This window comes from Lissotriton vulgaris, chromosome 10 (genome assembly GCF_964263255.1).
Source record: "Lissotriton vulgaris chromosome 10, aLisVul1.2, whole genome shotgun sequence".
NCBI lineage: Eukaryota > Metazoa > Chordata > Amphibia > Caudata > Salamandridae > Lissotriton > Lissotriton vulgaris.
Genome location: NC_141698.1, coordinates 269,675,661 through 270,252,376, shown reverse-complemented (window position 1 = coordinate 270,252,376; position 576,716 = coordinate 269,675,661). Strand labels below are relative to the sequence as shown.

Here is a 576,716-nt window from a genome sequence, read left to right as displayed (position 1 = left end):
TTTTAATTGCACCATGTGTACTAGTAATGACTTGGGCACCTGCCCTCTGAAGGGAAATGACATTGGCGACTCGACCCATTTTGCTCACTGCGGTATAGGGAATAAACTTAATGAAGCAACCTACGAGCTGGACCTGGGCTTTATGAATGAAATCTGTGCAACAAGGAAAGCCTTTGAGCCAACTTTTATAGGAAGGGGCGTAAACTCGGTAATCGACTTTTCACTTTTATCGCATCGATACCGATGGTTAGCCATATCATGGGAAACGTTAAAACTCGCCTTTGGGGATCACTATCCAATTTCCATGGAGTTGTTGGTAACAGGAGGGGCTATAAGCAAAAAAACTAAGTACCAGTTACCAATAACTCTGGGGAAAACAAATGGGTATTCCCTTAAGTGGGAAAAGGTGGACCCCGAAAAAGTCCTGACAAATTTACTGTCCAGAGCTCTGGACCATGTGTCAAACTGCCTGATGGACTCTGAACGACCACAAATAATTGTAGACTCCTTTAATGAAATTACTAAGGAGATAAAAAATCTTTTACAGAAACCATTTAAAAAACACCTCAGTAAAAAAAAGGGTTGGTTCAATAAGGAATGTTCATCTGCACACAAACACTTAATAGCAGCTTTGCATGAAACTCCGAGATCCGTGGACCGCGTCAGAGAGGCACGTAAGCTCTATAGAATTGCACTAGACACTAGGAGGAAGGAATTGAAGCGGGATTTATGGGAAAACGTACACTTAGCTTGCCAGAAAAATGACAACATCGCTTTCTGGAAGGCAGTTAATGCACCTTTCTTCCAAAACAGAGACAACGACGTGTTAGAAATCGTAGTGTCAGGGGAGGCATGGGTTGAGCATTTTTCAAACTTGTATAATAACCCTAATCATAGAGGAAACGTAAGATCAACATCAATCAAAGAGCCCACTGTTCAGTTTCCGTTGGGAATCCCTTTTGATTATAAGGAAGTTTTGAAGGCCATTAACGACAGCGCATCGGGCAAAGCACCTGGACCCGATGGGGTCCCCATCGATATATATAAAAGTGAGTTAAAACTTTGGACTCCCCTCCTAACCAACGTTCTGAATAGCATCAACACCGTAGGTTTTATATCTACATGGCCCGAGGCAATTGTGGTGCCAATTTTTTAAAAGGGCAATAGAAATGATCCTGCCTGCTACCGTCCAATTTCACTTCTGGACGCATTGATGAAGGTAGCAGGCAGGATCATCTTAAATAGGCTCCAAGATTGGTCGGAAGAAAATAACACCATAACCCCTCTTCAGTATGGCTTCCGCCAAGGGAAGGGCACAATAGAGCAGAGTCTAAACCTGGCTCTATTGGTCGCTAAATATACAGAGGCCAAGCATGAAAATCTACACATAACATTTGTAGATTTGACCTCTGCCTTCGACTGCGTGGACCACATAAAGCTTTGGGACACACTGAAGAGTTTAGGCATAGATAACAAGATCATTGTATTTATCAAGGAGCTATACCGAAACGCGGGGGCAAGAGTCAGGTATGGCAGAGATGGCCAATGCTCAGAAAGGTTTCACATCAATAGAGGTGTAAAGCAAGGGTGCATTCTTGCACCCATCCTTTTTATATTATATATAAATACAGCGGTGGAGCATATGAGGAAGTTCCAGTTTGACTACCCATCAGTGGGAGGGACTACCATACCAATTCTCTTATATGCGGACGATGCTGTTATATTATCACGGACCCACATCGGCATGTAGAGGGCGGTGGTGGAATTTTCCAATTATGTGAACACTCGGGGGTTAACAATCAATGTAACGAAAAATTACTCAATGAGATGTGGTTCTTCCAGAAAATCCCCCAAAACAATCTTTTTAAACCAGAAAAAGATACATAATACTGCCACTTTTTGTTACTTGGGAGTAACTTTCGACAACAAAGGAAATTGGGCTAAGGCGGTCCATGCTAGAAACCTGACATTCAGTAGAGCCACCGGAGCATTAACAAACTTTTCAAGGAAACTCGGTGGCCGTCCGGCCAAAGAACTTACTCAAATTTACAAGGCTAGATGTGTTTCTACTGGTATCTATGGCGCCGGAATCTGGGGTTTTACAAATACCAAGCGGATACAACTGGCTGAAAATCATTTTATAAGGTATCTGCTTGCGACGCCTAAATCATTATCTATTTTCTTTAGCCATAGAGAATTGGGGCTTTCCTATATAGAGGACACGATTAAAGCTAGTCCCCTTCTTTTGTGGCATAAAATTTGGACCACCCCGGAAACATCATTGAACAGGGAAATTGTTTTGGACTGCTTAAACCTAGAGGGAGCGCGAAGTATTAAATGGCTGAACCACGTGAGACACATGTCCATAAATATTGACCACGAAGAATATTTTAAGATCCGTCGTGCCTGGAAACCATCTCTAAGCACATCCTGAAAAAAACTATTATGGAACATCTGGCCAATAAAAGGTGGTTGAGCGAGAAAGAAAAAAACATGAATAAAATCAACTCCAACTCAGACCCTGACATAGTTCAAGCACTCCCCCCTGGTTACCTAATCAAGCACCAGGACAGACCCTCCGGGACAGGGGGCGGAATTGCGATCATCTACCAAAATTACCTGTCCTGCCATTTTAAGGACAGCCCAATTCAGGACTGTGAAAACGTCCAGTTCTCTATCCACTTATCCCCATCTACAACCCTTTCGGGGATCCTCGTCTATCGCCAGCAAAAAACCTGATGCACACTAAATTATGAGAGTACAGAAGATAGGTGTCTCAATAGACATTTAAAAGTTCGAGTTTCCACCGTTGAAAAAAGGACAACCAGTAGTTCGGCTCCTCTTTTATTGTTTTTGAATGGCCAGCCGACACGTGTTTCGTCGCAAAGGAATACAATAATTCCGCGACTCCTCAGGGCTGGGGAGGATACAAGATAAAAAGATGGAGTGCATGGTAACATTACAATGTACATAACGTTTTTTTGGTGACTACATTATGTGCAAGTGCTAGGTGAGAGTGAATATTGTGACAATGAGCAACAAAGATGTAGTGGATGCACGCAACACTGTACCCTCATTCCAGTGTAGATGTAGAAAGGTGGAGACACAAGCAGGATTGTGGTTCGACAGTGGGTACGAATGTGACATGGTATAGTATTGTTTCTCAATGGTCAGAACGTCGTGTTGAGGTGACGCAAGAGGGAAAATGTGAAAGTTTAAGTGCAAACGTGTGTAGTTGAAGAATCCTTGTTCTGAATTTAATGTGCATCAGGTTTTTTGCTTACCTTGTGTAGTGTGTGTCTCTCATCACACACTCTTGGAGGGGTTATAAGGCTTTTTCCCCTCACCTGCCTGCACCTATTGCTAAAAACACCAACACCAACACCTTCTGCGCATTAACCATGAGCAGTGCGCCCAGTATTTCCCTCACTCTAAAAAACCCTGTTCTCAATTGAATCATACAGTTAGAAGAGGGGGACAGCCGCCGCGCAGTAAGAAACAACAACAGGGATAGGCACTCCCATCCCTTTCTTTTAAGAATGAATAGAGATAAAGCTGCAGAGGAACTTTTTGACAACCTTGCAAAGGGTATGTCAACACATAGAGCAACAACTAGTGGAACCCCTAGTGTCACCAAGAAAGAAGGTCTTAGGGACAAATTCATAAACTAGAGAAACTTCAAAAACAAGAGAACTTAAAGTGGTGGGACGGCACCACTTTGAAACAATATGCAAGATTAAGGCGTATACCCAGAGGCCTAAGGACACAGATCTTCCCTACTTATGATGATCTAGACACCGATCTCCTAGGCAAGTGGGAAGAAGCGCTAACTAACAATTCTAACATCCTCATGGACATTCTCATTGAGAGTTCTGACCGTAAGGTCACCAAATTTCAAGCCGAAATTGCCATTTTAGAAACGGAGATAAAAGACTTAAATCTTCCTGAATCCACTGTCAAAAATTACACGATATTGGATGAAATTCTACTTAAAAATCAGAACGAGATAAAAAATCGTAAAGCCAGACAGTTAAAGAGAGATGAGGCTGACTACACTGAGGGTAGGATATTCACATATGCCAAGAAATACGATTACATGATACACAAACCCTCACAAAAAAGAAAAGGCAAGCCTAATGAAACTGATGGCAGCTCGATCTCTTCAAGCAACACATCACTAAGCACAGTCAGTGTCAGTGAGGACGACACCAATATAACAGATAGCGAGACTACACCTTTTTATGCGAGATACAACAGATCAGGAGGGGCAACCGCATCCAAGATCCAAAACCCGCAGGGGCAGGAAGGGGAAACGTAGAAGAGTACAAGAGGAAACTCAGATCAGGGAACAACCAGAAGTAACAGACACACAAGAGGGTGAGGTACAGGTTATCAACCTATCATCCAAAACTCTGACCCCCAATATAATCTCCCTTCTAAGCAAAGTTCTGAATTTCAACCCTTTCGCTTGCACTGACATCTGTAGACTAAAGATTGACTTGTTTAAGTTTGTACGCAGTTTAAAACTGAAAAAGCATTTTTCTAACCGTAATATGTCTAATAAAACATTTTCTAATATCCCAACTCAGTTTGAACCTGGTGTCTTAACTATCAATGATATTCAAACTACACAACTCTTACTCTCTTTAACTGATCAAGAACAAACTCCATATGATATGGAAAGGTTACTAGAGGAACTCAACATTGAGTCGGACTTCAGTATCGTAAGTGGGCTGAAGTCTAAATCCAAATGGATCCCCACCTTACCGGGGGGTAACTCTATAGACAATTTCCATAAACGAGTACTGGAGGACATAGAAAAATTAGACAATAAAAGAGACCTACGAACCTTTAGGTACAAAGACAATTTGACAACAGGAGAACGGGCCGCACTAAACACCCTCATCAAAGATCATGACATCATCATTAGAGAAGCAGATAAGGGGGGTAATGAAGTGATCATGAACAAAAAGGATTACCAAGATGACATTTTAGGTCAAATACAAGACACTACATGCTATGAGTGCCTTGACCACAACCCCATAGCATCTCTCACTACTACCATTAACAGATTCCTGATAACTTGGAAAGAAGATGGCCTAATTAATGAAGATGAATATCTTTATTTGAAAATATTCAAACCATCTTACCCTTGGCTTTACACCTTGCCCAAGGTACACAAACACCTCCCTTTCCCTCCTGGAAGGCCCATCATATCGGGCATAGGCGGCCTGACAGAGAGACTGGCAGAGTACGTAGACCTATTCTTAGGGCCCCTGGTACGTAATTTACCATCATTTATAGAAGACACTAAACACATATTGAGTATACTTTCTGATCTACAGTGGCAATCAGGCAACATTCTAGTAACCATGGATGTGGTAGCACTGTATACTAGCATTACACCAGATCTAGGATTGGAAGTAGTAACAAAGACTTTACAGAATCGACCACCCACTATGTGGCAACATACAAATATGCTGGTTTCCATGATGGAACTCATTTTGAAGAACAATGTCTTCATGTTCAATACCTCATGGTACAGGCAAACAAAAGGTGTCGCCATGGGTTCTAAATTTTCCCCTTCCTTCGCCAATTTGTTTATGGGTGCACTTGAAAAGGACTTAATTTGGGGCACAAAAGGTGCGATATTTGTAGACTCCATAGTATTTTGGGGAAGATACATAGACGATTGTCTATTAATTTGGTCCGGTACACACAAACACTTGATGGAGTTTCACGAACATTTGAACCATAACACCTGGGATATGAGTTTCACCATTGAAGCCAGCTTAGACAGAGTAGAATTCCTGGACTTGGAAATCTATGTTTCTAACAACAAACTACACAGTAAACTCTTTAGAAAAAGTACTGCCTGCAATGCGATCCTACACGCTAGCAGTGCCCATCCACCCCACCAGATCAGCACCATCCCATTCGGTGAATTTCTAAGAGCACGTAGAAACTGTAGTGATGACAAAGACTTTAATGAAAATCTGAGGGAAATGCAGGTACGTTTCAAAAAAAGAGGCTACCCAGAAGACCTACTAAACAGAGCAACCGATCGGGTCAAGAAAATCAAAAGAGATGACACACTCACGAAGAAACATATAGACACAAAAACCAATTCCACAGTAATTCGAATGATCACTGACTTTAATAGCCAACACCAATCACTCCGTAGGAGCTTCACTAAACACTGGAACATTCTCAGAGCAGACAAAAGCATTCAAGAATATATAGGAGAATATCCAGAGATAACTTTCAGAAGGGGCAGGACCCTAAAAAACAGACTTAGTCCCACAATTCCCCGAGGCACTATAACTAATACCTGGCTAACGGCACGCAACACAGGTTTTTTTAACTGTGGGTTTTGTTCCATGTGCCGGTGGGCCAAACATAAAACATTGGAATTCTATGACACTAAAGGATAAAAATATGTTATCAGGACTAATATCAATTGTACTACACGCTTTGTAGTGTATATTATTGAGTGTGTATGTAAGAAATTTTATGTGGGCAGCACCATCCGCCCTCTCAAGGAAAGAATAGCCGAGCACATAAGAGCCATCCACAAACAGGACCCCAGGTATCCGGTAGCTTTGCATGCGGCTGCATGCTATGATCAAAGTATGGACAAACAAATTTCCTTTTTTGGGATTGATACTGTACCACCAGAGATACGGGGCGGGAATAGAGAATTGAAACTGAGACGTATGGAAGCAATGTGGATTCTCCGCCTCCGCACGGTGGAACATGGTTTAAATTTTGACCAGGAGATGCAATACTTCCTAGGGGACTAACATAACACGTTTCCTGTCATCTCCCTCAGTAGTATAAACCATGCAACTATACATACATATCTTTGTTCAGGTCACACATACAATAACATTTGTCATCCTCTGTATTTGTGAACAAATGTATTCTGAAACTGTAACCGAATTTTCCTCCCTACTTCAAAATGTACCCTCAATGAGACATACGTGAGATAATGTTTTAATAACCACCTAGAGTGGTTTCCAAAGAATGACCCTTACAGGGTAATGTTATTTTAACATCTATAACACTTGTATAATGGTTGAGCATCCACACATTGCACACAATGCGATCGATAACTGTGTTCTTGAGATGCCATCAATAAGAATTGTATTGTTGAATTTCTCCAACTCGCATCAAATGACTGAAGAATTTGTGTTAAAGATTGTCATTGAATGGAAAATGTAATTTGATGCACGATTTACTAATCAAATTGATATGGTAATCGGTATGATTGCATAATTTCAGATCAGATGCATGACCGCTTTTGCTCTCTGCATGGTATGTGCGCCACGCACTACACGTGAACCAACTGTTCGTGCATGAAACTTTTTTCACTTCCTGATGACAGTTCCCTTTCTTCTAACTCTATAGTTCCCCGCTATCTATACCTTTACGACGATACCGCCATAATGGTTAGGGAACTCGCACACAATACCGGTATGATTGACGTTCTAGTCATTTCAATCCGGGACCTTTTTCAGGCTATTTAGCCATTTCCGGGTCGACGAACACGTGTCTGCACCCGGAACCATTCTACAGGAGTACTCGTCCTGCCGGCTTTCCCCGCATTACGGGTAAGAGATGATCCAATTTAAATATTCTATAGCTGTCTCAAACTTAGATTTAAGTAAAAATATATCGTATAGCAGAATCCTTCAGCTATCGATACCAAGTAGAGAGTTTTAAGGGTCATGATTGATCCAACGATCTAATACACACACAAATGTATTATTATGACCAGCGAGAGCATCTAACTTCACGCTCTTGCTCTTTCCTTCCCCTTTTTCTTTATATTCCGTTTCTGGATCAAATAACCTACTCACCCAGGGCATCCAATATTGAGGAGCCTCCACACTCCCCGTGATTTATCAAGTGGACGCCTACACCATTCAAAGTAATTCATTGCAGAAGTCAACCCACTGCACCAATACCTGGTTTTTAAGGTGAGATGCTAACAAACTCTTTTGAATTCTGGGCGTTTTGGCACTATATACAATAAATTCTCAACTGGTTACAGTCCCCTGAATTTCGACTTTTTAATTCCCTTCTTTTAGCATCTCCCTATTCCCATTGGACAGGATTAACACTGGACCAATATCGACGACGATTTGGACTCATCTAACCTGGTCTTGAGCCGGGCCGGGTCGGAATTATCACCGGCACAGAGGTGAGGTCCCTCTTAGTATTTACTAACCATGCGTAATACCGAATTTCAGACACGATTTTCAATCGGGTCTCAAACTTTTACTCTTTTCTCCCAGACCCTGTAGTTTTACCTCCTTTCCCTTCTTTCTTTCTTCTTTTTTGGTAACTCTACAGACCTGCGGTTTACTACCCATTAACTACAGGTAGGATGTACGCCTTCTGGTATACTCAGGGAAACTGTTTTGATTGAACAAATGTCACCCACAAAAAATTTCCCTTCGTATGCCTTGAAATCTTGATTTTTACGCCCCTTCAGAACAAGGATTCTTCAACTACACACGTTTGCACTTAAACTTTCACGAGGGTACAGTGTTGCGTGCATCCACTACATCTTTGTTGCTCATTGTCACAATATTCACTCTCACTTAGCACTTGCACATAATGTAGTCACCAAAAAAACCGTTATGTACATTGTAATGTTACCATGCACTCCATCTTTTTATCTTGTATCCTCCCCAGCCCTGAGGAGTCGCGGAATTATTGTATTCCTTTGCGACGAAACACGTGTCGGCTGGCCATTCAAAACCAATAAAAGAGGAGCCGAACTACTGGTTGTCCTTTTTTCAACGGTGGAAACTCGAACTTTTAAATGTCCATTGAGACACCTATCTTCTGTACTCTCATAATTTAGTGTGCATCAGGTTTTTTGCTTACCTTGTGTAGTGTGTGTCTCTCATCACACACTCTTGGAGGGTTTATAGGGCTTTTTCCCCTCACCTGCCTGCACCTATTGCTAAACACACCAACACCTTCTGCACATTAACCGTAAGCAGTGCGGCCAGTATTTCCCTCACTCTAAAAAACCCTGTTATCAATTGAATCATCCTCGTCTATCGCCCCCCAGGACTGCAAGGTCTTTTCTGCAATTCCCTAGTGGAAACCACCTCCTCCCTTGCTTGTCTGTCTCCCAACTTTACGGTCTTAGGAGATTTAAATCTCCACTTCGACGACCCAACAAACAAAACAGCCGATGACCTTAAGGAAGACCTAGCCTCCCTTAACATTCACTTGAAATGCAATCACCCCACCCATTCTAAGGGCCACTTGTTGGACCCCATATTCACTAACCTCCCGAGCCTAGTAGTGAATAAACCCCTCCCTATCCCCTGGTCAGACCACTACTTAATCCCCTTTAAGCTTCTACTCTCGTACGAAGCGCCGGAGAGATCTCCTCCCCAAGCACCATCCCGCCCGTGGCAAAAATTGGACACGGCTTCATGGACCCAAACACTAGCCTCCACCACACCTGTGCTTGACCCAGACCCCTCCAGAGCAGACGTCCAACTCCGCTCCTGGATTGAACTATCCCTTGACGCCATCCTTTTCGTCAAACCCCTCCCCAGTAAAAAGGGAACTTTTAAATCTCCATGGTTCACTCAAGAACTACGCGAACTTAGGAAAAGGTGTAAAAAGCTTGAGCGCCTCTGGAGAAAGGACTGGGCTAATGAAAGCAAAAACGAATATAGGTCTGCCTTGAAGCACTACAAAACTTGTATAAAAACACCCAGGCAACCTTCTTCGAGGGAAAAATACTAGCTGTTGCTAACTCTGACAAAGAGACCTATCGTATTGTGCGTCTCCTCACGAAAACCCCAGATCCACTGCCCACACCGGACCCATCGGGCACGAGATGTAATCAGCTAGCTGAGTTCTTCTCAACAAAAATCAACAATATTCTTAAAACCCTCCCCACCCCCAATACCTTGCAACTCCCCGCGACCCCTCCCTCTGGCTCGGAGGCCCCATGCCTCGAAGCATTCTACCAGGTGACCACAGAACTATTCCTGACCACCCTACAATCAGTGAAGAGTGGGGCTCCATCAGATCCAGCTCCTATGAGCAAACTAAAATTGGTCGCCTCCACTGCTGCCCCCCCCCCCCTTCACCAACCTCATCAACGCATCTTTTGCACTTGGCACTTTCCCAACCAACTGGAAAAAAGCCACAGTCAGGGCACTTCTCAAAAAAACCCACCTCGATCCCACTGACCTGTCTAATTTTAGACCCATCTCTCTCCTCCCGGCCATCAGCAAAGTGGCCGAGAGAATCGTCAACCTCCAACTATCTCTCTTCTTGGAAACCAACAACCTCCTGCGCCAATCCCAGACAGGGTTTAGACAGGGACAGGGAATGGACACCGCACTCCTAGCCATAGTCAAAGAGGCAAGAACCATCATAGACGCGGGAGGATCAGTGGCAGTGATCCTCCTAGATCTGAGTGCCTCCTTTGACACGGTGGACCATGCCATTCTCATCCACCGGCTCAGCATGGCAGGAATCTCCGGCACCGCCCTGTCCTGGATCAAATCCTTCCTGGAAGGCAGAACCTTCCAGGTGTCCGACGGCACAGTTAACTCCAGTGCTCTCCCTCTCCAGTGTGGGGTCCCCCAGGGCTCCTCCCTGAGCCCCACACTTTTTAACGTTTACATGTCTCCCCTCGAAGACATCATAACTCCATTCGGCATAAAAACAGTCATGTATGCCCACGATACCCCGCTGGTAGTGTCCATAAACCAGTCAACCAAAAGTCTGGACAACCTGTCATCATGCCTCGAGAATATCTTTCAATGGATGTGCGAATCGCGCCTGAAACTAAAAGGAGAGAAATCTGAGATCCTTCTCCTGGGAAACCCACGCAGACTCCCCCCATCCCTCTCCTGGCCACCCTGCATGGGATCACCCCCCCACCCCTAAGTCCGAAGTCAAAAGCCTTGGTATCTGGTTGGACCAAGACCTCAACTTTAATGTCCAGGGCAGAAAAACCGCAGGCACGTGCTTCGGCCTTATTCTGACAGCGCGAAAAATCCTCCACTTAATCCCCTTTCAATCCAGGAAACTGCTCATGCAGGGGCTAGTTAACTCCAGACTGGACTATGGAAATGCCCTTTATCTAGGGGCTCCCGCATCGGTCATTAACAGACTGCAATGTGCCCAAAACGCCACCGCCAGACTCCTGACCGGGACCAAATCTAGAAGCTCTGCCAAACCAGCCCTCAGATCCCTACACTGGCTCCCGATTAAGGAAAGGATCACCTTTAAGACCCTCTGCATCTCACACAAAATACTGCAAGGCAGAGGCCCGCCGATTCTGAGATCTCTCGTCAAACCTCATCATTCGAACAGACAACTCAGATCAGACTTCCTTTCCCTGGCCAGCGTTCCCAGAATAAGAAAGGCCCGCTCCGGGGGGGGGATTGTTTTCTTACAATGCTCCAAAGCTGTGGAACTCCCTTCCACTCTCCATCCGAAAAGAACACAACCTACTTGCCTTTCGTAGGCAACTAAAAACATGGCTCTTCCCATAACCCATCACTACTACTTCCCCCCTCTGAAAGCTACAGGTTGATTTACAGCGCTGGGACGCCCCAGGGTAGCTATGCGCTTTACAAATCTGAATTCAAATTCAAATTCAAAGTAAACGACGTACCCATTCAACAGGAAGGAATGAAACTCTATTTAACTATTGAGAGCAGCCCTTATTCCAGAATGTTATTAACCAGGTTTCGGGCTGACACATTCTTCCGTTTGATAACATTCCCTAAATGCAATGACTGGGCTAAACAGTTGGAAAAGTGTCCCTGTGACGGGTCTTCGAACCAATCGAACATTCACTCTATCCTTTTCTGTCATTTTTATTTGGCCCCTAGGAAACATTTTCTAAAACCTATATTTATTAAATGGGGTATTAGAGGTTGCTGAGATGCTTACTACAAACTGAAGCAACTAGAGACTATCCTCGAGATAAAGGCAGTGGCATCCTATTTGAAGACCATTATAGCCCTCAGAAAGCCCATGTAACGCCCAATGCATTTTAGTATTTATGTTTTTATTTTCAATTGAATTTGCGATAGGACATAACTGCTATTTTTAAATATTGTAATAATGAAATCCTTTGAAAGATTTTATTCACTGTTTTTAATGGGAACGTGATTTTGTGCTTTTATGATTCTGTATCCAAAATCGAATAAAGCTATTTTGAAAAGAATTTAAACACACACACAGGCATTTTACTTTTAGCAACCCTACTTTATATTCCTTTTCATGAAATGCATTCTCACACTACAGCAATAAATGTGAAATACAAATGTAATGAATAGGCAGAGTAGGACCCAGGGGGTACTGGAATCAGAAAAAAACACTAAGCCCCTGTAACCAGTTTACAAAGGCATGTAAATATGTAAATAGCCTTTAAAGACCTGTGAAAAACTCTGATGGGTGTGCTGGAGATAAGACTCCAGACACTGCCCAGCTGAGGCCCCAGCAGCTCGAGTTACACTGCAGCAGCTGGGCTGAGACAGAGGACGGGGGAAGAGGGGGGCTGAAGCCCTTGGGCCTGAGCAGAATTGTCAGTGGGAATACGCGACCCCCTTTGCATCGCTCCACGACCCCCCTGGGGGTCGCGCCCTACAGTTTGAAGACCCCTGATATAAGGTAACATGTAGAGAAAACGTTCAAGATACAGCGAGGCACACCAGTTGGCCATACTGGAATGGATGCATGAATCAAAGAATGCAGATCGATGAAAAGAACACATAACGAAAAAAACAAGAAAATTACTCCAGTAAGAGAACATAAGAGATCTCCAACACATGAAAGTGTTAAGAAGAAGGGTGAGGAAAAGAAATACACCCAACAGGAGTAACAATAATGAATGAATTAAAGGTAAAACTCTAAATGCCAGGAAAACAAAATAAATGAATGGGAAGTTTGCGCAAAGTTGAAAACAGAATCTGCTAAAACTGTTGAAGAAATATAAATTGCAGGTGTTCTGTGAACAGAACCACTGTTGAAAACTCATGAGTTAAAAATAATGAATGAATATTAAATTGTAGGAGCCGACATCCTAGCTCAAGAAATTTCATAGAAATATATGAAATGAAACATATTCAAAATTGAAAATATGAAGAAAATATGAAAAGCTGTTTGAAATAAATTTGGAAAGTCGTCAGAACATAAGAATAAACATACACAATTAACATTATTCAAAAGTTGAATATATCATTGAAAATGATTCATGAAAAAAGAGAAATTAATTGCACTTCAAGCTAAAAACACATTCAAGAACTGTGCACCACAATAATTAAATAATATGTACATACTTGTAACTAGTGGTGAGTAGACAATAAATGATGTGAGGCAATTAACATATGTATTTTTTTTAAATGGAACTAATCCTTTCATCATACACAAATTACTTGAACGAGGATTAATTAATAGCATTAGAAAGCAGCGCAACACAACACATATTCAAGAAATGTGAACCAAAAAGTAGTCACCGTTGTCATCAGGAATGTAGAAAGAAATAAAGTAGTAATGCAATTTTGTGCCATTTTAATAAGGAAGGTCATATTCACTAAGCAAAAAGCACGAAAAGTTGTTAAGGTGCTCCATTGTGTTTTAACCATATTGAATGTTCAAGCGCGATTGTGCTGGAAAACCACTAGGTGGCACCCTTGAATTAAATCTGCCATGTGAAGAAAATACCAACCTGAGAAATGAAAGATGAAACTTCATCTGAAAAGTGCAATGAATAATGTAGAGGTGTAATGGAGGTTGCACACGACTTCATTGAGGTAAAGCACACGACTTCATTGAGGCAATGCGGAAAAAGAAGAAGATGGCTGGCAGAGGAATACTTCAAAGGAACAAGAACACAGATACACAAGTCCTTCGGTGGTGTCAGGCATAAGATGGAGCCGAGGCACGTAGAATCACATTGAAGCAGGGTGGCTAACGGTGCGCTTGTGCACGAAAACGTACCAAATCGAGCAAAAAAACACAGGAATGTCACAAAAGGACTTGAGGAGCTGCGCCACATACAGGTAAGAGTGCGCGCTCTATGGAGGGCTCGTGCCTGCAATTTTAGAAGGAGATCGGCGGTTGAACTGACATGGTGAAGGTAGCTATTAAAAATCGGTAGAAACATGAAGAACAATTCAAAATTTGTGAACATTCGTGACAAGAATTTTCAATTCTATTAAGGACAAGGAGGCGAGAATTATGCTTTTCTCATTTCTTTAATGAAATGCTCAGCAGCCAATAAACAGTAAAAAACTACAGTACCCATGAACACCCGGGTAACAACCATAGAGACCATAGTATAAAAGGCAGTATGGACAGTCTTTCTTCCTCTTTCTTTGCTGCTCCGCAGCCAGTTAAGTGCTTATTTGCTTCTTACCTTAATTCTCTATTGTATTGCTTGAATATTGTGGCTAATTATTGTTATATGCCTAGCGCTTCCTCCGCGCTTTCAGCTGCGTCTGCGTAGCGTTTTTTCCCCAGATTTCTGCTCCGGTTGCCGTTCCGATTTTCATTGCCGTTTTTCATGCATGTTTCTGGGAGCGTGTGCTCACCTCCCGTGTGGCCGGGCGCTTGTGCCCGTGTCCCTGACTTTGTGGAGCGGGAGAAGAGGGGTTTTGCAAGGCTCTTCTGTGTGTTCCTTCGTGAGGCGGCTGTATCTGCGCATTCGCGACAGCCTTTTTTCCGGCTCATTTCCGTCTTTACACGGCGCCGGTTGAGTGAAAGGTCGTCTTGTGCGTCCCTGCCCACAGCCTCTGAGGAATTAACCCCGTGTGACGCCTTTTGCTTACAGAGTGCATTAGGCAGTAGAATTTTGCATAGGCATTGCCTAGAGTGTGGTTTTTTCTTTACCAGCAAGCCCTCCCTCCACTTTTGAACGTATTTTTTGTACAGGTTTGGCCAGTGTTCTTGGCTTGCTGTGGGGTTTTTTACACTCCCCCTGCATTGTGCCCTTGGCCTTCTATATATCCTTATATAGTCATCTTGTGGGCATTGAATTACACGCTGTGTAACATGGAGGACTATTACAAAGATGATGACTATTACTATGGGGAAGAAAATTCTGGCTCATTGGAGCAAGACTTGGTTGAGGCATTGGACCAGGGAGTGCAACACTCCGTGAATAAGGCGCTTGTGCGTACCATAAATCCACTAAAGCGTCATTTAAATCAATATGCTCAGCAACAAGGTTGGTTGCCTGCTTCCCGTAAGTCCTCTAAATCTCCTTTAAATCCCCATAGGTCTGACTTTCAAAAGTTGGCAAGGACCTTAGCGGCTGACAAACCCAAAGCCGCGGTGATTGTGTCGACGTCCGCTCCTCCGCCTACTGATTCCGACTCCACTCATTCCTCCTCTTCTGACCATGATGACCCTCCACCTAAGAAAAAGGTGTGCAAGGAACATTTTGTTGATGCTCCCACGCATCCACTGGTCCTCACTTTTGATCCTTCAGATATTGTCCATCCCCACTCCACTTCCTGGCTGCCTTCTCCTGCAGTTGCAGAGTATGTCCAGACGCACATCCGTCAACCTTTCAAAAAGGTTGGCACAAGGCGCCGTCGTCTCACTAGAAGAAAAAACAAGCATTTGCAATGCAATAGGACTCGTGTTTAAGCGAGACCTATTGCATTGCGGGCAGGGGGTATGAACAAAGGGAGTGCTGGGCGGGCGAGAAGGCATGGCAGAAAATAGTACTGGTAGTAAAGGGACAAGTCGCCATGTATGGATACAATTGACGACATGGCAGTCATAGGGAGGGGCTAACAGACCTATAGATTTATATAGATCGATAGTAATAGGGATCATGGGTGTTCTTACGGGGAGGCGTAATAGTCTTCTAAGAAACATATTTTCTTTCCCCGCAAACGTATTCTTGCAAGAACCCCCCACCCCCACCCATAGTTCAGCGCCATACAGGGTAGCAGATTGTGCCCTGTATTTATAAACTTCAAGTGCGGGAGATAACAGCTTTAGTAATACTATTATGTTTTTTAGTAGCGGTGCAGAATTTTGCTTCAAAATGGACCTGCTTTTTGCAGATGGGGAAACCACGTCAGATTTGTTTCTAGTGGAATACCTAAATAATTAACATTCAGCACATACTCTAGCCTCTGTTCTAAGATGGTAATGTTCTTCTTGAATGATTTGTGCGGTTCAACTGCCATATATTTTGTGGAGTTGGAGTTTATTTCTAAGCCTTTTTGTAACACAATAATCACTAAATTAGTTTGATAAATTTTGAAGGCCTTTTAGAGATTGTGAAACTAAAATAGTATCATCGGCAAATAGAGCCAGAACAGGCACCCCTCTTAACTTTGGGGATTCGTGACTATACACCAAAAGATATTTTGAGGCGTCATTTACAAATAGTGAGAAAAGGGTGGGTGCCAACACTCAGCCCAGTCTCACATCTCTCCTTATGGGGATTGCGTCAGAAAATTCTCCCCTTGGTTCCCACCTAACTTTCGCGTAGTTGTCTTTGTGTAATCTCATGATTTGAATAAGAAGCTACTCGGGTACGCCTTTTGATTTTAAGGAATTCCAAAGCAAGTTTCGAGAGATCAGGTTGAAAGCAGCCTTCAGGTCAATAAAAGCTATGTACAAATGTCCTTTCTTTAAAACTGTATATTTCCAACCCAAACCCCAGCCTGGTATTTTGTTAAAATATTGTTTCCCTCTAGCCAGTCAATCAGTTTTGAAAAAGCTGTCTTGAGTAAATCTTTTGTAGGGTGTTGATGAGTCTTATGGGGCGATGATTTGCTGGTTCTTGATGCTCCCCCTTTTTGAAAATTGGAATAATTTCAGCCCCCTTCCAGGATTCTGGTAATGGTGCTCCTGCCGCCACGGTGTTGCATAGAAGATTAATATACGTGCCCCAAATAGCTTTGTCATGTTTCAACAGATCACCTGGAATTTTAGTGGGACCTGGTGCTTTCCCTGGCTTGACAGCCTCTATAGCTGTCCGTGTTTTCTCTATACTAAAATGTAGAGTGGAGGACCTTGGTCTAAGGCCTGCTCTCTCACCAGCAGCTCCGCTGTGCTGTGCTGTGCTCCGCCTTGGATTCCACCCAGGAAGGGTTCGAGACTGCTCCGCTCCTCCTTCGAATTTCGCCTGTTGTCTGCCTGTGGTCTCACAGCTCACTGTGCCTATTTTATTGCTTATTTACTGTTCCTGTGCCCATTTATTTGCTTGTACAGTGCTTGTGTCCAATTTGTTCTTTTTCTCTGTGCCTGTCTCGTCCGTGTTTTGTTATTCTGGTTACCCCCATTTCTTGCCACCTCTGACCCAGTGACCCCAACCCGCCTCCCAGCTACACGTCTCCCCCCCCTCCCCTACTTAATGGCTGCCCCTCTGCACCCGTCTGCAAACCCGACCGCGCCCAGCGCCAAAACCCTGGATCTTTGAGCCTCTGCCGATACATCTCTGCCACTCTCCACGCACTCAACCCCTAAAGACACAACGACTGCCAAATAGCCACTCCGAACACCACCCATGGCCAGTTTACTGCTGACGATCCTTCACCACCAACAGCGCCCCCACGACGCCGAAGCCTCGCCGGACGCCCACACCACCGAAACCCTGACTTGAGTCCTCCTCAACGTGCGCTCCCTACACAGACACGCCGTAGAGATCTGGGACCTGCTCTACACCCTCTCTCCAGAAGTCGCCTTCCTCATGGAAACATGGACCAACGCCACCCACGACATCACAACCGACATCCCCGACAGATACAAGATCCAGAGAAAGGACTGCCCAGGAGGAGGACTCGCCATTGCGCACAAGGGCTTCCTCCGACTCTCCACCTCCAGCACGAGCAACCCCCATTTCAACTTTAAACACTTTCACTTCCATCCAGACCAGCCCAGGACCACACTGCGTGACACCCTTTCCTACCGACCAGCCCCCGGACCACGCACCCAGTCTGCAACCACCATTAACGGACTACATCTTCCTCGGGCACCTCAACTTCCACCTTGACAACCGCAACTACCCGACTCCACCGCCCTCCTTGACAACCTTGCACTGAAATAGCTCATCGCCCCCCCCAACCCCCACCCACAGAGCAGGACACACCCACAACCCAATTTTCACAGGAGGCACAAACATCCTCTTCAGCCACACCACTCAGTCCCTCTGGACAGACCACCACTGCGTACACTTCAACTTCAACACCACCACTGCACCCAAAACCCGCCCCACGCCCACCTCTAAGGAACTGGAGCAAGACCGCAGAGGAACAACTCAACACCACCCTCCTCCAAGACACCTCCCCCCCATACAAGCTACGACCAATGCCACCAACGCAGCCAAAGAGCTTCACCGCTGGATCTCCAGCTGTGCCGACAAGCTTGCACCCCTCCACCACCCTGTCAAACGTCACCCCCTGAATGCCGCCTGGTTCACCACCGACCTCCAAGAGGACAGGCGCTCCTGTAGACTCCTGGAGAAAATATGGAGAAATAGGAAAACCACGGAAGACAAGAACAACTACAGCGACACTTTGAAGAAATACCACCAGCACATAAGCGACACCAAGCGGACCTTCATCAAGAACAAAATCCACAGTAATTCCAAATAACTCTTCAACATCATACAGCAGTTCACCAAACCCCCCAGCGAAGCCATGGATGTCACACCATCCCAGGAACTTCTCAACAAGCTCAGCTCCTACTTCCACCTGAAAATCAAGGCCCTCTACGAAAACTTCAGCGAACAGATCAGACATCACTCCCCTCCCCAACACCTACAAGCAGCCGACCATCACAACCTGGAATCCGGTCACCACTGAAGACACCGCCTCGACCATGAAGAACACTCACTCAGGAGCCCCAACAGACCCATGATCACCGCACATCTACCACAGAGCCGCCGCCATAGCACCCGAACTAGGACGGACCATCAACTCCTACCTCGCAGCAAAGACCTGGAACGAGCTCCCAGTCAACATTAGACGCTCTCTCAGTCTGCACACCTTCAGGAAGCGCCTCAAGACCTGGCTCTTCGCATGATCCGGAGCTGCAACCCTCCCGCGCCTTGAGACCCCCACTGGTGAGTAGCACACTTTATTAACCTCTTGATTGATTGAGTTTTGTGCCATTTTGGGAAATACAGGGTTGATTTGCATAGCTCTACAATGAGTGTTAGTTATTTCACTAGTGACCTCACCGTGAAGCTTTGTAAAATGATTCACCCAGGTACTTGGTTCCAGGAAAAGATCCCAAGCCGCTTTTCCATGTTTTATTTCCTTTAGGCTCAAAAGCCCACATGGTCCTTAGTTTTGGCTGCTAAAATCAACTTGGACCATATGCTGTCATCCCAAACTCTCTTGGTTTGGGTTGATGGCCTTTTATATCTCGTCCTTTTATCTGTCCATATCTCTAAAATATTAGATTTTGCTGCCAATTGCAGCTGTGTTTGCTTTGCAGCATTCATTATTGTACCACTGGTTGGAACAAGTCGAGATCTGCTTTCCCTGCCTCATTACCTCCGGATACTTTTGTCGTGATCAAATGTAGTTTTTCTCTCATGATTTGATGTATATTCACTATGGGAATTTCCACAGGGGAAATTTCAATATATGGAAGAATGACTTCTGAAAAGATGTTATATATTTTGGTCATAATCTTGACTTTGCCCACTATTGATGGCCAGGATTTGTTTTAATATTGGAAGCAGGAGGGGAACAAGGGGCACCAACATAATGCAGAAGATATTAGCAAGATGTGACAACAAATGGGGAGTTGAATTTTAGGTCTTTCCTACCAGCCAGGCAAAAGCATACTGTGGGCTATACAGAACTTACTTTTATTTAGTGCCTGGGCCTAAAGTTTTGGTTGGAAGCCTGCTGAAGGCCCTATTCAAGGTCGGAATGCTGAATACCAAGGCTGCGTAGACTTGATTCCAACTTTACAATTTTTATGATTGGATGCCTGGAATTCTTTTACTGCTCACATATACGGAATTACTTTTGTTTCTTTTTCTTCCAGCATTCTGTGAGAATTCAGGTATTCTTAAGTTATTTTTCTTGTGGGCTTCTTCCCTCCCAAAACACATGGCTCTCACACATGTGCTTCCCCCGTCACCCTGTGCTCTGTGTTGCAGTCGTCGTCGCATACTGCTGCTCTGTCTTGTGTGCCTCTACCAACCCCATGATGCTGCTTTTCCCTTTACTTCACCCTCTGGTCCATTGCTTGTTCACAATTCAGGGTTCTGGCATCTGTCACTGGTTACTGTGCCCACCGCTGCAAGAAAAGCTATTTTTCATGCACTTAACATTTCAATTTTTTGATACACCAATTTCAGTGACATCCACAAAAAAAAAAAAGAAATTGGCACCTGCGTCATTCCATAGGCGCGCACATGAACAGTGACCCACGTGTGCACCTACAGAATGACATTAACAGTGGACTAACCAAGCAAAGTACCCTTCATTTTATGTTAATCTGCCCCCTTTATAAAGCCCTACGCATTGTTTATCTGAAACCGTTATTTAAAAAATACTCTGTGTCTTCCACTTCAAATGCCATGAAATTGTTATTTTCGCTTGCTAGCCCGGATTTGTGTTTTTTTATCGCAACCTTTATCCTGAAATCTGTTGCTGCAAGAAAAAGTATGGTTTTTTAGCTATTTTTTTCTGTTTTTTTATTACTTGTCTTCTGTTTGCCCTGAAAACAACCCATGATGATATGTACTTTCCCTGTGTAATGTTAAATATATGATTTTATCTGTGTACTTTTATGACGTTTTTTTAAACTGTCGAATAAAGTTTATAAACTGAACTGACATTAACAGTAACTGGTTGTGTCATCACACCTTTTTAAAAAAAATATATGCTTTTTTTCCCGATGCTGCACAGCACTGTCAAAAAATATTCTTATTCTTTCTGATGCTGAACAGCTTCAGAAAACTGTACTGGTAAAGCCAATAGGTCAAAAGACAAGACCTAATGGCTTTGCAAATGTTTGTTAGCCTCTGGTACTATGTTAAAAACAAAAATTCCTATTATGTGTACTGCGATAAACTTTTGCCTCTTGGGATGCATGTCACTCTGCTTTGTGAATTACTCCTTTTCCTGGTCTGTACAACACAAATAGAATATGGTGTGACCTAAACGTCCTCTGCATGCACCCTTCCCACTTGCACCTCTTTCCACCATCCCCAGACATGAATATTAGAATGAGGCAGTCTGATTCTTAGGCCTTTTCTTCTAAGTTCCCTGCTGTAGAAAGGTGGATAGCTGACTATGGTTACTTCAGATTTTTTGCCTTGTGTTTAGCTGGTTTTCAACTTAGTTGGCCGGGGATCCTGCTAATCAGGGCCCAGGCTATCTGCTCTCTCTTTAAAATGGACTCCTTGTACCCTAGGTACATTTCCAATGGGATATTGGGTCACCTTATCAGCCCCTGTACAGTGTACTATAGGTACCCAGGGCATAGGTGCATCCAAGGCCTAACAGGGGCTGCAGCATATCTTTTGCCACCCCTGGTTGGCCATCCAAAATGACACAACTGGCTGATCACTCAGCTGGGGCAAGGTGGTGTAATCACTCCTTGCTTAAATATAGTATACCTATGTCTAAACCTATATCTGGACACATATACACCTATAAGTCACTCCTATGGCAGGCCTTAACAATCCTGGGGGCAGAGTGCTTGGTTTTATGTGAGATGGTGCTCTAGCATGAGCTGAGCCTGTCTGTAGCAGTCGGAACCATGTCCCTTAGCTGTTCTGGGATATTGCCATACCATATACTCTTAAGTGCATTATAATCCTCGCGGTTACTTGCTAACTTTGGTTTGGCTTTATCAAAACATGTCGTGTAAGGTGTCATACGCTTTGGAATACTACCCCCTCGCCAGTCCTGGTGACGGGGGTAACATTCCACCCTTCTAGAGGGAGAAGACATGTTACTTTCCTTAAACGCGGTTAAATCTAACCAGAGCCTAAGCATCACAAAATGGATGCTGCTGCCACAGACACGAGTCTGGCCTCCTGCTGCTGACCGAAACTCCAGCAGGGGAGGCCTGGACAATAGATTTCCTGACACAGGGAGGTGTTACACCACCCCAGACAGGAGATAGTGGATTGGGGCAGGGAGGGCTGAATGAAACTAGGCACTGCCTGGGGCACACAAGGTGTCCCATGAAAAGTCCAGGTCAAACCGGTGCTGGGGCACTCCAGCCCTGGCGCGAAACTGGACAAAGAGAAAGGGGTGTAACCACCCCCTTCCTGGGTCCCACCCATAGGAGGGACCTAGCAGGTCATCCAGCCCCTTGATTTGGAATAAAGGTAGGAGCTGTGCCATAGCACATCAGATCATCCTGACTGAAACTTTGAAATGAAACTCTTGACCCTTCGACATCCTACTCAACGTAGAAGACTGAAGAATCTCCCTTGTGGTCAAGGAGTGGCCACCCTGTGCAAACAGGCACCATCAAGCACATCAAGGCTTTCTTTGTCATTGCTCCCACCAGAGCTCGAGCAACAGAGACCAACAAGACCCAGACTCCCAGACATCCGACAGCCTGATCCACAGTCCCAGCAAAGCTGAGACCCGTGGAGGCAACACGAGACGTGGGACCGGCCATCTTGGAAAGTCAACAAAGTGCTTCCTGTGCAGCTCCCGAGGCACTCGCCATGCTGTACTTTGGAGTTTGAGAAGCCCCAGCCCCGATCAGCGTGTGTACCGCAGATCACCTCTCCACACTCACCGAGTGCTGCGTGGGGCCCTTTTGCACTTTTCCTGCTTGACGCGTTGTCCGGTCACTTGCCCGTTGGCTAGTGGCCTCTAAGATGACGATCCTTCAAATTTAAACTGCTGGTCTGGTTGCTCCAGACTGGCCATAGCTCCTCTGAAAAGGAGCCACCGATCTGATCTTCCCGGTCCGATCCAGAAGACATCTGTGAGTCCTGCGTGGGTTGCATTTGCCAAGGCTTGGTGACTCTGATTCGAGAATTAACACCACCGACAGCAAGAGCCTTTGTGCGACAGCTCATGTTCACCAGCTGGTCATCCTCGATTATTCCTGGTCCACGTAGCAGCGGAGACAAACTACTCAAGAGCACCTGATCGCAACCCGACATTGCCTGGTTCCTTCCTGGTTCCATCCTGGTCACTGGTTTGTGACCTAGACTCTGTCCCCTCTGCTTTCAGGTACTCGACAACTTCGATCCACCCTTGGATCTAACCAGACTCTTCTCTCCTGGTCGCCTGCAGCATCTTTTCCTCCAGGCTCCATAGAACTCCATGAAGAAACCCGACGCACTTTGGCACCTATGCACTCGTTTCCCGTGGGTGAGGTAACGAGGGTACTCTGGTGCCCCTTTAGTGATTTACATCCCTAGTGTCCTAGTTTCAAGTGGCTAAGTTCTAGTCCAGTCGGAAGTCTCCTAAACCTATAACTTTCTGACTTTTACGCACCATTGACTTGAATGGTAAACGGGGTTGCCTATAGACACCGCACCCGCATCCTGTGGGCCTCCTATGTCCTAACCTTCATTCGTCCAGTGTAGACCCAGCGATTCCCAAGGCCCTAGGCCTTACCATTGTTCGTGACGTGGTACTTATACCACTTTTTTAATATATGGTTTGAGTGGCCACCCGGCCTATCCATAATTGTGCAGCTTATTGTATGTTATATTGAGTTCTTTTGTTTAACGCTTGTGCTTCTGTGCTCATAAAGAGTATAGGGGATTATTCTAGAAATAAATACATATATTTTGTAATATATAACTTGTGTGGTGTCCTTTCATTTGGTATTTGAAGGATTGCATATGGTAAAACAGCTGGCTTCACATGCCCTCTTGAGTTTAGCCTAAGACTGCTTTTGTCCATGCTACCACTAGGATAGCTGGTCTATAAGGTTGACTTACAACCAATCACCATAAGGGTCGTTTGGACTGGTGCAAGGTGCTCACTAGAATTAGTGATCATCATATACCAGGCCAACTTCTCACATTGGTGGCAGCGGTTGGGATTTGAGCTTGCTGTTTGTTTTACCAATTGTAATCTTTGACAAAATCATTTGAAAGATTACATCAAGTACCTTAGGTACATATAAACAAAGCTTTACATACTTAATTCTACTGAACTTAGTGGTTGTAGACCAAAGGGCTTAGCACACCCTGACTACAACCTCTAGAGCGGTTCAAGTAGGTAAACACATAGTGTAGGTAAGTGCACCACTTACACCTCACTAATCATGCCTGGCACAGGGGAACCATCCAGTTCTATACCTGTGGGTGACCCTCCCAAGGCACCATCCAGTTATGAAAACCTCAGCTTCAGAGACTTGAGTGCCTTGTGCACTGCAAGGGGGCTGAAAAGGGGTCATAACCCCACCATCCCTATCCTAATAGTTATCCTAGAGAGAGCTGATGTTGGGAAGGCTGAGGAAGTCCTCCCAGTTAAGACAGGAGAAGGGGCCCCCAGAGAAGATGACACCATTGCCCCAGAGGATGAGGGGATAGAGGAGGATGAGTCAGATGATCAGGGGGAAGGCCAAGTTCAGGTCAGAAGACTTAGCAGGGCCAATGTAAGCCTACATGGGGATGGAGAGGTGGCACACCTTTCCAGATCGAATAGTAGACTTCTCCCTGGCAATAGAGGGGATAGATCTCCTTTCAGGGAGTCTAACCAGTCTAATGCCTCCAGGGGATCTCAAAGGGAAATGACTTCCCCCCAGAGAAAAGAGCATGAGGCTAGGATGAGAGCTGTCCAACTTCAGATTGAGAAAGAAGAGATAGCCCTAGCCCAAACTAAACTTGCTTTAGCAAGGGAGCAAAGATTAAGTGGATTAGATTCCACTGGTGGCAGCAGTATCCCTAAGGATAAAGACAGGTCCTATGATCATAGAAACCTGAGTAAGATTGTGCTCCTTACAAAGATGGGGATGACATCCACAAATGGATGACTGCTCTGAAGAGAGGCTGCATGTTACAGCAGTTTCCCCAAGATCAGTGGGCAGCAATCTTGTGGCTCTCCTTTTCAGGAAAAGGGAGAGACAAGCTCCTCACTGTTAGACATGAGGATGCAAAGAACTACTCTGTTCTGAAGAGTGCTCTAATTGATGGTTTTGGCTTAACCACTGAACAGTACAGGTTAATGTTCAGAGATAGCCAGAAGACACAGACTCAGGACTGGACTGATTTTTTAGATTGTGCTACTAAGGCTCTGGAAGGTTGGTTGCTTGGCAGCAAAGTACATGACGATACAGGATTGTATAATTGGATTAAGATGGAGCAGATCCTTAGTAATTGTCAAAACCAGCTTTTACACCAGCACTCTCCACAACAATTGGGTAAGAGGGCAGACAAATGGGTCAGAACCAGGATTAGGCCTAGAAATCAGGGTAATGACCAGAAGAAGGAGTTTACCAAGCCTCAAGAGAAATGTGGGGATAAATCTAAAGACAAGACTTCCCCAGGGCCCCAAAACTCCAAGGATGGGGGTGGGTCCCAAGACACTTCCTCTACCCAAAATAAACCTTATTGCCATGCTTGTAAAAACCCTGGCCATTGGAAGACCGACAACAGTTGCCCTAAGGTCAGCAATAAGGAGAATATTCCTCCAAGGAATGCTCCAACACCTAATCCCCCAGGTGGTGGGAGTGCCCCCAAGAATTTGGCTGGGTTTACTTGGGGAACTCAGGTGGACTCTGGCTTAACCAGGTCCCCTACCACAGCTACTCTTGTCTGTGAAAATGGCATGGGGTTTGCCAACTTCACTGCTTGTCCCAACACTTTGGGCAAGTACAGACAGGAGCCCCTCATCAATGGTCTGAAAGTTGAGGCCTATAGAGACACAGGGGCTAGCATCACTATGGTGATTGAGAGTCTAGTCCCCTCAAGGCAACTTTTACTTGGAGCCACATACCAGGTGACCAACATTGATGGAGTGCAGAAAGATCATCCCATGGCAGTGGTAAATCTCAGCTGGGGAGGTGTCACTTGCCCCAAGAGAGTGGCAGTGTCATCAAACTTGCCTGTAGATTGTCTACTGGGGAATGATCTAGGAATCTCAGCCTGGGCTGAGGTAGAAAAAGAAACCCATTCTAAAATGGTAAATCTCCATGGAAAGGTTAGTGGGGCTGTGATAGCCACAGCCCCAATCCAAGATGTCCCCTCTGAACAGGTCAGGAGGGCTGTGTCAGTCTCAGCCCAATCTCAAGCAGATTCCTTCCCTGAACAGGTTGACAGGGCTGTGATGGTAACAGCCCAAACCCAAACTGAGTCACTTCCTGAAAAGGTTGGTGGGGCTGTGATAGCCACAGCCCAAACTCATTCATGTGTTGTGAAGCCTGAAACTATGGATCACTCCACACAAACAGAGAGCACTGAGGAGGAAGAGACATCTCCCTCCCACCAGACTTTAGGAAAGGATCAGCCTCCTCAGGGAACTGATCTTACCCCTTGTGAAGAAACTGCCCCAGAGGTAGTCAGGCCTAGCATGGCAGAGCCCCTGATGTCAGTGGACCCTTCCAAGGTGGGACCTAGTCTGGAGCAGGTAACCTGCCCCTCTCTACCCTGCCTCAGTCAGTCCAGGGCTGTAGAGGTCAGGGAGGCCAGTGGTGGACCCCAAAGGGCCCCCTGTCCAAAAGAACCACCCCATCATCAGATTAGGGGCACCAAAGCTAGCAGCCCTAGCAAGGTGAAAAAGTCAAAAACTCCTGAGGGACCTCCCTTACACTTAGTTAGGAGCCTCCCCCAGATGGATTCTGTTGGGCACCGCCAAACCTGGGACCCAAAGGCCCCAAACCTGACCTGTCCCTCCAGCAAGCCAACAAAAGGGACCCAGCCTCCAGCTGTAGGCAGCCAGAGGTTGGTCCTGAGAGCACAGTGCAACTCAGTCCTGGAAAGAAAGGCATCTATGGTGGATAGTGATTGGAGGAAGCTGAGCCCTACATTAGTGGAGCCTCACTGCAATACTCCATTCACACACCAGTCTTTTAGTTTGCCAAAACACACCACAGGTAAAGATTCCCTATGGTGGAGACCCTCTGATACCCTTAGGGTGAGGGATTGCTTAGTGGACCATGAGACAGGGGGTAACCATGCTAGTGCAGGTACTTCCTTATATGGCCACTTAGGCAATATAGGCTTACCTGGTCAAGGATAGCCTTATCTAATTTTGTTTGGGGGGGGGGGTTATATAGGAAGGTGGATACCTGACTATGGTTACCCCAGATTTTTTGCCTAGTGTTTAGCTGGTTTCCGACTTAGTTGGCCTGGGATCCTGCTAATCAGGGCCCCAGGCTATCTGCTCTCTCTTTAAAATGGACTCCATGTACCCTAGGTACATCTCCAAATGGATATTGGGTCACCTTATCAGCCCCTGTACAGTGTACTATAGGTACCCAGGGCATAGGTGCATCCAAGGCCTACCAGGGGCTGCAGCATATCTTTTGCCACCACTGGCTGGCCATCCAAAATGACACAACTGGCTGATCACTCAGCTGTGGCAAGGTGGTGTAATCACCCCTTGCTTAGATATAGTATACCTATGTCTAAACCTATATCTGGACACATATACACCTATAAGTCACTCCTATGGCAGGCCTTAACAATCCTGGAGGCAGATTGCTTGGTTTTATGTGAGATGGTGCTCTAGCATGAGCTGAGCCTGTCTGCAGCTGTCGGAACCATGTCCCTTAGCTGTTCTGAGATATTGCCATACTATATACTCTTAAGTGCACTATAATCCTCGCAGTTACTTGCTAACTTTGGTTTGGCTGTATCAAAACATGTCGTGTAAGGTGTCATACGCTTTGGAATACTACCCCCTCACCAGTCCTGGTGACGGGGGTAGCATTCGACCCTTCTAGAGGGAGAAGACATGTTACTTTCCTTAAACGCGGTTAAATCTAACCAGAGCCTCAGCATCACAAAATGGATGCTGCTGCCACAGACACGGGTCTGGCCTCCTGCTGCTGACCGAAACTCTGGCAGGGGAGGCCTGGACAATAGGTTTCCTGTCACAGGGAGGTGTTACACCACCCTAGACAGGAGATAGTGGATTGGGGCAGGGAGGGCTGAATGAAACTAGGCACTGCCTGGGGCACACAAGGTGTCCTATGCAAAGTCCAGTTCAAACCGGTGCTGGGGCACTCCAGCCCCAGCTCTGGCACGAAACTGGACAAAGGGAAAGGGGTGTAACCACCCCCCTCCTAGGTCCCACCCATAGGAGGGACCTAGCAGGTGATCCAGCCCTTTGATTTGGAATAAAGGTAGGAACTGTGCCATGGCACATCAGATCATCCTGACTGAAACTTTGAAACGAAACTTTGGACCCTTCGACATCCTACTCAACGTAGAAGACTGAAGAATCTCCCTTGTGGTCAAGGAGTGGCCACCCTGTGCAAACAGGCACCATCAAGCGCATCAAGGCTTTCTTTGTCGTTGCTCCCGCCGGAGCTCGAGCGACAGAGACCAACAAGAACCAGAACTTCAGACATCTGACAGTCCGATCCACAGTCCCAGCAAAGCTGAGACCCGTGGAGGCAACACGAGACGTGGGACCGACGTGGAAAGTCAACAAAGTGGTTCCTGTACAGCTCCCGAGGCACCCTTGATGCTGTAGTTTGGGGTTTGAGAAGCCCTAGCCCCGAGCAGCCTGTGCACTGAAGATCACCTCTCCACACTCACCGAGTGCTGCGTGGGGCCCTTTTGCACTTTTCCTGCTCGACGCGTTGTCCGGTCACTTGCCTGTTGGCTAGTGGCCTCTGAGATGACGATCCTTCAAATTTAAGCTGCTGGTCTGGTTGCTCCAGACTGGCCCTAGCTCCTCTGAAAAGGAGCAACCGATCTGACCTTTCTGGTCCGATCCAGAAGACATCTTCGAGTCCTGCGTGGGTTGCATTTGCCAAGGCTTGGTGACTCCGATTGGAGAACCGACACTGCTGACAGCAAGAACCTTTGTGGGACAGCTCGTGTTCACCAGCTGGTCATCCTCGATCCTTCCTGGTCCACATTGCAGCAGGGACAAACTACTCAACTGCACCTGATTGCAACCCGACATTGCCTGGTTCCTTCCTGGTTCCATCCTGGTCACTGGCTTGTGACCTAGACTCTGTCCCCTCTGCTTTCAGGTACTCTACATCTTTTATCCACCCTTGGATCTAACCAGACTCTTCCCTCCTGGTCGCCTGCAGCATTCTTTCCTCCAGGTTCCATATAACTCCACGAAGAAACCCGACGCACTTTGGCACCTATGCACTCGCTTCCTGTGGGTGAGGTAACGAGGGTACTCCGGTGCCCCTGTAGTGATTTACATCCCTAGTGTCCTAGTTTCAAGTGGCTAAGTTCTAGTCCAGTCAGAAGTCTCCTAAACCTATAACTTTATGACTTTTACGCACCATTGACTTGTATGGTAAACGCGGTTGCCTATAGACACTGCACCGCATCCTGTGGGCCTCCTATGTCCTAACCTTTGTTAGTCCAGTGTAGGCCCAGCAATTCCCAAGGCCCTAGGCCTTACCATTGTTCGTGACGTGGTACTTATACCACATTTATGGTCTCGGCTAAGCGCGCGGAAGCGCGCTCTCACCGAGAACCTTTTGTCGGCGTGTCTGCTTTCCAGGAGACAATCCTGGCCGCGCGCATCGCCTTGGAGGCGATTTGAAACTGTCACGCGCACAAGTACGAGCACTGAATTGACTCTGTAGCAAGTTTCTTGCAATGCGCGTTTAGAGTAAACGTGTAACTTTCAGTTTCTGTGTCGCAGCGTGTTTCATGGCAGGATCGAAAATGATATAGAAACAGAGAATAGAAGCACAGACAGTATGGGTAAACAATAAGAATTGATATTATTGTAGACATTGTTGGGCGTACACACATGCATTAAGGCTAGCTCATTAAACAGTTATTTTTAGGTCTCGTGGCGTTTAGCACACGCATGCATTCAGAGACACCCCCGCCGTCGCACACATACACACACACACGCGTGCACACATACACACACGAGCGCGCCCCCCGCTCCCGAATACAGTCCCACTTACCGCCAATCCGGTGTTCTGTAGCCTCCGCGGGGCTCTCCCTCGGGCATGGGAGCCCCGCGTCACCACTGCTCCTCGGGCCAGGCACTCCGTGGGCGCTGCCTCGCGCACAAGACGGAACTCCCGCCCCCACGCTAGGTTTCGTTTTCATGACTGCGTGCGCACATTTGTTTATTTTAGTTGATGTGTATGCCGATATTGTTTGGTACGGAACTCTTAGTAGCAAGTTTTCAGTACCGTTTAAGGTGCGACGTGTTTTTCTAGAGGGGTTTGTTCTTTTTATTCCTCTGCTGCTCTGAAGTGGGACAAGAGTTTTGCCGCTCTCTGGTGTTTATGGATTAGGCACAGCTGGGTCCGAGTCTGTCAGATTAGTACATAGCAGCTGGACTTTAACCCACCGGCGTGACCCAGGAAGTGATGGGCGAAGTGTTTATAAGTAGCTAGCTGCGCTTGCACCGCCAGGAGGGGATTTTGGAGCACGAGACCGGTGAAACCAGGGTTACCTGTGGTAACCGGGCAACCCCAGGCGGAGCCAATCAGCTCCACCTCAGCGAAGGAAAAAAGCATCAAAGCACAGGTGAACTGTGGAGACTGGAACAGGCAGGTACCGAGGAGGGGCTGGAGGTCAGTGCGAACGAGTGAGTGCCTGTGAGACTATGGAGTGCGTTGTACAGCTGCGGGATGGCCGCGTAGGGTGGGGCTCTGGAGGGCAGTTGGTGGGTTTGCAGTACTTAATTTGAGCCGGTGGTTGCTAGGGGGGTCACCGGAACGTATTTCTCCTTCAGCTAAGCGCCACGAGAAGGAGAGAGACACACTCACGGTAAAGCAGGGAAAAAGAGAACGAGGGAAACGGGTACTTAGTATGAAAGGAGTGATCGGCACGTAAGGGATAAAAGGGTTGTGGGTTAAAGAGGCACAAATTAAGTTCTACACATGGTATTCGGCGCCGATTTGTATTAGTCCCTCCGAGCAGAGCATTGACCACTAGCACTAATTTCTACAAATGAGTAGGCGTGTAGCGCTGCCTGCAGAGTCTGTATCTGTAGAGGCGGACAGGCTGACATGGGGACACCAGGATTTCTGACGGGCCGGAGGCCGGTTCGGTCCTCAGTGCCGGTCTGACTCTGCTCTAGCCCTAACAGGTTGTGTGGGTTTCCCCCAACCCTACTCTCCTTTGGGGTACCGCCTTCGAATTCTAAAGTTGCTCCAGAAAGCGAATGTGAGCTTCTAGGTAATGGATGTATGGACCTAGGGTGCCAACCTGAACTGAACAAATTGCCTCAAGGCGCTTTCTGGTTGGGTGGAGTGTGTGCAGGTGGGATTCCAAAAAGAGAAGTTTGTTTCCCTCCAACTGTCAATGCTACTTGTGTGACTGGGCTGCAGTGAGTCGAGGACTGTGGGCATGTTTTTGAAGGACGCTTTCAGTTTGCAGGTGAGGTTATATCTTGAAGCATTTTTTTAGGGAGATGTTCCCTTGTGAGGCTCAGTGATTTAAAACGGATTCAGGATTGCGCCAGTAACTGGTGTTGTGGTTCCCCTTTGTGGGAGGGTGGGGCCTCCGAGATTCCAGGCCAATACCAGAGTGGCTGCAGGGCTCTACGACTCTCACGGTCGCAGATGGGTGATTCGGTATTTTGGCACCCTTTGTCAGTGGTGCCGGAGTGTAGTTAAAGTTAAGAAGAGTTGTTGGTAAGTTCCACTTCTAATAAATTGTTGTTGGGTGAAGTGTGGTTGGCAGGAGGCTGTTAGGTAGCCTTGGAAGAAATAGTGATGTGGTGTCACCCTCTGACCTACCGAGTGTCCAGAGTCGCGGTATATATATTCCCGTCTTTTCCAGTATATCTCTACAAGTTTTGCAATTAATCTGTACCACAACTGTTGCTGTTGACTACCTTACAGCCGCTGTTTGGTGTGTTCTACCATTGTTGCTATGTTAATTTTGCTGTTTTATATATTGCGAACATGGCCGAGGGGCATTAGAGTGCTTCACAATAGAACAGGCTTGAAAAATCGCCAAGAGTAAATATATAAAGGAACAATGCAAAACTATAATAATGAGGTGGATCTAGACCAAGGAGATAATTGTTTGGGCAAGCACAGTTTTAGCCAAAATATCCTTCAAGATTTGTAGTTCCTTCTCTTTTTAATTCACACATGAATTCCATCCCCCCATTCCATCCCCCCCACTCCATCCATCCCCCATCCATCCATCCCTCTATCCATCCATCCCCCCATCCATCCATCTCCCCATCCATCCATCCCCCACTCCATCCATCCATCCCCTCCACTCCATCCATCCATCCATCCATCCATCCATCCATCCATCCCCCACTCCATCGCTATCATCTTGCAAACCATCTTTATACACCAATACAGACTTTGCTAAAAATGTAATGCAACACATTGTCATATACAATGCCAATAACTCAAACTTTAATGCTGCGAGACCTATTGCATTGCAAATGCTTGTTTAATATATGGTTTGAGTGGCCACCCGGCCTATCCATAATTGTGCAGCTTATTGTATGTTATATTGAGTTCTTTTGTTTAACGCTTGTGCTTCTGTGCTCATAAAGAGTATAGGGGATTATTCTTGAAATAAATACATATATTTTGTAATATATAACTTGTGTGGTGTCTTTTCATTTGGTATTTGAAGGATTGCATATGGTAAAACAGCTGGCTTCACATGCCCTCTTGAGTTTAGCCTAAGACTGCTTTTGTCCATGCTACCACTAGGATAGCTGGTCTATAAGGTTGACTTACAACCAATCACCATAAGGGTCGTTTGGACTGGTGCAAGGTGCTCAATAGAATTAGTGATCATCATATACCAGGCCAACTTCTCACACCTGCCACTTCCACTTCTGGCACAAACTGGAGTATGTATGTGTCTGAGTCAGGGTTAAGAGTCAGGCACTAAGTTTGCATTGGAAAAACCTCAAGAGATTTGTGTGGGGGGAAAAAACCTGTAAAATTGTGTTTTTTTGCATCTATGAAGGGGTGGGGGGGAAATATGCACTTTATACTGGAAGTTAAGCTGCATATGTGTGTCATCCCCTATTCTGACTTGTGAAGTTCTGAAGTGGGTGGTCATTTCAGTCTGGGGAGTTACCGAACCCTGTTGTGCCTAATTTTCAAGGGCAAAATTACCAACCAGTAGAGCCAGGAAACTGAGCTCTTTAGAAGGCAGAGTGTAGTGAAGGATGATCAGGAATCCAGGTAGTTATTGAAGTATATTTATTTAAAGTACGGCATAGTAGTATATTCATTAAGTAAAAGTAAAGGAAATCATAACCCCACCAGGAGCAGGATGGTACCAACTCAGCCCTATCTCTCAACTGAAATCCTAGAACTCTGTAGTATTCGATTACATCATCTTGATGTCAAAATTCTACAGGGTTAGGCAGGAGACTATGGGTAAGGAAGTATGAAGTGCAGTCACTACACATCTTCCCCTTTTACAATATCAACAAAAACATAAGGCTTAAACAATGCAGTTAGAAGAAGGTAAAGTAGAGAAGAATATGAAAAACACTAAAAAAAGAACAACAAGAAAGGAACATCAAGAATGAGAATAGGAGAAAGCAATAAAAGCATATGGTGGAACAGGTATACAACACATGAGAAAAGAAGTAGAAGACATGAAAGAAACACTGCTAGGATGAACTGTGAAGGACAAGAACTAAGCCAGGAAAAAAGAAGAAAGATAAGCAAGAATGAAAGAAGGAAGACAGGACATCTTCTCCTTCAACAACAGTATAGGAAAAATAAAGAGGAATACACAACAAAGAATGCACCGAAGAATGTAAGGTAACATGTAGAGAAAACGTTCAAGATACAGCGAGGTACACCAGTTGGCCATACTGGAATGGATGCGTGAATCAAAGAATGCAGATCGATTAAAAGAACACCGAACGAAAAAAAAAAGAAAATTACTCCAGTAGGAGAACATAAGAGATCTCCAACACATGAAAGTGTTAAGAAGAAGGGTGAAGAAAAGAAATACACCCAACAGGAGTAACAATAATGAATGAATTAAAGGTAGAACTCTAAATGCCAGGAAAATAAATAAATGAATGGGAAGTTTGCGCAAAGTTGAAAACAGAATCTGCTAAAACTGTTGAAGAAATATAAATTGCAGGGGTTCTGTGCACAGAGCCACTGTTGAAAACTCATGAGTTAAAAATAATGAATAAATATTAAATTGCAGGAGTCGACATCCTAGCTCAAGAAATTTCATAGAAATATATGAAATGAAACGTATTCAAAATTGAAAATATGAAGAAAATATGAACAGCTGTTTGAAATAAATTTGGAAAGTCGTCAGAACATAAGAATAAACATACAAAATTAACATTATTCAAAAGTTGAATATATTATTGAAAATGATTATATGAAAAAAGAGAAATTAATTGCACTTCAAGCTAAAAACACATTCAAGAACTGTGCACCACAATAATTAAATAACATGTACATACTTGTAACTAGTGGCGAGTAGACAATAAATGATGTGAGGCAATTAACATATATATTTTTTTAAAATTGGAACTAATCCTTTCATCATACACAAATTACTTGATTGAGGATTAATTAATAGCATTAGAAAGTAGTGCAACACAACACATATTCAAGAAATGTGAACCACATTATATAAATACATGTTGTAGAAGAAAACTCTGATGAAGAAGTAAAAATAAAGAACTAAAATAAGAAAAGTAGTCACCGTTGTCATCAGGAATGTAGAAAGAAATAAGGTATTAACGCAATTTCGTGCCATTTTAATAAGGAAGGTCATATTCACTAAGCAAAAAGCACGAATAGTTGTTAAGGTGCTCCATTGTGTTTTAACCATATTGAATGTTCAAGCGCGATGGTGCTGGAAAACCACTAGGTGGCACCCTTGAATTATATCTGCCATGTGAAGAAAATCCATTTGTCGGAAGAAAATACCGAACTGAGAACGGAAAGATGAAGGGGCAGATTTACAAGCCCCTTGCGCCTCTTTTGCGCCGCCGTTGCGTTACTTTTGTGACGCAGCGGCGGCGCAAAAGATGCACCATGGTGCGGGCTATTTACAACGTGACGTATCTGGGAGATGCGTCACGTTGGAAAGCCCTACGCCTTAAGGAGGCGTTCTGGTGCAGGGGGGGGGGGGGGGGGCTTTCCGGCGCAGGAACGCCTCCTAAAAGTGGCTGAGTAAAATCTACAAGATTTCACTCAGTCACTTTTAGGCCAATGCTAAGTCAAAACCCTGCGCATGCTTGAAGCAGGCGTAAGGCTTGACGCAGCATTAGTAGAATGGGCCCCCCAGAGCATTGCTGGAGCTGCGTCGCGCATGCAACGCAACTCCAGCAATGCGATACCTTTACGGCACAGATGCGTGACGCATCTGTGCAGTTTTTGCCCCATGCTGCACCGCATTGTAAATGCGGCGCATCATGGGTGGTGGAGGCATGGCACACAATTACTGGCGCATCCCTGCTAATTTGCAGGGGTGCGCCATTAATAGTAAATATGCCCCGAAATTTCATCTGAACAGTGCAATGAATAATGTAGAGGTAAAATGGAGTTTGCACACGACTTCATTGAGGTAAAGCACACGACTTCATTGAGGCAATGCGGAAAAAGAAGAAGATGGCTGGCAGAGGAATACTTTAAAGGAACAAGAACACAGATATACAAGTCCTTCGGTGGTGTCAGGCATAAGATGGAGGCACGTAGAATCACAGTGAAGCAGGGTGGCTAGCGATGCGAAAACGTCCCCAGGCGAGCAACAAAAAACACTCAGGAATGTCACAAAAGGACTTGAGGAGCTGCGCCACATACAGGTAAGAGTGCGCGCTCTATGGAGGGCTCGTGCCTGCAATTTTAAAAGGAGATTGGCGGTTGAACTGACATGGTGAAGGTAGCTATTAAAAATCGGTAGAAACATGTAGAACAATTCAGATTACAGTGCTCCTCCATCTGCCATGTGAGTGGACTAAACCTCATACTGCTCGATCCTCTATATGCAGAAAAGTAATTTCTCCAGACCACCACGGGGTTGATAGCAAAGAACGTAATTAGTGCGCTGAGGAACTTTGATGTATAGAAACACAGCTGAGCACATACATTTCAAACTCGCTACCGAAAGTGGAGAACTTTAAATACACGAGCAGGAAGGCAGGTACATCTTTTGAAAACTAGTGCCAAATCGTAGATCATGGAGTTTTTCTACTTTGAAAAACAAGCAGAAAAGCAGGAAAATCCTCACAAGGTAGGTAGTAAATTTCAGCAAGGGTTGAAATGCTTGCTTCAAGAAGGCATCAGTTACAGCAGGGACTGGCAGTTTAAGGAAGAGGGCGACCGGTGGCTTGGTCACTGGTGGGGCTAGCCAGTATGCTTGAGAAAGAAGTATAAGTTGGCTACCTTGTGGATGCTTGAAATTAAAGGTCCTTGTAGGAAGCAGGTTACCTTGTAGTAGCTTGAAATGAATGGTCCTTGTAGAAAACAGGCTGAAGTACGCCCACCTCATCGCCAAAATAAGTGTAATAAAGGATGACCAGGAATCCAGGTAGTTGTTGAAGTATATTTATTTAAAGTACGATGGTACAGGATAGTAGTATATTCATTAAGTAAAAGTAAAGGAATTAATAACCCCACCAGGAGCAGGATGGTACCAGCTCGGCCCTATCTCTCAGCTGAAATCCTAGAGCTCTGTAGTATTCTATTACATCATCATGATGTCAACATTCTACAGGGTTAGGCAGAAGACTATGGGGAAGGAAGTATGAAGTGCAGTCACTACACAGACATTATAATCTGTTATGGTTGAATTGACAGGGCAAATATCTGTAAGAACTGCTTTTAATATACAGATGAAATTTGGTTTGCCCCCCCCCTTTTATTTGGATCAGCTTCATTTCATTTTATCATAGGTTTGATATTCTGTCAATCTTATCATTAAAGAGTATGTCTTATGGTTACACTATTGACTTTGTGGTGTACTGTTCTGCCTTCCAATGGAAATTTTAATTGCAATGCGAGAGGGACTATTTCCATCTAAAATGTACACTAAATCAATAGTCACACTTTTGTCTCAATCAACGAGGCAGTCAAAGTCCAGGGCAGGTTCTGGACTGGTACATGCTTTGCGCTGACTTATCATGGTGTAAGCGCCTTGGAGATGAATAGAGTTGTGCATGTGAAAACTGCGGGATTTATTAAAAGTCAGACAGACATTGGTGTAACGACTACAAAATTGGTTCTACTGAGGCACCCTGAGCCATCAAGTTATCGAATTAAGGCAAGGAGATACATTATCTACAAACTCAGAGGATCAGCCTTGCCGTCTGAAGTACTTGGGTTACACATTTGAAAGGACACAATTGGGAGTGAAGCCTTGAGAAAGTCCAGGAGGACGAACCATGCGTCTGCTGCCGTTCTATGTCTGTAATGGAATAAATGAAATAGACCATACACATCAACATCTGTGGATCATTTATTGGAAAACCTTCAATGAAACTCCTATCAACTCGTGTTTTTTTCGCGATATTACTAACTAAGGATAAAAGTGACAGTGTTCTGGTGTGCTTTGGCGCATATGTTGTACATTTGTATCTGGACCGTCTTGTACTGGTCTAGCGGATTTATACCCAAGGTGGGTGGTTATTTCAGCACCATGGAAGCACCCTTGTAAATTGATGAATTGCAAATTGAGTGTTTAAATATTGTTTTGTATTGTAATTAAATTTGTATAGCGCTTACTACTCCTGACACGGCATCAAAGCGATTTTTCGGCGAGTAGCACGCTACACCGGGACCCACAGAGGATTAGTGTTGAATTAGTATAGTGAAACATGCAAGTAAATTTTAAGTGGTGGATAGGTTAGTCAGTTATTTGGAATCAGAAGGATAGAAGAGAAAAAAAGGTTTGTAATTATATAGCGCTTGTTACCCCTGATGGGGTCTTGAAGCACGCTACTCTGGAAACCCATAAAGGATTAGTGGTGAATTAGTATGGTGAAATATGAAAGTAATTTGAGTGGTGGATATTAGTCAGTTATTTGGAGTGAGAAGGATAGAGGAGGGATAGAAGTGGAAGAAAGGTTTGCATTCCTGTAGCACCTGTTACCCCTGATGGGTGTTGAAGCTCTTTTTTGGCAAGTAGCACTCTACTCCGGAACCCATAAAGGATTAGTGTTGAAAATTAGTATAGTGAAATGTGAAGTAATTTGATTGGTGAATGTTATTCAGTAATTTGGATAGAGAAGGGGTGGCAGGATAGAAGAGGGAAAGAGGTATGCATTTATAAAGCGCTTGCTAACCCTGATGCGGTTTTGAAGCGCTTTTTTGGCGAGTAGCACACTACTCTGGAACCCATAAGGATTAGTATATGTAGCTCCAGCCATCATTGGGTGAGCGGAGTCAACACAGCGCTGCATGATGCCACCTCCTATGCTAAAAAATCTTCCAGATCAATTCTGGCACCTGGCGATATTTTACAGGTGACGAAACTGGAGTTTGAACTACTCATTAGACATTTTGCTTTTATTCCATGCACATATTTCCACCTTGAAGATTACTGAGGATGGCCATTGTGAAATGTCAGAGCTCTCCAGGTGAGCTCATATTACCTGTTTAAAGTTAACAACTGTACTGAACCAATGTAACGCACACACACTCAAGCACATTGTATGAGACACCTTCACCCAATCACAGCTCTTCAACTAACCTAATGCTGCAGTCTTGTTTTTTTTGTTTTCACTATGATTAATGTATGCTTAAAAGCCAACACAGTGGAGATGGCTAAAGAGCCACAAATGGCTAAGGGTGTCAAATATGACATTATGCAGCTGCACACACCGAAACTTCCACTGATGCTTGTGTTGTACCCTACGCCCAAGTGAGGGAATATGGCCCTCGTTGCTGCACTTGTATTGTGTGACTGAAGCTTGCTCTGCTACTGCTTGTGATCCATCTGTTCCCTTAAAGACAAACCAGCCTTATTTTTCAAATGGTGAAACGATTTCAATAATCCCCTCATCTTCATTAATAAGGCTCCCTGTTTTCCATTTTTACGGATTTTTACATATAAATACAGGCAGAAAACATTTATTTTTAAAAATGGATAAATACAGAAAATTGTGCTTCTTTTAAGTGACTCTCCGAGCGTTCTTTCACGTATTATAGGTAAGCACCTGAGCAGATGGCCAGCATGGGAAATTAAAAAACAGAATGAAATTTCGTTAAATAACGGCATATGTCAACATACATTTATGGTATTATGCTAGTATTTACCAGTGGATGTATTGTTATGTAATATTTGACAGCTTAACCGCTTCAGCGCGGCGCAAATTCCTGCGCTGTGCTGAACGTTCCATTGGGCTTATGGAACCATGACGGAACGGTTCAGTCATGAGCACAGGCCAACCGACGCTCATGACTGAACCGTTCCGTCATGAGCATGGAAGGGGTTAAATAGCTAAAACCCGACAGACAGCAAAGTATGAGTGCTTGTCTATCAGATAAATAAATATGGAAATGTAGTTTTACAACTACATTTACACGCAAAACACAAAATAAATATGGGTAAATACAGATAAAATGGCCCAAGAATAGATATGGATAAATACAGATGGAAATGTTAAAAAAAAATAACATAAAACCGGGAGCCCTATTCATAAACCGAGGAGAAGAAATGGCTGTGCACTGCGGGGATTGGTCCATGAGAGAATGGGTGCAAGGCCATCTCCAGGTCCTATGATAATTCCCTACTGCACATGGCCAAAAGCCCTCCTCAAAGAATTTGGCCACCCACGGCGAGTGAATCATCTGCAGCAGGTTGGGTGGTCCCACAGCTGCCCATGCAATGCCAACAGCCATCTCTACAAAAGGCCAGGAGTTGGGCACAAAGTTTAATTGAAGCTAAATTAAGTACATAGAGAAATTCCCTGTAAAACAAAAAAACGAGGTTACATTTATTGTTAACTTAGGTTACAGTGCTTAAATATATTTTTAAAAAACCGCAGAAATTAACATAAAAAACAAAGTTAATGTACAATTATGGCTATGAATTTAAATTGAAAGACTACTAAAATTCATAAATAAGGGTTCCCTCAACAATCCACATCTTGCAAGCCAAATGCAATGCTTGGGACCTCACTATATTTATACCACTAAGTAACAACACATAAAAAGCACAATGTAATGAAATAACATACTTAAAACATTAAATAATACTACATTCACATGGGTCTCGTTCATAGTGTTAGAGGTAATGTGATAAGTAATTTACACTGTAAGATCATTTACATTAACATGTGTGACTGCAGCTGTCACATGAAGGGAGAGCTCATAAGCATTGCACGTGCTGTGCGAATAATACCCCGCTGATAAAAGTAGCACACAGGAAAAGGAATGGAAACGTGGGATGAGTGGATGCAGGGGATAAGAGAGATGGAGGGTTGAAAAGCGATACAAAGGTAGGAGAGTTAGGATAATGGAAGGGGGTACTGGATGTTAGCAAGCCAAAAGGTAGAGGACAAAACTCTGCAAAGATATGGGGTTGTTGTGGTGTTGGGCTCCCATCAAACTCCAGTAAAATTAATTCCTTTAATAACTATCTTATTGGGTCCGGAGGGAACTAAAAAGGGGCAGTGGTTGGGGGGCGGGGCTTGGCCGGCTGCAAGATGCCCGCACACCGAGTGGGCTCTGCCGGCCAAGCACCAAAATCCACCATAATCCTGTCGATATCCCTACCTTTGCTGCACTTTGCTGCTGAATCCTGACCCTCACTTAGTCCTGATCGTGTCTGGCGGCGGTGCTGCGTCATCTTCCCTGGGACATTGGACCTATGACCTTCTGATCGCGAGGTCGGGCCTTCTCTGCGTGGGACTGCCGGTGGACGCTGGGCGCTGCTGAGGCACTGTCTGCTCCCCCCGGGTGAGTGGGGCTGCCGCTGTAGTTTTGTCATCCTGTCACATTTCTTTTATCATTTAGATCCAAACCCGAAATCTAAATAGATATCGTCCTGTTCTACCATTGAAGCATTTCTAAGACTATAGATAAGGTATGATCAGTTCACTACACAAGTATGTGCGCCATTTTCTAATAACCTTAGCACATCCTGACATCCATCTTCTTTCTCTCTTCTAATAACGGTATGACAGATGATGTCGTGACCCGACTGATAGGGCGACCGGACAAGAGGACACTAGGACCCTGTGGGTCATGAGGGCAGTGACCAGGTCACTGGACACCACATCCTGTTAGGGACAGGAAGCTGGGGGCAGAATGACCAGGGGACGAAGCAGGACAGACATATATGTAAGCAGCTGCGTGATATGCAAATAAAGAAGTGTTACCAACCGACCTTTGTCCCGTGAGTAATGTATCGCCTGGCGATCAGCACAAACACTACAACTGGCCACAAAGGGAAACAAGCCGACGCGTAAATCGACGCGTATCCGTCGAGCGCGCCATCAGGAGTAACCAGGTGCCCACCCTGGATGTGCGGGAAGCAGGAAAAAGAAGAAGAAGAAACGAGCGACATCGGAGCCCACCCGACCGCCTCTGAGGAAATTGCAAACGAACTGCGGTAAGCGCGAAGTGAAGCGCGTTCTCGAAAGTAGAGGCGCGAGCTCTCGCGAGAGTCTCGGCGGCCATCTTAAGATCAGGCGGCTGGGCCAATCAGAGGCGCGATCTGGGGAAGCGGCCATTTTGAAGTCAGGCGAGCGAGCTTTCGATCGCAAAATCTCACGAAAAGAGCGGCGGCCATTTTGAGAAAAGGACATTGAAAGAAATATCATAGGAACCAAAAGGACGGCCATATTAAGGCCAGGCAAGAAAGAAAAATAAGTAAAATACAAAGAAAAGGACCAGAATAAAAGGGAAAAGGACTAAGAAAGCCCAGAAGAGGCTAATTAAAGTCAAACAGAGGAAGATAAAGAAGAAATAAAAGGGACAAAAGATCCAAAAAAAGACAAAAGAAGAAAGAAAACAAGCAGATAAATAAACAAGACAGAAATAACACATACAAACAAGAAAAGGAGTAAGAAAAGGACATAACAAAGAACGAAAAGAGAGTATATAAAGAAAAAGAAACATGGCTGAGACCAAACAAAGTGCACAATATAGTAGACCACTTCCATTCAGCGTATTGGAGCCACAAGTGGGAATAAGATGGGAGAAGTGGATCACAAAATTTGAAAGGTACATGGACGCCACAGACGTGGTAGAGGCTAAAAAACTAGGACTGTTCCTAAACCTGGTAGGAGATGAGGTAGATAACCTGTTAGTAACACTACCAAGCAGCGAGACAAACACGTACACAGGACTGATCAAGTGTCTAACAAGCAAGTTTGACCCTCAGAGAAATATTGATTTCGAAAGGTACAGCTTTAACATAGCATTTCAACAGCCCGACGAGTCACTAGATGATTTCGCAACGAGGCTAAGAAAACTAGTGACCCACTGTGAGTTTGAGAAATATGACAATGAGCAGGCCATTCGCCTAAGAATAATAGAAGGATGTCGAGATACTGATTTTCGCACGAGGGTACTAAAGGAGCCAACCACACTAGAAAAGATCTTGGAACTGGCAAGAGCAGAAGCAAGAGCGATGGCACATTCGAGACAAATGGAACGACGGGTTGAACAGGCCCACAGAATAACGGACAATAGTAGATCGGGGCATTGGAAAAAAGGGCCGGGTGACCAACCAACAAAGAAACAACAAGGCTCACAGTGCTACAGATGTGGGCTGGAGTTTCCACACGAGGGGCGTGCCCAGCATTTGGTCAGACATGCCGAAAGTGTAATAGAAGTAATCATTTTGCCACCATGTGCCAAGGCATGCAATTCAAAACTGAAAGAGGCAGACCAGGGAGACCAAGAATGACGACAAACCGGCATGCGCGACACATGGAAATGACAACAAGAAGCTCCTCGCTAGAGTCAAGAGGAGAAGAAAAAGCGGAAGAAAAAGTAGAACGCTTATACCTCATGTCCACGGATGAAGGACACAGTGAAGAAAGTATCAGGCTGGTAGACAAACAGTCAATACAAGCAACAGAATCGGTGACCATCGATGTAGGGCCTCACCAAGCAGAATTTGTACTCGACAGTGGCGCCACGTGCAACATCATGTGCGCCACGGAATATGAGAAAATGAAGAGGAAACCGCACCTACAACCATCAAGAGTACAAGTATTCACCTGGGGTACAAAGAGACCTGTAACAAACTTGGGAAAATTCACGGACACCCTGACGTATAAAGACAAAACGGTCACAGAGATGTACTAAGAGTAGACATCCCAGCACCTTGTTTACTAAGCAACGTCACGGCACAGGTAATGGGTCTGATACAGATGACATATCACACGTCTGCCAAAGGAAGCATCTTAAGAGAATATCCGAAGCTAACAGAAGGGCTTGGAAAACTGAAAGGGCGACAGATCACGTTGCACATCAACGAAGCAGTCCGGCCTGTCGCTCAACATCACAGACGAGTGCCAATACATCTACAACCGCAAGTAGAGGAAGAAATAAAGTCACTGCTGGATCTGGATATCATTGAGCCAGCCGAAGGACCAACACCATGGGTATCTCCAATAGTAGCCGTACCAAAGAAGGACACTGCACAGATCAGAATATGTGTGGATATGAGAATCCCAAACACCGCCATAGAAAGAGAACGGCATCCAGGGCTGCATCTGGATGACAGGATCAGCTGTCTGACGGGAACAAGACGATTTTCTAAACTGGACCTGTGTAAGGGATACCATCAACTAGAACTGGACCAACAATCACGGTACATAACGACGTTATCAACACATCTAGGTCTGTTCCGCTACAAACGGTTGAGCTTCGGAATCTCCTCAGCGGCTGAAATATTCCAAGAAACAATCCGACAAATAATAAGACCAATCAAGAACAGTCTCAACTATAGTGACAACATTCTAGTTTTCGGCAAGTCGGATGAGGAACACGACAGAGCACTGAGAGAAGTATGTTCACAACTAGAAGAAGTAGGACTAACAGCAGATGAAAAGAAATGTGAGCTGGGAAGAGAAGAACTTGTGTTCTTCGGGCACATCTTCTCGAAAAAGGGAATGAGACCATATCGCAGCAAGGTAGACACCCTAGAAAAGGCAAAACAACCAAGAGACATAGCTGAAGTACGATCATTCCTCAGTCTTGCCAGCTATTGTGCACGCTATATCAAGGACTTTGCGACAGTGAGTACACCACTGCGAGAGCTAACGAAGCAGGGACAACCGTTCGAATGGACAACAGACTGCAGCAAGGCGTTTGAAGAGATAAGAGCATCAGTAACGGCAGTAGATCACCTGGCGTACTTCGACCCAAACTTATGCACAGAACTAACTGTGGATGCCAGCCCAGTGGGCCTGGGCGTGATACTGGCACAACACAAGCATGGAAAAGACTCGCCACGCAGGGTCGTGGCTTATGGGAGCAAAAGTCTGTCAGACGTTGAGAGAGCGTACTCTCAACCGGAAAAAGAGAGTCTGGCCGTGGTGTGGGCATGTGAGCACTATCACATGTTCATCTACGGGAAGCCTTTCACGATTGTACCAGACCATCAGGCACTAGTTACCATCTATGGCAACCCAAGCGCCAAGATACCACCAAGGATAGAGCGCTGGGGAATAAGGTTGATGGACTACAACTTTAAAATAGTTCATAAACCTGGAAAAGAACAAAATCCGGCTGACATGTCACGGCACCCACTACCATACAGAGAAGAAGGCACCACCATGGCAGAAGAATATCTAAACTTCATCCTCAAGCAAAACACTCCGATGTCAATAACGATTGCCGAGCTAGAGCAAGAAACAAGGAGATATCCCACCATGCAGGCAATCGGAAAAGTCATGCGACAACAAAAATGGAGACATGTCAATAACAACAGCCCCACGGAAGAAGGGGTAATAAAAGATGAAATGCTGGCTTTCAAGAAAATAAATGAAGAACTGTCAGAAACGGAGAACGGCATTCTAATGAGAGGATCACGAATAGTAATACCATACAGGCTGAGGAAGAGAAGAATTGAACTGGCCCATGAATCTCATCGAGGCATTGTTGCTACAAAGAAAATGCTGAGAGAGAAGGTGTGGTTCCCAGGACTAGATGGCATGGTGGAAGAAGCAATAACACGCTGCCATGTTTGTCAAGTGACGGGACCGCCATCAAAACCAACACCACTACAAATGTCAGATCTGCCAAAAGCAGTATGGACAGAGCTAGCGGCAGAGTTTTATGGACCGTTGGAGGCCGGAAATTACCTGTTGGTTGTCATTGACGAGTTCTCAAGATTTCCGATTGTAAGACAGATATCGTCGACATCGGCAAGTGCCACTCTACCTGTGCTCGATGACATCTTCGCTGCCTGGGGCTCTCCACAAACATTAAAGACGGACAACGGCCCTCCATTCTCAGGAGAAGAATTCCGCCGGTTCATGGATTACCTAGGGATAAAGCATCGAAAAATAACACCTCTGTGGCCACAGGCCAATGGGATGGCAGAACGATTTATGGGAACCATAAAGAAAGCCATCCAGAGAGCAAAGTTGGCACAAATATCGACTGGGCAGGCACTGTGCCAGGTGCTGAGGGACTACAGAAACACCCCTCACAGCTCCACAGGTCGATGCCCAGCCGAGCTGGTATTGGGACGATCAAGCAAGACGAGGCTGCCACAAATGGAAGCAAAGATGAGCACAGATCGGAGTGACATTGCGGAAAGGGATCAGGAAGCAAAGAGGAAAATGAAAGAGTATGCGGATCAGCGGAGACATGCATCGGAATCAAAATTGAATGAAGGAGACCTGGTGGTGGTGAGACAGAGACAACAACGGAAAGCAGACAGCCCATTCTCCAAAGACCCACTGGTAGTGACGAAAGTGAAAGGATCGATGATAACGGCAGCTTCCGACCAACAGAGAATAACGAGAAACAGCTCTCACTTCAAGGAGCTAAAGACGGAAGAAGGAGAAACAGCAACAGCAGCACCATGGAAGGCGGAAGATAGAGAACTAGGAATCAACGGAGACGAAAGACCAAGAAGAACATGCAGAAGACCACAAAGACTAATTGAAGAGATGTAGAGCGACAAGATCTCTCTCTCTCTCTCTCTCTCTCTCTCTCTCTCTCTCTCTCTCTCTCTCTCTCTCTCTCTCTCTCTCTCTCTCTCTCTCTCTCTCTCTCTCTCTCTCTCTCTCTCACTGTAATGATCAGAAAGTACTGTCAATGGGGGGGCGACAATGACTAGTAGGAATGTATCATGAACATTTGTTTGCAACAAGGGGGGAGATGTCGTGACCCGACAGATAGGGCGACCGGACAAGAGGACACTAGGACCCTGTGGGTCATGAGGGCAGTGACCAGGTCACTGGACACCACATCCTATTAGGGACAGGAAGCTGGGGGCAGAATGACCAGGGGACGAAGCAGGACGGACATACATGTAAGCAGCTGCGTGATATGCGAATAAAGAAGTGTTACCAACCAACCTGTGTCCCGTGAGTAATGTATCGCCTGGCGATCAGCACAAATACTAAAATACTATTAGACTCTTACACTTTTTTAGGTTTGATTCTCACACTTTTTCCATATTTGTTTTTAACACGATTTGGTGGTGGCTTCACACTATTCACGGCATTCCCTGCCTCACTCTGAGGCTTCTTTCTTCTTTTTTCAAAAAAACGCTCGCGACAAATGTTTCTAATCCAATTATAGTATCTAAATGTATGAGTCTATGTCACCTATGTAAAAATGTGTACGACCGTCTAGCTAAAATGAATTTAAGATACATGCATCAGAGTCTGTCACTTTCTTCCCTAGGTCACTTTTTTGTTCATGAAAACATGGCTTCCTGATGAAGGCACCGAGCCGAAACGCACATAGGAACGTATTCCCTAGCCATGCTTAAAATTGTATCCATGTGAAGAAGAAAAAAATCAAATTGTATTGTGACTGCCAATCATTTGGATTGATATCTATAGATGTATTTTATTGAAAGTGAATTGTGAGTTAATTTTTGATTACTCTGTATTTATTGTATAATATATATATTCTTAAAAATTGAAATAAAAATATATAAAAAATTCTATTGATTGACACAGACGTTTTTGATGATATGTATCGAATGTATTCATTGTTTAGTATTCCTGTTTAGGTCCACGTTAATTATCCCGTTCCTATATGTTGATATTCACACGTCAGTAATTTTCCCTGATTTAGGAACTTGTTTCAGGGGTACCCCTATTTCTTCACACCCAAGCATCAAAATCCACCATAATCCTGTCAACATCCCTAACTTTGCTGCAGAATCCTGACCCTCACTTAGGTGAGGCACCGAGTCATCGTGTCCCCGCCTCCTGATCGTGTCTGGCGGCGGTGCTGCGTCATCTTCCCTGGGACATTGGGCCTATGACCTTCTGATTGCGAGGTCGGGCCTTCTCTGCGTGGGACTGCCGGTGGACGCTGGGCGCTGCTGAGGCACTGTCTGCTGCCCCCGGGTGAGTGGGGCTGCCGCAGTGGTTTTGCAGGCGGGGTTGGGGGGGTCAATCAATCAATCAATCAATCAAAGCATTTATATCGCGCACTACTCACCCGGAGGGTCTCAAGGCGCTAGAGGAGGGGGGGTCCGCTACTGCTCGAACAGCCAGGTCTTGAGCTGCTTCCTGAAGGCAAGGTGGTCCTGGGTCAGGCGGAGGTGGGTCGGGAGGGAGTTCCAAATCTTGGCGGCCAGGTAGGAGAAGGACCTTCCTCCTGTGGTGGCTCTTCGGATGCGGGGGACGGCGGCGAGGGCGTGGCCGGTCGATCGAAGTTGGCGTGTGGGAGCGTAGAAGTTGAAGCGGCTGTTGAGGTATCCTGGGCCTTGGTTGTGTAGGGCTTTGTGGGGTCGGCAGATGGCTTCTTTAGTAGAGCGCTGAGCTCGGCGTGCTTCCAGCTCTCCGGGAAGGTAGCGGTGTCGAAGGAGGTGTTGATGATGTCCCGCAGGTGGGGTGCGATGACAGCGTCGGCCTTGTTGAAGATGTGGTGAGGGCAGGGGTCGGTCGGAGATCCGGAGTGGGTGGAGTTCATCGTGCGGATGGTGTCTTCGGTGCTGATCGGGGTCCAGGCGGGGAGGGTGGTGGTGGGGGGCGGTGGTTCAGTCGTGGCGTGTGTCGGGTGAGTGCTGAAGCTGTTGTGTATGTCAGCGATCTTGTTGTGGAAGTAGGAGGCGAGGGAGTTGCAGAGGTCTTGTGAAGGGGTGATGTCATTGTTTCCGGCGTTGGGGTTGGAGAGCTTTTTAACGATGTTGAAGAGTTCCTTGCTGTTGTGGGCGTTGTTGTCCAGTCGTTCCTTGAATGCAGTTTTCTTGGTGGCGTGGATCAGTTGGTGGTGTTTTCGGGTGGCGAGCTTGAGGGCAGTCATGTTGTTCGGTGTTGGGTCTCTGCGCCAGGCTTTCTCGAGGGCTCGGCAGTCCTTCTTGGAGCTCTTGAGTTCGTCGGTGAACCATGTGGCTGCTGTGAGTGCCCGGGCCCGGCGCTGTGGGCGGCGGGCCCCTGCGTCTACCCGCTCGTTATTGCTACAGTCTGCCGTGCAACCCCCCCCGACACCCATCCGCCTCCCAGGGGGCATGGGCGCTGCCTGCGGTAGCCTGTGCTCCGCCTGCCTCCAGCATCGGCCCGCTACCCGCCTGCTTGCTGCACATCTGTGACCAGGCCTTGGTTTTGCTCCGGCCCGTCTCTTGCCTGTGGCCGCCTGGAGCTCTCTCGACGCTGCCCTCCAGCTGCGCTCTACGGTGGGGCCCCTTCATCATTCTGCTGCATCAGACCCGCGACCTCTGGACTATGAGGTTGGGCCTTTCCCTGCCTGTGGCGGTTGTGGCCCTCTGAGAACAGCTGAACATCGTCTGAGGCCCGTGGGTGAGTGGGGCGGTGTCGTGCCTGTAGCCGGAGTCGGGGTTGGCAAAATCAACGACCAGTTGGTTGGCAAGACGAGCGGCGCATGCATGAAAACCTGAGCATGCGTATACACGTCGTTCCCGGCATATAGCCCATCCCCTCCATCCCAAGAACGCTTCGCGTTCCTTTCCGGTTCCGGGGGCATTTGGTTTCACATTCCGGGTCACGGTGGTGGCGTTCTGCAGGTCCCGTCGGGATTGCGGCAGGTGCTGTACCGCCAAGACTGGACCTTAAACCTGCTGCGGTCCCACCGGCTTCCTGTGTGCTCTCTCCTCCCGGCTGACTGTTGCTCCCCACTCTTGTGGCACATTGAGACTGCTTGCACCCTGCCCTGCTGCCTATTACTACGTCCGGTGCCTGGCCGCGCCTCACTGCCCTGGCCTTGCCACACGGGGTGCTTCCTGGCCGGACTTTCTCCTTCAGGGTGTGGCTGCTCGGCTTGGTGGCTGGGTGTGAGGTGGTTCGCTGCCCCGGTCCCTCCCAGGGGCTCACTGTCTTGTGGCTTTGGCGGTGCCCTCACCTGACTTGCTTTCTATGGATTGTCAGGCACAGGTTGGTCGCCTGTATTGCACGGACCTGCAGCCTGCTGGATATTCCCCTTGACAACCTCACTAACCTGGTGCCTCGGGGGAGCTTGCCCTGGCTGTGCCACGGCTCGCTCACGCTACTTTCCATCCCCAGGTTGCCCCAAGCCATATCTTCTCTGCTCCTAGGTGAGCCCCTCGCCACTTCCTGGATGCGTCATTGAGTGGACTCCACATACCTCTTGCTTCACTTTTGCTGTTGGCTGCTGGGGTCTGTAGGTCTCTGGCTCTTCCTGACTGTGTCCTTTCCCCTGCGGGCCACTCCTCGGCTCCCGGGGGCCTCTCATCATCGGGAAAAACGATCCAAAACAGCCCAAGATAGCCTTTGACCTCCGGAGGTCTTCTCGTCAGGAAGTTGCGGGCTCCGAGGATGCCGATTCCGCTGTCAACATGGAGACCCCCTCAACTCACGAAGACGACCTCAAGGCGATTATGCTGGACGCCAAATCCACGGTGACGGGCATAGCCGCCCAGCTGGACCAACTATCTGCCTGTCTGACACAGTGAAGGCCTGTGTCGACTCCCATGACAACTGTATTCTTCACGTCGAAACCAGGGTCTCGGATGCTGAGGACGCAGCCATCCAGGACTGGCAGAAACTACTACAGATGGACAAGATCCTAGCCTTGGAGGCCCGATCCCGATGAAGCAACCTCCACATCATGGGCCTTCCGGAGTCCACAAACATTTCCAGGATGGAGGACTTTGTGGAACAGCTGATTAAGGAACTATTCGGTGACGTCTTGTCCTCAGTCTTCATAGTGGAGTGTGCCCATCGCTCTCTGGGTCCCCGTCCCAGCCCTTGACTGCCCCCCTGCCCCATCTTCACCAAGATCTTGAACTACCGGGACCGGGAGACCATTCTTCGTGCTGCACGTGACAGGGGCACCATCTCCCACCAGGGTAACACACTCTCCTTTTACCCAGACTACACTCTTGCCATCCAAGCTGCATGGAGAACATTCTTTCCTGTCAAACGCATCCTCCTAAAAGCACAAGGTTTCGTACTCACTGGCTTACCCAGCGAAGCTGAGGGTTCGCCAGGGCACAAAAACACTTGTTTTCCCTGACCCCAGGGAGGCCTTGGCGTTTGCTAAGAAATTGGACAAAGACGCCCGCTCCTCTCCCTCAACATCTCAGCCTGACGGGACTGGGCACATCAGCGATAATGATTGAGAAGTGCAGACATTACTGGTTCATCATCTTCTCCCCTTCTTGATGAATGATGTCTGACAAAACTATAGCTTGGCCACCCTGCTTTTCTGCAGGGACGAATGCCTAGCCCTGCCATGCCCTCACAGGATGATTCCCTTTTCTTCCATTGTTCCTTCCTCTCCTAGTTGTGGGTTCCCGGGTGGGGTGGGTGGGTAACTCAGCCTGTTTGGGGGTTGGAGTGGGTGCGGGGTGGTTGGAGTTTTCTGGTATACGGCTGTTATGCAGGGTTGGGGTTGGGGTGGTGGGGGTTTTTGCTCCTCTATTGAGGGGGCGGTTTCAGTTTGCCACCATATTGTTGTTCAGTGTTGTTTTTACATGTTTCATCATTGACATTGTCCTGTGCTCATTGCTTTGGCTACTCGCATTTAGTTTTGCAGGCTACGTCCCATTGTGCTTTTTGACTTGCACTGCTCCTGCTTACTGGTCATGGATTGAAGGTCAACCTGTCACTCCACTGGTTGGTCCTTCCTCTAACATGCTGCATCTCCAGCGGTTTGTCCCGTGCTGTGTCTCTATTGCTGACTGTTGTGATTTGCAATCCAGGCCTAGTCTGCCAGTTAGCCCCTTGCGCGCCTCTCCTTCTATGTCCAGCCTCCGTACTTTCCCCGTGGGCCAATACATGGTGCTGGACCCCCCTTCTTTCCTGGGTCACTGGTTGCTGCCTTCCTTCCTCTCTACTCATCTGGTGCGCTGCGCTTCTCTGCGGGGTTTGCAGCTAGCGCCGCGAGGTACGGCACTTTATACTACCCTCTCATGGCTGACGTAGTATGCTGGTCTTGGAATATCCAGGGCCTAAACGATCATCGCACCGTCTGATCCTTTCACATTTACAACACCACAAAGTGGCTATATGTCTCCTGTAGGAGACGCACCTGCTGCCGGGGACAGTCTCCAAGCTCCACTCCCGGTACTGGGGGGAATCCCACTCTGCCACCTACTCATCGTATTCCAGGGGTGTCTCAATTTTGATTAGGCGGGGCCTCCCTTGGCAGACCACCCGGGGGATCCTCGATCGGAAGGCAGGTATGAGATTCTTCATGGCACATTACTTTCACACTCTGTTACAATTGCTGCGGTCTATGGCCCCAACTGCTATGACTCGGACTTCTTTGATCGCGTTTGGCATCTTATTTCCTCCCTGTGGCCCTGCAGCGATCCTTTGGGGGGGATTTTAATGTCACTCTATCTGTGGCTCTGGACCGGTCGGGTTCTCATGCGTCTCATCCGCGCGCTACTGCGGCTCATTCATTTATTCTGACCGATAATGCTCTTTACGATTCTTGGCACCACTTCCATCCTGATGTGCGAGAGGGCACCTGCTTCACTGGGTGCAGGGCTGTTGGTCATGCATAGACTTCTAGCTGACCTCGCTGGACGCTCTGGCCTGGCTCTCAGACATGGTGCACATGGCTCATACTTTTTCTGACCATGCGCCAGTCCAGGTCCGTCTCCGCCCTCCTCATTCCTCTCAATGTGCTTTTACTTGGCGCCTCTCCCCTAACGCCCTTCGAGACTCTGTTTTCTGTGTGGACATCCAGACCGCAATCACTGATTACTTTGAGCTTAACACGGGCTCTGTGGAGTATGCCTCCACCCTATGGGAGGGATTCAAGGCTGTCATTCGAGGCAAATGCATTTCCAAACAGGCCGGGGTCCTTCGTTCTATTCGCGCCACTTTGGCTAAGCTGGAGGAGGAAATCAAGGATCTGGATGTTGCCCAGACGGCGCACCCCTGTCCTGAGACGCTGGCGCTACTGCGTCAAAAACACACTGAATTTTCTGATGAGGCTGGGCGCGAACTGTCCTTTCTGGATAGGGAGGGCCGGGTGTGCCGCTATGGTGAGGGGGATCGCCCGGGGCACACTCTGGCTAACCTTCTTCGCCCATCACAGGCCGCTCCCTACGTCACGGCCTTGAGTGACGGAGGTCCTGACAGGACCACCTCCCCGGAGGACATTAAATCCCGCTTCCTCGACTTTTACTCTCAGCTGTACCCCTGCCGCGAGAGGATTTCGGCAAATACATCACCTCCATAGCTCTGGTCTGATTGGAAGACCACCACTGTAAATTTCTTGACGAACCATTCTTCAAAGAAGAAATATTGGCTGCCATCAATAGTTTGCCAGGCGATAAGACCCCTGGATTCGCCGGCCTGCCTGACTCATTCTATAAAACATTTGCCGTCCTACTGGAGCCGCATCTAGCTGCAATGTATAATGATTCGTTTGATTCTGACTCCTTCCTGCCTTCCCTGCGTGAGGCACTGATAACCCTGCTTCTTAAACTCGATAAGATGGCTTGACCGTCGTGACTCATACCGCTCCCTTTCATTAACCCCTTCGCTGCTCATGACGAGCTCAGCTCGTCATGAGGCACGGTTGAGCTGTGCTTATGACGAGCTGAGCTCGTCATGAACAATGGGATTATCCATCAATCAGCACAGGAGGAAAATACCTTTAGCATTGAAGGTGTTAATAAATGTAGATAACAAAATCTTTGCCAAATTGATCGCCTCCGTCTTCTTTTACTTATGCCCACCATTGCCCTCCCCTATCAATCGGGATTCATTCCCGGCAGGGCCACCTCGCATAACCTCCGTACGATTTTCTCAGTATTGCATCAAATTAATCCCACCCTACGAGCTGTGGCTGCCTTGCTTGATGCCACGAAGGCGTTCGATACGCTGGAGTGGCCTTTCTTATTTTACATCTTGCCGCGTATGGGCTTCAGTGATGTCTTTTTGCGCAAGGTCAGGCTCCTTTACACCAATCCCTCGACACTTCTCTGTATCAACGGCCAGATCTCTGACCCTTTTACTATCGCCCGAGGCACACGTCAGGGGTGCCCTCTGTCGCCTATGCTTTTTGCTATAGCGATGGAGCCCCTGGCCGCCAGATTGCGACAGCACCATACCCATAGGTGCATTGGCTTCTCGTCCCGCTCTCTGCTAGTCTCAATGTACGCGGACGACGTTACGCTGTATGTCTGTCATCCCCAGGAAAACCTCAGCTCCCTGGTCCGGGAGATCATTCACTTTGGCGGACTGTCAGGCATCCAGGTGAACTGGAGCAAGTCAGTTCTTTTCCCCCTGACTGACGCCACTGTGCCATTCTCACCTGATTTTCCATTTGTGTGGGCTTCCGGCCCCACGCGCTACTTGGGCATCTGGCTGAGTAGGGATCTGGATGAGCTGTGGAGATCGAACTTCATGTGTGCGGTGGACTGGCTGGAATCCAAGATTCCATTGTGGAGCCGGCTCCCGCTGTCTTTGGCGGGCCGCATTACAATCGCCAAAATGGTCGTCCTTCCTAAATTCCTTTACTTGTTTTTAAACATCCCAATCCCCCTCACCTCTCATTTCTTTCACAAGTTATGCTCCCTAATTATCTCACTTGTCTGGGCGGGTAAACAGCCAAGAGTAGCATATGATATCCTCACTCTTACCATGTCTGCCGCCGGGATGGGCGCACCTGATTTCAGGCTTTATGCCATGTGCGCCCAGGCCAGTTTCCTGCGCTTCTGGATCCACCCCTTACCTTATCAGCCTCATGTTGCAGTTGAGACAGATGCAGCATCCCCCTGGCCTCTGTCTACAGCTTTGTTTGTGCCCGCGGTGCACCCCCAGGCCGAGGTTGACACAGTTGAGACGCTGCAATGGGCCTGATCTGGCCTGCGCCGGCTGGCTGGCGCCCCCCTGCTCTCTGCCAACTCCATGCCCATAGTAAACCACCCAGATTTTCCCTCACTTCAGGCCTCCAGCATGTCCAGGTGCGTGTCACGCTTGGGTCTGACGACGGTGGCGGATCTCTATCGGGAGGACACTTTATATTTGCTCCCTGACGCCCCGGGCCGCTGCACAGGCTTCTTTTTTACCAGCTGCGTGCCGCGTGCCGGAAGCTGCATCCCACTTTTCCTCGGCCCCCGCCTACCATGCCGGCTTCGGATTTCATCTACACCTCCTTGTCCCCGCACAAATTAGTCACCAAATATTATGCTCTCTTGCTGGTGTCCGCCCCCATTTCCTCTGATCGTGCTCGGGAGGCATTGGGTGCTGATCTTGGTACCAACATCTCGATGACTGATTGGCTTTATTGTTGTAATCAGACGAAGAAGTTGTCACCAAACTACCGGCTTCGCTTGATCCACTTCAAGTACCTGCATAGGCTTTACCGCACCCCGGTGCAGCTCCACAGAGTCAGGCTCACACCCGGGGGTAATTGTGTGCGTTGCGCTGCTCCTGCAGCGGATTTCGCTCATCTTGCTTGGCTATGTCTTAAGGTCTCGGAGTTCTGGCACGTGGTGTGTTCCTCCATCTCTGGTATCACTGGCGCAACGGTGCGCCCGATCCACCCCTGTGCCTTCTCGGTTTCGTCAAGTTTTGCCCTGACGCTTCTCGCTGTCTGATCGCGATGCTGCTGGTCCTTGCTAGCCCTAGGGTGGCAATGTGCTGGGGTCGCAGACCTGCTCCCAAGGTTGACATTTGGTTGGAGGATGCTTCTCAGTGCCACACTCTCCTATTGGAGTTCTGGGATTTAATGCCCGCTAGGACCTGTTGACATCTGGGGCCCTTTGGTTACCTACCCTCTTTCCCATTCCCACCCCAGTAGTGCTGCCTCTCCCGCGCCCCCTGCCGACCCTGGGTCCGCAGCGGCCGTCGGTGCTGGTCTGTGACTGCCTCTCCCCCCTGCCATGGGAATTCCTGCCCTTTTCTTTCTAGCCTTTCACTGCTGATTTTGTTCTGTTTATGACCCTCCGTGGGGGAAGGATCTCGTAGTGGTGGAGCAGCGACAATATCCTCACGATTATTTATTGTGTTGACAGTCGATACCTTGCTGTAATGGTACGTTTGACCGTTCCTTTGTTTTGTACAAATGTAATGCGAAATGGCATGATGCACTGTGTCTGCCTTGATTCTTCTTAATAAAGGTATTTGAAAAAGAAAAAAAAGAGGGGTAGTGATTAAAATGACTGTTCTAAGCCACGGTGCCAGAAATGTCAGTTGTAGAGCAAACTGGGGCAGGTAGGAAGCAGTTGATGCAAAAGCCTTTGTCGAGGTGAAGGATTAGGAATCCATGGGGCACGGTTGGGTTTGCAGGGTAGATACTCTCTATATGAGGGCTGGGGGAGGACTGATGAAAGTCAAGAGGAGTGGCCTATCAGGAAGCAACAGTAGGCAAGGACACATCTGTCAAGAAGATAATGATTGTTGAAAAGGATGCATTGTTTACATCTAATGAAGGTCTTCGTTGCCTCTGCGGTGTTAATTACAGAAAATTACTCTCAAACTTTTTCTACAGATATTATTTATTCACTCATACTTATATGGCCAGGCCTTTGCTAAGGGCCGCACAGTTACAAAACAAGCATTTGCAATGCAATTGGCCTCACCTTTGGGACATTATATGCATTTCACTATGCAGCACATCCGCCTGGGTGCTGAAACATCAACTGTTCTTTAACATGGAGGGAAAGTAAGCGCCTAACTGCGAAACACACCAGGCATGGGAACACTTGGAGAGAAATACTGCCTATCAACGGGAAAGGGTATTGTCCAAAGCTCTCTTTTTAATCGGAAATCAGGGCCTTAGGTGGTCATATCACTGAAAAAACAAGATTTGTAAAAACTATTATTGTCGACGGGTGCTCGTGGAAGACAAGTTTCTATGGTCTGGAATCTAGGGAATGCTAAAGTGAGTCTGGTATTTTACTGACCTCTGCTGGTCGTTTTCTATCAAGAAAGTTAAATAGAGGCAGTTGACAGAAAAATAAAAAAAGAAAGTCTCTAAGTGTTAGGGTTTGTGCACAGCAAAAAGCATGTCCCCTCTCATTGCACTAGTGGTCTGTGTAATAGCTCTCTTTAAACATACTACTGAAAGCCTTTCTTGTTATCTCAGCCCCTCCCTAAGACTTCTGTGTATGTTGCTCAATGTATTCAAAAGTTTGGACATTGCTGTCTTGCTTGCACATTGGACCTTGCTTTTACCAAGGCTTATTTAGAAAACATTGGACCTTGCTTTTACCAAGGCTTATTTAGAACACTCCTCCCTAGGCCATGTGTTACTTCAACTCATTAGCATAATAACTGAAGCTCTGCACACCTGCTTGTGAGAACCACAACCAGTTCTTCGAACCACACCCAGCTCTTCGAACCACACCCGGCCCTGTCTATAAAAGGCAGCCCCTGTGCCTCACCCAGTGCTTGTGCTAGCCTACCTCCCACTTACCTGAGAACAGATCCTTTGGCGCTGGCGCTCCTGCTCTCTCCAGACCTTCATTGACTTCAATGGGTGCGGCTTCTGGCTCTTCCTTCTTCTGGTTTCCGGCTACTTCTTGCCTCAGCCCCTCTTCTGTCCACTGCAATCGACCTGCAAAAGAGTAAGAGGTCAAGGTTAGACTGATCAGTATCCCTTTTCAGCAACAAGTAAGTGCAAAACCTTTTATTACCTGGAAGAACTTTATCTGCGATTTCTGGATTCATGTAAAGACAATTTGGAACAAGATATCTCCCACAAACTTTGTGGTTCAAACCCTTTGTTACAAGAATACTTTGTGGAACTTTGTAAAATAAACATTGTTTTACATGGAACTTTTTTAAGAATCGAACAGAGGAAACCATTGACAGCAAGGCAAACAGTAAATCAAGGACTTGCACAAATTACCTGCTGTATTTTGATGTAAAAGCACAGTATTTGTTTTATAAAAAGTCTGGAAATGTGTGAAAAGTGAGTTTGCTATTAAGAATTTAGGCTTTAGTTATATTAAGGTGAATGTTAGATGTTGGTAATTCTGATAATGATATTCGTTTGATTTTACAGAAGTTTTACAGTAATAGAAAGCACAACCCAGAACAGTAACACATTCCAAACCTGGAAGCTTGAGACTAGGATCCAAGAGGTACTTTTAGAAGAGAATTTATAATAAGATTAAGGTTTAGTCAGGAACACATTTAGGGATAGGTTGCACTTATCTGTTCTTTGTTTATGTTTCATTAGGCACCAGCTTCTACAGAAGTCAGAGAGGGCCGCAGATTTTAGCAGCTCTTCTACAGTGGAAACGCAAGAACGGTGTTGTCTCTCTTTTTTTTATTTTATCCACTTCCCCCCTTCCCTTGAGCTTCTGGTTCTTAGTGCACTGTTTTAAAACTAGTGTGCTGGAACAAGCAGTTTCAGGGTGGGGTCGGACTGTCTTCAACCTCCATCAGAACTGAGCAGACACTCAGGTGAGCTGGGCTTTGACAGAAGCACAAGCCTTTAAGATATTTAGTTCTGTTGGACGATGAATGCCGGGGAAGAAACAGAGGGCATTGACGCCACAGATATGGCGCAGGTCCTAAACGAGGACTTGGCCCATAATGAATCAGTGTCTGGCATCTTGCAACATATGCAAGAGGAAATATTTATTTATTATTTATTTATACACAGTTTTCTATAGCGCGAACTAGACCCTTGGGTATCAGAGCGCTTAACATCACATGGCATCGGGAAAAAAAAGCAGCAATGTAGTTAGATAATAGAAGGAAAGATACAAGACTGCTACAAAATTCCAAGACATGAATAATACTGTTCTGAGGTAGTAGTTGATTGATTTCTCTCCTCTCCTGGATTGTCTCTTGCCTTCCGCCCAGTGCTCTCTTGTCGTGTGTCATTTTCTATAAATATCCCGATTTGTTATCTAATAGACCCCCCACTGTATAGTTACAAATGGCAACTTGCCTACCTATGGGAGGAATTTGCTCATGAGAAAGATCTTAGTTTCTTTCTCAAATGATGCAGTGTTCAAAATGTTTCTGATGTTCGCAGGGAGAGAATTCCAGATTCTAGGGGCTGCACCAGAGAACGCTCTCTCAAAGGTTTTTTAATTCCTGAAAATAGGTGGTCTCAGCAGCAGAAAATTGGCACTCCGGGCAGGTCTGTTTCCTCCTGATATTTCTATTTTCTGGGCAAGATATCTGGGTGTGTTGTGATGAATCACTTTATGGGTGATACATGCCAATTTTAGCTGTATTCTAGCTTCGTAGGGTAGTCAGTTTAGAGCTTTCAAGTGAGGGGATATGTGGTCAAATTTCCTCGATCCTGTGATAAGTCTTGCCGCTGCATTGAGGCATGCTTTTAGAGGAGCTATGGAAATTTTTGGCAGACCTGCTAGTGTTGTGCACCCATATTCAATTCTTGAGATAACCAGTGATTGCACAGCTAGTTTTAGGTCATTCTCCGATAAAAATGACTTCATTTTTCTTAAGTAGTTCAGGTGGAAGCGTGCGTTTTTTTGCCATTACTTTAGAGAAATTAAAGTTGGAAAATACCTTTTTAAAACAGGATTTAAGCAGGTATAAACCTAGGGAATACGCCTTTGTTTAAAACCTCCTCAGAGACAGGGGCGCGAGCAAAACATGCAACTCCCCCCCCCTCCAGTTGAGGTTACTGTTAATGTTCCTAATGCTGTGCCTTAAGCAGCACCTGAACGTTTTCATGGAGATAGTAACAAATTCCATGTTTTTATCAATCAATGTCAATTACACTTCGTTTGTAAACCACAACAGTTCCCTACTGATGCTACGAAAGTGGCATTCGTTTTGTCTTATTTGGGAGGTACAGCAGCCAATTGGTCAATTCCTTTCGTGGATAGAGATGATCCCATCCTCCATAATTGGAATAAATTTAAACGTACTATGACCAGCCTTTTTGCAAAACACACTTTTATGCAGGCAAGCGATAATGAGCTTTTAAATCTTAAACAAGGTAACAAGGTTTTATTGACCTATCTCACTAGTTTTAATCGTTTACTCACCGAGACACGTTGGCCAGAAGAAAAGCGTGTCTCCCTTTTTTATAAGAGTTTGAGAGACGAGTTAAAAGACGCGCTGGCTCATATAGTTGATTTGCCAGAAGACTATTCTGACTTTGTAGATTTAGTCGTGAAATTGGAACACAGACTAGGAGAAAGAAAGGGAGATAAATCCAAATTGGAATCGCGGTTAACTTTTATTAGACATGAGAAGAAAGACACAGATAATAAACTCCCTGAACCTGAGCCTATGCAAATAGGGACACTCAGAGGTCCACTCACGTCAGAGGAAAAAGAAAGAAGGAGAAAACTTCAATTATGTTTATATTGTGGTAAGGCAGGACATTTTGTCAGAGAATGTCCAGTAAAACCTAAAACTTCACGAAAGGGTACTGTTTCCTCTATCTTCTCAACTGAGTCGGGAAACGATTAAGCTCGACAAGGGGGGAGGTTACTTGTTCGAGAAAACATCTTAATCAAACCTCTAATTCTGCAGCCTTCATGGTACCGCACATACCTAGACATTTCATAATTCAGATCTTTTTAATTGTTACCACCCAAGTTAGACATTCTCTCCCTGTCCTACTGGACTCAGGAGCAACAGGAAATTTTGTGGATAATAAATTAGCTAACACATTAGGTCTTCCTATTTGCCTAAAGCCTTGTCCAGAAGCAGTATGTGCAGTGGATGGGTCAGAATTGACCTCTGGATTAATCACAAAACAAACAAGTCCGCTTGTCATGGTCTGTCAAAACAGGCACACAGAGAAGATTAGCTTTGATCTGATAGATACCCCTAATTTTGGCTTGATTCTCGGGGTACCCTGGTTAACAGCTCATAACCCAAAAATTGATTGGGTGAACAGAACAGTTACTTTGGATTCCTCATTCTGTAGAACCAATTGCTATCAAGAAGCAGGTACAGAACAGAGCTCAGTAATAAACTGTGCTAGTGTTACACAAGACGAACCAAGTCTCCCTCCTGAATATTCTGACTTTAAAGACGTTTTTGATCCAGTGAAGGCTAGTGTGTTACCCCCACAACGGTCATATGACTGCCGTATAGTTCTCATCCCAGGTGCCCCTTTACCTAATAACAGAGTATATGCTTTGACTGACGAAGAGACCAAATATTTAAGAACCTACCTAGACGACCTACTACAGTCTGGGTTCATCCGACATTCCACATCTCCGGTGTCATCTCCACTTTTTTTTATCCCAAAGCCGGATAAATCTCTGCGCGCGTGTATCGACTATAGAGGACTAAATAAGGCTACAATAAAAAATAAATATCCTCTTCCTCTAATACCTGTGTTGTTGGATCAATTAAGACATTCTACTGTATACACTAAACTAGATCTGCGGGGAGCTTACCACCTGGTCCGAATAAAAGAGGGGGATGAGTGAAAGACCGCTTTCAAGACAAAGTTTGGTCTATTTGAGTACACAGTAATGCCCTTTGGGTTGTGTAATGCCCCTGCGGCCTTTCAATTCTTTTTAAATGAGGTCCTACACGAATTCCTGGACGTTTGTGTCATAGTATACATAGACAACATCCTCATTTACTCTAAGAACCCGGAAGAACATACCCAACATGTTCGTGCAGTATTATCAAAGTTAAAAGAAAATCATCTCTTTGCTAAATTAGAAAAATTTACTTTTAATGTCAGCAAAGTGGACTTTTTAGGATACTGCCTGTCACCTCAAGGAATAATTATGGATGAAAAGAAAATTAGTGCGATTACTGATTGGCCAGAACCATCATTTGTGAAGGATGTTCAGAAATTTCTGGGTTTTGCCAATTTTTATAGGAGGTTCATTTCTAATTTTGCAGATATTGTGGCCCCAATAACCACCTTGTTGCGGAAAGGGCAACGATTTCTTTGGTCTGATGAGGCGGCTCATGCCTTGAAACAAAAGTTCACTTCAGCCCCAGTTCTGAAACATCCTGATCCTGACTTGCCATTTTTTGTCGAAGCGGATGCTTCACAAGTAGCTTTAGGAGGAGTTCTCTCTCAACGACATGCAGTAGATGGCCAATTACATCCTATAGTCTTCTATTCCAAAAAGTTATTACCAGCTGAACAAAATTACACTGTGGCTGAAAGAGAACTATTAGCTATCAAAGTAGCCTTTTCTGAATGGAGGCACCATTTAATGGGAGCCAAGTACCCTGTTACCATCTTTTCTGACCATAAGAACCTACAGTTCTTTGGATCACTAAAAGCATTAACTCCACGTCAGATGCGCTGGTTAAATTTTTTTAGTACATTTGACTTCGTTATAACCTATAGACCAGGTGCACAACAAATTCAATCTGATGTGTTATCTAGATACGGATATACCTCAGACATGAAACAAGACAAAATAGGAGAACCCATTATTCCTCCCCAAAAACTTTTGGCACCAGTACAACAGAAGGATTTCATCACAGATCTATATAATGCACACATGCAAATGGCACCTCAAGATTGGTTAAAGGATTCCCATAACTCAATACAACGAGGTTTATTATATCACGACAACATGCTGTTAGTGCCCACCACAGAATTACAAACACAGGTGATAGCTTGGCATCACGCCTCACCGTTGGCAGGTCATCCTGGCTGGGTAAAAACCCTGGAAAATGTGTGAAAACACTTTTGGTGGGACAATATGAGTAAGGACATTAAGCAATTTGTCACTACCTGTCCAGTTTGTGCAAGACATAAATCTTCTCATAAGGCCCCTGATGGTTTGTTAATACCAATGCCATCACCCAAACAACCTTGGCACACTGTGAGTGTAGTATTTATTGTAGGTTTACCACCAGTAAAATCCTTCACAACGGTATTAGTGATAGTGGATTTTTTGTCTAAAATGGCACATTTTGTACCATTACGGAAATTGCCAACTGCGGCAGAATTTGCCGATATTTTTATAAGAGAAATTGTGCGTTTACATGGTTTGCTAAGTAAAGTGGTGTCAGACCGAGGTAGCCAGTTCAACTCTAGATTTTGGAAAAAATTATGCGAAAAACTGAAAATAGATGTGGCATTATCCACTGCTTTCCATCCAGAAACAGATGGACAAACTGAACGATTGAACCAAACCTTACTTCAAACGCTACGTTGTTTATTGGCTGATTATTCTAGCGAATGGTTGGAAGCTCTCCCTGTAGCAGAGTTTGTTTATAATAATACTGAGCATTTGAAAAAAAGGAGAACTGTAGCAAACAGATTATATCTTATATGCCATATCCTATAAGGTGGACTTCTGTATCAATACAGTACACATGGCAGCATGAAGAAACAAACAATTGCTAACTGGATTTCATAAAAATATATTTTGCTTATTTATATTTTCTTATTTTATCTTCATTCAATTATACTGAATCTCAAAAATTCATGTTATATCAAGTAAATCTGGTCAATAATAAAAGACATACAAAAGGAAACATAAATCAACACCAAATGACTAGTTGGTTAAGGGACTACAGAAGTTGGCAATGCGGTGGGTTGGAACACTGCACGCGTTTTGGTCACTGCCTTCATCAGGAGACCGTCATTTGCAACAAAGACAAAAAATATATATGCACTGTGTTCCAAATGCATCCAACCGGTTTGAAGTTTACCAGCACGGAAGAGGTGTAATCTTTCAATGAACAGCATGCTATAGACTTCAATAGAAAACATGATATATGCTTTACTAACAGATTCCTATAATTTATAAGAGCTACCACCCCTGCTGTAAACTATTGAGTGACCAAATGAAGCCAAGTGCAGGCAGTAATATTGTAGGTATTGTAAGTATTATGCTTGGTTCCTCTTTCCTCTGGCCTCTAATTCGGTTAATTTTCTCCGTGCTTGCCTTTTTTGTTCGGATTTGTGGACTTCTTCATGTTGACCTTTTTTTGTGCCACATTTTATTTATAAGGGAGGTGGGAGCTCGTCGTTTGGGCCCACATTCTCTAAGGTCGAGTGCACACACAGTGTCTGCTGCTGCTGTTTGTATTGTAAAGTACATTTATAATCAGGGTTCCTTGCCCTGTGCCACTGCACTTGTTGCACCAACGGAAGCTGCGTTTCTGGGGGAACAGTGCCATTCTTGCAAAAGGGCAGTGTGCCAAGCTCACGATGTGTGCCTTTCCGCGGTATGAGCGTGTCTTTCTTGTCGTGTCCATACGCTGCTGCGACACTCCGGTTCCCAGGGCTCTGCGAACGCATCATTTTCTAACCAAGGTATGGTAGGCCATGTTTAAGGCCGGGCTGGCATCTTTCCGGGCACTTCCAGTGCAAGAACATTAGATGGGGTGTCTGTTTTTTTTTGTTGTTTTTTTTAAGGACTGGTGAGGGGCTTCTTCTGCTGCGGTAACGCCCCTTGCAGGGTCCTTTGTTTTACGGTGTTTGTCCACCCGTCTCATCCCCTTGATGCCCCCGCGGGTATCCACAGCCTAATCGCGCCCTTTGTCTCATCACTAAGAGCCCATTTCCCATATCCTCTTGTTCTTGGGGGTCTGCAGGAGGGACGCCAGTTTATGATGTCACAGCAGCCCAGACAGCCCCGGCTGTGTCCAGTAGCAATAAAAAAAAAACGCTTCAAAGCAGAGAAGCTGGGCAGCACGAACCCCGCAGCCTTCCATGTTAGAACTGTGGGTTTGTAAATGTGTTTTTTTTTTTTTGTAATGGTCGTGAATGTTTGTGTGATATTTTTTGATGCACTAAATAGACAGCACAGGCAGGTACCCACACATACACAAGGGCAATACCCATAGACACACACCTGCAGGCACATTTACAATCAGGTAAAACACCTTCGAGCACAGGCAGATAGATGGAATAACGAATTTATGTGTATGTGATGGTGGGTGGATGAGTAGATGGATGATGGGTGCAGTTGCATAGCCGAGTGGATGCAAAGATGAATGGTTGCGTGTTATGCGATGGATGAATGCTTGGGTCATGGTGGATAGACGCATGCATCGTGCGGAAGATGGCTGTATGGATATGGATAAATGGAAGCTAGTGTGGAAAGATGCTTGTGGAAGCGAGGCAGTCGAGGGTCCCGAATAGGTCCTGAAATAAAACATTTAATTAATTGATATCAGGCATGAAGAGATGTTTTCATATTGTTTACCCCAGCAGTGGCGTGGTGCAGCGAATTTGAATCTACAGATTTACTACAATTCGTTTTCGTTAAAAATCAATTTAAAGGGAGAGGATGTATATAAATATGCAAAAAGAACAAGCACTAGAGCCTAGCTGCTTTCATTCAAACAAAATGTGACTGGAAAAATCAATTTAAAGGGAGATGATGTATATAAATATGCAAAAAGAACAAGCACTAGAGCCTAGCTGCTTTCATTCAAACAAAATGTGACTGGAACTGTATAGTTTTCGGGACAAAACTCATGTAATGAAAAAAAAAAACGGGTTTAACTACATTAGACGAATAGCTTCGCAACATGTCTCCCAGAGCAGCCGGGGAAACTGAAAGTACGGCCGAGCCATGAATAATTAGGGGAGGAGATATTTGAAGCTGCTGTTCGCCAAACGGAGGTTATCTGCTCCCAGCCCAGCGTGGAATGTGCGTAGGGGAGGAGACGCGTGTTAGGGGAGGAGAAGCCGCAGAGCGCACGCTGGGCGAAGCCCTTTGATGTGCTGTGCGGCCGGGAATGCGTGTGCTTGTTTGGTCACGTGATTCACGTGAACTTCAAGAAAACCGCGGCTGAAAGCCTTTGGTTTGACGATGATTTTGCCGACATAAATTCTCGCTCCGCTCAATGCGCTTGCGCGCATTGTTAGGTCGCAAGACCTTAAAAGACAACACTGCAAAAAGTATAAGAAATATATCAGAAATTCAGTTGCAGATGAAGTACTTATGGTTATATGAAAATCAGTCAATAAAGAGGAATGCGTAGTCATTAAATATATAGTGTAAATGATGGTGGCAAATATTGTAGATGAAATCATACAGAGTACATTTCATATAATTGCCTGCTCCCATGGGATATCTGAATTCAGCCCATTTACCACTATGTCCAGAACAAAAATCCAGTAAACTTCTCGTTTTTTTCGGATTTGATCTGGGCAAAGTCCCTCTCTTGTTTGTATATTTTCTAAAATGAACCATTGTAGATCCTCTGGTGAGTGCTCATTTTCTATATAATGAGATACTATAGGTGCACTCATCTTTTTCGTTCGCACTGCTGACTTGTGTTCTGTAATTCTTTTTCCTATGGCCCATGATGTTTCGCCCACATATCCTTTGTTGCAAGGACAAATTAACAGGTAAACTACGTTTTGGGTCTTACAGTTGGTCATGGTTTTAGATGTGATTTTCACATTGTTAAATGTCAGTTCGCTGCCTTCTCTTACTTGTGGACATGTTTTACAATTACCACATTTGTAATTCCCAATTATAGGGTTGTTGCCCATAATGCTTCTCTGGCATTCTTGATCTTACTACCAAGTCCTTTATATTTTTGTTTCTTTTATAGGCAAAAAGAGGTCTGGGGATCCTTTCATGTTCAGATTTATTGACATTAAGCAAGTGCCAATTTGAATATATAATTTGGCGTACCTTGTCATTCAAAAGTGAATGTCTGGTTACAAACACTAGGTGATCATTTTTTTTTGGTTAATGGCTTTGTAGAAGATGTTGGCGATCAAAAAATCTGGCCCGTTTGAATGATTTGCGAACAAGTCTATGAGGATATCCACGTTTCTCAAATTTTTCTTTCATAAGTATTGCTCGCTCGTCATAGTCTTTTAACTTAGTACAATTACGTCGCAGTCTAAGGAATTGACTGAACTGAATACTATTTTTCTGGTTTGATGGATGAAAGCTTTGATAGTGATGTAGAGTATTGCGGGCAGTAGGTTTGACATATAGATCTGTAAAAAGATGGCCTTGCTCATGCTTGATTTTGATGTCAAGGAATTCCATTTCTTTATTACTTACATTGGACGTAAATTTTAATTTATTGTCACATGCATTGAGCCACAGTATGAACTCATTGAGCATGTCTTCGTTATCGTCCCATATAAATATAACATCGTCGATGTAACGTGACCAGTAAAAAATGGATTCAAAAAAAGGAGCTATCTCATTGAAAATATGACTGTGTTTGAAATGTGCAACATAAATATTAGCAATGGTGGGTGCGCAAGAAGCGCCCCTGCTGACGCCTTTTGTTTGTCTGTAAAGGGTCCCTCGAAATTAAAAAATGTTATCTTCTAGGACTATTTTAAGACAGTCTAGAATGAAGTCGGCATTACAATCAAGTTCATAGGTGTCAATAAACCATTGAGTTGCGATGATGGCACCATCATATGGAATATTGCTATATAGGCTTTCGACGTCTAGCGTCACAAGCCATTGTCTATTTTCCTGAAAAGGTGTACCTTCAAGTTGGTTTATGATATGGCCTGTATCTTTTACATATCCTGGTATGGCTGATATGTATGGCCGTAGAATAGCGTCTAAATACTTTGACACAGGTTCAGTTATACTGCCTATAGTAGTTACAATCGGACGGAAGGGAGGATCCACCTCATTTTTGTGCACTTTGGGTATGCCATATAGGCTCGCCATTCTTGGTTTCTCAATGTTCATATATTCAAATTCTTTATTACAAATATCTCCATTGCTTAGTGCCTTGGATGTCAGTTTAGCTATTTTCTGTTTGATTTTAGCAGTCTGATCTTTTGTAATCTTAGTGTAAAAGGTTGTGTCACTTAACATCTCCTCAATCTTTTCTATATATATAGCAGTGTCTAGTATTGCAATTCCTCCTCCTTTATCACATCCTTTGATGGTGGTTACTGTGGACTCTTTTAGTTCTTTTAGGGCTCCATATTCTTGTTTAGTGATGTTAAAAGCGGTGCTGGGTATGTATTTGGTAGCCAACTTGAGTTTATTGGTGACTACTTGTTCAAAGATACGAATTTCAGGTGTTACTTGATCTAAGGAGGGGGTAAAGACTGATTTTGGTGCAAGACTCGATTTGTTTATTTCTAACATGTTGTTATCAATGTTATAAAATAAATTTTTTAGATGTATTTTTCTGAAAAATGTCATCAAGTCATTGAAGAGTTCAAACTTATTGAGTCCAGAGTGCGGTACATAGTTTAAGCCTTTTGATAACACTGAATATACAGCATTATTGGACACTTGTTTGCTGAGATTAAATATTGGTATGGTTTTCATTCCCTCCAATAAAGGGCATTCCGTGTTTCCAGATATCTGTTCGAGTTGGGTGGTTGATGTTCCTGGAATTGGGGTTGATATTGTGGTTGATATTGTGGTTGATTTTGACCCCGTGGTTGATATGACTGACAGGGTTGATATTGGGACTGATATTGTGGTCTGTATTGTGGCCGATATTGTGGCCGCCAATTTCCTCGGCTCTGAGGGCGTCTCCCTAAAAAAGATCTAGATCTTTGATTAAATCTATTGTAATGATTTTGATATGGCGATGAACTGCCATTGCTGTCTGAATCAGACGTGTTGGAGAACGTAGTTATTTTCTTTGGTCTATTATCTGTCTGTTGTATAGAAGGATCTTGTTGGTTGTTATCTGATTGGGAATAAAAACCTTCAGCTAGGTACGGACAGACATTTTCTTTGCTATAGTACCGTAAATCTTTTTGGAATTTGTCCAATTTACATTTTAGAAGGTAGTCAGTATATGAATTAAGTTCTGTCTCTAGTTCTTCTAGTTTCTTTTTAGCATCAGGTATGACATCTGACGATTTTATTTTATTTTCTAATTCAAGTATTTCTTGCAACAGGTCTAATAGTACTGTTTTTGCCGTTTCCACAATCAACATCATCATGTCTCTCGAACATTGATTTGCAATGAGAGACCATCTTTCCAAGAATTGTTTAATATGTAAAAACAGACCCAGGATGTTTTTTATATGTAATCCTTGGGGGATCACCCCTGCTTTAAGGTAATCAAGTATGTATTTTCCATGTAATTCAATTCTTCTTGACTTTTTTTTGAGATCTCAAAGTTTTTTGAGATCTTCATTTTGGTCAAGATTAGTTGTATTTACATTATCAAAGTTAATGGCTGATCCTACCATAGATTCAAAGTCCTCGTCTGTGAAACCAAAGGATTTCAGATTCGTCATAGTGATTATGTGGATTTGATTTTTCAAGTTCTAGACTAAATAGATAGATATTAATAGCCTAATGTCTAATTATCTACGCTGGAATATTTATGTTATTTTATAGAGAATTTTAGAACCCAAAGAGATGAAAAAATAGAAAAAGACAAGAAAAGAGACAAAATGTATATACGATATATAAGTAGTTCAATGTTCATGTGAAAAAAAAGGCATCCGTTACATATTAGCTGCATACATTTCCTATTGTATATTATCACTCCCCTCATGGTCAGGCCATGAGTAACAATTTTTGGAAAAACAGGGGACCCCTACTAATAATACGTTTGCTACACGTAGGGAATAACAGTCATTTGAAAAAAAGGAGAACTGTCCTAAACAGATTATATCTTATATGCCATATCCTATAAGGTGGACTTCTGTATCAATACAGTACACATGACAGCATGAAGAAACAAACAATTGCTAACTGGATTTTATGAAAATATATTTTGTTTATTTATATTTTCTTATTTTATCTTCATTATATTATACTGAATCTCAGAAATTCATGTCATATCAAGTAAATCTGGTCAATAATAAAAGACATACAAAAGGAAACATAAATCAACGCTCTGGCCCAGGAGGGCAAGATGGCCGCTAAGCTGCTGTAGGAGATAGTCGCACCTACTCCTTCTCCTGCATCAAGTATGAGGCTGGAAAGGCATGAGAAGGCATGAGAAGATATGCTGATTTTCCGGGTAATTCGCAGCAGTAAAGAAAGCTCGGAGGCGATAAGAAAAGCATTGACAGCACTACGGGGCTATTTTGGAGAGCAACTGGTGAAAACGATCAACCAAGGCTTTTTCACACTGAAAAGAATGGCACAGCGCACAGGAGCAATTCCTAAATCAACAGCGTCGAGCAGAAGAACCGCTGCAGCAAGTGTCATCACTCAAAAGGCACAGTTCAAGAAAGGAGAGAAAGGAGAAAAGATAGAGAAAGCCGCTAAGGAAAAGGCTGAGTCCAGGGCTTCACTTCAGGCAGGAGCTTCGGCGCCAAAAGAGCAACAACTGCAACAGAAGCGTCATCAATCGGACAGCGGAGCAGCGAAGCATATGAACACTGTACTGGGTAAAGATCGACGCCAGCCCACAGTCACGGAGGCTTTTGCAGCCAGAACGCAGCCGACGATTCTAGTTACGGAAGACACCGCGGCCCCGGGCGCTGAAGCAAACACGGAAGCCGGGCGCATCAACAGCGAGGACGCAAGCACGGCGGTTGCCAGGCAACCGGAGTCTCAGGCGTGCACGCCGCAGGAGAGAGCCGCGCCGAGGGAGAAGGCTGCTGTGTTTGCTGTTGGAGGTTCAGACGCTGACGCTGCTACAGATGCCGACGCAGCTCTAGCACTAGAGCCGAAGGAGGTAGGAGAACTGACGAATTCTAACAATAATAATGAACAAATGCTTGAAGCTCTGTTGTAGATAAATCTTGCACCTACGCCTGGAGACAGCAGCACACTAGTTCAATCTAACTGGGGGAGCATGAAAAGCGTAGAAAGTCGCGCTCTAAAAGGGGGTAAAGGAAGGAGAGTACGCTCCCCAGAGGCAGAAAAATTTTACACTGGGACTGAAGGCTCAGATTCCTCACTGCACTCAGAGGAAGAAGATAGCACTACAGATCTTTCATTAGGATCAGAGTCGGAATCTGAATCTGAAGGGTCTCACATTAGCGAACAGAGAAATAAAGATACACAGCGGAAAAAAAGGCGCACTATGATAAGAAGAGATATAGTCAGAGCCGCATTAAGTACGAATAGGAAATTGCTATGGGACTATGGCAGGACCTCCAAAATGTACCAGGAACACGAGCTGGGCGATACCCTTGACAACCACTCTATAAATATTTCTCAAGACGCAGCCGAGGCACCACCCCAAGCGACTTTGGATGGGATGTTTGCCATGTTAAAACAAATGCATATGGAAGCTCGTCTGGAGAGTAGGAGAGCTAGGCAGGATACTAAAAAAATACAGGCAAGCATCAGGAAAATGAATAAAAAATATGAAGAGGTGGAAGAAAGGGTGGTACAGGTTGAGGAAAGAACCGGCAGGCTGGAGGACGAAGTTACAGACTGGCAGACGGCTAGAGTGGAGCAAGGAAAAGTGATAGAGGATCTACAGTGGAAGCTGGAGGATTTCGAGAATCGTCAGCGAAGGAACAACCTAAGATTCCTGGGTCTAGAAGAAGGACTGGAAGGGAATGACCCAAGAGGGTTTATGATCAAACTGCTGAAAGGTGCATATCCAGAGTCACACTGGCAATGGGAACTAGAAATCCAAAGAGCGCATAGATTCCCACTGACGCAGAAGAAAACAAGAGATAATAGCCAGAATAGTCAGAACGCACTTCCTAGGGCAATGTTAGTTTTCTTTGGGAACTTTTTGGCCAGGCAAGAAGTTATGGAGTCTGCTAGACCAGAGAAAAAAAAATCATTTGATGGAATTACATTTTTTACAAGGCCGGACTTTTGTCACACGACTGTTGAAAGAAGATGGAAACTTAGGCAGCTAATCACTCCATTTCAACGACAGGGTTCTGAAGCATACCTAATGTTTCCTTCAAAGCTGAAAGTTGTCACTGGTGGCCGTGTTAGAATGTTTTTTTCAGAAGTAAAAGCAAGCGAATATCTCGCAGAAATTACGGAGAATCAGAAAGGAAAGAGAAGTAGGGAATCTGAACCAGTATAGGCTCTATATTTCAAGTCATATTGAAATATGGGAATAGACGGGCAGGCTGAGCAGGAGAGGGAGGCGACGCTGCAGCAGCGTGTAGCCACACATAGGTCATGACTGACCTATTTGCCTGTAACAGGGGGGGGGCAGCAAGGGGAGGGGGGACAAGGGGGTGGGAGAGGGTGGGTGGAGGGAAAGGGGTGGTATAGAAGTTAGGTTATGCACAGCACAAGCTAAGAAGTTACGTAGCTATAAACAGGTGACAATAAACAGATTAAGGATGACAATTGCGGGACTAACTTATAAGTTTAGATGGCGTTAAGAGTTGCAACCATTAATATCTGGGGTTTAAATGATGGTGGGAAAAGACAGAAAGTAGCAGCTATGTGTAGACTACTAAAATTGGATGTCATATGCTTCCAGGAGACACACGTGAGAGGAAAGGATAAATACCTTATCGATCAACTAGGGTATGAAGTATTGGCATATACACAACAAGATGTTAAAACAAAAGGGGTGGCAATTGTTGCAAAGAAAGGGATTATGGTGGTTAAGAAAAAGAAGGAGGATGAGGAAGGGAGATGGGTGATGATAGAAGGGGAGACCGCTGGAGGACGATACACAATTGTGTCTGTATATGGCTCTAATGAAGATGAACCTGAGCTATTTGAATCACTTGATGTCGAGCTGGCACTATGGGCAGAGCCAGTAATTTTTTGCGGGGACCTTAATATAAATGGGCTATCAGGGCTGAGTAGGCCGGGAGGGGGGATGAAGGGAGACCGCAAGAAGAAAACGCGAAGAGCTATTACTAATTTAATGGGTAATAATGCTCTGGTTGATGTCTGGTTAGCACACAATCCCATGGGAACTGGTAGTACTTTTTACTCGGCACCCCATAAAGCTATTGCTAGATTAGACTATTTTTTAGCCTCCAGCACTTTAGTATCAAACCTAAAAATAGAAAAGCTGCCCAGGGTTTTCTCAGATCATAATCCACTGGTGCTGACTATTCCTCAGAATTCTAATACTGCATATAAAGAATACAATTGGACCTTTGAAAGAGGGCTGCTTAAAGAAGAAGGCTATGTCAATAGAATGAAGGTGTGGATCAGACAATTCTGGGAGATAAATAGAGGCACGGCCTCCGTAGGAGTGGTCTGGGATACATTCAAAGCAGGGATAAGAGGGGAAACACTGGCTTATACTCTTCATAGGAGCAAAAAAGAAAAGCTTGAATTAACAAATAGGCTACAGGATCTAACAGAGCTAGAACAACAGCTTATCCAGGCGGTTATTAATCAAGGGCCTTTGGAAGAGATTCTATTAGAGATAGAGCTAAAGAGAGCAGAGACTAGCGAAAAATTGGCAAATAAAGCGGCAAGTAATTACCTAGCAAAAAAGGAGAAATGTTATGAATTCAATGAACGGGTAGGACATATGTTAGCAGTCCGTATTAGACAAGATTTGGCAGCAGGAGAAATTAAAGAAATTAAGGATAAAGGGGGAAATGTGGTGACTAAGGTAGAAGATGTGAGGGAGGTTTTTAGGGAGTTCTACTCTGAGTTATATGATCAGGACTTGGGAGATGTGGAGGATGAGATAGAGAATTATTTAATGGATATCCCCCACAAGGAATTGAGTGTGGAGGATAAGGAGACACTGGAATCTACTCTAACACTGGGGGAAATCCATATGGCAGTAACTAAACTCCCTTCAGGGAAGGCTGCGGGACCCGATCAAATTCCGGCTGAATTTTATAGAGTTTTTTGGGATACCCTGGGGGCTGATATGCTGGAAATTTTAAGACACGCACAGAGGGGGGAAAATGTACCAAAATCATGGGCCGGAGCAAATATTATTGCTATCTTGAAAAAAAAAACACCACACTCAGATCCCGGCTCATATAGGCCAATAACGCTTATGAATGCGGATGCGAAAATTTATTCCAAGGCTCTCTCCCAAAGGCTAAGTAGGGTAATTGAGGGGATGGTAGTCGCAACACAGCACGGATTTATACCTGGCAAAGGGACCACTCAACACACAAGACAGATGGTTACTATATTGGACGCTGCGGGTGCCACAGGAGACCCTGCCTCGGCCATCTTCTTGGATGCAGAGAAAGCCTTTGACAGGGTCTCCTGGGGGTATCTATGGAAGGTCTTGGAATGGTTTGGGCTAGGAGCAGGGTATATACAGGCCATAAAGGCGCTATATTTAGAGCCCACAGCCAAAGTAAGAGTAAACAGAGGATATACTGAGGGTATACGTATAAGACGCGGTACAAGGCAGGGCTGTCCGGCCTCGCCATTGTTATTTGCATTATACCTAGACCCTCTTCTGCGAAGACTGGAGGAGAATTCCAACATTCTTCCAATCAAATTGCACACACAGGAGTATAAAACACTTGCCTACGCAGATGATGTAGCGGTGGTTACCCCAGAACCCGGCTCGGCTATCTTAGAAATCGAACAAGAGGCTGCGCGCTTTGGAACTATCGCAGGATACTCATTGAATAAAGGGAAAACGCAGATTATACAAAACAACTGGGTGATCTTTCAGGATAGAAGAGTGGCTAATGAAGTTACGTACCTAGGCGTCAAGATTACAACTGACTTAGACAGGCTAGTCGAAATAAATATGAGCACGTTACTGTTAAAAATAAAAACTGACACAGAGAGAATGAATAACTTACACCTGACTTTAATGGGCCGAATTAATGTAATTAAAATGGTTACATTTCCAAAAGTATTGTATTTTTTTAGGGCTATTCCATTATTCTTTGAAAATACATGGTTTAATAAATTAGAAGCGATTCTGAATAAATTTATCTGGGCCAAAGGAAAAACAAGGAGAGCTTATAGACATTTAACGGTAGGCAGAGATAAAGGTGGCTGGGGGGCACCGGACTTCAGGCTCTACTACTGGGCAGCTGTAATACAGTACTGCTGGGGGCTACTAGGCGGGGGAGGCACAGAGAATACAAGAGAAATCGAGACAGGTTCAAATAATATCTATAATGTCTACACCACATTGTTGGGTGAGGAGGCTGAGAATGGGTTTTTAAATACAACAGATTTCACTTATTTCAAACATACACGGTTCAAGACCCTGAAGGCAGCCTACAGGGTGTGGCAAGGAGTGTCAAAAAAACTGGGTTTGGGTAGATTTAATAACTATACGCAGTTATATACAAATTACTCACTACCGAGGGAGATCTTTAGGGATGGCACTATGAGAGACTGGCATAATAAGGGAATAGGGAAAATAGGGAATTTAATGGACAACCAGGGGAACATGTTACAGTTTGGGACCCTAAAAACGAAATTTGGGCTAGAACACAATAGCTTCTATAAATAGCTCCAAGTTAGAAGCTTTTTAATGCAAAAACAAGGTGGCCAGGCAGGAATGGGACAGTGTAAAATGATGGAATATTTGGAAATAACCAATAAGTGTACAATCAGACAACTTTATGCGGAACTGAAAGAAAATAAAACAGATGAAAGGGCAAAATATTCACAAAAATGGTCCGAAAAATTGGGGTCAGGGCTAGAAACCTTCCAGATGTCTTTGGATCTGGGCAGAACAGTGCTATGCTCCGCGACTCTCCAATCACAGCACTTTAAGACAGTATTTTCACTCTACCATACCCCGGCCAGAATAGCACAATGGGGTGGCACGTCAGGTATAACATGCCCCCGATGTAATTCAAATGAAGCAGATATCATACATATGTTCTCGCAATGCCCACAACTGTTTACCTTGAAAAAAGCCATTGAGGATTTTTTTGTTAAATCACTCAGACTTACGATTAAATTCACTGATAAATTAGTTATACTAGGGGTGGCTTGCACGGCAGAAGCTATGCCAGTAGAGTTTGTTTTTGTTTCACTTGCAGTTTATCGTTTATGCATAGCAAGAAACTGGCTGAATAAAGCTCCCCCACCATTCCAGGAATGGATTGCAAGTCTTCTATCAATATACAATTTAGAAAAAGCAATCTATGAAAGAAAAGGAAGGAGGGCTAAGGTATTAGGTAATAGCATATGGCAACCTATTACTGAGTGGAAAAATAGTAGGATAAATCCAGCTCAATGAAAGAAAGATTTTTTTTTTTTTCTCCTTTATGTTTTCTTTTCTCTTTTCTTTTTTGTTGATTTGTTTCCGACTGCTGTATAAATATGAGTGTCATTTAACATGCATACATTCATATGATGATTTTCTTGCGCCATAAAACGTATTTAATCACCTGTGCAATAAGTATGTGCTGTAACCAAATGCAGGGTGATGTTGAAAATGCTTAATAAAAATTGTAAAAAAAAAAAAAGGAAACATAAATCAACACCAAATGACTAGTTGGTTAAGGGACTACAGAAGTTGGCAATGCGGTGGGTTGGAACACTATGCGCGTTTCGGCCACTGCCTTCATCAGGAGACCGTCATTTGCAACAAAGACAAAAAAGACAACACTGCAAAAAGTATAAAAAATATATCAGAAATTCAGTTGTGTACATTATTGTCAAACAGTATTAATATATACATTTGTGTTCCACCTCTAGGCATGGTCAGTTTTTTTTTTAAATATATATATAACCAACAAAGACAATATTTCTAAGTTTTATATTTACAATCAGCAGCTAAAAAATATATCACAGTTCATTTTAAATTGATACTATTCTTTAGGGCTAAATGTTCTTGATTTTACAGTTATGATGCAAGTTGAATTTACATTTTGATTCTCATTGTTTGTTTTATATTCACTTAGAACCAGTTCTATTTTTAAACATGGACTTATTGAAAGTACTAGAAAGTAGTTTATTAACATGACCCTCATGTATTGGAACTCCATCAACAGAAATAACAGTGATTTATACAAAGCGAGATAAAAGAAACGAAAATAGAAAAAGAACAAAGATAATAGTAGGTTCATCCTACTGGAAATTTCTATAGATTCCTAATATATGAACGAATCGCTATCAACTTTAGAGCATATTTAAACATATTTCTAGGTTTTTTATTTAGTTTTCTGTGATTTAAAGGAGAAAATTATGTGGTGATGCAGGATGGCTTTACTCATGACAGGTATAAGATTGGAATGTACCTGCATATATTATCACAACAATTTTATTTACTATATACAAATTCATATATAATAAATAATCATTCTTGATTACCCATTGCATATTATCTGCATAGCAACAGACAGAGAGAAATGGCATATCATTATGGCATGTCTGGTCTTAAAAAGGTAGGAAAATCAATAACTGATCAAAAACGTACTCAATTATTGCCCCAATTATGTGTGGGCTTTCAATGATTAAAGGTTCGGACTTCCTCTTTTGATATGTTGGACTGACTCTGATAAGTGTCTAGGAGCAAATAGTAACTTAGTTAACATATGATTTCTGAATTTGGCATGGAGTTTCAAAAAGTTAGGATTTAAGTTGTATAAGAGAAAGTTATTCTGATTTACCAGTATATTGAGTTATGGCATATTGCTTGTTGTCCATACATCAGATGTGAAGAAGCACGGCGTCTGAATCGCTAGATCACCAATCAATTTCGAAATTACTTTGAATGTTTTCCTATATATGAATGACATAAATAAGCATGTCTAGCTGTATGGTAGTATTTAGTTAAAGAACGGTACAGACATGTTACGCTAAATAGATGAAATATGTACCTGCAATTAATAGTATATATCTTTAAATCTTCCAGCCTACTATCATTTCAACAGCCATAATGTTTAGGGAACGCGGCATGAAAATAGCTACCTCGTCAGACTATATTTGATTAATGAGTTTAATCGTCTATATAGAAACAATAAGGATACCAATATTAGCGATATTTGCGATTAACTATATGGAATAACTATTGCGTGTCATAAATGACAAAGTTCCCAACAACGTATACCTTAATTATAGTGGTAGTTGGCGCAATGAAAGATGTCTTCTAATGGGTTTTTAGCGACCGCCGTCATATGAGGAGACCATCGTAAATATCGCGGCGTTTTCGGCAACTGTATTTCAAAGGAGAAGTGTATTGGAGGATGAAAGTCTCTAAACCGATGTCTAACAAAACGCTTATGTCGTTTATCTTATCTCGTAATTATACAAATGTTTCAATGTAGCTGGGGTTCTAAGATGCAGGCGCCGCCGTCCGCGTTCGAAGAAAGAGTGACGAGCGAAGCCAAAGACACAGTCTATTTAAATGCTACATTCAGATTGTAATTGAAACCCGGTGTGGAAAGAACTCAAGCTAGATGCAGTCCCTTTAGTTGTGACGTAACCAGCTAGGTTCAAAGTATATGATGGATGTCGACATAGAAATAAGACCGTTATATGGAACCGCGATAGTTCGCTCATAGAGCGTTCTTTCAAAACACTAGATATTCCCTTCATCAATCGCATTAAGATTAGAAATATTAAATAGAAAAAATATATCGGTAGTAATTTAAGAAAAAGACTCATGATGTAATTACAGAATGAGCGGGTGGTGTGTCCTAGATATAAAAAACGGACTATAACTCGCTGCCATGTTGGATGTAAAAGAACAGCAAATGCGAAGTAGGACCGATATATGGAGCCGCGATAATTCGCTCATACAACGTTCTTTCAAAACACTAAATATTTCCTTGCTCAATCACATTGAGATTAGAAATATTAAGTAGAGAAATTATATCGGTAGTAATTTAAGAAAAAGCTCATGATGCAGTTACAGAATGAGCCGGTGATGTGTTCTAGATATAAAAAACTGACTATAACTCGCTGCCATGTTGGATGTAGAAGAACAGCAAATACCACTAAGATGTTTATATGTGGAAAAATTAATGACCATAGTGCAGATGAAGTACTTATGGTTATATGAAAATCAGTCAATAAAGAGGAATGCGTAGTCATTAAATATACAGTGTAAATGATGGTGGCAAATATTGTAGATGAAATCATACAGAGTACATTTCATATAATTGCCTGCTCCCATGGGATATCTGAATTCAGCCCATTTACCACTATGTCCAGAACAAAAATCCAGTAAACTTCTAGTTGTTTTCGGATTTTATCTGGGCAAAATCCCTCTCTTGTTTGTATATTTTCTAAAATGAACCATTGTAGATCCTCTGGTGAGTGCTCATTTTCTATATAATGAGATACTATAGGTGCACTCATCTTTTTCGTTCGCACTGCTGACTTGTGTTCAGTCATTCTTTTTCCTATGGCCTGTGATGTTTTGCCCACATATCCTTTGTTGCAAGGACAAATTAACAGGTAAACTACGTTTTGGGTCTTACAGTTGGTCATGGTTTTAGATGTGATGTTCACATTGTTAAATGTCAGTTCGCTGCCTTCTCTTACTTGTGGACATGTTTTACAATTACCACATTTGTAATTTCCAATTATAGGGTTGTTGCCCATAATGCCTCTCTGTACAAATTTTTTGGGGCCTGGCATTCTTGATCTTAAGAACAACAACATTAATTTGAGTTTAGCTAAGAACAAGATAAGAAAGACGGAAAACTCGCAACCTAAAAACTGAGGGCAAAAATGTTTAAACAAAAGGTTTCCTGTTCTTTTTGAAACGTTTTAAGCGTTGAATTAAATCTAATGGGAAGACTAGTGGGAGTTCCAAAGCTTGGGGCCAGAAACTGACAAAGCCGAATTTACATTTTTTTTTAACAAGAGGGATACTGAGTCGTGTTATAAGTTTGCTGCGAGCATTACACGGCCCTACGGAGACAGGAAGCTTTGCAGCTGGGCCTGCATTAAAGTATCCCTCGATTCAGGTGCAGGTTGCAAAGGTTTAAGTGGGCATTCAGAGTTTTTGTAGCGTTATGAATCTTGGAGAAACCTCAGTGGCTAGCAGAGTGAAGGGGTAAAGGGTTAGGGCTATTTTTTGACAAAAGGGAAAGCCATGGCTAGATTGGAAGTTTGTTCTTACTGAAAGGAAAAAAAGAAATACGGTCTCCCTCAAATGTATTATGGACTTGCTGTCGACATCCAGGTTTCAATTATCTAATACAGCTCTGCAGGAGAAAGAGGTCGGCCTTTGATGACAGCATTGGAGAAAATTGAGTGGCCTCAGTATACCAATAGATAAACACAACAAATTATGAAATCAGATGGTTCATCTCCAGATTAAACAAGTTCCTTGAAAGAACGACACAGACCCAACCATGCCCCTGTGAATGACAAAGTAGACTGAAGTGTCCCATAGTTCACCACATCAAAAGCAGATGACATTCAGCAGCACGAGCAGACGTGTCCTTTCCATCAAAGCTCTCTCTAGGTCACCAATAACTTGCAGAGTGACTGTCTTTGTACAATGGTGTGAGCTGAAAATACACATTTTTATGGATTCAGGGTGCGCGTAACCTGAAATGTGCTGGCTCCCTCCCACAACATAGTAAACCATATTCTTATGCATGTACCAATTCTGAAGCATGGGGACTGTGGCCAACTATTTAAGAGGGGAAGATGGAAGTCTATGATTGGGACGCTCATTTCGCAAGAATACATTTTCCTCTTTGGAGTGTGGTCCATTATTCTTTTCTTCTTGTTTCCATAAAGAGGAGCTATCGGACTGATGCTCATTATTTTTAAGGGATAAGTTCCCAAAAAATCTTCATCCCTTTTCCGTTTGGCCCCCAGAGACTTGTAATCCTTCAGGTTTCCTTAGCAAAGGGAAGACAAAGACCCGGATGGTACCTGTTTGGACTGGTTGCGTGGAGCACAGCACAGAGTCTGTTCCGGGGAATGTACCTTCCTTCAGAGACCTAGCTGAGGGGAGCATCTGCCTGCAGAGACCTAGCTGAGGAGAGCACCTTCCTTCAGAGACCTAGGTGAGGGGAGCACCTGCCTTCAAAGACCTAGCTGAGGGGAGCACCTGTCTTCAGAGACCTAGCTGAGGGGAGCACCTGCCTGCAGAAACCTGGCTGAGGGGAGCACCTGCCTGCAGAGACCTAGCTGAGGGGAGCACCTGCCTGCAGAAACCTAGCTGAGGTGAGCACCTGCCTGCAGAGACCTAACTGAGGGGAGCACCTGCCTGCCTGCAGAGACCTAGTTTAGAGGAGCACCTGCCTTCAGAGACCTAGCTGAGGGGGGCACCTGCCTTCCCTGACAGAACCTGTTGTAAGGAGTACTCACCTGCACAGGCCCTACTGCAAGGAGCTCCTGCCCGCAGAGACTTAGCTGAGGGGAGCACCTGCCTGCAGAAACCTAGCTGAGGGGAGCACCTGCCTGCAGAAACCTAGCTGAGGGGAGCACCTGCCTGCAGAGACCTAGCTGAGGGGAGCACCTGCATGCAGAGACCTAGCTGAGGGGAGCACCTGCCCGCAGAGACTTAGCTGAGGGGAGCACCTGCCTGCAGAAACCTAGCTGAGGGGAGCACCTGCCTGCAGAGACCTAGCTGAGGGGAGCACCTGCATGCAGAGACCTAGCTGAGGGGAGCACCTGCCTGCAGAGGCCTAGCTGGGGGGGAGCACCTGCCTGCAGAGACTTAGCTGAGGGGAGCACCTGCCTGCAGAGACCTAGCTGAGGAGAGCACCTGCCTTCAGAGACCTAGCTGAGGGGAGCACCTGCCTTCAGAGACCTAGCTGAGGGGAGCACCTGCCTGCAGAAACCTGGCTGAGGGGAGCACCTGCCTGCAGAGACCTAGCTGAGGGGAGCACCTGCCTGCAGAGACCTAGCTGAAGTGAGCACCTACCTGCAGAGACCTAGCTGAGGGGAGCACCTGCCTGCCTGCAGAGACCTAGTTTAGAGGAGCACCTGCCTTCAGAGACCTAGCTGAGGGGGGCACCTGCCTGCAGAGACCTAGCTTAGGGGAGCACCTGCCTGCAGAGACCTAGCTGAGGGAAGCACCTGCCTGCAGAGACCTAGCTGAGGGGAGCACCTGCCTGCAGAGACCTAGCTGAGGGAAGCACCTGCCTACAGAAACCTAGCTGAGGGGAGCACCGGCCTTCCCTGACAGACCCTGTTGTAAGGAGTACTCACCTGCACAGGCCCTACTGCAAGGAGCTCCTGTCTGCAGAAACCTAGCTGAGGGGAGCACCTGCCTGCAGAGACTTAGCTGAGGGGAGCACCTGCCTGCAGAGACCTAGCTGAGGGGAGCACCTGCCTGCAGAGACCTAGCTGAAGTGAGTACCTACCTGCAGAGACCTAGCTGAGGGGAGCACCTGCCTGCCTGCAGAGACCTAGTTTAGAGGAGCACCTGCCTTCAGAGACCTAGCTGAGGGGGGCACCTGCCTGCAGAGACCTAGCTTAGGGGAGCGCCTGCCTGCAGAGACCTAGCTGAGGGAAGCACCTGCCTGCAGAGACCTAGCTGAGGGGAGCACCTGCCTGCAGAGACCTAGCTGAGGGAAGCACCTGCCTACAGAAACCTAGCTGAGGGGAGCACCGGCCTTCCCTGACAGACCCTGTTGTAAGGAGTACTCACCTGCACAGGCCCTACTGCAAGGAGCTCCTGTCTGCAGAAACCTATCTGAGGGGAGCACCTGCCTGTAGAGACCTAGCTGAGGGGAGCACCTGCATGCAGAGACCTAGCTGACGGGAGCACCTGCCTGCAGAGGCCTAGCTGGGGGGAGCACCTGCCTGCAGAGACCTAACTGAGGGGAGCACCTGCCTGCCTGCAGAGACCTAGTTTAGAGGAGCACCTGCCTTCAGAGACCTAGCTGAGGGGGGCACCTGCCTGCAGAAACCTAGCTTAGGGGAGCGCCTGCCTTCAGAGACCTAGCTGAGGGGAGCACCTGCCTTCAGAGACCTAGCTGAGGGGAGCACCTGCATGCAGAAACCTGGCTGAGGGGAGCACCTGCCTGCAGAGACCTAGCTGAGGGGAGCACCTGCCTGCAGAGACCTAGCTGAGGGGAGCATCTGCCTGCAGAGACCTAGCTGAGGAGAGCACCTTCCTTCAGAGACCTAGCTGAGGGGGGCACCTGCCTACCTGCAGAGACCTAGTTTAGAGGAGCACCTGCCTTCAGAGACCTAGCTGAGGGGGGCACCTGCCTGCAGAGACCTAGCTTAGGGGAGCGCCTGCCTGCAGAGACCTAGCTGAGGGGAGCACCTGCCTGCAGAGGCCTAGCTGGGGGGAGCACCTGCCTGCAGAGACTTAGCTGAGGGGAGCACCTGCCTGCAGAGACCTAGCTGAGGGGAGCATCTGCCTGCAGAGACCTAGCTGAGGAGAGCACCTTCCTTCAGAGACCTAGGTGAGGGGAGCACCTGCCTTCAGAGACCTAGCTGAGGGAAGCACCTGCCTTCAGAGACCTAGCTGAGGGGAGCACCTGCCTGCAGAGACCTAGCTGAGGGGAGCATCTGCCTGCAGAGACCTAGCTGAGGGGAGCATCTGCCTGCAGAGACCTAGCTGAGGAGAGCACCTTCCTTCAGAGACCTAGGTGAGGGGAGCACCTGCCTTCAGAGACCTAGCTGAGGGAAGCACCTGCCTTCAGAGACCTAGCTGAGGGGAGCACCTGCCTGCAGAGACCTAGCTGAGGGGAGCACCTGCATGCAGAGACCTAGCTGAGGGGAGCACCTGCCTGCAGAGGCCTAGCTGGGGGGAGTACCAGCCTGCAGAGACTTAGCTGAGGGGAGCACCTGCCTGCAGAGACCTAGCTGAGGGGAACATCTGCCTGCAGAGACCTAGCTGAGGAGAGAACCTTCCTTCAGAGACCTAGGTGAGGGGAGCACCTGCCTTCAGAGACCTAGCTGAGGGGAGCACCTGCCTTCAGAGACCTAGCTGAGGGGAGCACCTACCTGCAGAAACCTGGCTGAGGGGAGCACCTGCCTGCAGAGACCTAGCTGAGGGGAGCATCTGCCTGCAGAGACCTAGCTGAGGAGAGCACCTTCCTTCAGAGACCTAGCTGAGGGGGGCACCTGCCTGCCTGCAGAGACCTAGTTTAGAGGAGCACCTGCCTTCAGAGACCGAGCTGAGGGGGGCACCTGCCTGCAGAGACCTAGCTTAGGGGAGCGCCTGCCTGCAGAGACCTAGCTGAGGGGAGCACCTGCCTGCAGAGACCTAGCTGAGGGAAGCACCTGCCTGCAGAAACCTAGCTGAGGGGAGCACCTGCCTTCCCTGACAGAACCTGTTGTAAGGAGTACTCACCTGCACAGGCCCTACTGCAAGGAGCTCCTGTCTGCAGAAACCTAGCTGAGGGGAGCACCTGCCTGCAGAGACTTAGCTGAGGGGAGCACCTGCCTGCAGAGGCCTAGCTGGGGGGAGCACCTGCCTGCAGAGACTTAGCTGATAGCTGAGGGGAGCACATACCTGCAGAGACCTAGCTGAGGGGAGCACCTGCCTGCAGAGACCTAGCTGAGAGGAGCACCTGCCTTCAGAGACCTTTCTGAGGGGAGCACCTGCCTGCAGAGGCCTAGCTCAGGGGAGCACCTGCCTGCAGAGACCTAGCTGAGGGGAGCACCTGCCTGCCCTGACAGAACCTGTTGTAAGGAGTACTCGCCGACACAGGCCCTACTGCAAAGAGCTCCTGCCTGCAGAGACTTAGCTGAAGGGAGCACCTGCCTGCAGAAACCTAGCTGAGGGGAGCACCTGCCTGCAGAGACCTAGCTGAGAGGAGCACCTGTCTTCAGAGACCTTGCTGAGGGGAGCACCTGCCTGCAGAGGTCTAGCTGGGGGGAGCACCTGCCTGCAGAAACCTGGCTGAGGGGAGCACCTGCCTGCAGAGACCTAGCTGAGGGGAGCACCTGCCTGCAGAGTCCTAGCTGAGGGAAGCCCCTGCCTGCAGAGATCTAGCTGAGGGGAGCACCTGCCTGCCCTGACAGAACCTGTTGTAAGGAGCCTCTGTCCGCCCGCAGAGGCCACATTGCAGGGAGCACATTCCTATTGCAACAGTCTATGGCCTGTTGCAGTCTTTGATTGGAGTGGAGACTGGAAGAGTACTGAGCGCGGTATACAGAGATATAAGTGCATGGAAGGTGCAGTGAGTGTTTGTTTCACAAGTATGAAACTCACCCTTCTGGTAATAACGTGAAGAACAACTCGCCTTACCAAACTCGTGGCATGTGTGTGGTTGGGGGGAAGGGGAGATGGTTAAGCAGGGGGGTTGTGGTCAGGCATGCCTAATCAGATCCGCAGTGTTCTCAGACGCTCCGCCATTTTTAAGGTGCCGCCTCTTTAGCCACAATATTTGTGGAAGACCAGGAAGGGCCCATCCTCGTGTACCTGTTCTGCTGAGGGGTTTATTTCTCCAGCACTCTAGCCAACCTAAACATATTTGTGTGTCAATGTATTTCCTTAAAATATGCCAAGGAAACCGGTTACTTTCATTTCTGCCTAGGTAAGGTGCACAATGGGCAGCAACAACAGCATCTTCCGGATACTTCCCACTTCCTCATAATATTTCATACTGGCCCTGAAGGGCACCGTGTCCAGGTAAGGCTTGTCAGCTTAGGGTTTTCACACCTGCTCCATTTCACATGTGGACGACAAAAGCCGTCAGATGTGTTCTGCTGTGGAATTATGGCTATGTATTTCAAACATGTTCTGCTTCCATGGCTGGGAGGAACACCAGAAACCTTCATAAAAGATTTTTAAAAAAATATGAATAACTGACATTCAGATGTGCAGATCTGGGAGCATATCCACCGTTTTTACGTATATAACACTTTTGTCCCAGTTAATGGCGACATGGATCCCATATGGAAAGCAAAGCATTTTTGAAAGCTTTTGTCATGACTTGAGCGCGAGCCAGACCTTAACATGGCGTCTTACTTGCATTTTATTGATATCAGAGAGTCATATTGGGAGGATGCTGTTCCAAAGTCACGACAAAAGCAATTGGTGTGTCTGTGAGATGGACCCATGATAATGGGTGGGTACTTGGTCTGTCCCACCAGTACTACCCCCTAATAGTAACCACACTACCACCACCAATAATATCAGATTAAATGCCATTAGCACTAGGAAAACACCATTTATATCAATATTACATGAAAAGAACACGAGTAGTAGGCCTCAAAAAAGTGCTCAACACCCCATCAGGGGTAACGAGCACTATATAAATGCAAACCTTTTTTCCTCTTCTATCCCTCTGCTACCCTTCTCAATCCAAATAACTGACTAATATCCACCATTCAAATTACTTTCATATTTCACTATACTAATTCACCACTTATCCTTTATGGGTTCCGGAGTAGCGTGCTACTTGCTGAAAAAAGCGCGTCAACGCCCCATCAGGGGTAACAAGCGCTATATAAATGCAAACCTTTTTCCTCTCTTCTATCCAACCGCTATCCTTCTGAATCCGAATAACTGACTAACCTATCCACCACTCAAATTACTTTCATATTTCACTATACTAATTCAACACTAATCCTTTAAGGCAGAGGTCTTCAAACTTTTTTAGGTAAGCCCCCCCAGCTGATTTTTTTTGGACGTTTGGCCCCCCACCACCTGACAGAAATTTCTGGAATCTGGTACACTACATAATCGACCGACATCCGCATATCCCACCCCATATCTGGCAAATAACAGATTGAACCTACTACATCCACAGCCACATAGAAACATTAGCTCAAACCTTTACTGCTTGAAGCTTAACAATGGGCATTGTACATCTCAGTAGAACAAAATAAATTACAATGTCCTTCAGCACATTATCCTTACACATAATGTTATTATCCTTAGATATGTGAAACCATTTCTATATATTCTAATAAAAAGGAGAAACAAAGAGGGATCACTGTGTTAGACCTGTCAGCCCTAGGGTGGTCTTACCCCGTTTATTTTGCCCTTCGCCTTGTTTTTTCCACCATCTTTTTTATTGGACCTAGGTCTCTGGGCGCCTTACCATTGCCAAACAGTGCTGAGGTGCAGGTGCTCTCTCCCAACAACATGGCTGCCACAGCCCCCTGCTACTGCGGAGTGGCCTTTTTAAACACGCACTAGTAGTCAGGAGCAGGCTGGGACATTAGGATACAATAGCACTGCCATCCCAACTTTTCTGCCCATAGCCTAGAATGTGGAAGTTTCTGGAACCTTCCGGAATAGGGGAGGTGTTATACTTTGCCGTTGCCGCCTTCAGAGTGTGGTTATCTTACCTAGGGGTATAAGGGGAAAGAAGGGAAACCTGCCTGTCAGTTGGGGCACCACTTGACCAGGGGGAACCTCTGCAGGAGTTTAGGCGGTTGGGCCTAGGGGAGGAACCTACACCACTGGAATTGACTGGGCCTAGGCACTGCTTTCTAAGTTAGGTGAGGGACTCTGCCAACCCACTGATCTGGCCCAGCATTGGGGAACCCAGGGAACCACCCCCAGTGAGCCAAGGGAAACCATCCTACCCCTGAACCACCAACTCAACACCCAATCTTCCTCCTCCCAAGAAACTGCACCAGAAGGGGGCTGAAACTACCAGGCGCCGTAAGGAAGCACCTATCTACCGTAAGGACTGCTGGGGGATCAACCAGGTAACCGCACTGCACCATCCAAACGCTTCCCTGACAGAACTGTGCTCCCCTGCGCTGTCCTGCCTAAGCTGTCTTGCCCTCGACTGCACAGAACTGTGTCGTGCCCGAACTCCTGTTGAATGCCCCCAAAGTGCTGTGGATTCCTAAGCGCTATCATTCGCAAGCGCTGTGCAGCTGCAAGAGACTGCCTTTGTGCCTTATACCCCGCTGGACTGTTAGAAGCGCTGTTGCCCCTTTCTAATGCTGTGCCCTTTAAGCGCTGTGTCTGGAAAGCGCTGCTGGCCCCTCACCGCCGCCGCCCGGTAACTGAAGGGCACTGTGCCCGAGAGCGCTGTTGGCTGATCACCGCTGCGGCCTCCTGCGGGTTGCTGAACCGGCACTGCTGAGAAGTGCGCCTAGGGCCCCAAAATCACCGCCGCAGCCCAGGCACCTGACTGGCTACTTGCCGCTGCGACCCCGGAAACCTAGGGAGGGCCACCGCAGGATTCCAGTAGGCCGTGCTGGGCCTGGGAAGCCAAAACCAACCCTCTCAAAGTGACGGGGCGCCAGCGCATCATTGGCCATGCCCCCTTTGTTGCCGCACTGCAATTGGCGGCTGGCGGCCCACCTACAGAGGCCGCGCTCGGATAGGCCCTGAGCGCCGCACCCTCCTCCGCTGCGTCACAATTAGGTCCCGGGCCGAGAGAAGCCTTTGGAGGCCCAGGACCAGCTCTACCAATGGCGCAGGACTCGGGGAGGGAGAAAGGGCCCCCTGCAGCCGGCACAAGCCCCGGGCGGCTGCAACACCGCGAGGAGGCCCGGAGTACAGGCGAGAGGGCTCCTGAGTCTGTGCCAGCTCCCGCCCCTCGCCCCACGCCGCAGCACGCCGCATGAGCCTCCTCGGAGGCTGAAGAACGAGGTAACCTCCCCTTAGGGAACTGTAGTTGGGCCCAGTTGGCCTCGATACCTTGATAAAGGTCTGGAGTAAGGAGGTGCAGGGACTACAGGCCTCCTGAATTGGGCTTAAGAACTGCCTTGGATTTTGTTGTACTGGGCCTGAGTTAACAATTTTACTGGGAACTGTTCACGCTAGTATGGCACCAGTTGGGAAATGTGAAGCATGATTTTTTATGTGCCATTTAAGGAGGGGTTTATGTGTTTTAATGATCCTTATGCCTAGGAAATGTGTTACCTTGAAGTGTTCTATAAAATGTTGCCTGATTTTTAAAGGAATGGTGTTGCCTATGCCTATAAAAATGTTGCCTGATTTTTAAAGGAATGGTGTTGTCTATGCCTATACAATGACATTTTGCCTGATTTTTAAAGGAATGGTGTTACCTATGCCTATACAATGAAATGTTGCTGATGAATTGATGCTTAGTTCCTAACAATTAGTTACTTACCTGCCAGGAGACAAGCCTAGATAAAAGAATCTTGCTTTAAACAACTAGCTGGTGTGGTGTCCTTTTATTGCGTGTGTTTCCCTGTCTCAGTGTGAGTGTGTGCTGCACTTCTGCTTTACACCTAGTCTTTGGGTGCCTTCCCGGTCGCGCCAAGCTACCGCAGTGGAATTGGTGACCCCGGTTCTTACATTGGTGTTCAGCGGCAGGATAAGGACCTGTGGTTGTGCAGCACCCTCCAGTGATTCAGTGTGCGATGCAATTGGACACCTGTTTTATGCAAGCTTAACAAATTGATCTCCACTGTCTAATTGTTTGCGCCGACTCCTGGTTTACACCTGGTACCTACGTCCTAGTGTTCTTTCCTTTAAATTGTCTGGAACCCCATTTCTGTCAGGGGATGGGGGTGTCCGTCGGGCGAGGCGCCAAGAGAGAGGAGCTTCGGAAAGCCTTGAGGGCATGGGTAATGGCCCACCCGGAGGGGAGAGTGGATGAGGGACAGGAGGAGGCGGGTGCTCAGGGAGAGTTAGACCTACTGCACATTGACATTAGTGAGAATGTGTTGCCAGGAAGACGTTCCGGGGCAGGCAGTATGGTGTCAAGGAGGAGTGCATCGCCAGAGGAGTATGAGGACAGGAGGGAGGAGAGGCAATTGAGATTAGAGCTTGCTAAGATGGAGAAGGAGAGAGAGGAAAAGAGGTTAGCTATGGAGGAGAGGAAGCTTGCACATGAGCTTAACCTAAAAGAATTGGAGCTGCGAGCAATGCAGATAGGTGCACAAGGCAATATGAATGGTGGCAGAGTACCAGAGGTTCCAAGAGAGCCTAAGTTCTATCTACCGAAGGAGGTGATAGCCAGTTACAGTGTGGGGGATGACATTGACAAGTTGTTGGAGGCATATGAGGTGTCCTTGGTAGCCCATGGGGTGCCCGAGAGTTTCTGGGGGGTGGCCTGTATCGGTACATACCTCCAGTGGTAAGGGACACACTCTTGACTTTAGAGAGAGCGGACCGTACCAACTACTCTGTCATGAAGGAGGCTCTGCTTAGGAAGTTTGGCCTCACCCCAGAGAAGTATCGCCAGAGGTTCCGCAACAGCCATAAACTGCATACCCAAAACTGGGTAGATTTCCTTGCTTGTGCACGGAAGGCTTTAGATGGTTGGGTGCGTGGCAGCAAAGTGAGCGATTATGAAGGGCTGTACAATTTGTTTTTAATGGAGCACCTTCTAGATAAATATTTTCCGGAGCTGCGCCAGCATCTGGTGGACCGCAAACTGACCGATCCTCGGGAACTTGCGGAGGAGGCGGATACCTGGGTTAGCACTCGGGTGTCCCACAAAGGACCTGTGGAAGATGCCCCGAAAGGTGGACAGGGTTTTCCCCAGAAGAGAGAGGGGGGAGATAAAAGGAAGAAGTTCTCTAGAGGTCCACAAAATAGACCGCCTGGGAAAGGGGTAGATTCCCCCACCCCAATCTGGATCCCAGAAACCCACTTACCCTGACAAGAGTCAGCAGCCCAGAACTGTCCGGTGCTACGAGTGTGGGGAGATTGGACACTACAAGGGGGATCCCCAGTGTCTTAAGAGGTCCCCAGCCCCCACAGGAGGTAAGAGCCCCGGGGTGGCTAAGGTAGCGTTGGGAAAGGAGTTGTCCCTAGATAAGGGAGGGGAGTGGACAGGCTTAACTCTGGTCTCACTCGGGGATAGAGAGATGGTCCCAGTGACGCCATTACCCTCGAACACTGCCAAATACCGGCAGAGGGTGCAGGTTAACGGGCAGGAGGTGGAGGCTCTGAGGGACATGGGTGCCAGCATGACGACTGTGCTGAGGCGGCTGGTGTCCCCGGAGCAAGTGATCCCCGATGTATTCCATCCGGCCTTATTGGCTGATGGCAGTATGAGTCACTATCCTGTGGCTCAGGTTCCCTTTGAGTGGGGAGGAGCCTCGGGCCAGTTGAGAGTTGCTGTAAGCCCTGCCTTGCCAGTTGAGTGTCTGCTCGGAAACGATCTGGAGTATACCGCCTGGAAGGAGGTGGAGTTCCAAGCCCACACAGAAATGCTGGGGTTACCAGGATGTACTTGCGTGGTCACGAGGTCCATGGCTGCCGGGCAAGGAACTCAACCCGGGTTGGAGCTGGAACAATGGCCCAGCCCAATGCTGGTTAAGAAGAGGATGTTGTGGAGGACACGCCCCGTGAGATGGATGGGGAGCCCGAGGAGGTAACCCCGGAGTCTGCGGAGGTGGATGTTGTTCCTGTGGTGGACTTGCCGACCCCTGACGAGTAGCAGGTGGACGGAGGGCCTACCCAGGAGGAATTGTGTCGGACACAATAAGAGAGTGGCCCACGCTTGAAGGCATGCAGCGGCAGGCCGAAGCCCAAGCAACCAACCAAGAGACCGGCAATTAGAACATTTACTGGGAGGATGGCCTCCTCTACAGTGAGCCTAAGGCTCCGGTGCATGGATCATCAAGGGCCTTAGTGGTTCCCCAATGCTACAGAGCCTCCCTGCTAGAATTGGCACACGAGATACCACTAGCTGGACACCTGGGTCAGGACAAAACCTTTGCGCGGTTGGTGACACATTTTTACTGGCCCAGAATGAGAGTGGCCTCTGACACCTTTTGCAAGACCTGCCGGACTTGTCAAGCGAGTGGCAAGACTGGGACTAGGTTGAAGGTCCCTTTGGAATCGCTCCCGGTTGTCGGTACCCCTTTTGAGCGGGTCGGCATGGATATTGTCCGGCCAATGGACCTGCCGACTTCTTCGGGACACTGGTTCATCTTGGTGTTGGTGGACCATGCCACCCGGTACCCAGAGCCCATCCCTCTGAGGACCATCACTGCACCTGTGCTGACGCAGGCCTTGGTGGGGATTTTTACCCTTGTGGGATTCCCCAAGGTCGTGGTGTCGGAAAGGGGCACAAACTTCATGTCGGCCTACATGAAGGCCATGTGGAAGGAGTGCGGAGTGACCTACCGGTCCTCCTCTCCTTACCACCCCCGGACTAACGGGCTCGTAGAGCGCTTCAATAAGACCCTGAAGGGGATGATCCGGAGCCTGCCAGAGGACTTGAGGTGGAAGTGGGACATCCTCCTCCCTTTTTTGCTGTTTTCATACCGAGAGGTGCCGCAGAAGGGAGTCGGGTTCAGCCCCTTTGAGCTGCTCTATGGCCACCCCGTTAGAGGGCCCCTCAGCCTTGTGAAGGAGGGGTGAGAGAAGACTTTGAAGAAGCTTCCCCGTGACGTGGTCAGCTACATGCTGGCATTCCGCAGCCAGATGGCCAAGCTGTGGAAGGAAGCCTCAGACAACCTGGAGGCTAGTCAAGCCGTCATGAAGGAGTGGTATGACAGCAACGCTCGGACGGTGGAGTTGGATTTGGGACAGAAGGTGTGGGTCATGGAGCCCTCCAGGACCGGTGGACTGGACCATACGAGATCGTGGAGAAACGAGGCCAGATCACCTATGTTGTTGACCTTAAGACCCCCCCAACAGTCCCATAGGGTGTCCCACATCAACCGCCTGAAGCCGCACCATGAGCGATCTGAGCTTGCTCTCCTTATGGTGACTGATGGGAGCGAAGAGGAAAAGAGCGAGCCTCTTCCAGACCTTCTGGCGGCCGCAGAGAAGGATGGATCGGTGGAGGGAATAGTCCTCTCCCCATCCTTGACCCCTGAACAACAGAGGGACAGCCGCCAGGTATTGTAGCAGTACGCCTCGTTGTTCTCCCTCACTCCTGGAGTCACACATCTGTGTACCCATGACGTGGACACAGGGGACAGCCCACCCATGAAAACCAAGTCTTACCGGCTGTCGGACAAAGTTAAAACCAGCATCCAGAGTGAGGTAGCCAAGATGTTGGAGCTGGGGGTGATTGAGCCTTCCAGCAGCCCTTGGGCTAGTCCGGTGGGATTGGTGCCGAAGGCAGCCCCACCTGGCACCACACCAGAGCTTCGGTTCTGTGTGGATTACCGATGGTCTGAACTCCGTGACCAAGACAGATGCTTACCCGATCCCGCGGGCGGATGAGCTGATTGATCGACTGAGAGCAGTTCGGTATCTAAGTATCATCGACCTGACGTCAGGATACTGGCAGATTGCCATGACGGACTGAGCAAAGGAGAAGACTGTGTTCTCCACCCCCGAGGGCCACTTTCAATTTCGGGTGATGCCCTTCGGGCTCAAGAATGTCCCGGCTACTTTCCAGCGGTTGGTTAACCAGGTGCTTTCTGACCTAGAGCCCTTCTCAGCTGCTGCGTACCTTGATGACATAGCTGTCTTCAGCCGCAGCTGGGAGGACCGTCTGCAGCATCCCCTCCAGGCCAAAATTGAGACCATCCTGGCCTGGGAGCCCCCCAAAACCCAAACAGAGGTCCGAGCTTTCCTCGGCCTCACTGGATATTACCGCTGGTTTTTCAAGGGGTATGGAACCATCCTAGCCCCCCTGACTGAATTGACGTCCAAAAAGCAGCCACGAAAAGTCATTTGGACGGATGCCTGTCAAGAGTCATTTGACACCTTGAAGCACGAGATGTGCACCGCTCCGGTGCATGCAACACCAGATTTCTCCAAGGAATTTATTGTGCAAACAGATGCCTCTGAGCCTGGCATAGGAGCTGCACTCTCTCAATTGAACGAAGAAGGCCAAGACCAGCCTGTGGCCTTTATCTCCCGAAGGGTACTCCCCAGGGAACAACGGTGGAGTACAATAGATTCCGTCCGGAACGGTTGCTCCCCCACGCTCCCTGCTCGATCTATCTGCAGCACCTACAGCCCGCAGCTGAAGCCCCTTGCACCCTCGACCTCCCGACTGCACCTGGTATCGTAGCCTCAGACAGCATAGTCGCGCTTTGAAGCTCTCGCTCTTGCAGCGCCTTGGAAACTTTATTGTATCATCTGCCTCGCGCTCTGTGCTTCTTTCACTGTGATATTAAAGGCGTGCACCGTAGCGTCTCCTACTCTAATTGCGCTTTGAAGATCATTATCGTGTAGCGCTTTGGAAACCTAATTGTGCTCATTTAATTAGCGCTGTGTATTTATCGCTTTGACATCTGTGTTGTGTAACGCTTCCAAGGTTGGTTGCTTTGTGGATAGCGCTTTAGGTGTACATATTGTGTAGGATTTAGGAGCCTTTGATAGCTTGCTGGCGAGCATTGTGCTGTGCCTTCGCTGTTTGTTTTCACTTTCATTCCTCCATTTTGTGTTTTGCTATCCCCTGACCCGCCTCTCCGATCCCGCCTCCCTGCTGACCCTCCCACGCTCCGCCCCCTCCACTGTCCATTTATGTCAGATGGTCCCACGTGCAGCGTCCACGCGCTATGGCCGCGCCGAAGGTGCGCCAAAGGTAAGCCCGTCTACGCCCGTCCGCGCCTGGACCGCGCCCAGCGCCAGACCCCCTGGTCCACGCAATGCCCAGCCCACTCGCATCACTTACGATGCCACCACCCTCGTAGCCCTTAATCCCTGCCGTTCCCCCAACTGCGTCCAAGCCGCTCCTGGACACTCCCATGGACCCTTCTCTTGCTACTCCTGCAAGTTCGACGGCACCAAAACCAACTCCTCATCCACCAACACCAAACAGAGACCTGACACCAACCACCTAAATTGCATCCTGCTTAACACTCGCTCGATCCACAGACACGCCATCGACCTCTGGAATCTACTAGACACCATCTCACCGGAAGTCGCCTTCCTAACAGAAACATGGATGAATGCCTCTTCAGCCCCAGACATCACCATTGCCATCCCGGAAGGATACAAGATCATCCGTAAAGACCGCATCAAGCAAACAGGAGGAGGCATCGCTATCGTCCATAAGAACTCCATCCGCATCTCTACCAGCTCAGACGTCAACCTTAACAGCGCCGAACACCTCCACTTCCAGATCCACACCGACCCCACGACCACACTCAGAGGCACCCTCCTCTACAGGCCACCAGGACCCCGAGCACAATTCAGTGACGACATCATCGACTTTATCACCCCACATGCCCTCCCCTCCGAGGACTACATTCTACTGGGAGACCTCAATTTCCACCTGGAAAAGAGCAATGACAGCAGCGCCACCACCCTTCTGGACAACCTCGCCAACCTCTGACTCAAACAACTTGTCACTACCCCCACCCACATTGCAGGTCACACACTCGACCCTATCTTCACCTCCAGCAAACATGTCTCATTCTGTCACACCACAGCTCTTCATTGGACGGACCACAGCTGCGTTCACTTTATCTACAATAAGACCACAATCCACAACCATCCTCAACCCACCCTGCGAAGAAATTGGAACAAAATCACCATCGACCAGATCTCCTCATCGCTTCTTCAAAACCCCCCTGCCCACTCCTCAAACCCCGAGCAAGCAGCCATTAACCTCACCCAATGGCTATCCAACAGCGCCGACATCCTAGCACCGTTGAAAAAACGCCAAATCAAACTAGGCAGCAAAAACGCCTCCTGGTTCAACGATGATCTTAAGAAATCAAAGAAACTCTGTCGCTCCCTCGAGAAGGCCTGGAAAAAAGACCCAAACACCAGCACCAGGGATGCCTTCAAAAACGCCACCCGCATACACCATCAACTAATCCGGTCTGCCAAGAAAGCCGCATTCAAAGACCGACTAGACAACAACGCCCACAACAGCAAGGAATTATTCAACATTGTCAAAGAATTTACCAACCCATCAGCCAACTCCAACGACATCACCCCCTCTCAAGCCCTCTGCGACTCCCTAGCTTACTTCTTCCACAACAAAATCGCAGACATCCACAACAGCTTCGACAACCAACCCGGACACCAACCAACGCAACCTTCTGCAGGACCTTCACCCCCCTTGAACATCCTTAACGACTGGAACGCAATCTCCACTGAGGATACCATCCGCCTGATGAACTCCATCCACTCAGGATCCCCAACTGACCCATGCCCTCACCACATCTTCAACAAAGCCGACTCCATCATAGCACCACACCTCCGAGATGTCATCAACTGCTCCCTAAACTCCGCCACCTTCCCGGAAAGCTGGAAACACGCAGAACTCAGCGCCCTTCTGAAAAAACCCACAGCTGACCCCACCGAACTCAGAAACTACCGCCCCATCTCGCTTCTTCCATTCCCGGCCAAAGTCATCGAGAAAGCTGTCAACAACCAGCTCGCCACCTTCCTCGAAACCAACAAATCCCTCGACTCCTCACAGTCCGGCTTCCGAGCCAAACACAGCACTGAGACCGCACTTATCGCAGCAACAGACGACATTCGAACTCTACTGGACAACGGAGACACAGTCGCCCTCATCCTCCTCGACCTCTCCGCTGCCTTCGACACAGTCTGTCATAGCACCCTTTTACAGCGCCTCAGAAACGTCGGAATCCAAGGAAAAGCACTGGAATGGATCACCTCGTTCCTTACCGGAAGAACCCAGAGAGTCCGCCTCCCACCATTCAAGTCAGAAGCCTCTGAAGTCATCTGCGGCGTGCCACAAGGATCATCACTCAGCCCCACCCTCTTCAACGTATACATGAGCCCCCTCGCGGCCATCGCTCGCCAACACAACCTCAACATCATCTCCTACGCTGACGACACTCAACTGATCCTCTCACTCACCAAAGACCCTAACACCGCTAAAACCAACTTACACGAAGGAATGAAAGAAGTAGCCGAGTGGATGATGCACAGCCGTCTGAAACTGAACTCAGACAAAACAGAAGTCCTCATCTTAGGCACCTCCCCCTCCGCCTGGGATGACTCTTGGTGGCCAGAGGCCCTTGGAAAAGCACCCATCCCGACGGACCACGCACGGAACCTGGGCGTCATCCTGGACTCCTCACTCTCGATGACCAGACAAGTCAACGCCGTTTCATCATCCTGCTTCAACATTCTTCGCATGCTCAAAAAAACTTTTCGCTGGATCCCCACCGAAACTAGAAAAATGGTCACCCACGCACTAGTCACGAGTCGCCTGGACTACGGAAACACCCTATACGCCGGCACCACCGCAAAACTCCAGAAAAAACTCCAACGCATCCAGAACGCCTCAGCCAGGCTCATACTAGACATCCCGCGTAAAGAACACATCTCTGGTCACCTGAAAAACCTCCACTGGCTCCCCGTAAATAAGAGGATTACTTTCCGCCTCCTAACCCACGCACACAAAGCACTTTACGAACTTGGACCCGAATGCCTCAACACACGACTGTCCTTCTACACCCCCTCACGTCATCTACGATCCTCCAACCAAGCCCTTGCCACTGTACCTCGCATCAACAAAACCACCATGGGAGGCAGATCCTTCTCCTACCTGGCAGCTAAAACCTGGAACTCTCTTCCCACCCACCTTCTCCTTACTCAGAACCACCTAGCATTCAGAAAGCAACTTAAAACTTGGATATTCGACAAGTAATACCCCACCCTTCCTCAAGCGCCTTGAGACCCTATGGGTATGTAGCGCGCTATATAAATCTCTTGACTTGACTTGACTTGAAGCCTTCGCTGTGGTCTGGGCCTTGAAGAAGTTGAGGCCATACCTCTTTGGTTCTCACTTCCTCATTCAGACCGACCACCGACCCCTTCACTGGCTCATGCAAATGAGAGGCGAAGACCCAAAATTGCTAAGTTGGTCCATTTCCCTCCAGGGTATGGACTTTTGGGTGGAACATCGGCCCGGAGTAGACCACGCCAACGCTGACGGTCTCTCCCGGTTTTTCCGCCTTACTGATGAGAACTCCCTAGAGGTTGGGTAGCTCTCCCCAATTTCGGCTGGGGGCGACGCATGTTAGACCTGTCAGCCCTAGGGTGGTCTTACCCCATTTTTTTTGCCCTATGTCTTGTTTTTTCCACCATCTTTTTTGTTGGACCTAGGTCTCTGGGCGCCTTACCACTGCCAAACAGTGCTGAGGTGCAGGTGCTCTCTCCCAACAACATGGCTGCCACAGGCCCCTGCTACTGTGGAGTGGCATTTTGAAACATGCACTAGTAGTCAGGAGCAGGCTGGGACATTAGGATACAGTATCACTGCCATCCCGCCTTTTCTGCCCATAGCCTAGAATGTGGAAGCTCCTGCAACCTTCCGGAATAGGGGAGGGGTTACACTTTGCCGCCTTCAGAGACTAATCACGTGACCTAGGGGTATAAGGGGAAAGAAGGAAAACCTGCCTGTCAGCTGGGGCACCACTAGACCTGGGGGAACCTCTGCAGGAGTTTAGGCGGTTGGGCCTAGGGGAGGAACCTACACCACCGGAATTGACTGGGCCTAGGCACTGCTTTCTAAGTTAGGTGAGGGACTCTGACAACCCACTAATCTGGCCCAGCGTTGGGGAACCAAGGGAACCACCCCCCAGTGAGCCAAGGGAAACCATCCTACCTCTGAACCACCAACTCAACCCCCCTTCTTCCTCCTCCCAAGAAACTGCACCAGAAGGGCGCTGAAACTACCAGGCGCCGCAAAGTAGCACCTATCCACCGTAAGGACTGCTGGGGGATCAACCAGGTAACAGCACTACACCATCCAAGCGCTTCCCTGACCGAACTGTGCCCCCCTACGCTGTCCTGCCTAAGCTTTCTTGCCCTGGACTGCCCAGAACTGTGTCGTGCCCGAACTCCTGTTCAGTGCCCCCAAAGTGCTGTGGATTCCTTAGCACTATCATTCCCAAGCGCTGTGCAACTGCAAGACACTGCCTTTGTGCCTTCTACCCTGCTGGACTGTTAGAAGCGCTGTTGCCCATTTCTAACGATGTGCCCTTTAGGCGCTGTGTCTGGAAAGCGCTGCTGGCCCCTCACCGCCGCCGCCTGGTACCTGAAAGGCACTGTGCCCGAGAGCGCTGTTGGCACATCACCGCTGCGGCCCCCTGCGGGTTGCTGAACCGGCGCTGCTAAGAAGTGTGCCTAGGGACCCAAAATCACCACCACGCCCAGGCGCCTGACTTGCTACTCGCCGCCGCAGCCCCCGAAGCCTAGGGAGGGCCGGCGCGGGATTCCAGTAGGCCGCACCGGGCCTGGGTAGCCAAAACCAACCCTCCCAATGTGACGGGCACGGCGCGTCATCGGCCGCGCCCCCTTCATTGGTGCGCTGCAATTGCCAGCTGGAGTCCCACATACAGAGGCCGCGCTCAGATTTGCCGGGCGCCGCACCCCCCTCCGCTGCGTCACGATTGGGTCCCGGGCCGGGAGAGACTACGGAGGCCCGGGACCAGCTCTACCATTGGCGCAGGACTCGGGGAGAGAGAAAGGGCCCCCTGCAGCCGGCACAAGCCCCGGGCGGCTGCAACACTGCGAGGAGGCCCGGAGTACCAGCGAGAGGGCTCCCGAGTCAGCGCGAGCCCTCGCCCCACGCCGCAGCACGCCGCAAGAGACTCCTCGGAGGCTGAAGAACGAGGTAACCTCCCTTTAGGGAACTGTAGTTGGGCCCAGTTGGCCCCCGTTACCCTGATAAAGGCCTGGAGTAAGGAGGTACAGGGACTACAGGTCTCCAGAATTAGGCTTAAGAACTGCCTTGGATCCTGTTGTACTGGGCCTGAGTTAACCATTTTACTTGGAACTGTTCAGGCCAGTTGGGCGATGTGAAGCATGATTTTTGATGTGCCATTTAATGAGGGGTTTATGTGTTTTAATGATCCTTATGCCTAGGAAATGTGTTATCTTGAATTATTCTATGAAATGTAGCCTGATTTTTAAAGGAATGGTGTTGCCTATGCCTATACAATGAAATGTTGCCTGATTTTTAAAGGAATGGTGTTGCCTGATGAATTGATGCTTAGTTCCTAACAATGAGTGACTTACCTGCCAGGAGACAAGCATAGATAAAAGAATCTTGTTTTAAACAACTAGCTGGTGTGGTGTCCTTTTATTGCGTGTGTTTCCCTGTCTTAGTGTGAGTGTGTGCTGCACTTCTGCTTTGCACCTAGCCTTTAGGGGTCTTCCCGCTCGCGCCAAGCTACCGCAGTGGAATTGGTGAACCCAGTTCTTACACACTGGTTCCTTGCTGTCTAGATCACCATGGTGTACACAGGTTTTATGGTTCTGGAAATTCCAAACTTTCTCGTCCTGGAGTTTTAGGTGCCTTATTATTGCATGTTGTTTGGTATTCGGCAACATTTTTTTTACAAATTGATGCTATAGCCTGCTTTCCCCGATTCCTCAATTTTTCCACACGTGTTCTGCTACTGGGCCTGGCCTACCAAAAACTCTGCTGCTGCTGCTCATCCTAAGCCTGGTCTGTAAATCTTAAATGTGGGTTATGCTAGCTTGCTCGCCATGGCCTTTCTGTCCTACATTGCTGTGAAGAGGAACTGACTGCAGTGGGCAACGTAGTCTTGACTGTCTCACTGAGCCCCAATACCGAATGGGCTTACTTTTCTAAATAACTGAAAACGGCATGCTCCTAACCCTGTCTGGTACCACTGTCCAGGAGCTCTAGCCTGCTATATCCTTTTAGTTTGGTACACCTTGATACTTGTTTAGAAACCTCAGTCTCACAAGCCCCTAACATTATTAAAAAGCTATGGGGCCAAATGCATATTCCTCTGGAAGAACAAATAATACTGCAGCGCTGACAGGTATTTTTGTGCTCTCTTTACCTAAAACAAAAGAGCTGTTGAATACACAGGGATTAGCACCCTTCCCATTACAAGAAGTCTAACTTTGTGAATGAACCTCAAACTAGCTTATTACAAACAAAGGAGATGTCTTGTCTCATGTCCGAAAGCACAAGCCCATTACTTAAATATATTAAATGTAATCCTTGTGGAGCTCCTTACTGACCAGTCTTTCTTACTTACTACCACGGATAATGCACATTGAAGTAAAGGTTACACTCCACTCCTGACTCAATCTACATGTGACCAACTAGTAGTGGACCCACTCTCTGCCAGAAGGCCTGCCTACTCTCCTCTAACTTCTCCTTTTCCAGGGCTTCCTCTGCTACCTTTACATAGTGGCTTCTGCTGCTTAAAATGGGTCCATACAGGGCAGTGACTACCAGGGCTACAATGAATTGTTACTCTGTCAAGCTTCCAGCTGTACTACCTCCATTAGGAGTACGAAAATACAGCAAGCATAGGTGCTTTGGTGGATTGAAAGGTTGTTCACAATTTAAAATACCTAATTGAAAAGATGGTTTGGCAGTCACCATTGTACCTTGCTAAAATAACTTGGGTGTGCTTGTTGCACAGCTGTTGGGCATACCGCTCAGCCTTCAGATCTGCTTGGAGGGCAAAAGCCAGACCACCAGAACTTTGACCCCAGCAACAACACAAGAAGAGACATCACATCGCCTTTGACAAAGTGACATCACATCTTTGCTACCCAACTGAATGGCTATCATTTTATCGACCTCAGAAACATGTACAGCTGAGTGGACCTACAGGGAATTTGCTACAAAGACGTCTGAAACAGGTAGGTGAAGTTACTACTTTAATACGGCCTCCACTCTGGAACCTCTTACATGTCGCTATTAAGCAGAGCTCACGAACTCTGCCAGACTGCCTTGTCAACATTCCAAGGCAGCCTCTGGCTCAACTGTAGGAACATTCCAAAGTGTAGAAAGAGGAAGGGGTGCAGAGAAAGAGAGAGGGAGAGGCCAAAGAAGGTACATGGAAACACAATAGTGCAACTGGTGAAAGCGGGTTAATTAAAGTGGGTGAATTATAACTCATCTTCCTCCCATAAAACAATGAAGGAGAGAAAATAATTCTATTGCATAACAAAGTCTTTATGCCATTTGGGTGAAACAGTAGTTCTTCTGGTACAGCTACTAGGAGGAGTGACAAAGTCTTCAGGTCCCCCAGATATTTGGGAGTTTTCATGAGTGGTGATTTCTGGGTTTGGGCATTTAGCCAACCGGTCCATGCTCCAGTTTTGCCCATTCTTTAGAACCACAGTGTTGGTTTTGATCTCCACTTTTCTGAGATCATAGAACTTCGATTCATGATCCCGGTGAGGGTGGGTTTTTTCACAGCAACCCAATCCAGTCTCGGTTTTTTGTTCCAAGCTTATGATCATATCGGTCTTTGTAGTTGGCTTGATGGGAAGCTATTTTAGGTTTAGCCTTGTCAAAAGAGTGTGCTGTTACTTCTCCACCCCCTATCCAGGTAGGAAAGAATATTGTATTGGGTTTTCTTCTCCTGAGTAATGAGAAAAGGGATATCCCAGTGACCAAGTTGGGGGTGGTGTGGTATGCCCAGAGAATATCTTGAATGGAGCGTTCAACAGGTAGGTTGTTGATGCAAGCAAGCTGAATGTCCTCCTTTATCATTCTATTAACTCTTTCGACTAAGCCGTTTTCACGATGAAAGTAGAGAGCTGTTTTTAAGTGGGTTATGTCTAAGCTGGTTCTGAAATTGGACCTGGCTGACAAGGCGAATTGTACACCGTTGCCCGTGACCAGGGTGGCCGGAATGCCTTCAGTGGTGAAAGTGTTAAGCAAAAAAGTGATCAGGGATTAGGTAGTTGTTTGGTGTACTATTCTAATAACTACCCAGTGAGAGTGAAAATCCGTCAGAACAAAGGCAAATCTCTTGGTGACACCTCTCTTATTGTTCGGGCCGATAATGTCCAGTGCTTGTTTTTCCCATGGTTTGGCCGGAATGGAAACTGGGGAAAGAGGTGCCATCCTGGTGCGTTTGGTTTTGTCACTGTTGGCGCATATGGAGCAGTTCTTGACTTTGTTCTCAAACATAGAGTCCATGTTGGGGAACCAATAGTGCTCTCTGAGTCTATTTTTTGTAAGGCTTCTCCCTAGGTGGCCCTCATGAACCAAGTCTATTATTTTGTCTTTCAAACCTTCTGAGGGGATGATTGTGTTATTTCTCCATATGCAACCATTATTCAAGTTGATTTCATGTCCTACTTCCCAGAATTTGTCTAGGTCATGGCTGACCATTTTATGCGAATCAGGCCAACCTTGAATGGTATACTCTTCGAGACAGGAAAGTGTGGCATCTTGGGTCATACACTCGAACCATTCATCTTGCTTTATTGTGGAGGAATGGACCAGTAGAAAAGAGAAATTCAGGTGTTTTGAAGTATTATGAAAGATCTAATGATGCCCTCGAAAGAGAGTCAGCTGCTGGAACTAGCACGCTCACAAGAAGAAAACTAAAACCTCAGATTGGTGAGTGTCTGTCAGTATTTCAATCTATTCCTACATGGCAAATCATTCGCCGTAATAACTGCTCATCAGGTGTTACTTCCCATATTCGGGAACCCAAAGCTATAATGCCACCACAAATTAAAACAAGTTTACTAATTCAAGATACTCTGATTTTGTTTCTCAAGATTTCCCCTTGGAACATCTGCTGTCACTCATTCCGTCACTGAAGAATATCTAAAACATCGTCAACCAATCATGACAATATGCGTTAAAGAAAGTAGATCTAATCCGAGCCTCTCCATGAGACCCTGCTCTGTGTGTGGCAGACTCAATGGAAATACAAAGGTGCAGTGACTTAAAGCGTGCCCACAAATTGCACCCACAGAGCCAAATAATGGATCTTAAAGAATTTTGATAGGTCTAAGGTGAATTCTTCCATCAGACCAATGGGTTGGTACCAGGGAAACTTGTTTGATCATTGCTTGTTCATTTCACATGATCACCATTTAGGTGTAGTATACACTAAAAGTATGCTTAGACAAAAGATGTGTTTTTCTTTCTTAGACAAATGGAAAAGAATGTAAAAGAGTGGAATGTGTGTCAAATTGTTCAGGGAGACTACTGCCAGGAGCCACTTCAGATGTTGCGATTCCCCACACGTGTGGAGCAAGGTTAAGGTTAATATCTTTGGACCTATCACAACTGGACATGAGTGGTTATTGACGAATGCTCACAATACCCTGAAGACATGGCTGTGACTAGAACTACCTCTTACTAATCATACCACTCATAACAAGGTATTTTCTACATTTGTTATGCCCAACTAGTAAAGTTGGACAATGGTCCAACTTTCTCGGTCAGGAGCATTTAAAGGTTTGCTGCCCGACTAGGTTTTAGACACATGAATTAACACTGTTGTCGTCTCGAGCCAATAGGATCTTCATACTTTTCATAACAACCCTCAAAACCACACTCCAACTTACCAATACTATCAACTGCTCCATATCCGATACACTAAGTTAAACTCTTTGGGACTTATGGAACACTTCACAAAGCGCACTGGGTGAGCCTCTGGCAGAACTCATGTTTGTAAGAAAGATTCAGAGGACCATTCCTAATCTTGCTCAAGAGCCTTGCTCCAACTTAACACAAGAAGTGCAAATCTGAAAAGCCAGTGTCGAGAAGAAGAAGGTGGCATATGCTTACAAGTGACAGAGGGCTCAATCCTCACACTTATCTCAAGGAAGCCTAATAATTGTCAAATAGTGCGGCAATTACAAAGATGATTCAAACTATCAAAGCACAGCTTACATACCCAAGTCTCAATAGATTAATTATCAGTGATATTCTAACCAGAGGGTGCCACCTAGACAGGCCTCAAATTGAAACAAGGTTCAAACATCTCAGATTGCCTCCAAGCACTCCAAAGTAGCCAAAGAAAGGTCAAAGTCTTGGTTCAACATTCCTAATATTTATTCACAGTTTTCTTCAATGCTCTAGTCTCTGTTCATGGTTTCTTCAATGTTCTAGCCAACACATTTCAAAGTTGGATATATTTCCCATCCACTTCTTCTGGGCTATTTCTATTGTTAAAGTATTGTGTATGAAATCCTCAGTGTAGTGGACAATAATAACGAGTCAACTTGTTATCCATAGTAAATTTGCAGTGTGTAGTCAAAGGAAATGTAGCTCATGTTATCAATAAGTAACTCCTATTCGAATCAAAAGGCACATTAGGAGAGTGCTCCACGTGTTTGTGTATCTGAAAACGTTCATATCTAGATTTTGAAATGATCCGAGATATGAATCTCAACCCGTCTTTATGAAATCACTGACCTAACCGGATCCATTATCACGGTCTGCAAGATGGGCACACAATCAATCACTTGAAATTCGTCATAACTTCAAACATTCTATGGGGACCCTTGTGAACTTTATCTGAAAAAGAATCAGCCTTTTCTGATAATGGCTGCAGAGAAGAAGATGGTGCAGATTCAGAATTTCCAGATGACACTCCAACCACTCGTAAATCTTTCCCGCCTCATATTCCTCAATCTGATTTTTCACTCATTTCAGGCTAGTTTCAATATCAGAGCCTCCTGCTCTAATATTTCTTTCTATTTACCTATTGCTTCTTCTACTCAGCTGTCTCAGTGCAAGTGAAAGGTCAAACCCCTGTAATGGATTAATGAGGACTATACATATTTGTTTGAGAGATGTAGCATCCTTGGTTCGGCCTATGTTCTGGTCACTGTGCTCCCATCGCTGTGACGTATTTCTAGCTCTGCCCAAGATGGGAGCGTGTACGGAGAGACAGTCGGGCGTGGAAGAAAGAGTGCCAGTTGTGCAGAGAAAAGACATAGGTGCTGATGCTTTCCCTCAGGTATTTTAAAGACACAAGGCCTGTGCCTCGAAATATAATGCATAGAATGAGGGTCACAAAGTAACAGGCTGATTGATACAGATTGCAGTGTGATAATAAAGCATCAAGAACGACAGCACATTCTAGGCCTTCATTGGTGGGTGTGTTGCAAGAATTACCATTATCACATGGTGTTGTTGGAGGAACATTACGCTTAGGATTATGGGAAAAAAGCGATACCAAACGGGATGATGGACGGAGCATTTGAGCAAATCTAACACTCACCCTCAGTCAACTGATCTGGGTGTAATCCATCATTATTCTTTAGCTCACTCCACCCCGCCCCCCCCGCCCCCAGTACAGACATGGCCATATGCAAATCAGTCTGACCCTGTGCCTCATGGGAACAGTCCAGTCGGAACTGCCAAGCCATGTCTTCCCTGAACTGGAAACAAGTCCATCATCCCCTTTGGTATCGCTTTGTTCGCCCTAAATTGGCAGGGAATGCCCAGACGTGGGTCCCTTGGTATACACCTGTTACAACGCAACTTTTACAACTACCTACCATTACAACGCAACTTTTACAATGCATACCATTACAACGCATTGCGCTGGGGGGCGCTCTAGGATAGGGAATAAGTTTAATTTACTATCCAACACCTTCCCTAGTGTCCACGGGGACTGGAGTTGGAATAGTAAATTATACTTACCACTATCCAGCACCTCTAAGCGCTATGCGTTGTAATGGTATGCGTTGTAATGGTCGCGTTGTAATGGTAGGTAGTTGTAATGGTATGCGTTATAACGTCATACATCCGGGTCCCTTGCTCACTTTGCCACTGGATTCAAGATAGCTTGGCTGATGAGGGTTATCAACCCTAAACCGGTACCAGGATGCTTGTTTCCAGTCCAGAGAAGACATGGCTTCTCAGTTCGGGCTGGACTGTTACCATGAGGCACAGGGTCAGACTGATTTGCATATAACCATGTCTGAACTGGGGTGATGGAGTGAGCTAAAGAATGGTGCTGGATGAAACCCAGATCAGTTGACTGGGGGTGAGTGTTTGATTTGCGCAAATGCTCCGTCCATCATCCTCTTTGGTATCGCTTTGTTCGCCTGAAGTTGGCAGGGTATGCCCAGACGTGGGCCCCTTGCTCACTTTGCTACTGGATTCAAGATAGCCTGGCTGATGAGGGTTATGAACCCGCAACCTGTACCAGGATGCTTGTTACCGGTCCAGGGAAGACATGGCTTGGCAGTTCGGGCTGGACTGTTCCCATGAGGCACAGGGTCAGACTGATATGCATATAGCCATGCATTTTCGCATACTTGCACACTAAAACTTTAATTCACGTAGAACTTAGGGCCAGATGTAGGTAATCCCAATTTACCTATTCTTAAATACCGAATTTTACCGATTCGGTATTTAAGAATAGGTAAATGGGATGTAGGTAATTTTTCGTTAAAAATTACCGAATCTGTAAGATTCGGTAATTACGGAATCGGTATTTACCGATTCGGTAATTGCCATTCATTCCTATGGGCCTGGAGGCCCATAGGAATGAATGGCAATTACCGAATCGGGGAAAACATTGAAGGGTGGCAGGGTGTCACTTTGACACCCTGTTGCACCCCTCAATTGTGTATGGGTGCACATGTGGCACACATACATGCCCTAAGGGCATGTATGTCTGCCACATGGCACCTTTGAAAATGCACAGATTTGCATTTTCAAAGGTATTTGATAGTTACCACCAAATTATAGTTGGTGGTAAATAACGAATCCTAAAATGTGAAAAGCACTCATTTGAGTGCCACCTACATTTCAGATTCGGTAATTTACCGATTCGGTATTTTTAAGAATCGGTAATTTACTGAATTCTTAAATACCGATTCAGTAAATCACCGAATCTGAAATGTAGCCACCTACATATGAAAAGCCTAATTCCGGTCGGTAACGGCCAAAATTCGGTAATTTCGGCCGTTACCGACCGGAATTACGCTTCCTACATCTGGCCCTTAGTTCTATATATTCTTTTTTTGTTGTATTTTATTAGGAATTCTTCTGTTTTAAAATCGTTTTAAAATCTGTACCTGTGGTAGTTGTTTGCCTGGCTCTGTTTGATCCCATACTCTATGGTATGGCCGCCCTCTGACTCTCAGCTTCTCTAGCCGCGGCAACACCTCTCGCTGGTATCATTTTGAGCGACATTCTAGCCGCACTCTATGGTCCATGACTCTATTTTAGTGGACAGATGCAAGTGCGCAGCCTGTGAGTGTCAGTTACACTTTGTCACTAAATGATTGCCAAATGCAAATTTTAACTGCAGTTTTGTGTTTTTCTCTTTTAAAAAGAATTGCATTTTCGCATACTTGCACACTAAAACTTTAATTCACATAGAACTTAGTTCTATATATTCTTTTTTGTTGTATTTTATTAGGAATGCTGCTGTTTTAAAATTGTTTTAAAATCTGTACCTGTGGTAGTTGTTTGCCTGGCTCTGTTTGATCCCATACTCTATGGTATGGCCGCCCTCTGGCTCTCAGCCTCTCTAGCCGCACAGACACCTCTCGCTGGTATCATTTCGAGCAACATTCTAGCCGCACTCTATGGTCCTTGACTCTATTTTAGTGGACAGATGCAAGCGCCAACCTGTGAGTGTCAGTTACACTTTGTCACTAAATGCTTGTCAAACGTTAATTTTAACTGCAGTTTTGCGTTTTTCTCTTTTAAAAAGAATTGCATTTTTGCATACTTGCACACTAAAACTTTAATTCACTTAGAACGTAGTTCTATATATTCTTTTTTGTTGTATTTTATTAGGAAAGCTTCTGTTTTAAAATCGTTTTAAAATCTGTACCTGTGGTAGTTGTTTGCCTGGCTCTGTTTGATCCCATACTCTTTGGTATGGACACCCTCTAACTCTCAGCCTCTCTAGCCGCGGAAACACCTCTCGCTGGTATCCTTTTGAGCAACATTCTAGCCGCACTCTATGGTCCATGACTCTATTTTAGTGGACAGATGCAAGCGCGCAGCCTGTGAGTGTCAGTTACACTTTGTCACTAAATGATTGCCAAATGCTAATTTTAACTGCAGTTTTGTGTTTTTCTCTTTTAAAAAGAATTGCATTTTCGCATACTTGCACACTAAAACTTTAATTCACATAGAACTTAGTTCTATATATTCTTTTTTTGTTGTATTTTATTAGGAATGCTTCTGTTTTAAAATTGTTTTAAAATCTGTACCTGTGGGAGTTGTTTGCCTGGCTCCGTTTGATCCCATACTCTATGGTATGGCCGCCCTCTGGCTCTCAGCCTCTCTAGCCGCACAGATACCTCTCGCTGGTATCATTTCAAGCGACATTCTAGCCGCACTCTATGGTCTTTGACTCTATTTTAGTGGACAGATGCAAACGCGCAGCCTGTGAGTGTCAGTTACACTTTGTCACTAAATGCTTGTCAAACGTTAATTTTAACTGCAGTTTTGTGTTTTTCTCTTTTAAAAAGAATTGCATTTTTGCATACTTGCACACTAAAACTTTAATTCACATAGAACTTAGTTCTATATATTCTTTTTTGTTGTATTTTATTAGGAAAGCTTCCGTTTTAAAATCGTTTTAAAATCTGTACCTGTGGTAGTGGTTTGCCTGGCTCTGTTTGATCCCATACTCTATGGTATGGCCGCCCTCTGACTCTCAGCCTCTCTAGCTGCACAGACACCTCTCGCTGGTATCATTTGAAGAAATCAAAACTCCTTCTCAGGGGTCTCACTAATACAAAGAAGAATTTGGCACAGAAGCTGAAATATAAAATAACATCTTTATTAAACTCAAATGAGTGAGACTACGTCACACAGAAGCCTTAGCAACTGAATGAGGCAGTCTGAAGAGTACAGAACACTGGGGCCTTATAAAACATTCGAAACAAGGCATCATGCAACCAGACCTTCCCCCTTGAGTTGTGTTTTTGCCCAACCCATAAGTCAATCAATTACAGCACCTATAGGTCAATCAGTAATGGCAGGACATGTTTGTGTGCTTCAAAGGACAACTTGCAAAATAGGATAATGTGGGGAAAGAATACCAAAGGCCAACAGATAGGATAAGGCAGGGAAAGAATACTGAAGGCCAACAAATAGTTGGGACAAGTATTAGTCAGTCTAGACAAGGATTAGTCATTTTGGCTAGTTCCTGGAATATGCTTCACAACAAGGAAGGGGATGTTATTTGACATGTGGCAGTGCAAAGGGCAAAAACACTCAGTTTACCAAGCTGCCTGAGTGAGGGCAACACAAAATGGTGACGGAATACAAAAGGGAGTTGAAACTGAATTACCTCAGACCCTCCTTTTGCCATTACGCAGGCAAATCCTAATTCATTGCTAGGTGAGCATTTTCCATTCTACACATTTCATTTAAGAGATAGTGGCAATCCTTATCAATGCTCTCAGGTGAAATGGGGATACTCTTCAACAGAGGATGGACTTTATTCTGCTTTTACTAAACAGAATACTACTCTAAAACAATGCCAGCAAAACAATAAGAATCAGTCTCCTAACACCCATTTTATGCAATCGCACGGGAACCGCTTGTGCAATCACAACTATGCCCAAAGTCCGTTCTAAGCCTCTCTGGTAGGCTTCTATCGTCCATCAAATCTGCTTCCATTGTCGCATTGGGCCTCTTGATTCAGGCCTTCCATGAAAATAGTGCTTCTCAGTATCCGTTAGAGTGCCCTCCTGGCAAAAACTCACAGCTCACTTGAAAGTCTCAATGTCTCAATGCAGTGCACCAGTGTCTCGCCTCTGCGGCAGACACTACAGATATTGTGCTCTTCATTGGTCGTGGGCACAGATCATCTCGTGCAGACCCAAGTACTATTAATCGGGTAAGAGCCACAGACTTTCACACTCAGCAATACTTTCAGGCTCCAACAGTCATTATTCAGTGTCAGAGGACGCTCAGGCTGCTCTTTTATTTAATTTTTCTTTTCATCATGGGTACCACAATGTAGTGCCTTTTGCCAATCTTGGATCCTCCGGTGCACTGCCCTTCCGTTGGAGCAAAGAAAAGAGGGAGGTGGCCAAAACTCAGGCCAAGGGGCTCAAGGGACTGCACACTGTCAGAGGTAACCAGCACATGACAGGTAGAAAACTGAAGCCTCAAACCAGCCCTGCCATCAACAACAGGGATCCTTCTTGTTCGCTCTTTTGCACTGAAACTCTGGTTCTCTGATGTCCAATGCCGTCTGATGGAGCAAGTACGATGCTTTGGAGATACCATTGATGGCGTGCTGGCGATCGCTGTCCAGCCTTGCTACTTTCTGGGTGCTGGGACTGTAGGGCCAAGACGTCTGCCTTTCATCTGTAGCTGTCCCTGATGGGAATTAGGCTTAAATCAGTGTTCTGCCGGTTATTATGACTTGATACCGCAGAACCTAGTGGTGTAGGAAATGTGACACAGTTGTTAGTTTCCTTCGATTTAGTACAAAAACAGTTCATTGTATTTAACAATGGGACTGCAATCAGGAGGACTGCAATCTGCGAGGGAGTGGCCATAGGCCATGGGACAATTCTGGTCTAGAATACACTGTCATTCTCAAAGGCAATACTTCTAATCTCTTCAATTGGGTACCCTTCATTATCCTCTGCCATCTAGGGGTAGATAGTTACATGGGAATTCTATCTGAATGGATGTCCTCACACATGGTGGCATTGTCTAATGGGGTAAACATTTATGTTCAAGGCATATGGGCTGCAGATGGTACATTATGAATAGATCGCCATCTGGTGTTGGGCTCGGATGATTGCACTTGTTTTTCTCTTGGAGAGTCTTTTGTAGCTTGGTGACTCCTCCTTTGGTTGCTAGTGCGCATGGGCATCGGCTCCATCCTTAGATAGTTTTTTTCCGCCATCGGGTTCGGATGAGGATTAAAGCGCTCCAGATCGACTTCGGAAAGAAGTGACTTTTCGGCGCGTATTCCCTTTCCAATTCGACGGTATTGTTATCGAACGCGATTTCATTTCCATTCCGACGCGTTTCGATTCCAACATCAAAGAAAAACTTTGATCTACGTCGACGAACAGGAGGCCTTTCTCGACGTGGTCAAGCCCGGAGTCCATGGAAAGGACTCCATTTAAGAAATGTCCAACGTGTGGTGCTAAGTTCCCACACAAGGACCTACACGAGGTGTGCAACCTCTGCCTGTTGCCTGAACACGAATCCAGGGACTGCGAAGCCTGCGCAGCATTTTCTTCCAAGTCGACGATTAGAAACCGTCGAGCTCGAAGACACGAGGTTTCCAGAATGCAGTCGGAGGCGATCCCGGAGCTGTTCGAAGACCAGAACCTCGAAGAAGAAGAGGATCATGAAGAACAATCGGGGTCGGAAGGGGACGAGTCGGAGGTCGAAGAATTAGACGTTCAACAAACCGTGAGTGACGACGTCCCCTTACCAAAAAACCGACCCCGTGCGGTAACGACCCCGCCTTCGAGCCCGGTCAAACCGCAGAAAAAAGTTTCAGACGCCCCGCCTTCGGGCCCGGCAACGAAACTGAAACCGAAACTCTCGGCCTGCCACCATGTCGGATCCGAGAAACGGTCGACATCGACTTCGACACCGAAGCTTCATGCAAAGGAAAGCTTGGGATCGAAACATTCCATGTCGAAACCAAAACATGCTTCGACGTCGAAGACTCACTCGGCACCGAAAAAATCGGACTCGAGCAAATCCTCGGTGCCGAAGACACCGAACATTGACGATCGGAAGCAAAGGCACCTTTCGGAACCAAAAGCTTCGGTACCGACACAGGAGCAACAAATAGATCCGAAACAAAAGATTTTGTTTATCGATCCACAAACTGGCAAAGTGGTAACGAAGAAGAGGAAGAATGAACAGCTACAGGATAAAGCTTTTCCTTCTAAGAAGAGAACAATGGGGACAAATACAACTCCTCCTACTTCTTCTCGACCTAGAGTCACACCCTCTTCTCCTATTCCTCACACTATGCCAACTATTCCTCTACCTTCTACACCAAGACCATCTACACCTCACACAGATGTAGACAGTGACATAGGGGAGGGGGAACCTCATGGGGACGATGAATCTATCCCAGACGAGGAAGACCCATGGGAGTATTATGACGCAGGGTCAGATGAGGACAACGACCCACAGTTATATCCCTCAAAACCCTCACCACCTGATGATAACATAGGTTTTGTACAGCTCGTTAATAGGGCAGCAAAATATCATAAGGTAGACCTACATACAGAACCTCAAGGAGAGGATTTCCTATTAGAGACACTACCTACTGCACAAAGAACATCAGGTACTCTACCTATGCTGAAGGGTCTTCTCAGTCACACAACAGACATATTTAAAGACCCAGTGAGGGCTAGGGTGTTAAACCCAAGAATTGATAAAAAATATAAGGCAGCTCCAAAGGACCCAATATTTATTAAAGGTCAGGTACCTCTGGACTCGCTTGTAGTTTCCAACGCTCGCAAAAGAGCAAACTCATTATCTACCGGAGAAGCCCCTCCACCTGATAAAGAGTCAAAATTAATAGATGTATCAGGGAAAAGAGTAGCATCACAAGCGGCAAACAGCTGGCGCATAGCCAATACACAAGCGCTACTTGCACGCTATGATAGGGCGCATTATGATGAGTTAGAAAAGCTCATCACACATCTCCCTAAAGAACATCAGAAAAGAGGGAGGAGCCAAGCAGGCATTCGAAATGGCCGCATAGTCGCTCGGCTCCGTGAGCCCTTTCGCCCCACACGACTATCCTGGCGTCTATCCTGAGCTGAGAGAACATACTTTGATAGGAGAAGGACTACGAACACCTACCGTGTGTTCCCGGTGCTCCGGTGTGCAGCGGATCCTTTGAATCGTCCCCGTCTGCTCCGCGGCCTAAGTGGCTACGAGACCGGGGCGTTGACTCGGCGGAGTCTCCGGCCACACCTGTAGCGTCGACGGCCGTTGATGGTGACGAGGAGCCTGCCGTTGGGTGCCATTGACGTGAAAGACCGCTTCTGGCGGTGCAGACCCGGTCCGTTTGTTGGCGGCCCCTGGGGAGCTGTGGGGAGACATTGGACCAGAGGGGGCGCTTGACCCTTGCCCCCCCATCCCCAAATTTTGTTGCCCGGGCATAACCAAGGTCTGCCCCCGGTATAGGCGGGCGGCTCCCGGTCGGGACTTTAGCCTTTTGGTGGCTCTCCTTTCTGGGGCCTGGCCCACAGTTTGTTTGCCCTGGAGACATGTCCCGTGGAGCCCTTGTGGTGAGGCTTAGTCCCTGAGAGTGGTGAAGAGGGACGGGGCCGACTGGATCAAGATGGCGGCGGATGCACTTCTCTATGACCCGAGTCCAGATCGGATGGCTGATTTGCAGGTGGGCCTGAGATGCTCGCATCATACATAGGAGTTCATTTCCCGGGACGTGATAGCTGCTTTAGCTGTTTTGCACAAAACTATGCTTTGCCATGCCCGAGACTTTTGCCAGAAGAATGGACGCCATCGCGGTTTCGCCGTCCTTGGCGGCCACGCCCCGATTCCACGGGACTGCCGGTGACTTTGCTGCTGACCCACTGGAGGAGATTTCGGCTTCACGCAGGCACTGGGAACCGCCTGAGGTCCGGGCTACTGTGCGGGCCGACTCGATTGCTTATTTGGACGTCACCTTGGGACAATTGCCTGGCTGGCAGCTGGAGATGGACTGCTGTTTCTCTTTTTGGAATGGAATGGTCGTGTCGCAGCAATGGCTGGACTGTGTGACTTTCATCTCCTGGATGGCGTTGTCGCCTGTGAGCTTTGGGAATCTTCCGGGGCCGGTGTTGATATCATCTGTTCTTGGCTGTTTACACTTTGACAGGCTTGGATTATTGAACTCTCCCATGGCTGCGTCCCAGCCGGACCCACTTGTACTGTATGGACCCTCAGGAATGTGCTCTAAATTGATCAACGAGAGGACTTCTGGCTGTGTTACTACTAGACAGGGTCAGGGATGATGTGGGTCATGTCTATTGGTGCTATTATTGCTAGACGGTGCAGTGGGTATGTTCAATTGATATTGTATCGTGTTTAGACTTGTGGTTGGTTATTCTCCAGTATAGTATTGCCTCCATTCTGGGATTTTCGTGGTGTAGGGTTGAAGGGCGGGGCTGGGCGACACGATGAGGGCCCTCCTCCGCTTATTTTCTTCGCTTTCCTCCTTATCTTTCTATATTTTGGGTCTCCATTAGGGCGACAGGCACGCGGCTGGGGGGGTAGGCCATGACCTTCTGCGGGTGTGCAGGGTGGGGGTAGTGGGATGGGTGTTTGTTTTGTTCTTTGTTTCTATGGCCCTTTAGTCATTCTTCTCTTTTAGTGTCGTCATCGCGCATGCTCTTTGCGATATGTTCGTGTTGAGGGCGGGGGTTAGGCTTGTTACCCGATGGGGCTGTGCCCACCTTTCTCCTGCTTTGTATATCCTGCCCGTCCCGATGACTCCTTCGTATCATTACTGTTTGCCGATATCCTGATTTGCACATTGTTGCGGGACTGTGTACGTTTGTGCGACACCTTCTTAGTTTCTTCTTTGAAAAAATGAACCTCTCGACTCCCGATTTTCAGCTGTTCTGTATGATTACAGGTTGCGCACTGTTATCTTTTCCCCTAGGAAACTACGCATAATGCTTGCTTGCCTCACTTCTGTTTAGCGGCCGGCCGGGATGGTTGTAGGCCCATACCTGTAACTACATGCAACATAAATAAGGGTTCACAAAAAAAAAAGAACATCAGAAAAGGGCAGATCAGCTTATACAGGAAGGAAAGATAATAACTAACACTTCCATTAAATGCGCCCTGGACGCAGCAGACACTGCAGCAAGATCCATCAACACCAGTATCATGATAAGAAGACATGCATGGCTTAGAGTCTCAGGGTTCAAACAAGAAGTACAAACATCTTTATTGAACCAACCTTTTGATCAGAAGACACTTTTCGGCTCAGGCACAGATCAGACTTTAGAAAAGATGAAAAAGGACACAGAAACGGCTAAGTCAATGAGAGCATTACAACAGCCAACACAAAGGGGTTCCTTTCGTAGATCCACCTATAGAGGGGGCTCAAAAAGTACAGGAACAAGTCAGCAATCTACCTCTTTTACACCAACATCACCCAGAGGTAATTCAAGAGGCAGTTACAGAGGTAACAACAACAAGGGTAGGGGTCGCGGAAATAATAACAACCGCAACTCCCCAACCCCAAAAGTTGATTTCATGTCCTACTTCCCAGAATTTGTCTAGGTCATGGCTGACCATTTTATGCGAATCAGGCCAACCTTGAATGGTATACTCTTCGAGACAGGAAAGTGTGGCATCTTGGGTCATACACTCGAACCATTCATCTTGCTTTATTGTGGAGGAATGGGCCAGTAGAAAAGAGAAATGCAGGTGTTTTGAAGTATTCTGAAAGATCTAATGATGCCCTCGAAAGAGAGTCAGCTGCTGGAACTAGCACGCTCACAAGAAGAAAACTAAAACCTCAGATTGGTGAGTGTCTGTCAGTATTTCAATCTATTCCTACATGGCAAATCATTCACCGTAATAACTGCTCATCAGGTGTTACTTCCCATATTCGGGAACCCAAAGCTATAATGCCACCACAAATTAAAACAAGTTTACTAATTCAAGATACTCTGATTTTGTTTCTCAAGATTTCCCCTTGGAACATCTGCTGTCACTCATTCCGTCACTGAAGAATATCTAAAACATCGTCAACCAATCATGACAATATGCGTTAAAGAAAGTAGATCTAATCCGAGCCTCTCCATGAGACCCTGCTCTGTGTGTGGCAGACTCAATGGAAATACAAAGGTGCAGTGACTTAAAGCGTGCCCACAAATTGCACCCACAGAGCCAAATAATGGATCTTAAAGAATTTTGATAGGTCTAAGGTGAATTCTTCCATCAGACCAATGGGTTGGTACCAGGGAAACTTGTTTGATCATTGCTTGTTCATTTCACATGATCACCATTTAGGTGTAGTATACACTAAAAGTATGCTTAGACAAAAGATGTGTTTTTCTTTCTTAGACAAATGGAAAAGAATGTAAAAGAGTGGAATGTGTGTCAAATTGTTCAGGGAGACTACTGCCAGGAGCCACTTCAGATGTTGCGATTCCCCACACGTGTGGAGCAAGGTTAAGGTTAATGTCTTTGGACCTATCACAACTGGACATGAGTGGTTATTGACGAATGCTCACAATACCCTGAAGACATGGCTGTGACTAGAACTACCTCTTACTAATCATACCACTCATAACAAGGTATTTTCTACATTTGTTATGCCCAACTAGTAAAGTTGGACAATGGTCCAACTTTCTCGGTCAGGAGCATTTAAAGGTTTGCTGCCCGACTAGGTTTTAGACACATGAATTAACACTGTTGTCGTCTCGAGCCAATAGGATCTTCATACTTTTCATAACAACCCTCAAAACCACACTCCAACTTACCAATACTATCAACTGCTCCATATCCGATACACTAAGTTAAACTCTTTGGGACTTATGGAACACTTCACAAAGCGCACTGGGTGAGCCTCTGGCAGAACTCATGTTTGTAAGAAAGATTCAGAGGACCATTCCTAATCTTGCTAAAGAGCCTTGCTCCAACTTAACACAAGAAGTGCAAATCTGAAAAGCCAGTGTCGAGAAGAAGAAGGTGGCATATGCTTACAAGTGACAGAGGGCTCAATCCTCACACTTATCTCAAGGAAGCCTAATAATTGTCAAATCTTGCGGCAACTACAAAGATGATTCAAACTATCAAAGCACAGCTTACACACCCAAGTCTCAATAGATTAATTATCAGTGATATTCTAACCAGAGGGTGCCACCTAGACAGGCCTCAAATTGAAACAAGGTTCAAACATCTCAGATTGCCTCCAAGCACTCCAAAGTAGCCAATGAAAGGTCAAAGTCTTGGTTCAACATTCCTAATATTTATTCACAGTTTTCTTCAATGCTCTAGTCTCTGTTCATGGTTTCTTCAATGTTCTAGCCAACACATTTCAAAGTTGGATATATTTCCCATCCACTTCTCCAGGGCTATTTCCATTGTTAAAGTATTGTGTATGAAATCCTCAGTGTAGTGGACAATAATAACGAGTCAACTTGTTATCCATAGTAAATTTGCAGTGTGTAGTCAAAGGAAATGTAGCTCATGTTATCAATAAGTAACTTCTATTCGAATCAAAAGGCACATTAGGAGAGTGCTCCACGTGTTTGTGTATCTGAAAACGTTCATATCTAGATTTTGAGATGATCAGAGATATGAATCTCAACCCGTCTTTATGAAATCACTGACCTAACCGGATCTATTATCACGGTCTGCAAGATGTGCACACAATCAATCACTTGAAATTCGTCATAACTTCAAACATTCTATGGGGACCCTTGTGAACTTTTATCTGAAGAAGAATCAGCCTTTTCTGATAATGGCTGCAGAGAAGAAGATGGTGCAGATTCAGAATTTCCAGATGACACTCCAACCACTCGTAAATCTTTCCCGCCTCACATTCCTCAATCTGATTTTTCACTCATTTCAGGCTAGTTTCAATATCAGAGCCTCCTGCTCTAATATTTCTTTCTATTTACCTATTGCTTCTTCTACTCAGCTGTCTCAGTGCAAGTGAAAGGTCAAACCCCTGTAATGGATTAATGAGGACTATACATATTTGATTGAGAGGTTGTAGCATCCTTGGTTCGGCCTATGTTCTGGTCACTGTGCTCCCATCGCTGTGACGTATTTCTAGCTCTGCCCAAGATGGGAGCGTGTACGGAGAGACAGTCGGGCGTGGAAGAAAGAGTGCCAGTTGTGCAGAGAAAAGACATAGGTGCTGATGCTTTCCCTCAGGTATTTTAAAGACACAAGGCCTGTGCCTCGAAATATAATGCATAGAATGAGGGTCACAAAGTAACAGGCTGATTGATACAGATTGCAGTGTGATAATAAAGCATCAAGAACGACAGCACATTCTAGGCCTTCATTGGCGGGTGTGTTGCAAGAATTACCATTATCACATGGTGTTGTTGGAGGAACATTACGCTTAGGATTATGGGAAAAAAGCGATACCAAACGGGATGATGGACGGAGCATTTGAGCAAATCTAACACTCACCCTCAGTCAACTGATCTGGGTGTAATCCATCATTATTCTTTAGCTCACTCCACCCCGCCCCCCCCGCCCCCAGTACAGACATGGCCATATGCAAATCAGTCTGACCCTGTGCCTCATGGGAACAGTCCAGTCGGAACTGCCAAGCCATGTCTTCCCTGAACTGGAAACAAGTCCATCATCCCCTTTGGTATCGCTTTGTTCGCCCTAAATTGGCAGGGAATGCCCAGACGTGGGTCCCTTGCTCACTTTGCCACTGGATTCAAGATAGCTTGGCTGATGAGGGTTATCAACCCTAAACCGGTACCAGGATGCTTGTTTCCAGTCCAGAGAAGACATGGCTTCTCAGTTCGGGCTGGACTGTTACCATGAGGCACAGGGTCAGACTGATTTGCATATAACCATGTCTGAACTGGGGTGATGGAGTGAGCTAAAGAATGATGATGGATTAAACCTAGATCAGTTGACTGGGGGTGAGTGTTTGATTTGCGCAAATGCTCCGTCCATCATCCTCTTTGGTATCGCTTTGTTCGCCTGAAGTTGGCAGGGTATGCCCAGACGTGGGCCCCTTGCTCACTTTGCTACTGGATTCAAGATAGCCTGGCTGATGAGGGTTATGAACCCGCAACCGATACCAGGATGCTTGTTACCGGTCCAGGGAAGACATGGCTTGGCAGTTCGGGCTGGACTGTTCCCATGAGGCACAGGGTCAGACTGATATGCATATAGCCATGCATTTTCGCTTACTTGCACACTAAAACTTTAATTCACGTAGAACTTAGGGCCAGATGTAGGTAATCCCAATTTACCTATTCTTAAATACCGAATTTTACCGATTCAGTATTTAAGAATAGGTAAATGGGATGTAGGTAATTTTTCGTTAAAAATTACCGAATCGGTACGATTCGGTAATTACCGAATCGGTATTTACCGATTCGGTAATTGCCATTCATTCCTATGGGCCTGGAGGCCCATAGGAATGAATGGCAATTACCGAATCGGGGAAAACATTGAAGGGTGGCAGGGTGTCACTTTGACACCCTGTTGCACCCCTCAATTGTGTATGGGTGCACATGTGGCACACATACATGCCCTAAGGGCATGTATGTCTGCCACATGGCACCTTTGAAAATGCACAGATTTGCATTTTCAAAGGTATTTGTTAGTTACCACCAAATTATAGTTGGTGGTAAATAACGAATCCTAAAATGGGAAAAGCACTCATTTGAGTGCCACCTACATTTCAGATTCGGTAATTTACTGATTCGGTATTTTTAAGAATCGGTAATTTACTGAATTCTTGAATACCAATTCGGTAAATCACCGAATCTGAAATGTAGCCACCTACATATGAAAAGCCTAATTCCGGTCGGTAACGGCCAAAATTCGGTAATTTCGGCCGTTACCGACCAGAATTACGCTTCCTACATCTGCCCCTTAGTTCTATATATTCTTTTTTTGTTGTATTTTATTAGGAATTCTTCTGTTTTAAAATCTTTTTAAAATCTGTACCTGTGGTAGTTGTTTGCCTCGCTCTGTTTGATCCCATACTCTATGGTATGGCCGCCCTCTGACACTCAGCCTCTCTAGCCGCGGCAACACCTCTCGCTGGTACCATTTTGAGCGACATTCTAGCCGCACTCTATGGTCCATGACTCTATTTTAGTGGACAGATGCAAGTGCGCAGCCTGTGAGTGTCAGTTACACTTTGTCACTAAATGATTGCCAAACGCAAATTTTAACTGCAGTTTTGTGTTTTTCTCCTTTAAAAAGAATTGCATTTTCGCATACTTGCACACTAAAACTTTAATTCACATAGAACTTAGTTCTATATATTCTTTTTTGTTGTATTTTATTAGGAATGCTTCTGTTTTAAAATTGTTTTAAAATCTGTACCTGTGGTAGTTGTTTGCCTGGCTCTGTTTGATCCCATACTCTGTGGTATGGCCGCCCTCTGGCTCTCAGCCTCTCTAGCCGCACAGACACCTCTCGCTGGTATCATTTCGAGCAACATTCTAGCCGCACTCTATGGTCCTTGACTCTATTTTAGTGGACAGATGCAAGCGCCAACCTGTGAGTGTCAGTTACACTTTGTCACTAAATGCTTGTCAAACGTTAATTTTAACTGCAGTTTTGTGTTTTTCTCTTTTAAAAAGAATTGCATTTTTGCATACTTGCACACTAAAACTTTAATTCACTTAGAACTTAGTTCTATATATTCTTTTTTGTTGTATTTTATTAGGAAAGCTTCTGTTTTAAAATCGTTTTAAAATCTGTACCTGTGGTAGTTGTTTGCCTGGCTCTGTTTGATCCCATACTCTTTGGTATGGATACCCTCTAACTCTCAGCCTCTCTAGCCGCGGCAACACCTCTCGCTGGTATCCTTTTGAGCAACATTCTAGCCGCACTCTATGGTCCATGACTCTATTTTAGTGGACAGATGCAAGCGCGCAGCCTGTGAGTGTCAGTGACACGTTGTCACTAAATGATTGCCAAATGCTAATTTTAACTGCAGTTTTGTGTTTTTCTCTTTTAAAAAGAATTGCATTTTCGCATACTTGCACACTAAAACTTTAATTCACATAGAACTTAGTTCTATATATTCTTTTTTGTTGTATTTTATTAGGAATGCTTCTGTTTTAAAATTGTTTTAAAATCTGTACCTGTGGGAGTTGTTTGCCTGCCTCTGTTTGATCCCATACTCTATGGTATGGCCGCCCTCTGGCTCTCAGCCTCTCTAGCCGCACCGACACCTCTCGCTGGTATCATTTCGAGCGACATTCTAGCCGCACTCTATGGTCCTTGACTCTATTTTAGTGGACAGATGCAAACGCGCAGCCTGTGAGTGTCAGTTACACTTTGTCACTAAATGCTTGTCAAACGTTAATTTTAACTGCAGTTTTGTGTTTTTCTCTTTTAAAAAGAATTGCATTTTTGCATACTTGCACACTAAAACTTTAATTCACATAGAATTTAGTTCTATATATTCTTTTTTGTTGTATTTTATTAGGAAAGCTTCCGTTTTAAAATCGTTTTAAAATCTGTACCTGTGGTAGTGGTTTGCCTGGCTCTGTTTGATCCCATACTCTATGGTATGGCCGCCCTCTGACTCTCAGCCTCTCTAGCTGCACAGACACCTCTCGCTGGTATCATTTGAAGAAATCAAAACTCCTTCTCAGGGGTCTCACTAATACAAAGAAGAATTTGGCACAGAAGCTGAAATATAAAATAACATCTTTATTAAACTCAAATGAGTGAGACTACGTCACACAGAAGCCTTAGCAACTGAATGAGGCAGTCTGAAGAGTACAGAACACTGGGGCCTTATAAAACATTCAAAACAAGGCATCATGTAACTAGAACGTCCCCCTTGAGTTGTGTTTTTGCCCAACCCATAAGTCAATCAATTACAGCACCTATAGGTCAATCAGTAATGGCAGGACATGTTTGTGTGCTTCAAAGGACAACTTGCAAAATAGGATAATGTGGGGAAAGAATACCAAAGGCCAACAGATAGGATAAGGCAGGGAAAGAATACTGAAGGCCAACAAATAGTTGGGACAAGTATTAGTCAGTCTAGACAAGGATTAGTCAGTTTGGCTAGTTCCTGGAATATGCTTCACAACAAGGAAGGGGATGTTATTTGACATGTGGCAGTGCAAAGGGCAAAAACACTCAGTTTACCAAGCTGCCTGAGTGAGGGCAACACAAAATGGTGACGGAATACAAAAGGGAGTTGAAACTGAATTACCTCAGACCCTCCTTTTGCCATTACGCAGGCAAATCCTAATTCATTGCTAGGTGAGCATTTTCCATTCTACACATTTCATTTAAGAGACAGTGGCAATCCTTATCAATGCTCTCAGGTGAAATGGGGATACTCTTCAACAGAGGATGGACTTTATTCTGCTTTTACTAAACAGAATACTACTCTAAAACAATGCCAGCAAAACAATAAGAATCAGTCTCCTAACACCCATTTTATGCAATCGCACGGGAACCGCTTGTGCAATCACAACTATGCCCAAAGTCCGTTCTAAGCCTCTCTGGTAGGCTTCTATCGTCCATCAAATCTGCTTCCATTGTCGCATCGGGCCTCTTGATTCAGGCCTTCCATGAAAATAGTGCTTCTCAGTATCCGTTAGAGTGCCCTCCTGGCAAAAACTCACAGCTCACTTGAAAGTCTCAATGTCTCAATGCAGTGCACCAGTGTCTCGCCTCTGCGGCAGACACTACAGATATTGTGCTCTTCATTGGTCGTGGGCACAGATCATCTCGTGCAGACCCAAGTACTATTAATCGGGTAAGAGCCACAGACTTTCACACTCAGCAATACTTTCAGGCTCCAACAGTCATTATTCAGTGTCAGAGGACGCTCAGGCTGCTCTTTTATTTAATTTTTCTTTTCATCATGGGTACCACAATGTAGTGCCTTTTGCCAATCTTGGATCCTCCGGTGCACTGCCCTTCCGTTGGAGCAAAGAAAAGAGGGAGGTGGCCAAAACTCAGGCCAAGGGGCTCAAGGGACTGCACACTGTCAGAGGTAACCAGCACATGACAGGTAGAAAACTGAAGCCTCAAACCAGCCCTGCCATCAACAACAGGGATCCTTCTTGTTCGCTCTTTTGCACTGAAACTCTGGTTCTCTGATGTCCAATGCCGTCTGATGGAGCAAGTACGATGCTTTGGAGATACCATTGATGGCGTGCTGGCGATCGCTGTCCAGCCTTGCTACTTTCTGGGTGCTGGGACTGTAGGGCCAAGACGTCTGCCTTTCATCTGTAGCTGTCCCTGATGGGAATTAGGCTTAAATCAGTGTTCTGCCGGTTATTATGACTTGATACCGCAGAACCTAGTGGTGTAGGAAATGTGACACAGTTGTTAGTTTCCTTCGATTTAGTACAAAAACAGTTCATTGTATTTAACAATGGGACTGCAATCAGGAGGACTGCAATCTGCGAGGGAGTGGCCATAGGCCATGGGACAATTCTGGTCTAGAATACACTGTCATTCTCAAAGGCAATACTTCTAATCTCTTCAATTGGGTACCCTTCATTATCCTCTGCCATCTAGGGGTAGATAGTTACATGGGAATTCTATCTGAATGGATGTCCTCACACATGGTGGCATTGTCTAATGGGGTAAACATTTATGTTCGAGGCATATGGGCTGCAGATGGTACATTATGAATAGATCGCCATCTGGTGTTGGGCTCGGATGATTGCACTTGTTTTTCTCTTGGAGAGTCCTTTGTAGCTTGGTGACTCCTCCTTTGGTTGCTAGTGCGCATGGGCATCGGCTCCATCCTTAGATAGTTTTTTTCCGCCATCGGGTTCGGATGAGGATTAAAGCGCTCCAGATCGACTTCGGAAAGAAGTGACTTTTCGGCGCGTATTCCCTTTCCAATTCGACGGTATTGTTATCGAACGCGATTTCATTTCCATTCCGACGCGTTTCGATTCCAACATCAAAGAAAAACTTTGATCTACGTCGACGAACAGGAGGCCTTTCTCGACGTGGTCAAGCCCGGAGTCCATGGAAAGGACTCCATTTAAGAAATGTCCAACGTGTGGTGCTAAGTTCCCACACAAGGACCTACACGAGGTGTGCAACCTCTGCCTGTTGCCTGAACACGAATCCAGGGACTGCGAAGCCTGCGCAGCATTTTCTTCCAAGTCGACGATTAGAAACCGTCGAGCTCGAAGACACGAGGTTTCCAGAATGCAGTCGGAGGCGATGCCGGAGCTGTTCGAAGACCAGAACCTCGAAGAAGAAGAGGATCATGAAGAACAGTCGGGGTCGGAAGGGGACGAGTCGGAGGTCGAAGAATTAGACGTTCAACAAACCGTGAGTGACGACGTCCCCTTACCAAAAAACCGACCCCGTGCGGTAAGGACCCCGCCTTCGAGCCCGGTCAAACCGCAGAAAAAAGTTTCAGACGCCCCGCCTTCGGGCCCGGCAACGAAACTGAAACCGAAACTCTCGGCCTGCCACCATGTCGGATCCGAGAAACGGTCGACATCGACTTCGACACCGAAGCTTCATGCAAAGGAAAGCTTGGGATCGAAACATTCCATGTCGAAACCAAAACATGCTTCGACGTCGAAGACTCACTCGGCACCGAAAAAATCGGACTCGAGCAAATCCTCGGTGCCGAAGACACCGAACATTGACGATCGGAAGCAAAGGCACCTTTCGGAACCAAAAGCTTCGGTACCGACACAGGAGCAACAAATAGATCCGAAACAAAAGATTTTGTTTATCGATCCACAAACTGGCAAAGTGGTAACGAAGAAGAGGAAGAATGAACAGCTACAGGATAAAGCTTTTCCTTCTAAGAAGAGAACAATGGGGACAAATACAACTCCTCCTACTTCTTCTCGACCTAGAGTCACACCCTCTTCTCCTATTCCTCACACTATGCCAACTATTCCTCTACCTTCTACACCAAGACCATCTACACCTCACACAGATGTAGACAGTGACATAGGGGAGGGGGAACCTCATGGGGACGATGAATCTATCCCAGATGAGGAAGACCCATGGGAGTATTATGACGCAGGGTCAGATGAGGACAACGACCCACAGTTATATCCCTCAAAACCCTCACCACCTGATGATAACACAGGTTTTGTACAGCTCGTTAATAGGGCAGCAAAATATCATAAGGTAGACCTACATACAGAACCTCAAGTAGAGGATTTCCTATTAGAGACACTACCTACTGCACAAAGAACATCAGGTACTCTACCTATGCTGAAGGGTCTTCTCAGTCACACAACAGACATATTTAAAGACCCAGTGAGGGCTAGGGTGTTAAACCCAAGAATTGATAAAAAATATAAGGCAGCTCCAAAGGACCCAATATTTATTAAAGGTCAGGTACCTCTGGACTCGCTTGTAGTTTCCAACGCTCGCAAAAGAGCAAACTCATTATCTACGGGAGAAGCCCCTCCACCTGATAAAGAGTCAAAATTAATAGATGCATCAGGGAAAAGAGTAGCATCACAAGCGGCAAACAGCTGGCGCATAGCCAATACACAAGCGCTACTTGCACGCTATGATAGAGCGCATTATGATGAGTTAGAAAAGCTCATCACACATCTCCCTAAAGAACATCAGAAAAGAGGGAGGAGCCAAGCAGGCATTCGAAATGGCCGCATAGTCGCTCGGCTCCGTGAGCCCTTTCGCCCCACACGACTATCCTGGCGTCTATCCTGAGCTGAGAGAACATACTTTGATAGGAGAAGGACTACGAACACCTACCGTGTGTTCCCGGTGCTCCGGTGTGCAGCGGATCCTTTGAATCGTCCCCGTCTGCTCCGCGGCCTAAGTGGCTACGAGACCGAGGCGTTGACTCGGCGGAGTCTCCGGCCACACCTGTAGCATCGACGGCCGTTGATGGTGACGAGGAGCCTGCCGTTGGGTGCCATTGACGTGAAAGACCGCTTCTGGCGGTGCAGACCCGGTCCGTTTGTTGGCGGCCCCTGGGGAGCTGTGGGGAGACATTGGACCGGAGGGGGCGCTTGACCCTTGCCCCCCATCCCCAAATTTTGTTGCCCGGGCATAACCAAGGTCTGCCCCCGGTATAGGCGGGCGGCTCCCGGTCGGGACTTTAGCCTTTTGGTGGCTCTCCTTTCTGGGGCCTGGCCCACAGTTTGTTTGCCCTGGAGACATGTCCCGTGGAGCCCTTGTGGTGAGGCTTAGTCCCTGAGAGTGGTGAAGAGGGACGGGGCCGACTGGATCAAGATGGCGGCGGATGCACTTCTCTATGACCCGAGTCCAGATCGGATGGCTGATTTGCAGGTGGGGCTGAGATGCTCGCATCATACATAGGAGTTCATTTCCCGGGACGTGATAGCTGCTTTAGCTGTTTTGCACAAAACTATGCTTTGCCATGCCCGAGACTTTTGCCAGAAGAATGGACGCCATCGCGGTTTCGCCGTCCTTGGCGGCCACGCCCCGATTCCACGGGACTGCCGGTGACTTTGCTGCTGACCCACTGGAGGAGATTTCGGCTTCACGCAGGCACTGGGAACCGCCTGAGGTCCGGGCTACTGTGCGGGCCGACTCGATTGCTTATTTGGACGTCACCTTGGGACAATTGACTGGCTGGCAGCTGGAGATGGACTGCTGTTTCTCTTTTTGGAATGGAATGGTCGTGTCGCAGCAATGGCTGGACTGTGTGACTTTCATCTCCTGGATGGCGTTGTCGCCTGTGAGCTTTGGGAATCTTCCGGGGCCGGTGTTGATATCATCTGTTCTTGGCTGTTTACACTTTGACAGGCTTGGATTATTGAACTCTCCCATGGCTGCGTCCCAGCCGGACCCACTTGTACTGTATGGACCCTCAGGAATGTGCTCTAAATTGATCAACGAGAGGACTTCTGGCTGTGTTACTACTAGACAGGGTCAGGGTTGATGTGGGTCATGTCTATTGGTGCTATTATTGCTAGACGGTGCAGTGGGTATGTTCAATTGATATTGTATCGTGTTTAGACTTGTGGTTGGTTATTCTCCAGTATAGTATTGCCTCCATTCTGGGATTTTCGTGGTGTAGGGGTGAAGGGCGGGGCTGGGCGACACGATGAGGGCCCTCCTCCGCTTATTTTCCTTGCTTTCCTCCTTATCTTTCTATATTTTGGGTCTCCATTAGGGCGACAGGCACGCGGCTGGGGGGGTAGGCCATGACCTTCTGCGGGTGTGCAGGGTGGGGGTAGTGGGATGGGTGTTTGTTTTGTTCTTTGTTTCTATGGCCCTTTAGTCATTCTTCTCTTTTAGTGTCGTCATCGCGCATGCTCTTTGCGATATGTTCGTGTTGAGGGCGGGGGTTAGGCTTGTTACCCGATGGGGCTGTGCCCACCTTTCTCCTGCTTTGTATATCCTGCCCCTCCCGATGACTCCTTCGTATCATTACTGTTTGCCGATATCCTGATTTGCACATTGTTGCGGGACTGTGTACGTTTGTGCGACACCTTCTTAGTTTCTTCTTTGAAAAAATGAACCTCTCGACTCCCGATTTTCAGCTGTTCTGTATGATTACAGGTTGCGCACTGTTATCTTTTCCCCTAGGAAACTACGCATAATGCTTGCTTGCCTCACTTCTGTTTAGCGGCCGGCCGGGATGGTTGTAGGCCCATACCTGTAACTACATGCAACATAAATAAGGGTTCAAAAAAAAAAAAGAACATCAGAAAAGGGCAGATCAGCGTATACAGGAAGGAAAGATAATAACTAACACTTCCATTAAATGCGCCCTGGACGCAGCAGACACTGCAGCAAGATCCATCAACACCAGTATCATGATAAGAAGACATGCATGGCTTAGAGTCTCAGGGTTCAAACAAGAAGTACAAACATCTTTATTGAACCAACCTTTTGATCAGAAGACACTTTTCGGCTCAGGCACAGATCAGACTTTAGAAAAGATGAAAAAGGACACAGAAACGGCTAAGTCAATGAGAGCATTACAACAGCCAACACAAAGGGGTTCCTTTCGTAGATCCACCTATAGAGGGGGCTCAAAAAGTACAGGAACAAGTCAGCAATCTACCTCTTTTACACCAACATCACCCAGAGGTAATTCAAGAGGCAGTTACAGAGGTAACAACAACAAGGGTAGGGGTCGCGGAAATAATAACAACCGCAACTCCCCAACCCCAAAACAGTGACTTAATACAACTCCCCCCAGACCACATAACACCGGTCGGGGGACGTCTATCACAGTTCCTACCTGTCTGGGAAAACATCACATCAGACTAGTGGGTGAGACAAATTATCCAACATGGTTATTGCCTAGAACTCACAGCTACCCCACCAAACATCCCCCCCAAACAGCGTCCAATGCGTCAAGACCATCTGACATTGTTAAAAGAAGAAGTACTATCACTGCTACAAAAGCATGCCATAGAGAAGGTTTCAAAACATCAACAAGTGACAGGAGTATACTCTCTATACTTCCTAATCCCCAAAAAAGACGGGTCTCTAAGACCAATCTTAGACCTCAGACCTCTCAATGCATACATAAATTTGGAACATTTCCACATGGTCACGCTCCAACAAGTACTTCCTTTACTGAAGAAAGGGGACTTTCTTTCTACACTGGATCTAAAAGACGCTTACTTTCACATCCCAATTCACAAAGCCCACAGGAAATACCTACGGTTTGGACTGGAAGGACAACATTATCAGTTCAAGGTCCTTCCGTTTGGGGTCACAACGGCACCAAGAGTGTTCACAAAATGCCTAGCAGTGGTTGAGGACACCTAAGAAGACAACAAATACATGTCTTCCCTTACTTGGACGACTGGTTAATAAAGGCCAAGTCACAAGAAGAATGCCTTCACAACACACAGAAGACCATTCAATTACTGCACCACCTAGGGTTTACAGTGAACTACAAGAAATCCCACCTACAACCAAACAAGATTCAACAATACCTGGGGGCTACTATAGACACAGAAAGAGCCAAAGCATACCCCAATCCAATCAGGTTACAAACAATGGTCACGTTGATACAAAGATTTCAACCACAACACTCACTACCAGCACAAGTGTTTATGCACCTGTTAGGCATGATGTCCTCCTGCATACTACTAATACCACATGCCAGACTACAAATGCGTCCACTACAGGAGTGTCTAGCTCACAGTGGAATCAGGCTCAAGGTCAGATTACAGATCTGGTGTTGAAGTGGTGGAACACAACCAACATTTCCAAGGGACGGTCGTTCCTAGAACCGATTCCACAACTGATACTGACAGCGGACGCATCACTCTCCGGATGGGGAGCGCATATGGACAAATACACAGTGCAGGGGAAATGGAGTGTGCAGCAAAAGAAACTGCACATCAACTACTTGGAACTACTAGCAGTATTTCTAGCATTGAAAGCTTTCCAAATGCAAATAACCAACAAGGCAGTCCTGATCAGAACAGACAACATGACTGCAATGTATTACATTCAAAAACAGGGGGGGACACACTCTCTCCAACTATCCAAACTAGCACAGGACATTTGGAGATGGGCCATTCCTCAAAAGATCTATCTGTTAGCAGAACACCTACCAGGAGTTCAAAATCAGATAGCAGACATCCTAAGCAGAGAGTCAGAACAAGTACACAAATGGGAGCTGCACGACCAGATACTGCAGCCATTCTTCCAAAGATGGGGGCAACCAGAGATAGATCTGTTTGCCAATCATCAGAACGCAAAATGCCAAAACTTCGTATCCAGGTACCCACACCACCGGTCCCAGGGCAATGCACTATGGATAAATTGGTCCAACAAATTTGCTTACGCTTTTCTCCCTCTCCCACTAAGCCCATTAGTGGTTCAGAAACTGCAACATCACTCAATGACAATGATACTAGTAGCACCCACGTGGGCAAGACAGCCGTGGTTCACCACGCTACTGCAACTATCACAGGTGCCACATCAAAAGCTAAGATTATTACCCATGCACCTTACACAGAACCATGGAGAAATAATGCACCCAGATCCCAAACAATTGAACCTAGCGATCTGACTCCTGAGGTCATAGAGTTTGGATATTTAGATTTACCTCCAGAATGTATGGAAATACGTCCTACCACCAGAGCATGCTATGCAGCAAAATGGAAAAGGTTTGCTGTACACTGTAACAGTAATCACATCAACCCTCTGGACGCATCCACTAAACAGATTATTTGCTATTTACTACACTTGCAGCAATGTAACTTAGCATATACCTCTATCAGAGTTCATCTCGCAGCTATAGCGGCGTACCTACAAAACAGACAACATCTTTCCCTGTTTAAAGTACCAGAAATTAAAGCCTTCATGGAAGGACTCAAAAGAGTCATTCCACCAAGACTACCACCTTCCCCAGTCTGGAATCTCAACATAGTACTTACCAGACCAATGGGACTACCCTTTGAACCTATGCATATGTGTGAAATACAATTCCTCACATGGAAGGTGGCCTTCCTCATAGCTATCACTTCACTCAGAAGAGTAAGTGAGTTGCAAGCGTTTACAATTCAAGAACCATTCATGCAGTTACACCAAAACAAAGTGGTTCTTAGAACAAACCCAAAATTCTTGCCTAAAGTAATTTCAGCATTCCACATCAATCAGTCAGTGGAACTACCAGTCTTCTTTCTAAAACCACAAACAGTAGCGGAAAGGGCCCTTCATACATTGGATGTCAGGAGGGCAATATTGTATTATATAGAAAGAACACAAACTTTCAGAAAGACAAAACAGGTATTTGTAGTGTTTTCTCCTACACATAAGGACAATCCCATCTCTAAAGCAGGCATTGCCAGATGGATTGTAAAATGTATACAAATATGCTACTTAAAAGCAAAGAGGACATTAACTGTTCCTCCTAGAGCTCACTCTACACGTAAACTAGGAGCATCTATGGCATTCTTGGGAAACATTCCATTAGATGACATATGCAAAGCAGCTACCTGGGTTACACCGCATACCTTCACAAAGCACTATTGTGTAGATGTGCACACAACACAACAAGCTAGAGTGGGACAAGCTGTATTAAAGACTTTATTTCAGACTGTTGCAACAGACACGGGATCACCGCTAGGGAGAGAACTGCTGTATAGTCTATTCATAATGTACCATCTGCAGCCCATATGCCTCGAACGGAATATGCTACTTACCAGTATGCATCTGTTCTTGGCATAGAGTGCTGCAGAGTGGTACATGCCCTCCCAGCCTCCCCGGAAACCTGTGTCTGTTCCAACAATATCTTATTTAGATACACTTCCATGGGCATTTCTATCTGTATTCTATCATACTACTCCATCTAACCCTACTATGGCAAAACAATCTAAGGATGGAGCCTATGCCCATGCGCACTAGCAACCAAAGGAGGAGTCACCAAGCTACAAAAGACTCTCCAAGAGAAAAACAAGTGCAATCATCCGAGCCCAACACCAGATGGCGATCTATTCATAATGTACCACTCTGCAGCCCTCTATGCCAAGAACAGATGCATACTGGTAAGTAGCATATTCCTTTCAATGATTACGTCTAGGTGTTCCTAAATTCCTTATCTAGAACACCTCAAAAGAGAAATCACATGATACAGATTATCAGGGACATGTAGATACCTCCCTTTAATAATTGTGCATCAGGTGCACTATGCAATACAAAGGCTAATGATCAAAATGTGGAAACAAAAGACAAGAACTAGAGTCCTGGTATTTTCATGATTTAGAACAAATCTGATCGCACCAAAAATTAAAACAGCAGGAACAAAAGGGTAAAAAAACAAATTAAAATAGTCATTGAAAATTTGTCATGTTAAAAAAAAAAAATGTAAGGTATCTCCTATTGAGGTGAAAAACTTGTATTATCATAGTATTGAGTCAGTTAACCAGTCCATCACTACCCTGACAGTCAGACTGGAAAACATCAAAGTAGGCCTAAAGAAAATTCTTGAAAACCAGTCTGATCATACAAAAGGGAATTATACATAATATGGGGGTCCCTGGTACATTACTGCAGTCTGGAAGTGTGAACCTGAACAATACACCATCAATAAAAAAAAGGGTTGACTGGTGAAAGGAATAATAAAAAGGGAAATGGGACTAGGACACAGCTAAAATCCCCAATAACTAGGCACAATGCGATATCAATCAGGGGAGATGCGGGGGGGCGTGGCCGAGCGCGGAGCGAGATGGCCGCCTAGTCCGCGAGCTCCGCTCGCCACGGCATTTATCCTGTCAATATCCTGCTCTTCCCCGGGTCGCACAGGCTCGGGCAGTGCTCACGGGACGTCGGAAGATGTGTGGATCGGCGGGCGGCAACTCCGGCGCTCGTAGGTGACTGGTGACCCATCCATCCACCCTTTCTCGCTAGACGCCGTGGCGGCGTCCGACTGCTGGCCGAGAGACCGGATGTTGGTGCCGGCCGCGGATGCCACTGGAGGTCGCGGCTTTGCGGGCCACGAAGCCCATATCTCCTAGCTGCGGGAGAGACACTGCGCCAACCCGGACGGATGCGGGGACTTGGCGCCACCACAGACACGGGCACACACGCCGGAGGTCTGATCCTTTGCCTGATACGACCGTTCCTTTGTTATCTGCGCTGTTTGTAGATCTACTGGACGAGCTGAGACCGCCATTTTGAAACGGGAGCAACGTTGCTGGCGCTGGCTGACCTGGGGCAGACCGGTGCATCTTTTCAGACCTCGAAGGTATGGAGGTCGGCGCTCCTGCGCACAGTTGGTGGGTCTGCCCCTGCTATTGAGACTCTGTACCATATAACGTCGACGCTGCCCGCGCTTCTTATGGGGCATCCTGTAACTGAGTGTACTGTTTATTGGCGAGGTGTAATGGCGGATCGACCGTAACAGCTGGAGGTGGCGCCGGCCCCTGCTCCGGTGACTTTTACACTACCTTTTCGGCTGGGCGGTTTGGTGGGGGACACTGACATTGGCCGAGGTAGAAGATACCCTGAGAGCGAGTGATTTTATGCCGGCTAAGCACCATGGAACCTACGGCTTGCGACCTTATTGCTGCTCTGAGCTCCCTGCGCTTTACCTGTTTGGATGGGGCCGGGGACCTTGCACGGCGCCTGGACGCAATTATCACCCAGCCGTGGGAAGAAGGCTCCGGCGATCCCGTTAGAAGTAGTGTTGTGGGCGGATCTTTGCCGCCATTGGATCTGCCTGCTACGTGCCTACCGATGGTGCCATGGAGGGCCCTGGACGATGTTGGTCACAGATCCCACCTGCCTAGCCGCTTGAATGTGCCATCGAGGCCTAGTGCTACAAAAAGTGCGGATTCCCCTCATGGGCCTGTTTCATCACCCTGCTATCTTGTGATGCCACTACCGGGTCGCAACCTGAGGGATTTGCTTGGAGCTTTGTTCCTGTGCCTACATGTCCTCAGGAGACTACTTGTCAGTCCCCTGCCTCTGAGATCTCTCGCTGAATTGCTTTTGTTCTACCCGCCTGGCCGTCCTGTCCATTCGGGGCGGTGCCCCATTGCAAACTTTCAGTGGCTACGTATTGATGGCAGGGTAAAGTTGGGACAGGGGTGAACTCTTTCCTTTTTGCATCGCAGGACTGATCCCCGGTCACTCATTATGATGTGGACGCTTTGCTGAACTGTACTACGATGCCGCCATTGATTGTCGACCTGCTGGTCTGTTTTGAGATCGCGCCTGAGCTGCTTTGTGCGAATGGGGTGGGGCGGGAGTCTGCTTGTGTTGACTTTCCCCCGTCTTTTCCCTTATGTGGGTACTCTTGGGGCGACAGGCACGTTAGTAGGGGGGGGGGCCGTAGCCTCTTCGACGTGCAGGGTGGGGGGGTTGGGGCTTGACTTTCGTTTTCTTTTTGTTTCTATGGCCCTTCTTCTTGTTCTTTCTCTTGTTTCCTTCTTCTTCTTTCGTATCTCGGGTCAGATGGGGGTTGGGGTTTAGTTCTTTCTGGGACAGATTCTCGTGCTTTGCGTCTGTGTTACTGTCGCAAGGTTTATTGATTCACGACCATGATATCGACTTTAATGCATAGTTACTGAATGATTACAAATCCTGCTCTTCCTTCCCTCTTATACTACTGTTTGAGGGCGCATTCTCTGCTGCTAATTTTCCCTTGTAATAAGTGCCTTTCTGCATGTCGTAGGATCCTTTCATCGTTGTCATATAATGATCCCTCTTATATCCTACTATACCGTATACCAGCTTGAATGCAACTCCTTATGTGACAAATTGACTGGGCGGGCGCTAACTGGGGTGATATGTATTTCGATGCTTGTTTATCCTTATTGTGCTGATTTACGCCAGTTTCTCGATAATGATGTTTACCTTGTGTATATCCCTTTATTTGGTCCGCCCTTTCGGCCACCCGATCTGACTTTAGGACGATTCGTCTAAATTACAAAATGAAACCCTCCCTATCCTCCTCCTGTGGCTCCTTGCCAGTCTACCGTAGTGTTGATATTTGTGATTTTTTATCCTTTATCTGCAGTGCAAGGTACCTTGGAAGGCTAATTATTGTCATAGCGGCCGGCCCGCAGTGGTTGTAGGCAGACGCTGTGTACTATGTTTCTGATAAATAAAGGTTTTAAAAAAAAAAAAAAAAAAAAATCAGGGGAGATGCGGCAAAAGAAAAATCTATAGGAAGAACAAGAAATTACTCGGGTGATAGTCAAGTTTTTGACACAATACCAAGAGTATCTGTGATACACAAAAGTCAAATAGTACACAGATTTTAACTCTACCGCTGGCCGCTACACCATATACGGTAATCTCAGCTAATGTTCCAGTTCCTTCTTCAGGGAAAAATTAAACCTGGTTTCCTTTAAGGAACAAAGCCATACACTACTTAGGAAGCAGAACAAAACTGACTCATTTAATATAGAAATTAGGTCACCATGTACAAGAGTCACAGATCTATAATTTATCCTTGTGTCCAATCAGGATACATAAATCTAGGGCTGCCTGTTCCTTAAGGGAAGGGGCTGTAACGTGACTAGCTACAGGTGACACACTTTGATTCTTTATCTCTCTTTTTATTTTCCTTCAATATATATATTCATTATAGCCAAATAGACATGCACTGGTGAAGTGTTGTCTCTCATGTTCACAGCATGAAATATCATTATCTGTGGAATTTAGTATCAGAATAAGTCCAACCAACTGTTGCGCAGCGATATGCATCGTCATGACACCCCTTCACAACACAGGAGAACTTGTAATAGTATCAGAAGCAACAACATAAAACAAAAACATGCATAAAATAAAAAAACGCACATGTCAAGCCATCAGATATACTTGCAGTATACAAGGCACAAAAAGCATAGACAAAACAATAGCATATTAAATGAGTGGTGACGCATAACACCATGTCATGTACTTTATGCACTGTGAACCTGCAGCCCAAAACCCTATATTCGGGCCAGCTTAATTTGTCAGGTTTAAAATCAAAATTACACTTTCTTTTACTTTCCTCACCCTCCTTTTGACAGCTAGTCACCAGTTAGAGGTGATCGGCTGTCAAATAGAACTTACTGTGTCGCTTCTGACACACAGGAAAAGCAGGAACAATTCATAGAAGGACAAAACGCAAAAACATGTAAAACACACAAACTTTTTTTTTTAGCAGAACTTTCTGGGCTGCTATCCAGCCTCTACCAGCATTCCTGATCCCCGCCACTTTTCAAGGTTCCTATAGTGTGCAAGCATTAATGTCTTCTTGTCAGAGAAGCTTTTCCAAGCAATGATTTCTCCATCTGTTTACACTCACTCCTAACTCCCACCTTACTGACCTCAAGGTCAAAATCTGCCTCACGTGTCTCTCTGTCCTCACCCTGAAGCTGTCAAAGCCGAAAAAAATTCCTAACTCTTTTTAATCTGCAATAATTAACCCTATTTAAAAACACATGTTATATATATTACTTCTGTTAGGTGCTACAATTTATTTCTATTCTTAGATCATTAAAACAGTTACTGTGAATAATTCGCAGAACATAATAACATAACACACCAGCTTTAGAACAAATGTTTGTTTCTACCCTATGCAACGGTACTCAGTTCATCAACCTTAAATGAATGAACATCTCAGTAGGTCCAGCTAGAGTTAGAACCTTCAACCCCGATATTAAACTCAAACCTCTGCACCGGGCACATTGGCTCACTGAGCCATTAAAAGCAACCCCAAATGGGAACAACCTGCAAATTTGTATTATACCTAAATGTATACATTTACTGAAGCCTAAGGCACTTTAAAGCTATTGTAAATGGTAAGAATGCTGTTTGAATAGTCTATTTTACCCAATGTCCACTTTGATATTTGGGGCACTTAAAAATAAATATCCTATAATTGTGTTACATATTAATCAACCTCGGAATGTTCTGTACAGATTGCAGAGATTGGACATTAGACATATCTCATGCAAATCCTTAGAAAAAATGAGTTTTTTACGCCTGTGCCAAGTGAAATTCCATATGCTAATGTCCTCATTATGCAGTACAACACAACTTAAATTAAATTATAATGCTAGAAGGTCACAGTATGAGTATTAAGCTTTATAAATAGTAAAAAACGAATTTAGAAGCACTTATTTTTAATAATTCTTTTCTAGAATTAATAATTATTTTTAATAAACCCAATTATTTTTGATAATTCCACATATAAAAGCAAGCTGCATCCCTTGCCTATCATTTTTAGACGCATTCATTAATAAGCCTAAGCTCAGAAGCCTAACTTGAAACATGACACATTTTTGCGCCCCTTTTTTTTTAAAAAAAGGACATTTAATATTTAGCAACAGAACCAAGAATATGCTTACAAAAATGCTTAAAGAGAGGAAAACCCTTAATTGAATTGTCTTCCTGTAATACAAAATAATGAACCTTATTTTTATAACCTTTTTAAAACACTATTCTGAAATGCAAAGTTTCACCCTTGTTTAACTGAGGGCGAAGTCTTGGCTGAGTAAACATTCCTGTCTACTCGTGGCCTATAAAACAACAGCTGTTTGCTCAGCGGCAGTAAAAGCTTGTCTCTCAGTGTTGTAACATGAGCACAGTGGCAGTCTTTGCGATGGAGTTCAGCAAAAATTTACTTCAGCTGAAGTGTTTACCTGTTAATATCTAATACAATGTATGTAAGTAAAAAATGCTATAAGTTTGTTTTTCTACAAAACACACAATTTTGTTTTTGAGGCCCTTTTTTTCCTAGTGAATGTGAATTTTAATTTTATTTTTTTAAGCATTTAACAGTTTGTACATGAGCATAATTACTTACTCTATAAATTAAATAGCAACATATAGCTATTTTAGCATATCACATGGTTCATGTCCGTATTTTTATTTAATTTCTACTCAATATTAATTAACTAACATTTTGCTTAACAGACTGAAAACATCAAGAAAAACCACAAACACACGTTGAGCTCATTTCAGACATGAACAGAAAGGGGTCAAACACTCAGGACACACAATACAGCGCGCTTTAGCCATTTATTTCATAAATAGCACCATCACTATTTACTTACATAAGTTGCACTAATGGGAAAACCACATAGACATTTAAACACACATTTAACCCACAGATCAATACTTAGGACAGCAACAAAGGGCAGCCCACAGACTGTACTTAAACCAAACCATTTGTAAATACTAGTTGTAAGTCATATTTACAAGAAGCGCTTCTCAATAGTGTTCCAAAAGACTGCAAAAACAGCCCAACAGACTGCTGTATATCCAAGAAGGCAAAATACACTCAATTCACTAGCTTTGGCTGGCAGAACACCAAAAATCGCTCTGCATATCTCCATTCATAAGATTGCGCAGAACAAAGGATCCTTGTATGTATTATGTCCATATTTTAATTCCCTGGGGATACAGAATCACCAAGGAAGAAATATGTTTTTATACCTAAACCTATTTAGGTATTCCCTCTAGGGGAGCCGGCTAATTTAATTCACATCTCACTATTGTACCTCCAAAAAAAGCAACACATTCTTTGATGTGAGCTTTGAAACAGGCATGCCAAAAATACTGCAGAATATGCAATATTATACCCAAAGTAGTGCTTAAAGTACTCTTCATACGTGCACCGTTCAAAAAAATCAGATAGAGAAAAATCTCCTCATTACTTGCCTACACAAATTGCCATTTGCATATCAAATCCATACATGTCCAAAGTTGGCGAACACAAATTCCAAAATTCCAAAGCTACAGTAAGCGTTACTAAACTACCTTACCAATCCAAGACCAAACAAATGGTTGTCCAAATTCTAACTGCCAAGTTCTAAATGACCTAACGGTCTTTTTTATAATTCTCACGCCAAAAAAAAGGTTCTCAGTCAGGGGTGACATCATGTGGAGGATCAAAATCAGGAAGATCAGAAATATACTGGGCTGTAGAGACAGAGAATCCCCAGAATCTCTGTGCACAGAGTACCTCCTTAGTAGAATCCTGTCCTGTCCTCCTCAGTAGATTTCTGTCTCCTGAAAAGATCACTCCCTCAGATAGCCACTTCTCTGATGAGGCCTCACGTTGGGCGCCAATTGACGAAATCAAAACTCCTTCACAGAGGTCTCACTAATACAAAGAAGAATTTGGCACAGAAGCTGAAATATAAAAAAAACATCTTTATTAAACTCAAATGAGTGAGACTACGTCACACAGAAGCCTTAGCAACTGAATGAGGCAGTCTGAAGAGTATAGAACACTGGGGCCTTATATATGTGAGGGTTACATACTCAACATAAAAGCAAGGGGCAGTCCTAGCTCATGCAAGCATGCAAAATGCCTAATATGGGCATGCAAGATCTGCCAAATATTAGCCAATAGGAAAACATTCAAAACAAGGCATCATGTAACCAGAACGTCCCCCTTGAGTTGTGTTTTTGCCCAACCCATAAGTCAATCAATGACTGCACCTATAGGTCAATCAGTAATGGCAGAACATGTTTGTGTGCTTCAAAGGACAACTCGCAAATTAGGATAATGCGGGAAAAGAAAACCAAAGGCCAACAGATAGGATAAGGCAGGGAAAGAATACTGAAGGCCAACAAATAGTTGGGACAAGGATTAGTCAGTCTAGACAAGGATTAGTCAGTTTGGCTAGTTCCTGGAATATGCTTCACAACAAGGAAGGGGAGGGTATTTGACACGTGGCAGTACAAAGGGCAAAAACACTCGGTTTACCAAGCTGCCTGAGTGAGGGCCACACAAAATGGCGACGGAATACAAAATGGAGTTGAAACTGAATTACCTCACATTTTGAGCGACATTCTAGCTGCACTCTATGGTCCTTGACTCTATTTTAATGGACAGATGCAAGTGGGTAGCCTGTGAGTGTCAGTTACACTTTGTCACTAAATGATTGCCAAACGCAAATTTTAACTGCAGTTTTGTGTTTTTCTCTTTTAAAAAGAATTGCATTTTCGCATACTTGCACACTAAAACTTTAATTCACATAGAACTTAGTTCTATATTTTCTTTTTTGTTGTATTTTATTAGGAATGCTTCTGTTTTAAAATTGTTTTAAAATCTGTACCTGTGGTAGTTGTTTGCCTGGCTCTGTTTGATCCCATACTCTATGGTATGGCCGCCCTCTGGCTCTCAGCCTCTCTAGCCGCACAGACACCTCTCGCTGGTATCATTTCGAGCAACATTCTAGCCGCACTCTATGGTCCTTGACTTTATTTTAGTGGACAGATGCAAGCGCGCAGCCTGTGAGTGTCAGTTACACTTTGTCACTAAATGCTTGTTAAACGCTAATTTTAACTGCTGTTTTGTGTTTTTCTCTTTTAAAAAGAATTGCATATTCGCATTATTGCACACTAAAACTTTAATTCACATAGAACTTAGTTCTATATATTCTTTTTTGTTGTATCTTATTAGGAATGCTTCTGTTTTAAAATCGTTTTAAAATCTGTACCTGTGGTAGTGGTTTGCCTGGCTCTGTTTGATCCCATACACTATGGTATGGCCGCCCTCTGACTCTCAGCCTCTCTATTCGCACAGACACCTCTCCCTGGTATCATTTCGAGCGACATTCTAGCCGCACTCTATGGTCCTTGACTCTATTTTAGTGGACAGATGCAAGCGCGCCGGGGGGGGCGCCAGAGGCAAGCCCGTCTGCGCCCGTCCATGCCCTGCCGCGCCCAGCGGCCAGAAATTATGGCCAAAATGCGATTACTGTAAGTGAGAGAATTACATATTCAGCTGCGCAACTTCACAGTCTTAGTAAATATATTTCTCCTAAATGCGCTGTATGTACTCCTCCTTACCGCTGCTTTACTTGCATTCAATGCAATTTTACATTGGGTCCTATGCGTCTTATAAACCCCATCTCCAGAACTGGCCTTCAGGTCTGTCACAGCACCACCTCTGCCAAACGGCATGTCGCCAGAATTTGTATTTTTTAAGCCTTAACTGTCGTTCTCCGGCCAAAAATAAGCAGCTTATTTTTTACCTTCTTAGTACTGAACATCCAGATGCATTTTTTCTGACCGAAACATGGCTTCATGCCAGTTCGGGCCCCGACATTGCCACTGCTCTTCCTCCTGGATATGTCATCGCCAGGAAAGAGCGAGATATTGGCAAAGGCGGGGGGATTGCTATAATTTATAAGCCTACTCATTTCTGTAAATTTGAAGCTATTTCCATCACAGAATGTGAAGCGGCCTTGTTTAAACTCTCTGTATCCCCTCAGCTGACCTTGTCTGGCATTTTAATTTATTGCCCCCCGGGGAAGCCCAGCCCCAGGGTCTCCACTTTCCCTGATCTAATCGCTCCCTTTACTTTAAAGGCAGCGAATTTTACAATTCTAGGTGACCTGAACCTTCACCTAGAAGATAATCAGAATAACATCTGCCGTACTTTTTAATCTGATCTGGAGGCTCTACGTTTACGGCTATGCAATCAGGGCCCTACTCATAAGGCGGGACACCTTCTGGATCCAATTATGAACAATCTTTGCTATGTCTGTAGTACTTCTGCGCTTCAGTCAGACTGGTCCGACCATTTTATAATTCCATTCAACCTGCAGCCTTCTAAATCTAGGGTAGTGGCCCCTCCTACTAGCTCAGGTAGTCTCAGATCTTGGGGCAAGTTGAACATGGAGTCTTTTAACACTATTCTGTCTACCAACATACCTGATGTCACTTCACCTTTGCTTTCATTAAATACTGCTGTCTCGGACTGTCTAACTAATGCCATTGACATCTGTCTGTCCCCTGTACCTGAACGCAGCTTTACTCATCACCCCCCTGCCCCATGGTTTACAAACAATCTTAAAGTTATTAAGTCTAAATGTAAGGCACTAGAAAGAAGATGGAGGAGATCGTACTCTTTAACTTTTAAACATGCTTATAAAGCTGCTCTTAAAAGTTATCATTCAGCGTGTAGCTACCTCGCACTCCTCAATTACAGACATAGATCCCTCACCCACACATTCCAGCGGCACCCCCTCCCCCCCACCAACCTCACCTTGTCCTCCTTTCATACCACACCCATTCCTGTCACCCCTGACATCACAGCCTCAAACCACAAACATTCTAACCTAGCCCAGCCCCAAAACGACATGCACCTCTCCTTTACTCCCGACACCCTAGTCATTCACCCGCCTACCATGGCTACCCCACACCCCTCAAGCACAGACATAGATCTCTCCCCCTCTTACACCAACCACCTCACCCTTTCCCCCCACACACCAGCTCCCATCCCCATTCCTCTCACCCCTGATACAACAGCTCCCACCCAAAACGACATGCACCTCTCCTTTACTCCCGGCACCTTAGTCATTCACCCACCTACAGTAGCTACCCCACACCCCTCAAGCACAGACATAGATCTCTTTCCCTCATACACCAACCACCTCACCCCTTCCCCCCACACACCAGCCCTCTTCCCCATTCCTCTCACCCCTGATACCACAGCTCCCACCCGCAACCCGCCTAACCTAGATCAGCGTCAGACCGACTCACACAAAAGCAAACCCCGCCCTTCATCCCCCCATTCTCAGCCCCCACTTCCACCCATTAATTAATCACACAGAACACACCAGCTCCATCAACTCAACTCCACCCCCTCAAAAAAGAACCATCTACAATCCCACTTCCCCCCCCAGTCTCACCCCCCCACTACCCAAATTCCACCCCCTTCACCACTAACAAACGCCCATCCTCCACCCTTCACTCTCCAATTACCACCAATACTCTCACCCACACCGCCAACCTCCCCCCTATGTCACCCACGCCCAACCCTCCCATCCCCACCGCCAACACATTTCCCACATTGGACTACATTACGGCATCCCTCCTCCAGCTCAAAGAAGACATGCACATCATCAAACAGCAATTACTCTGTCTATCACACTCCAGTCACCCCTCACCCAACACCCTCCACCAGATCAAACAAGACGTTCACATCATCAAACAATTACTCAGCACACACCCCAGACACCCCTCACGCGACTCCACCATTACCACCCCTCCCAGCTGGTCCTCCACCCGGGCGGCGAACTCTCGCACACGACTCCCACCGCACTGGACCTCAATCCCTGTTCACAACCGCGAAAACCGCCCCCATCGCTCCTGCAACCCTCTCTCGGACCTCGACACAATAACCCTCCTCCGCTCCTACGACTCAGCTCCTCATAGCAACACACCCGACACTCCCATTGCCATTCCTACAATTCACTCCAATCCCCTTAGACCCCCTACACTGAACAACAGAATCACTATCCATAGTAACCTGAGTAAAGTCCCCCTCGCTCCAAAACCCCCTTCCACCCTCGACACACCCCGTCTCAAATGTACCCTCCTCAACTGCAGATCAGCCGCTAGACACTCCTCCGCTATCGCTGATCTCATCCTAAAATTGGATCTTGACTTAATCATCATGACTGAAACGTGGCTAACAGAATCTTCTACACCTATAATGGACATTCTGGTTCCCCCCAACTACCACATCACTAGACTTGACAGGTCTGGCAATAAAAAAGGTGGCGGAATCGCATGTATATACAGGAGCAACCTCTCTGTCTTGAAAGTAACCTCCCCTTCCCTACCCTCGCCAACCTCCTGGGAATACATCTGCCTTGATATTGTCAATGAGGGCAAACCGATCTGCACTCTTCACGGCGTTTACCACCCACCCGGCGACAACCTTACCTTCTCCCAACAAATCATGGATATGATCTCAACCAACTCCGGGCGTCAACTCACACAAATATACCTTGGTGACTTCAACCTCCACTGGAACGATCATAATGATGCGGTGGTAAAAGGTCTGAAGAATTTCCTTAACGCCCTTGACCTCACTCAAATTTGCAACAGTCCGACACACGAGAAAGGCTCTATCCTCGACCTTATCATCTCCAAAGAGGCCTCTACCCAACTCGAATCTATCCAACCCTGTGACTGGTCAGACCATCATATTATCACATTCTTCGTTAATGAAAAAGTTAAATTCAACCCTGTTCAATCCTCCAGGCCAAGAGTTTGGAAAAGAGACATGAAAAAACTAAACTCAAACTCTCTGCCCCCCAACAGTTGCAACTTACTACTTCCTCCTACTGGCGTTAAGGACGTCCAATCCTTGACTGATCACTATCTCAACACTATGACCTCAATAATTAATGAAGTCGCACCCTTGCAGCTAAAAAAAGTCTCTGCAAAAATTTCCAAGCCCTGGTACGACGGGAGTCTCAATGACGATAGACGCGCCATGCGATTGGCAGAGCACACCTGGAGATCAGCGCCCTCTGCATTGAACCTAAAAACCCTGAAGAAAAAGAGAAATGCCTACTTCAGGAAAATAAAACGCTCAAAATCAGACTTCTTCAGCCGTCAGCTTGACCAAGCCAAAAATCGTCCGAGAAAGCTGTTTGAGCTTATCAGAACACAATCCAAAGAACAACCCCAACCTCTCAGCACTATGGGTGAAGCTCCCTCCTGCGAAAACTTCGCCTCTTTCTTTATCCAAAAAACTGACAACATAAAAAATGATCTCCTCATTGACGCAAGCCTCTATTCCAAACCCCACTGCATAGCACCCACTAAACCAAAAAACAATGCCACTTGGTCATCCTTTGTCACCTACACGGAAGAAGAAATTGGCAGACTGCTCAACACTCTGAAACCATCCAATCACCTCACGGACCCCCTTCCTGCTAACGCTGTCAAAGTCCTTACCCCGGCGCTCCTTCCACTCTGGACTAAAATCATTAACAGCTCACTTCAACAAGGGACCATCCCCGACTCCCTCAAAGTTGGACAAGTCACACCTTTGCTAAAGAAACCTACAGCAGACCCCTCTGACCTAAACAACTACCGTCCCATTACCAATATTCCGACTCTTGCCAAACTGTTGGAAAAATGCGCACAAATATAATTGACTAAACACATTACTCAGTTTGATCTCCTCAACTCTCATCAATCAGGCTTCCGAGCAAATCACAGTACTGAAACTGCTATGAATCACATAATTGACGACGCCCTTCAAATCCTAGATCATAACGATACCTGCTTCCTCATCCTCCTTGATCTCTCCTCGGCATTTGACACCGTCAAACATGAGAATTTACTCGAACTATTAAACACAAGAATGGGTCTATCTGGAACTGTGCTCAAATGGTTCACGTCCTTTCTACATAACAGGTCGCAGAAATTCAAGAGCAACAACTTGATGTCCTCGCCAAGACCTGTAACGCTAGGCGTACCACAAGGATCCTCCCTATCCCCAACTTTGTTCAACCTAGTTATGGAACCTCTCACGACCTTGCTACAAGAATCCAATGTACACTTCCACATGTATGCCGATGACACCCAACTTTATCTCAAACTACAATCACCCAAAGACATCACGCTCTTGAATTCAACGATCAGAAGCACCCAATCCTGGCTGGTCGCTAATCATCTCAAACTTAATGCCCTTAAAACAGAGTTCCTTCTGATCTCACCTCCCGCGAAGATCACTACTGCACAAATGTGGCTTAAACACCTTACGGCACTCAATGTTCAACCCACCATCGTGGACTCAGCAAAATCTTTGGGCATAACACTTGACACCAATCTCAGCATGCAGGAACACATCAACAAAGCAACTAAGGGAGCGAACTACCAAATCAACACCCTCAGGAAACTTAAACCCTTCCTTCCAGCCAAAGACTTCCAAACTGCGGTACAATCACTAGTCATACCTCGAATAGAATACGGCAGCACCGCCCTCTGCGGGCTCCCCCTAGCTACTACGGCACCTATAAGAGCCTCTTTAAAGGCCGCAGCGAGACTCATCACTGGATCAAAAAAACACTCTCACATTTCCCCGGACTTCAAATCCCTGAACTGGCTGCCTTTTGAAGCCAGAATACACCTGAAAATCGCTTGCTTGACGCACAAGGCTGTCCACCTGAGCTCACCTAGATACCTCGCTCAGAAGCTGACGATATCTGGAGGATCCAGAAACACTAGAGGCACAAACAATCTTTTGCTAAAGCCTAAAAGATTCCGCAAGGAAAAAACGTATAAACGCTCTTTCTCAGGAATGGCTCCCAGGATTTGGAACTCACTCCCCCCTGAAACTAGGCTCATCCCTTCTACCATACTTTTTAAGAAAGAAGTAAAAGCGATCCTCATGGCTAAATACACTTGAACTACTACTGGGGATTAACTCAAAGTCTCGATACTGATCTGTACTACTTGTTCGCACCCTTTACAATTTTGTTTGACTTTGAAATTGAATTACTTGACTGTTTATGATATCACTTAACTGTACTTTCAACACTATTGATGTATCTGTTTATATATGCTCCCCTCCTCTGTAAAGCGCTCTGATATCTGTGAAGATCTTGTTCGCGCTATATAAAACTTTCAAAATAAATAAATAAATAAAGTGTAAAGAGGCATGCATTTTTTATGTTGCCAATACAATAACTAAAGCAAAGGAATACCAGATGGTGATCTGGTAGCCCCGGTGCACTGCTCCAAGTCACTCTAAATGAGTGTACTAGGCTCAACAATAGTCTCTATCACGTTTCAGAAACATTTTGAGCGACATTACAATTTACAAGACAAACATTACAATTTCAAAACAAACATTCCAAGCAATAAGTCAACATGTAATCCTTGAAGCTGTACGAAGAATATCTTTATATCCATACATAAAGTTCATAGTTGAATTTCAAATTGAAAGGTGAAGTCTATCAAGGATGATATTTTTTATTTGTTTAGATTGAGCCGAGTAGACGGCTTTGACCTCGATAATGTTTTTTTTGTTTCTTTAATCTTTCTTTTTCACTCCTCGTTTATCACATCGTCACGCACTTTGCTTCTCGCATAACTAAAAATGATGGCCTCATATAGTCTACTGTTTATGTTCACCGCATGATTATGCTTTCATTGGTACTATGCCTGTTGCCTTTGTATATAGCTTTTTGTATATAGCTCATCGTATACAGACTTTTTACATTATCTTTCTTCAGATTCCCCTGACGAAGGGCGTATTTTATTTGCCCGAAATGCATTGGGATTTATCATTTGAAATTCCCCACGAATTTGTTTGGACTTCACCTTTCAATTTGAAATTCAACTATAAACTTTATGTATGGATATAAAGATATTCTTCATACAGCTTCAAGGATTACATGTTGTCTTATTGCTTGAAATGTTTGTTTTGAAATTGTAATGTTTGTTTTGTAAATTGTAATGTCGCTCAAAATGTTTCTGAAACGTGATAGAGACTATTGTTGAGCCTAGTACACTCATTTAGAGTGACTTGGAGCAGTGCACCGGGGCTACCAGATCACCATTTGGTATTCCTTTGCTTTATACTCCCATAGGCCCGCAGAGCCTATTTTCCCGCTGCATTCATTGTCCAGTTTTGTATTTATTTAGTACAAGTGATTACCTTTAAAAGAATTTTGAGTACTGAGTGCAAGACGGTTGCCATACTTCCTGAATAATACAATACCTAAGGCATCCAATCATTCTCGGGCTCTATTCTCGGTAGTGAAGAAGTTAGCTGGCTCTGATATCATCCCTCCCCCTCCTGTCCTTGATGAAAATCAATGCAACAACATTTCTGACTTCTTTATCCAGAAGGTTGAACTCATTTACAAGTCACTCTCTGCCCCTTCCCCTTCCTTGTGTAGTGTGGCTTCTGCATCTGACCCTACATATCTCAGTAAATGTGACAAGATAGCCAAGATTTTTTCTTGGCACCTATTTGATGAGACGTCTTTCCAAAATTGTTTAAACAGTATTAAATCTGGGTCTCCTCTTGATCCTTTGCCTATTAACATCCTTCGTAAGCTCTCTGCCACATTTAAAGGCGTCCTTATAGATCTTCTCAACGCCTCTATGAGGGAGGCCTTGGTACCCCCCGAGTAGCAGCGAGCCATGGTCATTCCGTTGTTGAAAAAGTCCGGAGCAGATCCTTCTGTACTATTTAACTTTAGACCTATATCTTTGCTTCCGGCTTTCTCCAAAATTTGGGAGAAACATATCAACACTCAATTGACACAACACATAGACAAAGTTGGCTTTCTTCATTATTCACAATCTGGGTTCAGAGCCAACTATTCAACTGAAACCGCTCTGCTTGGGGTTACTGAGAAACTGCGCCAGCATTTAGATCAAGGGGAAACTGCGGCACTCATTCTATTAGATTTGAGTGCCGCATTCAACTCTGTGTCGCATAACACCTTGCTAAAGGCCCTTAGGTCTCTTGGGCTGGACGGCACTGCTCTATCCTGGTTTGCTTCATTCCTTGATGGTCGCACTTTCCAAGTCTTCTCAGCTAAGGCATTATCTAAGATCTGCGTATCAGCATATGGAGTCCCACAGGGATCTATTTTAAGCCCCCTGCTCTTCAACATCTATGTCAGACCTCTGGCGGAGATTGTGGAAGAAGCGGGTCTTTCCCTATATGCGTATGCGGATGATACGCAGATTGTCTTTTCGCTTTCCACCACTAAAGACGCTACGACATCTGCCCTTCAGTGCGGCCTACGGCAAGTGACAGAGTGGATGCACCTTAACTTTTTGAAGTTAAATGGGGATAAGACTGAGGTCCTTATCCTGGGCAAGCACAAGGACCTATGGGGCCCTCATCATTGGCCTCAGGAAATGAGCTCCTTTCTCCTACCTGTCACCCATGTCCGTAATCTGGGCATCATTATTGATGATAGTCTCTCTATGAGACAACAGGTGGCGAGTGTTGTTGCCATTTGTTTCACGATCTTGAGGTGGCTTCGTAAGATCATTTGGATGCTTCCTGCCTCAACCCAACGCATGGTAGTCCAGGCACTCATCACCTCTCGCCTCGATTACGGCAATGTTCTCTATCTCGGTAGCTGCCAAACGGTATTGAGAAAGCTACAGGTAGTTCAGAACTCTGCAGTACGCCTTCTCTGTCATGTTCGTAGACAGGCTTCCATCTCGCCGTTTTTACGTGACCTTCACTGGCTTAGAATTGATCAAAGAATTAAATTTAAAACCCAGTGTTACATCTTTAAAATCAAACAAGGTGTGGCTCCAGTGTATCTGCAAGCGCGCATCCATCCTTACATTCCTTCTCGTCCCCTGCGCTCTACTGCCCACGGAGACTTCGTGGTTCCCAGATTTAAACTTGCAAGAATGGGAGGTCGTTCCTTTTCTTGTCTTGGCCCCAAAATCTGGAATTCTCTTCCGGTGTCCTTGAAGAATGACCCGTCCTATCTTAGCTTTCGAAGAAATCTTACAACTTGGCTCTTTTAGTGGCAAATGGTTCTTGATTGCTCTCTTCTAGCAAATTGTGTGCTAGGCGCCGGGAAACCCTTTTTGAGTAGCTGTGCGCGTTACAAAACTAATTTAATAATAATAGCCATGTCTGAACTGGGGTGGTGGAGTGAGCTAAAGAATGATGATGGATTAAACCTAGATCAGTTGACTGGGGGTGAGTGTTTGATTTGCGCAAATGCTCCGTCCATCATTCCCTTTGGTATCGCTTAGGATTATGGAAAGGCACTGACAAGCTTATCCTACTCTTCAAATAGCTTTATTTATCCCCACCTCAGTTACAATCAAGGCGTTAAAGATGACGTTATGCTTCTCGTACCAACAGGGGCTGCTGTTATTAGTTCATTCAATTTGAAAAGTGCCCATGCTATACTTTTCCTCAGTTCCAGAAAGTTAGAGTACAGCTGTCTCTTTTAAGACATCACATGCCTGAACCAAAATTTGGCATTGGCAGCCGACAACGTTGCAAGCTTCGCCTCCTTCAGTGAAAAGTCTTTTCACCTTCTAGCCAAGATTGCTTTTTCTACTTTGCAAGATGTTAACATCCGCATTTGGTCCTTCTTCAAAATTCATCACTGTTTCAACATACTTTTTTTTTTTTTAGGTCGAGCCTAGGTAGCGTATGCGCTTTCTCTTCGAAACATGCTGTATTTGCTCTGTGGGCTTATATCCCACCCATTACCTTTCTATTTGTCCCTTGATTGTTGTTCGAAACTGCTTGCTTGCTAGTGCTTAATCCTTCCTCTTTGTCCCTCCTTTTTTGTGTTTAATTTTCACCCACACAGCCCTGCCCAATTACTTTTAACATTACGCTTTTGTGTTTATATGTTTATTTGGGGGACTATTTTTTCTTGATTCCTGCTCATGTCTCTGTTTGCCTGTCTTTAGTGGTTCAGCTTTGGCGCTGTCACTCAATCTCCCATTCCCGTTCAAATAATGAGATGAAATGTCAGACGCTGTTTTCAAAATCACCTCTTTAATTTTCTCTGACTTCAAAGTGCGAAAATTTTCCCCAAACCCCTCCAGTTTCGCTGCTTGTTTCTTTAACGAGCCTCGGTACCTGGACCCTCAGCATCCCAACCATGCAGCACTGTTAAGGACAAGGCTTGGGCACCTCCTGTTGCATTTTCTCTGATGCTTTTTATATATAATGTGAACTCAAGCGACCCAAAGGAGTTGGAGCGCTTTACATGAGAGCTAGTTACATTAAACAATATCAGATACATTTTTAGGGGATTTTTGTATAGAGCAAACTCGACTGACCCAAAGGTATTGAAGCGCTTTACAAATGCTCCAGTTACATTACACAGGGTCAGGTTATTTGTTTTAGTTTTTAGGCGCACAGAGATTAAGTGATGCCAACTCCATCCTTGTTCATTCATTATTTCCCCTCTACTTGACAAATAGGTGCAGCTTTCATTGCTCCCACCTCCTCCCATGTCGCTGTATGTCCGCTCCGCTGCCTTTTCCTGTCATCCTCCTCCTCTCAGCTCTAATTTCAAAGAACATTTACGGGAGCTCCCCAGGGACTCTGAGAATTTTTAAATTATATAATGTGAACTCAAGTGACCCGAAGGTATTGGAGAGTTTTACATGAGTGTTAGTTACATTACACAAGGTCAATTTAATTTTTGGTTGCATTTTGTAGAGCAGGACATCCACTGACCCAAAGGTATTAGAGTGCTTCACAAAAGCATCAGTTACATTACACAAACAAGGTCAGGTAAATCTTTTTTTTAGGTGCACAGAGATTAAGTATTGCTGACACTGTTTCTGTTTATTCATTAGATCCCCACTACCTCATAAATGGGAACATTTTGTTATTGCTATATCTAGTGCTCCTATACCCAGGGGGCTGGGACAGAGGGCAGGTAGGAGGTTTGCTGGTAAACGATAGTGTGACCAATGTTTTGAATGGAAAACTCTGAACAAGGGTCCCTGGTGAATAGAGGAGGGATGTGATGTCTTCGCCATAGGAAAGTACTTTGCTGCTTTTCTTCATAGGCTGTTCAATACTCTAGGGATGCAGTTGCACACAGAATGTTATACTCCTGTTGACTTGCTCACGTTGCCACTGGATTCAAGCTAGCCTGGCTGATGAAGGGTGTTATCCAGAAACCGGTGGTCCCAGGAAGCTTGTTTCCGGTCCAGGGAAGACCTGGCCTGTCAGTTCGGGCTCGACTGTTCCCATGAGGCACAGGGTCAAGGCTGATTTGCATATAGCTGTGTCTGAAATAGGGTGGCGAAGTGAGCCAAAGAATGATGATGGATTGATACCAGATCTGCGACTGGGGGTGTCTGAAAAGTTTCAGCGCTCCGTCCATCATCTCTTTGTGTTTGCTTTGCTGACTTGCATTGAGGCACTTGTCTTTCTGTCTGTGCATTAAAAAGCTTTGGAAAGTGTCCATAAATGTTTCCTGAGACAAACATGTATTCCTGAATCAGACTGCTTGAATCGCTGCCGGCACAGCTCCCAGGATAATGTGCTGCACGGATAAACACTGTAAGATCCCAAAGGCGAGACCTATTTTTGCCTATGCCAATGCGTGTTGTTTTTAAGTTCAGTGCATATTTTCACTATATCCGTTTGTCTCATTCGATATTTTATGTAATTTGAACACATCTAGGGGCATATTATCAAGATAGGGCCTTACATTATCGCCGCTTTTATCGGCAGGAAACTGGCGATAAAGCGGCGATAATGGGCTTGATAATATGCTCTATGAATTCCAATCGAAGCCCATGTTACATGTCTTCACATCTAACATGGGCTTCGATTGGAATTCATAGAGCATATTGTCAAGCCCATTATTGCCGCTTTATCGGCAGTTTCCTGCCGATAAAAGCGGCGATAATGTAAGGCCCTTTCTTGATAATATGCCCCCTAGTTTTCTTGATGCTTCACACATTCATTTTACCTTGCTTTCAATTTATCACCCCGTTTATCGCACGGTTCTATAAGACGCTGCAGGGAGGCTGATCAAATGCCCGAGTGTGTCCAATCACTGATCAATGCTTGAGTGTGTCCAATCACTGATCAATCTAATGTAGCCATCGACTGATTAGAAAATGATTGGAGGGGTCCTGGCTGGGGTCCACATCTATACGGGGACCAAGGCGGTGTTCTAACTATGGCCACAGTCAACATCGTTCGCATCCCAGTGGAATCATTATTCATGTATATATGCGTGTATGGCGAATACCCACACATGCACGGCGGCTGCAGCTATTTCTTAACCACGCACACAGCATCCAGAGCTACACACCTGAAGTTCCAAACAACCTTTCTGATCTGTGGCGTTTGTCTGCCATCTACTGGGCATCATAATTAGTTCATTTAAAATGTCAATTTAGGCTCTTAACCGCATGCGCGCTAGCGCAATTCCGCTCCTGTGCTGAGTTTTTTAAAACCCCACTTTACGTGACGAGCTGGGCTCGTCATCAGCGTGCGAGGAGGCTACGCCATGACGAGCCCAGCTCGTCATCAGCGTGGAAGGGGTTAATAAGGGAGCCCGGAATCTCCGGAACAAATTCCATATATTGCAGGTTTTTTCCCCCCGAATTTTGAATTTGCTACACGGACTCAGGAATACTGGCTCACTTTACTTGTGTTTTTCCCCTATTCCGGGGACAAATCTGCTGATATTTTCCACCTGATCAGAGTTAGCAGTAAGTACCTGTGGGAGGATGGTAGAAAGGCCAGGAGTGGTGGTTGGGGGCTCAAGGAATGGTAGGAGCGGTCTTGTGGAGCACTGTCTGCTCATCCTGTGTTGTGGTTTGGGCAGGAAATATGGATTCAGTCAGCCCAGGACTCTGCAATTGGCTTCTGTTCTTTGTGGCAGCCAGCATGGTTCGGGCATGGTGGGGAGGGGGTGGGCATGGCGAGGGAGGCATCATGAGGGGTGGAGGTAAACGGTAAAAAATTAAATTAAAAAAGAAACACTTACCTTGCCGTGCCAGTCCAGCGTCTCCGATCCTCCTCTCCAAGGCACAGGAAGCACAGAAAAGGCTCCCCGGACCAATCACAGCACTGCAATGCAGCACTGTGATTGGTTAGCACCCCGGCTCCCCTGACCAATCACAATGCTGCAATGTGATTGATTTTGAGTGTCCTGGTTCAACCAGGGAATGGCGGCCTGGGCTTGTTCTCCACGCAGGCTGTAATGCAGCCTGCATGGAGAATGGGGAAAGTACCACAAAACTAAATTTGAAAAGGGTCAAGGCAATATATTTAACGACCTGTCATTTCATTTCCCTACACAAGACATTATACATAACAACAAAAAATGACCGGTCTTATGTGTTGCTGTACTAGTAACTGAGAAAAACAGGACTCATGCAAATAATAAAGGAGTTGCAACTGGCTGAGATATTCCCATCAGACCACCCTTTGGCGGAGTTTCATCATATGGGGTATTTGTTTAATCCATCCAACCTACCGCCCAAACCATCAAATGATGGTGCGGATATGGATGTGGAGTAGAAACTCTAGCCAAGTTGTTACTCAAAGGGTAGTGCTCAGGGTGTGTAGTGCAGTGCTGTGGTGAAAACTTAAAATTAACGACTCAGACAAGAAAAATATTTTAATAGGATTTGTCTGAGTGCCAAAGTTAAAATCACGCCTGGTAGTCTAAATATATAACTACACTGTGGCGCTGTGCAGGACGGTCGACATGTTTCAGCCAAGTTGGAAGTTTTTATCCGGCTTTCGTCAGGACCTAGATGATAAGCTACTGCAACCTGATAAAGTGAAGTGCATAAGTGTAAATAAAATTAGGTGCCAAAATTATATCAGAATACTTATATCTACCAGGAACTTGGAGCCCCAATGTTCGCAAGGAAGAAATGCATTCAATCTTAATCCTGTTGAAAAAAAGCACAAGAAAAATACATATTCGCATGTAGCCATATATTCACAAGAAACTGTACAAACAACACATCAAACAGAAGTAAGTTGTACTCTGTTTGTTCAAGAGTGGACTCACTCATTCACAGAGGAAAAAGATAGCCTGGCTGTGAGTACTCACCGCGCTTTGCGTGGGAAATGACCTCACCTCACCCGGCGACCGCTCGGGAATATGAGGCCCCGCTCTAAGGTGCAAGAGGAAAAGGGCATGAATTGCAAGATTAATTGCCCAAGGCTTTTAGCTGTAGCATCCTATGTCTAACTTTCTATATGCAAACAGAGCCAGCATAAACCATAAAAGGGAGACCCCACAGGACTTGGCAAGGGAAAAATACTGGGTTTTCTAAATTAACTGGTTAAAAAATGAAGATTACAATTTGACTAGGGGCTGTTTTAGAAATAACCAGGGTCTAACTGGGAGACAGCCTTACCAGCCTTACCTGTCCATCGGTAACTCTCTCTGGCATCCGAGAGGAAGTGGAGGTACCGAGTAGGACCAGGCTCCTCCCTTATATACCGCACGCGATTGGTTAATTGATTGATTACGCTGCAGATTACCCACCAAAACGAGTGAATACTAGATGATTGCCAAAGCGCTTGTCTAAATGCGCATGTGCGTGAGCGCTTAAAGGTAAAGGCTCCTCTTAAAGACCTGCGTAGTTGTTAGCCGATCACGAACGGCATGCGCTAGTCATTCGCGCATGCGCGTGATGATGGAAACGTCGCGCGTCCGAAGTCGGAAAATACACTAGTCTCTTGCGCAGCCGCTTTCTTAAATGAGCCTTGTTAAAACTCAGGTAAACCCACTGGTGTTTGAAAAAAAGGATGAAAGACTGGCATAAACAAATAAACTCTCCACAAGATCGGCGAAGGGGGAATTTGAAATTTAGATCCGGCGCATTTATAACAATCGTTTTAAATAAGACCTAATAGAACTTCACAATGCATTTGGTCAACAGAACAACAGCTGCGGAGGTTCGTAAATCCAATAAGAAATGATGTAAGTGACAGAGATCTTACATATGTCTGATATTTATAATTATAAACTGGACTGGGTGTATCAGTTTCAGACAGCGTGGGCATTGCCTAAACATGAGCTAACAATGAAACCATGGTGATGCAAAAATAGCAGGAAAACTGCAAGGGAACACTGCATGTAATCTTGCCCATGTAATTATACATAACTGTGGCAACATAAGGAGATTACAGTTTTCTCAGCAAATAGTGTTTTAGAGACAGGAAAAACGTTAGAGCTGGTATCAGACGATCAAATTGAGATCCACGGAATAGAATCGTTTAATCCTATACTGTCACTATGGAGCTTAAAGATCCATTTTTGCTCTTTGACAAATAGGAATTTGGATTTGTCGCTGATGTGAGGTGGAATATATGGGTGTTCTAAGATCACCCACTTTAAATCCTCTGCTCGATGTTTCATAGCCAGGAAGTGGTTGGTAAGACAGGTGGACTGTTTATGGCAGCGGATTGTACTTTTATGTTCGCTGATGCGAACCTTCATTTTCCGCGTGGTGTGACCGATACACTGAAGTGAACACGGACAGGTAATCATATATATAACTCCCTCGGTGTTGCAGTTGGTGTGTTTGCGGAGTAGCCATGGGTTACCTGTGCCTATGTCTACTTGGTCTGCTTTGTATGTCTGAGGACATGCGCTACAAGAGCCACATGGAAAGTGACCACGTACTGGTTGGGTGTTCCATAGTGTATTGAGTGTCTCTGCAGGAAAATAGAGGCGGAGGGATGTTGGTTTGGGCTATGTTTAGAATATCCCAATGTTTTCGCACTGTCTTTTGAATTTTATTAGAAAGGATGCTGAATGTGCTAACAAAGGTTAGCCTATCCAATGGAGCCTTTTCAGGTCTTCTCTCCAAAAGTGCCTTCCTGTTGTTGTTGGTGGCTCGTTTCCAAGCTTTTCGTACCAGATGTCGTGGGTATTGTCGATCTTCCAATTGTCTAGACAGGATGCGGGCATGTTTGTCGAAAAGAGACGTAGAAGAACAATTTCTGAGAACTCTCAGAAACTGTCCTACAGGGAGATTTTCCCGTAGGGTCCGGGGTTGATGACTAGTAAAGGCTAAGAGGGAATTTCTGGACAGAGGTTTTTTATAGAGTTCGCATTCCAATTTACCATCTTTGGGAAAAATGAGAATGTCCAAAAAGGGTGAATTCAATGGTGAATTTCAAATATTGGTTTTGATGGTTCAACCAATCATGAAATGATTGAACCTCCGATGGTGTAGGTTGCATGGATTAAACAAATACCCCATATGATGAGACTCCGCCAAAGGGTGGTCTGATGGGAATATCTCAGCCAGTTGTAACTCCTTTATTATTTGCATGAGTCCTGTTTTTCTCAGTTACTAGTACAGCAACACATAAGATCGGTCATTTTTTGTTGTTATGTAGAATGGGGAAAGTGCGCATGACTGGTTTGGGTTGCCCGAGATGGCCGACCAGCCATTGCGCACTTAGGAGTGGGCAAACCACTCCTCCCCTGCCCTGCTTCTGTTGTATATGAATTTAGGACCCTAGTGTAATTTTCCTGATTCATGCCCATATAAAGGTATACATCAACCTATCCTTATATAGGCATAGAAATTATAATCGTATTTAGACTTAGCCTATGCAGTCCAAATACAGCATGGCTACTTCCACTAGTTCCGAAAACCCACAACGATTTCTTGGAAAAACCCGCCTTCAGCAGTCAGGGACTTCCCTTTGCTTGAATATGGATTTGTCCAAGAACTCATAGAGTTTTCAAAGAACTGAGTCTTTGATGACGTTATTATGTCCAACCTTACGTCAAACTCGGCACCTTCAAGGTATAAATATGCCCACACTTGCCCAGTCAAACACACAGTGGTTTGGAGCAGTTCGACTATCTACCTACACGACACAGCTCGCCGCAGCAAGTGCCGAACGAAGCCAACCCTCCAGCAGACGCACTGAGAGAGACACTGTCTTATCTCTAGCTGAGAAATCCAGCTCCAGTGTTTCCAAGCCACCCTTGCAGGTTGTTGGGAAATCGAGTCCTGAGAGAGAGATACCAGACCTCCTTCATTCTAAAACCAAGGTACAGAGCTGATTAGACCCTTAGAGAAAGCTTGGATAGATTCTTGGCAAAGAATACTGAAACTACGCTACACCTCACTTACTTCTTCCCTTATACTAGACCTAGGTTAGGTACACCGGGGTAGGCGTATTTTAGAAGCACCAGTTGAGTACTTTTAGTCTTTATTTATTAATGTGTGTATTCTATGTATTTTATGGCTTAGAAACCATATCATGCTTTTACAGTAATATTTTATAATACTATTCGTACTGTACGCATTATACTTTGCAACCAGTATTACGATTGTAGCAGTTCATTTCTTCTGCATGAGAAAGAAGAATGTTCAATAAATACCTTTTTATTGAAAACGCCTGTCTCTCTATTTCTCTGCACCTCTGGTGAAATGAAGCATGCACGATTGACTGAGTGAAATAACTATCTACTGTTTCCGCGACTCTAGAGATACATTTCTTATTCTTGGGAATCAAAGGTGTCATGTTTATGCGGTTGTCAGAAACAAATCCCTTCTTGTTTATTCGAGTAAAGTTTCTAGTGACCTCTGAGCTAGCTGGCACTCACAATTAAGTCTAATATATTCGATAGAGACCTAGTAGACCTCAGTCCTACGTCAAATCTATAGCATATATTATTCCAATGTGCAGAGCCTATTGGGAATATAGGAACTACACTACATGGCGCCCAACGTTTGGTAAGGCGATAATTTAACGCTAGATACTAGAGTAACTCAGTCGTGCTTTTAACACAGACGCCTTTTTCCCGTAAAATACTCCAAATGACGTCTGGAGTGGGTTAAAGGATATAATATTCACCATAACTGAGTAGGACGAAAATCCTATGTATTCATTTTTGGTTTGTTCAACGTTGAAGGATACAGTGTTCCAAAATATTGTGCACCTAATCTTTGTTTCCTTGAAACTTGCTCTGCAAACTTTCATTAAACAATGTCGGTTAACGGCGACAACAACGCAACCGGTGGACCTGCAGTAAATGCAAACCAACCGGGTTTAGACGCAACAGGGTTTAATGAAGACGACGATGATGCTATAATCATACCGGAAAACTTAAGGAAAACTATAGCTATAAAACTTATAGAAAATGGAGTATCATCGAGAGGTGGTAAAGTAATATTTGTTATAGAGGCACATGAATATCGGCAGACAGAGGTATTCTATTCATGGATTATCTTTCCACAAGCAAATCCAACAACACATGTGTTCCACTTCTATAAGATAGAGGAACATCCAGCGGAATACGTTCCTTTCGAGGATGTTGAAATTCCACTAACTTACCAAGAGCATCAGCTCAGGTTTAAAGGCGCCCTACAACATAAAAAAATCACATTACCAGGCTACTAGGTAATCCAGGAGCAAAATGGCCGGTACTAGCCAGCGATACACCACATCCGGACATTGAACAAATGACAGGTCCAGAACTGTTAGCTCAGCTAAAACAGCTAATTAAAATACATAGACAGTTCAATATGTAATGCGGACTGCTGTAAGGATTCCACAGCACACCCCTCACCAGGGGAACACAAACAAAACGACACCACATATACAATCAGTCATTGGTAAATTGCCCGAAAAAAGTGAACAAGTTCTGGTTAGCTCAAAAAATTACTCAAATAGAGGCAGTATGTCCCGATAGTACACCTTATGATAAACACAGAAGTCTTTGTTTCAATCTACACAAAAACACATGGTGTTCTGTCTATGGCGGTAATACCAGACTTCCTAAGACAGATTCAAAATGAATATGGACCAGAACCTGCCTTAAATCTTGGTATGAAGTTACTAAAAGATTTCAAACAGGTCTCGGCTATACTATTAGCTAACATCAAAGGTGAAGCAGCATCCATGGCAATCCGCCAAAAGCTAAAAGAAACTGATATAACAGAGCAACCATATGAACTTGCAAGAATAATTGAAAAATCCTATGAAGAACTAGGTAGAGATAGTTTGGGTGGGAAACCAGTAAAACCCCAACTAACTGAAAATCCTGAAAAAGTTTTTATTAAAAATAATCTCACTACTCCTAAAAAGAAGTGGGAAAACACTAAACAGACACTTCCTAAAGAGAAGCGTTCTCAGTCCAGAGGAAGGTCTCCTCAACAGGAGCCCTCTGAAAAGAGGTATAACCTCAGAAACAGGGAAAATTTGAGAAAACCTGATAGATATCAAGATACTGATACATGTTCCTCTCGTACCTTTCAGACTTCCTCGCAGAAATCCGAAAGAAGAGGACGATCAGAACAAAAGGAAGAACATGTGAAGTCCAAAGATGAACAACACGTTCCAAAAAATAAGAAAACTCACTTCACCAAGAAGAAGGTAGCAAGTGTAAAGATCAGACATGCCGAGGATCTTGAGGACACAACTCAAGAACAGAGTGTGGGCCCAGACAATGTTAGACAGTGCAGCAGAGGTCACCATAGCTCGCAAGATCCTGAAGGATCATCTGGAGACAGTGCACTTGAATGAATGCATTCAAGTTGAAACTGCCGACACCAGGGTTAGTGTACCACACAAGTTATATTAAGTAACACTCCAGATGGAGGGGGACATAACTAGGGGGAATAAAGCACTCTTTTGGGAGAAGCTATCTAAGGGTTATGACATTTTTCTAGCTGAACAAGTCTGGCCACCTGAATTTGTCAGGGAGTGTCCACATGGCGAAGAGATCATTATGCCAGAAAATGAGCAGTAGCCAAGGCTCCAGCATTATACAAAAATCACGTAGGATGGTATGAGGACTCTCCTCATCATAAAATCCAGTTAAAAAATCAACCAACTGCACAAAGGCAGTATCCAGTTAAGCAAGAAGCTAAAAAACAGGTCTGGGAGATCTTAGATCAAATTGAATACCAAGGGGTGATTGAAAAAATGCACCTCATCTATGAACATCCTTTGTTTCCTGTCTCCAAACCAGACAATACATATCGTCTAGTTTTGGACTACAGACACTTAAACTCTTGTTGCAAACCTTTTGCAGTACAAAATGCACACAGTGCAGTACTGATGAATAACATCGTGCGCGAAAAATATAAAAGCACATTAGATATTTCTAACGGTTTCTTCTGTCATAACATTGCACCAGAAAGTAGGTACTTGACCACTTTCTCAATAATGGGGACACAGCGACAATGTTGCCGTCTCCTCCAGGGATTCAAGAATAGTCCAGGTTTATTTTCAGCCAGAGTAACAGAGTTACTACAAACGTATGATGATGAGGCATTATCTTATGTCGATGACATCTATCTTACAGACGATGATTTGGATGTGCACTTGAAAAGAGTGAACACCATAATACTTGGGTTCGCTTATGATGGGTACAAATTCAATTTTAAGAAATCACGAATTGCCCACCTCAACGTCCTATTCTTAGGCTACGAGTTATCAAGTGAAGGCAAAAGCCTGGCAGCCAACTTTCTAGAGAAATGTGCGCTGCTCCAACCTCCAAAAACGCTGAAAAACGTACAGTCAATTATAGGTTTCCTGAATTTTGGAAGAACTTATGTTCTAAATTACGCAGAAAGGGTTAAACCTCTCTACGAACTAATAAAACCTGATTTCAAATCAACTAATTGGACTCAAAAACACACAGACATTTTGCTTTCAGTACAAACAGACATGTTAGCAAAAACACAATTACAGACACGCAACAACGTGATCAACCTTGTGATTCGAATCATCCCAGGGAGATGCGGATTCACATACCTAACCTTTAATGAAGGTGAAAAGGTACCGATAGCTTACAAATCACACTTGTACACACAAGCTGAAATGAAATGCACTTCAACAGAAAAGATTCTGACAGCGGTTCAAACTGCAGTAGCAAAAGAGAGAGCTCTCGCACAGGGTAAATGCATAATGATCATTACACCTGGACCTGCTTTAGAGGCAGTAACGAAAGCGAGCATTCCAAATGCTAAGGCTTTACATCCGAGATGGATACAATGGGTTAATTCTCTTGCTGCAACAGACGTTGAATACGTTTTTGACCCCTACTTGAAAACACAAGGATTGCTACAATACAAACACGAATGTCCTCTGCCAACCGAGATTCTGCCTTTAGAACATTACGGATGTATAATTTATACAGACGGATCAGCACAGCCCGCAATCGGGGGTAAACAAGCACATAGTGCTGCGTGCGCAATTGTTAAAGGTCGCTGGCGCGAAGGTAAATTTAGGACCTATAGTCACTAAAACTCAATCACTCGGGGACTGTACAGCTCAGCGAGCTGAACTACAGGCTTTCAAGATGGCGCTTGAAAATACCGATCGTGAATTCCCCACACTCATAGTGTGTGATTCGTATTACTGCGTCTTACAATGAATATCTGCAGAACTGGGTTCAAAACAGTTTCAAAGACGCAAAAGGTGGCACAATTAAGCATAAATTCCTTCGGGAACAAGTAGTTCTATTACAAAAAGAACTACAAAAGACTCACGTGATCTACACACTGAGTCATCAGTGTGATGGCGTTCACTTTGCAGGGAATTCATTGGCTGATGAAGCCGCGAAGGCAGCTGTGCAAACGGCTCCCGTAGCCAATCACTCGTTCAAAAACAAAAATAGACGGTGAAACAATGCTAGCAGTAAATGCCTCAATGAAAGGCAGCTATGCAGCGTTACCTCTAAATTATCCACTCGGATATACATACATAATTGATGCAAACTCCGTTCCTTTTGCTCGAATCCCTGGAGTGGGGGATAGAGTAATTCCAAACAGGAACCAGAGAGGTGCTTTGGTTCACAAAGCACATATGGGATAGGGTCTGACCCATCAAGGGATCTTAAAATCTCTAATAGAATTAGAAGAGATGTACTGGTGGCCGGGAATGAGCGTCCAAGTTTACAAATTCGGAATTAATTGTGATACCTGTTACAAAGATCATAGCTTTGAAAGCCAACAAGGTACCTGACTACAGTGTAGCCAGCCAAGTACAGACACCACTGTTAGATAGCATTAGACTTTCTAAACACAGACGTCACCATGGACGGATGCGGTCCCACAACTATTAGGACAAGATTCATTTGGATGTGGCCTCAGCGCTTGGCTGACGCCTGAACTGTTATAAATGATTTGTGGGTCTTTATCGGCACATACGCAATCGGCATGCTGCATTCTGACCAGGGTCCTGCGTTTAGCTCTCGAGCTTACAAAGAGGCCATGGCTAGCTTGGGCGTTGCATTGCGGTACTCAAGTCCATTTGATCCTGAGGGAAATGCGGTAGTGGAAAGAAAAAACTGTGACATAAAGCAATCTATAACAGCTAGCGTATTAGGTTCGGGTGACGGGTGGGTCAAACATCTAATAAATTATTATTATTGTTATTATCTGAGGCTTGTATAGCGCCAAATCACCGTCAGGTCTCTAGGCGCTTCTGACAGAAGCAGTAACAACAATTGAACCAGTGAATAGAAGTACAGATATAGCAAACTTTGATCAAATGGAACAGAAGGCTTCCCTAAATAAAAGCGTTTTCAATGACTTCCTGAAGCGGAGAAGATTAATTTCTTTACGGAGGGACTCGGGTAATTTGTTCCATAACTGTGGGACTTGGGCAGAAAAGGATCTCCCACCCTTGGTTGCCTTTTTAAAACGCGGACAAACCAACAATTGGGAGTCAGAGGACCTCAACACTCGGTTGGGTTTGTAAACCTCAAGCCGTTCCTTTATGTAGGCCGGCGCATGCCCATAGATTGCCTTATGGGCGATGCACAAGCTTTTGAATTCCACCCTTTGCTTTATGGGAAGCCAATGTAGCCTATGCAGTAGTGGGGAGGCGTGGGTCTGTCTAGGTAATCTAAATGTTAGTCGTGCTGCGTCGTTCAGAAGAACCTGCAGGCGGTTGATCAAATTTTTTGGCAGGCCTAAGTAAAGTGTGTTCCCATAATCAATCCTTGAGATTATAGTAGCCAAAACAATGGTTCGAAGCGTATTTAGGGAGAGTAGGGGAGCTAGCTTGCGCAACTGCCTAATTAAATTGGTGCAAGTTCCGATAACAGAAGATACTTGGCTAATCATTGTTCACTCATGGTCGATCTTAATACCAAGGCTTTTGACGTTAGGACATGGTTTCGGGGTGGGGCCAAGCTCTTGGGGCCAGAACAAATCACCCCAAGGCGAGGCAGCAGATGAGACTACTAGGACCTCCGTTTTTCGGGATTTATTTTCAACAGATTTGCCGTCATCCAGCTCACCGTAAACCTGAGTATGTTCTGGGCCTGAGTCTGGGCAGATGAAGTGTTGTCGATACTCAGCAACAGCTGAGTGTCATCTACATAGTTAAAAATTCTGCAGCCCATGCTTGCCAGGGATTCTATCAGTGGTTGTAGATAAAGATTAAACAAGAGTGGTGACAATGCAGAGCCCTGCGGGACTCCACACTCTAGAACACCCACCTCAGATATACAATCCGCTAATTGAAACCTCTGGGTCCTCCCTGATAGAAAGGATTTTAGCCATTGGAATGCCAAGTACTTTATACCAAACGCGGCTAGCCTGTCCAGGAGCAGGGCATGGCAGACAGTATCAAATGCCGCTGAAAGATCTAAAAGTATCAGGGCACTTGGTTTTTTACTGTCAGCCATGCCTCTAAGCTCATCTAGCACCGAGAGCATTACTAACCCGGTGCTATGATGTGCACGGAATCCCGCTTGACGCTCCTGGAGTAGATGGTGTTACTCCATGAAGGAAGACAGGGATTTTAGCACATGCTGTTCTAGTAACTTGGACAGAAAAGGCAGCTGGGATATTGGCCTATAGTTTTTCAGAATAGCCAGGTCCGCCCCCGGCTTTTTTATCAGGGGCTTGACACGTGCCTCTATAAAGCTAGCTGGTAGAAGACCAGTATCTAGTGAGTTGTTTAAGAGGCAGGTGATATGGTCCTCTAAAACAGGAAGTGCCAGACGAAAGATTTCAGGAGGACAGGGGTCTGCAGGAGAACCTGACTTGGTTGTATTCATAAGCTGCCCAAGAATTATAGAATCTATACCTGGAAACCTAGTGATGGTGGATCTTGGAGGGGCTTGAGGGACCTGTATTGCAAAAGAAATGTTATGAGTGTCCTTCCTAATGTTTGATAAAATAATAGCTACTTTCTCAAGGAAGTAACATTGGAAGGTATTACAATCTATCGTTGTTTCAGCCTTTTCATCTTTCTTACTCAATTCTTTAAAAATTTTGAATGTTTCTTTCTGTACATTAGCAGCATTATTTATACGAGTTTCGTAGTACTCCCCTTTAGCTGACACAATAAGCTTTTTATATGCATTCAGAGAGATTTTAGACTGTTCTCGGTCTGTACCATCTTTTGTCTTCCTCCAACATCTCTCCAGATGACAAAGCTTTCTTTTATGATCTCTCAAAGGTGGGGTAAACCAAGGGGCCCCTTTTTCGGCTCCCTTTATTTTCTATACCTTTTCAGGGGCTATCTGATCGATAGCCTGTCTAAGGTTCGCCACTATGGTGTTATAGTCCTGGTCTAGATCGCCGTGGGGGACCCTTAATTGTGTATATTTAGGAAAGGCGTCAATTAAAGCTTCTGAGTCCACTTTTTTCCATTGATGTACTTTTTGGGTTTTTAGAGGTGGTTTGACCGGAACACTATCCATCGGAATATCACATCGAATTAGGTAGTGGTCGGACCAGATACAGGGTACAATGCTCGTTAGGACCACCTCTGAATCGGAAGTCCAAAGTAGGTCAAGGGTGTGACCTTTAATATGCGCTGGAACTTCCACAAGCTGTTCTAGACCTAGCGAGGTCATAGAGCTGTCTAGCTGACAGTTTGGCAGATCTTTCTCTGCGCTATCCCAATGGACATTAAAATCTCCTGTCACCAGGACTATTTTATATCTAGTACAAATGTCAGAGATGATAGGAGAAAATAGTTCATTAAACACTGATGTGCATTGTGGTGGACGATAGACGGCAAGAACAATGAAGCATGTGTTGTTCAGGATAATTTTTACTCCAAGTATGTCCGCTAAATTTATTGTTTCTGCTAATACTTTAACCACTGTTAGATGTTTTTTAAAAATATTTTCTACACCCCCACCTCGAGCATTATCCGGACGGTTATGCCAGGCAATGTCATATCCGTTTGGGAGGGCGGCTATAATGTCAGGGGAGGAGTTATCGCCTAGCCACGTTTCAGTGAGAGTTAATATATCTATGGTCTCATCCTGAAGAAGAGTAAAAATTTCAAGGTTGTGTTTCTGAAGTGACCTTGTATTCAGGCTGGCGAGCTTTAGTGAAGGCAAGTGAATAGAGGCCCTACCACTAGGGGATCGTAAAATGTTAATCCCCGTTAGTGTGGTCAGCGTCGTAGGATTTAAAGTCTGCCCACCTAGGTCTAATAAGAGTAAATCACTTGCAGAGTATGACAATCGCCTACCAGGGATCCTGGTCCCTGGGCCCGGTCGAGCGCGGATGGGCAGGACTCTGGCACGACTCCGGCACAGGTCCGGCGCGTCCGCTGTACGCGTCCGCTGCGCTGAGTCATAGCCGTCCTTTTTAAGCGCTGCTAGAGCGCATAACCCACCCGGCCCACACCCAATATGGCCGCCAAACCAGGGAACCAGCCCTCGGCGTCGATACTCGTCCAAGAGCGGTCCGGAGGCAAAGGGAGGGGGGAAAGGGACACAAAGCGCAAGGGAGCACAAGGAAGTCTCTCAAAGCTTATTAAATCAAGCGTTAAAACACACAAAGTTTAAAAATGCACTAAAATGCTAAATAGGCACAGGATGCTAAATAGGCACAAAGTAAAGGGAAGAGACCTCCCGGCTTCCGCCTCAGGAGGGGAAAGTTGCTTCTGCCAGTAATCACTCGCACGGGCTCACTAATCCCTTTTTAAGCGCTGCTAGAGCGCGTCACCCGTCCGGCCCACACCCAATATGGCCGCCAAACCCGGGAACCAGCCCTCGGCGTCGATACTCGGCCGAGAGCGGTCCGGAGGCAAAGGGGGGGGGGGAAAGGGACACAAAGCGCAAGGGAGCACAAGGAAGTCTCTCAAAGCTTATTAAATCAAGCGTTAAAACACACAAAGTTTAAAAATGCACTAAAATGCTAAATAGGCACAGGATGCTAAATAGGCACAAAGTAAAGGGAAGAGACCTCCCGGCTTCCGCCTCAGGAGGGGAAAGTTGCTTCTGTCAGTAAATGTCCAACGTAGTCTTCATAATCTGTATAGAAATTCTCTGGGTGGACTCACTCCATATGAATTACTATTTGGTACTAGAATGCTCATCCAGGATCTTGATCGTCAAACTTCAGTGGTGGAACAAAAACTCTTTGATATCAAAGACCGTTTGGCTGTTTTACATGACTTTAAAGAAACAAGAAGAAGTCTGAGCAACATAACACAAAAGCCAACAACCACTGAATAGAAACCACCTGTCACAGCAAGGCCTGTCTGGATTCCAAAGATTCGGGATCTAGTCAGAGAAAAGATCGCGGATAAGAAGAAATTTGGGCCTTCGTGCAGAAAACCGGTACCTGTCCTAGCAATCCACGGATCAAGAACAGTGTTACTGCAGCCCCTTGCTGGAAGAAAGGAGAACAGGTCTATATCAATCGACCTGGTAAAACCACATCATGTGGCCGAAAATAAGTAGTAGGCCCAGTGGACCCCCGAGATGTAGCAGATGACCAAATCTTGCTACACTCCAAGAGGTTCAAACTGAAAGACTTATCACCTTTGATAAACCTGCAGTAAGAAAAGAAGGACTATGCAACAAAGCCATGGAACTTGTACCTCTTGAAACCCAAAAAACTGTTTGTCAAGAAACAACTGTCTACAATGATATAGCCTCTGACTATACTAATATGACAAAGGAAGAAACAGCTCCAGCGATTCCGAAAAATCCGGATGCAATCCCAACAATTGACAGAACTGCCTCTGGCTACTTCATCAACTTTGATACATTTTCTGAGGATCCCAGTGAACCTGAAACCACGTCAGCAAATAAAACTTTCAAAGAAAAAATAACAGAACTCTTTTATCAACTTGAAAAAACATACCTGGTTTCACCATGGGTTGAATTTTGGATTGTGTTAGGGGTACTTTTACTCCTACTTTGGCTCATTCTTGTTTTAAGTTTGGGAAAGATGATAGATGGAAAATACAGTACAATGGACAGACCAAATAAGAATATCAACTTGCTCCTAAAACCTCACAAATCATCTCATCGTGAACGAAGAGACCTGCCATCAGTGAACATCACAGCCGTTCCTATACCTGGTGGTATAGCATGGGACACAACTGATTATGACATTTATGGCCCGGTGGAGCTGTTGAAGATTCCACACCAGTTTAAGGTTTCTTTGAGTGACTTTGTCTCACCCAGCACATTTTCTGATGATTGGGATTTTTAAACTGTTAATAATATGGTGCTCTGAGGTCTCTTTTCTGCATCTTTGGGGGCCACATACCTGTCTCCTGCTGCCAGTCCCCTGCTGCCGGTCTCCAGAGTCTTCTCTCGCCACCGCCGCTGCCGCAGCTTCCATCAACTCGGCGCGGCCATGAAGAGAGACCACAATACCCAGGAGCCATAGCGGCGGAAGCCGCCACCGCCCACATCGCGCCCGGAGGTGCTTAAATTAGAACAGAGCCCCGGTGGAGCGGGTGCTCTGAGGTCTCTTTTCTGCATCTTTGGAGGCCACATACCTGTCTCCTGCTGCCGGTCTCCACAGTTCTCTCTCGCCGCCGCCGCAGCTTCCATCAATGCGGCGCGGCCATGGAGAGAGGACCACAATACCCAGGAGCCATAGCGGCGGAAGCCGCCACCGCCCACATCGTGCCCGGAGGCGCTTAAATTAGAACAGAGCCCCCGCGTTGCAGGATCACACGCGGGACGAGCCGCGCGAAGGCCGGCCAAAGGGCGGGCCCGTTTTAGCCCGTTCTAGCACGGTCAAGGACGGGACGGGCCACCCCTCTAACATTCAACATCTACAATTAAGGTTAGTGAGTGGCTGCTTACATCCGTTTGTGGAACTATTAACTATTTGATAAATTTCCTTGGAAAACATGTCTGCCTCTCCACCTATTGACGGGAACGTTAGAAGATCTAGGGGAGGGTCATTAATGGGCACTCTGGACAACTTTCTTGTGAGAGTGTCCACAGCTGTAGCCCGGGACTATTTCTGGACATTGCCTTTGACAAGAAATCTTCAATGGGCGGGTTAGCGGAAGCTCGGTCTCCAGACCAACAACAAACTAAAATCCATGATCCAATATCAGCCCAGGGGGAGGGAGAGAGAAGCCGGTCATCAGAGTCTGCTGGGCCCTCGATATGCCAGCCTGTCTGTCCCACCACTTCGACGGACACGAGACTTACCACAAATTCTAGCACCATTGCAGGGGCTATGGGCTGCCCAATATTAAGACCCAGTCAGCTAGTAACGCTAAGGCGGGGTTGTCTCAACAATCACAGGGTCTGATAACTAAACGGAAATGCACTGGGGCACAAGCACAAGCAATTGGGAAGAAGGCAAAAACTGGGAAAGCAACTTTGCCTAATAACTCCTGGACCCAAAGCCCTACTCATAATTCTGTAAGAACACAACTAGTCAATGAGGGAGATAACCTTCAACCATGTGACGGGGATAAAGTACTGAGTGAGATGGGATCATCGCTTTGGACAAAGCTGGAACGCCTCCTTAAGAAGGCATGCCTCCCACTATGTCATAGACTGGACTTTATTGAAACTAGACTTGTGTGCCTTGAACTGTCATTTGCCTCAGCACAGGCTAGGGAGGAAAGGCGAGCCACTGGGTCAAATAGTAAGCAGACATGTGATCCAGGGCCAATTGCAATTGCAGTAGCTACTGACTAACATATTGCACAAAGGGAGTGATATTGGTAACCTGACCGAACCCCTAGTGCATTGTCCTGTACTTGCCCTCATTAACCTGATAACGGCAGAACAATCCATACAAAAGGATAGGACACAGCAAATAGAGACCAGTAGGCCTGTAACTCAACAGCAGGTTTTGCATTAAAAAAACCCTGCCCAAAATGTAGTTAGTCTACCGACCATAGAACTCCCTCCAGAGTCATCCCCTTATGTGGTGGTTCTGGTGGTGGTTCCTCCACTAAGCCAGGGCAGTGGGGAAACGTACATGGAGTTAAAGAACAAGTGTATTTTCTGGCTCAATAACAATCGTCCATTGCCATCCCATGTATGTGCAGAAATCCTCTTTGCCAGAAGAGTGGGTTGGGTGGGGAAACAACCAAAGTCTGTGGTGGGGGACTGCATAATTAACAAGTTTAGGAACAGGAGGGCTGTCGAATATATTTGTGACTGGCCCAAAAGGGATTCATCTTCTTCAATTCAATCACTACCCCTGACTTATTTTTATGTGCCGGTACATTCTTGGTGTGGGGAAAAACTCCTAAATGGGGGGCTAAAGAAATGGTGCGTACCAGGGAACATAATGCTATCCAATATGTTCGATGGGTTATCTGGGTTGGAAGATTGCGATTGACAGCAAGTATATGATTGCAATTTGAGGGCTAGTATAGTAGTTCATAATGAGGATGATGAAGTTAAGAGCATAGACCAACGGGCCAATAACGTCAGTATTGGGGATGAGGCTCTGGGTTCCAATTTAATTAAAACTAGTTTAAAGGAAAGGAATGCACCTCCTACTGAGATGGATATTGAGGTGTTACTCCTCCAGGTACTGAGAATGAAAAATCCTCTACCATTCCTTGAATCTAAGACATTGCCCCGCCAAGATTCTCCTATTGAGGAGGCTGAGTATATTGATAATCTTTACAACAGAACAAGCGTGATATCATTGATATCATGGAATCTGGCTGGTATGGGGTCAAAAATGGCCTCGCCAGACTGGGCAGATTTCGTTGATAGCTTTGACGTCTGTCTCTTCCAAGAGACCTGGACCATTGAGCCAGTATTTAAGCTGGGCTATCTTAACTTTTATGTCCCCGCTGTAAAAAGGCATAAGGGTCGCCCTGTAGGAGGACTTGTGATTTGGGTTTAACAAAATTTGAGTTGCAAAATTCAGCTTTTTCCTGTTCTGAACTGTTATATACTTGCAGTGTTCCTTACCCTTCCCTCTACCCAAAATATTGTTATATTCAATGTTTATGCTAGGGTTCTAAACGGTGGAAAAAGGTCTGAAGTAATAACAGCTTTAGAAGTCCTTATTGAGGACCTACCAAGTAATATGCTGCCCCTGATAGCGGGAGACTTCAATACGACATTTGAGCCGCTAGGGCATGATGACTTGAGCCTAACGGAGAAGGAAGACTCCAGATGGGGCGTCCCTGAACTTGAGTTGAAACCCATAAATAGGTGGACAGAGGCTGCATTACAACTGAAAGGGCTATGTCTGGGGAATCAGTTGAGGGAAGCTAACGGCCGAACACCGTTAGATAGGAAGGGTGCTAGAACTTACGACAACGGCTTAAGATCTAGCCGTATAGATTATCTGTCCACCTAAAAATGTGGCATTCTCTTATGGACATGGAGGTAATAACCCGTATAGAGAGTGACCATAATCCCTTGACCTCACTGTTTAGACTGGGATTAGATGAAGGGGGAGTAGCAACCAAGGGTATATTGGGCCCAGAAATCGCCTTGGCAAATGATGAACGCCACCTTAAGTGGTGTAATGTCATCAAGAACCCCGATGCCTTGACTGCCATCAAGAACAAAGTGGACAAGGCATTGGAAATTCTGGGGTCAGGTGTGATTGATGGGGAAATAAATCACTCCTTTTCGGAAATCCACGTTCATTTATTTGCCCAGCTCCGAAAATATTTTTGTAAATCTAGCCCAGCTAGGAATAAACAAAGGAAAAAACCTGAGAGTAGGTATAATGCTGCCTGTAGGCAAGCACATACCGAGGTGGGCCTAGCACTAAAAACTAGGGACTCCAATAAAGTAAGAGTGGCACGAGGATCTTATAGGAAAATACTGGCTAGCGCAAAAAAAGCATGGGAAGAGGGTAAATGGCGGGATCTGAAAGAGGCGTGTGCGACCAAAAATTCAAAATCCTTTTGGGACATTTTTAAATGGGACAGGGGAGGGTGTCCGGACTGCCCGCAGAATAATGTTGCTCAAAATTTGTGGATAAATTATTTTGGGGCGCAATATACTTGTAGTAGCGGTGATGAAAGTGAAGGTATACCTTCTTTTACTTTCTATAAAGATGCCGCTTTTAGCATAGGGGGCGTAGCTAGGGCGCTTGATTCTGTAACCGAGGATTGCGTTCCAGCCGACGTGTTTTGAAACGATAAGCAACGTTGGCAACAACATATTTGTAGGAGAGTAGGGCCTGCTATCCTATGGTCACCCCAAATTTTTGCTTTTTGCTTCTCTGGTTTTCGACTTAATGTGGCTGTGGGCCTGCTAATCAGACCCACAGCCTGCTGTTCTCTCTCTAAATTCACATACATGTACTATAGGTACATAACCCAATTGGAACTGAACACCTTGTCAGCCCCTGTACCATGCACTATAGGTGCTCAGGGCATAGGTGCCAACAAGGCCTACCAGGGGCTGCAGCATATCTTTTGCCACCCCTGGCTGGTACTTAAATCGACACAACTGGCTGATCACTCAGCTGGGGCAAGGTGGTGTAATCACCCCTTGCTTAGATATAGTATACCTATATCTAAACCTATATCTGGACACATATATACCTATAAGTCACTCCTATGGCAGGCCTTAACAATCCTGGAGGCAGAGTGCTTGGTTTTATGTGAGATGGTGCTCTAGCATGAGCTGAGCCTGACTGCAGCTGTCGGGACCAATTCCCTAAGCTGTTCCGGGATAATGCCATACCATATAGTGCATTATAATCCATCGCGGTTATGTGCTAACTTTGGTTTGGCTTTATCAAAACATGTCGTGTTTGGTATCATCCGTTTTGGAATACTACCCCCTCACCAATCCTGGACACGGGGGTAGCATTCCACCCTTCTAGAGGGAGAAGACATGTTACTTTACTGAAACGCGGTTGATTTTTAAAAGAGCCTCAGCATCACAAAATGGACGCTTCTGCCACAGACACGAGTCTGACCTCCTGCTGCTGACCGAAACTTGGCAGAGGAGGCCTGGACAAAGGGTTTCCTGTCGCGGGGATTTGTCACACCACCCCAGACAGGAGATAGTGGATTGTAGCAGGGAGGTTTGAAAGAAACCAGACAGTGCCTGGGGAGCACAAGGCTTCCCCTAGCATAATCCGGTCAAACCGGTTCTGGGGCACACCAGCCCCAGTCCCAGTGCGACCCTGGACAAAGGGAAAGGGGTGTAACCACCCCTTCCTGGGTCCCACCCATAGGAGGGACCTAGCAGGTAATCCAACCCACTAGATTGGTATAAGAGTGGGAGCAGTGCCAACGCACATCAGATTATCCTGACTGAAACTTATGAAATGAAACTCTGGACCCTTCGACATCCTACTCGACGTAGAAGACTGAAGAATCTCCCTTGTGGTCAAGGAGTGACCACCCTGTGCAAACAGGCACCATCCAGCACCTCAACGTTTGCTTTGTTGCAGTTCCCGCCAGAACTCGAGCGACAGAGTTCGACAAGACCCAGCGTTCCTGCCTTCTAACAGCCCGATCCACAGTCCCTGCAGAGCTGAGACCCGTGGAGGCGACCTGAAGCGTGGGGCCGACCATCTTGGAAAGACCACGAGGCGCTAACCGTGCAGCTTCCGAGGCTCCCTGGAAGCTGTGCATTGGGGTTTGAGAAGCTCCAGCCCTGAGCCACTCCTGCACCGAAGCTCACCCCTCTACACTCACCGAGTGCTGCGTGGGGCCCTTCTGAACTTTTTGGCTCAACGCGTTGGTCCGGTCGCTTGCCCGTTGGCTTGCGGCCCCAGTACCGACGAACCTTTGAATTTGACCTGCCAGTCCAGTTGCTCTGGACTGGCCCTCTCTCCCCTGAAAAGGAGCACCCGCTCTGACCTTGCTGGTCCAAGTATTAAGCGATCTTTGAATCCTGCGTGGGTTGCGCTTGCCAAGGGCTGGTTGCTCCAATCCAGAAGCCGACACCGCCGACAGTGAGAGTCTTTGTGGGACAGCTGGTGATCCACTCCTGGACATCCTCGGTGCCCCAGAGTCCACGTGGCAGCGGAGAGAAGCTTCTCGACAACCACCTGATTGCGCCCGACATTGCCTGGTTCCTTACTCTACATCTTCGATCCACCCTTGGATCACACCAGACACTTCTCTTCTCGACGCCTGCAGCATCTTCATCTTCAGGCACCATCGACCTGCGTGACGAAACCCGACACTACTTTGCACCTGTGCACCCGCTTCCTGTGGGTGAGGTAACTCAGCAATGCCGGTGCTCCTGCACTGGTACACACCTCTAGTGTATATGTCTAAAGTTTCGTCCTTCTAGGTCAGTCGTAAGGTTCCTTTAACAGTAACTTTGTAACTTTTACGCACCATTGACTTTGCATTGGTGCATGCGTGTGCTTTAAGCGCTGCACCCGAATCCCGCGGGCTTTTCCCGACTTCAGCATTGCTAGTCCCGACTGGTCCCAGCGATTCCCTAGGCCCTAGGCCTAACCACTGTTCGATTAGTGATACTTATACCACTATTTTAGTACATGGTTTGCGTGGCCCCTGGCCTCATCCATAATTGTGCAACTTTCACATGTTTTTTTTTTTTTTTTTGAAACCTTTATTGTGCATCAGAGAAATACAGTTACGGGCCCACAACCACACGGGCCGGCCTCGAAGCAATTAATAGCACAAAAAGTAAGGATAGGGCAGTCCAGCAGTCCCAAACAACAAAATGCGGAAAGTGTCCAAGATATGGCATATGGAAAGAGGGACCGCCGGGTAAAGGAGGAGTTAGGTTAATTTTATATTTTGTAGATAAGAAGGATCAGAAGCGGACAATTTATCAAAGCAGATGGCAGGCAACGAACCAGCAAATCAACAACAGTACGGGAGAGAATAATTGAAAAAGCAGCAAAAAATAATACGCTTAAGGATAATACCACGAACAAACAGTACATGCTGGCGATCGCCCGCCCCACGGACTCAGTACTCCCAAATCCACAATAATAAAAGAATGAGCAGCAGAAAGAATACTTTGCGCTACCCCTAGAACCCGTCTGACCCAAAGAAAAAGGGGAAAAAGGAAGAGAAACCAAGAAAAGGAAAACATTTAGGCCCATAGAAACTGAAACTAAACAAAATCCCCACCCCCAACCCCCCACCCTGCACGCATGCGGAGGCTACGGCCTACCCCCCCCTAGCAGTGTGCCTGTCGCCCAGGAATAGAACCCGAAATTTAGGACAGAAAAGAGAAAGAAGAAAAGAAAAGAAATAACGTAGTTCACAGAAGACCGGAGGAGGGCCACAAAGATAAAACCAAAATTACCAGCACATATCACTCCGGCCGCCCGATCCCAGACCCCGCCACCAACACAATACCTATATTCAATGTCCCCGGCAGTCTATCAATATCCCAGCAGTACAAGCAATAACAGTCCAAACATAAGAGGAGACAACCTCAACCTTGCCCCCTGCGATGCGAAGCAGCGACATAGTCCAGCCTCATGGTAGACATCTTGGAAGAGGCGAGCAAGCAAAGTGACCACATCCAAGCGGGGGTGTCCATCAAAGTCGATCCGAAACACAGCCATGTAGATGACAATGGTACAGGAAGATGCAACGTCCTTCAGTGAACCACCAAAGTCAGCAAGCCCAGTCAATAAGAGCCACTCCAGGACAGAAAAGCAAGCCATGTCGGTAACCCCGCAAGGAGTCGCTAAACGTGGCGCCCGGACATTTCCCTCCAGCCACATCGCAGCTCCAGAAACTGCAAGCCTCTCCGAGGATGTAACAGCCGGCCCGTCGTCCTCAGACCATCCCGCCACTTTTCCAATCAACACTGAAGTGTCCTCCGGCTCACGCACCTTCAATGTCTCCGAACACACCTGGGTAGACACTCCATCGCAATCAAAAACAGGATATGGCACAGTGTCCTGCAATCGAGGGACAACCCGTCCCACCGGGAGCCTAAAGGTGGAGATAGCGTCTAGTCGGTCCCCTAAGTCCCGGACAATATCTTGTAGGGTAGATTTCAAAGTACCCAAGGCACACAGGACTTCTACCTCCGTCAGTGGTGCAGTAGAGGGAAGAGGAGCAACGGGTCTCTGCATGTGAGGTTCGCGGAGATGTCGTAGTCCTTGTGGCTGGTCTCCACCATCACCACCACAAAGCTGGTCTCCCAATCCGGGTTCCGCGTAAAACGTCATGACTGGGGGCACTGGGGCAGCACAACCCGTGTCGACCCCATGCACAGCGCCAGAGCGATATGGGTGATCGAACCTCGTCACCGGCAGCAGCCCGGAGTAAGCACAGCAGCCGGGGGAACAATCGTCAAGATGGCAGCAACCGGGACCCTGGAAAGGAAGGCGATCAGTCGGTGCCCGCAGTAAGTCGGAGACACAATGTTGCACTCCAGACCCGAAATTCCCCCAAGCGCGGAGTTGAGAAGAGCAAAGCAAATCCACTCGGCTGTGAACACATCGGAGCAGCTGGTCCCGCCGGTCTCCTCTGCCCGCTTCAATGTCGGACGAGAGTGAAAACATGGCCGGCCATCGTCAGGACAAAGACCCGATCTGCTGTAGCCAGCGCCTGAATGAGGACAAAGGCGCTCCGGCACTTCTACTGCTGGGGCTGTGCGAAGAAACACACCGCTGGAAGCAGAATCTCCTCCCGGTCCCGATGATGCTGGTAATGAACAGGATAGATAGCAAAAGAAGATGCGGGCCGGGAGGAAGACGGAAGGATCGGCGGAGCCGAGGGATCAGGCGGCCATCACGGCTGCAGGCTAGGCTCCTCTAAATCAACTCTCACATGTTTTACTGTGCTTTTGTTTAAACGCTTGTGCTTCTAGACTCATAAAGAGTATAGAGGATTATTCTAGTAATAAATACATATTTTTGTATAATATATAACTTGTGTGGTGTCCTTTCATTTGATATTACAGGATTGTGATTGGTAAAACAGCTCGCTTAACATGACCTCTTGAGTTAAGCCTTTAAGGCTGCTTAGTCCATGCTACCATTAGGATAGCTTGTCTAATAAGGTTGACTTACAACCAGACACCATAAGGGATTGTTTGGACTGATACAAGGTGCCCCCAGAATTGGAGACATCATATATCAGGCCAACTTCTCACAATATTGTATACTTAGCAAATGCTGTAGCACTAGGGTTGGCTGCCCCCACTCCTGGAAAGGAGCAGAAATTGTGCCTGTGTACAAAAAAGCGGATAAGTCTTTAGCTGGCAACTATAGGCCTATTAGCCTTATAGACTGTATCCTGAAAATTATGGGCCATCTTGTTTTGGGGAAAATACAGACTTGGATGGAGGACAATAACATCTTGAGCCCACTCCAGGCCGGTTTTCGCCCCAAAACAAGCACGATTGATCAAGTCTTTCGGTTTGCTATCCTCTACTGGAGGACGGTGGTTTTGGGGAAAGGGACACTGTATGCAGTGTTTATCGATCTGAGGGCAGCCTTTGATCTAGTGCAGCGCCGAAAACTTTGGTGAGTCTTGGAGGGGTTGGGGATGGCCCCAAAGTTGCTGACTTTGGTTATGCACCTACATGAGGACAATTTTGCTCGGGTCCGGTGGGGGCAAAGGGGAGAGGTTACGGAAACCTTCCCAGTTGAGCGAGGAGTGCGGCAGGGATGCGTCATGGCGCCTACCCTGTTTTCACTCTTCGTGAATGCGGTGGCGTACTACCTCTCCTTGGCCCCCACTGATGCCCCTGTGATGGCAGGTAATCGCGTCCCAATACTCATGTTTGCAGACAACACTCTGATAGTCTCCAAGACGCCAAGTGGCCTTCAGCGGGCACTCTGGCGGTTTGGAGGTTTTTTGACGCTCGCACGGATTAGAAATAAACACTACTAAAACATAGTTTATGTCCCTTAATGATCATAAACCTTCCAAGTCTTCTAAACTATTTAGAGGAGGCCTATATATGGATAATTACCGACTAGAGCAGGTATAAGCCTTCACTTATTTGGGGGTGACCCTGCAGAGGGCCATGCGCTGGAATAGCGAACTTGATTTGGCTGTACTAAAGTACCAGCAACAGTCTGGACTTCTCATAAAACTGTTTAAGAAGTCAACAACTAAACCTATAAGCCCATTTCTTGAGATATATGGGACAAAGGTATTAAGTTCGGTCCTTTATGGATCCGAACTATGGGGGTTCGAAAATCTAAAAAGTCTGACATTGGCGGAAAATGAGTTTTTGCGAAAAGCTATAGGCGTCCCACAAAGTACTCCATTAATACCACTGTTGTGGGACCTCGGGAGAAAAGCAGTTAAAGATTTGGCTACTTTACGCCCATTATTGTATTGGCGCAGAATATGGACTACCGAGGAACTTGTGCATTATGCTCGGGGTCTAAAAGATATTAAGGAAAATAATTCCTTCCAAATAACCTGGCTGAAGGAAATTAGATCGGTGCTAGTGAGATTGGGAATGAGAGAATTGTGGGACGATCCCTCAAATGCAGTATTTCCCTCTAAGAAAATGTTGAAAGCCAAATACTGGGAGATGATTAATTCTATAACATGCACAAATGGCCTCTCAACTCATCTCACAGGTAGATTTCTCGAATTTAAGGCCCGACCAATGATGGAATTGTATTGGGACGCTATAGAGAATCCAATTGATCGTAAGCTCTATTTTCAATTTAGGGTATGTACCCTCTCTATAAAGGTATTTACAGCTAAATGGGTTGGAATAACGGGTGATGATAAATGCCCATGGTGCAGGGGCCAGCAAGAATCTGAAAGTCATATCTTGTTTTTCTGTCCCCTTTATGCTGCACCCCGCCAAAAGTGGGTCAACCCTATATGTCAACTGATTGGAACTCGTATATATACGGAGGCATTGAGAATCTTATGTACAGATTCAAGTCCCCCCCTTGCTATAGCCGTAGGAAAGTTCTTGAAATGAGCCTGGGTTATTCGATCAAAGCAGTAATTCAGTAAAGGTAACAGTGCCCCTTCTTGACCTCCCCAGATTAGCAAAGCTGAATGCGAGGACATCTAGATAAAGAATTATTGATTATTAAAGAATAGATTGGTTGATTTTAAAATTATAGCTCTGTCATTTTATGGTTTTTATGCAAACATGTATATTCAACGGTAGTCATCTGAAAGTTTAATTCCATTTTAAAAATATTTATATCAATGTCTTTTGGTATGCTATCGTATGCAATTTTATTTGTAAATAGTGGATGTTTTATTAAATGCTTTTATGACTTAATTGTCGAAGTTATGATGATGATGATGAATAATATGATGACAGATTTAGAAATGTCACAAAACATGAATACTTAGAAGGTTCATCAGATTATGAACAAATCTATTGTTTTAATCATTATGGTCACCATTATTTGCACAAATCTGCAAACCCTAGAAATGTTTTTACTTATAATCAATGGGAACACTGTCCAACGCCGCCAAAGGGCAGCTCAAAAACATTTTATGAAAAGTTTCCATACTTCTCAAATTTAATGTCACAAATCCAGAAACATTTTATTTCAAAAATCTGAATAAGACAGGAATGAAAAACATGCTGACTAATACTAAACAAATGTATTCTGTGAACTTTTATGCTCAGCTGTCTACATTAGGTTTTAACTTTTGGAAAGACAACATTGAGACAAAAACTGTCTGGGGCACAAAAGACTGGTAGGTGCAAGGTTTAGAAGCCTTATTCAGAGCCTGCATTATCCCAGAACAAATAATGTTTTTAAATGACACTGTTCAACAAACATCTTGTCTTGGCTTAGCTAAGATAAAAGATTTAAACAAACTGTCCATACCTAAGCCCACACCTGACAGTAATGGCACACCAGATGAGGAGGTAGACGTAAAACAGATTTTACAACAGAACAGAACTAATCCTGATTGGAAAAAATGGTTAATCTGGCCCACAGACACGAATAACTGTCAAGATAGATTCCTGAACAAAACACAAGGGTTCACAGTAACTAGGCCAGATCCAAGATATTCCCAGACACAACATCCAAGGATAGTTACAACATATAGTGTAGTAAAACTATGCCTTGAGTGGCTACAGAAATCCACACTTCCAGAAATTAAACAACACTTAACTTTACTTAAAGAAGGCGTTGATTTACGACACTTTTTACTTGGACCTCGTAAACCACGTCAAAAAGGTTTCATATACGCCGGTATATACTCTGCTTACAATGAAGCATGGAAAGTCACGCAAATGGAAACTGCAAAAAGAATACGAGAAATTGATTGTATTAATTTAGAGAAAGCTCTCTCTGTAGTGGACAAAGGGTTAATGACTGTCCTCCAGAATTTATTCTTTGGACAGCATTGTATCCTCTGCCATTGACATAATAGAGCAGGACTTCCTAATGTTACAACATGGCCAGTCTCAATTACGTTCTATAATGCTGCTAGGCTGGACATTGCAAAATCTCCGTTCAGGCTATGTGCCATGGCGTCTAATCAACACCACGTCATTGTTTACTGTCTTTAACCTTACAGATAAATGAATCTTTTAGGCACAAAGAGGAGCAGACTATACGGTGCGGAGCATAAAAAAACTGGAAAGATTACCATTAACTGTTTCTGAGAAACCAGTCGTGGAATGGATAATACATGGCACCATCACGATACCAGTGACGATTTTACAATTTCAGTATTGCTTAAAACACATACCAGCGGGCCTGTATGAAAGGTTGGGTAAAGAGTACATTAAGTCAACCTGGAATTTACCATACACACACAAATGTTGGAGTGGAGGAAAGGAGGTATTTCTTAGTGGAAAAAATGGTAAGAACTCGCAAAACTGAACACTTTTATGTCAAGGTATTATTTTACACGGAGCCTGCGAGGGTTCTTCAAATAACCTGTCTTGCCACCTGCACGGTTCTCCAGCAGCAGTGATAGACCCAGTTTTTAGGCAGCTATCCAATGGTAGCTACATAATGTTGAGTGATCACAGCTGTTGTGGAATGATGCCAGGTATAGCCTATCTCGTTAGTGTGTCAGCCAGGGTCACTTGTTGTATGCAAGTATTGTTTCCTAAAACGAAGACAGACGGGGAGTCGCTGTTATGGCGTTCACTGAATATCTTTTCTATAGGAATAGACACTTTCAGCAGAATGAAAGCCATTCTTTTGTAAAAAACTGTGCCACTGACCTCGTCCAGAGAAACGTATGATCTGCAAGTCGCAAGGACTTCTGCGGAGATACATGCCCTATTATCAACGAATTGTCAAATACATTTCTCAGAAATGTTAGGTCGTATCTTAAACATGTCTGATACGAGTGGTATTGTACATATATTTAAGACAGTTTTTTCGGGACTGTTGGCACCAGTTCAAGCAGTCCTAGGCATTTTTCCAAATTTTGTGCTCTCTGTGTTCGGCGGCCTGCCTCTTCTTTTGGGACTCGTAGCAGGAATTCTATTTTTGTTTCTTCTTCTCCGATATGGCAAGTCCCATCACCAGCGATACGCAGACTACCATGGAGGACACCCTCCTAGCCATGCAGTACCGTGGCAGAATTACACAGATTCTTGGCTTGGCTCGTTTAAGAGATCAGAACACCACATGGTTTCTCTCGTTCAGACCAATCTGGCAAGATTGCTTCTTACCTGTTCTACGATGCCTGCTTTGCAGAGAAGAATGAACGTTGGACGTTTGTCTTACACTTCCATCAGCACTGTCAACGGATGTTGACGCTTTCTAAGGTCCGGTAAAGGCTCATGCATCGTGTTGCCCCCCAACGGCTGCCAATCCTGATTACGGCATTCGTGGAGATCTCACCAGCAACTACAGCTAATGGTGAGGTGCGTGGAACAACAGGCACACAGGTACCATCTGCTGCGAACATTTCTAATGCGGATGACGCTGACGGCGATGCTTCTCGTCTGTGCACAATTGATCTACTTAATGAAGTAGTTCCACTTTCACCTAATGTGGTAGACGATTTATTTGCCAGCCTAGACGATTCTATGTTTTCTCCTGTCACGAGAATAACTTTTGAAATCTGCACACAGAGTTCCATGAACTCTAAATTTGGCCTTCACTTTTCATAACAATCCTTCCAAAGCTTTGGAACTCTATTTTTCTACGGCTAATTTTGACTTTTTCCCAAAAACGTGAAAACTTTTTTTTGGGGCACAAAGTAATCTGCTTAAAGTAGAACTATTCTTAGAGAACATGAATTCTTTAAATACTTCCTAGAGACAATATTTGACCTTGTCCTAAAAACCAAAACAGTATATTATTTCTGCTATGGAATGGTCTTCACCTTTTATTCTGTAACTTAGAGCCATTTCATAAATGTCATTCCATGATTCATTCAGTTAGCTTTGCCAACATCATAATTCATGTTTTAAATGACGCCTATTGCTTTTAAATGCGTACTGTACAAATGCTCATTTTTCGTGTGCAACCTTTTCAAATGCACTTTGTGTATTTTGGGTGGGATTGTAAGCACATGCTTTAGTTATGTTTTAGTGCTTATAATTTAGTAATGTTAAACATAATAAAGTGGAGTGGGTATTGTTTATGAATTTAGGACCCTAGTGTAATTTTCCCGATTCATGCCCATATAGAGGTATAATTCACCCTATCCTTATATAGACATAGAAACCATAACCATATTTAGACTTAACCTATGCAGTCCAAATACGGCATGGCTACTTCCACTAGTTCCGAAAATCCACAACGATTTCTTGGAAAACCCCGCCTTCAGCAGTCAGGAACTTCCCCTTGCTTGAATATTGATTTGTCTAAGAACTCATAGAGTTTTCAAAGAACTTAGTCTTTGATGAAGTTATTATGTCCAACCTTACGTCAAACTCGGCACCTTCAAGGTATAAATATGCCCACACTTGCCCAGGCAAACACACGGTGGTTTGGAGCAGTTCGACTATCTACCTACTCGACACAGCTCGCCACAGCAAGTGCCGAAGGAAGCCGACCCTCCAGCAGACGCACTGAGAGAGACGCTGTCTTTTCTTTTGCCGAGAAATCCAGCTCCAGTGTTTCCAAGCTACCCTTGCGGGTTGGTGGGAAATCGAGTCCTGAGAGAGAGATAGCAGACCTCCTTCATTCTATAACCAAGGTACGGAGCTGATTAGACCCTTAGAGAAATCTTGGATAGATTCTTGACAAAGAATACTGAAACTAAGCTACACCTCACTTACTTCTTCCCTTATACTAGACCTAGGTTAGGTACACCGGGGTAGGCGTATTTTAGAAGCACCAGTTGAGTACTTTTAGTCTTTATTTATTAATGTATGTATTCTATGTATTTTATGGCTTAGAAACCATATCATGCTTTTACAGTATTATTTTATAATACTCTTCGTACTGTACGCATTATACTTTGCAACCAGTATTACGATTGTAGCAGTTCATTTCTTCTGCATGAGAAAGAAGATTGTTCAATAAATACCTTTTTATTGAAAACGGCCGTCTCTCTATTTCTCTGCACCTCTGGTGAAACGAAGCATGCACGGTTGACTGAGTGAAATAACTATCTATTGTTTTCCGCGACTCTAGAGATACATTTCTTTGAAGGAAAAGAAATTAAAAGGCAGTTCAAGGAGCTTTTGATGGCCTTGCACACTATTGCTATCAGTACTGCAGAATGTGAGTGGGGCTTTTCCCAACTGAATCTTATATGCACATCTACAAGAGCATCATTGTTGACTAACACAATATCTTCTTTAATGTTTTTAAATCTTGTTGGTCCACCATTTATGAGAGCCATCTTGTCCCAGGCTATTGCCACTGGCAGGGACACAGCAAAGTTCACTTAAGGATGTAAACTGAACACAATAGATTGGCTAGGCAGAATGATTGCTTTGTTTGTAGTACTTTGTAGTAACACCTAGTTGAGATCTACTGGCTATTCGGGGGATGTCTAGGCATTCCTTATGGGAATGACCTTCAATTGCCCTTGCCCGTGCCTTTTTGGCAATAAGGCTGATTCGGCTCTGGAACGCTTTAAGGACAGTAGGTGAAGTACTTGTGAGTATCGGCATGTGTCCGCTAAATCCCTGTCCGGCATGTCCGACACCTGGAGGGAATCTTACAGATTTCCTTAGTGCTGAGCTCACTGAGACTTCAGATTCCACCACAAAGCCCACTGGAGGCCCAGGCTGCAGGCTGCAACATCAGGATCAATGCCAAATACTCTGAACTTGTTTATGGTGACGGATGGCTCTGAAAATCATCATGTCTGATGTCTGGAATGGCTCCAATGAAGGCTAGCCATTGTGAAGGCTAACCACTGTGAAGGCATAATTTCAGCATGTTCTTACCTTAAATGGGATAGGATTTTCTGCTCTAAGTCATTGACCTTACAACCGTGAGACCTTCTTTGGAGGCTACTTTATGACCCTACTGTTTGTTCCCTTATCAGCACGCTATGTAACAGTTACTGTATTTATCTCCTCTGACCCTTTTGTCTTGCAATTGTTCTGTTTTGTTATTCTTATCTAATGCGATATTACGTTTATTACCTGCCTCCATCCTTTTGTAAAGCGCTCTGATATCCTTCGGGATCTTGTTCGCGATATATAAAACTTTATAAATGAAAATGAAAATTGGGAAACAAAGTTGTCATGTTTATGCGGTTGTCAGAAACTAATCCCTTCTTGTTTATTCGAGAAAGTTTCTAGTGATCTCTGAGCTAGCTGGCACTCTCAGTTAAGTCTAATATATTCGATAGAGACCTAGTAGACCTCAGTCCTATGTCAAATCTATAGTATATATTATTCCAATGCGCAGAGCCTAATGGGAATATAGAAACTACACTACGCTCCGAGAGCAGAGCAACCCCACCCACCCACCCACCTGCAAAGCAACAGGAAACATAAAATGATAATAACGTAAAGCTATTATAATTTTAAGTTTCCTTTGCAGTGCAATGCTTAAAAGGGGTGATGCTCCTCCGTCACATCGGAGCTGCAGCCCCTGGCTGACCTTCTCCGAGAGGGCTATTGAAGGGGTTTCCGGGTTCGGCGTGGGGTGAGCACAGTCTGTGTTCTGCATTGTGCTGTAGGGGGCGGGCTGGGGTAGATCTGGGCTCGTTTCCTCACCTCCTGTGCCTTCCCCTGCAGTGCTTTCTCTGTGTGCACATCTGATAGGGGTTAGGTCTCTACAGGCCAGGAAATTTCAGGCCCTGAGTTTTTGGGCATGGAATTACTCGACCTGGAGACACTGGACCATTCAGAATGACAACTGGTGGAATTATACCTGGAGTTAAGACTACAGATAAAATACGAGTATTTCATCAAAATGAGGGAAGAGGAATGGGTGTCCTATCTGTTCCCCATAACTAGGTAGGTTTCATCAAAAGGGATAGGACACTTGTAACCACTTACTCCAAGAGATATATTGAAATATCTTGAAAAACCCTCATAAACGTTGTGTTTTACGAGAAGCGGTATATCTTATTCTCCGCCCCACACAGACGTTATGGCAACAGTCATTGGGTTTTTACGTTCAGTATCTTGCCAGCCTCACCCGAGGCAATCTCTGGTTTTATCGTGGCAGTGTCCAGAGAAAGTTTGAGTGACCCCACTGAAGCTGAAAAGGTGAGTAAAATAGTTTCCAGACTATACTATTTTTATTCAAATCGCTGGACCACTAATTAAAAATGTGAGGGTATGCTCTGGGGATAATTATGAATCCTTAGCATAGGTCATTAGGACAGAAAAAAACGTCAACATGTTTCTGCTCTCTTGGCCCGTGGGTCTAAGAGCATTCGTCAGGACAAATAACAACAATGAACACACAGTTAAAAGTATACTGTCACTCTTTTGTGACATGAGTGGGTCAATACAACATATTAGTCTTACCCATGTAGGTTCTGAATAGTCACCTCTATTTAAGGTGTACTCAGAATGAACCTTGAGGTAAAATGTTACCAGGTCCCGTCAGGAGGATACGGACTCTTGGAGGCAGGAGGCAGAGCCAGCACAAGACGCGGAACACGCTTCCTACGCGGCCTGGGACCAAGAGTCCGTATCCTCCTGACGGGACCTGGTAACATTTTACCTCAAGGTTCATTCTGAGTACACCTTAAATAGAGGTGACTATTCAGAACCTACATGGGTAAGACTAATATGTTGTATTGACCCACTCATGTCACAAAAGAGTGACAGTATACTTTTAACTGTGTGTTCATTGTTGTTATTTGTCCTGACGAATGCTCTTAGACCCACGGGCCAAGAGAGCAGAAACATGTTGACGTTTTTTTCTGTCCTAATGACCTATGCTAAGGATTCATAATTATCCCCAGAGCATACCCTCACATTTTTAATTAGTGGTCCAGCGATTTGAATAAAAATAGTATCGTCTGGAAACTATTTTACTCACCTTTCCAGCTTCAGTGGGGTCACTCAAACTTTCTCTGGACACTGCCACGATAAAACCAGAGATTGCCTCGGGTGAGGCTGGCAAGATACTGAACGTAAAAACCCAATGACTGTTGCCATAACGTCTGTGTGGGGCGGAGAATAAGATATACCGCTTCTCGTAAAACACAACGTTTATGAGGGTTTTTCAAGATATTTCAATATATCTCTTGGAGTAAGTGGTTACAAGTGTCCTATCCCTTTTGATGAAACCTACAGATAGAATACCTCCACTCATAACGATGACCTACATATAATTAATGACTATCCCACATTTTAACCATCCATATTGATTGGTTGGTGTTTTTTCTTGTTATATTTTATTTGTACTCTGTATATTATCACAATGTTGAGTTGTTGTTTCATGATGTAAATATACAAAACATTTTTATGTTTTTTGCTTACACATTACAGTGGCATTTCCTCTTTGTTTTATATGTCCGCTTTGACCGTCAAGAGGTACTCTTAAGTGGGGCAAACATTCTATACCCATCTTTGATGTGCCGTATTCTCTTTATGGTAATCAGAAGTGCCTCACAGTTGTTCCACCTCTCATCAATACCTTTTATTCTGATAGATACTTCCAACCACAGATTCCTGACCTTTCGAATACTCTCTCAGGCATGAGACAGGATATTAAAAAGTTCAAGCAGTACAACTGCGCGCTCATAGGTGGCATTGTGTGGCTTCATGCCAATGTCATTCCGCTTCGGAAGTGATGTGCGGAGCTGCATATACGTGCCACCCAAGCATGCTGATGTCAGTTGTTTTCTTTTGGCACCACCAGATGCAGATTCAGAACTACCTCTTATCTCTCAAAAGGCAATTTCTACAAAATTTCTCAAAATTCACGTGAGAATTTCAGTGTACAAAGGACAATGTCACTCCCCCTAAAACCACAGGGTTCAAACCTCATAGGCAGGGCCAATGTAATTATGCGATTGTGTGGCTAAGTGTTTTTCGCATAATCATAGATTTGCCGCATTTGCCTGCTAATCCATCATTTGCAGCATAGCATCAAGCGTTTCAAAACTTACTAAAAACAGAGCGACATGTTGCTGCACAGTGGAAGCCTATTTGCAAAGCTTAACTGGTTACCTTTCGGTTGCTTATTGCAATTATGGGTGTTAAACTTGTACTAATAAGGTGCAACCAATCCCCAGACAGTGTTAACAAGTGTAAAAATGACAAACTAATAAAAATAATGCTATTTTAAAATGTGCCACAGCACAACCCTTAATTTGCCTTTTATTGTCACGTAATTCACTAAACTCTGCCACCTAAATTTGCCCACCACTGCCGCATAATTCCAGCGGCCCTGCTTGTAGGGAATGGCACAACCAAAAGTCTTGAAATTCATAAATCGGAACCTATGCATTTATGGGTCACAAATGAATACATGAATCTGAATTAACATAATTCCATTGAGTTTCATGCTTTTCCCCAATTTGTAACCACACTGACTAGAGGTATGAATACAACTATTTTTCCTACTAGTACAGTATCTTTAAATCTTCCACAAGCCCCCCCATTCCTATTTTCTTTACATTCTCTTCATCTATTAGAAATAACACTGTAAGGGCTCCCACTTAACTCGTAGGTTGCAACACACCCCGTTCTGCAGCGCAACAGGAAGGACCCAATGATGAAGCATGCCACCAAGGGGAAACTGTTGTAAATAAGTAGGTCCATTCCATGTAGTTCCTTTATGAAGATTTATTCCAAGTAAGATGTTATACAGAAGAGCCCCACCAGGAGCAGCCTCCCTGCTGCTCAGCCCTTACTCCAACTGACACTCTCTCTCATCCAACATTCCATGACCAGCTCTCACACCAACATTCCACTCCACGGACACACAGGCTGAGCAGCAGGCATAACACATCTCCCTATCTTAATATCAATACAAATAAACAAAAAAAGAATAACAATAAAATAGATGCATGTGCAAGATGGCAATAATAAATACATGGAAAAGAGAGGGGCAACATCAATACATGTAGATGGAGAAATACATGTAAACCAAAAAAGCAAAAAGATAAATGTTTGGAAGAAGTAAAAGAATACGAAATCCAGCAACTCTATCACTCACCGCTTCTCCTTTTCTCATACAAAAAAACAAAATACACGCTCGCTTAAACTAAGCCTAAAGCAACACAACTCTACCACGCCACCAAGACTCCAACAAAACCCCAAAAACCAAACAAGCAGGCTGGCCAGGCCAACAAGAGGTAGGAAGGGTCCAGAACAAAAAGGCGTGACAGAAAACACCACCTGGATAACAGAAAATTACGTTCCACAAGAAAAAGTAAGCTTACACACAACCCAAACAGAAAATTTGGGCTGTGATGTGTGGCAAGGGAACTCCACACTGAACATGAACATACCAAGCAGAAACTCCACCCGAGTAAAGATTGGGTTGGAGTTGAGGAAAGGAAACTCCAACCTGAACCTGAAGGAAAGCAATCAGAAACTCCACCCAAACCGTAGATTGGGTTGTGATGTGTGGAAAATACGCTCCACACAGAACACACGTAAAATGAACTCTTAAAGCAGAAAAAGGAAACATAATGCGGGTCCGGACCGTAATGGGTGGTAAATAATCATCACCAACCCAAAATCAGGTAAAAGTGGGAATCATCAACACACTAATATACCAATCATCACTTATCAATACACCTGACAAGTATAAGGATAAAGCACAGTAAAATATCAAGCAAGAAACAGGAGCATGAAGAAAGTACCAGCTCAAAGCAACGTAGAACATCCTACCGCAACCCTGACGTGCGAATGAATTGTAAGAATAAAGCACAGCATAAAAACATCTATCAAACATTTTTTTTTAATTCACTCTACAAGTGTGCACTACAAGCAGTAGTATTCAGCAGAAACCACAACCACGTAAAAGTGGGAAACAGCGAGGTGATCAAGCACTAACCTCCACTCATATCCAAACGCATGCCAGAAAACATACCTTCAAGGCGTTAGCTAAGAAAAAGTGAAACAAGAATTAAGAAATAAGACATTTGCACTTTAGTAAGTAAAGGGCAACAATATGTAAATGGCATGGGACATTAGATTTCAGTAAAACTCTGGAACCCTGGTGACAACCTCTCACCGAGACTCTTCTTGAAATGCAAAAGTACAGAACTAGAGTAAAATGAAATCCATAGTGAATGGTAAAGAGAAGTCACTGAAGCAACGAAAATCCATGGCATAAAAATCACGGACCAAAGTAAATAGAGTTGCAAATGCAGTAGATACGAAGAAGTAGATAAGGAAACAGGAATTCATTTAAATGTAAATAACCTAGTTCCAGAGGAATTGTTTAAGTCTTGAAGAAGGAAGTTACGCACAACCTCCATAAAGTCTATATGACAAAATTAGATTGCTTGTAAATATGTGGCAAAAGGCTGAGAGGAAAACAACAAAACAAAAGTACCTTCGTTTTAAATATTTCCCTTTTTAGGTCTCGTCTAAGGCATTGCTTTAGCAATGCTTTGGCCGAGATTTTAAGTGGGCTCTCAGAAATGCTCCCAAAGGCAGATTGCCTACAGTGCATGTGTGTGGGCTCGTGCACATCGCACACCATTTGCAGCCTCTGAGCCTCCCTCCGCACTCATGCTGGTTTGCTTGCAGCCAGCATCAGACTTCAAACACTTCAAAGGAATCTGCTCAGGCGCTCCTACTAACATAAATTAACAAGCCATTGTCACAAAGCTTCACAGGAAAGACCAGCGACGCCATATGGACAACAGGCAGCCACAACACATCTTCCCCACTACTCTTTTCCTACCATTTTTTTGTCGCTTTCCAGCCGCTTGACTGGCTTCCAAGAAAATCAAGATTCCCAAGTGAACTGCAGTCTTATTTATTATTCTAAACAAAAAAAAGATAGATAGAAACATATCTTGGAAATCGCAATGGGAATAATTTGAGTTTTAGTAACCTTTGAGCTTGTAATACCAAACGATAATTTTACTCTCAATAGTGCTAGAAGTAACACATTCTTTCTTCTCCCATTCGGTTATGCTTCCTGTCCTCTTCGGTTTCATTGTTGCCTTCTCCCCTAACTCTGCCCTCTTTGTTCTCCCGGGTTTTCTATTGAATCTCCTCCACCCATCCTATCTCTTTCTATTATTCTTCCCCTCTACCTATTCAGATTACTTCTCTCCTTCTTTTCCCCCTCCTTATTCTATTCTCTATGTGCATCTCAAGCCATTCTCCATTCTTTGCCCTCTCTTCACTTTCACCCCGTCCATTTTGTCCTGCCTCTTCATTCTGCCCCAACACCCCTATTCTGTACACTGTTCTCCTACAACTACATCCTGGAACTAGGTGAAACCAAACACCAACAAAAACTCGCACACAAGGGCATGTCAAGGACTGCTTGGGGGAAGTTTCACCTGATGTGTATGTCTGAGAGCATGTACATATTGTTTCTATTTGTCTGCGAGCCTTCACTAGTGTATGTGTATTTGAATGTGTGTATGCGTGACACTACTTTTGTCCACACTGATTGCGCCCTCACACTACTTTAGGACACACACACTGCGCCCTCACACTACTTTAGGCCACACACACTGCGCCCTCACACTACTTTAGGCCACACACTCTGAGCACCCCACATACACTGCACCCTCACACACTCTGCACCCTCACACACTCTGCAACCTCACACACAATTACACTCTACTGAATACAACATACACTCCAAATACCACTCATTGCCACGTAATTATATGCTACAAAATTATACTGCGCTCAACGCAACATACACTCCAAATACCACTCAGTGCCACATAATTACACGCCACATAATTAAACTGCACTCCATGCAACATACACTCCAAGTACCACTCAATGCCACATAGTTACACGATACATAATTACACTGCACTCAATGCAACATACACTCCAAATACAACTCAGTGCCACATAATTACACGCCACATAATTACACTGCACTCAATGCAACATCCACTCAAATACCACTCAGTGCCACATAATTACACGCCACATAATTACACTCTACTGAATGCAACGCACACTTCACACAATACCACTCAGTGCCACATAATTATATCTACATAATTACACTCCACTCAATGCAACATACACTCCAAACAATACCACTCAGTGCCACATAATTACACGCCACATAATTACACTCTACTGAATACAACATACACTCCAGACAATACCACTCAGTTCCACATAATGATATGCTACATAATTACACTGCACTCAATGCAACATACACTCCAAACAATACCACACAGTGCCACATAATTACACGCCACATAATTACACTCTACTGAATACAACATACACTACAGACAGTACCACTCAGTTCCACATAATTATATGCTACATATTTACCCTGCGCTCAACGCAACATGCACTCCAAATACCACTCAGTGCCACATAATTACACGACGCATAATTACACAGCACTCAATGCGACATACACTTCAAATACCACTCAGTGCCACATAATTACACGCCACATAATTATACAGCACTCAATGCAACGTGCACTCCAAATACCACTCAGTGCCACATAATTACACGCCACATAATTGCACTGCACTCAATGCAACATACACTCCAAATACCACTCAGTGCTACATAATTACACGTCACATAATTACACTGCACTCAATGCAACATACACTCCAAATACTACTCAGTGCCACATAATTAAACGCCACATAATTACACTGCACTCAATGCAACATACACTCCAAATACCACTCAGTGCCACATAGTTACATGCCACATAATTACACTGCACTCAATGCAACATACACTCCAAATACCACTCAGTGCCACATAATTACAAGCAACATAATTACACTGCACTCAATGCAACATACACTCTAAATACCACTCAGTGCCACATAATTAAACACCACATAATTACACTGCACTCAATGCAACATACACTCCAAATACCACTCAGTGCCACATAGATACACGCCACATAATTACACTGCACTCAATGCAAAATACACTCCAAATACACTCAGTGCCAAATAATTACATGCCACATAATTACACTCAATGAAACATACACTCCAAATACCACTCAGTGCCACATAATTACCCGCCACATAATTACACTGCACTCAATGCAACACACACTCCAAACAATACCACTCAGTGCCACATAATTACACGCCACACAATTACACTCTACTGAATACAACATACACTCCACACAATACCACTCAGTGCCACATAATTGTAGAGTACCCCTGACGAAGGGCCAGACAAAGGCCCGAAATGCATTGGGTTATCAGGATCAATGAATAAGGATGATTTATGTACCGCACTACAGGACAAGGCTAGGATTGGCATGTCAGCAGTTGATAAGGATTTAAAGAACATAAGTTGTCTCACATGTGACAAAAGGATTAAGGATGAAAATGTCTAAGTTAGATGAAGTTGGAATAAATATGATGAAAATGGATCAGTTTGGCATCAGAGTTATGGTTAATTAATGCTGTGCGTCTGGTTAGGGTGACACTTCGTCCCATTCTGATAAGTTCTAAACTGACCCACAGAGGTCCCCACTGAGATGGGCCTGACATCAGGGTTCCGTCATGCGAACGGATGGGCATGAATCTTCAGGACACTGCGTGACAGCCATACTCCGAGGAACTGCTCAATCTCTGTTACTCACACTTCCATACATGAGAATGATGGGTGGTGATCTGTAAGGTGGCGTTCCACAGAATTTAACTGAATATGGGTCTGAAGTCTCTCTGTAGCCTTCTCCACTGGTCTATGGAAGCGTAATGTGGTAATGAAGTTGTGGAACGGGTGCCTTGCGTGTGAACAGATATAGCAGTCTGTATTTTGATGGAGAGCTCATTAGGGACCATTGTGAAAATCACTTCACCCAAAATCATAAAGAGTTCTACAGTGTGTGATTTGAGCCCAGACACACTCACTGGGCTTAACAGGGGTTTATTCTGGGGAAAGAGGACACGGTCCCAGGCAGGGAGACAGGCATTAATGTGGGAGACAGCAGCTCCGACTACCACCGACAGGGCAGGTGCAGTGGGCACCGGGACTCAAGTTTTTGGATCATCAGAAATTGAACCAGAGCAATAGAGGGAAAGGTCGAAAAGGATGACATATTGGATAAGAAGGGAAAGACAGGAAAACAGTGATGGAGGGAAAAAGAGGGATGAAAAAGAACCTGCAAGAGTGAGACAAAAAGGCCGGTGTTATGTTATGTTAAAATTATTTTAAAGCGCACTTACACCAGGCGGTTTCATGGCCGGTGGTGAAGAAATATGAAATAGTATTGTTACTCAGCAATGCCAGCATTTGACAGCGATGCTGGCGGTGTGCTAAGAAATCCTCTGGGCTCCTTGAGTCCCTGGAGTATTTTTTTTCGCAATGTATGCATGGGCACTCATTTCTATGTTGCATTCTACAGCCGTATGGACTATACAACCACCAAGGGAACCAGGGCTTCAGAGTAGTCCCTCATTTACCCAAGCCCTACCTACCATCAGAGGGAATCAAGGGAGCTGGTCAGGACAGACTACATGGACTGCACAGGGAAAGCCTCCAGCCAGTCTTCTTCCTGGCGTGCAGGTAGAAAGGCCTATAATCGCCCACCATTATTAATTAGCCGCCAGCAACCATGAGTCAGGTCATGGGGAATCACCCGGGAAAAAACATCGCTTTGGCCAATAGAGGCCGTCGATCTGTTGGGTGACAACATCATAAACAGCCAGGCACCTGTCAGGGGATTCGTGACACGTGTATCCTCCACAGGAAAACATACCGGTCCGGTCGGAATGAGAAAATCAGGAGCCAGATATTAGAAGGCCACTGTGCCAGTGACTTTCGACCTATGTATACCCCCTAAGTTTCTAGGTGCAGCAACGTCCCGACTGCAAACTCATCATCTGAAACATGTGTGACCTTGCTACTCCACCTATTTAGATTGCTGAAAGGCCGCAGTAGGCCACGTATGCCTGAGTGTTTTATAAACACATTAGACTGTAAATTAGAAGCTCATACTCATGCATAAGAAATTAAGAATATGTATCTGCGTACACAAACACACATATACGTCTATAAATAGCTAATGCTTCCCTCCCATCCTCCCCCTTGCTCCTCCTCCCCTTTCTGCAGTGCTTAGCACACACCCTCCTTTTCTCTGGGAGGAGGAGGAGGTGGGGGGGGGGACAAATCCTGCTGACATCATTCAGCATGACAGAGCTATTCAGGCAGGGCCAGTAGGAGCTCTCTCCATCCCTCGGAGGAGCTGGACCAATGCGGGCGGGACTAAGAAGCTGCACCGCGAGCATCCTCCGGCAGAGCATGCGGCGGGCCTCGCCAGGAGGGACCAGGGCATCCTAGAGGCGCGCGGAGCTTCACGGGCGCAGACAGACCGGCGCGAGCCGCCCGCAGACAAGGACTGGCGTCCCGCGCGGGAGCGCACGAGCCCGCGCGCCCCATGTCCCGCGTGCGCACCCCGTCTTTATTGAGGCGCAGCTCTTCAGCAGGCGTGGGGGCGGTCTGAATGCAGGAGGCATGCCGGGGGAAGCAGTGAAAGACGGCGGGGTCGCCCCCGGGGAGGAGCCAGCCACTCTGGTGGGCGAAGCAGGTGAGTGAATAGATGACAGGGTGTGAGGGGGCAGCGGTGGGACGGAGGGGTATAATCTGAGGCCAGAGTAAAAATTGCCCCCCCACCCCAATATAGTTGTGGGGTGTCTTCTGTGACACAGTTGTGTTGTTTGCTTTTGACTCCGCCCCCTCCTCAATAAAGAAAGAGAAGGGGTATCGTGGGGGTGGCGAGGAAACCCCTTCCCGGGGTTGTCCCCCTCTAGTGGGGGTGGCGAGGAAACCCCTTCCATGGGTTGTTCCTTTCTTGTGGGGGCGCAGGGCTGTAGCTGCGCCGCCGCTCAGACATTTGCCGCAGCGGCAATGTGGTTGGGTGGATGTGGGCGACCTCGTCCTAGATGAGAAGGCCCCCGACCTCCAGACTTCTCACCCCAAAATAGATTCAGTGCATCAAAGAACCAGCTTGCTTGAGGTGGGCTCATCCAATGCATATAAGATAGGGGATAACTATAAGAGGAAGAAGTGACAGTCACAAAACGCATGCAGAGCCCATACGATAAAAAAAATGGAGTGAGACCGGTGCCCTGCTGAATCAAACCCTTCCCCGAACCCGCTGTACTGTTTTTATTTTAATAAACATCTTCTCCCTTTTACTATGTAATGCCCCTGGGACAGTGTTTTAGGGACCCTCGTGTCTTATACCTGCTAATTCGAAGCCTGGCGTGGTGGAACCACATAGTAGAGACGTCGATACTCGATAGATGGGTGAATGTACTGAAAGATACTGATGCACAGATAAAGACAGTGAACAAGGAGACTATGACAAGTGACAAAGAATAACACATAATTACGCAGCCAAGGACACATGCTTATCATGTGTGTCTGTGTCCCTGCCTGCTCCCACGCGTTAAATTGTATTGGTCTTTGCTCCCACTCCATGATTTCCCCTCAGCAGCCCCACCCCTGAAAACGGCACTTACCTTGGTCAACTACTAACAAGCCGGATTCTCACGCACTGGCCCACTCATCCCACGCCACGTGACATTAAAGTCACGCGTTCCTCTATAGTCTATCGGATATCTAAGGCGGATGGGCCACAGTAAAACCACTCCTTTTAAATCCAGGATTAATCACCTGCTCCCACTCTCCAGCTGAGAGCAATAAATTTTTTTTACAACTACCACAATTCACTGGCACTGATGATATCAACTTGCCAATGAAAAGACATTCTCTAACTGGCAAGTTGTTTGGGCTAAAAGCAATATTGCAGAAGAAGGGAATCTCTCGGTCTCTTGATAGATTAAGAGAGGCGACTGGTGTCCTTTTGTTCCGCGCTGATGAAGCAGTGACCCCCTCATCCCACCTCCCTCTTTGGGATTCCCAGTCCCCGTAAGTGACCTCCTCCCCCCTCCTTTTCCACGCGCAGTGTCAACACACTCCCCCCAACAGCCAGTAGACATGGAATGTCCCAAACACAAGGCCCTCCCTCATACGGTCTCCTGCTCTACCAGTGTGTACTTGGTACCACTGGTCGATTGTTTCTGGCACAGGCTTTCCAAGCCTGCGTACCACATACTCAGACACATACCCAGTCCTCCTCGAGCGCGTCCCCTTGTGCCCCCCTTGCTTAGTGGGGCCATTCTGCTGTTTCTGCCAAAGCACATGAAATCGTCTTTTTGTGCCGGTTCCTCACTCCACACCCTCCTTCATGGTCTCCAACTCTACACATGCCACTCCAGTCCCTTTAACATACCACTGGCTGCGCCCTATTTTGAAACTCGCATTAAAAAGAGAGAATGGCCTTAGTGACCAATCACAGCCACGGAGGACAGTTGGAAGGGTTTCTTAAAACACCTACCGAATGGGCAGTCTCCAGTTAATGCACCTGTTGCAGAAATCTGTATATTACATACAGGCCACATGCTAAAATGGCGCTTAAGTTTACATACCTGTGGCAGGTGTAATGAGTACCATGCAGCTGAGCATTCATAACATCTGCCCGAGACAGGGTTTGGACACTATACCAGCTAAGCAACATAAAAATAGCAACAACAAAAACACATTAATTTAATCTTTTACGGAGACAATGTCCAATATCGATCCAGGGAGGTAGAATGTTCACATCCACTAACGTCAGAATTAGGTCTCATTTAGATTAAATAAAACGTCAGAATTAGGTCTCATTTAGATTAATTAAAAATGCCTTCATCGAATGGGTCTGTACTTATAGTCCACTTAGCATGCGAGGGGGTTTCTGGGTAGATGCTTCTTTCCGGTTCCAGGGCGCAGCACGCTCCGCAGTGACGTAGGTCGTTTTCTATTTCTTCAGTTGTTGAGGAACCAGAGGCGAAATTGATGAGTGACGGGGCAGCCTGCACAATGTGACTCTTTTGAAAAAAGCTTGTATTCCTTGTTAAATACAATAGATGTGATGGCGAAATCCGACGGGCCAGAACTGCACAAAACACCCTCGCTGCTATTTTTAGATGAAAGTCACGTTGGTTACATCGCCCATGGCTGGCGACGTGCACTCATGCCGTAGGTCACCCCCGAGGAAGGGGCGGCCTTTGACCTCATTTTCGAGTGAAGGGTCACTGATGACGCCCCGCTCTCTACATCCCAAAAAAGTAGGACCACCACTCAGACTACCCAGGGGGTGTTCACGTTTCCGGGGACGTGCTTGGCAACCTACCGTTAGATAATCCTGAGGTAGTGGAGCGTTAGAGTGATTTGATGGGTATTGCGTGGAAGGCATCATGTCTATGATGATGACATCAGGTGCGATGGCAACTCGCCGTTGCTACAGTAGTTTGGGCAAGGCTACCAGAGAGGCCAAGAACTGAGGCCCAGATTTAGTAGTGCCTGGCATTACTGTTGTAACACAAACCTGACGCAAAGTGTTATGCTGGGATTTACGTTCGATAACTTTATTTCGGCCACAATGGGCCATAAAAGTGCGGATAAAATGCATACATTGAAAAATTAAAATAATAAATACATACTGTGTTTAAAATATACAAATTTACAGAGTAAATATACAATTCTGTAAAGACCTAAAAAGGATTAAACATTGATATCATTATCGAACAAAAGAATCCTACTAAAATACAATAGCACCTATTGATCAATAACTACATTAGTCAGTTTCCTGCGTCTATGCCACATACTGTTCAAGAAACGCGAAACAGCAAAAACGACAGTCGGAAGAGTATCATATTTAAGAACTCTGAGTGCCTGGGCACACTGACGAAAGCCTAAGTTCCTACAAATTGAAATTACCCAGTGCTTTCGTGCAACCTGATATGCTGGACAGAAAAAAAAACGTGTATATCATTTTCCAGGTGGGAATCACAAGCTGGGCAGTTCATACTCTTGTCACTATCCCATTTACTGGTAAACACTCTAAGTGGCAGAGTACCCATTCTGAATTGCATATATAATTTTCTGGCTGCTGCAGGGTATATCAAGTCTAAGAATTCTTCCTTTTAATAATCTGTTTTGACTTGGAGGAACTCGGTAGTCAATCTTCCCCCCGTAGAGCTCGCATGTAGGGATGCTAAATTATAGTTCCTGTAGTGGGAGCGCAGGTCAACTTTAGTTAACACTGTATTGGCAGAATCCCCGCACTCGTGTTTATATGAAGTTTGTACTGGTGAGTTAAATGTATGTTGGTGCTGAATGAGATCTCCCTTCTGGGTCGTGGGAGTCAAATAACAGAATATGGTAGCGTTATTCCTGCAGGGAACGACGTCCTCATAGAGCACTCAGAAAATAATGTTCATTAATGTTCAGTTCTTTTCAATAAAGTTTTATTCAAAAGTTTCGTTTTGTTGATAAATCATACTTTCTTCAACGTTATAATCATTTTAACAAATCAAACAATCGAACGCCCAATGCAGTTCGGGCAATGTGCCCTTCTTCAGGGGCATAGTATTCTGTTGAGGACAAAAACACAACTGTGATGCAATCGTCAAAGCAACAGTATCAAACAAACATTTTTTAATCATGTCTCTCACTTGAAGTGCCTTATCTCCCTTCATAGTGCAATATATACAATTCAAAACTCAATTTTTGTGGACCCGAGAATCATTTAAGCCTGTGAATTGATAGTGAAAAGTATGTTTAGTGAGTAAAACCAGTCTTATGGCAAAATTAGCTGGATCAAAATCCTACCAAACAATTCATGGAAATACTGGTAAATCTCATTGACAAAACTGTAGAATTGGGGGTTATCGGACAGAAAGAAAAACAATATCTCATCAAAATCAATCCATCCATACCTTACATATATATGCTAACCAAGGTGCATAAACACCCAACGCACCCACCATGTAGACCCATCGTCTCAACAGTAAACTCTATTCTCGATTGGACGGTACATTGACAAACACTTACAACCATTAGTACAATCCATGACAACCTACATAAAGGATACTACGCACTTTTTCACCATCTTGGAAAACCACAAATCTGAGTTCACTAATGACATGCTTCTGTGCACAATCGATGTACAAGCTCTATATACGTCAATCCCCCATAATTTCAATATCAATATCAACTATTTGATGTGCCAGCATGGAGGATGCCCTGGTAAGGAATTGGTCAACAGTACCTGTAAACGACCCGCCTGGGATCGACTTTCTCCCTTTTCCCACCTTAGAGGACGCCATTGTAAGGGGTTTTATTACAACAGTGAATACTTAAAGCAAATGAAATAATCCCACTAGCGGGAAAACCAGTCGGTAAAAGCAAACCAGATATCTTTAAACTGACCTTGACTTTCCTTAGACTGCAGGCGAAAGAAAGTGGCCCGCCCCGTGCGCCCGCGCGCGTCCCGCGGAGTGGGTATAAGAGTCAGTTACATACAAATGATGGGAGGGGCCATTGAGCCTCAGGTGTCAGAGGCACAGGGCTGCTGGGACACGTAGTCCTCGCGGGGGTCTTGCGGCGGTGAGGGTTTGGAAATCTCCCTCTGTTGCGCCCAGAATCCCAGCCTCGATGTCCTCACTGCAAGCAGGTTGGACAGTTGAGGGAGCAAAACGGCAGCAACAACCCACGGTGAGATCCTCCTGACGATGCGGCAACCGCGAAGCGGGTGAGGCGAGATGTTAAGACCCCAGCAGCGCTAATGAGCCTCAGGTGTCAGCGGCACAGGGCTGCTAGGACACTTAGTCCTCGCGGGGGTCTTGCGGCGGTGAGGGTTTGGCAATCTCCCTCTTTTGCGCCCAGAATCCCAGCCTCGATGTCCTCACTGGAAGCAGGTTGGGCAGTTGAGGGAGCAAAACGGAAGCAACAACCCACGGTGAGATCCTCCTGACGAGGCCTGGGATTTACTATCCAACGTGAATGTGGATTTACATTGGATAGTTTCACAAAGTACCACAAAGTTGTGCGGTGAGATGCTTCGTATTACTTTGCGTCAAGGTGGTGTTCCATGGGTGCTGCATAGGTGTTCCTATGCAACCACCTATGGGTTTTGACATGATTCCATATCTGCAAACAGTCGTAGACAGAGATTTGCGCCACAATCTCCCGCCTCCTTGAGGCAGGTATAAAGAGGAAAAATGTTTTATTTCTCCTCCATTGCATGCATACCACATTGTACAGCACGCATTCAAAGCAGGAAAAGTGATAATGGATAGTTTTTGTACTGGAAGGATCCCCTTTCAGTACGAAAACTATTCCTTACAGAATGCTCCCATCCAGGAGCGACCCGTGCAGGTAAGAGTGGTGGGGCGGGGTGGGGAGACTCAACAGACGACGACGAGGGAATATGAATTATTTAGTTAGTTTTCCCTTGTTTTCGTCTGTCGAGTCCCCCCCACCCCTACCCCGCCTCACCGCTCTTACCTGCACCGGTCGCTCCTGCTCACATCCCCGCACTCTGGTGAAAGGGTGTGTGTGCTGGCGCCTGGCTGTCTAAAGTGCGCCAGCGCCGGGAGAGAAAAACAGTGCTGCAGCTTAGTAGACATGGCACTGCTCTGTTCTCTCTCTTTCTCACAACACAGCACAACAAGTTAAGCTGCTTTTCCTCATTGCATGAATTTTTCTTAAATTTTGGCCCAAATGGGCATTTAGACTGCAATACGGTGCGCAAGAAGGCTGACGTCCACAACAGCAGTGTGGGTTCCTCACACCTACCCAGTGCGAGATTCTCACACAGTCTACTGTTCATGGCTCCCGACAGCCCACCAGCGCCAGAACACAAGTGTGAGCTTTTCACATGCTCCACAGCCGACGTCCATGCAGGTAAGAGCTGTGGGCCAAGTTGGGGCGGGGGTGGGGGGGAGGAATTGACAGACGACCACGAGGGAAAATTAAATAAATAAATTACTTTTCCGTTGTTGTCGTCAAAATCCCCCCAAACTGGTCCTACCACTCTTACCTGCATGGGCAGCGGCTGATGCTCCATAAGTTCTAGCTCCACCCGGGTCAGATTGGGTTCACAGTTAGGCCCTGGCACTCTAAAAGAATTGGCCTACAATTAGAAATAATTCGTATTTTTTTTGTAGCTTTATATAGTGTGAACTTGATACAAAGGCATTGCAGCAATTACCATGAGCACCAGCTACATTGCACAAGATCACATTCATTTTTATTTTAGGTAGATTAAGGGATTTGCTCTGAATCAGTGGATGTCGAGATGTGGCCAGAACTCGAACATACTTCCCCAGTTCCAATGTCAACTGCTCTGAGATCATAACATTACATCCTATGTTTCTTTTTCCTATGGGAAAGGTGACCTCACAGTGAGGTTTATGAAAACACTCCCCCCACCCCTCCACCAAGGCCTAAAAGACACTGGGACCGAGGTGACAACACAGGGCCCCAACAAGGCCACTTCTCTCACTAACCCCTCCCCATTCCCTTATAGACTTAACGCATAACCTGGCAGGTGCTCAAGAAAAGCACCAGTTGATGCTGCTGCTCCAGGTGGGCTTAGCTGAGAACACCCCCAGCACCCCTCTCCTCCCGCCCACGAGGCCCCTGCATATTCCAACCCTCCCCATGCCTGCCATGTCCTGAAAGTGATGGCCCGGGGGGCGGGGGAATGACACTGCTTCTAGACCAGCTGGCCACACGAGGCAGGGGGCCCAGGTGAGAATGCCCAAAGGGCCACAACTACATCTGGCTCCAGCCTCAGTTTGACAGCATGGCAGGGGAGTGCCATGATGCTGACAACATTTCACAGTGGCTTAGCGGGGACCAGGGAAGATAATAAGTTTCCATTGGCCGATTTACAGAGGCCCTAAAACCAGCTCACAGATGACCCTGAGGCACCAGCCCATCACCCAATGCCCGACTGCCCACATTCCCAATCCAACCAGGCTCCACCCACTGTTCTCCAAATCCATCTTCATGCACTGCCTCTTAAGGTGCCAGATGTTCAAATTAACCATCAGTGCCAGGTCCTCATTGTGACTACTCGTGCCAGCTTCTTGCACTGTCCATGACTGCAAACTACTCAGGCTCAACACCAGTGCCAACTTCTGGCATTGTCCATTATCACAACATGTGCATCCTGGCACAAGTGCCAGCATCTCACACTGCCCACATTTGCCAGCTCCACTCTCTACCATCAGCATTGCCCAGTAGTACCAGAGTATTGTAACAGAATATAGAGTATGAAATATCGTTCTACAAAAAATATTGCAGCCATAATCTCGACTAACACAATATAATCAAGGCAGGTATATTTAAGTATGTACTGTTCTACTATTCTAAACTCCACGTGTGTACCCTGGTAATCTATACATTTTCAAAGTAGGTAGATGTGGAATTAAGAAAAATAAATCTATGCTTAACTTCACAATATTGAGGCAGCCGTTATTCTGGCTATATTTTTGTTTGACAATTTTTTTCCTCGCAATATTTTGGCATATAACCCTAATTCTAGATCCTCTCACTACTCACCCATGTCCGCCATTACACTGCCTACCCATGCCTCCTTCTGACACTGACAATGCCCATAACACATGAGAGCTTCTCCTAGTGTCCACCAGTGCCAGCTGCTCATGTTGTCCCTCAGCATCAGCTTCTCACATTGTCCATCAGTGTGAGATCTCACACTGCCCACTAGCGCCCACTCTTCACAATGCCCAATTGTGCCAGATCCTCACACTGCCCACAACTGAAGCTGGCCCGCTGTCACAGTCGGCCACTACTTCCACTATAGGAATTTGTGTTTGACCAGATGGTCACTGGATCTGTCCCCGGTCCACTCAACCGTTCATCCTTCTGAGGGTCATAACATGAGTTCCATTCAGTTGGGTAACAATAAACCCCACAACCAACTACCCCCTTGCTCTCATTGTTCCCCCAGAATAACAGGTTTAGTATTCTAGACTTAGTGGACCAAATGGCCCCCACCGCCAGTAGCCAGTGAACTAGGCCCCCAAATAGTGAGAATAGGGAGCCATGATGACGCTAATCCCCTCTGTGCCCCTACCATTATTCAACAAGAGGATGTGGGGAGCAGGGAGTCTACTGGGGCTAATGTGGGGCAGAGTATGGGGAGGGACTACCCGGCTGTAGATTTTGATGCTCTATCGCCCGAGATGCAGGAGGCTGTATTTTTCTCTGTTGCCGAGCTGCCAATGGGTGAAGCAATAGAAACAAACGCAGGTGATTGAGAGGCCGATGTGCCCTAGTGAGGCAGTATCTGGTGAATATGGCCCAGTGGGAGATTCAGGCCCAACTAGTCCTGGGGCTAAGGATGGTAGTATTAAAGTCCTGTCCTGAAATTTGGCAGGGATGAGAAATAAATCATCTATGCCTGAGTGGGGCCTCTTTATAGAAAATCATGACATCTGCCTGATGCAGGAGACGTGGGCGCTGGCAGAGACCGCGAGGGTTGGTTTTGCCACCTTTGATATCCTGGCCACAGCCAGGGGTAGGGGGAGACCCTCGGGTGGCCTGTCGATTTGGGTGGGTACACACTTGGGTGCTAAGGCAGTCCATATTCTAACCAACTCATTTGATGTTCAATGTGTTCTTCTAGCACTCCCTGACTCCACTCAGGTTGCCCTACTTAATATTTATTCTAGGCCTACGCAGGGTGGGCAGGAATCTGGTACCATTGATATATTAGGGCAGTTTATTCCTTCCCTTGACACCGCAATAGCCCTATTAGTTGGAGGAAATTTTAACTGCCAGTTCGAACCTCTTGCCAGTCCAGACATGGGTGAACTAGATGATGAGGATCAGTACTGGCGCATTCATGAGCCGCGGATAGCCCCTGTGAGCCTGGACTCCGCTAGTTCTCCAAATCAAATCATTATCCCTTACAGCGTCTCTGCGGGCGTGTAATGGGAGGGTGAAACCAGATAGACCGGGCTTATCCACCTTCAACAGATTAGGGCAAAACTTCAACATTGATTACATATTGGTTGAAGCCAGACATTGGGACAGGGTTCTGAATTTTAAGGTCCACCCGCGGAGCGATAGTGACCACAATGCCCTGGTTCTGACACTGAAACCAGAGAGTTTTGGTTTGTCTAGCCCGGCCCCTGAGCCTAATTCTGCTCAACCGCCTTTCCTGCTTTCTAACAATAGGCGGCAAATTAAGTGGTCCAAATTTCAGGACTCTCCGACTAAACTTGCAGGAATATATCAGCTGGCACTACCGCAGCTGATAGAAATGGGGGAGGTGGGACAAAAGGTTCCTGACCGAGAGGCTCGGATTAGGACTGTAGAAATCCACAAGCAGTTGATTGCTAAACTATCGGACGTGTTCTACCCTTGTGGAAGAACAAAGGTTTCCCCAGCCCAAACTCACCCCTGGTATGACGCATCCTGTCGGAAAGCAAAAAAAGACCTGTTAATCGCAATAAAAGATAAGAATAGAATTAGTATAAAGCAGTGTCGGCTCAGGTATAAGCAGGTTGTCAACAGGGAAAAGAAAAACTGGGAGGTGAACAGATGGGAAGAACTAAGATTAGCACTCCTGATTAAAAACTCCAAGTCATTCTGGGCCATTGTTAGTACCGGAACGCGTGGGGGTGGACCACCTCCCATAGCAAATATAGCACCTGTAGTTTGGGAAGCCCATTTTGGGGCACTATATGCTAACCCTGCTGAAGAGTTATCTTTGTCCCCTACCCTTGGACCCCCCCATGAGCATAGATTGGAGGGGCTGACGGTTCCTGTGATGGGAGATGTGGAAGAGGTTTCCCCGCTCCTTACCCTAGGACCCCTCCATGAGCATCGATTGGTGGGGCCCTTGGATATTGAGCGGGGCAAGGGGATAGTGGCCCCCCTGTGTAAGTATCATTTGGGTGGGCCCCTGGACATTACGCTTACGGAGGTTGAGACCGCAATAGCCAAACTTATACCTAACAAGGCCCCAGGCTTGGATAAGCTTCCTGGGGATTTATTCTGAGCACAACCTAAAATCTGGGCACCATATTTGGCTGTTTTATTTAATGCAATACTCAAGGGGAATGACCCGCCAGATACCTGGCTTGGAGCAGAGATTGTCCCTATCCATAAAAAAGGCTGTCCGCTAACCCCGTCTAATTATAGGCCCATCAGCTTGATAGACACCACACAAAAGCTAATGGGCAGGATCATCTTAGACAGAATCCAGGGGCGGATAGAGGAAAATGAGATTTTGACTATATTCCAAGCTGGGTTTAGGATGTGCATTTCCACAATAGACCAAATTTTTAGGCTGCAGGTACTATTTTGGAAAACGGTGTGTGTGGAGGGTGGCAGCCTCTACCTCATTTTTGTGGACCTGCGGGCCGCATTTGATTTAGTACAGAGGGAAAAGTTGTGGGGCGTATTGCTAGGTAGGGGCCTACCCACATATATGTTGGACATTTTGAATAGACTCCACACGAATAACTACGCTCAAGTGTGGGAGGCACGGGGAACTGTCGGCTTGTTTCCCTGTGAAGAAGAGGGTACGCCAGGGGTGTGTCCTGGCCCCAACCTTATTCTGTCTTCATATAAATGGGCTAGTAGATCATCTGCTGAGAGTAAAAGACAATGATGCCCCAAGGCTGGTGACCGGGCGAGTGCCCGCTTTGATGTTTGCAGATGACACTTTGTTGTTGTCCAAAACATCAACGGGCATTCAGCGCACCCTGGACGGCTTCGCAGCTTTCTGCACACTGAGCGGGCTAGAGATAAACTTGGATAAGACCAAGTTTATGATCTTCAATCCCCCTAAACAAACTCGCCCTAACCCCCTTTTAAATGGTACGTATTTGGAAAGAGTAAAGACTTTTGAGTACTTGGGTATTACCGTAACGGAAAACTATGATCGGGGTCCTCAGACAGCAAAGGTGGCCCTTAGTCTATCCCAAGTGGTGGGGGGAATCAGTAAAGTGCATAGAACTTTGGATTTTAAGCCTGCTGCACCGGTCGTAGAAATTTATAAACTCCAGGCCAGAGCGGATTCTATGTACGGAGCAGAATTATGGGGACACAAACGTATAACCAGTCTCGCGAGGGTAGAACATGCCTTTATGAGGAATTTACTGGGCCTACCAACGAGCACACCACTTATTCCCCTGCGTATGGACTTGAGGTTAGAACCTATAGTGGAGGCAGCAGCAGCACAGCCGCTGATGTATTGGAAGAGGCTTTTGTCCGTGCCTGAATTAGTTTCCTACAAAGAAGAATTCACAGAGGTGTGGGCCGCTTTAAAAACCAAGAACATTCCGTGGCTTCTACACATTAGGGCACTCTGTGGGCAAACTGGTTTACCTGAGCTATGGGAGAACCCTGTAGATAGTTGCCCTGGGATAACCAAAGCTGAGCTGCTGCGCTATGCTAGGAACCAGAACTTAATATCTCTCCAGAGACGCACCACTCTGGGAAGATTGACGGTGGAGTTCCTTCAAATAAAAATTTAACCCAGAATGGAGGATTTTTTGGACTTAATTTATCCTTCCCTTACAAGGAAACTTTACATGCAGCTTAGGATTGGCAGCCTTACGCTTAGGGCATTTACATGTAAATGGGCTAATGCAGAGAATATCGTATGCCCGGCATGTAATTACAAGCAAGAAGATGTATGCCATGTTCTGTTTTTTTGCCCAGCCTACCAGACAATAAGGAAATGTTGGTTGATTCCACTCTGTAGGAACTTAGGTTTTAGCCAATGTGCCCAAGCCTCTAGGGTTCTAAGATATGATACCCATCCTCCCATCGTCTTTGCTGCATCACGGTTTTTGTTTGGTATGTGGCGTAGATGGAGAAGTTTTCTATAATATCTGTGTTTATCTATTAATTGTACTGTATAGTGTGATAACTATCAAGTTTAATCCAATTTTAGGCTTAAGTTTTATTGTATATGTAATTTATTGTTTTAATATTCTGTGCTTTTATGTACTTATTTTATTTGCATTTTTATGGTCTGTGTTGACCGAAATAAAGTTATCAAAGCAAAGTTATTTGATGCAGAGAAACCTCAGGGTGAATGTGTGATCTTGATCACATGTTATGTTGTTAGCATGCATTATAAAAGTGCAGCTCAGTTTCCCTATATTTTATTTAGGGGAAGCAGCGCTGCCACACCTAAAGGCCAGCTTTGCGTTAAGGAGCTCTTTTTGTTGTCCATCCCTAAAACTGTGCGATTGGCTGACTTATGTTAAAAGGGCAGGAAACGTGTTGACAGCAGCAGGGTCTGGCTAGTGAAAACCAGGACAGATAGTCTCCGAGCCAATTTAGGATCACTCCTGGCACATTTGTGCAGTCATATTCTACCGACTGCATGAATGTAGTATTGTTGGATCAGGTTTTACAGTGTGTTAACCAGCCAGCACTTCTGGATATATGTATGTAAACATGTATGTGATATTTCTATAGCATAAACCTAACTAAAAGGCAGCAGATGATTGTACCAGTTCGAAGGCAAACATACAGTTATGGGGTGTTTGGTGGGATCGCTGGGTTCCGGGAGTGAAAGCAGACTGAAACGTAGTGGTTAGATATTGTTCTTTGAAAAGGCGTCTTTAGCTATTTCCTACATTTAAGCTCAGGTGGGACGGTCCTGGTGGTTACAGGGACATTGCTCCAGATCCTAGGTCCATCAAAGGAGGAGGCCTGTTCACTTGTTTTCTCTTATTTACATTTCTTTACTGCCAGTCTGATGGTGTCCTGGCTACTGGTGTGCAGAGGGTGACCTTTTCAGGCAGATAGGCAAGGGTGCTGTTTGAGATGGCTATGTATGTATGTTTATAGTATTCCTATAGTGGGAACCTAACCTAAAGGCAATGGCGGCTGGTAGGGAACGAGGGTAGCGAGACGGGGTGTTGAAAAATATAAAATAAAAACTCACTTACCAATTTCGCCACCTCTCCTCTGTCTCCGCTTTGCTTCTCTTCCTGACTCCAGTCCAGAAGAAGCTGCAGGAAGTACCCATGCACACAGGCTCCCATGACCCTGGTGGGAAATATGCAAAGTGTGCATGACTGTTTGGCCAGGCCAAGACGGCAGGCCTATGTGAGCACAAACCACTCCCCCTCCCTGAGCCAGTAGCCCCACCCTCCCTAACCCAGCCCTACAGTAGCGAAAAATAAAATGATAATAAAGTTGTTATTATCATTTTATTTTTCCTTTTTCACAGCTCTATGAGCAGTGGGGCGAAGTTCTTCCGCCTTAGCGGAGGATCCACTGAGCACTGCACATGTTTCACACTTTGTGCCAAGGAGGCACATCAAGGCCTACCTGGGAACGGTATGATGGACTATTTCCCTCAGCCGATACCTCTAAAAGCCCCTCACCGCAGCCTGCTCCCATCGCTTGCCCGAGCCCAGTAGTGTCCTAAGTAAAGTAAGACCAGGGCAGTTTAATTCATATCAGATTTTCTGGATAACAACTGAATATTTAAACGTATCTTTATATGGAAATCCAGAAAATCTGCCACAGATCCAGCCCATCTGCTCTTAAGTTGGACTCCACTGCCCTAAAAGGTCTACAGCTTAACCCCTGATTCCTCAGTACTGGCTTTAGGGTGTTCTCTCTCAGATAAAAAAACAAAACATTTGCAATGCAACAGGTCTCGCATTTACGCGAGTTTTAGCTATTGGCATTGCAAATGACAATGCCTTTTATTTATGTTTTAGTTTTTGAAACATAAATAAAACGCATTGTCATTACAATAGCTTAACCTTGCCTAAATGCAAGACCTGTTGCATTGCAAATGCTTCTGATTGTTTTACTTTTGTTCTTGAAGCTGTCAAATGTCAAATCCCAGAAGTCTTTGCAATAGGCGCTCAAAATAAATAGAGCCCAAATGCAGTCTTTTTTTCAGCGCAGAACGTAAAAGGAATATTTGAGTTGGTAATCTGGGCGGACACCAGCAGCACTGCCTCTATTTCTAGCGCCAAAGGAACTGGCGCTCTCGGCTTCTAATGTGGCGTTTAATGACTGTTGGAACTGGCCCTTCTTGCAGGGTCATCCCCAAACTTTTTGCTTTTCCTCCCTTATTTTTCCTGACCCGTGGCTGTTGGCAATAGGACTCTGCGCACTTTACCACTGCTGATCAGTGCTAAAGTGCATATGCTCTCTGTGTAAATTGTTATTCTGATTGGATATACATGTTTGGCATATTTGTATCACCATGAAGTCCCTAGTAAAGTGCGCCGGGTGTGCCAGGGCTGGTGATGACAAATGCTACTAGTGGGCCTGCAGCACAGATTGTGCCACCCACATGAGTAGCTCTAAAATGGTGTCTCAGGCCTGCCACTGCAGTGCCTATGGGCAGTTTAGAAACTGCCATGTCCTTCTGGTCAGTGTCCCCACCGACCAGGCCTAACCCTTCCCTTTTTGTGCACCTCAGTCACCCCTATGGAAGGCCCAAGGTACCCCCCTGGGCAGGGTGCAGTGTATGTGAAAGGTAGAGCATGGCCTGTTTGTGTATTGACTGTCTGGTTTGAGAGTGACAGGGGCTGGGGATTCCCCCAGAGGCTGGCCGAGTCAGCCCTAGGCTGAATAACTGCATTTGCAACTGGAGTGGTGGGAGGAGTTAGCACCTGGGCCTGAATAGGGCTGTGCCTGCCTTCCACAATGCTGGCTCCACCTCCTGCTGGGCGGCTGACGACCCTGCCCCTCACTCTGAAAGGAAAGAAGAAGCCAGCAAAACAAAGTACTCAGGAAACACCCAGAACTGGTTCTGACCGGGCTCAGGGCCCACTTGCACAGAGAGAACAAATACTTTAGGGGTATAAGTATAGGACCCCTGACAACAGAAAATTAGATCATCCTGGAATCAAGAAGGAACCTCTGCCAAGGAGAAAGCTGACTCTGAAGAAGGAAGACTGTCCTGCTGTTGCTCTGCTGGACTGACCTGCTGTTGCTTTGCTGCCAAGGAGAGGGGAAGGACTTTGCTGTGATGCTGTGTCCCCTGTCTTGCATTGCCTCTGGTTAGCCTAGACTGCTCGTGCCAAGCTACCTAGAGGGTGAGCAGGGGTTATCTCAGAGTGTTATCTCCTTGCCCTGACTAGAAGCAAGGGTCCTTATTTGGACAGTGGTACCTACCTCTGCCAACTAGAGACCCCCAGTTCTAACAATGACCCAGCTGGGGTGGGCGCCAGCTTTAATGTTTCTAGAAATCTGTTGATTTCTGAGAAAGACCAGGGAGCTTGTTCTACTCCAGGAGGCAGAAATTCTTAACAAAGTGAGACATCAGTCAGTCAGCTAAGGCGGCCTCCCACCTCCAAAAAGATACCCCCATCTCTGGACTCCCCAGGACACTCAGGATGCTCTACGGTGCCCTAGTCTAGGCAAGACTCTGCCAGACTGGAGCAGAGTGGGCAAAGAAGAAAGCACCCTGAAGGCCTCGCACATGCCCACGCCTCTTGTACCAACTCTACATTAGAGGCAGGAGTGGAGGTGTGAGGTGGGAGGGTGTTGACGCAGACCACCTAGCGGCCACAGCAGGCACATCTCGAAAGGGGAAGGCTGTCCCAGAAGGAAGGCGAGAGGGGGTAGAGCCGCCCTGTGGTGCTCTCTTCGCCACAGCCTCCTCCTTAATCAAATGGATGCATCGATTATTCTGCTGATTGGCCCATGCATTATAGTGTGCATGACTGTTTGGCCAGGCCAAGACGGCAGGCCTATGTGTGCACAAACCACTCCCCCTCCCTGAGCCAGTAGCCCCACCCTCCCTAACCCAGCCCTACAGTAGCGAAAAATAAAATGATAATAAAGTTGTTATTATCATTTTATTTTTCCTTTTTCACAGCTCTATGAGCAGTGGGGCGAAGTTCTTCCGCCTTAGCGGAGGATCCACTGAGCACTGCACATGTTTCGCACTTTGTGCCAAGGAGGCACATCAAGGCCTACCTGGGAACGGTATGATGGACTATTTCCCTCAGCCGATACCTCTAAAAGCCCCTCACCGCAGCCTGCTCCCATCGCTTGCCCGAGCCCAGTAGTGTCCTAAGTAAAGTAAGACCAGGGCAGTTTAATTCATATCAGATTTTCTGGATAACAACTGAATATTTAAACGTATCTTTATATGGAAATCCAGAAAATCTGCCACAGATCCAGCCCATCTGCTCTTAGGTTGGACTCCACTGCCCTAAAAGGTCTACAGCTTAACCCCTGATTCCTCAGTACTGGCTTTAGGGTGTTCTCTCTCAGATAAAAAAACAAAACATTTGCAATGCAACAGGTCTCGCATTTACGCGAGTTTTAGCTATTGGCATTGCAAATGACAATGCCTTTTATTTATGTTTTAGTTTTTGAAACATAAATAAAACGCATTGTCATTACAATAGCTTAACCTTGCCTAAATGCAAGACCTGTTGCATTGCAAATGCTTCTGATTGTTTTACTTTTGTTCTTGAAGCTGTCAAATGTCAAATCCCAGAAGTCTTTGCAATAGGCGCTCAAAATAAATAGAGCCCAAATGCAGTCTTTTTTTCAGCGCAGAACGTAAAAGGAATATTTGAGTTGGTAATCTGGGCGGACACCAGCAGCACTGCCTCTATTTCTAGCGCCAAAGGAACTGGCGCTCTCGGCTTCTAATGTGGCGTTTAATGACTGTTGGAACTGGCCCTTCTTGCAGGGTCATCCCCAAACTTTTTGCTTTTCCTCCCTTATTTTTCCTGACCCGTGGCTGTTGGCAATAGGACTCTGCGCACTTTACCACTGCTGATCAGTGCTAAAGTGCATATGCTCTCTGTGTAAATTGTTATTCTGATTGGATATACATGTTTGGCATATTTGTATCACCATGAAGTCCCTAGTAAAGTGCGCCGGGTGTGCCAGGGCTGGTGATGACAAATGCTACTAGTGGGCCTGCAGCACAGATTGTGCCACCCACATGAGTAGCTCTAAAATGGTGTCTCAGGCCTGCCACTGCAGTGCCTATGGGCAGTTTAGAAACTGCCATGTCCTTCTGGTCAGTGTCCCCACCGACCAGGCCTAACCCTTCCCTTTTTGTGCACCTCAGTCACCCCTATGGAAGGCCCAAGGTACCCCCCTGGGCAGGGTGCAGTGTATGTGAAAGGTAGAGCATGGCCTGTTTGTGTATTGACTGTCTGGTTTGAGAGTGACAGGGGCTGGGGATTCCCCCGGAGGCTGGCCGAGTCAGCCCTAGGCTGAATAACTGCATTTGCAACTGGAGTGGTGGGAGGAGTTAGCACCTGGGCCTGAATAGGGCTGTGCCTGCCTTCCACAATGCTGGCTCCACCTCCTGCTGGGCGGCTGACGACCCTGCCCCTCACTCTGAAAGGAAAGAAGAAGCCAGCAAAACAAAGTACTCAGGAAACACCCAGAACTGGTTCTGACCGGGCTCAGGGCCCACTTGCACAGAGAGAACAAATACTTTAGGGGTATAAGTATAGGACCCCTGACAACAGAAAATTAGATCATCCTGGAATCAAGAAGGAACCTCTGCCAAGGAGAAAGCTGACTCTGAAGAAGGAAGACTGTCCTGCTGTTGCTCTGCTGGACTGACCTGCTGTTGCTTTGCTGCCAAGGAGAGGGGAAGGACTTTGCTGTGATGCTGTGTCCCCTGTCTTGCATTGCCTCTGGTTAGCCTAGACTGCTCGTGCCAAGCTACCTAGAGGGTGAGCAGGGGTTATCTCAGAGTGTTATCTCCTTGCCCTGACTAGAAGCAAGGGTCCTTATTTGGACAGTGGTACCTACCTCTGCCAACTAGAGACCCCCAGTTCTAACAATGACCCAGCTGGGGTGGGCGCCAGCTTTAATGTTTCTAGAAATCTGTTGATTTCTGAGAAAGACCAGGGAGCTTGTTCTACTCCAGGAGGCAGAAATTCTTAACAAAGTGAGACATCAGTCAGTCAGCTAAGGCGGCCTCCCACCTCCAAAAAGATACCCCCATCTCTGGACTCCCCAGGACACTCAGGATGCTCTACGGTGCCCTAGTCTAGGCAAGACTCTGCCAGACTGGAGCAGAGTGGGCAAAGAAGAAAGCACCCTGAAGGCCTCGCACATGCCCACGCCTCTTGTACCAACTCTACATTAGAGGCAGGAGTGGAGGTGTGAGGTGGGAGGGTGTTGACGCAGACCACCTAGCGGCCACAGCAGGCACATCTCGAAAGGGGAAGGCTGTCCCAGAAGGAAGGCGAGAGGGGGTAGAGCCGCCCTGTGGTGCTCTCTTCGCCACAGCCTCCTCCTTAATCAAATGGATGCATCGATTATTCTGCTGATTGGCCCATGCATTATAGTGTGCATGACTGTTTGGCCAGGCCAAGACGGCAGGCCTATGTGTGCACAAACCACTCCCCCTCCCTGAGCCAGTAGCCCCACCCTCCCTAACCCAGCCCTACAGTAGCGAAAAATAAAATGATAATAAAGTTGTTATTATCATTTTATTTTTCCTTTTTCACAGCTCTATGAGCAGTGGGGCGAAGTTCTTCCGCCTTAGCGGAGGATCCACTGAGCACTGCACATGTTTCGCACTTTGTGCCAAGGAGGCACATCAAGGCCTACCTGGGAACGGTATGATGGACTATTTCCCTCAGCCGATACCTCTAAAAGCCCCTCACCGCAGCCTGCTCCCATCGCTTGCCCGAGCCCAGTAGTGTCCTAAGTAAAGTAAGACCAGGGCAGTTTAATTCATATCAGATTTTCTGGATAACAACTGAATATTTAAACGTATCTTTATATGGAAATCCAGAAAATCTGCCACAGATCCAGCCCATCTGCTCTTAAGTTGGACTCCTCTGCCCTAAATGGTCTACAGCTTAACCCCTGATTCCTCAGTACTGGCTTTAGGGTGTTCTCTCTCAGATAAAAAAACAAAACATTTGCAATGCAACAGGTCTCGCATTTACGCGAGTTTTAGCTATTGGCATTGCAAATGACAATGCCTTTTATTTATGTTTTAGTTTTTGAAACATAAATAAAACGCATTGTCATTACAATAGCTTAACCTTGCCTAAATGCAAGACCTGTTGCATTGCAAATGCTTCTGATTGTTTTACTTTTGTTCTTGAAGCTGTCAAATGTCAAATCCCAGAAGTCTTTGCAGTAGGCGCTCAAAATAAATAGAGCCCAAATGCAGTCTTTTTTTCAGCGCAGAACGTAAAAGGAATATTTGAGTTGGTAATCTGGGCGGACACCAGCAGCACTGCCTCTATTTCTAGCGCCAAAGGAACTGGCGCTCTCGGCTTCTAATGTGGCGTTTAATGACTGTTGGAACTGGCCCTTCTTGCAGGGTCATCCCCAAACTTTTTGCTTTTCCTCCCTTATTTTTCCTGACCCGTGGCTGTTGGCAATAGGACTCTGCGCACTTTACCACTGCTGATCAGTGCTAAAGTGCATATGCTCTCTGTGTAAATTGTTATTCTGATTGGATATACATGTTTGGCATATTTGTATCACCATGAAGTCCCTAGTAAAGTGCGCCGGGTGTGCCAGGGCTGGTGATGACAAATGCTACTAGTGGGCCTGCAGCACAGATTGTGCCACCCACATGAGTAGCTCTAAAATGGTGTCTCAGGCCTGCCACTGCAGTGCCTATGGGCAGTTTAGAAACTGCCATGTCCTTCTGGTCAGTGTCCCCACCGACCAGGCCTAACCCTTCCCTTTTTGTGCACCTCAGTCACCCCTATGGAAGGCCCAAGGTACCCCCCTGGGCAGGGTGCAGTGTATGTGAAAGGTAGAGCATGGCCTGTTTGTGTATTGACTGTCTGGTTTGAGAGTGACAGGGGCTGGGGATTCCCCCGGAGGCTGGCCGAGTCAGTCCTAGGCTGAATAACTGCATTTGCAACTGGAGTGATGGGAGGAGTTAGCACCTGGGCCTGAATAGGGCTGTGCCTGCCTTCCACAATGCTGGCTCCACCTCCTGCTGGGCGGCTGACGACCCTGCCCCTCACTCTGAAAGGAAAGAAGAAGCCAGCAAAACAAAGTACTCAGGAAACACCCAGAACTGGTTCTGACCGGGCTCAGGGCCCACTTGCACAGAGAGAACAAATACTTTAGGAGTATAAGTATAGGACCCCTGACAACAGAAAATTAGATCATCCTGGAATCAAGAAGGAACCTCTGCCAAGGAGAAAGCTGACTCTGAAGAAGGAAGACTGTCCTGCTGTTGCTCTGCTGGACTGACCTGCTGTTGCTTTGCTGCCAAGGAGAGGGGAAGGACTTTGCTGTGATGCTGTGTCCCCTGTCTTGCATTGCCTCTGGTTAGCCTAGACTGCTCGTGCCAAGCTACCTAGAGGGTGAGCAGGGGTTATCTCAGAGTGTTATCTCCTTGCCCTGACTAGAAGCAAGGGTCCTTATTTGGACAGTGGTACCTACCTCTGCCAACTAGAGACCCCCAGTTCTAACAATGACCCAGCTGGGGTGGGCGCCAGCTTTAATGTTTCTAGAAATCTGTTGATTTCTGAGAAAGACCAGGGAGCTTGTTCTACTCCAGGAGGCAGAAATTCTTAACAAAGTGAGACATCAGTCAGTCAGCTAAGGCGGCCTCCCACCTCCAAAAAGATACCCCCATCTCTGGACTCCCCAGGACACTCAGGATGCTCTACGGTGCCCTAGTCTAGGCAAGACTCTGCCAGACTGGAGCAGAGTGGGCAAAGAAGAAAGCACCCTGAAGGCCTCGCACATGCCCACACCTCTTGTACCAACTCTACATTAGAGGCAGGAGTGGAGGTGTGAGGTGGGAGGGTGTTGACGCAGACCACCTAGCGGCCACAGCAGGCACATCTCGAAAGGGGAAGGCTGTCCCAGAAGGAAGGCGAGAGGGGGTAGAGCCGCCCTGTGGTGCTCTCTTCGCCACAGCCTCCTCCTTAATCAAATGGATGCATCGATTATTCTGCTGATTGGCCCATGCATTATATGACGTTGGTTACATCATAAGCAGCAGATGCGGGCGCAGGCAGTGACGTGTGTAGGGGCGCATTCATGACAACATCTTTCCTTCTTGCATGTGCTAACATTGCTTAAGTAGGTGCTGCTGCGTGGCTCTCAGGTCGAGCAGTGTTTGATCGGACAGGTATCCGCCTCCACCTTACATTTGGAAGGTGAGGGCCACTTTGTGGCTCAGGCACTGTAAAACTCAGCTTCTACCACGAGGCAGCATCAGTTGAACGCCACCACTGACTTGCACGTTGTGTGTGAGGAGAGAAAGTTGTTTGTGTGCTTGGCCAACACTGTGTCTAGGCTCACCCGTCACGGTATGACTGGCAGTTAGAGGAGACTGTATGAGGTGCAGAGTGTGAGATTTGGAGCGCTGTGCTTTAAAAGGAGGAAGTTTAGTGTAGGCATTTGAGTTACGGAGCGATGTGCGTTAAAGGAAGCAGCACAGATAGTACCGGAGACAGAGGTGTGCTTTATAGGAGGTAGCACACACACTGCCATGTACAGAGAGGTGTGTGTTAAAGGAGATCGCAAGCAGTGCAGACAGCCCAAGGTATAGGGAGTTGTGCGTTAAGGGAGGTAGCAGGCAGTGAGGCAGCCGGAGGTACAGGGAGTTGTGCGTTAAAGGAGGTAGTAGGCAGCGTAGACACTCCGACGTACGGACAGGTGTGTGTTAAAGGCGGTAGCAAGCAGCTCAGACAGCCCGAGGTACAGGGAGTTCTGCGTTCAAAGAGGTAGCAGGCAGCGCAGACAACCCGAGGTACAGAGAGTTGTAGGTTAAAGGATGTAGGAAGCAGCGCAAACAGCCCGAGGTACAGGGAGGTGTGTATTTAAGGAGGTAGCAGGCAGCGCAGACAGCCAGAGGTATGGAAAGGTGTACGTGTCAGAGAAGATGAAAGGGAGCACCAGGCCCTGTCATTGCCACCTCGGGAAGTAGTTTCTAGTCCCTAGCTCTGCAAACCCCAGAGTAAACAGAGCAGCAGCTCTCAGTTCCTTTTGTTACAGGTAGGCTGGTTCTCTGTTCTGCCAAGCAACATTCCCCTGCCGCGGGCACAGAGGGAATATTAGACAGCTCCCAATAACCGACATCCCATAATATCTGGCTTCACTGACATTAGGGCTGCAGATGGAGGCATTACAATAGCTATCTGCCTTTGCCACGACCCGTGTGCCATAATGGACAGCTTGCTCCAGGGTCTGCAAGGCAATGTGTCCTAATCACAGAAGAGGCATCGGGACACGGCGTGGGATAGGAGATGGAAAAACAAATCACCTACATCATGTTAACTAAAGACATGGTGAGGGATGAGAGCAGGAAAAAACAAAACACCAGCATAGCGCAAACTAAACACACAGTGAAGGATGGAAGACAGAAAAAAAAGATCTCGAATATCATGCCAACGAAGACACATCTAAAACATCATGTAAACTAAAGACATGGTGAGGGATAAGAGACAGATAACCAAATGGACCCTGAACACGGCTGCCGAAGGGTTTCGCGCAAAAGTTTGGTCCAAACATACAAAGACAACAGACTAGCACTCCTGCTGAACGCACAAAATAGCGGCACTCTTACAGATCGATTCCTGGAATCCAAAAATTCCTATGTATTTGAAACTTTTATGGATTTTATTTTTCCCATCTTCGCGAGGAAACTGTTTGTACAATGGAGGCTAGGTACTCTGCCTACAAGAACATTCACTAGTAAATGGCTAAAGGGTATCGACAAAATCTGCCCATGTTGTAACATTCACGAGGAAAATGAACTTCACATTATGTTTGTCTGCCCTGCCTATAACAAATCCAGAAAATATTGGTTAGCGCCTCTTTGCAGAAATTTGGGGTTTAGTAATTATCTACATGCATATAGAGTAATGAAAACCAACACTCTTGCCCACATTGTGTTTGCGGTGGCCAAATTTCTAATGGCAGTATGGCAGATTAGGAAGAAGAAAATCCTCTAATGTGTGAATATTGTTATGATCTGTTTTTACCCCTTTCTGCCTAGCTATGGTGGGAAAATAATATTTTACTGTATGAACTGTGTTCTTAATAAGCTATGTTTTACTGTGTCTTTTTCTGTATCTTTTATGGTCTAAATGACCGAAATAAAGAATTTTTGGATTGGATTGGATTGGATATCCAAATCACCAGCATCATGTAAACTAAAGACACAAGTGAAAACATATGGTTCCCACAAACATAAGAAATACCTTCACGACAGAAGGAAAGCAGATGAGCCAGTCCGGGTGAGCCGGACAAAAAAGCGAAAAGAAGGCACCCCAGACAGCTTATTTCCAATGGCAGTCCACCGTTCACCATAAACGGTGACGCAAGCCAATTGAAATAAGGGGTGGGCAACGAGCCCTTTTCTCAAACTCCTTATCTACAATAAATCTCGCCGAACGAGCTACACATGTGTGCAGTAACGCTAGGCGAGACCTAAAAAGCAAAGCCTTTGTTGTCTACTCAAGGCTCAGACGTCATATGTTCTCTAGCTTTACTCTTCCCTAGGCACAGGGCCACTGGAATTATATGAATCAGGAGTGTAATACAGGCCCCCGCAGCCCCCACTGTGCATGGGGGGCAAGCTCCAGGGGCCCCCCTCAGCACAGCACTCTGGCTGCAGAGCTCCAGATTGAGCCTGGAGTGGGCCCCTCCACTTGCCTTGCAGGTTAGCCCTCTCGAGTTTTTTTTACACTAGTTCACCCTGCAGCTGCGGCCACTTCTGCACAGTTATGGATTTGTCACATAAACCATCATCTGCTGCATAGTCTGCAGATTTTAGCAATGAAAATTGTTTTTAGCTCAAACTGATCTAAAGTTAGTAAAAACTTTGCGATGTGTTCCTGCCAGCAGAAGGCCGTTGGCAAAAGCTGACTGGCCATGTTTCATTTGCTTATTGCTGTGTTTGGTTGTTTAACTAGTACTAAGGATGCAAACCCTTTGAAAAGACAGATGTCAGCATGAGTAAAAATTATAAAAGAATGAAGTAATACTTGCACAAACTGCGCCACATAATTTGCCTTTTCTTGTCGCATAATTCCAGTCGCCCTGCCTGTGCGTAATGACTTTTCACCCCTTTCAGTCTGCCCATCACGGGGCCTACTAGTGGAAGGCTGCTCCCCAGGGGCCTCCATCTTTGTCAGCGTTTCTCCGTCTTCTAGTGCAGTGGGTCTGTCCTCGAGCGTTTTGTACTCATCTGCTGTGTTTTTTCTCAACCGAGAGTCTCTTGCATTTGTTGCTGTGTGTAGAATTTAAAAGGCACACAAACTTGCCTTGTAGAACCACTGTTCCCGTCAGAAAAAGTACAACGGGGCATGCAGAGAGGAGCGCACTTGGGCGCCATGGGTATGAGTGCATGAAGGAGAGTCAAATCTTTAACTGTTCGGTTTCAGGGATGAGATTTTCAAGCCAATTGCCCTCTCAAAGTGACCATGCTAAATGATGATAGTTCTAGTCCTACATTTCCCTCGGTAAATAAAAAAGAAATAACTACAAGTACCAGAATGCAAAGTGGTCGACCCGCTGAACTTTTCCCAAATCACATCGGGCAACTTGGGTGCTCTGGCGCTGCCTGGTCGGATAGGTGTAGAAGGCTTGACAATGGTGTCCGGGGGTGAAAGCATAGCTAAGGGGCACATGTTGATAGTAGGTTGCGTCATGGCTGTTTTAAGGCCTTATCTGTCAAAGACACCCCGGTCCTGCGCCAGTGGGAGCACCTATTGCCAGCACGGGGCATCGGCAGCCAGGACTGGCTTTAGCGCAGGTTGCCCCAGTGCAACAATCAATTTTGGCGCTCCCAAACCCATGACTGCCTTCTCTGATTCTCTCACTACCACCGGGCAAAGGTGCCCCATATCTATCCACTTATAAGTTATTTCTAAACACAGACCCCCCCCCCCCCCCCCCCCTCCCCGTCCGGTCAACGCACCCTCCAAAATTCAGCGCCCAGTGAGGCCGCACCTGTGGCACTGCCCTAAAGCCGGCCCTGCCCCGCAGGCCCCTTTGGGCCTGGGAGAGCGGCTGCCGCAGAGGCGCACCTGCATGATGCAAGGGCGGGAAAGAAAGGGCTGCTCGGCTTGGTAAGGCCTGCGCGAGGAGCAGAGGGCCAGAAATAGGCACTCGATGCTAAATAAGATGCGCAGGAAAAGATGGAAGAATGTAATGTCCAAGTACAAAAAATCCCCCCGGCGATGTCAGACTGAATTACTCGAGGTGTTCACTGAGGCCTAAGAGAAGAGCTGCGCTGCACTGTTGTCAGAGGCGATTTATACAAGGACCTTTGACTATTGTTATTGCACAAATGCCAGTTGTTTCTAAACCTTAATTCCACAGGAACGATGCCTTTCCCCATGAATTATTTTCTGTTATTCACAGCAATACCAGGTGGCAAAATTAAACTTGTCAAAACAGTTTTCCGGGGTCTTTGTTACCCAAGGGGAGTTAGGTAACCAGGGCTGCAAAAACATTTGTGTGTCTTCTATCCAAACTCGGAAAATACTCGATAAAACGGAGTTCTGTGCACAGACGTTCATTTCAAGAAGGGTGCAGGGTCGGAATGCTCTGACCCGCCTCCATCCAAATAATTTCTCGGGTCACAGTTTCTTGTCAGCACAGTGATTGTGGGCAGGTGTTCGCTGTCATGTGACATCTCTGGTGAGAGCTCCCCACGCTAGAAGCCCTCTGGGCTGCCCCCCAGGAACCCTCACTGGGCCTTTAGTATGTATTGGTTGATTTGCAGCTGAAATCTTATATAAAATACAATTTATATTAACCCGCCTCACCAATACATTAATCGGCCTATCCCCTCTCCCCCTCAAACCCCCCTCCAACATGAACAAAAAAAAAACAAACAAACCATCCAAGCATTAATCAGCATCCCATTTAATTTTTTACCGACCTTCCACACCAGATCGTGCCCTGCCAAAACCGAATAGAAATACGACCAGTCCACACAATGTCATCCCTGTAGGGGAGCAGGGAGACTACACTAGGGGCCTACCGGTAAGGTAATAAAGGCATGTAAATAACTGACATCACACTTGCTGTACACTTGGTCGGACCGGAAGCGACGAGCGACCTCCGTCCTTTTATTTATAGGCTTCTGGCCAGAAGATGATACAATGTGCGGGAGTGTTTCCGGGTCTCGGCCGACACCCGCGAAACACTAGACTGTTACATCCCTTCCCAATTTGGTATTTCTTTTTCTTGCCTTCGTTACAGTCTTGGTAAGTTCACATGCAAAGTCCGCTAGCATCCGATTGGGTCTGGGATTCGGTCGAAGGTTGTGGGAACTTCGCCCCCTAGTGAGCACTGGTTCAGGTTCTCTTCTCCGTGGAGACGAGGAGGTGTTGGTACTGGGGTCAGTCTCACCAGGCTCCGGACCATTGTCGGATTGGCTAGCAGTTCCAGCGACGGGCCCGTCGCCTGCCTCTTGAGTCTCATATCTGGGTGAAATGCGTTTAAACCATGACACATTTCTGGTGATTTCTTCTCCATTCTTTTGTGCCGTTACGGCTGTACCTTTGGTCGTTTTGATTGTCCAAGGTTCGACTTCATACGGAGTTCTGAATTTTCCTCCAGGCCTGCGAGTTCTCACCAGCACTGCGTACCCCCGGGACTAACGTTCTGTCTCTCGCCCTTCTCTTGTGGCTTGCCTTCTCGCTTGTTCGTCTTCTTCTCTCTTGGGTGGTCGCTGGTGAGTACGGGAGAGATGCAAAAAAAATCCTAGGACGTCTAGGTGTGTAAGTGTACAGATAAGTCAGGCCAGTTATCAAGAAGGAGCAGTAGGAAAGGATTGGCAAAGTTATATAAAAAGTATATTTTTATTCAGTATATTTAAAAATCATATTAGAAATGACCAAAGGTCAAAACGATATGATGGGTATTAAAATATCTTTGTCAAAATTACATACAATAATCATAAAGGATTAACATAAAATTCATAATACACAAAATAAAGGAATATATTGACAAAAGCATACAGATAATCACAACAATAATAAAACAAGCATAAGAACTCGACGCGCGTTTCGGCAGGGAACCGCCTTCTTCAGGAGACACAATTTAATTCCTGAAACACAGTATTAAAAGAATATCTATGTTATCTGAGCATTCATAGAATTTATAACAACAACCTATTCATTTATTATTACTAACATATTTAAAAACCTCATTCCTAACTTAAAGACTGACCATGACTATTGTTATGTACACTCAAGGCCTTTGATAAGCCACATAATGTCTGCCGATTGTACAGTATCTGACTCAACTAAGACTAACGCACCTTGGTTTATGAGGGCACCCCCTTACAATGAAGAGGAATACACTCAGGTTTCTTTTTGTAGACTAAAGTAGAATCACTTCTAAATTCCTAAATTTCAGACTGAGTCTTTGTAGTTGTTAGCACACAATAAGTATACATAGGTATGCCTAGGTTTCAAATTGTTTAAAAATAACTGTTTGTTAGAAAAATGACATAACAGACCCTAAACAACAGTGCTCAATTCACAAGGGTATACTCACAACGGTAGAAATCTATCCATGCAGCAAAAACACCCAAGGGGAATCTTCATGCAATAGTGATGCGTTTACGGAATAGTTTTTGATTGAGGGAATCCTAATGATAAAATTCGCATTATTAACGGGTGGTCATACCAAATTATTCATCTGTATTAAAACACATTGGCTCAACAATTTGCTCTTGACATGTGGATGGCACTGCAGAGGTTATAGTTTTAGAAGGATGGAACACGAAATATACAAGCTCATACAGGATGTAACCACTAAATGACTATGTCCTATAATACTGGTCATATCACACGTGTATGGTAGCATTAAGACCAAGAGGGATCTCAGGTGATTTCTAAAAACTTCTAGGTACGGTCCACTTACTATTAGGCAAATGAGAACGATGGAAGACCGACAAGGAAGGGGGGACAGGTGCTGACTAAACAACACTATTAATTGATATAGTATACCACAAAACAAGGAATTGATAGTGTCAACCCTGTACCTTATAATTCCACATACGATGTGTGAATGTTGCTGACGAGTTTATTCTTTATATAGGCATATGATGACCATATTGAAGATGTCCCATATCAATGGGTACCGTAAATACACTATGGATAAAAACGAAAACAGAATAGGCTTATTCCTCATGGGCTATGACCATTGTCACAGCATGGATCTGAAACTTGAATGACTCTTGAAAGAAGGTAAATATAGTAGTTACCTTTTACGTGAAGCTACATTAGCTGGTAGGCTTGACGCTTGAAGCAAGGTCGCTATTGATGGCACCTTATCTCGTGAATCAAAACTAATATAACGGGCTCTAAAAAAGGAATTCATAATGGCAAATTACTCTTAAATAGTCTCGATGTTGGTTGCATAATGAGACAGTTTTACAAATCCGGGCTGTTTTAGATATACTAACATGCCCCCAAACAGTCCCTAGTTAAGGTTACCTTGGTATTAAGTGAAGTGGCGCCTGTGTTAGACACACATCAGAATGGTGGACTCGGAATAACGCCTTGTGGTGTTGAATTAAAAGGTACACTCTGAAAAAATAAAGTCAGAGTCCTCAGTTAGTTAGGTTTAATTATAATTACAATGTTGCAAAATTGCAACACAACAGAAAGCCTGTAGCGATCTAAGCGTACTCCCAATCTACACCATGGCGAGGTTCTTACCGAAAAACAAATGGGTACTGGCAGACAGCAAGATGTAGCTGCTCCGTCTTCCGGCGTGTGGGGACTCGTCCTCCTTGAAGATACAAAGTATCCAACGTTAGAAAACTTCCGTATTTAAAGGAGGTGATTAACGCGGGAAAAAGTCGCGGAGATGATGGTAGTATGATCGAAGTAGGACTACAATCACACAAACCGATCCTGTTTCAAATGGCGCTCAAAAAGTGCGCAAACAGGGTTAATAGCAGGAGGATCCCCGCGTATTTTATAGTCAGTATCACGTGTGATGTAACCATCATCGCATATGTTCTAATCCCGTTCTGCTACGGAAATAGAGCGGCTTCAAAAGGATATTGAAATTGAACAGTAACTGTGGCATGTGCTGTTCAATCAGAACTATATCGTTAATACGTGTTAGCCCTAAACAAGAGGGCACGTAAATACATTACTAAAGTGGTAAGATGCACTATATATGTTATATTAATTGTGGTAAACAGCGTAATCGAAAATAACAAAAATTATCAAAAAATAAAACTAATATGACCTTAATTCGAGCTATTGGGTATACAGTCAGAAAGGCAACTACATAGGTTACCTTTAGTACATCCGGGGAATTTTTTTGCATCTGTTGCTACCCTGCCCTAGGAGTCTATAGATTGTCACTACCCAGGGGGTCCTTGTTATTCTCAGTCGCTGGTGAGTACGGTTCAGGCCTCCAATGTTCCGCTGTCGGTAGTAGGTCACGCCGGGGTCCTGCAAACATCAGTGACCAAGGAGACCTCTGAGTGGTACTGTGAGGGGTGCTCCTGTATTCTCTCAGAAATAGTTGCAACGCAGTCTCTGGGTCTACCCCTTCCACTAATGCAATCCTTAGGCTTTTATTGACAGTCCTCATAAATCTTTCGGCCTCTCCATTTGCTTGTGGCCATTGAGGCGTGATTCGCCTGTGTTTTATTCCTAGTCCTTGTATGAATTCCTTAAATTGGTGACCCTGGAATGGGGGCCCATTGTCTGTTTTCATCACCTGGGGGATACCAAACATCGCAAATATTTTGCTGAGGATCGGCTGTACATTTGCAAAGCTGGTGGACGGTGCAACTTCCACTACTGGGTATTTCGTGTAGCTGTCGACCAATACTACAGTTACCCTCCCATCTGGGAAGCTCCCAAAATCCAGGCTTACCTACGTCCAGGGTGCTGGTGGTGGCTCTTCCGTGATGACGGGGGCAGGCACCTCCGGAGTGCTGGTCAGCTGGCATGCTCGGCAGTTCTTCACCCACATGTCCACCTTTTCATCCATGTGAGGAAACCACACCATTTCCCTCATTCGGGCTTTCATACGCTGTGTGCCTTGGTGTCCCTCATGAGCTAGTGAGGTTGCCCTGTCCTGGAGAGTGAGGGGAATCACCACTCTTGATCCCCGAAGTATGAGCCCGTTGTTGGCCCTGCTGAGCTCATTGCGTAACTTCCAAAACTGGGACAGGCGAGTCCGGTCGGCTTCATCATCGCAGCAAGTTCTCCCAGGACCCAGTGTCTATGGCCACATTAACTCTCATAATGACAGCGTCATCCCCATACTGGGCCACAATGTCTTCCGGTGCAAGAGCTTGGGGGCACGACAGTTGGGACACCATATCTATGAAGTCTTCGGTCCGTGTTTCCTCATCAGGGGTCCCACTTCCTTCCACCGGGGGATGACGTGACAGAAAATCGCCAGGTTTTTTGCTCCTGGTCTGTAGACTAGGTCCATTTGATAATGTTGGACCTGAATGGCCCATCTTTCAATCCGCGGTGGCGGGTGTGGGGCGGTACCTTTGAACAAAGGTATTAGAGGCTGATGATCTGTGACCATTCTGAAAGGCTGCCCAGTGATATAAAGATGGAAATGATTGCAGGCCCACTTCACGGCCAACGCCTCTCTCTCAATCTGCGAATACCTGGCCTCCGTCGCAGTTAATGCCTTGCTCGCGAACGCCAGTGGCACCCACACTCCAGGCTCCAATTCTTGTGTCAGCAACGCACCTAGCCCAACTGGACTGGCATTCACTAGTATTTCCGCCTGGCGAGCCGTGTCAAAGTAGGCCATCGTCGTGCGGTCTAGCAGCGCTGCTTTTATTTTGTCAAAGGCTTCCTCTTCTGCCTGGGACCACTTCCATGGGTTCTCTTTTTTGGTCAGGTTCCGCAGTGGTTCAGCTAACGTGGCGTGCTGCGGGATGAACCGGGCACAGTATTGGGCCATGCCCAGGAAACTTCGCACCTCTGACGTGGTGGTCGGGGCTGGGGCACTTTTGATGGCGGTTGACTTCCGTGGATCCACCTTGACTCCCTCTGAGTCGAAAACGTATCCGAAAAACTCTATTGACTGTTTGAAAAATTGACACTTCTCTTTATGCAGCGTGACACCAAACTCCGCCAACCTCCTGAGTGTGGCCTTCAGCCTCCTGTGGTGTTCCTCGCTGGTTTTGGCATGGATGAGTATGTCATCGCTGACATTCAATACCCCATTCAGTCCTGACAGAATCTCTTTGATAGTGTTCTGAAAGATTTCAGCCGCCGACGTGATGCCAAAATTGAGTCGTTTATACCTCCTCAAACCTAAGTGCGTTGAAAACGTCGTGATATACCGGCTCTCTTCCGCTAACTTTAGTTGATGGTAGCCGGCGTTTAAGTCCAATTTGGAGAACCATTGTGCTCCATTCAAATCTGTTAGTATGTCGTCCACCGTAGGCGTGAGATGTCTCTCCCTTTTGATTGCTTTATTGGGCATCCTCATATCAATGCATATGCGAATCTTGCCAGTTTGTCGAGGCTTCTCAGCAATCACCATTGGTGACACCCATGGTGTCGGTCCAGTCACCTTTTCTATTACCCCGCTTGCTCTTCCAGCTTGAGGAGTTCCTGCTCAACCACCGGTCGAAGATGAAATGGTATCCTCCGATGCCTTAACGCAATTGGTTGTATCGCCTTGTCAATGTGTAGCTTGACAGGTGGCCTCTTGATAGTACCCAAACCTAGGAATAATGACGGGAATAGTTGAAGGATCTCCTCTGTGTTGAATGCTTTGACGGCATTTGCAAATTCAATTAGCTTGAGGTCCTCCGCCGTGTGGCTGCCAACTAGCAAGTCCGCTTCTTTATCAATTACATGAAACGTTGTCGTCAGCTCCTGATCTTCAGCTTTCACCTGCACCGTCATTTTCCCTCTCAGGGGTAATGGAGTCTTGCTACCATAGGTGAGTATGCGAGCCTTAGATGGCACCAGTTTGGGTCTTGGTCGTAGCGCCTTGTAATGCTGAATGCCCATGACATTGATCGTAGCTCCAGTGTCTATGACTCCTGTAACTGTTGACCCATCGATTTGGATCTGACACTTCGGCTGAGGCCTTTGCCGCCTTTTGAGCTCGCTTATGAATGATACATAAAAGCATTCTTCTTCATCGTCTGTCGACGAGTCATCCAGCCGTTGTGGGTGGCGGGACGGTGTTCTGTTCCCCCTCAACGAGTAAACCTCCTGTGTGTCCTCTAGGGCCAGCTGCCGAACAGCTTTTGTGGGTGTTCTTCTCCCCGCTGATCCTTGCCCTCGTGGATTCCCTCTCGCACCACCCCTGCATACGCTAGCAAAGTGATTATTTCCTCCACATTTGTCACATGTTTTGCCACGTGCGGGGCAGCTGTCTCTGTTGTGTTCTTCATATCCGCAGGACCCACATTGCGCGCGCCGCTGTGTCCTGGTTGGCCACCTTCCTCTACCTCCGCGGTTACTGCTCCGCACAGCATCCACTCTCTCCGTCTTGACGGTCATTTCAGTGCTTGTAGACTGGTTGATGAATGACTCCATTGCTGTGGCACGCGCATTTGACAGCTCGTGTGATCTAGCCAGCATCAATATTTCATCCAGCGTTATGCGGGGCTGTCTCAAAATCAGCGTCCTTAGATGTTTGTTTTTACATCCCTGAATCAACTGCGCTGTTACCTCTTTCTCTTGATCATCGTCCGGGCACGTGCTTATCAGCTCTCTCAGTCGTGCATGAAAAACATCCATCGTCTCTCCATCCCTTTGCCGGGATTGCCTGAATTTGAACCTTTCATAATGGGGATTCAACTGTGGGTCAAAGTGAGCATTTAATGCGAGTACTGCAGCATTGTAGTCTGTTGCGGCTCCGGTGTTTGGCAGATGTAGGAATAACTTGTAAAGCTCATCTCCTCCAAAATGTAGTAACAAAGACCTTTTCACCTCATTGTCCTTTTCCCTCGTGGCTGTGAAATAGTTATTCAGGCGACTTAACCACACCGCCCAGCGTGGCGCCGCCATGCCCGGGTCAGCCAGTGCGCTGAATGGAGGAATTGGATTTATCTGGGCGTGCGGCGACTGTTGGTTCACTGCGCCTACTGCCTGTTGTCCTGCCTGTCCTGCCCCTGTCGCTGGGGCTGCTGCTTGTTGAGCCCCTCCTGCCGCTGCTGCATCTTGCACCACCGACATGTTTGTGGCGGTCTGGGCTGATTATTCTCCTCCACCGACAAAATGGGGCCAGGAGTGTGAAGACTTTGATGGCGCAGCAATTCTGGTATTTTCAGATCCTGCACCTGTGTTGTTATCCTCCCCTTGTGTAGTACACACTCACTGATTGTCCATGGTACAAGCTTTCATTGCTGTGGCCATTTATTATTCCCCCTTAGACTTCCAGCCACTTTGCCTTTCACCAACTTCTTTTCTTATCGATGTCCAATTTTTTTTAATTGTCTTTGCCAATGCTTGTTTGCAGCACCCAGGGGCAGCCTCGGCTCACACGCCAGCCCACTAGCGTCGCTCCACTTCTCACGGGGAAGCCCAGCGCTCCCCGTCGAACATACGCTTCTTCCGCGCCCCTCGACGCCCGATTGAGGCTCTTTGCGCGTCTCCCGACGCTGGGGCAGGCCTCGTGGGTCTACTGCGCATGCGCGCCAGCCAGCAAGCAGCGGCCGGGCCCTCGCATCGCCGAACCAGACGGCTCAACAGCTCCCTCGCGGCCACCTCACACGCCGGTCACCATGCAGCTCTGCACACGCTGCTTACCGGCACAGGGCTGACACATTCGACCTCGACCTCTTCCAGCACCGGCACACCCACAGGATACAGCACATGTATCGGGGGCCACGCCGGCGCCGCCGGGATCGTTCTGCTCCGCAGATAGGGTTCACCACTCCGCTCAACCACCTTCGTCGCCAGTGTAGGGGAGCAGGGAGACTACACTAGGGGCCTACCAGTAAGGTAATACAGGCATGTAAATAACTGACACCACACTTGCTGTACACTTGGTCGGACCGGAAGCCACGAGCGGCGTCCGTCCTTTTATTTATAGGCTTCTGGCCACGCCTGGCCAGAAGATGATACAATGTGCGGGAGTGTTTCAGGGTCTCGGCCGAGACCCGCGAAACACTAGACTGTTACAATCCCTACCCAAAACCAACACCTGAAAATCTGTGCTACATCCTTCTTCCTGTCTTTAATCAAACCCAAACCAGAAAGCTGCACTAAGTCGTTTTTACTCAACAAAACGTCAGGGTAATACCTCGCCCGCGCTAGCTAAATCAGTCAACACTGTAACAACTGCCCCCACTTTATGTCAACCCCCCCCCCCCCACTTACCATGAACTCAGTCGCTCAAAATCCTACATTTCTTCCAAATGGTCGTGTCTCGGCGTGCTTCTCTGCCCACCGAACGAATGAATGACCAACTATCCAAGTAGAAAGGAACACCACACCCGGCCCGCTATACAACATAGAAATAAAGGGAAACTATATTAAATTAAAACCACTACATCTTCAATGTGTCCAAAAGTGTAGTCACCCTTGGGAGCACAGTGGTGCTTCGTCGGGACCCACCCTAGGGAGCACAGTAGTGTTTCATCGGGAGCCACCCTTGGGAGCACAATGGTGCTTCACCGGGCATCTGGACGCACTGCCCAAGCATCCACCACGTATGAGGAAACAGGCGTAGGCCAGTCCCACTTTTTGTTTAGGTCAAGTTTTCAAAATGAGATTCAGAGCCCTTGGAAAACTGCACTGCTGGCTTTTTCAACAGGCTACCGTGCAGCGCGTGGGCCATTTAGCCCTGCGTTATATGACAGTGGACTAGGGGCTTGTGTGGTAATGCCAAGGCTCTGATAATCTGAAGAAACTATAATTTATGCTATTAAGTAACTTTAGACCACGAGTTTTAGTTTCTTAACATAAGCATAACTATTCTATTCTGTGGCTGGCATTTATAAAGCACATGGCTACCAGAAGGACTTCCCAGCATTGAAATCATATCCTTCTAATAGCCAGCACAGTAGGTATATCACTTAAAGAGATGAGTTTTGAGAAGCTTCCTGAATCTGATTTCATCGTTGGTCAATCTTAAAGATGAAAGGAGAGAGTTCTAGAGTTTAGGCACCAAAAAAAGGCAAAAGAACGTCCACCTCTTCTAACTTTTTTGATTCGCAGTACCAAGAAAAGCCTCTGATATGTAGAACAAAGTGATCTTTTGGGAATGTAAGGGGTTAACAGTCTCGGAATTAAAGGGGACTTCTATTGTGCATCCTTTTATGGGCCAGGTAGAGGGACTTGAATTTGATTCTCTTGCATGCGGGCAGCCATTGCAGAGATGCAAGGGAGGAAGAGACCGAATAGTGCCTTGGGATTTTCAACAAAGCTCGTGCTGCGGCGTTCTGAACTATCTGTCAGTACAATAAAATCTCCACTACAATAAAATGAGCCTTTTGCATACTATGTTCTGCTACAATGTCAGGCAGCGTTTTTAGAAATTGCGTGAAGGGTCCAGTTGGGTGATAAATTAATATCCCAGGCATGGTAAATGAATGAGAGAGGTCAATAGTAAATCCGAGGCTTTCACAACTCAAGATTGGAATTGAGGAAAATGTACCATCCAAATCTTTTTTTTTAAATGATGGCAACCTGCACCCTACTTTGTTTTGCTGGTCATAATGAAATATAGTATAATTCTGTGGAAGGTGACTGAAATAACTGTTATGGAATATTCTTTTAACCAGGTTTCTGTAAAAAATAGAAGATCCAGCTGTGATTCCTCGAGAAGAGTGAAACGTTCTAGTATGTGTTTGGGAAAGGACCTACATTTTATTTAGTAAAAGCTCCAATTGGGGTTGGTTTCCCCTGCTAGTGCTTCTTTGCCCTTAGTGTCGCTTTTCTCTATGCTGCCCCAGTGTTTGTTGCAAATTTTACATGTATAAGTGCCAAAAGAAGCAACTTTATTGGCTAAAACTGCTGAATTTCTATGGTTTTGTGTGGGTAAAACATGAACATAACTATAAAGTCCCTGTAACTTTAGCTTTTTTCAGTTACAGTGAGGTTATAGTTAGGTACATACACACATATATATATATACACATATATATATATATATATATACTAGCAGCCCGTCCCGACGTTGCCCGGGAGCAATCATGGCTTAGGGCCCCCGCCCGGACGTAGTGCAGTGTTATGGCTGTATGTTTACTTTTGGACGCTTTTGTAACCTGCACACGTTTCTTAACCTGCACATATTTCTTTTTCCGTGGCTCGCTCACCGCTCCTCACTGCCCACATCACTTTTTCTGACCTGCACACATTTCTGTCACTTTTTCCTCCTGTAATGGGCTGTTTGCTACCAGTTCCACGTTCCTTTTTCCGTGGCTCGCTCACCGCTCCTACCCGCCGCTGCTGGCGCCCTGCACACGTTTCTTAACATGCACACGTTTCTTTTTCCGTGGCTCGCTCACCGCTCCTCACTGCCCACGTCACTTTTTTTGACCTGCACACGTTTATGTCACTTTTTCCTCCTGAAATGGGCTTGTTGCTTCCGGCTCCACTTACCTGCACACGTTTCTTTTTCCTGTGGCTCGCTCACCGCTCCTCTCTACCTCCGCTTTCGCCATACCTCATCTGCCGCTCAGCGCTCCTCCCCGCTGCCGCTCCTCACTGCCTGCCTTCCGATCGCCGCTCATGTCCGCTGCTCCCCGTGCTGATCGTCACTGCTCCTCCCCGCGCTGATCTCCGCCTCTCCTTGCGCTCATGTACGCCACTCCTCCTGATGTCAGGACGCACGTCGCGGCCGGCCGGCGCTACTTTGAAGGGACTACTTTTTTTTAAAGTTTTATTTTTTAAATAACTTATTTATTTGTAAATTATATAGCCTATGTCCATCTGCACACCCTGAGGATTACAACGTGTATCGAGTGTGTGGATTGGCGCTGTGGTTCCCGAGTTTACCTGGCTCAAAGGTTTGTGTTCTCTCTTTATAATAGTAGTATGTATGTATATATATATATATATATATATATATATATATATATATATATATATATATATACTAGCAGCCCGCCCCGGCGTTGCCCGGGGCAGAAGTGGGCTGGGGGCAGCATCGCAGCAGGAGAGGCGCAGCAGAGGGGCCGGGAGCAGCAGAGCGTACTTACAGTGTTTCCTTGCTCCCGTTTTGTTGGTCCTGGCCCCTTCTGCCCCGCTCGTGTCCGCTGGTTCTCCGCGCTCGTTTTCCTGGTCCTGGCCACGACTCTTCTGTCCGCTCTTACTCTGCGCTCCCCTGGGCATGTCGACGCTCCTCTACTCGCTCCGGCCCTTGGAGGGTGTCTCTTCCGCTGTTTCTCCGCGCTCGTTTTCTTGGTCCTGGCCGCTTCTGCCGACTCTCCTGTCCGCTCTTACTCTGCGCTCCCCTGGGCATGTCGACGCTCCTCTATGCGCTCCGGACCTTGGAGGGTGTCGCTTCCTTTCTCCTGTCCGCTCCTCACAGGGTGTTGCTTCCGGCCTCCGCGCTCCCCCGTGATGTCAGCATGCATCAGCACGCACGTCGTTAGCTGGCACTACTTCTAAGGGACTACTTTCCCTTAAAAAATTAAGTTTCCCTTCTAACATATACATTTTGTTTTTATATAGCCTATGTCCTTCTGCTTGCCCTGACGTTTTTAAAGATGTATTGGGTGTTTGGATTGGTGGTGTACTTTTCGAGTTTACCTGGCTCATAGGACACAGTTCTCTTTTTTTTAATAGTAGTACTAGCAGCCCGCCCTGGCTTTGCCCGGGGCAGAAGGGGGCTGGGGGCAACATTTTAAGCCTCTGTGCACCCCCCCCCCGACATTGCCCAGTTCGCATCCCTCCCGCTTCCCGCCCCGACATTGGCCATACCGCCTCCCGCCTTGAGCCTTGTGCCTTGAGCCTCCCGCACGCCGCCCCCCGCCCCGACATTGGGCATAGTGCCTACCGCCTCCCGCCTCCCGCCTCGCGCCTTGAGCCTCCTGCCCGCCTCCCACCTTCCGCCTCCCGCCCCAGCTTTGTAATCCCCCCCCCCCAGGTCCCGACTTGCCTCATCCGCCGCTCCTCCCTACGCTGGAGTGTTTACCTCTCCACTGCTTGACCGCTTGTCAGCTACCTCATCCGCTGCTCCTCTCCGCGCTGCCACTGCTCCTCCGCTTCTCGCCGCTCCTCAGCTCCTCCCGGCGCTCATGTTCTCCCCTCTTCCTGTTGCTGGTGAACTCCGCTCCTCCCCTCACACAGACGCTCCTCCCGGCGCTCATGTCCTCGCTCTTCCTGTTGCTCGTGAACGACGCTACTCCCCTCACGCATACGTCGCGGCCGGTGCTACTTGCAAGGGACTACTTTATTTTTATTTCTAAATATTTATATATATATATATATATATCTATATATATATATATATAAAGTGTGGCTCAATGGTTAGAGTGGCAGACCTTGATGCAGAGCTCTGGCCCGGGACCAGGGTTCGATTCCCACCTTGGTGGGTCTCGTGCTCAAAAATTCCTCGGACCTGATATTCTCGCCTCAGTGCCTATTCCAGTCATGGGTCCCACGCTGCAACTCTGGGCAATAGCTTGCTTAATCTCCACAACGGCCCCAACAGCGCTAGGATGCCTGGCTTCACACAAGGGGTGCCCAGGAGTGGACACTTCACAGGTAAAGTCAGGAAGGGTTCCACAGCGGTATGAGTAATAGTGCCATGAAACCGCTTGGTAGCAGTGCGCTCTACAAATACTTTACATTTATATATATATATATATATATATATATATATATATATATATATATATATATATATATATATAGTGTAAGTGTTTCTTAAACGTTTTGAGACTTAAAGATATATACTAACTTACTGCATTAATTCAATTACTTTTTTTTGCTACTGGGTGATACTATTTCTATCATATGTCATCTGAGTGGCTGTTTGATTGGGTGAGTCTGTGTGTAAGCGGCTTTATGGGTGTATGAGTGCTCGCATGGCTGAATAAGTGGGTGTGTGAGTGGCCGTAGGGGTGAGTGAGTGGCTGTATTGGTGAGTCGGTGGGTGTGAGTGGCTGTATGGGTGGGTGAGTGACTGCGTGAGTGGCAATATCGGTGAGTGAGTGGGTGAGTGATTGGTGTATGGGTGAGTGAGTCAGGGATGTTTAAAGGCATGGGCATAGTGGGCTCTGGCCCAGGGCACCAGCCTTTCAGGAGGCCCCCTAATAGAGCCAGCTCTGCTCTGCAGAGAGTCATGCCCTGATGACCTTGAATACTTCTTAAACAGATTGTTTTAAATACCATTTTCCTTTAACTTATGTGGGTGATGTGTGAGAGTCTATTACAGACATTTTGCAGCGAAATGTTTTGTTTGTTTCATGCAACATCCATAAAGAAGTTTATTTTAGATCAAAACAGGATCTCACATATGATAAATTATAGGGTCTCACTGAGAGTACTTGTAGTAAAATAATGAGCTGCTGTTGTGTTACAGTATTGAAAACACATGTCACTATCCCTGAATATTAGATGTAAACACATTTAGAATTTGGATAAGTGTTCCTGTGCACTGCCAGTGATAAGGCTAAACAGGGCATGAAAGAGCTGAAACGGGCCCATAAATGCAAAGCTTTTTTCAAACAGGGGACCCTTAAAAATAAGTTTGTCTTAGGGCCCCGAAAATCCTTATGATATCTCTCGAGTGAGTTTCTGTGTTAGTGGCTTTATCAGTGAGTGAGTGGTTGTGTGAGTAGCCATCCGGGGACACTTTTAAAACTTTCTGCAAGCGCATTGGCAGGACGCGCTCACCGGATAAGGAGAAACCCGTCTTGAACCCGACTAGACGCCGGACCTCGCCGCACCCGCTCTGCGGGTGCCGCATCGCCGGAGGCTGTGAGGGTCATCTGCTTTGGACTCCACGGGGGAAGCTTGCCGTTTGCATCTTTGGCTGAGGGCTGCAGGGCTGCGAGCGTCAGGGACTCCGTGACCCAGGAGTCCCTGCTAGACCGTCTACCACTTCCGGTCCGCTCTCCCTGGCGGCCCGCCCACCGCCCACCTGAGGGCTTCTTAAACCCCTAGCCTCAACACCACCAGTGGGACACTTTTAAAACTTTCTGCAAGCGCATTGGCAGGACGCGCTCACCGGATAAGGAGAAACCCGTCTTGAACCCGACTAGACGCCGGACCTCGCCGCACCCGCTCTGCGGGTGCCGCATCGCCGGAGGCTGTGAGGGTCATCTGCTTTGGACTCCACGGGGGAAGCTTGCCGTTTGCATCTTTGGCTGAGGGCTGCAGGGCTGCGAGCGTCAGGGACTCCGTGACCCAGGAGTCCCTGCTAGACCGTCTACCACTTCCGGTCCGCTCTCCCTGGCGGCCCGCCCACCGCCCCCAACGCTGGTATAATTAGGCCCATCCCTCCCGCAGCGCGGGACGCAGCCCGGAGCAAAGACCGGGCTAAGAGCGGGCCGTTTGAGGCCGTTCGAGGACGGCAGCGGACGGCCCCGGCCCATAACCCCTGGCCTGCTGCGTTACAAGTAAGATAGGCAAAATTGTGCCCAAAGCGGGTTTTGGTTTATGAGTATTCGTACTGACTAACAGGGCGGATTATCTAGTTATTATCGCACTTGTATAAATAGTATACCCAGGTCCGATTACAGAAGCTGGTGTTAACTCTGAAATCATGGTTTTAAGATCTGGTAAAACTCGCAATGTCCAAATCCAAACAACCACAGGAGTGGTATCAGGTCCATTAGACGCTTTTATCACTCGAGCCACGGGTATCCTGGAAAAAGAAATTGCAATGGTGGAAAAGCGTCTTTCATTAGATTTAGTTAGCGGCAAACGCTCTTCACTAGGTAGGTTGGCCAAGATCCCCAGCCCCGTGCCACCTGCACAAGCGCACGCAGCTTTTAATTGTATACACCTAGACACCACGGAAGCTATTGTCCACGTGGATAGCGAGGGGACAGATCCTCCCGCTCACACCACACTTTTTCCTAAACATCCCCTGGACGACCATGAAGTAACAGGAGAAATTGAAACTCAGGATAGCCATAACACCAAACAAAGTTCTGACACTGTCGATTTATTCATCGACTCACCCAAAGTAGATTCTAATGTTCCAGTTCACACAGATCTCACAGATATAGACAAGGGTTCTAGGAAAAGAAAACAAGACTCCAGTTATAAGGGAGGGAGAGAACCCAAGATGCCGAAATTAAAAGACCCCGTTGGTAATTTTACATCGGGATCAGGCCATCCAAGCGGAAATCAATGCATAAATGCACTGACTAACACCCTATGCCCCTCCCTTATCTCCTTAGGTTCCTCAAACCCATGCCCAACATGCCTAAGCAGTGATGATTCCCTGCTGGCAAAGATAGAGGCTCTAATGAAAAACCTCCTATCACCTGTCTTGGAGAGGACTAGATTAATGACACTGCAAATAAACTCTCTGGAGGCAGTAGTTAATGCGAACTCTGCAATACTATTGTCCTTATCAGACATAGATTCCGGGTTGGCTAAACACTCCCACTTATCTTCAGCCCCAAAAACAACTATTATTCCACCTAGTCTCGTTGTTAACAATCACAATCCGCCAGGGCCAGTAATAGATAACTCTAACAAAGGGGGTGCTCATAAAAATTCTCCAAGTAAGGTATCAAAGGCCGCGCCCCAACGCTCCCATATGACAAAGCCTACGAATAAAACCCCGGCTAGACGCCAATCAACCAAACCACCCCCTCAGGTAAAACCCAATCCAGCCACCCATAGCCTCCCACCCCATAGGCCCCCAGCAAACCAGCAAAATACACTAAATCCCTCGGCAAAGAAACAACCCAGGCATCCTACGCCGCGGGTCGATATCCCTATAGAGGCAACACCTTATACCATGGTGCTGACCGGCGTAGCCCCACTGCCATCTGGCAAAAGGGAGACCCATGACGACCTGCGCAATAAGGTTACCTTTTGGTTGAATAAAAACAGACCCCTGCCTCCATCCTCGCCAACAGAAATCCTATTTGTAAGAAGGGTTGACTGGGTGGGCCAGGGCCCTAAGGATTTGGAGGGTGATTGTATTTTAATATCGTTCAGGGACTCCTGGGTGGTGGATACAATCTGCCGAGAAGCTAGGTTTGCCAGACAGGGGGACGTCCAAACTTTAGATCTTTCCTATTTTTATCCCCAAAGACAGGCTCACTTCCAAAAGGCCCCCAAACAGGGACGAACCATCACTAGGAACTACCCCATGACACCACATCCACAAATTTTCCCACCACTATTCAACCGCTTTGGCCCCCTGTCTGATTTGGAGGCCATTGATTGACTCCATAAATCACCCCAAACACCTGAACCCGTAGAAAATGCCGACCCTGGGGTAGGGGGTAAGAGGCAGGGTCAGGCGCCCACCCAACTCACAGTCATGGTAGAGGAGTGTAAAAGGGTCCAAGCACCAACAGGGAGGGATACACCATCTTCGAGGGAAGGGGGAACCTCTTTGTTGTTGATTGAACATAGTTTTACGGGGGGGTCTGAAAATGGGCTGGAAGCTGGGATAGGACAGGATACGTTTGTAGCCTCCGAGGTGGTGCCCTCCTCTACGGTATCTACACCGGAAACTCTTGCCCTAGTGTCCTGGAACATTGCTGGGATTAAAAGTCGCATCCACTCTGGTGACTGGCTCGAGTTCATTGATAAATATGATGTCATCCTACTCCAGGAAACCTGGGCTGCCGACCCAATTTTCAAGCAGGGCTATGTAAATTTTTACAAAGCAGCCACTCGAAGTGCTATTGGGAACACCAAAGGGAGAGCCTCCGGGGGGCTACTGATCTGGGTGAGACAATCTCTGGGTTACTGTATCACGGAGATAAGTGTACCAAACCCGGACCTCCTTATTGTTAGGCTGAGAAAGACTGGCCATCGGGACTTGATCTTGTTAAACATATATGCACGAGGCCTGCCAGGTGGTCGTACGCCACCGCTGTTGGAGGTATTAGAATCTGTTCTGGCAGCCCTCGATTGTACTAATGTCATTTTGCTTGCTGGGGACCTAAATTGTTGTTTCGAACCCCTGTTAGACCCTGGGGACTGCTGGGGTTCAGTGGAGGACATTGTATGGGGCATACCCGACTTGTTGACTGTTAAACCAGTACCTGCCACAGAGGCAGCGGTGAATTGGACGGCCTTTTGTCTTAACAGTGGCTTTCGGGCCTGTAATGGTCGAACTAAATCAGACCAGGGAGCCGACTGTACTTTTGACAACGGGCTAAGAAGAAGCCGCATTGATTACATCCTGTTGAAAGTAGTAGATTGGTCCCTGATGGTAGATATGGAGATAATTCCCCGCCCAGAAAGTGACCATAATCCCTTGACCTTGCAATTAAAATTGCCAGGATTTGCAAGATTAGAGGAACCCGGTATCTCTCAGACGGGGGACACCTACCTAACAAATGATAGGAAGAGGGTAAAATGGCCCAAAATTGAGGGGGATGAGCTACTGAGAAACAAGATTACTAGCGTGGTTAATAATACTCATAACAAAATGCTTACCCACGCTGAGTCGGGGGACAACACTAGAGAAGCTGACCTCATTTTAAATCTCCATATTCGTTGTTTTGATGACTTAAAAATCCTGCTATCGCAACCCTGCCGACAGGGAAACAACACAGCACCTACTCGTCCCCATAAATGGTACAACAAAAAATGTAGGGAAGCGCACACCGCTTTGGTTAAAGCTGTTAAGTCTCGGAACATAAGTTTGGTGAAAGCCGCCAGGTCATCCTATAGGAAAACACAAGGGGAAGCCAAAAGGGAGTGGGAGGATAAATACTGGTCCGACCTCTTGGAAGCCTCCATGTCTAACAACCCCATTAAATTTTGGGAAATAGTCAAGTGGGGGAAGGATCCGGACGGACGCATCCCCACAAACCATGTGCCCCCCAATGAATGGGTGATCTTCTATGCAACCCAGTTCCGTGCAGTAAACCCCACGCCACAGAGTACATCAGAAAAGACACCCCACCCCACCCAAAGTGAGACTATCATTTTCACAGAAGGAGAGGTTGAGCTCGCATTAAATCGCACTACGCGAGGGAAAGCGCCAGGTATGGATCTCATACCTGCCGACTTGTTCAAAGCTAACCCCGCCCTGTGGATACCATACATTGTCACGGTGGCAAACTCCATAGCTGCAGGTGCAGGCATACCCAAATCTTGGAAGGGGGCGGAGATCCTGCCGATCTATAAAAAGGGCAATAGGTCTAATCCGGGTAATTACCGCCTGATTAGTCTTATTGACTCTATACAAAAACTTATTGCTCGCATGGTTTTGGGCAGGGTCCAAGGATGGATTGAGATGGAGGACATCTTATCCCCAATGCAGGCGGGCTTCAGATCGGGAACCAGCACCATCGACCAGGTGTTCAGGTTCTGTCTGATCTACTGGAAGGTGGTGCAGCTTGGCGGCGGTACCATCTTTGCAGCGTTCATCGATCTGAAGTCCGCCTTCGATCTTGTACCGAGGGAGAAAATGTGGGGAGTCTTGAAGACCCTAGGAATGCCAACAGAACTGCTTGACTTGATAATCAAATTGCATAAGGACAACTTTGCAAGGGTAAGATGGGGTGGACAGGGCCAGGTGACAGAACCCTTCCCAGTCACCCGTGGTGTCCGCCAGGGCTGTGTCTTGGCTCCCACCCTTTTCCTATTGTTCATTGACCAAGTGGTAAAATTCTTTGAATCGACCCCAACCGATGCCCCCATGCTGGCAGGACAGCGATTCCCAATGCTCATCTTTGCTGATGACACCCTACTCCTCTCCAGAACACGCAGCGGACTACAGCGGGCTCTGGACCGCTTTGAGGAGTTCTGTGTCATCAGCGACCTTAAGGTGAATGTTGGGAAAACCAAATTTATGGTGCTAACCAAGAACCACCCTGTCCGGAGTACAGTTAGTATGGGAGGAGTCAAACTGGACCAAGTAGAGAACATGACATACTTGGGGGTTATGCTAGATAGTCGCCTGAAATGGAAAACACAAGTTGATGCCCAACATCTTAAGCTTGCCCGACTTACTGGCTGCTTACTCAGTGAGCAAAGGAAATCCATTACCAAGCGGGTCACACCAGCTCTCAAAATTTACGATGCAAAAATCAATCCTGCAATTCTATATGGTGCAGACCTGTGGGGCCACAAGGATCTGACGGGCCTGTTTAAAATACAGTGCAAGTTCCTCCGCAACTTGGTAGGCTTGCCACAGTCGTCCCCCTCAATCCCCCTTTGCTTGGACTTAGGATGCCCTCCAATAAACGAGATGGCCAGATTCAGACTGGTTGCCTTTTGGAGGCGCCTTTGGACCTCGCCTGACCTTATCCTATTTGCAAATGGGGTAGCAGAAGTTAGGGCAATTAGTGGATCGGAAAAAATTCCCTGGTTCCGAACGGTCAAATCCATCTTGACGGATATGGGCTTAGAGCACCTTTGGACATCCCCAGCCGCCAGTATTTTTCCAACTAAACTGGCATTTAAAGAACTGTACTGGTCCACGCTCCGCCTGAACAGAATAAATGCCTCCTGCTCTACTAATCTTACTGGTAGGTTTCTTTGTTTTAAGTTGGACCCCACACGTGAACTTTATTGGGACACGGTTTCCAAATCCTTAGACAGGAAACTTTTCCACCAGTTCCGGGTGGGCACTTTGCCGTTGAATACCTTCACGAAAAATTGGTCCTCAAACACCACGGATCAATGTAAATGGTGCCCAGGCCAGAAGGAAACAGAGGGCCATTTTCTGTTTGCTTGTCCCAAATATCATGAACCAAGGGTCAAATGGCTAAAACCACTTTTCCAGAGCCTGCCCATAAGGAAATCAGAAGAGGCTATCCATGTATTAAAAACTAACACACTGGAAATTATTACAGTATGTATAGCCAAATATCTGGGCTGGGCGTGGATACTCAGGGCAAAACAATAGTTTAAATCTGGATAGTATGAATTTACTAGTAATCCCATTCCCCCTAAGGAAAATTTGTTTCAGGATTGTCTACAAATTGTTTAATTATTTTTAATGTATGTGTATTTAATGTCAATTAATTATTGCTTGTAATATTTGTCTTTTATGATTCTTTTAATAATCGAAATAAAGACTTTAAAACCTGAAACCTGAGTAGCCATCCGGGTGAGTGAGTGGGTGTGTTGGTGGCTGTATGGGTGGGTGAGTGGCTGTGTGAGTGGCTCTTATCAGTGGGTGAGTGGGTGTGTGAGTGGTTGTATGGATGGGTGAGTGGGTGTGTGAGTGCCTGTAAGGGTGACTGAGTAGCTGTGTGAATGGGTCTATGGGTTAGTGACTGTGTGTGTAAGCAGGTGTACAGGCGAATGAGTGGCTGTTTGAGTGGCTGTATGGGTAAGTGAGTAGGTGTGTCAGTGTCTGTATTGTACAGCGAGTGTCTGTGTGAGTGGCTGTATAAGTGAGTGGGCGTGTGTGTGCTTTTTAAAAATGTATTTTTAAAGATAATCAGGAAAACTTCATGATTAATAAAACACAAATACACAAAGAGAAAAAGTTGTGAACAAACAAACAGACCTATTACATTTGAATTTGTTCATCTATGGGAACAGAAATGATGCTACTAAAATTTATAAAAAGGGAGTTCTGCTTTAGCTAAGGCCTTTTTCCCCAATCTGCGAAGAAAAAGTATCACATTCCTGTTATTGTGGTCATCACATTACTCATATGAAAAGCAACAGTCATATATAATCTAAGCCTCCTAATTCATATTTGCGTGGCCAGTTCCTCAAACTGAATAAAACACAGCATCATTCTTCTAGGACTTCTTCCCTGGGAGAATTCCAAATTCTCTTGGTTTTCTTCAATGCACTTATCCTTTGAGCATACAGTTCCTCTAGCTTGCTAACATGAACCATTTTTGTTATCCAATTTTCAAATACAGGAGCAATGGGGGATTTTCACCTTTGGAGAATTAGCGATTTTGCAACTAATGACCCAATAAAAAAAAAATACTGTTGCTGACACAGCTTTAGTTGACAATTGGGGGAGGGATTTCGAGTAACACCCCCTGTAAATAGCGTTCAATTTGGATTTGTAGTTTTTTTCCCCAAGTAGCCATAGTTTTGTTCTAGAAATCAATCAGTCCGGGACATAAAGACCCCATGTGCACCCAGGCCATTGCGGATGCCTGCATCTAAAATACTTAACTGATGAGGTCGAAAACATATGTTGCAGATGATCTGGGGTATAATAGAGTGCCCACTTTTAGTAGAAACCCATAGGATTAAAGTTAGCTCCTCTCACGCCTTGTGGGCCATATGATTAAATCTGCCCCAGCCTGCAAAGTCAGTTCTTCCTTCCATATATTGTGAAATCAATGTAAATGCCACAAGAGCAGCCGACTCATGTAGATACAAGTATAATGTTTGATGCCCGTTTCCTAGCCCTAATTGTTTAGGAAAACAAATTTGCTTTACTAATGTGCTCCTTAGCTGTACTAGATGTCTGAATATAGACCCTATGATGGCCTTGATTGAATCTGATGGTAGTAAAATACAAGGTCAAGCGAAATATGTACATTGTCTGCCACTACCTGTTCCCAGTTCTTTATCTGCCCAGCAATACACATTTTCCAAACGTATAGTACCCTGCCTTCTCCAATTTCTTAGTAGTGCTATGTTGTAGGGATACATCCATTAAACCACATTCTTTCAAAGGCATCGAGAGATTCATCAAAGGAAACTGGTATTCTTCTTGAAGTCGTGTGAACTTTTTCACTATTGCTTGTGGAAAGATATATCGGGAGCGTATGGGTAGCTTCGGAATTTTAAGAAAGGTTAATGACTGAGCTCCTGCTCAACAGGCATTTTTTTCAAATAGAAATAGCTTGAGGAAGTGTTTACTGAGGCAGCATGATTTAGCCAAACAAAAAAAGTGGCTTGATAGTATTTCCGCATACAGGGAAGTGCCAGACCCCATCATCAATTGCCCCATCATCAATTGATAAGTGAAGCATAATAAGCTTAGTATGGAGTTTATTCCCTTGCCATAGGAAGTATCACAATATTTGGTCGACCTCTGTGAAAAAAGACTGCCTAACGGTGACCATAATATTTGAAAAAATAAAAACAAATAATGGAAGAATCGAACTTTTGACTATCGCTACTCATCCGGAGATAGACAACATTAAGTTGTGCGAGCTAGTAAACATTGCCTGTGCCTTGCTGAGAATGACAGTATAGTTTAATTTAAACGGATCTAGGAGTTTATGAGAAATGTTAACGCCTAAGTACCTTACAGTTTTTGTGCATATCTATGGGTAGGATCGAAGGGGCACAGTGATATAGTAGAAGTACTTCGGTTTTAGCCTGGTTAATCTTATAGTCTCCAATATCTGAAAAGGATTGTATTTTTCAGAAGGTGTTATGGATATTATAGGCTGTACCTGCAAGATAGAGAATAATATTTATCATCATTGAATAGTTTGAACTTCGGGGCACCAGGAAGTGGTGGAAAAATCTCTGGGTCTTGCCTGAGGTCTGTCGCCAGAGGTTCAGTAAAAAGTGCAAACAATACCGGTGACATTGGACAGCCCTGACCCGTATCTTTACTAATTGGGATGATTGCTACTGTTTGGGAATTTATTGGGATTTTGGTCTCCGCCTTGGGGTAAAGATTGCACAGCATCCCTATAAGTTTAAAAGTTAATCCAAAACATAGAACAATCATTAATAAGACATCCCACTTTACATGGTTGAACGCCTTCTCGGCATCAAGCATAATTATTGCTTCTTCAATCTTATTGGCTGAGTAGTAATCTATTGCCTGTACAAGGAAGTTTGTATTTAATGACATAGATCTTCCCGGCAAAAACCCATTTTGATCGCCAGGTACTACTGCTGATTCAGTAGGGGCCAGCTGTAACGTCATCATGTAAAGACTTATGGGGCGGTACGTGCCGGGTTGTTCCAAAGGCTTAGCTTTCTTGAGAAAAGTAACAATAACTGTCTCTGTGACTTCCTTTTGAATTTCGCTTCTGTCTAGAAATTCATTAAATAATATGACTGAAAAATCCACCAGCTGTACGGCATATAGTTTGTAGAATTCAGGCGGTATACCTTTGTTAATGCATGCTTTAGCATTGGGTAGGAGTTTGATAGCTTTGTTAATTTCCACCTGTGTAATGGGACTTCTACTCTCTCACAGTTCATTTTCTGATATAGAAAGTTTAATTGGGTGCAAAATGAATTAAATCGCACTATGTGAAGTTTTTCTGCTGGAGGTATAAAGTTCTATATAACAGTCTGAAAACACCATGCCTATCTGGTCTGTATCCAACACAATACAGTTTTTCTTTGCTTTTGCAATCGCCTTGATGGCCCCCCCCGATTGCATTTTTTTAGTAATCGACCATTGCATGCTCAATCTCCTCATAGAATTTGTAAAAGTAGGACCTCTGACTAATCACATCTCTCGAGATAAATTAATCTTATGATTCTGGCTTGCTACACCAGTTCAGTATTAGACACAGTGGTATGCAAACTGAAGTCTGCCCTTCTAGCCTGATCCAATTCTTTTTGCAGGATGACAATATCCTCATGCCTAGCTCTATTTATTTGGGCTGTGTAGGAAATAGCTTCTCCCAGAATAAAGGATTTACATGCCCCCCAGACTGAGTAGTTAGATACACAACCAATGTTTCTCAGGATAAACTCCGTGAATGCAGCACAATTGATAGAGACCTAGCCTTTTTGTATTAATAGAGATTTATCTAAAGACTATTGTGTCCTTTCCTTCGGCGGTCCGCTCATTCTAAGATCTACTTATGAAACTGAATTAACCGAGAACGGGTTCAAGAGTATATCTGAACCAGCTCTTCGCCAATGATACGAAATGTTGAATTGAAGTACTTTGAGAAGAAAGTAAACTAACGCCACATTTGATGATCGACTCTCCAAGGATCAATCAAAGCAAGACCCCGTCCCAGATTGGCTAGGACTCTTGATGACTTTGGCTTTTTCTGGTGTTTATTTTGACAAGAACAATCACACCTTACCTCCTGGATTCGGTTAAAATCTCCCCCAATTAGTACTAGTCCTGAAAGTCAGGCTAAGATATTGTAGACCTCTTCCAGAGGAGTCGTTTCATCTCTGACAGGCTCATAGAAGCTGACCAGATGCATGGTTTGACTGTAGGCTTTTTAGCGAACCAAGATCCACCTAGCATTTGGGGCCCGTACCATCCGAAACACTTTGCCAACAAACCTTTTAGTTAATAGAATAGCGACTCCCATAACTTCAGCAAAGAAAGACTGCAATCCAAATTTGGGCATGTTTGACAGGTTAGCTGACACTTTAAGATGCATCTCTTGTAGCACAGTCATCTAGACATCTGATGATTTAAGCCATGATAGAATTGATCTAAATTTGTGTTAGTTATTGATACAATTAGTATTGCATAAAGCTACTTTGATAAATTCCATTTGACATTTTGAGATGGTTATGTTAACCTTCCCCTTTCACTGCCTTAACCCGCCAATATGGTAGTTTCAGACCAAGATGCTCCACATCACTGTGATGCATATTTAGCAAACTTTATGTTATACTTCTAATGCGATTGTGATCCTGATAGTTTTTTCTTTCTAACCCCCCCCCATCCTACCCATTCCCTCCAGTGACCCCCTTGCCTTTACTTCCTTGTGCCTGGAGTCCTCCCCGGCTCATGGGAAAGTTCCTCTCCCTTCCTCCCTTCGTGCAACCCCAACCCCCCTCATCCACCACCTCTCTCCTCTCTCCCCTACTTGTGTTATGGTGCTCCTTTGCATGGCGCCTGGAGGCTGAATTGGGGCTGCTGACGGCAATGTATGAAATATCTAGTCGCTGATCAAAAGATTTCTTCACCATGACCTTACATTTTTCAAATATAGGAATAGAAGGGGCAAAGCTAGTTTTAATCATGCCTTTAAATTATTTACATTGTCCTGCTGAAAATACGGACATGTCAGAAAACACCTTGAAAGTAAAGTTCTCAGATGTCTGATATATTTTATCTTTGATGGCATTTGCTAAAATGTGTTCCTTGATTCTGAAATCTCCAAAACTCATCACTATCTCTGGGTATATTTTGCAATAGGAGGCTAAACCGCAGGGACGTGGTGGGTACGCATAATTGTTAGGTCTATCTTTTGCGCAGCAGCTTCAGGATATATCTGTATAAGGATAAGGTCCATTACTAAAATGACAACAGACTGGCCATTCTTGCACCCCTCAGGTATTCCTGTAACTCTTAGATTGGAACGTTGCCACCTGTTTTCTGCGTCGTCATCCTTCACCTGGAGTTCTATCAGTTCAGTCTGTAATTTGTCTACCTTGGCTTCTTTTTTTTAATTTAGAGTTTCAGCTAGCGCGAAGTAGACACGAGATATCGGGTATCAGAGCGCTTTACATGAGCACCTGTTTCGTTACAGAAGAACACATTCATTTTTGTTAGGCACTGGGAGATTAAGTGATTTGCCCACAATCACAGGATACTGAGACTCTAACCCGGTTCTCCAGCTTCAAGGTCGACTGCTCTAGCCGTAAGGCTACATCCTCTCCTCTGGTTTTCGTGTCCTGAAAATATGAAAAAAATATATATAGTGGGGGCAGGGTAGGCCACCCCCCCCTACCCCCAGCCTAAAAACAAAAAAAAAATTGGTGGTTGTTGAGATCACGCTAGACTCCTGCAGCATCCAGCTAAGCCCCCTTTGGTCCCTCGTGGGACTTCCGGCCAGGCTCTGTGCCCAGTCTCCTCCCCACCCGCAGCGCACAGTCAAAGGCCATGGATGCTGATGGGCTGGGCGTGGGTCCTGACCGCAGACCAGGCCCTGTGCCCAACCTCCTCCCAAATTTGACTGAAAAAGCAAAAGTTGAAGTGGAGTAATGCGCAAGAAAGGCAGTAAGATGTTGACTTATGTTAAAAAAAAACGTAGAAACTTACTGAAAAGCCCTGCCATTTAAAAACTAAAAAACTGTGTAATTTGGCAATTATGTGTAACTGACATAAGTATAACTTGCATCAATATGATGCTCTGCTTATGAGCTCACATATTACAATACTGATGAGATCTGAAATCTATTACGATGCACTTATGTCAATTATGTATTTGAGAATTGCCCTTTCTTTATGGTTATTAAACAGTAGTGCTTTATGAGTGCATTTCTTGTTTTGCCTCTCATGAGCAGCTCCACCAGTTTTTCTACTACCTAGTTTGCAACCACCTCTTTTGCCAGTCATTTCCCTCCCCCATCCACTTGTTGGATGTTGTAATTAGGAGGCCAGATAATATAGATCCATGTCAGGTGGCTCACCAACCCTTTAAACGTGCTCAAGAGAAAATCCTTATAAAGGTAGCCAGGGTCATCAGGGTTGACTCTGATATAGTCCAAATCCCGCAGACCAATCTTAGGTGTAATTATTTTGACCAAATACGGTTGGAGCTTCCACTTTCAGTTGTCTTGGAAAAATGGCTGGAAGCAATTCTGTATCAATAGAGCGGTCCAGGTCCTGCAAGATGATTGGCATGTTGGGCATCACCAAAGTCTTGGCACTGACAGCACACATTAGAGAAACGCTGTGTGGTAAAAAAAAATGTGTACACCATGCTTACACTCAGGGCCAGACTGGCCATTGCGGGCACCAGGCAATCCCCTGGTGGGCCGCACGGGTGGGGCCGGTTTTGGGCCCCTGGTGCGCCGTTTTTGTTACAGGGCTGTTTTTGCAGCGCAGCTGCAAAGTCGGCCCTGTAACAAAATCGGCAGAAAACCGGCCCTGGCAAAGCGATCGGCCGCACCCCCAAACCCAGGGGATGGGGGTGGGGGGCCGGCCGAGCACTTTGTCAGGGCCGGTTTGGGTTCCCAGTCCGGCCCTGCTTACACTTAATACAAGTTTAGCTACATAGCATGATACACTAAAAATGCTCTACTCAACATTTTGATAGAACAACATGACAAATCTAACTTCAATCCCTAAAAATGCCAACCCACCTTTTTTGACCTTATGGCCACCCACCTCAGGATAGATCATGCTGTCATTAACCCACAGTACTTGCATCCCCAAACAAACCTTTTATGAACCTCGCTGCTCAAAACTATCACATTGCCAACCCAAATGTGGAGTTTCATATGTGCTGATTTTTGGTTTGATGTTGTTTCCCAAAATAAACCCCATATGTGGCTGTGTTTTCTAGGAGCCTGGATCAATAAGCACCCAAAATGGTAAGAATTACTATGGCCCTGTAAGGCCTTTACTCTGGGTCCTAGTGCAATCAATGATATGTATGCGTAATACGTTGTGAGAATTGCCATTTACCACTGTTGTCCAAGGGCCCCAGACCCTATTTCACTCAGGAGGATACTCTGTTTGTACACTTGACTCACCAAGAGTAGTTATGCAAAAAGTTGTGGTTACTCCAAGAGGTGATGGAAGGCGTGCAGCTCAGGATACAGTTTGACACAGAAGTCACACTCTATAGACGATGCAGGTCTGGGCCATATCTTTTTTTAATGTTATGTCTTTATTTACAGATAGGAGCTTACAAATAGGCAGATCTCCCTGAAGCTTCTGTGGCCAAAATATGGCCCCAAATAGTTTTATAACACTCATGTGGTTAGGCACTATAATCAGACTAATATGGGAGTATGCAGAATATTGTTATCATATGGGAAAGATTTTGTAAATTCTTGGCACCATCCATGCTTCTTCTGTAGGATTTGCGTGGAAAATGCATTTCATTGACTAAAGATGCAAACAGAATGTTACCAGTTTATTAACTGCTCTAAGGTGTGATCTAGTTTCTCAGCACACCTGGGAAGGACACTTCAGTGGCCTTGATCCAAGGCTACTGAGAATCTGTCAAAAAGTATTAAACAGCCAAGCAACCCACTACCCCAAAGTGAATGTAGACTCCTACACCACAAAAGCGGGTAAAATCCAATGGTCATCAGTCTCCAGTTACTTACATACGCCTACTACCCCTTTTGGGTTATAGGCTACCAACCAGGACTCTTCAGCCATCTGTGCCTTGGGCCTTTCTTTCAATTTGACTCCAGGAGTAACCCCTCTCCATGCAGTCAGCCTTGACCCAGGTGTTTCTTGACCTTCCTATTTTCCTATTCCCCTGAGAGTTCCAGGTTAGGACCTGCCTGGTGGTGTTTGATGCAGGTTTGTGGAGGGTGGGACATATCTAGGCCCAGTGTCTTTTCCTGATTTCTTCGTAAGTTGGGATTTGGAAAGTCTGCTACCATGGCCATTGTTGCTGATGGTGTTTGGCCAATAGATATGGAGGATTTTCCTCAGATAGGTTTGATGAACATCTTAACTTTGTTGGTGGTGGTCATTGTTGTCCTCCAAATTTCTGTTCCATATAGAAGGACTGATTTCACCTTGGTGTTACAAAGCCTGATCTTGGTTTGTAGCGTTAGGTCCTTGGAGCTCCAGATCTTGTTTAGCTGAATGAAGACATCCCTTGCTCGATGACCTGGACTTTGCAGATGACCTGGCTCTACTCTCCCATACCCATCTGCGGATGCAAGAGAAGGCTGACAATGTGGCAGCAACATCAGCACACCTTGCCTCAACATCCACAGGGGAAAAAACAAGATCCTGAAGGCTACCACAAGCAGCACAACCACGGTCACTCTTGCAGACGATGCACTAGAAGAGGTTGAGACATTCACCTACATGAGCAGTGTCATAAACAATCAGGGTGACACAGATGTCGATGTCAAGGAAAGAATAGGCAAAGTCTCCACTTAACAGATCCATAATGGACAGCAGTCAGTGTGAGGGAGAGCCAGAAAACGCTCAAGAAGACACCAGTTTTGAGCTCTAATGGATCTCAAAATCAATATTCCAAATTATTCTAAAATGGGAGGAGGGTGAACTTACTTTGAAAGACCTTATCCCCCATAATGAGTCACCGGGGTTTCATTTTAGGGCCCCCCCATCTCTTAAACAGCTATTTGCCAGTGAAATTTTCAGGTGGTGTTGTGTAATTTCCACCCTACGGTAAGAACTTTGCGCTTGTGGACAGCATAACTGTTGTGATGGTGCCAGGCTGATTCTATGCACCCCCTCAAGATATGTTGTCCTACGGGCCAGCTAGCACACAGTGCCACCATGAGTATCCCTAAACCTGGGCGGGTAGCAAATGGTTCTGGCAACCAGTGAGCATGACAATCCTGATCCCCCAGAGATTGGGGTAACAGATCTAGAACCTTTGTGCTCAGTCATTCATGCACTCTTATTCTCAGAGAACTATACAGTGGAGAAGTGGAGAAGTGTGGCTCAATGGTTAGAGCGTACAATCAAAAAACAATGTCCCAATAGGTAAAATTAGACAGTCAATTAAATAAGCATGCACTTCGCATTGCTACAAGGAAAGAAGGAGAACACTCTAGAATTTTAAGACCAGATAGTCAAATCATCTTATTTATAATATACGTTCATGGTCGAGATTATACAGTTATATAAGCAGCACTGTGTAAACTCAATTACGTGACAACCATAAAAACTTGGTGCTCTACAAATGTGACTGTCGTGAAAGTGAAAGTGGCGACGCAAGTGAAGAAATAAACAGCGTGAACGGCGCACTGTGAATAAGGTGCAAGTTATCTACAGTGGGTGGCTCGTATCATGTGACAAAGTGATATCACAGATTACAGTTATTCGCATTCTTTGAACCACATTGGTAAAGTACGCCAATTAATAAGCTGTGGAGTCGACGGCGTTTCGATCCACGTTAATGAGGATCATCATCAGGACTTGGTTGTCTAACTCGGGAAGTGCTGCAAAGGAAAGAGAATGTGTCAGGGACTGGGTGAAGGGAACTCGGATTGTTGGGCAGTGGAAAACGTGGGAAAAGTAGGTATTTACCTTGGAAGAAGCTTGGTTTAGAAGCTATCAGGAGCGATCGTCAATAGTGGGTTGGGGGCCTGCCAGGGTGCACTGTAATTGGAAGAGTAAAAATTGGTGCATAAGTATACATGATTATAAATTAATGTGATGTTAATAATAAGGTGTGCCGCGGGGGCGGATATACGTACTGGCTCGTAGGATATAAGCGGTCGTCAGTGATCCGCCAAATATCTGGACGTGTCCTGTAAGGAGGAGAGACACGAGGGGTGTAATCAGTACATGTGCACCCACAATGCCTGATAGTCAAAGTGATGGGGGAGGGGCATAAAATAAACAATGGTAGGCTCTGTTTGTATTTACCTTAAGTCATATTCTAATTGTTTTTCTAAGTATTTGAAACGGGAGCCGGAAAACAATCCAATGGTTCGGAGCTCACCGAGTAGCTGCGCGTGTCCTGCAAAGGGATAGACACAAACAGAGCAGTCAGTGTGCGGGAACGTGACCCGTTGTTAAAAGGTGGTCAAAGGAATGTCAAATCGGCAAAAGAGAGCTCCAATGCTCTTTACCTTATCGCATACGTGCTGGAGCCGGAGTAAATCCTCGGATCTAGTGAACAGAAGCGTTCATGCCGGCGAGTAAAGTTACTTCCGTGTTTGGGCGGGGCGTAGGCGTCATCACGCCGGTTGGACAGGGCAGGCGGGGGGCGGAAGGGGAGGCGGGGCTAGGGGAGATCCCGGATGATAATGTAGACAAAGCCCGGCTACGCTATTGTTGGGGTGATGTCGGACGGGCACACAAGGCATCTTAAAATGTACACATACATATTAACTCAACAGTTTAGTCGTTGTATAACATTTGAACAGCAACAAATTAGTCGTTGTGTACCAGTTGAAAAGCAATTTACAAACCAGACATGATTTTAAAATATACGTTGCAACATTCAACATGAGTAAGTGTGGCCCATTTTTTTAAAAAAAGGACCGTGCATGACGATCTATCAGCTAGTCATACTGCTTAACTTAAAAAACAAGAATCTACACTAAACATTGTTTGAAGTACATGTAACCACATTTGGTATAATCAACTGTTGACTACAGCTGGGGGAGCCCATGTGCAGTGACCAACATATACCTTCGGCAGTTATGTAATATAGGTAAACATGACCGTACGCCGGGTGTAACATTATTTAATCAGTAAAGGAGTGACACCGGTAATGGCTCGGTGCATATAGGTCAGGAAAGAAAGAGAAGGGGAGGGGGGGGAGGGAAGGAGAGGGGGAGGGAAGGATAGAAAAAGACCTCAGGGGTCAAAGTCATGGGCTATTTATTAGCGGGGCAAGATACTTTTGAGTGGCAGGGGAACCTAATCAGATACAGATACTGCATGTCAGATTACCAAGGAGCGGGTTTAGTATTTCAAAGGACTGGTTACAGAGTTAGAGGGAAAGACTGGTGGATTCATGTGGTCACAGTACTATTCCATTCGTCAATGGTATTGAGGCCATTGTTCACTGAGTCACAGATGGTCATCCACTTGCATTCCGCCTTGTTAAGTAGAGATCTGATGTCGCCTCCACGGATGGGTAAAGAGGGATTTTCCACTACTTGCCAAAGAATGTCTGTGTCCACATGTCCCATTTCTAGGTAGTGTGCTACTAGAGGTGCGGTCAGTGTTTTACAGTTTATTCTGCTTTTATGTTGGATGATACGCTGTTTAATCATCTGTGTAGTTTGTCCAATATAGTGAAGTTGGCATGGGCACTTTATCGCATAGATGACGTTTTGCGATCTACAGTTCGTATGATTCTTTAGGCTGTATGAGCGTTCATTGATTCTGAATTCCTTTGTGTTGAAGGTTAGACTGCACACACTACAATTTTGGCATTTGTAATGTCCCACAACCGGGTCAAGGCCCCAAGCTGCTGTGATGGTGTTTCTTTTAAGATTGGTCTCTGGCCAAGTGATGGCATGTACTAAGTGGCTGCCCAGGTTATCGCCGCGTTGGTAAGAAAATAGCGGGGCTTCATGAAAATGTTCGTTGGCGCGGAGGAGGGGCCAATTTTTCTGACCTTGTTACTGTGTGGGCTAAATGTTGAGACAAATGGGATCCTTGACATGGATTTCTTGGGTTGAGTCGTGAGGAGGACATCCCGATGGCAGTACCATGCTCTCTTCTTTGATCTATTCACCAGCCGTCTGGGATATCCCCGGTGTATTAGTTTTCTGGAAAGGATGTCTGCTTCCTTGAAAAAATCTTTCCGCCATTTGCAATTACGGCGAATCCGCAAGAATTGGCCGTACAGTAAACCATCACGTAGACCGCGTGGATGATAGCTGGAATAGAGGAGTAAGGTATTCTTTTCGGTGGGTTTCCTATACAGGGAGGTGCCTAGTAGTCCCTCCTCAGCATGAATGGTTACGTCCGAAAATGGAAGGTCGTTGTTTTTACATTCGCTGGTAAATTTCAAGTGTTCTTGGGAGCCATTCAACCAGGTAATGAAGGGGTCCAAGGTATCAGAAGTGCCATTCCATAGTACAAGCACGTCGTCTATGTATCGACGCCATAAGTTGATTTGTTGGAAAAAGGGATTGATTGGTGTTAGGATTAGGGTTTTCTCTAAGTTGTGGACAAAAAGGATAGCAAAATTTGGGGCAAAGCAAGCGCCCATAGAGACTCCCTTGACCTGAAGATAGAATGTATCCCGGTACAGAAAGTAATTATTTTGTAGGGCAATTTTAAGAAGGTTCATAACAAAATCCGTTGGAATCCGGGTGGGTTGGGGTCTGGAAAGTAGAAGAGTCTGAATAACTTGTAGGCCTTCATCATGCGGGATATTCGTATAAAGGGACTCTATGTCCAATCCTGCCATCACTTGGTTGGTGATGTCAAAGGGTAGGTCCTCTATTGTATTAATAAGATCCATTGTATCTCGAATGTAGGTGTCTGTAACAGGGACAAATTCCTTGATGATTGAATCTATATATTTGCCAAGAGGTTCCAAAATAGATCCGCATCCAGAGACAATTGGTCTGCCCGGTGGATTTTGATTGTTTTTATGGATCTTGGGCAGGACATATAGTACAGGAGTACGAGGATTCTGGGTGTTTAGAAATTCAAACTCCTTATTGCTGATAATGTCCTTCTCTTTGGCCACTTTGGGTATTTTGGTGCGGATGTCTTCCAGAGGGTCTTTAGGCAGGGGGCGATAGTGTTGTTGGTTTGTCAGTTGTCTTTGAATTTCCTGATCATATTTGGAAATACTCATCACCACAATTCCGCCCCCTTTGTCCGCCGGCTTGATAATGATGTCATCATTATTCTTTAGTGTCTGCAAAGCTTGTCTTTCTGACATTGGTAAATTGTAAGGTATGAATTGGGATTGGTTTTTGAGGTTCATCACATCTGCTAACACCAGACGTTCAAATGCCAAGATTTCAGGTGGCATGGCATGTGAAGGGGGGTTAAAGGTGGAGGGTGGGCGAAATGGAGATATCATGGTGGAGTTACCTTCTGGTTAGAGCGGCAGACCCTGATGCAGAGCAGATGCAGAGCTCTGGCACGGGTTCAATTCCCGCCTCGGCGGCTCTTGGGCTCAATTTCCCCGGACCTGATAATTCTTGCCTCAGTGCCTATTCTAATCATGGGTCCCACTCTGCAACTCTGGGCAATAGCTTGCTTAATCTCCACAACGGCCCCAACAATGCTAGGATGCCTAGCTTCACCTTGGGGGTGTCCAGGAGTGGGCACTTCACAGGGAAAGGCCAGGAAGGGTTCCTCAGTGGTATTCGTACAAGCGCCGACATGCCTCATGGTGATTCGTGCGCTATACAAGTACCATTACATTACATTTACTTTTACAAGGAGTACACAGTGGGACATTTTCAATAATTATTGAACCAACATGATTCTTGTATAAAATATATGTGCTACAATGATCAATAGAGCAGATTAAAGTTATTAGAAAAACCAGGACAGTGAACAGAATAAAAAGTTCCTCCATCGTGCTCAGGCAATGTATATATGCTGGCATATAAAAACAATATAGAAATTTAGCGCACTTGTACTATGCAGTTCCTAACGTAAGTGTCTAGGGTGTGTGTGTGTATTCTGTAAAAAATCCCCGCACTGGATGATCTCTAACGCCTTTTACCTGAAAGGAAAGAATGTAAGTCCCCATCTCGGTCACAAGCTGGCACCCTTCACAAAGATAGTAGCCAGCTGCTTGGCTGAAGCTCCAGTGTGTGGAGACCTTGCCAATGTCAGGAGAGTGCTCCTTTGTCTAAATCCGGAAATGCTGGTTTATTTATAATGAAAAGCATCCTCGCGAGTCCTTTAGGCAAGCCAGCATTATTATGATCAATAGACAGCTGTGTGGCCTCTTGGATAAAAAAAAAAACATTTGCACAATGTGTATCGAGGCCTTGTAAGTGGTGTTCAAGGGGTTGTGATAATGTTCTCACGAAGTAGAATGAGTAAATGAATCCAGCGTTGTCATGCACTGAAATGTGTGTAAAAGGTTATTGTGTGAAAGGAAAGGCAACTTAAGAAACATTTATTATGGAATTTTGTCTCTGCACCTTGGCATATCATGAACTGAAAGGTGTGATATATGTCACTAACATATATGGTGCTAGTGCTTAAATGGAGAGAAAGTGTAGCAATATATTGTGCCCTGAGTAGCAAGCATTTGGATGAAATGCATGTTTGTGTCATGGCTGTACAGCAGAGACTGATCACATAACATCTCTGCTACATGTGGCTGTGCTTATGCGTGTGGTGAAGCAAGAGACCGTGAGTGACAGCAGCAAATATGGTTGTACCTACTGTCCTTAAGGCGGTTTGTTCCAGTTTCGGGTCTGTATGATCCTGCGTTATATGTCATCCCCCTCTCCTACTGAGGGCAAGTGGTTTGGTCTGCTCATGAAGGATCATCTTGGGAAGAGTCGAATCTACACTGTCTTCCTGAATTACAGGTGGGCTTGTATGTTTCTTGTGTTTATCAGGATAGTATTCCAACTTTGTTGTGCTTGTATCAAGAAGGAGATTCCACTAATATTTTGACTTCTTGAATAAAGCAATGGTCAGCTAAGATGCCAATCTGGAGTGTTCTCTCCTGTGAAAATACCTGCAGATTTACTTAGAGCAAGGCGGTCTTCTTCCCACGGTCACTCTTCCCTGTTTCGGTATGAGCTGCATAGCACTGTAGCAGAACAAAAGTCCTGTGTTACTCTGAAGGAAATCAGTGTTTCCAGTTCAGCCAAGAATCTGCAACTACAAGAAATACACCACTGTGAGGGATTTGGCCTGGTGGTTGCAAATGCAACACCAGAACACTTGTCTGTATCCTGCCTGAAGGGCTACCCTTGCCGAAGATAAGTACTACCATTCAGACCTGCCTCGATAATACCCCCTGAGAACTTCATTTTGAGCTAGTCTGTTGGCATGGGCCTCCAAAGGAGAGCAACTGCTGATGTGAAGGCAAGAGCCCAGAACGCATTTGTCGCACAGCCCAAATCGCTGCAATACCCAGCCAGTAGAACGCGGGCTTAGCCTGCACCGGGGACATAAGACTAAATGTGCAAAGATGAGTCTGGCAAGCACACTAAGGATTTTTAAGTAAAGGGTAAAGAAATGTTGATCTGGCTAGTACGTTTGACCTACAAGAGTATTTGAGCCATCAGCTCCTGCACCTATCCCTGCCTAAACCTGTAGTAAGAACTGAAGATCTGGGCTCTTAACCAAAGCAGGAGGGAGGGAGATCCTGGGAGCACACCTGGAAGATGGGGGTGGAGCACCTTACTGTTAAATGCAACTTACTTTCCAACCTTCCATGTCCTTTCCATTAAATTGTTTAGCATTAGGTCTGCTGTGTGACTAAAATATTTTTTTGTTTTTTTACATAAAACACAAGCACTGGACATTTCGTTACTGTGTCTGTTTGGATAACTGTTGATTTCTGAACTCTTATCCCCCACGCTACCTCCCTCAGAAGCCTATGAATGCTCACTTTTGCTACCGTAAATGTCAAGTGTGGAAAGGGTTGTACTTGGTCGAATTTGCAGAGCCAGAGAGGACAGACATCAGAATACCACTGACAAACAACATCAACCACTTCGGTTGGGGCTTTGTAGCCGCTCTCTGCCATGAGGCCCCCTCGAACAGGGTCTGATACTATGCATTAGGATTCTTTGCAGTCTTCAGCGCAGAAAGGTCCCCAAGGACAGCCTGTCCTCATAGTCAAGATGAGACAAGGTGAGAAAGATGGTATCAGGGCCGGCTCTAGGGCAGTGTGACCAGTGCCACCGCACCGGGGTGCTGATTCTTCGAGGGGGGCACCTGCTGATGCATTGCCGGCCTCCCGCAATTTTCATAAAACCATAAAAATGTCAAGATAACTCCGGTGATTAATGTTCTTCCTGGAGAGAGAAGAAGTTTTGTCTAGTGGAAGTTTTAACTCAGTTTATGGTAGCACAGAGGGTTAATATCCCTGCTGCAAAGTTTATGTACCATGCAGATGACAACGTGCATATAGTTTAAATAGATCAGTGTTTTTGTCAGAGATACTTTTGTTACTAGCAGTGTAGATGTTAAAATCCTAACATTGAAGAGTGAACTCATCAAAGAATTCCATACAAACTGCAAGGTATAGATTAGAGGATTATGATTTTCCTCTCCGTCTTTCATTATTCTAATATTTCAAAAAAGGTTCATTTTGGTAAAAAAAAATACCTTATTATTAACTGTAACCCTCAACGATGGGGTTATGTTTTAAATTCTGAGACTGTGCTTCTCCAGACCGAGCACACTTAAACTATACTGTCTACCATAATATGGATGATCTGTGACTCACCTTGTAGTTTTCTGGCTTATGTAACATATCCTATACGCTGATTTACACAAATATAATGATTGATTGTCTATGTGTAATGTGTGTGTGATGTAAAGTGGTCTGACACCCTAAACTGGTAAAGGTGGCCCTATATACCTAATCAAATACATCTGAGAGAGAGTGGTTATGGAGACTTGAGGGGGCACTGTTAAAGGGTGGTAGTGAGGGAGTCCGTGGGGGGCCGCCAACAAACATTATCGCATAGGTCGTTGTGCACACACGCCCACCCTGACTCATGACAGACGGGGGCCGTCATGAGCACGGAAGGGGGTAAACCTGTGAATATTTATTGAAAAATGTTTATGGTGTAGAAGGTGCTTCCTGTGATATGTGCAAGTATGCTTCCGTCCTCCCCTGCCAATAGGGCATTATGCTATGCTGGAAGAGCAACATAATGGAATGCCCTCAGTGACCTTAGGAACCGCAAATCCAATGAGGGAAAAGTCAAATGGACAGGGTGGCGCATGTCAGTACTTGCTTCCCATCAGGTCCCACATCTGCTTGCACTGAAATTGACACTTCCCCTGGTGATGAAACACCTGAACCAAAATTATGGAAGTTTTTGTGGGCTCAAGTGCTTTGACCTCACTTTCTAAAAAGGTAGCCCCTGGATGATCTCCCATCATATAGTGTGTTCACCCTAGGCATACACCAGCTAATGATCAGGTGAAGAAATATGAGCATACCTGCCCTAGAGGCCCTCTGAGAAAAGCAACAGGCCTTCTTCCCTACAGGACCCCTTGTGGGCCGATTAAACATGGCTGGTTTCCTGTTAACAGGTCTAATCTTCTCACTAATGGCAGGAGCGGCTATAGTACAACTTCCACATCGACCTACATAGTGGCGGCTGGCAACTACAGCGAGTGGTGCTGTGCTACAGGCGTTTAATGCAATGATCCCTCCTCAAGCCTTATATGGTTCTGAAGTACTTTGGCTTGGCGGCAAAGATAATTGGGACTTTGGGGAGGGTAAATGCCTGACATCCCTACTTTCACTTCCCAGCTCAGCAATGGTCCAGGCAATAAGATTAGAGCTAGGTACGACTTCATGGAGTGTACAGGCCCAAATACATGTATTAAGGTTGTGGAGTCAACAGGACCCGGGTGGGTGCAGAAGGTCTCCCTCTGGTGTAGGAAGGAGATCGAATCAAGTGATTTAAATTGGGCCAAGGAGATAAGAAGGAAATTGATTAAGGTTGCAGAGAACTTAAATGTGAGATTCTGCCAGCAGTCACTTCAGGCTGAATTTTCCAAGAAGGAGCTCAGGACTCAAGGCCTTGAGCTGTCCAGAACAATTGACCAAGGCTATTTGAGCAGGAAATAATCTGTTCAATTTATGATGACAGCCTGGCAAAATGAATCTTGCTACCCTTATTCGGATACCCTCCCGATTAAGTGGCTTAATCTGAAGTTTTAAGAGTTAGGATAGGTATAAATCCTTAGCTGTCAAATCAGAGGGAGAAGGTCATTAGGCTCCACCCGGATAGGAATTGTAAATGTTTGCTAGGCAATAAGGGTGATATGCTGCATATTTTGGTAGATTGTATGGCGCTTATATCTCAGCGTAAATTGCACTTGAGGCCGATTTTTTTAAAATATGAAATTAGGTTTCATGCGCAGGAGATTGACTTACTCACTAACATGTCTAATCTAGAGATTGCTATTGCTATTGTAATATATATGAAGTCTGTAAAAAGCTCTCAGCAAAATACTGTAATAGTTTTAGATTTATTTTGGATTTTAGTGATTTTATGATGATTATTTATAAATTTTAAATTAATATGAATTAAATCTTCCTTCTTGGTGCCATACGGGTAGAATTTTAATGAGTAAGTACATTTTTGTAACTACTTTGTGAACCGTAGATTGAATTGGACATCAAAAAGCTTATCCTGGAACTAGAATGTTTTAATGAATATGTTGTTTCTTATTGTGTGTTACTGATTGTGTATTTATTTCTGTTTTAATATTTTTATCGTGAGTATTGCTGTTTAAAGACTAAGGTCTAAATAAACATTGCTTTTGACTTGACTTGAGTGGGGAGACGGGGAAATTACACTAAATGAAAAAGTTACTTACCCTGCAGCCGCCGTTCTCGCTCCAGTCCTCTTCTTCTCTGTGACATCAGGGCCCCATCCAGCTCCCTTAACCAATCCTGGTGCTTCTCTCATGCCGTTAACTAGCATGAGAGAAGTGCCTGTATTGAAGGGAGTTGCCTCTGTCGGCACTCCAGAGGGCACTGGAGGCCTGCATTTTCTCCAAACCCAGCTGTCTTAAGACAGCTGCGTTGAGAGGTTTAAAGTGCACGTCTGTTTGGCCGTCGCAAGACGGCCGGGCCAAGGGACATGCGCACTTTAAACCGAGCACAGGCAACCCTCTGCCCATCACTTCTCCCTGCTGCCACTCAGCAGGCCCCGCCTTGTCCTGACACGTGGTTCAGGCTGGGGGGGTGAAAAATAGAATGGTAATGAATTTACTTTTGACGGGGAGACACTCCTCTGCTATAATGGAGGAGCCGCCCCTGCAACTACACCTCGAGCTTGTTGATCATGAGATTGATTTGTAAAATAAGTACCATGCCCAAAGCTTTTCTCAGAAGTCTGCAGCCATCCCTGACAATTGTCTGCATTACTGAATGCCAAGGCTGCTTTGCTTCTTATGCAGATTTGTAGCGCATTATCACCCGGGAGGGTATCCTGGCGCTGAAGTGGCAGACTTTCTTCCCTCTAAGGCCCTCTTGTGAACACCTCACATATCTTTCTTCCACCATCATTCACTTCCTGCCAATTTTTTCCCCTCCTGTAGGTTCTTTTTCATCACTGCTTTCTTCTTCGTCATGGTTTTTTTTTTGTCTTTCTCTACCTCCTCCTTTCCTCCTTTTGAGTTTTTCTCTTTTAGTCTGGGTCAAAGTCTGATGAGTAAAAGTAAGTTCCAGGCATAAAAAATTAATGCTGTTGGTCCCACCTCCAACCACCGGCTAATATGAAGCACAAAGATAGATGTTGCTCTATTTGTTTGCGGCAAATGATTGAAAGCTGAAAGATCAAATTCGTCAATTTATTTGCGTTTTAAAATATATTTTACTCGATCTCAGCCCTACCTTTCTTTCTGAAGAATTGTCTAGTTGGAAAATTAAAGCATCTCACTAGAGGTTGGAGCCAGTTAGGCAATGGCAGCACCAACCCAGTGATTGATTTGTGCCAGTGATTGTATATGGAAGGTAGGGACACTTATTTGTGGTAGTCGGGTCTCATTTTATACAGGAGAGAGATAGAAAGGCAGAAAAACAAGTGAAAGAAGGAGGAAGAGAAAGATGGAGGAACTGTGACAAAGAGAGAACACAGAGATGAAAAGGGAACCCACATGAGTGTGATAAACATACAGGAAGCAAGTGTAGGCTGGTGGAAGAAAGAGGCATGAGGTGGAATCAAGATCAGGCAGTCTTGGCATTCAGTGACCACTCCATTAAGTAGTGCCGGCCTCAGGCTCCTAAAAATCATTGCACCCCTCCTCTTGTGTTTTTGCAGTTTAAGCAATGGTGACCTCTAATGACTTTTAGGTCATAGAAAGTCCCATGAAAGGCTTCAGCCAGTCCCAATTCAGACTGTTGGACTGTAGACCGCTGTGTGTCAGGCTGTGACTGACATGATGTAATGTCTGACTTTGCCCTAAACCCAGTGCTTAATTTGAACCAGTTGTTTTCCGGTGGGGTCCACAGGCACTTATGTTTGGGGACTGGCACTTGTTTTTCCTCATCAGACATTTCCAGAGAGCAAGAGAGGAACAAGCATTTACAATGCAATGGTTTTGCCTTTGTTAAAGTTAGAGCTATTGGCATTGCTCTTGACATTATTTTTATTTATGTTTTTTTAAACATAAATAAATGTCATTGTCATTTACAATGCCAATAGCTTATTCTCTCGCAAATGACACACACAAACACCCACAGAGAGCCCCCCCACACACAGAGCCCCCCCCCACACACACCCACACAGAGCCCCCCACACACACAGCCACACAGAGCCCCCCCACACACCCACCCAGAGCCACACACACACCCAGAGCCACACACACACCCAGATCCACACACACACACCCACACACCCAGAGCCACACACACACCCACACACCCAGAGCCACACACCCAGAGCCACACACACCCAGAGCCACACACACCCAGAGCCACACACACCCAGAGCCACACACACCCAGAGCCACACACACCCAGAACAACCAAGGTCAGCCTCTTGTGCTAAAGAAATGGCTAGGAAGGACACAATTTCAGATTCTCGCGTTTGTAACTCATTTACAGAGGTCCCAGCACTTCTAGACATCTGCGTGCTTCGTGCCATAACTTTAAGTGGACTTCTGGTTTGAGGTGTAGGGCAACACCCGTAGTCAGACAGTTTTTACCAGTTTTATTAGACAGACCTTCCTAGCAGGCTGAAAGCCCCATTACAGATCTGTGATGGTCATGTTAGCGCTACACCTTGAACCATGAACCGAAGAACACAGATGCATGGCCTGAGGGTGGGAATACAGAGGACGCTGCCTACGACCTTCCAGATAAGGGGCTCTTGCAGAAAAAACATTGATTGGAAGGTCTGTAGGATGGAACTGTACAAATATAGCACCCTAGAAATGTGGTGTGACTATAGACAGATACATGTATCCCTGCAGGGCTATAGTAACAATATTTGACGCACGGCAGCTCAGCAAGCCGTCTTCTGGGCTGCTGTATGTCAAAAGGAAAGGGAAGGAATGCTCCATATTTACAAGATACGGCGCATTCCTGTCCTTCTTCCCTGCGTCGGCGCACAAGGGGCTGCCATGCGCCAACGCAGGCATCCTTACTCCATGGTTCGAGGGTGTTTGCGTTGTGGGGGTGATCGTTTTTGTGCAGGAAGGGAAACTTTCCTGCACAAAAAAGCCATGAGAGGTGTTTTCCTCTTTCTATGCAGAATGAAGCACATCTAGAAAAGGGAAACATGAGGAGAAATAAAGGTATTTCTCGTTGTTGCGCCATTCCTACGCCTCCTCTGGGAAAGCGTAGGAATCTGACGCATTTCCAGGTTTACTTAGTAAATCTGTGAACGCGTCAGGTTCCATGGATGTTTTATGGGAACACGCTCAGCAACACCCATGGAACGCCACTTTCATGCAGAGTAATGTGTGAAAGGAGGCCATATTTACAAAGCCATGAATAAAAGCCACGCAGGGTGGCTTCACCTGGCTTGTGAATATGGGCCAGCACACTGCACCGCCGGTGTGTCAAAAAAGTGACGCCTGCGTTCATTGGGGTGTGCCTGACGGTACATGGAAGTTTGCCCCCCTGGGGTGCGGTGTGTGACCATAAACAGAGGTGTGCGCCCCTGGAGATGTTGTGTGACTGCGCACACAGGCATGTGCCATGTGGACACGTGGTGTGACTGCAGCTAGACATGTGCTACCCTTGGAGGTGTCACGTCACCACAAATAGGCACATGCGCCTATGGAAGTGTGGTATGACGGCAGAGCGCCCCCTAGAGGCGTGGTGTGAATATTGAGAGGGACAAGCACCTGCCCCCCGCTGAAATTGTGGTTTCTTGGAAAATATACGTTTATTCGCTTCCTGGTCTTCCTGGCTTCAAGTTTTTTTAAAAATATTTAAATAAATGGTTTTGGTTTTTATAATGAACAGCAATGCAGAGAAATGAGGAGAGAGAAGAAAACGATTCAACCTCCGACAGTTGCATAATGTGTAGAATAATGTGGTCCACACAGATACTGATGATGAAGGCATGAGATACAGACACGAGTCCCCTGCATAAGAGATCGCAGCCTCCTTGTCGTTGAAATATGTCTCTGCCGGGAAACGGGGCCCCGAAACCCAGAGCCGGGCCTAAACTCAGGAGGGAGTGAGCGATCCGCCCCCTCCCCCGTGCCTGCTGTCAAAAAAGAGTCCACGCCGAGGAGAGGCCGAGCCGGGCATTTCACAAGCAAACTATTGTTGTCACAAACAAACCCGAAGTGACTGCCCTGGAGGTGGGGGGGGGGGACTCAGCTCTGTAACTGACTCCGCTGTGCCGTGAGTGTGGTATGTGTGCGTGCGTGTGTGCGTGTGGACGCATCTCCCACGGCAGAGCTGGGACTCACCTCAGCCCCCCCCCCCCGTCCCTCTCCATCACCCCCAGGAGCCCCCCGCTGTGTGGCACCCCCTGCCAAGACCAACAACGCCCCACCGCGCCCCCGGAGATGGTGCCCTAATGATGCAAAAAAAGACAGTGCAGGTGAGTGCGTTATTTCCGAATTCTTCATTTTCTGTGTCTTATCTACATGTTATGATGCAAAGGGTTAATTGGGGGGGGGGGAGAGATATATCAGTTCCTTTGATGGTTATAAATAACACGTCATCGGCGGTAGCCCGTTTCTAAGCGCTCCCCACTTTTGACAGCTAGGGAGCCTGACACAGGCGGAGATGAGGCAGTCTGCCCAGGATCACACACACTGTGTACTGGCAGCGAAGCTGGGATTAGAGCCGGGATCTGAGGGTTTCCCGTCGATATTTTAACGGTCGGACCTCGCTGTATCCGGTGTGTGTAAGATCCCTGAATATTGTAGTGACATTGTACGGTAAGAATTAAGGCTATGAAATAATGACGTGCTTTATTTGTAGCGCGTGCTACGGCGGATTTTGATTATTCGGTTGCAGTCAATTAAAGGTTTCATTATACTCCAACCCAATGGTACTCCTTTTATCGACTTGTGAAAAAATGAAAGGCAGAGTTCACTCTGCGTAGATTGAATAAACCTGGAGCCCACATGAAACTCACACATCCCCGCAACGAGCTCCTCCGTATCTGGTGTTTTAATTCATTGAGTGGAAACCCGTCACGCCGACGAGCATGGAAACGTGTCTATTTGTTGATGTTTTTAGGACGCTCTAAATGTGAGGATTTTCCGACAGATGTAATTCCTAATGCAACTAGTGTCAGTGCGTTTGTTTCTCGGGGGCAGTCTGTTTCTGAGCGCCCATAGTTTTGGCAGAGAAAATGAACGGGGCACAGACAAAGCCAAGCGAGATTTGCCCAGGGTCACACAGTTCGCAGGTGGAAGCCAGATTCAAGCACAGATCGCCCAAACCGGCCGTCATCGGCGGTAGCCCGTTTCTAAGCGCTCCCCACTTTTGACAGCTAGGGAGCCTGACACAGGCGGAGATGAGGCAGTCTGCCCAGGATCACACACACTGTGTACTGGCAGCGAAGCTGGGATTAGAGCCGGGATCTGAGGGTTTCCCGTCGATATTTTAACGGTCGGACCTCGCTGTATCCGGTGTGTGTAAGATCCCTGAATATTGTAGTGACATTGTACGGTAAGAATTAAGGCTATGAAATAATGACGTGCTTTATTTGTAGCGCGTGCTACGGCGGATTTTGATTATTCGGTTGCAGTCAATTAAAGGTTTCATTATACTCCAACCCAATGGTACTCCTTTTATCGACTTGTGAAAAAATGAAAGGCAGAGTTCACTCTGCGTAGATTGAATAAACCTGGAGCCCGCATGAAACTCACACATCCCCGCAACGAGCTCCTCCGTATCTGGTGTTTTAATTCATTGAGTGGAAACCCGTCACGCCGACGAGCATGGAAACGTGTCTATTTGTTGATGTTTTTAGGACGCTCTAAATGTGAGGATTTTCCGACAGATGTAATTCCTAATGCAACTAGTGTCAGTGCGTTTGTTTCTCGGGGGCAGTCTGTTTCTGAGCGCCCATAGTTTTGGCAGAGAAAATGAACGGGGCACAGACAAAGCCAAGCGAGATTTGCCCAGGGTCACACAGTTCGCAGGTGGAAGCCAGATTCAAGCACAGATCGCCCAAACCGGCCATGATCTCTGTAGAAATATAATGCATGAATGCTAATAGTGATAACGTGAGTTCGATTTGTGCTCATTTAATGATATTCTCAATTGTAAATGTTTACCAGACTTTCTACTATTAAACGAGGTGTACTTAAGACCAACCCAGTGTCACAGCTTAAGCACGAAGAAAGATGTATGACTCGTTACAATGTGTGTTACAATGTGTGATCTTCGGCGTGTGTCAATGGGTTATAGGGAACGCGCCCTTCTCCTTCACGGAGAGGGGGGGGGGGCATTCGGTACTGGTGAAGGGTGTGGGGTCGAAAGTACTGAGGCCTGCAGTACTGTCCGTGCCTACCAAAGGGCATCGACCTCTTCAGGGGTAAAGGAACCCATGGAGAGAGTGAGAGCGGCTACTGTGTTGGCAGGAGAGACGAGATAAAAGCGAGTCCCAGGATCACACAAAGCTTGCTGTCAACAGGGTGGAGCTGGGATTAGAGCATAGAGCTTCTAAATTGTCAACGTAAACATTTAGCAACTAGAAAACACCCCCTTAACCTGAGGACATCGCTGCAAGAGGTTCTCCCAGAGCACGTTTATTTCAGGAGATCGTTCGCCCCTTTGTGTGAAGTTGCTGCACGCGCTCCGATGACAGCATGTTCCTTATCTTCACACATACATCCTTGCCATGTCGATAACAGTCTAATATCTATCCGCATGTCCGATACATTTCGACAAAGGCGCTCTTTTCTGGGTGTTTTTAATTAAAGCGCGTGTGCAGGAGTGAGTGGGCGGGGGTGGGGGGTGCGTCCAGGTCACGGGGTGAATGTCACAGTTAGTGTGCCCTGCTTGTTTTACCGGGCCGCGGGCGGGGCTCTCTCACCCTCGAGAGCCTCGCCGAGGACAAGACGCTGGGCTCCTTCTTCCTCTTGGGCAGTACGTGCGGCCGGCGCCCCAGCCGCGATTAGGCCGCCATTTTCCCCGACGTCCTCGAGGACGCTTCTCCCGTTGCCGGGCAACCCTCCGGCCAGGCTAAAGCTTGATAGGCTGGCGAGACAGCCAATGGCAGCGCGGCCCTGCAGACGAGCCCCCCAGGCTCCGGGTCGCGCTGCTGAGGCCGAGGGGAACTTCTTTTTGCCGCAATCCGGGGTAGCCTCCCGGGAATTCACAAATAAAAGCGAGGTGGCACTCGCTTGGGCGGACAAAGCGCTCCTCAGCGCTAGATGCAAAATACAGCGCTCTCAAGCGCTAGAACAAAATCAAGCGCTCCCAAGCGCTAGAGGACCAAAATAGCAGAGGCAGGTGCCGGCAATGCCGGACCAGATTCGGGGGCGTTCCCGGCTTTCGCCTGACGTCGCGTGACGTCGGCAAAAGCCAAAGAATCTCGGGAACGCCCCCGTGTCTGGTCCGGCATTGACAGACAGGCCCCTCGTCCAATGGCTAGGCTCCATTTATGGAGCCAGCCAATGAATGACGAGGGCCGACCCAAACACACACACACAACTCAAGAGGTTTTTTGGCACATGCGCAAAGCGCATGGCCAGTCAAAACCTAAAAACCACTCAGAATAGAAAGACGGAGGAAGCGAAAGACGGAAAATCCATCCCCAAGGGAGAAAGCAGAAATTTGTAAGAGTGAGATAAGGGGCAGGGAACGCCTGGCAGCAAATTAAAGAGGAATAAGGTGGATTCAGGTCTATGCATTTTACAGCGCCCGCCGCGGGTGTCTGAACAGCTCTTTGAGCACTGGCCTTTATCATTTTACAAATATGCCTAACTCTATTATATGGGACTGAACCAGCAGCCCCATCTATGCCCCCCTTCGAACGCAACAACCGCCTGATGTGTGAGTGACTCTTCTGTACTCACTGCATAAACGCACAATGCGGCGAAGACACTGCAGAGGGAATCTGAGAAGGCTGCGCTCCGGGAGGCCGCGTGCTTCATCAGCTGATTTTGCTTATTCAGCGCTTTGTTGTTCAGGGTTGCAAGAAATTACCTGAGTGAGCACTGGTCGGTGGGTGGACAGATGGTGCAGTCAGATGAGCGGCACACAGAGGTTTGGACCAATAGTTTGTTCAAGTTGGAAAGTATTCACCGACATTATAAACACATTTAATTGTAATAATGTATATAGTACCAAATGGCTGGTGGGGCCCATAAAAATAATAAATAAAACAGTTCTACTGGTATCTCCCCGCCCCCACAAGAGCAGTGCAGAAAGCATAGGAAACACATCTCAGTTACAGCATCCGTAATCATCGATAGAACAGTGCAGTATAGATTATTTTGGACCGTGAAAAGTCTGAATTTCATTGTCCAGAAATTGGCGGTTTTGGTGAATCTGCACCAATTCTATTTCCCTATATTCTGCCCACCTCTTCCATATCTTGGGGTGTTTTGGGGGCAGCCACTCGCCTTGTATACCACAATCTCCAGTCCCAAACAGCGGCCCATACCCTTTTTCCAGACAGATAAGAACGAGGGGCAGTTGATTTCCACTCTTCTGCTATGACGCTTTTAGCGAGTGTCAGTCCTAGGCACATGAGATAGATCCCATATTTATTCTCACCTACATATTCACTGACATATGAATGTGATCAAGTGAGAGTCATTTGGAATTTGTGCAAAGGATTGTCAAGTTTACAGAAGAAAGACAATCTGCAGCACACAGTATTTATTCGTATTAAATACTGTGTGCAGGAGACCCTTTTGCTCAGATGAAAATCTGTTTTTTTGGTAAGTTATCGTTGGAATGTTGTTTGTAGTGAGAGGATAATCCGTGCCTCCAAAAAGTGAGGCACCAAATATATCTCGCTATTTGTGACGCAAGCAGACTTATTGTGTGAGTTGGTATTAGACATGTATGGCAGACACTAATATAGACCATCTTCTGTACATAGCTCACTCCATAGACTGACTTGTCTCTTGGTGCTCTAATACATGGAAGCCCTGTAATATTAATGAAACATCCTGAACTTTATTTTTATATCATGCTAGCTGCCAGGGCATAAGTCCTAGAAAATTAAGTGAGGGGACTAACCAAGTTTGGCAGTATGCAAGTGGCATCATGATGTATGACATCATAGTGCGTGACATCATAATGTGTGACATCATAGTGCGTGACATCACACTGCATGACATCACAGTGTGTGATATCGCACGTGGCATCACAGGAAGTGGCATCACAAACTATGACCTCACAGGAAGTGATGTTCCAAGAAGTGACATCATATCTTAAGAACTCACACATGTGTTTAGCAGGTCTATCATGAGTACATTTGAGCACATAATTATATTTAACAAATGAGAGTTTGCATCTGGTTCGCCAAAAAAGGGACGCAACTCCTACGCCAAATCCCGGCCTCAACTTATACGTTTCTTTTTAAAAACCATGTCACAAAGAAATTGGCAACAATGAAAAACGTGGCAGTAAATCTGTTCTGCTTAATTGGCTTCAACGTCTGCATTCTAAAATATCTAATGGTGTTAAGGCACCTGCTGCACAAATCTTTGTATGCCAACTAAATATGAGGGAATAATAATTATGGTAAGGTAACTCTGGAGTTTAACTTCTTTGCTGGAGAGACTTTTGTTTTGTCTAGTCCCAGTTTTGAATCAAAGTAGCTTGGAGGGATAAAATGTCTCTTGTAACACAGTTGACATTTATTTTATTTTATGTCAATCAGTAAGTGGGTTACAGCTTTTAAGATAGAATCCTTTTGTTACTTGCAGTTCATAAATTACAATCCCTCTAATATAGCACAGCGAGACACAAAGGACATGTGGTTACTAGACCTTGTAACACTCATTGTCCTATCTAAGATATCTTGTACATTGATTTACAACACATTTGATTGTCAATCTATAGTGCTAGAAAAGAAATAAAACAAAATAGTGGTATTTAAATTGTTATTTGCATAAAGACTGGGACAAAACAACACATCTGACATTCTTACAGTGCACGCATATCTCCTATATACAGGGACTGAACTAAGCTGCATGCCTCTCTTAAGTAGCTGTGGAGTGTTAAGCTGTGTGCCTTTGTTTCCACTCCATTGCATGTATATGTGAAGCTCCAGAAAGCTCCAAGCCAGGATACTCCAACTAAAGGAGGCCTGATGGCCCCTTAACTTCTGCCTTTGTTATGGGCCCAGCTGGAATCTGATAAGCCTGCTTGCACGTTCCTGCTCGAAAGGAAAGTAGACGACATGTAGGCGCTGTTGAATGTGTCGCTGTGTCTGAAAACAGAGACAAGTTGTGCAGATTTCTATGGGGCCCAAGCTCTTAGCAAGGTAGACGGCGTCCACCCTCTGAAAAGAGAGGGCTGACACCATTAACATATTATATCTTGTAATATTGCGCAGGATGATCATGGTTGTAAAGCCTTATCCCATCCTCAGGTTATACCACCCTTGCAGTGGTAATACAAATTGACCCCCTCCCCCACCCCCTGCAAAACGTGATCACAAAATGCATGTACCTTGGGCTGAATGGGACCCCCTGAAGGCCCCCCACCCCCGTTGCATCGAAGGGGCTGGAGGGCTTGCGTTACGCCCCTGTAATTTGGGTCTGCACATTAGAAGTCGCAAGTCGGATGTAATATCGAAACATTACTTCTGAAGACAGAAGCAACCAACGTCCGATGGCCACACACGAATGTGTCGTTTATTGAAGGATTTCATCATAAATACAAGCACAAACAGACGCTGTTTTTTCACAGGGGTAACGCACTTTTTAACTTTGACGATTCCAAGGGAAAGTTCTCGATTGCACAACCTGAGGCTTTTCACTTTAATAGCGACCGTGACGTAGGTGCTCTGTGTGTTTTCCGTGGCTTCTCCTAGCAGTCTTTCTGTAGATGCATCTCAGGGTGGACACGTCACAAGGGCCACTGTCCACATTCCAAGGCCTCAGGCCAAGAGCAGATGTCTCCCGGATTACATGTCATAACAACAGCGCACATGCCAGCATCTGACGAATCCGGTTGCGGTTTGGGTGACATCTGGCTGTCATGGCGGACGGTGGCGGGGTCCCTTAGGCCCCGAGAAGAGGCCCAGGTGGCAGAGCCTGCGGGGGTGACTTTGCAGAGTCGCCAGAGACATTTTAAGGATTTTGGGGGCCCTGGGCCCAACGGATTTTGGGTCCTCTGTTCCTAACAACTTTGAATTTAGAATCCATTTACACATTTTTCATGACGTCTTTGGCCAGGTCATTCACAACTCACAGGTACACTTGTCTGAATTTTAAATGTATTTGCATCTAATATTTAGGGATAGTGACTTGTGCTTTCAATATCTAACACAACAGCAGCTCACTAAAATTACTGCAAATAATCTCTGTGACACCCTCCCATATCTCATATGTGAGATCCTGTTTTGATCTAAAATAAACTTTTTTTATGGATGTTCCATGAAACAGACATAGCATTTCCCTTCAAAATGCTCCTAGTAAACTCTCACACTTCACCCACATAAAAAAATGAATGAAAGTAAAACAGTATTCAAAACAGTTGGTTTAAGAATTACCCAAGGTCATTAGGGTAACATATCTGGCTCTATAGGGGAGCCCTCTGAAAATCTGGGGCCCTGGGCCAGAGCCCACTTCGCCCATGCCTTAAAACGTCTCTGAGAGTCGCCAGACCTTGCCACACAATGTTCGCGTTTAAGAGAACATCTTAAGTACCATACAAAGGTATTCACCTGCTCACAGGACTCCCACCTACTTACCACGGGATTCTTCCCATGCGCCATAGAAAACGTGTCTTACCATGGAAAACTTTGAACACAAAGAAAGTCCACCGCACCATTAAGAAATTTCCTTCTACCATGGAGAATTTTCCTTCGACCACAGACAACATCCCTCCTCTTGCAATAAAATGTGACAGATAACTTCCCTTCTGTTTTGCCACCTCAACTCGTTTTAAAAGGTTAGCAACTACGTTTTTATTTGCACGCCCTGCCTTATGTTTTGCATTCTTACCGCATACAGTATTGCATTCCTACCACAGGAAGCCGATTGGCATTTAAGTCTTTTCACTCAAAATGTTTTGATATAAATTATTCCAATATGCCCCCAAAACCTATTGTTTCTCGAAATACTGCAACCTGACGAACAGTGCTATATCATGCTTTCTTAGTCTTGGACCTGGGTACGCTAAAGCAGTGTTTCTTAACTCGTTGGTCATGAACCCTTGGGGGGGGTCGTTATGCCTTCTCAGGGGTCGAGGAAAGTTCCCTGAGGAAGAGAATTCTCTGTGGCAGAATGTTCTCTGTGGTAGAAATCTCTCTGTGGCAGAATGTTCTCTGGCAGAAAGTTCTCTAGCAGAAAGTTCTCTGTTGTAGAAATTTCTATGTGGCAGAAAGTTCTCTGTAGTAGAAGTTTCTTGTGAAAGGGAGTAAGCAGCGCGGGAGGGTTGGGGGATCCACATAGTGAGAAGTTCAGTGCAGTCGGACATTGTACATGATAGGAAGTTCTACCTGCCCTGCATGTTTTCTACATCCTGAAGGTTTGTATGACAGGCAGAGCATTCTCTGTGGCAGAAAGTTCTCTGTGGTAGAAAGTTCCCTGTGGTAGAAATTTCTCTGTAGTGGAAAGTTCTCTGTGGTAGAAATTTCTCTGTGGTAGAAGTTTCTTGTGAAAGGAAGTAAGCAGCGCTGGGGGCATCCACATAGTGAGAAGTTCAGTACGGTCAGACATTCTAGATGATAGAAAGTTCTACCTGCCTGGCGTGTTTTCTACATCCTGACTTTTTGCATGACAAAGAGTTCTACATTTTAAGGACTTCTCTAGCAGGTATTCTTCTCTCTATCAGGAAGGCCCTTTTTGCAGAAATTTCTGAATAGCTGGAATGTCTCTACTCTATAGTGGGCTCTATGATAGGCACTGCAGCATATTCTCTATGGTAGGAAGGTGTCTATGGTATTAAGGACTCTAAGGCAGGAAGTACTATATGACAGCAAGTGTCCTCTTGTAGGAAGTTGTCTCTGGCAACAAGAAATGTGTGTGTCAAGTTCTCTAGAGCAGCATCTATTCTACAGTGGGAAGTTGTCTATGGTACGAAGTTATGTGTGAAAGGTAGAATCCTATGGAAGGAATGTTTTTTAATGGCAGGTTCAGTATTCAAGCAAAATGAAGGAAGGCACTAAAACACTAAATTCTCCCTGGGAGGAATCAGTATTTTTTGCTATGGAATAATGTATGGTAGGAAATTGTCTATTATAAGAAATGTTCTATGGTAAGAAGTTCTCCATGGCCAGGAATTGTTTCTGATTTGATCTTTTTTTATCCATGATAGATTTTTCTTGTAAAAGTTGAGAGAATTCTGTGTTGAAAGTTCCCTGGGATAAGGTTTTCCCTATTACAAGAAGTTCTCTGTGCAAGGAGGTTCCCAGTGGATTGAAGTATCTCAGTCCAGATTTTTCCAATTGCAGGAATTTCTCTGTTGTGGGAATTTCTCTGTTGTCGGAAGTTCACATTTGCAGGAAGTTACATTTGACTGAAAAATGTGAATAGCAGGAAATTTCCTAAAATGGAAAGTTCCCTTTGTGTTACATCCAGGCAAGGGACTTAGCAGAGGCAGTAACATGTGAGCGGGACTTCACGCACCTGGAATAGAATGCAGCGCACCATTGGTCTTCACTCTCAGATCACGGTAAGACATATTTCTCCTTACTGCACCTGTAGGGCTAGCAATTCCACAATCCCGGTACCTGAGAATGGGTGTTCCACGACCTGCGCAGAGTGTTGGCCGAGAAGGAGAAGACCAATGTCAGAGGGAGTTCTTATCATTCTGCGGTATATGTGGGTGTGGCTAGCCTTACATTTACTCCTGCCCAAGACAGTTACCTTTCTAGTGTTTGTTGTCTATAGTTCCCAAACCAAGATGGTGCTATCCTATTTCCTGAGATGCCATCTCCTGCTTTGACCCTACATAAGGACGTTAGGGATTGACGTATCACAAGGCATCTGTTACCTTTTATTTGATTGCCTTTTTCAACCATGTGTAGGCCTTTTTGTCTCAGATTTTTTTTGTTTTACTTTTAAGCTGGATTTCTGCTTGGAATTCTACTTCTGGAGTGATCTTGACTTGGCTGTTTCTCAACTCTTTCCCTGGTGTTTTTTGTGCCTGGTTTATCAACTCTTGTAATCTGGATTATCTTCAATGAAGAATCATTCAGGAGGTTTTTTCTGCCCTTTGTGGCCTGTTCCTGGTAACTGGAGCCCTCTTAAGGAGACACTTGCCACCTTTCCAATACACACCTAGGGCAGGGCAGCACCATGGCTATTAGAAGGAGTCACCCTTTCCTCTGGTAATCAAGAAGAAAACTTGAGAGATCTTCACAGCGTCCAGTCCTTGACAGTGTAAATAAAAAGATCTCCATGTAGCAAGAAGTTCTAAATGGTACAAAGTTCTTTGTTATGAAAATGTCATTGTGTCTAGAAGTTCCCCGTGGGAGAAGCGCTCTGGTGAAAAATGTTACATCTGTTTAACACTGGAGAAGATGAGAGTTCTCTAAGCTGGTAGTTCTCCAGAGCAGGAAGGATGAATGTTTACCAACAAAAGAATTTCTCAGTGGCAGTAGGTGTGATGGTTCTCAAGCAGTTCTATGCCACACGCCAGTAGATTAATTAAGCTTCCTGCTTTCCAATCTGGTACTTGGGTCTTTATTGTTCATTATAAATGCCGTACTACAAGTACCTGAAAGCAAAGGAAAGCTAAACTCGGTGAACTTGCACCTGACCATGCCCGTCTTGGGGAAATTTGATGTGTTCTAGACGGGAAGTGTTCTAGACCGGAAGTGTTCTAGGATAGGAAGTATTCTTTTGTAAAAAGAGTAGTGTTCTACGGTAGGAAGTGGTTCATGGCAGGAAGTGGTGTATGGTAGGAAGGGAGCACTGCCGGAAGTTCTTTGTAGCTGGGCATTTCTTACATCTCAGAGAAGTCCCCTGTTTTAGGAGAAAGTTCTATCTGGCAACAGGGGTTCCCTGCAGCAAGAGGGGGGGGGGGGTTCCTTTGGCAGCATGAAAGAACTCTGGCAGGAGAGGCCTCTGTTTTCTTGTTCATGAACAAACCGTCTTTATCTATCCTTTATATATGGTGAGTCTGGAATGAACCTTCACAGGTAACTGTGTAATGTCGGTATACACAAGTGTGAAGAAGCTTTCTGAGGAATACGTTTTAAGTTGTAGGATGGAAGTTTATGTGGCACGAGAGTTTTTTCGTGGCAGTAAATTATTGGTGGTTGGTGAGTTTTGTGGCCGCGGGGTAATTATATTTACCAAGAAACACTTTATTGTCAGGCACTTCGTGTGGCAGGAGCGACGATTCTGTCCGGGGATTCACTTCCTGACGCATAGCGGCTCAATCCGCAAGGAACTTGTACTAGCGCGGAGACCTCTTATCAGACCTCAATCCCCTCGAGGGGCGTCTCGTGCCGTCTGTCCGCCATTACTTTCAAGCTAGTGTGAGATAATGGACGGAAAGGTCACACATGGCAGTTTAGCTGAAGCTAATCTCTTCAATTAATGACAGATGGCCTCCTATCGTCGTATCGCACGTGAGTGGGTTTATTCCGCCTCATCCACAGGCACACACTAGACGCAAGGGCGCAAAAACGCGCATTCAAGCACTGTGTTTTGTACCCGTTTGATACTTTCGCTTTTTAAGTTTACTTTTATGATATAGGCATATATTTCACTGCTGCACATACTGCGGAAATGTGTGGGTAACCTGCTGGCCAAAAACGCTGGGACTGGCCTGACTGTGCAATTCATCATGCAGGGGTTTCACTTGGGACCTCGGCGTTAGGTAACAATTATACCGCTGTTGCAACTCACACATCCTCCCTTCATAACCATAAGGGTGTCTTTCCACTCTACACGCTCTTTTGGCTGTTATATGTTCATATTTCTCAATCCCCACCAAAGGCGCAACTAGAGCCAAATTTCGGGGGGGGGGGGGGGGGCTAAGAAAAAAATTCGGGGGGGCGGGGGGGGGGCAGAACCTTTAATCAGTAGGCAGAGTGGAGCTGCAGGGGGTCTTAGAAGGGGTGAAACACCTGGAAGGCCCAATTAACATTCAAACGGTCTTTTAAAGACTCGTGAAACGTTCGGGTGCGGCTCTGTGTGTGTCCGGGATCTGTCCTGGGCTGCCACACACGACGGGGCGTGGGGGGCTGAAGCCCGGTGAATTCAATGGGTGTTGCGCGCCTGATCCCCACAACCCTATTGGCCTTTCATCGGAGTCTTACTATTGAATGGGCATGGAGTGTCACCTCTCCTTTCACCTCACTGCCAATGATTTTGCCCACAGTTAAGCAATGTCGGTTACTTGCGTTGAGAAGCTGCTTTCAGTGTCAGACGCCGCCAATGTTGAAAAGTATGACGTTCCAGCGTTACAAGCTGCCAGTGGCGGCTGGCATCTACGGGGCTTACGGTCAGATACAAATGTAAACAAGCATTGGCATAGCCAATAGGTCTCACCTTTGGGATCTTATAAGTGTTTAGCTATGCAACAGTTGATGTTGTTGCACCAAGGATATTGTGCTGCATAATTAAATACTTATAAGGTCCCAAAAGCGCGACCTATTGGCTATGCAAATGCTTGTTTCTTTAATGGGACATACTTGGAATTGTGACTAGATCACCACTGACAATGAGGATATAACAACAGAGGGCTCCTAAGTGTCGTTACTCATGCAATTGCATAAGTGGGCTTCTATTCCAGCATGCTTGTAGTATTTGCTCTGTTTGGTTGGTACCTTGTGTCAATTTGAGACCTGCATAGGGAGCGGTGACTGTGACGTCTTTGTCAGCTGAAGTACATACAAAAACATTCAGTCTCTACGTATACTACAGCCTCTTATCCTATCCTAGCCTGTACCTAAAACTCCAGCAGCTTGACGCTAATATTTCCTGTTACTCAAATTGGCCTTTTGTGTCTGGCTGCTCTACTTGTTCCTGATTAGGCGCACAGAGGCAACATCGTGAAATAAGTGCAGCCTAGGTCTGTCGTTTGCCTTTACCGGACCACTGACTCGACTACCATGGATGGCTTCGCTAAGAACCCAATTCAGTGGCTGCAGGTTTCAGAAGTTGCCTTGTGCATTTGCCAGACAAGCAGCAAAGGACTGCACCTATGATCTGTGGCTGCGCAAAAACACCATCCACTTTTGGTGAGCAGAATGTTTGCACCGTGTGTTGGAAGGTTGAAGGAGCCTTGCTCGTTGTTTGCTGGACGTTGTGTCACCATTGGAAAAAAATGCGGACTACAATTTTGAAACTTTAATGGCGGTGAAATAAAGCCAAAGTGTCTTCAGCTTTTACAGTTCTTTCCGCACATTTTTTTTCTTTAATTGGACATACTTGGAATTGTGAATAGATTACCACTGACAATTAGGGTATATCAACCGAGGGCTCCTAAGTGTCATTACTCATGCAATTGCATAAGTGGGCTTTTTTCCAGCATGCTTGTAGTATATGGTCTGTTTGGTTGGTACCTTGTGTCAATTTGAGACCTACATAGGGAGCGGTAACTGTGACGTCTTTGTCAGCTGAAGTACATTCAAGTACATTCAGTCTCTACATATACTACAGCCTCTTATCCTATCCTAGCCTTTACCTAAAACTCCAGCAGCTTGACGCTATTATTTCCGGTTACTTAAATTGGCCTTTTGTGTCTGGCTGCTCTGCTTGTTCCTGATTAGGCACACAGAGGCAACATCCGTGAAATAAGTGCAGCCTAGGTCTGTGGTTTGCCTTTACCAGACCGCTGACTCGACTTTCATGGATAGCTTCACTAACAACCCAATTCAGTTGCTGCAAGTTTCAGTAGTTGCTTAGTGCATTTGCCAGACAAGTACTGCACCTATGATCTGGGGCTGCGTTAAAACACTATACACTTTTGGTGAGCAGAATGTATGCACCGTGTGTTGGAAGGTTGAAGGAGCCTTGGTCCTTGTTTGCTGGACGTTGTGTCACCGTTGGAAAAAAATGCGGACTACAATTTTGAAACTTTAATGGCGGTGAAATAAAGCGGAGTGTCTTCAGCTTTTACAGTTCTTTGCGCGCATGTTTTTTTTCTTTAATGGGCACAGTTAATACGAGGCTTGCTTTGTATGTTGTGTCACCGGTACAAAGCCAACTGTGCCCATAAAAGAAAACAAACACGCGCGCTAAGAACTGTAAAAGCTGAAGACGCTTCGGCTTTATTTCACCGACATTAAAGAAAAAAAAAACACACGCGCGCAAGTCGCACTAAAAATGGAGGCAGCAGGGGCAGGGAGAACAGGAGGGGGCTGCGCCTGTTTCCCTTGTGGGAACGAGCAGGGGCACCATATGTTTGCAAGTTAATTACAAGCATATGGTGTCCAAAGCTCGCTCCTGCAAGGGAATCGCCACACCTGCACGTGTTGCCATTGAAGGTAATGGCACGGGTGCACGTTTTTGCATGAAAAGACGCATCGATGGCTAAAGGTCTTTCTCCTATGCAACACATGCGCGCTGCGTAGGCGAGATCTAAAAACTCACTGAACGTGAGGTCCTCTGCTCTGGCGCTCTTCTTTCCACAGGGACTGGATGCAGCAACTCCCCTGACCAGTCCTGGTTCTGCTCTCATGCAGCATGAGAGCAGAGCCCTGATTGGAGGGAGCGGCCTCTCTCGGCTCTCCACAGCACTCTGGAGCCCTGCACTTGCTCTAACCCAGCTGTCTTAGAGATGTTTAAAGAGCAGATATGTGGCTGGCCATCGCAAGACAGCTGGTCAAAAAGACATGTGCACTTTAAAGTGCATAGAAAGCCGGCCCTCCTGTCACTCAGCAGTGGGCCCGCCCCGTCATGACACTCTGTTCGGGACAGCGAATGAAAAATAAAATGGTAATAAATTACCATTTTATTTTTCATCTCTGGGGTTTGAGGGGATTTTAAATGGGGCAACGCTCCTCCGCTCCAATGGAGGAGCTCCCCCTGAAAGCTGCCACTAGGGGGGCATTATCAGGTTTTAGCGTTAGAAGCTGCTACTGGTGGGCAGTATAAGGTTTCATGGACAAAAGTTGCCACTGGAAGTGCATTGTAAGGTTGCAGCATCAGATGTTGTCACTGGCGAAGGGGCAGTGTGAGGAGGCCTTCATGAGGGGCAATGTGAGGGCCTGGCCCCTGTTGACAGCGTCTCTGTCTAAGAATCTAGGATGCTCCTTCTCCTACATCGCAGCAAAGACCTGGAATAGCCTACCCAAGCATTTCCGGGCATCACCTCACTTCTGGGATTCAGAAGGGCCCTCAAGACCTGGCTGTTAAAATAAGGCTTTGTGACCTGCACGCTCCTATCGGGCTATTAGCTGTGCTTTATAAATACTGATTGATTGACTGTGGAGAAATTCAGAATGAGACCGTAAAACTTTCTCATGTTTTACAAAACAGTGCTTACACTTAGTAAAAGAGGAAATCTTCTCAAACCCTTTGAGCACCACTTTGTTACTATTATTATTGTTATTTTGCAAAACAAAAAGTGTTAAATTCCCATATAAGTCCGGCCCCAGAAGAGAAATCCCACTCTGAACGTTAGGCCTGTTACTGAGAGTGTGGAATGCTAGTACGAGGGCCCTGGCCGATAGACACTGATGGTATGCAGAGCTGTAGGTTCAGGGGCCCTGTAGTAAGTAATGGTGGTACTATAGGAGGGCCAAACAGTGGCTGCAGAAGGTAGTGCAATCAGAGCCCCAAAGTGAACATGTTGGAAACAGAGATGCATGGGCAAAGATTATATTACTGACAGGTTGGCGACCATATGTTGTAGCAGCCGTTTGGATGGATGGAATTGCCCTCCTACGTGGTAAAGGGGCATGCTGCCACTTATTGAGTGCCCAACTGTAAGTGTTTGGTATCCTGAATTTGTATTTTGTCTCTGTTGTCACACTAATCTAAGTGTATGTTCAGAGGCCTAGGCCTGTTCCTGGCTATGACAGGTCCTGGACTTGTCTGCTGACCTGGAGAGGTACACCAAATATGCCCTCATTTATGATAGAGGACAGCTGTCCCTGTCATAGTTTAAGTAGATTGAGCGGTGGTGGCAGCATGCTGTGCTTTAAGGTTCATTTTATATGGGTCCCTAGATTGGAGGCCGAGCAACCCACCCATGTTAAGTTTAGCTTCTATGTACTTACCCAGTTCCTTGAGCTAACATCCAGAGTGCATGTTAGGTGTGTTGTGCAGGTGCTCATTGTAGCTCATGCGTGTTGTGTGTAAGTAAGCCAGGGTAATGGAGACTAGTGGGATTTCGGATGCTCCTGGCATAGACTTACTCAAGTTGGAGGGAGAGGATTGTATTCCCAGTCAGTGGAAGTGTATGTCATACATCCCTGCAGATGGAGGGAGAAGACCTAGACCCTGCAGTGGAGCAGTGGAGACAGTGTTTTTTTGCATGTTCTATGAGGTTGTTTGATTAGTAAGGAGCTGATGATCAGTCTTCATGAACACTGTATTTCGGTTGATGGTAGTGTTGTGGGGTGGGACTGCAGATTATGTTGTCAAAGCTGGAGACACCTTTAGGTGAGCCCTACCTGTTTGTCTTTCCCTGATAATGCCTTCAGTTGGGCTGATGGAAGCCAGACGCAAAAACCTCACACCTCTTTGTGGCTCTGTTTTGAGTGCTGCAGAATGGAGACAATATTGCTGTGAGAAGCATCAATCTATACAAAGACCATGAACAGCCTGGAAATGTCATTCGAAAGAAGAAACACATCAAATTGGTTCTACAGTGTGATACAGTGGATCCACAACTCCTGTCTGACATTTTTTCATAAAAATGACTGCTGTGCAACAAGGGCTAGCTTCTGTCTGACAGCCAGTCTTCAAGAGTTGGGGCAATATCACCCGAAGTTTGGATCTGCTGCTGGAAGAGTAGTCTACCTGCTCTGAAGTACCTTGAATCCTGCCTTCCTGCTGAGAGAGGGAATACTTCTGCCTGGCCTTGAAGGAGGACAGACTGTCCAGAAAGGTTGAGATCCAGTGCTTCCCCTGTGGTTGTGCGGTGCCCAGAAGAATCAGACTAAACTAGAGCAACCCAGGGGTATCTTGGTGCCTGAGGACCTAGGCTTCCCTGGCTCTGGTCTTTGTCCACATTGATCTAGTTCTCCTGATCCATGTCCACCTGGCACTGGCTCTTCTTTCTCATAAATATGGTACCCTTCTCTTCCTTGGTCTGGTACTCCTCATGCTGGACCTGGTCATCCCAGTCTTGCTGGTGTTGGGCAGCTGGGCCCTGCCCCTCTTGCCCAGGTTCACTTAATGTGCGATCTGCTGGTCCTTGTCCCCTTGGACCTCCTGCTCCTCATCTGGTCAACATTGTTCTATATGTATTGGTTGTATTTTTTTCTGGTCCTTTTGTTTCCCATGGTCCTTCTTTTTAACCTGATCTTCATAGTGCGCACAACACTGGTCCTGATTATCCAGGTCATTTTAGTCCTAAGGTCCAGGGCATTGTCTTCCAGGCCTGGCCTTCATGGTTTTTCCTGTCATCCTTATGTTGCTGCTTCATCCCTGTCATCTTTGGTTTAGTCTCCTTGTTTCTAGCCCTTCTTCTACTTATCATTGTTGTTCCTGTCCTCCTGGTCCTTGCCCCTATGGTTTGCCGGCTTGTGGTTTGTTTAGTGCTGTTTCACCTGGTTCTAGTCTTCCTAGTCCTCGTGTTCCATACTGTCCACCCTTTGCCGCTTGTTCTTGTCCACTGGCCCTGTTCCCCCTTTTCCTCTTTGTGTGCCAGGTTCTGATGTTTTTAGATCTGGTCATCTTGGTCAATGTCTTCTTGCTACAGGTACTGGTGGTCAAGGTCCTCTTGGGTGTTGTCCACCTGGACGCAGTCCTTATGTGCCTTGTCTTTGATCAAACCTCTTTTTGTTCCCTTTTATGGAAGACAGGAAGGTAAAGGACCATTCTGAGAGAACAGGGATCCCTAAGTATGGCTATCCGAAATCCTGTCTGTTTATTGAAGCACATGTAGCTGGTTTTGAAGTCTTGACCCTGGTTAAACAAAAGTTTGGCTGGCCACCTATAATGCATGTAGAAAGGTGGAATATTATCCAGTATAGCTGTTGGGCCTTACAATGTAATATTACCAGACAACCCCAGAGATGGTCCAAAGATTTCACACTAGAAATCCTTAGCTCAGTCCTTGTAGAGTGGCAGGCTTACTTAGAGCAAAATGTATTAAGAATTTCAGAGTACCAACAGTGACAAAAAGTAAGTGAGACAACTTCGAAAGAAATTCGACACCAATTTATAAAAATAAAGCAGATTTTTATATTAATTTTAGACACCAAAATAAAGTAAATCCAATACGTATAACCAGAGTTATAAAATATATAGTGAACAATAATTAATACAGTGTGAGCGAAGTTCACCATTGGGGTCAATGGGGAAAATCACAGGTGACACTGTCACTTGCAGGTTGAGTTCAGAGGAAGTCACTCATTGGTAAGGTACTGCAGGTCTCAGGATCACGCTTCGACAGTCGGACCAATTTTACCTGGTTCAGCAGGCCGGGGTGCAGAGGTGTCTTTATCTCTCCTTGGTGCTGAAAAAGAAGCACTTGTGACACTCAGTCACTTGCAGGTGCGGGGGAGTCCACTTGGGCTAGAGCTTGGGTGGACCCCTGAACCAGGAGGCACCAGGTAGAGCAGCAATACCTAGCCCGGGAGGCTTGGGTGCAGAGGTGTACCTGGCTATCCATGGTGCTTAACAGCAGCTTTGGGAGCTGGTTGTACCGTAGAGACTCTGCTGAGCGGGAATTGGATGCAAACACTCAACAAAAAAGCCACAGAGGTGGACGGTTGAAGTTGCACAAAAGTTCCCTCATGATGCAGTGTTGAACAAATTGGGTCAGTGTTTAGGCTGGCCACCAGCCATCCTTGGCACCGGCAAACACAGCAGCTTGGAAATCATCTTTCTGGAGTGCTTGGAAGCATAGTAGAGGCCTGAGACTTGATGAGGTGCATGACTACATGTCGCTGAAGGCACCTGACTAATTACTTGTGGTAAATCCCTTGGCAGGCCCAATAGCCAGTTCTTTCTTGGATCTGGCTCCCGCTGCCTACAGGAGACTAGTACCTCTAGTCCTAGGGAGTTCGGATGTTGCCTTTCTGTTGCAGAGGGGTTCACCTTTCTTTTGGTAAACTGGTCTTTGGTCTGGGACATGTCGTAGTCTGGTGGTCGCAGGGTAGCTGCCACAGGCACAGAATACAGTGGCTTAGTTTAATGGAGTCCTGAAGGAGCAGACACGGTTCTCTTCTTTGTCCTTGTTGCATTCATAGCAGATTGGAGGTTCTGGTGCTAGGGGTGTCCCTTAAATACTAGATTTAGGAGTGTTAGGGGTGTGAGGATCAATGGCCAATGGGCTGCTGGACCCTGCCGCTAATCCACCCCTGAGGTGACCACATTCTGGGGTGTGGGTCACCTTTTCTACCCAGAACCCTCTAATTTGGAAATTTTCAACATGGCAAACCCCATCCTCGGCTGTAAAGACCGGTAGCCCACCCTAGAGGTGTGGCTAACCTTCTGGGGATGTACTTCTCCTGACTGCCTAATTATCCCGCCTACCTGCATGCAAATGTGCTTGGGGCAGGGGAAGGGCTATGTCCTCCACAGGGGGACAGCCTGCCTGCATATCAGAGGCGGTGTAGCCTTTGAAGCTCAACACCTTGATGTGCCACTTCACTATCCACCCTGGGAGGTCGTAGGTGTGACTTCCTTCCTGCCTAGGCCTCTCTTCCCTCTGGGAGTGATCACACTACCTGGCAGAAGGTCAGAACCCTATCTTGGTGGCAATCAGCGTGGGCTGCTGTCCGCAGCACAGAAAAGCTGGGGCATCTAGGTGGGCACCCTCTAAGGTCTCTACCTTGGGTGCATGCCACATCGCCTTTGACACAAGAATCATGTCAGGGTTTGAGGAGGCATGGTGTTTGATACCAAACACAACATATTTAGGTGGTACCATAATGGTGCTGGCTATCTCGTAGCAGCCTGGTGCCAGCCTATGTTATTCGATGGACTGCCGGACACTTGCAAAAGTCTTCACTTGAAAGGTCACTGGACGGGACATATATGCTTGCACACATATGCCCACACCTTTAATAAAATGCACCTGCCTCCTGGGCTAGAGGAGGCTTTCCTTAGGGCAGCCTGACTTATATTAATGATAGTGTGGTGACTCTGCTACATATGGTGTGTGCAGAGTTAAATTCGAGCAGGAGCTGCTTGTGCCGTATGCAATGGCAGGCCTGCTGACTTAAGTTAACTAGGGTGACTCAGGGTGGCACAATCAGTGCAGCAGCCTTGGTGCCCCCTTCAACCCCCAATTCTTGGTTACGACTGGTAACATATACTAGGGACTTATAAGGGGGTTAAAGTCCCAATTCACATAACATTTTACGGAGAGAGCACTTGCACTGGGGCCTGGATAGAAAGCTTTGGTGCACATTCAGATAAAAAACACAGCATCTAGAGCAAAAAGTGTGTAAGGGGGCAATTCAAAAATGGCATTTTCCTACAATGTACAAATAATTTCCCCAGAAATGTTTTGAAAAGTAAATGCTTTCATACAATAGAAGATTACCTGAGCGAACCCTGTGAAGGGGGCGGGCTCGGCCACCAGAATACATTTTTTAAACTGCCAGGTGCTAGTAATAGAAAATCCATGCACATCAAATCTATAACCCATGCTTTGCATATTTGCTGTGATTGTTAACCCAGGCAATGGAATGTGTGCAGTTCTTTAGTGTCTGTACAGACAGATGGAAAGATGTCTCCAGTGGAGACTTCTTATCAACTAGATTAATGTTGTGTCCTATTCCTCATGTTCATTGTCATCACAGAGTGACTTATGCATATATTTCTCTATTCCAGAGGCAATGTCAGCCTTTGTTAAGTGTGGGAAGATGATTCAGTCAGTCAGAAACCTTTATTCGATGCCAAATGAATCATAAAAATTCACAAGGAAGACATACAATCATAAAATAAGACAATATTTACAAAAAAGCATAAATTATATCTTACGCAGACAATATAACACCAAATTACGTACTTTACATTGCGTATCGTTTCCTTATTATAAAAACTATTTTTATAAAACTAAGCACAGAGCTACAAATGGAAACATTTGCTATAGAATGTAAATAATTAAAACCCTCTCTATTGGAGCGGAAACAATTTTTGTTTAAAATTGGTTTAAGAAAACGTGCCCTGGGGTCTTTATATAATGTGCAAAATAACATAAGGTGCATAGTATTTTGTTGGGCTGTGCTGTTACAAGGACAGGGGGGTAGCCTCTCACACCAGCCCACATGTTTTGGAAAATCCACAAGAAAGTACAGTGTGCCTAAACGGAATATGGGGCCAGATGTAGGACACCAAATACCGGTCGGTAACGGCCTATTTCGGCCGTTACCGACGGATATTTGGTTTTTGTTATGTAGGGGGCCTAACATTGACAGAATCGGTAAATTTACCGATTCGGTAAAATACAGAATCAGTACATTTACAGAATCAGTAAATCTAGATGTAGGTGGCACTGAAAAAAGTGCCACAGGCCCTTAAGAATTCGTTATTTACCACCAAATACTATTTTGTGGTAAATAACAAATTCCTGTGTACATGCACATCTGTGCATGTACACCTGTGCCATGTGGCACACATACATGCCCTAAGGGCATGTATGTGTGTCAAATGGCACACAAGCCAGAATCAGGGGTGCAACAGGGTGTCAAAGTGACACCCTGTCCCCCTTGACAATTTGGTAATTTTACCAAATCTGTATTTACCGATTCAGTAATTGACATTGATTCCTATGGGCCTCAAGGCCCATAGGAATCAATGGCAATTACCGAATCGGTAAATACCGATTCGGTAATTACCAAATCATACAGATTCAGTAAAAATTACAGATTTTTTTCCTACATCTCATTTACCGAATCTAGAATACCGAATTGGTCAAATTCGATATTCTGGAGTCGGTAAATAAGATTTACCTACATCGGGCCCCTAGTCATTAAAAAAACGTGCATTTCCCAGTAAGCTAAAAGACAAATAAAATTGTTGCTGTTTTAAAAAAGGGGGGACCGGTCTGTCTGTGGGCCTAGAACTTATACTCAGCTCAGATCCAAAAGCTTCTTTTATGGACATTTTCATGTTTGGCATTATACACTCAGGCTTATCATAAAAATCTTTTAACCCTATTTTACAAAAAGTTTGTTTAACGTAGCGTAACCAGGGTACTGCCATTGCATTGTCTAAATTCATGCAATCTTTTAAAACAAGTCGGGAGAAATTAAGTTCCTCTGAAGACTAGATTTCCCCCCATAAAAACAGGGGTGCCATGTGTATTCTGTCTGTAATATAATCCATGCCCACCTCCGAGTGACAAAATGAGGTAGAAGAACTAGACTGGATAAATAAGAGTCTCTTCAAAAATGTGTTCTCAATTATTTGGATCTGTGTACTCCTTTGGTATCCCCACACTCCTGCACCATAAGTTGCTCCTGACAGACATTTTGATTTGTATAGGGTTATCAGCTCTGCAACAGGCTTATGACCAAGTTTGGCTGCAAATCGAAACAGACCCTCAATAACTCTTGAAGCTTGTTGCACCCGAGATACTAAAAGTTGGTCCCAATTTAGGTTAGAATTAAAAACATTCCCCAGATAACTAAAGTGTTTTACCTTCTCAATAGCTATCCCATTCACTGTGTATGTTCGTGTTTTCATTAATTTGGGCCCGCATGCCATGACAAAGGAGTTCTTATAATTCACCTTCAAATCGAGTGACGTCTTATATTCAGTGAATGCATCCAAACATCCCTGAAGGCTGTTGGCAGTCAAGGCCATCAGGACTGTATCGTCAGCATACGACAATAAAGGTACTTGGGCACCTGCTATATTTGGGAAGTCCAAATGTTTGTTTAACATAAACTGCTCCAGCCCATTTGTATAAACCAAAAATAAAAATGGGGCTAGGATGCAGCCTTGCCCGACCCCCTCTGTCGACACGATGGGCTTTGTCTTCTCTCCCCCTAAACCATACCGGATGACTACAGAAGTGGAAGCATTTAGTCTGCTGAGGAGAGTGACAAGTGGTTCCTCGAAGCCCATATCTTCCATCAGCGCCCACAACTTGCTCCTGCATACCGTGTCGAAGGCACTGGACAAGTCCATGAAAGCCAGGTGGATCGACGCTCCCCTGGCCTTCCTGTACTTGCCCATGATCATCGACAAGTTGAGGCACTGATCGACAGTTCCCATTCCTTTCCTAAACCCATATTGGGTATGTAATATTAGTTCAGCATTATCGGCCCATAACTCTAAGCGTGCCAAAATCACCCTCCCCATCACCTTACATGTGGCATCTATAAGGGAAATCGGCCTATAACAGGTCTATTTCCCTTTTTTAGGTCTCGTAGCGAAAACACAGCGCGTCAGCGCTGTGTCTCGCTAGGGATCTATTGTTAGCGACTGTGCTTCCCAGGAGACAGTCCCGGCCGCGCGCATCGCCTTGGAGCGGATTTGAAACTGGAACGCGCGCTGTGGCCAGGCGCTGTCTCCTGGGAAGCGCAAGCACCACACATGCATGCGCATACACACACACAAGCGCCCATGCACGCACATACCTACATACATACAGAGACACCCCCCCGACACATACACACACGCGCGCGCGCGCACACACACACACACACAAGTGCACCGAGGCCCCCCCTCCCCCGCCGTCACCGTCGCACACATACATACACACACACACGAGCATACACGCACACGCACACACACACACACACACAAGTGCACCAAGCCCCCCCAGCTTTTTGGAACTTACCTGGCCAATGTCGGGGACTCTTCTCTCAGCACGCGGCGCCCACCCTCCTGCTAGCGCGGCCCCGGGTCTCCACACCGCTCACAGGAGCCCCGGGCCGCGAGACGCATTGACTCCGCCTGCCTCCTCTTCCGGTCTGGACGTGGCCCCCCCCTCGTCACAGGCGACCGTGCCTGACTTCCGGGGCGGCCGGAATACGACGATTTCATTGAAGCGCGAGCCTCTCCAATTTGGAATTGTACCTGCATTGCGCAGAAACCTGAAATCTAAGGTTACATATTTTTTTTCTAAAACATAAAAACATCTACATGCAATGTGGATAAGCATTGAATTACTCGCTAATCTCGAATGTCTTACAGGAGAGATTGAATGTGTACAGTGTGTAGCGAAGATTGCATTAATAGTGTTTAAAGCCACTCTGTTTTCGACGCATTTAATGTTTTATCATGTTTCGCTTCTATTATGATTTTAAATAATTGTCAATAATGATCCCCAATATGATAGAAAGACGGTTAGACGCTGCAATAAGTATTTTTTGCTTCACAACCCTTGCTAGGGCTCACAGGCCAGGACAAAGCACGTTTAAGCTATCAACTCTAATATTATAGAACCATCACTGCGCTTAGGCAACCGGCGAGGGCAACGATGGAGGTCTTTAAGAATCCCATCACCTCACGCCGTTTTCTTAAACGTCAACAGGGGAAAGGAACTGAACGAGGGACTGAGAATAGTCACGTGAAAGGGCTCTGGAGTTAACGAGACGCAAAGAGATATGTATGCAGCTTTAACATTCCTCTTCAGCCTCGTAGCGTGTTCTCTATCAGCAAGGAGGTAACAGGAGCAGAATCAATCCCAGCCTTACCCCACCGCGAGTTAACGTCCACGGAATGGGGAATAACCAAGCAGACCCAGAATTACCGACCTTTTCCTAAAACTGCCCCTCCATACTGTTGGTGGGGGGGTTTACTGGTGTCATTGGCATCTGTTTTCAGCAGGTGATGGGTGCCAGCGGATGGCTGGTGTTGTTCCGGGCTCTACAGCAATGCCAGGGTCGGGGAGTTTTGTCCATATCCCTAGGCCCGAGGAACTGGGTCCGTATGCCTTTGCTCACAGTCACTCTCCAGCCACGGGTTACAGACCACTGAACTGCTCTTTGTGAAACGGAGTTCAATGTTTCTGGACAAGGTAATTTGGGGGTCTGAAGCACCAGACCATTTGTTGTCCAGAGCAGTATCACCCCCCTCCACCAACTTCCCTGTATGCCCCACTAGACAATTCAAAATAAGGCCCTCATTATGGAAACATGCATTTTATAGAAGTTTCTACTATTGGAAAGTTTACCTTTTAATAGTTTCTGTCCTACTAGTACTGCCATTCAAACTGCTCCAGCTATTTCCACATTTTCGCTCAAAGAATTGCGTTCACATCCTCTTCATGGAATTCCCGCTTGGAGGGAAACCTTACATGAATGTCATGTTATTCCTATTTGTACAGTTCAAACTAGCTTGTTTATAGCTTTGTGATGCATTCGTTATGAGGTAGGCCATCAAGAATCTGCAAACCTCAGAGGGTATCAATCATTTATGTCTGCTGTTTGTTGGGGTTTGGCTGAATGAGGTTAAGAGACAGCAGGGCTTTAAGTGGGATGAAAAAACTGGGGGGTCTCTCCAAGGGGTGTGGCCAGTGTAATTAGGGACGTGGCTTTACACATCTTACGCTAAAAATCTGTGTTTAGCATAGTGTGCAGCCCGACTTGCATTTTGCTGTTTCTGTCATTGCATCCAGATATGTGATACAAGTAACATCATACCTACAAGTAAGGACTATTGGCTTTGTCAATGGTTATTAGTTGCATCTGCCACATCACTCAGGGGCGCCCACATCACTCTGGGGGCACCACCACATCACTCTGGGGGCACCACCACATCACTCTGGGGGCACCACCACATCACTCGGGGACACCACCACATCACTCGGGGACACCACCACATCACTCGGGGACACCACCACATCACTCGGGGACACCACCACATCACTCGGGGACACCACCACATCACTCGGGGACATCACCACTTCATTCGGGGACACCACCACACCACTCTGGGTCACCACCACATCACTCAGGGGCACCACTCGTCACTCTGGGACATCACCACATCACTCGGGGGCATCACTCGGGGACACCACCACATCACTTGGGACACCACCACATCACTCGGGGACACGACCCACTTCACCCTTCCACCAACTCAATTACAATAACTTTTATTTAAGTATTAAAAAAACGAAAAGCCATTGTTATTTGTAATATCAATACATCTAAGTCATGTAAATACAACTCATATTGCATTACAAATGCTATAGGTGTCACATTTGCAAATGTTATAGCTATTGGCATTGTCATACACAATGCCAATAACTCAAACTTTAATGCTGCGAGACCTATTGCATTGCAAATGCTTGTTAATATTGGCACTACCACTGCTTTCTTCCATGATTGTGGGATCTGGCCAGTTACAACGGCTCTAAAGACATTTAATAGAACAGGGCCCCAAAGTGCCGGATTTCTTTTAAAGAGGTCCAAAGGTACCCCGTCTGGGCCTTAGGCTTTATAGGCAATGCCCATTCTAAGAGCCTCCTCCACTTCGCCTAAAGTTAGGGATGCACTTAGTTGCCGGGCGGATTCAGGGTTAAAAAATATATCTGGCTGGCTGTCCTAATATCAATTGGGTTAAAAATCTTCATAAAATGGGACTCCCAAGCCAAACCCATTATATTTGATTCCGCGTTCCTACTTACATCCGTGAAGAGTGGACGATTGATCACCTCCCAAAAGGACCTGGAGTCTCTTATTCATGCCTTCTCTAAATCTTCCCAGGCCTGGCGTCTCAATTCTTCTTTTTTACGCTCTATTGTGTTTTTATAAGACCCTCTAACTTCCTTAATCAGGCCCTATCCCGTGGTACTACGCTTAAAGCTGTTTTTAAAGCTCTATTTGCCGCTGAGCACTCAGAATCAAACCATTTATGTTTGGCGCGATTCATTTTTTTTACTGGTCTCAGCAGATTTTTTGCCAAATCTTCACATATAATTTCAAAACTCGCTATAATGGATTCCGTGGGGGCTAAATAAGTTAAACAGATCATCACATCAGTTAAGTTAGACTTAATTATATTCTCCTCAAATTTTACATGATCCAAAGTATCTCATTTCAACCTTACCTCTGGATTACAGTTATATTTTATAGGACAGTCCACAGGCTGTTAGAGGATTGTGGTCACTGGCAGCATTCGGTTCAACCAGGAAATCTTCTAGAAAATCAGAAGATGATTCTGTTTTCCTGTACAAGATTCCCTCTGTGCAAAGAGTTTGTCCCAGTCTCTAGGAACCAGGGATAAGGGGGAGGAGGGGGCGGGATGATGCTAGTATGTACTTGAGCGCAATTGACTCATGCCGTAGGTCTCCCCGTCTTCTTTTGGGGGTGGGGGGTGATGCTAATATCTACTATTCAGGAGCAAACATATACTCTTCAAACAGGTGTGCAGTGTATATGTTTGCTCCTGAATAGTGAGTACCTGCACTTCTATGTTTCCATTTAAAGCACTGCGGTGTGGGGACACCATTCACAGGTCCCCCTAATAAACCGAAAATAGAAAAACAGACTTTCCTTGTAACTTCAGTGCCCAGAAAGGACCCTCAGGTATTAGGAATGTATTTCAAAATATTTCTTATGTAACTTTTACTTTATGAAGTTGTCCCGCTGTTTTATATAGCATGAACCTGGCCCAAGGCGTTCCAAGAGAAAGAGAAGGAGAGATTATAGGGCAGATGAAAAAATATCTGGTTGCAAAATACTGGTCTAAATTGCGAGCAGTATTTTTGCGAATGGTATAGCGTTTTGAGAACCGACCTATTTACTAATAATTCAGTGTTTGAAAATCCGAATAGTAGTGGGTTGCAATCCAGCCTACCCCATAAATACTAATTAGGTAGATCGCCAATTGTGATTCCCTGCTGTTGGAGGCCATTACAGAAATGGTGGCTTGCTGGGGTCAGCACACCACCATGTCATTGATTGCCTTTCATTAAGGTAAACTTTTTTTTAATGCAGCCCGTTTTCCTCAAAGAAAATCGGTCCTCATTTAAAAAAAAAAAGTTTGCTTTTTTATTTGTTTATGGGTTGGCAATGAGCCCTAGACCACTGCCTACCCTTCAACAAACTTTTATCTTGCATTAAAAAATGGAAACCTTCCCTTTTGCAAATGCATTACCACCTTCTTTGAGGTGTCGGTAAAAAATCAATACCTTGTGACTGGATTTTGATTATGAAACATTGATACATTAGATATCAATTTGGTATTTAGATGCAGTTGGTTGTTTGTTGCTTAACCATTTGTGAAATTCATGCAAGGAACCCTCTGAACCCTGCCAAATGGGAAACAGCCTTTACAACAAGGTTTTTACCTCGTTGTGCATTTACTACGCATATTTTGACTGCGAATATACATTTACAACGCATGCCAATACCACGCATTTAAGGCAAGTTGGGGGGTGTGGGGGTCTAGCCCCACAAATACATTGTTTTTAAATCTAAAAATAATGCATGAAATTGGCATTCTTTGTAAATGCATATTCACTGTAAAAACATGCATGCTAAATAATGAGTGGCAAGGGCATATGATGCATTTACCTGCATTGTACCGTTGTACAACAATGCCAAATCAAAAAGTATTCTCCATGTATTGTTTCCAGAGTAAGATATTGCCATGGAATGAGCTTGTAATAGGCATCATTGTATTTAGTTCTATGTTTTCCATAAACAGGATGGAAAAGTTATGGGGAAAGACGTTCCCCATAGATTTCCCTTTGATTTACATATAGAACTCATTCTGGAAGGAGAAGACATTTCTTGTAAGAGCCAGTTTCAAGAAGTTAACAGTAGAAGAGGCTAGGATCTGATTAGGTCTGCTTCTTGTGTCAAGTATGTTCTGGATAACTTCTATCCCTTTATTTTGGGGAACATGCATATATAATGACTCAATATCTAAAGTGACCAACATGGATGGGTCAGGATCAAAAGAATGATCTTCAGTTATAATAATGAAATCCATGCTATCCCCAATGTAGCACATGGTAAGTGGGATAAAGTATTTAATGAAAAAAATCACATATTGCCCTATTGGTTTCATAATGGAAACACAACCAGAAATAATTTGTCTTTTTGGGAAGACCCATATTTGTGTGTGCCTTGGGTAAGGCATATATTACAGGTGTACATGGGTTCTTAATATTGAGATACAGAAATTCCTTCTGGGTCAGGAACCCCTCCTCCATACCCACGGATGTCAACTGAAAGATCATCTTTGGTATTTATTTGGTAGAATCTGAAGAGAGTTTCAAATAATAATCCACATCGAAAGTAGTGTTTTTTTAAATGTATTTCCCAAAGAGAAGACCATTCAACTGATTTGCTTAATTACATTACCAACAGCATTAAAAAGAACATTCCTTTTTCATGAGCAAATAGGGCAAATCACACAGTTAACAAAAACTGTTTCAATTGATCCAGACAAGCTCTCTCATGCCCCTGGAGTGGTGCTTTAGCGAAGACCCAGCCCGGTAAGATGAACTCTATATGTACCCTATCACACATTGCCCCTCATCCTCTAATGCGGATTCCCGAATATTAGGTATTAGTCAGTTATAGTCCTCTCAACTACCAGAATGAAGCTAACCAGTCCTCCTATCAAAGGAAACGAGTCAGCCAGTTAATCATTGGGGCTCATATATTTTACCCCGCTTCTTAGCTCCCCTACCCTTACAGTTGTACATGGATCTTTCCACATTATAAATATCAATTAACCGCCCCAGCAATACCTAGAATATAGCTGGTTCCAGACTTTTCCACACTGTTGCAATTAGCAGCCGTGCTACTGTCATTGAGATAAATATGAAATAGGTTTGAGTCAAGTCTCTTTCACTGTGATTATCATAACCAAGGAGCATGATAAGTGGACTTATCAGTATCTCCTTCCCAAACAGCTCTTTCCAGTATGTCTTAATATCCCGTTTCAAAGGCAGCCATTTCTCACAACTGTAGAACATGTGTATCGAGTCCGCCGGACTCTCTCGGCATCTACAACACTTATCATCATTCCTTTTACCCCATCCATACAACTTTACCAGAGTAATCTTCATTACTAGTCCAATGGACATATACAGATCTACATCCCCCTCTCCTAATTTCCTAAGCCAATTGAGTTCAGTCTTCTCCAGATCTTGCGGAGCTGTATCCCTTAAAAGGTTATAGATTGTTTCTATTTTACAGTCTGTCTGACTTATAGCCTCTAAAGAGGTACTCTTTCCAGGGAGATCTTGTTTACACTGACTCGACTCAGAAATTCCCTAGTCTGCATATGCTTAAACAAAGACCCAGCTGCAGTTCCAATATCCAGTTGTAACTCAGCAAATGAGCATAGCTGGTCTGCAGCATATTGGTCCCCTATCTTTATATGGCCTGATTGTACCCACTGTCTACACATTACATCGTAATTAGTGGTTGGAAAAAGTGAGGACCACCGTAATGAGGTATATCTGTTTTGAAACTTCCTCCAGACTCTCAAGGCAGCGATCACACTCTTGAACTGCACTTTTTAAAAGTAACTCAGCTCTAAGTGTTGGAGGAGACAACCCCAAGCTTCCTTACCAAGTGCAAGCTTATATATGGTAGGAAGAGCGGCACCATGTCCTTCTGATCTTCTTATAATGTCAATAAAATTGGTGCATATAGCATCCAACTTCATAAGTAAGGGCCCGTCAACCTCAATGGGGATAGAGGAAACAGATAAAGTACTTTAGGTAAGACTGACCTTTTGAGAACATTACATCTACCTATCATTGATAGGTGTAGCCCGTTTATACGCCTTAACTCTGTACTGACCTTACCAATCTAAGGGTCGAGATTGATTTAAATAATTGTAGAAGCATCTGTAAAAACTGTATTATCTGTGCAGACAATCTGGGTTTTTTCCCAATTCAGTAATTAACAAGATTTCCTCCCATATTCCCCGGCTACTTGTTCAACCCCAGCTATTGCCTTCCCAGGGTCAGAAGTTTTTACTGCAATGTCATCCGCATATTCAAGTACCTTCGTGTCATACATATTAATCCAAACTAGCTTTTCAACCTGATTTTGGGTAATTATAAAAGGATCCATATAAATGGCAAATAAGTTTGGAGAACAGGGACATCCCTGTCTTGTCCCTCTAGTTATATCAATACTCTCTGACCCTTGACCCATAATTTAAAGTCTAGCATAGGGGTAGTAAAAATTGCCATTATGGTCTTTATTAACGTGAAGAAAACACTTTTTGTTCCATAAGGTGTCATTAATAGCCCACGGCACTCTATCAAATCCTTTTCCGCGTCGAGGAGGATTTTAGCCATCCGGTCACCTGTTATTTCTGCGATAGTGAATGAGGATATAGTTGGTCTGATATGGTCCGTTGTTCCTCTGCCAGGTATGAATAGATGTTGCCTAAGTGTGACCAGACAGGCTATGATCCTCCCCAAGTGGACTGCCAGAATTATTGAATCAACTTGGGGTCTGAGTTTTTTTTAACACTTTATTTAGCATTTAGTTACAGTTATAGCAATACACTGGGATTAGATAAAGTCTTTCGGTGAGTACATGCAGGTAAAAATATACATTTCCCATGCCACAGTCAACAGTGCTGTGCTTTCGTACTCTGCCCCAAGGTGTGTTACTTAAAACCCCACATCTCTAATGCATTAATTCTTTCAAACATGTTTGACATTTGCGGTATATACATTCAAGGCCTGGGCATGTATCAACTGTAGAAACGAAAATAGAGTACTAACAAGGTGGGGGTGGTGACATGCGCTGTGTAACAATTCAGCCCACACCAGTAGGAACTATACCATGGTCTGCCGCATCGGGGGGGCTGCTGCTGAGTCTGAAGATATGCCCTGAAAGGTCCCCAAACATCTTTGGGCCTGGAAGACGGGGGAGCGTTGTATCATAAATATCACTGTTTGTGGAGCAAGAAGCCATAATCTTTAGCCAACCTTTTACCAAGGGTGTTGCCCTGCCACCCCAGCAGACTGCCACCTCCCTTTTGGCCAGGAGTAAACTAATAGCAACAAACCTGCGGGTTGCCTGCCCGAACTGTGTAACATATCCCAGCAATGCAATCTCAGGTAACGGGGTCCTAGGAACCCTGATCATGTCGCTAACCATCCTATGTATGGCCACCCAGTATGAGTGTACGTTCGGACATGCTCAAGCCAGATGCGCGAAGTTGGCATTTGGAGCGTGGCATCTGGTGCAATGATGCAATCTGGTAGGGTCTATTCTATGGAGTCTAGCAGGGGTAATGTACATCCTACTCAGAAACTTAAAATGAAGCAAGTTGTGTCGGCTGTTGAGGGAGGCCTTTTTCGTGACTGCGCAGCAGGCGCCCCATTGTTCATCTGAGATTGGACTTCCCAAGTCCCCCTCCCATGCTTTGCGTATTTTGTCACCATTGAACGGCATAGCAGCGGATCATGTCCTATAGAGCTGGGACACTATGTGCACTCCTCTCTCGCTTTCAATCACCTTAGTAAGTGGTGTAAAGGAAGGGGGCTCCAGAGGGTAGTCTGGGAGGGAAGCTCACAGGGCAGAGCGAATTCGCAGAAGGACGAACTGTCCATGAATGTGGAGTCAGGAACAAGAGATTCATCGTCAGGGTCAAATACATGCTCGCTCGGGAATAGGTCGCCCATCTTAGCAGTGCTAAATTTATGGCATGTCTTTTGTATCAACGTTTTGCTAGTTATAGGTAACAGTTTCGGGTTTGGGAGTGGGAGGTCTGCTGAATAGAGCAGCGGAGTTTGCGTAACACGACACAGTTGTTCCCAAGCCCAGCTAGTGGTCGATGCGGGTTGGATATTGTTGGGATCTTTGGGGAAACCCTTTGGTAGTATTGCCGCTAGAGTGTCTGGTAGGACAAGGTCTGATTCTGGCCAGAGATATGGGATTCTGGCATCTGGGTGGGACCATGCCTGTGCAAAAGTACACTGCGCCGCTAAATAATATAGTCTGAGATCGGGAACCCTAAAACCACCTCTATCGCAGGGGAGCATCGTCACCCTCCAGTTGACTCTGGGATGTCCACCCCCCCCCTACCAGCCTTATTAAATGGGAACAAAGAGTTAAAAAGAATTTCTTTGTGAGTGGAATAGGGATGTTTTGAAATAAATATAAGAATTTAGGAAGCACCAACTTGGGGTCTGAGTTTATCATGGAAATTGCCCGATACGAGACTGGGTTATCCGTGGGGCTTGCCTTTTTTTTGGGAAAGTAACAATATCTGTGCCCTGCCAAGACTGAGTGGGATACCCCATTCCGCTGCACACTATTGAACAGATCTAATAAGAACGGAGCTAACTCTAACTGCAAAACCCCATACAGTTCCAAGGGGATTCAATCAGGACCAGCAGCCTTCCCTACAGGCAGAGAATGCAATGCATTCATGACTTCATCCAAAGTAATATCTGCCTCCAGCTCCCTGCTTAATTCTGGCTCAATCGATCCCCACCCTTCCTCTGCCCCTTCCTCTTCTCCCCTGAAGGTAACATTAGGGACATCTTCATGATAAAGCAATCTATAAAAACCCTCAAAAATGTTTATGATGTCAGTGGGATCGGTGGCATACTACCCATCATTCGTTTTGATTTTGTCATTGCTTCTCCCAGCTTCCCTTCATCTAGCACGTAGTGCTAGGATTCTCCCCACTGACTTACCATATTCCTAACTCCTTTCTATGCGCTTGAAATCCATAAGCCACCACCTTAGTATGGAAGCTGTTGATCTTAGCTTTTACTATCATAATTTCGAGTTCTATATGCCTATCCTCCGGCCAGCACAGAATCTTCTCCTTGTGTTTTTTTTCCAGCATAGCTAACTTTTTATGCAACCCTTACATTCTACCCTCTTCCTATTAAAAGCAACAAAACTGATAATTACGCTTTCAATCCTGCTTTAAAAGAATCCCAGACCACCCCCTTCGAAGCACTATATCTATTCAGGTAAAAAAACAACAACAACTCATTTCCTCATATGCTTGATAAAAAGGTTATTTAAGAGCAGTTTCCTATCCAAGTCCATTTTGACTAGGGTTTGAAGCTGCCCTGCCCTGGAATTTCCAACACTAATGGACTATGTTCTGATAAAAGCCTTGCTAATATCTTAATTTCAACCTTGCCCACCAATCTGGATGAGGCAAAAAAATAATCTAATCGGACATATTTTTTGTGTGGCACAGAAAAATATGTAAATCCCGGGTAAGGGCTTTCTTAGCATGCCATATATCCACCAGCCCATGACCGTCTTTAAATTATACTAAAGCCCAGGGAACACATGGTTTTCTCCCTTGATGATCAGTCCTTTTATTACTTCTCACCTCATATTATATATTTAAATGTCCACATATTATCAATGGGGTTGGCCAGGATACTAACTCCCCCTCTAGATCCTCAAATACATTTGCATTATCTTGGTTAGAGCCATAAACAGTACAAACAGTCACCTCCACTGGCAGCTCCACAATTGCCCAACACCCCACTTGTCCACCAATTTCCACTTTACAGGCCCCGTGTTAGTTTTGGAAACAATAGCAACGCCTCTAATCATTGTACTCTGGGTCATATATGTTACTAAGGTGTACCCCCTAATTGTTAACAATACCCTCTTGCCCCATTGGTTCTTTGTATCCCGTTAACATATAACCTCGGGGTCCGGGAACCTCGGTATCCCCGCCACCCTCTGACATTTAGCCTTTTCATTCAGCACCCCCCCCCCACATTTAGTGAACATCTGAATAGTTTACCCATTTGGTATCCAAAGCCTTGTTCCTATGGCCACTACTTGCATCTTTGATAACTTGAAATCCATTATGCTACATCCTTGCCTTCTTTTCCCCGCTGGCTCTTTGTTTTGTTTTTTGTTTAGCCCCCTTCTCCCCAGACCTTCAACCCCCAAACCCCCCTCCCCAACCCCCCGTCCACCACAAAACCCCTCTTACCCCCACTTCACCACCCCTGAGAAGCTAACAGACCAGTGTCAAGAAAGAAGGAGTGCACAGTTCCCCTGGATCAAAAAAAGACTAAGAATAAGATAGTTGAAAAATGAAAGTGAGTGAAGGCACACAGGAGGGGGATCCTCCTTTTCGGAACTAGAGACCTCACACACCCAGCAAGCTAGGTGTCATGCTTCATCATATGGGCTCGCCCCTCGTCGGGTTGGCGGTGCAATACCCAACGGACACCCATAAAGGGGCTCTTTGGCGGGGATCTTTTGTTCCTGCCGTATGGTGCTGTGGGTGTGAGGGCCCTAGGGAATGGTAGCGGGGAGTGTAGATGTGTGTAGGTGATTTTAAAAGAGGTTGGGTAGTCCACAGAGAAATTTTAATAAAGTGGTAACACGCCTCACTAAAAATAAGGAGAGTGGTTGCTTTATCAGGCTTGAGGGTCCGTGAAAGCAAGTACCTACTCTAATAAATGATGGTCGACATGTTTCATGCTATTATGTTCAAAGTGATACTCAGCATTTCCTCAGGACCAATTGAAACTATCTACACTACTAGATGTCCATTTCTTTAATCTAGTCTAAAGTGTGTTGGGTTCCGCTTTGTAGAAACCTGCATTCGGAACTCGGCGAAAGCGTCGGCTAGGAGGTTGGCGCGGCTCCTACTGCAAAGAGGACATCGACAACGAGGTGTCCTAATGTCGGGTGATACCGTAGGAACACATGCTCCATGAAATGCGGGTTTCTACAAGGCGGAACCCAACACACTTTAGACTAGATTAAAGAAATGAACATCTAGTAGTGTAGATAGTTTCATTTGGTCTGGAGGAAATGCTGAGTATCACTTTGAACATAATAGCATGAAACATGTCGACCATCATTTATTAGAGTAGGTTCTTGCTTTCACGGACCCTCAAGCCTGATAAAGCAACCACTCTCCTTCTTTTTAGTGAGGCGGGTTACCACTTTATTAAAATTTCTCTGTGGACTACCCAACCTCTTTTAAAATCCCCTACACACATCTACACTCCCCACTACCATTACCTAAGGCCCTCACACCCACAGCACCATACGACTGGAACAAAAGATCCCGCCAAAGAGCCCCTTTATGGGTGCCTGTCGGGTATTGCACCGCCGACCCGACGAGGGGCGAGCCCATATGATGAAGCATGACACCTAGCTTGCTGGGTGTGTGAGGTCTCTAGTTCCGAAAAGGAGGATCCCCCTCCTGTGTGCCTTCACTCACTTTCATTTTTTAACTGTCTTATTCTTAGTCTTTTTATGATCCAGGGGAACTGTGCACTCCTTCTTTCTTGACACTGTGCTACAAGGGCGCGTGCACTGGACCCCGTTAACAAAGCCCTACCTGTCCCTCTTGTTGTTTATAAAGCTAACAGACCACACATTAGTCTGTGGAGAGCATCCTCTCCAACCAGCCACCCAAACAACCATGTACCATTATAAAAAAAAACCTGCATTACCATTGCACCGAGCATGCCCCTTAGGAGCGAGGAAACCACCCAAAAAAAAGGAAGGGGGATGCAAAGCTTTATTGTGGCCTACCAATAACATGAAAAAGACCCACCCACAAGGTCTGAAAAAGTTTATGTGCTCATTTCCTGCTGGTGATCCTTTGCTTTTATTTCACACATGAAGAACCGAATTTGTTCCCCCAAGATCACTTTCAGACATGCCGGATTCAATAGGAGAGCCTGGGCTCCTTTGCCTGAAAAAGGTTTGATTTGCTGTCTCAACTGCCATCACCTTTCAACAGTTTTGTGGCAAAAGTCAGGCCTAACTAAGAAAGAACAGTCTCCAACTGTACGCTTAGCCTCCAGCCTGGCCTTCTCAAATATTGACTGTCTAAGAAGGATGTTCCCTATATAGGCTAGAATGGCCCATGGCTTGCTATCTTCCCTTAACTTCTGTTTCTGTACTAAGGGAACCCGATGGGCTCTTTAAATGTCTTGGGCCCAGTTGATCCCACCAACCCAGGAAATGCCTGGCGAAACATGTACACCATAAATGCATGATCATCTGACCCCTCTGTGCCCTCTGGAACACCAAGCACTCGCAAATTATTACACCTATGTCAATTTTCTTGGTCCTCCATCTTCCACTGAATATCAATGAGTTGTGATGCATGGGCTTTCACCTGACCGCAAGCTCTAGCAACATCAGTTTAAGGAGCACCCCCTCTGGTCTTGAGATCCATCAAGCTCTCCCCTGTGGCATTGCATGATTTGGTCACCTTTGAACAACCCTGTGTAGCTTATGAATCTCAGTATGAGATCTACGACCATTTAGTCTGGTTTCCTCTTGGTGATACATGATACATTGAAAGGTCCAGTCTAGCATGGTGGAGTTTGAACCAAGAACCTCTTGAGTTCCTTCTGAAGTGACTCCCACCAGTTGCTCAGTTTGTGAATAGTCCCATCTAAGACCCTTTCCACTTGCAGCTTGTCGTCCAGCTTTTTAACCACTTTCTGTGCTGTAGAGAAAGAAGCACCATCAATCTAATCCTGAGGTACACAGTCACTATCACTGGACTCATTGAGAGATTCAGAGCCATCAACTGACCATTCTGCACCATCAGACAAAGAAAATAAGCATTCATTTGTGTCAGGATCAGAGAAGGCTATGGGTACTTGATTCTGTGCATTTTTGCTGGGCCTGTAGGATCTGCCTGAGGAAGACACCTTTTGAGGGACTGCATTACTCGAGACTGTATTCTCCAGATCTACAGCCTTAAGCTGGAGGCTGTAGTCCTCATCATCCCTACTTAACTCAGCTCCCAAATGTACTTTCGCATTCATCCCCCTACCAGTGTTCAATGTAGAGCCCGCAAGTCTTGCATGGTCATTTCAGGTCCCCCCACATTCACCTCAAATGGTAATATAATGGTAGCATTATTTGTCTTGTCTATGACAGTCTGCACCTTTTCTGAGATTCCACCTCTGTCAAATCTTTGGATAGGGTTTCCATTGTTGCCTGGGGTATTTTGCTGTTAACCGGACTTTCTTCGGCCCCTGCCAACTGCTTCAGACCTCCCACCGAGCTTGTAGAGCCATGGAGGAGTTCCAAGACTGTCAAGCCCACAGGTCGTAAGGATGGTGGAGGCCCACCTTTCCCCTTCTTCTCAGTGGCCAGGTCCATTTTCCACGTTGCTGGGAGGCACCTCCCACTCCAGCATAGTGCTGTGCTGTCTGTTGGCTCCGCTTCGGAATCCACAATTGCCTGAGGCCCTGTTGCTGCCAGAGAAGCCCCCTTTTCCCTTCTGGCCACCGGCTCCTGCTCCAGTCACTGTGCAACCCATTCTGGTCTCAGATTTGCTTCCACCACAGAAGGTGCACCCACCACAGCTCACAGCAGTGGCTACAAAGCATTGGCAGTCAAGTAGAAACTTTTCTTGCAACATTGTATCACCTCGCCTGTTGCCGATACATTTTCAAAGCAAAGTAGCAGCCTGCCAGAACTCCTTCACTGCCAACGTCAGCATACTTTGTCTGTTTTTTCCTCCAAAACTACATTTGATCTGGTGCCTGGTCAGAGAGCTGCATTAAGGCCACATCACACAGCTGCCATCTTGCTTCCCACCTCATGATTGGGTAGTATTTTCATTATTTCATTCTTTTTTTTCTTTTTCTTTTATTTATTTTGATTCCACACTTCCAAGGCATGATAGACATTTCACAATACACAGTTTCACAATATAATCCTTGCATGCAGTTCGTACATTATGTAATTGAGCCTTCTCAGTAAAATTAATCAAGATAACACGCTGCAAAAACATAAATGATACCAGCCTGAAAAAGAATGAAGTTAACTAAGAATTGCAAATATCCCCATTTGAGCTTTGGCTTAAACAGTGTAATTGCCATATTATGTTTATAACTACTGCTAGGCTTGTGTTATATTCCATAACTCCTTGCTATTTGCATACTGATACTCTCAGTCATTCATATGGGCCAAAAAAAGTTCCCAAATCATAAGACCCAATTTCCGTTCCCTTGCCCCCTTTAACGAGTATAAACTAAATTCCAAGGTAGCTATTCTGTATAGCTTAGCCCTCCAAACCTCAAATCTTGGAGGCTCAGGACAAAGCCAATCCCCCGCTATACATAAACAGGCTATAGTCATTGCTACAAATAAAAAGAGTCTATACTTATATAAACTTCCCCCCTTTGAAACTTCCTGCCCCATCCCTAAAAGCATCAAGGCAGGAGTTATACGAACAGGTCTCCCTAATATGTCAGATAAGAATCGTTCCATATCTTGTATAAAGGGATGCAATTTAACACAAGTATAAAAAATATGATCTATATCCGCATCGGATGAAGCGCATTGAAAACATTTACCATCATAGCGGCTGCCCCATTTTTTCATCCGCGCAGGTGTATAGTATAACCTGAATAAAGTTTTAAAAAATTGTATTTGTAAATTTGCTGACATAAGGACTTCCCTAGCTCTAGTAGTAATCGCTTCCTCCATTGAAATGTCTATCTCATTTTACCTAGAGTCTCCACCCAATATAACTTATGTTTTTCCAAATCATCATTCTTACCCGAACTTAAAATTTTATACAACCCACCAATTCTACTATGAGCCATTGGAGCCTCCATCAAAGGGTTAGATATCAGTTTCAAATTCTGTTTGACTAAAAAGTCCCTAATTTGCAAGAACTTAAAAAACTGTGCTTGTGGTAACCCGTGAGCCTGTGCTAATACTAAGAACTGTTTGAGCGTTCCACTTTGGTCATATAAGTCACCTAGTGCCTTAATCCCTTTAACCTGCCAGGCCCTCGCCACACTGTCACCACAAATGGTTGGGAGCAATTTTGCCGCATTTAGTGGGGTATAATAAGTCAAAATTCCTAAATTAATTAATTTGCATACTTTCTTCCATATTTTACTGGCTGCTGCTACTGTCTTGAACCGAGTTCTTTTGTAATAGCTCCATTCTATCTCTCTGAATAGACTCCGATTAGCTTCCATTCCTAAGGTTAAATGGTATATAGAAATGTTAGAGCTTGATGTTATTGTATTATTATCCTCTTCACCTCCCAACAATAAAATGCGCATCCTTTGCAAAAAACAAACATAATAATACAACACAAAATCTGGGACCGATAGAATCCCCTGTCTTTTGATAGCGTCATAAGCCTCATTGCTCTTCACGGCTTTCCCAGGGTCCATATGAATCTAGCACACAGAGCCTGTAGTTGCTGAATTTGAGCTGGCAGTATTTCTAATGGTAATGATCTAAAGAGGTATAATACCCTTGGTAAGATATTCATTTTTAATATGTTGGTTCGACCAATTAAGGTGAAATGTAGCCTCCCCCACTTCTCCAAGGATTCTGCTATGTTTCTATAAAGTGAACCCCAATTCGCCTCAGCTACCTCAGACATTGCTGCCCTTATCTTAACCCCCAAGTAAGTTGCTTCTACAACTACTCTAGAGTCATTGACTTTCACTATTTTAGAACAGACCAACTGTGTTTTCGAAGCATTTAACTTGTAGCCAGACAATTGACCAAAAATCTTGGCTAGGTGCTCAATTTCTATCAAAGCAAGGGTCGGATCTTCTGTAGTCACCGCAATATCATCTGCAAAGGCAAAAACTGTATGAGGGATGTTACTTACCCAAAAAGCTTTAATAGCTTCACTACTAGAGAGCATACCAATGAAGGGGTTTATATACAATGCAAAAAGCAGGGTAGAGCAGGGGCATCCCTGCCTTGTGCCTCTAGTAATCTGAACTATGTCAGAAGTCATACCCATAGACGCTATTCTAGCTGTTGGTGCCTCATACAGAATTTGCAATGCCATCATAAATTTCCTAGGAAATCCCATATTCTCCATTAGTAGCCATAAATACTTCCATTCCACGCGATCGAACGCTTTTTCAGCGTCAAGTAATATCAGCCCTAAGCTGCGTTTCTCTACTACCTCGTCTATATCGAACAAAGTAATAACTTTGTTTACATGTGCCACTGTTCCTCGACCTGGAATAAAGCCATGTTGATCATCAGATACTAGTGGGATGATGACTTTGGATATACGGTTTGCCAAAATTTTAGAATAAATCTTCCCATCATAGTTTAAAAGTAAAATGGGGCGATATGACCCCGGGAGATCGGTCTCTTTTCCCTTCTTACTAAAGACAACTATAATAGCCTCGTCCCATGATTTTGGTGCTACCCCAGTTTGAGCAGCCCTAAATGTGTCCAACATTATCTCTTTAAGTTCCTCAAAAAACAATTTGTATATTTCCCCTGGTAATTGGTCCGATCCCGTTGCTTTCCCCATTGCTAACGTTTTTACTGCAATAGCTAACTCCTCCTTTGATAAAGGTGCCTCCAATAAATCAGCCACTAATGGATCTAGTTTAGCAAGTGTTTCTAGTACAGTAAGGTCTAGCTCCTCCAAGTTACTTTGTTCAGTCTTATACAGTGCTGAGTAGAAGTCGTGAAGAATGGCCAGTATGTCTTTGGGTTCAATTGTTAAAATCCTAGCCTTATCTTTCATAGATGTTATATTGCGACTAGCATCTTTCATACGCAGCTTTAAGGCTAGGGGTCTTCCTACTGTTTCTCCATACTCATGACAGATCTTCCGTTGTGCCAAATATTTTCTTGCATTTTCGCTGTCCCATACTCCCAAGATTTTTGCCCTTTTCTTTGCAACCTCAACCTCTAGTGCTTTCACATCCCCCTGAGTAACTATCCCCACTGTTAACTTCTCCTCTGCCAGCTGTAGTCTGATATAGCATCTTCATCTCTACTTTTAATTTTCTTTGCCAAGCGAACTCAAAGTTTAGGACCTCTCCCCTAAAACAGGCTTTAAAAATATCCCAGACGATATTGATTGGGGCTGTGTTTCTATTATTATTAAAGAATTCCCTTATCCACTACTTCTGATACACTATAAATTCCTTGTTGAAACATAGTTTTTGGTCAAAGGTACATTTCCTCACCATACCCAGTACCCCCCAACCAGCTATTGACAAGACAATAGGTGTATGATCGGATGAGATGCTTGGATAAATCTGCATTTTAGCTTTAGCTAAGTGAGGCACTTCCATGAAAAAATAATCCAGCCTAACCTTCTTTTTATGGGGATGGGAGTAGAAAGTATAACCAGGGTCCATCGGAAACAAGGTGCTCCAGACATCCACCAAACCATAATCTTTTAACAAATTAAGGAGGGCCCTACAGACCTGCGGTTTCCGACCTTTATAAGCCTTCGCCCCCCCAGCGATATCATGCACTGTTAAATAAATTTTCATATCCCCACAATAATCAAGGGGGTGGCCCAAGCTGCAAGTTCAGCATGTACTTGTTCCAAAACCACTGAGTCATCTATATTGGAGCCATAAATATTACAAACTGTAAAATTCCCATGCTGTCCCCCATATTCAACCATAGCCCACCTACCATTTGTATCCACTAATTTCCGTCGTACCGTAACCAAATTCATTTTTGCTAAGATAGCTACCCCCAGAGTCATGCCCGATTGTTGAGATGAAACTAAAATAGAAAACCCAAATTCTACTAATGCCTGATGTTTATTCCAATGGAGATGAGTTTCTTGTAAGCACACCACATCCGGAGCAACATGGCGCAGCTCAGCCGCTACTCTTCTTCGTTTATTGAAATTGTTTAACCCAGAAACATTTAACGAGCATATTCGAAGATCTCTAGCGGTAAACATATGGTTCAGCTAGATATCCCGCCCAATTGACTCCATTTAACCTTGCAAATACCATACAAAAACCTTTTGTCAAATTGCCTATCATGTTTTTTATTGATTCTCTTTCGAGTTCCATGTCATTTTTTAATACAAGTGTGGATTTTTTACCCCCTTTTAACCCCACCACCAAGTCCCTCCACGTGCCCCTCCCACCCTCTTCCCACCTTCCCCCTTGCCCCCCCTTCCCAATAACGAGGCATTAGGACTTATGGTCCTGCAGATGTAGCTGGCAATGTCCCCGTATCCCCCCACAAGGCCCCTAATGTGCTACTCATTCATTTCAATAAGTAGGAAGGAAATCCTTCCTTCCTGTCTGGAGAAACCTTTTCATAACTAATTATATTCAAAATAAATCCTCTCTATAAAAAGAGACATACAACTACCATAGCCACCTGAAAAGTAAAGAGAAGAATTTTTGATTATCACAAGTTACCAATCTCACTTAGCTCTAGGGATGAACTACCCCCACAATTCCTCCTTTCTACCCCACCCTAAATGATGTTTAACCAGTGATCTTGTTTAAAAATTCCTTGACCAGCCCCACATTGGTAAATAATTGTGTTCGTTCTATATACACAATCTTCAACTTCGCGGGGTTGAGAAGAAACACTTGTGCTCCCTTAGCCTGCAGCGGAGTAATTAATTGTCGAAGTTGCCATCGGCTGTCTACTGTATATTTGCAGAAATCAGGGGTTACAAAAAACTTGAACCCAGGGCCAGGCCGTCGCTTTTCAGGTCTTGCGAGTTTATAAACATCTTCACGAGCAAGAAAACTATTAAAGGAGATCAAAGGAGCCCTAGGCCTGTCCATATTTCTCTCGATCGCTTTCTCAGTTCCTTGACCGGCAGTCCCCTTCAAGTTAAATGGAAAGCGATGCGCTCTTTCGACCTCCCTGTTCCAATTCCACTTTGTGAGTTCCGGGAAGGCTTCCTTAAACAGATTGACTATAAACTTGCGAGGGTCTTGACCTTCTTTGCCTTGGAGCACCCTCAAATTATTACGACGAGCCCTGTTTTCAAAGTCGGCAAGTTTCCAGGGAGTTTCCTCCTTTAGCCCCTGTAGAGCCTCTGTTGCACCTTTCTGCTGCTCCACTACATCCTCCAAATTGGAAATGCGAGTCTCAGCCTCATTGAACCTGTTAGCGGAGTCTGCCTGTGACTTTGCAAGCCTTCGAACTGAGTTTTGGAGCTTCCGACACAAAGTTTGCACTCTGCGACTCTCTTCCCTTGTCTCATCCCGCAACGACATTATAGACTCATAAATCAGAGCTAATAAAATGTCAGTGTTCACTCCAGCAGCAGACTCCTCATGTGGTCGATCTACCTTAGCGTCATTGCTTATGTGGGCTGAGGCTTTAATGTTTAAATCACGAACAGTAGAGGGGCTATCCTCAGTAATATCAATAGAATCATCCTGGCACAAACTGCTTGCCGGGCTCCCTCCTTCAAGACTCATATGCAGGGCATATTGTGATACTAAATCCTCACAAGATGAACGCAGCGACGTTTCGGACATAGAGTAGAATTTCCCAAACTCGCCATCCAGTTGAACATACTCCTCTCCTCCCACTGCTCCTGGCACCGGGGGTAAACCATCACTTTCCCCAAGTTCTTGACTCTCCCCGACATTTATGATGGTTTTAGGATAGGAACCCTCGGTTATATCCGTAGCTCTATCTTTTTCTAATGCTGCCGCAGCTGCCAAAATGGAGGGGATTATTACATTCTTGTCTGCCCCCGTCCCGGTTGCATTAACATTATCACTTGACTGTGCTCCCTTTATTTTCGCTGGTTCCACTGGTGTTTTGGGCTGAGTTTTCTTGCCCATAGCTGTCTTGCCCACTTCTTTGGGTGCACCGTTTTCCCCCTGATCTTCCGAGACCTTCTGCTTCCCCCTTGTTCCTTTGGGAGCCATACCTTCTCTTTTCCCAAGTTTATCGTCCCGATATCTGATACAGTACAGCAGCTATCTCGCGCTGCACAAACTTGCTCTCTGTCCTTTATAAAAAGCACTCACCGCTACAACTCCGCGGGTCTGATCAGTCCGCCCGATAGTGTGGAGCACTCGCCAGCTGAGTTTCCTATCCCAGTGCTTCAGCGCTCCAAAACGCGAAGAATCCTCTCCGACTGCGTCCTTCTCCGTCGCTCCCCCCGGAGGCTGCAGAACCGTGAGCCGCGTCAAGCCACAATCAGAAACAGGTGAGATGAGGGGGCAGCCCGGGTACAGGCTGGAGAACGCCAAACGTCGAACAAGCACAGCCACACAGGTGTTGATGAGTATCCCGCTCAGCTCACTGGGGCCGTGAGTCTGCGAACGCCATTACCAAGACCAAGTGCCAAATGCCGGATCACAAACACAAGTGAGAATTTGATCAGCCATTCACTATCCGGCGTTTCAATTCAGGGGTCACAGACTCCGGCACCGTATGGGTTAGCGTCGTGGAGCGCCTTTTCCGCCGTCAGGTCTCTCCACTGTCGGGGCTTGCAGGGATACGAAGAGTGGTCAGCCTACACGTCCACTCGTGGGCGCCATCTTGCCTCTCATTATTTCATTCTAATAGTGATTTCTAGTTTAAAGCAGAACCCCCCAACCTTATCGGATGGCCTAATTACCAGAGTGCTGTTTACATTGCTTAACATGTCATTTGAGAGACGTTGGTTCTGGCTGCATAACTCCCTTTACCCTTATTGTTACAGTTTTTGTAAGCCTAATTGGTCTGTGTAATCTCTCTCCTTGATTGGTTATGTTCCCTTTCTTAACACCACCTCAGTAGTTTTATGGGTACTTTTAACTTATCATAGTGCTCTAAAATGGTACATCAGTGTTTTGATTTTACTTTTTCTGCCCTTTATGGTTTTTATGTTGTGTTGTTTAATTACAGTATTTTTGATTTCATACTCATTTGTCCTTTGCTTGTTTCATTCAATTCAGCTGTGCCTTGGATCACCATTACCCACAGTCCTGATGAAGATCCCTTAATTGTAATGGGATCAAAATGTCATAAACATTTTCACTCAACCCATGTGGATTATATTACAATTGTGTGTATGAGAAGTATCCATTAGTGATGATACATGTATTATGCACCATTGTATCACTGAATGGACACCGAGCACCTCTCCACCTCACTCAAGTTTATTGATTGGAATAATTTATGATTTACAATTTTAACTATTATATAATGTTTGTGAAATAAGAAATAATTCTGTGCTTTATTGCTTACCATAGGGACCACTGTTACTTATAATACTAGCAGATTCCTGGCCATAAACTAAGGTCGTGTTTGTGTGAAATGCACTTACGTGGGATAACTGACATTATTATGGTTGGAGTTGTGGTTGATGCCCTATGTTTGGAAATGTATGGCAGTACCTGAACTCCTGGTGTACCTTTCCATACCTTAAATGATTTTGAGCAAATGCCTTAATTGATTTTGAGCAAACCATTCAAACAGTGAAAGCCATTTTTTTTATGGTCTTGCGTCTTACTTGGGACTCAAAGGTGGGAAATTGCCTTTTTCTGGATGCTTAGTCAAGCTAAATGTCATAGGCACTTGTAGAATGTAATTAAAAGTTATAATGGTAAGTCGGTTCATAAATTGTGTTTTCATTTAGTTTATTGAACAAACTGTTACTTTTCTGATATTATTCCTAAATCCTACTGATATTTCACTTTCTTTTGCTTATCTGCAGGGTTTTCTGCAAATGCCTCATGTGCATCAACCCCCAGCAGTGACGGTTTCACCCCCACAACCCTAACTCCAGTGCAAGACTCCCCAGCAGTCAGCCCCAACAGTAAACCAGAGTTCAAGGATCAAGGACGCGCCTTGCCCTTTCTAGAAACAAAGACAGCTGATAGGCCTCAACCAGAAGGGGCCAGTTGTGATGTGACAGCAAGGGGCTCTCTCACTGGGGACCTAGTGACTTCCACGCTGGATGACTGTAGTCCATTAGAGGAGATGGTACCAAACCTCCTCGTCTATGCAGGTGCCCAGCAACCTAGGGAGCCCCTGAACCCAGACATGCTGGACACCCGGATTGTAATGGGTGAGGAAACAAGATGCAGCAGTGAGGAGATGGGAGTGGGCGACGGTCTGCTTCATGAAGGCAAAGCCCCTCAGGAGGACATCCCAAATGCTCCACGGTTGTGCTCAACCCTCAAAATTGCCACTTCAGATTTCAGTTCTTCTGTAGAAAGAGGCAACCAGGAAGACTTCTTTGTACAAAACATTGCAGAGTTAGACTCATCCCTTGTGTACTCAACTCAAAAACCTGAAGCTGTGGAGAACAGGCACCACCTAGTGGCCCCACCAGAGAACAATTTGTACTTGCCATTTGAACGTTCAGACAGAGAGTATATTTTACAAGGGGATGTTATTTCTCAAGGGCAAACCTTGGATGCTGATGTGCCTTCACCATCCTTAGAAACCACCAAAGAGTTCCCTTCCGAGGCAATTGAGGCAGTAGGTCCGTCATTTCCAAACAAGCATTTGTGCAATATTGACCATGAACTCTACTTCACAGCTCCCTCAACTCCCATTAAAACAGTGTACTCCCACCTCAAATATCACATCTCCTCAAAGGAGAATCTAAATGAAGAGCAGGCTGACATGGAGAATGATAGTCTCTACTCTCCACCAACATCTCCGTCAGGGTCATACATCACTGCGGAAGGTGGGAGCTGGGGGTCTTCAGTAACATCCAGCACATCGCCTTCGTGCTCCCCAAACCTCATGGCTGAATCAGAGATGGAAGCCCCCGCCGCCTACATAGAATCACTCTCAGAACTGGCAGATGAAGTTGAAGGCCCATTTGACGTATCAAAGAGCCTGTGTCTAGATCCTGATCTGACAGAGAAGGATCTGGATGTAGCTTCTGAAATAATGAAGTCTAGGCTTAACCATGCTGTTGGTAGGCCTCCCAGCAAGAAGCGGGATAGCAAGGACTTGGCTAATGACCAGTCTAGTGAAGACGAGAAAGAAGAAGACTGGGATTTGGATTTTGCTACCTCTTTTCAAAGAATCCACTATGGAAATCCAGGTGAATGCACCCCAACTCATGAAAAGTTCACTGGCATAAGTTATTGTAACTCAGAAGACATTGACTCACCCCTTTCTTCCCTGGGTGCCCATTCTACCATTCCTCAAACTGCCTTTTTAGATACATGTCAGCTTTCGATAGCAAGTACTTCTGAAGTGGGACAAGCCATTGGAGGTTCAAGAGCTGAGAGCGCGTCCTCTTCTGAACTCCCAGATGCTTTTTTCGGAGGTAGTGTTGAAGGAGGTGACAATGACCAGATGATCCCTGCAGTGTTGCTGCCATTCCATGGGAGCTTGCTTTTTGAGGCGGAGTCAGTGGAGATCACACTGTTTCCTCAAGAAGATCTGGCAGAAAATGATGTGATCCATGGGGTTGATGATGAAGATTCGTTCCTTCATTCCTTGTCAGAGACCTCCATGAATGAAGGAGTGGATGAGTCTTTTGCATATCAAGATGACACATCTGAATCTTCAGAGTCTGCATCCTATGATGGGGAGGAGGAGGCGAAGCGTTACACTACTGAGCAGTATGCTGTTGTGACAGACTCTGCAGAGGGCATCGGAGGAGGAAGTGATGATTTCAAACCAGAGGCTTCAGGAAGTGAGAGTGAAATGGAGACCTCTTCTGATGATTCTGACATGGATGAAGAAGGTGCCGTATTTGCAGTAGTGGATGTGGATGTAGAACCAGCTGACCTCTCAAGTGCAGATGAGGATGTGCTGGATGTACATTCACAGTCCGTTGGTCACAGCAAGATACATCTGGCTCTGGAGAAAGCTGGTGAGGGAAGTGTAGCAAATGAAGATCAGGAAGACAAAGTGGGTAGAATGCACCCCAATGCCGAATGTTCACTCCCAGCACTACCAGATGATAAAGCAACACCCACGTTATTGAAACAGCGAGTCCATCAAGAGAGCTCATGCGAGCCAAAGGAAATCTCAGATGATGAATCTGTTGGCAACATGGCTGGCAACACTGCTGAAAAAGGGAAAGACACAAGCTCCCCCCAGGTGTCTAGAGAGGAACCACAATGCGAGGCAAACTCCTTAAATTCTTTTACTTCAGTACCAGATTCTGCCATGATATTCGAATCTGAAAAGGTAGTGCAAATGCAGGAGGAAAGGAGATCAACACCGGACATCTCCGAGGAGCCACAGTCTTCACTGTCAGAAATGGACGAGGCACTAGAAGGCAATGTTCTCAATGCAGGAGAGTGCTTGATCGCCTGCTTTGATACAGATGAAGAATTGGAGACATTCTCAACACTGGAGGTTGCTTCCGGCGACAGGGCAAAATTTGATCAGTTCACTAAGGCGGTTTTTGAAACAGGTGAGAGCAAAGACATGAAAGACCACAGTGGGAGACAACCCCTAATTCCATTTGAGACAAAGCAGGTTTCTCTGATAACAAACCAACTTGTGGTTGAGAAGAGAATGGAATTGGATGGTTCACAAGGAGAAGAGCAACTAGTGGAATCAACAGGCAGAATAAGTGTCATGAATGTGAGAGATACAGAACACTCAGAAAATGCAGATGAAATCAGTGGTTACAAACGAGATCTGCGAATCATGAAACTGGAAAAGAGAGAGGAAGATCCAGCGACTGTTACGGAGATGACATTTGAGGAGTACTTACAGCAGCCAGGAGAAGCACAATTTGAAGTCATGTCTGCAGGTGAATGTTTGATAGCCTGTTTTGACTCTGATCAGGAACTTGAAGAACATTCCTCCTTTGATCGAGCAAATAATAATGACAGCAATGTGCCTGGTCTGCCAGAAAGGCACTTGGGCACATGGTCTCCTTCAAACAGCAAGAGCAAAGAGCTAGAAGTGTCCAACCAAGTCAGTGATACAAAACGACAATCAAGGTTCACAGATCTACCGCCAGTGCCAGCAGCCTGTACTTACTCAATTGCATCTTCAGATATGTTCCAGGGGATACCATATTGTGAATGCAAAGAAGGTGTCAAGGCTCTGAAAGAGAGATTTCCTGATGTGTATGCTGTTGAGAAATGTCAGCTAAATAACTCTGATCAAATTTCCAAGCCACCTGAGCCAGAAAAACAGACCTGTGTTTCAGAGGATTATTTCTCATCGCTTGCCCCTTCATCCTGGTTGCTTACTGTGGCTGTGAACAATAACGAACCACAAGAGTTGTTAGGATCCAATCTAAAGATTCAGACAGAAACTGATTGCACTTTAAGGCACTTTTCTGCGAGGACTCAAGAGGGGAACAGGATTAAAGATCCAAAATTAATTGAGCCCGATAATGAAGCAGAGCCTACCGGTGTTCCTTATAATCTCAGTGTGGCGCAAGAAGAAACAAACCGAAATGTGCAAACATTTGAAATTCAGACTGTGCATGACATAGTTCTGGAAGAAAACCAACATGTATCTTGCCAAGATGATGTGCAGCCAAAGACATCCTTGGGTAAACCATCTCTGCAGACAATTGCTGTTACCCAGGCAATGGGAGATATTTCCAGTCATTCACTGTCAATCCTAGCAGACACACATGCAGACCCACCTAGATCCACAATCATTCAGTCAGCCTTCAATTGTGACTCAAAAGAAAATGAAATAGAAGAGATGTCATCAGATGAAAGAATTTCAAAGACTCAGAAATCAAGGCACCCAGAAGAAAGACATGGCGCCTCCTTGGCGCAGTCCTGCTTCACACCAGACAGGGGAGATATCTGTCACCATAGTAAAAATAGTGAGTCAGGAATGGATAACCCACTAACAAACAGTTCTGTAAGTATCAGTGATAATTCCAAAGATCTAAAGGGAGCCAGTTGTCCTGCACTGCTTCACTCCTCAGAACTCAATAGTAGCCAAGAAGAACACTACAATTGTGAAGATACTTCTGAAATTGCAGAAAGGGCACCCGGGACATGCATTCCGAGAGATATATCAGCAAATGCATCCTTGGGATTCTCACCCCAAAAAAACATGGAGCCTTTTATTCAGAAGAGCTCTTCAGAGTTTGACAGCAACCTCATGTGTGGAGTACTACATATTGGGAAAGAGGTACAGGACGAGCAGCCCTCTTCTGATATTCTGCTTTCAGACATTACAGTTTGTGGTAACCTCCTGGGCTCATCTCCGACTGAAGAACTAGAAGAGGTTTCCCAGCCAGAAGTCTCTTTCCATGAGGCACTCCAAGCTTCACCGTTGCCCACTCATGATGAATCTTGGTCAGGGGATCAAAAGGACACATTTCCTGAGTTTGAGTATGATACCATGAATATTTCTATTTTGTCATCTGATTCAGTTTCGTACAACCCTGCAGCAAGTGGTGTGAAAAGAAGCACTTTACCTACAAGACGGAATGCAGAAGAGATTGACAACAAACAGAAGTGCCAGTTACCTGCTCCTTTAACTCAGGTGGAGGAAAAACATTTGGAAACAAAATGTGTGTATGCAATGCAAAGTCTCATCCAGCAGTCACATGTGACTTCTCCATTGCTACACAATGACATACAGGCAGCTACCCAAGGTCAAGAGGAGTCATTGACATCTTCAGAGAAAGAACAAACTGCTTTGAATATTAATCTAATAGACTCTGGTAATGGCCATTCACCACAAAAAGAAATGGATGTAAAGGATGCTGGCGTGATATGCAGTGACCTCTCTGATAATAAAGAGGAAGTCATGGCAGCCAAAGGTGTCATATTGAGCATTGTTGCTGATTTGGGCTCCTCTGGATTCCTTTCAGAAATCCAAAGAAATGAAGGGGAAGCCTCCCAAACTCAACAACTAAGCCATGAGCAGGATATCACCAGCCTGTTACAAGGCTCCTTTGGTCAGCTGGGGGCTTTGGATCTAGGACTAAGACCATCCTGTCTCAAAGCGGGTAAGCCAACCCAGGCGCTTCCCACGGAGCTGTCCGTTTCAAACACCAGAGACATTACTGAGGTGAAATCCATTGTGGGCTTCAGGGAGTCATTGGAGATCGGCAAAGCAAAAGGGAAGGATTCTGAAATCAAAGTGGGCTACACAACATCAAATCTCTGTGTTGGAAATGTCCAAAGCCAGGAAGCACAAGAAAGAGCATCACCTCAATGTAGCAAAGAGACGGTAGGGGGGAAAGCTGCTCTTGAGCTGAGTGACATCAACATTAAGGTTGCGAATGAGGGCTGGCTGTTTTCTGAGCTCGGGGAAGCTGTTCTTGCAAATACACCAGGAGAGGCACAATTAAGCAAATCTAGAGAAGAGCAAAATAAGAATAGCCCACAAGCAATTAACGATAGCAGGGGGACTTATAAACAGGCAGAGGTAGGTCAACCTGTCCTACCATGCGGAACTGCAATCCATACTCATGGAGCCCAAAACCAAAGCACATCAGAGAGTGTGACGGGGAGCACAGAGCATGCAAGTTCCTTGTCTCCAGAAGGCAGGTATTCTGATTCACCGCACACAGAATCAGACCTCCCCTTGTCTTCGAAGCTGGACCCTCTGCAGGGAGGTGATGTAAAATGGCATCATCCATGTCAAGAGACTTGCACTGACCCAGCTACCCTCCAGGACATACTTGAGACTGCTGCCCCATGTAGCCCCAGTGTTTCTTTTCCTCAGGGCTCAGATCATGCACAAGTGCCTCCTCATGTACTATCCTTCGTGTCACACCGATCGGTGGACATTATACAAGAGAAAAAGGCTTCCATGGAAGGTCCTCTTCCTGAAGCAAGGGTAATCCAGAAGGACATTTATAAAGAAAAACAGGCATCCCTCCTAAAGGATTCCAAAAAGTATTCAGGTAATTTCATTCTGTCACAATAGATTATGTAATTTGAAATGTATTTCTCATCCATTCATGCTCTGAAGTTTCATGCCAGTATCTAATCTTACATGCCATCAGGTAAAAAGCAGCCAATGCCAGGAAAAAAAGTGGAGTAAAGAAAGAAGATGCAGCTCTTAAACGAGAAGCCTTGTTGTCACTCACTTCTTGACTTTAGGGAGGTGAGGTGAGGTTCAGCACACATGTACCCCGGAAGAGAGGTCCATGACCTAGATGTAGCTACAAAAAATGATGTCTCTAGGGGTATGCTTTGCACCCTACTGCAAAATTCTGAAGGGGTGGAATGGGCAGGGATCCTAGCAGACTAGCGATGGTGCTTACAGTTTTTGCTCAGTTTACAGTTTTTGCCTAGTTTTTTTTGCAGGTTGTTTCATCTTGGAGCACATGACAGTGAATAGAGCAGCTCACAGTGCTTGTTACATATTAGGTCACCTACTCTGTGGGCCAGGGACCTAACTCTTCAGTCAGTGGGGTGGGTCAAACATTTAAAGCAATGTAGGCAGAGATATCTTTATAGCTAATATGAGGAAAAGAAGTGCCAAATTTCAGTTTAAACATATTAGTCAAACACAATCTTAATATGAGTGACAGGCTGGAGTCCGTATTTATCCCTAGATTCCTCACTTAGGCTCAGTTGTTTGGTGGTAAGCCTACCTGCTGAGGCCATATTGTAGATGGGCGGCGTTTGATCCATTGACTTCATATTTCGATTTGTGACATGTTTATTTTGTTGTTGTTAGATATCATCCATTATTTGACTTGGCAATATTGTCCGATTGAGTATGAGTCAAAGTCAGATGAGTTTTCATACCGAAGTATGATTTCTTTATTATCTGCATAACATTAGCACTTGAAATTGAACGAGCAGATTCGGTGCAAAATAGAGCTACTGTAAATGTTAAAGAGGGGTAAAGATGTTGGGTACATTAGTTGTGAATAATAGAGCTGGCACGAAGGGAGTAGTCAGATGATGATCTGTCTGATAGAAAATATTCATTTTATTTCATTTATGCACCCGTACCCTGATGTTGTCAAGTCTTTGTAGAAGGTTGTGATGGTGAACAGTATCAAAGGGAAGGAAGAGTGCAAGTAATAGGAGTACCAGCACTCCAGTTTTAATCCACTGTTTTAAAATGATCCCAAGCGGAAATCACTGATGCATCTGTGCCTCAGCCATAATTGAATTTGTTTGGAAATGTGATAGCAGGTTCGTTTCTTTGAATTTAGGCATATGTTTTGAGGCAGATCTTTCAATCTTTCTAGCTTTTTGACTAAAAACAGTTTGTTATTGGATGGTGGTTAGAAGGAATTCTCGTCTCAAAGCCTGTTTTATGTAAGGCATTTGGGGCATATTTATTAGAAAAAAACGGAGCAAGGTGCCTCAATTCATCTTGCTGTCCCCAGCTGTGTTGTTAGGAAAGTACAGGGATGCATCGTATTACAGCAATACGACGCATCCCTGTGCTTTCCTCTGCGTTGGCGCACAGTTGCCTGCCTAGTGCCAATGCACCATGGTGCAAGGATGCCAGCATTGCATGGAGAGTTCTTTATGTGCAGGAAGGGACACCTTCCTGCACATAAACAATAATTGATGTAGTTTTCCTGGATGTACCATGTTACAACGCATACCGTTACAACTACCTACTATTACAACGCGACCATTACAACGCATACCATTACAACGCATAGCGCTTTGAGGTGCTGGATAGTGGTAAGTATAATTTACTATTCTAACTCCAGTCCCCGTGGACCCTAGGGAAGGTGTTGGATAGTAAATTATACTTATTCCCTATCCTAGAGCGCCCCCCAGCGCAATGCGTTGTAATGGTATGCGTTGTAAAAGTCGCGTTGTAATGGTAGTGCGTTGTAACAAATGCGTTGTAACAGGTGTATACCAGTTTTCCTACTTGTATGTGGAGCAAGATGGAATCAGCGTGAGTGCGAGCTGCTCGGCTGCTCACGCCAGACGTGTGAACGATCGGCTAGCCGCCCTGCGCCTTACGATGCGATGCCGGTCTGGAGAACGCTGAGAGCACAGAGAACTCTGAGAACACTGCGGCTGTCCTCCAGAGGTCCCAAACCTTTGCAACTACACTGTGGATGTGGGATCTTCTACGAGGCAACCCACAAGGCTATTCCTTACAATTTTACACTGTCATCGGATCCCCTTGTCTGGCCCATCTTGTGCGCTATAGTGGCTTTGACCTGGACCTCGCCGCTTATAGCACCTTTGGACCCTTCAATCACCCACGGGCTCAGTGAGAAACGGACACAGCGGCTGCTCCTCTCATCCAGCAAAACAAACAGCCTTGACATGAGTGCCTGGGGACGCGGAAAGAAGGCAAACTGAAAACATAAGCCATTCCCGAGCCAAGAGAACCCAGGGATGCTGCATCAACGGAAGGGGTTGCCAAATCCAGGCAAGAGGTCAGTGCAAACAAAAAACTGTTGGGCAAAACAGGGGGAGCGGGCCGCTCAAAGACTCAAAAGATTCTGTACCTATGCAACCCCCCTAGCGAAAAATTTTATGGGAACCAGAGCCCAATCCTCAGGTACCACTCCTAAGACTCTTGCGCTCGCCACTGAGAATGCCCTCATGGCTCCACTAGCCACGCCGATCACATCAGCATTCATACTAGGCTCACAGCAGAAGGCTTGCTTAGCAGTCAACCAAGAGACTATCCTGGATGAAAATGGACCCAGGGAAATTTCACGCGTTGACACTGACACCAGCATCAATGGCGCCCCTGTTGGGCTACCTGACTCAGCTTTGAACTTAGACACCTCTCTCTGAGTATCTGCTATTAACCACCCAAATGGGGCTGCCACACAACAAGCACTCTCAGCTCGGCCCTCTGTTGTACAGGAACAGGGTAATGGCTCCAGTGGTGGTAGTCTTGGCACCCCGCTTACAACACCAGAGACGCAGATGGCAGGCATAACCAACTTCATCCAGAGCCTAGAGGTTCCCCCGGAGTGCAAGCCCCTTGGACCCCTGAAACAGGGCCCGAGCATTTCTATTCAGTCTCTGACAGCACACCTACCTCGTCAGGTGAGGGAGGGTCCGACGCAAGTGTAGGAGACAGCAAGGTCTCTAACAAGGACACTGGCATGGTCCTACAACCAAATAAACCCAGAAGTAAGAGCAAGCGGCGCAGCCAATTGAAATGGGACTATTCAGACTCTCAAATGTCCTATCCTTTGGAAGAGGACGATCCCAGCGCAACGCAGTGGGGGAGTACAAAAAGTCTGCATGCAGACACAGCCGAGCCCTCCCTAGCTTTTATCTTAGCTTCCATCAAAGTGTTTCAGGAGGAGATTCGGGCAGATAATTGCGCTGCCAAAGGTGCTGCCAAAAAACTTCAGGGCGGTCTAAGACGGCTGAATAAAAGCTGTACCGACGTAAGCGACCGTGTCGCTATGGTGGAAGCACGAACTGAGCACTTGGAAACCGAATCCATGGCAACTAAGCAACAGAGTAAGTCTAATACCGCCTGCCTGATAGACTTAATGTCCAAGATGGAGGATCAGGAAAACCGGCACAAAAATGGCACAGAAGTTTCAAGGGCACTTTTTGGCAAACACATATCTCCATACTCACTTTCCAAATTTTCGGTCGAGATCTAAGGTTTCCTTTTAATACTTAGATGGCTAAGATGGATTCACTTAGGATTGTTTCTCCCAACATTTGCAGACCACATAGAGGGCTCACAGAAACATCTACTAGACAAGTCGTGGGGGCTACCACACAGGGCGCCGCCAAAACAAAAGGGGTAGGAATCATGGTAGACAGAAGACTTTCTCTCAACAATCCCAGTGTTAAATCAGATCTACTGGGCAGATGGGTAATAACCGAGTGCCAACTTCCCTCTAACCCTTCTTTTACCCTCTGCTCACTATATGGTAGTAACGTCGATGATCCAGGGATCATCAACTTGTTTACAGGGGAACTAGCTCATTGGCCCACCCCTATCATCCTTTGTGGCGACCTCAATATACATCTGCTCAGTAACTGGAAAACTGATAACAAATGGAGGTTGGAGGTACAAAGGCAGAAAGCCCCTAGTATTTCAAGCTTTCGTCAACCTAGCTCAGATCCACAGACTAAGTGACATTTGGGGCAGTTTAAATCCTACGCAGCCCAGCTACACCTTCTTTTCGGCCCCGCATCACACTTTAGTTAGACTAGATTACTTCTTTGTTTCATCTTCACTTCTCAGCAACTGTACCATTGACATGGCACCTCGCTTTATGTCAGATCACAATCCTCTCATTTTAAACATCAAGGGATTTGGGAATTGGAAGGAGGTACCAAGATGGAGTTTTGAGAAAGCCCTTTTACAGGAGCAGGCTATCAGGTACATACGCAAGGTTGGATCCAGGAATTCCTGGAAATAAACATCGGTACCGCCTCAACGATGACTGTCTGGGATACACTAAAGGCAGGGGTCAGGGACGAAACCCTGAGGTTCTCAGTTAGGAAAAACAGGAAAGAGAAGCTGCTAGTTAGCGATCTGCAGGGAAAATTTAGGAGAGCAGAAACAAAACTGGTCCAAAAGATGAAAGCAGGACAAGATATTAAACCTGTCCGAAAAGAGGCAGTTCTTGCTAAAGCATAAATAGGGGCAATTTTTGCCCAAAAAAATGCAGCTAAGTGGGCAACTTTACAGGAAAAAAACTACGAGTGCAGTGATTGCATTGGGCACCATCTGGCCGTCAAGACCAGGCAACAGTACACAAGAAGTGAAATACCTGCAATCAAGCTAGCTACAGGGATTGAGGCCAATGATCCTAATGCTGTACAGAAGGGATTCCAGGAATTCTATACCGAGTTATATACGGAGGAGAGCTGCAGTGTGACAGGTACACTCGAAAGTGAGATAGCTAGCTACCTAAGAGAGATTGATCTTAGACAGCTTAACTCTGATAAAAGTGAACTGGTTGAACTTACATCTACTTGGGACGAAATTATGGAATCCCTATCAAGCTTGCCAGATGGGAAAGCCGCAGGAATGGATGGCAGTCCTGTGGAATTTTATAAGATCTTTGCCCCTCAAATTAAATCAATCTTCACAGACGTGGTAACCTCTATCTTCAATGGGGCTTCCCCTCCCTCTTCCTGGTCGAATGCTAGAATATCTATATTTCCCAAAAAGGGTAAGTCTCCATTGGAGATGAGCTCATACTGACCCATTACTCTCATCAACTGCGATTCCAAAGTCTTCTCCAAAATACTGGCATCTAGAATATCCTCTGTAGTTGAATCCTTAGTATCAGAATGGCAGCATGGCTTTATTCCAAAAAAAGGCACCACAGAACATGTCAGGCAGGCCATCACCCTGTTTGACGCAGCGCAGGCGGCTGGAGACCTGATGTCACTAACACTGCTAGATGCTGAAAAAGCATTTGACCTGGTCTCCTGGCGGTTCTTGTGGGCGGTTATGGGCAGGATGGGCTTCGGGCCAAGACTCACACAGGCGGTACAGGCTCTATATCTTAAATCAACGGCCTGTGTATCCATTAATGGGCAACTTACTGATCAATTCAACATCTCACGGGGCACCAGGCAGGGTTGCCCTTGCTCCCCTCTGCTATTTGCCCTTTACCTAGACCCATTCATTAAACAAATTGAAAGGAATCCCGCCATCTTAGCAATTAGCATCCAGGGTATCAAAACTAAAATCATGGCTTATGCAGACGATCTGGCCATTACTTCCCCATATCCCGTGAATTCCATACTAGCATTGGAGATAGAGGCTCCAATATTCGGCAAAATCTCAGGCTACGCCTTGAATAAAAATAAAACACAAATAATCATAAACAAAGAAATCACCTAGACTGATAGCAGGTTAGTGCCTAAGGCTAAATACCTGGGGGTTCTCATATCAGCTAACATTGACGAAATTGTAATAGATAACTTGGTTCCTCTCGCTGCAGATATCAAGAAGGCCCTTAAAGGCCCTTAAACAAATTGATAACCTACACCTGAACCTTGTTGGAAGATGCAATGTTATAAAAATGACATATTTTCCTAAACTCCTTTATTTCTTTCGCACCATACCCCTGGAATTTAGCAAAACCAATCTGCAGAAATTCCAGCAAATATTCACACAGTTCATCTGGGCCTACTCACAACCAAGGCAGGCGCTTAGGCAACTAACTCTTCCAGGAGAGTGGGTGGGTGGTCCTTCCCCAACATTATGCTATATTACTGGGCCTCAGTTATGCAATACAGCTCTGAACTGGTGAGGGAATTCCCCCTCTCTTCTGTATCTAGGATTGCCTTGCCTTTTCAACTCCTACTGGGTGAACAGCATTGGGGCTGCCTTCTCCGAGAGACCTCATTCGGATATTACAAACGTGTGAGATTTGAGATCTTAATGAACTCATACAAGGTCTTCCGTAATATCCGCAGAATTTTTGGGCTGGGAAGGTTTAACTATTACTCTCCTATTACTACCAATTGCAATCTTCCCCCTATTTTTGGAAAATCATACTTTTCAGACTGGCATAAGGCAGGCATCACAAAACTGGGGGATCTTATCACTAGCGAGGGAGTCAAATCATTTGCAAGCTTACAATCCAAATACGGTTTGAAAAGCCAAGATGCCTTTAAGTATCTCTCCATACGTGATTTTCTCTCCAGAAAGGTTGGGGGTACCACAGGGTTCACGGAAGTGGAACTTCTTCATACACTGTGCAACACCACGGCCCCTCGGATAGGTCTTTTGTATAACATACTAAATAGACAAACCCCAGATGATCTACCGACAATAGCAGACAAAGGGCATACCAAACTCGAATCCCCACACAGTATATTTTTCAACTCCTTAGCACTCTCTCAAATAATTTTGCTGTCAGCCAAACTGCAGGCACAACACTTTTTTTTGTATATTACTCCCAGTAAAATTGCCAAGTGGGGAGCTGGCAAAGGGACACTTTACCCCCGGTGTTCTGAATATGGTGCCGATTCAATTCACATATTTGCAACCTGCTCTAAACTTGCTTCAATCCTCCTAAAGGTACAGGAATTTCTAGGGGAAGTCACCACTCAGTCTATTGTACTAAACCCCACAGTCATCATGCTGGGGACCCAGTCTGAAACTTTTAGGATTAAAAGTGGGGAATTAATCTTCATTGCAATGGCAGTGTGGAGGATCTGTGTTGCTTCCGCATGGTTGGACGCCAATCCCTCATCATTCTCTCAGTGGCTGGCCAGGCTAGTGGCAACTTACCATCTAGAGAAAGCTGTCTATGCCAGGAAAGGCCGTAAAAGTCGGAAGAAGGGCCTTGAGGTGTGGGAAATGCTAACATCTTGGTTAGAGCAGCCGGGATAATCTGGCCTGTGCTTTCTCCCTCGCTTGTTTTCCTTTGCTTCCTATGTCATATTCCCACTTGATGCTTGGATTATTTTTTCTTCTTTTCCCTCTCTCTCTTTCTTTGTTATTCTCTTCTTGAATCTTGATACTATAGTGCCATTTACTTATACTTATGTTTACTCCTCTTCCTGTGCCACTTACTTCATAGTTGTATAATGTGGTGGGTGGGGGTTGGAGTGGGAGTTTGAAATGTCATATCTCTGTATTATTCTTTTCTACACTGCAAATAAAAAATCGTAATAAAAAATGTAAAAAAGGAAAGTGCAGGGATACATCGTATTTACAGCAATACGAAGCATCCCTGTGCTTTCCTCTGCATTGGCGCACAGTTGCCTGCTTAGTGCCATTGCAGGCACACTTGCACCATGGTCAAGGATGCCAGCATTGCATGGATAGTTCTTTATGTGCATGAAGGGACACCTTCCTGCACATAAACAATAATTGATGTAGTTTTCCTACTTCTATGTGTGCTGCAGAATGCAGCACACATATAAAGAGCAACAAACAAGGGGAAATAAAGGTATTTCTCCACTTGTTTGGCTCCACTGGGGAGGTGTAGGAATCTGACGCATTCCCACATTTACAAAATCTTGTAAATCTGAGAATGCGTCAAATTCCATGGGTGGGAACACCCATAGCAACATCCATGGAACTCCTTTTCATGCAGAGTAATGTGTGAAAGGGGGCCATATTTGTAAGGCCATGAAAAGCCATGCAGTGCTCTTGTAGATATGTGCAGGCATATTGCGCATCCGGAGCGTCATAAAAGTGATGCTCCAGCGGCATTAATGTGGAGCAGGCGGTGTTGTAAATATGACCCTTAGAGTTCCTTTTGGAAAATACCTATATTCAAAAAGTTGGTGGCTGTTCTGGTTGGATTGGCTGCAGAGCTAGTCATGAGATGCAGTTGATTCTGCTGGCACAGAAGCATTTGCAGCTTTGAAGAAGGATTGATGAAGACTTGATGAGATTAAATGTGTGTGACTCTAGGTGTTTTTCTGTTTTGTTATCTGGTAAACTGTATTGAGCTTCTGGAATTGTGGTTGAGCAGGGGGAAGGGATGCAAGAGATTGAAATTGGTGGGTGAAACGTAATGCAAGTTTGCCCTCCAAACACAAGGGCCAGTGGTGAGGAGGACTTCAGTAGTACTGACGAGGAATCATGATGTTCTAAGGTGTAACCACTTCAGGTATTATGGCTGAGGGACCCTTTTTCCTCTGAAATCTTCTAGCGTAGCTGTTGTTTGAGGCCCTGAGGCCTCTCATCAGGTCTGAAGGCCCCTGAACAGCTCTCTCTATTCAAATCTCCTGCCCCTTGTTAAGGGCTCCTGGCTACTCTCAGCTCTGCAGGCTGTAATTAAGCTCTCCAGGACATAGGGCAGGTTCTTCCTTGAGCAAGGCAGCCGCCAGGTCATAAGGAATGTTGACTGGCTCCAGTCAGCTTTCCTTACCACCAGCTCCTTTATTCTTGTGAAGAAACCAAAACAAAACATCCAAACTACTCACCATTTAGAGGATGGGGGGTGGCTATTCCTGCATGTGTGCATTGTCTAGAGAGGGGCAATGATTGTAAATAATGTATATTTACTGCAATGCTTATACATTGAGACACAAATAGTATCCACAAAATAGCATATATATAGGAGTCAAATAAACATTTATGTACTAAAAAGACCGTAAGATAAGTCGTATTAATTCAGGAAAAACATAATACTGCTTGAATATGATGTTGGACTGAGAATGCTCCCTGCGGGGTATGCAGTCATGTTACCATGTTCTGAGTGCTTGACTGTGACTAACTTATAACCCAGTTTTTTAGGTCTCGCCTAGCATTGCAGCGTACATGCGCTGCTTGCTCGGTAAAACTTATTGTGAGAGAAGAGATTTTAGAAGGGGACTTGAAGTCCCGCCCATCATTTCATTGGGTCACGTAAGCGTTTATGGTAAACGCTGACTTCCCATTGAAAAGGATGCTTTTTGGTCACTGCCCTTTCTCGCTTTTGGACGGCCCATCCGGACTGGGTCGTCTGCTTCACGGCTGTCGTGAAGCAATTTCTTATCTTAAGTGGGCGTGTACACATTTGTTTCCCTTAGCCGCGTGTTTATTTTTGCATCGCGCTTTCACTTAAAGTGAAAGCGCAATTCAAATATAAACAAGCGGCTGCCTTCCCGCAATGGCGAGCACTTGTTGAGATCAGCAGTGGAAGAGCTGCGTACGGAGTTGAGCAACTCCTGCCCTTTTACAGAGTTCAGCCTTGCCTTTCACGATTGGGACCTCATGGTGGGCCAGCTAATGTGTCCAGGTCCTTTATGCGGGAAATTGATTGGCTACGGAAACAATGGTGTGCACGAGTGGTAAGGTGTGTGCGTCCGCCTGTGTGTGTGCGTGGACGCCATGTGTGCTCTCTGGCACAGATCCTGTTGCCTCTGCTAGGCGGGGCTGGTTTACAGCAGGACTGTTTACTCCTGTGGCTGGCCCCGCACTCATCTCGCATGGCCTTGTGTTCCTCGGCACACGGTCCCTCGGCTTCCTCCTGCACATGCTCTCACCCACTGACATCTCCAAGTGCGAGGGGCTTCTCCCCGCCCTCTGTGGTCCCAAGTCCACCAGACTGGCCCTTTCACTGTGTCCCTTCTCTAAGCTCCAGGGGTCCCCACTCCACACCCGGGGGCCTCCTTCCTAGCCCACACCTTGATCCCTCTCATGCCCCTATCTGCATCAGTCCATTATTGGAAGGGCCTCTATGCCAAAGCCTCCCTCATTCCTAAGCGTTGCTGCAGTTTTACACACTCCCTTGAGTCTGGGGTACTTACGTCCTCCTCCTCTAGCCAAGCTTGACCCTCCATCCCCTCCCCCCCACACACGCAGCCCTCCCTTCACTCTCTTTCTTCACTCTCTCACACTCGTTTACCTCCTCTCTTTCATCACTTCTTTCCCTCCCTCTATCTCGTTTTACTCCGCCCGGTCCATTTTTCTTGCAGCCTCGATCCCTCCATCTCACTCTTCTGTCTTCCCTCTTATGCCCTGCCACTCTCTGGCTCCTCTTCACTTCTCTCTTTCTCTTACACTCCCACTCACTCGGCAGACCCCTCGTGCACCCCTCACTCATCTCTCCCATCTCTCCATCTTTAGCTCCCTGGCCCTTACACTTCGCGGATCTCTCTTACACTCCCATCTAACTCTCTAACTGACTCTCGCCCTCACTCTCCACAACTCTCCCCTCTTGTGGCGCCATCCTCTCTCCCCTTTAACTTAGTTGGACCCCTGCCCTTCCATCGCACGGACGCACATACATACTCCTGTCTTCCTCTTTCCTCCTTTCTCCTCACTCCTCCTTCTTTCCCTCTCTGGTTGCCGCCCCACTCCCCCACCTGCTCTTTGTCTCCCCACTCCTCTGTAGTTTTTCCTTCCCCTCCTCCCGCTGTTCTACCCTTTCTTCAGCTCTCTATCCCCTCCCTCACCCCCTCCAGTTTTAGATGTTCCCTTCGTCCTCCAGCCCCCCACACTTCTAATTGTTTCTCCCTCCATCACCCTCTCCCCCCTCCTGTGCCCCCCGCTCCCTGCCTTCTCCGCTTCATCATTTAATGCCTCAGAACAATGTGTGCTTTGAGCTGGACTTGTATGAAGAGGCTTTGAGGCATATTAGCAAGAACCTCGTTAAAATTATCGCTGTTTTAGCTGCAGGAAACTGCCGCTAAAACTGCGATAATGGGCTTGTTAATATGTGTTATAGAAACCCAGGTTAGATGTCCTGCACATCTAACCTGGGCTTCCATTGGAATTCTATAACGCATATTAGCAAGCCTGATAATTTAACGAGGTTCTTGCTAATATGCCCCAGCGTTCTCTCTACCTTGCACTGAAATAAATTTTGAAAATGCGAATTAAATCAGCATACTTAGACTCAAGCTAGATGAGGGAGATCTACATCTTATCTGAATTGGCTCCACATTAAATGAAAAAGAGCGAATATCCTGGCATATTAACAATTTCAATAACTTGTTACCACACTCTGAAAATGTACTTCTGAAGAATTTACATATTTATTTACAATTTTTATAAAACAATAGTAATCAAAAAACGGCGCAAGGACTATTAAGTATAGTCAGTGACAGAGTAAAGGGTGCTCAAGTGTTTAGAGAAGGAAAAGAGGAAATTGAGTGCACAGTTTTGATATTTACCGTAGAACAAAGCGGGCAACCTTCCGCTATTGGTGTGTGCCTGTCCACACACTTGGTTTATAACCACTGTGCCTGTACCCAATACGTCCCTAACCTCCCCCTACCCCCTCCAACCAAGTGTGTGGACAGGCATTGTTTCGCAAACCAATTTATACCCAGGTCCTTTGATTTGATGGGTAATACCCCATTGATTTAATGATTGCACTGAAATAAAACACACGTCCGTCTCTTTCTTGACCCCTCCCCCACCCACAGGAAGAGCTCAAGTGCAACCTCCCCTGTCCCCTCTCTCCCTGTGGTTGTACATTTGTTTTTCAGATGGTAAAAGCCATATCACCATCATCTGTGGCATGTTGCGTTTACTGCCCACCTTTATCCTGTGGTAAATATTTGATTTACCGTCTTAATTTCTATGCAGGTAAGTACTTAATCAATAATAACTCAATCGGAAAGAAAGGCGCAGAGTCCGTGGTGTTAGAGTTCTTAGGGGTTTTATTCCTTAAAAAGGAATGGTCAGACCGGATATCGGGTTCTTACCACCACAGGGGTGTAAGAAGGGATAGAGCAATATTTTATTGACAATACATAGCTTATATACTTAAAACGTGTCATAGAAACCAATACAGTAGGCGTAACAGCTGAGAGAAACAAGATAAAACACACACGTGGTAATGATACGTAATTAGAAGGCGTGAACTAGGCGTGAACATAGAGGTGTGTACTAGAAACGTCACAGGTAGGTGTCATAAAGGGGTGGCAACATAAAGCAGAAATCTTGCAATGTCAGCAGGAATCGGAAGCCTGGATGCGCGCGCAGCTGCATGACGTGTGATTGACGTGAAGTTGCAGGGTGCTGGGGACTTGACATTTACACTGACGGAAAGAGACAGAAGTCTGGCATGTCAGATCAACTTGGGCTTCTATCATATCTGAAATCTGATGTTTAGGAACTAAGTTATCTGGACGGAAAAAGATCTCCGGGGCAGAAGCTATTCTATACTGACTGTGAGTGCGTGTACAAGCGCCTAAGTGTCTGCATGAGGAGCGTGGGGCATGGGCCTTCCATGGTAGCATGGTAACAGAGGCTATGAATTACTTGCACGGAGACAGTGAGGCCGGGCCCTTTGCTCTGCAGCTGGGGAATGTTTACTTAAACTAGTAGGCAGGAATGCATTTTCGAGGAGCGGAACAGATAATTCGAAGGTTGGATTCAGTCTTGGCAGGCAGCAGGCTGAGCTGAGCGCGGTGGGCCGCGCAGGAAGTAAGGCAGAGTTCACGGGTACAGAGGCAGCCTGGGCTGAGGCTCTCAGAGTCAGAAGGCAGGAAAAAAGGCTCGATGGCAGAATTCAGGGCCTACTTCGCCAGAGCTGAAAAACGTGTAAAGTACACCACAAAAAGACGTTGGCATGGCATACTTAGAAACTGAATATTCAACCCGTTCATGGCGGGTCTGAAAGAGGACATGTTAACGTTGGACGCAAATGTATTTGCGTCTTCATAGCTGATACAGGAGGGAAGTTACATGCACTTTAAGCTGGTACATGGAGACGGTGGGGTACACGTTAGGGAACATAACTTGACCAAAAATTTATATTTCCTCATTCCCTCCTTGTTCCCTACGGACCCTTCATGATATCTCGATCCTCATGAATCGATCAGTCTGTTCTTGTAACATCATTTGCTCGTCTTTCTTTCTTTGACGGTTTGAGAGAAAACTGGAATGTTCAATGCACGATGTGGCGCACAGTCCACAAATCGCTGGCCCACACTGTAGGCACAGGCAGCAACTGAATACTATGACAAGGGCAATGCCTAGGAAGGATAGGATCTTCCATCCCCAAGCGGTCAACGTTGTCCAGAACCAACCGGACCAAGTCCAGGTGCCTGGATTCTGATGTATCAGACTTGCAATTTTATGAAGACGTGTAATAGCTTTGTATACAGATGGCGCGTTTTCTGGAATGAAAACACAGCAACTTGACCCGATGACCTTACAAGCTCCACCTCTATCTGCCAAGATGACGTCAATAACAAGACGATTTTGAAGGACAACAATCCGCATAGCAGACTGTTCCTCTGTTAAGTTACCTAAGGCAGAGGCAGTTTCATGTACTACTGCTTCAAGTGTTCTAGTTAATCTGCGTATTAATTTACTGTTTTGGACGGGGCCTGTGAAGAAAAAGAATCCTTTATTGAAATCTGTGTATTGCTCCCATGCCGTTTCAGTATAGTCGACAATCGGGAGGTCTCTTCGGAATCTATCTTTTACTAGATTTGTATTTCTATGATAATCAGGAGGAGCTAGGAAAACAGGAGGCAGAAGGAAAGCAATGTAACAGGTACCATCCCAATCTGGAGGTAAGCATATGTATGCGGTATGGCCACAAACAAAGTAGGAATGACGTGTGGCTCAAAATGAGGACCTACCCTCATCAGTGAATTCGACCACAGTAGTACATTTACTATGACCTAAGTGTACTGAACCCTTCTTTCTAACGCAAAGATGACCAGTGACTGGTAATACTGACATAGCGGGGAGAACGGGTGCAGCTTCGGACTCAATAGTAAGAATCATAAGGTTAACTGTGTAGTTACCTAATCCATATACTTCGTTTTCTAGATCAGTTCCTACTCTAACGGATCGTCCCTCACTATCAGGGTAACAGACATCGAACAGAACTGAATTCAGGTTTCCCCAAATCCAGCCCCCCTCGAGGGTAACAGCAATATCAGAATCTAAGGAATTTATCAATCTACTCCATGCACCACAGGAGCCATTGTGAGAGAACGGGTACGGAAAGAGAGGCAGAACTCCCTTGTATTTCTGATGGGGAGGGAGTCGGCCACATATCCAACAGTTTGTAGCATTGCTGGTCTGATGGGAGTGATGTAACATACTAATGAATGTATTGTTGCGCAGCGCAAGTCTGTAAGACAGTTCGTGAGGCGGTAATGTACTAAAAGAATGTTCAGCAGAAACATTGTAAGCAGATTGTTCACGCTTGAAGATAGGGTAGTATATGGGAAGCAATATACTTGCTACAATAATTAGAAGACTTAGAAAAAACATAATCAATAATGTCACTATACAGTGACTACGGAGTGATTTGCAGTATGCACGTTTCTTGAATTGTCTCTCTCTCTCTCTCTCTCGATCTAGGGGATACATGTCAGACACTATTTAACCGATTCACCTAGGGGAGGACTTAAACAATTAAACTGTCTGACTTGCTAGGTCGGAGTTTCAGTCTGTACTCCTCTTGGGGAGTTTTCTCTCGTTCGGGAACTTTAAAGTCACTAGATTTGGTATAGTCTTTGGTGGGGGTGGACGAGTCTGTGTCTGGTTTCAGTTCGTTGCACTTTTTAATATGACTCGTGTGGATCCACCCCTTTCTGCCTTCCACCTTGATTGCTGTCCTCGTAGTAAGAAGGACGGTCTTCGGTTCCTTCCAGCGGGGCTCCAGCGGACTTTTCCTGTCAAAGTTCCTTATTAGGACGGTGTCACCTGGGCGGACATCGTGTGGCTTTACATCAGTGTTGTCAGGGAAGGCTGCGGCAACCTGTGAACGACATGATTGGAGTGCAGACATCAAGGAGGCAAGATAATCTGTCAGCATATTACAATCGACATCAGTAATTTTCTTAGGCATGGGCGTCCCCCACATATTCGGTGGTCTGCCAAAGACCACTTCGTACGGGGATAGTCCTGATCTCGAGTGGGCAACCATTCTCATGTAAAACAATGCAACTGGCAGGGCGACTATCCAGTCGACCCCTTTCTCTTTACAAACTTTGGCAAGACGGGTCTTTAGTGTCTGGTTATGCCTTTCTACAAGGCCAGCGGCTTCGGGATGTCGGACACAATGGAATCTCCACTGATATCCTAGCAGAAGGGAAACATGTTTCATGAGTTCGGATGAGAACGGCTGTCCGTTATCTGAGTACACGACACGAGGCAAGCCGTATCGTGGGAAGAATTCTCGAACCAGCTGCCTGGCAGTGGTCGGGGCAGTGTAATCTGAGACTGGGTATGCTTCGGTCCAACGGGAAAGTGCACAAACAACTACGAGGACATATTTGAATCCCCGACAACGGTCCATCTGGATATAATCCATCTGGAGGACTTCAAAAGGGTGATCGGGAGGATGAAATCCACCTTGCTCTACAGGAACGCTTTTACCTGGATTGAACTGACAACAGATCATGCAAGTACGCACTTTCTGTTTTGCTGCTGCTCGTAAGTGTTTGTTGTACCAGAGATTCTGTAAACTGTCTATCATAGCTTTTTCTCCTAGATGCGCAGGACTATGTGCTGTATTTATTATGATTTGAACCATTGAGTCGGGGAGAAACCATGTAGATTTTCCCTTCGTCATCCATCCTTGATCTGTCTGAATCCCTCCTAGTTCGGTCCATTTCTTTATTTCATCTGGAGCGGCATGTGTCTGAATATCGATTACATCTAGGGTGGGATCCCTGACTGTCATACACTGGGTCGGTACTATTGTCTTTGTCACATCAGTAGTCTGGGTGTGAGTCAATGCTGTATTTTTTGCTGTCTGGTCTGCCAGGTCGTTACCCTGGGAAACAGAATCTGTAACTTTAGTTTGTGCTTTACACTTCATGACTGATATGCCCGAGGGCAGATGTATCGCTTCTAACAGTGCTTGAATGAGGGGACCGTGTTGTATCTTGGCACCATGGGAGGTCAAGAAACCTCTTTCTTGCCACAACATTCCGAAGTCGTGTACGACTCCGAACGCATAACGGGAATCAGTGTATATGTTAACATTTCTGTTCTTGGCTAGTATACAAGCTCGGGTCAGAGCGATGAGCTCCGCCGCTTGAGCAGACAGTGTGTCAATACGGTGTGTTTCTTTAACTTCAGTTTCAGTGGTCACTGCATACGCGGCCACTAATTCTCCTATACTTGTTCTCATGCATGAACCGTCCACATAAAGTGTCAGGTCTGGATTTGTCAGTGGGACATCTGTTAAGTCTCGTCGAGGCTTTGTTACTGCATTAATGATCTCTATACAATCATGCGGGGCTGGATCTGTCATAATTGTAGGTAACAATGTTGCGGGGTTCAGGATGCTACAGCGTCTGATTTCTATGTGTGGCTGGAATAACGTCAATTCATAACCTGTCAGTCGTGCTATAGTCAAGTGCTGTGTCTGGGTTCTGTTTAAAAGAACCTCTACAGAATGTGGAACTTGAACTGTTAATGGATGTCCTAAAACAATTGAATCACTCTGTCTGATTGCTAGTGCTGTTGCTGCTACTGACTTCAAGCACGCAGGGAGTGCCTGGGCTACTGAATCCAATGTACTTGAAAAATAAGCGCAAGGCTTATGTGAACCTGCTTGATCTTGAGTGAGGACAGACAACGCTGTACCATCACGTTCTGTAACAAAAAGTGTAAAAGGTTTGCTGTAACATGGTGTCGCTAGAACTGGTGCTTGGCATAAAGCTTTCTTTAATTCTTCAAAAGCCTGTGTATGTTCCTGAGTCCAGGGAAGGGCAGTCGACGTTGCTGCCTCCTGTGTTGTTAACTGAATGAGTGGTTTGGCTAGAAATGCATACTGGGGAATCCATTGTCTGCAGTACGAGGTGAGGCCTATAAAGGCCCGCACTTCCTTTTGTGTCTGGGGTTGCGGCATATTTACAATTAACTGAATGCGATCGGGAGTGAGCTGTCTCCCCACTTTGGACAGCAAGTGACCCAAGTACACAACTTGCTGAACACAGAATTGTAGCTTCGAAGGAGACACCTTGTGTCCCTTGTCGGCCAAAAAATGTAAAACTGTCAGTGATGCTTGTTCACATTCGGGTTCACTTCGTGCGGTGATCAGCAGATCATCGACGTATTGCAGTAAAGCAGTGTTAACTGGCATTATGATACAATCAAGTTGTCTTTTCAGTGCTTGGCTATAGATGCTGGGGCTTTCTGTGAATCCTTGAGGTGCGCGGGAAAATTTGAAACTTCGTCCATTTAAACTGAATCCGAAGAGATATTGACTCTCTGGATCAATAGGTACACTGAAGAAGGCGTTCTTGAGGTCAATTACAGTAAAGAACGTTGCTTCTGAATCAATAGCAGTCAATAGGGATGAGATGTCAGGAACCACAGGGTACTGTGGAACAATACATTTATTCAGCTCTCTTAAATCAATCACCAGCCGATATACTGGCGGTGCATTGGGATCAGTACGTTTAAGAATCGGAATGATGGGTGAATTACAGACATTGGAGTCGGTCTCTACGACCACTCCTTGGGCTATGAGCTCTTCAATGATTTCCAGTAAAGCCACTACAGCATCAGGCGGTAACTTGTATTGTCTGATTCTGGGTAAAACAACACCTTGTTTGAGTGTAACACGATATGGTGTAATGTGCATATAACCTACATCAGTTGGGCCTTTTGCCCACAAGTGATCTGGTAAATCTTTCAATCTGACATCAAACTCTCGTAATACATAATGACCCTTAAAGTCTCTCAAGAAAAGTCTGACTCCTTCCGGAGGACAGCATATCACAGCTCCTAGAGCCTTCAATGTCTTTATTCCTAACAAGTTTTCTGGACATGATTTCGTGAGTAACAGGTCTGTAACACGTGATAATGGACCCACAGCCAGGGGGACGGGTTTCGATACCTCATTTACAATAGGTTGTCCTGAAAAACCAAGGGAAACATTCTGTGAGCCTGAGAGGGGTGCCCCTGGGACTTCATCATGGCTGATTGTGGTGCGACTTGCCCCTGTGTCAATTAAAAACTTTCTGTCTTTTCCCAATACTTGACTGTGTACATAAGGACCCTCTTGATCTACAGGAATTTCAATAAGAGGCAAGCCACCCTCCCTCTCTAGGCTGTTTCATGTGTATCGTGGATAATCGGGGTAATCAGATTGAGCATACTGGTACATCTGTTGTGAAACTTGCTGAGTCGCGGCAATGGGCTGTGGTTGCGACTGTGACTGTGACTGTCTCTGTGGTACCGCTACGGTCTGTGCTGCATGTGGTGGAACATGCATAGGCTGTGTATTCTGCATAGGCTGTATATTCTGTGAGGTCTGTTGCTGACCATGGTCTTGTCTAGGTGGATGCGGTCTTTCTTTAGTTTTACCTGTCGATATATTATGTTTCAGAACTGGGCATTCATGTACGTAGTGGCCTGGCTGCTTGCAATAGTTGCAGGTCCCTTTAACGGGAGCTGCGGAATGACCTGTCTGGGTCGTACCCTTTCTTTGGCTGTCGGCTGGAACCGACTGGGCCACTAACATTTTCATTTTCGTGTCTTTCATGCGTTTCTGTTCCTGATCCTGTTCTTCTCTAATTCTGTTCTGATGATATTGTAACATCTGGGATGGCGTATTTGCCTGCCAAGTACTTTCAACTTTGTATACGCGGTTCTTAACTAATGGCAGGGAATTCTCGACTAATTTTGATACAAAAAGATGCGGGTATGACTCGCTACTTGGTTTAAGGCCACTATTAATAATGAAACATTTCTCAAATCTTGAATAGAAGTCACTAGTATCTTCATCGTGTTTCTGTTTACAGGACGAGATGGCGTCCCAGTCTTCCTTTCTAGTTGTCAGTAATCTTGGCAGGACCTGTACTATTAAACCTGGTAATGCTCTAGTTTTCTCCCCAAGGCCTAGCCCTGGGGTACAAAGTTTTTCCTCGTCTTCTATTTCTGTCCATACAATCTTTTTATCTCCCACCTCCCATTCTCTTTCCTTCAATTTCTCGTAGATGCCCGTGGGCAGCAGTACTTTTAACATTTTCATGATATCTTCATATGTGTAATCCCCCATCAGTAACATGTCTTTAAGTTCTCTGTGAAAACCTGCAGGGTCTTTATCGTGACAGGGTACTAGTTTCTTCATTTCTAATAGTTCTAACTTAGTCAGAGGTGTGTGTACATACACACGTTTCAGGGTATTATCGGTGCCCATGACTGGGTGTACTTCTCGTAATGGGTTCTGACTTTCAATGCCATGCAGACGCTCCATATGATACATTTTTCTTTCTGGGGGCGGAGCGGGAACATATTGTGAACCTAAGAAAGTGTTATATCTGTGTCGTTGTTCTAGAATTATTTGAATTAACTTGGTACTTAGGCCTCTCCATCTATCCATAAGTAGTGCTTCTAAAGTATTGTGTAAGGGACCTGGATCAGAATGTTGATTTCTGAATAACGTGAGGAGGTGCTGAATCATGTATACACCTGCTAATTTCTGCTCGTCTGGGGAAAGGTTCAGAAATGTCTGTGCTACTGTGTCATCATTGTATATATTCGGATTGTCAGCCCACAGTACTGCTGACCGGGCTAGTTCTTGTTCATCCATAGAATTGAGTACATGGTACCCCATTCGTTCTTGAAGCATTTTATCAGTTTCTTGGAACTGGTGTTCAGGAGAATTCGGTTTTGATATGCCAGAGAGGAAGACTCTCTTGCTTACTGGACGGATGCCTTTCCTAAGATAAGTTCCCTTACCTACATACGCTATCGTATCAGTAGTTTTTTCTGATTCTTCAGGTTCTTCCTCCTCCTCAGAGGAAGCTTTTTCTTTCTCTTTTTCGTGTATCTCTATTACTGTTTTTCTTATTCTCTTGTACATACTGGCTATACAACCTCCTTTATCATGTCTTCCTTCCGATATATTCTGACCCCACTTGTTTAGGGCTTCCATTTCATCCTGCTCTGTCTCAGGCCTGTCTCGTTCTCTTATTAAGCAATTTATGAAAAAACGTAGTATATAGGCTTGAGTGTCTACTTTCTGATGTGCCATGGCCTCCTTAATACTGTCAGGATTTTCCCCAGTCTGGACAAAATGATATATTGCGTCTAAGTGCTCTTTCATTCCTGGAAAATACAGTAGATAATCTGCAGCTTGTCGTAAGCGGAGTGATGCTAAAAACATTCTATCGTCTTTACCGGGTACTGGATCGTATCTGCAAACTTGAAGCGGTTCTTTGAGCATGTCGAGACGGGGTGAGTGGAATGTAAAGGGCTTCTGCAAGTGTAATTTGTGTGTCGGTGGCGGGGTCTGGTAACCCCCGGACGCACCTCCTGAGGCTGAAGCTTGGGCATTATCTCTCTGTGGAGTCTGTATCTGTATTTGAACTTGTCTTTTAGTGGTATCAGGCGAAAACGGATTCGGAAACGGATTCGGTATATTAATTTTAGGTATGGGAGGTGGTGGCAGAGGTGGAGGAACAGGGGGAACCTGTCGGACGGGGGAACCTTGTTGTGGTACTGGCGGGATGCGATCTTGGGGCGGGTTTCCACCTCCGCTACCGTCAGTAGGCGGGACGCGGGCAGGTGGATTGGTGTAAGCGGGAGCTACATCCTCTAGATAGGAATTCAGAAATATGTCTTTAGTGGTCCTGTGAGTTACTTTAGTTGGAATTAATGGTGGCGGCAGATTTTTCGATATTTCTGAAGTGGCTTCAGGCGAGCCCTCGGCCACAAGATACATGCCATTTACGAGGTTATTTCGTGCGCGGTCTACTTGTTCTGATTTTACTCGAATCCCTTCAGTAACTAATTCATTTTCTCGGACTCTATCTGGTGCTTCTCTAAGTCTGTCTTCTCTACGGAGTTCCTTTTCTGTACGTTTATGTGATTCCTTACGCCAGAATTCTATGGCGTCTTTCTGCGACTGTCTAGCTTTCTTTTTCCATAGTGCTTCTTCTACCTTCATGATGCACTCAGCATCCCATGTTCCTGTAACGGGCCATCTATGTCTTTCGTCCAGATGCTTAGTATAATCGGCCCATAAATCTAGATACAATATGGCATCTATGCCATGTTTCTGATACATGAAATTTCCAGGCGTGTCCCTAGGGGGGATAGGAATTTCTTCCTCTAGTATCCCTTTCCTAGTTCCTATCTGCTTTAACTTATTGAAAAACGGCATTTTGTTTACTTAGTACTGAATGCTCAATCCTTACTGCTTAACTCTAGACACAACTAGTTACACAAGAACACAATAATACACATTAAAAACAGTCACTCATACCACGACATTAATCACATAAAAAACATTGAAACATATATCTCTACTTTCGGATGTACTGCTAAACAGCACAGATACACTGCTGAGAACAGTGCAAGAACTTGAATAATCGGATATACTGCTAAACAGTACAGATACACTGTCTAAAACAGTGCAGACCGGACTTGTGTACCCAAACCCGTCTAGATACGTCCCAGCAATGGTACTCACCGGGAAGCGCGGAAAACAGAAGGCCTCGAAAAACTCGACTGGACTGGACCGGACTTGACTCGACACGTGGATACTTCGGAAACTGGTGGGCCTCTTGACACCTCGGACCTTGCTTCTTTCGGCTAGGCTCTGGTCGGGATCCTCCGCACTCCTTACCGCCTCGTCTGGGTACTGATCGCAGTCTTCGTCACCTCCGTGGGCCAGAGGGAGATACAGGAAATCCTGCCGGTACGCGTAGTTTCCGTCTAACTGATGGCAGGGGACAGAGCGTGCAACGCACCAACCGGCGCGTAAGGTGGGGGAGGGGTCCCTATTCGGGCGCCAAAATAATGTGGTAAATATTTGATTTACCGTCTTAATTTCTATGCAGGTAAGTACTTAATCAATAATAACTCAATCGGAAAGAAAGGCGCAGAGTCCGTGGTGTTAGAGTTCTTAGGGGTTTCATTCCTTAAAAAGGAATGGTCAGACCGGATATCGGGTTCTTACCACCACAGGGGTGTAAGAAGGGATAGAGCAATATTTTATTGACAATACATAGCTTATATACTTAAAACATGTCATAGAAACCAATACAGTAGGCGTAACAGCTGAGAGAAACAAGATAAAACACACACGTGGTAATGATACGTAATTAGAAGGCGTGAACTAGGCGTGAACATAGAGGTGTGTACTAGAAACGTCACAGGTAGGTGTCACAAAGGGGTGGCAACATAAAGCAGAAATCTTGCAATGTCAGCAGGAATCGGAAGCCTGGATGCGCGCGCAGCTGCATGACGTGTGATTGACGTGAAGTTGCAGGGTGCTGGGGACTTGACATTTACACTGACGGAAAGAGACAGAAGTCTGGCATGTCAGATCAACTTGGGCTTCTATCATATCTGATATCTGATGTTTAGGAACTAAGTTATCTGGACGGAAAAAGATCTCTGGGGCAGAAGCTATTCTATACTGACTGTGAGTGCGTGTACAAGCGCCTAAGTGTCTGCATGAGGAGCGTGGGGCATGGGCCTTCCATGGTAGCATGGTAACAGAGGCTATGAATTACTTGCACGGAGACAGTGAGGCCGGGCCCTTTGCTCTGCAGCTGGGGAATGTTTACTTAAACTAGTAGGCAGGAATGCATTTTCGAGGAGCGGAACAGATAATTCGAAGGTTGGATTCAGTCTTGGCAGGCAGCAGGCTGAGCTGAGCGCGGTGGGCCGCGCAGGAAGTAAGGCAGAGTTCACGGGTACAGAGGCAGCCTGGGCTGAGGCTCTCAGAGTCAGAAGGCAGGAAAAAAGGCTCGATGGCAGAATTCAGGGCCTACTTCGCCAGAGCTGAAAAACGTGTAAAGTACACCACAAAAAGACGTTGGCATGGCATACTTAGAAACTGAATATTCAACCCGTTCATGGCGGGTCTGAAAGAGGACATGTTAACGTTGGACGCAAATGTATTTGCGTCTTCATAGCTGATACAGGAGGGAAGTTACATGCACTTTAAGCTGGTACATGGAGACGGTGGGGTACACGTTAGGGAACATAACTTGACCAAAAATTTATATTTCCTCAATCCCGACAGCTCGCCATACATATGCATTTCAGCTTTCATCCTCAAACCCTATATTTCTTCTTTTTCGTCCTGTCTTTCTCCTAAACCCACACAACGTCAGGTCGTGCAATTTGTTTCATAAAGTTTTGAAGTTTATTCCAATCTCCAGGTCTCTCTGCATGCCAACCCTGTCCTCGTATGCTGTCAGTGCCAACCACTGGCCCCTGTGCCTCAGGTGGTCTAAACCCCAAATATCTGAATGCAGCCCCCACGACCATCAATATCAGTACTGAACAAACCACCACTTTTACCAACACCCCTGCACTGAAGGGTGTCACAACCGAATAAGAGATAATGTAATCATGCCTGGTACTAGGCGAACATTTTATTGCAGGTGCAAATTGCTGAAACCTGTTTGCTTTTTTAGGGCTCGCCTAGCAGACAGTGGAAGCTGTCTGTAGGCAAAAAAGACCTGTTTCCTGCTTATAGTGGGCTTATCATGGGTTCGTTTTATCGTCACACTGCTTTGCTTGTTGCTTGCTTTTTATTTGTCAGCCTGTGTGGACTTTACTTCCTGTTCTTGTGTTTGTCCCTCCCCTGGAGCATTAAGTTCTCACTTATGTTCTTTAACTGCTCGCTTTTGAAGTGCTACTTTTTTTTGCTTTTTGTTTAAGCACTCCAGGAGAGTGTATGTATTTTCCAGCTGTTTCGCTAGTGTACTGTCCCACTCGCTCCATATTGGCCTCTCTTGCTCATGTGCTTCTCTTCCACTCCCCTCCATGTTGTGTTCGCCCTTATGTGCTTCTCCCCACGTGTTGATTTCTTGCCCGTATACTTCCACTCAACAGCTCCACATTCCTCTCCCTCACCTTAATGCTTTCACCCACCCTCCGTATTGCTCTCCCAATCATCTGCTCTGTTTGCCTCCAGCCATGGCTTTCCGTGTTGATGCTGCCCCTGTGTTGCTTCACCCCCCCCCCCATATTTTTTTTCCACATCAGAACAGTCAATGATAATTCTACAACCTTGCACTTAAAAAAATATATGTTTTTTGTTTGATTTTTTATTTACTGATCCAACTTGGGTTGGTAAATAAACTGAACAAGCATTTACAATGCAATGGTCTCGGCATCATTAAAAGTAGAGCTATTGGCATTGCTCATGACATTTCTTTTTTTTCCCTTAAATCATAAATAACAGCACTCTGCACTCAACAGCACACACCACTCTGCACCTGCACTCACTGCTCTGCACACTCACTCTGCACTCACTACTCTGCATTCTGCACTCACTACTCTGGACTCACTACTCTGCATTCTGCACTCACTACTCTGCACTCACTACTCTGCACCCACTACTCTGCACCCACTACTCTGCACTCACCACTCTGCACTCACTACTCTGCACTCACTACTCTGCACTCAATAGTCTGCACACTCTCTACTCTGCAATCACTACTCTGCACTCACTACTCTGCACTCAATAGTCTGCACACTCTCTACTCTGCACTCACTACTCTGCACTCACTCTGCACTCACTACTCTGCACTCACTCTGCACTCACTACTCTGCACTCACTCTGCACTCACCACTCTGCACTCACCACTCTGCACTCATTCGAGACCTAAAAAGCAGACATTGCTGGCAGGCGGACACGCACACCCTGCTCCCCAACGGAACACCTTACAGCAGGGACCCCTCCACAGAGGCCTAAGATAGAATGGGCCCGATGGCCTAACTTCTCATCGTCGCCTCTCCACCTCACACGGATTTCTCCAGAGATTTGAGCTCTGACACAATCCCCTTACTACCATCAGGCACCTAATACAACACACCATGGTGTGTCTTGTACGTGTTTTTGGTGTATATCTAGAAGTTGGTGCTACTTTTAACTGCTATAAGAGAAGAGGGGGGTGGGAAAAGCAGAAAGTAGAAATGATTGAGGAAAGTGGGGTATGGGCAGAGGGAGGGAGAAGGGACTGGGACGTCCAGAGCCTGCTTTTGCCCTGGTGAGCGGGCGCCCCCCTCCAACGGCCAGCGCCCAGTGCGGCCGCACCTGTGGCACGCCCTAAAGCCGGCCCTGGCGACGTCCCTATGCAGGCCTCCAACGGACTGAGGGCAAGCCATGCTCTGTTTAAGCATGAATATTGCCTCCTGCTGCTTGTCCAATAAAAGCATGTCTTGTCAGTTTTTAAAGAGATGCATTAACTGACCCTGGAGCCACACCTCGCACAGACTTGAAGTTTTGAGCAGCGAGCCTTACAAAGACAAGGAAGGAAGCCCTAGATAGGGGACTGACTCGTCTTTGCCATCCCTCCGCCCAATAAAGTCCGAGTTAGTAAGGCCTCTCGATTTTGCCATATTGTTTGTGGCCGGCAGCGAGAGCTTGGCAGTGCCTAGCCATTCATCCAACCAGGCTGGCCGGATGGGCCCCTGTGTTAGAGACTATGGGCCTGTCCCTTTTGGTTCAGGGCCATTCCCGACTGGTGTGAAGTCGCTTCGCTGTAGCTCATCGCATTTCTCGTTCTTAGCATCACTGCAGGTAATACAGATGTGGTCGCGCAGTTCATCTTCAGTGCTGCGGCCACACAAACACAGCTGGCCGCGCAGGCCCCTCGGCACAGCTCGTGTTCACCCGGGTGTGCAGGGAAGGGCATGCAGACAACCTCTGGCAGACTGCTGGCTCACATTAGCGCAACAGGTGCAGCGGCACCGGTACACAAAGGTGGGAGCAGTCCAGTGCGCCGAACTAATAGCCGCCTTTCCGCCGGACCGGGGCCAGGGGAGCCGTTTTCCTGTGTGCATTTAGGGGTATCAAAAGTGTTTGCTGGACCGCCGCCCACCGACCACGTACAGCTTCCCAAGCAGGACCTAGAAGCGGCGTGGCCATGGGGCCAGCAAGAAGTCCTATTATTTATAAAATAATATCGTTTTAGCAGATCCGCCTAAGCACAGCCTTCCTCCCACCTCTGCTTCCGATCGCGTTCGACAGATGCGAGGGTGGGGGGAGGTGTTGAGCAGAAACTGGTGCTAAACCTTCAACTCCCAAAAGATGGCCTAATGCCTGTGAAAGAGGAGGAGCAGCCAGGGGTTGGCGGGAGAAGCTCGCTGCCAGAAGCGAAGGCATCAGGAGGGGAATAGCCTTGCAGACGTACCCGTGTCCCCTCGCACAGACCACCCGGGCCCGCCAGCCCCTACCCCCTCAGGCACGCACTAACACTGTTGGCGGGTGAAGCTCGCTGCCAGAAGCGAAGGCATCAGGAGGGGAGAAGCTTTGCAGACGTACCCGTGTCCCCTAGCACAGACCACCCGGGCCCGCCAGCCCCTGCCCCCTCAGGCACGCACTAACACTGGTCGCAGCGCTCACATGATCATTCGCTCTGATGACCAACTTAACGCTTTCTTTGACTAACACTGTTCCCATTTCCACCCTCTGAAACTCCGAAAATGTCACTCCTTTAATAACTCTAAATAAATGGGCAGTAGTTTTCCCGCTTTCTGTTCTATGATGTCACCCACAGGATCGTCTAATGGCAACTTCCGTCCAGAAACCAAACTATCCGCTCTATTGTGTGACTGCCGCGAAAACACCCAGGAGTCAGCGTCTCCTCCAGCGACGCGTGCGCGTGTGCGTTTCAAATCGCCTCCAAGGCGATGCGCGCGGCCAGGAGTGTCTCCTGGGAAGCACACTCGCTAACAATAAGTTCTCGGCGACAACGCGCTTCCGCGCGTTTAGCCGAGACCTAAAAAGGGGCCACGCCATTTTGTAGGCACACACATGCTTGTTGCACATGCTTACAAAATGATGCAGGTGGATGCATTATAGTCCTTTTTTAGATCAAGCATTCGAATCCTCTTGTATATACTTTAGTATATACTTATATGTGTATGTACTGGCTAAGTGGAAGGTGTGAGATGTAAGTAGCTGGGGGCATGTGTACCTGTTGGCTGGATGAGTAGGTAGAAAGAGAGAAGAGTAGGGAAAAGCATATTTTGGAGTCTACTGAAGTGTGCAAGATTCGAGATGAGTCAGGGATAACATTTAAATGTCAGTTTGTGTTTATTACATCAATTGGGTGACAGGGAAGTGCCCGAGCTTTGCAGTGCTTTTGCTGACCCAACGTGATCATTCACCAGATTATCGGTGAAACTATAGAATTGTTGCAAAATGTTTAAGATGCGATTGTCAGATATTCCTTTTTATGACGAGAACATGCTGATGAGCTTTGCAGGGGTCAACAGGGGGTAAAAGACATTGTCATTTACAATGCCATTGCTTGATTAATGCTTCACAAAGGGAAAAAAACAATAACATTGTCAATGCCAATAGCTCAAAACAATGTCCTTGCGAGACCTATTGCATTGTAAATGCTTGTTGATCTTGGCTCTAGGCTCTCACTAATATAGCATGTGCAGAGGCCTACTCCTGTCCCTGACATAATTGAAGTCCTGCAACTGTTCTGTGACCTGGAGGCGTGCACCAATAGTGCTCTTACTTTGCTGACAGTGAGTTGCTGCCCCTGCCGTGGGTTTAGCATGTACAGCGGTGGTGGCAGCATACTGTGTTGAGTGGAGCTTCTGATTAGTTTTCCTATGGTACTGTCGTTTGATAGGTATTCAGTGGGACTCTCCTCTTTGTTGTTCAGGCGATAGAGATCTTTTAGGTGAAGCCAGCTTTTTGTCTTCACATGTTTTAAAGATATAAATCTAGAACATTCCAGGAAGGCTATCCTTTCCTGTAAGTCAGGCTCACCCTTTGATCCATGCCCACCGAAAATTCTACACGCATTGGTGGATACAGTAAATCCTGCCATCAACCAAATAATTAATGCCACCTTTAGGCTAGCAAAAATCCCTGACATCTGGAACATTGCTGCAGTAAAACCGCTCCAAAAAAAGAAACTCCTCGACCCTACTACTTTATCAAACCTCAGACCCATCTCACTTCTGCCATGCCCTAGTAAAATTGCGGAGAAACTAGTGAATACCCAACTTAATGACTTCCTGCAAAAAACGAATACCCTGCATCCGAGGCAATCAGGTTTCAGACCTGGTCACTCAACAGAATCAATGCTGCTCCAAACCACAGGCACCTTAAAGTTTGCCCTTGATCAAGGCAAGGAGGCAGTACTGATTCTGTTGGACCTGTTGGCGGCATTCGACACCGTATCACACAATATTCTGGGAGACAGATTAGAATACAGCAGAATAAAAGGCAAGGCTTTGGCCTGGATTACATCTTTCCTAGATAAAAGGCATCAGATCGTCACACTGGGCAGTTACAAATCAGGAGAGAAATGGTTGTCATCAGGGGTCCCCCAGGGCTCTTCCCTTAGCCCTACCCTGTTTAACCTTTATATGGCACCACTTCTCTCTCTGATAGCCACTTTTGAAATGGAGTCAATTGCATACGCTGATGACACCCAACTGATCCTCACCCTGGACAAAAACTCCTCAGCGGCAGAGGAAAAGTTCCAATACTGCCTCACGGCAGTAATGGATTGGATGAAACAAAATCACCTAAAATGTAATAGCTCCAAAACCAAAATTATGCTGTTTGGAAAATCAAATGTTTTCAGACCCCATCAATGGTGGCCCCTCAGACTCCGATGCCCCACCCACAATGGCAGATACAGTCAAAAACCTAGGAATAAAATTCGATCCCCCACTTTCCTTTCACAAGCATGCGCTCGCAACTGCAGGCATGTGTTTCCAAATCATCAAAACCCTTCCGAAATTCTTTGACCTACTTTCACTAGCTGCTAGGAAGACTGTTGCAGTGGCCCTAATTCTATCTCGCCTGGACTACTGCAACAGTCTCTATGCAGGAAGTCAAGTCAAGTCAAGTCAAGTCAGAGAATTTATATAGCGCACTACATACCCAGAGGGTCTCAAGGCGCTTAGGAAGGGGAGGAGGATTACTTGTCAAATATCCACGTTTTAAGTTGCTTTCTGAATGCTAGGTGGTTCTGGGTAAGGCGAAGGTGAACGGGGAGTGAGTTCCATGTTTTAGCAGCCAGGTATGAGAAGGATCTGCCTCCCATGGTGGTCTTGTTGATGCGAGGTACAGTGGCGAGGGCTTGGTTGGAAGAACGTAGTTGGCGGGAGGGGGTGTAGAAGGACAGTCGTGAGTTGAGGCATTCCGGTCCGATGTCGTAGAGTGATTTGTGTGCGTGGGTTAGCAGTCGGAAAGTGATTCTCTTATTGACGGGTAGCCAGTGGAGGTCTTTCAGGTGACCAGAGATGTGTTCGTTGCGCGGGATGTCTAATATGATCCTGGCTGAGGCGTTTTGGATTCGTTGGAGTTTCTTCTGGAGTTTAGCGGTAGTACCTGCGTAGAGGGTGTTTCCGTAGTCCAGTCGGCTCGTGACCAGAGCATGGGTGACTGTTTTCCTGGTTTCGGTGGGGATCCAGCGAAATGTTTTTTTGAGCATGCGAAGAATGTTGAAGCAGGATGAGGATACGGCGCCGACTTGTCTGTTCATTGAGAGTGAAGAATCCAGGATGACGCCTAGGTTCCGTGCGTAGTCAGTCGGGATGGGTGCTTTTCCAAGGGCTTCCGGCCACCAAGAGTCGTCCCATGCAGAGGGGGATGTACCTAAGATGAGGACTTCTGTTTTGTCTGAGTTCAGTTTCAGATGGCTTTGTTTCATCCATTCGGCAACTTCTTTCATTCCTTCGTGTAGGTTAGTTTTGGCGGTGCTGGGGTCATTGGTGAGAGAAAGGATTAGTTGAGTGTCATCCGCGTAAGAGATGATGTTGAGGTTGTGTTGGCGGGCGATGGCCGCGAGGGGGCTCATGTATACGTTGAAGAGGGTGGGGCTGAGTGAGGATCCTTGTGGTACGCCACAGATGACTTCAGTGGCCTCGGACTTGAATGGTGGAAGGCGGACTCTCTGGGTTCTTCCGGTGAGGAACGAGGTGATTCATTCAAGTGCTTTTCCTTGTATTCCGATGTTATTGAGGCGTTGTAAAAGGGTGCTGTGGCAGACTGTGTCGAATGCTGCAGAGAGGTCGAGGAGGATGAGGGCGACTGTGTCTCCATTGTCCAGTAGAGTTCGAATGTCGTCTGTTGCTGCGATGAGGGCGGTCTCAGTGCTGTGTTTTGCTCGGAAGCCAGATTGTGAGGAGTCGAGGGATTTTTTGGCTTCGAGGAAAGCGGCGAGCTGGTTGTTGACAGCTTTCTCGATGACTTTGGCCGGGAATGGAAGGAGCGAAATGGGGCGGTAATTTTTGAGTTCGGTGGGGTCCGCTGTGGGTTTCTTCAGAAGGGCGGTGAGTTCAGCGTGTTTCCAGTGTTCTGGGATGGTGGCGGAGTTGAAGGAGCAGTTGATGACGTCTCGGAGGTGCGGTGCTATGACGGAGTCTGCTTTGTTGAAGATGTGGTGAGGACATGGGTCTGTGGGGGATCCTGAGTGGATGGAATTCATCAGGCGGATGGTGTCCTCAGTGGAGATTGGATTCCAGTCGTTAAGGGTGTTCACGGGGGGAGAATGTTCAGCAAATGGTTGGGTGGGTTGGTCTCCGGGTTGGTTGTCGAAGCTGTTGTGGATGTCTGCAATCTTGTTGTGGAAGAATGAGGCTAGGGAGTCGCAGAGGGCTTGAGAGGGGGTGATGTTGTTGGAGTTGGCCGAGGGATTGGAAAATTCCTTGACGATGTTGAAAAGTTCCTTGCTGTTGTGGGCGTTGTTGTCGAGTCGATCCTTGAATGCTGTTTTCTTGGCCTTTCGGATTAGTTGGTGGTGAGTGCGGGTGGCGTTTTTGAAGGCGTCCTTGGTGCTAGTGGTTGGGTCTTTTTTCCAGGCCTTTTCAAGGGAGCGGCAGAGTTTCTTGGACTTCTTAAGATCATCGTTGAACCATGAGGCCTTCTTGCTGCCAGGAACAAAAAAGATAATTGTGAAAAGGCTACAAGTGGTCCAAAATTCTGCGCCGAGACTGGTACTGAGGCTCCCCAGGGACTCCTCCTCAGCTGCAGCACTCAAAAAGCTTCACTGGCTACCGGTTCACAAAAGGATTCTCTTTAAGATCCTAACCACCACATACAAAGCCATAAATGAAACAGGGCCAGAATATCTAAGATCCAACATCAAGCCTTATAGAACCAAACGCACTCTGCGGTCAACATCAGAAAATCTGCTAACTGTCCCAACTTCAAATTTACCACTCGGTGGGGGGGTGTGGGGGGAGGGGGGTGGTAGACAATAGCGGTACTAGGGACAAAAGCATGGAATGCTCTACTCTCTCAGTTGAGGCACACACAAACGGAATTAACTTTTAGGAGCCTTCTCAAAACATGGATCTTTGCATTTCCCGATCACTTAGCGCTATCTTTTATTTAAAGTCTCTCCTTCATCACCCTGTCCTCTATAATATATCACCAGTTGTCTCTTTTCTTTCCGCTAAGCACCAAGATGCTCCTTGGAGTGAACGTTGCGCTATATAAAAAACCCTTTCATTCATTCTTCATCCTGAGCACTGTTCAGTGTGGTGGTGAAAATCAAGTTGCAGCAACTTCACGCCTCTGTGGCCCTCTGTTCTGAGTAGTCCAGGCTGGGGGCCACGCTGCTGTGAAGAGAATCACTCTACACAAAGGCTCAGTCTGGAGAATAGGCTAGGAAGGACACTTGACAGAAGAACCACCGCATATCTGTTGACTAAATTATACGTAAAGAAAAGACAAATTATGTTGCATAATGCGGCACATTTTTTGATAGTAGTTCTCATTATTTTGTCATTTTTGCACATGGTAACACTTTCTCTGAAAGATTTCACCTTGTTAATACCAATGTAACATCTAAGTATAGCATTAGGCAACTCAAATATGACCATCCAACCTTTGCGAAGGGCCTTTCAGCGTGCAGGAACACATATTGCCATGTTTTTAGTAAATTTTGATCCGTTTGAGTTAAAAACTATTTTCTTTGTCAAAATCTACAGATTATACAAAAGATGAAGGATTATGTGGCAAGTGCGGCATATTCAATATAATTAGAAAAAAAGTTTGAAACACATAATTCCAGATGCCCTGCCAATAGCATCCTCATCGCAGGCATGAATTTTTCAAAGTTTACATTGGGAAACTGTGAATTCTGATAAATGTCAGTCAAATCAGAAATTCATTTTAGTGTACTTAAGTGAAACACTTTCAAGTAAAAATAAATATACTTTTTGAAACAGGATTCTTTGGCACATTTTTAAATGATGATTTATATACCACGCAGAGGGCTCAATTCCTATTTTGGAGCTTTGAGGCAAACACGGCCAGTGGCTGGGCACTTTATATTAATGTGCTACATGCCCACGTTTGTATTGTAAATTAAATCCTTTAATCCTTTCTCCCACTCAGGCAGCAACAATCCATAACAAGTGTGGGGCAGCATGGGGGCTGGTAGCAATTAAAACACACAAAAGTGAGTCGTCAGCCCCAGCCCACGACAGCTGAGGAACTGCCTGTGCACTCCATAGCCCGGGCTATGGCAGACAGCGCGGGGGGTGGGGGTGGACGTTAAAGCCCTTTCAGCCTAATGGGCGTTACGCGCCTGCTGTGGGCCAAACAAGAAAGGCCCAGGAAATGGAGGAAAATCTTGGTAACAAAAGTGTCTGAAATCCAAATTTAGAGGCATATTTACAAAGAGTTTAAACAACACAGCTCGGCAAATAAGTTTTCTATGCTGCGTTGTGTGAACAAGAGAGAGCAGAACCGCGCCATATCTACTTAGAAGTGGCGCAGTACTGCTCTGCTCTTGCGCTGGCGCACTTGTGGCTGGGTTGTAAAGTGTCATATTCTAAATATCCACAGGGATTGCTAGGAACATCCCCTAAGGTCATCACAAAGGACTAGAAGATGCCAATTTTGATTTTGGACCAATGGGCCGACATCCAAATCCGAATCAAGTGTTTTAGCCCGCTGGACACCCACAGTGCACTCAGCCCAGCTTCTTTAAAATGTCTAACCATCCATTTAGGCTGCCCCATGCCTCAGTGGTTGATTTGTAAAAAAAAATAAGTGCCGGATCTCTTATCAGGACGCAGCTTGCACAAGCCCATTTTTCCTATTAGCACCGCTTAAAACAGAACCAACTACTAACCATGAAAGTGGGGAGAGGATGTGGCAAAATCACCAGAGCTGCCGACTTTAGAGATGGGGTACCAGGTTTGTGTCTCGGTGTCGGCTCAGCATCCTGTGATTCTGGGCAAATAACTTAGTCTCCTCATGCCTATCATGAATGAATGCGTCCTTAACTGGTGCTCCTGAAAAACTTCGGTATCGATGATTAAGTGGTGGTGCTGGGCACCAAAAACCACTGGTTCAAATTAATCACTGCCATGCCTGCATATCCCCAAGGTAGGACTCCTGTCTTTTCTCATCCTGCCAAGCGAGTTTGATTTTTTTCCCCAAACCAGGTTGTTGGTTTGAAGCCCAGGATTATCCTGTCTACAAGCATGGTCACAGCCACTCCCTCAGTGACTTCTTAGTCCGATTTCTGAGGATTGAGGTTTTTTACAGCTCCCAACAGGGGTAATGACGTTACCATTCGTGTGCACTAGTCCTGCTCAGTAGTCAGCAGTCAAACAGGAGAGGGTGTCTGTACAGTGGTTTCTAAGAGTAGAGAAGGAGAAGACACCAGTGCTTGCCATGCCACTTCCCTCTGATGGATGACTCCAGTGGTACAACATATATCGGTGTGGAGAGAGAGAGAGATAGAGCTTCCTACCAGATGAGGTCTATTTTTATCCAAAACAAGGTGTGTGGTTTACAACCCACAGTGGTCCTGTTTCTTCTTCAAGGAATTCCCTGCCCTAGGTTTGTTTCTTGAGCTTTTTACAGTTGACACTTGTTTATGTGGTCTAGTCAGAGGCCAGTCTGAATATTTTTAGGAGTTCCCTGAATCTCAGTACGTTGGGTCCTGCCATTTCTGTTGGCTTTTATGACTCTAAACTCTTTAACACTGCTTACCAGTGCTAAAGTGCTTGTACTTTCTCCTTTAAATAGGATGAAATTGGCTAATACCCAATTGGCACATTTAAATTTCCTATAAGTCCCTAGAAAAAGTGGTACTACATGTACCGAGTGCCTGCAAATTAAATGCTACAAGTGTGCCTGCTGCACTGATTATGCCACCCACTTAAGTAGCCCTTTAAACAAGCCTCAGTCCTGTCACTGCAGCCTGTGTGTGCAGTTTTAAACTGCCATTTCGACCTGGCAAAAGAATGCCACGCCTAACCCTTTCTTTTTAACACATATAAGCATCCACTAGGGTAGGCCCTAAAAAGCTCATAGGGCAGGGTGCAGTTTTTAAAAAAAGTTGAACATGTAGTTTTACTTTTTACTTATCCTGATAATGAAAAGTTCCTAAATTTATTTTTCAGGTACTGCAAGGCCTTTCTCTCCCATGGGATAGCATAGGGTTACCGTATTATATTTAATAAGTGATAACTTTCAAATTAGAACAGATAGAAGTGTCAAGTTGGTCTCCAAAGAAATGTATTTTGAAACCCTCTTTAAGGATAAAGTTGGATTTTAAGTCGCAATGCTGATGATGCCTTTTTAGAAAGTTGTCCTTTTCTTGTCCCAACCATTTGGTGCCCGCAGCCTGTATCCTAGCTCACATGACTAAGTATAGCTGGGAATAGGTATTTGTGTATTACTCCCAAACAGCAAGACAAAGGGGTATAGGTTAGGGAGCAGAGCTGTCACCTACCACACTTGCACATCACAAAGATCTGCCTCAGCTCGCTCTCAAAGGGTTTCACACTAGTCTTTTGTACCCTAGACTAGCAGGGTCCAGGGCAGGGAGGAAGGAACTCTAGAAGGTTCTCCTACTTCAAAGTGTCGTAAAGAAAAGACAAATTATGTTGCGTAATGCGGCACATTTTGTGATAGTATTTCTCGTTATTTTGTCATTTTTGCACATGGTAACACTTTCTCTGAAAGATTTCACCTTGTTAATACCAATTTAACATCTAAGTATAGCATTAAGCAACTCAAATATGACCATCCAACCTTTGCGAAGGGCCTTTCAGCGTGCAGGAACACATATTGCCATGTTTTTAGTAAATTTTGATCCGTTTGAGTTAAAAACTATTTTCTTTGTCAAAATCTACTGATTATACAAAAGATGAAGGATTATGTGGCAAGTACGGCATATTCAATATTATTAGAAAAAAGTTCTGATGATGCCACTTTAGAAAGTTGTCCATTTCTTGTCCCAACCATTTGGTGCCCGCAGCCTGTATCCTAGCTCACATGACTAAGTATAGCTGGCAATAGGTATTTGTGTATTACTCCCAGACAGCAAGACAACGGGGTATAGGTTAGGGAGCAGAGCTGTCACCTACCACACTTGCACATCACAAAGATCTGCCTCAGCTCGCTCTCAAAGGGTTTCACACTAGTCTTTTGTGCCCTAGACTAGCAGGGTCCAGGGCATGGAGGAAGGAACTCTAGAAGCTTCTCCTACTTCAAAGTGTGCACCATGTATAAATTGTGAACCCTCAGATCCAACTTTTCAGATCATCTCTGGACCCGTAGACGTTAAGGAAAAAGGAATACTCAGCTGTGCAGTCTGCCTTCCTGACCTGCTTGCTGAACAAGGACTGATTTGCTGCTCAAGGTCTGCTGTTGCTGCAGCAGGACACTTCTGCTTCTGTAAGCTGCCCTGCTCATTCCAGCCTACTCGTGTTGACCCAGGACTCCAAGAAATCGCCAAGGGTTAGTTAGCTGGCTCCCTGTTCAAAGTCACAAGGATATAACAGGTTTCCTCGACATTGATGCATCTTAATGCATTGCGGCACAGCTTCTTTCAACTTCGGGCCAGTGCGACGTAGCTCGTCCTCGACATTGACGCATATCATCCCAAGTCCTGGCAAGCCCTGGCAGCTCCCTCAACGATGACACCGCACTTCGCATCACATCTCTTTGTCAACAGCTCCTCAGCACCAGCCCACTAGTGCAACACAAGGACTTTGTATCTCTACGCCCATGCCACAAAATAGTTTACAGCAGACTGAAATCAGTCCAGTATCTGGCCTGCGCTCTATTCCAGTCAGCCTGAACTTGTGACTTGGTCCCTGTTCAGCATGACTACATAACTGTGGTTTGCTCTTTTTGCTTCTTAGCGCTTGATTTTCATGAAACCTTTAAAATTGCACCTCTGGTTCTACAACTTACATTTTTTTGTTTTGGGGCTAAGTAATTTATTGCATTTTACTCTATTTTTCCCAAATTGGTGTGGGATTTTTCTTGTGTTGTGTTTTCACTTTATTACTGTTTGAGGTGCTGCATAAACACTTTACGCCTTGCCTCCAAGGTAAGCCTGACTGCTTTTGTGACCAGCTTACCAGAGGGATGAGCACAGGTTAAGTTGGGGTTTGCTTGTGTTTCACCCTGACAAGAATTGTGGGTGTTGCTTGAGTAGGGTTTCACCCCCCTCAACCAATAACCCAATTTCTTATGTTCAAAAGAGGGCCTGAAATCCAAAGTCTTAATTTGTTGTGTGCTCAATGATGGTCCCTACACCTGGGCTGTGGTATTGAGGTATTCCTAAAGTGCAATTGATTACTCATGGAGGTGTAATGAACCTGACAATTTTTGTACAGTATATTTCATGACTATCTTAACCCCTTGCGTGCTGATGACAGCCCCCAGCCATCATGCACTACGGCGCTTGTGTGCTGATGACGGCTGGGGGCCGTCATAAACCCGCCCACTTGCGATTTTGCCGCACAGGCGCAGAATCCGGCCGTATGGAAGCGGTTAAACCTATGATGTTGCGTATTGTATTGTGTTAATGTGGGTACCTACTGAGTAGCCCAAAATTTGGGCTACTGTGCTTTGTTCCATACCCAAAACCTGAGGAGTTCTCCCGTGTTTACTGTAGTGACCAGATCCTGGGATGTTGATAGGTGCACCGTGTGATTGACACCAACCTTGTTCTAGAGCCAGGGCCCAGAGTATACCCTGAGAAGGTAACAATCTTGGCATGCCATGCTCTTCTCTCTACCCAGTGGAGATCCATACCTGGCATGATGAACTCTGCGTGAGGGCCAGAAGTATGGCATACTGTGCTCTACTGAGTGACTGGCACAACCCTGGCATTATGTGCTGTGCCAGGGATGCAGTGGTGTTTGACTATTTACGTTTAAATGGCGTTCATCTGATCTCTTGGATGTCTTTTCATGCATATAAGAAATCCTGAACACTTTGAATAATTTACTCTTCCACTGAAAGTCCATCTCATCTTTCCCTGTCTCATTTAACCTGTCTAAATTATTTACTTTCCAATCTATCCTGAATGAAGGGCAGAGTTAGCCTGGACCATTAGAAAACTGTATAACTACTCGTCATGTCTTTGCCAGTGATGTGCTATCTTGCTGATCCGCTAACCATTTTGTCACGAAATGGCTGTCCACCCCACACAATGTATGCCATTGTGCGTCAGTTTCTATCTATACAGTTGCACGAGTACTCTTCCTGGGACTATGCGGATCTTCTGCTGCCTACATGAGGAGTGGTGTCTTGGCTGACTGAATGGAATGTGCTAGAAAACAAGGAAGCATTGTTTTTTCTATTGTCCAATGAAGTGCAGACAGTTGTAGGGCCACTAACGTCCCAGGGTTCACAATGACTGAACTTAGTTTGTTTAAAGTATATTACATAGTCACTGACGTGGGTACACCTAGCACTCGCTGCAAGAAAACTGGCACCCGAAGAAATATGTGAAAAAGGCTGTGTACATGCATGGACTAGCCAATCCCTCCTCAACCGCTCAGCTTACTCATCTTGATGGGCATTATTAGAACCCTCCACCTGTTGCTTTTCGCTCAATGGATTAATCTTTTATTAGCCTGCAGGATGTTGTGGCTCAAAAATTGAAATTGTGCGGCACACAACTGCATTTTTGGCAGCGTTATTTAGCAGCACTTTATTTTGCGAATCGATTTTGATTTACACGACTGGCAATTGTATAATAGAAAATGTATTACTATTACTCATTAAGAAATGAGATTTTCCAATCAACATCACAGCGTTATTGCTTTCTAACAAAGTAAATCCAAGCCTGTGCAAGATCTTGCTCACTCTACCACACGGACGGCGAGTAAAAGATGTATTTCATCATCAGAAGCCTTCTCACGTTTCACTATCATTTCATTGGGCCTGCTTGTGTCTAACCCCTTCCAATAATGTTACAGAAAAGTAATACTGTACTGCCTTGCTGTTCGCTGTTTCACAAATGTGTTTAAAAACAGTAACAATCAGAATATCTTTACAGTGTGTCCTATTTTGCAGATTTTTTTTGTTTTTGTTTTTAATGGGCCAGTGACAAAATCCAAACATCCATTGTGAATAATGTTCCTTATCAGTGTACAGAATGTAGTACGCAGATAATAAACACAAACTAGACGGGTGTTAGTTTGCGCAGTACAACCTGGCAAATTATCTCAGTGATCCACCGTACGTCATACCAGAAGGAGCCAGTGGCGGCCGCTCCGCTAAGTAGGAGGATCATTGCCCCACTGTTTTTAAGCAGTGTCACTAAAGAAAAGAAAAACTATAACTCTATTCTACTGCACGCATAGAAAGAGGAAAATTCCATCAATTACTGTTTTTGTGCAGAACGATGTAATTTCCTGCACAAAAACAATCATACCCGCAACATAGGTACCCTTGCAATATGATGTAAGGGTGCCTGCACTGGTGCATGGCAGTCGATTGTGCGCGGCACATGGATGCATCATATTGTTGTTAATACGATTCATGCCTGTTCTTTTAAAATCAACCAGCTCGGTGCAGCAAAATGGCTTGCGCGCCATGCTGCGTCATTTTGTAGTAAATAAGGCTATAAATTAGAGCAATGAAACTCATAAACATCTCAAATTACCTAACATTGTATTTAATTCTCTTTTGATATCTTTTGCATTTAAAAAATAAATATATTGTTTGAATTAAATGAATCTGGAAAGTGCTATATTTGATGCTTTAGAGTACCATATCTTGGTATAAATATCGTTGGTAAGTATAAAAAATTAATTTCTGTTAAATACCACCTGTGATGGTTCAGAGTCCCGTAAGTTGGTTAGAATAAAATAAAATTAGAAATGCAAAAAAACAAAGATTCATCTGCAAAACGCAAGCAATAGTGTTGTTCAAATTGATGTAGCAATAACATAATAAACCTTATTTAATTTTTGGGCCCCTTATGTAACTACCCTGCCACTCCTTGTCCCTGCCTGCCATTTGCCTGGATTTGAAAAGGAGAAAGCAGAGAATGAAAGTCAAGTGACCTCAGGAAGTACTAGGCAAAAGGAGAATAACAAAAGTTCAGTGGCACAGAGGAAAAAATGCAAGATTGTTATTGAAAAAAGATATGGTCTTACTCCGAGGCAAAACACAACTTTGGAGAGCCTTTCTGGAATAACACTTAAAAATAATGATTCTCACTTAATAGAATCCACAGCAGAGCCTTTCATAAATCTACTCTTTAATAACCTGTGCACTTTCTCTCTCTCAAATACACCCCGCTCACACCACACTATTATATCCCTTTTCCAAATACATGTGGATGAATCTTAGCACCTCTTTAGTTATTTCAGACCAATTTCTCAAACTCGGGTACACTTTGATTTTAATCTAAGTCTGGATGATTGAAAGTGGTTGTAGAAAGGAGGTCTTGTTCGGAGGTCCAAACATAAAATTTTGTAGGATTCCAATTTGCTTTCTTTCTTATTGTTTTGTTGTCCCAAGATACATTCAGATCTCGATATTTAACATCTGAGTCCTATAGGGCCCCAGCTACGGGTCCACTTAGAGACATATCACAGTCTGAGAGACGTCTAATAGGGCTTTCGTTCAAATAGGCTAAAGCAGCCCTACTGGAGGTCCACCATATAACACACTGTAGCTAAAGGGGGCATGGCAATGATGATGCCACTTGAACTCTCTGTTGCCTTTAATGCCCCACCATTCATGTATTTTGTCCAGGATTAGAGTGTTAGTGGGGGTGTCAGACAGGATAGCAGAGCTTTTTAACAGGTAGGCAGTGCAGATTCTGGGTGGGACCAGTTCTTTGACTTTGATTAATGGTGGGAACTGTAAAGTTCTTACCTCGTCCAGGTAATTTTTAACATCTATGTTCGGCACCTCCATCTGTTGCTAATGATGCCACTTCTCGCAGTTAGGCAGATGACATGCAAAGTGTGACTTTCACCTGACCCAGATAGTGCTCTAAATAGAATCAACCAGTTTTTGCAGACCTTGAAAACTAGTCAAGTCTGAATGAGAAAAACAGAAAGAGCCTCTTGTTGTAGTTTCCAAAGAGCTGACTCCAAAAAGTTAAAAACCCAATTTTCAAACGGTTCTGGTAAGTTAAACTTACATACCAGTCTCTCCCCAGACAGGGCTCCAGGGGTGATCTTCAGTTGGATTGTAAAACTTCTTTAGACGATAAGGTAAACGCAAATGTGTTTGTCACACTATTGTTTAAATCTCCAGCTGCATATTCTTCCCTTTTTGGATGAAGCCCATTGTGCTTCGATTGCACACGACATTATTGAGGCAACGTTTGATTATAATACCAATGTTCTTTTGACTGGCTGTACAAAATATAATATTCAAAACCTTCAGGTAATTTCAAATGTTACAGCCCAAAAAATAGTAAAGCGTCATTGGAATCAACACGTGAGAACATTTCCTACCCAGGCCACAATTTAATTTCCATTTGGCCAAGCAAACGGCACATACTCATGCTTTCCAGAAAATGCGTCACATGTCTTCACTGGTTACTTGTGTCTGACTGATTCAAGTATAAATTCCCCAACGGACATCACAAGAGTGTTAACAGCATTTCCCTGTCTTCTATAGGAGCAAATTGTTTCTCATATCCCTTCCAGTACAATGTGATCACCTTCCCAAAGGATCCTTGTCATTCTGTTGTTAGCGCTTTTCTGGGTGCAGAAATAGGAACCATAAAACGCTTCCCTCAATAGAACAGGAGCGGTGTTAATGCCCTAAAGATTTTGGTGCCCACACCTGAGCAGTGGCGCTCCTCCGCAAAGGCATAGGAGCATCTACCCACTGCTCTTTGAGCAACTAAAAAAATAATTATGAAAACACAATGTTATTATAATTTTATTTTTCAGCGGTGGACTCTGAACCAGGTTGAGGTGGTGCTGGGTTTGAGAGCGCTTCATTGCGCATGATGGCAGGCCATACCATCATGCAACATGACAACCAGTGCACCTACCACTCCCCCTCTGCTTGTCGTCCCCATGGCCCCACCCCCTAGGTGACACTACGGAGAAAATTAAAATGATAATAAACAAGGGTTCATTATCGTTTTATTTTACATTTTTTGCTGGCTGGTGGGCTGACGCTCCTACTCCATAGCGGAGGAGCCGCCGCTACATTTATCGCCACAGGAACGTCACTACAAGTGACGTTCCTATCAATAGAGCCTTGTAAATATGCCATGGGTGTCTCAAAAAGTTAAACATTTTAAACAAAAACGACATCATACAAAAGCCCTGCTACAGCCCTTGAACTCCTAAAAAGCCTCAAGTGCAACACTTGAGTAGTCACAATGGGTTGACTTTAGAAGAAGATACAAAATCTATCTGTAGTGGTTGCATGTTTCTTTAATGAGCAATGGAATTATACTATGTAATAGAACTTTGTTGAAGGGTGTTCTGGAATTGTAGAATGTCATGATTGAATTTACTGTTACCTGTATGATCTGCTGCATGCACTTTTATCTCCTGAACTACGAGTCAAATAAATACTTTATACCATTTCCTGGATGTCATATTATTGATGAAGAGGTCGCTACAGATTTGGCAACGAGATGGGCACAACTTGTAATCAACCTCCACAACGATTTCTTCTATTTTGAAAATTCACCGTTTCACCTACGTTTTGATTCTCAACTCTAATTGTGAGTAATTCAAAGAATTGTGAATTTTGAAGCACCCTTGAGACTTTATTTTCCTAATTCGTTTGTGGATAATTACAATGTTGTAGCTCCAACGTTATCGTATTGAACTTCTAAACTCAATTCAAAACCCTCGCGTATATTTCTACAATTAACTATTTTGAAAGAAGAGAGGAGGAAGAACCACAGCATACTTTGATGAAAGCCTCATCGTTTTGGGGAAATATTTCCTGACTTTGCTGTTTCCAGCGTGCGATTCGGTTTATTAGCGTTGTGCATTTTTTTTAAAAAAAAGCATTTAACGCTTACCGAGTGCCTCGTTCTCAGCCTCGCTCTTCACAGCTTTCATGCGCGCAGCAACGTCACCTTGGACATTGAATTCTACTCGCGCATACATCCATCGCATCAAAGCGCGCCTACGTTTCTTCAACGTCGGAAGCGTCATCACGCTCTCCACCGCCATCTTGTGGTTACTAGGACAACACGACCACTGAAACGAAGAGCGTTTTCTCCAGTCTTCAAGTGGGTATTCATAACTATCTTTTACTCAATTTTCAAGCGCTTCCTACAGCAATCAAATTGTATAGCACATTTTTCATGAAGCTTATTATTTCTTTTCATTAAGTTTAAAAAGTGCATGCAGCGTGAAATTTATTCTTGAAGTCCATTCTTTTCGTTCTCTTTTTAAATTAAAAGAGAACAATTATATTTCCAGTACTTCTACAAATACTTCATTCTTTTATTTTATTTTTGCATTCTTGAGGACAATTGTGTGTATTTTCAGCTTGTCAGCAAATATTTCTTGACATATTTTTTACGCTTTCAGTAACATTAATCTTGACAATCTTCAAGTTACTGAACGTACAGTTTAATGAACTCGACGCTGATAACTATTTACAAGAATATTCATACAATTTTCTTGGAGTAATATTGTGCACGCTAATGCACACAGCTTTTAATCTTAATTTGACATTTCTCATAATTACACCAACACTACGTGTCTCAATTTCAAATTTGTCCTCTGAAATTGATGCTATTCTTGGCAATACCTCCTATGTTGGAACGTCTCTAACGTGAATCTTAAAGGAACTAAGTACTGGATCTCATCCTCATCTTGGAATTACAACACGTAGAACACACGTCAGCTAGCCGGACAACATCATCTCACATCTCGCCATCCAACGCGATAGCATCATCACGATTAAATCTACAGTTGATGACCATCTTATATAAAAAAAAAAAAAAAAGAATAAATTCTGCAGATTTGAAGGGTTATATGTTCCACTACTCACGTTGTGGAAATATCAAGAAAGGCAGAAGCACTGATGGAAACAAGTCATTTTTACGTGTAACAGAAATTTCGTGAAGCATCAGTTTAATATTGGACCACAGTGTATGTATATATTACTAACCCAATTTGTTTTGCAGGTTGTACTTAAAAGTATATGTTCCACTACTAGCGTTGTGGAAATATCAGGAAAGGCAAAAGCACTGACGGGAACAAGTCATTTTTACTTGCAACAGAAATCTCGTGAAGCATCAGTCTGATATTGGGCCACTTTGTAAGTTGTGTCTGAAAGAAGATTTTTATGAAGATATAATTAGTATCCCTTTTACATGAAGACATTGTTCAGTTAGTGGTTGCTTTCATTTTTCAACGAATACAAGAATTGTTTGGTATCTTTGGTTTTCCTTTATATGAAAATATTATTCACGAAGTGGTTTGTTCAAATTTAATTGGAACTATTATTCACGCAGTGATTTATTCAAATTTATTTGACAACATTATTCACGAAGTGGTTTGTTAAAATTTATATGAATACATTTTTTTCGAATTTCAATTGTTGTTTCACGAAGACATCGCGCATGAAATGGTGTTTCAAATAATTGTCTAGATATTGTGTTAGACATCAGTTGCGAAGGAGTCATTTCTAATAACTAACCACTTTTCTTTCAGGTATTTGTTTTCTGTAAAACAATCGATAATGTCTCTGACAGCGAATGGTTCAAGAACAGTTACTACCAGGAACAAAAATTCAGAATCAGACAGGGTTCCATGGAAAGGTTATGGTGTAGCTGGTGTGTTTAATAGTGTTCCTGGCCTTTCTGAACAAGTTTGGCTGAAGGAATACCATGATGACACAATTTCGCATGCAGTCAAGGACAAAATCGTTAATGGTTGGTCAACTAAAGCTAAGGTTGATCCAAAATTGAGGCCATTTTGGAAGGTGCGAGATGAATTGAGTATGGAAATGGATTTTGTTTGCAGGGGAGGAAGGATTGTACCTCATTCAGGTATTAGAGACAGGATTATGGATATAGGCCATGAAGGGCACCCAGGAATCTCTCGCACCAAGAGTAACATAAAGGTCTTGTATTGGTGGCCTAAGATTGATGTTGATATAAAGAGAAAAGTTTGTGAATGTTTCAATTGTGAAAGTGCAAACAAAACCCTGAAGACTTTAAATCCTCCTTTGGCGTTAGTGAAGAATTGTGAATTTGCTCTATGTTACAAGGATTTAACTTCTGACCGGGTAGTTGGGCATACCAGGAACAGGCCTTTACAGGACAAGTTATGGGTTAACTGTCTTAGAGATACTATTGCCTTTGTTGGAAAGGCAGGATTGTCTAATCCTCGTTCTAAAGCTATGTTATCGCAAGGTAACAAGACGTCAGTAGAAACGGTAGGAAAAGTGGTAGAAGAGGGAACGAGGTATAAGAATCTTGAAACCGATATGTTTGAGGAAGGGAAAACTGATTTCCATGTTAGAAGAAGATTTAGGAGTAGTGGGAAAGAGGAGTGTAGCAACGTAATGTGTGTTGGAGGTGGTGGTTATTCACATGTGGCTCCCTTTGAAAAATGTCCTGCTAGTTCTACCATGTGCTGGGAGTGCGGAATGAGTGGACATTTTTCGCGAATGTGCAACAGAAAGAACAAAAAAGAGGTGCATGTTCGACATAAGGGTGATTTTTCTGCATCAAGGTGGGACAAAGTGGATTTAGGAGCCTCTAATGTCTCATCATTTAATCCTTTTTGCGATATTTCTTTGAGTGGAATTATATTACGATTGGTGGTAGATTCGAGTTCACCGTTCACTGTGGTGCCGCAAGAGATGTGGAAAAGTCACTTTGTGGACAAAATAGGAGGGTGGTTAGAAACCGATGATGTTATTGCCGAAAGTTTTACAGGAGGAAGAGTTGATATTCTAGGGTTTAGGACCCTTGTGTTTCGTTTTAAGGGAAGGCATGCTATGGGAAAATTGTATGTTGCAAGAAATGGTCCACCGGTATTAGGGTGGAAGGACCTAAAGTTATTGAATATCAGCCGCTGAAAGTTCTCAGAGGTTAGGGTCAAACCTTTGTGGCCACTTTTCTCTTTATCTTCAAATATTCTGGTTATGGGTATTCTGGTTATGGGTATGGATACATTCAGCAATATATCCCTTTGCGGGAAGTTTGGTCCATTTCTCGTTGTTTTGGTTGCTGGAAGCAGCTCACCTAATTATAATACTAAATAGGGGAAATTTTATCCTGATCTTCAGCTAGAATAAACAAGATGTCTACAAGTCTACAAGATTTCGTTTATAATATACAGTGTGTTCCTGGCTTATTAGTAGGCATTCTTTGCCGCTTTAGGGAATTATCCAGGACCCAAAGCATATGTAGTGTATTGATGCAGTATTTTAAGATACTATGCCTGTTTAAACTTATATGCAGATATTATATGTTGTGTACAGTTTCTAGCAAATTTTCTGGGGTGGTATTAAAAGAAGATGACGAAGAGATATATTTTCTGGGGTTAAAATGTTGAATGAACTTAGTCCCAAAATTAAAGTGTTCCAGAAATCTTTTGGACCGATAGAGGTATTAAAACATATTGATATGAGCATAGTTTGACAAGTAAGTGTGTTTAAAAAAAAATGGAATCCACTGTTACTTTCGTATTAGGCTGCCATAACAGTGGTGTCCCAATTTGAAGCAGATTTGTTGTAGAATTTAGCAACTAGTTCAGGTAGAATTCATTGCTTTACACTACCCCTGGAAGAAGTATTAAAAAATGTATATATTCATAGCAGACATGGTACTAAAGCCTAAGCATCGCAAAAGTTATGGTGAACACTTTTCTTAGCTTAGTTGTATAACCAGAGGCTAATTTTGATTTAGAAGACGTGGTAGATAGTGGTAGAGAGCTATAATAATTAATTGTTTTTTTTGTTTTCAAATTTTAAAGAAGGGGATGTGCAGGGTGTAGCAATTAGTCTGGTCCATCTATCTCTTCTTTTAGTTCCACGCATGTTTTAGAAATCCATGCAGATCAAATTACCCAGGTTCCTTCTGCAGATGAGATACGCTATGCTGGAGTGACAAACTCAAGCAGTTCAGCGTTTGTAAATATTTATTTATTTGTTTATGTTTAGTTTTATAAAGAAGGGGGATGTGTAGTGGTTGCATGTTTCTTTAATGAGCAATGGAATTATACTATGTAATAGAACTTTGTTGAAGGGTGTTCTGGAATTGTAGAATGTCATGATTGAATTTACTGTTACCTGTATGATCTGCTGCATGCACTTTTATCTCCTGAACTACGAGTCAAATAAATACTTTATACCATTTCCTGGATGTCATATTATTGATGAAGAGGTCGCTACACTATCCTTAAGATATTAAAAAACATTTTTCGGCTTAAGTTTTAAATATAATAATATCTGTTGCTCAGACATTTCTTTCTTAACCTGCTGCAGATCTAATGCTATCATAAACACAGTGATGAACATAAATAAGGGTTTCATTAGAATACTCACATTGCACTCCAATTTTTTTTATTTCAATTATCTTAGCTCTTATGAAATATGTCATTTTACTAGTATAAGGTAGCACTTTGTTAGATTTGCACTAGACCAAACCATTGCCGAAATATGACTTTATGACTTTGTATACATGTGTTTGTGTGTGTGTGTATATATATCGATATGTATATTTAGATATCTGCACACATTTATGCAAAGTCAGATTTAAACATTTGAAGCAAACAACACAGCTTTGTAATGAAAGGCACTTGGAAAAATTAATGTGTGTGGCAAGGTGCGGTGTCTGTTTTTCTGTGTAGCCTCCTGGCACTTCCAGCAAGTGTGGTGGTTGTGCACAAAGGGAGGGGCCAAGACAAATAATACTGTAGCACGGGCCCCATCTTGTTCCTCTTTAAAGATGTCCCCTCATGCACTCTGTGAAAAGACTGGTTGTATGTCAGAATATTGTGTACAGAAATATTGCCAGATATAAAGATTGTGTCCTAAATTATTTAGTTAAAGAAAATATCATCCAGTTGGATACAGATTGTCTGATATTAATGCCAAAGGCCCAATACTTCATGTAGATTTGTTAGATTGGAGGCAGCCAGATCTGTCCAGGACCAGAGGTGTGACCATTACACCTTGCTCCTCAATTGCGGTGCCCCAATGGCAAGTGAAGTTTACGGTTTACGTCTCATTTGTTAAAAGATTTTTTTTTTTAAAGAAAGTTAAACATCTCCATTCCCCTCCCCCGCACTTGATTACGCGAACTCGACTGGACTCTGTCCCGATACCTCTTGAATGGCGGACGGCCGCGGATGTCCCTAGCCCACAGTCGCATCTCCCCCTTTGATGGGGGACTAGGGGTGATCCACCTCTACCTCTACTACCTGGCCACCAGATTGATAGTCATCCACAACTGGTATGTGGGCGGCTGGTCCATACCGCGTGGAGCTGGAAAATACGGACTTGCCGCAGATCCAGGCGTTCCTGTACGGATGCCCAGTGCCACAGACTGTAGCACCGATCACTAGAACGGTCCTCATGGCCTGACGAACTGCCCTGCGCCATATAGGGTGGGATCGCAAACTCACTCGTCAGACGCCGCTCTGGCATGGCACCTGGCTCCGAGAGGTTTCGTCCCTGAATGGGTTCCGCCGCTGGGACTTAATTGGTGTTTCGGTCCTGGGAGACGTCTGGGTGGGAGACCATATCCGGGCCTTTGCGGACCTACAGCAGCGCCATGCCCTTTCCCATGCCCAACACTTCCACTATCTGCAGCTGCGCCATGCCATCCACAAACACTTCCCCTCACCGACTCCCCTCCCAGAATTCAGCCGACTAGAGGCCCAGGTGATGATGGGGGACCTAGGCAAAGGAGGAGTGTCCTGTATCTACCGCTCCCTAGTGAATAATGGCTCCGCGTCCCTAGCTAAGGTCCGTGCCCGGTGGGAGGCGTGGGTCGGTCCCCTGGAAGAGGCAGACTGGAGGGACGCCCTAATGGCCCCCAGAACCCTGACCACATCCTCCAGGCTACGCCTGGTGCAGACATATTACCTGCACACGGTCTACCTTACCCCTGGCGGCTCTTCCGTGCCCGCTTGCGACCCTCCCCAGACTGCCCGAAATGCGGCTCGTCCCCCGCTGACTTCTATCACATGGTGTGGCTCTGCCCGGCGTTAGAGAAGTTCTGGAGAGGGGTGGAGAAGGAGCTCACACAAGCCCTGGGATGGTAGGTCCCCCACGACCCACTCCGGATGTTGCTGGGAATCTTTGACTGCCTATATCGTACCCAAACGGATAAACGCCTACTGGGAACGACGATGGCTGTAGCCAAACGCGACATAGCGTTGTATTGGTTGCGTGCCGCTGCCCCCACTATGAAGGGGTGGAGGAGGGGGGTGGATTGGTGTGGCACCCAGGAGGAAGCCATGTTTGAATCCCCAGGCTCTCCAGAATTGTTCCATAAAATTTTGGGGAAATGGTTCAATATGATCCCGCCATAATCCTTGTTGTGTTCAATGTTTCATGCCCTCCAATTTATGAGTTGATTAATGAACTGCAACCAATGCATTTTTCGCTGTATTATATTCTTAATAAAGTTGATTATCAAAAAAGAAAAGAAAGTTAGACTTAGAGCATTTAAGGTGCTTCGACAGATCTACCCGAAGACCTGCTTCGTGCTTTTTCCAGGGATAGTTAAATACATAGACCCATAGAGGGTTGTATATAGTGCCCACTCCTGGGACAGCTACAGGCACCATCAATGTGTAGCCCTACAATAGCATGCAGTAAGTGTTGAACAACATGTGCAAAAGGAGGAGAAAGTGGGCACAAACATTTACCAAGCAGAGTGCAAAAATCAATTAAAAAAGGTTTCTAGCTTTCAAATCCTTCCATTCCATGGTAAATTATCTCATGACTACCCAGTGAAAGGTTTCTAGACATGTCCCAGCTAATTATCTGATTAGTTCTTCTTTGAAATTCATTTGTAATAAAGGTGGGTGGTTGAAAGTTTGCTCTTTTCATTTACTGTTATTTTCTGGGCAATAGGGTAGGTTAGGTCTGAGGTTAATGACCGCCGTCAAATGTTTTCCCTTTTTTAGTCGAGCATGCCAGACAGCACAAGTTGTCTGGTTATAAAAGAACAATTGTTTGTTTACCAAGATCATACAGTTGGCTTAATACCCGCCCATTGCTGGGCATTGGTTAGCTTTATTATCACTCTCTTTTGATTGCTTCTTACTCGAGTTCTTGTCTTGTCGATCTTGTGTTTGTCTCCCCCCACGAGCATACCATATTTACTTTTCTCCTTCCACTGTTTTAGAGTACTACTTTTTCTTTTTGCCTAAGCACCTCTTGAAAGTGCACATATTCCCACCTATCCCTCTTGTGTGCTTCACTCCTCATACACTGTGTTGCTCTCTCTTATCCATATTTTTACCTTCTCCACACTCCGTGTACCTCTTTCTCACACGTATGCTTCTCCCCCACGCTCTGTATTGCTCTCACTATTTACTACTCCCTTCACCCCTGTGCTTCTCTCTTCCTTGAGTGTGTCTCCCCTCACGCTACTTGTTGTTCCCTCCCTTATATGCTTCTTTTTCTCTACCACAGCCTTTACCCTGACCCTCTCAAATTCTCCAGGTCCCCCATGAAGCAGTCCTATTTTTCTTTTTAATATTAACTTTTTTTGAGGGCCAGTTATTATATTGCCGCCTTCCCTTCTGTTTTGTAAGTAAGAGATATTTCTTCATACTTCATTTTCATAGTCTTTTATTTACCAATTGATCTTGGATCAGTAAATGTAAAAAAAAGTGCCCATGTCATGTGCCTGTGTCATGTCGCTTGCGTGCACCTACTAAATTATATATATATATATATTCACTGAAAAAACCATAGGTTTCACACCAGTTATAGTTAGGAATTAGCATTTAAAAAACCTATTAAATTCACTGAAAAAACCATAGGTTTCACACCAGTTATAGTTAGCAGGAAGTTTTACTCGCATAAAACCATTGAAATTCCCACGTTATAGTTAGTTGGACTCACTATAACTTGCGCGTGCAATGCACTGCTGATGACGTCACATATTACATCACTCATGACATGGTCAGTGACATCACTCATGACATCACTGATGACACCATCCTTGTGACAGAGTGACAGACCTCCTTTCACTGTAATGTAACCCATGAAACACATATTGAAAAATATAAATTATTTTTTAAAAAAAATTGAGATACCCATGCCTAATCTGTGGCATGGAACTTTCAAGGGGGAACCCTAACAAAAAATATTCTTTCGGTAATAATACCATGATTAGGCACATGCAGCGCTAGCATCCGAACAACTATTCTGCCGCAGAGGTGAGAGAACTGGCCAGTAACCCTCCCCAATCTACAACCACCACCTCCAAAAGAAAGCAACCCACTCCATCGGGACCAGAGACAAGGGAGACGATCCCTTGCATACAACCACGCTTTGGGGAATTCAGAATTACATGTATTTTTTGTGGTAAGACCATCTCCTATGGTAAACAGAGCATAAAGCTCATCCTCCTTGCTGGTGACAACCACAATTGCCCCAAAAAACCCTAATTTTTTCCTGATTTTTTTTGCTCCAGTTGAGCCATTTTCAATTCCCTGTTTTTTGTTTCTCCCCATAAAAATAACAGAAAAAATATAAAATAGTTCATAAAAGCCAAAAAAAGTACACAATGTTCAAAAAACATTAAAAAAAATATAAAACAACAAAAAATAGAAAAAATAGTTCTTTTTAGAACTACCTCCAAATTATAAAAAAAGGCTAAATTTTTTTAAAACTCTATCATTCTGTTTTCCCATGGAACGCTTCCCGGTACGCTCCGCGGTGCGCGTACCGGGCGCTCCCCCCGCGCAAATCAAAAAAAAAAAAATGGTTTTTTTGCCTCGCGGGCCCTTTTATAGCCCCCACATCAAACCTAGGGGGTCAGCAGGGTCTACTCTGCCCCCTTATGGTCATTTCCCCCTTTCTTTTTGCCACCTCTTGTGTCTCAATCCTACCGAGACACAAGATGGCAGCCGCTCCTGACTGTTTGGAATGTTTACAGACACCCGAGAGCCAATCAGGTTTCCGCGCGCGAACTCGCGTAGCGCGCTGGTTCGCGCCCTGGTGCGCGTACCGGGGCTCGGCCATAGATATATATATTTTTTTTAACCTAAATTACTCAAAATTCACTGGAGCATTTCCGAAAACTTACCTGTGGAGGTAGGGAGCCGTGGGGGGAGCAGCCAGGAAGGACCCTTCGCCTGCCCAGCCGTGAGGGAAACGGCACGACACGAATCCAGGGACGCTCCTGCCCAAACCGAGCGCCAGGAACCACAGTTCCCAGCAGCCCCGGCACCTGGCGCGCTCGTGACGCTCCAGCTGCGCCTGGAGGCGCCTCAAGAACGCAGAACACCTCCCGCCCCGCGGGACGCGCACGGAACGGATCCGGGCGAAGCCCGGGCAAAGGGCGGGCCCTCTGTGGCCCTCAGAGGCACAAGGAGGACGGGACGGGCCACCACACTCGGCTCCATCATAGAAGCAGGTACAGAAAACATCTAACTCTTTTGCTTCCAATTGTCATTTGTCCCTGACCCGTCCAGTTTCTATTTTGGAGCTCTTGTAGTCCTAAAAATATGTCTTTCTGGGAGGACCTGAATGCCTTGTGTGGCACAAACTACGCCCCTATCATATCAACTCCACCCACATCTGGCAGGAATTTTGACCTTATAAACCGTACTCCCCAGGAACTACCTTTATTGCCTGTAATGATTCCCACCCAAGCTAACACGCTGCCCCAGGCCCTAATCACCAAAATGAACACTGAGGAGATTCCTGCTAATGTTGATCAAATGTCCTGTACTCCCTCATCACCCCCCGCTATTTCAACTGTTTTTACGCCACAGAAGGTGGGGGCCACATCAAATGATTTTGCTTCCCCCTTCCAATCCACCCTATTGGCCCACATTGAACGATTGCTGAACGCGGCCCTAACACCCCTGGTCACAAAAATTCAGGACCTGGGAGAAAGGTTGTCCAGCGTGGAAAAAATAGTACAAAGGATCAATCCATCAAATGTAATCACTGCTTATATGCCTTCCACCAACCATGAGAAACCTAAGTCTACATAACACAGAAAAGCACCATCAATTGTTCCCTCTACTAGCAAACCCATCCCAAAAAGATGTCATATTACTACTAACTCTTTAATAGCACCTAGGATTCCTTATGAAAGAAGGCATCGAATCAACCTACCCCCTGAAGCCGCCCCCTATGTGACTGTTCTCTCTGGGGTGCCAGAGCTTAGACAGGGCAAATTTGAAACAAATCAGGACCTTCTGAACAAAGCCATCTTCTGGCTCAATAACAATAGACCGCTGCCACCTGACCTAGATGGCGGAATTGAAAGCGTCAGGAGGGTAGGATGGTTGGGTACGTTGCCCAAAAACTGTCCAGGAGATCTGATTTTAATTAAATTCAAACACAGGAACATTGTTCCCTACCTAAGATCCTCTCAGCCCAAAACGGGAGATGGCCCTATTTGTATCTGTGACTTGTTTGACTTTTATCCTGGCCCCAGAGTGTTGAACTATAAAATCCGTTGAAAGGGGGTCCCTGTGTACCATGCGCTCTCATTCTGCACAAGACTGATTCTAGTTTGTTTTAAATGGTCTAATTTATTTTCCTTTTTTAAGTTATCCTTGTCAACTGCACATTAGAAAAAGATATTGATGGAATTTGGTTTTTAATAATAATCATGTAACCTTGACCTGTGATTTTATGGCTGATTAATTCAAATGTCTTTTTAAAAATTTGTTTGTGTATGCTTTTTTTTTGTCACTGGAGCACATATCTTGAGACATAGCAAAGGCACATCGGGCTACCAGTCCCTACAATTTTGCCAAGTTTGGTGGAAATCCATTCAGCCGTTCGGGCTAAAAGTGAGGTCGACCGCCCTATGGAAATTAACATGGGGAAAACACGTTTTGGGACCCCCATTTTATCTCGGCCCCCGCTTGACAAATCTCCCCCAAACTTTCAGGGAAGGACCGGGGCGCCATGAGGCAAATTTGAGGAAATTTTCAGGCAGATTCCTCAACCGGCGCCAAAGTTATTGCATTGAAAATAATCCTAACTATAACTACCTACTGGCGAACGCCAGTAGATTATATATATATATATATATATATATATATATATATATATATATATATATATATATATATATAGAGAGAGAGAGATATTAAAGTAACGTTATGGTTAGGTGTGATACAATTATCTGTTTTCGGGAAAAAAAACCTTACTAAATTTCTGAAAAAAACAAAGGTTATAGTAGTGTTTTAGTTAGGTCAATTTTTCAGTGCAAACATTAATGTTTTGAACAACAAAACCACAGAAATTCGCCAGTTATTGCTAGCAGCTCTAACTGTAACTTGCACCCCTGCCATGCACAGCTTATGACTCACATATGAAATCACTAATGACATGTTCTATGACATCATTTATGACATTACTGATGACACATCTTAAATGACAGCACTGATTACATCATCCAATGAGTGTGCTTGTTTGATTTATAGTTTAGATTTTTGCCGATAACTACCATATTACTTTTCCACTTAATGTTGTACAGTTTGGGTCCAGCTAATGGGTGTATTTCGAAAACACATGTCCTCCTCATGCACCTCCTAATGCACCATAGCTGTGTAGCGGTATTAAACATGCTGTATACAGATGACAGTAGACCTGTGTTTGTTATGTTGCACATAAGTGTTTTGAAACTGCAGAGAATGTCTACAGCAGGGCAAGGATTATATGTTCTACATGCTAAGTATTGTAAGCATCCTTGAGTTATTGAAGAAAATTGTCTCAGTATGACAATTTCTACTTAACACGTTAAGTGCTGCCGTCGGCCAACGGCCGTCGCGAGCACTACCTCGGTAGTGCTGCGCACGTCCGTTGGCCGACGCGGCCCCACCCGCGCAAGAGAACGCCCGCACAGTGGCGGAATTGCCACCGCGGTAAACGGGTTAACATAGAAGACTGTGCGCACCAGGTAGTAACCTATGTACATGTGATTGTTTTGTTCAGAAGATGGGCTATCTGCAAAGTTTTCACCATGGTAGAATGTTTAGCACATTCAAATTTTAGTTATTTTTAGTGAATAGTGTATTTGTTGACAGCAGTTGCATAGAGTGTGCACTGTTGTTCATAGTCTGTGGTGTATTTTTTATTAAAGTTTCAGTGTTTGCAAACAGTGTGGTATAAAGTAAACTCTCTCTTTAGAGTAAGCACTGTTTACAGTGTTCAGTTCTCTACTGATATCAACTTGATTTCTTAATGTAGGTGTGTCAGAGGTTTGATACAGATAAAAGCTGTCTGTAATAGAGCATTTCTTTCGGAATTGGCACTCACTATTTTGGCTTTCTCTGAACAGCTGTATACAGATTTAACACCATACTTAACAAGGGTTTCCCATATATCTGTGGTTGATTGTTAATGTGAACTATACTACATGTAAAGCCATGGCAATTTATACAGAAATATGAGCGATAATGAAGCTTGGGTGGTCAATGATGCCATCAATGATGTCATTTGAGATGTCATCAGTGATGCTATAAGTGATGTCATAGACCACATCATGAGTGATGTCATATTTGAGGTCATAAGCAGTGCATGGTGGGGGGTGCAAGTATAACTGGTGACTTTCTGTGTTTTTTTTAGTTCAAAACATTAATGTTCAATCTGACAAATTCACCTCACTATAACATTCATTTAACCTTTGTTTTTTTCAGTGAACTTCTAAGGTTTAAAAAAAACCCAGATATTTTTATTACACCTAACTATAACATTACTTTAAGTTTTTATTTATTTAAGTAAATTAATTATTTTTGTGAGTGTATGTATGGTAGAATGACTTTATAATATATGCCCTGTTCTGACAATATTTTAGTAAAAAATTTTTTTAATTGTAACAAAGCAGGGTATGGTTGTAAAATGTGTGTGAGTATTAAACAGATAAATAGTCAATAGAAATAGTTTATTTGCTCAGTTATTGTAACTCTGATATCAAGACATGTCACCAGCAATCTTTTTTTGAGGTGCCATTGCTCTCGCAAAAGGATTTCAGGATAGTATGATGTCTACATAGCAAGTGTCACCTGCAGAAGCTTGCAAATGACTCTTGCAAGACTCCCGTGGGAGTACACAAATGCCTGCCTCCGCCTTTATATTTCTCCAGTCTCTCAAGAGTATTGCGAGCTCGAACACTTAGCATATGTTTCATGGATAACAGCCCTGTATTCTTAGATGTGGGTAGTAGAGTGTGCAAACACATAAACCTCTCTGCTGGGACCTTCCTCTTCAGACCAATATTTTCTCTACCCCTCCCGACATTTTTACTATGCCAAGGGAGTCTCGCGAGATTGCGCATTTTTGGGGGAATCGATTTTACACTTTCTTTCATTACAGTACTAATACTTTATAGTTCTCACTACTAGCGTATGGGGAGAAAGTAGCCTCTCCAATCAGAGCTTTCCAGGCTATAACAGGTGTGTAAAAGTAGGGTGTAAGGAGAGACTGGCATCTCTACTGACACTTCTCCTCAGGGTAACCAGTACACCTAGTAGTGTGCATGTAGGAGAAATTGTCTTGTTTCCTGACACTTCTATCTTCAATGTTGAATGACCATAGTATAGTGTGTAAAAGGAATGGCATCTTCGCTGAGACCCCTCTCTTGTATGATGGGTGTGTGTAGTAGGCTGTGGGGAGGGACTAGCGTCTCTGCTGAGACCTCTTTCTGCAATGACAGGTGTGCATAGTATGGTGTGGGAGGGATTGTCCTGTCCTTTGAGACCTCTCTCTCAGATGACGGTGTGCAAATTAGGGTGTGGGGAGGGACTGCCCTCTCCTTGTAGACATTTCTCTAAGATGGCGGGTGAGCGTAGTAGGATGTATGGAGGGACTGGCCTCTTTCTGTAATGATGGGTGCACATTGTAGGGTGTGGGGAGGGAGTGGTCTGGCCTTTCAGACCTTCTCTCAGATGATGGTTGTACGTAGTAGGGTGTGTAGGGGGACTAGTCACTCTGTCTAGACCTCTCTCTTTGATGAAATGAGTGTGTAGTAAGATGCGGGGAAGGACTGGGCTCTCCTTTCAAACTTCTCTCTCAGATGACAGGTGTGTGTAATAGGGTATTTGGATGAGCCTTAGCTTTACTCACAACTCAAACCAATCAGCATAAATAGTTGTCTGATGAACACCATCTCCACTAAGACTCCTACATACAGTAAAAAGTGTGCATAGCAGAATGTATTCAAATATCAACTACTCTTCCTACCTTTCACGATCCCATGTATAAAAAAACACTACTACATTATAATTAAGGGGAAATATACTGTATGTACAATTATTTCTTTTACATTCTTTTTTTATTTTACTCATTATTAGCACTCTTGGGTTTAAGGAGAAATATAGTCTAGTACAGTGTACTTCAAAAAAGTTTGTAAAAAAGTTGAAAAACACTACTATAATATATTTCCCATATATCCCAGAATAGAAACTGGGATATATATTTCAGACGTAGAATTTTGGAAATGCAAAATACTATTTAGACAATACTTACTCCGTGTTCTGGGTTTTAAGGGAAAATATAGTGTAGTACAGTGTATTTAATAAATATGAAAAAAATATGTAATTGTTTTTTTAAAAACATGTACTAATCTATATTTACCATGAAAGCCCTGAAAGCACACTAAGTGCCATCTAAACAACATTGTAGTACTACACAAACTTTCTTGGCAATATATAAAGTGATAAACCAACTTTTATTCACCTTTACTCACTTATATAAACTGACTCATCCCTTCCTATACACTTTTGACACAGTAGTGCGCAATATTTTCACTTAAAAGCCACAAAACAGCCAAAGTGTGTTATAAGAAATATGGCTGCCTTTCACTTTTGTTAGGGTAGGTATTAGCCAATCATATACTGTTTTGTCTTTGGCATGTACCGCGGTATACCGCAAAATTACCACAGTATGACCCAGCACAATATATCACTACGTTTTGTGCATTAAGGGCATGATTCACAATCATAAACTTACACTTTTGTGTAAATTTACCATTGTTTGCTATTCACAAAAGGCATTTTAATGGTAGTAACTGTAGAATTGTGGAGTCTTCGCACATAAAAATATAGAACTGTCCGATCTTTTTATAAGCAGAGACTCCGCAGTCGTAAATATAATACTGTTAAAATACCTTTCTAAATATCAAGCAATTGTAAACGTACACAAAACCATTTATTCTACGCCACTCCACTGTAAGCCGCTCCCCTATATGCCACTCCACTGTACGCTATTTCACTCTATGTACCTCAATGTGAGCTAATCCACTCTACTCCACTCCATGCCACTCCACTCTACACCACTCCACTCTATGCTATTCCACTGTATGCCATTCTAGTCTACCCCACTCCACTCTACGCTACTCCACTGTACCCCACTTCACTCTATGACATGTCACTCCACTCTACGCCTCCCCTCCTTTGTACGAGACTATGTCCCACTCTATGGCACTGTACGTTATTCCACTCTACGCCACTCCACTGTACAACCCTCTACTCCACAGTATGCAACTCCACTCTACAACACTCTTCTAAACTTTATGATACTACACCACACTATACTCTGCTCTATGCCCATGCACTCTACACCACTCTACTATGATGTATAACACTCTATCACATGACACTCCACTCCTCTATATGATGCAGCACTCAACTCTACGGCCCTCTCCTCCACTATACTCTACAACACTCCACTCAATGTCACTCCACCCTGCGACACTCTAATCTACCCTTTTCCACTCCATGCTATGACACTCTACTTCACTCAATGCCAGTCCATGATACTCTACTGTACAACACTTCACTCGACAACACTCCTCTGAACGACACTACACTGTACGGCACTCCACTCTATGACAGTCCACTCCACTCTATCACACTCCACTGTACTCTGTGACACTGCACTTCACTCTAGGTGACTCTACTCCATTGTATGCCCCTCCATTCTACACCACTCTGCTCCACTGTAAGACACGCCACTCCACACTATGACACTTTAATGTACTCTTCAATACCACACTTTACGCTACTTCACTCTAGAATATACTACTCCACTGTATGCCCCTCCAATCTACTCTACTGTACTCCACTGTAGAACACTCTACCACACTCTACTGTATGACATGCCAGTCTATAACACTACACTCTATGACACTACACTTTACAAGCATCTTCGCCATGCTACTCTACTGTACGACACTCTACTCCACTTCACTCCACTCTGTACCACTACAGTGAACAGCACTCCACTCTATTGTACTCTATGACACTGTACTCAACGACACTCCATGACACTCTACGACACTCAAATCCATGACACTCCAGTCTATAACACTCCAGTCGACGACACTCAACTCTACTGTATGGCACACCACACCACTGTACAACACACCACTCCACTCTACGATACTCTACTCCACTATACAAAACACAACGCCACTCCACTAAATAACACTTTGCTCCACTGTACGCTACACCACTCCAATCTATTCTACAACACTACACTCTATGAACACTTCTTCACTGTAGTCTATGACACTCGACTCAATGACACTGGACTCTACGATTTCAAACAAATGTTTAATAAAAAATATAAACCATTAAAATTCAATGAAAACATCCAAATGTTAAAGATTATTTATTGTTAGGTAAAACTTATTTAATAATTCTGTGCAAACCCAACTAACGTTAGAGTTATGTTATGTTATGTTATGTTAAAAGATTTATACCGCGCACGTACACCGAGACGGTTTCTTGGCGCTCATAACAAACATAGCTAGCCAGGGCAGGAGAGTTACTCAAAAGCCACCTTGAAAAGGTGTGTTTTTAGAGTTTTGCGGAACAACTCATATGAGGTAAAATGGCGAAAGGAAGAAGGGAGGGAGTTCCAGTAGGAAGGGCCTAGGAAAGAAAAGCATAATCCTCCATGTTTTTTACGGCGGAATGATGGAATGCAAAGAAGATTATTGGCAGAGGACCGTAAGTTGCGGGTTGGAGAATAACGCTTAAGTTTGGAGGAAATGAACTCAGGGGCCTGGTTATGCAAAGATTTGAATAGGGTGCAACCTAGCTTAAAGGAACATCGTTTAGCCACAGGGAGCCAATGAAGGCTCCTCAGGAGGGGGGAGACATGCTGGTGTTTGGGTTGGTGGTACACCAGGCGTGCTGCCTGGTTCTGGATCAGCTGGAGTTTATGAAGCTGATAGACAGGAATCCCCACATACAGGATGTTGGCAAAGTCAACTCTGGAGATGACTAGAGCCAGTGTTACTAGAATGAGTGCCTCTCTGGTTAGAAATCTGCAGATCTTGCGAATCCTGCGTAGCTGGAAAAAGCAGGATGATGTTACCGCTGAGATCTGAGGTTTCATGGAGAGATCCTCCGAGATGATCACTCCTAGGCTTTTCACAGAGCTGACCGGGCAGGGGGGGGAGACCCAAAGAGGGGGGCCAATAGTTGTCATCCCAAGGGTTGGACGGACCACCCATCAAGACAAGTTCCGTTTTAGACGGATTCAGCTTGAGCTGGCTGTGAGCCATCCAGTCCGAGATGAGTAACATGGTTGTTTGGAAGTTGAGGCAAGAGGAAGGTGTAGCGTCCAGAGGAAAAATCAGTTGTAAATCATCGGCATAATTGTATATTGTAGCAGAGGAATGGCGAAGAGAAGCCATGAGTGGTTGCATATAAAGATTGAAAAGGAGGGGAGAAAGAGCAGATCCCTGGGGAACACCACAAGTGAGGGGGAGAGAAGAAGCCGAAAAGGTGGAAAGGTGGACTGCCTGGGAGCGGTCCTGCAAGAAGGATCGAACCCAGTCAAGGGCAGTGCCCCGAATACCGGCGTTTCTGACACGGTCGATCAAGATAGTGTGATCGACCGTGTCAAAAGCCGCCGACAGGTCTAACAGTACAAGGGCTTGGGGGGTATTGTTGTCGGCCCCAGTTCGAAGTGTGTCCATCACAGCTGCAATCACCATCTCCGTAGAATGCAGGGGGCGAAAGCCCGCCTGCTGGGGATCAAGGAAGAAGGAAGACTCAATAAAAGTGCTCAAACATTTAGTGACGTAGGTCTCTAAGATCTTTCCCAAGAAAGGAAGAAGGGAAATAGGTCTATAGTTGCTTAGCACTAGGGGGTCTGCACTGGGCTTTTTCAGGATAGGTAACACTACCGCCTGCTTAAAGTTAATAATTTACACACCACCTCAAATTACTGCAAGTCATGCACCGCCGAAAACAGAGTTGTCAACTCACTTGTCATACTACATTACCTATAACATTCAACCATGTGCAGTGTTCTCATAAATGATTTCATTAGATATGTGAGGAGTCTTGTTAGGAATGCTATCATTAAACAAGCAATAAGGGATATAATATGCAAGGGTATAAGCAGTGCATGGAGAAGGTGCAAGTTATAGTTAATGTAATGTTGTCAGGCCAGACCTAAAAATTTGAAGATTTATTCTATTAACCCCTTGCACGCTGTGCAAATTCCCCCGCTGTGCGGGCGAATTAATGAGTGGGCGGGGTTCGGACGGCAACCAGCCGTCCTCCGCACACGCCCATTGTGACGTTGGACAGCCGGGGGATGTCCGCAGCACACAAGGGTTTAAATACAGCTCTCTAAATGCATTCATAATAAGCTGCCTGGTGTGGTTACAAGTGACGCTACAATAAAACCTTTGGAATTTAGTATAGATTCGTTTTTTTAATACACACACGGTTTTTAGTTAGCACTGAACTTGTATAAGAACTGATATATGTAAACAATATCCATACTACCTTCTTATGTGCATGTGATTGAAGTTTCAGATTACATTTCTTTATGTTTGTAGAGTTTTCCTGTATGTTAATTTGCAGATACTTCTTGGTGCTCTTGCTCACGGTATAAAGCATTGTGACACACATCACGCCACACATACGCTATATAAATGGCAAAATTACAAAGTAAATAAACCAGCCCTGAAAGCAGTGTTGCACAGTAGAGATGGTAAAATGTACACATGGAATTACATGAGAGAAAACAAGTGCATAACACAACAACACTGACAGAGTGACCAGCAGATGCCCTGTCTTATTAGGATTATCACTTCATAATCGGTTTAGAGAGACTCACTAAGGAGAACAGCGATTCTTATTGGTCCATTGACACCAGGATTTTCCAGCATACGCTTCGAGGGAAAAATGTGCACGCCAGGGCCTGCTTTAGCATTGTTGGCCAGGGGCGACAATCATTTTTGCCCCCCTCATGACCTCTTCCTTGGATTCCCTCATGATCACTGGGCAAAAGGGCCTGTCATCTCTCCATAGACACTCTCTCACATGCATTTATTTTGTTTTGAAGCACTTGTAAAGTCTGACTTAACTAATAAGAATGTATATCGACCCAAACAAACTCTTTTCATCAACATTAGGAATGGATAATGAAAGACTGGGGAAAAGAAAGAGAATGTCCTAACCTATTTTTTTCAGTTTGCATGTTGCTCTTCGATGACAGTCCATAACGTTCACTGCTCTATGTTAGAGTTGTATCTTATGTACTGCAGTGACTTAAGGATCTCTGTGACAAAAGCCAGTAGTCCACTCAGCTATCCACTTAACATATGGATCTGCACGGTCCCAGATCTTTGCAGCAGGCATAATAACCCTATGCACTACATTATAGCGAGTCCAAACTGCCCCTGGACAAATCTCTGATGTCTCGCTTTAGCAGGAACATTATTCACAAGAGTTATCTTGACATTTTTATTGCTGCCTGAAAACTGGACGTACAAGTAGCTCTGCCGCAGGTGTTTTTAAATCATATGTTATTGCTAAACACAGTGCACCCCTGAGCTCAGCGCCCACTTCCCCAGGTCAGCGTCCAATGCGGCTGCACCACTCGCACTGACCTAAAGTCAGCCACACCATGGAAAACTGACTAGAGCTGTTAAAAGACACATAGGTTCCGATTAGCAAAGTCATTTTTATTACGATTATAGACACAAAAATAACTCAATTTACCCATGCCAACTATCCACAAAAGGGATCTAAAAAAGTATACATATCAGATGTAAATTCAATTACTACTGTGAAACAGTATGTCAAAGCTGTGTACAATTACCCACCCCGTGTGTTTCCTTGTTCCTCCACTTCCTTGTGATTACCTGCTTCGCAGTAAGTAAACCAAAGTTAAAATGTTGTAGATCCCTGGCTGTTTAAGATCTTCCAGTAGACCATGCACTGCATTTTTTCTACATCAGTGTCAAATTCAAATGCAGTAAAAGTAGCTAACTCTCACTAGAGTGATTAAATAATGGTGCATCCGAAAATCTTTTTCGCCCCTTTCAATGAGGCACCTCTAGCACTTGGTAGAGTGGTCTCGCTTCTGTCCCTATCACCCCTAGGGCATGTAAATTAACAGCAAAGCTAGAGCGGGGGTGGGCGAAGGTTGCAACTGACCCCCTTCTGCAGTACTACTCAGGTTTCTGGTTCATCGTGGTTCATAAAGCTGTGCTGTTGGTAGCTAGGATTAGGGCTGGCATAAGTCCAGCATAGAACAGGCATTTGAAAAGGGGCCTTATTCTGCCAATAAAGTGTTATTCTTCACTAAGATAACAGAGGGCGCGGAGACTAGCAAGAGATGGTTACTGGCATGTACAATTTACAAAGAAAGAAAGACAGAAAGAAAAGAAAAGAAAAGAAAAGAAAAAACCAAAGGGCACGTTGTGCGTACAGGGACAATGAGAAGCTTTTCAACATTCCCAGCAAAATGTTATTTTTCCTGATAATTTGCTCCAGATGAAATCAAATGTTAAAAAGGCAATCATTCAGGCCTTATGCTGTGATTTAGCACCACCACTAAGGTTGTGTTTTTACCTTGCCTGATAGCAATTGAATCAGTAACAGCCCACAGTGAAAGACTATAGTGGCTCCCAGTAAACACAGAATCATCTTGAGATGCATCAAAGGCACAGCCCTCAAATACCTGCAAGATAAAATTGTTAAATACAGCTGACCCACTGACTATGTTCAACAGAAAAGATCCTTATGTTGTAGCTGCAACGGATGCAAGCACAGGGGTAATGATGCAGGCACAGGGGTTCTGAAGCTTCTCAATTGCAACACCACGCCTCTGGTACAGCCTGCTCAAACAAATCTCCTACGCCAAATCAACAACGCAGTTCAGGACAAAATGTTACGAGCACATCTGAGAAGGTCGTGCATTTCTATAATCCATGCCCGAGAGAAGTGCATGTCAGAATAGGTCATGTTCTTTGGTTTGTATAAAACACAGATGTTTTAAGCAAACATTCACATGTAGCTGGACTTATTTAAAGATAAAAAAACTAGCAAACATATAATCCTCAAGCAGAACCCCATACCGAGAACGATAGTGACAAAATCAGCACTCTGTTGCTGAACGTTGACTTTTAGATTTTGACACTTCCCCAGAGTTAGAAGACCATGTAAATCTGGGGATTTTCTAAAACTTTACCCCTCCTAGCGAGAGAAACAATGGTGAGAAGGGAGGAGAGAGAAATATTTATATACAGAGAGGTAGAAAAGAGAACATTGCATAGGTGAGAATGAACAGTGGGAGAAGAGTAAAGTGAGTGATAGTCAGCCAGAAGAGAGAGGAGGAACAGATGGTGAAAAAGAGAAAAGAGGATCACAGTGGATCACAGTGGAAGAGGGGGCAGAAAAAGGAGCAAAAAAGAGACTCAGAAATGTTGAAGGTGACAGAGAATAAAAAGAGAAAAGGGTAGAGCAGCATACAAAATGTGAGGGAGAGGGAAGAGAGAAAGCGTATTGGGAAGAGAATGGTAAGGGTAGGAGAGAGGAAGAAGCTGGAAATGGAGTTAACAGACAAATTATGTGAGGGTTTAATTTAACTTGCATGTCAGAGTTTTCAACCCCAAGACTATTCTTCACCAAAGGAACCTAGTGAGATAGTACACATGTTGATGTAATGTATGTGTCTTGTAAAGCGCACTGCTGCCCTGAGGCGTTGTGGCGCTGTAGACCGCTGGGGAACCCGTCCTGGCTATCCCTGTGAGATGGTCCCTTCTGGGTATCTCCAAGGTGAAACCAGGCATCCCCGGAGAATGTGGGGGCCGTTGTAGAGATGAGGCAAGCTAATGCCCAGAGTTGCCGAGTGTGATCCCTGGTTAGAGTAGGCACCGAGGCGAGAATTGTCGAGTCCGCTGACCCTGGTCCACGACCCTGCCGCGTCGGGAATTGAACCCTGGTCCTGGGCCGTTCTCTGCTTCCGGGTCTGCCGCCTCTAACCAGTGAGCCACACCACTCTGATGATATCTGTGCAGAATGTTTTTGAAGGTCCTGTACAGAGGTCGAAGTCGAGAGGATCTACTGTAAATGAGGTTCCCAAGCTGTTCTTAATTTGACCAAAAGAGTTCCAATACTTTTTGGTAAAAAAAACAGCTGCTCCTGAATGGTTAATGCTGATCTTGAGATGCCTTCGGCTGAAAGGGAAAGAGAGGGTCTCCTGTACTGTGCTCATAAGGGACGAATTCTGCGGAGTGGCCTAAAAACTCTGCGTAATTCCGTGGAGTTCCACCCGACCCTGAATCACAAGGCAGCACATTGTTCTTCTTTCATGGTTTTACTCAAACATGCCATTTATCCTCTTTTGGGTAGGCCTAGACTTGGCACATCTCTCTTTGATGAGCTAACACACAAGTGCCACATTGCCCTGTTGGGGTCTCATAGTTCTTTACTACAGACTGTGACCCAATACCGAGTGGCATGCAGAGCCTTGGCCTGGCATCATTACAATAATAGACACAGCGGACACAGCTCTCTTTATGCATCCGAAACAGTGAGACAAACTTGGCGATCCATGTTAAATGACCAGTGCATATGAGGCCCATGCTTCTCTTTGCCTCAGAAAGCCTGCCTGGACAGTCTGCAATGCAACTCTATTCGCTAGCTACTTTTATGATGCTCTCTGCTGAGAAGATCCATCTGTACTCTAATTACATACTAACGTGTCGATTTCAGCTTTTGCTTTTGATTTCTCTCTTCATCCTCCTGATTCCTGAACACAGATCAAAGGCTACCGACCTAGAAATAAAAATCCAAGGAAAACAAACTGGCTATCAGAAATGGTGCTGTTTTTAAGGGTGGGCACCAGTAAACTATGCCACGCGATGTGGGCATAGTTTTTGCCTAACTCAGCTTGGAGCGTGGAGTGGAAAAACTCAATGAATTAAGCTAAAGCTATTGTACAAACTAGAAAACAGGAGGGTAAGAAACAGGCTTGGGACAAGCGGCCTCCACCCTTAGGGATATCAGGTCTTTCTGGGAAGTAATCAATATGTCCTACTTCTTAGATGATAATCAGCCCAAAAAAGAATGTCACATGTTCGCTGATGAATGGGTTGGTCACTTTTTTCTTTAAAAAAATGTGTTTATTGATATTCTTAGAGCCTTACATATATAAGCATATAACACTTTCCAAATCAAGCCGGAGTGTTTACGGACAAGCAGTAATCAAATTAATCATTACAAAGCAACATTGTTCTCAACATTTCTCTGCGGCTCCAATTCTACTACAGGGGATATACAAGGCTCACCTCGATATTTGTTCCACATTGACCACTTCCGATCCCATTTTTTGGGGCATCCCCTTGCCACAAACACCTCGGTCTCCGCCAGCATGCACCTGTCCATTTTCTTTGCCCACCCAGTAGTAGGCGGCACACTGGATTCCCCCCCATCCCCTCGACAGTTCCCGCTTAACCAATGTGTATCCCAGTGTTGTGAACTGTTGTTCAGTTTTAGTGAGATCAGTCGCCTCCCAAACATTCAGCAGTCCCAATTGTGGTGTCAACACTACCTCTTTGCTCAGGGCTGTCTGCATACAGTCCGAGGCTCCCTCCCAGAGTGTACGTATTCTCGGGCAGCTCCACAGGATATGATAAAAAGTTGCCTGCTGTCCACACCCCCTCAGACACAGGTCATCGGGTCTAGAACCAATTTTAGCCAAGGTCTTACCAGTCATATATAATTGGTGAAGTATCCTAAGCTGTATGAGCCTAAACTTAAGCATGATGGCCGCTTCTCGAGGAAACATAAGAGCCGCCTGCCAGTCTTCATCACTCATTTGGCTCAGATCATCCTGCCACCACTCCCTGACTTGTGATAAGGTGTCCAGTAAGTTATTACATAGCTTTTTATATGTGAGGGATATCGCCTTGGAACTTAAGGGCCCATCTAACAACCGGTCTTCCAATGGAGACGAATCAGGTATGTCCATAAAGGATGGAAAAGCCGTCTGTACTGCATGTCTAATCTGCAAATATCTGTACAGTTCACCCTGGGCCAAATGATAACGGCTCTGAAGCTCCCCAAATGTCAATACAGCCCTCTTCCGAACTAGATCCTTCACCACCGAGATTCCTATAAGGTCCCACTTATCAAACCCAGGCTGATAGCACAGCATTCCCAATTTCTGTGTGTACCATAACAGTGCCATCTTAGAAAGGACGCCTGCCCAGCCCAGACGGGAATGTACTATGCGCCAAACGTCCAGGGTATGTTTGGTGGGCCCAAAGAATTTCTGCTTGTTTTTCCTATCAGTATTATAAAGGGCTCCCAAATACCCTTGAGCAGTCAGTTTGATAACGGTCGAGAGCATACGCCGGGTCGTCGGGGGTGATATATCCAGTGGTTCATGGTCACCAATTACGCCGCCCAGGAGTAGAGTTGTAAGTCGGGCAAAGCTATGCCCCCGTCGTACCCCCTCTTTGTGGGTTTCTTTAACGCCACTCGGGGGCCCTCCTATCCCACAGCAGCGTTCGAAGTTCCCCCTCCATTGCCCTGAAATACTAATCAGGGACTCTATGCGGGCAGTTTTGAAGGATGTAGAGGAAGGGAGGGCGAGCCAACATTTTGAAGAGTGCAGCTCGCCCTACCAGCGAGAAAGGGAGGGATCTTCAATGCTTCACATCCGCACGCAGACAAGCCAGTGGGGTGGGGGGGGCACATTTGAGCTATAGAAACAAGCCTGATCAGGAGTAACGAAAATCCCCAATTATCGGAAGCCTACCTCTGCTACCCCTATGGTATACCCAGCTGGAAGCCGGGGAACCGGACCATGCATCATAAACAGGACGGACTTGTGCCAGTTACTCGCATACCCAGAATATTTCCCGACATTCGTGAAGATGTCAAGTACCACACTAATTGACTTGTACGGAGATGCCAAATACTGCAGTACGTCGTCGGGATATAGAGATATACGATCTTCAACATCAGCCGCCCAGCGCATCCCCCGCACCATCATATCTCGGCATACCCAGGCGGTGAGGGGCTCCAGCAAAAGGGAGAACAGAAGCGGGGACAGCGGGCACCCCTGCCTAGTGCCTCTGCGTAGTCCAAATGTCCTTGATGTGTATCCATTGACCCTCACCTGCCCCAAAACGTCTGTATATAGCAGCTTCACCCAAGATATATATTTAGGACCAAGTCTCACCCTCTCCTGGACCTCAAACAAGTAGGGCCACTCTATAGAATCGAAGGCCATTGAGGCGCCAAGAGACAGCAGCGCTGCGTCTTCCTCGATATATTCCCTCCAAGCCAGCACATTATGCAAACGCCGGATATTGAGGGCCGTATTCCTCCCTGACATAAACCCAGACTGGTCCGGGTGAACCAATGATGGAATAATCGTCGCTAACCTGTTGGCCAGAACCTTAGCCAAAACCTTTGCCTTTACGTTTATCAATGAGATAGGACTATAGGAACTACAGCTGTCTGGTGGCTTACCTGGCTTATGGATCACTACTATGGTAGCCAACCGTTGGTCCACTGGTAGCCTACCTTCCTGTAGACTTTCCAAATACATGGCCTTCAGGTGCGGCACAGTTAGAGAGGCAGTAGCTTTCAGACACTCAATTGGAATGCCATTGGGCCCCATTGCTTTCCCAGATTTAATCTGCCCTATGGCCTTGCTGATTTCGTCATGCGAGAGGTCACCATCTAAGGTCTCTCTCTCCTCATCTGAGAGGGCTGGTACGTCACTATCCTGGAGGAGCAGTCTCGAATCTTCAGCTGTGTAATGAGTAGATGGGGAATACACCCTCTCTAGGTGGGTAGCGAAAGCCTCCGCAATTTCCAGTGGGTGTGTCACTGTGTCCCCCTCTGGCATTTCCAGTTTATGCACCCATCTCGTACTCTGTTCTCGCATTTCCAGCCACGCCAACGTCCTGCCTGCTCTGTCTCGAATCTCATATATCCTATGTTGGGTATGTCGATACTTCGCCAGTATGTGTTCTCTGGTTTTTATCCGATATTGATCCTGCTTTAGCAAAAGTCTGTGAGTTTTGCCTGGTCATGAATCTCGTGCATGTTCCCACTCTGCCACTAGGAGGTCTTCCTCCACCTGAACCAGAAGTTCACGCTTCTTGGCAACATACCCCATCTTCAAAGATAGAGCTTGGCCTTTCAAGACTACCTTATATGCTTCCCAAATTGTGTGCATGGACTCAACTGAGCCCACATTTTCAGTAAAATAGTTCTCTGACTGCGTGCGGAGTTCCTCCCTTATGTCTGGGATATGTAAGAGCCAGGGATTGATTACTATGGTGGTACGCATCTGGCGCTCCCAATCTGTATAGTCTACCCAGACTGGGGACTGGTCCGATATGCCTCGCGGCAGGACTCAAGACTGGGCAAAATTTCCTATGGCGCACATGTGCGTAAGAAAGTAATCAATGTGCGACAAACTACAGTGCACGTTTGAGAAGTATGTGTATAAGTTCCCTGTGGGTTGAAGAGCCCGGCTTATATCCGCCAGCCCATTGCCTTCAAGAATTCAGCCATTTGTCCATCAGATTTCGCTTTAGGCCTCGGCGGGCATCGATCCACTGTGTCATCAAGAGTCATATTGTAGTCCCCTCCATGATTAAAGTGCCTTCCCTGATTCCCGTCCGCTTAAAATCAAGGTCTTCTAGCGCTGTTTTACCTAGAGCTGGTGGTAAGTAAACCAAAAGTATATTTATATCTCTACCATCCCATTGGGCCTCAACCCCCGCGAACCTGCCTCTCGGATCAGCCCACGTCTTATGAACTAGAAGGGGTGTATTCTTTTTTACCAGGATTGCCGTCCCACGCGTACCTGTGGTGTAGTCTGCATGTACCAGAAGTTTGTATCCCCATCTGGTGAAGGCTTTAGACTTCTGTCCCATCAGGTGTGTTTCTTGCAGTAAAACCACATCAGGTGCCTGACGCTTCAAGTACTGTTGCACTATCCCCCTCTTGATCTTATCCCCAATCCATTAACATTCCAAGTCAATACAGAAAGCACCCGGTTTCTATCCCCCCCATAGTCACCTGCAACCCCACTTTACAACCTACGGATCAATTTGAAGTGAGAAAAAATTCTGCAGTACCCTGCTCATCCTAAATCGCTGTAGCTTAGGTAAGGCCACATTTCGCAATACCTGATCAAAACCACATTTTGCACCAATAAAGCAAGAAACATTTGAACTCCCCCTCTATCCCTCCTCTCAACCCCTACCCCCCTCACTGCCCCCCTGCCTGTGGATTTAAAACTATCCACTCCCGAACATGGCAGAGTGCCTCGCACCCTCCCTGAAATGCTGAAAATGCACTGGGTTATTGAACTCCCGTCCCCCTGTGTACACATCACAATCGTCTTGAATGTTAGTCATCCACTATTCCCATCATACTAGTCTTAATCAAATCACATCTATTTGTCCCAACAGTCTCGGTGTGTATACTGGGTCAACTCTAAACTTTCTCACACCAATGGGTGTCTCACCCCCCATACCCCCCACCCCCCATACTTGCGCTCTCAACAAGGTCCCATCACTGCACAGCCTTCTCTAGGGGTCGTCACTCCTGCTCCTTTGTTACAGAATCCTCCTCCGCTGGGCTATTAGTCGTTGTCTCTGAGCGGTTACCTCTTGGGAGACCAGATCTACCAGAATGATCTCTTCTCTGTCCCCCAACCTTGTTTCAGCCTTCCATCCAGTCCCAAACTGCGTCTGGTGACTCAAAGAACCACGATTTGCCATCCGATTCCACTCACAACTTTGTAGGGAAGAGCATCGCATATTTAACCTCCCGGTCGCGCAGTTCCCGCTTGACTGCCTGAAAGCTGCTTCGCTGGGTCTGAACCTTAGCCGTGAAGTCTGGGAAGAAGGCAACCTTGTAGTTATCTATTTTCAGCGAGGGACTAGATCTTGCTGTCTGGAGGATTATGTCCCTATCTCGATAGTTAAACACTCGGGCTATGAAGGGTCTTGGCGGTGCTCCCGGCTTCGGCCTCCCACCCGGCACTCTTTGGGCCCTTTCAATGGAAAAATAGCTGGACAGAGTCTTACGCCTTAGGTGCTTGGTAACGAGATCTTCCACAAATAGATCCGCCCTCAGCCCCTCCACTCTCTCCGGAACTCCTAGGATGCGAATATTATTACGGCGAGCCCGGCCTTTGTATTCATCCAACTGTTGCGGCATCCGCTTCTGCTCTTTTGCAATTCGAGCACCTGCGTTTGTAGTTCTGAGGTATCCATCTGTAGGGCGCTTGAAACTATCCTAAGCTCCTTGACTTTTTCATCCATCTTCCAGAAATCCGCCCTAATAAGGGAGACCTCAACCGTCACTGAATCCAGCGAGGTACGCACCCCATTAATAGCCGCCATAACATCATGTAAAGTTGGCTCTGATCCCTGCTTGGGGGAAACGACCCCCCGTCTTTCTCCATCTGCCCCAGATCACCTTTGTCTCTTGCCTTGGACTAGGCAAACTTGGCAAGTTGTTTTGAGCGTTAGCTTTGGGACCCTTCCAGCCCGATGCCATGAGTGCGGGTAAACTGGTAGCACTTCAGATAAGGTCACCGACCAACTCCAGGGGTATCTGCCACCTGGTAAGGGGAATATCTAGTCAGTACTACATCTCCTCTGAACCATCTGTCATCCGTTCCTGCCCCCGTCGCCGGCTCTAGAGGTCAGGCTCTTCCACTAGGCACAGGGTTGCCCGGGCAGGTTGCAGCTGTGATCCCCGCCTAAGTCAGGCTTCACCTTTGCTCTCCCGTTTTACCGCTGCCGGTAAGTGCCACCTCCTGGATTCACTCACCAGGCACCTCCTTATATTCGCCTCCGTCCAGGTCAATCACAGCCTTTGGGTAAAGATGTCCCACCAATTACAAAATCCAAGCCAGGTCTATATATCACATTGCCAGGCACCACTGTGCGTCTTACAGGGTTTCTCTAGTATGAATGTTCGAAGGTGGGACAGTCTTAACTCATAACCTCCTCCTCTGCCTCCAGTCTCTACCCTTCAGTGGAGTGCCTTATCCCCATGTAACTACCAGAGCAGCTCATACCCAGCTGTTCGGGCATTCAAATGGGTGCCAGTCTTTAAACAGTTGTATCCAGTTCAGCAGGAGACTCAGGCCCCAAGTGCTTTTATGCAGGCCCTGCCGCCCTATAGCTTCAGGCGCCTAGGGCAGCAGACATGTCCATTTGCTCTAGTAATCTGCGCCGGCTGTTCCTGCTGAGCAATCCCCCATGTGCGCTTTTCATTTCCGGGCGCCCCTTACCCAGCGTTCAAGCCCCCGCCCCGCCTGCTGCTCTCTTGGCCCCAGCACCTCACCGGTTGCAAGATCCACGGTAGGCCTCAAAGCCGGGGCCTCGATTTGCGGTGTAGCGCCGCTTACATCAATCTTCCGCCTCCGTGACCCCCTCCGTCAACTTCTCCTGGCAGGGAAGTGTGCCGGCCGAGCCTCCGGGCCTAGCCTCAATCCCCGGCAGCACCAGTCAATCACCTCTGGCCAGGCTTTCTCACCCTCACGCCTTTGAGGTACGCGCCGGCTGCTCTGCTTGCGGCAGTGCCCGGGTCGCTGATCCGGGGCCTCCGGCCTCAACTGACTCTCGTCGGCACTCACCACTGCTCCGCAGGTCGAGCGGCCGCAGAGAAGGCAGCGCCGCTCGATATCCCTCGGGCGTCACCAACCTCCCTTTTGTGTACGGGGCTCTGCCAGGCCGCCGCCGCTGGATTCCACAAGTTGCTGGCACCTCTGCTCCGTAGAGACCGTACCTCCCTCACTCGTCCTCAGGGAGCCACCATTACCGCTCCGGCCGGAGCTCTGGAAGAAGGGGTCAGAAACTGCACTCACGCCACCGGGTCGGCCAATCTTCTCGGGGGGAGGTAGGTAAGGAGTCACAGCACTTTTAGCAAGTTTGTAGCCATGGATGGCTTAGGATAGGACAGGATAGGAATACAGGGAACGGGGGCTTAGGCAGCGGCCATTCTCGTTGCCTGCTAGCCACACCCCTCGGGTTGGTCACTGTTTAAAAATCTTTAGTGATGATGTTTCTCCTCAAATTTTTGTTGCGGTTCCACCCCCTTCAACCGCTGGAACCCTTACTCTAAGCAATGTCATCAATGTTAGTGCTGTAACCAGAGCTATTTTTAAATACTCTCCCTGAAATACGCGTGGCCCAGATTGGGTTACCATCGATGTCTATAGACCGAATCCCTCCTCTGGGCACCTCCCTCTGCTAATAAATGTCTTTCATAATGCGGTAGGAGTTGAGATTCCCAGCTCCTGGAGGGATTTGATTATAGCCCCCATTTTAAAAAGAAAAGGCAACAGAAACCAGCCGCCTTGTTACTGACCCATTACCCTCCTGGACTTTTGCTTTAAAATCTTACAGTGGGCTATTCTCCAACTACTGGAAGATTGGGCTGTCAACAATAAGTTCTTCTTGGAGGCCCAAAATGGTTTTCGTCCAAGAGTTGGTACAGTAGAGGAAACACTTAACCGCCTTATGATCTCTGGGAAATATGTCCATGCCGGAGGTAGGGCTCTCCATAGCCTTAATTGACTTTTCAAGTGCTTTAGATCTGGTAGATAGGGACAAACTATGGTCAATGATGGGATAAGTAGGGATTGAACCTGCTCTGATAGACCTATTAAAATGCACACACTGGGGAAACAATGCTCAGGTTCGTTATGATACAAATGGTGACTGTACCCCCTCTTTTTATTCAAATAAGTACATAAGCACAGTTGTATTTTACCTCTCTTTTTATTTCTCTTTTATATTAATGCCCTTGAGAAGGCGCTGGCGACTAGAGTAAAATATCTTCCTAGAATTGTGTCCATATTACTCTACATGGATGACACAATCCTAATTACCCGCACAGCCAATAGTCTCCAGTTTTTACTCGACATCCTTAATGATTTTAAAAAGAAGCTCAATCTGAAAATTAATCACCAGAAATCCCACATATAATGATGGCGGCCAGAGTGGCCAAGAGGAACATAGTGAGGACCTGGGGCGCAGGTACCCCTCCAAGTACCAGGTCAAAATGCAGAAGAGGTGATTTATCAGAGCTGCGGCTGTCCCAAAAAATGGGAGCAGATGTTGGGGCCCTGGCTTGAATTTATGGGCACTGATCCATGACAGCACTGGGAAGGGCGTGGGATGGAGATTTGTATGCCAGTTCTATTGAAAGTAATGATGGTCTATGTCAACACCAGGCCGTACAAACGACGTTTGTGATCTCACTCATGACCCACTTGTTGAAAATTTTAAGACCTCGCAATAACAACATTTCTCTGTTGGGAGTTGTTTCTCTCTTGCCTGTATTGTATGATAAGTAATGTTCAAATTAAAAGTAAAAAGAAATCCTGCATAATAATATGTGGCCCTAAAAAGACCGGCTCTCGCTCTCATAATATAGCAGGTATCCCTATCACAAAGTATACAATTTTAACTATCTGCAGGTTCTGTTGTTGGGCAACTTGAGTTGGGACAAACTCAGCGAGCCTGTAAACTCAAAGTGGCAATAGATGCACTTTTCAGGTTCTCCAAGAGACTTGGACACACACCCATTACAGAACTTATCACTCTGTCTAAGAGTAAATCCCTTTTCCAGAGGACATACGGGCCAGCGTTTAGGGTTACATTCTAGTAGTCTCCAAACGATTGAAAATTCAGGCTGTAAATAGGTTCCCTGCTTAACTATAAGTTAAGTGAAGCTATGAGGATTGTGGTTTAATATGAATTTTTATTGTTTTAAAAGTCTGCTTGCAAAATAATTAGGAATGATGTTTTAAGATAGATGTTTAATAAAGGGGTACTTTGATTTTAAATGACATAAGAAGATGAATTCTCTAGTCTTTTAGAATTCTTTTATACTTTTTTTGTATGAGCAATAAAATTTACTTTTGAACTTGATTGAAAATACATTTTTGCATAGGCCACTAGCAACACCTCGGAGCACGGCTAGCCTTATTGCTCATTCAGGAGCTGGCCTTTCTTTCCTGGAGGACTTAGTCCAGGTTGTCCAGCTCTTACTGGGGCTGAAGATTTGGGCTTCCACCTTGCGCTTCTTTTACCCAAATGGTTATAAAAGACTGCTTAAGACAAGATCATGTGGCCTCTATTCCATGGTTATCCTACGTCTTTTAGATCTTCTGGGACCTTGGGCTGCCAAATCCTTTCTTTTCTCCAAATAAAATTACCTGCAGCGCGAAAAATATAGTGAAATCCCTTTTTCTATCCCACAGAAATTAAGTTAGATTTGTCAAATATCAATCTATGACTATAGTCTCCCACTATCTAGATCTAAAGTATGTAAAGGCAGTGAAACCTTATCTCCTATGGGTTACAAATTCAGAAGATATATTCTAATTGACCCACTTTAGACTGGGCACTCTGCACTTTCTGGTAGCCCATCCTCAGCAGGGCACCTGCGTTCTCACCTTACCACCACTGCACCTCCGAACAAACAATGGCACAAATTTTGTTTTTTGTGTGGTTTGTATACCAGGCTAAGGACTATCTTTTACGTCTCTTGCTGCACTCCTTTGTTTTTAGTTCTTTTTCTGTATGCGTCATCTTTAACCCTTAAAGTCTGAACTCTGCTGCATGTCTGTAGTTGGTTTTGTCCAACAAGCTTTTGATAATATAAAATCTTGGAATTATTTCAGTGTTGGATATTCATTTTTTATACATACAAAATAAGTGCCCAAATGAGCCATTACTTAACGCTTTTTCTCAACTGTGTTATTGCAGAGCCGTATAGAATGTGAAACCAGGGTTTTAAAACTGTATTATGATTTTACTTATAAATTGTATTTTATCATGCTTTTATCTTTTTTAGCAGCATGTATGTAACAAATGTATGTGATTTGTGTTTTAGGGCTATTTGCAGAATAAAAGCTTTTGACTGACTAATAAATGCACTTTAGACAATGCAAGCGCATAAAAACAGGCACTCAGCTCTGCTCTGAACCCGCGCACGTGCTCCTAATACGTCCGGGAACTTCAAGAGAAAAAAAATTGGTGTCAATATGGCTTTATCATAGACAAGCATCCCTTTCTTAATTCTAATTGCACTTCCTTTATCTGTTCATACCCGATCCTCCCATTAAATACACTGTAAAAGAAAGAGCTGTCAAAAGATGGGGTAAGTGGGACCCTGGCCAGAAATCTCAGGCAATTACATTTTTGATTGGGTGGCTTTCTTTTAAGTAGTGCATGTGTGAGCAGTATTTGCGACTCATAGGGCATATTATCAAGAACACTGTTAAAAATTATCGCCAGTTTAGCGGCAGAAAACTACTGCTAAAACGGCGATAATGGACTTGATAATATGTCCTTGTGAATTCCCATAGAAGCCCAGGTTCTGGTGTCAACCTGGGCTTCTATTGGAATTCTCCAGGGCATATTATCAAGCCCATTATCGCCGTTTTAGCGGCAGTTTTCCGCTGCTAAACCCGCGATAATTGTAACACCGTTCTTGATAATATGCCCCCAAGGGTTTAGGCTACAGCTAGCAGTCACCTGAGTTATGTTTGTGTCAATAACACAGGGATGTAAACAATCTACAGAAAAAAAATCACATCTCTCAGATGGTTCGTCAACTGATGCCTGTCCACAGAAAGACAGAAACTAAACTAAACCACCAAGTGATACTGTATTTTATTTCTTTTTAAACTTTACAAAACTGACATTTAGTTACACATATCTGAAAGTAACACGGTACACTTTTACTCACAGGAAAGTTTTTGTAGTACTTATTTTTATTCTTGTACTCTTGCACTTGTAGTGGAAAAATACAACTGCCAGAACCAAAATGTGAATTAATAGTAGGCGATGATGAACTAATCACATTTTACATAAGAACATCTAACATCACAAACCCTGAAAAAATCTTTAATTTTTTTGTATTGCTCTATGACTGTGCTTGGTGATCCCCCACTGTAGATGGCCTTCAGCTGTCTTCAGTGGGAGCTGGCTGCTCATGCGGGAAACCATCCAAAGCAATCAATGCATGTCTTGATTCATCTGAAAAAAGTATGACATTTTGTTCTATAGAAGTACCATCATGATGAGAGATACAACCATCAGCTGGATCCTGAGCTGCCTTTGGGTTGCACAAATATCTATTTGCCAAATACAAATGTAAGGAGTTAGGGAGAGGTGGAGCATAGAATGGATGGGACTTTGGTTAATAAGGGGCATCAATTTCCTTTCCGCTGGGGCACTGTTGAACCATAGGGTAGCCCCACAAACAGATCCACCTCTGATGTCTTCAGCCAATACAATGATGCCCCACTACTCTCATTCATGCGCTATAAAAATGTATAAAAATAACAGATTATATTATCAATCAAGAGCAAAGCTCTCAAGTAATTTCGAGTGAGGCATGGATACACTGTTCTTTCCTGGTTTTAATCTTTGTATTCTGCTAGTTTTGTAAGATACATTTTTTTAAATTTAAGAATCAAAACAATAAATCATAACATAAGCAGGCATGTCAAATAGTCAATACCATAGTAGAATGTGAACAATAAATCAAAATAACGAGAAATAAAAAAAACTAAATAAATAAGTCACCAAAAAGGCAATTCACAGAGTGATGTTATAATAAAAAAGAAGAAAGAAAGCTAGAAGGAGAAAAACAGTAGGAAAGAGAAGAGAGTGGCTAGAAGAAAGTAAGATGGATATCAAGTACATGTTGAGGCAACATTATAATATTATAAGAGATAATACCAAAATATCCTATTAAAATCTGAGTGAAATATAACATGAATATTTACTCATAACATAGATGAAATTAATCAAAGAAGGTGGTGAGTCTTGTAATGACATAGAATCAATTAACTATGGCACTATGAGATACATATTTGGTAACCACAGTTTGTCACTTTTAACTGCTAACTGCAGGTAGTTCAGATTAAATCTGTCCAATCTGGGGTTGTGACATTCAAAATTAGACCAACAGTTTATAGAAATATTTTATTTGGATTTCTAGTTAGAAGTAATGAACTGTAAAGCAATTGCTATTAAGAGATCTACAATTTTTCCTAGCAATATGCTATGAGACCAAACAGAGGGTACCCTTCCAAAAACAATTAATCTAATGAAAAAGATGAGGACAAATTTGAAATAACGTCAACCTGTGCCAAAATTATTAAAAAATTCATAAACAGAGCATAGAAAAACTATATATGATGTATGAACCAGCATGTGCATTACAATACCAACAAGTATCTTGTTGAATGAGTTTAGTTTTAAAAAGAAAAATTGGATTGTAAAATAATCAATTATCGGAAAAAAAGAGTTTGTCCTAAAGTTGCGTAATAAGTTGTAGAATGCACCTTGGTCCAGATTTTATCTCAGGTGGAAACTGGGTAAGTACAATAAAGCTCAAAATCCCACAAAGCTTCGTTAGGAAAGTTAGCTCTGTTCATATTCAGTGATTGAAGCAATTTGTATATGACAGAAGCTTTTGAGAGCAAATTCCTAGTAATATGATGATTCTGTACATGAGGAGCCTCAAGGCTAGAAGAGGTGAGTGACCCATGTGCAATGTGGAGGAGCTCTTTAGGCTCATTATATTGTGTAAACATATTATTTGAGAGCTTGTATATGCTGGATAGTTCTGAAAAAGAAGCAATAGAGTTATCCTTTAATAATTGTGAAATGGTGAAAATGCCCCTATCCGTCCACTTTTTCCACAGTATAGTTTTACCATTTTTCTTAATCCATTTAGTATAACATATGGGTCTGCTAAGAAACTGATCAAAATTTGAAAAATTGGAAACTATAATAATAATAATAATAATAACACCTTTTGTATAGCGCCTGGTTACACTAGGCAACAGTGTGTCCCCGCGCTTTAAAACTAATTACTAGAACAGAACCCCGGAGAAACAAAGGCCGCTGAAGGAAAGGGCGAGAGGATCTCAGGGTTTAGGAAAAAGGTAAGTTTTCAATTTGCGCCTAAAGTTTCCTTCAGATGGATCCGTCCGGAGCTCAATGGGGAGGTCATTCCACTGTTTGCTGGCCAAATATTTGAATGACCGGCCACCCATCCGTGCCCATTGGATTCTGGGCACCTGAAAGAGCATACGACCCTGAGATCGTAGATAACGATTAGGGTAGTACTTAGTAAGTAGTTTTTGAAGATAGACAGGACCTCTCTCATAAGCAATGCGATGGGTCATGCACATGCTTTTAAATATAATGCGCTCCCGTATGGGGAGCCAGTGGAGTCGCGCTAAGGCTTGTTTCCCTGAAGATCTTCTAGAGAGGTTGAGAGCCAATCTAGCTGCTGCGTTTTGAACACATTGAAGCCTATGAAGGCCTTTCCTACTCAGGCCTAAGTATAAAGCGTTACTATAGTCGAGATGGGGCGTCACCAGAGTATGGATTAATGTTTTCCTGCTATTAGCAGGAAGCGAATCCAGGGTCTTGCGTAAGGTCTTAAGGATCCCATAGCATTTACCTGCTATCTCTCTGGTGTGATGTTCAAAGGATAGAGTCTCGTCCAGTTTGACCCCTAAATTCTTAACCTGTTCCAATGGTTTAGGGACGGTGCCAAGTTCTTTAGGCCATCATGCCGACGACCAAATGGATGGAGATTTCCCCAACACCAGAAGTTCAGTTTTATTAGCGTTGAGGCATAAACAATTTGTATTCATCCATCCCACTAGTCCGCTCAGACAGGCTGTAAAGGTGGCTGAGGCCTCATCCGGAGGCTGAGACAGTGTCACTACCAGCTGGGTGTCATCAGCAAATGACACTATCTCAACCCCGTACGCCGCAACCAGCTTGGCCAGGGGCACCATATAAAGATTAAACAAAGTCGGGCTCAAAATTTGAGCGAACGCACCTCGGATTTAAAAGGTGGACAGTAAACTTGGAATTGCCTATTTGCCAAGAATGTACGCATCCACTCGTGAGCAAGACCCTCAATGCCAGCCTCGCTAAGACGAGGAAGCAGCAGGGGATGGGAGACGATGTCAAATGCCACGCTCAGATCTAGTAAGAGGAGTGCGGCTGTCTTCTCCTCGTCAACTTTACTCCTTAATAGCTCGGTGGACAAGAGGAGGGCCGATTCAGTTGAGTGGTGCGCTCTAAAACCTGACTGCGAGGGATGCAGATGCAGTCCCCTATCCAAATATTCAGAGAGCTGCTTGTTAACTATCTTTTCCACCACCTTAGCGCAAAAGGGCAGCAGCGATATAGGTCGATAGTTATCCAACTGCGCGGCACTCAGATGAGGTTTTTTCTTTAAGGGGATAACCTGCGCTATTTTCCATTCTTGAGGCATGTGGCTTGTTCGAAAGGATGGTTTTGCCATGTGGCCTATATGAGTCGCCAGAAGCTCGGCTTGATTCCTAAGGACGTTGGGATGAGCCACATCCTTAGGGGAGCCTGATTTGATGCTGCAGATAATATTCAGCAGCTCCGTGGTGTTAGGCACCGCAAACTGATTAAGGCACCCGTTGTTAGTCATCTCACTGCTAGTGGAGGTATCCCTAAGGGGTTCTTCCAGTACCACTGGAAAGGTTTTATATATATTATCCACTTTCTGCACAAAAAAATCAGCAATAGCTTCACACATAGCTGTAGAGTGCAGATCAGGAGATATCGTTCTCTCCAATGAGGTGAGTTCCTTATAAATAACAAAGAGTTCTTTAGTAGAGTTCTCCGCCAATTCAATTCTGTTCTTTAAGAAGTTGCGTTTGGTAGATCTAATCAGTTTATGATAACTCTTTATACTCTTTTTATAATTGAGTTTTGCCGAGTCGTCATATTTACTGCGCCAGATGCGCTCCAACTTTTTGCATTCTGTTTTACATGCTTTTTTTTTTTTTTAAACTTTATTTTTGTTGCAGGGAGTACACGAATATCATCAGCCCTAAAAAAAACGGTATTATCGTTCAATCCCCGAGGCTATTCACAAGTTATATCTTGTCACACAGCCCTTCAGCCCACATCCCGGAGGCCGGGCGGCGTAGCTTTGATCATTCCCATTAGCATTTTGCACACTCCTCCATTCGGGCTTTTCGTGTCATGGCGAATCCTTGCGTTTTATACTTTTGTCCCCCCCCCCTCCCCACCCAACTGTGGTCTGTAGAACCAAGTAAACATTCCCCAACTTGTAGCTTGCCACATCGTATCTTTCCAAGCACCTTAATGTGTAGTCATTGATCACCATATCCCGAGTCCCGCCCTCCTACCCCTCCCCTCCCAACAGTATTTCTCAGCACAGTACATTGCACATCTCTTCGGCAGCTCCTCGGCGCTTCTTAACTCCTGTAACCATGTCCTTACGGGGTCATGTTAGGTCTCAGTCCAACCTTTTATATACAATATCCAGCTTATTGCCTCTTACTGTCCCACTTCAAGCCTGTGATATTGTCTCCATTTGGCCCACACCTTTCTGAACTTCTTGGGGCAACCTCTCGCCTTATATGTCACCCTCTCTGCTACCGTGTAAAGATCCAGGCCCCTTCTCCATTCCTCTATCTCTGGTGTTTCTGTGGCTCCCCAGTACTTCGCTATGTCCCTCTTAGCCACCACTAGTGCCAGTACTAGGAATATGAGTTGCGGGGTGGCAGGTCCACCTCGTTTGTCATGCCCAGCAAAGCTAACTTTGGGTCTCGTACCAGCTCTACACCTAAGACCTCTCCCAATTCCGTGAAGATGTGTGCCCAGTATACCTGTATTTTGTCGCAGGACCATATGGTGTGATAGAAGTCCCCTCGTTGTTGCCGACATCTGAGGCATGTGGGGTCAGTTATTTTCCCGGTCTTAAGGAGGCACACTCTATCGAAGTAGGTCCTATGGAGCACATTCAGTTGAATGAGCCGCAGCCGTGACTTGTTCGCAACCTCCCGGGGGTGCATCAGGACCATCTCCCAATCCAAGTCTTCCATCTCCCCCACCTCTGCCTCCCATGTCCCTCTCAATTTCAGTAGGTCACCCAACATGTGGTTCGTTAGTGTCTTGTATGTGAGGGAGACCGCCTGATGAACCATCTATTCCTGGAGAAGTCTACCTTCTAGTGGTGCGTATTCCGGTATGTCTGCTAGTGTGACATTTTGTGCCCTCCACGCATGAGCGAACTGAGTGTGCTTAAACAGTTGTGAACGGTGCAATCCAAATTCTGTCTGTAGCATGTGAAATGATTTCAATTCACCCCTGTATACCACATCCCCAATATGTGAAATACCTATATCGTCCCACCTTTGGAACCCCTTCAATTTCTTTATTTCTGTTAGCCATTGGCAATGCCAGAGCGGCGTCTGACGTGTCAGTCTCCCCCCCCAGCCCATGCGTTTCGTGGCTCGTGTCCACGCCCTCAGAGTGATCGTTGTAGCCGGCAGGAGTGACCTCCGCATCTTTCCCCCGTATAGGTAGTAAAGTATATTATGAGGTGACAGCTTATGCCTCTCCAGCGCATAAGTCGGGTGGTCTGCTGGGGTGTGTATCCAGTCATTGATGGGGGTCAGGTGTTCCGCCCAGTAGTACGCCTCAAGGTTGGGCAGTGAGATCCCCCCACTATACTGGTGCCGTTGGAGTGTTTGGAGGGCAATTCGTGGTTGCTTCCCCAGCCACAGGAATGAACGTAGGTCCGCATGTATTTTGGAGATTGTGGTGGCCGGGAGTGGGTAGTACTCATTCTGGAGTGCATAGAGGAACTTGGGGAGAGTAATCATCTTATACATGCCCTGCCCTGCCTAAATAGGGTGAGCGGCAGTTGCCTCCCTCTGGTCATGTCTTCAATTGCGTCCGTCATTACTCATTCTACATTCTTGCGGAATGAAAGTGCCCTATCCAGAGTAATATATACGCCCAGGTACTGAAAGCCGTCTGCGGTAGTGAGCAGCTGCTCGGGTATGGACCCCCAGTTGTCAGCCCCCCTTGGGTCGTAGAGAACTGACTTATTCCAATTGATGGTGTGACCCGCCCTCGCTCCAAAGCCTTCCAGTTCCCTGAACAGCGACGGTATCGAGCTCTCGGGTTTGGTAATGTAAAGTAGCACGTCATCGGCGTACAATGATATTTTTTCTTGTGCTCCCCCTAACTTGTCCCATGTGAAGCCGCTGATGTCTGGGTTTTGCCTGACCCTGGCCGCCAAGACCTCGATCGTTAGCGTAAATAGGAGAGGGGACAGTGGACACCCCTGTCTCGTACCCCTGGAGATCTGGAACTCTCTGGATAGTCGGCCATTCACCCTGACGCGTGCTTTCGGTGCCGTGTATAATAGTCTTATCCACCCCTGGAATTTTGGGCCCAAGCCGAACCTCTGTAGTGCTGCCATGAGAAAGGGCCAGTGTACTGCATCAAACGCTTTTTCAGCGTCCAAGGATAGAAACCAGTGGGGTTCCTCTCTGTCCTTAACTTCTTGGAGCCAATTGTGCGTGCGTCTAAGGTTCAGCTTAGTTGCTCTGTCTGGTAGGAATCCGGATTGGTCCGCGTGTATGAGATCTGGGAGCACCGATCTCAGACGCACCGCCAGGACCGTAGCTAGAATTTTCACCTCCATGTTTAGGAGGGAGATGGGGCGATAGGAGGCACATTCGTCCTTGGGCTTCCCCTGTTTGTGGATAGGGACTATAGTGGCCAGTTTGAGGTCTGGCGGTAGGCGGCCTTCCCGGTAGGAAGCAGCGTATAGGGCTTTGAGGTGGCGCGCCAACAGATCTGAGGTGCGCTTAAAAAATTCCGCTGGGAACCATTTGGTCCCGGTGTTTTCCCTGTTTTAAGTTTGTTTATGGCATCCGATATCTCATCGAGTGTGATTTCCGCCTCTAGCGTTAAACTGGTATCGGCAGTCAGTGTAGGTAGGTCAACCTCTCCCATGTACTGAAGTGCCTCTTCCTCCGTCCCGTGTTCCTGTGCTGTGTAGAAGCGTGTGTAGTGGGACGCAAAAGCGTCAGCTATCTCCCGTTGAGTATTCACCAGGTCTTCGTCTAACTTTCTAATCTGTTCCACCCATCTTGCTGCCCTCTCCTTCCTGCTTAACCAGGCTAGGAGTTTGCCCGACTTGTCCCCTATGTCGTACAACCGATGTAGTGTTGCCAGGGATTGTGTCCGTGCCTCATTAGAAACTATCTCCCTATACTCCCGCTGTTTGTCTAGCAGTCGTCTCAGGGTATTCTCCTCTTTATGTGCCTGGTATTCCTCTTCTAAATGCAGTATCGTGGTTTCTAATTCTGTTGTCTCTGCAAGTGGACTCCTCCGTTCTGCCCTTAACCTACTCTGCGCCCTGTCTCTGAGGACCGGTTTCAGTGCCTCCCAGAAGGTTGACCCGGAGTCGACTGAGCCTTCGTTCTCTGCCACGTAGACTTTGATGTCGGCCCCAAGTCCCCGTGCTATCTCCGGCTTTTGGAGATCCCAGGCTGCCAGACGCCACTCTGAGCCTCCCTTTCCCCTTTTTGACCCCACCTTTGCGTATAATGGCGAGTGATCCGAGATTCCCCTCGCTTTATACTCCACCTCGTCTCCTGCAGCGAGGTATTGCCTAGCCATAAATATGTAGTCCAATCTGGAGAATACTCTATGTGCCCCAGAATAGAAGGAGTATGCCTCTTGAGTAGGGTGGCGCCACCGCCAGACGTCCGTGAAACCCAGGTTGGTCATGTGTTGCGACAATGCTGTTGGTGCCCCCCCCCCTGCGAGTTGGCCCTGTACGGTCTAGCTCCTCTGACATTACGTCGTTAAAGTCTCCACCCACTATTTGGAACGTGTCTGCAGTTTCTAGGAGGATGGAATCGATCGCTTTGAGTGTCCGCGCCTGAAGTTTCGGGGGGCATATACCGAGATCACTGTGTATGTTTGCCTTTTCCATTTTCCCTGTACCCCAGCGTAAGTGCCCTGCGGGTCTATCCATGTGCGTGTCGTATTGAACGGGAATGATTTATTTATCAGCACAGCTACTCCCCTCGAATCAGTCGTATATCCCGCATGTGCCAAAACCGTGTATCTCCCTCTTGCTATAAACGCACATTTCTCACCTCTTAGGTGTGTCTCTTGTAGGAGGACAAAGTCCGGGGCCACCCTCTTGATACATGCGTTTACCAGCCCCCTCTTTATTCTAGAACCCAGGCCGTTTACATTCCATGTGAGGAGTGACACCCCCCTGCCTTCCTGTGGTGGGTCAGTTAGTGTACCTGCCATGGTGTGGAGTGATTCTTATGTTCCGTGGACATCCAGGATATGTGCCAATAGTGGTGCTTCAGCTCGTACGATCGTGGCCGCCCCCCCCTGCCTCCCCCCCCTGCCCCAACTTGTTGAAATCTTCCCCCCCTGCATCCCCCCCTCCCCACCTCCCTCCCCGTCCAGTCTCATCCCCCCTGAGGGCTGAGCTTTCAGTAGGAGTCGATCTGTCGCCCACCCACTCCCTCCCATTATTCACTGTTCCCACCCCGGCAGGATGTAGTACAATACTTTTGCCGGGTGTCGCGCCCAGGCGCAACCGTGATCAAAAGGTGAAACCTTAAAGAAACGCTTTAAACTATCAACAGAAACTCAAATAAAGATAAAAAAAAAAGAAAGAAGCAAAGGGGTAGTGACAACTTGCGTGTCGCCGTCTTCCCGGCCGACGTTTCCAATAGTTCACTTCAGCTGCATTCAAGAGTGCGAATCTTGTGTCGACGTTTCTGCCCCACTCATCTTGTCGGAGTTCTCCTGCTCCAGGTTGCGTATCTCAGTCACTAGGGGGGTGGACAGAACTCTGATGACTGGTCAGGTCGTCTGCCTCGGCTTCCGAGTCTCTGAGTTCAATACCGTCTTCGTCGTCTCATTCCGAGCAGGTCTGTTTGTGATCACCCCGCAGTCGCCGGTCAGCTGTGCTGGAGGCCCCCGGAGATTCCGATCTCCCCCTTCTGCCTCCTGCAGATGCGTGTGCACGGTATGGGGTTCCTGCAGTGCGGGTGAATGTCCTTCTGGATTTCCTTCTTTGTTGTTTCGGTAGGCCCCATTGTGTCTTTTCTCTCACAACTTTGTCTAGTTACTCGCGACCAGCCGTTTCCCTGCCATTGAAGATCGGTCTCTCCTCGAGCCACTGCCATGCGTCCTCCGGGTGGTTAAAGAGGATTGCTTTGTCTTTGTAGATGACTTTGAGCTTTGCCGGGAAGAGCAGCATATAAGTAATGTTCATGGATCTGAGTTTAGTCTTTACCGAGTCAAAGGAGCGCCTCTGTTTCTGCACCTCCTGGCTGTAGTCTGGGAAGATCATGATGTTAGTGTTCTCCAACCTGATTTCTCCTAGTTTCCTAGCTTCCCTCAAGATCAAGTCCCTATCTACAAAGTTGAGGAAGCGTGCGATCACCGGTCTAGGTCTCGCACCCTCCGGAGGTTTCGCCAGTAGTGCTCTGTGGGCTCTTTCAATCACGAAGCTTGTCGAGAAGTGTGCCCCTGGGAAGGTTTCCTTGAGCCAAGTATGCAGGAACGCCGACATATTGGTCCCCTCAATTCCTTCACGAAAACCTACAAATCGCAGGTTGTTGCGGCGTGCCCTATTTTCTGCATTGTCCACCTTCCACAGCAGTTGTCGGTGCGATGCTTGGAGTTCTGCCATCTCCTTCCGGACCGTGGTGATCGCGTCCTCCGCTTCTCCGATGCGAGATTCTGTCTCCGTCACTCTGGCCGAGAGGTTCCTGAAGTCTTGGCGCAGGAGAGTGACTTCCGATCCCACCTCGCCGATCTTGACCTCCAACGCCGCCCGTGATTCTTGAATGTCCGTTCTTGACGCCTGTATCGCTGCGAGCAGAATCCCAGTGACGACGGGGCCCTCAGATGATGCGTCCGGGTTCCCTCTGACCTGCCGTGGTGCCGCAAAATTGTCCATAGGGCCTTGTTTCAGTGACCTGGGCGGCGGGTCTTTCTTCCCCATTATTGTTGAGGTGGGTTGGGATTGCGAGGAAATAGGGGTGTACGACCCACCTTGCTAGTGGTACGGTGGCGGTCTTTCCCCCTTCCCCCCCCCCCCCGAGTCCTTGCTGGGCCTGGCGTTACTGTCCCTCTCCTCCCTCTGGGCGCTACTTCCGCTGCCAGGTGATCGCGGCTATCCTCCAGGGGTGTCCTGGCGAGTACCGCCGATAGCGTAGGTTAGTTCCGCGGCTACCAGGCTTATTGCCATGCTGTTAGTCTTCGAGAGGTGAAGTTATGGTAGTTTTACATGCTTTTAAGTCAGCATTGAACCACTGAGCTGTTTTCGAGCACCTTGCTGGGGCCTTGGTAGTCCACGGGGCAGTTTCATCCAAAGCTCCTGACAGCCATTTTTCATAGTCCGTCCAGGCTTCGTCTACGCTATCTTTAAGTGGGGGGCTGCCTCTTTTTAAAGCCAGCTCTAACTCGTCCTGCTTAATTTTCCCCCATTGCCTACGTTTACATGCCATCAGTTTATTACTAACCAATAGTTTGGACACCCCACGTATGGTAAACTCCACCAGAAAATGGTCCGACCATAATACCTTACTGGGGGGTTGCACCGCCACAACCCTCCCAGTTGGCGAAGATCGGGTCCAAAAGATGGCCAGCTTTATGGGTAGGAATCAGGGATGGAATGTTAAGATTAAACATTTTTAAAGATGTTAGTAAATTTAAAGCTTCCTTGTCGTTTTCATCCTCAATGTGAAAATTGAGGTCACCCAAAATCAGAAACTTATTATACCGTAGTGCAGGATGGGCAATTACTTCCATCAGGCTGTCCAAAAAAAGCGAGGTCTTACCTGGCGGACGATAGATCAGGTAACCATTAATGGCCCTGTTAGGGCGGTATTTTATAGTAAAGAGAGCAGCTTCACAATCTTTAATTAACACTGTCTCTAAAGTGCATGACAGGCCCAGTTTATGAATAATGGCGATACCGCCTCCCCTCTGTTTGACCCGGTCTAGTCTTAATATCCCATAATCCTGCGGTAGAGCTTCCAATATATCTGGATTGGACTCTACATCCAGCCACGTCTCGGTCAAGAAGAGTGCATCTGGTTGTTTTTCCACTAAGAGGCCATCGATATCCAGCTTGTGCTTCCTAAGAGAACGACAATTAATCAGTAGCATGTTCAGAGACTCCGTCTTACAGTCTACAGTGATGTCATTAACTGGATTGTACAGGCAGGTCTTACAAATCAGGGGTAAGCTATCTACGTTCAGAACATGACTACAGGCTCTCTGAATGGAAGGGCGGAGGCTTATTAACTGGTCTTTGGAATAGCTGACCGGTTTCAGGGCATCTGCGGTGATTTGAGCAGAGTTCTGGGCCCTTTGCCCCGGACGGGCACAGACGGGCTTGCCTTTGGCGCGCCCGCTGCGCGGACGGGAAGACCGTGTCCTTTTATCCAGTGTGGAGGAGGGTGGGATGCGGCCAGCAACTGGACCGCAACCCTTTCCTCCCTCCAGTATGGCGGGTCTAGCGAGTCTCTCCCACAGCATCAGCATGTAGTTTGCTCCGCTGCGCTGGGAGAGGAGAGCACAAGGGAAAGGCTGGTCTCGCACGGAGCACCAAAGAGTTAGAAATTATAAAAACTATAAATGATTTTGATAAGGAACAAGAGTGTGATACAGTAGACGGCAATCAAAACTACTTAGGAGGATTAGACATAACAGCAATATTTTTCGGAGAAAAAGGGAACACAAAAGCTCACTATAAATAGAACCATAACTTACAAATGTTGCGGACAGGATCCACTAAATGAACCAGAATTAATTTTATTCTAAATGCCCTGTAAAAAGTGAAACAATCTGAAAAATAACACATCCAGACACTTTGGGATTTTTCAATCTATTTAGGGAATTATAGGTTTCTTCTAATTCACAAAAAACTTAGATAATATGCTGTCTAAGGTAGCAAAAATCATTTAAAAAATGTACCCAGCATCATCCTAAGCAAAAGGTTTACAATTGGGAGACTCGTCATCTTGATTGTGTCAATACCTCCCCACCAAGATAAAAATAATGGAGACCATTTTTGTGTAAGGTGACACACCTTACAACTTTATCTATATTCATTTTAAGAGCATCCCCAATAGAATTAAGATACCAGATCCCCGTGCATTTGATCTTAGTCGTGTAACACGATAAACCCTCTCAACAAAAGGCTCTTTGATGCAGTGTTTATTAAGAGGGATAACCTCTGATTTATCTCCATTATGTTCATAACCTGAAACTTTGGAACAGAGTTTCAATTCTGTGAAGAAAGTTGAACTAGTTCTAGTTTGATATCCAAGTAGAACTAAAAGTCTAAAAGTATCAGAATGGAAGGACAATAACAGAAGCCAATGGCACCTTGAGATTTCTACCATAGTCATGTAACACGCCTGCTCGAAGTTGGATTGGCTTATAAGAAAACAGAGGTGCTTACTGCTTTGGTTTGTGCCTCTACAAAAGACTCTAGGGTCAGAGCAGAGTCAATAACGTGAGACCCACCCCTTTAAGAGTAGTTAATGGGCCGTGAAGTCAGACAGATTTACTGTGCTTCATTGCTATTGGCTCTTTCCTTTTATTCCAGTTAATTCCGCTCCTTCATTCTGACATCCCACAGTCTCCTTGATCTCCTGGCCATTTGAATCTTCTCTCCTCTCTCCGCCCCACAGTTTCATGTTCAAGTGTTTCAGTCTCTCGACTCACTTGAATTCTTCTCTCCTGGTGTCCGACTCTACAACTATTTCAAACTTTCAGCTTAAATAACGCCCCCGTCTCTCTTCCTCACAGAAAATCATCAACCATTTAACACACACTTCGCAGATGTTGTATGTCACTATATTGACCGCGCTGAAATATCATTCTACCTAAATATCGTAAGCATAATATTGATTCCTGATATATTACCTAAATAAGTGTAAATATGCTATTATTGACTGCATATTGGCACTGTTTTGGAACTTGATATTATGGTCTGGATACGGTGGTAAAACACCCTTCCCAGAACCTAACACCACTTGTCCTACTATCTCAGCAACTTCCTTATGGAGTATGGCTGCTGATAAGTCATCTGCTCCCTGAATCCTATCACTTCTTTGGCACCTAACCTCAATAACCAATGGGCTGCAGAATGAGTCACAACATGTGCCATTGCCTGTACTCTGTGGTAAAAGAGTTCACAGCCTCTGCTACTCCCAGAATCCCTTGTGTCAAAAATAAAAGACCATCATACGGCTGTAGGACAGGTTTTCTTTGCAGTGGTCTTTATCCACTAATAATCCACTAATAATATTGTAGATTCAGCACCATTAATTCAAAAGCAGTTTGTAGATATTTCGCATAGGCATGTCCATATCACAGTACCTCTGCCCTGTTCACCACACAACTGAATCTTGGTTACATAAGTATTAAATGAGAATAAAAAACAGGCATCCACAAATGTCAAGTAGATGTTCAAACTGATTGGGTACAGTGCTAATCTTTGCTTAAACCCAAAGGACCTTTTGTAGGACACAGACATAATTTGTACTGTTTTAACTGAGAAGTTAGAAGGCATCATGGGTAGGCTAGTTCCTTTGCTGGCTTCTTGTTGAGCCAATACCCTTGTCAGTCTAGTCAATAGGAAGGCATGGCTGATTATGTTTAACAGTAAGACAGTGCTCCCTTCAGCATTAGTGGCCAGCAGAAGATTTGCTCCCTGGTATTCCAGACTGTTTGGCCATTTGTGACTCAGATCAATACGGATGAACTCTCTAACATTTCCAAGGCTCTTTAGATATGTTGCAATTCCCTTCCTACTAGATTTTCTGAGCTCAGATTTGTCAAGATGACTAACATAGATCAACTTCTATATTTTTGGGATGGTCCCTTTCTCAAAGCCGGCAGTGATACATTGGAAAATGCCTCTGCAAGTGTCAGTGCCCAGTTTTTAATGAACGTGTCCACAAGCGGATGGGAAAGAACTATAATCTCGTCCTCAATAGTCAATTTAAAGTAGTAGATAGTGTGAGCATGACCCTTACTTTTAACATTGTCCATACATTTTTGTCCCTGCTTAATACTGATTTTATTTTTACAGAGATGTCTGCATTTCTAAAAATGTTTAGCAAACTCTTAACTTTCTATGGTTTGTGCTTGTAAGTAGGCATTTTCAAAAAATGAAGTATGTACTACCATATCCATGGATAAATGTTCTTCTATTTCTTTTATCCCTGCAGCCTGCGAAAGCTCTCAGACCTTTTTAACCTGCACCAGCGGAAAAGAACCCAGTGTGAAATTCCTCTCATCCAATCAGAAGGAACTGAACAAGAAAACTCACCGGAGCCCCCTACAGTCCGAATCAAGTTCCTCCAGTGAAAGCGACGCACCTTACCACTGCCCTGAGCTCAACAGCCTGAGGGAGGCAACGGGGAGAGTCCTGCGGAGCGAAGTTAAGACTCCGCTTATAAGCTCGAAGGCCTGTGAGAAAATCAATCATAGAGGTAACTGGGATAACGGGTGGACTGTTTTAGTATGTCATGGTGAAATTTATAGGTCTTGCCTAAGATACTTGTAAAACAGTTTGTTAGCTTACAATGGCTTAGAACCTGCACTTTGCTTGCTCTTAGTTGGCCTTATTGTCTTTCTTATTTGCTTCATTCTAATTTGTTACCATGTGCAGCCTTCACTTCCTCTCCTTGGGGTTGTCCCTGCACTACTGTTTTTATTTTCTTTAAGCACTCTATGAGAGTGCTTGTGTTTTCCAGCTCTCTCCCTCGTGTATGTATGAACAGGGACTGCGCCTGGAAGATGTACTGGAACAAGAGTTACAGCAGCGGTGAATGTGCTAGAGAAATAGAGAGGGGGCAGAGCATGGGGTGCGATTCCTAACCCCACCTCAAAAAAAGTCCTCAGAAAACAGCACATTTGCTCCTAATATCAAAAACCACTTTTTTGCACAATCTCAACCCTGTTGCCTTAACTAAAAATAATGACACTATCCCCCATGTTTACAATTCAGACCAAGACTGGGGTCTTAATTTCCTAACAGTGCCGCATACTCATCACATCTCTGGGATACTCGGTGGAACTGGTTTCTGTAACATCTGCTTCGTTACCTCTTCAACCTAATCCTGTGTGGTGGGCTCGCTCCTCCCCACACAATCGGAATCAGTATTGTGCAGGGCTGCTCCAGCACAGCATAGATCCTCTCACGGAGGCCCCTTTCCGACAACACAATTGTCCACATCCAGACACAGCGCCTCCTTAAACACTGTGCTGCCCCCACCACAAACACAGAGTGGAGTCTATTTAGTGGCCCCCCACCGGAGATAGCACTAGGCTGCATGGAGGGAGTGACATGCATTATGTAGCAGACCCTGTTTCATGCTTGCTTTTAAGCTTTAATCATTGTTGAATATTTATGAACTATTTCTCTGCGTGGTTTGGGTTGACTTTTGTGTGTGTGGAAGTAACGTTTGTCTTGCTTTCATTCTGGTCATCCCCAGAACGTGCTTGATGTAGAGAGCCACCCGGGCTCTCCAATACAATGTTGCTAACATACCACGCATCCACGCATAGCCCGGGGCAGGCTCGCACCGGGGTATAAATAAAGAAAGCGGAAAACCGCTCTGGGTCTTTCCGGCTAATCATCAATACAGCCTCTGTGTCCCTTATTGCCTGTGATCCCGCAGCCACGTGTCAGGCCCTGACCTGGCCCTCTACACTGGCGACGAGGCTGGTCTGTGCACACTCGTGCCTGGCCACCCCGACCTGCCGAGCTGCAGTGTGTCGATTCCCGGCTGCGGAGCCCACCCACGTTGACTCCGCTGGCCGACACAGGCTTTGGGGCCCACCCACGCGCATCCCCGTCGGGAGCGCCTTCAGCTGGCGGGACTCTCCGGGAGTCCACCAAGTGGCCGCCACATCTCCAGCGACTGCGGGTGAGTCCCTCCTGCCACACATCCCCCGCCTGCGCAGCCAGTGCGGCCTACCTGACCCGGCGTGCTCTTCCTGCCGCGCGGAGGCCTGCCAGAACCGGCATCTTGCTCGGGGCATAAAGGGGAGGAGCAACGTGCGGTGAGACGCGCCAGAGCAACGCGCTGAAGCAGGGAGGTCCTGTAACACCTCCCCAACTGCAAGGACACTGCCGTAAGCGCTGGCAAGGGGGGAAGAAGCCTCATGCCCACAGTCACAACAGGCATTGGCAAATCCAAGGAGGCAATACACTATCCATGGGAACACACTGACATCCCTAGCCATATCTCCACAGCGGCCTAGCTCAACGCTCAGCTCTACCCGAGGGGAAGACGCACACAGCCAGCAATCAACCCTCTCTGCCACACAAACAAACACCAGACAAGACAACCGGCTTGGCAAGAGGACACTGCGAGCAAGGTCACCTCAGGCAGGTATCAGAAGGCTGGAATAGAGCCTAAATCATGTCCAATACAGCCCCAGGAGCCAGTCAAGCCGGGGCAGGACAGAATCCACCCGTGGTGGTTGCCCCGCCACCTGTAGTAGTCGCACCACCGCCACCAGGCCAGAACCAGGCCAGGGCCCTCGCACCATTGCCACACGGCCACATGCACTCAGGCGCAGCGCCAATTCCACCCTTCAGTGAGGCGGCAGACCTAGCGACGGCGGCGCCTAGATGGAAAGCATGGGTAGGAAGGCTCAACCTCTACTTCAAAGGCACCCGAGAGATCGACAGGACGGTCAAGAGGTGGCTCCTCATCCTGTATGGGGCCCCCGAGATCTATGACCTGTTCGAGATGCTCCCCAACACTGGACCAGAGCACGACTGCGATGCCGCGGTCGCTGCACTAGACGAACATTTTGATCCGCAACTCAACAATGACTTTGAAAAATTCAAATTCAAAAGGGCGTGGCAGACCAAATTGGAATCAATGGACATGTTCTATGCCCGGCTGCGCCGGCTGGCCAAAACCGGCCCATTCACCAACCCGAGAGAAGAAATCTGAGACCAGATAAGAGTGGGGTGTCGCTCTAAATTATTGAGGAAACTGATTCTACGACAACCCGGCATATCGCTGGATGAGATAATGATCCCGGCAAGGTCTCACGAGCTTCAGACGCAAGGGCGGAAGAAATGGAGGTTGCTCTACGAACACCGGTGGTGACCAAAACTACATCGATCAAGGAGGAGAAGGTCAACGCTATCCAGAGGAGACCCCAGACAGTCCGCCCACGGGCCCCTGCCTACCGAGGAGCCAGTGTGGATACTGCGGTGAAGATCACCCAGCGACGGCGACGTGTGCGGCTAAGGAAAGACATATTTGAAATGTGGTCGATTGAACCACTTCGCTGCAGTGTGCCGAGGAGGAAAGTACAGACCAGCAGGTCCAAGGCCCAGGACCATGATGCAACGTGTTCGGCAGCTGTCGATGGACCAAGAGCCGCCTTCTCCAGACAGTCATGCCCAAGAGAGACGACCCCGATATGAAGATGACGAGGACGATGAAGTGTATGTCATCTCTTACGTCAGCAGTGCGTCGACCAAGAGGAGACCGCTGCCCATGTGCTACGTCGCCATAGAAGGCACCAAAGTAGAAGCCCTCATAGACACAACGACATAGACGAATACCATTCAATCTGAGACCGCAGGTGGAAGAAGAGCTCCAGAAATTGGAAGACCTGGGAGTGATAGAAAAGGTGTCGGGCCCGACACCCTGGGTGTCCACGTTGGTAGTAGCACCCAAGCCAAAACAGCCTGGGGCAATTAGGCTGTGTGTAGATATGAGGTTGCCTAACGTAGCTGTCAAGCGGGAGAGACACATCACTCCCACCATGGACGACTTAGTGGCCGACCTGAATGGGGCCAAATGGTTCTCGAAATTGGACCTCAATTCGGGATACCATCAACTTGAAATGGAGCCATCAAGTAGGTACATAACTACCTTCTCAACCCATGTAGGACTACGTCGCTACAAGCGGCTGAGCTTTGGCGTATCCTCCGCTGCAGAGGTATTTCAAAATGCCATACGCGAAGTGTTGTCTGGGCTGAGCGGAGTGATCAACCTCAGTGACGACATCCTAGTATACTCGGCGACACTGGAAGAACATCATACGCACCTGGGGGCGACCCTTCAGAGGCTAGTGGACTGTGGGCTGACCCTACACCGGTCAAAATGCTCAATTTATCAAGAGTCTTATCGATTTTTTTGGGTATACCTTAACAAGAGAGGGACTGAAAGTTGACCCCAAGAAGGTGGAAGCGATCAAAGCAGCCAGCACTCCGCGGAACCCTACAGAAGTGCGCAGCTTTCTGGGCATGGCCACCTACTGTGGCCGGTTCATCCCGAACCTGGCGGTTCTCGCAGAGCCCCTGAGAACACTCACACGGATGGACCACAAATGGGAATGGACGGTGTCTGCAAACATAGCATTTCAAGATATAAAAGCTAGTCTCCTGGACACGGAGTTATGGCCTACTTCCAACCGCGTCGAAAGACAGAACTGATAGTGGATGCCAGCCCAGTGGGCCTAGGGGCAGTGCTCCTGCAGGAACACGGACCGGAGGTATGGAAGCCAGTAGCATACGCAAGCAAAGCGTTATCGGACACAGAAACTCGATACGCCCAAATCGAAAGAGAGGCCCTAGCCATAAAATGGGCGTGTCAGCATTTCCACCTATACCTGTGTGGCCAAGAATTCACTGTGATGACGGACCACAAACCGCTGTTGCCACTGTTCGCTGGGTCCTTCAGGCTGGCGCCCCCACGGATAGAGCGCTGGGCCGTCCAACTTCAAGGGTACAACTTTAAAATCGTCTTCCGGCCGGGAGCACAAAACCCAGCTGACTATCTGTCCCAGCACCCTGACGCCGCCAGTCAAGGCCCGACGCAGGAAGACGGAAAGGAGGCAGAAGAATTTGTTCACATGATATCGCAAGCCGCATGTCCAGAAACAATGTCACTGAAGGAGATAGGGGAAGCAACTGCAAAGGACGAAACGTTATCCAGAGTGCGCCACGCTCTTGAGGGGAACCGATGGGCACACTTCCTTGATGGGGCGCAAACCCTTTGGCCAGAGGTTAGACACACACGCCAACAGCTATGGCAAGTCAGGAGTGAGCTAAGTGAGGGGGATGAAGGGGTCATCCTGAGAGGACATCTGATCGTAATACCTGAGAGCCTCCAGCAGAGGATACTAACGCTGGCCCACGTAGGCCATCAGAGAATGGCCAAGACGAAAGCCCGCCTGAGAAGTAAGGTCTGGTTCCCCGCCATGGACAGCCTAGTCGACGAGATGGTGCGCTCCTGTCATGCCTGCACCATCACTGGCAGCGATCCGGCACCCCCACCAGTGATTATAGAGGACGCTACCCAGACGCCGTGGTCACACCTAAGCATTTACTTTAGGAGTTTCCCAGACGGACCGCACACGCTAGTCCTGGTTGATCCGTTCTCAAAATTCCCGGTGGTGGAAGTAATATCCTCAACGGCTTTTCCCCAAGTCAAGAAGGCCCTGAGTCGCAACTTCGCCACTATGGAACTTCCGGACGAAGTCAGATCGGACAATGGGCCACCCTTCCAAGGGAGAGAGTTTCAGAGCTACCCTGAAAGCCTCCAGATCAAACATCGGAAGATTACCCCTCTGTGGCCCCAAGCTAATGGGGAGGTCGAAAGACTGATGAGGACACTCAATCGAGCCCTGAGGATCGCAGTAGACAACGGAGAGGACCCAGAAACGGCCCTGGATCAGTTCCTGGGAGCCTATCGGCAAACGCCGCATAGCACCACCAAATGTGCCCCAGCACATATACTGTTGAAGAGAGCGCCCAGAGATAGCATCCCAACCAACAGCACGTGGGTGCCTGGAGACAGGAACGACGAGGCCATACAGGCTCGGAGGCGAACCAGCAATCTAAAAGCGAGCGTGGCACGCCATGCCAAAGAGCCTACACTGCAAGTAGGAGACACCGTGTTGGTTCGGGATCGACAACCGGGATGGAAATTCCGAACACTCTACGAGCCCGAGGTGTGGGTTGTAGACCGGATTCAAAGGACCATGGTCACCGCCCGACAGAATGGACAGGTAGTAACACGCAACGTGTCATGTTTCAAGAAGGCGAGAGAACCGGCGACGGACCATGAAGCAGCAGAACGGACAGAGACAGGAGAGGACGGAGATCTGGATCTTGGGGCCTCGTTCCCAGGATCTCCGGTGGCAAGGCATTACAACGGGGGCTCACCCAGGGCGGCGGCACAAAACACCACGAGCGAGTCCGATCGACCGAGCATGTCCCTGAGAGGTGAGATTGAAGAGGCAACCCTAGCTGGGGTTGCCACATCCCCGTTTGCCCGGAGCCAGCGGTACAGTCTGCGATCCAATCCAAGACCCAGTCAGAAGCTGAGAGACTTTGTATGGACATCTCCCTAAGGCAAGGGTTTTGATTTCTGAAAAGAACAGACTAAATTGAAGGAGGGATGTAGAGAGCCACCCGGGCTCTCCAATACAATGTTGCTAACATACCACGCATCCACGCATACCCCGGGGCGGGCTCGCACCGGGGTATAAATAAAGAAAGCGGAAGACCGCTCGGGGTCTTTCCGGCTAACCATCAATACAGCCTCTGTGTCCCTTATTGCCTGTGATCCCGCAGCCACGTGTCAGGCCCTGACCTGGCCCTCTACAGTTTCCACCCCTTCACTACCCCTGTCCTTCTTGAAGTCCGTCTCTGGGCTTCCAAGCCGCTCCTGGCTTGAAGCGCTGCTACCATATTGTAAGGAAATCATGTGAGGATTTTACCTCTGTCTACCGGATCCTCACCAGCATTTGCAATGCAATAGGTCTCGCATTTGTGAGAGTTAGAGCTATTTTCATTGTAAATGACAATGTCTTTTACACATGTGTTTTGGTTTCGAGTGGAGCTGACGTATAAACAAGCATTTGCAATACAATCAGTTCCGCATTTGTGAAAGTTAGAGCTCTTGGCATTTAAAATTACAGTTTTTACTTTTGTTTTTGGAATGCAGTGGAGTGATAATATTTGCATAGTGCTATTGCCATTAGTATGACCTTGCGGTGCGGGAGAACCAGAAATTAAAAATAGGTTATGAGTGGGAGGGAGACAAGATTAATATGCTGGCTCAACTAAAAAGGTAACAACATCCTGGAAATAGCAAACACTCATAGGGAATGCAGGATTAAGTATGTGGAATGTAATCAGGAACAACATAGTCACCTTAACGTTATTACACTTAGTATTCAGAAATCACTTGAGTATTTTTGCCTGAAAAGTTACAGTACAGAGCCTGCTTATATCCTTACAAAACATAAGCATTATGGTCTAAAAAGACCACATCCCTGATAAACTAAAATAAGGAAAAATGCTGATAAGGATCACATTAAACATTTTCCACTTTACGCAACAACCAGGTTTTGCAGTAACTCCAGGGATAGTGCACTTCCCCACCCTGGGAAAACAATGTTGTGCAAAACAAGAGGAGAAAACGAAAGTAGCGCTTCACTGGCAAACTCTGTAAAGTAGCACTGGTGTGTGTGGTTGTGAATAAAACCAATCTGGCCATTTTGCGACCACTCTGTATTGGTTTATTTTTTTATTTTTTTTTATTTTGAACTTTTTTCTCTTTCCCGAGGCTGCTTTTTGGAATAGAAAAATGTCAGAAAAAGATGACATTTGCAGCCAAAGTGTTTCTTTCTTTTTTTGGGTCCATTTCACAGGGGAACAAATAAAACAAGCATTTGCAATGCAATAGGTCTCGCATTAGGAAAGTTTGAGCTATTGGTGTTGTAAATGACAATTTTTTTATTTATGTTTTGTTTTTAAAAAATAGCGAAATTAATAGCTTTGTCATTTACAATGGCAATAGTTATAACTTTCGCAAATGTGACACCTATAGCATTTGTAATGCAATATGTGTTGTATTTACGTGACTTACATGTATTGATATTACAAATAACAATGGCTTTTAATTTTTTTAATAATGAATACTTAAATAAAAGTTATTGTAATTTATAATGGCAATAGCTTAAACTTTTGTAAATAACTTATGTGAAGATTATGTTCAGTGTATTTTATTGTGACAAAAATCCAAGAACAGAAGTGAAATATTAACATCTTTTTGTGACATTTGTAATAAAGTTTGAAACATTGAGAGAACATATTTGAACCAGTTGTTGTTGAATGGTTGCACAGATTGATGCTGTGGTGGTGCTGAGTGATGTAATGGCGAACGAGTGATGCTGTGGCGTTCAGCGATGCTGTGGTAGCGCATAGTGATGTTGTGGTGCCCCTGAGTGATGCTGTGGTGGTGCTGAGTGATGCTTGATGCTATGCTATGTTTTGTTTTGCTATCCTATGTTTTGTTTTGTTATGCTATGCTATGTTTTGCTATCCTATGCTTTGAGTTGTTATGCTATGCTATGCTGTGTTTTGTTATGCTATGCTATATTTTGTTATGCTATGCTATGTTTTGCTATGCTTTGTTATGCTATGCTATGTTTTGTTATGATATGCTATGTTTTGTTGTGTTTTATTATGCAATGCTTTGTTTTGCTATGCTATGTTTTGTTACGCTATGCCACAGCTTTCCTAACTTTTCATGTTGGTGACACACATTTTGAAGATGCATTATTTTGTGACACAGTAAGGCAGTGTAGCGAGCCCGAACCACCTAAAGGGCGTTCGGGGGGGGGTCAGACCTCCCCTCAGAAGAACATGTTGAAATAAAAGTGGGCAAATGGTCTCCCTCTGTCTGTCTCCATCCCTCTGTCGCCCTCCTCCCTCTGTCTGTTTTCCACTGTCTGTCGCCCTTGGTCTCCCTCTCTCTGTCTCCGTCCCTCTGTCTCCCTCACTCTGTCTCCCTCCCTTTGTCACCCTCCCTCTGTCACCCTCCCTCTGTCTCCCTCTCTCTCTGTCTCCCGCTCTCTCTGTCTCCCTCTCTATCTGTCTCCCTCTCTATCTGTCTCCCTCTCCCTCTGTCTCCCTCTCCCTCTGTCTCCCTCCCTCTTTCTTCCTCCCTCTGTCTGTCTCCCTCTCCTTCCCTCTGTCTCCCCATGACTCCCTCCCTCTGTCTCTCTCTCTCTGTCTCCCTCTTTCTCCCTCTCTCACGGTCTCCTCCCGCTCCCTCATTCGGCCACCCTCTGTCTCCCTCTCTCTCTCCCTGGCTCCCTCCCTCCCCCTCTCTGTCTTTCTGCCTCTCTGTCTCTGCCTGTCTGTCTCTGCCTCTATCTGTCTGTCCCTTTCTCTGCCTCTATCTACCTGTCTGTCCCTGTCTCTGTCTGTCCCTCTGTCTCCCTCTCTCTGTCTCTGTCTGCCCCTGTCTCTGCCTCTATCTGTCTCTGTCTGTCCCTGTCTCTGTCTGTCTCTATCTCTGTCTCCATCCCTCTCTCTCTGTCTCTCTCTCTGTCTCCCTCCCTCTCTCTCTCTCTCTGTCTCCCTCCCTCTCTCTCTCTCTCTCCCTCTCTCTGTCTCCCTCTGTCTCACTCACTCTGTCTGTCTCCCTCTCTTTCTGTGTCTCCCTCTCTCTGTCTCCCTCTTGTCTGTCTCCCTCCCTTTGTCTCCCTCCTTTTGTCTCCCTCCCTTTTTCTCCCTCCTTCTGTCTCCCTCCCTCTGTCTCCCTCCCTCTGTCTGCCTCCATCTGTCTCCCTCCCTCTCTCTGTCTCCCTCTCTCTGTCTCTGTCCCTCTGTTTCCTCCCCTCTGTTTCCTCCCCTGTGTTTCCGTCCCTCTGTTTCCGTCCCTCTGTCTCTGTCCCTCTGGCTCCCTCCCTTTGTCTCCCTCTCTCTCTCTCTCCCTCTCTCTCTGTCTCCCTCCCTCTGTCTACCCCAGACTCCCTCCCTCTGTCTGTCTCCCTCTGTCTGTCTCCCTCTCTCTGTCTCCCTCCCTCCGTCTATCTCCTTTCCTCGGTCACCCTCCTCCCTCTGTCTCCCTCTGTCTCCCTCTGTCTGTCGCTCTCTGCCTCCCTCTCTGTCTCCGTCCCTCTGTCTCTCACCCTCTGTCTCCCTCGCTCTGTCTCCCTCCCTCTGTCACCCTCCTCCCTCTGTCTGTCTCCCTATGTCACCCTCTGCCTCCCTCTGTCTCCCTCTGTCTCCTTCCCTCTGTCTCTCACCCTCTGTCTCCCTCTCTCTGTCTCCCTCCCTCTGTCTTTCTCTGTTTCCCTCCCTCTGTCTCCCTCCCTCCGTCTTCCTCTGTCTGTCACCCTCTGTCACCTCACCCCAGCTTCCCGGCACACACACAGCCGCACCTGAGCACTTCACTGGTCTTTAAAAGACCATTTAGTTGTTAATGAGGTTTTGTTGTGAATTGCCCACCCGGCAGAGTGTCTAGGAATGCCTCTTGTTTTTTGTTTACCATTCCAAAATGGCACACTTATTTTGAAACCGTGAACAAGAAAAAACATGAAAAAAGCATTTTTGCTAGAACGGTGCAGCCCACCATAAAACTGATGGGTCCAAAAAAAGTTTTTAAAAAATGAGACAGCGAAAGAGGAGCAACAGTGGAATGGATGTAATGAGCGACAGGATCAGTAGGGGGCAGCAACAGAGGAGCCGCGATGGTGAAATGAAAAATATTTAAAGGAAATTGAAACAAGTTTGAATGTAGTTAAAGGGTGCAATTTCGAAAAATGCTTGCGTTTTTGTTGGGGAAAGACAGGATTATGTTTTATGTTTAGGACCTGCAATACAAACAGAAGGCATACACAATTTTAACTGGGGTGCGATGTTGGGCACCGGTTGAAGCTGAGCAGAGGAAAGGCAGCGCTGGGAGGGGGGCTGGGCAACCATGCCAGCATACCGATTCACGAGCAGGTGGCCCTGTTTATGACCTGCAGAGCGCATGAAGTGGTTGGTGGCAAATGGAATCAAAGCAGCCGCGGTCGCTTTGATGTTCTTGTCTTGTCTTGCTTTGTGGGAGGGGAAGGGGGAGCGAATTCCTGTGCACGCGCCTGGCTCACATGAACTGTACGCGATCCACAGTGGATAGACTTTTTAGGTCTCCTTACTATAAATCTCGCCTACCATCCCTTCGGGATAGAATAGACGAGACCTAAAAAGAAGAGGAAAGCCAGGGTGAGAGCCGTTTGTTGAAGTCATGGATTTCAGCAAGTGAGCCGAGGAGCAAACATAATACTGTCTGATGTCGGCGAGCTGCCACTTTGAAACTGACAATATAGGGTTTAAGATGCCAGCAAGGGAATTTATTTGTCAGGATAATTTCCAGATTCAGACTTGCATTCTAGTTTCTCACAATAATCTGATCAATCAAATCAATATCTGATATGACTATAATCGAAAATTCTAACAATCCATCAGACAAAGAGACTATTCAAATGATATAGTCAGAATAAAGATGAAAAACACGGGATAATCTTTTTGAAAAAATATTTCTTATTGATATTACTCATAAATTCATAGGGTACATATCAACAGTTCACGTTGATTGCAATGCTTACAAATGAACAAGGAGTTTAACAATTCTTCCTATAATTCATCTGAAAAAAGTCCAATCCAAGATAAAAACAGTATGTGACAACTATCTTTCTTAAATAAAAAGTCACTTATATGATTAATGACACATGGAGAAATGGACTATGTAGTCGACGTTTCGGTCTTCAATTGTATTAATCCTTCAGACCTTCTTCAGGACAACACAGTGTGCATATAGCAGTGACCCTTTGTAATTGATTCCAGTTCTGACCTCAGGAATATGAAAGACGGTCAAATGACTCTCATTGACAGTCCTAGATATTATCTGAATTTCATTGTCTCCAGGACTAAGTTTAAACTAATTTTCTTTTTTCTGGACCAGTCGTCCTCTTTTCCTTTTCACACTTTTTGCTTCCAATTTGTGAAGGCAAACTTTCGGCATGAAACGCGGAAGTCTCTCGGGGTCACGTGAATACCTGCCCAAGCCCGCAAGGGTATATTGGGTTTTCCCACCTTGCCTCTCCTTTGAAACTGGAGCACACTAGTGCTCACGTAAAACACTCCAATATTTTCCGGTTGGGTTGATGCTTCAACTGCAAAAAAATATAACAGGAAAGCAGTGCCTCTGATAGTGTGCGTAGACACCGAAGTGCGTACAACTGTGCACACCTATTCGAAAAGTGAAATGAAACACTGCTTCATATTAGTGCACACAGTAGTCATACTGATTATACTACAAATGTCCTTGTTGGAAAATGTTAGCGCGTCGAGCTGCCGCTATGGAACTGGAGAACTGGTGCTTACTTAACCTTTTCCATGTGTCACGCGGGCTTGTGCATCGGACGGCAGGGGGCTGTCCGATGTCGCAGCGGGCGTGTGCGTCGGACAGCAGGGGGCTGTCTGCTGTCGCGGCAGGCTTGTGCGTCGGACGGCAGGGGGCCGTCCGAACTGCGCATGCATAATTTTTTTCCGCACTTCGCCACGGCGAAGCGGCTAGAGTGCTCCAGTACCTTCCGGTCGGGTTAACACCACAACTGAAAAAAAACAAGCAGTGTTGTGAGGGTGCAGTACCACAGGCTGTCCCTAGGTTCCCTTGGGACCTCTTTTGGCCATATATGGTACTGCGCCCTGCAACATGGCTAGGCAGAGGCTATGGCGCAGCCATGAGAGCTGCTGACTGGTGAGCTGGGGCTCCGTGTTCGAGTCTGCTGTTTGCTCAACATTCTGTGATAATGGGCTGATTGTTCAATGTCCCCAAGCCTATGGCTAGATGCGCTATATAAATAAAAGCGTTTAATGTAAAATACATAAGAATTCAATGTAGCGATCTCGGGGGCCGGTAAGCAGTGTCTTGCAGGGGGGTGGGGGTAGACGACAGAGGGATTTTAAGCAAGAGCACTGCATTGCAAATTATGAATAAAGTATTTTAAAAAACTAAAAAAACTAGCAAAACAGCAGTGGCCTCAGAGGGGCGGTGGGGACCTGCAAGCTGTGTTGGGGGAGGGGTGAAGGGGAGGCACGGGGGAGATAAACTGAAACCAAGCAAATTATATGACGTACGTTTAATTGCACAAGTAACCGCTTAACCACGGCGCAAATTCCGCCGAAGCGCTGCGGTTTAAATGAGTGGGCAGGGCTGCACGGGCCATCAGATGTACGCAGCACTACAGAGGTAGTGCTCGCGATGGCCGTTGACTGGCGTGCATAGTGAAGGGGGTAAACAGAACAGTTAACTGCTCGTTAATCGTTCTGTTTACTTGTGCAGTATAAATAACCTGAACAGTAAGAACAGATGTAAGAGGGCCAGTCCTAATGGTAGGATACACAATTCCAAGAATGGACTACTGAGTATATTCACCAATGAAAAGCCAGCATTTCTAAAGGACAGCAACAGGAACCAATGAAAAACATGGGCATTTTTTCAAGCTCATATCCTAGATACACATCTGTGTTTCTAAGCACTGTAAATAACATATGTTCTTTCCTCGCATTTGTTGTCATGTAACTTCATGGGTCATCATGCCATCATTCTGGATGGATATGGTAGGTTTTAGGGCTGTGTGAGTCAAGTCTTGAATGACAATCCAGGGCCGGCTAAACTGCATAGACAAAGCACCAGTGCTGTTGCATGAAGCAGTGTGTCCCAGGCGTGACATCGCACACATCACATGAATGATAATCCCCTACTTTCCAGCAAACACCTGTGTACAAGCTTCACTACAAGTGTGTAGAAGGTATGTGTAGAAACTAATTAACAAGCAGTGGCAAAGCCAATAGGTCCCGCCTATGCAAGATCTATTGGCTTTGTCAGTTTTTTTGACATGTTCTTCAGTGCTGGTGCTGTGCAACATAGCTAAAAGTAAAAAATAAAGTTCTATGACTTTCAACCATGCTGCACAGCATCCGCAATGCTGTACAACATGCCAAAAAAAACATTTGCAAAGCCAAATAGTAGAGATTGGATGTAGGTGCTGTTCACTGAAACCTTTAGGATCCAAATGTATTTATTTATTTATAAAGTTTTTTATAGCGCGAACAAGACCCTGAGGGATAACAGAGCACTTTACAATATGATGGGAGGAAGGACAAAAGCAATATTTATAACAATATCCATAAGAGTAAGGGAAAGAAAGAAAATACAGTGCAAAGTACAACTAGGAGGGTAATACAACAAGTGTAGGTGGGTAGCAAGGGTGAAACACAGTGTACAAGGGGGAGCTGTATCAAAAGTAAGAACAAAGTCAGCAGGTGCAATGTCAACAGGCCTGTCAGTCTAACCCTATTAGGGTATGAATTTGTTCATTAGGAATCTTTTGGCTTCCACTCTGAACGCCGTCAATGAGGAGATTCTGCGAACTTCCGGTGGGAGAGAGTTCCAAATCTTAGGGGCAGCTCCGGAGAAAGCTCAGTGACAAATTCTCTTTTTCTTAGGGATGAGTGGTTTCAGGAGGAGGTGTCAGGTCCTCTTAGTCTTTGCAGAAGCAGAATGGACGTTGTTCCCTATGCCCACCCACCGGTGCCGCCGCGCTTCTTAATCAGAGCAACTCCACCAATAAAGGGGAAAAGGGGAATGGGAGAGAGAGAAGAGACACTCTGTCAACAGCTACCACCCTCACTGTACTTTGGGAATCTTCTATGTGAACGCTCCTGGTTGCTCAGTGGGTGCCTAATACACAGAAGGGAATAAACATAAATACAACAACCTACAATGTAGTTAGCAAATGCTATTAGTCTCTAAATTCGTTTTCTTCCTACCAGCAGTAACCAAGTTTTAGCCCCTCGTCTAATTTGTATTGTGAATACTATGGTGTCAGTTGGAGTAGCTTTAACTATCTGTAAATGAAAAGACAAGGGTTAGGATAGGAATTCAAACTCTGCTCACTACACTAGCGTGTACACTTCCCTAACTGATACCCTCTATCTCCAATTATACAACGCTGGTTTCATTTCTTCAATATTCAGTCTCACAATGGTGGTTGTCTTTCAGCGATGAATTTAGTCTTTTGCCAGTGCTAATGTCCTCTCTATGATGTGCGCAAGAAGGAACCGGGAAGGAACAAGGGGAACGAAAGAAGCAGGGTAAGCGCCAAGAGTGAAATCGCAATTACTGAATTGCAACGCTTATAACTGGCAGCAAAAATGAGTTTCTTTCGAGGAAAGATCTTACTTTCAGGCTGAGTCGCAGATTCGGGGAACTCTGGACTGGAACTTTGGTTTGAAGAAAGTCTGCAGGCAATTGTCCTTCATTCTCAAGACAATTATTTGGTCACACTTCCAACCACTCGTTGATAGCTGGAAGAACTCTGAAACTCCTGACGAGTGACTATGACGAAACTCCTCTCAGTAAACTAAATTCGCCGAAAACCTTCTTGCCAAAAATACGGTTTGCTATTCTGTGAAAAGCGGAAATAAAACTCCTCCGCTAACTCAACTCTACTAATAACATTTTTTTTTACTCCTGTTCCTCACGAAACGCGGAGAAACTGTCCCTAGGTGTGGACTGCAACAAATCTCAGTTGAAGTGCGCAGTTATTATCACGCACACTGCTCTTGACCGCTAGACTGCTCAGGTGCTTCAAATGAGAAGATAACTACTACAAAGGCAGCGGCCATCTTGTAATGTGTGGTTGCCTATGCTATATTATACAAAAGTTTTACCAAGCTGGGTTTAACAAAGACATGGTGTCTTTTCAGGGTAGAGGCACTTCTTGAAGCTCTTACGCCCCAGGATAGTTTACATGTTTTTTTAAAGGTACGTAGGAGTATTAAGGTGAATGGCTTTGTGTGTAAGAACAGCAGTCTTGCATTGAATTTGTGCTTCAAAGGGCAACCAATTGAGGGATTTTAGGACTGGGGATATATCATCTTTTCGCTTGGTATCAGTAACCAGTCTAGAAGCCGAGTTAAGTGCAGCCCTTAGTGGAGCCAGAGCATATTTGGGAAGGCCACAGAGGGTAGCACTGCCGTAATCTAACCTCGTCAAAACAAGCGCTTGGACCATTTGCTTGAAATCATTTAGAGGAAGGAAAGGTTTGATATTTCGGAGAGATCTCATCAAGTGGTTAGCTCCTTTGCATGCATTGCTGATACGACCTTTCATGGTCAGGTGCTTGTCCATAGTGATTGTCAGATTACCACCTGGTTATGCCCAACACTGCAGAAGCGAGGATATGCCCAGTCCGCCACCACCGCTCTGGCAGCAAACACTGAACTCCACACAGTGTACTTGCTACCAGAACACAGGGAGAGGGTGGGAAAGAATGGGAAATGAATACAAGTATACCACGCCTGGGCTCAGTCTTTTCAATCGCTACAGGCTATTCGCAACTCCTGCACCTGTATTGTGACACAAACAACAAGAAATCAGGTACACAATATATATAATATCTCTTCATGGACATGCATTAACAGACCCTGCATAAGTCGCACCAGTATACTTCCTTACCAGTCTAGATGCCTGTAGTGCCACTTACATGTTCATGGTACAAAGGCAGTGAGCAGAGTCCAGGATGAAACAAAATAACTCCCATAAATCACGTAGGTAATTCCCATTACATATGAAAAACAAGGGGGAAAAAAGTCTACCGACATAAAAAACCACGGCTCTCCTAACTATTCAAAAAATACGATAGAAAACCTCCCGGTATAGCAGGGAAAACTATGCAGTGGCCACGTATATAAAAAAAAAACGCTACCAGGAAGTTAAGGATTCGAAAAATGCACCCAAGGTCCCTTAACGACTTGAATAGACTACAAGAGTCCAGGAAGTGTTTTGCTTTGTAATCCTCAGCCGAGGAAACGGATAAGCAGCCTCGTACTGGAAGGAAATGTCCCGCAAACAAAACAAAAGGAGGCCAGGAGGGAGAAGGGAACCTGACTGAAAAGTGCAGCAAAGTTTGTGTTCCAGGATACAAGAAACAAGATGCCCGCAAGCCTGCAGACACCGCGTCCAGAACACGAAGAACAAAGGTCCCAGAAACAGCAGGAATAACCGGATCCAAAAGCGAAGTCCTTCCGGGTAAACAGACTGGGAGAAGAAACCAAGCAAGGAGGATCAGCTATCGGCTTCCTTTTAAAACACCAGAAGCGCGCCCATTGTTTGTGCTGAACCAGCTGACCTGTCAATGCATGCCCATAGAAAGAGGACAGGGGAAGAAGGTAAGGCCGCCTAAACCCTAACAATGATACCGAGAGACTTGGCTGCCTTAAATGAGAGGTGTACAGTTAAAAGCAGTGAGGTGACTCAGCCAAAGGTCTAGCTTGGGGATGAGATTCGAAGGGAAGATGAGCAGGAATTCCGTTTTAGAGGTGTTGAGCAGTAGATGATTCTCCATGATGTTGGAGATGGTTGAATTGTAGGCGTCAGTGAGTGATTGTACCTCAACTATATCAGCTTGGAAGGAGAGGTCAGATTTACAGTGGGCAGCTAGTTCGTCAGAGTTTATAGCTCTTATAGCCCTTTTCCAGATTTTAGATTTTAGTGGTTGAGCCTTTCTCATCAATATCTCTCTGTTGGTATAAAAGAGGATGCAGTGGTGGTCAGACCAGTCATAAGGGGTGATGGAATCTATGGAGAAAGACTGCTCTTTAGAAATAATGAGGTCTAACGTTTCTCCTTTGTTATGATTTGGTTGGACACAGTGGTGAGTCAGATCTTGATCAATTAAGAAAGATTTAATGCAGATGCAGTGGAGTCGTTAGGGTTAGACCAAAGAAGGTTGAAATCACCAAGGAATATTCCTGAATCTGCATTACTAGAGATGAATTTCATTAGTTGCTCAGTGAAAGGGAGAGGGGGGCAGCAGTGGGGGAAAAACGATTGGCGACGGGGAACCTCGGCCTGTAGGGCCTAGTGGGGGAGATCAAAGTCTACACTCAAGTCTAATGTGAGGCAGTGTTATAGGGTAGGGTAGGGGGACATCATCTAAAATAAGAAAGGACTGTAAGACTAGAGAGAGCAGCTCCGCTCTAGAGTCTTCCTGTGTCGAATTGACAGTAGGAGAAGAGATTGAGGCCAAGCTGACAGAAGGTGAGGAAGATGAGGCCATTGGGGCTTGTGACGGAGATCAAGTCTGGTATGAGGCAGAGATATAGGGTTGGTGAGAGGGACAGTGTCTGTTACATGGGAGGACTGTATGACTTGGGGAAGTATCTCCACTCTGGAGTCATCGTGGGTTGAGCTGACAGTCAGAGAGGAGATAGAGGCTATAGATTCGTCATCCAGTTGAGGAGACGAAATAATGAGATGATGGGATCCGACTGAGGACACGGTGGCTATGTGATTATCTAGCTGAGGTGTGGGGTATAGGGAGAGTTGGGTACTCCGGACAGTTAAAGAGGATGTTCTAGTGAGTTGAGGTAATCCGACTTTGGACATGGAGGCTATGGACTCAGTAGGAGGATGTGAGGGGTTAAGGGAGAGTGGGGTACTCAATGATGTTAAAGGAAGAGTAGTATTCAGGCCAGGCAGGGACGTGGTGGTTGAAATGGGGTCAGGGGAGTTACCGTAGACCGCTTTCCTGAGAGTTGGGTAAATATTCACTATCTTTTCTAGGTTGATGTTAGAACCTTGGATTAGGATGATACCATTATTTTAGAGGGTGATAGTTGTTGTGGCTTTGAGAAAGGAGGAGGGAGACGTTAGTTTGAGGCCCTGTGCGTTTTTTTGGATCCAGTTATTCGAAGCATGGCGTAGAGCACAGAACGCCAGCACGCTTTCTAGTATAGAAGATTAGGTCGTTAACCACAGGACCTATGTTGGTGCAGAAGTAGTGGTCAGAGATTAAAGTTTCAGGTCTAGCTTTGAGTAAGCAATGTTTGTATTTCTTTGCCGCGTTCTTGGAGAGGTCAAGTGGGTAAATAATGATGAAGGCATCAAGACCATTGGGGTCTGGACTTATCTCCATTCTGGAAAAAAAAACAAGTTAGGATGGGTGTCCGGATAAAGTAGAATCAGGGGGTGGGAGAACCTCACATCACTCCCGGGGACTCGCAGTGGATCTTGCAGAAGTAGTGGTTGAGAGACCAGTAAGGGTTAATCCAGCGATGAAATCATTAGCATGGAGGAAAGCTCCTCATGGAGTGCACGTCTTGTATCAAGCCTATTGATATCAAACAATGACCAGATCCACTAGCAGGTATTGAGTGCAAGGAAGGAGATCACAATCGAAAAATCTGAATGTGGAATGGGACGTTACTCATAAAGTGTATGGAACTGCCACAACACCACTAATTACAGTTCCTTAAAACAGTGCTGATCCGGCTTTCTCTGCTCCATTTTCCACTGCTACTGGCAACATCTGAGAGAGCTTGAACATTTAAAAAACAAGTACAGGCATTTAAAATCCAAGTGCAGGCAATCTGAAGTAGCTTGAGCATTTGTAATCCAAGCACAGGCATCTAAAGTACAAGCAATCGTTAGCACAGAGCGCCGCCATTTTAAAGTCAGGCAATTTCATGGTAATGCAATGTCTTCTTAATTCCTCCATTTTAAAGTCAGGCGGAGAACAACAAACCAGCAAGAGAAGTCAGATGCAGACTAGCACAGCAATAGAAGTCAGCTGCAGACTAGCACCACAACACGGTGATCAAGGCGCCTCAACGATCAGCAGGAGCCCTAGGGCGAGAGAGTCTCATTTACAAATGATATCAAAGCTTGGAACAATACTTTACAAAGTATTTTGAAATCCCCTCCCGCCCACCTTCCATTGTCTGCTTGTTCCACATCCCCCTAACACCCACCCTCCATTGTGTCCTTGCTTCCCTGGCCCCTCCCAGCAACCCTTTATTATCTACTTGCTTCCCAAGCACCTTCAGCTCACTCTCCATTGTGAGTTTGTTTCTCCAGCTCCTTCGCACACACTCCTTTGTTTGTGTGCTTACTCAGCCCCATCTCTCCTGTCCTCCATTATCCATGTGCTTCCTGTTCCTACCCCATGACCTGGCCCCTCCACGTCCTTCTCTCCTGCCCTTCCGCACTCCGTGTTGTCTCGTTCCCATCCCATCACCATTTTGGTTCGGTTTTAAAAAGTGCATTATTGCTGACCATGCTATGGAAATATTTTAGAATATTATTTCACCCATGCTGCACAGCATGGCTAAAAACATGGCTAATGCCAATAGCTCCCATAGGTGAGATCTATAGGGGTTGCCAATGCTTCTTTGTATAGCACCCATTTCAGACTCAACCACCCCCTGGACACTTTGGACATCATTTGAATTTGGTACAGGTGAAAAGTGTTGGACTAGCAGCACTAGGACATGAAGTTATCCACTGAGTGTTAGCTTCTTACAACCCCATCAGAACAATGCAATTTTAAAAGACTCTGCCTACCAGACCCAGCTTGCCATTATACTCACCATTCAGCTTTTCACTCTCTATCGCATTGTGCCTGCTAGAGCCAACTTCTGACACTACAAGCCAATGTACCAACTGGTGACATTTTCTCACTATACCATGGTACCAGATTTCTTTGACTTCTGCATTGCCAGTGCCTCACTTTACCCACCAGAGTAAGCTTTACACATTGCGTGCAGGTCTGAGGTTCTCACACTGACCACTATTGCCAGCATTCCCAGTGCCCATTTGTTTCAACCTTTCTTGTCAGTGGCAACTGCTCACACTACACACCAATGTCAGCTTTACACATTGCTTACAAGTGTGAGGTTCTCACAAAAACCTTCAGGACCAGATTCTCAAATTGACCACCCATGCAAGCTTGTCACACTGCTCACTAGTGTCATTTTACCAAACTACCATTTGATGTCAGCGTCTCACAAGACCCACAAAATGCAGTGACAGCTTTTTACACTGCCAACCAGGGATTGAGACTTAACTATCAACAGGTGTAGGGGCATATTTATATGGGAATATTGCCACCAGGGCAATATCCCCTTATTCTTATTTACTGAGTGGCAGTGAGCCACTTAAGATGGCTTAACGCCACCTTGTAAATAATGCTCCTTTTCCATGCTTCACTTAGCATGAAAAGGGCATGCAATGGGCATTGCAGTGGGCATTCCACTGCAACACCCATTGCTTTTTGACGCGGCCCCATGTTTCCAAAGATGGGGCAGCGCCAAAAACTAAGGCCAGGTAAAACCTGATCTTAGGATGGCGATACGAACGGAACTAATTACTTTTTTCTTGTATTGTGCTCTATATATGTGTTCTGCATTCTGCAGCACACACAGAAACAACAAATCGCCTTTCAAAATTGTTTGTGTAGGAAGTTGTCTTTTCCAGCACATAAACAATTGCCCCTGCAGCACAGGCAGCCTTGCAACATGGTACTAGATTGCCTGCGCTGGCGCTAGGCAGTTTTTTAGCGCCAGTGCTAGGGGAAACACAGGGGTGCGCTGTAATTTTGTAAATACGGTGCATCCCTGCGTTTAAAAAATGTCCGAGCGCAGCTTTACCAATTTTGGCATACCACCACGTTCCCACATTTTATTGTAACTATCTCCCTTAGTTCCCAGTTCTGCCGAAAAGTGGCCTTATTAAATGCAACAATTGCCCTTCAGGACTCACTTATCACAATACCTCTCATATGCTTTCAAGGTACACAACGTAATTGAATCATTCATCTCAAATAATACCAAAAATCAGTCTGTGACACTGCTCTCTTTTTCCCCTCAAATAATTGATTTGCATTGTAGGAACACTGTGCAGTAAATACAGTGTATTGATAGTGCAGATGACGCAGTGCTCATTCAGTAAACACAACCTCGACGTTTTGACCTGTGTCAACTTGTCTGGTCTCATCAGGACCTTTATTACCCAACGGGGGTGTCCCGGTGCTACGGACTGGAGGCAGCAGAAAAGTCTAACGCGGCTAGAGGTTGGAAAACAACCAGGTTTTCAGATTGCGTCGGAATAGAGATTCAGATGCGGTCAGCCGTAGACACAGTGGTAGGCTGTTCCACAGTTTAGCAGTCACAACAGCAAAGGCTCTTCCCCCGTTCTGGAGCGGCGAAAACGTGGAGGGTGGAGGAGGCGAAGATGATTAGATCTGAGAGCTCGGGCAGACTGAACAGGCTTTAGCCTGCATCTGAGATAGGCCGGGCCAAGGCCGTTAAGAGCCCTGAAAGCCAGGACCAAGGATTTAAATTGGATGCGATAGGTCACTGGCAGCCAGTGCAGTTTAATTAAATAAGGGGTAATTGAATGGCAATAGGGGATATTGCAAATCAGCCTAGCTGCGGCAATCTGCAGAATCTGTAGCCGTTTAATCAGATATGCTGGGGCTCCCGCATACATGCTATTGGAATAATCCAGGTGAGAAGTGATCAGGGCATGAATGACGTTCCTGCGCGAGTCCAGGGGAAGAAAAGGTAGAATTTTCCTAATCATACAGAGTTTACCGAAGCATGCCGAGGTGAACTTATTAATGGGAGTCTTCCTGACAGTTCATTGTCAAATTGGAAGCCCAGATTTCGAGCTGATTTAACTGGTACCGGGGGAGGGTTAATCTCCGATGGCCACCCCAGTGGAGAGGGATGTGGGGCACTTTGATTGAAGAATAGCACCTCAGTTGTATCTGTATTAAGCTTGAGGGTGTTGAGAGTCATCCAAGAGGAGATGTTGGTAAGGCAGCGTCTAAAGTTGGCAAAGCCGCCGTCAGATTGATCTCTAAATGAAAACATAAGCCGAGTGTCATCAGCATAAGAGATCACTCTGACCTCCAAGATTCAAGTGCCTCAGCCAGAGGTGAGAGATAGACATTAAAGAAGAGAGGGCTCAGTGCAGAGCCCTGCGGTACGCCACAGATGAGAGGTTTTTCCTCTGAAACAAAAGGCTGGAGGAAGACCTGCTGAGTTCTACCCTTCAGAAAATATCTAATCCAGGCCAAAGGGGTATCCTGTATCCCAAGACTGGACAGTATATCTAACAGAATGGCATGAGAGACGGTATCGAAAGCCGCGGACAGGTCGGGGAGCACCAACAAGGCCTCCTCGCCTGCATCCAGGCATTCACGAATGGTCTCAGATACCTCCAGTAGTGCGGTCTCCTTACTGTAGCCGGATCTGAATCTGGACTGTGAGTCATGGAGTAGTTGTCTAGACTCCAGATAGCCGGTTGATTGCTCTTGCACAACTTTCTCAAGTATTTTGGCTGGTTTAGGGAGAAGCGAGATAGGACGATAATTGCTGAACACAGAGGGGTCGGCATCAGCCTTCTTCAAAATGGGAATCAGCATAGCCTGATTCCATAAGGAGGGGAACTGACCTGAGAGTAACAATGGATTCCAGATTGAAATAAAAGGGCCAGCCAAGAGGGGGGCGAGAATGCTAAGCACCTGGGCAGGAGCTGGGTCCAGTGGTGACCCCGATTTACACCGCCGGAACATAGTCAGAGCAGTTTCCATAGATATAGCTTTGAATGATACAAACGCCTCCTCCTGAAGGGCCCTTAAGATTCGGCGGGGGGGTTGCAAGGGCCTGATTAAAAGAAGCAGAAATATCAGCAATTTTATCATGAAAAAAATTTGAGACACCGTCACAGAGGATTTGACTTGGGGAAATCGGACAGGCCAGGGCTGAAGGTTTTAGCAAATTCCTTCACTATCTTAAACAGAATTTTTGAGGAGTTTTCAGCCGCACTAATTTTGCAGACAAAATATTCCCTCATAGTGGCCCGCTTAAGTTTATGATTTTTTTTTAGGGCGGCTCTATAGGTTGGTTTAGCGACGGTATCATATGTTAGTCGCCAGATACGTTCCAGTTTTTTACATTTACTCCTTTCAGTGCGTAAGACCACGGAGAACCAGGGTGCTGAGGGTTTTGTTCTGGAGGAAGATGACGTCAATAGAAGAGGAAAGACGGGTGTTAAAATTGGAGATGTTGGCGTTCAGATCATTAGAGGTCTGCCAGATCCAGTTTCAAGAATGGGTTCAAGGGCATCACAAGTGAGCTTATGCCATTTTCTGCCAAGAATCAGGTAATGGTCAGACCAAGTAAGGGGTAAAGGGGGAAGGGTGGTGAGGCCAGAATGATTTGAAAATAAGAGATCAAGGATGTGGCCTGCTTGATGTGTAGGGCCCTGTACCTGCTGGAAAAGGTTCAGGCCATGCAGGGTATCCAGAGAGATCTAGCCTTCGCGCATGCAGCAACATCCACATGAAGGTTAAAGTCTCCAAGGATAATAAAATGTGGATGCTTCAGAGTAAGGGAAGAAGGCGAGGCGCCAGGGTGGTTATATAGCAAGACACCTGCTAAGATTAGGGTAGAAGCATCCGAGATGGTGAAATACATAGCTTCAATGGAACCGATGTTGGTAAGTTTTCTGGATGTAATCATTCTGTGTGATCGTAGGATTACGGCGATCCTGCCTCCCGCCTTTGTACCCAAGCGATTAATCTCAACAAAGCAATAGTCAGGGGGCATTGCAAGATTAATGTAAGGGTTGGAAGAATCTTTGACCCATGTCTCTGTCAAGAACATGAGATCCTAAGAGTGAGTACAAAAGGAGAGCCAGATATCTCCCGCGTGGCGAGGGAGAGATCTGCAATTAAGTAGGCAGGCCTTGATAGAATCCAGGGGGATGGAAGGCGGGACTCCTTACCCGCATGGGGGGGTCATTTACTAGGTGGCTTCAGAGTAAACGGGCAGTTCTCACAGTTAAAAGCATATGTTACGAGCCCGGGGAGACTGCAACGTGAAGGGGGGGGGGGGGTGCAGTCACCTTTTCTAAGAGCCAGTAGTTGAGACCTGGTCCAGCATAGCCTGCCAGCATGGGGGGCAACCGGCGCAAGGGCTGGTTCTGGTCGCGGGACAGGTGGGCAAACGGACAGGCGGGCAAACGGACAGGCGGCATGCCCACTGCCTGTGTCCGCTGCGCGTAGGGAAAGGCATAACCTTTAAATAGACTGGAGCGCTAACCCCTGACTCCACCCTAGTGCTGCGTGTCCGCTGCACTCTCTGGTGCCCTGGAGTTATTGTAGTTGTGTAGGGGTGGTGTCTAGAGCGCTGACCTCCTTTTCACCGGAATTACCTCCCTCCACACAAACGGGATATCCGCCGGTGGACCAGGGAGAACGGCTTGGGAGAGTCAGCGTGGTGCAGGTAGGCGATTTTAAAAGTACAGAATGCTCGAGGTTAAGTACAGCAAGTGCCTAATTAAAATAAAGCGATCAAAAATGCAATTTTAAAAATAGCAGGCCTCGGTAGTAATCACTGTGTGTCCAGTAGTGCAGGTCGTGGGAGTTAGACAGCTAGCGCCTGTAGCCTGATGCCTTTTGCTGCTAACATGCGTGTACGCTGCGGGCTCCGGTGCCCTAGAGTTCTTGTAGTTGGGTAGGGGTGGTGTCTAGTGCGCTGACCTCCTTTATGCCGGAAGTACCTCCCTCCACACAAACGGGATATCCCGCGGTGGACCAGGGAGAACGGCTTGGGAGAGTCAGCGTGGTGCAGGTAGGTGATTTTAAAAGTACAGAATGCTCGAGGTTAAGTACAGCAAGTGCCTAATTAAAATAAAGTGATTGAAAATGCAATTTTAAAAATAGCAGGCCTCTGTAGTAATCACCGTGGGTCCAGTAGTACAGGTCGTATATCCGCAAATACCACTCACTCGACTGAATCCAACAATTTTTCAAAAATCCAACTGCATTTTCACCTAGAGAAATACCAGACCGGCCGCGGGGGCTATCTTGAGGCTCTATATGGTAAACACTCTCGCGCCCGGTATAAAGGCCCAATGTCCCACACAATAACAATTTGGCACCGCGCGAACAAGCGACTCGGATGGGCTGACACTCTCACATTATCCACCCCACTCTGGACCTCCCATAAGTTAGGCTCCCTCTGTCATTATCAGGGCTTTGACAAGTGGGACACAATTGGCATCTCTACCTTAGGTGATATGCTTCGCAAGGGCAAATTACTGACATTCGAAGAGCTCCAAAAGACACACGACTTAGCCCAATCTGAGGCCTTCCGCTATCTCCAAATCAAACATGCCATACTCGCCAACGTCCCTGATCTCTCTTCTCTTCCACAATCCTCGCCCCTCGAGGACAGACTCTTGTCAGAACCCCTCCAGACCAAAGCGATATCTTATACCTACCGTAAATTATGTAATAACATGCCCAACACCTTACAACTTCTACGAGACAGATGGCAGAACGACATCGGAGTCTTGGATGATGCTGAATGGCAGGCGGCATTGATGTCTCCGCGCGAATCAGCTATTAACCACAGATTTAGACTTATACAATTAAAGATATTGCATAGAACATACATGTCCGCTCCCCTTCTGGCCAAGATTGGTAGACGCACATCAGACCTCTGTCTCCGTAAATGCGGACAGATTGGTACCTTCTACCACATTATCTGGGAATGCCCGGTGATTCAAGACCTGTGGGAGCGTGCCGCTGGCAAAATGACTGATGCTCTAGGAAAACCCGTCCCTCTGACTCCCAAAAGCGAACTCCTCAATGTATGGGACCCCACAGATCTAACTGCAATGGAACAACAATGGGCGGCTCTGGGCTTCCTCTTACTGAAACGTGAAATAGCAATGCAATGGGGTTCACCTTCTAAACCGCTCCTCTTGATCAGGTGGGTTGCTGCAATGGATGTGTGTATGTTGTCCGAGAAAACGGTCTTCAAGGTCAGGGGGTGTCCTGGGGTTTGGGATAAGAAATGGGGACACTGGAATGTTTATTGAGGTGAACTGTGTACTTCCCCTTCAACTGACATGGCGATGGCTAGACCTGGTCCCCCTCGTAATCGTGCCTGTGATACACTGCTGTAATGTATGTATTCTATGTCAAATTTGTAATTCATGACTGTCTGCGTATTACTACCTGTGGTTTTGTTCAATAAAATATTTTAAACAAAAAAAATCCAACCGCATATCCTGTGTATACTGCCTACAACACTGCATGAAAGGAAACTTTTGGCCTGTTACACTGACCAACAGTGCTGGCTTGGAAAACCTCCTGCCAGTACCAGCTATTCACACTGCCCACTGGAGCTGTTTTTTTTATCCTGCTCCTTAATGCTATTTTCTTATTCTGCAACCCAATCTCAATATTTTACACTGCCCATTAGTGTCAGCCTTTCTTCCTGCCTGTAATTGTCAACTTCTCACGCTGCTGGCAAATGAATGAAATGAATGAAACTGGATCTTACAAAGCGCGGACTTAGCCCAAGGGCATCAAGGCGCTAAAGCAGACTATACGTGATGGAGGCAGAGAGAGTTAAACTGCAGACTGAGTGAAGAGCCATGTCTTCAGAGTTTTACGAAACAGTAAGGAGAAGCAAGGCTGGAAAGATCATAAGGATGGAGTTCCAGAGTTTGGCGGCAACGGTAGAAAAGGCATGGCCTCCCCACCTAGCATTGCTGAACCGCGCTTAGAGACCCCTGGGTGATAAGGCGCTCTATAAATCCAAAATACAATACAATACAACCTTGGCACTGTAAGCAAGTTCTTATCTGCCGACCTCAGATTCCTAGAGGGATTGTAACAATGTAAAAATGTCTTAATACCCTCTGGACCAGATCCAAAAAAAAGCCTTATGAGCTAAGCATAAGGTTTTAAAGATTTTCCCCACTTTTAATGCTGCCGAATAATGCCAGCCTTTTGTGCAGCCATCCAACGTCACTTCTCACTCTGCCAGCCAATGATCTCTCCTCACTCTGCCAACCAGTGATCACTTCGCACACTGCCAACCAATGCTCGCTTCTCACACTGCCAACCAATGCTCGCTTCTCACACTGCCAACCAATGCTCGCTTATCACACTGCCAACCAAGGCTCCCTTATCACACTGCAAACCAATGTTCGCTTATCACACTGCAACCAATGCTTGCTTCGCACACTGCTGCCAATGCTCACTTCACACACAGGCCATCATAGTTGTTCAAACACATGCATACATTGGGGTCTGCCAAGGTTGCAACTTGTACCCACAAAGTCAGACTTGTGATTCTTGAAGGTGTGGTCCAACCCATAGGGAAGCGGGGAGCGTCTGAACAGACCGGCGCCTCTAAAATGCCATCTGGTTAGAGATGGGTTAGTCACTTGTCAACTAGGGTCAGGAAATCGAAAGATTTGTTCGCTGGCAAATCAACCTGTGCCACCCTACCTTTGGTCATGCATTCTAGGGCATCTAGGGGAAGCCCATTTGCATATGTGAACTAGATAGCGATGTGGTGTGCAAAATAAAGTCTGGCTAGAAATTCGAGGAAAAAAATCTACTTAAAACATGTAAATTAAAAAAAAACATGGTCAGGCTACCAGTTACACCATAGGCCTAAGCCACCAGGGACTAGCAGCTAGTCCAGGACTGCCCCTGTCTAAACATAAGATACAGAGTAAACAGGTTTGGGGAGGGGTGCAAGTACTGTATATCCTGGTTCTGCCAGAGTAGAAAGCCTTATACCAATGTAGAATTCCCAGTGTTGCGTCAATGTCAACGTGCAAGTGTGCAACAATACGGATTGGTGCAATCAAACTTGTTTGTGCATGTGGTAACACAGTTGTCAGCGCAGGCAACTCTACACTTCTACTGAGCTGCATGTCAGCAGATCTCTTTATGATGTTGTTTCTGCAAGACCCTTTATGTTCTCCCAAAGCCAACATGATTTTACTAAAAACACTCCAGGAAATGCCACGAGGACGTCCACATTATTTGGTCACAGCAGCCCCTACCCGATCAAGCAGGTGGTGCCTTGAAGGGATTTGACATATCAAAATGTAGAAGAAAGATGGGCACAGTTTTGGCTGTGGCAACATAGGCAGAGGCAGTAAACCACAGCAATCTAAATGCCCACTCCCTTCAAGCGCCTTGACATAAATCTCACAGATGAGGCATTGCAGAGTAGTTAAATAATGTTCCTTCCCCTAAGGCAGGCATCAGCGTTAATACGCCCTTAGTTATAGGTTCCACAATTAAGGCCACATCCCTTCTCAGCCTCCCCAAGAGGCAGTGACCTAACGCAAAACGATGGGTCCCCTGCAGACTGTAAGAAGGCCAGGCGCTCCTGAGTTTTCTATATCTCATAGATATTCATTGACATTGGCTTGAATGGGGTCCACCTGAAGGGTTGAGGCTGCCCCTCCCCCGCCATTGGGGCTGCAGGGGCTTGTGTTAGCCCCTCTTAGGAGGCTATGAGAGTACAGTAAAACATTTAAACACCAAATAACACAAAGTAAAATAGTTGAGCCACAGCCGCCCCATGCATCTGTGACTCAGCATATTCATGCGTATTCCTAATTTATTGATGTAAAAATGCTTCAAGCGTGCATGGTGCCCACCAGGGACAGCTGGAGAGCTTTTACCACGAGGCCTAGCCCCGTCTAATGCGCCTTTCCATGCTCATTTCCTGTAATAGCTTTTACATCTTATAAAAAATTAATTCTTGATCTGTGGTCTATATCCAAGACAATGACTGGCTCTCAGGTTCGGGTGAAGAGGCACTGAGGGTGTGTCATTCGCTCTCCCTGCCAGGCACCCTGCCAAAAGAACAGCTCCTTTAACAAGCATTTGCAATGCAATAGGTCTTGCATTTTTTACACTTAAAAGCTGTTGGCGTTGTAAATGACAATGTCTTTTACCTATGTGTTTTGGTTTGGTCTAGTAGATGCATGAACAGACACAAAGCTGCAGCACTGCCTAGAGGACTTAGAATGAGGAATTACCACTGGTACCAGAGAAGCAGTTTTAGCTCTGTCTAGAGAATTTACAATGAGGAATTAACACTGTGGCCAGATACACAGCTTCAGCACTGCCTAGAGGATTTAGAATAGGTGAGTTACTGACGGGCCCAGAAAAGCAGCTAGCAGCACTGTCTAGAGGACTTTATGTATAAGTGAAGCGCAAGGAAATACACAACTCTTCATCTGAAAATGGACTAGCACTTGTTTAATGAACAGTAATATTACTCACTAATAGATCTTTATTAAATAAACCCACACAGGTCAGATACAGGCCCCAGATGCAACAGGTTCAGTATAGACTTAATTCACATGGCATGGAATTGCGGCAATATAAGGAAATACTGGAAAACAACAACAGTTAGAAGACTCCAGTCAACTATAGGAAACATAATCTAATCAACCCTACAGCGCTGTCTTCTGGCTCTCTATGCAAGTCCCCTCTAGAAAGAAATTACAATATAAATGTGTGCCCTTGGGTGTAGTCCTAGCAGAGGGTTGGATAGCCTTCCAATTGATGCACAAAGTTAGCCCAGAGATAGATAAATGGAAAGCAGACATGACTGAATGGACATTCGTAGAAGAAAAAACACTTTGCAAGTATGAATAGAGGAGACATTCATATACGATCTCATTGCAAGGTCCCAACTGCTGGGAAAGGGCTTAGAAACAGATGGAGACAGTAGCTCACAAACTTAAAACTGCAAGGAGACAATCACAAGAAAATAACCATGAGCCCTGGAGAAAGGAAGCAAATACAACTCTAACGAAATGTTGTTGTCAAATATTGAAAAATATTATTATTATGTGTGTTAACCAGTATTGGTGCATGAAACAAACGAAATGGCATAATTCACACAATTAGGGTGACCACATTTTGCGAAGCAAAAACCGGGACAGGCCAGACATAAAAGTAGGACTAAAGTCTTTAGACTTACTTCTGTCAGGCATGTCCCGGTTTCTGCGTAGCGCTGTAAATGTTTGTGTATATATAAATATATATACATACACACACACACGTCTATACAGATTTACACACACACACACATGTATATTTATTTATTTATTTAATGAGTTTTATATAGCGCTGGCTAGACCCGGAGGTATCAGAGCTCTTTACATGAGGATCGGAGAGTGGCAGGTTACAAGTTACATTTGTTACAAGAGCATAGACAAGCATTGGATAAAAAGAACAATTTTAAGGAAATTTATCAAGGGAGGGGCAGGAATGAGACAGAACAGGGAGACGGGGAAAAACTGTGTCCAATGTCCGGCTGGGTAGGTTAGGGCTGGCAGGATTAACCAGGGCCAAAATAGCTGTCAAGGCAGCTCCACAGGGCAATTGGCCATAATGTTGCCATTAAGTTGAACAATAGCATCACAAAAAGTTATTTTATTCGACTAGAAAAGTGTTTGCAAGGATGCAAGCAAAATTCTATTGCATACACACACACACACACATATATATATATATATATATATATATATATATATATATATATATATATATATATATATATACACACACAAGAATTCCTCTGCTCCACCATCCAGCGTAAAACAAAGGGATGGCACACCGGGACACTGCACAAAACTTTATTGTGCACTAGTATTTAAGGACGATGCGTTTCGGCGTTTGCCTTCATCAAGTAACGTTTCTTGATGAAGGCAAACGCCGAAATGCGTCGTCCTTAGGGACTAGTGCACAATTGAAATTAAACTGCTCTTCTTTCCACAAGCGCTTCGGAAGTTTGAAACAATTTAAGCATTTCAGTTGTTCTTCAGGTAGCACACGAGAAGCTGGGTGCATGCTTCCAGCAGATGGCAGACAGAGTGGGTAGAAGAGCAGGGGGCTCAGGGTGAGGGCCCTGCAATAGCCAAATATATATATATATATATATATATATATATATATATATATATATATATATGTATATGTATATATATATATATATATGTATATGTATATATATATATATAATATTCGTCAGTTACTGCCCGAGCAGTTCCCAGCCAGCGGCGTTGATGCCACCTCGATCCACCAGAATTCCTCTGCTCCACCATCCAGCGTAAAACAAAGGGACAGCACACCGGGAATTATGCTCTACAGGATGAATTGGCCTTCGTCCCCAAAATCGGGACACGTATTTAAATGTAAGAGAAGCGTCACATTGACCTTCGTCCCCAAAATCGGGACACGTATGAGAAGCGTCAGGACAGTCCTCTGAAAACCAGGACTGGCCAGGGAAATCCGGGTCGTCCAATCCCCCACACACAATTCAAAGTAATGTTAAATAAAAATGGTTAGAAAAAGGAAAAAACACATTGGCTGTTGACAACAACTGCACACAAATTGTACTTTACATGCTGTTGTAGGCTTGTGATGTTTGTAAACTGCTGCAGTCAACACACAACACTGCTATTGTCTAGAAAATGGATTCACTGTAGTGTAGGCTAGGAAGGTACGACCCTGTAAGAAAAACGGCCCCCAGGGGCCCAAAACCGGCCCCCACCCATGCGGCCCACCGGGGGATTGCCCGGTGCCCGCTATGGCCAGTCCGGCCCTGCTTGCATGCGAGGCTTTGCAAACCACCCTCTTGTAACCTGTAAAAGGGGGGGGAGGGTATAACCAATTGCGGAATCCCCACCCAGCACTACGCACGGCTCGGCCAAACGGAGGAGGTTTTCAAATCCCTCCCCAGTGGTTGCTTGTTTACTTTTGTTTGTGACTAATTGCAAGATCAGAGTTACAAAGGGGGTAGGCAGAGTCTCTTGAAGAGCACATAAAACCAAAGAAGACCAGATAAAACGGACCCACGCCTTGCACTGTAGAGCATTCCTCGATTTAGGAATTCCCTCACGGATGTTATTATTACATACAATCTTTCCCACAGAGACACAAGTAACTGATTATTACCACTCACAGTACATTAGTCAAAAGAAACGTGCTTCAGAGCACAAAGTGCATTTGACATTGAAGTGCTACTACAAGGGAGGTAACAAATTCAGACAAGGAAGTACCAAAGAAGGACTAACATGCCCAATAATGACTCGGAAGCCAGCGTTTACAAATGACAATGACACAAGCCAATTAGAAATCTGGGCGGAGAGTGGGCGGGGCTTCAAAGCCATACTCTACTATTGCATGCCTTGCAGCAGCGCATGCGCTACCCAGGCTCGACCTAAAAAAACATTTAGTACCTTGATATCTATCATTACTGAGCAATCCACATTTCAGCGTATCCTTGTTTACAATACAGTTAGTTATTCCTAGGGAGGTGGTACTCAGTCGCAAATCACACAATGTGTGTCAAACTTTTTTTTACACTGGTGAAGTTTTCCAGCGTTCCCGTTTTTTTTGCCTGTTACGCATCATTTTCACCCCAAAGCGAGTTACTTTTTACTGTATCCAAACTTAGCAATATGAAAATTTGCACAGTGGCAAATGTATGCTCAATTTTCTCTGTAAGTTTCCCTTTTGCATCATAAATGTTGCAAGATTTCCATTTGTCACACAAATGTGGGGAAAGAGTAAACCTTTGCCACATCGTGAAGCAGTAAAGTTTGGCATTGAACTTCGCTCTATCTGAATGAAAACAACTTTGCAGCTTTGCAGAACGTTTAATGCGCGTCCAGTCTCCAAGTACTGACTGAAACACGGAGAGTTCATTGAGGCGCTGAGAGTTAATTCAGTTGAAGTGATATGCACTGTTTATACTTCTGCAAAGGCAAAGCGATATTTTTTCGAAAGCTTTGGCGCTTTCGAGGATGAAGTAACTTCACAACACGCGACTCTGGATGAGTTGACATTTTTCTAGGGATCCCCTTTGAAACAAATTTCTCCGTATTCAACACAAAAGAAGTTGTTGCAGGGGCACCTCCACCAACACACCTGGCTTGCGCCACATTCAGCATCCATAGCTTACTACAATCTGAGGCCACAAGCGTACATTGCTTCACATTTGACTTAAAACGAAGTTTCACCCTCCATCGTTTTGGGCGCTTTGACTCCAAAGACTTGCTATCGACATGGAAGGACAGGCGGCTAGACTCACATTGTCGTTTATGCAGTTACAAACAGGAGTCAATATGTCATCTCGTGTACATGCCCAACAAGTATGGTCCAAAGGAAGACACATCTCAAACCAATTTTCTTGAAATTGAATATCCGCACCTGCAGGCAAGCAGTCATCAGCTTTTTTAGGTGGTGCCTCGATTCCTCTGGTATGCGGAGGAGTAAAATTTTTAAATCTGGTGAACAAACTCCGAAATGTTAAAACTGAAATTGGTTAGAGACCAATAGGTACTTTTCACCTTTTGGAACTAGTTTGTGAGGTTTGACCTGCATTTAATGTACATGTTGTTTTTTTTAAAAAGGGCAGGAGAAGCTGAGTACTGAAGAAAACTAAGGCGCTGCAGAGCTGTGCTTTGTTGTTGGAGTACCAGAAAGTTAGTTTAGCCTCTAAATGCACACTGCACTTTTAAAAGAGGGCGGTGAATCCCAAACATTTGAGAACTGTACTATGCAGAGGCATTTTAAAAAGTGAAATTGACTCTTGAGTTGGTACAGTAACCTCAACCTAAATTATAGCATAGCACACACTGCTATTTTAAATTAAGCTGAATGGTTTTAACGAATTCTATGATTTAAGAACTGAGGCCCACATGCATCAAGCATTTTTGTAGTCGCAAACGGTGCGATTACTTAAAATCGGCCGTTTGCGAATGCAAAAGTGCTTTTTGGGATGCATGAAGCAATTTTAGAATTCGTAACATTGTTGCGAGTTCTAAAATTGCGGGTGCTTTTAAGAAGTCGCAGATGTGCGATTTCTTAAAAGCAATGCATCATTACTTTCATAAGTGCAAAGTCGCAATTAGGGTGCCAAATTTACCGAGTGGTTGAACCACTCGGTAAATTTGGAAAAAGTGTTTAAAATGCTGCAAATGTTTTTTTTTCTACATTCATGTTTCACACACACATGTCCTTAGGACATGTGTGTGTGAAACATGATGCGAAAAATACATTTCAGGGGTGCATGGGGGGGTCCTTTGGACCCCCCCCTGCACCCATGAAATTTTCAAAGTGCCACTCGCAATTTGCTGATGCCTTCCCATTGACTCCTATGGGCCTTTTGGCCCATAGGAATCAATAGGAATTGCGAAAATGCACTTAAGAATTCGGTATTCATTTGGGATTCGGTAAAAATTGCGATTTTTACCGAATCCCAAATGAATACCGAAAACAATGATGCATAGCATTTTGCACTTCTTAATTTGCGATTCCTTATTTTTCGCAAATTAGGAAGTGCAAAATGTAACAATGATGCATGTGGGCCTGAGTTTTTATACATCTGTATTGTGTTTTAATGAATTACTGCATTCAAGTTATGTACTTTATGGTTAGGAATAATTGAATTAAGTTTTTCTTTATTCAATTTAGGGGACTTACTTGCAGGACACAATACATTATTTGAAACTTGGTGTTGGGCACCAAAGATGCAACACAAGCCATGGACTCTAAGCCAGCAGGACATGTTGTGAAGCTATAATAAATGTACAGTGCCTTGGTAGAGGTTGTAGTAAGGCTGGCAGAGTGCCAGTCAATGAGCCCGAGTGCTGGCCTACCAAAAGAGTAATTGAAATGTACAGCATTCCTAATCTTATCAGTGCAAGGGAACTGCCTTCAATGTAAAATGAGTAGCCCAAAGTATCAAAGGGAGGAGACGCATCTAACAAAATCCCAGGGATAGATTACCGTTGTGCTCCGCAATTATTGCCATCAAGGGCAGAATCCAGTGTCCATCTTATCCATACTTTTCAACGTTTCTAGAAAGCTCTGTAGCTATTCCACTCACAATCTTCCAAATTGCTGTATGGCCTTGGAAACCCTGAGTGGGTTAAAGCTGCTTAACACACTGACATCAGTGATGATTTCTTGAGAATTGGTGCCAGGAAGGTGTTTTTAAATTAATGTTGAAAAGACCCAGATTCCAATGATAAATTCGCAGGTTGCCAAAAATGAGGACAACTGTATCTGCAAACTACTTTACGCTTAGATTACTTACACTGAGGAGTCGAATAAACTTTTAACAACTGGACCGTCCGCAATATCTTCATCATAAAACTTCTCTAAGTGTTGAATGGTACCTTGGCTGAGCCAAGCAACCCCCCCCCCCCCCCCCCCTCACCATCACACGCCAACTCAGAGGCCAGACCGAAACTCAAATCCAGGAATCAGGCCCTGAGGCTCCCCAAACAGCCAAAAGCCCCACGAGCCCATACTGATGACAGACTCAACACAATACAAATGACAACAATATAACGCAACATAATATCATCCTTGGTCCTGTGGAAACAAAACTCGTTAGGAATTGCTAAGACATCATGTATGAACCTGTACCAATTGAACTCCTCTGTTTAGTTACATCCAAAAGTATTGCATACGGTCTGCTTAACCTTATACTTAATTATGTATTATTTTGCATGTTGATGTGTCACACTCACATGGTATAGGACCGCACAAGAAAATTGCAAGGAATTAAATGCACATTCTGACTGTTTTTCAGGTTCGTGTAATGAATCAGACAGTAATGATGACTCACTTCCCGACCTGGAAGAACCTGATCTTTCAGAACCACGGACAGCGCAGACACAGGTACAGCAACACAAAGCATTGGCAAACCGATAGGTTTGGCTTGCATTTTGAATCCTGACTAAAATATGTTTTAAATGACTGCTACAGTGAAATTTATTTTTATGTCTGAATGAAATGCTTAAATGAGGTAAAGAATCTCATGTTTAATAGTTGTATGTGTTTTTGAGATGTAAAACAGTGTCTTATTCATTGTAAACAAGCACTATTTAGGTGGTGGAATGATACACTAAACAGCCAGTAATTACCATGAGATGAGAGAGAAATACTCCTAAAGGTGGAGTCATAGCCCACTCGACGTATATCTTAAGGAATTGTTAACATCATCCAGACAGTTGCATCATCAAGCCAGACCTAAACAAACAGACACACAATACACTATTTACTTGAAATTCTGTGCTGCTGCTCACTGTTTCAAAGTTTGCCTCTGGCACAGAGTTTTCTTTCCTAGGCTAAGAAGCACAGCATCTCCTAGTTCCACTAACAAAATGCTTTGATTATGCAGGTGTCTGCAAAATATTTGAATCTTGAGCAACTAAATCACATTTCTTTTAATTCCCTGCGTAATTTCATAATATTTAAACCATAATTCTATGTCTTTTGGCGAGTGCAGTTTAACTGTTGGGTTAAAGTGTTCAGAAATCCTTTTATTAAGTTGCAGGATAGTTTACACATTTTCAGAGAATTATTTATGAAAAGCCCATAATTATTTAAAAATGCACCACACATTTTAAAAAACGGGCATATTACAAGATATGCAGTCACTGCTTTTAGAAATTATACAGTGCTCTTTACAAAATGGTATACATGTGTGCAGGTGTATTTTGAAAGGAAGAAGGATTGAGGTGCAGAGAGAAGAAGCAGAATTATTTTTAAATGCACACAATTATATTATTTTTAGGTCTCTTCGAGACATTTAGTAAGTGGCTTTTAAAAGTGCCACCAGAGGCTTTTGCTGGCCTACAGCTTGCGTTCACAATCTCGTGTACGTGCACAGCTGCCATCTGTGTTTTTATTGCTGTAATCAGGCTCCTCTGCTTGCCCTACCCCCTCCCTTTTTCCCCTCTCTCCTGGTCAGCTTCATTTGTGTCTTCTAGCTGTGAATCATGCTTCTTCTTGCACTCCCCCTCCCTTCTCCTCCTCCCTCTTCGTTAGTTTCATTTGTGTCTTCTTCTCTCACTGTGAATGCTCCTGCTTCCACCAGGCACACACACCACCAGCCGTCCGTGCACGCTTCCATCAGGCACACACACCACCAGCCGTCAGTACACGCTTCCACCAGGCCTACACACCACCAGCTGTCAGTGCACGCTTCCACCAGGCACTCACCACTAGCCGACAGTGCACGCTTCCACCAGGCACGCACACCAGCAGCCATCAGTGCACGCTTCCACCAGGCATACACACCACCAGCTGTCAGTGCACGCTTCCACCAGGCACTCACCACTAGCCGACAGTGCACGCTTCCACCAGGCACACACACCACCAGCCATCAGTGCACGCTTCCACCAGGCATACACACCACCAGCTGTCAGTGCACGCTTTCACCAGGCATACACACCACCAGTCGTCAGTGCACGCTACCACCAGTCGTCAGTGCACGCTTCCACCAGGCACACACCACCAGCCGTCAGTGCACGCTTCCACCAGGCACACACACCACCAGCCGTCAGTGCACGCTTCCACCAGGCACACACACCACCAGCCGTCAGTGAACACTTCCACCAGGCACACACACCACCAGCCGTCAGTACACACTTTCACCAGGCACCGTCACACACTACCAGCCGTCGGTGAACGCTTCCACCAGGCACACACCACCAGCCGTCAGTGCAGCTTTCACCAGGCACACACACACCACCAGCCGTCGGTGCACGCTTTCACCGGGCACACGCATCACCAGCAGTCGGTGCACGCTTTCACCAGGCACACACACCACCAGCCGCCAGTGCACGCTTTCACCAGGCACACACACCACCTGCCATCAGTGCACGCTTCTACCAGGCACACACACCACCAGCCATCAGTGCACGCTTTCACCGGGGACACATACAACCAGCTGTCAGTGCACGCTTCCACCAGGCACACACACCACCAGCTGTCAGTGCACGCTTCCACCAGCAGCCAGTGCACACTTCCACCAGGCACACACACCACCAGCCGTCAGTGCAGCAGGCAGGCTCTTCTCAGAGTTTTTTGGTAAATATGTGTTTGATGCCTGGGAGGGAGTGGGTTGAGATTCCTTATACCATTAAACCATGGTTTAAACCATAAAAGTATGCAGGTGCAGTGCGTGAACACCTGTGTGAGTGAGTTATGCTGCCTGGGGCTCACTCACTCCACACTTGTAAAATGCACCTGCACCAGGCTTTTTCTCATTTGCAAAGTTCGACGCATGCGCACAGCTAGGCAGCCCCCACAACCCTGGGAATGACTGCTTCCTACAACCAGAATGGAAACAACATTCAGAGCAATGAAAGCAAGTTCATTTGATGCAAAGAACTGTTAACAAAAACCATGTCCAGCTATTGTAGATCTGGCAACTTAAACAAAAAAGCACTAAAAAACAAACCAATAGGTCTAGCTTTTTGGACCCTATAAGTATTTAGCAGCAGAATATCCTTGGTGCAACAACACCAACTGTTGCATGGATAAACACTTATAAGGTGCCAAATGCGAGACCCATTGGCTATGCCAATGCTCGTCTTAATAGAGAGCAGAAATTCTTTTTTCACAGTCTTGGAAACTTTCCTTAGCCTGCCACAGTAGTAAACAAAACATAAGGCTAAGAGGGCAATATCTGCCGGTACAGTCACTTTGTAAAGATTAAAACCCGGCGCAGACTGGGAATCCTTACCTTTTCATTCACTGATTCAGAATGAATGTTGTGCAGTATTCCACTTGTAACCAGGATTCTTCAATGGAATGCTTCCCCACCACACAACACAAACAAATCTAGTGGCGTAGCTACATTTGGTGCAGCCAGTGCCCTTACATTGGGGCCTTGAGGGGGTCACTGAACCCTATAATTCCTGTATTTTACTAAACGGTCAACATTCAAAGGGGCTCTTTTCCATGCTTGCACCAGGGCCCATGGCATCCTTGCTATACTACTGCATTGATTGCTGCAAGTAAAATCTTGGGTTCCGCACTCGATATCTGTACACGCTTACCTTTATACATCGGCTCTTTCACTGGCAGCTTAAAAAGTGAATATGCATATATCAGTTGTTCCTTGCATTTTATAAGGACGCCCTTAGCAAATAACTATGTCCGATCCTTGTTGTTCTGGTTTACCTTTGTAAAGTCAGACAGGGCAGAATTATCTTGCAGATTTAAAGGAACCAAAATGCTCTGTACACACTACTCCGATGAACTTGGTCTCCCTTTCACAAAAATAATATGAGTAATTAAGCAAGATATTTTTGGCTTAGTCAAAGGTAAGCGCGTAGTGCAAAGTAAAGTAGTTTCTTCTGAGCAATGGGGCTTGTGTTAACATTCATTATTTTATATTGTAGTACTAATTGCAATGAAACACATTTCATTTTCTTCAGCTGTCTAGTAAAAATGGTTCTCAAAAATGCAATCCAATGTATGATCTTCAATATAATCCTGGCTATTTCAGTTAATTCCTACCCAGATTTAAAACGTTTGTTTCAATTTCTGTTCTATAAAAATGTATTTAGTCTTCTCACGACTCAAGAACGCTCTTATGAACCCAGTCCAGTAGAGCGAAACATGTGTCAGCTGTACTGCAGAATAAATGGATTTGCAGCCAAATTACACAAATAATATTAGGAAAAGATGTTAACATACTCTTAAAACACGTGGTTTAATCATGACATTGGTCAATTAGAGACAAAACATATTAGTAAAAATTTTAACTGAAACAAATTATTTTATTATCTAGGTAGGAAATGATCTGTCATATACAAAATCGTATTGCCAGTACATCTACTGTGATGCATTCATAAATGAACAATTGTTCTGGAATGCTCTGTAATGTTATTTCAAATGGGACGGGTACTAAAAAATAAAATAATTCATTTTAATGAAACCAACAATTGCTCATGCAGATAGCAATCATATTCTACTCATTGTTTTTTAGTTGCCCGAGTGCACACTCTTGTTCAAACTTATCTTTCCTTGTACTAAAAAGTGTACCAATGTCACTTAAACAATGCTGCAGCCGCTGTTGTTAAAATCATATCTTACCCAGCAGATTTCACAAACTATTAGTTGATGTCTAATCTGTCATATCCCACTGAACTGATGAAAGGTTAATTATGAATTAACTCAACAGTTCATGAAAGATTAAAATCTGCTTGAATGAGTCCTGGCAGGCTTGTGACAATTTGTGGAAGTGAATCAGTATTGTGTAACTTCCGAATGGCCTACTCCTGGAAACGGACGTCAGCAGTCAGTGGTGCTGGTTCACTTGATCCCTCGGCAGCCTTTTTTTTCCCAGAATTTTATATAGCGCGAACTTCACCCGAATCGGGTATCAGAGCGCTTTACATAGCATGAGTTGCATTACATGAAGACACTTTTAGGCACGGGGAGATTAAGTGATTTGCCCAGAATCATAGGATGTTCAGCGTCATTGCCGAGACTCGAACCCGGTTCGCCAGATTCGAGGTCATTAGGCCAACTCCTCTCCTCAGCCTTCCTAACCATCAGTCCTCCAGAGCTGACCAGAGAATTGCAACTAGAGGTGGAACGTGAGATTGGATCAGCTCTTTCTTATCGGGTAACTTATGAATTGTGTTGATGCCCTTGTTCCAATGACCACACATGATGATCTGCACGCTTCCCTGAGGGCTCAGAGCTGCCTCCACTTTTTAAAAAAGTTATCTGCTGCTGGCTATGGATTTTAGCCACTGTTGTGGTATCAAGCTTTTTAGGTCGAGCTGGAGAAAGCAATGCGAAGCATTGCGTCCAGCTCGACAACTAATGTTGCCCGCCTACTGGGAATCTGAGACAGGGGTCGGGCACGCGCGGCGATTGGTGTCTGTGGACGCACCCGTCCAGGCCGGCGCCGTGCATATCTCCTGCCTCAGATTCCCTGAAGTGTGCAAACACACACATACACACACAGAGGCAGGCACACACACGCACGCACACGCACACACACACGCACACAGACAGACAGACACAAACGCGCGTGCGCACCCCCCTCCCCCCTCCCCCTCCACACTTACCGGGGTCTTTCCGCATGTCGCTGTCTCCCTCGGCAGCCAGCGGGTCAGTGTTGGTAACAGGCGGGGCTCTCTACGACCACGGGAGCCCCGCTAGCTCACACGCAAATCTTCCGGCTGGCTACAGGAGCGCGAGGTAGGGTCCCGTTTGCGGCCCCGTCCCCGTCCCAAAACAGGTTGCCTGGCTTCCTTTCCAATCCGAGCTGCGGACATAAAGCCCGCAGGTAGGTGTATCACAAAATATCTCACAATAGGAACAATTAACCTTGGTCTTTGCCCCCTGACTTGAATTTTCCAGCTTGGAATTTCTACATATGCGCCTACTTGCCTAGACCCACAAACAATGGGCCTTAATGCACGGCCCTTAATACAACCCCAGTCCGCACTAGACGCAATAATTATTTTGCCCCATGGGTAATACTGACCCCTGCAGCCAAAACAGCGGGGCGCAAAACCCTCAATAGGGCCACATTCCGAATCCGACCAACATCAATGAATATCGTTAAGATATGTGAAATTCGGGGGTCATGCCATTTTACTTGACGCCACCTTCCTGACTGGCTTGTAATGTTTACTTTTGACTTCATTTCGTTTTTAGCTCAGAAACTCGTCATACATGTGCAGGCATTCACTCGATGCAATTACAAACAGTATTCAGCTCTATGAAGCAATTACATTATTGTTTCTTCTTAGCAGCCCCGGAGCTCGAGGCTCCGGATTTACAAGAAACACCTTCATTTAGGATTCTATGCAGTTTCCTGCAGACAATTCATCGCTGACATCTTATAACTGACCTCGGGTCAGGAACTAAGCATGCAGTTTACTATTGGTCGATATAATCAGGAGCAATGTCCCCGAGCAATCAGACTTAATTACGCTTGTGTCTGGAACCTTTATTCCTTGAATGTTTTGTACATGCCTGGCAAACGTAGCATCTCCTCCCTGATTCTCACTTTTACTGTCTCAGGCACTGGTGCAAACTCTGTCCTGCTCGCCAACGTGGCTCGTAGTCCGGAACCAAACTTTAAGCACATTTTCTACCGCAGCGGGGCTATCGTTCCATTTTTTGCCTTCTCCTGTCAACACTGTTACGTTTTTTTATTCAAAGGCTTGAATTCTGCATCCCTGCCCAGTTATGGCTTCTTTCTTTCTGTCTTTCTTTGCTTTATAGTCACTGTGCTGTCCGAATCACAGGCTGGGTTTGTTGCTCTGTCGTTTTGTAGCTGTGAAAGCACTATCAATGTAATACCAAGCATTGGCATAGCCAATAAGTCTTGTTTAATGGACGAGCAATGCACATTATATAAAGTATTTGTACGTCTATTGTAAAATGTGGGATGGTTTTAAACGACTCAAATTGCAATGCATGGCAGACCTGGCTTACGATGTTACACATGCATTGGGTCCTTAATAAGAACAAATGTAACTGAAGTGGGTCTAACGCACCACAACTACTTCCTCTTTTGTAATCAGATGTAAGATTCCACAGCTGTCATTAAGTGTCCCAAGGTCTGCTGTCACGTTAATCGGATACAGGGGTTCCCTCTTCTGGAGTAGCTGAATGCTAGCCTGTACTGCAAGTATGTGATGCGTCACATGTCTCTTGGATGGTAGTTGGCATAGAAATTGTCGGATGTTTGCGGTGGTAACGAGGCTTCCTTTTCAATAATTGGCATGCTGGTGAGATCACTGCACAAGAGAAGGGGTCGGGCACTGTTGATAGCTAAACGTGCCAACGTTGTAAAGAGGCTCCAATAAAACTCGCTATAGAAAAGTATTAGGCTGAAATATTATTTTGGACAGTCCTAACATAATGTTAAGTATTTGATAATATAAATAACTAATAATTACTACTATAAATAAACTGTAGTACATCTAAACAATAGTTACTTTAGACCTCAGTATTATAGGCCTGCCCCCTTACACACAGCCCACTCCAAACTGCCCCCCTTGCCCTCTTCCCACTCACACTCTGCCCACTCACACTATGCCCCTTCACACTCTGCTCCCTCACACTCTGCCCACTCACTCTGCCCACTCACACTCTGCCCACTCACACACTGCCCCTCACACACTGCGCACTCACACATTGCTCACTCACAGTGAAGTAGTCCACACATACTGCACCCTCACACATTGCGCACTCACACTACTTTTGGCCACACACACTGCACCCTCACATCCTGCACCCTCGCACACTCACACACTCTCATTACACTGTGCCCTCACACACTGCCCCCTCACACACTGCCCACTCACACACGGCCCACTCACACAGACCACTCACACACAGACCACTAACACACAGCCCCCCACACACTAACCCCTCACACACTGCCCCCTCACACACTGCCCCCTCACACACTTCCCCCTCACACACTGCCCCCTCACACACTCCCCCCTCACACACTGACCCCTCACACACTGCCCCCTCACACACTGCCCACTCACACAGACCACTCACACACAGACCACTAACACACAGCCCCCCACACACTAACCCCTCACACACTGCCCCCTCACACACTGCCCCCTCACACACTGCCCCCTCACACACTGACCCCGCACACACTAACCCCTCACACACTGTGCATTCACACATTACTCACTCACACTACTTTAGGGCACACACACTGCACAATCACACCCCTCACACACTGCCCCCTCACACATTGCTCACTCACACTACTTTAGGGCACACACACAGCACAATCACACCCCGCACCCTCACACACTGCACCCTCACACACTGCCCCCTCACACATTAGCCCCCACTCGTCACCACAACAAAATCACTCAGCGCCACCACAGCATCAATCTGTGCAACCATTCAACAAAAACTGGTTCAAATATGTTCTCTCAATGTTTCAAGCTTTATTACAAATGTCACAAAACATGTTAATATTTCACTTCTGTTCTTGGATTTTCGTCCCAATAAAATACACTGAACATAATCTTCACAAAAGTTATTTACAAAAGTTTAAGCTATTGCCATTATAAATTACAATAAATTTAATTTAAGTATTAATTATTTAAAAAAAATAAAAACCATTGTTATTTGTAATATCAATACATCTAACTCACGTAAATACAACACATATTGCATTACAAATGCAATAGGTGTCACATTTGCGAAAGGTATAACTATTGGCATTGTAAATGACAAAGCTATTAATTTTCAAAACCAACACAAATAAAAAATGTGTCAGTTACAATACCAATAGCTCAAACTTTCCTAATGCGAGACCTATTGCATCGCAAATGCTTGTTTAACTTGTGCAGCTGATCTGCAGCTCCTTTCTTAAGTTCTCTCTTCAATCAAAGAGGAAAGATTGGTCTTTTCATCCTGTTTATTTGCAAATAAACGGTGGGGGCACTTAGTAAAATAATGGTCTCCCAACTGGCCACATCTCTATAAATATCTCACGATTTTCCATCCACAAACTTTGAAAAGATTTTCCTCTGCTGTCACTGTCACTCTCGACCAAAACAGGTTCGAATTTTAACTTGTCTATTATGCTAGCCTGGGCTAGTTTGGAGGGGTGGAAGGATTTTCCAAGAAGCGAGAGCTGCACATTCACGCCCTTGATCAGAGAAGTCCACATCAAATGGAACTTCCACATTCCCCACCCTTCAGCATGGTGAGTGGAGATGCGGCTAAGTTGGGAAGCCATTTTAAGAGGAATAAGTCATATTGTGATCCTTTTAATGCCGCAATCTCAGTCTTGTCTTCATTCATGAAAAGGAGCCTCTCATCTGTGTGGTAAAAAATGTGCAGTAAAGGCATACGATGTATTTACCTGCATTGTACCATCGTACAACCCTGCATGACATTGTGCATGCATGTACCTTGAGTCCCAAAAAGGTCTGGGATAATCGAAGTCGCATTATGTGCACTTTGACCCCGGAAGTATCACTGAATTCTCCCTGTGTCCTTCCCTTAACCACTAAAAGGCATTGTTGACCCCTGAGAACAGGAGTAAGGCTGTGCCAGAGGTACCAAAGATCAAGCCCCAGGTAACAACTGCTACCCATGGCTGCCCATATATAATGCACATCTACATTAGGAAGATTCAGATTTTCTGATAAGAAGTTATTTACTACAGTTTGAGTGGAATGATCTCATCCAAGCTAGGGCAGTCCCAGAGAATACAGACAATTACAGAGCCTTCTCAATAATATGTTGTAGTCAATGGCATTAGGGGTTGCAAAATGTCGAGGATAGGGTAGCTGGATAGATAATAGTTTATCAGTTGGTAAAAACAATAAACGTTACAGAACATACATTGGGCATGCCTTCAAGTGATTATTAAGAAAAGGGGTAAAATAAAAAGGATAGACATCACATTAAAAAAACCTCCTCTCAGCGTGAAACCGGGGAGCCTAGTGCGCTACACTTTTCACCACCACAACTTATATTGCTACAGGATGCCAGTTGCATTAGCCCCAACCAGAGGATGAAGTACATGTTGTTGAAATAGCCAGTCTCATTGGTGCCAGGGCACCAGCTGAAGGCCGAAACATAGAGTGGACAATTGCATAGCGCAAAACCCGCATGAGACCAGGTCCCTGTGACTAAGGAGGTTGTTTGCCTAGAACCACGGGTTGTTACGTCCCAATTTGGTTTATGATGCCACTATAAACGGGGCTGATCTTATTACTACCCGATGGAGGCCCCTATGCATGAAGTGCTCGGTGCATGCTACCTACCCTGTGTATAACCAGGACCTCAACCAGGCAAGATAAGGGATTGGTTCATTGTTATTCTTTACTGGGCCTCTAGTGACCCACCCTTAACCTAAACAAGGCAGGGTAACCACTATGTTTAAAGGGCTGAGGTGCATATGTAAAGCATGCATGTAAACAGGGTCTCAACAAGGCAGGATGAGGGTTAGGGCATTACTGAACTTACTACACCCCTAGAAGCCCACCTTTGGCCTGAATAAAGCCGACTAGTCACTGTCCACTGTCCAGAGTGCTGTGTTTTTATTTTCTTCCAAAGGATTCAATAGTTCTGCCTGCGTCTGTGTATATCCAGTTTGATGATTTTGAAGGATTTGTATCATTAGAGTTGTCTTGTGACCTTATTTTCCAAGAGTCTTGCTGTGAGAGAAGAGGATGGAGATTTGGTCGGTGGTTAGCCAGCATTTGGATCAGAGATCTTTGAATAATTCCTTTCAAGAGGGAGATATCAATCGTTGTTGCTAGGGTGGTGGAGGAGCGACGCCCCACTAGTGTAAAAAGCAAACGATAATAACGCAACGTTAATATTGTTACGTTATTATCATTTTCTTCTTCTGTAAGGAGCCAGCTAGGTTGGGGCGGGCTGAGCTGGGCTTGTCACAGCCTCGGAGAGGGAGGAGGAGTGGTTGCTTCTACACCTAAAGTGCGCATGACGGTTTGGCTAGCCTTCTTGGGCATGCTAAACCGCCATGTACACTTTGCATGTTCTCCACCGGCTGTATTGTACAGATTGTTTGGACAACATGCACAGCCTCCCATTGCCTGTCTGAGCACTGAACCACGGCACTCAACCAATCACGACACTGCTGTAAGGCAGCTTCGTGATTGGCTAGGGGAGCCTGGGTGCTTCCTGTGGCAGAGGAGAGGCCGCGGCTGGTGACCGACGACAAGGTAAGTATTTTTTGTTTTCTAAACCCCCTCCTCCCCGCCACCGCCACCGTTCCCTACCAGTCGCCACTGCGTGGATGTCACTTCGGTTCAAATGACAGATGGAGTTGCTTCAGACTTGCTTCGGGACATGGCTGCATTTTGTGTTTAGAAACTTGGACCAAGAACCGTAACTCCTACTTTGTCTTTGGGTTAAAAGTGAAGAATGCAGATTGAAATAATAGGAGGGTAAGATGAGGGACCTGTTGAGATACTGTAATGAGAGTGTCAGATTTTGGGATTAAAGAATAGCGAACGGCCTTGACGGTGCTGCTGGAGACACACGTGGTGTTCTGGGTGCCTGGCCCGATCAGCTCCTTGTGGACATTCACTGTTTCTTGTGTTTGGGTTGTGGCCTCGCCAGTGCCAGCTTTGAGAAGTACTTTAGTGGCTGGGTGGTAGTATGACAGTAGTGCAGCAGTGTCAGGTGCTAGTGAGGTGTTGTGCAGAAACAATGGTAGAGGGTCTAGCAGTGCAGCACTGATATTATTAGAGTGGTACTGAGGGTTGCAGTGCAGTGGAATGTGGATGGTGGTATCACTCTGCAGGGATGGTAGAATGGAAATGTGTGTGGTATTAATGTGCCATCGAGCTGTAGTGCTGTGGTGGGGGGTGGTGCTATGGTGATGGGAGGTCATACTGTGCTGCCGAGAGTGGTGGGATGGGATGGGATGATAGTGCAGTGGCGATAGTAATGTGTTAATGAGAGATGGTAGTGCAATCATGTTGGGATTTTAATGCAATGCTCAGAGTAGTAATGCAATGTCTAGGACATAGTGCAATGTTTAGGGAGTTTATTATATTGCTAATAAGCAGTAGCAAGGGCTGGCTTGTGGTGCTATGGTGGCAGTGTGTTATAATGTGGTTCTCAAAGATGGCAGTCCTGTATAGTGGGTGGAAGTGCAGTGTTGGAGCTGGCAGAGCTGTGCCATGTCGTAGTGTGCTGCTGTGAGTTTCTGGGGCCACGGCTGAGGTGAGTGCAGTGGTTGGGGTTATTGTGAGTTCCTATGGAGTGGTAGTCTATTGCTATTATTCACAATAGCACTAGAATTGGAGCGGCAGTGCAGTGCTGACATGGTAGCGAGGTACTAGAGGGGGCTATTCAGTTGTGCAGGGGTAGCAGTGCTGTAACATTACAAATGGGGGTGGGGTCGCACACTACTCACACACCAGCGTTGTCGCCCCTAAGGACTCTGGGTAATGTAGTAATGTGTTCGCGATGCATCATCTCTCGATCTTCTGCTATCTTCGCTGTCTTCGCCATTGCTGAACACGTGTTTCGGGGTATCACCCCTCGTCAGCAGGGATAGGCCGTGTTCTGGGGTTGCCGATGGCTGCCAAATATCTGCCAGGTTTAGTACCACTCAGGCGCGTAGGTGCGGGATCCCAGGCTCGTCAGCCAACTGCTCAAGGGAGCTTTAATGTTACAAATGGGGGTGGGGTCGCACACTACTCACACACCGGGGTGTCGCCCCTAAGGACTCTGGTTAATGTAGTAACGTGTTCGCGATGCATCATCTCTCGATCTTCTGCTATCTTTGCTGTCTTCGCCATCCCTGGAGACGTGTTTCGGGGTATCACCCCTCGTCAGCAGAGATCGGCGATGTTCTGGGGTTGTCGATGGCTGCCAAATATCGGCCAGGTTTAGTACCACTCAGGCGCATAGGTGCGGGATCCCAGGCTCGTCAGCCAACTGCTCAAGGGAGCTTTAATGTTACAAATGGGGGTTGGGTCGCACACTACTCACACACCGGCGGTGTCGCCCCTAATGACTCTGGTTAATGTAGTAACGTGTTCGCGATGCATCATCTCTCGATCTTCTGCTATCTTCGCCATCCCTGGACACGTGTTTCGGGGTATCACCCCTCGTCAGCAGGGATAGGCCAAAGATCGAAAGATGATGCATCGCGGAACACTTAAATACACTAACCAGAGTCCTTAGGGGCGATACCGCCGGTGAGTGAGTAGTGTGCGACCCCACCCCCCTTTTGTAACTTTAAGCTCCCTTGAGCCGCCGGCTGACGAGCCTGGGATCCCGCACCTACGCGCCTGAGTGGTACTAAACCTGGCAGATATTTGGCAGCCATCGGCAACCCCAGAACACGGCCTATCCCTGCTGACGAGGGGTGATACCCTGAAACACGTGTCCAGGGATGGCGAAGACAGCGAAGATAGCAGAAGATCGAAAGATGATGCATCGCGGAACACATAACTACACTAACCAGAGTCCTTAGGGGCTATACCGCCGGTGAGTGAGTAGTGTGCGACCCCACCCCCCTTTTGTAACTTTAAGCTCCCTTGAGCCACCGGCTGACGAGCCTGGGATCCTGCACCTACGCGCCTGAGTGGTACTAAACCTGGCAGATATTTGGCAGCCATCGACAACCCCAGAACACGGCCTATCCCTGCTGACGAGGGGTGATACCCCGAAACACGTGTCCAGGGATGGCGAAGACAGCGAAGATAGCAGAAGATCGAAAGATGATGCATCGCGGAACACTTAACTACACTAACCAGAGTCCTTAGGAGCGATACCGCCGGTGAGTGAGTAGTGTGCGACCCCACCCCCCTTCAGTGCTGTAACATGCTGTTTCTTTATACCCGTTGTAATGTGGTGGCATAGAGTGGTAATGCTGTAGCGGGCAGCAGTGGGTTGGTAGTGCAGTGGCTTGGCTAGCTAGTACCGTTATGTGGGTGGCAAAGGATAGAGCAGGGCTAGTGGTGCAAGCAGCAGTGTGGTTCTGGAGATCAACGTGCCCTTTGAGACAGGATAGTATAGTGCTGAGCTAATTGCATGGGGCTTGGGTTGTAGTGTGATACTTGGTGTTAATAGTTCAGTTCTGGAGGGCGATTTTTGGGGAAGTAATGTGGGGCTGGGATGTGGTAATGCAATGAGTGGCAGTGTGGCGCAATGATGTGACAATGCAATGTGGTGGTTCGGGTGCAGTGTGACTGTGCACAGAAGTTGTGCAGTACATTTGAAGAAAGTGATGCTGAAGGTTGTGTGCAGTGGGAGTGGGTGATAGAAGTGTGGCACCGGGGAAATGCAGTGGTCCCTGTCCAGTATGCTAGCCATGTTGGGTTCAAGAATATATGCTAAATCCAAAATGGCCACCAAACTGGTATGAGAGACTGCGTTTGACTGCAACATGTTTCTGTTTGTTAAATGCAAAAATAGTTCAGCGCTCAGTCATGTACCAATCATACTGCAATGATGCAGTGGACCAATAACATGTCCAGTGCACTTCACCGAACAGCTTGGTCCTTGTAAGTTTCTTTTATCTACATTAACTTAGCAAGACAGCCACAGCTCTTAGTAGTCCGACCTAAAAATACAGTGTCAGTCAAATGAACACAAATAGGCTACATATAATTATAAACAAAACCAACCTAACATGTCCAAATCAGGGTAAAACTCATCCACAACCACTGAACGGGGGCCCAAAATGTTATCAACAAAATGGAGTAGAAAGTAGGGAAAAAAGTTAAATATAGAAGAATAGTAAATCAATGGAAGGATTAGAAAGAGTCAAAGTTGAAAGAAGAAAAGGTACTCTGAAATAACACAAAGAAGGGTGGAAATCTTCAGAAGGGAGAGATAGCCTGTTGAGAAGGAATCAAATGTTGCCCATCTGTTGGTTACGTGAAAGGGGTTAGATGTTAGAACAGTAGATAATGTTCTGAGTCTCAAAGTAAGTGTCTCTTAAAAAGCAGAGTTTTTAAAAGTTGCAAGACAGTGAGCTGTACGAATGCGTGTGGCGCTGTTAGAGAAAGAATTACGCATACACTGTTCTTTGAATGTAGGAGGCCAAGGAGAGGAGATTCTACATCTATCGAGAGCTATTGACTGTCAGAGATTGACAATTTTCCCAGCCTAACAGGAAGCACCGGACATGTGTGGGGCTTTGCAAGGGGTACAAGTGGTCACAAACTGCACTCTTGCTTCCATGGGAAGTCACTGCAGTGTTTTAAGGAGTAAAGAGGTCAAATTGCTTGCATCCAGAAGTAAAGTGAGAAGCTACATTTAGCGCAGCTCTAATAGGAGATTGTTAACTCTTGGCAGGCCAGTGAGAAGCAAATTCCTGCAATCCAGGCTGGAAACAGCCAGTGCCTGAACTAAAGACTGTATGTTTTGTTCAGGAATAAACAGTCTGATACCACAAAGTAGCCCAGGTTAGTAATGTATTCTCTTGGTAGAGATTTGTCTTTGCAGGTTGTTGAGGTTGACACTCAGGGTGTTGGCACTATGCGTCATAACAGGTTTACAATGAAGGAGAGTGCGGGATCAATCCATGATTGAACAGGTAAGTTGGATTTTATCTCAGGAGTTTTTAAGAACCTCCGTTTTAGAGGACTTGAGTTTTCTGCAGTGATTGGACATCCATCTTTTAAAGTTTTCCAGGGTGCTAGAGAGCAAAGCAATATCATTCGGAGACAAAATCTTATAATAGATCTGGGTGTTGTCCGCATAATGATGATAAAGAATTCCTGGCTTCTGAGGATAGATCCAAGTGGTACCAAATATAGATTGGTAGAATCAAAGACAGAATGGAGACTTGAGGAACCCCTTGTTGCTCAATAAATAGGAAGGGAACCAGTTTAACACTATAGCGTTAGAGCCTGATGTAGCAGGCTCTGCCGGCCATTAAAGGCCCACTCCAGCATTAAAGGCCCAAGCCAAATGCGAGGGCCTTTAACAAGGGATCAGGCCTTTAATGGCCGGTAGAGGCCGCTATGTCAGGCTCTTAGGCTATTAGAACATTCCGACCCTAGAGTGCAGAATGATCTAATTTATAAAACAAAGGCCTCATGAAGCCCTTGGGGGTTGAAATCCCCTCGGTCTCCATGAGGCCTTTGTTCACAGCAACAGCTGTGAGCAACCATTTGAATTTTGAAGCTCCGGGCTTCTACCAGCAATTAGAAGCCCAGAGCATGCCATTGTCTTCAGTGAAGTGCTCAACATTCCAATGTTCTAATACACCTTCAAAGCGTATTCGTGCTTATGGGACGATCCGAGATAAAGTATTAGCTGGTGATCAGAGATAATTGAAACTGTATTTCAACAACAAGAGAGTCAGGGATAAAGATAGTCACTCTCCTACCCCACTACAAAATCTTTCAACAACAAAAGAGCAACTATCAAGTTAGATCACTGTGTGCAACAGAACAAACAAATGATTAAGAATAGTGAGACAACCTAATCATAAATAAAATGATACTATTTGTAAAAAGAACCCTCACTCACCCTAGTGGTGACATGCTTCATCATGGGGTTCCCACGGGGGAAACCGAGTATCTCCCCTGTGTGCTACAACGCCTGCGATTGCAGCGGAGCAGGTTGATGGTGATATCAGTGCTATGTGCTCAGTGAAAATAAGTGAAGAGTTAAAAGAGATCAACAGTACCTCAAAAAACTTTATTCAGTGGTCTGTTGGTCACATTAAAAACTGGTGGGGAGACTGTTATATTAGTAATAATCACTGTCTCCTACAAAAATAATAAGGTCAACATGTTTCTGCTGTCAAGAAGCCAATTATGGCGCAGCTTTCATCAGGACCAAAAATGTGTAATCCCCCGGGGGTCCGTACACGCTAAGGCACGTCCACTCCGTGAGGATATTCGTGTGAAAAAAGGAAAAATAAATTGCAATTTCCTCTTATAGTAAAAAAAACTTACGGTTTTGTACCGTGTCGTCAGGTACTCACGGTAACTCAACCGGAGCCCAACCTGAAATAGCATTCAAACACAAAACATATATTCATTACGTGTTTGTACAGCATTAATAGATCATTACGTTTACATCATTCCGTTTGTCTCAACATTTCAATATCTGTGGTGTATCTATGATCTCATCAGAAAATTATATAACAAGATACTCCAATTAGCAGGAGGTTCATTACATCACTACAAGCCCTGGCTATGGGTTCTCAAACTTAACCAAACTTTAGTCATGATATGATCTATGCCTTCTTCTAAGCTTTAGAAAGAGACACTATTTTCAGTTAAAAAATTGAAACTGTGACATCCTGCTAGCTTGCTACTGCTTCAAATTTGAAAGTAGTTTTTTGTGATGCAAGTAAATCCCAAGGCTGCAAAATGACCATTAGCATTGTAATTGTTCCATTATTACTCATTCTTGTACAGTACTCTTTACATTGACTTCATTGACTTCAGCTGAATCCACCATGCTAGGATTTAAACATGAGACCTGCAGATCACATGGGATCTCAGCAGTGGGTGCTAAGACCCACTTAGTTTTATTAATCAATGCGTGCAGTAGTCCAACATTAATTCAAATAAGACGTTATGCTGCATAGATGAAAATACAAAATGCTGCTTAACATTAATTTTTGAGGTTTTCGTAATGTGTTATTAAATTCAAAATGCTCCTACTACGACACACACATAATGTATATTCAGGTAAACTAACATTATGCGATGCAGTGGCCGCAGCTTTTTCCACATAATACTGCATTTGCAACATTTGCAACATAATCTGTCACCTGCTGCATAATTTGATGTTTTTTACACAAAAAAAACATTTCTAGCACAAACAGATCATAAGTTACTAAAAATGCAGTGACACTTATTGCCGCCTGTCACAAAGGTTGACTGGTCACCTGTCAGTTGCCTTTTTGCTGTATTTGGGTGTTAAATGGGTGATAATGAGGTGAAACCTTTACCGAGACAGTATTTCAAGGTTTAAAAATGACAAAGTAATGAAGTAATACTATCACAAAATGTACTGCATGACACCGCATCGTTTGCATTTTCTTGCTGCATAATTTTCTCAACACTGCCACATAATTCGTCGGTCCTCCTCTGCCACATAATTCCAGAGGCCCTGAATAATTTTAACTGTCATACTGTAAAGGGGTGGTTATCCACCCTCAGAAATGCCCTCCCACTCCGTCTTGCACTGCCTGGGGATTGAGGGTATCTTGTGTGGTCGGAGAGTGAGGCAAGGACAGGACAAACACCAGCGAGGACCGTGCTGGCATCACGTCAGTGCACTGATGCAAGCGTGGTCACATGCTCCATCATCACCGCACACTGGTACACCCCACGATTTACATAAGATGCATGCCCGTTTTACTATATAGGTCAATACATAGAACTGTGCCCGTTTATAAGGTTTTCTTAATTCCTCTCCAAATGTAAAGTTCCTTCTAGTAATCCAATCACATAATATAGATCAAAGGTCTATTGGGCATCACAAAGAAATGCCTCCAGCAGCCTAAAAATATGAACACAGAAGAAACCCACCTCTGTTCTTGTCGACATTTGGGAATAGATAAGGAGGATTTAGGAAAAAATTATTTTGTTTTCAAAACATGAGTCTCCCACCCCATCAGGCCTGGACGTGGGCACAAGGCCTGCATCGTGAAATTACTATTGCAACAACACATCATCAGTAGGCGTAAAACTAACCTGTCTCACGACGGTCTAATCCCAGCTCACGTTCCCTATTAGTGGGTGAACAATTCAACGCTTGGTGAATTCTGCTTCACAATGATAGGAAGAGCCGACATCGAAGGATCAAAAAGCGACGTTGCTATGAACGCTTGGCCACCACAAGCCAGTTATCTCTGTGGTAACTTTTCTGACGCCTCCTACTTGAAACCGAAAAAGTCAGAAGGATCGTGAGGCCCCGCTCCTGGTCCTGGAGTGATTGTCTCAGCAATCGGCCATCTTCACCCTGAAATTCTGTGAGGGTGTGTGTGTGGGGGGGGGGGGGGCGGGGTTCTTCCAAATACTTCAGATTTCCTCCAACCTTTGAGTGTGGGCATGTGTGCAGTTATCGGTGTGTGGAGGGAGATTTGGGAGGGCAGTCTCTTACCAGACATGGCAGAGAGGTGTAGGGGACAAAGGAATAGAAGGAAAGGACAGGAGGAGGAGGAGGACAAGGGGCCAGTTTCACCATGTGCACAAGCGACAGTGTTACTTTTTGAAGTAAACCGCTTCCTCTTTCATCAGAAATGTTTCTATTCCTCAACATTTTTCTCACCTAGTCCCTCCTAAAGTGCCCTTCACTCTTGATTCCTTTGTCTGCCACCCGTTTACTCCTCAGCCTACAGTGCTTAAGTGCAGTGGTCTAAGATTTTCCTGTGGAGCTGCTTCTGGTGCCAGTGGCGGCTCATCTGCAATGGCGGAGGAGCGTTGCCCCACTACCTGGCTCAGATCCAGCAAATGAAAAATAAAATGATGTTCTTGCATCATTTTATTTTGCATTTGCTGGTTCTGAGCCAGTGCTGGACAGAGGGGCGTGGCCAAGGAATGGGAGGGGGAGGAGGAGTGGTACGTGCACTCCACTCCCTAAATGTTCATGTGTGTTTGATTGGCCGTCTCAGTCCACCAAAACACACATGCGCACTTAGGTTTTCTCCATCTCAGCTGCATTGAGCAGACGGGCTGGAGAAATGCCACAGACTCCCTGACCTGAACAGATCATCTTTCTAGCCCACTCAGGACAATCCACGTGCTGCTCTACAGCACAGGGATTGGATGGGAGTCTATCCCAGGGGCTTCTGGAACCAGGCAGGAAGAGGAGAGGCGGTGCAACGAAATGCTGGAGGCGACAGCGGCTAACGGTATGTTCTTAAAAAAAAAGTATTTCTAACCCCCACTCGCACGACTCCTCCCGCATTCCCTCCACCTGCCCCACTACCCTTTGTTTATGGCAGCCGCCACTGGCTGGTGCCACCAACTCCCGTGTACCAGGCTTGCTTAGTCTTGCCTTCAGTTCTTGCCTCTTTCTTCCCAACCCTATACTTCCTGTCTCGGTCTTGCAGATTATTTTTCATCACTGCCTTCTTCATTAGTTACTATTTTCCCATCTTTCCTTTTCTCCTTCTTTCTCCCTTTTCTTTCTTTCGCCGCCTTGCACTGGGTCAAAGTATATGATGAAACATAAGTTCTGGCCCCCAAAAATAAGTTCCGTTACCTACCACTTTCAAGCACCATCACAAATTAAGCATTGATGCCATATGTGGGTCCGCCAAATGTCCCCACCAATAAACCATTTGAATTTTTATTGAGGACTCAGTCACCTGGACACAACACATTATCATGTTTTCTCATTTCTTCTAATGTCCTCCCTGCCCTCTTCTGTTCCTCCATTGTAGTAGCCTAAGGTCACAGATCCAGGCCACCAACATCATTGGCAATCAACCTCCCTACTAGCAGTTTACTCAGACAGGAGAGGACAGAGCTGGCCCGCAACTGAACCAGGAAATGAACTGGACAGGGATGGGTTGGTGACTTCAAAGCTTAGTTGGGATTAGGACAAGAGCTGTTTCCACACATCTGTTATCCTGCTCGTGTAACATACTTACGGGCCTAAGAGGATCCCCTTCCTGAGCTAATGACATCACAGCTAGGTACTTAGAGGTAAGCAGGCGACCTAAGCGGTAGTCATGTCTCACTCTGCCCATTCAAGTAATGAACGCACTAGGCTCCAGGGGCGTATCTTGGTCAGTAAGATTGGGGGTGTAAGCTTCAGAGTTCTCGACAATCACACTGGCATATCTTGTTAAAATACATTATGAGAAGCAGGACAGGAGGGGGTTTTAAGAGCAAGTGGAAAGTGAGAGAGGAGTGCGGATTATCAGGGTTACTTGAAACGCAATAATTTTCAAACTAACCTAGGGGCATATCAGCAAGAACCTCGTTAAAATTATAACAGTTTTAGCGGCAGGAAACTGCTGCTAAAACGGCGATAATGGGCTTGCTAGTATGTTTTATAGAATTCCAATAGAAGCCCAGGTTAGATGTGCAGGACATCTAACCTGGGCTTCTATTGGAATTCTATAACGCTTATTAGCAAGCCCATTATCGCTGCTTTAGTGGCAGTTTCCTGCCACTAAAACGGCGATAATTTTAATGAGGTTCTTGCTAATATGCCCCCAAGTTTTAAGGCAGAGACGAGAGAGTGTGTTTTTTTGTCAGTGTGGGTATGTAAAAATCCAGGGTGAAATCCAACAGACACCTCAACATACCAGACTAAAAGCACCTGTACCCATCAATTTACTTCAGAATAATTTTTTTAGGGGGTGTACAGTGGTGGCTGGCATCTATGGGGGTGGTGGGCGCTGGCCAGCGCTCAAATAATATATAAAACAAAAGCGTGCGCAAATAATTTATTAAAAAAACACTTACCTTCCACGAACACGACGTTCTCCGGTCCGGACCTCCTCCTTCCCTGGAACTGGATGCATCAACTCCCTTGGCCAATCCTGGTGCTGCTGTCACCAGCATGACAGCAGCGCTAGGATTGGTGGGAGCCGCCTCACTCGGCACTGTACAGAGCTCTAGAGGCTTTAGCTTGTTCTAAACCAGCTGGATTAGAGAGGTTTAAAGTGCACACATGTGGCTGGCCGTGGCAAGATGGTCGGCCAAAAAGACATGGGCACTCTAAACAGTGCACAGCCAGCCCACCCTCCTTCCTGCTGCTGTCACTCAGCAGCAGTCCCGTCCCTGTCCTAACCCTCTGTTCGGGACTGGGCATGAAAAATAAAATAGTAATAAATTACCGTTTTATTTTTTAATCGCTGAGACTTTTAAGTGGGACCCGCGCTCCTCCATTCCAACGGGGAGCCGACCCTGGGGGTGTAACACCCCAAACAGTCCCCTGAAGCTACGCCCCTGCTAGGCTCACTGGCAAGTCTGGGAGCTATAATGAGCTTGGTGAAATGTCCCATATTACACTGGGCAAGCGAGTGTGGTGAGCAAGTCTGACACACTCTAGGCAGCTTAAGGAGCTGTTCTCTTACCAGGAATATGTTCAGCGCATAATGTGTATAGAACAATACAGGTAGCTGCTTGGGCACTCGCGGTTTGGGGAACAGGGCTTATTTTTCATCATCAAACCTTGACTTATAGTAAAAGAAAGAAAGGCAGACAATGGAGAAAGACAGGAAAATTGTGATAAAGGAACATAGCAGAGATAAAAAACAAACCACAAGGATGAGATACAGAGACAGGAAATATCGGGTGGTGGAAGAAAGATTCAAAGCTAGGTAGCCTTGGTGTTCTGCAACCCTGGCATTCAGCAGCACCACCTCATGGTGCTAAGAATTGCTTTTGGGACTATGCCCGGTTGTGTTTGTTTTGCAAACACTGATTATGACAAACAATTCACTAAACATGGTTTCTTCAAAGCCATGGGGTTTGCAGGCAGTTCCAAACAAAAACTCTTCTGAGATATCAGGGCCTGCCATAATACCCAAGAGCGTTAGTCTTTCACAACAGCAAGGTTTGAATGCTGTCGTCTGAAAATTGTGTACTGCTCTCACATGGTTGCCTTAAGGTCTACACTGGGTGTGCATCCTCGGGCCATCCAGCTCTGAATGCTGCCCAATATTCTCCAGCCTGTTGGGGTTTTCCATGTGTCCCTGCCTCCAAAAAGTGACACGCATGTGTCTTCTTAAACCAGTGTCACTCAAACCCCAAGAGACCCATCACGTCCCATGGAATTAGTGGGTACAAAATGCAAATTCAGTATTCCCAATAATAGGCTGTGTTTACGAAAACCACTATTATATGGTTGACTATGTGCTTTGATTCTGAAAGGAGCTTTGCTGGCACTTGATTAAGGATTGATGAATATTCTTCTGTTTTGTTGGAAATGAAGGCTCTGTTTATGATATTATATTATGTTACCAGCAGCTACCTAGCACATCTTTTTGCTATTTGTATCCTTGGCTCTTTCGATTTAAGAGTAGTTTAGTTTTGCTCCAAAGTACTGGTGGGGTGACTGCTTCTTGTATTCTTTACTTCTTTGGTTGCAAACCTGCCAAGTCCTCACCAATCTAAAAATAAAAAAAAAATTGGCTCAATGCAGAAAATAATTTTATCATCAAACAGCACACTTTGCCTTAGTAGTCTGTGGCACATTAAGGGAACCACTTTGTGTGTGGATGGATTTTCTCTTTGTGAAAGGGAAGAATGTCATCACTCATAGTGAAGCCAGCAAATGGCTGAAGTGGACTGACTCACTGCTGAATGCTATGTTGGGTTGATGAAAAATTGAAAGTATTAATAATAAGCCAATGGAGCAGAGGTATGGCTGAAAATCCCTTTTAAGTATATGAAACATATAATTTCAGTAAAATCAAAATGTTTTGGCGAGCACCAGACCTAAAAATTGCATATTTTACTGATAATACCATTTTTAAATCTGAACTACAGGTGTGAAGAGCATTATTTCTTCACAGCTGTGAATCTTGCACATGCCTATCAGTCCATTGTATACAAAACCAGTTCACTCTCTTAAATCTGGCTGTGGTTTTCCTCTCCATGTTGTGTAGGGATGACCACGCCCTGATCCCAACTTCCTTTGCGTGCCTAAAATCTGTTAGTTTAAGCAGATCACTTGAATTCCTTGGGATCGAATTTCCTAGCCTGCTAAGATTGAGCGCACCTAAAAACTGTCAACCAACAACCTCTAATCACAAATCTGAAGGGCCAGGTAATAGAGAGTTTCAAAAACACTCATCATTGAAGCACCAATGAAAAGGGAGGGTGGGGTTCAAATCCAAATCAAAAACTACTGCTTTAGTGGCACTAATTTTTAAGTGAGCAAAGTTCAGCAGATGCAGTGGCACCACCTTCTGCACCCCAGCAGCTATGAGACCAACATATCCGGAATGACAGGCACCTCCTGGGAGCTTCCAGTGAACACTGGTAATCTGTTTGCACTTTGACTGCAATGAACCTAATATCTGTTGCGCGGCGGCACTGAGCGTAGATGCATGCTGTGTAAGAGATCACAGGATTGGGTAGATCACCTTTAAGGAGACCTATCAGTGGTGACAAGCAGCTCCAAATGCGAATCAAGCAGCTCCGTTTTATTCCAAGATGTGGTTTTGGCTCTGCATACCACTGATTTAATTCAATTCCTCAGGAATATGAGTTTGGATAATAATGTAAATCTTTGGTGTTATACTCCATGCGGAGCACAAAACTTAAAGGATTGATTCTTATGATAATGTGTAAACCTGTCAGTGCTACACATGTAATCTTTAACTTACTTCAGTAGGGTTCTTTATTTTTTTATTCGGTGGAGTCCTGTAAAATTCACACCAGGTTGCTGCTTATCTTCATCATACTTCATTAGTGAATCTTCAGATGTTGGCATTCTACACATTCTCTTACATCAGAGACCTCTGTGAGGAATAGTCTGGTTGCCGTTAAAGAAATTAGCCACTATTTCTAGGCCAGTTGTTTGAAGCAGATTGTTGTGCTTAAGGTAGCTGTGGTTCATGTGTTGATTTGTGTTGTCTTATAGAGAGCTTAAGGTTCATGCAGTGGTTCGAAACTTATAGAGCCATGTTTTTATAGCCATCCAGAAAGCAGTGGCGGCCGCTAGCAGGGGAAATCGGTGAGGAAGCGCAGGGAAATATAAATAAAAACGAAACTTACATGCTACCTGACATCCGCCACCTTGCCACTTCTTCAGCTCCGATGATGTTCACATAGGCTTACAGACCCCCTGCGCCAATCCAGATGCTACTCTCATTCTGGTATTAGCCGGCATGAGAGAAGCATCAGGTTTGGGCAGAGCAGGCTGGTTCCACGCTCCAGCAGGGGCTGGGAGCCTGTGCTCCTAAGCCCTGCTGATATCTCCACGCAACATCCTGAGGATATCCAAGTGCGCATGCTGGTTTGGCAGTCCTAAAACGGCCGGCCAAACCAACATACGCACTGGCAGTGCCCTGAGCCCACCACTCCTGCTGCTGATGGCCCCACCCTCAAGACTCAGCTGTGGCTCTGGAGTAAAATCAAATGATAATAAAACAGTTTTATTAACTGCTTTATTATCATTTTATTTCCATGAGTTTGCTGGTTCCAGCAGTGGGGCGGTGCTCCTCTGCTATAACGGAGGAGCCGCTCCTGCCAGAAAGTGAGATGTTCCCTTATGTGTAGCGGGAGGGAGTTCCAAAGTTTATGACTTGGACTGAGAAGGAACATTCTTCCAGCCAGGACTCGTGTTTCTTGAATTTTAATTTCCAAGAATGTGTTAGATCAAAGGTTCGAGTTGATTGTGAAATGCTTGTTTTTGTTGTTGGAGGACCATGGCTCGATTCCTTGGACTGTTGGAACGTTAAGCACAGTGCCTTACAAGCAAGCCAGCGTCTGACTGTAAGAGATGGGAGAAATAAGAGGGCTTCGGCAATGTGATCCCAAGGCGTGAGATGGCGGAGCAGTCTGGCCACCGACTGTTGGATTTCGTACAGTTTGTTGCGAAGGAATTTGGTGTGCCTGGTCAAGTCTGCTTAGGTAGCCCAGGGGATTGGGTACAAGGGCAGTTGTAGCGTTTACCCTGTGTGGGAAACCTAGAAAAGGGACACTCAGTTTTAGCGTTCTGAGCAGGGGTGTCCTTCCATCGGTGCAGCATGTGAAGTGGCACCAGAGCCCAGAGCCCTGAGGGACCGAGTGAACCCTGATTATTGATGTATTTTACAACGTCGCTGATCCTCAGCATATTCGTGGAAGAATTTACTACAGAATACACTTGGGCTTCCAAAGCAATTTCAACAGTGAACATTATCCTTAGGCTGGTGCTGTGAGGTGTCTGCACTAAATCCCCATGCAGGGATCCTTTGTGCAGGCAGACAGGTCCCACATCTGAAGATTTCTGTTTTGACCTGAGTGCATTTAAGGTGTTTTGCAATAATCCTTTCTTCGACATATTTAGATGTAACAATATTGAGTGCAGAATGCTACCACTTTAATGTCAATTTACGTATATACAGGTAAGTGTTTATTGTTCTCAACTCTATATTTACATACCTTGAAGATATATATCGTCAAGGTAGATAGATGTGCAGTTAGGAATAGTAAATATATACTGATTTATATATATATGTGGTAGTCAAATTCTGCATTTTGTATTTTTGCTGGTTGATATTTTACACTATTTTTTGATAGAACAGCCTTTGACAGCAAGGAAGCAAGGTATAGCCTCGATGGTATATCACCATTGAAGTTCTAAAACTTGAAAACGATAGCATGACACTTGTATTTGTAAAGCACACATTCACCTCTTTTTTTATCTGTTTATTTTATTTTCAATTAACAATACAGACATACATAGAATCCAACACATTTTGTAGTAGTCATTAAGCTGCTTTCTTGTTAGACAATATGCACAGGTTTGGGTCCAATCAAGGCAGATATAAATCTCTAACTGTGGTCATCTTGTGTCCCCCCTTTCTTTATGTATGCTGATTGTGCTGTGTTACTGGATCCCACCGTGTTTGTCTCCTGTCTGCACACCTCGTATGTGTCAGTCCGGCGAGTATTTACTATGTAGTGGCCTGTTAACTAGGGAGGCAGTCACTAAGGAGATGGGACAAATTATATATCTGTGTCTGAACTGGGGTGGGGAAGTAAGCTAAAAACGATGATGGATTCAACCCAGATCTGAGACTGGGGGTGAGTGTCCGAAATGTTTCAGCGCTCCGTCCATCATCTCCTTTTGTTTGCTTTGTTTTCCCTAAGTTGGCAGGGTAAGTTGGCAGACGTAAGTACCGTGCTCACTTTGCCACTGGATTCAAGCTATCGAGGCTGATGAGGGCTGTTAGCCCGAAACCGTTCCTAGGATGCTTGTTTCCGGACCAGGGAAGACATGACTTGGCAATTCGGGCTGGACTGTTCCCATAAGGGACAGGGTCAAGACCGATTTGCATATAGCTGGTCGTGAACTGGGGTGGTGAAGTGAGCTAAAGAACGATGATAGATACAAGCCAGATCTGTGACTGGGGGGCGAGTGTCTGAAAAGTTTTAGCGCTCCGTCCATCATCTCCTTGTGTTTGCCACAAATTAAAACATGACAGGTATTTGTGTATTAAACTGGAGCTTGTTCCGATTCCCCATCTTGAAGAGTCCGCGCACAATTGCCTCTTAAGACAGCTTGGAGCTAAATAACACAAGTTTATTGTTACTCAACTCAAAAGTATTTATTTTTATCAACCTCTGAAGGGTGAATGGCTGAGTAGACCCATCAGTATTTAAACCTGTAGCAATGAGGTAAAACACAGTCTTCTGGAGTGGATGCATTAGTCCACTGAACCACAAGGCCCAGCGATCTGCCGGTCATCCACATAATAAAAGGATAACTGATAGTTTTAATCATTCCTGGTTCAGGCCTAGGGCAGATGCTGAAGATGGTTGAGCTGAAGGATCTAGGCTGTGAGGGGGAGAGATGCATGGGTGATGTCCAGTACTTTTCCACGAGTGCCCACACTCAGGACTCTAACCAGTAGTGTTGAGCGGTGAACATGTCGAACATAGAAGAGAGGGCAAACCACATCAAAGCAGTAGCCTCTTTAGAACCTGCCTTGGTTTTGAGCTCCTCCATAGTTGAGTCTGGGGTATATTCAGTCCCTCTGCATTGACAGAAGCCAGCCTCTGCATCTGAAAAGCACAGCAGAGCCAACTCCGCGTTCCATCCTTCACATGTTGATGAAGTAAGCACCAATCAGTTTGTTTGTGTGGTTCTTTATCAGATATGCTAAGTGAGGCATTGGCTGGGTCCACAAACCCTCCAGGGAGGGATCGGAATTTTTGTGAGTTTTCTCCATCACACCTCCAAGAGTGTATGCGAGACAAAGGCCACAATTTACAGCACTGTCAAATGCATTGTCTAAAATTATTGATTTGAGAGGCACTTCTGAAAGGGAACCAATGTAATAATTCTTCAGACTCTGACACGCCACCCAGGAACATTATGTTCGAGGCATATGAGCTGCAGATTGTACATTTAGCATTAGATCGCCACCTGGTGTTAACTTGGATGATTGCATGTTGTTGTCGTCTTGGAAGAAGTCTTTGTAGTCACGAGACAGGTGGCTCCTCCCTTGGACGATAGTGCGCATGGGCATCGGCTCCATCCTTAGATTGTTTTTTCCGCCACTGGATTCAGATGAAAGCTTTCCGCTCCGGCTAGAAATAGAATTTTCAAGCACTTCGAAGCGCAAAAAACTTCTTGAAAACTTAACAAACAACTCTCGATACACAGTGACCACCACAAGGTCTGTAACCTGTGCTTATCGCCAGAACACGACGAATCCAGCTGTACAGCCTTTCGATCCAAGAAAACCATCCGAGATTGGAGGGCCCGTCGACACGACATGAAGAGATCAGCTCGAAACCGGTGGATATCTACGACGATGAGTTTCTGCTCGTTCCTGAAGAAGATTCAGATGATCTCCAGATCGTATCAGAGGCAGACGACTCAGATGACTCCATACCATCGGGTCAGCGCGTGAGTACTACTGCCCCTGCACCACACACAGCACCCAGATCGAAGGCAAAGGTCAACACTCCGCCTCCGAGGCCCAGTTGCGACCGAAAAACCACTTTGACAGCCCCGCCATCGAGCCCGGCTCCGAAGAAAACAACTAAGCCTTCCGGTTGCTCGGTACCGAGCAAGCCGCACGTGCCGATCCCACAAGCTCCCTCGGCACCGAAACCTAAAGAAGTCTCGACTCCAAAACCGTACACTTCTAAAGACAAGGGTCCGAAGCCAGCGTCCGACGCCTCGAAGCCGACGAGACCAGCTTCCACTCCGAAGCCATCGTCTTTGGTACTGAAACCGACAAGGCCTGATTTCGATGCGCCCAAGCCCTTGAAACAGCCTACTACACCAAAAACAACACCTTTGGTGCCAAAAACTACGCCAAAGGACATTGTAACACCTCCTAAGGCTGAAGACAGACAGCAACCTCGTCCGGAACCGAAAAAAATCGGCGCCGACAAAGGTTCCACAAGGAGAAGACCTTTTCCCACCAGATCCTCTGCAAAAGAAGATCTACATTGACCCAAAGATAGGTCATGTATCCACTACACCACACAAGAAGAGGAAGGCAGATGCAACATCCACACCTGTAGTTCCAGCCAAGAAGAAGGACTCTGCTACATCTCCTATGCACCCTTCTTCTCCTATACTTCCTTCTCCTTCATCACCTGTTCCTCTTAACAATTCACCACTAATATCTCCTTCACATTCTCCTCTTTTATCCTCACACTCACCTCAGAATGATGATGAGTATAGTTTAGGTAGAGGGATAGACACAGATGAGCCTTTCCCATACCCTGCAGATGATAAAGACTGGGAGTACCCAGATATTCCTGACCCACAGTCATACCCTTCAAAACCTTCTCCCCCAGAAGATAACATTGGTTTTGGTCACCTATTGAACAGAGCTGCCATTTACCATGGGGTCACTATGCATTCTGATGAGGCAGAGGAAGACTTTCTCTTAGACACATTTGAACAATCGCAAAGGTCTGTTCAAATTCTTCCCATGATTAAAGGGGTCATCCAACATGCTGCAGAGATATTTAAAGACCCTGTACGTACTAGGATCCTAAACCCTAGAAATGAGAAAAAATATAGGCCTGCACCTGCAGATCCAGCCTACATTAAAGGACAAGCTACCAACATATGGCGTATAGCTAATACACAAGCCCTCCTCTCACGATACGATAGGGCTCAATATAATCAGTTAGAGAAACTACTAGACTATCTAACTGATCAATATAAGGCACAGGCAAACGACCTTATACAAGAAGGCAAGCTAATTTCTAATGCCTCAATCAAGTGCGCACTAGATGTAGCAGACACTGCATCTAGAGCTGTAAATACTAGTGCCTTAGTTAGGAGACATGCGTGGTTACGCATTTCAGGGTTTAAACAGGAAGTGCAAACTACCATTTTAAATCAACCATTTAATCAAAACCAATTGTTTGGACCAGAAGTAGGCACAGCACTTGAAAAGACGAAGAAGGATACAGACACTGCCAATTATCCAGTATTAGGGGTGTCTTTCATGGATTCACATGCCTGAATCATTCCCCGTCGTCGAGACGGGAGCCTCCGGTACATAAAAAAGTAATGTCCTATAGACATACATAGAGAAAATAGGCCTAAGGGCCTCCCCTTAGTAGCCTTTCTTAGTCCTTATGTAAAAAGGACCAAACTCTCCTAGTCAGCCAATCAGCTCCGACCTCCCTCTAGAACCTTCCTGGGAGGAGCCTCAGTCCCTCAGATTTTCTACCGCACGTTGTGCTAGGGAGTCTCCTCTGAGCTCTGCTCAGATTCTGTGTATTTTTCACTTAAATTGGCTTTTCTACTATGGATTATCTTCAAATACATTCCTTACCTTCAAATACTTTCTTTAAAGAAGGTATAACATGGGAAAGAACGGAAGAATTCTATTTTGAGCCTGCACTTCTTGTTCCAAGAGGTAGCTCTGCTCTGTTCCTCACACTCACAGACCAAAAGGTATGTTGCACTTTTTCAAGTGATTTTTGAAGGGTCGTGAAGAGAGGCTGTTAATAGGGTCAAGGCCAGAAAGGAGGTTATTATTTTCTCCAGTTACTGCGATGAGGTGTTGCCCTCAAAGTCTAGGAGACCTCAATAGAGAATCTCCTCAGACTCATTCCTCAGGGTACCATCCTGAGAAGGCCCTAAAAAAGACCGCTCATGGGTCTTCCGGGCGCAGTCCTTCAGCAATCTCCCCATTCTGTGAAAAAGGAGAGTAAAGGACTTGCTTTTGGAGAAATATCGGATAACAAAGACGACGTATGAGCCGTCTAAATCGCCTCCTCTGGTCATAGGATCATTCAGAAAGGCGTCTTCTATACCTCCTGAAGTACAGCCTAGGAAGCCATTGATGTCAAAACCATCATCATTGCTATCACAGCCTCTTCGTCTCGATGGCTCGTCTACAATGCTTGTCTAAGCGTCGACTATGAGAGTGTCGACGACGACGACAGCGTCGACGATGACGTCGACGACGAGACCATCGACGACGAGACCATCAACGTCGACGACGAGACCATAGACGTCGACGGCGACACCGTCGACGTCGACGATTGGAACATCGATGACGACGTCGACGACGAGAGCGTCGACGACAAGGACATCGACGTCGACGACGAGACCGTCGACGACAAGACCATAGACGTCGACGTCGACACCGTCAACGTCGAAAGCGACGACGAGCCCGTCGACGGCGAGACCGTCGACGACGACACCGTCGACGGCGAGACCGTCGACGACGAGACCGTCGACGACGACACCGTCGGCGACGAGACCGTCGACGACGACACCGTCGACGACGAGACCGTCGACGAAAGGACCGTCGACGACGAGACCGTCATCGACGACGAGACTATCGACGACGAGACTATCGACGACGAGACCGTCGACGAAGGGACCGTCGACGTCGGAGACGCAACCATCGACGACAGCCTCTAGGAATATCGAGGATGGCTTCATCTACGAAGACTACTCGTCCATGGCTGTTCCTCTACGACGGCATGTCTACGGCCTGTCTACGGTATCAATGATGGCCTCATCACGAAGGCGCATCTTCGTGGGCTCGTCTATGACAGCCTATCTAAGGCGGCCTGTCTACAGCGTCGACAAGGGCCTAGTCTACGAGGGCCTAGTCTACGAAGGCCTAGTCTACGAGGGCCTAGTCTACGAAGGCCTAGTGTTCGATGGCCTAGTCTACGATGGCCTAGTCTACGATGGCCTACTCTATGAAGGCCTAGTGATCGAAGGCCTAGTCGTCTACGAAGGCCTAGTGCTCGATGGCCTAGTCTACAATGACCTAGTCTACGATGGCCTAGTCTCTGACGGCCTCATCTACAAAGGCTAGTCTAAGGAGTCGACTGCTCGCCTACGACGGCCTGTCTACGGTATCGACGATAGCCTCATCTACGTAGGCTCATCTTCAAGGACTCATCTACGGCGACATAGTCATTGACGACATCGTCTATGACAACCTGTCTAGTCGACCAGGGCCTTCTCTAGATGGCCTAGTCTAAGATGGCCTCATCTACACGGGCCTCGTCTATGAGGGCCTCGTCTACGATGGCGTAGTCTACGAGGGACTCGTCTACGATAGCCTCGTCTAGAATGGTCTTGTCTATGATGACCTCATCTACGACGGACTCACCTACGAAGGCTAGTCTACGACGACGTCGACGGCCTTATCTACGACGGATCATATATGCAGTCGTCTACGACGGCCTCATCTATGACTGCTCGTCTACGACGGCATAGTCTCTGACGGAGATTTCGTCGACGGACTCGTCAACGAAGGAGGAAATCCAAAGGAGGAAATCCACCAATTCTGGAATCTCTTCTAAGGTGGTATGGAGTACTGCTCAACGTTTTAAGATCTCCATGACCTCTCAAGAACAGGCCTGCTTCTTGTACGTCTTCAAAGAACCCTTCAAGAAGGCAGTAAGGTCAATACTGGTTATCAATTACCTATAGTTAGAAGAGGTACGGGTCAGGTAGTACCCCTCCTCTGTATCACTAGTGATCCCTCACACCGGCGTGTTTAACAGGAACTTTCTAAGCCGGACTCCGTAGTGACACGGGCGGCCTAGAAAAACTCCGGGGATCCTTCGGCCCAGATGTCACCTCCTCCTGATAAGGAGGGTTTAAGAGGGGACAACCTTAGGAACAGGTTTTCCTCAGTGAACGTTCTAGCGCTCTTGGTACGCTAGCATGGACAATTGTGGGCACACTGGCCCCATACCAGTCGGAATTGCCAGACTCATCCGAAGAGGAAGTAAAGTGGAATCCGCTAGATGGTGAAGCATCAGCGTTAAACTATAGACTGCGCGAAGAATATCGCTATGACAGGGTTCCGCCAGTTGGCTGGAGCAGCAGTCTTGCGGATCCAAGGAGGGCCCTTTCCGTCCTGAGGTGCAAACAACGTTTGTGGACAGGGCACGAATAGTTAACGAGGCAGACAATGCGAGAGCTTGGACACTCTTCAGTATATGAACCAGTCCTTTAGTACAAATGGAGGAAGAAGAAGGTCTTCCCACAAAGGAAATCATCAATTCCAATCTTCCTGCTCTTCAGGCCAGAGTAGACCGCAATACCTTCAGTCGCCGACAATAGCAAAACAAGCACCCCTCTTCTGAGAAATTGTCTTCTCAGGGAACGGACAGCGGAGATATCAAAATATACAGCTGCATCTACGTCTGGATTAGGCTGTAGAAAGGAGCTATAGCGAGAGTTCCTCCTCCTCAAAGGAGCTATTGCGAGAGTACCTCCTCCTCATAAGGGAAAAGGGTTTTTGTGTTCCCGCTCCCTTTTTTATATCCAGAAAAAAGATAAGAGGTGGAGACCAACCTTGGGCTTCAGAGACTTCAACACACTCCTAAAAAAGGCAGTTGTTTCGCATGGCAATCCATGAGGTCCTGCAAACAGGACGTTTACTTCCATATCCCACTTCACAGGAATCGCTAAAAATACTTACGATTGCAGTAGTGGCCGGACATTTGCAGTTTCGCGTTCTGCCTTTCGGGCTCAAGTCTGCGCCACACATGTTCACGAAATACCGTTCCCTGGGGGCGACATTGCTAGGACACCAAGTCCTTCGGTATCTGAATGACTGCCTGGTCAAGGCTTCATCCTTAAAAGACGGTCCAGGTCTCCCAACACCTGCTTTCAGGTTTTCAATGCTTGAATCTCATCCTCAATCAGGGAAAATCGGTCCAGAAACCTTCTCACTACATCAGTTTCCTAGGTACATCAGTTTCCTCGGTATAACCCTGGACACACGGTCAGCAAAGGCTTTCCCATCAGAGAGTGATCATGTATCCTCCTGATTCCTCGCTCTCAACTATGAACGAGACCTCTACAAGAGGCGCTATCGAAGCAGTGGTTACATTCCACAGGATCATCTTACCACATAAAAGGTAATCCTCACATGGCCGGAGTCCTACAATGGGGAATGTCCTCTCAAAAATCTGTCTCAAGGCTTGTCACTCCTACTTCCGGCGGTTCCTCACGTCGTCACAAAATGTGGAAGGTAGTCTCCTCTGGAGAAGAAACTACATATCAATCAACCTAAACTGCTGGCGGTCTTCCTGGCCCTTCAAGCTTGCCTACCAAGAATAAGACGAACAATGGGCTCACCAATGCGTTCAGCAGGCAGAAACCATTGTAACAGGGAGCTGGACCAACAAATCATTGGCCACATCTTCTCCAGATAATGCACGCCGCAAATGGATCTAATTGCGACGTGAATGAAAGCCGAATGCCCACACTTCGGAAATTGGCTGAGGAATGCATCTCCAACCGCATGGCGCACTGTCTTTGCGTAGGCCTTTCCACCATTCCCGATGCTCCCATTGTCCTCAAGACAAGGTTGGTGGAGCCTTGTATTCTGATTTTACTAGCCCCAATTGGGCCGAGGCGACATTGGTTCACAGAACTCCACCGCCTATCCCTGGAGCCGCCGATCCACCGGCGGCAGTATCTATCTCTGCTTACTATGAACGATAAGGCAGTTCAACATCAGGATCTGAAGTCTCTCAGGTTGGTCGCCTGGCCCCTGAGTTCAGAGTTCCACAATCGGAATAATCCACATGACTGTAGACATTCTTGCCAGAGCAAGTGCGGATAGCACATAAACATATTCCCGGAAAGGGAAGCGCTTTTGTGTCTGGGGTGTAGACCGCGGAAACATGCCTTTCCCCACATCACTGGTGCAAATATTGCCTTATCTATTACATCTGCCACAGTCGGACCTAACCCACTCCTCCATTACAGTACACTTAACAGCCTTATCTCGTCATAAAAGAATTCCAACGAGCCCATCGCTCTGGTCAAGCGGGTTGATTAAGCAAGTTCTGAAACGATTATATAGATCTTTCCCGACAGTAAGGATGTTGCCACCTCCTGGCATCTCAATGTGGTTCTTAACATGCTCATGAAACATCCGTTTGAACCAGTACACGGAGCTGACCCAAAGTATGTCTCGTGGAACATCCACACTAAGGGTCAGTGAGCTACAGACGGTTTTCTATCCAGAAGAGTGAGCGAGCTTCAAGCTCTGTCCATTCAGGAACCATACATGCAGTTCAGGAATGATAGCGTGGTGCTGAGTCCGAACCCAAAATTCGTTCCAAAGGTGCCTTCAGGCTTTCATCTCAATGAGACAATAATCCTTCAAACTTTCTTTGCGAACCTTTCAACCGCAGCAGAAAGGGCTCTACATTCTTTAAATCTCAAAGATAGCTCAGGTTCTACCTAGATAAGTCTAAGACTTCAGAAGTTCTTCACAACTGTTCGTGGCATACAGCAGACCAAGAATGGGCCTGTCCCTCACGAAACAAAGCATCTCAAGATGGATCTCATCAGCGATTGATTCTGCCATGACCAGGCCGGACGGCCTTTAACTGATCAGGTCACTGCACATTCCACCAGGGCGATGTCCACGTCAGCAGCACTCTTCGCGTCACTGCACATTCCACCGGGGCGATGTCCACGTCAGCAGCACTCTTCGCGGAGGTGCCAATATTGGACATTTGCAGAGCGGCGACCTGGAAGTCACCGCACACTTTCTCCAGACACTACTGCCTGGATATCGAACTTCAGAAGGATGCGGCAGCGGGTCAAGCGGTGCTTCGCCATCTCTTTCAGTGAGGTGAGCCTTCCTACATCCCGCCATCCAGGTATGCACATTCCTTGCTCTTGTGATACTACATGTGATAATATATGCATTGTCTAACATGACTGCAGAGCTGATTTACATCACAAATGTGCATATCTGATTGCTAACTATTCTGATTCAGGCATGTGAATCCATGAAAGACACCCCTAATACTGGATAAGAAATGCGTTACTTACCTGTAACAGCAGTTATCCAGTATTGGTGTCTTTCATGGATTCACATGCAACCCTCCCGCCTCCCCGGGAAGGACTCACATCCCTCTCTAACAACATTACGCCTACCTACCTGGGTGCGTACGAAAATCTGAGCGACTGAGGCTCCTCCCAGGAAGGTTCTAGAGGGAGGTCGGAGCTGATTGGCTGACTAGGAGAGTTTGGTCCTTTTTACATAAGGACTAAGAAAGGCTACTAAGGGGAGGCCCTTAGGCCTATTTTCTCTATGTATGTCTATAGGACATTACTTTTTTATGTACCGGAGGCTCCCGTCTCGACGACGGGGAATGATTCAGGCATGTGAATCCATGAAAGACACCAATACTGGATAACTGCTGTTACAGGTAAGTAACGCATTTCATCTATGGGAGCTTTACAGTCCACACAAGGTAAAAGTTCCTTTCATCGCTCCTTTTACAGAGGAGGCTCCAAACAAACTGGGGCAGACAATACAACATCCTTCAAATCTAGCACACAAACATCCTCTAACAAGGGATATTTTAGAGGAGGATATAGAGGGAATAACAACAAGGGAAGAGGTCGGGGTAACAACAATAATCGGACCTCTTCCACAACAAAACAGTGACTTCCCTCTGCTTCCCCAACAGTCTTCCACCCCTGTGGGGGGCAGATTAACACAATTCCTGCCTGTTTAGAACTCCATCACAACAGACAAGTGGATAAGACAGATTATCCAGTATGGCTACTGCCTAGAACTTACAGCAACCCCTCCATACATGCCACCCAGGCAGCGTCCAATGTCTACAGAACACTTTACTTTGCTCAAACAAGAAGTTCTGTCACTTCTACAAAAAGACGCAATACAAATAGTTCCTTTACAAGAACAAGGAACAGGGGTTTACTCGCTGTATTTTCTAATTCCCAAGAAGGACGGGACACTAAGATCAATTCTCGACCTCAGGCCCCTCAATCATAACATACAATCAGATCATTTTCATATGATCAATTTACAACAAGTGTTTCCACTGCTGCATCAAGGCGATTTCCTTACAACACTAGACCTAAAGGATGCCTACTTTCACATTCCTATACATCCTGCTCACAGAAAATATCTAAGGTTTGTACTGGAAGGACAACACTATCAGTTCAAAGTCCTTCCATTCAGAGTACCAACGGCACCACGAGTATTCACAAAGTGCCTAGCAGTAGTAGCAGCACATCTCAGGAGACAACAAATACATGTCTTCCCTTATCTAGACGATTGGCTCATAAAAGCCAAGTCATTCAATCAGTGTGTCCAACACACACATCAGACAATTCAAACATTGCACGACTTAGGGTTCACAATCAACTACACCAAGTCGCACCTGCAACCCTCTCATATACATCAGTATCTAGGGGCTACAATAAACACGTCCACAGCTCTAGCGTTTCCCAGTCCAGCAAGGATACAGAGCATTCAAGCCTTAGTCACAGCTTTCAACACCACCAATCTCTGCAAGCCAGAGTGTTCATGAGACTAATAGGCATGATAGCATCTTGCATCTTCATAGTACCATATGCAAGACTGCAAATGCGTCCGTTACAGGAATGTCTAGCACAACAGTGGAACCAGGCTCAAGGTCAACTAACAGACCTGGTGTTGGTAGACAGCCGCACACATCACTCTCTGCAGTGGTGGAATACCAAAAACTTGACAAAAGGGCGGCCGTTCCTCGAACCTGTTCCACAACTAGTGCTCACAGCAGACGCATCTCCCACAGGATGGGGAGCCCATCTCGTACATCATACAACTCAAGGACAATGGAACAGTCTACAAAGATTGTTCCTTATCAACCATCTAGAGCTGCTAGCAATATTCTTAGCACTCAAAACATTTCAAGTACAAGAACAAAACAAAGCTGTCTTAATCCGGACGGACAACGTGACAGCCATGTATTATATACAAAAACAGGGGGGGGAACACTCTCTACAACTGTCCCAGCTCGCACAGAACATTTGGAGATGGGCCATTCCACGAAACATATATCTGTTGGCAGAGCACCTTCCAGGAGTTCACAATCAGATAGCAGATCTGTTGAGTCGCTAGACACAACAAATACACGAATGGGAACTACATCCGCAAGTTCTTCAACCATTCTTCCACAAGTGGGGTCATCCAGACATAGATCTGTTCACCACACACAAACATGCAAAATGCCCAACCTTCGCCGCCAGGTTTCCACACCCGCTGTCCAAGGGCAATGCGATATGGATGAACTGGTCAGGCAGATTTGCGTACGCTTTTCTGCCTCTACCACTAATACCATTAGTAGTATGCAAACTCAGACAACAGTCTCTAAAACTAATCCCGGTAGCTCCCACATGGGCACGCCAACCGGGGTTCACCACACTGCTAGAACTCTCTCTAGTTCCACACCAAAAGTTACGACTGACTCCATCCCTGCTAACGCAGAACCATGGAGATGTCTGACATCCAGACCCAAATCAACTGAATTTGGCGATCTGGCTCCTGAAGTCTTAGAGTTTGGTTATCTTAACCTACCACCAGACTGTATGAACATCATTAAAGAGGCTAGGAGACCTATTACCAGAGCGTGTTATGCTGCTAAATGGAAGAGATTTGCCATCTATTGCAACAATAACCAAATTGATCCCCTGGATGCTTCCATCCAGAATATCATTTGCTACCTTTTACAAAGGTGTAACTTGGCATATTCATCCATATGCTTGCACCTGGCAGCAATTGCAGCATATTTACAAAACAGACAACATCTGTCTCTTTTCAGAGTACCTGCAATTAAAGCATTATGGAAGGATTAAAAAGAATCATCCCACCCAGGTTGCCACCTTCTCCGTTGTGGAACCTAAACGTTGTTCTTACAAGACTCATGGGACCCCCTTTCGAGCCTTTACATAAATGTGAACTGCAATTCCTCACGTGGAAAACAGCTTTCCTTATTGCTATTACTCTTAGAAGAGTAAGTGAGATACAAGCTTTCACAATACAAGAACCATTTTTACAACTACATCGTAACAAAGTGGTTCTAAGAACTAATCCAAAATTCATTCCAAACAGGCTTGAATTCGGCCTGCAGAAACAAGCGGTCGAGAGAAGAGGCGCATACCTAAAAAGCTGGCGGAAAATCAGAGATGCGGACCAAGGGTCCTTAAACGCCCATCTATGGACGGAACTATCCATTAGAGACAACTCACCTGCAAGGACCTACTTAATGTATTCACTGAAGGTCTTAGGACTTACAGACCTATGGGAGTCGGCAACTGACCCTCGCACCTTTAAAAAAGTGGTGTCAAAAGTCACTAAGATGGTTTCATCAATTGAGGACAAAGCCACCCTAGCTAAGAGAGCGCACGGTTGGGTGGTGCTGAATGGTTACAGCGCTCTAAAACCACAAGACTACCTAACGATGGGCCTCACACAAGACAAAAAAGAAGTTTCTTAACATGCGCATGGGCAGAATTCCCATAGCTCCGCACCTGGCACCATGGGCAAGGGAAAACCCCACAAATCAATGCCGCCTCTGTCTTTCTGCGAAAGAGGACCTTACACACATTATCTGCATTTGCACAAACCTCCAGGACATAAGGCGCTCCCTGCTACGAGCATTATGGAACCAGAAGGGCATAACGAGCTGCAGGCAGGCCGTGATGCTCTGTTTCAACCCTGATGAAACTCAGCTAAACTGCAGAATAACAAAATACTTTGAGATAGTGGCCAAAAGACTAAACGAAAAACCAGAGGGTCTTCTCTAGAAGAAGTCAAATAACAACAAAACATGGTCATCGAAGTGGAAGTATTAAGGCCACGAAAACTCCACAGATTCTTATACAACTAAAGCTGAGACTTTTTACATTTGAACTACCGCACTTTACTTGTTTTAACGAAGATACTGACTTTTTAAAATTTGTACGTTTTATAATTGTGAGTTTTTATTAACTGTACAATAAACAAACCTGTAAACCATTCCAAAAGTCATTACTCTTTTTCATTTAAACCGATCTGTAGAGTTACCTGTGTTTTTCCAAAACCCAGACTCTGTAGCAGAAAGGGCTTTACACACACTAGATGTTAAAAGAGCTCTTCTCTACTATATAGATAGAACTAAGTCTTTTCGAAAAACAAAACAACTGTTTGTGTCTTTCTCCCCACCTCATAAAAGTAACCCCATTTCTAAAGGTGGAATTGCATGGTGGACTGTAAAATGTATACAAATATGCTATCAAAAAGCAAAACGTACATTAACAGTTCCTCCTAGAGAGCACTCCACACGCAAACTAGGAGCCTCTATGGCTTTCTTAGGAAACATACCCCTAGAGGACATATGCAAGGCGGCAACATGGTCTACAACACACACCTTCACTAAACACTACTGTGTTGATGTGCACGCCAAGCAGCAAGCTGCAGTATGCCAAGCTGTCCTTAAAACTCTCTTTCAAACTACTGCAACGGATACAGGTGACCACCACTAGGGGAGACACTGCTGCACAATTGATGCTAAGTGTACAATCTGTAGCTCATATGCCTCGAAAGGAAAATGCTACTTACCAGTATGCATCTGTTTTTGGCATGTAGAGCTGCAGAGTTGTACACGCCCTCCTGCCTCCTCTCCGGGACCTGTATCCGTTGCAGTTTTATATTACTTAAATGCACACGCATGGACATCCTTTTCTTTACTTCTACTAACTCCATCATTTCCCACCATGGCGAAAAACAATCTAAGGATGGAGCAGATGCCCATGCACAATATCATCCAAGGGAGGAGTCACCTATCTTGTGACTATAAAGACTTCTTCCAAGACGACAACAACATGCAATCATCCGAGCCCAACACCAGGTGGCGATCTAATGCTAAGTGTACAACTCTGCAGCTCTATATGCCAAGAACAGATGCATACTGGTAAGTAGTATTTTCCTCTTGGCTACATCAATGAAAAATAAAATATGTACCCTAATATATCACTGACTGTAAGCACAGAGCCCTTTTCTCTTGGTTGTAAAGTGTTTTTCTAACTAGCCGCTGAGTATGGTTTGCCTTCCTGTAAGTTAGGAACCACTTCATAAAATGTATGCTTTTAATGATGGGCCAAGCCTGGTAGAAAAAGTGAAATATATATAATGCACCATTACAATACCAGACAACCAGAGATCTGACGTAGGTCTGGCCGTTCTGTTTTTTTGGGTTTTTTTGTGGAGTTTTATATAGCGCAAACTAGACCCGAAGGTATAGGAGCACTTTACATGAGCACCAGTTACGTTACAGACAGACACATTAATTTTTTTTGTTAGGCACTGGAGTTTATGTGATTTGCCCAGAATCACAGAATGTTGAACGCCGCCCTGTTCTCTTTGGGATGTAAAACACTGGGCCTAGATTTGCTGTATGTCTGCAGGGAGGGGGGGGGTCTCTCGTGGCACGCATGGCATCGCTTTGCAGCATGGATGGCAGAGTCAATCACCTTTTGCGTACAAAATATTTTATTCAATGTAAGGTCTCTCAAGTGTTGCTCCATGGTAATCCTTTTGCTCCATGGCACTCGAGCCCACGTGTAATCTATGCAAATGAGGCGTGGCAGGATTCGAACACCACAAACACCCATAGGTTTTGACACAAAGCCAGATCAACTAAAATAGCATGACCTAGCTTAGCGTGAAATCCTAACGTCAAGGAAAGTCATGCGTAAATGAGAGGCAGCCGGAATAACGAGTGATAATCCTCTGCGTTAGACGAGCAATTGCTGCAAAATTACCCCTCTTACATGACTTACCCGTAGGCAGTTGTGATGCTGTAGAAATTTGTACGTTAGGGCTTGCCTCAAGTACAGCTCTCAAGGAAGGCACAGCTGGGTTGTCTTTGTGCTGTATCTCAGTGTCTGTGTCATCTGCGCACAACTGTTACTAACTCTGGTGCTGCACTTTTTGCTACCATTTATGCAACGCATGGCTACTGATTGTCATGCTGCGCCGGGTGAATGTTAGCTAACCTGAGACTCAAGGTTCATGTCTATTTCATGAGTTTCACCTATCCTCGGGTCAGGCAACCAAGAGCTGTACATGAGCTAAATGGATGACTGAGCTGAACTTTTCCAAGCTGAGGATTTCACAGCCTGTGGATATGACCTTCTAAGTCGGGTAAAAGTGCCATGGTTTCCTCCCCCCTAGTGACGAGGAGGAGTGCCATTGATTACCTCAGACCTGGGTGCTTCAGTTTTAGCCCTGAAGTGCCCAAGGCTGAGTGTCAATCAGTGAGACCTTTTTACAGAGTAGCGTGGGATCAGCATGTCTCTGTGACAAGTAGGGGCCTGCTGCCTCCCCTTATTGGCTGACCTAAGGTCAGTCAATGAGAGGAGGCAGCAGTCCCAACCCTCCTGGGACCTCCGAGGCTTTCATCCCCGGAAACTGCAGGGCAAGTAAGTTTTATGTTTTTGAACGTTTGGTGGGTATGTGCGTATTGTTTAAATGTACACATTTGTTGTGAGTGAGTGTTGTGAATGAGTGTGTGTGCACGTTTGTGAATGCATGGGTGTGAGTGTATATGTGTGTGTATGTGGCCTACCCGCCCAGTTCTTGAAAGGGGAAAATAGACTGTACCAGAGTACCTGCTTGCTTCTGAGAAGTGCTGGTACTCTCCATTTAAAAGTATTACGTCTTTTTTGAGACATGCCAGTACTCTCCTTCTCAAAATATAAAAGTGCTGGGGGGCGTGGCTACGCAAGCGGAGATGGCGGTCGCAGCTTGCTAGAGCTCCCGCCGGCCCGCCATTAATCCGACGATTTATCCTGGTCCCCAAGCCCGCAAACCCACAACCACAACGAGACTGAAGTTACCGGAGGCGCCAGGGACCATCCGGTGTGCTCGGTAGCGATCCCGCGCCCCTGGACGGAGCTGAGCGGTGAAGTGCGAGGTGCGGCCTGGTGGACAGCGGAGCAGCCGGGGCCTCGATTTTAGTGGAGCTGTGGAGTGCGCTGCCTGGCCGGGGGACGGCCGCGGTGTCCGCTTGTCCTGAGGCCGAGCAACTACTGGTGATCCTTCTCCCGGGGCCAGGCTGGGCCGGGGAGAGGTGCAGGCGCAACGAGTGGACCGGAGCAGCGGAGGCGGCCTGGTGGCCCGGGGCGCAGCCGGGATCTCGATTTTCGCGGCCCCGTGTCTGCCGGGGGCCGGCGGCCTGGGAAGGAGGCGGACGTCCTGGCGATCCTGACCGGGAGCGGGCGGTCTGAGGTCGATCTGTGGACCGGCTGGCAGCAACAGTGAGTAGTGGCCCTCCCCCGGCCCCCCCTCCCCCGGGCCCGCAGACCAGAGCAGACACCGGCGCGGTGGCGCGGGACGCAGTGGGTCCTCGCGCCTTCTGGAAGAGCAACACCGGTCGCAGAGGGCCCTGGTTATCGGTGGCTGGGGGGGCAGCTCCTGGGGGAAGTGGCTGAAGTCCGCCCTACTTTCTATCTGACACTGGGCCATACCTGAGAGGCTTTTTCCGGGACTTCCCTCCTAGGGGCCGGCGACTCTAGTGGCCCTAATAAACCTAGACGATCATGACCAGGGGAGGTGCCGGCTCCACTAAACAAGTGACAATCGACAAATTTACGGGGCCCGGTGGGGGCCCTGGATCGTCGGGAGGTGGTCCATCTGGAGGAGGGCCGGACAATGCAGCCCTTATGGCAGCCATAACCCAGTCAAGAGACATGCTGGACGCCAAGATAGGGGCAGTTGGCGCGGATGTGACCCTGTTGCGCCAGGATCTTAGAAACGCAGTGGCGCGAATCACGGAAGCAGAGTCCAGGGTGTCCATGGTGGAAGAGGACGTAAGTGCCCTTAAAAAGAAAATGGCGGCGATGGAAACCGCACAGCGGACCACGGCGCTCCATGTGGAAGATGCAGAAGGGCGGGCACGGCGTAATAACCTCCGCTTCCTTGGATTTCCGGAGCGCTGTGCCAAGGGCAACATGGAACAATTCCTCACACAGTGGCTGAAGTCATGGATGCCCCCAGGGTCGCTATCTGCCTGCTTTGTTATCGAAAGAGCACACCGCGCCCTGACGCAAAGGCCGCCCGAGGGCGAGCGGCCTAGGGCGGTAACGCTAGACTGTTGAATTATCACGACAGAGACGCCATCCTGAGGGAAGCTAGAACTAAGGAAACCCTCCTGTATGAAAACCAAAAGATCATGATTTTCCCTGACTATACTAAACTCGTACAGCAACAGCGCCATTCTTTCGTGGCGGCCAAAGCTAAGTTGAGAGGCCTTAAGCTACAATATTCCCTGTTGTACCCGGCACGCCTGAGGGTGATCTTCCAATCACGGACACTGTTCTTTGATACACCGGAAGACCTTTTCAGGTGGACAGATGAAACAGTGCAGATCAGACCGAATTCTCAACCAGGACTTCATCCAGGTACTCCTGAGGGTTCGCCACGGGCGCAGAGAGACCAAACGACAAAGAGCAGGCGAACCAAACGCTCCAAATCACGCAAGCGCGCGGCCTCGGTCGATGGCACACAGGACACTGGTAGAACCGAAGATTCGGATCAGTCTGGAACGGATCATTGAGGACTCCGGAACCTTGGCTCCATCTTCTCCTAGTAATGCTGTGATTCCTGGCTGAGTGCGCCGAGTCGCCTGAGACCTTTGACTCGCTAACTTTATTGCAGGCCTGAGACAGTACTGCTTCTGTCTCCTGATCGTAGATAGAGTTGTGGTGGGGGTGGGGGGCTTGGGGACTTCATGATAGGGGCTACCACTCTCCCAGTTGTGAGAGGGACATTGAGGGGAGGGGGGTGAGTTCACTGTTTTCCTTTTTGGGATGTTGGGATCCATTGGTATGGGTGGGCCCGGGCCCTCTGTTTTGGTCTCGAGACTACCCATGCCGCGACAGGTACTTCATGGTTCATTGAGGTATAGGGTGGGGGGAGGCGGGGGATGGGCAGTCGGAGGTGCGGCTGCCGAGTTGGGGATGGGAACTGTTGGGGATTGTGAGACGGAGGGGTTGGTGGTTTTTCTTGGGGTAGATAGTAAAATGCATGTGTGTGTCGCGATGATGTTCCATGGGGTGTGCGGTGGGTGGCGCTGGAATGAGGCGCTTTTATGGTTGACTCCAATTGACTATGGCTGAGTCGACTCATGGACTCCCAGAAGACTCTATGCGGGTGATTACGTGGCATGTCAGGGGATTACTAGACAAGATTAAACGTGGGGCAGTGTTGCGCCGGGGGAAAAAAGAAGCTGCAGATGTATTATTGCTTCAAGAAACTCACATGATGGGCACAAAGGCTCTGGGTCTGCAGAGGTTTGGTTATCAGCAGGTTTTCCATGCGGGGTTCTCCAGGGGAGTGGCCATATTGATACACCGCAGGGTGGCATACGTTCACGAGAAGCAGTGGGTGGATCCTCAGGGTCGCTACCTGTTTGTTAAGGGCATGGTGGGCGCGGAACCCGTGGTGTTTGGGAGTATATACGCCCCCCCCCCCTGCAGTGGGCCCTGGCCGAGAGGCTGTATGCAGTGTGGGAAGACGTCTCCGGATCGCTGGCAGTGATTGGGGGAGATTGGAATGACGTGATGGACGTATGTGTGGATCGCCGGAGGCGTCAAGAGGTGACCGAGACCACCCCCCCTTCCCTTCCACCCACCAGATTGCATGCAATGAGTGAGGGGCTAGGCTGGGTGGATGCTTGGCGACATATGCACCCTGTAACCCGTGAGTATACATATCTATCAGCGGTACATGGCTCGTTCTCACGGTTAGATTGTGTATTTGTACCTAGAGAATACTTGTGTAGAGTGAAGGGCGCTGACATCTTGCCGAGGGGCCTGTCCGACCACTCCCCGGTTTCAGTTAGAGTGGACCTACTTCAGAAACGGCAGCCGTTTAGATGGAGGATGTCCTCGTGGCATCTCCTGAAACCGGCATATACTAAACACTTGCGAGAAACCATAGATCACTATTGGCGGGAAAACCTAGTAAAGGGTGCTGACATAGGTGTGGTGTGGGAGGCTATGAAACCTACCATACGGGGGGTGGATATCGCATGGTGCTCAGCGGCCCGTCGGCGGCGTCAAGAACAAACTACCGAGGCGGCTGCGCGAGTAGCGACCCTAGAGCAGGAACACTGCGCTGGAGGTGACGAAGTCGGTCTACGGCTGCTTCTGCAGGCACAGCAATTGTACGCGTCCCTATTGCTAGATGAAGCCAAACAGGCGTGGCTGGCCACAAGAAGTAGGGTATATCAATGGGGGGACAAGTCGTGCTCAATGCTCCATAGATTGTGCCAGCACAACTTCCAACCCCTCATACTACCGGGTCTCACGAACGACAATGGGGAAGTCCTGACCGACCCAAACGAGTTGGCAGCGAGCTTCGCCACGTACTTTACAGCTCAGTACGCCCCATGCGACCAATTGCCTGAGGGCGACTTGGCCCGTTATCTCGCAGAGTTGCCGCCCATACCAGTGTCAGACGAGACCAAGAAGGCCCTGGATGCACCCCTCACAGCGGAGGACCTGGGAGACGCTCTGGGGCAACTCAATGCCGGTAAGGCCCCTGGCCCGAATGGCTACCCGTGTGAATTCTTTAAAAAATTTCATGTGCAGCTGGGGCCACACTACCGCCGAGTGCTGGAGGCGGCACGTGCAAGGGGTATACTGCCCCCAGATGGCGCCATGCTGAAATAGTGGTCTTTCAGAAGCCTGGTAGACCCCCGGATAGCCATGATTTTCGTATAGACCCATCTCCTTAATTAATAGTGAGGCTAAGATATTGGCCAAAGCTCTGGCGAACCGCCTGGCTCCACATATCACAAACTTAGTCCATTCGGACCAAGCAGGTTTTATGCCCCACAGGGCAACGCAACATAATATCCGACGCGCACAGGCGGCGATCGACGCTGTTGGGGCCTTGGGGGATCAGGCGGCGTTGCTCCTGGCCGATATCAACAAGGCCTTCAACTCGGTTAGCTGGTCGTACCTATTTACGTTACTGTCTTGGCTCAACCTAGGCCCAGTTTTCCTGTCACATGTCAAACTCCTCTATACAGACATCACAGCCTCGGTGCGGGTCGCCGGGGCGGTGTCAGAGACATTCCACATTGGCCGAGGGACCAGGCAGGGTTGCCCTCTTTCCCCCTATCTATTTGCACTGGCCATGGAGCCCCTGGCTGCAAGAGTGCGCCGTGATGCGCTGATACAAGGCTTTGTGTGGAATACCACCCTGTCGGATAAGATTGCGTTATACGCAGATGATGCCCTCTTTTTCCTTACCGATTTGCAGCGCTCAGGCCCACTTGTCTTGGAGGTCATGCGCATATTTGGGGAGGCTTCGGGCCTATATCTAAACCTACATAAATCCACCCTATGGGTGCTAGCAGGAGGCACAGTGACAGATCCCTGGGCTTCGGGATTACGAGTGGCCACAAATGGTCTGAAATACCTTGGGTTATTTCTCTCGGATTCAGCTGACACTGCCTGGGAGCGTAACCTGCTGTCCGTCTGGGAGCGGGTTCAGACGGATGTCAAAACTTGGTCTCGAATGCCCCTATCAATCTTTGGCCGATCTGCCATTTTCAAGATGGTTGCGCTCCAGCGCCTACTCTACCAACTACAAAATCATCCGTATCCTATCCCACCCCAGTGGTTCAAACAGGTTAACTCGGTGCTGGGTCGCTTTCTTTGGGCTGGAGGTGCCGTCAGAGTGGCACTGCGTACATGCTTTTTGTCCACCTACTGTGGGGGCTTGGCCACCTCGGATCTGCAGTCGTATTACCAAGCCGCTCATCCCCTCATTCTAAACCAATGGTGGTACGGTGACGGTGGGGATCCGGCCTATGCCCTAGAACGTACTTTGATGGGCGATAACTCGCTCCACACCATCCTATACTCACCCCGACTGCGTCGTTCGCTGCCGAGGGTTACTAAACTTGTCTTTGCTGTATGGCGACAGGCCTTGCGTCGCATGGGCTGGTGGGGCAGACTGACCGCAGAAACGCCACTATGGCGGAACGGTATACTACCCGAACTCTCTAAATTATCAGGTTTTGATGGCTGGGATGCAATAGGTATCTCGCAGCTGGGCCAGGTGATGTCTGGAACGACGCTCAAGTCCTTTCAGACCCTTAGTACCGAATTCGATATGCCCCAATCTCAATTTTTTCGATACCTGCAATTCCGACATGCACTGACGCCCAGCATTGCCAACCTTGACTCACTCCCTGAATTTAGCCCGATCGAAGCGAAGGTCTTCATGGGCGACCTCGGGGATAAAAAAGTATCACGCATCTACCAAACAAAGGTCACCCACTGCTCCTCCACCCTTCTTCCGCTGAAGACGACCTGGGAGGCAGATATCGGTCCATTGGATGAAGATGACTGGCGGGAAGCCTTAGAATCCCCGAGGGGAGCGGCTATCGCGATACGGTTTCGACTCATACAGTTCAAAATTCTCCATAGAGCCTACTATACCCGAGAGCGTCTGTGGAAGGCGGGCCTGATTGGGTCCCCAGAGTGTCTGCGGTGTGGGGCTGAGGTGGGTACGTTACTCCACACAGTATGGTCGTGCTCTAAGCTGGTTGGCTTCTGGAGGGGTGTTTGGGGATGCCTGTCTGAGGTGTTGGGCTGGACCCTCCCCCGTACTCACCGTCTGGGTCTATTGCACATCATGGAAGGGGTGGGTGGTAATATCTATAAGCTACACCTGCTCCTCCTGGGGCTGGTAGTAGGCAAAAGAGACCTGGCCCGAGCATGGAAGAACGTGAGGCCCCCCCCCCTGAGTGCGTGGAAGGCTGGTATGGACTTCTGTATGGGCCTGGAGAGACCAATATTTGAAGCACGGGGATGCCCCCGCAAACATTTTAAAATATGGAAGAGGTGGGCAGACTACAGAGGCTTGACACTAGACCCCCCGGCGGAACAAGAAGAAGACCTTTAGCCCCATATGGTCCGGCGAAACCCGATATCCACGCACACAATAGCCACGTCAAGAGCTTACATCAGCACAGTTAGTACACACGTGCATGGGGTTAGGGTGGGTTCCAGGGAGGGTACTGGGAGTTGGGTGGGTAGATAACTGGACAAGATGAAGGTGGGGTAAATGTTTCCTGGTATCCTTGATTGCATTGCTTCTTTGCTTAGACACTCAGTTTATGTTGCGATTGTACCATAATGTCTGGTGGTATCGTCCTGAATGTGGGATGCCACTCTATTTCATATGCTCATCTTTATCAATAAAATTGTTGTGAAAAAAAAAATATAAAAGTGCTGGTACTCTGTACCGGACAGTACTGGGCCATTTAAAGCACTGTACCCACCCCCTTCCCTGCCAACATTTCTGCCCGAAACTGCCTGAGAGCCAGGTGCAGAAGGGGGTGCTTGGTCCACTTACTCAGGATTCATAGTAAGTCAGGCACTGGGACATCAGGAACAAAAGGTCTCAACCCCCACGGTTGAGCCCAGTAGTCCCTGCATACCCCCAGCCTCTGAAAAGGGTCTGACATCAGTATCTATCTCATCAGCTGTGAGGGTAGTCTGACTCTCTATAGCAGGAGTGTGAGTCCAGCCCTGGGGCCAACTTGAAAATCTGGGTCTTCGGCTTCTAGTGAGTGTCAAAAGAGGCGGGGGCTCCGGTGTGTTGTGGGGAGGGCGGTCCTTCGGTAGATACCAGGTATCAACTGCAGCCGCCCATTTTTGCTCAAATCCGATTTCCCGTTGATGACTGTCAGTAAAAAGCTGTGCCATTAACCCGTCGAACAAAGGGGAAAGATATTAGCTAGGCATTGATTCAACACATTATAACTCTGAAATGAAAAGTATCTTACATCAAAACATACCACTGTGTAATAATGCGATAATGCCTCGGATGTTTTAGATATAGGCAAACTGGATTCAGGGATAGGATTCTTTTCTTGATAGATTTTCGAATGCCGGCAGCCGATCGCACGCTGTATAACCCAGGTGAAGAGAAGACTGCAAATCGAAAATCTATCAAGAAAAGAATCCTATCTCTGAATCCGGTTTTCCTAGATCTGAAACATCTGGGGCATTATCGCAATCGCCATGTAGCACGTTTTCAACCTCTATTTACAGAAACTATTTACAGAAACTAGTCCATGCTGACGAGAAAGGGTTTCTGTTGCACGCTGAGAAGTCTCTGATTATTGTACCCGCTGATTATATTTGCGGATTACAATCTATTATCAGCTCTGTCACCTAATATATCAAGTTCTTGAAGAATCAATCTTCTGTGAAACCCGAAACTGGCTTTTAATAACTATATATGTGTAAAGGACGGCAGCCTGATGAAGGCATGTATGCCGAAACGCGCGCAGTTGTTGACACCTGCCGCACTGCCTCCGTCATCTTTACGTCTGTCATGTATTGTATATGTACAACTGTATAGTTGAGAATGAAACAAGTATAAAAATAACAAAAACCTATAAAAATCATATTCTCTAGACAAATCAATAAAATGAAAAGATATTTTTGGTATATACATGAGTGAATATCCATTTTTTTGCTATTATACGGTGGTATGTTTTGATGTAAGATACTTTTCATTTTAGAGTTATAATGTGTTGAATCAATGCCTAGCTAATATCTTTCCCCCTTTGCTTAATTTTCCTATGTTTAGCTAGTCCTTATATAGGGGTCCCTTGCTTTCTAATAAAATGAACCCATCGAACACCATGTGATATATTCTGCACGCTTATACAGCTTGATAAATTCATCTCTTCACTAAACGTAAGGATTGGATCGAAGGAACTTTTGATGTTCAGGACTGAAATGTTCCCGAAAACTCGCTGGAGTTGGCCCAGAACATAGCTGAATAGTCGTCTAGTTAAATAAAAAAACAAGCATTCACAATGCAATGGTCTCGCCTTTGCAAAAGTTAGAGCTATTGGCATTGTAAATGACAAATATTTTATTTATGTGTTGGTTTTGAAAACAGATAAATAAATGGCATTGTCGACAAATATTTTATTTATGTGTTGGTTTTGAAAACAGATAAATAAATGGCATTGTCATTTACAATGCCAATAGCTTAATCTCTCGCAAATGCGAGACCTATTGCATTTGCACCCACACACACACACAGAGCCGCGCACACACACACACACACAGAGCCACACACACACACACAGAGCCACACAGACACACACACAGAGCCACACAGACACACACACAGAGCCACACACACACAGAGCCCCCCCCCCACACACACATAGCCACACACAATGCAACTTAAACTCACCTTCACGAGACAGCAGGCTCCGGCGCTGGGCCGCATCCGGGGCGCACAGAGCTCACACCTGCGGTGGCACCGCTCTTGCAGAGGGCAGCATGGACGGCGATTCCGTGAAGGCCCAGAGCAGCTCCCATCAGTCACCCTCATGTATAATGCACAGCACCCCTGCATTCAGTGCGCAAACCTTAGAAAGGTTCACATCTCCAGCTACAATACTCTTCTGTTTTTTACACCGCACCTTACAAACTTAAGATGCCATTAAATTATGATTATCGTGAAGGATGAACGTCTGCAGCTACAGGATATTTCCATTTTTACAACCACAAGGTGGCAATCCCAGAGTGCTCTAAATTATGCAAATCTTGAACGGAATATCATCTCCAGCTACAGGAGCCTTCTGTTTTTAAAACACATAACGTCAGTTTAGAGGACCCCAAAAATGATGTTTTGTAAATTGTATAAAGAGCCCAAAATTAGGATTCGCAAATTATTCAAAACGTCAAAGGCGTAACATGTCCACCTACGGAATTCTACTAGCTTAAAAACACAGGGCACAAGGTCAAATGCCGCATACCTTATGCACATCGTCGAAAGTGTGAGGTCTACAGCTACAAGAGTCTTCTATTTTTAAAAACAAACATTAGATGGCGCATACATTGTGCAAACTTTGAAAGTGTAACGTCTGCAGCTGCAAGATTAATACACCCCATTATGCCAAATCAGGAGTGCCACATGAATTATGCAGGGTTTTGAAAGAGTGATATCTATAGCTGCTGAATTTTTCTATGTTTAAAAAAACACTTTGCAACCTAATTATAGGGTACCATTATTATGTGTCTTTGCTTCTATCGTTTGCAACATACATGCACTTCCCTTCTCTCACGTGGTGTTTACTCTTTGCATACTGTGATCACTGTGCCGTGGCCCGAGACGGCGGCCCCTAATAAATGGATGCATGCTGGCTGGCGGGGTGTGCATGCTTTTCTCTGAAGCTTGTCGCCTCCCTTGCATCAGTACTTGTCATTGCGTTGCGAGTGAAGCAGGGGCAGGGGGTGTACAAACATAAGGCAAGGCAGAGAGACACTTCAGTTCGGGGCATCAACATGACGGTGAGGGAGGTGCTTTACTATTTGCTTATGCCTTGCGCTGGTGGCATCCATGTCTTTGCAGGGGGTCAGCGTTTATGTTACTTTCAGTCATTGCATCATATGAAATAAAAGGTTGGCACTTTTTATTTCAGTCAAACCTGCTCTTTTGTGAACCGGGTCCTTTGAGGCACATCTTCACTAATGGTTATGAGTTGGTAGTAAACAGCAACATCCCTAACACGACTATGTACCTGCACAGAAGTGCAACTGCATTCCCAGATTATAACTCAGTGGGTTGTAGTACATACATCAAGCCTGTGTGTCAAGGCTGGAATCAAGGCCTGATCGCTTAGCTGTGCAAACTTTCATACTTGATAAAATGAGTACCACTATCAAATACTGGTAAAGAATGTTCCCTCTAATTTTTTTCCTCTGTGTGCGGCAGTGGTGGGTCTCTGTGCGCTGCAACCATGGCTATGTGCGCCAGGAACTAAACCGCGCGTCTGCGGCGCCAAATGGCACTCAAAAGTTTACTTTAAAAAGTGAAAAGATGGTGCATTTTCACACATACAGAGCCAAAATAAGGGTCTTAAGTGCAGTTTGCAAATTTATTGTATTGCCTGTATTTTCATTGTTGTGTCTCTGACTGCTGTTGTCTGTCTTCCATGCTGCCTGTATGTGGTCCGTGCCCCTTTTTCTTCCCTCTGTTTCCCTTGCTGTCACTGTGCTCTCTCTGCCCGGTCTTTTCTTCTGTACCCCTCGCTGCCCGTGTCTCTCCCCAGTTTTCCCTTCTGTTCCCCTCGCTGCCCCGTGCCTCTCTGCCCGTTCTGCCTTCCGTTCTTAGCTGCCCCTATATTTCTGTATTCTGTATTTTGCCTCTGTGCCATTAGTTTTTTGTGCCTGTCTGCCCTCTGTGCCACTCGTTTTTGTGCCCCTTTTGCCTTCTGTTCCACTCGTTTTTCCCTCGTTTTTTGTGCCTTTCCGCCCTCTGTTCCACTCGTTTTTTGTGCCTTTCTGCCCTCTGTTCCACTCGTTTTTCCCTCGTTTTTTGTGCCCTTCTGCCCTCTGTTCCCATGTTTTTTGTGCCTTTCTGCCCTCTGTTCCACTCGTTTTTCCCTCATTTTTTGTGCCTTTCTGCCCTCTGTTCCACCCGTTTTTTGTGCCTTTCTGCCCTCTGTTCCACTCGTTTTCCCCTCGTTTTTTGTCCCCTTCTGCCCTCTGTTCCACTCGTCGTTTATGCCTTTCAGCTCTCTGTTCCACTCGTTTTTTGTGCCTTTCAGTCCTGTGTTCCACTCGTTTTTCCCTCGTTTTTTGTGCCTTTCTGCCCTCTGTTCCACTCGTTTTTTGTGCCTTTCTGCCCTCTGTTCCACTTTGTTTTCCCCTCGTTTTTTTGTGCCCTTCTGCTCTCTGTTCCACTCCTTTTTTGTGCCTTTCTGCCCTCTGTGTCTCTCGTTGTTTTCCTTGTTTTTGTGCCCCTTTTGACTTCAGTTCCGCTCGTTTCCCCAGCCGCTGTGCCCCCTGCGGCCCCGCCCCCCTGACTGCCCACTGTGGCCTTTTGTTTAAGTATTGCTGTTAATCAGAGCCCCTTCACGGGCTCTGATAAACAGCAATACTTAAACAAAAGGCCACAGTCTGCCCCGCTCTTTACTAACAAAAGCGTAGAGACAGTTTCCAAACAAAGCGTGTGTTAAAGTACACGCTGTGTTTGGAAACTGACTACGCTTTTGTTAGTAAAGCGCGGGGCAGACTGTTGCCTTTTGTTTAAGTATTGCTGTTAATCAGAGCCCGTGAAGGGGCTCTGATTAACAGCAATACTTTAAGAAAAGGCCACAGTCTGCCCCGCGCTCCCACATAGCCACAAGCCCCACAAGTCCCACCAGTCCCCCCGCCTCCTTACCTGCACTCCTCACGACTCAGTGCCTCATGCCGCTCGCTTCTTTAAAGCGGCCGGCGGCACGACTCTCGCGCGCGACATCTAGAGTGTGCGCTCCACGCGAGGCGGTGCGCGCTGACGTCAGGGGCAGTGACTTCATCAGCCCACAGGCCCTCACCTCCGAGAACTACATTCTACTGGGAGACCTCAACTTCCACCTGGAAAAGAAAAACGACAGCAACACCACCACCCTTCTGGACAACCTGGCCAATCTCGGACTCAAACAACTTGTTGACACCCCCACCCACCTTGCCGGACACACACTCGACCCTATCTTCTCCTCCAGCAAACACATCTCCTTCGATCACACCACAGCTCTCCATTGGACAGACCACAGCTGCGTTCACTTCAGCTACAAAAAGACCACGACCCACAACCCCCCCAACCTATTCCACGAAGAAACTGGAACAAAATCACCACCCACCAACTCTTCACATCGCTTAACCAAAACCCTCCTGCCATATCATCGAACCCAAACCATGCTGCCACCAAAACTCACACAATGGATCACCCACAGCGCTGACGAATTAGCACCCTTGAAAAACCACCAGATCAAATTAGGTAACAAAAAGGCCCCTTGGTTCAACGATGACCTTAAGAAATCCAAGAAGTTATGTCGTACTCTCGAGAAAACCTGAAGAAAAAACCCAACCACCGACAACCTGACCACCTTCAAGGACGCCACCCGCAAACACCACCAATTAATCCGATCCACCAAGAAATCAGCATTCAAGGATCGACTCGACAACAACGCCCACAACAGCAAGGAACTATTCAACATCGTCAAAGAATTTACCAACCGCACCGCCGGCACCAACGACATCACTCCCTCTCAAGACCTCTGCGACTCTTTATCCTCTTTCTTCCACAACAAAATAGCCGACAACATAACAGCTTTGAAAACCAATCCGAAGAACAGTCCACTCCACCTACCTCCGAACCAAAACAGCTGTCTCACAACCTTTGTGCCTGGAACCCCATCACCACTGAAGACACCATACGCCTGATGAACTCCATCCACTCAGGTTCACCAACCGACCCATGTCCCCACCACATTTTCAACAAAGCAGACTCCATCATCGCACCCCATCTCCGCGATGTCATCAACTGTTCCTTCAACTCCGCTACCTTCCCGGAAAGCTGGAAACATGCCAAACTCAGCGCCCTTCTGAAGAAACCCACAGCAGACGCCTCTGAACTTAAGAACTACCGCCCCATCTCACTCCTCCCATTCCCTGCCAAAGTCATTGAGAAAGCCATCAATAGTCAGCTCGCCACCTTCCTAGAATCCAACAATTCCCTCGACCCATCACAGTCCGGCTTTCGTGCCAAAGACAGCACCGAAACCGCCCTCATCGCAGCTACAGACGACATCCGAACGCTACTGGACAACGGAGAAACAGTCGCCCTCATCCTACTTGACCTCTCCGCCGCCTTCGACACAGTCTGTCATAACACCCTCATACAACGCCTCAGCAATGTCGGAATACAAGAAAAAGCTTTGGACTGGATCATCTCGTTCCTCGCCGGAAGAACCCAGAGAGTCTGCCTCCCCCCATTCAAATCAGAGGCCACCGAAGTCATCTGCGGTGTACCACAAGGATCATCACTCAGTCCCACCCTCTTCAACGTTTACATGAGTCCCCTCGCATCCATCGCGCGACAACACAACCTCAACATCATCTCCTACGCAGACGACACCCAGTTGATCCTCTCCCTCACCAAAGACCCAAACACCGCCAAGACCAATCTACACGATGGAATGAGAGAAGTAGCCGAATGGATGAAGAACAGCCGTTTAAAACTAAACTCAGACAAAACTGAAGTCCTCATCTTAGGATCATCCCCCTCATCTTGGGACGACTCATGGTGGCCACCGGCCCTGGGTACAGCACCCATACCTACTGATCACAAACGTAACCTGGGCTTCATCCTGGACTCCTCCCTCTCGATGACCAGACAAGTCAACGCTGTCTCATCTTCATGCTTCAACATCCTACGCATGCTCAAAAAAATCTTCCGTTGGATCTCCGCAGAAACAAGAAAGACAGTCACCCACGCTCTGGTCACTAGCCGACTGGATTATGGAAATACCCTTTACGCCGGAACCACTGCCAAACTACAGAAAAAACTCCCAACGCATCCAAAACGCCTCAGCCAGACTCATACTGGACATCCCTCATCAAGCTCACATTTCCGGTCACCTGAAAGACCTCCACTGGCTCCCCATCAACAAAAGAATAACGTCCCGTCTCCTCACCCACGCACACAAGGCCCTCTACGACCTAGGACCCGAATGCCTCAAAACAAGACTGTCCTTCTACACACCCACCCGCCAACTACGATCATCCAATCAAGCCCTCGCCGCAATTCCACGCATCCACAGATCCACCATGGGAGGAAGATCCTTCTCCTACCTAGGGGCCAAAACATGGAATTGTCTCCCCACTCACCTCCGCCTTACACAGAACCACCTCTACTTCAGAAAGCAGCTAAAAACCTGGCTTTTCGATAAGTAATGCACCCTCCCTCAAGCGCCTTGAGACCCTCTGGGTGAGTAGCGCGCTATATAAATTCCTGAACTTGAACTTGAACTTAGGACCTATGTGTGTTACAGGGATCTATCTGATTATCATTGCCCTGTATGTGAAGCACGCGCTAAGGTGCTGATATATGTAAGAGGTATTTCCTCTCAGTTTGTACTCCTGTCTACAGAGGACAAAACTCCCTGGACTTCAGCCGGAGGGTCAGGACTTATTAGCACTTTGGCTGTGTCCCCAGGCCCAATGGAACACCTGTGATCCGGTCGCAAGGTTTAAAGGACCTTGCGACCGGATCACAGGTATTCCATTGGGCCTGGAGACACAGCCAAAGTGCTAAGTCCTGACCCTCTTACATATATCAGCACCTTAGCGCGTGCTTCACATACAGGGCACTGATAATCACATAGATCCCTGTAACACCCCCACACATAGGTCCTGAAGAAAGCCAGTTTAATAAAAAGGCATGGCTGACCACACTGGACGTGGGAGACCATAAGTCAACCACTACATGTCCCAAGTCTTTGTTTTTAACCTCTGCCTGGGGCCCACCAATAAAGTAACCGTTAGGGACCCCAAGGACAGAATTTTAAAATCTCACGCAACACACCTGCACAGCACACTCACCTTCAAAAAACCCGCTCCGCAGTAATCTGGCGTCGCTGCACACCTGAGGCGCACTCGGTACCTCGGGTGAGGCCCACTGTGTATTTACTCAGGATCATAGCTAGAGTAAGGCACTGTGCCACAGTGGACCGCCCCGGGCGAAACCCATACTGAACATCCAATAGGATAGTATGTTCCTCTGCCCAGCTAGACAATCTTTCTAGGAGTACTCGACCTACCACCTTTACTACCGAGTCCAACAGTGATATTTGTCTATAGCAGTGGGTGCTTTCTCGGTCGCCCTTTTTGAAAATAGGCACTATAGTGGGAATAGCCCATGACTCAGGGCAACCTGTCTTTACAGCGGCGTTCATCACTGCAGTAAGGACCGGTGCCCAGAAGGTCGGGTCTGATAAGATCCAGTGAAATATCATCCGGACCCGGGGCTTTGTTGCTTGACAGCCCAATGATGCCACCTTTAACCTCCTCTTTGTTGAAAAACAACTTGGAGGTATCTGCCTCATGGCCAAGGGTACAGTGTAGGTCAGGGGGACACTGAAACATGGCTTTAAAATGAAGCACCCACTGTACTTCCTTCCTCCTTATTCAAAAAAAGGTTATTAATTATGCTTCAGAACCTGTCCCTCAATGTGCTAGACCCAATTAACTCCCTGCAGGTTTCCTCCTTTAAATAGACTTACGTCTTGCCAATTCCCGCTTGTACTCCCTCTGGCAGATTCTGACTAAAGTCAAGTCTTTTGGGCTCTTATTCAAAGCTTCCCTCAACTTTATAGCTGCCCGTGAACAATAAGAATCAAACCATCTAGGTTTCTGGATCACCGTTTGATGACCTGGGGTGCTTAAAAAATCACTAATCTTGGCAGAAATAATATCGGAGGCGCTGATGACCTCGCCCGGGGCCGTTGATGGAGTGGTGCACAGGGCTAACTCTTTAGTGCACGTGGTGGTTATTCGCTCGTTAAAAGCGTCTGGAGATATCTGTCCCTAAGTCGCCTTCCACCATCTGTTGGTCTCACCACCCCACTCTGCCCTCCCCCCTCTATGTGACAGTAAAGGCCCACTTAGTTGTACGCACAAAGGGTTGTGATCACTATATACACTGGTGTGAATGTTAAATCCCCTGAATAACTCAAGTAGGGTTGTTTTTTTTTTTTTTTTTTAAGACCAACGGTCCCAAACTTTATTCAGTTTCACAGATAAGCCAGTAGATATTCATACAGTGTCAGAACAACGGATTATTACTACAAACATTAACCCAGCAGATAGTACATGTCGACATATCAGTTACACACGAGTGAAAACAAACAGTTGCTGGTGGAAGTGCATCAGTTCATAAATGACGGTGTCAGGAAATGACTCATGGTGCAGTGCCCGCGGTTCATAGCACTGCAACAAGGAACTAGCGTGTTCAAAACGAAAAGTCAACAGTCATTGTTTGAAATGGAGTTCCCTGGTCAATGTATCAGAGGATAGAGGCAGCATCATACCCTCCGATGTCGTGTGGGTCGCTGGGTGCCCGCTTCCTAGTCCTGGACGCATCTGAGCAGCTTTATATGTGATGCAGACGAGGAAGGGTGGTCGGGCGTTATCAAAAGCATAGTATGAACGGCCTCTGTGGCAACCAAAAAGAAAGTAACTGGGTAGCCGAAAACAGGGGGGGGGGGGGGAACATTTCAATAACCGTTAGACTAGTAGTCGTGTGTGTGGTAGTGCATCTAGGATCCTAGCTGTGTGTGGTGCACCCTGTGTGGGTCGTGCAGGGGCGGGGACAATGGAGGAGGCGGCGTCGCTGCGGCCGTAGGGCAATAGGGGGGGGGGCTGAGCGGCGGGGGGGCGAGAGCGGCAGGGGACACCTCCATCGCGCAAGGCCCCAGTCATCGGGGGGGAGGAGGGGAGGAGGGGAGGCGCGCGGGACGGGGGGGAGGACGGGAGGGAGGGGCAGGGGGGGGGGAGAGGGGTGGTGGAGTCTGTGCCAGGTGCGGACAGCAATCAAGTGGTCCCTCTCTGTTCTGCGTCGAGTCGGTACTCAATGCCGGCTTGGGTGCACGCGCGGTGATATGCAATCAAGGCAGCGTCCCAGTCCTGGGCGATCGGGTATTTCCGTAGGCCCGCGGTTTCCTCTCTATGGAGTGATACACTCTCCGCACAGGCCCATTTGGCAAAAGAGCAACGCCAGTCTGCAGGGCGCGGCGGGGTGGGACTCTTCCAACGCCGTGTGATAAGACGCTTGGCCGTAATGAGGCCCAAGTCCCAGAAGCGTGCCCGTAGCTTGGTCTGCTTGGTTCTCTTGTAGAGTCCCAATAGGCATACTTCCCACGTCGCGGGGAGGGTTTCGCCCGTGGCCGTTGTTAACATACCCGTGATCGCAGACCAGTACGAGGTAAGATGAGTGCAGCTCCAGAGTGCATGTAGGAAGTCCGAGTCCAGGAGGCCGCATCTGGGACATGCCGATGAAGTGAGCCCGAAGTAGCGATTCAGTTTGTCCGGAGACAGATATGCACGGTGGATGATGAAGTATTGGATAATCTTGAATCGTGCGTTACGGGGAATGACCCTGGCGCCTGCTAAAACAGCGTTCCATTGGTTGTCCGTCCAGTCTGAGCCATGGTCGGTCGTCCATTTTTCCCTCAGTTTCTGGGAAGAAAATTGTGTATGGCTGTGTAAGGCTTGTGCGAGCCAGTGCACAATGTGGGACCCGTCTCCCATCACATGCAGGTATTGGATGAGTAAGTGAGTGGACGGCTCGTGGCTGAGGTCACCCCACGCCCTTGCCAGCTCATGAAGGAGTCTGGCGTGCGTCAGAAATTGACCCACCGATAGCTCTGTGTCCGCGGCCAAGGTCTCGAAGGGCAGCAGCTCTCCGTCGCTGTACAGGCCGCCCAGGTCATCCAGGTCTGCTGCAGTCCAGCTGCGCAGCTCGGCCGAGGACAGTGTGCCTGCGCCCAGGGGTGTCCCCAGCAAGGGTAGGTTCGGAGCATAGGGCACCGTATGTTTGGTGAGCCGGAGGCTCCGTGCGAAGCACCGCTTTGCCACTGCTACATGGACCTGCGTGGGGGGCGGCCCAGCGTCAGTGGGTGGAAGAGTGTGAGCGCCTGTACGGGGGATAGGATGGTATCGGCCGTGGCCGTGTCCGCTAGGTTCTTATCGCTCAGCCAATAGGCAACCCACTGCAGCTGCGCTGCTAAGTAATAGAGCTCCTGATTGGGAACCGCTAGGCCTCCAGCGTCTGTGGGTGCATACAGGGTCTTTAGCGCAACCCGGGGCCTCCCCTTATTCCAGATGAGGCGTCTGGTGAGGGTGTCCAGCCCCTTAAATATGCGTACCGGCACATACACTGGCAAATTAGTATAATAATAGAGAAGCCGGGGTAGCATTATCATCTTGGTCAGAGCCACTCTGGCTGGCACATTTAACGGGAGGGAGTTCCAGAAGGTGACCTGGGCCGTGAGCGAGGAGATGGCCCTCACCAGGTTCCCCTCCAGGAGATCCATAGGGTCTCGATATATTAAGATCCCTAGGTACCTAAATACCGTCGGGTGCCATCGGAGTGTCTCCCCCATCATGCGTACATCGCACTGTGGCATCTCGCCATCGAATGCGTAGGTCCCTGATTTGGCCCAGTTGACACGGAGCCCCGACATGTCTCCAAACGTCAGAAAGGTGTCCGAGAGCGCCGCTGGTATGCGCGTGAGGTCTCTGACAAATAACAACAAGTCGTCGGCGTACAGAGACACCGAGTGAGTGCCGTCCGCCAGCGGAATGCCCCAGGTGTCTCCGGAAGTGCGGAGCATCTCCGCCAACGGCTCCATCGCCAAGGCGAATAAGATAGGGGAGAGGGGGCAGCCCTGTCTGGTACCTCTTCCAATACGGATCCTGTCCGAGAACAACCGTCCAGTCCGGACCCGGACCTCGGGTGCTTGATAGAGGAGTCCCACCATCTGGACGTAGGTATCCCCCAGTTCGTACTTCTCAAGGACCCGGAGGAGATACGGCCACTCCACCGAGTCGAATGCCTTTTCTAAGTCAAGCACAATGCATCCCGAGCGCGGCCAGGTCGGGGTCGCGTAACGTTGGACCCTGAAAAACTGGCGTAGGTTGTGGGACGTGCTCCGTGTGGGTACGAAGCCATTCTGATCAGAGTGTACCAGAGTGGGGACCAGTGGTGCAAGCCTCCGGGCCAGGGCCGCTGCAAGTATCTTGTAATCGGTATTGAGGAGCGCTAACGGCCTGTATGAGCCGAGTTCGTTCGCTTCTTTACCTGGTTTCAGCAGGGAGACCACGTTGGCTTCGTTCAGGGACGCCGGGAGTTCAGCGTCTTCCAGCGCCGCCTTGTACATTTTCAGCAGTTCCGGTATTAACACCAGAGAGTAGGCCTTGTAGAACTCCGCCGGGAGTCCGTCGGGGCCCGGTGCCTTGCAATTGGAAAGGGAGAAAATCACCTCTCGCAGTTCCTCACCAGTGAGCGTGGCTCCCAGCTCTGCTTGTTGGGCAGCAGTAGCGGTCGGGAGCTGCAGTTTCGCCAGGTAGTCCGTGATCTCCGCTACCGTGGCTCGTAACCGTGAGCTGTACAGGGATTTGTAATGCGATGTGAACGCATCATGGATTTGTTGCTGGGTGTAGACCTCAACGCCCTGGGCTGTGCGGATGGATAGGAGACGTGCCACTAACCTGTTTTCAAGCCGCTTCGAGAGGGGGAGAAACGCCGCTGCCTGTTCCCTGCTAGGGGAGAGCTGGGGGAGTGCTGTTGCTTGCGGGCCGCGCCGTGCGAATAGAAACGCGGCTGCTGCCTGCACCCTGCTGGGGGATTGTTCCTGCCAAAGATCACCCGTGCCTGGAGACCCCCGCGGACCGCGCGCTGCCTGCCTACAACATCCAGCAGGCTGTGCGGTCTCGCGTGAGGTGACGGCCGGAAGCCCCGCCCCCTGGGACCTTCAAAATCGGCACCGGTGCAACGCGCAGCGGGACGCGCGCGGGGCTCGCACGGGGCTAAGCCCGGGCAAAGGGCGGGCCCTCTGTGGCCCTCAGAGGCCTGAGGAGACTGGGCTGGGCACCACCCCCTGGCCAAATTATTACCATCATCCATAAGGTATTTAAATTTGCGCCTAATCACTGTTACACATATATGGCACCTATGGAGCCCAAGGTGAACACCAAGAATGTGGTAAAAAAGACGCCAATCCATACTCATTCTGTTACAAGGAACACTGCGTCTGTAAAAACGCCGCTACCAACTTTAACTGCAATTGATCGTATGTTACAACAGACTATTGTGGTGGTAGCAAACGCTATTGAAAACACTGAAAGACGTTTATCCTTACCACCTAGTGCCTGTCTAATTCAGCATATATCACAACCCAATGATTGCAGCGTAAACAACATTAATAATATCAATGTGACCTCACTATCCAACGATTCCATTTTAATGCAATCCTACACGGGTCTTCCTGGGGCCGAGCCAACGCACGTGGTAAAAGATCCTAATGTTCCTGCATTATTTCAAGACAGGGAAAGTCGTCTGTCTACAACGCCAAATTTACAGATTGATGTTACATCACCTGAGGTACCGGGTCCTATTAGTAATGTATCCAACTCCAGTGCAGTCTTGATTTCCTGTGATAATGAAGATCTTATCCCCATAACTAACTCACCTATCAATAGCTGTGCAGATAGCACGCCTGATTATGGCCCTGCCCACCGTACATCTAGACGCACACGCAAAAGAAAACTAGTGATCCCGAGTAGGATGTGCACGAAACAAAAGGGTAGGAAAAAGAAGGCAACTCTGTCATTACCTGAGCAGTCTAATAGAGGAGAGCCACTATCCCCACAGCCAAGTTTAGATCCTGGGCTAAGAGTGAATACTAACCCCACCACATTTAACGAGGAATCTCTAACGCACAAAATAATAGATGCTATAAAGCTTCTTATTTCCCCCCTAACTGACAAACTTGACCAGATTTGTAAAAGGGTGGAAAATTTGGAGAAACTAGGGCTAGCTAAATTAGACATTCTTGAACATCTGGGCACACAAGTTATTTCAACCATCTCGCACGCATCTCACACAAACAAGGATAATGTGATTGTAACTAACACATCTAACACGCAGGTTCCCCCTGCAAGAAATGTCGTCCCCACGGTAACTACTGCCAAGTCCAGTAACCTGCATACTCCTACCATAAGCAATACGATAAGTGGGCCATCTGAGGCTAGAGGTAGAGAGGCAATGGCCTACACCTCAGTAAACGGTAATTCACTGGCACATAGCCAATATAATAACATCATTCCTGCAGTGATCAACCTCCCGCCGGAAAGTAGACCATATGTGGCCATCCTTGCCAATGTCCCGAAACTTAAACCCTCCCAATATGAAAACAATGAGACTCTCAAAAATAAAATTTTATACTGGCTTGCCCACAACTGTGGATTTCCCTTAAGAGGGGCAAGTGAGATTCTTTCAACTCAACGGGTAGGGTGGGTGGGCCCAAGCAAAAAGGAAATAAGCGGGGACTGTGTAATTATAAACTATAAAACCACAGAATGGGCAAGAGATTCCATCTTGAATGCACCAATCCCATCGGATACTGAATACAATACCACACTGTTCCCATTGGACTACTTCTATAGGAATCAGGTGGGATTTAAAGTCCCAGTGCAGAACTTCAAACACCCTAGAATAATAAATATGCCACACCCACCTGTACAACAGGCACCAGTGCAACCAGTTAGGCATTCAATGTTTCCCCATGGCCAAGGTATCCAGTATGTACCACAGGAACCACCGAACCCATTTAGAATATTAAATCCAAACTATCTTAATAATTCCAATGTTCCTGTGTTGGGTACTGGTGCTTATGGCCAATATGCAGTCCCAACATCTAACAGGTTCCAGATATTTAATTCACTAGATGAAAACGATTGACTGGGGGATAACCCCGTTGCCGGATCACCAGTAACTGAAGAATTTAGACTGATGGATGTCAACACGGTTAAGGAATCCCCAATAGATACTGCTGCAGTGAATTTTGATGATCCACCCCTTATAGATCCAATCATATGTAATGGTGAGAATGAACTGGAAAATCAGATAACGCCATTAATCACATCCGTTACTAACTCACCACACGTAGTTACAGAGGAGAATTTGAGGGTCATCACGTGGAACATAGCTGGGTTGGCCTCTAAGGTCAATACCCCCATGTGGGCTGATTTTATCAAACAGGGGTATGACATCATTTGCCTGCAAGAAACCTGGGACAGAGAAGATGTACACGTTGAGGGATATACATCTTTTAGTGTGAAGGCCGTGGCTTCCCAGGCTGGTAGAGCCAAAGGTGGTCTTGTGACATTGATATCTACTGCACTGACTGAATTTCGTGTTAGCACTCACATTGTACTGGGTGCACACGCTTCTGTACTGCGCATGGTCCACAGCAGATGTAGAGACCTAATAGTAGTGAACTATTACAATAATATTGTGGGGTGTAAACGGGGATTGATTATCCCCGAAATTGAGCAGGCCATTGATATGACTCTATCAGGTACAATAAAACCAGCTGCAATCCTGTGGGCTGGAGATTTTAATATTAAAACCTGCAATCACGCACTCAAGGGGGCTTGTGGCCACAGGGAGGAGTACACGGGAAGGGAAACTAACGTATATAATCATTTCCCGCATAATAACTATGGTAGTGCTTTGAATAAACTACTAGCCAAATATGATCTGGACCTATTAGAATGCAATAAGAACGCAAATAATGACAAGTGTCCAACATTTCATGGGAGAAACAGTCGGTCTTTCATCGACCATATTATGATATCCTGCTCTGTAGTATATACTAATGTCTGGGTAATTGAACAATCTACCAGTGATCACAATAGTGTAACCGTGGAACTACTGGGCTGGGGAACCAAAAGGAACACCTATGGCCAACCAATCCAGGACATCGCGGCAGAAAGACCTAATGGGATGAGGGTGAAATGGATAAAAGTTGACCCCAACCAATTTGTAGCTAATGTGATCACAAGTTGTTGCAGAGATGTGGAATATTGTTCGTCCTTTAATCCATGCCCACGCACCTTGCTATCCAACTTCCTAAATATAACAAAAGAGATTGAGAAATCCTTGACACGCAAAGCCCGAAAAGTAAGGAAGGTCAAGGCGGTGTGGTTTGACGACAATTGTGCACAATCACTAAAAAGGCTGAAAATTTCACTTGATGCTATCCCAAGAGATGTCAGTAAGATCAGGGAAGAGCGTCACTATTATAAAACCGCACTCTCCACTAGGAAGAAGGAATTACAGGATGAGGCATGGGCTGAATTAGACCTGGCTGCTGATACAAAAGACCACAAACTTTTTTGGGACACTGTAAACAGTCCATTTCTGAAGAATGATAACATTCCCGAGTTAACCTCACATGTCAGTTGTCAGGCCTGGATAGCACATTTTACAGGGATTTTTAATTCAGAATTTACTGGTTTTATTTCTGATTTTAATCCTAATGTTTTAATTGATACTTTAACCTATTTTAAATGGGAGAAAATATTGTTTTCTGTGACATTAAGCGAGGTGATTGAGGCAACTGAGAAGAGTAAGGGGGGGAAAGCCCCGGGACCGGACGGGGTCCCTGTGGACTTTTATAAATCTGAGATTAACCTATGGGCCCCCATCCTGACTCGCTATTTTAATGCTGCTATTGAAGATGAGTTGCCAATTTCATGGGGTCAATCAATTATTGTGCCACTTTTTAAAAAGGGTTCTAGGGCAGAAGCCCGTAACTACCGCCCAATATCACTTTTGGACTCGTCTTTGAAAATTTTGAGTCGTGTACTCCTGGCAAGACTAGAGTCCTGGGTTGAAGATAATAACATTCTCTCACCTATTCAATACGGGTTTCAAAGGGGTTTAGGGACTATGGAGCAGTGCGTGAACCTGGAACTTATTATCGGCAAGTACACGAAGGCCAAGGAAGGGAATTTGTTTATGTGCTTTGCCGATTTAAGTTCCGCATTTGACTTGGTGGAACACGCACTGCTCTGGCCCACACTATTGGCCATGGGCGCCCCGCTAGAAATCATTCACCTCTTGGCTAGAATGTATAGTAGCCTTTCAAGTAAGGTTAGATATGGAACAAATGGCGAATGTACCCCCTTTTTTAAAATTGGCAGAGGGATACGACAAGGGTGCGTGCTAGCCCCTCTTTTATTTTCCCTCTTTATTAATCAGGTTGACCAATTTTTACAAGAATCCCACGCTGATGCCCCTATTATTAACGGAAAGCAAATACCCATCCTTTTATACGCAGACGACGCGGTCCTGATTTCTAGGACCGCGAATGGGTTACAAAAGCTAATCGACAAATTTTATAATTTTATTCATGGCAGGATGCTTAAAATTAACAAGGGGAAAACAATGACCATGACTTGTGGGAAGAAAACGAAGAAAAATAAAACATTTTTTATAGATGGGGATAAACTCGAGGCTGTGCAATATTTCTGTTACCTAGGTATTACATTCTCCGGAGATGGGAGATGGGTAAATGAACAATCTAATGTTGATTTAAAAATGACCAGAAATGTAAACTGTATCTTCAGATTTGCCTCAAAATTAGGGGGTCGTAGAATCCGAGAGATGATCTCCATTTACAATTCCAGGTGTATGTCCTCTGCCCTATATGGAGCAGGGATATGGGGATACAACCACCAGATTGCCCTGTCTATCCAGCAGGAGGAAAACAAGTATCTAAAACGACTATTATGCCTTCCTGCTTCGGCTTCAAATGAGATCGCACATAGAGAGTTAGGCATAAATCATGTTATAGATTTGATTGCATTGCGCCCCCTGTCACTGTGGCGGTCCATATGGGCCAAAGAAGAAACCAGGTTTACCCAGGAAGTAATTATGGATTGTATTAAATTAGATTGTCACTCAAAAATCCCCTGGCTAAAACATATTCAATCTTGGTATAAGATCCTTTTTGGCCAGGATATTTTTAAAGACTTATTAACAGAACCAATTTTAACAAAGCGCGATCTTAAATCCATTTATCTGGACCACGTAAAAGGGATTAGAACGGCGAAGTATGCCATACAAAGTACATTCAAATTATATATGGAATACAATCTTAGTGTAGGTTTTTCCCCCTATCTCACATTTGTTAGTATCAATTCCCATCGCTTTGTTCTAGCCCGTTTTAGGCTGGGAATAGTTCACCATCTAGTGGCATTTCCCACTGTAAAAAAACCTGGAACATGCCTGTGCCCATGCGATGGGAAATCCAAACAGAGCACCTGCCATTTTCTACTTTTTTGCAAGTTTTATACTGGTTTTAGGAAGTTTTATTTGAAACAATTATTTTTAAATTATAACATGTGCAATACAAGAGCCGCAATGCAACTGATGTTTTATTTGGGTTCCCCGGATGTGTGTTATCGTGTGGCCACTTATATCCTAAAATGTATGTGGCAAAGAAAATCTATAATAATATGATTATTTTGCACTAGCGTTTTTGCACATATCCCTGTTGAAAACTAACTGCTGTTATAACGTCTATTGTGATAAAATATTCTACTGCACTTTACATTTAACTGCTGCTATAACGTCTACAGTGATAAAATATTCTACTGCACTTTATATGTAGTTGATATGTCAATAGCACTTTGTACACAGTACGTCTTCCAAATTTTAGCACCTTACATCTGCATCCTTTTTTGTACTTACCTATTGTGTAATAATTGTTGCTAGAGTGATTAAATTTAAATGTTATATTTTAAAGTGGAATTTGCCTTTTTGCACTAGAGTCTTTGCACAAGCGTTTTTGCACAGATATCTATTGTAAACAAAATTGCTGCTATAATGACTATATTGACAAAATAATCCTTTGCACTTTATATTTATAGTTATTGACATGCTTATAGCAATAGCACTTTATGTATATAATAGGTTCCTTGAATTTTTGTACTTACATCTGCATTTCCTTTACACTTACCAATTGTACAATATTTGCTGCCGGAATATATAGAGTAATTAATCCTAACTTAGCTCCCTAATGTGATTCTGTTGTACTACAATTGAACCAAAAAAGTGTGGTATGGATATTGCTGTTATTTTAAATGTTTTATTATTTAATTCATATAAATATGAACCTGAAACTGTATTTATGTGTTGCTATATGGTTGTACTTGTACAAACCGAATAAAGCATTTTGAAATTGAATTGAAATTGGATAGGACCGATGCGGATTGCGCGTCTTGTCGCACCAACCATGACAGGAGCCTGCCAGGCTTGTCGCCCGTGCTGTGGGTACGCGCGGAGTGCGCAGCGAAGTTGATATTCTTTAGGCGCTCCATCAAAGCAGCGTGGTCCGCTCTGGCCGAGATGAGTTGGGAATCATCGCCCCCTATTGCCCCCCGCTCTTTATCCAGCAGTGCCTCTTCCGCCTGTATCAGATCTCGCTCTACTTGCCTACGCAGGCCCGCTTGTACACTGAGGCAACTTCCCCGGGTCACCGTCTTAAAGGCGTCCCACTCGGTTCTCGGGGAGGAGGTCGAGTCTACATTGTCCTCGAAGTACTGTAAGATCTTCCCGGAGATTTCCTCTCGGAATGGGGTGTCAAGCAGGAGGTCCGGTTGCAGGCGCTACGTTGGTACGGGCGGGCGCGGGCGCTTCCATCCATATACCAGCGTGTGTGGGTTATGGTCCGAGTGGGTCCGACCTAGGTAGTCCGTGTCGGACACAGAGGGGAGCAGGTCACGGGACAGCATGAATCTGTCCAGCCTGACATGTAGTGAGTGGGCTCCCGAGTAGTAAGAATACACCCGGGCGGTGGGGTTTCTGACGCGCCAGGCATCCTGTAAGTTCCACTGCGCTGCCCAGTCAAGGAGGGCCTTGGAGGTCGCCTGTACCGGGGCGATTGCCGCTGGGAGGGACGAGCGATCAAGGGAGGCATTCAACACGCAATTGTAATCCCCGCCCATCATCAAGGGTACGTCTGGCCATGCCGCTATCGCTGTCGACAGTCGCGTGAAGAATTTCCCCTGTTCTACATTAGGTGCGTATATGGAGGCTATGACAATCTGCTGCCCGTCAAGTATGCCCTGTATGAAGACGTAGCGTCCCTCAGTGTCAATATTGCTGTGTGTTAGTGCAAACGGGACCCCGGGCCGGACCCAGATCAAAGTCCCCCTCGCAAACGCTGAGAAGGTTGTGGCGAATATCTGTCCCCTCCATTTACGGCGAAGCGTGGCTACCTCAGTGGCAACTAGGTGTGTCTCCTGCAGTAGTGCAATCTGGATCTGATGCCTTTTAAGATAGGAATATACCTGGTATCTACGTGAGGGTGTGTGCATGCCCCTGACATTCCAGGTACAAAATTTAAACGTAGCCATCACAGTGTTGATTGCGGCCAAGCGTCCATCTCCCCCCCCCCCCCCCCCCCAGTCCCCCACCCGCCCCGCCCACACCCGCACAGCAGCGGCGAATAGTGAGCATTGTTACCTCACGCCCCCTCCCACAAACCCAAGGATGCACGCAATAGTAAGTCAGTACCAACACTAGTCTCAAAAGAAAGAACTTGAACATAAACATAATACCAAAAGGGCAACAACAAAAACAAGTCGCCGCCCAAACGCTCTATCGAGCTCAATCAGTCCGTGAGTTCAATGGGGGGTTGACTAAGTACAGCACTGAAATTAAACAAGGTAGTTCGTTATGCCGAAAGAGCCGTAGCGGCTCCCCTCCACGGGCAGTGGGCCAGAAGAGCGCCAAGAGTCAGTGATAGCGTCTGTGGCCAGTTTAGGGTTCCCAGTGTCACTCGACCCGAACAATTGGTCCCATGGCGGGGCCCCATCTTTCATTCCCCCGGGGGAGGGGCACTCACCTCTAGGGGTCCGTCCACCCCTCCAAAGTCATGGTCCCGGTGGCGTTCCAGCAGGAGAGCCCCGGCCCCCCACCCGGTGCCACGGTAGCTCCGCGGCAATCCGGCAGGCGGGGGGGGGGGTTCGGTAGCAAAGCATAGCATAGGCCTCGGAGAAGGTGGCATTCGTGGCTGCCAGGGCCTCCAGGAGTATCAATGTGAGTCCCCGATCGGGCCATCGATGGGGATGAGCTGACTGTTCCTCTGTGCGAGTCGCGTTGGTCCAGCCAGGGCTGGGTTGGGGAGGAGTACTTATGATATCAGATCTGATGTTTGGGGGGTGACGTCTGGCAGGCCCCCTGGGTTCGAGTCGTCTGGTAGACCGTACAGGTAGTCGTCGTCCTCGCTCCCGCGCGAACGCGGGCTGGCGTTGGAAAGCAGTAGAGGTGATTGTGATCCGCTGATCACTGCTGTTATGCGGACGGCTTCCAGCTGCTCACTCTGTATTTGCTCCGGGGTTGGGCCAATTTCCGTTTCCACCGTCGGTGACCCGGCCCTCGAGGTGTGCCGCTGCCTCCGTCTGCGTGTGCCTCGACTCCGGCGCTGTTCTCTCGGCGCGGGCTCGGGGTTCGTGTCCACTCCCGAATCCAGCCAGGCCATTGCCGCCTCTGGGGTGTCGAAGAAGTGGGTCTTGTCTAATGCCACCACTCTGAGGCGTGCCGGAAACAACAGCGAGTATTTGAGAGCCAAGCGTCTGAGTCGGTGCTTCACCTCGAGAAAGGATTGACGTCTTCGCTGAACTTGTATGGTATAATCGGGGAAGAACATCACCTTGGCGTTGTCTATCTGTATATTTGACAGTTTCCGCGTCTCGCGGAGGATGGCATCTCGGTCGCGGTAGTTCAATACCCGCATGAGCATTGGTCTTGGGTTGGAGCCTTCCGGGGGTGGGCGGGTTGGTACTCTGTGTGCCCGCTCCACTACAAAGTGCGGCGACAGTGTGCCTTCTGGTAATAATTCTCTGAGCCAGGTCTCCATGTGTTCCGCCGTCTCTCTCCGTTCCCAGCGTTCCGGCAGGCCCACTATGCGCACGTGTTCCTTCTGGCCCGTCCCTCCGCGTCCTCCGCCCTATCCTCAAGGAACTCCACCCGGTTGAGTAGGTCCTGGACGTGCTTGTCCGTCTGCGCCAGTTTAGGAGTGGCCTCCGCCACCGTGTGCTCTAGAGCCGTGGTGCGGTCGGACAGTTTCTTGTGGTCTGCCCGGAGGAGTGTCAGATCCACGGCCACCTTGTCGATCCGGTTCTCCAGCGACGTACGGGTCAGCTGCATGGATTCCTCCAGGCGCTCCATGGCCGCCAGCATAGTGTCCAGCTTGGAGGCAGTCTGGTCAGCCTCTGTGTTTTTCACCATTTTCCCTTTGCCGAGGGTCCCTCCTGTGCCAGTCTTTGCCCTGGTCCCCCCTGACATGTGGGAGGCCTTTGCGGCCGGTCAGGCGGGTGGATATAATCTCGCAATGCGTGGCGGAGGGGCCAGCGCGCGTGAGTCTCTCGGTCAGGTTCTCTGTGTCACCTGTTGTGGATGTCGTGTGGCTGCAGGCGGGGGGAGGACCGTCCCACCGCAAGGTTCCGGGGTTCCGTATTACGTGACCAACTAGGGAGGACAGGGTGGTTGCGTGGCGGCTGTTGTGAGGACTCCCAATTGTGGCGGTCAGCACCGCGGAATGCCTGGTGGCTGTTCACCTCCCGTCTGTGCCACGTGGTGGTCCGGTGGGTCGGAGCGGTAGGTCTCTCCCGATGTGTCCGTCCACTGAGCCTGGGAGGACGCGCTCTGCCGGATGATGCTAGGCGACACCGAGCGCCGCGTGTGGGTCTACCTTGTCCGGTACAAGTCCAGTGGATGTGGGGCGTAAGAGCTGTGCAGGCTTCGTGGCTACGCCAGGGCGGGAGAGTCTCTCAGTGTTGGGCCGGGTATCAGCGGGGCCGGTGCAACGCGGCCGCAGTTCGCGAGTGGCGCGGTCCAGGCCTCTCGGCGCCAGGTGGGTCCGGTGCTGGTCTGTGGCGCCTTTTATGAGACGGGCAGGTGCAGAGGCTTGGTAGGATAGGGCCGTGCAGTCTTCGGCGGCGGTCCGCTGGGCCTGGTGGTGGCGGTGTCTGTGTGGGCCTCGTGGTGGCCCAGCTTGGCTGCCCACCGGTGCCTGTTCAGCCGGTTCGGGTGACTCCAGCGCCGTTAGGTACGGAGGGGCGGCGACACAGACCGCCACGGGCCGGCTCGGTGTGGGTGTTCGCAGCGCCCAGGGTCCTCGGGTGGCTGGGTCGCCGGGGACGTCTGGTACCGTGTCGCGGGTTCCCTTCCCGGGCTGGGCCTATGTTGGGGCGGCAGGTGGGCCCGGGGGGTCCAGTGGACCGTGCTGGTCTGTGTGCGTTGTGGGCCGGCAGGGCCCTGGGGCAGTGGCGCCAATGTGGGTCTCCTGCCAGGCTTGCGCACTCACCCCCTTCTCGGAGCTCGGCGGGATGTCCCCAGCGGTGGCAGGCGAGGTGGGCTGGTCTAGGTGGTGAACTTTCCGCTGGTGTCCGGGGCCCCTGCAGAGTCCGGTCCCTGGTGAGTGTCCGATGTATGGGACGTGGTCCTGTTTCGCCGCTGGACTGCGCACTGCAGGGCCCTCGCTTTGCAGCCTACCCCGCAGGGCCGGATCCCCGGCCTCAGGTATTTGGGGCTGCCGGCCGGAAGTGCGCTCCGGGCAGCCAGCCGTCAGGGCTGCTGCCGGTCGGAGGGTCAGGTGCTCCGATTCGCCCGAAAATCTCCCTGGAGGTGGGCCGGGTGTCCGGGTGCACTCGGTCCGAGTTTGGCCTCGGTTCCGCCGGGAATGCAGGATAAATAGCCCGTGGCAGGGGAGCTTCGCTCGGAGCTCAGCCCGGGCACGTCTTTCTACATCGCGTGCATGGCCACGCCCCCCCAACTCAAGTAGGGTTGTTGATACCAATATGAAGTCAATAAATGACACCCCCCCCCACCCTTTAAATGATGGTATGGGTGCCTTACTACGGGGGCTAATTAGGCACATGAGGGTGATAAATCAAAATCATGTGAAAGACCATTCAGCGTGTCACTTTGTGAGGTGTGTTCAAAGTAAGCATGGGCGAATTTTGCGAATCTCGCGTTCGCGAATTTTGCGGATTTGCGAACTCGCAATCCGCAAAATCCGCGAATTCTCGCGAATTTGCGGATTTTTTTTTTTTTGTGTTTGCGCGGGTTTCTGCCAGTTCGCGAGGGTTTTTTACAATGTCGCAAATTGCGAACTTACCTGTCGGGTCGCAAGTTTCGCGAACTTGTTGTTTCTACGTGTCCAGCCTGTTTGGGACACTCTTCTTCATCACTGCCACTCTCTGTCACCACTGCCACTCTCTGACTACTCATGCCACCCTCTGGCCCACCCATGCCACCCTCTGTTTCATCACAGCACCCTCTGGTTGTCCAGTCAGTGTACATTATTGTGGCAACGCAAGCACACCTCCCCTGCCTCAAGTGACCTGAATTAATTTGGGGCTGATTAATGTGTCACAGAATATTTTTTTAGCTGGCACCTGCTTCCTTAGTGCTTCCTGATTAGTGATCTTTTGCACTTGCTAAGTGCTTTCATTGTTGCAAAATTAGTTACAACACCTGCCCTGCCCCAACTGACAATAATGCATTAGGGGCTGATTAATGGATTTGAACTTCCAGCCTGGCTCCTGCTTGTCTCCCTTAGCTGTAATTCAGGACCTTTGTGGCATATGTGTAACTATTCTGAGGTTCAGAGCAGGGTCACATAATAGTTTCAACTGGCAACTGAACTCTGGAGGGGCCCCTCAGGAAGCACTACAGGAAATGGCTACTAATGATGAGCCTGAACTTTTGAACCTGGTAAGTAGTTACTTTCAGTTTTGCTAAGATCGTATTTCTGCAATTTTGCACTTATTCGCGGGGCGCGAACTCATGCGAACAGTGCGAACAGTGCGAGCAAAATCCGCTGCTCGCGGATTTGCGGATTTTGCGGGAGATTCGCGAATCTCGCGGATTGCGAATTTACCGAAAATCCGCAAAATCCGCGAGCGAAACGGATTTTCCGCCCATGGTTAGTTCAAAGTGAATTCCCCTCACATGTGGACAACCTCGTATTCCAGGCTAGAGGTCCTGGGGTCACCGCATGGGTGAATGTTAAAATCCCCTGCAATCATAAAGTTTCCAAAAGCGGCTTTAACATGTTTCCTTAAAAAGGAGCCCAACAAGGCAATATTGCAAACACCCTTTGCACAGGACAGAGAATTATCAAAGTTGATAATACCCAATTTATGACACCCCTTGCTCAATACCAGGGTCAGTATCTTGCACTCCACAGCCCAAGAGATGTAAATGGCCAGGCCTCCTCTTCCTGCTGGTGAGGGAGAGGTCGAGATGATGAAGGATTTTTAGCCCTCCAAAGGTAAACTACCTTCAGAGCACCATGTGTCCTGCAAGCAAATCACCCTGTACTGCTTTGTGAATACAATCCACAAAGGTCAAGAAACTTGTTAGCTAAACCTGCTATATCAATTTCACCCAAGGTCCATTTGTTTTGCTGTAAAGTTTCCTGCTGGGTAGTAAGAGTCACAGAGTTCGTACGGAAAGACCCACTAATTCAATCAGACATGTCCATGGTGTCCAGGCGTGCATAACGGTTTGAAAGCTCCATTAAGGGTAAAACTGGCTGCTGCCCACCTTTTGCTGCCCAATGACTATGATTTGGGTTAGAATTTAAGTTTGTATACCTGGGGGAGAAGTACGCTGGATATGATGAAAACTGCCTGTTCATCATGGTTCTAGTATTATTAGGAAAAGATTTCCGGCTGGATATCTCAGGTTTGTAGACGAAACCAAGGAGTAGAGCCATAATGGATGACTGGGGACCAACATTGTTCAAACCTGTAACCAAAATTCTTACTGCAATACGGGGCCTATTGAAATTGATAATAACACAGTCACCCTTACAGAACTTAGGGGAGTTGCCTACCCAGTTAACTCTTTGCACCTTATTGATATTTTTCTCTACCCTTTTTCCTAGTGCAGTATTACAAGGTAACCAGTGTAAGATTTTGTTTTTCAGTTGAGAATAGTCCTCCTTGGCACCTCTGGCTAGGGTTGGCACGTACCCCAGGATCACCACATACAGCGTTGCTTCCGGTGGGAGGTGTTTAACAGGCAGATTCCACATGAAACCCTCCCCTATCCCCGGAGGTAGATCTCTGGCTATATTACTCCCAAGATTGGTCATGTGTAGTGGGCCTTTCCACCTGGCTCGTTTTCGACCTTAAGTTTGGAAGTGTCTGACTCAAAGATCGGTGTGCAAGGCCCCTTTGTGCATTTTGGAGGGGCAGATGGATGCTCTCTGGTGTTCACGGGGGGTGGTGTCAGGGCGAATCCTTCCTCTACCATGGGGACAGTTGGGCACCCTGATTCCAGAGTAACAACTTCCCCCCTTATGGACATACAACATTTAAGGTCGAAAAGGCCCATTTCAATTAACAACAAGCGATGAAACAAGGGATCCAGTTGAGAGTCCATCATGGCCTTCAAAGAGACCTGGAAAGATTCTAGTATAGACGTCATATCCGCCTTTTTTAATTACTTGAGTGCTTGAGGGCTTCTGGGTTGTTGTTTCAGCTCTCAGCAGTTGGATCTTTCTTTTTGTGCCTGATCCTTGCCCAACCAAATCTACTCCTCCCGGTCTCCCTCGCATGGCAAATCCAGTAGTTGTAGGTTGCGTATCCTGCTGCTTACTATGCTTGCCAGCCAAATGCCTTTGGCTGCAAGGTGCATCACCCCCATACAATTATTGACCAAGATGGTGGGTATTAGTGGTAACTGGGGACCCGTGTACACCTATCTGGCCTGTCTAGCTCTTGCAGCCCGGAGTTATTTAATAATCTATCCACATTATCTGTGATCATAAGAGCCCTTGCTGTCAGTGGGGGGGAACCACTCACGGGGGACCCGGAGAGGCGCCGGATCGCCAGCTCTATCTCCTTATCTAACACTCCCACTGCCTGCTGGGGGAAAGAGTCCATAGTCACTGCTGTGCCACTCGTGGCCTTTCCAGGATTCATGAGCACCCTGTGTATTCCCATTGGATACCCCCCAATCTGTGAGTCGGCGCGCGTTTCAATAAAAAAAATTAGCAGGGTCCGGGTCTACTTGCACGTGCAGGGTATTGAGTTCACAATACTCAGTGTCACAAAATCACAATGTCCAACATTAAACACCCCATTCAGCCCTCTGATCAGCCTAAAATGAATATATCAACAGTACTGTCAGTTACAAGGGGTGATGCCTCCCTACCCTCCTCTCTGTCTCTGCTACCGGAACTTCAGGCTGACCAGGCTGTGACGAGGTCCTCAAGATTAAAGAAGCAAGAACCAAGAGGGTGAGCCCAGCCCAGCCTCCTACGGTCTCGGATGGATCACGCCCCCCCCCCCCTCCCTCCCTCCCCGGCCAGGGCACGCCTGCGCTGTAGGAGGAGCGCCTCCTGGCACATGCAGGGCGTGTCACCTGAAGAGGCGTGTCTGGAAGTGAAGTCCGATAAGGCTTTCCTAACAGTAACAGTCTCTCAGCGTTTCCACAGGGTCCCGCGCTGCGGGTGGCCCGGGCCATTAACAAGCGCATCCTGGCACGTGCACGGCGTGTCACCTGAGGCGGCGTGCCGGGAAGTGAAATCCGATAACGCTTTTCCAGCAGTAAACAGTCTCCCAGTGTTTCCATAGCAGTCTCCTTTCGATTCAAGTCACGCATATATAAAATGTAGAAGCAGGCTGTACCCTGTTACGATTATCATCCCTAATGTTCACGGGGGTGTGCATGTGATTTTTAAGTCCGTTTCAAGGCCAAGGCATCCCACCCTGATGCCCCCACAGCCCTAGCCCCCCCCCCCTTACCTAAACCCTTGACCCATATCCTCCCCCATTATCAGGGCACGTTCCGGTCATGAGTTCAACATGGTTTTGACAAGTGGTGTACCTGGCCCATGTTTCACCGGAGCTAGAAAATACGGCTTTAAACAACAAAAGTCTATTTCATGGTATGGTGGACCGCACCACTGAGAGGGGGATTCCCTCCACAGCTGCTGTGGAAGTGACTGAATCCCTTGATTCCCCGCACTAGGGCGTCCTTTACAGGTACTGCACTCAATTGGATCTTGCCAGGAGATGCTTAAATGGATAAAACTCCTGCATACTAACCCCATTTTAAGGGTAAAACCTGGGAAGGTAAACTCCGAACAAATATAGGCCCCCTATGGCATTCGGGTGGATAGTATGGTGCACACGACCTCTGTTTAGGCTGACAATGTACTGTTGTAATTCCAGGACATGCATAGAGCAGTAGAGAGTGCCTTAGGATCGCTAAAGGCATTCGCCATGTTCTCAGGATCATACTTAAACAAGCATTTACAATGCAATGGTTTCGCCTTTGGAAAAGTTAGAGCTATTGGCATTGTAAATGACAAATTTTATATTTATGTGTTGGTTTTGAAAACAGATAAATAAATGGCATTGCCATTACATTGCCATTCTCTCGCAAATGTGACACCTATTGTACCCTACGGACGAGCTCAGCAGACAGCAATTACTACCACACACACACACACCCAGAGCCACACACACACACACCCAGAGCCACACACACACACCCAGAGCCACACACACACACCCAGAGCGCCACACACACACACCCAGAGCCACACACACACACACCCAGAGCCACACACACACACATGCATGTGTGCGTGCATGCGTGTGTGTGAGAGAGAGAGAGAGCTTGTGTGCGTGAAAGAGAGAGAGTTGTAGTGAGAGCGGGTATATCCAGTCAATGAAAGGGAAAGCGCTCCGCGGCACCAGTTCTCATGCAATCTTTTTGTGTTTTAGGTATTTCAAATGCTGTGTTTTTCGTACCTCTGTAATATACACATCGAGGGACAAGCGTGGCGTAGAGCAGGAAAAGGTGTGAGGGAACGCACAAACACCACCCTAGCCTTTCACAACCACTGCTGACTCCGCAGCTGCAGGAGAATCATTAACAGGCACCAGCCCTGAGCAGCTGGAATGGATGATGCACCACCACTGCTGGAGACTTGACAGGGAGCAAAGGCCTGCCTGCTGTCAAGCCATGGCCCTATTAAAAGCAGTGAGCACCAATAAATGCCTTACCGTGCATAACAGAAGTCAAAAGTGCTTCGGCACTGCACACTGCCAACACCACGCTACCAGTGCTAGAGGCCTGAAAGGGAGGAAAGGGGTCCTTGTATAATACCATAGTCAAGCTAAAAGCACTAGTGAAGGTCTTACTGTAAACAGCAGGAGTCAAGGGTGCTTCTGCACTGCACACCACGCACTACCCCCACCACGCCACCAGTGCTGGAGGCCTGACAGGGAGCAAGGGGTCCTTGTATCATACTAAAAGCACAAATGAAGGACTTACCGTGCGTAGCAGGAATCAATGGTGCTTTGGCACTACACACCAAAGAAAGAGAGAGAGAGAGAATGCATGAGTGCCTGTGTGTGTGCGCGAGAGAGAGGGGGGGGGAGAGAGAGAAAGAGCGTGGGCGTGTGTATGTGTGTGTGAGAGAGGGAGAGAGAGCGTGGATGTGTGCGTGCATGTGTGTGAGAGCAAGAGCGCGCATGTGTCTGGGCATGGGTTTGTGTGAGAGTGAATGTATTTGTGCATGTGTGTGTGTGTGTGTGAGTGAGAGAATGTGCATGTGTGTGTGTCTCTGTGTGTGTGAGAGAGAGAGAGAGCGTGCCTGTGTGGGTGCATGTGTGTGAGAGAGGGGGAGAGAGAAAGAGAGCAGAGAGCCTGCATGTGTGAGTATGCGTGTGCTTATAAAGGACATCAAAGTGCCGAAAGGGGAGAAAGAAGGGGTGAGTGCATGCCGAGGTGACAAGAAGGACTGGGCGAAAAGGGAGGGGGGAATGCCAGAAGGGAAAGTGATCACGGGGGGAAGCACGCGAGTGTTGCACGCGCACCCACTCACATGCACTGCAAACTGTAGCCAGCACAGTGCATGCTGGACACTGAACAGTAAAGGAAGTAATATGCCAACGGAATGCTGATGTAAGGCATTAAAACGCAATATGCGCGATGTTGTCATGATCGGTTTTCTTGAAAAAATAGTTTTATAAAAGAAAGAAAAAAGTACAACATATTAAAACAAACAGGCTCCTTCCGGCCAAAGCAAACATCCGGTCTCCTAGAAGAAGCATTCGAGTTTTCACAAACCGTGTACAGCAGGCCAATCTTTGCAGAGTTTATTAGCACAGCCAGCAGAAACGCAATGCATGGAATTCGCCGAGGAATGCACTGCCAGTGCTGGAGGCCTGACAGGGAGCAAGGGGTCCTTGTATCATAATAAAAGCACAAATGAAGGACTTACCGTGCGTATCAGGAATCAATGGTGCTTTGGCACTACACACCAAAGAAAGGGAGAGAATGCATGAGTGCCTGTGTGTGTGCGCGACAGAGAGGGGGGAGAGAGAGAGAGAAAGAGCGTGGGCGTATGTGTGTGTCAGAGAGGGAGAGAGAGCGTGGATGTGTGCGTGCATGTGTGTGAGAGCAAGAGCACGCATGTGTCTGTGCGTGGGTGTGTGTGAGAGAAAGAGAGAGAGTGAATGTGTGAGTGAGAGAATGTGCATATGTGTGTGTGTGTCTCTGTGTGTGTGAGAGAGAGAGAGCGTGCATGTGTGGGTGCATGTGTGTGAGAGAGGGGGAAAGAGAGCAGAGAGCCTGCATGTGTGAGTATGCGTGTGCTTATAAAGGACATCAAAGTGCCGAAAGGGGAGAAAGAAGGGATGAGTGCATGCCGAGGTGACAAGAAGGACTGGGCGAAAAGGGAGGGGGGGAATGCCAGAAGGGAAAGTGATCACGGGGGCAATCACAAGAGTGTTGCACGCGCACCCGCTCACATGCACTGCAAACTGTAGCCAGCACAGTGCATGCTGGACACTGAACAGTAAAGGAAGTAATATGCCAACGGAATGCTGATGTAAGGTATTAAAACGCCATATGCGCGATGTTGTCATGATCGGTTTTCTTGAAAAAATTGTTTTATAAAAAAAAGAAAAAAGTACAACATATTAAAACAAACAGGCTCCTTCCAGCCAAAGCAAACATCCGGTCTCCTAGAAGAAACATTCGAGTTTTCACAAACCGTGTACAGCAGGCCAATCTTTGCAGAGTTTACTAGCACAGCCAGCAGTAACGCAATGCATGGAATTCGTCGAGGAATGCACTGTAAGCTAACTAAACAAGTGTATCACGAGTTTTAATTTTACTTACCATGTAATAAGCTGTTAAGTTTTTAGAACATTTTTTTGTGCCTCTGATGACGTTTTACAATGACCGGTGACAAGTATCCGGATTGGTCACTTCTGCACATCTTAAAACATTGTTAAAGCTGCTTTGACAAAGGAGAAAGGCTCTGCATAACGACCACGTTGTAAAATGCAAGTGTGGGTCATTCCGTAAGGTGGTCTCCCTGCTTATTAAGGACACCCATGTAGAACGCACAGCCTTTACTGCTGCAACTGCAATATATTTACTGGTGGCAGAAAGGCGCTTCGCAATCGCAACACATTAAAAGCCAAATAGTTTGTAATCCTTCGAGGGGCGTAAGGAAGAGGGGAGAGGGAGAGGTGGGCAGGTTGGCGCAGCCCTAAAATCGCGGCTCACTGAGAAAATAAACCAGGCCAAGGCACAGGAATCCCTCCCATGCCAGTCCCAACAACACCAACGGCCCTAGTCTACCAACTTACTTGGAAGAGGGTCCTACGAGGAGTCACAGAACACGGCGGGCAGCAGGAACATGATTCAAATGGCCAGAGCTTCATATGGCCGTGTATGCCAGTGCGGGAGATTAACGTCACAGGGGTGTCCCGGGCCGGCAGCCAATCACAGCACGGCCCGGGGAATGACGTCACAGGGGTGTCCCGGGCCGGCAGCCAATCACAGCGTGGGCCGGGGAAGGACGTCAGGGGGTTGTCCCGGGCCGACCGGCGTGATTTTCACACGGCAACAGATGAGGGGTGGGCTCCCTCGAAATAAATAAATAACAAGAAAACCATAACCTGCAATTTTTGGGGCTAGATGTCAGAATTGAGGTGAGAGAGAGGGGCGGGAACGGGCTCACGGACAGCGGGAGGGGGGACGGGCACACGGACAGTGGGAGGGGGGGCGGGAACGGGCTCACGGACAGTGGGAGGGGGGCGGAACGGACAGCGGAACATCGCGCAATCCACCCCTGCAAAGGACACTTCCGAAATGGTGGAAAACAAAGCTGTAAAAAAAATAAAATAAACACGCCCACAGCCGCAAGACGTGGGCAAAAGCCTAAAATTCTCGGGAACGCCCACGAATCTGCTCCGGCATTGACGGACAGATCTCTGTTCCAATGGCTAGCCTCCATTTATGGAGCTAGCCAATGGAACAGAGGGGCGGGACCACACACACATACTCTAGACAAAAGATTTGGCCTGCGCGAAACGCTGCTTGCGCAGCTTTTGACAGGCGAAACCTAAAAATGGAAAGCCTTATTTATTCCTGCTAAAATTAATAGAGGAACTGGACCTTAGTCTACTCCTCTAGTCCCATTGATGGGGGAATATGAGACCGTTAAATATTTAGAGGTCAGAATCTATCACAATGATTCTGACCTAATAGACGGCAAGTGAACAAGAGCGCTTCTGAACATCTGGGCCTCCATATCCTTTTGGAATAAACCGCTGTGATTGAAGACCAAGATTGCCGTTGCTATTATAATATTGTTGTGTTTCCTCCATTTATTTGCCAATTTCCCCCACAAAAAGGTTCTTTACCAAACTGGATATAGCTTTCAAAGACCTGATATGGGGTAAAAGGATACACAAACTTGATCTCCCCACAATGTAATGCCAGATCAGAGAGGGTGGATTTGGCAATCCAGATTTGAGAATTACTAGTTAGCCACCCAGCTACAACCCGTTGCATGATAGGTGGCATCCTCCCCCCTTCTCCTATGGCCAAACCCATACAAGATACAGCAAGAACCAAGTCACTCCCGTCTGATGCCATATTAACCCCAACCCATAAACTGAAAGGCCATATACTGCTGAAGTGTGCCGCATTCTAGTGTGCTGCAGAGTGCAGCACACTTACAAAGAGGAAACAACGAAGAGAAACAAAGATATTTCTCCTTGTTGCACCTCTGGTAGAGAGGCGTACAATTCTGACGTATTTCCAGGTCTACTCATGTTGGTAAATCTGAGAATGTGTCAGAACCATGGGTGGATGCATGGGAATGCCCACGCTCCACCCATGGTACGCATCCTTGCCTCAGCGTAACACAAGGCAGCTATATGCGCTGCCTTGTCCTACTTTAGATTTATTAAGCCACTCGGGGCCATGCAAGGTGGCCTCGCCCTGCTTGATAAATCTCCTTTAGGTTTTGTGTCACCCATACGTCTCCTTGCGTAGCGCAAGGGCAACGCAAAAAACGAAATAAATATGCCCCAAAATGCATAGACCTGACACTTACATTGACCAAAAGGCTATTGCCACGGATATGGAAGCTAGATAACGCTCAACATGGGTGCAATGGCACAGGGAACTCCCTAAGTTGTTAGAGGCAAAAGGGCGTTCTATCATTAAGAAGCAAAAACAAAAACACAACCTATGTGGAGAGAAAGGGAACTGAACCAAGTGCCCTGGAAACGAGGAGCAAGCAGCCCTTTTCCTAACCATCATATGATCCTGTCTTCTAATCCACCTGCCGGGTGGGGGCAAGGGTTGTCTCACAGCATGTGGGTTCGGGGGTAAGTTGGAATTACATAAAATGTATTTTGCCCCAGGTCCAGCACTTTCCAGGACCCTGTCGTCCTTGAGCAAAATGATTATTTCTAGATATTTAATTGAATGTGACCCTGCAGTCTTCATTAATAAAGCGGCAGCTTACTTGGTTTCATCACCACGTCTCCAGGATACCATATTTTTCTTTCCCTGGAGTATATTTTATTTTAAATACTTAGAAACATATGCTTATGGCACCCGGCAAAAACCAAAGAAGTGCCCAGAGACCCCTGCATTAGGCCTTGTGAAACCTTCTGCCAAGAATAAAAATTTCCAGCCACCTTTCCTGTATCTTCAGCAAACTGGTGGGTTGCATCTACTGGCCATTATTCAAGTTGTCACAAGCCTTTTTTACATTTAGGTTTGGGAGAAAGTAATAGGTCAGGAACCGATATCTTAAGCAATGTAACAGTAATTGGTGATTTTGCAATCTAGCATTAAAGGCATGTTCTACAGCTTTCCTTTGTTTTCCAGTCTCAGCTAGCGCACTCCATTGGGACGGGAGAAGAAATGATCAGCAAAGCCAAACAGAGCCGGAGCGAGAAGAAAGCAAGGAAGGTAAGTGCCGGAAAAGTGATGTACAGCAAGAGCTTCCAAGCGAATCCTACTCCATCTTTTGACCACTACAAAGTTAAAGATGTTTCAAAATACTTATGGCCATTAATCTATAGATAAATGCGTGCAATAGTGTTTCTTTATGGATTTCAACAGGCGTGGGCAACGTCAGACATAGTACTTGGTCTGCCCTCCTGTCAAGTCACCCGACTCCTGGCTTACTTTCTATCACTCTTAAATATCCTCCTGTCCAAAGAAAGCCCACTAGCCTCATAAATACCTAGGAAAAAATGTATTCAGCCGTAATGTCCTAGACTCTATTTGGTCTCCAGCTCAGCCGTTTGCACAGCCTGACACAGACCTTCTGAATTCTGTCAGCAACTCATTCCCTTAAGCATCCATGGAGAGCGGTTCTGTACATTTCCTACCTTTTTAAGTTTCAAAAAACGTTGTTAGCATATTAATAGCTCATTACAATAATATCAACTTACTGTTATCACATAGTAGTGAAGGCGTACAGATACACAAATGAAAAGAAATGCCAAACAGCACAAATGGAGATATCGAACGAGCATCAAAAAAGTGTATGCAACTAGCAAATTACCACCTCACTGGCAAACCCTCGCTGAGGCCCCCTTACGGATGTGTGTGTTGATGAATAGTTCGGCTCAATGTCTGGATTTATGGGGTTGTGTCATAGAAAGAAAGGGGGTTCTGATCACCAGTTTGAATGCATCCTACTTTGTCACTCGCCAAGGGAGTACAAACCCAACCGCAAATAAGAGACCCCTAAATGCCGCAAACGGAGGGGAGGGTATGGCGGGACCAATGAAGAGGGGGAGGTAAGGATAGGGGAAAGGAAAGGAGAAAACAGGAACAGGTAGCAAAAGAGAGTACAATAAAGGGACAATTTAAGACCAAATAGTGGCAAATACATCCGGCTGATCGTTAAGTTTATATATCACCTGTTCGTGAGGGGCCGTGTTAGCCTGTGCTGTAAAACATTCTTCCAGTGTGGGTGGAGTCTTTGATTTCCAGTGTCTTAAGATGCATAAATTGATGACTGCCAACAAAGCGTTCAGCCACTGCTTCAGATAGGTTTTGATTTCATCTACCTCATGTGTAGACTGCAATAACGCTAAACCCTGGGAAGGTTGGAGGCTGAGCTCAGTAGAGTCCAGCGGCAACTCCCACTTCGTTTCCCAGTATGGCTGAACTCAGGGACAGTCCCATAATATGTTTATCATATCTCCTTTAAGGCAGGTACAGCGCCAACACAGAAAAGAGGGTGCAGGCTGACAGTGTGAAACTTGAAAAGAGACCAATGCCACTTGTGTAAAATTTTAAAGTAACTGAATTTCAGTATGGCCTCCCATAAGCTTTTTTCACGAGTGCATAGAACCTCTTTCAAGTCAGCCTTGTCCAGAGAGTCAGCGAGAAGTGGTTTCCATCTATGGTAGAGCGATCTAGTTGGCTGTAAATGGATATGAACTATGAGGGTCTCATACAAGCCAGAGATAAGCTTTTTATGCATGCACCACATGCTTGAGTACCAGTGAAGGGTGAAGCCGCCCAGGGTCTGCAAGTCTATACTCAGCCACTGGGAGGAAAGGGCCCTTAGTTGTCCATATCAGAGAAACTGCATTGACTCTGGATGAAATTCTTGCTGAAGATCAGAAGAGGACCTGATGTTAGCGTTCCGTATTAGGCGACTGAAAGTCAAAATTCTCTTCTGGATCCACAAAGGCCAGAGGAGTATTTGTCCATCCAGTGTGAGGACCTCATTATTCCATATAGGTGCCAAAGAGTGCAAGAATCCCATTTGATGCAGACGTTTATAAGCAGATTCCCAAAGATGCTGCGTACCTTGGAGACATCATCTATGGTTTGATAGGTGATGACACCACAGCATTGACCCCCTTACAATACTTTTTTATAGCTGTTCAGGGGAAAAGGAAAGAAGTAGAACCTACACCGTGCATTCTGGACGATGCCCTTGACTCCTAACACAGGGGTAGCAAGGGCAGCTCCAGGGTTACCAAAGAAAAGCTGGGGTAGCTGTAACTGGTTTGTCTTTCCATAACCCGACTGGTTCAGACATTGAATCACTGAAGTGGTTCTACTCTGGAGAGTGAGAATCAGTAACCTTTTGGAACACATCTTTGTAAGGATGAGAGCCCACAATACGCACAGCTCCACACATTCAAACCAAAGTATCTCTCTTAAGCCATGGCAATGGCCATGGCCATTGGAGGGTTGTGTGTGCAATGGGCGAACATGCCACAAGTACTTCTCAATAAAAACAGTGTTCCCCTGGTGTGGGAAGAACTTTAAAGAAACAGAGCAGCCTTCACAATTAAATGCCACCAAAGAAAAATATGCTGCATGCCTTTCCATGGCATGCCAATACTAAGGCATCACAGGCAGATCAGGACATATTGCCCCTTCCAAACGTGAACATGGCTCAGTGTCACACCAGTAGGGAGGCAAAATATTATAAAGGAGGATGGGAAAAATCTTTGCAAGGCCCAAAGCCATCCACTTTGTGTACGTTGCAACACACAGATCCTCTCAGCTGCCTGGAGTATGGTGAAGGCTCCTGTGACTTCCGTCAAGAATGTGTCACCTATTGTGGCCATAAGAAAGACTAATGTGGCGTAAGCAATAACTACTAAAATTCTAAAATTAATCTGAAAGCAGCCATCAGTATTCAACTCTGAATTTTAATGCCATAGCCAAGAAAACACTTAATACTACACTACTACCTCTTTAGCAATAAATCATTACCAAGAATTCTTTAACTTAAATTATGTCGCCATTGCGTCTGGCTCTTTATGGTAACCCCACCTCTGCCAAAGTCCTCCATCATCTCTCTGCATGCAATCCTCCTTAGGATCAAAGTTTGACACCCCGCATCTGCTGAATGATTGTCATATTGGTAGTGTAGTTGTGGGTATGGATTTTTTGGTGAATGATTCGAGATTTTTACATAATTCTATGAGGGTACTCTTTATACCACTTGTAATATTAAATAAAGTACATGGAGAGCTGTTGAGTTTGCATGCCATTGGTAGACACTTGAATCTCAATTGTAATATTTAAGTGTTCAGTCTTTGACAGTCAACAAGAGCAAGTTTAGAGGTCTTTGCTCTTGTTGTTAGCTCTACTCAGGGGGTGGCTGTCTTTGGATAGAGAATAGCATGTTCCTTCACCACTAAAATGCTATGTGAGGGAAAACGTAATAAATTCTCTTTATTCCAGTGCTTTGATTTTTCTAAATTGCACATAAAAATGTAATGAGCTAAAATTTTGTCCACAGAATATTTTTTTTAACAGACAAATGTATCATAAAACAATCTCGAATTATTAAACATGTCTAATAGTTATTTTAATGTTTTTATTAAACAATCTCGCTTTTATAAAAGTTATAGAGGTGTATGTAAAAAGTTGAAATTGTAAGTTACAATGTTGTTAATTTAGAAATGATTCTTTGTGAAGGCCTCTGGACTTGGTGGTAGACCAAAAGGAGGATTGCTTATGCTTATATCACTGAAACTTGCTGGCTCCTTTAGAAAGCTGGAGACGGCCTCAGATAATATTTTGTGTTTAGAGTGGGTTAGTCCCAATCATTCAACTGTTTTGTTGATACATTTTTATAATGCTCCTGAGAAGGATTTGCGGAACACTCACCGTAGTTCCTTGGTGAGTTTTACAGATGAATACAGGTCAAAATACAATGCTTTATTTGAAATAATATTAATGGGAGATTTTAACATTCATCCGTGTGGTTGGGACTGCTTGGCAGAACACCAATTGGGGCCCCCCGAATCCATTACCACCCATTTTGAACACACCTCACAAGGGGAAGCGCTGGAAGATTTACTAGCTAATATGAATTTGTTCGAGGTAGATGCGGGCAGGGGGGAGGATAGGGTCCCGACATTTAAAGGCAGAGATGCTGACACAGTGATCGATTTTATTTTTGTCTCACCAGGAATAGTAAATGTGGTCTTTTCTTAAGAAGTTGTAGTCTCAGTTTTCAGTGACCACAACCCCCTGGTACTGTCGCTGACCTTTGGTGATGTTATAACCAGACGGGAGGAGAGTCTTACAGATACTAACAACGTAATTCCTAAAGATCAGGGCAGGAGACTTAATTGGGGTAAGGTGGTCCCAGATACTTTCATGAAGGATCTTGTAACCAAGGCACATGCAGACATGGCAGTCTGCTTAGATAGCACAGCAGATGGTAAAGCCATTATTGGTGCCTATGTCGCCATCTGTACACAAATTAACCAGGACCTAAAGTCTAACAGCAAGCGGAAAACAACAAACCAACCTAGGTGGTTTGATGCTAACTGCTCGGAAGCTCATAAAAAATTATTGCATGCCCTAAAACAAAAGCCCAGAAATCGTGAGCGTGTTGCTGGGCGAAGGAAAAACTACAAATTGGCCATAGCTAATCGTAAAAGGGCTATTAATAGGGAGGCCTGCGATAACCTTATGTCTACTGATGTTCTTAGAGACAGCAGCAAATTTTGGGCAATCATTAATCACCCCTATTTTTCTGGTTCAGACAATTCTGTTTTGGATTGTGTGATCCCTGATGAGAAATGGGTTGCCCACTTTAGTAAGATGTATGACATCACGGAGGGCGCCACAGATGAGATGGGTCTCGTACATGTGCACCCAGCCCCCACGTTATGTTTTATTGAGGCAGAGGTCCTAAGGGCCATAGAGGAGATGACAAAAAATAAAGCACCCAGGCCTGATGGCGTCCCTGCAGACTTATACAGGACCCCACTTAAATTCTGGACGAAGACATTAACAAATGTCTTCAATTCCACTAGCACCTCAGGGTTCCCTTCGTCCCGGGCAACCTCCATAATAATACCCATATTTAAAAAAGGATTAAGGAGTGACCCCGCCTGCTACAGGCCGATTTCCCTGATTGACTCTACCGTTAAGATCCTGGGCAGAGTCATCCTGCATAGATTGGAAGACTGCCTGAAGGAGAGGGGGGTCCTTTCCAACCTACAATATGGGTTTAGGGCCAAAAGAGGCACCCTTGACCAATGTCTAAATCTTTACATGCTAATCAGCAAATACACCCAGGCCAAGGATGGTCTGTTATATATGGCCTTCATGGACCTTTCTTCGGCCTTCGACCTTGTCAACCGAGCGAAGCTGTGGTCCATTTTATATAATTTAGGGATTGACCTGTCTTTAGTTAATTTTCTGGCTGCCCTCCACCAAGGACTATTAGCTTCCATCAGAGTCAACAATGAGGGGGGATACACCAGCTTTTTTAGGTCCAAATGAGGCGTCAGGCAGGGCTGCATCTTGGCGCCCCTCCTGTTCACCTTATATATAAACTCATTGGAAAAATCTTTGGAGGGGGCAACATTAGATGTACCGCGAGCAGGGGACTCAGCGGTGCCAGTACTTCTTTACGCGGATGACGCATTGCTTTTGGCCCGCACAGGACTGGGGCTGCAGAGACTCTTGGGTGCATTTGGGGAATTTATGCATGCTTTAGACCTCCAGGTAAATAACAAAAAATCCCACGTCATGGTCGCAGGTAAACGACCTAAGACCCTTAAAATAAAACGCTTTACCTGCAATGGGGCGGATGTATCCAGGGTTCCGGTATTCACATATTTGGGCTTCATCTTCGACGAAAGGGCCCCTGGGGACCCCAATTAAAAGCTAAAGGCCCTGCTGTTACTAGATCAACCTCAGCCCTTATGGGCTTTGCAAAACGGTTGGGGTCACGTCCTATCGAAGCTTTGTTAAGAGTGGATAAGTCCAAATGCTTGTCTATAACTTTGTATGGCGCCTATTGTGGGTGTTTTTACCCCAAGGTAAATTGCAGATTATAGAGAACAAATTTCTCAGATCCCTATTAGCGGTCCCCCAATCCACTCCAGTATTTTCGGTGCACTCTGAACTAGGACTCGGTTATATCACCGATCAGTTACACTTGGCCCCACTGATTTGCTGGGCCAAAACTTGGCTCAACAACGAGATTACATTAAACCACACTATCTTAAAAGATTGTATGGCACTAGATTTAGCAAACAAAATTCCCTGGCTATCATATATTAAAGACACTCTGTGCAAATTGGGACTGACAGAATTATACGTATCACCAAACTTGTTGCAGAAGGGTGACATAAACTGGATTAAGGACAACTTTCTGGGATTAGCTGTGCAAGAACGGGAGGCGTGGAGGTGTTAAAACCTAGTGTCAGGGCGAATTATATGCTTATGACCATGCCACTCATTGAACCTTACCTAAAGATCGTTACTCTCCCGTTCCATCGACACCTTCTTGTCAGATTTAGATTTAATATTATTCAGTTCTCCCTGGGTCACTTTCCAGTATGGGGAAAATCAGATCAGTCCATTCCCTGCAGTTGTGATAATTTTTCTGATCAATCCCTAATGCACTTTATCATGTTCTGTGACCATTTTGCTGATATCAGAAAACAGTTTCTGGTACCTCTGCTGAGAGATGCGGGTTTCACACAAGTGCGGCCTGCACTCATTACAACTGTTGGGCAGCACCTGGGTAATATTCGGGGTTGCCTCCTTCTTGGTTGCAGCTATGCATATTAAGTCCAAAAGATCGATGGTGAATGTCTTAGAGGTGTGATTCTATTTTATTCCATTTTTGATATTATTTTATTCTGCTGTGTATGGTGTTATTTATTAATTCTTAATTGTACATTTGTGATGATGAATTGGTTTAAATTGTTTTTAATCTTGGAATAATGTACTGTAATTGCTGTTATAATTTTAATTAATCGAATAAAGTATGATAGGACTATGACGATATATGAGAAATGATTTCCTTTTTATAGGATATTTTTGTGTTCAATGTCCTTTTTGGTGAAAGAAAAGTCTTACTTTTGACTAGAATGTAATATTCTTTGGAAGCTAACTAAAAATTGAAACATTTACACACAATTTCAAAACATTTTCAGGTATTAAACAAACTGTCAATTTCTGGAAGTTGGAGAACTTTGAATATTTCATATAACTATGCCCTTTGGTATTACTACAGACATCTAATGACTGGCTTTTATTTTCCAGGCCATGTCGAAGCTGGGCCTGCGGCAGATACATGGTGTCACACGAATCACGATCCGGAAATCTAAGAATATTTTATTTGTCATAACCAAGCCCGATGTCTTCAAAAGTCCAGCTTCAGATATCTACATTGTATTTGGAGAGGCCAAGGTGAGATTTTCTTGATTATTTGAGAGACATTACTAAAATCAAAGTGATAGAGAATTTATAGACTAAATGAAAATATAAAAGTGTTATGATGACATAAGACTAAAGTTTAAATAGTTAATTAAAGGTTTATTGTAGGTATCAAGAACCAATTATGTATTCCTCATAATGCGTGGCATAAGAAAACAAGTTACTTACCTGTAACTACGGTTATCCAGTATTGGTATCTTTCATAGATTCACATGCCTGAATCATTCCCCGTCGTCGAGGCGGGAGTCCCACGGTATAAACAAATACAAAAGCAGTGCCTAGAAAATTTCTTGTAGTAGGCTGGAAAAGCCCAAAGGCCTAACTAGGCCTCAAAACTTAGCAGCCTATCTACATCATTATGTAAAAAGACCTGAATAGTAGCCTCAGCCAATCACCCTCTAGAACCTTCCCAGCTCAGGCAGTTCTCCTCAGATTTTCCCAGCACAAGTGAGAATGAGTATCCATAGAACAGAACTGCCCTGCCGGGGAGGAGGGTGGGTGCATGTGAATCTATGAAAGATACCAATACTGGATAACCATAGTTACAGGTAAGTAACTCGTTTTCTTATCCAGTATTAGGGTATCTTTCATAGATTCACATGCCTGAATCAGAGTAGCAAGCAGTAACATCATGTCTGTCGTTAGAGGAAGGTGGGAGACAAAGAAATCATATATCCCCACACAACCAGGAAGGTAATAGAGCACAAACTTGTTAACATAACATATGCATGAAAACCTTCATAAAAAACATCATTGATAGGACAGCGTTATACATACTTAAACTTTCAAAGAAGGATAAAAGACCATAAGTTATCTAACCTTAGTGAAGAAGATGCTGCAGTACCGCATCACCAACTGCTGTATCATCATGAACCGCCGACTGCAGACAGTAATGTTCGGTAAAAGTGTGTACACTTTCCCAAGTAGCAGCTCGGCAAATGTTCTCCAGCGTCACTCCAGCAAAAAAGGGCCGTAGACGCGGACATTGTTCTCGTGGAATGCGCCTTGACCTTTCTTGATAAAGGTTTGTTGGCCTTGTCATGACAGAAAGTAATTGTAGAAGACAACCACCTAGCTATAGTTGCTTTTGTGACAGCTTGACCCAAGGTGGCTTTGCCATAAGCAACAAAAAGTTGTTTAGATTTGCGGATGTCCTTTGTTTTTTGAAGATAAAACTTCAGGCACCGTTTCACATCCAGAGAATGTAAGACTCTCTCCGCTGGGGTTTTAGGATCCGGGAAAAAGGTTCTGAGTTTGACCGGTTGATTGATGTGCAATTGAGTAGGTACTTTAGGAATGAACTTTGGATTGGTTCTAAGCGTAACAAAGTCTTTAGAGAATTGCAAGAAAGGGTGAGTAATAGTGAAGGCCTGTATTTCACTAACTCTGCGAGCTGAAGTAAGAGCCAGCAAAATGGCCACTTTCCAAGTAAGAAACTTTAGTTCCGCCTTATGAATCAGTTCAAAAGGCCTTTTTAGAAGCTGAGAAAGAACAATATTAAGATCCCACTCAGGAGGAGGAGGACGAACTGGTGGAAAAGCTCGGAATAGTCCCTTAAGGAATTGTTTGATCAAAGAGGATGAACATAAGGATGGTTTGTTGTAACTCTTCCTGAATCTGGATATCGCTGCCAGATGCACCTTAATGGAAGAAAAGGCTATACCAGCCTTAGTCCAAGACAGTAGATATGGAAGGATGGCTTCATGAGGAGCTTGAAGTGGATGAACATTATTGTCTCCACACCATGAGCAGAATCGCTTCCACTTAAAACGATATGTTTTGATGGTACTTTGCGCACGTGCTTGCGACAAGATCGCCCTGCAGCCCGAGGAGATGTTTAGATCCTTGAACTCTAGGAAGTCAGGAGCCAAGCGTGCAAGTGCAGCGATTGAGGATCCGGATGATGGATTTGACCTCCCTCTCTTGTCAACATCGACACTGTCGGTTTGAGACGAAACGGAGGTTGTTGAGAAAGCAGAAGGAGCTCCTGAAACCAAAATTGCCTTGGCCAACGGGGAGCAATGAGGATGAGAGTGCAGTGTTCCCTCTTCATCTTTTGCAGTACCTTCGGAATGAGCGGAATCGGAGGATAGGCGTACGCAAACATTCCGGCCCATCTCAGCAGAAGGGCATTTCCTCTTGACCCCTGTTGTGGGAACCTGCTGGCATAAAACAGGCATTTGCTGTTTTGTTGTGTAGCAAACAAATCCAGCGTCGGTGTCCCCCAAACTCAAAAGATCATCTCTACTTGATGTTGTTCGAGCTCCCATTCGTGACAGCCTGTGAACGTTCTGCTGAGGCTGTCTGCTAGAGAGTTCCGAACGCCTTGTACATGCTCTGCTCTGAGGGATATGCCGTGGCGCAGGGCCCATTCCCACATCTCCTGAGCCTCCAGCGACAGGGTGAGAGATTTCGTTCCTCCCTGTTTGTTTATGTAGAACATGCTGGTGGTATTGTCCGTACGCACCAGAACGGACAAATTCGCAATCCTTGGAAGGAAGGCTTGTAGGGAGAGAAAAATGGCCCTCAGCTCTAAGCTGTTGATGTGCTTCTGCCGGTACTGGCGAGACCATCGTCCCTGGATCTGAAGGTCCTGAAGGTGACCTCCCCAACCTTCCATGGATGCATCCGTAGTCAGGGTGAACTCTGGAATGTCTTGGAGAAAGGTGAGGCCCGGCGATAAATTGTGCGCCTTCGACCACCAAAGAAGAGCATGTTTCATTTTGGCAGTCACTTTGATGCGGTCGTCGAATGATCCGTCGACTTGCTTCCACTGACGAAGTAACTCTTCTTGCAACGGTCTCATTCTGAGTCTCGCCATAGGAATGAGGCTGATCACAGATGAGCACATCCCTAGAAGGGACGCGAATATCCGAACTGAAAGTGACTTTCTTGCAAATATTTGTTTTGCTAGTTTCAACAGCTTGTTTTGCCGCTCTTGTGTCAAGTACACCTTGCACTGGCATGTGTTCAAGACTGCTCCCAGAAAGGTCAATTCTTGACGAGGTTGAAGCTGAGATTTTTTCGAATTGAGGGTCAGTCCTAGATTCGAGAAGAGAGAAAGCGTACTCCTGACCGCTTCCATTGTTGAGTTTCTGGTTGGACCTTTTAACAGCCAGTCGTCGAGGTATGGGAAAACTTGCATTCCCTGGGACCTTAACAGTGCTGCCACCGGAGCCAGACATCTGGTAAAGATTCTGGGGGCCGATTTTAGGCCGAATGGGAGCACTTTGAACTGGAAATGGATGCCAGCCACTTGAAACCTTAGGTATTTGCGGTGTTTCGGGTGAATAGGGATGTGGAAGTAGGCGTCTTGCAGATCCAGAGAAGCCATAAAGTCCCCTTTGTTGAGACAATTCAGAATGTCCTTCAACGTTACCATGCGAAAACTCTGTTTCTTTAGATATTTGTTGAGTTTGCGCAAATCCAGTATTGGACGCCACTCTTCTGAATTTTTCTCTACGAGGAAGAATCGAGAATAAAATCCTTTCCCTTTCTGAGAATGAGGAACTCGTTCTATCGCATTCTTGTGTTTCATCTTTAAGGCTTCTTTGAAGAGTGAAAACGAGGGGGAGGGGGACCCCTGGGCGACGTTGTTGGAGGCTTCTGTAAAAACTCCAGAGTGTGTCCATTCCTGACAAGATCCAGGACCCACTGATCTGAAGTTATCTTTCGCCATTGGTGGTAAAAGGCGAAGATTTTGGCGCCCACGGGAAGGGAAAGGTGAGTGGCTGACATCCGGCAAAGCTCATTGGCGCTTGTTGGAATCTCGCCCTTGATTGCTTGAGCGTCGTTTCCCTCCTTGCCGAGAGAAAGAACCAGAGGTAGGCTGTCTGTAAGAGGATTGATAGTAAGGTTTGTTGTAGTTAGATTGATACTGACGATTCTGTTGGTTGGAATAATTGCCTCTGGAGGAGTAACCACGGCCTCTTGCTCCTCTAAAGGATCCCCTCTTGTATTGCAGGGTACCAAGTGATTTAGCTGTGTCTGTATCAGTTTTTATAGCCAGCAAAGCCTCATTGATGTGCTTCCCAAAAAGTGAATCTCCATCGAATGCCATATCCAAGATTTTTGTTTGGACCTCAGGCCTGAAGGTGGTAGCCCTGAGCCAACCTTGACGCCGAAGTACTGCTGCTCCAGCCAATTGCCTGAAATTGGTGTTTGAAATGTCCAGGGCGCAATCAATGATTTCTGAAGCCGCCCTTTCACCCTCCTGCACAATCCTGCGTACCTCCAGCTGATGATCCTCAGGGATCAAATCAAGATATTCCGTCAGATCGGACCACATCTGTCTATCATAACGAGCCAGGATAGCCAATGAATTAGCTGCTCTAATGGAGGCTGCTGCATTTGCCGAAAACTTCTTTCCAATGGCATCAAGTCTCCTGCCCTCCTTGTCAGGTGGTGTTGAAATGGGAGCAGAAGGATTCTTGGATTTCTGCTGTGCAGCCTGGGATATGACAGAATCTGGTCGAGGGTGACCTATTAAACAAGATGGAGTATCTGATGGTGCTCAATACTTTTTCTCTATTCTTGGAAGGACTGCAGGAATGGAAGCTGGCATTTTCATTATGTTGAGGCCCTCCTTCCAAATATAGTCAATAATGGGAATAGCCCTGGTAACTCTGCGATATCCCTCTTTAAAGTCATGTAAAAAGCAGTCCGACTGCTCAACTGTGACGGCCAATTCAAATCTATTAGCAGCTCGCTGCATAATATTGTGAAAACCGCCAATATCTTTAGGTGGAAAATCTGAAGGACGGGGAACAGGCGGCGAAGGCATAGGAATGGCATAATCCTCCCAAGGATCTATAGGCGTTTTATCCGGCAACTCGCCTTCTTCCCTGCTTTCTTCGTCATCATTAGAAGAAGTATCTGTGTCATTTTGAGGTGCTGGACCAGCATCTTGTCTTGGCGACACTGAAGCTCATGGTGACGGAGGCCTTGGCACGTCAACTGGAATAGGCGACCCAGCGGGTGCAACCGGGGTTGGTGGAAATCTCTGGCGATAATCCGCCAACATAGCCTGCAAATCCTGAATTAAGGAAGATGGCAAATGACTAGTGTCCTCAGACGAGAAGGTCTAGTATGAGGTGATTGATATGGCGTGGAATAAACGTCATGCGTATAATGACCATGGACATCCTCTTCATCATCCTCCTGATATTTAATATTTAATTGAGAAGGGCGACTAGCAATCCCAAAAGGACCGTCATCCTCTTCACCTTCATCTGAATCCTCTTCCACATATGTCTCCAAAATGTGCGATGGTAAGAGTGGAGAAATGTGAGAATAATCTTGCCTTTGATACGTTTTCATTTGAAAATGCGTATATTGTGTCTTTGTCGGAGGTGAACTGTGCAACAGATGAGCAGATGTCACTGCGGAAGCCACTGTTACAGGGATTTCCGTTGACGGTACTGTCAATAACAAAGATTTTGCCGTCGACGGGGTCGTCAATGGTGTCTTCGTCGACGAACCTTTCGTCGACGGGTCCGTCGATAGTGTCTTCGTCGACGAGTCCCTCGTCGTCGGGAACGCTGATGATGCCTTCGTCGACGAGTCCCTCGTCGTCGGGACCGTCGATGGTGTCGTCGTCGACCAACCCTTCGTCGACGGGTCCGTTGATGGTGCTTTCATCGACGAGTCCTTCATCGACGAGCCCTTCGCCGACGTGGCCGACGATGATGTCTTCGTCGACGAGTCCTTTGTCGACGAGGCCGTCGATGGTGACTTCGACGACGAGTCCTTTGTCCACGAGGTCTTCGTCGACGACAAAGCCGAAAGTGTCTTCGTCGACGATGATGTCGGCTTCGTCGACAGAATTGTCGTCGACGGACCAGAAGATTTAGTCGACGGAGCCGTCGTCGACGATGGCAACTTGTTTTTAGTCAGCAATGGTTGAATAGACATCAAAGGTGAGGTAATAGCCGAAGTGGTAACCGTAGAAGTAGAAGAAGAGGCAGAAATCAATGTAGTAGCAGGTACAGACACCAGAGAAACAGTCTTAGCCTGGGCTGTACTCACAGTTGTTATACGTGAAGAAGCCGATGCACTCTTTGTGGGTTCTGAAGTTCTCTGAGAGGTTTTAAGTTTCTTCTTTCTCTCAGGAGAAGAACTTTCCTTGAATCTGGCTCTCTTGCTGGAGGTAGAGGCCTTGTCCTCATCATCAGTGGAAGAAGACTTCAACCACAAAAGAACCCTTGCCTCCCTATCCCTGATAGTTTTCTGAGGGAAGGTACGGCAAATCCTACAGTCCTTCACAACATGTGAAGGGTGTAGACAATAAATGCAGTCAGAGTGCTGGTCATCCACATGGACCCTCTTCTTGTAGCAGGTTCCACAAGCTTTGAAAAGAGCCTTCTTTTCAGACATTTTGAGGAAAAAAGATCAAAAACTGAGTAGGCACTCAGGGAGACTCCCTTACACACGAAGTGCAGTGAAAATCTGAGGAGAACTGCCTGAGCTGGGAAGGTTCTAGAGGGTGAGGACAGCTGATTGGCTGAGGCTACTATTTCAGGTCTTTTTACATAATGATGTAGATAGGCTGCTAAGTTTTGAGGCCTAGTTAGGCCTTTGGGCTTTTCCAGCCTACTACAAGAAATTTTCTAGGCACTGCTTTTGTATTTGTTTATACCGTGGGACTCCCGCCTAGACGACGGGGAATGATTCAGGCATGTGAATCTATGAAAGATACCCTAATACTGGATAATGTAGAAAAACACATATTGCTTAAAACAGGAAATGCTTATTGAAAGTAACTTGTAAAATAGTTACAAAATAGTAATCAGTGGTAAAATATATGCAAAACTATTATTTAATGGTTAACGTAGTCAGTAAATAGTCTTTTTAATTTTATGAATTTGAGCAAATCTCTCATATTCTCTTTTTCTGGTTTTATATATGCTTTTAGTCTCCCAGATGTCCTCGATCTTTATTTTCTATATCTCCCTAGTTCTCATATTTTACTGTCTTTACCTTTCCCTCAGATTGAAGATTTATCACAACAGGTCCACAAGGCTGCGGCTGAGAAGTTCAAGGTCCCAATGGAGCACTCGCCTCTGATTACAGAGGCCGCTCCCACACTCACCATTAAGGAGGAGAGCGAGGAAGAGGAAGAGGTAAGAAGTAGCCCAGATTTCTTCCATCGGGGAACAAAATACGGTCCACTATAGACCTGGGTGGAAAGAGAGCATAGATTCTACAGGAGGCCTGCTGTACATGGTCTGAGGATTCATTGAAGTAGTTTCATAAAACACACATAATGAAGTGAATGGGAACACAAGACAAATATAAGATAGTAAGCAAAAACAATTTACAGAATAAGTAGTGATAATCACAAAGAATACCGAGCAGCAGTAATTCCATACAGACTATTCTTTTACATATTAATATAGAAGGAGGAATTCATAATAGGTAAGAAGCAAAAACTATACACAGGATAAGGAGTGAAATTACATATAGATAAGAAACGACAATTATACACAGTTATGAGCATCATCCAAATATAGATTATTATATAAGACACAACAATTGTATATGGAATTTTTAGCAAGAACCACATATACAGTAGTTTAATGACACAATCCTTTGTCCCCCAGACTTTCTCTTTGTCTTGTTGAATTGAGTAAGTGGATGATTTTTGTTGATGTTGAAGGCCACTCATCAGTCTGAATACTTTTATTTGAGCTACACTGTGCCAATCGGAGTTCTTTTTATAAGGTCTGCTGTCAGTATTGGTTTGGATAGTTTTAAGTTCAAAGCACAACAGTACACCTCTGAATCAATCTCGTATTCCCAAATCTAGGTCCACTTTTGGCATATTAAGGCTGCTGTCTGTTTATATTTGTAGATGATTACACGTTTACTATCTCTCCTTAGCACGCTTAAATTGAAAACATTTGCGGTGCAGCCGTGGCTAAGAACAAGTTTTAGCTCTTTCAAGCAGTGACACCTACAATATAGCGGTTCGTAGCATGAAGCAGCACTTGTAAAGAAAATGCAATTATAAAGTAGCATAGGCTGTTGCATTTCACTGAAAATAATTTATATAATATGTCAGCCCAAACAGGATTTTCTTTTTTGGATCTATATATCCCCAAGCAATATCTCACTGACAACAACAGCCCTCGAAAATCAGACACCAATATTAGTATCCATACACAGCGTGTTAGTTCTTCTGGCAAGTGTGTGTTTCAAATATGCTCAATTTAGCTTTCGCTACTTCACTAGGCAATTCCCTTCACCCAGTCTACCTCTGACAAGATAGAGCAGACATTACCCTCTCCAAAGTTAATTCTTGGATCACTTCCCTCTATCAAGGACTGCCTGCCAAAAAACTGCAACAGCTTCAACACACTAAAAAGAACATAAGTGAAAAATAAGATCATAAATAAAATTCAGTTTCTTGTCTTCAATGAGGCCATTCAATATTTAAGCCTGGAAAATACATCTCATTATGTGCTTGTATGTTGTCTTCATTGCATCCAACCTCATACTCATGTACACACCTCCAACTTCTCCGTTATGTACGACTGAATTTGTACATGTTCAGTGTATGTCTGCCCAAAGGCATCCCGGTGCTACAAACGTATTGCTTATCCCGGGAGATCCGAGTTAGAAAATACCAGAGAAAAAAAAAGAGTTTTGAACCTTTTCAGAGAGGTGAAGTTGGTAAGATGATGAAGTTCTAAAGGGAGGGCTTCTTCCATTAAGAAACTTCTATAAATGAAAAGGAGTGGCTGGCTGCTCAGTAGAACATATTTTTTAAACAGTCAGGAATTTGGACGAGGGTGACCTGAGAGTTCTGATAGGGTTGTGAGGCTGGACTTGGGATCTAAAATAAGAAGGACCTGTACAAGGAACTGGCTTATGGGAAGAACACAGCATCTTCAAATAATTCGCTTGCCTAGGGGCTGGATGGGATGGAATGCTATTGAGTTTTTCCAAGGTCAACTTAACAGAAATATGCTGAGGCATGTGGAACAGTAGATAGGTTGTGGCGGTCTGTACAATCTTTAGATACTCAATGTGCTAGCTAAGCAAGGCTAGTAGCACAGCATTGGCGCAATCGAGGAACAAGGATATAGGTGCCATGGAACAAAACACATTTAATATCTAGATTAAGAAAAATGAGTATTTTCCTTAAACTCCTGAGAAGATAAAAACGGGTATGTTCCGTATTGATGACAAGCAGAACGATCATCAGGCCAGTGAGAGCTAGAGGACCTGGGGCTGCGGCACCCTTGGAATTGGCAGCCTCCTGCTGTACATTATGTGCAGAACGAGAGCCAGCTGGGCAAAAGTAATGCACCGAAAGCACACTGGATGAGACTGGGCTGGGAACTTAGACAATGGGAGAGAAGTTGGATAATGGCATGGAGATCGACCATGGAGCATGATGTGGGTCGCATTAAAAGCAGACACAAGGGAGAGAGGAAGTAAAGGTCGGGAAAACAACAGAGAGTGCAGGGTAAGTGATATGGGGGTAGCAGCAACCGAGGGAGAGATCAATTCAGTTCAATTCAAAAAAATGTATTCGGATTACAAGAAATCCATAAAAGCACAGTTTAAAATACAATTCAACACTTATAATTACAGTTACAATAGGTGCAATAGACACTATAAAGTGCATTATCAGTACAATTGCAAAGTCACACGTTTCTAAAGTGCAAAGGAGGTCAATAATCATTGAGAGTGCAAATAAATCAAGGGCATTCCATACTTCTACGTACATTAATAATAACTTTTAGAAAAGTGCTTGTGCGGAATATAAGTTCGTCATCCTCTAATTTTAAGAGCATCAAATAGGACTGGTTCAAGGAGAGAGGTCTATGTTTTTTAAAGTATGGTGCTAGAAACCATTTGATATATTTCATATAAAACTTACACATGAAGAAGAAATGTAAATCATTTTGTTTACTGGTTCCGTCACAAGGACACGGAATATTACCATCTAAGCTGTGTCCCAGAGGAAAACAAAGTAAAAACTTTATCGTTCCTGCTCTCATTCTGAAGAGTAGGGATCTTTCCCAATAACACATTGGTAGTATCAAATACAATGGTAGTTGTTGGATTAATAAACCATTGTTAATATAGGACACAACAGTTTGTTTCCGCATCTCTTCTGACAGTCTTTTTTCATTGTAGGTGGCATACAGTTCAAGTTGGACTTCCTTTTTATCAGTCCTCTTTATATGAGATGGATTATCAAAGAGGTCACCTCTATCTATACTAGACAAACTTTCTTGTATACCACGAAGCCATAAGCTAGCATATTCATTTGCCCAGATAGCCAACCAAAATAATGCGGGCATGGCAGCAATAAAATCACTAATATAAGGTATATTCAGCTCCGAGTGGCAAATGTACCCTGATGATGAAATGGGAACCCCCAGTAGTTTCCTACAGAGCCGATTCTCTTCTCTTTGTAGTAATGGGGTTTTTACTAACCCCCAAATTTCGGCCCCGTAGGTTGCCACTGGAGTACATTGGAGCCTATATATCTTTAAAATTGCTTTAGTTGCTCCAATTTTCCTCGGTCTGGGAAGAGATAAAATTGAATTTATAGCCTTTGAGAACTTGCCTGTGGCGTGGGCAATATGCCCACTCCACAGGCCGTTCGCAGCAAAGACTATACCTAAGTATGGGAAAGTTTTGGTTGAGAGCAACTTATCAGCTCCTATCGTGATAGAATTTAATTGCTTAGCACCCGGCCCACAGGACATAATGAATGATTTTTTGAAGTTTACTTTAAGATCCAAATTCCCCATATACGATGAGAAATCCCTGACTAGTGCACATAGGGCATTAGGTGTTAATCCCATAAGCACAGCGTCATCCGCATACAAAAGACATGGTAGTGGGCATCCTTTAATTTTAGGAACATCTGGGGTAACCTTTTTGAGAGAGTTGCTCAGGCCGTTTATATAGATAATGAATAACAGGGGTGCTAAAACGCACCCCTGTCTCACACCTCTTTCTACATTAATTGGCCTAGAAACTGTACCCTCCATGTCAATCCGTACTTGCGCCTTTGTATCTTTGTGCAGATAGGTGAGGAAATGTACCAGGGGGGGATCCAGGCCGTGCGACAGGAGAATCAACCACAATTTTGACCTATTTACCAGGTCAAATGCGGACGATAAATTCATGAACGCAAGGTAAATGGGTGATGCCTTAGCTATATTATATTTACTGATTAAAAGATTTAGGTTTAGGCATTGATCAATGGTCCCAACCTTGCGTCTAAAACCCATTTGACAACGGTCAAGTACCCCCATTTCCTCAGCCCAGTCATTAACTCTATTATAGAGTACCCTGCCCAAGATCTTTAATGTATTGTCCAGGAGCGAAATAGGCCTGTAATTTACAGGATCAGATCTTTCGCCCTTTTTATAAATGGGCACTATTATGCTCGTGGACCAAGTTGCGGGTATCGGAACAAACGGTAGACTATTAAAAAGGTTAACAAAAATTTTTCCCCAGAGTTCTGGCTTGTACTTGATTATGTCTATTGGGAAGCCATCGGGCCCAGGTGCCTTGTTACCAAGGCTCTGGTTAATGGCCACAGTGACTTCCCCCACAGTAATTTCTAGAGATTCCAATTTTCCTGGGGCATAATCTTCTAGAACAACTCCAGGGCTAGCATATATTTTGGAAAAATGCAGTTCCCATTGCTCACTTGCTATGGTACAGCTAGTTGGAGTTAGTTACTTACCCATATCCCGCATCTTTTTAACAGCAGGCCAGAAAGTAGTACTGCTCCCTAGCGCAGCAGCAGTTGTTAATGCCTCCCATTGCTCAGCTAGTAGAGCAGCCTTCCTTGAGCCTATGGCTGTTTTATAATTCTGTCTAGCGACCCTCACATCTATTATACTTCTGGGTTTACAGTTTAAAGCTCTGCGAAGAGCTTTATTTGCTGCTGAGCAATGGCAGGCAAACCACCTTGGCTCAAGAGCAGTCAATTTAATAGGGACACTTAGGAGGGATTTAATAGTGTTGCAGAGTTTAGAGAAATCTTTTACTATTCTGCGATGATTCCCATCATCCAAAGAGCAGGATTCAAGTAACAAACCATGGTTACTTATAATTGTGTTTGTTACTTGACTACTGTCTACCCCTCGCCATTTTAATCTTAACTTATTAGTTGAGACCGTAATATCCCTTGCTCCCAGGATGCGAACAAAGGCATTAGGGGGACCTAAGCCGATGTTAACCTCCAGAGCATTGTGGTCCCCGAAGGCAGTTTCAAGGACACCAGCCTTATTGACTCTATCTATTAGGTCAGAGGACATAAAGATATAGTCCACTGTGCTCGAAAATTCTCGTCCTCTGAAGGTTGGGATATAAGTGAGTGGCTCCTTTTTATTAACATCCATTATGTCTGTTAGGATGTGTTCATTAAGGAAGCGTTCTAATTCTTCGCCCCGTTTGTAAGCCCTATCTATTTGTACGTTATTCGTTTTGGATGTTATAAACTTTGCATTAAAATCTCCTGCCAGAATTGTCCTAGTGCTCACCTGATTATGGGATTTTTCCGCTATTTTAGATAATTCTCCGAAAAGTTCTATGTAATTCTTATTCGGAGTTGAGCTAAAATCACTATTATAAAAATTAATTAGATAATATGGGACCCTACGGGTATACTCAATTATCTGAATATTTGGATTTTTTGAGGGGATCAATTTTATAGACCCCCCTATACTTATCTTAAACCCTATCAATAAACCTCCAATCGGGCGGCCGAAAACAGACTTTCCGGCATTAATACAATAGCAATGGAAGCCCTCTATGTGTACCGCTGTTATCGCCCAGGTTTCCTGCAATAATATTATGTCCTTATCTGAAATAACCTTTAGCCATTCCAAATCAGAGACCATTTGCTGGAGTCCTGCAACATTCCAACTTATAATCTTAAGTTCCTTATTTTGCACCCTTGAGTATTCACTACCTCTATGTGCCACCAACTCATAAGGGGTGGCATGTTCTTCCTTTTCTTGGGGCACTATTTGACCCAGTGCACTAACTAAACCTTGAACTGGTATAGGGTGTATCTCATCTGTTTGTATACTTCCCACCTGAGCCTCGTTAGTAATTTTCCCCCTGACACTGACATCTATTATAGTATTTTGTGATTCAGTTAGTGATGGGAGTCAGTCTACCATATCCAAACTATTAAATCTGTTAGATGTGGGAAACCCCCAAGTAGTATCCCTTACTGGAGGACATCTTTGGTAATTCCTATAATTATTATTATGCCTATGATTGTTTCTCCCCCATTCTCCCCAGTTGTTTCCTAGTTCCCTCTGTCCCACCTGGGTCCACCCTTCATCCAATCCATAATCATAACATTCTTGTCTGACATTTCCTCTTGGTGGGTAGAAATATGAAAGGTGCCTTGTCTCAATGCCCTCGTTATATCCCTCACTGACCCAGGAACAAATATAGTCCACTGTGCGAGGGTCATCGAAATTAATAATCACACAATCGCCTTGACCTCTCTTTTTCTCATGGCCTACCCAGGGTACTCTCCGTACTGTCAGGATTTTACTTACACAGTATGATGGTAGGGGCCTATTATTGTTCAACCAGTGTGTGACTTTATTAAGTAGGGACCAAGATGGCTCATCTATGTTGTCAGGGGTCTCAGGGACTCCCGTCATCACTACAACATAGGGACTTGAGCCTGGGGGAAGATTAGCAGCGAATCGTCCTTTCTTCCCTTTATGCCACTCCTTTTCCTTATTTCCCTCGTTGGCTTTATCTTTCCCATTAGTAGCATTATCCCCTGCAATATTTTGGTTATTATCTTGAGGTTTTGCAGTTGGGGTGGGTACTATTGGTTTTATTGCCAAGTCCTTAGCCGTTAGAACTGCCTTGGATTTGGTCGTAATGGTAGGGGGTGGCTTGGTTTTAGGCGTTGGTTGGGCAGTTTTTTGCGGGGGAGGGGGAGGGGGTTTTACAGGGGGCCCTTTAATTATGGTACTTAGTTCAGTTAATTGTTTTTCTATCAACCCCAGTCGTGTATCTATAGTAGCTAGGTGAGCACTAACAAGTTCTCCAACCTTCGTTATTAATTGACTGTTGGAGGTGCAATCTTTACATAACAAGCCTAGGCTAGGCATTTCCCCTAAACATGCAGAATCTGCAGTTCCTTTCTTACTCCCTTTCTTAAGACTATTTGCTGGGCCCTTCCCCTGCTTTTTCTGAACCTGGGGATTCCCCCTAGAGCTAGTTGTAGTTGTAACTGAACTTTGTAACGATCGTTTCTGTATAGCCCCCTCCCTTAGACCTCTCAAATTCCTTGAAATAGTGATTGAGTCATCCAGAGTATTACTAGTAACAATGAGTGTATCAGGGATGGGGTTTACAACAGATCGGTCCAGGTTTATATTCGGGGTATCACTAACAATAGGGTTGATTTCAATATTCGGGGTGACTTGCGGTGCCTCTATCATAATGGAGTCTAAGACAATTGCAGGACTTGCTGATGGAATAGACTCAGTCACCATATCCAGTTGTGTGTTAAAATCATCTATCAGATCTAAATTTGGTGATTTTTCCAAACTCAGCTGTAATTCTGACAATGACTGGGTTGCAGATAAGTCAACGGTATTTGGCATACTATGTATTTCCACTATTGCGCCAGGTTTATTATGTATTTCAGAGTCTCGGTAGGGTGTTTTGGCAGTGGCTAGCAAACCCAATGATGACCTTTTCGCCTCTGCCAACTCTAGGGAGATGCGTCGTTCCAATAAAGATATACCATGGTCTATTGCCTCATTTGCTTTTGTAATAAAATTGTCAATGGGACCAGTAACCTTGGCTCCTCCAGCTGCAGTTTTACTCCGGCTGCCCCTTGTAGACATGGTAGCCGTTATTATTCAAGCAGGAGGTATATGTTACAATGTGTAAATGGATAAACGATTGGTACTTATCCTCACAAGTCACAGAATCCAGATATAAGGGGGGTGGCCCGTCCCGTCCCCGGACGGCCACAGACGGTCCCGCCCTTGTCCCGGGCTTCTCCCGGTCGCTCCCGCGCAGCGGGGTTCCGTCGACCTTCAAGTAACAATGCTTGTGATTGGCGGGTGGGCGGGGCCGGCAGGGAGAGCAGCCCAGCTGGTCTCAATGGGCGGGCAGGGACTCCTGGTCCTTGGAGTCCCTGGTAGTGCTCGCAGCCCTGCCGGTCAGTGGAAGGCTGCCCCCTTGTGGATGGTGCTCTCGCGGTATTTACCGCGCTGCGGGACCCGCGAAGCGGGTCCGGCGAGGCGTTGCAGAGGAGAAATGCAGGCTCCTGAAGAAAGTGCAGCGCTGTGTTGGCGTCCAACAACCTGGTAAGGGTCCCACTCGCTTGCTTCCAAACCCGCCTTTTAACACTGTGGGCGGGCGGGCGGGGCCGGCAGGGAGAGCAGCCCAGCTGGTCTCAATGGGCGGGCAGGGACTCCTGGTCCTTGGAGTCCCTGGTAGTGCTCGCAGCCCTGCCGGTCAGTGGAAGTCTGCCCCCTTGTGAATGGTGCTCTCGCGGTATATAACGCGCTGCGGATCCCGCGAAGCGGGTCCGGCGAGACGTTGCAGAGGAGAAATGCAGGCTCCTGAAGAAAGTGCGGTGCTGTGTTGGCGTCCAACAACCTGGTAAGGGAGAGATCTAGAAAACACATGCACTCTCATGGAGTGCCCTAATATGCAGAAAAATGTAGCTCCTAAATTTAAGCTGTCAGAGGATAAAAATCAGCCAATCAAAAGAATGGTAAAGAGGCCATGGTTTTACCTTAGTTGTACGTTTCCTTCGTATCCCATATAGTTTCTGTTCTAGGTAGGTGCAGTATTTTATTGAATACATTAGTGAGGTTCTGCCTGGCATGTGGTCATCTTTGTGGTCACATGCCAGGCGTCATCTTTGCTTCAGACCTACGAGCCACCCCCCAAAAAAAAGTGGCCTTTCAGGACATCTCCCTATTGCTGCAAAGGTCAGTCCGCCCAGGACATAACACACAGAGTGAAGTTTGTAGGCACGGCAGCAATATTTGTCTTCTGGACAACATGGCCTCACGTTTGTTTTTGCGTATGAGTGTTTTTGCATTGAGAACCTTGAGATAAATAGCAGCAAATATGCAGTGTGTATAAAATACAGAGCCGCAGCAACCTTTGGGGCCCAATCCTGCATTTACAAATGCTGACTTTATAAACTTAATCATAACTGGTACTTATGAATACTGTTCTAAAATTCGATAAAGCTACTGGTTTCCTTTGCTAAGGGATATAATAAACTCTGTGTAGTTGGAAGTATGGTTACAGCAGGAATTACGCATCCTTAAATGTACAGGTCCTAGACGCCATTTTTCCCAGTAGGAATAATGTAGTGTTCAACTGCTCTCTCTTCTTACCTTGTTGAAGTATCCAATGGCCATGGTTTGCGAGTCAGAGGCAATAAACGTGCAGAAATATCCTTTTGCCCCTTGCATTGGAGCCATCAGTGTTGTTTTCTTTCCCCCACAGGTGGATGAGACAGGGTTGGAGGCGAGGGACATCGAGCTGGTGATGGCTCAGGCCAACGTGTCACGCCCGAAGGCAGTGCGAGCTCTTCGGCACAACAACAACGATATTGTTAATGCTATTATGGTAAGTGCAAAGTTCTTCGTACTCAGAGGACGGTCATTCCTGAGACCGAATGGGTGCCACAAGGTGTAAGGGCTCAAGCCATTCCATCCAGGCCACTGCTTAATTTGAGCAGATGGTTGCGGCTAGAGTCCACCAGCACTCTTTCTTGGGGACCGGACCTTTTTTTTTTTTTTTTTTTTAAATCATTAGACTTTGGCCCATACCAAGAGAGGGAGAGAGAGCAGAGGGGAATAGATGGTCTGTAAAACAATGATAAAGGGAGGAAGTGGGGATTAAAAGAAGTTCACAAGAGTAAGATATAGGGCAGGGAAGTACATTGGAGGATGAAAGAGGCATGATGTAGACTCAAGACTAGACAGTCTTGGTATTCAGCAGCCCTGACATTCATCAGCGGCACCAGTAGACTTCTAAAAACAATTTGGGTGCTGGTGCTTAATATTGTATAAATCAAGCACTGATCTGGGTTACAACAGTGCTGACCTCCCCCCACAGTGCAGACGTCACTCATAGCACTCCATCCAGAGTACATAGTAACTACACACTGTATTTCACCACCCACAGCACAGGCCTAACACAGCATATATGAACATGCACAGCACCCCACCCACTGTACAGCATACTCCATGCACAGTACATACCCACTATTCCACCCACAATACTCCAAGGTGGTGCTCATAATCAGTCCTTTTGTGGCCACTATTGCAGGGTCAAATCTTGTGTTCCCTAACAACCCGTTTACTAGTGCGGTCACCAAAACGTATTTATCAACTCCAGGAATTGCAAAACACTGCTGATAGAGCCCAACTACCACTGACAAATTTGAACATATTTGTCGAGCAGTTCATCACTGCACTGGCTTCCAGTCTAAGTCTAAAGTTTGAGGACCATATTTTGGTACACAAAGCTTTGAATTATCGTTTTCTATGAAATCTTCCACCTGCGCTTAAGCGCTACACACTTCCTACACCTTTATGATCCATCCGCCCAGGGAGCACAGAGCCCAGTCACGGTGAGACTCTTTACTGCGCATGCTGCTGCATCTGTTAGCGCCCACCAGCATCTTTTCTGAATATGGGTAATCCATAATGCAAAACTTAACTAGGTTAGTTAGATAAGTGATCTAGTCTTTCCTTCGGTGAACACAGTCCTATGAGTTAGTAGAGATATAGGCTGTGATAATGATGCAAACATGTCCCCTCACTATAGATCCAATGCATATACAAAAGTCCACACTACAGTACACAACGCAAACATACACAGCACTTCACTCACAGCAAACCTCTAACACATACAGAGCAATCTAGCCTCAAGACACATATAACATATACCCTGCACTGAATCTACATAACACATCGAAAACACACTGCACTCCATCCTCAAAACAGACGTAACACATAGAGGGCAATCCACCATCAAGCGAGATCTAACAAATAGACTGTAATCCACAGCAGAGTACACAATAAAAACATACACAACATTTCAGTTCACACACAGTGCAGATTAAACACATAAGTATAAAAAGAAGATGCATATAACCACTATACACAGCAGATCACTCATGTTAAATATACAACACATACACAGCAATCAAGCGGCGTAAATCAAAGACACAGCTCTGTGTACACAGCAATTTGGACTCCTCCCAACAGTAGAGATGGACCATGTGGACAGCAGTCCAGCCACACTACAGCGCCCCCTTGTACAGAACACTCCTGGGTGTGGGTCAGAGTTCTGTATGTAGTTCCATGGTGAGGTGTTGTTGCTAAAGATAATCTCTTGTCATGTCAATGTTGAGTTGGAGACAGCAGGCTTTCGCCCACTTTGCCACATTCATCATACAGGCATTGAATTTGTTTCTTGAGTTTGAGTCTTTGTCTGAGAGAAGGAGTATCAGTTGGGGGTTGTCGGCGTAAAGGATTTTGATTCTGTCAGTGCGGAGCACGTTGACCAGAGGGATCATGTACGTTTTAAAAAGCAATGGGATGAGCGAGGAGCCTTGGGATACTCTGCAGATGAGGTTCTGTGTCTTCGAGGAGTAGGGAGTTCAGTCTACCTGCTTGACTTCTTCCCAAAAGGAAGGAGCAGATCCAGACTGTCTATTAATAAGACTAGACAACAGGTATTAACCACCTTCTTTTATATTTTTTTCATGCTCAGTTACACTGTTTATTGTTTTATCATGTTGCATTATTCTATTGGCTTTTTTGTAAACCAAACACATACTTTTGATATTGGGCTCTTCATAAACAAAACTCCACTGACATAAGAAATTATCACAAACAGGCTCATTCTGTCCTATAGAATCACTCTTCCCAAAGAACAGCTCTTTCCTCCTACAGTAACTGTGAATACTGTACCCTACTCCAAAGACGACAATCTACTTTGGCATACAGCACGCTACTTTCATAAGCAGAACGTCCCTTCATACACATTGCTCGCTCCACAGAACTGCTAGCATTACACACAACTATCTACCAAAAGTCAAATCTTTGCTTATACAGAGAGCTTCAAATAGTAAAATCGACTTCTCATAGACAATATTCGACAAAGACATTCGCTCATCAGAGCACTCCTTCACCGTGAGCCTCTACCTATTATGGATGCCCACCCAGAGGGGAAAAGTCCCTCTTACACACCACTAACGTACAGCCCCATCACATACACTTGTTCACATATATTATAGAGCTGTCAACTACATTTCAGGATTTACATCCAAGAACATCCATCTCTCGACAGCAAAGGTTTGTGGCAAATCTGGGAGTACCCATTGGCCCCATATTACAATTGTCTTTTTCCTCTCCTGGCCCACTAGGCTTCTTCTTCCACGTGACTTTACATGTCTAGACCATGCACGTATTTATTTTCATAGTCTTGTAACATATGTCTCTTTTCTTGCAGGAATTGACTATGTAGCTGACGAAGAAAAGCCTGATGCTCTTTATCTCTGTATAGATGCACAGTATTCATATCACAGCCAGGGCTGCTCTTACTACATACTCTAGAATTGCAAATGTTCCTCCTAGTTTGCATCTATTATGCTGCTGAATAAAAACCCGCCGGATTTATTCCACCCTCTTGTCTGCGGACTCTTCTTTTCCTAGTCTTTACGGGTGCAGTAAGCAAGAAGGGTGTATTAAATAGCGCTGTGCAAAAACTGCAAAATCCCAAACATTTATTTTGTTAACCATAAAGTGTTCAGTGTGTGTATGTACAAGATGCAGTGGTACATGCAAAAAAAACCCTTATTTTGAAAATGTAAGTTATGCATACCCTGCTCGCGCCGGAATCGAAATTCTGAGATTTGTGGTAAATTCTGCACCACTGCAATTTTACCCTGAAGATTTTGGCAGGACAAACCTACCGAAATTTAACTGATAAAAACATGCAGCAGATTCGGAGTCACGAGACGGCATCGTGCAGAAAGCACACATTCTGAATGTAACTCCTCACTTTCCAAATGAAAGATCAAACAAGCATTGTCAAAGCCACCAGGTTTCACCTATGCGAAATATATTGGCTTAGTCAATGTTTTTTGTTTTTTTTTACATGTTGCACAGCAGTTGAACTGCTGTGCTACGTCGCTTAAATAAAAAAAAAACAACGATGCAGCCAGCATGTTCCATATATTACGCTTTTTTAAAAAAAGTTTAAGACATGTTGCTTAACTGATGTGCAACATGTAAAAAAAAAAAAAAAAAACATTGACAAACCCAATAGATTATGCATAGGTGAAACCTATTGGCTTTGCCGATGTTTTTTATTTACAATAGTTTTCGCTGACCGCGCATGTGCGCTGGCTGTACAAGCAAAGCCTAAAAAATGAATGTGATCTTGAGTAATAAAACTGTAAAGCGTTCCAGTACTTTCAGGTCAAGTTCATGTTGTATATAACTGCAACAAAGATGGAACCTAACAGACATCCTTCACGTCCGTACATGTACCTGTGTAAAGCCAAACCTAAACACACTGAACTCTAGTGTGCATTTCTATATTCACACAGAACGATCAGCTGTCCAGGGCAATCAAGTTTCTCAGGTCAGTCCAAGTCTCGAAAGCGCATCCAGCTTAGATGTCTTTTTTCATTCTGTGTATATTCCGTGGGTTCAAAATAGATGTATATTCCTGTGCAACACCCTCTGGTTTGAAATGTCAGACTTGTGGGAAAGAGCTACAGGCAGTGGGGCATTTGTCTGTATGAGCCCTGATGATGGGTCGCCTGGGGTGCCCTTGCACAATCTCCATAGACCACAACCTTTCTTGAGAAAAAACACATTGGACGCAATTGCTGAAAAATGATACGTCTGTGAGACGGATTGCCTTGACAATGTAGTATTTCAACGCTGCCCATAAAAATGCTTTGTTTTAATTTTGCGCTGCTGTGCTATCTGTAAAAGAAGAAACAAAATACAAAAGCTAAATAGCTCTGTGTGAGCTATTTGGAATTTGTTAGTGTTTTTTGCAGCTGGGTTAAATTAAACAATGAGCTATGGAATGCCAGCGCTGGTTATTTTAGCGCTTTTTTTGTTGTAAGGCGGGGGAAAGAGGGCAAAAAAAAGACATGAGTAGGGGTGGGAGGGACGACAACAACCAAGTGGGAGGAGGGAAGGATAGGGAAAACAACAAGGATGTGAGAGATTAGAGAAGTAAATGGAGCCTGCAAACACATACACCCTTAAGGAGTGCCTGATTGAAGGAGGAAAAAAGTACACGTACAAGCTGAGGCCAGTGGAAGGACACTGGCTGCAGAGACTGAAAACGGTACTTGGTCCAAGCTCCATGTATGATGGGATGTCAACAAACACAGAAGATAAAGTAAAAGCTGCTGGAGGCTCTAACCAATCAGAAGGAGGGAGATGAGAGGAACTTGGGAGCCAGCCAATGGTAAGTAATGTTAAGTATGGGGCAGGCTTCTTGTCCGTTATTAAGCTTTTTACATTTTTATTTGCAATAGCTTTCGCTGTTAGTGCATAACCTAAAAAGAAGATGTTGACTGTACCGGGTGTCAATATTTTTCAAATGCCGTAAATACCTTACCCTTTTCCAGCTCACTTGAAATCAGGGCCTAATGCTTTGCAATTATTCAGCAATGTTATGTTATGTTAATTAGTTTTCTAACGCGCGCAGCTACTCCAAGGAGTGTCCCAGCGCGAGCTCAAAGGGACTGAGAGCACGTCCATACTAAACAAAGAGATGAGTTTTTAGCAATTTTTTAAAAGCCAGAGGATCTTCAATATTGCGGAGCACAAACGGCAAAGCGTTCCAGGCCTGGGCCGCCAAAACGGCGAGGGAGCAGCCACCCAGCCTGTGCCGATAAAAGCGGTGAACCTTTGCCAAGCGAAGAGCAGAGGAGCGTAGCAGTCTCCCTGGAATATAAAAAGAAAACCGTTTCTGCAAGTAGGTTGGCCCAAGGCAATGGTAATAGATTTAAATTTCACCGGGGCCGCCATAGGAAGCCAGTGAATGAGAGCGGAGATAACCTCGCATGCTACTTCTTAAGGGAATCTCTCCCAAAAGCCGTGCCGCCTCATTCTGCACCACTTGAAGTTTGTTAAGGGAGTATGCAGGAATACCCACATAAAGCGCATAAGCGTAATCCAAGCAGGAGAGAATGAGCACGCAGACTACTGTCTCTTTTGCAGCCTGTGGGAGAAATCTTCTCAAGATTTTAAGGCGGCCGAAGCAGCACCCTGAGAGTCTCTTTACTTGGGTGGCAAAAGAAAAATAACCCTCAATCCAAACTCCCAGGTTCTTAGCAATGCTACTACTAGAAGATGGAGGCAGAAACTCAGATGGCCAGATCAGATCTCTAATCTTCATTGCATTTTAATTGGGCGCCCGCAAGCCACTTAAATTCTGAAGACAATCACAATATGCTTGCTGAAAATCAATTGCTTAAATGGAAAATAACTGAGAACACTTAGCTCAACTCATGCCCAACCCCTCCCACAACACATCCCAAATAAACACCAACAAGAAAGTTCAGTTTAGTCACAAATGTATTTACTTGTAACAAAAACTCCATACATAAGTCATACATACAAAAGAGCATCCCCAGGGTTTGTGGATCAACAGGGCTGACAATGCCAGAGTCCAGTCCCCATTTGAAATGTTTCATGCCAATATCAACCATTGTGTGTGCTTGTGAGATGTGACGGTATACACCATAAGCTTCTGGATCAAGGAGAGAAATGCAAGTCATAAGATGACGTCCACGCAGATGAGGGGGCAGCAGTAAGGTGTGTTCTTCTGCACTCGTCAAAGTATTTCTTTAGCACAACCTATACAAGCTCTTTGCAGGTGCAGAATGTGGGGGAAAAAAACACAAACATGAGGAAACACATTTGCAACACAAAAATTGGTTCATCGAGCGGACAGTGAGCATGCTTCTGCAATACATACATTTCTGGGTCTATGAGGGGAAACAAAGGTTCTAAGCAGAAGAAAAGCTGAAGACCATGTCCAGTCGGGAGAGAAACAGAGGAATTGGGCACATTGTTTAGACACTGGTCAATGTATAGTTCTGTTTGCAGCAACATTGGGTTTTCGGAACCTACTTTTGGAATAAGTACACAGTAGCATGATGAGAAAGGGCATACTCAAAGAGACTAATAATTACCAGTCGACCTCACCTGCCCTTTTCCTCCTCTAGCTAACCTCCACACATTATCTATCCCTCTTCTCATGAGATACTAAAAATTGGGAAAGACCACTTAATCCACAAGCACGTGTCCACTGTTTCCTCTCTGGTGGTCACACTCGTTTTGCTCTTCCCTTGCGCTGACCTCGTTAGGCATTATAAAAATAACCAATATAACATAACATTTATAGTGTTGTAAATCCAAATAAATGTGTCCCCCTGTTTTCAACAGACATGACAATTCAGGTTTACAATTTGGAACACCAGGACAGTTGTAAGAAACAAAATAAAGTATTCATACAATTTCCATCTGCATCTCTTGACCTTGCCCATAGGAGTCGATCCACGACGTTTCTTTGGTGCGTCTTTATACTTATTTGTCCTGCTTTCCTGGATTCTTACATAATAAATAGCACTCAGTCAAACACAAGCGCTCGGTTACAGAAAAATACATGCTGTTTGGGAAAAAACAGAGGTGGCGCTCTAGGAACCACATTTGCTGGAGTCTGAAACTAAAACACATTGAACAAAAGGACAAGTATTGTATGAAACAAGGAAGTAATACAAACATCAGCTGCAATCACCAGGTAAGGTGACAAGGTTAAAAGGCACTTGACTCATTACAGTCCTCCTAAAACGCGGAATAACAATGCAGGAGTTGCAGTACTACTTTACTAAGTGTTTCACAAAAACCTACCAGTCAAAGGGTTCTTTCTGAACGTAACTTTTCAGTCCCAGAATGTCTCATCACTAGTTTGCGGATGTATTGACTTCAAGCAGATTTGATGCAATTTGTAATAATCTCAGGTAGGCCTAGGGGCGGAGGATGTTGCAAATCTAGCGTGATCGACATCTAAAAGGCAAGGTGGCTGGACCTCCGGCTTTGTGGAGGGTTAAGAAAAACAACTCATCTCTGAAACAATGTCCAGTATTCATGGTTATCACACACTTCCCTTTTTTGAGGCCAGCTCACCCAGGACAGAAAGTATGAGTGTTGCACTTAAGGGCAACCCTTTCAGAGTTCATATTCCACCCATTCAATAAGTATTACACATTTTTTGGGGGGTCTTCTTTATGATGCTGGTATTGTGTTGCAGTTCCTACTTTTTTCCTCCTATAATAATGTGTCTATCGCTTATAGTCACAATATATTGCCATTGTCTGGAGCAGTCAGTAATATGTGTTCATGTTACCCAAAGCAATGGTACTCCATTTATCAACCTCGAAATTCTAACTTGTAGCTTGCAATCAAAGACATGCACCAGAAGCAGATGCTTAATTTACCAAGTCATTTTGCATTTACATCCATTCATGTTCTACTCCAATGTTTTGCACTACCAAATAAATGTGCAATAAAATTAACACGACCATAGGCTCTGACTGACACACACCATTAAAGGAAATTTGGAGGCTCTATGGCTAAGCTGAGCTGCATAAATACTGCAAATATTAATAGAGTTTTATCAAGGTCATCTTCAAACAGAATTTGTTCTCTCCATACTTTCATGCGTTAATGATCTTTCATCTCCATTCCCAGAATGTGTAATTAGGCCTCACACAGATACCTCTGTGGATGAGACTGTGTACCGATGGAAGGGAAACATCAATACCACAGTATATTACCAAAACATTGACTGTACTGAAAGCACCCCTGCTCCTTCACAGCACTTTAATAATTGACCAATTGGCGAAACATCTTAAACTTCCATATTTGACAACATTCTTGGACCAAAAACAGATAGGATTTTCAGGTGTTGAAGTAGCTAATTAGCATACTAATCACATCACCACAAATAAAACGACAAGAACATTGTGCCAACATCACAGGTAATCGCATATGAAATTACAACTAGATCGGAGTGAATGTGGCAGCTTACCCAGATTACATCAGTAAACATAAATGACATGTCATAAGTGAGTGAGCTTTGATTACTGCGGCAGCCTAATTTAACTAATGCTTGGTCAGTTAGTACACTGGCCTCAAGTGCAAGACTGAACTCTGTCTTTGCATTCTTAATATGTCACAACAAAATGTTTTCCAAGGCTTGGTTTTGAAAGCAGATACATCTTTCTATCTTTCTTTTCAAAGAATAGTAATGGGAAACTTTCAGTTGCACAAAATAGTACCCCGATTGTTATATGGCATACAACAAAACGGACAGAAATAAAAGCCTGTTTTTGTTTGCAGCTGAAGGAAGTTCACAGCACAAGCTTCGAAAATAATGTTACTTGATCTAATCACAAGTCGAACAGCAGACATTGAAAGGCTGTAGAAAAGTATTACAAAATAGAAAGGCAGTAGAATTTGCTACAAAAGCAGTAACCTGCTCCCCAAGTCGAAAGGGCTGACAAGTATGTACTCTGTTTCATTAAAAATTCTTTAACCCAGACGCCAAAATTCATATGCAACAAAAACCAGCACATAACGTTGACATGGTTTGTATTTTACCTCCTTAGAATTTTTACTTCTAGAGTTTACTCTATGGGAAACAGTGGTCTAGCGGCTAAGCCAATCATTGTGGAAATAGGGGCTCAAAATTATGCTTCTGGCTAAAACCTTGATAAGATGATATTTCTCTGGGAACAAAAATCAACTTATCTTTCCGTAGTAAATTTCAATTCTCCAAAAAAGCAGAAAAGCTTAAAACAGTCCACATTCATAACTGTTACAGAAATGGGAAATGTTAGTACTGTATGCACACATGTCTTTTCAAATGCATCACCAATGGCGACACCAAGTTTAAATATTTTTTTCTGACATGCAAGGTTGTAGTGGAGAATATCATAAGCGAGGGGATGGGTGAGTGTTAGACAGATAAGAGAGCAAGGTCTACGTGTACAGGAATCACGCTGAAGGTCATTTTCCTTACTTCATCAGTGAGAGGAGAAGACTGTGTAAACCCATCTAGGATTTCACTAAACGGATTTTACATAAGCTCCTGTCTGAAAGCAGCACCTTTTCCTGGAATGTGTGTCCTGCCTGTCATGCAAAGTTGCTGCCCTAAATCTGCCTGGAACATAAACGTGTCTTTGGAATGGTACCAATGCTGCCTGGGCTCAAATGGAGTAAGAATAAAGTCTCGGAGAAGCCTCAACTCAAGAGGTATATGACGAAAACTCCAAATACCTAGTTTGCAATTGTGCCTGAAGCAAAAGTAACCATATTTCATAAAAAGTTGCAAGACAGAGAGGAAAGCAGCCCTACAGGCGGTGGGGGACCTTTCTGGCACGGCAAGGAGTCAATCCGGGAAGGGCACGGACTCGGAGGAACAGGACACGGGCTCGGAGACGGGACTCTCGGAATTCGGAGGTGCCAAGGGCCCCATCGTCACACCTCAAACATCTGGGGAGATAGTTGAAGCATGAATCGCTGGACTTGAGGAGCGACCCGATGGTCAGACACTGGGGCGCTGTGCCCGTGAGCGCAGTTTACCACTGTATGGGACTTTGTGAGTCTTTCATGGGGGGATCTCGGGCGGGATATGCAGGATTGATTTTTTTTTTTTTTTTACGAACTCCTTCGGCCCGCGCCCTACTGGCCCTTACGGTCATCGCAGTGGAGACTGCGAGTATTAGTGCCTTTCTTTGAGGGAAATTTGGTTGTGACAGTTTGGATGGGTTCACTTCCAATTGTGGGGGGGGCCTGTCCTGGGGGGGGGTGGGAACCGAGAGTAGTTGGGGATGCTCAGGTTGGTTTTGGGGGAATGGGGGGTTCATTTGTTCGGAGTGGGAGGGAGGGCAGCATTATGTTGGCACAAGCGCATGGTCGATGACTGTTATTGTTCTGTCTGCGGGTGCGAGGGAGTATGGCTAATACGGGGGCTTTGAAATGTGTGACCTGGAATGTTCGGGGTCTTCATACCATGGTGCGTAGACACAAGGTGCATGCGTATCTGAAACGTAGGGGCGTGCATATAGCTTTTCTGCAAGAGACGCACCTCACCAAACAGGAGGGAATAGCGCTACAAAGGAGGTGAAGGGGGCAGCTATTTAACACAACATATTTGGCCTTTGCGAGGGGGACATTGATTTGGATACGGGCAGGGGTTCCCTTCCAGATTACCAAAAAAGTAGTAGATCCAGAGGGTAGATTTGTGGCTGTGGAGGGAAGACTCAGGAGCCGGACTGTGTCTCTTTGTAGTGTGTATGCTCCGAATGTAGATTTGCCCGCTTTCCTGACAGCGCTTTCGGGCAAACTGGCTAGCTATTTGGCAGGGCCGATGGTCATGGGAGGAGATTTCAATTCGGTGGTGGATACTGATTTGGATAGATCCCATCCCCCATTGCACGCCTCCCCTGTACACAGGGTGGCGAAACGCCGACTAGACTGGCAAGAAAGCTGGGACCTGGGGGACGCCTGGAGGGCATTACATCCTACCACGAGGGATTACTCCTTTCATTCTAATTTGCATGACCTGCATGTTCGGTTGGATGTGTTTCTGTGCTCTTCGCATGTGCTCTCAGCAGTGGGAAGCGCTGAATATTTGGCCCGCACGATGTCGGACCACAACCCTCTGCTGTTGTCCCTGAACTGGATGGTAGAAGTCAACTGTGTCCCAACATGGCGGCTGCAACCTGATACATTGGATGATTTGCTTTTTAGAGAGGCCTTGGGGGAGCGGGTGACACGTTATTTTGAGGAGAATAGTGGCTCCACCTCCACTAGGGCTGTGGAGTGGGATGCGTTTAAGGTGGTGATTAGGGGTCACTGTATCAGGAGCGCTGCTGGTGCTCGGAAGACTTTGTTGGATGATCTTGAAAGAGCGGAGCGGCGGTTGAGGGAGAAGGAGAGGGAGCGCCCGAATCATCCTGAGCCCCAGGAGGGGGTTAGTGGAGCCAGAGAAGCGCTGGCAGTGGAGTTAGAGCGGTTGCGTAGCTTCGACCACAAGGTGTATCTGACGAGAGCGCATGCGGCGGGCGATAAAGCAGGGTCGATGCTGGCGTGGCTTGCCAACCCGATCAGGCGGGGTGCTCCAATCATGGCGATTCAGGAGGAGGGGGCGGGCTTTGCCACACCCAAGCCGGGATCCTGGATAGGTTCAAAGTGTATTATGAGGGTCTGTATGAGTGCGGGCTGAGGGGCGGGGCGGAAGAATCGTAAACCTTCCTTGGAGGGTTGCAGCTGCCACAGCTAGAGGAATCGGAAGCAGAGGAGTTGGGCCGGCCTATAACGGTCGGGGAGTTAGGGAGGGCGATAAAACAGATGGCCAGGAACAAAACCCCAGGGCTTGACGGTTTGCCGATAGAGTTCTATAGCAAAGATTTGGAGTGCCTGGCCCCACAATTGCAACTGGTTTACAACGAGGCGCAATCGCGAGGTAGACTCCCGCGATCAATGTGCGAAGCCCTTATGATCCCGTTGCTAAAGCCTGGTAGAGCGGGTGAGGCCCTCTCATCTTACCGCCCATTATCTATGCTCACGACGGATTACAAGATACCGAGCAAAATCCTGGCGAATAGATTGTTGACTCACATGACAGACTTGATTCATAAAGACCAGTGCGGCTTCATCCTAACGCGAAATACTACCCATAATATTCGCAGGCTGACTAGGTTGCTGGGGGCTCGGTTATCGGAGGGGACTACTCCGTTCGTGCTTTCCATTGTAGTGTATCTTGTATAGCGCACAGCTGCCCCAACGGGGCGTCCCGGCGCTTGCTTAGGGAACCCGTCCTGGTATTCCCCTGTGAGATACCCGGCAGGGCATCCGCAAGGTGAAAGCCAGGCATCCCGCCGCGAGGGGCCGTTGTGGAGATTAAGCAAGCTATTGCCCAGAGTCGCAGAGTGTGAACCCGTGGTTCGAGTAGGCACCGGAGTGAGAATTGTCGAGTCCGTGGACATTTTGGACTCAAGACCCAGCCGAGCCGGGAATTGAACCCTGGTCCCGGGCTGACCTCTGCTTCCAGGTCTGCCTCCTCTAACCAGTGAGCCACACTTCTCCACCATTGATATCGAGAAAGCCTTCGACAGTCTTGAATGGGAGTATCTGTATGGAGTGATGAAGCGATTCGGGCTGGGGGAGGGCTACATTAACTGGACCAAAGTCCTGTATACGGAGGCCACGGCTAGAGTTAGAGTGGGGTCACTGATCTCGAATCAATATCCGGTACGACGCGGCACTAGGTAAGGGTGCTCCCTTTCTCCCCTTTTGTTCGCGTTGGCAATGGAGCCTTTTGCGGCGGAGGCCAGGTCCGGCCGCCACTATAAGGGGTTGGTCTACAGGGCCAGGCCACATGTCATCTCGCTGTATGCGGACGACTTGTTGATGTTCTTGGCCGATGCGGAGGAAGAGTTGCTAGGAGCGATACGTTTGCTGGAACTATTCGGGCGGATGTCGGGCCTGAAGGTCAATTGGCCCAAATCTTGTTTATACCCGTTGAGACGAGGAGAGCCGTGCCCTCTCACGGCGCAGGAACTACGATGGGAACCTCATTACCTGCACTACCTAGGCGTATATGTATTCCACACCCCAGCAGATATGCTAGATGGTAATATCACTCGTTGCATTAATGACTTGAAAGGGTGTATGGACTTCTGGGCTACTCTCCCACTCTCACTGGCTGGTCGGGTCTCCTTGCTCAAGATGGTGGCACTGCCTAGGCTATTATATTATTTTAGGACTCTCCCGATATGGGTGCCGGGCTCAGTCTTTCGGCGCCGAAGATCGCTGGTCATAGCGTTTTTATGGGGCACGGGTCGGCGGCGTATAGCACTGGATACCCTCTTGCGACCTAAAGATGAGGGAGGCATGGCGGTGCCCGATTTTGAATGCTATTACCTGGCAGCTCAATTGCAGACTTTCACCCAGGAGGTTGCGAGGGTGTATTGAGGGCCGGAGCATTCTAGAGATGAGGGTACCCCGCGGCATGTGCTGGCGTACATCACGCTGCATCAGAAGTTATTGCTCAGGGACCTGACAGTGGAAGAGCAGACGTTCCGACTTTGCTGGAACAGGGTGCGCAAGCGAGCGGGAATCCGCCGCATGTATGCTCCGGAGATCCCACTGGGAATGGTCACAGCCCTGCCTCATGGTGGAGACTGGTCGAGACTGCTAGGTTGGGAAGAGGCTGGGGTTCTGGTGCTGGGCGATTTGTATGAAGACGGTGCATTGCTTCCGTTTCAAGAGTTACAGGAGCGGTTTGACCTTCCCCGAGGCGATTATTTATTACATGCGGCGATAACGGGCGCCATGCAAGACCACTGGGGAGAGGGATTGCAGGAACCTGCGACCTCCATGGCGTGCCAATATGCGATGATGGCGGCCGGAACCTTTAAGGCGGTAACTGTATTCCAGGATGTTGCGGGAGGCCTTGCAGCCGCTCACAGCTCTAAAAACTAAGTGGGAACTGGACCTCCAATTGGAGATTCCTGACGCCACTTGGGGTCAATTGTTGCGGAGGGCGCGGAAGAGCACGAGGAACGCTAGATTCCAACTAATACATTTTTATGTTATTCATCGGGCATACCTCACGCCAGGGAAGCTACGGCAATACTTTGGAGTGGAACAGGCGGCCTGCCCTAGGTGCAACACACTGGGGGCGGATCTGGGACACATGCTGTGGGATTGCCCTACCTTGGGGGAATACTGGCAGGAGATTGGGAGAGCCTTAAATAACGCCACAGATAGGGAGATACAGTACACCAAGGCAGTGGGGGTTCTACACTGGTTTCCGCACACATCCAAAAATAAGACAACGAGCAGATTCATAGATATGGGGTTGATACTGGCGAAGAGGGAAATAACTAGGAATTGGAAATCGAAAGTGGGGCCCACGTACAAGCGCTGGTATGGTGAGTGTCTGAGGTGGGCAGCCTGTGAAAGCACTTTGCGATACCAGATGGCTAGGAGAACCGATGATGAGAAAGCCATGGAGAGGGCAACGGCATGGGAAATGATGGTGCAGGCACTTCAGGATGATAATGATGAGGAGGATGGGGAGGATGCGGACTCAGGAGCGGCCGGACCCCATTAGCACGCCCAGGAACACACCGTTGGCGAATGTTTAACTACTCCTTGCACGCACCAGACCTTATTTTCTCTAGGATTTCACTGTAGCGCTGCCACGAGGGGGATGTTAGGGAGTTTGGGGGGTTGGGGGGGGGTTTGATAGGTGGTGGGGGAGGGGCGAAAATTTAAAAGCAGTCCACGTCTTCCTGTGTTTCTGGCTATGGACATTGGACAATGAAGCAGGAAATGGACTCATTATATTTGTTGCTCAGTCTTCTACCTGGAGACTTGAATAACGTGATAGGGGGGGCGAAATGATTATGTACCTTACTGCCATATTGCTATGCTATTCATCATTATGTTGTCTATGCAATTATTTTGGTACTGCAATAAAAACGATGTCACAAAAAAAAATTGACTCAAAAACGGGTAGGATAAAGTTCCTTGTTTGATAATGCAAAACATTGCGGTAGTGTTGTCAAACATTATTTGTACCACTTGATTCTAAACTCGGCTTTGAAAATTCTTTAGCGCCAAAAATATACCATTGTTACTTCTCGATAATTTTAGGTCTTTCTTCTTTTGGTGACAATAGCCCTCTGGCACTAAGTTTTTGTAGATACACTTCCAAATTGTCTGTGACGAATCTGTTATGATAGTGATTGAGGAACAAAATCTTTGAAACTTCTTCCCTTTTACTTATCTTTTAGAATCCACCACTTTAACTGGTTTCACAGCTTGTGTGTAACAACTGCTATATCTCCCCAGTTCCCAGTCATTGTTCAACTATTCCTAAAGTGGTGATGGATAAACGAGCATGTGAAATGAGATGGCTGTAGGATGCCATCATTTCCAACAAATTCATCATTGTTCCTACTGTACAAGGCTGTGATGACTGATGCAGTTGAATTTGATTTTGTAATGCTTGTGATTTTCGTTTAGTGTGCAGTAGGTAATGACTTCTTTAGACTGATTGTGGATCCCAACATGTATGTTAAATCTCTGACTTTTTAAATACTCTCTTTGCATTGTTTACAGGTAATGAGTCTCCTTTATTAGCCAATCACCTAAATAGAGGTATATTTGTGAACAGCTTTGCTTCTTAGATATGCTGCCACTACTGCCAGACATTTTGTCACATTCTTGGTGAGGAATATATTCGAAACAGTAGTACTCTGAATTGATCATGAACTTCCTGCTCTACAAATTGTAGGTATATATCTCTATTTTTAAGTGTTTTTGACTTAAAGCATGCGCAAGCCAAGTAATTTGTTGAGTCATGCTCTTTTGATTAACCAGAGCAGACACTGGATACCCGTTGTTTGAGGCAAATTTCTGATTACTTGTAGGAAAAAATCTGAATTGAATTTATTCCATGGGTATTCTAAACAAGCATTTACAATGCAACGGTTTCGCCTTTGGAAAAGTTAGAGCTATTGGCATTGTAAATGACAAAATTTGAATTTATGTGTTGGTTTTGAAAACAGATAAATAAATGGCATTGTCATTTACATTGCCAATAGCTTAATCTCTCGCAAATGTGAGACCTATTGTACCCTACGAACGAGCTCAGCAGACAGCAACTGTGGTTCTGGGCAAATCCTCAATCTCCCCGTGCCTACCACACATATGAATGTGTCCTAGAGCAACGCAACTGTTGCCCATGTGGCGCTCCAATCCTTTTGGGTCATGTTTGCGCTATATAAATCTGCAAAATATAATAATAAATAAAGCGTTATTTTAATGTACATAGATGCATGATATGGTTACCTGATGCGCCAAGGACCAGTGTTCAGTCTTGGACTTTCCTTTGGCAACCTGTTTTAGGATTGTTTGATGAATTAGGTCAACTGAAGTAAATGATCCCCCTTGCATATTACACCTAAACACCCAGAATATGGTCAGACCTTCCTTGGCAGATTTCGGTGCTGGCGCTACAATCCTTCCGACGTCCCGCACCGCCCGCCCCGGTGCGGTCACCGGGAGAATTGATCCCGGACCGGGGGTAAGGACCGGGGGTAAGGGCACCCGCACCCAGTTTGGCCGGTCCATAAACCGCTTTGGGGAAAGTGGAGAGTCTGCGAGCTCTGCAGAACTGCCCGTTTTGTCATTGCCTTGTCCTTCCACCCATATTTCCCCCCGTGCCTGTTTTAGCACTCTCACTTCTACCTACTCCTTCTAACTGCAGAGATATAATCTGGCGTACTAGGTGAAACGCTTAAGCGTGTTAAAGCAATATACTTGAATTTTGAACTTTAATACATTAGAGCATGACTTTGTTGCATGAATTGCATACCAAATATTTCCAAAACTTTGCATGTGCTCGGGCTATTTGTGAGAAGTTGGCCCGATATGCAGCGTTCGCTATTCTAGCGACCGCTATGTATCGTTCCAAACGACCCTTATGGTGATTGGTTGTAAGTCAACCTTAGACCAGCTATCCTAGTAGCGTGGATACGAGCAGTCTTCGGGCTAAACTCTAGAGGGCGTGTTAAGCCAGCTGTTATACCATCACATACCCCTTGAACCCCAAGTGAAAGGACACCACACAAGTGTTATGAAAATAAACAGAATATTTATTAAGAATCACAACAGCCCTGGACTCTTTATGAGGACAGGGTACTAAGCACAAACCAAAACTCTTAGGAAAATACTTCAAGTGCACAATTTAAACAAGTGTCCGAGGACACGGAAAGTTTAGTGGTCTCGGGCGGACCCGATAAGGCAAGTCGGAAGCGGGGGACTCGGGACCCTTGAGTAAGGAGGCTATGCAGGCACCGAAATGCCGAAGTTACCTAGCCACGAGGGCTGCGGCTGCACAAGTCTTACAGGCGTCGGGGTCTTCGCTGACGAGCCAGGAGCCGGAAGAAAAGGAGTTGCTGGCCGGCGACCAGTGCTGAATAGTTCGTAGAGATCCAAGCCTGGATCAGAGATCGTTGATACCTGAAAGCAGAGGGGACCAAGTTCGTACTACTAGCCAGTAGTCAGAGGGTACCAGGAAGGCACCGGTTGGCCGTCACCTCGACTAGGTGAGTGGGCGACGCTAGGCTCTGCAGTCTCACGGACCAGGAGGCGTTGTCGGCGACCAGGATGGAGGTGCGAGCTGTCCCACGAAGGTTGATGCTGTCGGCGTCGCTGGGCCCAGGATTGGGACAACAAGCCTTGGCAGATTTCAGGGCCACGGGGTGGGCCTAAAATGGCGTCTTGAGTGGACCAGGAGGGTCCGGGGTGCTTCCCTCAAAGATGGAAGCAAGGGCCAGTCTGGAGCAACCAGACCAGCAGCGTTGGTTGTCGGATGTCGTCAAAGAAGGGCACAAGCCAGCGGCTAGTGACCAGACAACGTGCTGAGCAGCGAGCAGAAGGGCCCCACGCAGATCGTGGAGATGCTGGGAGACTGCACTTCGGTGCTGGAGCGGCTCAGGGTCGGGGCTTCTCGGACCCCAGAGCACTCACCAGAGAATTGCTTCGATGGTCGTGCTGATTAAGAAAGCGTGCAGGTTTTGATGATGGCCGGTCCCTCGAGGTCTCGTCACACCCACAGATCTCAGCTGAGCTGACGACGTGGGTAGAGGTCAGAGGTGCCAGGGAAGCCGGTTCTCGTCGAGCTGGGCTGTCGGATTCCTTGAGGAAGGACTTGCAGCAAACCGCAGAGTTCTTAGATGGTGCCCGCTGGTGCAGGGTGACTACTCCTTAGCCACAAGGGAGAAATCTTGAGAAGAGTCTCGAAGTCCTTTCGTAGAAAGTATTCTTGATTCAAAGATGATCTAATTTGGAAGGGTCCCCCCTCCGGCCTTTATCCTAAAGAAAGGGGTGGGTACATGACTAGGTCCTGCCCTAAGGGTGGGACCAGGAAGGGGGGTAGTTACACCCCTCTCCCCTGCCGGACTGTCCCCAGGTTAGGGGCTGGCGCCCCTGGAACTGGTTCTGACCGGCAGATGCGTAGTGAGCACCGGGGTGCCACTCCGCAGTCACCTTCTCGCAAAGCCCTACCTACCCAGAATACACAAACCCTGTCTGGGACGGTGCGAACACCGCCCTTGACAGGAAACCCTTTGTCCAAGCTCTCCTCGATTGGAAGGACTCCCAGCAGCAGGAGGTCAGACTCGTGTCTGTGGTGGCAGCATCCATTTTGTGGAGCTGAGGCTTTAGGTAACTTTAACCGGGGTTCACAGTTACATACATGTCGTGTCCCTCTAGAAGGGCGGAATGCTAACCTCGTCGCCAGAATTGGTGAGGGGGTAGCATCCCGATTCGTATGACACCTTACTCGACAGGTCTTGATAACGCAATACCGAAGTTACCGATATGGTACGCGTTATCATGGAACAGCCATTGGGTCTTGGTTCCGCAAGCTGCAACCGGGCTCGGCTCGGGCCAGAACCCAATTCACACGATTCCAAGCACTCTGCCTTCAGGATTGTCAAGGCCTGCCATAGGAGTGTCTGATAGGAACTCGGGTGTCCATTGTATGGTTAGATATAAGGCTACTATACCTAAAGCAACGAGCGGGTACGCTACGTTTCCCCAGCTGTCGTGCAGCCAGTTGTGTCAGATTTAGACGGCCATCCAGGGGTGGCATAATACATGCTTCAGCTCCTGGTAGGCCCTGGGTACACCGATGCCCTGAGTTACAGGGTCTGACAGGGTGGCCCAGTTCCAATTGGGTAATGCACCTAAGGTACATGCATCAATTTAGAGAGAGAACAGCTAGGCTGTGGGTCTGATTAGCAGGCCCACAGCCCGAGAAAGTCGTAAACCAGTGAAACAGAAGCAAAAAGTCCGGGTGATCATAGGATTGCAGACCCTACTCTCCTACACTATTAGCCAGTGCTGATCCTTGGCTCGCCTCTCGCTTGACTCCCCCTTTTAATTTATCGGGCCGTCCCCGCTAGGTACAGATGTTTTTCTAAAGCTGCTTGCTTCATTAACAACATGGAGGGGGGATTTCCTGCCTTCCCAATGGTAAATAGTATCCAGCCATCTTCTCTCCTTGGTCGCCAGCCCCCTTGTCCGTTTCAGACCAGTAGTAGAATCTTTGTCTGCTACACCCCAAGAGGTGTAACCTGTGCTTGTTGGGTCTTTAGTTGGGATGGAGAACTGGGTGGTCTCCCCAAGTGGTGTGGCCGATGTGATTATGGGCATGGCCTAAAACACAAACGCAGCAATTCCGGGCTTAACAAAGTGTGCCGCCCAGCTGTAATTTGCTGCCTAAGTCACTGCACGCAGGGTGTGCACCCCACGCAGGTTGTGCACCGAGTCTGGGTTGTAGGATCATGTGCATTTAGAATGGACGCATCCAGACCGTAGTGCATTTAAATCTGCTGCTGTGCACGGACATCATTACACTAATCACAAGGACCCGCTGGATCAGTGTGTGAGACTCTGTTGTGGGGGGGTCTAACGCGTTGTGCGTGTGGGGCGGGACAGCATCAGGAGCTCCCGTGCACCTTTGCCTCTATGGTGCCTGCCGCGTCTGACAGGGACTGATACATTCATTCCAAAGCGCCAAATTTTGTCACATAATACTTCCTTTGACTCACCCACTCGCGAGCCCGTTGAACAAGTTACTTACCTTCGGTAACGATATAACTGTAAGAAACATTAGTTAGTATTAGATTCCTTACCTTAGAATATCCCCAGGCGTCAGTCTGGATCCGGAAACTTTTGCGTAGCAGTACCCCTGCGCGTCGGTAGGCGTCGTCTGCAGGCGTCCCCTGCGGCTCCGCGTCCGTCGTTGGCGTCGTGCGCCGTGATGACGTCGCTGGAGTATATAGACGCCGCCTCCGCGCGCTGACGTCAGTTCTTTGCACACAGCTTTTCCGCGCCAGAACACGCAGAGCCATGTGAGAACCAACACTGGTGCCATTTGAAACTAGTGCCCTGAAAGGGATGTCCTTAACCCTAGGTATCAGTTCGCAGAACGGGGAGGATGGGTGGGTCGGTAAGGAATCTAATACTAACTAATGTTTCTTACAGATATATCGTTACCGAAGGTAAGTAACTTGTTCATCTGAAAGAAACACGTTAGTATTAGATTCCTTACCTTAGAATAGATACCCCAGCAATACCAACCCCGGTGGTGGGTCTGCGAACCAATACATTCCTACACCAGAAAGTCCTGGAGGACAGAACGGCCAAAGAAGCCATCCCTCCGGACTTGACTGTCCAGGCAGTAGTGCCTCGCAAAGGTGTGCAGCGAGGCCCACGTAGCCGCCTGGCAAATGTCCTGCAAGGGGACTCCCCGGCCCAGGGCAGTAGTAGCCGCCGTGGCTCCGAGTGGAATGGGCCCTCAGCCCAACAGGAGGCTCCTTCCGAGCCAAAGAGTAGCACGCTTTGATGCACAGAACGACCCACCGAGAGATGGTCCGTTTATGTACCGCCCGTCCCTTCTTCGCACCCACGTAGCCAATAAACAGTTGGTCATCCACCCGGAACTGGCGTGTGCGATCCATGTAAAATGAGAGCGCACGTTTTGGGTCCAGACGATGGAGCCGCTCTTCATCCTTTGAAGGATGCGGAGGCGGGAAGAAGGAGGGGAGGGTGATGGACTGCCCGATGTGAAAAGCAGAAACTACTTTGGGCAGGAAAGAAGGTCTAGTCCTTAGAACCACCTTGTCTGGGTGAATGGATAAGAAAGGAGGTTTGACAGAAAGAGCCTGGAGCTCACTCACCCTCCTGGCAGAGGTGATGGCAACCAGGAAAGCCGTCTTTAAAGTCAGGAGACGGAGAGGACAGGAATGAAGTGGCTCAAAGGGAGCACACATCAAGAACGTTAGAACCAAGTTCAAGTCCCACTGAGGCATCACAAACGGAACAGGAGGATACATGTGTGTGATGCCCTTCAAGAATCTCGTTACAACAGGGGACTTGAACAAAGAAGGTTGATCAGGCAGCCTCAGAAAGGCCGAAAGGGCTGAAAGGTAGCCCTTGATAGTGCCCAGAGCAGAGCCCTGCTGGGCAAGAGAGAGAAGAAAAAGAAGAACCTCGGAAAGAGGGGCAGAAAGAGGGTCCACAGCCTTTGCTGTGCACCATGCCACAAATCTGTTCCACCGGCAGGCGTATACCGACTTTGTGGAGGGACGCCTGGCTGCCAGAATCACATCACAGACTTCAGGAGGCAAGTCAAATGGCCTCAACTGCCGCCGCTCATCTCCAAGCATGGAGGTGGAGACTGGACAGGTTCGGGTGGAGGACCGTCCCCTGCTGCTGCGACAGAAGTCCTCCTGAAGAGGCAGGCGGATCGGGGGACCGACTGACATGCTGAGTAGCTCGGGATACCAGTACCTTCGAGCCCAGTCCGGAGCCACAAGGATAACTTGGGCCCGGTCGCGCCTGATCTTCTTCAGCACTCTGGGCAGAAGTGGTATAGGCGGAAAGGCGTATAAAAGACCGCAACTCCACTCGCGCCGAAAGGTGTCGCCGTGCGAGAGCCGTCTTGGAAACTTCAACGCGCAGAACTGATGACATTGCGCGTTCTCTTCTGTGGCGAATAGATCTAACCAAGGCTCTCCCCATTGCAGAAAGAGGCCTCGCACCACGTGATCCATCGAGCACCGACGGCTGAGTTCGTCCGCCCTGGCGTTCAGAGAACCTGCCAGGTGTTGAACCGTCAGAGTCATGCCCTGACGTTCCAGCCATTGCCAGAGACGCAGAGCCTCCTGGCAAAGGGTCCACGACCCCACCCCGTCCGGTTTGTTGCAGTACCACATGGCGTTGGTGTTGTCCGTGAACACCTGCACTACACTCCCGTTGACAAAGGGGAGGAATGCCTTCAGTGCTAGACGAATCGCCCGTAACTCCAACAGGTTTATATGGAGCCGGGACTTCGCCGGATACCAGATGCCTCTGATCTCCGCCTCTCCCAAGTGGCCCCCCCAGCCCAGGAGGGACCCGTCCGTCACGACAACGTGCTCCGGTTGGGGGAGGGAGAGGGATCTGCCTCTGACCCAATTGCGGTCCGTAAGCCACCACTGCAGTTGTTTCGCAGTGCCCTCTGAGATCAAGACGTGGTCGGACAGGTTGCCCTGATGCTGGGCCCACTGAAACTTCAGGTCCCACTGCAGAGCCCGCATCCGCCACCGGGCGTGATGCACCAGAAGGATGCAGGAAGCCATCAGCCCCAGCAGCCGCAGCGTCAACCTGACCGAAACCCGGGATAGCGGCTGAAAGATGGGAATCAAAGCCTGTATATCCTGGACCCGCCGTTCCGGAGGATAAACCCGAAACTGCGCCGAGTCGAGAACCGCTCCGATGAAAAGGAGCTTTTGAGAGGGACACAGGTGTGATTTCGGCACATTGATGGAGAACCCCAGGTCGTGCAAGAGGTCTGCCGTCATCTGAAGGTGGTGGACGACTGTCTGGGGCGAGCCCGCCTTCAACAACCAGTCGTCTAGGTAGGGGAAGACTGAAACCCCCAACCTGCGCAGATGGGCTGCGACCACCGCCATCACCTTTGTGAACACCCGTGGGGCGCTGGTAAGGCCGAAGGGGAGCACGATAAACTGAAAGTGTTCCTGGCCTACCGTGAACCGCAGGTAACGCCGGTGGGCCGGCAGGACGGGGATGTGAAAATACGCATCCTGCAAGTCCAACGCTACCATCCAGTCTTGCGGGTCTAGAGCAGCCAAGACCTGAGCTAATTTCAACATCTTGAACTTCTCCTTCCGGAGGAAGCCGTTGACGTTCCGTAGATCCAAGATAGGACGTAGGCCCCCTTTGTCCTTCTTGGGCACCAGAAAGTAGTGGGAATAGCAACCACGTCCTACTTCTGGCCCAGGAACGCGCTCGATGGCCCCCTTGGCCAAGAGGGCCGTAACTTCCCCCTGCAGAAGTGTCAAGTGGTCCCCCGACACACGGTGGTTCTGCGGTGGCATGGCTGGATGAGTGGTCTCGAAGGGGAGGGAGTAGCCCCTTCAGACAATTTGCAGCACCCACCTGTCCGATGTGACTGCGCGCCAGCGGGCGAGGTGATGGCGAACCCTGCCACCCACTGGCGTCACATGGGCCTGAAAGCACGGACTAGGAGGATTTGGAGGCCGATGCTGCGGGGGGAGGTGTGGTCTGACCCCGCCGTTGACCCCGACCGCCTCCACGGCGGTTTCCACGGCCGCCACCGCGTTGAAAAGATTGTTGCGGCGAGTGGCTGGCAGCACGTGTGGGGACGCCCCTTCCTTGGCCACGAAAGGAGCGAAACGAACCCGTTTGCTGGCGCTGGGTCGAGAGACCCAAGGACTTGGCCGTGACCCTGGAGTCCTTGAAGCGCTCCAGCGCGTGGTCCGCCTTGTCACCAAACAGGCCACAGCCATCAAACGGCATGTCCATCAAGGCATTTTGGACATCTGCCGAAAAAAGTTGGCGGATCTCAGCCAGGCGTGGCGACGAATCGCCACCGTCGTGGACATCGCTCTGCCCAGCGAGTCGGTCGTATCAAGACCACACCGTATGGAATACTTAGCTGCGTCTCGGCCCTCAGCCACAGCCTTGCCGAGCTTCGCCCGCACCTCCATGGGGCATTGTGGCAGCAGGTCCGCGACCGTATCCCACACAGAGTGGGTGTAGCGGCCCAAGAGGCAAGCGGTGTTGCAAGTCCGCAGTCCCAAACTCAGGGACGAGAAGACCTTCTTGCCATACTGGTCATACCTCTTAGATTCCCGGTCGGGCGAGGCCGACGGGAACGCGGTCTGGGAAGTCGAGGCCTGGATCACCAGACTCTCAGGGGTGGGATGGGTGGACAGGAACTTGGGGTCGTCCGGACACGGACGGTGGCTTCTGGCCACGTTCCGATCAACAGGCGAACCTGAAGAGGGCCTGGACCACGTGCCCAACAGAACGTCTGACAAGGCTTCGTTAAACGGCAGCAGTGGCTCCTGTGGGCATGACTGCAGTTTGAAGACCTCAGTGAGGATGTTAGGCCTCACGGCCGCGACGGGGAGCTCAAGATGTAAGGCCTTGGCAGCCCTCATCAACACCACTGAATAGGCAGCCCCTTCCTCCGACGCCACGGAAGGAGGAGAGACAAAGCCAGGGTTAGGAGAGTCGTCCAGACCACTGGCATCACCCATATCACCTGTCCAGTCCACGTCGTACTGGCACTCACGTGACAGAGGGTCCTCAGACCCCTCCCAACCCTCACCGTACTCTACATCATCTCCATATTCGGAGTCAACAATGTAGACCGGCTCCTTGGGGTTCACAGGCCCCATCAGCGTCGAGCCCGGCGTCGTGCGATGCCGGTCCGACTCCGCGTCCGGATTCGGGGAGGGTATGGGGACGCCGCCGCCCGGAGCCGGCGCAGGAGAACCGGCGCCGCGCGGGGACGGCGTCGGGGGTAACCCTGATGGAATCGGCGCCGGAGAGGCCAGAAGACCAGCCGGCGTCGACCCCGAAGGCCCCTGCGGCGCTGGGGTCGGAGCCGTCGGCGGCACCGGGGCCGGAGCACCCAACGGCGTCGAGGCAGGGACACCCGAACCGCTAGGGCCCCCGGACAGCAGCCCTGGGCCCGAAGGCGCCGTAGGCCCCGTCGGAGAAGTGAGCGCCCTCATGGCCATGAGGAACGCCTCAATCTCCTCAGGTGTCGCACCTTGCCCAGGGACCGGAGGGTATGGAGCAGGCCGCGCCGGCGACTCTCGCGGAGCCGCGGTCACCCGAACCCCCGGCCGCGTCGCGCAAGCGTCGGGGGGAGTCGGGGGTACGATGACGACGCCCCGACTTCTTGTGTTTCTTACCTGAGGAGCCCGACGAATGGTGTCGACTTCCGGAGCGCTCGGCACGGCTCCGCGACCGCTCCCTCGAACGCTCCCTGGACCTCCGGCCGGACCGGGACCGCTCCCGACGCGGGGCCGACACCCGGAGCTCGAGTAGCTTGCGGGACCGCTCCCGCCTAGCCTTATTAGTCAGAGCCCGGCAATCGATGCAGGCGTCCACGTCGTGGTCGGGGCCCAGGCACCGGAGGCAGAGTCGGTGATGGTCCGCGACCGACATCGTGCGGTCACAACCGTCACAATTCTTGAAACCGGGCATCCTACTAGGCACCAAAAAGATATAGAAAGTTAACAAAACTTGGTTAAAAGACCGGAGTACTGCTCTTCGGATCTGCGCTTACTGGCGCGGAAAAAAGAAGAACTGACGTCAGCGCGCGGAGGCGGCGTCTATATACTCCAGCGACGTCATCACGGCGCACGACGCCAACGACGGACGCGGAGCCGCAGGGGACGCCTGCAGACGACGCCTACCGACGCGCAGGGGTGCTACGCAAAAGTTTCCGGATCCAGACTGACGCCTGGGGATATTCTAAGGTAAGGAATCTAATACTAACGTGTTTCTTTCAGATTTCTAGTTTTGGGAGGTCGGGTGGATTGTGTGCTTCCCCACCGGCCAGTTTGCATACTCTACATTGCCGGAGAATTCACTGTGTGCAGTATTTACCACGGGCTTACCCTGAGCAAGCAGGGACATAAGGTTGAAAGAGAGGGGGCACCCCTTAGACGGAAAAGAAATGTGGGTCGGATGATATATAAGCGACTTGAAGACTTAAAGAACATCACAATAAAAACCTAGTCTCATAGCCCTACATGACCCACCCGCGGTTCGAACCACCAAACTTGTTGTTCTAAGTGCCCCACTCAAACCGCTTGAGCTACCTCATAAGCAAGACGCAACCAATACTCAGTTTAAATAGACCTCCGTATGCGAGAACATAGAAACCAACATTATTCAAATGTTTCGAATAGCCGTTAGCACCAGAGAACAACGTTCTTAAATTGTTACTGTAAAATGCACCGTGCCGTGTTCTATCACGGTTGCCGTTCAGCTTGAGGCGGCTGGTGTTGGCCTCCCAGTGCCGTGCCCCGCACCTTCGCCAACGTAACAGGCAGTCTGGAGGAGCCTTGTGCCTCTGTTGAACTGCGAGCAGCCATGTGCCCGCAAGATATCAATACTCTGACCCCCAAACTCGGAACGCAAGCTCTCAGGCGAGCAGCACTGTATTAGCTAATGTAACATGGGGCGGTCGCAGCCAGCAATGTGTGCCTCACCGTTACCGTACATTTTGACTGAATTCCCGGCGCGTCAGACCTGCAGCCGGGCTCGCTGCACCACACCGGCAGGGGCTAATTCCAGTACATAACGGTTTCTTAAAATAGTCTACGTACAGCCCTCCTCAGATGAGGGTCTGAATGGGCCCGTGGTGATCCACTCGTGACATGCCCGTCGCCATAGGCTTAGTGGGCGTTAATATCACACAGCTGCCTCAACTTTGCCACCTGCGATGCCGTGAGTGATCAACCGAGGTTGCAGCGGTTCACCGAACCGCACACCCTTCACTTCCAAAGCCGCCCCAGCGTGCTCGAAGCTAGGGCGGACGCAGCCTGCCCGTGGCGCGGAGAGGGCCCAAGGTGTCTCGAGGTACCCTCCCTGCAAATTCTGGCTCGCTGAATGGGACATCAGCATTGCGTCTCTTCCTGTCCCCCGCAGCACCTAAATAAATTAAAGGTATGCCTGTGGGCACAGGCAGCTTGCCATACTTCCAGACGCTGCCTCGGTTGGCGTGAGGGTGAGAGGTGCGGCTTAACAGCCAGTGCTGCCGACTGACCTTGAGCTGGGGCTCAAGGGTCGAGCCCCGGCTCTCTACTTCCTGTAATTCGGCCGAGCTGCGGGGTTTTATTCATGCAGGGGGCTGCTATAGGCGTTGGAGCCGTGGGGACACGGGGTCCGACCGCCCGATGTGCTCAGAAAGGATTCCCAGACTGCTATACCCGGCCTCCATGGAAGCGGGGAGGCTCCGAGGCTTGCCGGGGTGCGCTCCGCCTTTGCCAGGGCCAAATCATTTCTAGGCATCACCGGGATAGGGGGCATAGGCTCAAAGAGAAAAGCAGCCTCCTCACAGCGCAGGCCTCACCGGCGGGAGCTGTTACCCTTCCGGTAAACACGCACTTCCCGGGGGCAAGTAGTTGTGAGCGGGTAGGCACGAGAATGCGTTCCCTGCTTTGAAGCCATTGCGGCTGTGTGACATCACGCGAACCGTCCCACCACAACCCGCACGGGCACACGTGCAACCGTCTCAAAACTGGAGCACAAAGAAACTGACCTTCGTTCTCCCTGCCCGCAGCATGCCCCATATTCTATCTCAAACATGGTGCAAGATCCAATGCTTGATTATCTTTCTAGCAGCAGTGCCTGGGTGCTCCCTGTTTGTCCACCTTAAACATGTGCTTGGTGTCAGGGTAATGCCGCGCCTGCATAGGGGCTCGAACCGCCAAACTGCTGGTGCTACCGGAGAGAGCTGCGCTATCATAGGCTGTCAAAGGAGAATGCTGAACCTGTGCCGGCCT

At 46.1% G+C, this 576,716-nt stretch overlaps 1 protein-coding gene across 1 annotated transcript; it reads left to right on the top strand.

Annotated features, from left to right (window-relative positions):
* Window positions 1-192,808: 192,808 nt before the first annotated feature.
* On the top strand, window positions 192,809-551,873 carry LOC147685106 (uncharacterized). Its single transcript, XM_086940991.1, has 9 exons — window positions 192,809-193,140; window positions 308,388-314,492; window positions 405,657-405,920; window positions 441,560-441,648; window positions 524,828-524,911; window positions 532,007-532,153; window positions 539,170-539,301; window positions 548,681-548,803; window positions 551,702-551,873. The coding sequence occupies exons 1-9, from the start codon at window positions 193,068-193,070 to the stop codon at window positions 551,714-551,716; spliced, it is 7,032 nt and encodes a 2,343-aa protein (XP_086797117.1). The 5' UTR covers window positions 192,809-193,067; the 3' UTR covers window positions 551,717-551,873.
* Window positions 551,874-576,716: the final 24,843 nt, after the last annotated feature.

Coding starts and splice junctions, on each gene's coding strand:
- LOC147685106 (XM_086940991.1), top strand. CDS start 193,068: ATGCCGGGGGAAGCAGTGAAAGACGGCGGGGTCGCCCCCGGGGAGGAG. Junction 314,493..405,656: donor GGATTCCAAAAAGTATTCAG/GTAATTTCATTC, acceptor TTATCCCTGCAG/CCTGCGAAAGCTCTCAGACC. Junction 524,912..532,006: donor GCGAGAAGAAAGCAAGGAAG/GTAAGTGCCGGA, acceptor TTTATTTTCCAG/GCCATGTCGAAGCTGGGCCT.